General features: G+C 36.5%; 3 protein-coding genes and 3 pseudogenes across 12 annotated transcripts; 2 read left to right on the plus strand and 4 right to left on the minus strand.

Annotated features, from left to right (window-relative positions):
• Positions 1-8,113: 8,113 nt before the first annotated feature.
• AGPAT5 (1-acylglycerol-3-phosphate O-acyltransferase 5) lies at positions 8,114-69,500 on the minus strand. Of its 2 annotated transcripts, XM_020985274.2 has the most exons (8): positions 68,793-69,492; positions 58,918-58,987; positions 51,129-51,244; positions 44,726-44,815; positions 30,802-30,892; positions 17,461-17,622; positions 12,959-13,082; positions 8,114-10,860 (listed from the first exon to the last, which is right to left on the minus strand). In XM_020985274.2, exons 1-8 carry the CDS (start codon positions 69,012-69,014, stop codon positions 10,635-10,637), a joined length of 1,101 nt encoding a protein of 366 aa, XP_020840933.1. In that variant the 5' UTR covers positions 69,015-69,492; the 3' UTR covers positions 8,114-10,634. The 2 variants fall into 2 exon arrangements, with proteins under 2 accessions (XP_020840933.1, XP_020840943.1); XM_020985284.2 differs by lacking the exon at positions 44,726-44,815 and having other exon boundaries at positions 68,793-69,500.
• A 45,026-nt stretch (positions 69,501-114,526) lies between these two features.
• On the minus strand, positions 114,527-448,705 carry MCPH1 (microcephalin 1). Of its 6 annotated transcripts, XM_078149738.1 has the most exons (16): positions 448,578-448,659; positions 442,386-442,445; positions 442,187-442,278; positions 441,521-441,634; positions 439,987-440,105; positions 421,173-421,260; positions 420,026-420,140; positions 417,135-417,275; positions 404,602-404,682; positions 399,914-401,107; positions 375,545-375,657; positions 337,145-337,182; positions 334,463-334,625; positions 288,611-288,688; positions 139,520-139,757; positions 114,527-114,694 (listed from the first exon to the last, which is right to left on the minus strand). In XM_078149738.1, exons 4-16 carry the CDS (start codon positions 441,539-441,541, stop codon positions 114,642-114,644), a joined length of 2,442 nt encoding a protein of 813 aa, XP_078005864.1. In that variant the 5' UTR covers positions 441,542-441,634; positions 442,187-442,278; positions 442,386-442,445; positions 448,578-448,659; the 3' UTR covers positions 114,527-114,641. The 6 variants fall into 6 exon arrangements, 5 of the variants coding, with proteins under 5 accessions (XP_078005864.1, XP_020840867.1, XP_020840888.1 ...); XM_020985208.2 differs by lacking the exons at positions 441,521-441,634; positions 442,386-442,445 and having other exon boundaries at positions 448,578-448,703; XM_020985229.2 differs by lacking the exons at positions 399,914-401,107; positions 441,521-441,634; positions 442,386-442,445 and having other exon boundaries at positions 448,578-448,703.
• ANGPT2 (angiopoietin 2) lies at positions 211,277-285,703 on the plus strand. Of its 4 annotated transcripts, none has more exons than XM_020985242.2 (9): positions 211,277-211,922; positions 256,664-256,819; positions 260,584-260,705; positions 266,626-266,858; positions 267,559-267,686; positions 274,658-274,759; positions 275,286-275,452; positions 282,031-282,161; positions 285,266-285,703. In XM_020985242.2, exons 1-9 carry the CDS (start codon positions 211,635-211,637, stop codon positions 285,424-285,426), a joined length of 1,488 nt encoding a protein of 495 aa, XP_020840901.1. In that variant the 5' UTR covers positions 211,277-211,634; the 3' UTR covers positions 285,427-285,703. The 4 variants fall into 4 exon arrangements, with proteins under 4 accessions (XP_020840901.1, XP_020840912.1, XP_078005866.1 ...); XM_078149740.1 differs by lacking the exon at positions 211,277-211,922 and adding an exon at positions 222,688-222,740; XM_078149741.1 differs by lacking the exon at positions 211,277-211,922 and adding an exon at positions 223,311-223,349.
• On the minus strand, positions 299,976-301,268 carry LOC144455421 (ATP synthase F(0) complex subunit C2, mitochondrial pseudogene; annotated as a pseudogene).
• Positions 448,706-531,581: 82,876 nt separating the features above from the next.
• Positions 531,582-532,112, plus strand: LOC110207178 (large ribosomal subunit protein eL20 pseudogene; annotated as a pseudogene).
• Positions 532,113-536,572: 4,460 nt separating this feature from the next.
• Positions 536,573-537,365, minus strand: LOC110210212 (5-aminolevulinate synthase, non-specific, mitochondrial pseudogene; annotated as a pseudogene).
• Between the last annotated feature and the right edge of the window lie 39,351 nt (positions 537,366-576,716).

Consider the following 576,716-nt stretch of genomic DNA (forward strand, 5'->3'; position numbering starts at 1 on the left):
GATGATAATAAAAATAGGTGGGTTCAGAATTGAAATGACTGAACCTAATGATGAGCAGTCATTAATGGTTGATTATCATGCAGAAAATTTCTAGTTGTGTCCAGGGTTATGTTCTAAGTTTATTATTTTAACCAATAGCTTATCAAATTTGAAGATAATACTAAGCTAAGAGGGTTAGCTAAAACAGTGGGTGACAAAATCTATGAGGCTAGAATAGGCCAAATTGACTAAGATTAATAAATTTAAATTTTTACACTTGGTGGCAAAAATATCAACTTCAGTTTGTAAAAAAAACTCTCATTATGAGATGTAAAATGGATAATTTTGATGACATTAAATTAAAAAGTTTTGCACATAGCCAATGCAACCAAGATTAGAATGGAAGAAGAAAGCTGGGAAACAATTTTTACAGCAGGTATCTCTGATAAAGGCATCATTTCTAAAACATATAGAGAACTGAGTCAAACTTATAAGAATACAAGTCATTCTCCAATTGATAAATGATCAAAGGATATAAACAGGCAATTTTCAGATGAAGAAATTAAAGCTATCTATACTCATATGAAAAAATGCTCTAAATCACAATTGTTTAGAGAAATGCAAATCAAAATAGTTCTGAGGTACCATATCACACCTATCAGATTGCCTAACATGACAAAACAGGAAAATGATAAATGTTGGAGAAGATATGGGAAAATTGGAACACGAATGCACTGTTGGTAGAGTTGTGAACTGATCCCACCATTCTGGAGAGCAATTTGGAACTATACCCAGAGGACTATAAAACTGTGCATACCCTTTGACCTAGCAATACCACTACTAGTCCTGATCCCAAAGAGATCATAAAAAAGGGAAAAGGACCCCCATGTACAAAAATATTTATAGCAGCTCTTTTTGTGCTGGCAAAGAATTGAAAATTGAGGAGATGCCCATCAGTTGGGGAATGGCTGAACAAGTTATGGTATATGAATATAATGGAATACTACTGTGCTATAAGAAATGATGAGCTGGCACATTTCAGAAAAACCTGGAAAGACTTACATGAACTGATGCTGCGTGAAGTTAGCAGAACCAGTAGAATATTGTACACAGTAACAGCCACATTGTGTGATGATCAACTTTGATAGACTTTGCTCTTCTCAGCAATGCAGTGATCTAAGACAATTCCAAAAGATGCATGATAGAAAATGCTATCCACATCCAGAGAAAGAATTATGGAGTCTGAATGCAGATCAAAGCATATTATTTTCTTTTTTTTCTTTCTCATAGTTTTTCCCTTTTGTTGATTCTTCTTTCACAAGACTAATGTGGAAATATATTTAATATAATTGTACATGTATAACCTAAGACATACCCTCTTACAGAGGGGGAAGAGGAGGGAGAGAGAAAAATTTAGAACTCAAAATCTTATAAAAGTGAATGTTGAAAACTAAAAAAAAATTATTTAAAAAGCTCTGGGTTATTTAATAATTTGATATGCAGTCTGACATGCCAGCCAAGGAAATATGGCTGAGAAGTGGGAAGAGGAAAATCTGAGTTTAAGAAGAAACTTCCTTATGATTAGAATGCTCCAGAGGAGAAAAGAGGTAGGTACCTCTCCTATAGCTAGCATGCTTCTCCCTTATCCTAATCCTTTTAAAAGTCTTCAAAGCAAACTAATTGTTAGAAATGTTGTGGAGGGGAATCTTTTTCAGGTACCTGTTATAGTCAATGACCTGAGATCCCTTCCATATTGAAGATTCTGTGACCCAGTTAAACTTTACTTGGCAATTCTTTGATACTTCAATGGAAACAAGATCACATTCATATGAGTAGATGCAAATTGCAATCTATGATTTCCTATATTGTCATTATTCCTTATACTGCCATATACATTCTACTTAAAAGGACTGATCCAATCAGCAGGAGTCTTTTTGGTTCTTTTAATATGTGCAACACATAGATGATCTACAGTCCTTCACTCTTATTATAGGAGTGGTCTACCTCCTTTCTCTGTTACACATGCTATTGATGTTTTCTATCACTATTCTTATGCACTGTATGGTTATTGGTGTATGCTACAGCCTACTTATACCTAATTTGTGCCTTTCCATTACCTCTTTGTTGTTAGCCCATTTTCAGCCACGTCTGACTCTTCATGACCCTATTTAAGGTTTTCTTGGCAAAGATAATGGAGTGGTTTGCCATTTCCTTCTCTAGCTCATTTTACAGAGGAAGAAATGAAGCAAACAGGGTTAAGTGACTTGTGCAGGATTACAGAGCTAGTGCCTGAAGTCAAATCTGAACTCAGGAAGATGTCTTCCTGATTCCAGGCCTGGTACTTTATCCATTATGCTATGGAGCTGCCCTCTACTACCTACCCCCTTGGGTCACCTGAAACACTATGACAACCAAGCAATGGTTTGATAACTTCGTGTTGGTTTTGTTGTAGACAGGCACTAGGTGTCCCTTCCAACTTTGTGATTCTGTAAGATCATGGAGTTTTACAATTTTACCACATTATAACATTGAGAATCAACTTCTGAAAACATGTCTGACAAAGAGATTATATCATCTCTCCATGAGCAAATGTCCAAATGGATATCCAAGAATTCTGATATAATTCTTTCCCCAAAATCCTTATTCCTCTTGCAAAGCAGTGACAGGTGTTTCCTTAGCTCCAGAGTGAACACTCCCTTCTCTCCTCTGACACTAAGACTATCCTGAAACAGGCCCTCACCTTACACTGGACTATTGCAATAGCTTTTGGTTAGTCTCTTTGCCTCAAATTTCTCGCTAGCAGAGATCTGACCATGTAAAAATATTAATAGTAATAAATACTATTAGATAAAATAACCTGCTCCCTTCTTACCTTTCCAGTCTCCTTGCACCATCATAACCATACTCTGCAATCTAGTGTCACTGACCTCTTTGCTGTTCCTCAAACAAGATGCCCCAGGTCCAGATGTTGAGTATTTTTGTTTCCTATACCTGGAATGCTCTCCCTCTTCATCTCCACCTCCCCTGGATTTTTTCAAGTTCCTGCTAATATCCCACCTTCCACAAGAAGGCTTTCCAGATGTCCTTTACTGTTAGTGCCTTCCTTCCGCTGATTATCTCACACTTATCTCATATATATTGTTTGTATAATTGTTTTCATGTGTTCTCCACTATTAGAATGTGAGCTCTGAGAGCAGGGAGTTTTTCATTTTGTTTTGTTTTGTCTGAAATCCCAAGTACTTGGTAAAGTGCTTGGAATATAGCTTAATAAATGTTTTCTGACTTCTTCCAATGAAATTCTATCATGACCAAAGATATGCAATTATTTGGAGTTCCTCATACTTGGATTTATCTGACCCTTTAGTTCAAGTCACAGAACCACAGAATGTCAGTCAAAAGGGATGACAAAGACCATCTTGGTGAGCCCATATCTGAAAAAAATGAACAATACAACTGATAAATGGTCAGTCATCCAGCTTTTGAAGACCTTTAGTGAAGGGAAGCTCCCTATCCTTCCGGTGTAGCTTATTCAACTTTTGAAGAGCTTTAGTTTTGGGGGAAGCTTTCCTTACTTTGGTCTAAATTTGTCTCTTTGCAAATTCTACCCAATGCTTTTAGTCCTGTCCTCTGGAACTAAAAAAGAGCAAGTACTATCCTTCCACTTTATAGCTCTTCACGTACTTGGGGACAGCTAGCATATTCATCACAAAAATTTTCTTCATGTTAAATATCTCCACTCCTGATTTCTCACGGCATGAGCTCAAGACATTTTACAATTCTGATTTCCTTCCCCTGGAGCCAAGAACTGAACACAGTACTCCAGATGTAATTTGAGCAACAGAGAAAATTTAACAAATGCTTGAGTGCTTATTAATGTGAAAGATAACAAACTAGGTGCATACAATGAAGAATGAGACATGTACATCATCATTGTCTTCAGAAACTCAATTTCAAGCATGATCAAATCAATTCTGAAATTCAAATGCTCCCTCAGTACCTCCTGCCCACAACCATTGGATAGAGTGAAGGTAGACATCAGAGAGTTCTTTCCAGATCCTCTATTTAAAGACAGGGCGCAAGGCAGATACCTAAATCACTTTCAATTTGGCTGCAGGACTGACACAATCCATTACCTTAAAGAAACACACACACACACACACACACACACACACTCTCTCTCTCTCTCTCTCTCTCTTATATAATCTGTGACAATGAATAGGGGAAGAGTGGTCCAAGACTCTCAGAAGGGATTACTTCTGATTGGGAGAGCAAGGAAAACACCATGAAAATATTAGGCCCTGGAGGTTGGATAGGATTTCAGTTGATGTAGACTGGAGTCAGGCAATAGTATGAGCACAGGATTTATTTATGTAAGAATTGTCATTCTCACCTCTGTAATACTACATAGCTAACCTAATTTTCTAAGAATCACTTTAGCTCACATACCCCTTTTTTAACCTCTTAAAAGCTCTACTGCAAAATATCCTACTTGACAGATCACTGGTATAATAAACATTCTATCCCTTTTCATTCAGTACTCTTAGCATCTACATAGCTTTTTAAATTTTACCTTGTTTGCTGGTAATTAAAGACCTAGAGAGAATTACCCTGATATCCCTTTCCATCAAGTAGATATTTCTCAGTACTCATGAGAATTCACGTAAATCAGTTTCAATTACCTTTTCATGTAACACTAACTTTATCTCTAATAAGAAAAGGAGGAAAGTACCTACTAAGAGCACTGCTGTTTCCTTTTCAACCAACTGTAGCATCTTACTTGAGACAAATTAACTAGTTTCCAATATATAGTATTTTCTCTTCCTTTTTTATCCATTGGGATAAAGTTCAAGTGATCAAAATTCAAAATCAAATTTTCCACACATTCAAATGAATGCAGAAATTCAAAACAGTATTTCCTTTAGCTTCTATACTCAAGATATTTACAATCTAGTTGAATTGTTAAAGTAATAGCAAATAACAGAAGACTCAATAAGACTGCTTGAGAGGATCAAATCCACCAGAGAAGGCTGGACTCTTGAGCAGGGAAGTAAGGGGACAGAGGGACAGAAACAGCTCACATTAAGTAAGAATAACTTCCATAATTAAAGACATCAAATGTATGTTTTGTTCTTGACAACATTAGAAAACCTACACTACTGAGGGAGAAGGATGATTGTTGGATAAAAAAAAAATTGCTAATGCTCCTGCATTAACATTGCGGGATCATTGTGTTCCCTTTTGAGAATTCTCTATAATATCCATAATATTCTATGTGAATACCTCCTTCAAATTTAGTTAATTTTCTTTGCTTCCTTCCTTTTTTTCCCCATAAATTTCTTACTTGAAATTTAAACTTTCTGAAATTTCTGGGTTTTTTTAATTATCCATTTAATTTTTTCTGCATGCCCATAAGATATCAACAGCTGAAATTTTCAAAATGGGGAATTCTTCTAGTTGTTAATTATAATTTGTTATATGTAATTTGATCCATGTTTGAATTTAATCCCTTATTCTTTTAGTTACCATAAGACATGTTACCATTCACTTCTAAATGAAGGCCACAGTAATTGTTTAAAATATACTGTATTTGTGAGAGACATTAAAAAAAACACTGATGAAGCACTTCATTTCCATAAGTATTACAAAAAGCAAACTTAATTTTATAAAACTATTTACAGGTGTATTGAATGACAAGGGAAAATAATACAAAATGGAATAATTTTGAAATTTGACATATTTATCCATATCTTCTTAGGACTAAAAGAACACACACAAAATATTTTTAAAACAATGAAATTCTGTTCAAAAGTTGTAGAAAATATATGTGCTAAATTACTAAGTCATACCAATTTAAGCTTAATAGATCATAGTATCACGAAATTTATAAAATTATCTAGCTCCTTCATTTTACAAATGAGGAAAGTGAGGCCCAGAGAGGGGAGGTAACTTGCCGTAGAATGATCACATATAGGTAGTAAGAGTCAGGATTTACAGTGAACTCTTCTGATGCTACACCAGGGCTCTTTCTACCACACCAATATTTGAAAACCTCTTATAAAATATGAATCCATCTCAGTAAGCAAAAATTAACTAGGTCTAGTCTGTGCATTTTGCCAAAGATTTAAAAACTGATTATAAAATACAATTTTAAAACTGATCTTCTTACCTTTATTAAGATATAGAGGTAGTAGTAAATCTACATTCAAAATTCTGACAAGAGAATAGAAGTAAAAACTTTAAGCACAAGCACTTTTCATCCTGAATAGGAAAGGCCTAGCCCAGGTGGCATGAAAACAGCCAGAATCACCAAAAACTGCATAACACAGTGCTCTGTGGCTTCTTCATGTATGCACAATGTGGGCATGACTATCAGGCAAGTCTTTCCAGCTGGGCCTGAACACAAATAATCATCATATCAGGATGTAGCATTACCTTCAAATATGAAAGTCTAAATAAACATATTGATACATCTTTTACACATATACAACATGAACATATAAATTAAGACAGTATTAAAAATTTGGCTACTAATATGGAGTAATGAAATGATAATTGTCAACAAATTCATACAAGGGCCCACTATATATCACTTCAATTACTATTTCAATAGTAACACAAATTTCTATAGCGCTTTAAGCTTTACAAAGCGCTTTCCTCACAACAACCCTGTGAGGTAGGTAATATACACATTATTCAGATGAGGAAACTTGTCCATTGTCATATTGCTAATTAGGGCTAGAGCCAGATCCAGTTCTCCTCTCTCCAAGCCTCATTTATTTTTTTTTAAATAGAATAGGGGTAAAGGAGTTTTCTCTTATTGTGTGGCTTCCTAGAACACAATTTCAGATTTATTTCTCTTCAGGACAATAACCAAATCATTTGACTTAAAATTCAAGTCCTACAGGAATTACGTACTTATTGCAAAAATTTTAAACATTTTATCCACTCACACTTAAGTTACTTGAAATACATGGCATTTCAAGGTGACCAATTTGAAAAAATTAAATCAATGACATGGTCCACAGTACTCCAAATTATGCAGCTGAAAAGTGAAAAATTTGGTTAGTAATACAGGTCTTCTACTTATGTACTATCATATATTTGGAAACCTCCTCAGTCAGGATGATCAAATTCCAAGTTTTTCATTCGCATTTTTTATATCATAAGTCTCTATGTGATGCAAATTGCCTTAAATGGCAGGTTGTGATATTGATTTAGCTGAATTCTTGTCTGAAAATATATTTTGCTCATCATAAGTAATTGCCCCAACTAAATACACCCTGAAATGTAATTTATACTAATAGACAAATTTCTATGGAACAGACTGAATTGGCACTTTAAAAACATTTTACATCACTAGGAATAATGTCAAAGACATTTCCCCCACATACTATATTTCATCACATACAAATATTTATTTGATATGACTTTTGATATTTGATTTAAAATTATGCATATGAAATATTACCTAGACCTAAAAATTTTCAATGACTATGTGTTTAATACACATCAAGATGTAAGAGTCTACACTTAGTTAACAAAGCAATAAAATAGCTAATCTGGTTATTTTGGCCATCTTTACCGAATAATTAGCAAAAGGGAAACGAGAAGCCTTTTGCATGGAATTATGCCTTGTTTTTATATTTAGAGCAGCAAAATCATTTACTAGTTAAAATTATATAAACAGCAAAAGAAAGAGTGGCTAATAAAATTATTTGGCATGTTTCTTAAAGAAGAAACCACAGACAAGAAAATGTGAGAATATCATTGATACAAGGATATGATTCGATATAATGAATGGCTGGAATTGGCATTTTTACTCACTGAACTTTTTCCACTTATCAATTAATTTACTATTGCACTAATAACTGTACATGAAGTTGCCAGCAAATTTGCTCCAAAATTTTCTCACCTTTAATCGTAAACAATACCTGTTAACTTAGATGTACAGAAAAAAAAAATCTTGTGCACTTGGGGTATGATCATCTATGAAAAAATACTTATCTCCTCACATCTTAGAAAAAGATTACCATTTTATAAAGTTCTGAAAGCACAGCCAGTCACAACACCTGTTCTCTGCATGTAATTGCTCATGAATTATTTCAAGCTCACAAAATTTTAAGTAGCACAGACATAAGAGACGGAAAGTTTTTATTTTGCTGACTCTCACACAAACCCTTTTGCTGAAAAGCATAAGACGCATGCACAGTGATGTATTTCGTAAAGAATAACTAAGCAATAATTCAGCTGTAAACAATAATGATATAAACAAAAGCTTAAAGGGATATTTTATGAGAATATTCACTAAAAGTAAAACAAAAGTATGAACAGGGGGTCCTTGACTTTAATAAGGAAAAATTCAAGTTAATATCAGTGCATGTTAAGAGCAATTAATTTTCCAAACATCTTGATACATAATGAACTTATAAAATAACAATTATTTTATTAGGCTTTTCCAGTCTGTGAGAAAAGTGTGTCAGTATAATCAAACAGCTAGATATTCAAGATGATTTTCATTCTAGTCACACTGCTACTTTGTATCACCAGCAAAGAACATAATTTAAACAATAACACGCTTTAAAACTTTACCTATAGTACACCAACTGGATATCCAGTTACTATGTGAAAAATAAGTATCATAATTATTTTTATGGAGCTTGATTATTATCCTAATTAACTAGTGGTGGTCGTGGTGGTAGGGTGTGTGTGTGTGTGTGTGTACTTGTGTCTTAAAAATATTTTCAAAGATAGTAAAAAATTTGTTCTAAATTTCATGGTAAAGGAAGTTTAAAATAAGTTTGGCATCATAACGCCACACATAGATCTGCCTATATCAGAGTTAAACCAATTTTATGCTGCTTATGTATGCCATACTTAAGTCTTCAAAGCTGTTACTTAAAATATAGTTTACTCACTCTGTCTTCAGAGAAGCACACTGTATTGTATTAAACATTATTCAATGTAATTGTTTTCATGATTCATCATGATTTAATTAGTGTCTCTTGCCTTAGTCACTGATGATGCAAATCCAGTAACAAAAATCCAGGGTCAACAAATCTAAATCTAGAATTGTGATCCTAAAGGACTACTATAAATGATAAGAAATTTTTAAAAAAAGGTAAAACACTCATTGCAAACCATTATCTTGTTCTACAGTTGAAGTGTTTAATGACTCAGTTGCCAAAATGCAATTTCTTAATTTGATTCAGTGAGCCACAAACCCTATTAAAGCTGAAAACTCAGAGAATCAAGGAGAGCAATATTAATCTTTTGCTTTGTGGCCAAGTCAAGATTTTTCCAACAGAATTGGAAAAAAAACCCAACTTTTTCTAAAGGAAGATCATTCCCTTAGTGCTGCTTGATGGAATAAATATCCCATTGCCTCCAAGAACAAGAATTTCTTGACGTGAGACAACTGCAAAGAGCATTGGCAGTAGCAGTGAGAACCTCCAAACAAAGGATTCAATTTTAAGCAGGACAAATACTGGCTGGCTATGGATTTCTTTTACTAACAGCCTACTGCGTAACCCATACATATCAACACTATAATCTCTAATCCAAATAAAAATTATATGATAGTAAATGGAATTATATGATAGTAAAATAAAAATAATTTTCTTTTTTACTAAATATTAAGTTAAAAATCAGACTAGTAGGCAAAAGGCACATGCTTAAAAGTTTAGCAGAAACATTTGAGTGCTTTATGTTACCTCAAATATACTCTTGACCCATTAAGAGTAAAAGAATAAACATACAATTCAAATTGATTGCTCAGATAATTACGAAGTAACAGAAAACTTAAATGATCTACTATTTATGGCACATATGTTCTAGTTTAGCTTAGCTGAAATCTTTATTAAACTGAACAATTTTTTAAATGCTTTCCTACAATTTGATTGGGTGACAATTTTAGCTTAGATTTAATTTTCATTACACTTTACACATTCTTTTGTGCACAGCACAAAGTGTGGAAATTAGGCTAATTTGATTAAAATTAGATAGTTAAATGTTTTGTATATGTAAGTCATTAAATCAGCTAATAATGAAATAATGAAAAGACTAGGTAAAAAGAGCTTCTTCCCCATGAACATTTCTTTTTTCTTTATACATTTCATGATCTAGGTATTAATTTCTTAGACTTCTGTAAAGAAACACACTGACTAAGAAAAAAAAACATCACATAACTGCAAAATACTAGCTTTGTTAGCTACAATTAGTATAGTCACAGGTTGTGGGGGGGAAAACCCAACCTAAAATAACAAAAAAAAAAGGAAGAATATATACTGCAAATTAATATCCAGGAATATATTCACTGATCAACTTGAGTTACATAAAAAATAACAAGCTATACACTTCCATTAATCTTCTGTAGTTCATCCAAAACCGACATTAAGTTCATGGGGAATGCAAGGTATAACATAACTCAGTATATCTATTCATATTACAGCAAATTCAAGAGTAAACTTGTAAAATTATGTATGCTTAACCAAGACCAACCACAAATAGGCTGAAGTCACAAACTGTAATTTATCCAATGTTCAATCAATAAGGCTTTATTTACACTTCTTATAAATTCAGGAAACACTTTGGTGAAACGTGCAGCTGTCTCTCAAGAGACAGGATAGCTCATTCCACTGATTGAAGACAGCATTTGCTTACACTTTAATACTAACCAACAGGCAGCCAATTACAGTTCCATATATCCAGGTTTTCACATATAATTTCCTTCCAGATTCTGTCATGAGCATACTAGCAGTCAGACCACCTAAGAATAGTAAAGATGGCAAAGTTTTCTTGAGGCTTAGTTTGGAATTAATACATTTCCCTGGAAACTTGCTTCTTCTTTGGGAATCTGGTGAATCATAGAATTCTATCATCAACCTATGGATACATAAAATAGAAGTGGAAAGTTGTTTGGTTTTTTCTGGGTAATTTCTTTCCTAATAGCTTATATTCAGTAATATAAAATGACAATGTAAAAAAACTATCTGTTAACATAATGCCATATGGTTAGGAAGTTTAATGTCATTTTCAAGGAATATAAATTTTTTGAGGTCTACAAAAATATGGATTAATTCAATCTATATTTAATCAACATCATTTCATTTAAAAAAATCTTTGTTAGAAAAGATGAACGTCTGGGAAGGAGAGGGGCAGAGACGGGAAAATCTAGGCAATATAAATAAAAATCTATTTAACAATAGAAAAATGGATAAGGAAGATATGGAAATAACTCAATAATCCAGTATTTAATATACGAAGTACATGAATTATATAGGTAGGAATCTCTATCTGACAAGAACTACTGGGAAAACAGGAAAACAATTTGGCAGAAATTAGGTTTATATAAAGTTCTTACGTCATGAAACAAAATATACTTAAAATGGATACCTAACCTGAATATAAAAAGTCATACATAAGTATCTTTCATAGCAAGAGCTAAGTAAAGAATTCTTAACATAAAAGGGGATCTAGATAATCACAAAAGTTAAAGTAGATTTTCAGGTGAAATTTAAAAAGCTTTTACCCAACAAATGCGGCTGTGGGTCACAACTCCACATGGGGTCGCAATCCACAGTGTAAGAAGTGCTGAAGGGGTTGTGAGTGGAAAAAGTGTAAGAAACCCTGAACTAATATAAGAAAAGAAGCTACTAACTGGGAAATAAATCTTTGCTTTAAATATCTCAAATAAAGGTCTAATAGCCAAAACATGTAGGAAGTCAAATAAGGACCAAAAACCATTTCTTAATAGATACACTTTCAAAATATATGAAAAAAGAAAAGATTTTTTTAAAAGTAATAATTGCTAATTAGAGAGGAAGCAAATTAGAAAGGTAAAGGAGAAAAGGTACTGACTCTAGGATCAGTGGACCTGTGATCAAATCCTGTCTCTACTCAAATGTGTCTCAGTTTTCTCATTTGTAAAATCAGTGTTAGACTAGACAGTTTCTGAGATTCCTTCTAGCTCTAGATCTATGCTCCACTGCAGCAAATCACTAATAAGAAAAATGCAAATCAAAACAACTTTCTGGATTCCCAACCAGCAAAGAGGCAAAAACATGCCAAAAGTAGAAAACTCAATATTGGACATGTTGCTCAAAGACAAGTACATTAATCCACTGTTTGAGTAATAATGAATTGATCCAATAATGATGGAAAGAAATTGGGAATTTTGCTAAATGAGTGACTAAAATGTCCATACCCTTTGACCAAGAGATCTCCAAGGAGGTCAAAGGGAAAAAGAAGTTCCTGAAGTAGAACTTCAGATGATAGCAAAGAACTGTTGCATGCAAGCCGAAACTGTTTCATTTTTGTCCTTGTATCCCTAGGAACCTGTCATGTTCCAGGAATATGGGGTTCCATATTGTTTTAAGTTATCAAGTACAAATTCTGTCTAGTATTTTAAAAAAATCATCACAATCTATCTCCAACCTAACTTTCTAAGCTTATATATAACATTGTCCCTGCCCCCCACCCCCCGGAACTTCTATATTGCAAACTTGTCTACTTGTTATTCATTGTACATAATGTCCCATTTCCTATCATGTCTGAAATGAAGTTCACGCCTCTTAGAATCTCTAGCTTTGAAACGATAAAAGGGATAATTTGGGAAAAGGCTAGGAAGACTTAAAATTAACAAAATCAAGAAATCATGAGTTGAAATCCAGCCTCAGACACTTGATATTTACTAACTGTGTGACCCTAGGCAAGTCACTTACCCTGATTGCCTCATCAAAAAAAAAATTCTTTTCTTTTCCTAAACAAATTCTTTAGTGTATGTATAGAGAATAAAATAACTCCAAATGAAAAAAAATCAATTCAATTTGTAAATTCTTTTAGTCACATAAAAATGAAGACACTTAACTTACTCACAGAATGAAATCTAATAGACATGGTTTGCATAAAAATTGTTGTAAGATGTTAAAGATGAAGATGTTCAGTCACATGCAGGACGGTTTTAAGTATACACATTACTTACTTATCTTTTATTTCAAAGCGGTCATGAAGCCATCTTCTCATAGACAACTGTTCTTCTGGGATATCTTTTTTGTCTATGCGATCAATATGAATGTGAACTTTTGGACATTCTTTGCAAAGAAATTCTAAAAAACAAAGACAAATGATACCCACATCCACTTTAATAAAATGAATGGAAAATTCATACTTTTTGGTTCCATATTGATATACAATAGTGAAAATCTGGTTATTCTACTTTTGCCATAATTTCAGAAGTTATTATAATTAAACTGATGATAGATTATATTTTTCACTTAATAAGAGAAGAAAACGCAAAATTCCTACAATGACAATTAAGATATTGAGTCTGTTTTTCACAATGGTGCAGCAAGAAAGACCTTGTAAAAAGCAAACAATTGAAAAAACTAGGGATCTAGGCTGTAAAGGAAAAGGAAGTCAGAATGCAGCAGGACCAATTCTTCTCTTCAGATGTAATCTTCTCTCTCTGTTTCTTTATAATATCATCCAGACAAAACTGGGATACCCTTAGAAATCTCTTCAGAGTTCAGCTGATTTTTTTCCCCATTCACTGGAATAAAAACTGTTTAGTCTACTACTCTAAAATTTCCAAGGAAGATAAAGTATTATAATCTAATATAACTCACAACTATTATTTTATAACTATAATATCTAACCTAGCACTTCTTACACAGCTGATAACTAGATATGCATATGTCCCAGAGTAGGAGAGAAATTTGGAGTTATAGAACCATCATTTGTCTGTGATGCTAAAGAAAGAGGAAAGAAAAGTTGTGTATTGGAATACCAGAATAGAAGAGGAAGCTGAGAAATGGGAAAATTCTCAAGGAAAGAAATGTGAATTCTGAGGGGTTTTTTTAAATTATTGTAATTTGTTGAGGTAGTTTGCCTCAAAGAGAACACGACTATGGAGTCCCTTGAGGGATGCGTATTTGAAGAGAAGATGAATCTTAGGGATTATAGATAGATTAGTCAGTCAACAAGTGTTTATTAAGTATTTACAAAATACTAAGCACTGTACTAAGCCCTAAAAATAGAAATAAAGGCAAAAATACAGTACAAGAAGCTTACAGTACAAATGGGAGATAAACTCAGCAAGAAGGTACTTGTGGGGAAGGGGAAAAAAAGTGGGAAAGGCTTCTTCTAGAAAGTAGTGTTTGAGGGGCAAGTAGGTGGCGCAGTGGATAGAGCTCCAGCCTTGGAGTCAGAAGGACCTGAGTTCAAATCCGGCTTCAGACACCTGACACTTGCTAGCTGTGTGACCCTGGGCAAGTCACTTAACCCCAATTGCCTCACCAAAAAAAAACGACAAACAAAAACAAAACAGAAAGTAGGGTTTGAGCTCATTCTTGAAGAATCAGGGGGTAAAGATGAGGAGGGCAAGTGTTTCAGACATGGAGAGAGCAGGCAGTAAAAGGGCATGGAGTTAGGAGATAGAGTTGGGGGGAGTAACATGTTTTAGGAAAAACACTTTGGCAGCTGCGTGTGGAGATTAGTGTGGATTAACATTTGAGCCAGAGAAATAAATGGAAATTGAGGGAATGCCCATCAACTGGGGAATGGTTGAACAAGTGGCGGTATATGAATGTAATGGAATACTACTGTGTTATAAGAAATGATGAGCAAGCAGACTTCAGAAAAACCTGGAAAGATTTGCATGGACTGATGATGAGTGAAGTGAGCAGAACCAGGAGATGTACACAGTAACAGCCACATTGTGCAATGACTACAGTTGATAGACTTAGCTCTTTCTCAGCAATGCAAGGATCTAAGATATCTCCAAAAGTCTCATGATAGAAAATGCTCTCCACATCCAGAGAAAGAACTATGGAGTTTGACTGCTGATCTAAGCATACTATTTGCTCTTTTTTTTTTCTTCTGTTTTGTTTTGTTTCCTCTTTCTTGTGGTTCTTCCTATTGATTCTAATTCTTCCTTACAATGACTAATGTGAAAATATGTTTAATAGGTATATATATGTAGAGCCTATATCAGATTGTATGCCATCTTGGGGAGGGAGGAGGTAAAGGAAGGGAAGAAAATTTAAAATTCAAAAGCTTATGGAAGTGATTGTTGAAAACTAAAAATAAATAAATTAATTTTTTTTTAAAAAACTTGAGCCATGGAGACTAACCAGACCAACCAGGACCTCCACGTGGGTGGCAGCTTAGAGCAGAGATAGGGACATTTGTAAGACATGTTGTAAAGGTAAAAATAATAAGACTTGGTAAGAGATTGGATATCTATGGTTTGAGTGTGAGTACAACCAAGGATGACAACAGGGCTGCAAACCTGAGTAAAAGAGAACATGCAATAGTAGTCCTTAATAGTTATGGTAAAATTTGGAAGAGATGAACTGGGGGAAATAGAAGTTCTATTTTGCACATGTTAAATTTGTCATATCTATGGGATTTGCTGTTTAAGATGCCCAGTGACAGCTGACGACATGAAACAAGAGCACAGGAGAGTTGTTAGGGAATGGACAAATAAATCTGACAATCACTTGTGTAGAGATGATAATTGAATCCATGGGAACTGATGAGAAATCACCAAATGAGATAGTGTAGAGAGAAAAGAGGTTGTTTTGTTCCTTGTTTCATTATTCCCTATACTTGGTATCCAACATCCATAACTTTTAATTAGCTAAACTTATTAATATACTGCAATTAACACATAAAGTGGTATCCTAATATATACAAAAATATTATTGATTTGTTTTTATTTGACAAAAAAGGTCAAGATTTTAATTTTCTACTATTATGGTCTGAAAACTGGGTTATTCAGAGTTTTAATCTCAGTTGGTGATCTAAATGCTATCTAGTAAGTACTAATAAGTATCTAAACACTTGTTTCAGGGGCAGCTAGGTGGCACAGTGGATACAGTGCTGGCCCTGAACTCAAGAGGACCTGAGTTCAAATCCAGCCTCAGACCAAACACTTGCCACTTACTAGCTGTGTGACCCTGGGCAAGTCACTTAATCCCATTGCCTAGCCAAAAAAAAAAGCCATCAATTAAAAGATGTTTGTTGGATCATTATTTTTGTTTCTTTCACACCAGATGTACTATTGCTGTTTTTTGGGTTTTCTCCTTGCATCCCCAGAACCTAGGATATAATAACCATGTAACAATGTTTGTTACTGTTTTTATAAATATATTATTTTTATGTTTGGTTTTCATGGATATAGCTTTGTTTACTATATGTCTTAAATCAAAGTTAAGTTGAAAAAGACTATTAATCACTCTTACTAAGATAAACAGAATATGGGGAAAAAATGAATGACTAAAGAAAAAGTGTAAGCAAATTCCAAAGGACTTGGTTATGAACACAAGGTTAGGAATAAATTTTTTTTAATTCCTTAATCTGATTTCCAGGTACCTTCTTAAAAAAAGAATTTGATTTTTAAAATATTTCCCCACCAGCATTTTTATTATTGTATGCCAGTCCAATTTTATCTAAAAGATCAGGGAGAAGGTATAAGGATGGAGTTGCCAAAGGGGATAAGGAAAAAAAGGAGGATCATTAAAAACAATGTTACTAAAACACAAGAGAATTCACAGAGGAGAACGGAATGAAGTTCAGAGGGAGATACAAAAAGGACAGTTTTGAAAGTAGTCATTTGAATATTTTTTAAGCAATAAACTTAGCAGAGATGAGCAATTTCATGTACCGTCATCTTTTTCTATTCTATTTTGTATGTAGAAATGATTTTTTGGGGAGGTAATTCATTAGTACAGATAAAAAATTGCAAGAAAAGAAGACTGGAGAAATACAGACATACATACACACACAGACACATACATACATATATACACACATGTATACAAATACACAAACTTAGAATACTTATAGCACAACTCAATGTGCTATGTCAGTGTTCTCCAAGTGGCCTTACAGACATGTAGTGATGTGTCTTTGATTCTCCCCCTACCTAATTTACACTAGTGACATATTTTCTGATTAGCTATACACTTCAGGTAAAAAGAATGTGAGCTAGTAATTATGAGAGAATTTGAAGAAACAGATGGAAAATAAATGTTTCAGGTCAGAAAAAAATCTCAACTACAAATCTGTGTAGGAAGACTTCAGACTGCACATAAGCAATTTACACGCTAATTTCTCTGCTTTTTTTGTAGGTCTAATAGCTGTTTGATATGCCTTAATGTGGTTCATGGTAAACATCAGTAAAATACAATTCAAGGATTCCAAATTAACAGTAATACCTTAAAATTGTATTACACGCTAAGTTTTTTAAAAATGCTTTTACATTATCACGAGAACATTTAAAGGGCATGCAAATTAGTCTCTGCCCCATAAATGACTAAGTTACTCTAAGGTATGTATTAACACAGAAAATAAAAAGGCTGCTATCAATTTTAGTTCAATTTTTAATTAATTTTTGAATGTATGTGGTAAAACTTATCCATCTATGCAAGCTTCCATTAAAAAAATAAAATAAAATTAGAAAAGTAAGAATATCAGACTCACCAGTCATAGAAGGTGCTTCTTTTCTTTTTCCCATTTGATCCACAGTACCTTCATATGCTACTGTAACATCATAAATCGCATCTAAGTAATTCTTCATACAGTCAAAAGCAACATATGTTGCCTTTATTCTTGGTGTCAAGACATGTTTTAACACTGCAAGGCCTAAGGAAGGAAAAACAAAATTCCACAAAAGTGAAAGGACAAAGAATAAAAAAAAAAGCCTATTCTATATGTTCCCTATTATAAAAAGAGTTGATTTGGTATCTATTATAATTTTAAAATGAAACTAGTAAGATCTTTCTGTAGGTGGTTCTTTTTAATTTCCAGAAATAGCCCATAATATATACTATCTTAAATTTCTACCAACTTTGGACCAATTTCCTCATTTGCAAAATGGTGGTAACACTTACCCTACCAATCCCTCATGGTTTTTTTTCCTTAAAATCCCTACCTTAAATATTTTCTTCTTAGCTTTTATCCATAAACAGAAATTTTTATATGGGGGAGTATAATACAATTTTATATCCTGAGTATAAATTTTTGGGAGTAAATTGCCAGAGCCTACAAAAAGTGTTTAACTTGAGTTCTCCAAAAAGTGATGGGCTTTAAGACCAAAGCTTCAGGGGAAGGGATAAGGGGAGATGAGGTAGGTAGGTAGGAAGAGGAGAGCTAAAGTATCAACACTTGTGATAGCATGTGAAAAGAATATTGGATTCTAATCTTAATTCTACTACTTACCACTTATGTAACCTTCAGCAAGTTCCATAAATATGGGAATTGACTAAACGTGGACCTAGTCAGTAAAGTTTTGCGATATTCTCTAGCACTCAATGCCAATAGGAGTAAAGATAAAGAATGATGGGAGCAATCCAAGGTTGCAGTTTGGAGAGGTTGGAGGTCATGGTTAGGATAAAAAACAGGGTTATAGCACAGGTAAAGATGCAAAGATAACAAATGATCAGAAAATTAATAAAAGAATTTTCTTGTGAGGCAATGAGGTTCCATTACTGAAGTTACTCAATCAGGAGTATAGACACCACTTGTTTGAAGATGTTTTAGAAGAGATTTCTACATTATGAAAGAGGTTGGGCCAGATGACTCCTGGGACCCTGACAAAGCTACGGTTCAGTGACTGGATCATTAAGTATTGGAGCACAATCAAATTGGATTTATATCAGAAATGTAAGTATAGTTCACCATTAGAAAAAGCATTAACACAGTCATAAGGTATAGTGTTAGAAACAGGATCTGTGATTTCATTAGCACAGGGAACTTCCTAGGTGAAAAAATCTCTACCAATGTAAGCCACTATCTTTTTTTGTAACTTAAAGAGCACAAAGATCAAGTGACTTGCCCAGGGCCATGAAGAGAAAGGACCTAAACCTAAGTCTTCCTGACTTTGAGGCCAGTTCTCTATTCATTATGCCCTGCTTCATCTCAACATGATCAACATAATCATTAAAAACAAAAGAAAACAAAAAATCCAGGATCACATTATCAATTGACATAGGAGCTATCAGAATAGTCTAGATGAGTTGAAAAGGACTGTATAAGTACTCATCATCTAAGAATGACATACTGTACTATTCTGTGTGAATCAAGGACCTCATGCTTCTATGATTAAAGCTTTCTGATTTGAAATTCTTCCACAAGTATATACAGGGACAATTATCACATCTTAAGCCTCAAGGGATGATAAAGCTGAAGGGACCCTATGGCTATCTAGTCCAAACCTCTCATTTTAAAAATGGGGAAATATGGGCCCCAAAAATATTGGTATAATTCTCCAACTGGCATCAAAAACACTTTCTTTACTCTTTCACTAAAAATTCTACTCTAAGAATGAAGGACAATTTTTAGGTATTGAGTATTATTGCCTTTATTTTGCAGATGAGGACATAAAGGCTCAAAAAGAATAGGTGACTAGACAAAAGAGATATATACATATGCACACAAATACACATACACACACACACACACACACACACACACACACTCACACACACATGTGTGTGTGTATGAAGGACCTAAACTGAAAATCTCATTTTTCCACTTCAACAAACTATGCTTAACATCTGATTATGTTACTAATAACAATAAAAGCTAATAATAAAACTTTGAAGTTTACTAAACATGCTACATGATTATCTCATTTGAACCTCATAATAATACTTTAAAATAGGCATTATACAAATATTATACCCATTTAACAAATGGGGCAACTGAGGCTCCAAGAAAAAGAAATGATCACCCAGTGGTCACATAGCTAATAATTTTCAGAAGGGAATCAAGCCCAAGTCTTTTTTGACTCATAATTCAACATTCTACCTATCACATTATTCCTCACTAGGAGAAAAGACAAGAAGCATACTTTTCTTTAACTACTACACCCTCGGAAAATTAGTTGCATAGAGATCAGCAATAGGATTGGGGGATTTCCCTATAAAAGTATTTTTACAATGGAGATGGGCTGGCATGCAAAACAAAATATATCTCCTAACCAACATATTTGATTTAAATCCTGGGAAGGATGTGGTTTAATTTATTTTCAGTCAAACCTAAAAGGATCCAAAAGATTATGAACTTATTAACTTAATTAGATAAAATATTTTCCTTCTTGGGCTACTGAATCTTATCCAATTTGGAAATCCAAAGGTTGAAAGCAATATTCATTAATAAAGCTGAAGAAAAATGACTTCTTGCTGAGATCTATAAAAGCAGGAATATTTTGTAAAATCTTGTAATAAAGTTCTGCAAATAAAATTTGTAGCTGAACATTTTGCAGAGGGACTAGAACAGAATCTAGTGGGATGGCACAATAGATGTAAAGGACTCAGTTGATAAATCTAACATACTAGGTTATCTTTTACTATTCTCAGTATAATAGTATTTGCAAACAAGTATTTGTCACCTATGAAGTAATCCTAGGGGTACTAGGGACACATATAAAAAATCAGTTCCTAACCTCATGGACCTTACATTCTATTTATCTTCCTAATTCTGTAAATTAAGCACTATTCTCTACACTGCCTCTTTAGGTACCCTTTATACTTTAACAGCTATAATCTGTTATTGTTCAGTCATTTCAATCATGTTCAACTCATCATGACCCCATCTGGGGTTTTCTTGGCATAGATACTAGAGTGGTTTGCCACTTTTTTTTCCAGCTCATTTTACAGATAAGGAAACTGAAGTAAACAGGGTTAAGTGATTTGCCCAGGGTCACATAGTAAGTAAAGCTGAATTTGAACTCAGGTCTTCCTTACTCCATGTGTGGCACTCTTTCTACTCCACCACCTAGCTTCTAGCAATAATCTATATGATGAGTATTCTCTATTCATTTGTCACAGTCTTCTAAAATGAATTTACCTCTGTGTTATTTTTTTATTTTTATATCCCCAGCAAGTGTTTTGGACACGAAGGGTGCTTAGGAATCATTTGCTCATTTTAAAATGAAACTTATTAACTCGTTTTCAAATAACATTGTTTTGAAGGCCAGAAAGAAGCACAACCAGGACAGATTTAAAGCTACAGGTTGAATTTATTATGTACTTAAAAAGAAAAAGAAACTACTTTATAGAAATCTGCAGTTCTATGTATAATTCTCTTTTTCTGATCTGTCATATAAATGAAAATGCCTATATTACTGAGTATGCTCAGAATAAAAAACAGATTTGGAAAAAGAAGATACCAGAAGGCAGACAAAAACCAAATAATTTCCTTTTACCACCTAAAATAATGCCCTGCTTCTTTGGCTCAGTAATGTTATAAAAGCACAATATTTTAAGTGGCCCAAAGAGCACATTTTCAATTAACAAGCTAAATATATTATTTCATATTCAATAGTTAAAAATAAATAAGCACCTAGTGGAGAAAAGCATTTCCTACCCTTTGTTATATGTAATTCTGTTTTGGGGGACATGACTAGACAAATTTATATATACTATTGAGTTTTTATCCTGTTTCAGATATTGAATTATGCAAATTTCTCACCCTTTACTCATCTATAAAAAGAATATAGTAATAGCACCTACCTCACAAATCTTAAAAGTACCATATATAAATTTTAGGTATTATTATTTACAGTTGCATGACATTAATTCCAACCCTACTACAGAATCTTCACATATAATTTAAGAACTTGAATCTTTAAAAGACTAGAATACAAGCAAATATCCTTAACATAAAAAATAAAATTAATTCCTTTAGTGCTCTAGTTAGTATTTTAATAGCTTTTAAGTGATTCAGGTTCATGATTAAAAAAATCAACACATTACTGTAGCTAATAGTAACATTCCTTTATTCCCTCCAGCTGAAAGTATTCCCTCCCTTCTCCAATTTTACTATGAATGAATGAATGAAAAAGCATTCCTCACCTAGTGATTCAACCTATCAGAGTTGAACCTTTTCATATATGGCAAGGCTGGGCCTCAGACAGAAGATAAGAGTTTGTCAATGAAACCATACTTTAAAACTTTCCAGCTTGATAGAAGCTGCCAGAGTTTGTATTCCACTGGCAAAGCCTTTGAGAACCCAAGGTTGCCTCTATGCCACAATGGGGCATCAGAGTAGGACTTCTGTAGAAGCAGAAAACCTTATATCACAAGGCACTAGAAGCAAGCCAAACTGTAGAGAACATCTACTCTCCTTTAGAGTGGATGTAAGAAATACCACCTAAGGCTTCTTTTTCTCCTATTCATCAGCCAGGATGAAAAATGCTTATTTTCTAGACTAGGAAATGCAGTCCAATAAACAATGTGAAGAGCTGACCTGTGAGAGAGAGCGTGTGTGTGTGTGTGTGTGTGTGTGTGTGTGTGTGTGTGTGTGTGTGTGTCTTTCTGTCTGTCTTATATAAACACTGAAATTATATGAGTTGGCCTCAAAATCGAAAAGGTAGAGAATTGGTCCTAGATTGCTTTTGGAAAACTGCAATGGTCTTCTAATGGTCTCAAACTTCTCCTTGAAATGTGTCCATCTTTTTTAATGTCAATGTCCTTCCAGTGATAATGTATGACTGCCAGTTGTGGAATATCGTAGTCTACTGCTAGTTGTGGAATATCATAGCCTCCAAAGAATTAGAGATGACTGCCACCCAGAGGCCAATGGAGTGGTGCTTGGTGGCTGGGAGTTGGGTAAAACATATTACAAACAATAATTTATCAAGAAGCAGGATAATGGACCCTATCACAGAAATGTGTAAGCATAAAAGAAGATGGACTACAACGTGGTAAAAAGTGATGGATAGCTAATTTGCTCTATTGGCATCTTTGCAATGTCAAGAGAAGGCAAGAAGAATCTCCAACATGTTCAAGGGACCATTTGTGTCACACCATAGACAAGCATGAATGGGTTGCTAAAAAAAATAATGATTCTCTTTTAAAGTTGACACTAAGAATGAAAAGAATCATTGTTTAGATGAAGTTAAATGCAACAGTATGCTAAATCAGAGAATTAAGATAATATTTAATAGAAAATTATAATTTTATATAAAAAAATAATCAAACTACATATATACAACAATGACAAATAAGAAGAAAGAAAAGTTAGCATATATTTTGAAAAACATCATTAAGTGATTCCCAAGGCCCATTTTCTTCACTTATACTTTTCAAATAACTACAATAATGCTACTAGTTAATTTTTTTAATCTATGAAATGCAAATTAGCTTTTATAGCATCTGACTCACCATTAAGTGTGGGTCAGATAGAATATACTAAGATTATGAACAATGTTGGGTACTCCTGGTACAATGAACAAAGAAAATTTCCTCATTTTAAGATGTAAATTTCACAATGAATCAAGATCTAACCTTCTGTTTAATAATTATACAAAATATAAACTACTCAGTAGCATTCAAAAAAAAGAAACTGAAGGAAATGACTCTCTTACAGTACATATGTAATAAAGAATGTATATATACATTCACAGAAAGTAACAATAATCAGGAGGAAAAGATGAACCACTTTATGACTAAGTTTTCTAGTCTAAATATCTCATGTGCTTCTCGTTTCAACTCTATTCAAGAAAAATTAACTTAACAGATGGACTAGAGTTTTCCTTTGTTTTTATTTTCAACTAACAATTTATTGTGATCTCAGAGGAAAAAAAACAAACTAGGAAATGCAGTTTTTTTAGATTACACTGTCCAGAAAGCTTAACTTCCTTTGTGCACAGTGAGGAAAAAAATTCAACTCCATATTCACACTGAAAATAGGTCACCAATAAATAAATTAGAAAAGTTAAGAATTTCAAACAACCTAGTATTTAAAGCTTAACCCTGATAGGCAAATTGTTTATGTAACTTCCTTTGAAGACTTCTTACAGAATTCTTTTTTTTTTCAGAAAAAAGTAGATGATCAAATAAAAATAACCAGGAACATAGAATCAAAAATAAAACTGTGCCCTGACTCTGACAATAAGGGGCTTTGTGACTTTTAACAAGTTCTAATCTACTTGGTTCCACATCTCTCAAAAGAAGACATAGTTCCTAAATGTTTCACGCAGGTGTTATAAAAATTAAAGCAAGGTTTTTAAAATGATCATTATAGGCTACATTAGTCAATAAAATTACTAAAATCATATAAAAAGGTAAACCAGGTCCATCTATCTTTTTACACTTAGTAACAAAAACCTATCTCTCCTCTAAACTTCTCTATTTCTATTAGGGGCACCATTATCCTTTCACTCACCAAGTTCAAAACTTGAGAATCTTCTCTCTCAATGTCTCCTTTCCCTCCCAAATATCCATATCTAATCAGCCAACCAAATATTGTCAATTCTACCTCCATACCATTTCTCCTATTTGTCTACTCACAGAGACTCTACATCCCAGAGTTCAGACAAGAGAGGATAAGTGCAAACTAGAATAGAGGCTAAGTTAACATAAGGGAAGAGATAGAAGAAATGGTATGGAAATGGAATAACCTAAGTGGATTCTGTTTCTCCACCTTCTCTAATCTGTTCTCCATATAGCTATCAATCAATATTCCTATAAAAACATCTAATTTATCTAATCAAAAATTTTTAGTGGCTCCTAATTACCTTTAGAATAAAATACACAATTCTCAGTCTGGTATTTAAAATCCTCCATAATCTATCTCCACCTACTTTCTAGACTTATTTTATAATACTATTTTGAATGCATTCTTCATTCTAGACAACTTTCCTACTAGCTGTGTCCTGAACTTGACATGCCATCAATCAAATGTTAATGTCTTTATACTGACCTCCATGCCCAGAATACATTTCTTCCACACAAATCCAGCTTCATTCAAGGTGCAATTCAAGTGCAATCCTAGAGGAGAGCTTTCCTGAACCCTAGAGGTGTTAGCACTTTCTTCTAGTGCTATTATTTTTTACTTCCATTTCTCTATTTATGGGCACTTATTTTATGTATTTTCATTTTAACATACACTGTTAATTTCTACTTATTTTCACTTATACTAGTAACTACTTTTCAACATTAAAAATTTCCTCCCAACAGCATTTATGAGGCACATATTTTGAAGAGAACAACTTGGGGAGAAAGTAGCCTAATATGTATGTGCCTCTGCTGGTAACAAGTTAGCAAGATCACATTCTTCCCACCTGCTTCACTTTCACCTTCAAATTCTTTCACCTAAGAAAACCTATTGACTTATTCCAACTCTTCCTCTTGCAACCTAAACAATCAAATCGTTTAGTGTTACTAACTATAAAGTCATTTAAGAATGTGCTTACTATATAGGCATATTTATGTGACACAGGAGCGACTTTGTGGGTATTCAGGAATTCTTTTTCCCTCAATTTTAAAGCATTTCATCTTACAAGCAGTTTTTGTAGAAGGAATTTTTTCTGATATCAAGGGAGACGAATCAATGAATATGACAAAGATTTAACCATTATCACTCATTTACTTAAAATATCTTTAAAAGCTCCCCTGTTATTGTTTGGAAAAAATACAAACACCCCCAGACTAGCATTGAAAGCACCACAATCTGACTCCCACCTACTTTTTCAATCATTTATCTTATTACTTCTATTCTTGCACTCTCCAGCCTAGTCAAATAGGCCTGCTAGCTTTCCCTCAAATACTTGACATTCCATCCCTGTCTCTAGACCTCTGCACAGATATCTAGAATATACTCCTCCCTCTTTCTTTCTACCTCATAAAATGTCTGACTTCCTTTAAAACTCAGCTCAGGTGTCACCTTACACATGGGGACTTTTCTGATTCTACCTCCTGCCTCCTCCCATCCATGATTCTTGGTGTCCTTTCCCAACTGAAATACTTGTTTATGCTTTTATAATTACCTTGTTAACTGGTTTTATTCCTTCTAGAATGTAATCTTGAGGGTACAGACTATTTCTTTTTTTTAATCTTTATTTTCTATCTCTTTTTTTAATCTCTCTTTTTTTCATCTCTTTTTATATGCATAGTCTTACCACATAGTGGGAACTTAATAAACGCTTGTTGACTTGAATTGAATGACTTCTTGGCTCTATGTATTTAGCTTAATTCTGCCACTGCTGTCAATTTTTCTTCTTGTCAATTTTTAATTATATGGACCAAAGAGAAAAATAATCCTATGCTGCACTGATTTATTATGTCAATATTTTGAGATCATTTTTCTCAAAAATATATAATTTTTTAAAAATTATTTTTTATTTCAAGACTGAATAGTATTTTAGAGCCAAATATATTTTGCAGAAGAACATGTTTCAGTTTTATAGGAAATGAACAGGAAAAAGCAGTAGTTATATGGAAATTCAACTAACAGTTTACCCTTTAAGAGACAACCAATTCTCTTTGCCCCTAGTGAGTTACACTCTTTTAGAAGTTTCAGAATCAAATATGTTCTCGGTTTGAGAATCATAAAAGATCAAAATTATCAATTAAAATGAATGTTTTATGAAAGTAATTTGTGTATGGAAAAATACCTAAAATCAGCTTTGGAATAAACTTATCTGAGATATTTATTTAAATAAATTTTGAAAGCTTTATTTAAAGTTAATATCAATTTTTTTCCCTAAAGTTCCCTCTAAATATTCTCATGCATGTTTTCTGACTGAAAATGAAGTGGTTGGGCAGTCTAATATAAGTAAAAGTTGCAAAAAAAATCTTTAAAAATAGGTTATTTTTTTCATAGTTCAACTGAAAAGGACATGCTGTACCCAATATGAAGGCTCAAATCTGGCCAAATTTATTTTTGAAAAATAAAATATGAAATAAAGGAGAAATATGAAAAGGCAACAGAAATCTTAACATTTTTCAAAAATATCACCTATGGTTGGTATGAGAAAAAATGAGTGTTAATGCAAAATACTTTGCAAACTTGCAGTGTTATATAAATACCAGTTGTTTTGCTTATTATCTTCGTTGCACAGAAGCAAATGAGTATAGTAACAAAGTATTCAACAAATTTACTATTGGGTAAGGGTCTGACTATGCACATGTTTTGCTTTTCTTTTTCTTTTCCCAATCAGCAAGGTGAAGGAAAGAGGGGATATAGAGATGGGGCAAACCCGCCCACCAAAAAAGAAGAGGGTCATTGAACCATTTTTGAAATATGCAGGGGCAGCTAGGTGGCACAGCGGATAGAGCTCCGACCTTGGAGTCAGGAGGACCTGAGCTCAAATCTGGCCTCAGACACATTAATATTCACTAGCTGTGTGATTCTGGGCAAGTCACTTAACCCCAACTGCCTCATCAAAAAAAAAAAAAAGAATTATGCACACAGAAGAAATCACAGACAAAAACAGCTTTAAAAATTACATGTTGAATTATACACTTAAAAAGGAAAGTAAGTAGTAATTAATAGATTCATTGTTTCTTATTTTAAAAAATTAATAAAATTTTCAGGCAAGTTAAAAAATTAAATGTAGGTGGTGAACTGACAACTGAGAGAAATAGTACATAGAATCCTTTTTGCAGAGCAAAGAATCTATTGACTAATTTGAATACATTCTGCTTCTCACATGCTTAAAATGGGGGGGGGAGATAAGAAGAAACTTATGTATCAAAGCCATGCTTATGACATTAGCATTTGATTTACTGCATGGAATCATATTACAGATAAAACTGGTATAGTGGTGTCTTTCCAGAAATTCTGGTAACCAAATCCTTGTGATATGTCAAGATAAACTACTGTATCAAATCTCCAATTGATATTTATCTGTTATAGAATCCATAGCACATCCAAAATTTAGATCATTTTGGTCAAATAAAGCTAGACTGGACAGTCAATTATCAAGCATTTCTTAAGTGTCTACTATGTGCCAATTTCTGGGGATACAAAGACAAAAATGAAATATCCTGTGCCCTTGAGATGCTCAGAGGTGCTTAGGTATATGCAAAATGATAGGTTTGCATGAAGTACGTCTTATGTCTCTAGGCACACCCCAATGTTTTCCAAAAAATAATCTATTTTTGTATCTGATTTTTAAAATTTAGGCAACAAATGTTAATTTTTAAAATTAAGGTTTTGTTTATTTAATTGTAAGAATAAAAATGTCCTTTAGAATTATTTAACAAAATATTCACCTTAAAAATAAAATTCCATAAACGAATAATCTAATGAAATGTGTTGCATAAAATTGTGCAAATTAGATATCAAATAAATAAAAGATAATTTTAAGAGGGAGGCACTAACAAGTGGGAAAAGAATAATGTATTGAGAACTAAGCTTTCATCAAAATTTTCCCTTACCAGCTTATATTCCCCACGTATCAACAATAAATGATGTGCAGCATTTACTGTTTTCAAGATATTCCTGATAGGAAAAAAAAACAAAACTAGTGATGGGATGAATTATCAGTTTTTGACCAAGGCTTTAGTTAAATTGTTTAATAAGATATGTAAGAAATATGTACAAGTACAAATAAATATGTACAAGTACAATTTTACTTTGTACTATCCTTGAGGTGGAGGGGGAAACATTTCTTTAAAACTAAGTAAATCCGTACAAAATGTCTGCATACCAATGATGATATACCTTCACTATTAAAACAAACCTACTCTTCCATGATATCACTAGTCCCACTGATCTCTCTGTTGTTTCCTTTTCCAGGTAAAATACACTCTATGATACATTAAATTTAAGTGGAATGCTGTCTTTTTCACCAATTATATATATATATATACGTTATTTCCCCACCTAGAATTTAAGTTCCATGAAAGAAGAGTCCTTAATAAGAACATTAATGTTGTTTGCCCTTTATTCTTGAAGAGAACCAATGACATCAGGAAGGGTGATGCCTTGACTTGCAAGTGAATTGGATTTAAATGAGGCAGGGCTGTGCAAAGTCACCAGCTTCACTCTCTCCTCCAAAGCCATCTGGGTCTAGTAGCAAGAAATACATCAGGACAACTGGAGATGGCCAAAGGATAAAAATATTTTATTTTCATCTGTCACCACCTAGCACACAGAGCAAAAGAGATATATACTAAGTACTCAAATACTGACTAATAACAAGACATCTAATTAGAACATAATGTAGCCTGTGGTTTGATTTCTACTTCACAACTGTATGAATTTGAAAAAGTTGCATAATTACTGTTTCTTTAATCCTTATAACTGAGTTGACTGTTAAAATCCAGTTGTAGGTTTAGTGTTGGAAATAAAACAACCTTTGCTAAAGCCAAAATTTTCATTGACAACAGCATTTCTTTCTTGTAAGCTTCAATCTCAAATTCCTGTTTACTAGACTTCCTTAATTGGAGACCTCAAAGGTAGATAGGCGGCACAACAGATTAAAGTGGAATCAGGAAAATCTGAGTTGAAATCAGACCTTAGACATCTCCTAGCTGTGTGATCCTTGGCAAGTCACTTAACTACTTTCTGCTTCAGTTTTCTCATCTGTAAAATGGGGACAACCTGCCTCATGGGGTGCTATGAGGACAGAATATTGTAAAATATTCTAAAGTGCTTTGCAAACCCTAAAGCACTATATAAATGCTAGCTACTATTTTTATTCTTCTTATTACTATTAGAAACTCAGAAAGTCCTAAACAGAATTTATTAACTTTTCCCCTAAATCCACCCTTCCTCCTACTTCTCTGCATTCATCAAAGGCATTCCTAATTTTCAAGTCAACCAGTTTAGAAACCAGTCTTCTTACCTCTTTACTCTCTATCACTTCATCAAGGTGAAATTAATTGTCAAGTCATATCTATTCTGCTCCCATAATATCTCTTGCATCCATTTCCTTCTCTCCTCATACCACAACCACCCTATTTCAGGCCCTCATTACATTTTTACATGGAAAACTAAAATAACTGTTTAATTCACTTCTTCCTCTAGTTATTTCCCTCTCAAATTCATTGTCCAAACAACTGCCAAATCGATATTCTTATAACACAGGCTTAATCATGCCTCTAGGATAAAACATATTATTTCTAGAACAAAATACAAAATCATTTGTTTGGCATATAAAGCCTATCATAACTAGATTATACAAACTATCCTTCTGGTCAAATTTTATCCCTATCACACACCATCTAGTCAAATTTGCCTATTTTCCCTATTTGCAAATTTCCCTATGCACAATATTTCACCTTCTACATGCATCTAGTTGAGGCAACAGATAAAGCACTGGACCTGGATTCAAGAAGTCCTGAGTTGAAATCTATTTGCAGACACTTCTTACTTGTGTGAATGTCGGCAAGTCATTTAATCTCTGCCTCAGGTACCTCATCTATAAAATGTAGTTAATAAAAGCACCTAATTTCAAGGGATGTTATGGGAATAAAATGAGATATATCTAAAGCAAACCTTAAAAGCACTATATAAATGCTAACAGATGATGATGATGATGATGTCATCATTAAGTAGGTTTTCTCCCATGCCTAGAATGCTCTCCCTTCCTCACATCCACTTCTTGTAATTGCTAGCATCCATAAAAGTAATGATCAAGTGATACCTCTACTGTACCAGATGATAACTACTTTTCACTTTATGCACCTGAAATTATTTACGTACATTTTGTTTTTCACAACAGAACATAAGCTCATTCCTTTAAATCAGTAGCTGTTTCCCCTTTTTTCCTAACAATGCCTGGTATACAGTTAGCACTCAAGAAATGTATGTTGAATTGAATATATATAGAAGAGGCAGTATAATCAAGAGTTACTGTAACACGATCTTATTTCACTTCCAATCTCTCGGCTATAGGTTAGAGACATCAAAGAATGCATAAGGGAAAAAAAGGAGTTTATAGAGAAAGGATGTGTATGTGCATGCATGTAAGCATGCATGGTCAAGGAAATTAATTCATGAAGGAATGTAATGTATGAACTATCAGAACAACATGCTAAAAATCAACTCTGAAATTAAACACTGAAATATTAAATTTCAACTTACCTTGTTCAGCAGCATATGTTTGACTAGCTGAAATAACTTTTGTTAGCTCTGGATTATACCTTGTTCCCTCTGGAAAAATCACGAGATACGTCTGTGAAAGAAATATATATGTATATGTACATATATATTATTTTAAACAAAGAAAATATCAACCCATCCAGACTTAACAGAATTTTTTAATGAAAAAAAAAACAAACCAACAACCTTTCCTTCTACATATAATCTGAATTTCAAGTAGAGTAGTAAACATGCACAAATAGACCCAACAAAGACTGAAAAATAATATAAAATACATTACATTTCATGAATTCTTTGTCAGGGCATCAGAGGCTTAACAATATTTCCAATTTCATTATTGACTCAAAATTTAACTATTAAATATTGCCACACACTAATTTATCACTTTTAGACCAAATTTTTTTAAATGGTTAACATTTTTTAAAAAATCAGTGCCAATATTCATCATCACATAATCATACAACTTATATAAAATATTTGAATGCAATATAGAGTGATTATTCACTTTACAAAGAGAGTCAACATAGGACTCCACTAAATAAAAAGCTCTCCTAGAGCACTTAGAATGATTCAATTTACACCTAAGTTTTCAGGAACAAATCTAGTGGATATATGTAGGAGTATTTTCAAGTGGAGAAGCCAGACTTGAGAAATCATTACTAGATGTTAGTGGAATAGCCAATTATCCTAATCTTCAGTCTTTTCCTTTTAGACAGAGAATGAGAAAAATAAGGCTAGAAAGAGGAAGCTCAGATTTCTTTTTACCTTAATCTAATTTGAGACCTGGAAAAGCCACAAAAACTACACTGGCTTAGAGATGTGGCTTACAGACTAAAAATGAGTCAAAAACAAGAGAATCCATGCCAGTTCTTTTCAATTACTAGCATTCACAACACACATAAATCATAGGAACAAAGAAATGGAAGAGAGCTCATATGATAGACATATTTTGTTCCTTTTATCCTCTGGATATTTGAAAAAGGATACTAGACAGTTGCTCACTTGCCAGAGACATTTTTTTCTTATTGGATTCTCTTTAAAATCAAAATCCATTCTTTATTAAAGGTATAGGACTATGTGAGAAATTTAGAGTTTGAAATAGATAAGAATTGGACTATAGTCATAAAATGTATTATCAAAAAGAGGTAAGGATGAAAATAAATTGAAATAGGGCAAGGACCTAGAAAATACCATGGAATTCCTGTTTAAAGGAGATAGAGAGAATTGAAAAGGATATGAACTCCTATTTAGATAGGTCTCATTATCCCTGTCTTCCACAGAACCAAATTTCTATATTTCTTTAGATGACTTAGGCTCTCTACAACTGATTTTTCCATCCAAAAGACTTTGAACCCCAGTTCAACTAGGTGAATCAGGTTACAACCCATATAATACATCTTCCAGATACTACAAGAATCAAGCCACGAAATCTGGTGTAGTAAGTAGTCCAAAACATTTAAATATTACCAAACAGGAAATAAAAGGCAAGATCACTTAGTTGTGAGATAGGTGTGTAAGAAGGCAACCAGTTTGCATGGAATAAAGGAAGAGAGGCCATTGCTGGTTGTACTTCCTCCACCCTCCACTACTGGTAAAACATGTAGGAGATATCAGAGAAAGAAGCATGTATGGGTTCGCAAAAATCACAAAATATCAGAGCACCTAATCAAGCCCACCCAAACAAAAATCCTTTAAACTTTGATGGATAATTAATAACTGAGGAAACACAATCTGAGTCATATAATTTTTAGCAAAACAGGCAAAAAATGGGTCAGACTCCCCAGTAAGTCCAAAGACCCTGAATACAGAACTGAGACAGATGTTTTATGCATTAAAAACAATCAAATAAGACCAATTAGTTAAAAGAAAACAAATAAGCAGGATACAAAATTAGGCAATCATTTCTAACTGGAGGAAAGATTACGGACTTTCCAAGTTAGGACAGGGAGAGAGAACAGGTGTAATTCCCTGAAATCAGAAAAAGAGGAGTAGCACTTCCCTGTGTCTGTATTCAATCAAAGGAATATGGAAACAATAAGTGATTGATCAGAACAGGGCCAGTTTTGAGATAAGACATATGGGTTGCTTGAGATATGTAGCTGTGAGAAAACTCCTTGCATAAATCTTTGGATCTGACTATGTTTCTAGTCAGTATAACCTAGGTTCTTAATTAAGGGTCTCTAAGTGAGGTGGTCCAGCTTCCCAGCCACTCAGGGTTAAATTCAAACAATGCAATAAAGTATTCTCACAACTCCCACAACTGAATAAAGTTTTCTCACAAGATAAAAATTAGACTAGATCCATAATTGAATAGAAAGGGAACTGAAATAGCTCCAGAACTGAATCATAAAATGGAGTCAGTGTGGTTCACTCAATTCCCACACTACCCACATTAGTGGTCATCTAAACCTTTGTTTAAAAGTAAGCTATAACCAGGGGCAGCTAGATGGCACAGTGGATAGAGTACCAGCCCTGGATTCAGAAAGACCTGAGTTCAAACCTGGCCTCAGACACTTGACACTTACTAGCTGTGAGACCCTGGGCAAGTCACTTAACCAAACTGCCTCACCAAAAAGCAAAAAACAAAACAAAAAGCAAAAAACCTGAGGCTATAATCCTAACAACTGGCTTTTCATTATCCCCTACACCCAATCTCCCAATTCCAGTTACCTAGCCCTCCATGGTCAATTATGTCCAGATGGCCCCTGGCCACTCACTTCCTACCCTTAATCCTATTTAGACTTCTTTCTCCCTAGGCCACATGGAAGAGGTCTAGGTCCCAGGTCCCAGGTGTTCTGTCCACCCCAACTTACTGGCCACTCCCATCCAGATCTTCCTGAGACCCCTCCAGTCACTCCAAACTACTTGGCCACTCCTAGATCTCTCTCACAGTCTTTCTGTATATAAGGTCCATCTCGTTTCCATTAAAGTGCTCAGACTCATAAAATCTGGCACACTTGCGTTAGTGATACAAATGCTTAGATTCCTTAAGAGTCTGCCCAATATGACGATGTTCTAATAAACCTTGTCTGTGGCTGAAAAAAAAAAGAATATGTACTAGAATATTGCCAGAATTCAATTCTATTACCTCCAAAGAATTAAAAGTGAAGATCAGCCACTCAAAAGGCAATGAATGAAGATGCATATGGTAGGCATAAACAAATATAACCCAATATAAATAAAAAATTACACAGAACTGTTGTAAAGGAGAACATTTTTTAAAATCCATTACTGAGGGGCAGCAAGGTAGCGCAGTAGATAGAACACCAGCTGTGGGGTCAGGAGGAATTGATTTCAAATCTAGCCCCAGACACATAACACTTACCAGCTGTGTGACTCTGGGCAAGTCACTTAACCCTAATTGCCTCACCAAAAGAAAGAAGTACATTAATAAAAAGATCAGTTACATAACAAGGACAAGGGGGAAAAAATGGACAGTCTACTTTCTCTGAAATCTTTGCAAAGCATGAGAAAGACCTCTAACAATTTGTGCATGACCCCTAGGAGTTCCTTTGAGGTTATGGGAGGATATAGACAATGGCTATAAGTCAGGTAGGTATGGATGGGTTATAATCTTCACCATGGGCAGCTAGGTGGCACAGTGGATAGTATGCTGGACCTGAAATCAGAAAGACCTGAGTTCATATCCAACCTCACTACCTCTGTGACCCTGGGCAAGTCACTTAATGTCTATTTGCCTCAGTCTCCTCAACTGTAAAATGGGGATGATAATAATAGCACCTACCTCCTAGGGTTGTTATGAGGATCAAATGAGATAATTGTAAAGCACTAAGCACAATGTGTGGCAGATAGTTAGTAAGCACTATGTTAGCTATTACTGTTGCTGTTATCTTTTGAGAAAATACAAGCAGCAAAGAAGTTAGAGATGAATCTGCCTTTCATATTTAAAACACTAGCAAGATCATACAAATTTCTTCTTAGGGCACAGAGTTCTAACTTGAAAAATGTTAAATGAATTCTTATATCCAACCATTCAAAAAGTATTCTTTTAAGTAATATAGTTATTACATTTTTTATATTTTTAATTGCCTTTATTTCATAATATCGCTCCCCTACTAATCATCCCTTATAACAGAATAAAATAGAGAAAAAATACCGGCAAAACTAACCAACATCAACCTAGTTTAACAGTGTATGTAATATCTGAGACAGCATTCAGTTTCAATGATTTTGGGGGATTGTTCATTCCGTTTACATTGCTATAGTTATTTTGCATATTGTTTTGTTGGTTCTGATTACTTGATTCTACATTAGTTCTCATGTTTTCCATCACAATCTTGTACCATGATTTATTCAGTCATTAAACAATCCACAGACACCTACTTTGTTTCCAGGTCTTTGCTGCCATAAAAAATTATGCTATAAATATTTATGACTATATTCTATCTTTTAATTCCTTAAGAGATATGCCTAGCAAGAGATGATATCTCTGGGTCAAAGGATATGGATATTTTTCATCACTTTTTTAGCATCCCAACCTGTTTTCCAGGATGGTTGAGAAAATTCATGGAGTATATCACTTTTGGATAAATCTTAAATCTCATATTCCAATACTCCTGGCTCTATCGAGCTCTATTCTCATGATGAAAAAGAGAATTTCCCAGTGCTAAAGTTGGGATATTTGAGATGGTTTACAAGTAGCCCAATAAAGTTTGTAATCTTATTATAAGCAAATTTTATAGTTAATCCAAATGTTTTATGTTCTATTCTGATTATCAAAGTTAATGAGTGCAAATGCAGAATACATTCTAGTATCTGTATGTTTCCTTTATCGCCGAGAAGCAGGGATAATTTTTTAATATAAAACTATGCTCATAGACAAAAAGACAATGGTCAAATGATAAGAACAAATGGTTTTCAAATAAAATATAATCAATAACCACATAAAAACCATAAAAATCACTAGGAGAAAAAGAAAATTTTGCTGCTATATCATCTCACATACATAGGATAGCAAAAATACTAAAAATGGGAAAGTTATTTGTTAGAGAGGCTATAGGGAAACAAGAATGCTAATTTACAGCCAAAGGAGTTATGAATTTGTTCAAACTATTCTAGAGGATAATGCGGAATTTGACAAGAAATAAGTTACTCCATACCATAGGACACAGGTTTAAGTATTGGGCCTATATACCAGGAACATTACTAATGGCAAGAAAAGACATATTAAAAATGTGTACTGCAGCATCTTGTGAAAATCTAAAAACAAAATATATACCCCAATATTACAGATGCTGAACAAATTGTGGTTTATGAATATAATGAGCCCTATGGAATGGTAAATATCAATGATTTACAGAAAAGTGAGAAGATGCAAAATAATGCAGAATGAGAAGATACAAAGTGACTACAACAATGTAAATAAAGTCTATATGGAAGTACTACAAAACTATAATTAATGTTAAAACACCATATCATTAAGGTTCCAGGGTAATGGTAATTTATTTGAGCATCTTCTGGTTACCAGTTTAAGAATGTCTAAAGAAGGGGCAGCTAGGTGGCATAATGGAAAGAGCACTGGCCCTGAAGTCAGGAGGACCCAAGTTCAAATCCAGCCTCAAGCCAAACACTTGACACTTACTAGCTGTGTGACCCTGGGCAGGTCACTTAACCCCAATTGCCTTTAAAAATAAAGTGTGTCTAAAGAAGAAACTGAAGATAACTCATAGATATACTCCAGTGTGCTGAAGTACTCTTTTCAAAGCAAACTTTTATTGGAAAACTTGGTAAATCCATCAAACTGTTTCTATTTATTGGTCTATCTCAAGAGTTGATATATATTTTGCTCTACCCTGATCTTCTTGAAAACACAATACAAAGCAGCAGCTAGGTGGAACAGTGGATAGAGCACCAGCCCTGAAGTCAGGAGGACCAGAGTTCAAATCCAGCCTCAGACCAAATACTTGACAGTAGCTGTGTGACCCTGGGCAAGTCATTTAACCCCAATTGCCTTAAAAAAAATTCTGAGTTTAATGATATGCAATTTGTTCTGATTCACTTGCATGTAGAACCACCATTAGGTTTATATAAAGAATGTTTATAGACCCACCCAAGCTCTCACCTTTCTCACTGTGCCCTAGTAAACACAGCTTTCCTGTTTTCTGTGCCCAAACTCATCTTTAGTCATGCACTATAATATTTTCCCAAAAGGGCAAGGAAATCCATCTTTCAAATACTTCTATATCCTAAATGACTAACAGTAATAATAAACACCCATGTTAAGCCTTGCAGCTTTCCTTGATGTTGTTCCCAAATTACTAGCATTATCAGATAAATCAGCAATTCATTCACTGATGGCGTATTCAAAGAGGTTGCAATCATTATATATAATACTAGAAATACATACATATAATACACCTATATCACACTATATATACACATATGTTACATATATTTCACATATATAAATTACACACACACATTTGGTAACTATTTTCTGATGCCACTGGGTAAAGGACATTCTGATTAAATCAAGTACACTGGCTAGTATAGTACTAGGGAAGCATATTTTGAAAAAACCTCTTTTTCACCCTTTGATGCAGCAATACCACTGCTAGGTTTGTATCCCAAAGAGATCAACAAAAGGGAAAAGGACCTATTTGTACAAAACTATTTATAGCAGCTTTTTGTGGTAGCTAAGAATTGGAAATTGAGGGGATGCCCATCAACTGGTGTTTGTCTGAACAAGCTGTGGTATATGATTGTGATGGAATATTACTGTGCTATAAGAAATGACAAGCAGGATGATTTCAGAAAACCCTGGAAAGATCTGCATGAACTGATGCAAAGTGAAGTGAAAAGAACCAGGAGAACACTGTACATAGTAACAGCAATATTGTACAATGAAGAAGTGTGAATCATTTAGCTATTCTGAGCAATACAATGATTCAAGACAATTCCAAAGAACTCATGATGAAGCATACATGCTATCCACCTCCAGAGAAAGAATTGATATTGTCTGAATACAGACTGAAGCATGCTATTTTTCACTTTTCTCTTTCATTTTTTGTTGTTGTTGTTTGAGTCTGCTTATACAAAATGACTAATATGGAAATCTTTTACAAGACTGCACACATGTAACCTATATTTAATTGCCTAGTCTCAGTGAAGGGGAAGGGAGTAAGGAAAGGAAGGATAAAATTTAGAACTCAAAACTTAAAAAAAAGTTAAAAAATTGTTTTAACATGTAATTAGGAGAAAAAATAAAATATTTTTAAAAATCTCTTCAATAAAACTGAAAATATTAAGACATATTTCTCTAACCTAGAGGTGAAAAAAAATCACATTAAAGGCTTAAGGTGAGATAGGTTGAGGACAAAAGGCCTTTCTTGGGGAAATGGATTAGTCCTTGAGAAATGGATTAAGTGTGATAGCAAAACTTAACTCTGGCCTAGATGTTATCATCATCTCCCAACCACCTAAACAATTGCTGCATAGACCAACCTAAAAGCAGGGTTCTCTTTGGTATTCGAGGTGAAGGTATTGATTGCAGGTAGGAAATCCTTTTCAAACCCTGAAGCAGTAGTCTAGAAGAAAGAACTGGCTACTCTGGAGTGTTAACCCCAAACTGTATTTTAACATATTATCATCCTTTCCTTGTTGAAGTGTTATAAATGTTACCTCAAAAAGTCTTGAGGTATAAGAGACAAATTAGAAAACATGAGGGAATTATACCAGTTTTGACATCTTCTTCAAAAGGTTTAGACAAAAAATAACAGTAACTATAGGGCATGATATTAATGTTCTTTGACAGCATTATCATATATAGAAAAGTATATACGCATTGGTAACATATATTGTAACTGTCAAAGAAACATCTATATACACATGTATATCATACATATATATTAAACATAGTTTATTTTTGTTATTAAGGAATATCAGGAAATCAAGAATATTTTAGAATGATCATTATGAACACCAATCAAAACCTGATTTTCCTGTTTCTATTAGGTGATAACAACCATCCAATCCTTTAGGCCAACTACAAAAATTAATATAATGGCTGGTACTGTTAAAATCTAATCTGGATTCAATGATCAACAAAATCATATCCCTATAATGGAAAGAGCCCTATATTTAGGGTTAAAAAATTTTAAATCATATCTTTGCTACTTTCTAGCTGTGCAACTTTCATCAATTCACTCAAACCTCTCTAGACATCACTTTTTTCATCTTTAATGTAAGGGAAACTGAACTAAATGATTTCAGAAATATTGTGCAGGAAAGGGAATTAGCATTTATTAAGATTCTACTCTGTGTACACTTTACAAATGTTATTTCATCAATCTTCAAAATAATCCTGGGAAGTAGGTACTATTATTATTATCCCCATTTTACAGTTGAGGAAACTAAGACAGAAATTAAGTGACTAGCCCAGGGTGACACAGCTATTCAGTATCAGAGGCTGGATTTGGACTTCCTGACTCCTGCACCAGCTAGCTTCATCTTTAGCTTCAGATCTATGGTTCCAAGAGTTAGAGAGACTGAATCAAGTTCATATTGACATTCTCAACATAAACAAAACTGAAAGATACATTACAGCTAAATGGAAGCACAGCTCAGAGGTCTTCTGGGAAAAGGACATGTAATAGAATTGGTTTAATTAAGCACCTAAAACAATCAATTAGCATTTATGAAACATATACTATGTCAGGCACTGTGCTACATGCCGAAAATACAAAAACAAAAGAATTCATCAATATTCAATTCAATAAATATTTATTAAAAATCTAATATGTACACTGCAGTGTACTAGGAAGGAAAAAGAATAAGTATTATATAGTGCCTTCCATGTGCTATTATCTCATCTAATCCTTATAAGAACCCTGAAAAACAGATGCTGTTATTATCCCCACTTTACAAGTACCCAGAGTCACATAGCTATTAAGTACCTAAGGCCAGATTTGAACTCAGGTCTTCCTGACTCTAGGCCCAGTGTTCTATCCATTGCCATTTCATTGCCTCTACTGAGAATGCTAAAATAAATATAACACATGCCCTGCTTTTGAGGAGTTTAACCCAAGAAAGGAAAAAGAATATACAAAAATAAATAAGAAAAAAGGAAGACTAGGATAAGCACAAAAGACTAGGATCTACCCAAAGTTCTGTGAAAAATTGAATCCAAAGAGTCATTTTCACTTGGGGGAGAAGAAAGAGGGGAGAGGTCAGAAATATCCATCTAGTTTAGCAATTAAGTCCAGAATACTCAGTTTAATTAACTCCTGTTATTTTTTTTAGTATTTCTGACCTATTTCACAAAATAATCTGGGAAGTGGGAATAGCTCCAATATTTTCCTTTGACAAAGGCAAAACAATTACCTGTATACTGACTATGTTGTTCCTCAAAGTCCCTATCTAATCACTGGCCAAGGCTATCCAGTCTACCTCCACAAATCTGCTCATAGTCAACCCCTCTACTCACATAACCATCAAAATCTAGACTCTCTTATTGGTACTTGCCTTTACCACAATAAGTCCTCTAATTGGTCTCCCTGTTTTTCTATTTCCCTTTCATCTATCATCTATCCTCCATACAGCTAAAATAATTTTCCTGAGGCACAGATTTGGGCACATTACTACTCTGATCATAAAACCTTAATGTGTTCCCTGTTGCTTCTAAGATAAAACACAAACTCTTCAGTTTAAAATTTAAGAACTCCAAAATATGGCTCCAACCTACCTTTACAGCCTAATTTTTGATGATTTTCTTCATAATTTTTTCTATTCCAATCAAATTAGATTACTTTCTCTTCCATGACATGCCATTCTCTGCTTAGGCATTATTAGCATAAGTCATGGCTAAAGCCTGGAATTCACTCCTTCATCTTAGTCATTCAAGATCCTTATCTTCTTTAAATGCTTAGTCAGGAAATATCCTTCTCCACAAAGCCCTCCCAAATTCCTCTGGCCCTCACCCACAATTGCTAATGCTCCTTCCCACCTCATATTCTCTTCCAATGCTTTGTCTGGCATTCTCTATCTTATATTTTACCTATATATCTGCATGTTATATCCACTCCACTTCTCAAGAGAATACAAGTTCCTTTTAGGAAACAGACTTCCATTTTCATCTTTGCATCCCCAGCACTGAACAGTTCCTTACATTTAGGTGTTCAGTGTTTGCTGAATTCTTCTTGCTGATAGGCATAAGACTTAAGGAACAAGGTATGATTGCTTAAAGTAATCTAAAATCCAGGCTTTGCTAGTGAACAACAGACTTAGAGACCTCTTATAAAACTAAAATAACTATTATTTATAAAAGAAGCAAAGTAACCTAAAGAGATTAATTCTGTTAATGTTATTAATATTTCTTTTCTGTTTGAAAGTTATCTGTCAAAACTACCAAGTTACCAAAATTTGCAGGAAACCGATAAGAATCTAAGGACTGTGTACAAAAGGACATGAACTAGCACCTAGACAAGGAATAGAAGCTGAAGACATAAAAGAGAGATTACTAATCTAGATTCAAGGGGGGGAAACAAAGTCTTGAGAAGTGCCTAATAGTATTTCTTTTTAAATAAAAGGCCCAGTGAAACCAGATTCTTTGGGGGGAAATAATATTAATCATATATACAAGATTTATGTGTGTATACACAAATAAAACCCTATCTTTTTCCATGACATCAGTAGTGTTTGTTCACCTCTTGTATGTCTGATAACAATATAGACTATGTACTTACAATGAATGCATGAGTATATATACATCTGCACATGATAGTACAAAATAAGCTTTTAAGGGGATAGGTAAAGGGAAAGAATATTTATCAAACACCTATTATGTGGCAGGCAGTGTGCTAAATGCTTTACAAATATTATCTCATTTGATGCTCACAATGACCCTGGGAGGTAGTTGGTAGAATTATCTTTACTTGAAAGTTGAGAAAACTAAGGAAACAAGAGGTTAAGTGATTTGCCTAGGGTTGAATAACAAGTGTCTGAGGCAGAATTTGAACTCAGGTCTTCCTGACTTCAGGTTCAGCACTCTATCCACATATGCCTATAAAGTACTACTTAAAATACTTATTTTAAGGTATTAGACTCTTCCTTTAAAAATAAATCTTTGAAAAATCAGAATTCCCTGTTCTAATTACTACCTTCTTTATTTTTGGTGGGATGGCCTAATTTGAGGCAATACTAACTTGGCACTTAGTGCTGGCATGTCCTCAAGAGGCTCAAGCCTTTGAACTAGTGCATTGCCTTACTAAACTCATATCTACAGTGGTGACAAATAAGTAAGTAGTGCTTAAAATCAAAGAATATACTAAAGTGAAATACCAGGCTGTGTGACACTTCTAAATAAAATTTTTAAAGGTTTATGCTTAAGGAATGACTTAAATATACTATTATATTAAATACATATATAATATATATACTATTTAAATATATTAAATCTTAAATATACTATTTTAAATGAAAACATAAACCAGCTATCACATATTTTCACTAAACCAGGAGCAACAGACAAAAATTACACTATTTTAACATGAAATATAATAAGCATCTTAAAACTGTTTACCCTAGGTACTGATGCTAGTCTAGTTCTAGTATAATCCTGAATCAAAGTACATTGAAGTAATTTGTGTTTCTATCCATAGTGGTGCCAGGAGGCCCAATGTAATGCTAAGTCACCAACCCAGGTCTCAAAGACACTCAAAAGACCCTAGCTTCTAGCAATAAAACAATAGGTTTGCTTTAATGGGACAACCTAAATGATTCTAGATAATAAGGCCTACTGAAGAATAAATCCCAAACACATTTTGGTTTCAGATGTCAAAGTAATCTTACATAGAATCTAAAGGTCATTTCAGATCATGGCAGAACATCTAAATCCCCTTCATCTGGCCTCAAATTACAAGAAAGGGGGCAGTAATGACATTCTGTTATGTCATTCCAAAGCAGGAGTGATTGATATTCTTTCTTCAAAAAACTTTCTTTATTACTAAAAATGTTACTACATTAGTTACCTAAGGTAAAGAGTGTAGAACAAGGAAAAGGTAAGAGTAGATCATTATCTTCCTGAAATGATTTGGTTATGATTAGAAGCAGGTAGACTAACTGATCATTGAACTCTTTCTACACAATCTCAGTTTTGATAAATCTACATATCATCAAACCATAACCATATCATTATTATACTAACTAAATCACCTCTACTTTAAGAAAACAAAGAAATACTCCTTTCTTCTTTAAAGGTGGCATTATAACCATTTTCTTGCAAATTAACTTCAGCTGAGGAACAACCAAATTTGTTTTCAGCGAGATAAAGGTATAACACAGTATGAACAAAACTATAGGGAAAGGAATATGAATAATATTCAGTCACATATGACCTTTTCCTTAGAATAACTCTAGGTTCAAATTGTGTTCTCCTCCCTAAGGTAGAGAAACAAAAAGTAATGGAAATTAGAAAACTTCTTTAATTAAAAAAAACTACATATTACTATTAAAATACTATGGTAGTCACTTAGTGGTTTCCCACATAGAAACCAATTTTGCTAGCTCTGTTAAATTATAAAAAAAAAATTTTTGATTTTGGTTACTAAAGAACAGCCTATGTGGTACAGTGGCTAGAGAACTAGCCTCCAGGTCAGGAGAACTTGGGTTCCAGCTCCACCTCCAACATTTATTGACTATGTGACCTTGGGTAAGTTACTTAGTCTCATAGTATTCTAGGCAATTATCTAATGGTATATTGGGGAACAGATGTTCATCTGCATTGGTAAAGGAAGTTCCCTCACAGAGAGTTCCCAAGCTTCCAACACCAAGTACGTTTATATTTTTAAAGCTTTCATGTTTGTAATTGCAAAAACATTCAGTAATAACAGGGTTTTATGGTAAGAGAAAAAAACAAACCAATATTATAAACTTATTCATGATTCACTAGACTATATTAAGATAATCCTTTTTAAAATGACCTGCAATCAGGGCAGCTAGGTGGTGCAGTGGATAGAGCACTGGCTCTGGAGTCAGGAGTACCTGAGTTCAAATCCAGCCTCAGATACATAACACTTACTAGCTGTGTGATTCTGGGCAAGTCACTCAACCCTAATTGCTTCAGAAAAAAAAGTGACCTGCAATCTATCACTTGAGTTTGAATCAGTTAGTCAGAAAGTTATACTACATTATAACATCAAGAACAAATCAAATTTAAAAGGGATATACATAGAAAGAGGTGTGGGTATAAAAAGAACAACCAAAATATGACAATTACAATCATTGAGCTTTGCTTCTAAAGAGAAGTCATGAGAAAAAAATCATTTGGTAGCAATATACTTTTGAAGGAAAATTACTGAAATTTTTTTGGTAGCAAAGTCATGCCATTACAAAATATTGCAAAAAATGAATTAGTATGTTTTTATGTTTGTAAATTTATGAATCCTGAAACAACTTTCAGACAATTCAATGAATGCAATTAAAAAAAAACCTATCCTCAACACAAAAAGGTTTACTATTGAAAGGCAGAGGGTCACTTAGTTTTTACTAAGTCTATACTATATTTGTGCATTGAATAAAAGAAATAAAATTTAAAATGTTAATTTTAGCCATATTTTTAGTTAATACTAATCACTGAATTGATTGCTTCACATTAATCTTAATAATAATCAAGATGAATAAAACCTTTGTCCACCCATTTTGTGTTTATCATTTTATCTATGTATGACCCTAACAAAAACGCACTGAATAGAAAGATTATAGAGTATGTAGCTAAATTTAATGCTGGTTATCTATTAAATAAGAACTGTCAAGAAATGAAACCTCCTTAATTAAAATCAATATGAACTTTATATTAATTTGAGAAAAAAAGGTTTCTTCAATTAAAACATAGTGGATCATAGGCAAATAACAATTACATTAACAAAGGGAGAACACAGCATAATCTTACTGGAGTGCCTGTATCCATCTGCCTCTGTAGCTTGTTTCTCATTTCCATTTCATTAAATTTGGCACTTCGTTTTACATAGATTCCTCCATGCTTAAACACAGAAAATTAAAAAAGAAATTATTTCATCTTAAAATTCAAATGATCAGTATTCGAAAGATAGTGTTGAAAAAACAAATTTTATATATACCAAAACAATAAACAATTTTCTTATGATACTAGAACTATGGAATTCTTAGTATCCCTTACACATTATTCTTAAATCAACAATTCCATGTATAGTCAAATAGATAATATTTCTATAGCACTACATTAAGTAATGGATATTAAACAGAATGGGCTGATACAAAGAACAATTTAATGCTTAAATAAGATAAAACTTTCAGTTCTAGTCAGTAGCAGTATTTCTTTTTCTATTTATGCTTAGGGATGAAGTATTTTTTATATTAAGGTCCCTTTTAAAGTAACTGGCATTTTCAACCAACTTTGTCCTTTTCAAAATATAATATTAGAAGTAATTCTAATTCACATTTATATAGTGCTTTAAGGTTTACAAAATGCTTTACACAAATTATTTCATCTCAGTCTTACAACCATCCTATGAGATAGGCATTATTTTACAAGTTAGAACACAGCAGAGAAATTAACCATCACACAGCCAGTGAGTATCAGATGTGGGATTTAAAACCAGGACATACTTATTAGCAAAAATTTAACATAAATCTCTAATCTGGGTATGATTATGTATGCCAATAATCCAGATGATGAATGTTAAAAAGCCTCAACTAGAGCTGTGGCTCTATGACTAGAAGATGGCAATCTACCAGATATGTGAATGAAGGAAAATGAGGAGTCAAAGATGACAGTAAAGCTATAAATTTAGATGACCAGAAAGTGGGTGGTGTTCTTTATTAGAAATAGATAAATTTGGGGGAAAAATAGATAAGAAAAAAAAGAAAAGATATTATAATAAGATCTATAATGGATCATATCCCACCCATGCCTGCTTATTCTATACACCTCAATCTATCCTATACAAAAACAAAAAAAGGGGAGGGGTAGTTAAGGTGGACATGGGAACAGGTCAGGGTTCTTACTCAAAAATCACTAACTCAGAACAGAATCTGGCCTCTGAAGGATCTCTGCTAAAGGCAAGAAGTGACCCTTGAGCTTGAGGGGTGGTAGCAATTTTCTCAAAACCATCTGATCTCTGGCTATTCTGAGCATCATACAGGAGTTATAGCTATCCTGAAGACCATGACTTCCAGCTGGGAGCAGCTGGGCAGTGAAGAGGTTGGTAGCTCGCAGAGCTGAGGGAGGAATCGATTTGGGTCCTGTTTAAGGATAAGAATAGGTGCTATTATGTTGGAGACAAGCCCCAAGATTGGCTATTGAATGATTTTTTAAAAATATAAAATAGCAAAAATTAATGGATAGTGTTAAAGATATATATAAAAACCCTACATGGTAATTGTTGCTTTAAACAAGGAAAATTTCAGTTTTTCAAAAGACAACCCTCCCACATACATAAACCTTAAATATCATATAATTCTTTTTTTTCCATATAATTCTTTATCTTTGTTTCATCATCTGTGTGTACAATGCATAAATAAGGGCTTTTGAAGAATTTTTTTAGCAATATGGTAATATTGCTATTTATATGAACCAACATGGTGCAAACTGGAAAGTTGCTTTAGGCAATTCTCTAAGACAGTTCATGGTACAAAAGGTACTGGCCTACATTGCTTGAGGGAGTAATATAGATGAGTTTTTAAAAAAAAAGGACTAGGAAAACAGAGCAAGGAGAGATCATCAAGAATCATTGGACACCCTGAAAACCATGTTTTAAAAATAAAAAAGTTGACAATATGTTACAAGAAATCAGAAATTAAAACTGCCCAGGTCTATTAGAATCAGAGATCAAGGTTAAAGTGTTAGGAATCCACCAATCATCTCCTGAAAGGATTCTCAAAAGGAAGTCTCAGGAATGCTATAGACAAAATCCAGAGCTCCCCCAAAGAAAAGATACTGCAAGCATTCAGAAGGCTCACACAAGATTGGACAGCTTATATTATATTCAAGAGGAGATCTTATAATATTCCAAAAGACAAAGCTAGAATGACTTACCCTGTAAAGTTAAATACAACCTATAGGGAGGAAAATTGACCTTTACAGGAGGAAGGAACTTTCAAGCATTTCTGAAAAGACTATAGCTGAAAAAGAACTTTGAAATACAAACATAAAAACCCAGAAAGACATGGAAAGGTAAATTTATGTAGGAAACTGGAAGGAGTTGTAGGATGATGGAGTGCTAACATGTTAAAAGAGAAAAAAGAAAGTGTCACTTCAGGAGAGTAATGCCTTCAAAGGGCATTCAAGGACTAAAAAAAAAAAGCCCTAAGAGATAAACTTTTTTTTTCTGAGGGATTCAAGAGGAGAGTAAGAATGTAGAACAAGTGGGGAAAACAGTACAGAGAAAAGGAAAAAGAAGTTATAACTTACTATTCCTCGTAAATGGAATGTTTAAGAATATACAAACATGGAGGAAGGAGTGAAGAAAGTGGACATTAGATAAATCTCATTCATCCACAATCAGCAAAGGGCTGTTGAATACATGTATACTATCATATAAAGTTTGATATAGAAGTACAGCAAACTCAACAGGGAAACAAGGGGGAAAGGGAGGGGCAGCAAAGGGTTTTAGAGGGAGGATAATACTAGGGAGGGAATACTCAAGCAAAACATAGTTCTTAATCTTGAAGGAGGATTAAAAATGGGGAGGGGGGAGTACTTGAACCTAATGGTAGACAACTGATTAATGGAAGAGCAAAGTGCACTATATGAATGTGATGGAATATTACTGCATTGTAACAAGCAATCAAAAAATAATTTCAGAAAGTCCTGTGTAGTACAGTATGAAGTGAAACAGAATGAAATGAACAGCATCAGAATAACAATTTATACAAGGACAGCAAAATGAGAAAGAAAAACTTTTAAAAGATTTAAGAGTTCTGATCACTGCAATGAACAACCATGTCTCCAGAGGTCTTATGATGAAACATGTTACCTACCTCCTGACAGAGAGGTAATAGACACAAAATTAAAAGACATATTTTTGGATATGGCTATTATTTGGATTTATTTTGCTTGATATATATGTTTATTTGACATATGGATTTACTCCCACCACTTCTGGTTTTTAATGAGCAGTGGGAGGTCAGCAATAGTTATCTTTTCCCTCAAACCATCCCCTTTTCCTAACTTCCCTATTTCTTTCTTGGGCACCACCATCCTCCCAGTCACTCTCACCTCCCCATAATCTAATTCAATTGCAAATATGGGTCATTTCTATCTTTATTATTACATTGCTTGTATACGTCCCATTCTCTCTTTTGACACTGCTACCACCCTGGTGACAGGCCCTTATCACCTCATGACTGGATTATTGCAATAACCTGTTGGTCTATCTGCCTCAAATTTCTCCCCATTCCAATCCATCCTGCATTCAACTGTCAAATTGAACTTTCTAAAGTATCAAGTCCGACCATGTTGCTTTTCAGTCATTTTTCAGTTGTCTCCAGAACTCTTCATGACCTCATTTAGGGTTTTCTTAGCAAAGATACTGGAGTGCTTTGTAATTTTCTTCTCCAGCCTATTTTACAGATGAGGAAACTAAGCCAAACTGAGTTAAGTGACTTGCCCAGGGTCACACAGCTAGTAAGTGTCAGAAGCTGGATTTGAACTCTGATTTTCCTGACTCCTGGTCTGGCACTCTATCCATTGTACTACCTAGCTCCCTCATGTTACCCCTCTATTCAATCAACTCCAGGTGGCTCCCTATTATAACCAGAATTAAATATAAAATCCTATATTTGGCTTTTAGAGCCCTTCATAACCTGGCCCCCTCCTACCTTTGCAGTCTTCATATACTTTACTCCCCTTAGCATACTCTACCACCCATTGATGCTGGCCTTCTTGCTGCTCCTCAGACAAGACACTCCAGTTCTAAACAGAATTTTTGTCCCCCATATCCATAATATTCTCCTTCCTCAACTCTACCTTCTAGCTTCCCTGCCTTCCTCTAAGTTTCTTCTAATTTCCCACCTAAGAAGCTTTTCCCAGTCTCTCCTTCCCCCTGAAACTATCCCTAATATGTCATGTATGTATGTAAGTATGTATGCATAGATAAATATCTATACATCTTGTTTGTATATAGTTGTATGCATGTTGTCTCTCCCATTAGACTGATAGCACCTCCTTTCATAGCAGGGACTGTTTCTTGCCTTTCTCTATAACTCACTACTTAGCACAATGCCTGTACATAATGTTGAATAAATGCTAGTTAACTAATAAATAATACTTAAACAATACCTACTTCACAGGATTGCTGTGAGGATTAAATGTGAGATTCCTAAAAAGAACTCTGTAGAATACAATTTAAATATAAGTAGTTATTCTTATCATCACTACTAATTATGACATTATCTGCCTCATAGGGTTGTCTTAATATACACACATACATGCACACACACTTTTTAACCACAAAGCACTATATAAATACAAGATATTGTCATTGATAAGTGTAAGGAAAAGAGGAAAACCCCACAGTGATGAAAGTTTGTACAAAAATAACAAAGACTTTACAAATATACCAGCATCTATTAATTAACTCTAGGCATCTTTTAAAAAAATTAACATACCTACAAGCAATAGGCTACTAAAATTATATTAATTTTAAATTTCATTGAAAAACCTATATAGGCTCAACTGTATTATTTGAAGACTGTTTCCCTAAGTGTAATTGCGGCAATGGGCTGGGTGATCATCAGTATCCCTTTAATTTTGACATTCTTTGATTTCACATCATAATCTTTGTACTCACTTATGATATAATGGTATAATAAATGATAAGTATAAAGAATGGGAGTTTTGTACTTAAAAGCTAAAAACAGCGAGTAAGGAGATACGAAATAACTTGTAATAGGAAAGGAGTAAAAACTCTGGTGTAATAGTGGGCGTTATTTGCAAAGCAGATATAAAATAGATTTAGTGAATTATTATTGAGACCTCTTTTTGGCCTTTGACAGTTTTGTCCTAAAATCTTAAGATAACTCGTTAGATAAAACCGGCCAATTTGATTTGTCTTGAAAAATCTCATTACCAATCTCTGTTATTTCCCTTATTTGATTTCTATTTCTAATAAAAAAAAATATTTCAGTCAAATTCCACATAGAAAAAGCAGGTCAAAGAATTTAGCAATTATAAAACTCAGAGCAAAATTCTGTTTACATATCCATTATATTGAGAACATTTCATAAAATGAGTTTTGGTTTTATCAGTAAGTGTGAATGAAAATAATAGGTCTTTATTATCAAACAAAAATAAAAACAACACCTGTTGCTAAATAAGATGTAACAATATGAACCTGTTTAAAGTCCCAAAGTCAGTAACGGTTTTTCTTAAAATATATATAGACATAGTAAAGAGACACACACACTTTTTTTTTGGTGCAGACCTTTGACTATTCGTTCACCGGTATGGGGCACTCTCAAGAGATAAAGTTTCTCTATCAGTACATATTTAGTACCTGCTTTATTACCTAAGAATATTAAAGCAAGGGTTCTTAATCTTTTTTGTCATGAATTCCCTTTTGCCAGTCTGATGAAGTCAACAGCTCACACATCACACATAATTGCTTTTATTTGCCAGAAGATAATATGGGTTTTAATTTTAAGAAATTTGAGGGTGTGTAAACAGAACAACAAAGAGGAAAATATAGATAGCATAGAAAAATGAATGAAAAATATAAAATATAATTCCAAAACACTTGTAACAGATAATTAAATTTATGGATGATACAAACTAATGAGGGTACATATTATCCATGGTAATAATGCAAAATCTTTCTAGTCTGACATCTATACCATAGAATTTTTATCTGATATCTATATCCTTCAACTATTTTTAAAATGTCCCTCTACTACAACATGACCAATACCTTATGGTTATTTTCACATATATGACCACTTTCATACTTGAGAAAATTTTAAATGTCAAATAATTTTAGCAGGAAAAATAAAAACATGGACAGTTACACTTTATAAAATGAGGGAAAGATCATAAGGAATTAATGACTAATTACTAAGGGATATATAATCCTGGAGAGCATTATTTCCTTTACCATTTTATTTCTTAAGGTAATATTACACGAAATATGACACCTTCAAAATCACTTTTACCTTTTATAGACTTTAAAGTTTCAAACTTACTACATTTTAAAATTCTTTCAAATCATCTACATGTACCATTAGAAAGAAGCTTATCATAAAAGTATTTCAGTTTAGAATAAGATGCTGGGTCCGATAATATCATCATAAAATTTAAGAAAATAAATGAAAATAATTACCTGAGAAAAATACCACCCATACAACGGAAGCCACTTTAAGCCATTTTTCAGAACATAGCGTACATGTCCAAGAGCATTCTGCCTGATTGCCAAAATGTCAGCAACAATCCAGTCAACTGCCAAAAGAAACCCAAACTCATTAGTGCAAAACTGCTTCAAAAGTTGCCTAAAAGTTCCATCAACTCCATAATTTAAAACAAAATAATAGCAACAGACATAATCAAATAACAACTTTAGATGCAATAAACATAAAATTAGCCCCTAAAAGAAGCAAAATTCTATTACATTTTTCTTAAATATCATACGAATTAAATGGTCATTTAAAAAAAAACCCAGTCACAAATTAAACTTATGTAAGGGACAAAAAAACATAAAAACATGTCAAAAATAATTTCTCTTCTAAAATGGAAATGGGGAATAACACAAAAAGGTAAAACTTAGTGGGGTTTTTTTCTTTGTATCTAACTTCTGTTGACTGAAAAATTCAAATGGGATCCATAACAGAAAAGACAGCCTAGATCAGGGTTGGGGAACTTCCCTGAGGTCTTCTTCATATAACAAATCCCCTTAATAAAAGGATTTGTTCTATATAATTTGGACTCAGTCAAAAAGCCACACTCAAGGACCTAGAAGGCCACATGTGGCCACAGGTTTCCTATCCCTGGCCTAGATTTACTAAGAATTTGTTGTGCACAGACAAATGGTATGGTGGTATGGAAACACACAGGAAAGACATGGTGCCTCCCCTCAAGAGGCTTATGCTCAGTTGAATGTATAATATTTGTGTGTGTGTGTTTGTGTGTGTGTGTGTGTGTGTGTATTAAACTAACTGAAAATACACTTACAGAGCAAAATATAAACCAAGTATGACACAATTTAGTACAAAAAGACAACTGATTTTTTAAAAATGTTAAACAGAAGCATAGGATCTGGTGAAATCCATAATAGAAAACTTTTAAGTTATTTTTAATAATTTTTAAAGAGAAAAAAGAGAGGGCAGTATTCTAAGAAAAGGGAATGTCAAATATACATAAGTACAAAAATAGAAATATGCAAGTGATATACAGATAATGGAAAGTGAATTAACTTCACTTAAAGAGGACTAGAAAAGGTAATAATAACAGTAAATGGGATAAAAGAAAGGTATATAACTGATATAAGGCCTTAAAGGACAAGGAGAAAAATCTGGATATTAAAACAAGGAATAGATTCTTAAACAGAAGAGAAAAACATGGTTTGTGCTTGAAAAGGCACTTCTATTAGCTGGATACACAACTGAATAAAAAAAATACTGAGAGAAGACTATGAAGTTTTCACAGCCATCTTGGCACAAGATCATAAGGTCCTAGACTATGGAAATAGGAAGCATAAAGTCAATACTACATTAAAAAGTAGGTGCCATAGATAAATAAAAGAGACAAAAGATAGGAAGGAACCAAAAATATTCTAAGGTTGTTGGTTTTGGGCAGAATACTAATACTGAAATCAATCTAGAATTTATAAAAGGATAAAAAATTTATAAAAAGGGTAAAATGGATGGCGAAGTTGGCAATGTTAACATTAATGTGTGAATAGGATATCCATGTGGAAATTTCCCATTACAAATTTAAAATTACAGAGAGGATTGTAGATGTTGATTTAGAAATTTTTTTAAAAAACATGATAGCTACCAACTATAAGAAAGATTAGTATCTTATTGGATGAATGAAGATTTGAAGGTACTATACATATTTAGCCTGAAGAAGAAAAGACTCAGGAGGATATAAAACCTGTCTTCAAGTATTTGAAGGTCTGTCATGAGGAAGAGGAACTAGACTTTAATGGTACAAAAAAGGCAAATTGAGGTTTGATGTCAAGAAAACAATTAGAACTGCCCCAAAAGGTCTACAAGGCAAAGACTTGTATTTACCATTTGCTGGGCATGTTTTAGTAGGGATTCCTTGTCCAGGAGTTGGACCAAATGATCATTAAGGTACCTTCCAACTCTCAAATTATGTAATTCTTCTCTGGGAAAATACACAGACTGTTCTTATAGGGTAAGTAATAATTTCACAACATAGTACTTAGAACATGGGCACACCTGCCTGATATCCAGAGTTTGTCCCTCTCTTTTATCATTCCCCCCTCAACAATCCTGAGAATGAACAGGTATTCCCAGGGCCTAGTTAGAACCTCTTTGATTCATATCCCATCTATATGATGGAAGAAATTTTGTTTTGAGGTTGGTGGTGGTAGTGTATCCCAGATCCCTCAAAGAATGGAAAATAACATGAACAAACACTGAAGTCAGTCAGAAATCTGTCTAGTTCTAGATCTGTTATGGAGTTAAATGATCTCTTAAATGACTGTCAACTCTAAGGATATTATTTGTTTAGTTTTCTTGATAGCCAAGAGTTATCTTCCTCTCTACAAATGTTGCCACCTCCCATCTTGAAGCACCAAAAATTCATCCAACATCAATGAAGAACTAAACACTTCCCTGCCTACAGAAAACATACATGAAATACACGAAACATAATTTAACCTTTTCTTGATGACTTAGGGTCATGATTCTAAAGTAAAACAATTTGATAAAGTAAAAAGAACACTGGGCTAGGAGTTAAAACACCTGCAATCTATCTCATCTGGTTCTGACACTGACTGGCTGTAACCCGGGACAAGTTAGTTATTCCAATTCTCTTAGCTCTTCCTCTAATCTGAAAAATTAAGGCATTGGGTTCAATGATTTCTCAGGTACCCTGCAGCCCTAACACTTGTTATTTTATATTGGGTTGACAAAGTGATGCCCTCAGCAACCACAGAAGTATATAGAGATGTGGGACCCTTAAGATTGCTCTGGACTGCAGGATTTATTTCATGTCTGCTTTTTATACTTTTCTTCCCATGATACCAGAAAAACAGCTGTCACTTTTCAATGACATCAGTATGTCTCTAACAGCATTTCTTCCCCAAGTCACTGCAAGCTAGGAAACCAGGTAACAAAACCTTTACCATACACAAATTCTAATAAGCAAATAGGCTTTGAATAAGGGGGGGAGGGGTTAGGGTGGGTAGAATGAATTCTATCATAAAGTGCAGTTTGTGACACACTTTTGCTCTTTAGAAGCCTTCTTTTTGCTTCCTTTTTGAGTTCTTGGCTATGTTTTGGATAAAGCTTTTGGATAAAGCTGCCAGATGGCTAAGCACCAACAATTATTTCTGTATTAATAATCATTACGAGTATAGTTTATACTTAGGGTATCAATAAATGTTTTGAGTAATATTCCCCAACATTGACTCAAAAAACACACTTCCCTCCTGAATACTTCTGACTTTTTTTCTTATAGTGGCAATATAGGAGAATGATATAATAACTACTCATATTTACATAGTGCTTTAACATTTAGAAAATGTTTCTCCCAAAGCAACCGTTAAGTAGATAATAATTACCATCCCCATCTTGTAAATTAGAAAACAAAAACTCAAGAATGATGGTTAAAGGACTTGCCCAAGATAATACACCTGGGTTAGGTTCAGCACTTAAAAATTCTGTCACAATCTGGCTCCAACTTGTCCAGATTTACTCCATTTTGACCCTGTTTTGCATATCCTATATTCTAGCCAAACTGACATACTTACCTTATACAACACTATGTTCTCCTACCTCTGTACCTTTTCAGACTGTCTTCCATACTTGGAATTTTCTTCCTCCTCACTATACCCACATCATCCTTTTAAGATTCTGGTCAAGTAGCATGTCCCCAGGCCTATCCTGATTTCCCCAGTCACTAGTATTTTTCCCATCCCCAAATTATGGTGGATATGCTCTATTTTGAATTTACTCATCTTTGTACATGCTTTCCCCCATAAAAACCTAAGCTCCTTGAAAACAGTAACTGTTTTCTTTTTGTGTTGAAATCACCATCAACTAGCATTATGCCTGGTAAATTGTAGGTATTCAATAAATACTCAAATTGAATTAATAGCTGTGATGAGATTCAAATCTAGGATCTAATTAACAGGTAGACTGAATAGGGGAGAGTAAGCACAAATGATCAAAGACAATAAAAACCAAAGGGCAGTTGAGAGGTAGGGAAATTTCACAGAAGACAAGGGGAAAAATATCAAAAGTTATATAATTATTGATTACAGTAAAAGTGATAAATGGACAAGAGACTGTGTATACAAGAGAAGTGATTTAGTTGGAAAGATTAATAAGAGGGGAATACACACATAACAGTAAATAAAAGCTGTTTTACATGTCAAACCAGAACATGCACGTGATTAAAATTATAACTTGCAAAAACATTTAGCTATAATTTTTGAGAAGTAAAGATGGAGTAATGTATCCAAGACTAGCAAAGAAACAGATATAATAGTTAAGAGGTTCAATGTGTTACGTTATGGGCACCACATTGTGAGGTAACTTTAGAAATTTGAATGCTCCTTAGAGTTAGGATTTGGACTAGTTCAAAATTGGGAATGCTACAGGCACCTGAAGATTCTTTTCCAGAAATAAAAAGAGAGATGTACCCCCACCTCTACCCCTAGATGCCAGTGAGAATTTTCAAACTCCTTCGGTAACTCATGTTCACTTATATTTCCAGAGTACCACCTATCTTGAGCCTATCAGCATTCATGTAGAAGAGGCAATTCAATTTAACTTAACATTTTATTCAAGCAGTCTACAAGTTTTAATTAAGCATCTACTATGTCCCTTCATAACTGTACATCTGCCAAGCACTGTAATAAGCAGTGGGGACAAAAAGAAAGACAAAATACAGTCCCAGAACTCAATGAGCTTACATTCTATCAGCAGCGATAAGACAACATGCACAATACAAGGCAAGATATGAAGATAGCAAAGGACAAGTTAGATGAAGTGCTCCAGGAAAATTTGAGGAAAAGAAAACTTATAGCTAGGGAACCATGGATGGTTTCATGAGAAGGTGGTAGAATCGAGGAAGAAGTGCACTATAGGAATGGTGGCAAATGCAATATGGAAAAAGCCAGCAGTCCTGTAGTTTCAATTTGGCTGGAATATTGACTGCATGAAGACTGGAATTAGACTGTAGAGATTATCAGCCTGCCAATCTAAGGACTTCATATTTGATCTCAAAGATAATGGGGAGCCAGTAAAGGTTTTAGGGAGATGATTTTAGAAGTTTTAGGGATGAAAGTACAGGGAAAGACTAGAGATAGAAAGAGCAGTTAGGAGGCTATTACAATAGATGATGAATATCTGAACTAGGATAGAGAAAGAGACTAAGGTGTGAAATGAGAAGTGTCATAGAGCTAAAAATGGACAGAATTTGATAAATGACTAGATATGGTTTAGGGAGAGGGGACAAGTCAAAGATAACTCTGAGTTAACTACGAAGATAATGGTATCAGGACCTCCTGTTTTCCCTCAGATATCTACTGAATTTTGGGGAAGCTGGCCAAGCATTCTTTGTTAAGACTGTCTTACCTAAAAACAAGGCACTAAATAATCTATGATTAACTGGCAAAATATCATTATGAGGTGCCTGGAACCTCTAGTGGATCTAGGAAAAAAGAAAGGGCTTTAAATCTTATATGGTTTTAGAGTTTCTACCTGCTTGGAGTCTTTGAAGAACTTAGGGAAATAAACCATTCCATATTTGCTTGAAGGTACAGTAAGTATCTTCTATTTGTATATCTGTACTTGAAATTGAAAAATATCAACCAACAGGGGCAGCTAAGTGGTGCAGTGAAAAAAGCTCTGGCCTTGGAGTCAGGAGGACCTGAGTTCAAATCCAGCCTCAGACACTTAACACTAGCTGTGTGACTCTGGGCAAGTCACTTAACTCCAATTGCCTCATCAAAAAGAAAAAAAGAAAAGAAAAAAAATCAACCATCACCTGAACACTAATTAATTAGTAATAATGTGTTTCTAATAATAATGACTGTGCTAACAGAAGGAAAAGCAAAGTATAGGAAGAAATTTAACAAAATACAGGGCATGTTTTTAAGCAGCTGTCAATCCTGTTAAATAGGTATTTTCAGCTATAGTCATGCTAGTTAAATCATACAGATCCTGCTGGTCACATTAATCAGGGTCAGGGAGAATATGGATATATTAAGCTTAAAATAAACCCCAAATCTTAATTGTAGCCTAGGACTTCAAATTACTCTCCTATCAAAATTGTCAACATAGAGCAAAATGAAGTAACTTCAGTTTCATCTTTTATTTCCCTTGCCTTCATTCTAGTCCAGGTGCCAAAGGTATCTATACTAAGTGCACCAATATAGTGAACATCTTAAAGTATACTAAGTTATAATAGCAAAGACAAAGTACATAAACAAAATGATATTAAACTATAACAAAAATGAAGCAGATTTTAAATACAGCAAAATTCTTATCAGCAGACATTAAAAACTTGCCTATACAGTTCTTAAATAAAAGAAGAACTTCCATAGCAACCTATTCTATCTCTTTCCTCATGGTCTTAGAGAAGAATTCATCTGGAATGGTAAGAATATTACTATCTGAAAGATGACAAATGGATCAAATATCAAAATCCTTTTCCATTTCTAAGTCATTGAACTCAAATACGCATTTAGACAGCTAAAAATATCCTATTTCTGCAAAGGTTATACAGTCTCCTACACAAAACTGTTTATATATGAACTATGAAAATCCCATATATCTAAGACAAACCATCTTTTTCAAATATTTTTGGCAAAATACAAAACTGAAGTATTTAATAGAAAAGATGAAATACAACCATAAAAAAAAACTCTGAACACTGTATAGTTATAATACCATCTCCCTCTCTTCATTAAAGACGTGTGGGGATTCAATGTGGAACAATACATATCCTATTTTATAAAACTCAATTGATGTGTTGGTGACTTTTGCTGTACTGATTTCCTTTTTTTCTTTATTTTTATTTTGTTGTTAGCGGTTCACTCATTAGGAGAGGATTAAAAGGATATAGTCTGAATTGAAAGTGATATAAAAACAAAGCACATTAATAAAATTTAAAGATTTTTTTAAAAAAGATAATTTACAAGATAGAGGTTTTCTTCTGCAAGGCCAACTTCACCACTTTTATGTAAGCAGGCTAGAGACACAGACAGGGTTTAGGCCTGTGATTTTATTGGTACAGGGAGATCCCAATCAAGGAAATTCTCTCCACCAAAGTAGTTCAGCATCTTCACTATAACTTATAATCTTAGACTGTTGTACATATCAGAGGCAGGACTTAAACCCAGGCCTTGCTGGCTCTTTATTTGACTCTCCTTATGTAATACAATGAACTTACAAATTATATCAATATGAAAGTGTAAGATTATTTTTATACATGAATATATAGATACATATTTCTCCCAGAAGCCTAAAGTAAACATGGCATTCTTCCCAACTCATTAGGAGGGGGAAAAATATCGCTCAGGGGGGAATCACCTGGTACTGAGCAAAGCAGACATAATATAGTGAAAAGGTGTTCATCCAAATCCAACATGAAATTTATCAATTATCACACTGTTTCCAAGGCATGTTTACCCAAACAAGTTTTTATAGCTTCCTAAAAAGGCCTTTTGATGACCCAATTTAACTGGTAGTGATTTAATACACCATAAATAAAGGTAGAAGAGGTTTAAAAAAAGTTTTAACATGCCCAACTTTTCAAAAACATGCACAATGCAAAAAAATAAGCTCAGGTACATCCACACTCAAGGTATATATTTTATATAGTTCACTTAAAAGGTTAAGGATGGTAGACCTATTTTTACTAATTATGTACCTAAAAAAAAGACCTAGGTTGCAGACAAACAAAATACAAACCTGTGCACTGATGATTTGATAAATATATTATATTTTCTTTATGTTTTGGCAAATCCCCATATAGTATTATCTAAAAGATAAAACAACAACAAAAAGGAAAACATTACTTTCTGATGGTGTAGTTTTTAAAATTAACATTCAACACTTTAACCTACAAAATAAGATATAACAAAAATAATGAAGTATTAACAAAGGCACATGTATGTACAAGATGTCATGAATAGAAATGTACACAATCGACAACAACCAGTGATTTAAAGTTAGGGGACCCTCAGAGCCCACAAGACCAAGTGGCACTAAGAAATAGGAGGCAAGTCAGAAGTGAAAAGATGAAATAATGATCAAAACAGTCATTTCTACTGTCCTCTTCTCACACAGATGTTATTAAGAATAAGTTAATTTAGGGTGCCAGACTTGGGAGCCAGGAGTAATATTGGCTTAATTCTGCATCTGACACTTAGTCATGGTCTTAGTCAATAGGCCTAGTCACTTAACTTGTTAGGGGCTAACTTGATTTCCTCATCAATAAAATTGAAATAATACCATTAATACTTACCTCATAGGGTTATTTTGAAGATCAGATTTGAATGTATATAGCATTTTGCAAATCTTTTAATTATTACTTAAGTGCCAGTAATTATTATTTCCACCATACTATTTATGCAGAGGGGAAATAGAGATATTAAAACTACATAAAGACATGAAATCTACCCACTCTGCAGTCCAGAAAAAAAGAATATGAGGTTTTTGAGGGCAGAGCAATGAGAAGTTCAATGGAACAATGTTGTTGTTCAGTTGTGTCCAACTCTTCATGACTCCGTTTGAGGTTCTCTTGGCAAAGATACTGGAGTGATTTGCCATTTCCTTCACCAGTTCATTTTACAGATGGGGAAACTGAGGTAAATAGGGTCAATTGACTTTCCCAGGGATACGCAGCTAGGAAGTATCTCCAGTCTTCCTACCTCCAGGCACAGAACTCTATCCACTACACCACCTAACTGCCCCAAATGGAAGCCAATGGAATAGTTACAGCTCCCTAGGATTTCTAATTTTATCATAAAATTAGAGCTGAAAAAGAATTTAGAAATCATCTAGTCCCCCCACCTCCTCATCTGATGAGAAATCTGAGGGACAAAGGGGTTAAGTGACTTGGTCAAAACTGTGCAAGTAATGATAAATCATGAGCTTTGATTTAAACTCTGATCCCTAATCCAGAATATACTGCTTGTTTCTCTACGTACACTTAAAGTTGTGTGACTCCAACAATATCCACTAGATGTAGTCTTCCTACAAATTAAATACTTTCTCTTATATGATAACACAATTCAAAACTGTCCAACAAAATCCTTTGATTAGATCAAGTTGCAAAATTCAACACACAAAACATTGCTAAACAAGTGTGTGGGTAACATCTTGAGAAAATCCTGCATTTCATGGAATAATAAAAAAAAATTAATGATCATAGATTTCAGTTAGTTGATTAAGAAAAGCTCATGAATTATATCAAGTCAATTGCTGCTCTTAATAAAACCCCCTTAATAAGGGCTGCTCTTTCTCTCAAGATTCCCCAACATGCAAATATATCTGGACTTTCTAGAAGTGCTTTGCAGCTATTATGCAACAGACGATGATAGTCAAACCTAACATGTTCACACATGATTGAAAATACTCATGAGTAATTTTATGAGGGAGAGATTTTCTCAAAAGATATTTGTGACTAATTATACTTTTTCTCCCTTGAAATAATTGTTTATTTGTCCATTATTTTCAAAACAATTCTCAACAGAAATAAAGGCATGGGGAAAACATTTTTTGGTATAAGGTGAAAGGTAGAACTATCTAAAAATATCAAGCTAGAGATTACAAATTGCAAACTACTAATCCTCCTAAAAATACTATTCCCATTAAGTGGAATTATTAAATCTCACAAGATAAATGAGATTATGACCAAAAAGAAAGCAACACACAAGTAATAAAGTTTATAAAATCAAAGAAAATAGACAATGTTGGAGTCTTTCATCATTTGGTTAATGTTTCCAAGACTATAAAGCCACGTAGATATAAATTCACTTGTCTATGTATAAATATTAACATAATAAAACACACATTAAAATTTCACTCTACATTTTAAATCAATAATATTCCTATTTTATATTTCATATACTTAATAGAATCACCAAGGTTTTTCAGTGTTGATGGTAATTTTTAAGTCATCTCATGAGGGAAGCTATTGGACATTTTAATACTCAATGGACAACTATTACCTCCTAGTTAGAAGTATTAGTGAATCATTGTGATTGCAATTCTTTTTCACAGTCTAATAAACACCACAGTCACATTTACAGATAATGCAAACAAATTAAACATGTATATAATAACTAAATTTTATTTCAGGAAAACTCTCTGTGGATCCCTCGGGTTCAAGAAGTGATATGAGTACCATCATTCTTTGTGTTGCTTTCAGGCTTTCTTTCAGTAAAGGCCTTTTTAAAAAGTTACTGTTCATTTAGTAAGAGTTAGTTTTTCACTAATTTACATAAAATAAGGTCCTTAAAAAGAAACCTATGAAGAATATTTAGTAATTTTATTAGTACTATGAAGAATAATTGTCAAAATTTTACATTTCCTATCAAGTACAAAAATATAATTCTACATCACTTTTCTTTAGACTTAAACAACAGTGAGTTTATCATTTAGTTTAAAAGTGACTATATTTTATTGGATCTGTTGCGTCCTATTTAAGAAAGTCATTTTGCTAAATAAGATGTAAATAAAAGCTTATAACTTGCTGTTATCAAGTTTCTATTATGCTTCCAAACTAAACAATTCTACCACCTTTGTTTTCAAATCAGTATAATAAAAAATACAATAGGAAAAAAAGGAACATAATTATCAGTCTCTCTATACAATGAATACTATATGTAAATAATAGCCTTTTCATCAATGTAATTTACATGAAAGTATTAAATACAACTCATAAAGTGTATGGTATTTATGAAGGACTCCAGCATACACAAAGAAGGGGTTACAAATGTACTCTAGATATGAAAGCCTTGAAATGTTTCCCTTAAGAATCTGAAAATATGTTTCAGCTTTAAATCACTGTGTCAACTTCCCTAAAGATTTATAGAAACATTAAACATTAGATTTTTCTGTTTTCCTTGCCCCCTTGTTATAGGCCAATATTTAAAGACTATTTTGTATTTAAGGCATAACACATAAATGGTTCAATTTTTTTATGTGAATTTTAGCTTTAAAGTAAAATACAAAATCAATTCTCATATGAGGAGGACAGAAGAAATGTAAAAGAAAATTTTTATAGAGACCCACTGATACACTCACTATATGTTCAAAACCACAGCACAGAAAATCACAATAAATATTTCCTGTACTTTAAGTAAGATACAAGTTATGAAATGAGCATAAAAAAGCTGTACACAGTGGAAAGAGCACTGGATTTGGGGTAAGAGCACCTGGGTTTAATTCTCAGTTCTGTTATTTGCTACCTTGTGGCCTCGGCGAGGTTATTTAAACTCTCTAGGCCTAAGTTCCCTCATCTGTAAAATGAGAAGGGGTAGAGAAGAGAGGAAAAACCATGTAATATAAAGATTCCTTCTGCCTCTAGATTCTATGATCTGAATGAAGCCTTACTATAGTTCTTGAAATACTTTTTTTACTTTAAATAATGATTTATCATGTATATTAAACTTGAAAAAATATGGTGAAATAGGGTCTTAGTTAAATTTAGTTAAACTTAGTTAAAATAAGTCAGATGTGAAACTGCAATGTAACAAGCTATGACTGAAAATTAAAGGAAAGCTAAAACTATAATGTGATTTTTTTTCCTTTTCTCTGTAGCTTATAACAATATAAACTAGTTGAACTGGAAAAAAACTAGAATCCAATGAAATAATCAAAAATATTTGTTAAAAGCAGGTTTAGCTGCCAAGCATAGAAGATCATGAACTTCATGGCCCTACTTCTCTTCATCTTAAATATTCCATGTAAATGGAAAAAAATTCAGTCACTATATAACAAATCATTTTCTTTGTTTGAAAATTAAGAGAAATATGCCACTTCAAAAAGAAATGACCTCTAATTCCTTCAATGGTTTGAATTTTATGGTAATACTTTAGGGGTCATTTCAACTTAATTAGCTTTTATTAAGTACGTGAGACAAGAGGGAACATGGCATAGCAAATATAGAATCTAACTTTGAGTCAAAAAGATTAAGTCCTGCCTCTGATAACTTATTAGTTATGTGAACCTGGAGCAAGTCACTTAACCTTTGGTACCCCTAAGAAGAAAGGGAAAGTAATAAGCATGTATTAAGCACCTACCTTACCATATGCCAGGAACTGTGCTAAGTGATTTACAAACATTCTCTCATCTGATATTCACAACAACTCTGTGAAGTAGTTGATACTATGATTCCCATTTTACAACTGAGGAAACTGAGGCAGTTAGATGTTAAGTGACTTACCCAAAGTTACACAGTTACTACATGTCTAAGGCCAGATTTGAACTTAGAATTTGAAGACTAGTGTGCTCATGTGTATAGTGAAAAAGTTTCCAGTCAAGAGTTCTTCACACCTATGAAACTTACAAGATGATGCATTCAATGATAGGGATACAAAAACAAAATGGAACTAGTCTTTTGCCTTCAAAGACATTTGTCTTTCTTTTTTGTCTTTCTGTTTTTATTTGCTTTTTCATTTCTAGAGGAGTGCAATATTTAAGTACAAAGAACATAAAAGGCAATTTTTCTTAGGGAGAGATCAGGAAAGATCTCCTGTAGGAGATGGCATCCAAGTTGAGCCTTAGAGGAAATTTAAAAATAGGTCAAGAATATTTTACTTGGTGAAAGGGAGAGGAATCACTACTACTCTAAAAATGAATAAAATGGAATTTTTAAAAAAGTAAAATAAAATAGCTGAGGGAAAGAACAAGGAATTCATTTCTAAAGTTTCATAACAGGATCATTTAAAAACTACCCATTGGAAAGAAAAAAATAAGTTATTTAGTAATACATCCCTTTCCCCCTCCTCCCTTTAAAGTATTTGAAGAAAAAAACATTTCATTCAAGTTTAGACCAAGAATAGAAGATAGGAATGAGCAGCTGTTGAAATATTGTCAGAGAGGGGCACTTCTTTCATGGAGATTCCAGACTTAGAAAGTGCCCTCATGGTTACTGCAAATTTCCCTTCCACACTCCCTTTATTTCACAGAGCACAATTAGGAAATGGCTTTTCACCAAAATAATGCAAGTTTATTTGGATTTCAGTGAACCTATTTTCCCATTTTAAAAAATGTATAGTAGTGGCAATCACTTTTATAAATGTGAACTAATGTATCTGCATCCAGAGAAAGAACTAATAGAAGTATGTAAAGAATGTTTTACATATATATGTGTGTGTGTGTGTATATATATATATATATATATATATATATATATATATATATATATATATATATATATATATATATCTGTGTCTAATGGTAGCCATCTCTAGTGGGGGGAAGAAAAAAAAAAGAAAGTTACATGATGTCAATATTAACATTCCTCAACAATTATAAGTTTATTACAGATTTAAAAGGAATAGTAACTTGTACATAATAGACTTGCAGTTTCATGTACAATCATCTTTTCTTTTTCTATTCCACTATGTTATGGAAATCTTTGTTTTATTTTTTAAGTTCAGAATAAAAATATATAAAAAAAGAAAAATAATAAAAAGATAATGAGTAAAATTCACTATTTTAGTATGCAGAATTATGTATCAAGTGATATTCTTTATATTTCTAAATAAGGATCATCCCTGGAATAGTAGCAGGGGGAGCTAAATCCAAGGTCTTTTGATTCCCATATTTCTTTCAACTGCCATAAAGAGCCACCTGTTTCTTAACCTATCCAAAAAAGTTTGTTTTTTTAAATTCTGACTCCATCTCTTATTAGCTCATTGAACTTGGAAAGAGCTGTCAATCTCTTAGGGGCAACAAGGTGGCACAACAATGGATAAAGCACTGGACCCAGAATCAGGAAAACTTTAGCTTGAATCCTGCTTCAAACACTTGCTAGCTGTGTGATCCTGGGCAAGTCACTAAATCACCATCTGCCTTATGCCTTAGTTTCCTCATCTATAAAATGGGGATAATAATAGTATTTACTTTGAAGGGTTAAGATCAGATGAGATGTTTGCAAAATACTTAGCAGAGTGCCAGGCACATACACAGCAGGTTCTATATAAATGTTTATCATTAGCATCATCATCTTTATTTATCTATTTCAGGGCTCCACTTATCATTTCAAATTAAAATTACTGTAATGCCATTACTTCCCTAATTTGTGTTAAATTCTCCCACTATTAAAGTAAAAGCTACTAGATAAAAGGGACTGTCTGCTTTCATAATTTCTATCTCCTTAGCACTATGCTTGGCACATTGTAACAGTTACTTTAGTGCTTTTTCATTCATTTAATCACCAATATACTAGCTATGAGACTTTAGATGTCACTTAACATCCCTACAGTTAAGATGAGACCTACAACGTTCTTAAAGGGCAGCTAGGTGGCGCAGTGGATAGAGCTCCTGCCTTAAAGTCAGGAGGACTTGAGTTCAAATCTGCTTTCAGACACTTTGACACTAATGTGACCCTGGGCAAGTCACTTAACCCTGGTTGCCTCACCAAAAATAAAATAAAATAAAATAAAATGTTCCTGAGGTACTTAAACTCAAAAGGCTTGAATGAAATCCATTTGTATTTCCAAGTAAGGTATTTATATTATTAATAAAACACCATAGCAGTATAAAACAGTATATAAAATACAACAGGCAATTTCACACATTATTCTTTTAGAATGACAGAAACTGCATAATGGTCTTAAGTATGTTACTGGTAGGCATAGATATTATATATCTATAATTGTGTAGATATATATATAAAATATACCTCTACATATAAACTCATAAATTATATCTTAAAACTGGAATTGCAAAGTACTACACAAATATAACTAAGGCATTATAATTGCTATGCTTTTTGTTATCCAATTAGTCATGACTTCATTTGGGTTCTTTTGGCATAGTCTGAAGTCACATTGGAACTCAGATCTTCCTGACTCCCAGCCCAGCACTCTATCTACTGAACCACCCAGCTGCAGTTGACATACTAGTCACTTACCTATGTACCATCAGTAAGACTTGCACTTTTGAGTTGTTTTTCCAAAGGAAGTTTTGTACCTAACAAAATCATATTCCCAACCCTGTACAGCAATCTGGACATTGAAAGGTCCAAATATTAAACTGCACATCAAGTCTCAACATTTCAAACTATTGATAGAAAAGGAAGTTGAAAAGATGAAAGTAAGATTAAATTAATGGGGGAAAGCCTAAATTATAAGTTTTTAATGCAATTATGACTTGCAATTATGCATAGTAACTGGAATGAAGTACTGCCTAGTAGAGGTTCAGAACCTAAATGTCTTTCACATTTTTCATCTGGACCCATGATTTTGTCAGGAGCTCCTCATGAAGAAACTTCCTTTACCAATGCAGATTGGAAACTATTCTAGAATTTATAAAGTTAAGTGACTTGCCCAGGGTCAAAAAAACCAGTGTGTGTGTCAGGACTTGAATCCAGGTCCCCCAGACTCTTCTTTCACAAAGTAGGCACTTTGTTGAATCCAATAACATGACCTTTTACAATACAGACTGTAAATTATCACTTACTCACATTAAATAAAGCTAATTACTATTTAAATTAAGAACACTGTTTCATTAGTATTTTTAAAATGTTTATTTTTAAATCATCAAACTATTTTCCTCATGAATATTGAACTTTGGGGGGGAAAGATTTACTATGCAAATTAAGTACACTGGCAAACTGGATCAACTCAACCCCGATCTAAAATGATCACAAATTCTGAATTAGTTAGAAGCAAATAAATGAAGTTTTATTCTACTATTTCTGGGCATGCTATCAATATAGCTATTTAATAGTTACGTTAAAGAATGTCCAAAATGGAACTTCTCAAAACAGTGAATATAAGAGTAAACATAATTTTTATATTTTTTAAAACTTCATTAAATAGAAATATTTAAGAGATAGAACAAGAATGCATGGGATACTACTCATTTTTTAAATTTCTTTTTTATTGAACAAGAAACAAAACTATTGTGCAGTAAAGTTATTTAATCTTTTTATCTACAATAGCAAAATGGTATTTTAGCCTAGAAAATCCTAAACTTAAGTGGTGTATAGAGAAACTGAAATACATTAATAAGAGCACAACAAAAAGCCATCTAACCACAATCTCCAACAAGAGCTATTTTTAAAGTAATTTAATAGAACAGTCTGAAACAATGCTTCTCCCTTCTGCCCTTGTGAACCTCTTAAACAGCTATTGGTTAGAGGGACGTTAGCTTCCATTAGATTCTATTTCTTTCTAAACCTCTTTCAACTCTCCTCTCCCTCTTCAATCGAGCTTTAGCAAAACTTAAATGAAAATTAGCAACTTCCCTGCAGAGTCATCAGGAGCTGAAGGCCAAGTGTAGAAATATAAATAGCTATTCTGAAAGTAAAAACAAACAAAAAACTTGGTCTAGGAGTCACAAAGTGAAAATTCTAATCTATATTTCACCACTTCCTCTTAGGTATAAACTACCTTGGTCAGCAAAATGAGTTAAAATAAGTTTTCCAACTACATGTTGAAGGCTAAACAATCTCTACAGCATTCAAAAATCAAAGTGTAAATCATTCATACTATAAATCTCAAAAATCTAAGTCTAAATCATTCATACTATAAATCTCAACAAAATAGTATTAAATATAGGCTAGATCTTATTTTTCAAATTATAAAAATCAGAATACCTTTTTTTTTGTATAAAAACACTGCAGCTGAAATTGAAGTTAGGGTTAGAGTTCCTAATACATCTTATTGCTTCCCTCTGGCATACTCCGTGTATACATTTAATAAACATAATGGAGCAAGGATAAGCATTCTGTGATTAGTAAATTTTTTTAAATCACAAAGCTATTAAAGGAAAATTGGCCAAATGAGAGACTAATTCCTTCACCCACAGATTATTAATATTGGAGAAGAATCTGTCTGTTTATAAAGGTTGTGTTTCATTTCCAAAAGGTAACATCTGCTCACCTTTACAGACCATTTTTAGGAAGAAACAACTAGAAATATACTCCTGAATTCTGCGATAAACGTGTCATAACACTGGCAATTCTCAGCTAACTCTATGGCAAAAAGCCAGAAGTAATCAATTTACATGCCTCACTTATATTTACAAAGACTTGAGTACTGCTAATAAGCTCTACTCAGTATTTTGTGGGAGGGGGAAATTAACTTTTTTTAGGTTCCCCATTATTTATACTTAGGGAAACCACAGAAGCACTTCCTTTCTCCTCTCCAGTGGTGGGCACTTTCATCTAGGTAGCAAAACAGTGGGACTACCTTAACATAGCCCAAAGAGTCTCTGAACAGGCTAGAAAGAACTGGGGCATCTGTTGAGAATCTTCCCCAACCTTAAAGCACAACCTGTGTCTGCTAAATTTTGGTTCCAAAACTGGGCCAGCCGTGCCAAAAGCATCAGTGAGGATCAACGAGTGTGAGACTGGAAGGGTCCTTTTTCAACGTCTTCGCAGAGAAACTGGGGCCTACAGATTACAATCGGCCCCCTTGTCTATGCTACGGATCCAGCCTCCGTCCCCACCACGTGTAGGGTCAGTAGACGTCAATTCCTTGCTCCTCTGAGTCCTGGGGCAGCCGGAGGCCCAGGGGAGGTGGAGAATTGAGGTAACTGGGAGCAAAAAGGGGGCCTCTCCGGAACAGGGGGAGGGAGGCCGGAAGGACGAGGGTGCTCACCTGGACGCCGGTGTAGTTTTCGAAGAAGAAAAGCACCATGCTCTGGTAGATGGTGTAGAAGCGATCGTCCACCTCCTGGTAGATGCGTGCCCCCGGCAGGAATAAGGAGAATAGGCGCCAGCCCAGCCAGGCCAGGATGTAAGTGGGGGCCGTGCCCAGCATCACGGCGGCCGGGAGGACATAGCGCATGGAGTACGTGTGGAGCACCAGGGACAGCAGCATCTTCCTGCTCCGGCGTTCGCTCGCCCGCGATGGTGCGGCCCGGCTTCCTCCTCCTGCTGCTGCCCCTTCTCCTTCCCTTCCACCGCGCGGCCAAGGGATCACCGGGCCCAAAGGAAGGGTCCTAGCCCCAGACTGCCCGGCCCCTTCCCCCTGCCTGCTCTGGAGCCGCGGAGCCCGCCGCCGCCTCCTCCTCCACCACCACCACCGCCGCCGGCGCCGCAGCCCCTCAACTGCATGGACTGCCCTGCTGACCGGCGGGCGGACTGCTCCTTGAGCAGGAGCTCGACTCCCCCGGCTCCCTGCTCCCCAACGGACAGGGACACAGAAACTAGGCCAGTGAGGGCACGGCGACCTGGCCCAGGCTGCAAGACACCCGGGCTCCGGTTACCTCAAAAGGACGGTTCATGACCCTCCTCTGACACCATACTGCCAAACCCGGATGGAGGGAGGGGCCCTCCGGGCAACAAGGTGGCCCCTGATTGGCGGAGCCTGGGTCGCCGGTTGGAGGGCAACCGACCGTGCACTGTGCTACTCGCGCTGCAGCCTGCCTCACCAATTGCGCATGTGTGGGGCTGACCTGCCAGCTAAACTGCTTCGCTGGGGGAGTTTTCTACTCCTGCCTTGGGCTGTGGAGTTGAAAATGGAGATGACTAGAGTAGGTCTGGGTGCAGACCCGAGTTAAAATGGAGAAAAAGTCGAGAGGGCAAGAAAAATAGAAGAAAAAGCAGTAGGGAAAGGAGGAGTATCGGAGAAATTATTTGTTCTGGATAACGAGCTTTCTTGTCACTTTCGAGGTGTCCAGGTTCTGTCACAAGACAGAAGAAACCTTGGCTGACAGGAATTCATTGCGGTCATTGCGCTTCTACTGGTTGCAGAGCTTTGTACAGTGCTGGGGGTAGTACAAAGTCTAGAGAAGCTTGTACAGCCGTTCAGTTTAGTAGCAGAATGATACACCTGCCCATTAGAGAGGTGCAAAAATGTGCTTTGTGAGGTCTAAGGAGACAGGGTGTTACAGAGGGATGGGGTCAGTGAACGCATCCTGAAGTGGTTGGCATTTGAATTGGACTTTTAAACTTAGAGGACTTGAACAGGCAAAGGATGACATTCCGGGCCTAGGAAACCGAGAGGTCAAAAGCACAGAGATGAAGTGCAGAGTGTGTTCAAGGAACTTTGACAAACACTTGGATTCTTCTTCAGTATTAGTAATATGTGTGTGAGGAACACTGTATTTGCAATATGTATTTGTTTATAAATTTTCTAGCTTTGCTGGAGCATAGATTATAGAGAAGAATAGTAGGAGAGAAGGCTAGAAAGGTAGTGTGCTACCAGGCAAAAAAGAAAATTGTGGGAGCCACTGAATATTAATGAAGTTGAGGACTAAGGTGACCATCAAAGATTATTCTGAAAGCTATATGAAGAGTGGATTGCAGAGAAGAATGGAAGAAGCAGAAAAACCTATAAGGAGACTTTTGCAGTAATCCAGGCAGGAAGTAATGAAGACCTGAACTAGGATGGTGTCAGTAGGAATGGAGAGCAGGGAACAGATTCTAGGAATGTGGAGGTAAAATGAGCAAGACACGTAGATGTTAAATTTAATTTATTGGATTTAAAACATGAGGGAGAGTGAAAAACAAAGATAACACCTAAGTTTTGAGGATAGGAGAACTGATGAATAGTTGTAACTCCAATAGATACAGTGAAAGAAGAAGATGATTTAAGGGAACAAGATTGGTTTGGCGCATGTCAAGTGTGAGTTGCCAGTGTGACATCTAAGTAATGTCTCATAAGCAGTCAGAGATGTAGGTCCAGAGCCCGAGAGAGAGGTCAAAACTGGAGATGGGCCAGTAGAAGTGATAGCTGAGCTTTTGGAGTAAATGGCATGGCCAGAGAGAGTATAATGGAAAAGAGAGTAGAAGATCCAAGGACTGAACCTTAGGGCACCCTCAACCTTAAGAAAATGAAGAGGCAGAAAAGGAGAAACTGGAGAGGTAAGAGGAAAAACAAGCAAATGTGCTGTATAGGAAGACAAGGGAAGAGAGATTATTCAATAATATGATGCAGTGTTTGACACTGCCAGATATTACAGCAGAGGCAAAGAAGAGGACTGAGAAAAGGCTGCTGGTTTGGGAAGTAACAATGACCTTGAGAGAGTAGTTTCAGTAAAGAGTTTATGATATGGAAGAGGGTCTATATTGCGAGGTGATAAGAGAGTGAGAAGTGAGGAATTGAGTATTTAGTGTAAACTTTTTCAAGTTTAGCAGTGAAAGCAGTGATTTTGCAAAATCTCCCTAATATTATGCTCTGACACAGCCAATATTCTGATGCAGGCCCACATCACCTCTTGGACAATTGCAGTAGCCTGCTAGTGGGCTTGCCTGCCTCAAATCTCTCTGCCCTCCAACCCATTGAGCCACTAAAGTGATTTTCTTACATTGCAGGTTCAATCATATCACCCTCAATAAACTCTCCATTGCCTCTAGGACCAAAAGTTGTTGTTTGTCCTTGTTCTCAAAGAGGACCATGTGAATTGGATTTAAGTGAGGGAGGGAAGTACAAAGTCACCAGCCTCACTTTCTCCTCTGGAGTCATCTGGGTCCAGTGGCAAGATATAGATCAGGATGACTGGAATGGCCCAGATACAGAAGGGAGCAGGAAAAAAATACTAATAATAAATTATTTTAAAAAGCTTTTTGGCATTCAAAGCCCTTCATAACCTAGCCCCCTCCTATCATTCTCTTCTGATACTTTATTCCCCACCAAGTACTCTTTGATCTGGTGAAACTAGCCTCCTTGCTATTCCACAAACAAGACATTCCATCTCTCAGTTCTTAGCATTTTTGCTGGTTGTCCCCTATACCTGGAATTGTCTCCCTTCTCAAATCTGCCTACTAGATTCCCTGGTTTCCTTTAAATTCCAACTCAAATCCTATTTTCTACAGGAAGTCTTTCCCAACTCCTCTTAATTCTAGTGCCTTTTCTCTGTTAATTATTCCTATTTATCCTGTATATAGTTTGTTTGTATTTGTTGTCTCCCCACATTAGACTGTGAGCTCCTTGAGGGCTGGGACTTCTTTTCCTCTTTTTGTATCCCCAGGGCTTAGCACAGTGCCTGGAACATAATACTAGCTTAATAAATGTTGAATCATTGAAGTAAGATGACTTGCCTGGCACCACAAAAACACAGCAAACTTGTATGTGGTGTATGGTAATCCTTAGGTGGTCCTTAACAAAAGTGTAAAATGGTTGAGGTTTGTTTTCAGTAACTTTACTTCTTTTTTGATGTCCCTCCCCAAACACATAATTAACTTCAAATAATGTACAAGTCCTCATTCCCAATGAGATTCCTGGAAGTGAAGGGAAGAGGAATAGATAAAACCTACATGTAGATAAGTTTGAGTCATTTATTCAATAAGCATTAAATGCTGCCATGTGCCAGTCATTCAACAAGCATTAAGTGACTGTGTCAGGCATCAAGATACAAAACAAAACAAAATAAAACAAAAAACAGCCCTTGGCTTTAAGAAGCTTACCTTTCTGTAGGGAAACCAACATTGTCACACACACACACACACACACACACACACACACACAGTAATTTTGGAAGAGAAAGCACCAGCAAATGTGATCAAGACTGACCAGAACCTTGAAGAAAGCTAGGGATGGCACGAGGCAAAGGCGAGGGAGGAATGAATTCTAGGATTCAGCACATGAAGATGGAATGTCATGTACAGGGAACAAAATAAATGGATTTGTCTTAGTGAAAGAAAATGAGGGCAATATAAAGAAATTTCTTTATGGCAATATTGTTTTCTCAGTTGGCATTCTTGACTTTTGTGAAGGCTTTATTACTGTTGACCCCTCTCTTGTCATGAAAATTTTGTCCTCTTTGGTTTTTGTGACATTTTATCTTGGTTTTCTTCTTGCCTATCTGGTTTTTCTCAGTCACCTTTGCTAACTCTGAATTTATAGGTGTATCACTGATATGATATATCACACCGTCTAATTCTACAAGTCACTGTCTTGGACCCTCTTCTTTTCCCCTACTCTCTCTCACTTGGTGACCTCATCAGTTCCCACAAATTTAATCATATTCTCTCTAGATGACTTTCATATCTATAATCCAAACATAGTATCTCTCCAAAGCTCTAGTCCTATATCACAAACTACCTATTGGTGTATGGAACTGAATGTCCTATAGGCATTTCAAACTCAGCCTACTTAAAACAGAACCCATTTTCCTCCGAAAACTCACCCCTCTACCAAACTTTTGTATTTCTTCCAGTCACCCAGGCTTGCAAATTTGGTGTCATCCTCCACTCCTTATATTTCCTTATCACAATATAACTAAACAGTTTTCAAGTCTTGTCATTTCTACCACCACAAAATCCCCTACATCCTTTTCCTCCTCTTCATTCAGATATCTACCACCTTCTTTAGGCCTCATCACTTTTCACCAGGATTTTTGCAATAGCTCTCTAATTTATCTCCCTCAAGTCTTTCCCCTCTCCAATAAATTGTCCACACTGCTACTAAAGTGATATTCCTAAAGCATAGGTCTGATTTATGTCACTTTTAAGAAACTCCAGTGGCTCCCCTTTTCCTCTAGAATCAAATGCAACCTTCCCTGGTTTTTAAAGCACCTGGCAATCTTGCTCTAACTACCTTTCCAGGTTTATTAAATATTATTCCCCTTCGCATTCACTATAGTTTAGCTAAACTGGCCTTCTTGCTGTTCTATCAGCATTCATAGTTTCCTTCAAATCTCAGTTCAAATACTATTTGCTGTATAAGATCTTTCCTGATCTTCACAGCTGCTACTGCCCTCAAATTACCTTCTGTTTATGTTGTGTGTATATATTGTCTCCTCCCAATAGAAAGTGAACTTCAGGACAGACACTTTCATTTCTCTTTGTATCCCTGATGCCTAGCATGTTATTGATTGATTGTGGTTAGTCTTTCCAGTCTTAGCTAGTTTAGTCTTAAGTTGACACAGAGTAATTCATCGATGAATCTGTACCACTCACAGCCTTCAAGAACCCAGGGTTACTTCCATGCCAAGAAGAGGCACCTGAGGAGGTTTTAATGGAAAAATTATTGATGATGGTCTATGTTGATAGCCTTTTCAGTGATAACAAATTACAATCCATCCAGGCTTGTACATATGTGCAACTTTTGTCCATTTCCTCTCATAAATCTTCCATAGACTTCGACCCAAAGGATATATGTGATGAGACACTTAACCAGGACAGAAGAAAAGTGTCTTCTCATTTTGGGGGGTAAAATTTTGACATATTTTGCAACATTCAGTTTTAGTTATTTAGTGTTTATTGTTCTTTACAGTCACATTTTTGTGGTCATTGTGCATTGTTTTAGTCTTTCCATCCTTCTTGAAGAGGACCAATGACATTAGTAGGATGTCTTGACTTGCAAGTGAGCTGGATTAAAGAGAGGCAGAGGTGCAAAGTCACCAGCCTCACTCTCTTTTCCAGGGTCATCAGAGTCTAGCAGCAAGACATAGATCAGGACAACTGGAGATGACCCCAGATGCAGTGGGAGACCTTGGTTATCTTTAATTATTATTTATTTGTTTATTTATTTATTTATTTATTTATTTATTTGGCAAGGCAATTGGGATTGAGTGAGTTGCCCAGAGTCACACAGCTAATAAGTGTTATGTATCTCAGGCTGCATTTGAACTCAGGTCCTCCTGACTCCAGGGCCGGTGCTCTATCCACTGCACAACCTTGGCCTTTTTAAGCTAAGGTCTTTTCTAGGTCTCAGTTTGTCTGAGGCAACACCCATGGATAGATTTGCTATTTGCAAAAGTGGGGAAGAACCAATGCTGATGAGATCAAAGATCCATTAGAATATTATATTTTGCAACTCTAACAATCTATTATCACTTCAAATATTTCAAACTTCACCACATTTGCAGTGTTTCCCCATTCTTTTACCCTCCCATATCACCTTGGCTTGTGTTATCTCCATCTACTCTCCCATTTCTATTACATTGAATTGTAATTTGTCTTGGGGAAACCTACCTCATCTTTTTTTTTTCATTCTTCCTGTCTTCAAAACCTTTCCTTGTTTTTAGCCCTTTGCAATTCTTAATCTTATTGGTAACCCTAACCTTTTGGCTTTTTTTTCCTTGTCTCATAAATTCAGTGCGCTTGTGCTAAAATAATGATTTTCTCCATACCTATATCTATCCAAGTGGGAATTCTTCAACTGAATTTAACATAATACATTTGATAAGGTGTGGTGGCACTCCTGAAATATAGTACAAGGGGAAACTGTGAAGTTTTTAATATAACTCAAATTTATGCACTTTCTGCCTTCAGAGTATCTCTCATGGATATCTCCTATACACTCAAGGCCATCATCTTGGTATAGGCCCTCATCCCTTCTAGACTATTGCCTTCTGGTTAGTCTACCTTCCTCAAGGTGTCACAACTACAATCCACCCCTCAGCTGCCAAAGTGATTTTCCTAACATATAGGTCTGACTATGTTATCACCCTATTCAATAAACTTCCAGTGGCTTCCTGTTACCTCTATGATCAAAAATATAACCCAGGTTTTTGGATTTTTTTGTTGTTGTTTTTTTGCCTTTCTTTGTATCAGTGCTTAGCATAGTGCCTGGCATATAGTAATCACTTAATAAATGTGACTTTTTTGGCATTTGAAGGCCTTCACAACTTGGCCCCTTTCCTTCCTTTCCAGTTTCCTTACACTCCTCTCTGAATACTCTATGATCCAGGCACATCGACTTTTTTTCTGTTCATTGCACATAACACTCACTCTCCCAGTCTTCCATGCCTAGAATGCCCTTCTTCATTTTTCTTCTTATCTTTCCTGGCATCAAGATATAGATCAAATCCTACTTCTGCAGGAGGCCTTTCTTGTCATTCTCTCTCTCTCTCTCTCAGAGATAATAGAGGTTGAGATAGATATAGATATAGATATAGATATAGATATAGATATAGATGTAGATGTAGATGTAGATGTAGATGTAGATGTAGATGTAGATGTAGGTATAGGTATAGGTATAGGTATAGGTATAGATATAGATATAGATATAGATATAGATATAGATATAGATATAGATATAGATATAGATATAGATATAGATATAGATATAGATATAGTATATAGATATGAATATCTATAAAATCTTTTATGTGCATAGTTGTTTACATGTTTTCTGTCATTAGGATGTGGGCTCCTTGAGGTTAGGGGCTGTATCTTTACTTTCTTTTTTTTTTAATAATAACTATTTTATTTATTTTTAGTTTTCAACATTCACTTTTATAAGATTTTAAGTTTTAAATTTTCTCCTTTCTCTCCTCCCCTCTCCTCAAGAGACTGACATAGGCTCTACTTATACATTCATATTAAGCATATTTTCCCATTAGTCATGTTGTAAAGAAGAATTAAAACTGATGGGAGGAACCAAGAGGATGAAGCAATAAAACAATGCAACAAAAGAAAAGGAAAGCAAATAGTATGCTTCCATATGCATTCAGACTCCATAGTTCTTTCTTTGCATGTGGATAGCATTTTCCATTGTGAGTCTTTTGGAGTTGTCTTAGATCTGAGAAGAGCCTTTTGCTGAGAAAAGCCAAGTCTATCAAAGTCAGTCACTGCACAATGTGGCTGTTACTGTGCATAATGTTCTCCTGGTTCTGCTCATTTCACTCAGTATCAATTCATATAAGTCCAAATTTTTCTGAAGTCCTTCTGCTCATCATTTCTTATAGCACAATAGTATTCCATTACATTCATATACCACAACTTGTTCAGCCATTCCCCAATTGATGGGCATCCCCTCAATTTCCAATTCTTTGCTACCACAAAAAGAGCTGTTCTAAATATTTTTGTACATGTGGGTCCTTTTCCTTTTTTTAAGATCTTTTTGGGATACAGACCTAGAAATGATATTGCTGGATCAAAGGGTATGTACAATTTTATAGCCCTTTGGGCATAGTTCCAAATTGCTCTCCAGAATGGTTGGATCAGTTCACAACTCCACCAACAATGCATTAGTGTTCCGATTGTGTGGGATGCAACTCAAATTAAAAAAAACTGAGAGGCGTCTCAAGGTAGAAACAGAAAGTTAAGAATTTATTATTATTATTATTTCAAATCTCGAGATTCGGGTATCCCTCCACCAGTATGCTCTGATGAAAGGAGACAGATTATAGAAACAAAAAACCAGATTAAATAGCCCTAACAGGTAAATTCCCCCCTCCCACCAACTGTCCACTATTTGGCTCACTGTCTCAACCTGAAACTCTTTCACAGAATCTGAAAACAAAACAAAGAACAATATATACATATCCATATTTCTTAGTTTGCTGAAGTAATATCAAAGAAGCAATTAAAAATGTGCAGTCAAGCTAGACGCTGTGCTGTACTAACAAAATCACCATGACCGAAATATAGCAACAAAATACAGGGGGGTTCCAGAAGTTTCAGGCTTGGTAATCTTTAACTACTGATGTAACACTAAGAGAAAAAGGGAATTATAGAAATCTATACTTAACCCTATCTTGCCTCCTGAACTTATCCCCAAATTCAAGATAGTCTTATCCCAAACCTTAATTACACTGAGAAGTCTTCATAGGGACATCCCACTCATGATTTTCCCACATCTCCAACATTTATCATTTTCCTTTTTTGTTGTGTTAGCCCTGATAGGCGTGATGTGGCACCTCAGAATTGTTTTGATTTGCATTTCTGTAATCAATAGTGATTTAGAGCATTTTTTCATATGACTATAGATAGCTTTAATTTCTTCCTCTGAAAACTGCCTGTTCATATCCTTTGACCATTTATCAGTTGGGGAATGACTTGTATTCTTATAAATTTTACTCAGTTTTCTATATATTTTAGAAATGAGGCCTTTTTCAGAAACACTGGTTGTAAAAATTCCCAGTTTTCTGCTTCCCTCCTAATCTTGGTTGCCTTGGCTTTGTTTGTGTAAAAACTTTTCAATTTAATGTAATCAAAATTATCCATTTTGCATTTCCTAATGTTCTCTATCTCTTATTTGGTCATAAATTCTTCCCTTCTCCATAAATCTGCTAAGTAAACTATTCATTGCTCTCCTAGTTTGCTTATAGTATCAGTTTTTTACTTTATCTTGGCATAGAGTGTAAGATGTTGGTCTGTGCCCAGTTTCTGCCATACTATTCTCCCATTTTCCCAGCAGTTTTTGTTAAACAGTGATTTCTTAGCCCAGAAGCTGGAGTCTTTGGATTTATCAAATAGTAGATTACTATAGTCATTAACTACTGTGTCTTGCACACTTGACCTATTCTACTGCTCCACCACTGTATTTCTTAGCCAGTACCAACTAGTTTTGATGATTGCTCTTTACCTTCTTTGTATTCCCAGCTCTTGGCACACTGTTTGGCACATAGTAAGAACTTAATAAATGCTTATTGAATGACTGGCACTTTAACATTTATAAAGTACTTTCCTTATAACAACATTCTGCAGTTATGTTAGATAGATGGATAGGTGGATAGGTAGATAAATAGATAGCACGCGCACATGTATATACACACGCATACATATAATTATTATTATTATTTATGTTTTATAAAAAGAGATTCAGAAAAGCAATATGGTTTGCTTCTAAGTAAAATCTTTGATAAAATTCAAACTCCTCAACCTGACATGTGAAGTTCTCCCTAATCTAGATCCAACCAAGCTTTTCAAATACTTCATATTATTTCCCTTCTCACACTCTTCCATTCAGCCCAACTGGCTTACTTGCTGTTTCCTCTACTCCACATTACATTTTCTGTCTTCATGCTTTCACATGGGCCTTTGCCTAGACTAGAATATTCTTCGTGCACCTCTGTTAGAATACTTAGTTTTTCCTTCAACAGCTAAGGTGCTACCTCTTAATAAAAGCCTTTCCTGATCTCACCAGTTTTTATTACTCTCTTTCCTCATATTACTTTCAATTTACTTACCTGTATATATGCTATATCTCATTAAAAAAAAAGAGTAGAAAACCTTTAGAGCAGATAGTATTTTTGTCTTTCTTGTACCAGTACTTTTTTAAATGTTTAATTGAATGCAAGTAATAAGACTTAGGATTTGAACACAAGTTACTTAGGATGTCATTGTAACACTCAGGCCTACATTACTAACCCCACTTCTTTTCCAATTGTTGAAGAAAAAGTAGTAATACTAATAATATACTCTGTACTTTTAGTAGCATCTGTCAGAAACAATTTAATTTATCATTTTTCTATAAGCCATTTTTAACTTGGAGACAGAATGGAGCTAAAATAATCCATAATGCCCTATGACACTACAACTCATCCAGAAGATTTCAAGGTAACCCTGTGGAGGAATCTAGAACAAGGAAAAAGTTTACAATATGTAAAAATAGAGATTGGGTAAACTTTGCAGAATTGTAGAATAACCACTTGATATCTAATTACCCCCAGAACCACTCTCCTCACTACTAGAGTTAAACAAAGAAACCTCCTCCCTTTCAAAGATATCTTAATCCTTTCTCCATAGAAAAAGGTGGGTCCTGAGACCAATCACTTCTAAGTGGGTTCTGAGGCTATGGTGTAAAGGAGACTAGAGTTAAGCTTGGTTATCACCCTTATTTTTTTTTCTTCCTGTAATTAAACTGTCCAAGGGGCTTTTCCAGTTTTCTGGAAAGGACTTCAGAAGAAAATATTATTTCTTAATATTTTTAGTTTAACTAAAAAAGGTGGTTTTTAGTAAGTCCCCTACATGTTCCTCTACTATTCATGAATAATTCATGATAATACATTGTAGCCTACTTATAACCACTATGCACATTTACCTTGTCTTTTGTCATTTTGATCCATCTGAAATAATGGTGTTAAATATGATTCATGGTCATATAATATCCCTAGAATATTTGTGCTAGAGATGAGATTGTAAGAAATAATTAAATTTCCTTTTTGTGTGTGAACTTAATCATTAAACTCAAACATTTCAACATATAAAGAAAAAGAGAATTATACAAGAAATCATGAACTTGTGTTAAATACAGTATTTTTAAGTATTAAATTTAACAGTAAGCAACTAGGGAATATAGTAGAGTGTTAGTTGGAATCAGGCAAATCTTCATTTCAAGTTCAACCTCAGACACTTTCTAACTCTGTGACCCAGGGCAAGTCATTTAATCTCTACCTCTTATCTGTACAATTAGGATAATAGCCTATCTCACCAGATCAAGAGAGGTATTGTGAAGATCAAATGAGATAACATATGTAAACATTTTGCAAACCTTAAAGCTGTTATTTAATGAGGTAATAAGTCCTCTATCTGTATCCCCTTCTGTACTTTTTTTGTTCTGTGCATTAAAAATAGTTTATATATATGTAATATATATTCATATACACATATATACATACATGTGCATATGTGAATTGCTACCCTATAACTTATCTACCATCCGTGGTAGAATCACTCCTTTTTACAAATATTTTTTTCAACAAAACAAATCAACAGATTGGCCATGTCTGAAAATGTATATTACATTCTGGGGAGGCATGTTTCATCATAAACATTGCTAAAGGGAGAATTCCTATGTAAGCAAGGCATAGAGGGGATCATAAAAGATAAAATGGACAATTTTTATTATGTGAAACAAAAGCTTTTTTGCAAGCAAAATAAATACAATTAGAATTAGAAGGGAAACTGGGAAAAACCTTCACAGCAAATTTCTCTGATAAATGACAAATATTTAAGATATAAAAAGGATTGTAACAAATATATAACAAGAGCCATTCTCCAAAACATAAGTGACCAAAGATATAAATAGATATACAGTTCTTAAATAAAGAAATACAGACTATTAATAATCCTAAGAGTTATTTAAATGCAAACCAAAGAGTTATTTAAATGTACTATATGTAAGGTGGTGGCATGAAAGATTGAAAACCCAGATCTCCCACATACAATTTAGCAGTCATCTAAAAAGAACACTGGATTGAATAATGATCAAGAAATCCTAAGTACAGTAAGCAAATTCATCCAGGACTGCACAAAAAGACAAAACAGAACAGGCACTGAAATAGGGAAGCAAGCATCAGGTCAGGTGAAGAGGACAATTCTCAGCAGCTCCCTCAAGGGGAGGGCCCTGGATCAGAAGAATGCAGACGCATACTGATGTGGAAGAAAGCATAGAGTAGCACCACAGTTTGGGGCAGCTAGATGTCACAGTGAACAGAGGACCAGTCCTAAAGTCAGAATATCTAATTCAACTCCAGCCTCAGACACTTACTAGCTGTGTGACAGTGGGTAAGTCACCTAATCCCTATTTGCCTTAGTTCCTCATCTGTAAAATGGAGACATAGTGGAGAAGGAATGGCAAGCCACTCCAGTATCTTTGCTAAGAAAACCCCAAATGGAGTCATGAAGAGTTGGACACAAATGAACAACAGTACCACACTAAACCTTTTCAGAAACAACATTTCCCCCCACCCAAGTTTACCTTTTATCCTGTATTCATAATATTTTATGTACTGAAATATTTAAATATTATTTCTCCCCTTAGAATGTAAGCTACATGACAGGGACTCCTTTGCAGGAACTCCTTTAGCATTTGATTTTTTTTTTTTGGTGAGGCAATTGGAGTTAAGTGATTTGACCCCAGTCACACAGCTAGTAAGTGTCAAGTGTCTGAGGTTGGATTTGAACTCAGGTCCTCCTGTCTCCAAGGCTGGAGCTCTATCCACTGCACCACTTAGCTGCCCCTTGCCTTCGATTCTTAAGGAATCCAAGCTATGCATAATTTTATGAAAAGAAATCCTCCAAATGACTAATAAGAAAATGCAAATTAAAACTACTCTGAAATTCATACCCATCACCTCATACCTATCAAATAGCAACCTTAGGAGGAGCTGTGGGAAAACAAGCACACTAATGCAGTTAGTGGAACTGTATTGCTATTCTGGAAAGCAATTTGGAAGTATACCTAGAAAGTCACTAAATATATTTCACTCAGCAGTACTACTACTAAGCATATACCAAAGAAATGAAAGAAGGAAAAAGGTCCCATATGTACAGGAAAATATTTATGGCAGCACTTACTGTAGCAAAGAACTGGAAATTAAAGGGATGCCTACCAATGGTTAATGGTAGCACTACTTGTGGTATGTGAATGTAATTGAATATTATCATGCCATTAAAAAAATGACGAAAGAGATGGATTTAGAGGAACCTGGGAAGAGTTGTTTCAACTGATACAGAATGAAGTAAGCAGGACAAGGAAAGTAATTTACATGACAAGGACAATAATAAAGTGAAGGTAAACAACTTTGAAAGATTTCAAAACTGTTTAAAGTAGCAAATAAGAATGACTTCAAAAAAAAGATAAATCATAGAAAGCTTTGTACAAAAATGTGATGTGCTCTCATCTCCTAGTGATTTTTTTTCATTGAGTTACTTAGACTATGATTTGAAGGGGGTCATAAGGCTCCCAATAGCACCTACTCAAAGTTATTTTTTCCATAACCAAGGATGGCATTGCATTAGACTTCGACTCCCACACCTTTTTAACTAAATGTTTTAAATGTTCAAGTATTGCTTTAACTGGCAGCTAGGTGATATAATGGATAAGAGTGCTGGGAGTAGAGTCAGGAAGATTCATCTTCCTGAGTTCAAGTCTTGACTCTAGCTGTATGACCCTGTGCAAGTTATTTAACCCTATCTGCCTCAGTTTCCTCTCCTATAAAATGAGTTGGAGAAGGAAATGGCAAACTACTCCAATGTCTTTACTAAGAAAACCTCAAATGAGGTCACAAAGAGTCAGACATGACAAGAAAATGACTGAAACAGAGATTTACTTGGGACAGAGACATTGATCTTGGCTAACAGGAAAAAGTAAATGCAGAAACAGTATAAATGCCTGTGGCTGGCCTGTATTCCAAAAGAGTTTAGGAACAGGTGAGGAACCTGAGGTCTCAAGGCCAAATGTGGCCCTCTAGGTCCTCCAGTGTGGTCCTTTGATTGAATCCAAACTTCACAGAACAAATCACCTTAATAAAAAGATTTTTCTGTAAAACTTGGACTCAGTCAAAAGGCCACACTAGGTCTAACCTTTAGTCCCTAGGAGCAAAATTTTAGGGAATAGACCTTTCTTTTATGGAGAAAAGTGCAGCAGAGATTTTCTTTCCTGGGTTGCTAAGATGTGTGAGGTCTGTGCCTCCCTCTGTAAGAACTAAAGCTTAGGCTGTAGGGGCTAAGTTAGAAATGATAAGAGATAGCCCACTCTGTTTATTCAGGAGAGTTGTTGTCTCATCTGAGGAATCTAGCTGAAGCTTAGGACACAAAGAGGTGGCAAACAGCTGAGACATAAAACCCAGTCACTGGAGATCCTCAAGTAAAGGTTTTGTGACCAGTTGTCAGAAGTTGTGGATGATATGTTGTTGCAGGCACCTGTGTCCCTGACAGTGTTTATTTTCCAGTGAGTATGAGAGAGATAAAGAGACACACGGGCCAGGTGGGTAACAGGTTCAGAACCAGTTCCATTTATTGATCTGAGGGCTGGGGGTTTTATACCCCATTTATGAGAACAGAACCCAGAGTGGAAAAAGCCAAGTATCAACAATAATTTTTCTCATGGTAACAGTAACTGGGGGGAGGCCCCCCCCCCCAGTCATCTCCTTGCTTCCCGGTAATCTTTCAAGGTTTGTTGAAAATCCTTCATCTTCTCAAGGGAAAGACAGTGCCTGGGAGAGGTTGGAGAGCCTACATTCTGACCTAGGTGGCTCTTAGATAATGGATATGAACAGGAACAACCTGGCCTGACCTAAATCCTCAAAACCATTAGTGCAAGCCCTCAACAATATGTTAGCTAGCATGAGTTAGAGCAGACAGTCTTTGGAATCCTATCAAAACTGTGATTTTGTGCTTGAGAAAACCTAAAATCTCATTTTGTTAGGCACTTTACTTAAGCATTTGTTTTTTAACCTAGGTTCAGAGTACCATCATTCTAGACACCCATGTTAGGTGTCATCCTCAACAACTCCTCACTCTTACCCACCCATAGCCAATCAGTTGGCAAGTTTAGTTCTTTGTACATTTGTATTTCTTGTACCTATACATTTTTTTCCTCTAACACCATCCACTCTGGTGTAGGCCCTTAGTTTCCCTATCTAAGTCTCTCCCCACTCCAACCAAAGCTCCATTCAGATCCTCTTAAAATGGAGATATGATCATAGCACTCCCTCCTTTCCCCATTCAGTCAACTTCAATAGCTCCCTCTTCTAGGATCAAATACAAAATCCTCTGTTAGGATTTTAAAGCCATTCATTCCCTGACCACTTCCTATGTTTCTAGGTTTTTTTTGTTTTTTTTTTATACCTTGCTCTCCCCTCTCACTTACTCTGCAAATCTAGTTACTTTGGCCTTCTTTCTCTACCACAAGTTATTCCATCTCCCCACTCCAAGTATTTTCACTGGCTATCTCAAATTCCTTATCTCTCCCTTCTCATCTTAGCCCTCCTAGTTTCCCTATGAGGAGCCTTTCCCAGGCTTTAACCTTAGTGCCTTCCTTCTGATAGTACGATCAATTTAGTCAGCATCTTGTTTGTATATAGTTGACTGCATGTTGTCACCCTTATTAAACTAACACACATGTGGCCATTTCTCCACCCTACTCAATAGACTATAGTGGCTTCCTATTACCTCCATGATCCCCACCCCCCCAAAAAAAAATTCTGATATTTTTTAATTTCTTTGTATTCCCAGTACTTAGTACAGTGACTGGCATATCATAATCATTCAATATTTAGTGATTTTATTTGTCTGGCATTTGAAGCCCTTCATAACTTGATCTCTTCTTACCTTCCCAGTCTTCTTACACTTTATTCCCCTCTACATACTCTGAGTAAGTGAATTTGAGTTTAATGTATTTCTATACCAAGATCTTTATGTGGTCTCCTTGACAGCAGGGACTACATTTTTAGGGGTGGGGGGTTGAGTTTTTGTTTTTTTGCTTTTAAAACAATGTGCTTTTAAATTTTTAAATTTAGCAAATGTCTAGCACATGGTAGGTTTTTAATAAATACTAACTGATTATTTCCCATGATATTCATGGGAAATAATGTTCCCAAGGAATATTTGGTAAATAATGTTTTATACAGAGATGTAAGTTACAATGTTATTGCAACCTTTTAACTTTTACTATTTCTTTTTCTGAAATTTTGAACTTAACATTCTTGTTCATTTTTGATTTAACATTCTTGTTGGTTTTAATTAATGTGCACCCCTTAAAGCATTTCATTAGCATTTTGCTAGCATTGTAAAAAACTCCAAGTATTGTTTATGGGCCCAGTTTGTCAAATTAAATCAAACACTTCAGTCATACCCTTTATAAATTTCAAAGTAGAAGTCTCCCCTTTAATTATTATTCTAGTTAATCTATGTGGATTTAGTTTTTTGTCTTTCCCATAACTTGCATTTTATATTTTATTGCCAGGTACTATAAAAATGGTTGAATTTGCTATTTTATATGAATTCATTTTTTGAAATTTCCAGCAATAACACTTTCACAGCAACTCTTATGTGAAAGAACTTCATAGAGCAAGTTGTATAACTCATTTCTGAGATGATGTAAGTTCTATACCTCTCAGTATCACAGTTGGCAAGCACCCACTTCTAAAGAATACAAGAGTTGGAGAACACATCATACTATTGTAAGAAGTCATAAACTGCAATGTACCAAAAATCAGTGCTTACATCCCTCTTCCCCCTTCCCCAATCCCCCGAGCCGAAGCAAAATATTGCCTGGAGCTTGTGCTGCCATTGCCCCTTGTTGTCTAGGGAGGAACAACATGAACACTAGTACTGCCTCTGCCCCCTATGCTGGGATGAGCACCACCTCCTTCCATGTGGTATCTGCCTGGTTGATTCATCATAGCTGATGAGGTCAGGAGCTATCACATGGTATGTTTCAGGCAACTCTTGGAGTCCAGCAAATTATGGCAAGGCTTGGGTTCCTCTTGTCAGTGGACATCCTCTCTAATGCAAGTAATTACTACTTTGCCAATCTGCCCCACAAAGAAAGACCTGAAAACTCCTGATATCTCCAACTTTCATGGCTGCCACAAAGACTAGGAATGTCCAGCTTAAGATTGCCAGATATTCTCCAGGAAAAGAGGTACAAAGCAAAAACAAAAAAGACAAACCCAGAGATTCTTTGAAGCCAGTATATATTCTCTATCTGTCATTTGCAAGACATAACCATTTGTATCAAAGAAGAGAGTGTGCCTAGAGCCTGAGATCTTGAAGGGTCCATCATTAGAAGTAGAAGGAGGGAGAGAGAGAGGGAGAGAGAGAAGGAGAGAATGAGAGAGAGAGAGAGAGAGAGAGAGAGAGAGAGAAGAAAACAAAGGAGAGGAGGGAAGAGAAGAGTTATAGTTCATAGTTTAGGATCAAGCATGGAAGCTAATTATTTTTTAATCTTTTTAAACAGATGTCATCAACAAATCAACTAGAGTGAAATTGGCAAGTCATTCAATATCAATTCCAGAAAAGTCTCTGTACTTATGAGGAGAATTAAGTACTGCTTTTTCACATATACATTTTTAAGACTGAGGATGAAATATTCAACTGCATTACTGCATTTACTTCCCCCCAAAGCTATTCAAAATCAAAGAGATCTTACCCTGTTCAGACACAAATCTAACAGTACGGTGTAAAAGACAAAAAAAAAAAATCAAACTTACCAAGATGGAATGGTTGTCAAGTTTATATTATAAATGATTAAACCTTTTTTAGTAGGTTTATACCAGCCCCAGGCAATTAGGTTATGATGATATAACCTGGGTTTCTAGCCAAACCTGGGTCATTTTTCACGAGATTCTTCTATTTGGAAGAGAGAATGCAAACAGAACCCACATGACTACATGAATATAGACAATAGATAGACACCTCTTTACTTTCTAGGGTTTTTTTGCTAGTCTGAAAAGAACTATATATATTTGTAGCCTGGGCTACATACATATTTCCTCCTGTTTGAAGTTTGCCATCCCCAGGAAATGGATAGATGAATTGACAATTTGCGAAATTATGGAATGGGGCAGGCATGCTTGGTTCTTTGGGTATTTGAAAGACTATGATGGCAATGAGAATTAGAACTACAATCACACTTTAATAAGGTTTAGAGGGTGTAGGCATTAAGTGGCACAAAGTACAGAGCCAAACAGCAAAAGGGGGTACAGAGGCAGACAACATGGGGATGGGATGGGGTGGTAAAGGAAGTCAGGCAGCATATGGAAGAGGATGGGGAAGGGATGAGTCACTTATGTAACTGTGGTTTAGAATTGGGAGCATTCGAGCAGCATGGACCCTTAAGATAAAGAGTATGGGGTGGAGTGAGGTTTGGGGGTGAGGGGATCAGGAGTTAGAAATCTCATTTTTATAGTTTTTTTGGGGGGGAGACTATGTAAAACTTATCTGTGCCACCATGGGGTTAATTCATTAACATATCCATGTCATCTCAGAGTTATCAGCACTATTCTGACAGCAAAGCCTAGATAGGCTCCTCTAATTCAGCACATATTACTGGGATGTGATTTTTGGTTAATATATGGTGCAATTTGTAAATTATGCTCCTTTGATCTTTGGGATGGTTTGTACATAACTTCTAGGTTCCCCCTTGCAATCTTACTTCCTGCTATTGCTACTTTATGCTGGCTACTTATAAACTTACTATACTGACCAGAAGAGGGATAGGGATGGTCAGGAGTCAGAACAAGATACAATTTTAACACAGCAGGAGTGCATTACTTTCTTTTTAAAATTTTAAGAACTTTAAACTTATGAAAGATTTTTTTTGTTCCCAGGTACTTATTCCTCTTCTAATTTTACTTTATTAGATTTATTTGTGCAAATTTTTTTCAACTTTGTGATAAAAATTATTCATTTTATCTTTTGCGAGCACTTTTATTTCTTCTTTAGACATGAACTCTTGCCCTAATTATAAATCTGAATGTTATTTCCAGCATGTAGCACATTGCCTGGCACATAGTAGGTAGTTGTTAGTCCTTGGTGCTCAGAGAAGACCAAAATAACATCACAATGCCAGAGTCTATGTACAGTGTGTCTGGCTGTGGCTAATTATACCCATACTAGCTCAGAAAGCTCTACCACAGGATGGACACAAATTGTATGACCATATGGGAGGGAGATGTCTCTAAATTTGGGGATTTCATGTTTCTTTTGAACTGCCATAATTTTGCTTTGCTCATAGAACGCAGCACCTTCTTTGATGGCAGGCTTGTCCTGCTGGACAATCCTGTGCCAGCCTTTCATGTCTTACAATTGATTCTAAAATTCTTAAGAAAGATCTTGAGAATATCCTTGTATTGCTTCTCCTGACTACCCTGTGAGCACCCGCCTTGTGTGAGTCCTCCATAAAATAGTCTTTTAGGCAAGTATACATTTGGCATTTGAACAACATTGGAATGGTGCTCTCTGCCATAGAGTTTGAAAGCTTGGCAGTTCAGCCCAAGAAACGACCTCAGCTCTTTTTTTGTAGCATGGTACTGATACATTGTTGAGGTTTCACAGGCATACAACAATGAGGTCAGCATAACAATTCTGTCGACAGACCTTCAATTTGGTAGGCAGCCTAATGCCAGGAAACTGAATCACTTCCGTTTGAATTGTCTTAGGAAGATTCTGAAGATCACCTAGCAAGATAAGGTACCAGACACAGGTCCTTTCTCGAGCTAAACTGTCTAGTATATAATAATTGCTCAAAAAATATTAATTGAATGAATGTTATTCTCCTACTCAGAAACTTTTAATGACTTCATTGCCTCCAAAATAAAGTACAAACTCTTTAGCCTGAGGACCCTATACAATCTACTTCCTGATTAATTTTCCTCTGTCCTGCTATTTCCCTACACCCCTTTGTTTCAGGCAGACTTTCTACTCGCCACCATTCCACCTCCAACAGATGTCCAGCCTTCCAATCTCTGTGCATTTGTTCATACTACCCCTGACTAACAATTTAAGCTCTCGCATAGAATGTGCTGGCTTATGAGGTAATAAGATTTCTCTCAATGGAAATGTTAATGCCGAGGCTTGATGACCACCTGTCAGGGAAGTGGTAGAAAGAGTCTGAATGGAAAATTGGACTAGATGATCCATCTCTGAGATTGTCTTATAGATTGCTTTTGTTCTGTATAAAATTTTCACTAACCTACACAATTTTAAGTAGTTTTTTTCTCCCTCAACTTAAAAATAGAAATTTGCCCTGGTACCAATCCACTTCAAGAGCTTGGAAAAAGAGGTAGGGTTAGAAACGTGAGGACAGGTTAGTGATTTTTATTGATTTAGCTATAGAGCTGGAAGAGACCTCAGACATTGTTTGTTTTCCTTCTGTTTTCAGTCAACTTTTATGATTGAAACATTTTAACTATGGAGATGAGAGTTCTGAGTCATTGAAATCATTTAAAAGTCTACTATATCTGCTTTTTATGAAATTTTTAGCACATTTTTCACTAGATTTCTCAGAGGATGAGATATGTTTTTGTATTATGGCCAGTTGACTGAGATTCTTTGAAAAACCATCTCAGCTTCCTGTTGCTACCATTTTGAAAGTGGGTCACATATTTTTAAATCAGCTACTGTATAAACTTCTTCAGCTTCTTTCCACTGGACCAGCTACTTTTTCTTGTCCTCTCCCTTCCTGAAAAGTGATTGCCTTGAGGGCCAACTGTATCAGGAAGCCGCCAGGCATACTTGATTTCTTCTTCCCCATCTTCTCTTGCCTCCTTATTTCTGTTAGGCACCCTCCTCCCCATACTGACTTATTTCTAGAGAGGCTATTTCAATACATTGTCCCATGGTTCCATTCACTATTTTCCAAACTGACTGAAATACCCCTTTTTGGTTGTCTCTCCCTTATATGAATTATTTTCCTAATTAGAATGTATGCTCCTTGATGTCTGGGACTGTGTTTGTTTTTTGTATTTGTATCCCCAGTACTTAGCAGAGAAAGAAAAGTGAGATGTGCAAATTTAGAGACATCATTCCAGATGCTTATATGATCTATTTGTGCCTAACCTGTGGTAGTGCCTTCTGTGCTCAAATTGGTCTGATCAGTCATTGTCAGACACACTGTACCTGACAGAGTGATGTCATTTTTATCCTCTTAGACCACGAAGGACAACAACCAACTTAGCAGAGTGCTTGACACCATAATATAAATTTATTCATTCAAGTCAGTTATATATCAAGATGTATCCAGCCAAACAAAAGATTTTAAATTTATTCCTGGAGGTGATAGGGAGTTTACTGAATGGGAAGGGAGAAGGGAAAGATGAGCTGGTCAGACTTGTACTTTAGGAAGATCACTTTGACAGCTGATTGAGGGATTGACTGAAACCCTAGAAGTATTGGTCTCCCAATCCTCCGGGGATTTAAACAATTTAAACAATATTCCTGAAAGAATGCTCAGCTGGGAGTCAGAAGAATTAGATTTTAGTCCTTGCTCTAACACTTGATCTTTTGTTCCTCTTCTACAGAATGAGGGGATAAGAGAAGATAACCTCTAACATCCCTTTGACTTCTTGTTGACTTAGATGAAATCTGGGCTCTATTTTATTGCATTTCACTTCAACCTAAAGTTCATGAAAATTTCAAGACTTACTTCCTCTGTAACCTGGGACAAGTAAGTCTCCTCTCTCAGGCTTCAGTGTATTCCTCCTTAAAATCAAGGAGTTGCACTAAGCAGATCTCTTAAGATTCTTTCCAACTCTAACAGAATAATCTGGCGATTGTTTGGTTTTGTTTTTATTCTAAAGGGGAAGGAGAATTGATTTCTGCTTATTTTACTCAGCAGCTGGTAATCTGATTTTTAAGTCTCTTTAGATAATTAGAGCCCTGCTTAAAGTGAGTTTACCTGACTGGTAGAGGGTTTACCTGGAATGGTAAGGAGAATTTAAAAAATGAATCTTTGTTTCATGTCCAAATATTGAGTTTTCTCAGTGAGCCATTTTAAATTGTCCAGCTGTTGTGATACCTTTCCACCTTGAGTGGAGAATATAATATAATAAGTGCTGTAAGAGCAAAACCTTACTTTTTATGGCAACTCCTGTAATAATGTTTTCACATACCCACTTCTTGCCTTCACATTCCTGCCTCACAGGAAAGTTTTGAAGTGGCCATGTTGAGGTTTAGAGGTTAGGGGTGCTACATGAATTCTACCTACACCTTCTTTCAGCCAAAGACAAGGTTTATTAGAATATCCGACAAACTGACTCTTAAAGCTCTTAAGGAATCTAAGCATTTGTATTGCTAATGCAAGCAAGCCAGGTCTTAAGAATCTGAGCCCCTTAATAGACACAAGATGGACCTTATATACAGAAACACTGTGGAAGGGATCTAGAAGTGGACAAGTAGTTTGGGGTAACTGGAAGAGGGGTCTAAGGAAGATCTAGATGGGAGTGGCCAGTAAATTGGGGTAAACAGGGACCTAAACCACATGACCAAGGGAGAATGGAGTCTAGATAGGATTAAGGGTGGGAAGTAGCCAGGGGCAATTGGGAGGTAACAAAACAGAATTGGGAGATTGGGTTTAGCCACAATGAAAGGCTGTGTGATAGGATTATAGCCTCAGGTGAATGCTAGAGATTTGGCCCTGTGGGAAAATCCAGGGTTTTTCCTTTCTGGGGTCCAGATCCCAACCCCATCAAGAGGACCAGTGTTCCAATCTTATCTCTTATTACTTATTAACTTTTGCGCTTTGGGCAAGTCACACTTTCTGTGCCTCAGTTTCCTCATTTGTAAAGTGAGCAGGCTGGATATAGTATAATGGAAATGATTAATCAATTGATTAATAAACAGTTCTTAAGAGCCTACTATTTGCCAGACACTGTACTAAGCACTGAGGATATAAAAAGAGGCAAAAGATAGTCCCTGCCCTCAAGGAATTTACAATAAATCTAATGGGGGAAACAACCTTCAAACAAATTTATACAAAGTAAGCTATATACAGGAAAAATAAATAATAAAGAGAGGGAAGACACTAGAATTAAGAGGGGTTGGGGAAGGCTTCCAGTAGAAGGTGGGATTTTAGCTGGGACTTAAAAGAAGCAGGTAGGTTATTCAGGAGTCAGGGGGCCTGGGTTCAAAATCAGTTTCTAATGCTTTCTAAGTCATTTTATTATAAGATAAAAGACCTAGAACTGGAAGAAACTTTAGACATCATCTAGTTTACCCTTATTTTAAAAAGAAGGAAACTGAAGCCCAAAGAGATTAAATGAGTTGCCAAAGGTCACACAGGTATTAGTGACAGATGGTGATTTAAACCCAGGTCTTCTGATTCCAGAGTTAGTGTTCTTTTAACAGTACTACTCTGCTTTGACCTCACTGTGCCTCAGTTTCCTCATCTGCAAAAAGAAGAGGTTGAACTACATGGTTTCTGAGATCCCTGTTGGCTTGAGATTTATGATCTGTACATTTTGCTGTTAAGAGAGCACTTCCCCCATCTCAGTTAATTAGATTCTTCATATGCCAAAAATGAAGAAAAATAGGTATTAGCACCTAGTTGTCAAGAATAATTTCTTTAATTAAGGAAGCTACTAAGTAGCTTCATTCTTCTCCAAATCAGCCACCTTGTAGTGTCCTAGGGCCCATTTCATCCAGATAGTATTTACCTTTTCCCACCTCCACCAATAACTGAAAATACCTTTCATGTTGCTTTCCCTAGGCAAAATTTGTGGTGTTTCCCCAAAGTGCAAGAATTATTATGTTCTGGATCTGATCATAATGATCTTATAAAGGAATCATTCTTCTTCATCATGCTGTGATGACAATGTTTGCTGTCTTTAAACAATTAATTTGCAAATCCATGTGTTTTCTCTTTTCCCAAAGAATTTAACAAATTAAATACAAGTTAATTTTTGGGCCTATATCATCTTTCCCTTTCCCCTTTATTTCAGTGCTGTTTAGAAGGGCCCTTGAAATTGCCATTTCCTACATTCTGAACTGAACATTTTCTGTCGATTACCAGCAGAGGTTGCTAGAACTTAGCTATAGCTAGTAAGGATATTAACAAGTCAATGAGATAATTTTGCATGCATGTCTCCAAGTTTGTAGCTGAAAAAGATCTGGCTATGTCGTGGGAAAATCTTTGATGAAGAGAATTTTATGAAGAAATAAGAACTTTAAGGCCTAGCTTGTATATTGTTTTTGTTTGTTTGTTTGCGCTTACAAATATCCCTCAACTTTGAAGCTAGGGCAAAGCATCAGGAGAAGACCAAGTTGTATCTCAGTTTCTGTAGGTTAAAATGAAAGAAAATACAAAAAGAAGTGCTTTTCCTGAACTTCAGAACCACCAATGTTCTATTTAAACATTTTCTCAAGGAAGTAAGAATAGATTCTTGCCAAGACCTGAAGAAAATTCCCAATAATAAGAAAAATTGGAATACTGTATATAAAAAGACTACCAGGGAGGTCAATGTAACACATGAATTTTTAAAAATGAGAAACAAATATGTTTAAATCTATGAATTTTAAGAAACTTTTTTTTTTGCCTTTTGGTAAAGGATGAATTTTTGAAAGCAGGTTCCTTTGAATGTTTTATTAAACTTCATATAGTTCTGAATGTGCTCTAGTATTATTCCCAGAGGTTATCCAAGAAAGGAAGTGGAGAATGTTCTTTTAGAAAGCATGAAGTGGGAAAATGTTTAAAAACTATTTATAACAGCACTTAGCTGTGGAAATCCCAGACATTACCATCTATTTATAGTTATTCTTTGGGTTAAAAGGGTGAAGCCAGAAATCTTGAAAAAGCTACATGCCTTTATGCAGCAGTTGAAACTAATAAGCTGTCTTTTTTGTGGTTAAGATAAGTAGGTACAAGAACAACTTATAAGAGTAATTCTAGAAAGGACAATAAATATATCTTTGCAGAAAAGAAATACAGGATTCAAAAAGTTGTTTGTTTTTTTAATTTAAAAAATAACATCTCTTTTTTGGCTAAGTGGTTCCTTGTTCAGGTTTTGTGTTTTCTCTATCTGCCAGCTTAACTCTGGCTGTTGACTACGGTAGACCTGCACAACGTGGCACTAGGTAGGGGCCAAAATTAAAATAGGCTAAACTTCTTTGGGCCACAGATAGGTTTTTAGCAGCTCACTTTCCAAGTAAAAGTATAATTAATAATTAAACTATTTTGCAAATAAACTATATTTTTTTTAAAAAAGAAAATTTTAATTCATGTCAATTATACTTCTTAAGATTTTTATTTATCATGAAATCACATTAATATTAAAAATTACTTTGCTAAGTGGTACAAGTTTTAATACATTTTTCAGGTTTTCTTACTGTTTACATTTAGTTAATGAGACATATCACACTTCTCATCAGCAATCAGTTTATCATACCCTGGAATCATGTTTGAAATCAATTTCTTCAGAAATCTGAAAGCTGACCTTAGTATCCACCTCACTTTCTGAGTTTACTTTCCTGAAAAACCATTGTTCCCACTGAGATTTTTCAACAATTTAGATGCTTTAATTTATTTTTCATTGGTGTCCAATTTGCTTAAGTCAGGACGTTTTGATTTAAAATGGCGATGAAGATTGTATTCCTTCTGAACAGCTATTACTTCTTGGTGAACAAGGCATAATATTTTGTCTCTTGTGTAAGTAAACAAGTATCTACTTATCCACTCCAGATTAAACACTCTATGATCTGAAATGATCTTCCATTTCTATCACCCATTTTACAAAGTCACCCAATGAACTTTAATGTTAACACCAAAAAATCTCCGCAGCAACTGCTCACATACAAAGAAATACTGAACTGAGTGCCTTATCTTGGAGAGAGCACCAGACACTCATGTAACTTGGAGGGTGGCTACACAATGAGGGAGAGGAGGAAGCCCTATTGCATAGTGGGCTTCAACTGTTGCTGTGCATGGCTGCACTTATTTTGTCCCTGTTCAACAACAGGAATGACCGAAAACACAGCAAAAAAGATACAACTCTCACTCCTCTCAGACTAGAGAAAATGATGGTTCATTGCCATGGGTCATATGACAAACAGGAGAGAGTGTGTGTTGGCATCCACCCGGCAAGTTACATGACAGGTACAGTAGTGACTAGTGGAAGGCAGGTTAAGTGAGGCCTGGACAAAGCATTTGTTACTTCTTTACTTTCTTTTATAGCCTCTACATTTTTCACAGGCTGCCTGAAATCCTTTGGTGGGCCACAAGTGGCATATGGACCATATGTTCTACAGACCTGGTCTAGGGCCTTAACAAATGACAGAAAGAAGAGTGGCCTTATGGAAATTTTCTGGTAAACCGAAGAATCTCTTCCAACACTATTTGATTAGCACAATTAAGAAACTAGGCCTCATGAAATCCTCAAACTAAATCTGTATGCTAGGCTTTAGATATCTTAACCAAATTCCAAAAGGCTCCAAACTTTTATCGTGTCATATTTATGCTTAACTATATAATATTTCTCTTCAGAAGTCCTAAAGTTGTTCTTGTGCTTTATTGTGGTATGGAGGTGACTGGGTTCTAGAAGATTATGTGAAGTAGAGCACAAGCTCTGTCTGCCAAATCCTACCACTCTTCAGTGTGGACCTGGTGACTATCTAATGTCATAGGTCTAGCCTCACTAAGTTTGGAGAATTCTATCTCCAGGTTGACCACAAATGATTATTTTTTTCTAGGCCACAGCAATTCTTGAAGATCATCTGTTAGGTAGTAGAGGGGTTGCTATCCGCATTAGAAAAGGGAACATCTACATTGATAAAATCATATTTATCACAAGATTAGAGAATTTGAGTTGCAAGTGTCCTCACTGGCCATCTTGTCTAAACCAGAGAAGAAGTCTCCCTACTATAACATGCTCAACAAGTGGTTATCCAACCTTTCCTTGAAGATTTCCAAAAAGAGGAAACCCACCACATTGCAAAGTAGCTTATTTCACTTTTGGACAGTTCTAATTATAAGGAAAATTTCCTGGATATCAAACCTAAATTTGCCTCTTTGCAACTTCTTCCTATTGCTCCTGGTTCTGTCTTTTGGATCTAAATGGAACAAGTATAATCCTTCCTTCATTTTTAAATACTTGAAGACAGATCTCTTATCCCTGTGATTCTCCTCTCCTTTAGGCTACCTCCTCATTTTCTTCAACTGATCCTCATATGACATAGATTCAAGGACCTTTACCATCCTGGTTACCCTAGCTGGATATTCTCCAGATTATGAGTATAGTCAATCCTCAACTTTCATGGGGATGACATTCTAGAAAACTGCACAAAAGTGAAAAATGCAAATGTTGATACACTGAACCTATGGGAAGTAGGGGTTAGGTTCCCAAGACCAACAAAAACTGTAATCTTTAGCTAGAAATTGCTGAAAATACACTTTCCTGCATATAGTTCTTTATAACAAAACATTACTTCTGATAATATGCACATTTCTTAATATAGTTACCATGAAATAGTACACAAAATAAAATTGGTAACATGCAAAATATTTTTTCTCACTAGTAATTCTCTAGATTCTGTGATCTTTTATGCTAATATCTCAAAAAAAAACCCATTGATGTCAGAAGATATTAACTTTTTATAACACATGAACTCTAAGTGCCATAAGTACTTTCTTCCTTTTTGCAGATATAATGAATTGTTGAATACTTAACACCAAACTTCTCCACAGCAGGTTGCAGATATTCTGGTACGAAGTTTATCTAAAACCTTTATTTTCTCACTAAGCCATGTCATTGACTTTGTACACTTGGATTTAGAGCCCAAAGGATTTGCACTATGCTTGGGGGCATAATTGCAACACAAAATTTAAATTTTAAAGGCAAACAATGAAAATATGCAATTAATGCATGGGGAGCTCTTTATAGTGGGAGGGTGAACAAGACCAGCGAAGCTCCTAGAATATTAGCTGCTCCACAAACGCACTCATCGTGCCTCTCATTTTTTTCTCTACTGTGTGTAGCCTCAAATGTACATAGTTGCCCACAAAAGTGAAAATGATGTTACTAATACTACCAATTAAGAAGGAGATCCATTAACTGGAGGTTATAGAGAAGATGTCAACCAGGATGATGAAGTGGTCGTGAGTCCATGTCATATAAGAATCAGCTGAAGGAATGGATACATTTTGCATAGAAAAGAATAGCCTCAGGGGAATGTAAGAGCTGTTTTCAAGTATTTGAAGGGCAGTCATGTGTAAGAGAGATTGATTGTGCTGCTTGGCAGAATAAAGGGTAGAAGTTGGAAAGAGGTAGACTTGGGCTTAATTTCAAGAAAAGTTTGTATATAATTAGATCTTTCTAGAAGTGGAATAGGCTACCTCAAGAAGTAGCATGCTTCCCTTACTTAAAGGTTTTCAAGAATGGGCTGAATGTTGGGTATGTTATAGTGAGGATTCCTTTCCTATATAATTTAGACTGATTAGTAGCTGAGGTCACTTCAAACTCAGATTTTGTGTTTCTTTGGCAATAAAATTAAAGAAAGTCTAGTATGTCACAGAGCTTAAAAGTAGTAGTAATTATTGTTTGTCCTTTTTTTTTTAGGCAATTGACTTACCCAGGGTCACACAGGTTGTAAGTGTCAAGTGTTTGGTCTGAGGCCAGACTTGAACTCAGGTCCTCCTAACTTCAGAGCCAGTGCTCTATCCACTGCATCGCCTAGCTACCCCCTTGTCCTTTGTTCTTAAAGAGGACTATGACATTAGGAAGGTGATGCTATGACTTGCAAGTGAATTGGATTTAAGTGAGAGAGGGCTGTGCAAACTTACCAACCTCACTTTCTCTTCCAGAGCCACCTGGGTCCAGTGGCAAGACACAGACCAGGATGACTAGAGATGGCCTCAGATACAGTGGGAGACAATGGCCTTTTTAAGCTAAGGTCTTTCCCATGTCTCAGTTTGAGGCAATACCCATTCAGTGATTATGGCTAGATAAGACATGAAGCAAAGAATGGTCTCTTTTACCTAGTCAAAAAAAAAATCAATCTGGGAGGGGAAGACCCTCTTGGTTAAGTGTACCAATAGATATGCAGAATAAACTAACATATTTGGAAGACAAAGTAAGCAGCACACACACTGGATGAAGCAGGATCCTAACTAGCACCAAAAGTGGGTGGGGGAGCTATTATATCTGAAAATCAAATTAGAGAAAACAGTTTCAAAATCAAAGTAATATCTCACAATTTGGAAAACAGAATAAATCTTAATTACAATATAATTCTTCAAGGTGTATACTGGCTATGCAGAAACCAACAAAATAAAATAAAACAACCTTCTAAGAATCAAGAAAGAAAAAAATATTTTTAAAATAGCAAGTAGAGTATCAAAGGCTTCTCAAAGACAGGAAAGGAAAAATGACAAAGTTGGATAAAATATACAAAATCAAATATCTCACATTGCTTGAAAACAAGGTGTATTTTAAAGACAGACATTTATCAAGCATGAATGAATGAAAGAATGAAATGAATTTATCAACAACATTCCATAATTAAGGAGATTTGCTATAAACAGTAGTTACTAAATGAGACTTATTTTTTTTTTACAAAAACAGTAATATATTCTAATCCAATTACCACTCAGTTGTAAGAATATATATGTACATATATACAATAAGTATTTATATATAAGAATGTATAAATATTTCCAATAGAAATGATGAAATTAGAGTTCAGATTAAAATCTTTATTTTGATGAACACAAAAAAGCAAAAAACACTAAAATACACCCATGTTTATTAATATAAAGGCCTTCCATTAGATTATAAGCTCCTTGAGGCAGAGACTGTCTTTTGCCTCCTTTTATATCCCCAGAGCTTAGTACAGTGCCTGACACATAGAAGCTTCTTAATAAGTATTGATTGGTTGACTTAAAACATGAGAATGTTACATTAATTATGACTAAAGAAAAAGCAACTGCACATACCTGAGACTTTCAGTTTCATATACAATTGTCTTTTTCTGTTGTACTTTGTGTGTAGGAATATTCATTTTGTTTGGTGTTAGGTTCAGAATAATTTTTTAAAAAATAACCATGGGGTCAGCTAGGTAGAGCAGTGGATAGAGCCCTGCCTTGGAGTCAGGAGTTCCTGAGTTCAAATTTGACCTCAAGACACTTGAAAATTACTAGCTGTGTGACCCTGGGCAAGTCACTTAACCCCATTGCCTAGCCAAAAAAAAAAAAGCAAAAAAAAAATAACCACGAGAAACAATGAAAAAAATGCAGTGTAAAAGGAGTGGGGAAGAGCAGGCAATACTGAAAGTAAAAAGGCTATTCATAATTAAAAGTAGGTTAAACCTCAGGGAATCATAAGGTATAATTCATCATCTGTTTAAAGTAATGGGAATATATCTTGTTTTATTAAGTACTATTAAGAATAAGTATTTCCAAATTTTGATGATTTTGTGGTGCTTATATGTATCAAAATGCATATATGATGTATCAAAACCTATTATTCTGTATCCAAAGTCCTATTATTCTGCATGACTTGACAATGTCCTCCCACAAATCCTTTACTAGAGGTCCACTCAATATACGGGGGGCCTCCTTTTAGTTCTCTTACCATTATGTGAATACAGTAGACACATGGATTATCCATGTGTTATCTCTCATTCTCACTACATGACCATTTCACTTTTGGTTCTGATCATACACCTGTCTGATAACATCCTTTTGCCACTTCTCTTAGCACAGTATTTTCATGCAAAACTTTAAAAAATTTTTTTATCAATTTATTTTGATTTATCAACAATCACTTCCATATGCTTTTGAGTTTAAAAAATTTCTCCCCCTTTCTCCCCACCCCTCTCCCCAAGACGGCACACAATCTCATATAAGCTATAATTTACATTCCTATTAAACATATTTTCACATTAGTGAAGTTGTAAGTAAAAATTAAAACCAATAGGAGGAACCATCAGAAAGAGGAACCAAAACTCAACAGAAGAGAAAAAAAATGATAGCAATTCAACTTCCATAGTTCTTTCTTTGGATGTGGATAGCATTTTCCACCATGAGGCCTCTGGAGATGTCTTAGATCCCTGTGTTGCTGAGAAGGGTTAAGTTTATCAATATTAGCCATCGCATAATGTGGCTGTTATTGTGTACAAAGTTCTCTTGGTTCTGCTCACTTCACTCAGCATCAGACCGTACAAGTCTTTCCAGGTTTTTCTGAAGTCAGCCTGTTCATCATTTCTTATAGCACAATAGTATTCCATTACATTCATATACCACAACTTGCTCAGCCATTCCCCAACTGATGGGCATACTCTCAATTCCTAATTCTTTGCCACCACAAAAAGAGCTGTTATGAATATTTTTGTACATGTGGGTCCTTTTCCCATTTGTATGATCTCTTTGGGATATAGCCCTACAAGTGCTGTTATAGCACAGTATTTTCCAAATTGTTTTCAAGTAGCATCAGTGTTCTTTCTCTTTTGATGTCAGTAAAAGTTCCACGAGGATGTAGAGAGCCTTAATTTCCTTCCTCCTTTTATTCCATCAGCCTAAGAAGGGAAGGGAAGGGAATAAACATTTATATAGCACCTACTCCTTAGGGTGTATGAGGTGTTCAGGGAGGACTAACACCTCTGGTATGAAGGCTTGCTGAACCCTTTTCAGGGCAGCTTATCCACTAAAGATGTCTACTTTTCACTCAGCTCTCACCTCTGACTCCAAGAAGCTATAGCATGCACAGCAGCCACGCCCCAGTAAAACCATCCCTGCAGACAGGCTAAACTAGATTGAAGGTAAAAACAGGCCTCAAACCCATCAGTGAGTTAGGGGGATGTCTACCCTAGGCATGTGAAAACTTCTCCCTGTGGAATGGCTGGATGAGATGATGTGGCTGAAGCAGGTGCTGTGGAATGCTTAGAGCTTAGTTAGGTACCACAGACACCAAGGTCATCTACTGCATCCTGGGCCATCACCAGTCATCTTGACTTTTGTCTTGCCACTGGACTTCAACGACTCTGGAAGAGAAAGTGAGGCTGATGACGGTGTACTCTACCTCACTTAAATCTAATTTATACACAATGATATCCTGAGATATCATAGGTACTCTTCAAAACAAAGGATGAACAATGTGTTTACAATGGTCTCTGATGAGTGCTGTGCTGCTACTCTCCAGCGAATGTCTCTGATAGTCTCATGGTCACTAAGCTTCTTTCTGCTACTAATATTCTGGGCTTCCTCTCTGGAGGGCTCTTAGCTAAATAACCTCTCTTTCTTTCTGACAGTATCAGGCTAATAGTTCTTTAGTTCAGAGTTAAACCTATGAGCCACTTTTTCTCTTCTGTATTCCTCCAATTGGTAAACATTCATTTTAAACCTAAAATGTGCCAGCACTCTGCTAAGACCCGGAGATACAAAAGTAAAACAGAAACAGTACCTGCCTTCAAATATTTAATGTTGCCAAAATTTGGGGCCAGAAAGTAAAGATCATAGGAATACACTTGTCTTTTCACTCTCATTCACTTCCCACATCCAAGTAGGTGCCAAATATTACTGTTTCTATCTCCAAACATGTCTTGCACAGGCCACTCTTTACCTCTTTACTTATACTCCTAGCATCTTAGCCACCTCATCACTTTTCACCTGGTCACATGCAAAAACCTCCTGTTTGTTCTCTCTGTCTCGTTCCACCCCCAGCCCTACCTGAATCCATTCTCCATACAGACATGAAAGTAATTTTTCTAAATTATACCTCTGACCATGACACACACATCCACTCTCCCTGCCCAATAAACTCTTGTGGATTCCTATTGCCTCTAAGATCCAATGTACATGTTTCTGGCATTTCAATCTCTTCACAAGGTTGACCCTACCCTATGTTTCCAGTCTCTTTCTACATTACATTCTTCACAGCCCAGCCATATTGGCCTTCTTCATGCTTCTCCTACATAATACTTGATTGATGTCTGCCTTGGTTTTCTCATTCTTTTTTTTTTTTTAATTTTTTTTTCCATATACTTTTGAGTTGAAAATTTTTCTCCCTTTTTCTCCCCCCCACCCTCCCCAAGATGGCGCACAATCTGACATAGGCTTTACATTTACATACCCATTAAACATATTTTCACATTAGTGAAGTTGTAAGTAAAAATTAAAACCAATAGGAGGAACCATCAGAAAGATGAAACAAAACTCAACTGAAGGTAAAAATAAGTGAGAGCAATTCGACTTCCATAGTTCTTTCTTTGGATGTGGACAGCCTTTTCCATCCTGAGGCCTCTGGAGATGTCTTAGATCCTCATAATGCTGAGAAGGGTTCAGTTTAACATTCTTAGTCATTGCATAACATGGCTGCTATTGTGTACAAAGTCCTCTTGGTTCTGCTCACTTCACTCAGCATCAGACCATATAAGTCTTTCCAGGTTTTTCTGAAGTCAGCCTGTTCATCATTTCTTATAGCACAATAGTACTCCATTACATTCATATACCACAACTTGCTCAGCCACTCCCCAATTGATGGGCATTCGCTCAATTTCCAATTCTTTGCCACCACAAAAAGAGCTGCTATGTATATTTTTGTACATGTGGGTCCTTTTCCCATTTTTATGACCTCTTTGGGATATAGCCCTAGAAGTGCCACTGCTGGATCAAAGGGTATGGCATAGTTCCAAATTGTTCTCCAAAATGGTTGGATCATTTCACAACTCCACCAACAATGTATTAGCGTTCCAATTTTCCCACATCCTCTCCAACATTTATCATTTTCCTGTTTTGTCATGTTGGCCAATCTGATAGGTGTGATGTGGTACCTCAGAGTTGTTTTGATTTGCATTTCTCTAATCAATAACGATTTAGAGCATTTTTTCATATGACTATAGATGGCTTTAATTTCTTCATCTGAGAACTGTCTGTTCATATCCTTTGACCATTTATCAATTGGGGAATGGCTTGTGTTCTTATAAATTTATCTTAATTCTCTATATATTTTAGAAATGAGGCCTTTATCAGAAAGACTGGTTGTAAAAATTATTTCCCAATTTTCTACCTTCCTTCTAATCTTAGTTGCATTGGCTTTATGCAATGGTTTTCTCATTCTTAAAATGAAGATAGCACCTATCTCCCAAAGTTGTTGTGAGGATAAAATGAAATAACTTTGTAAAGTGCTTTGCAAACTCTGAAGTGTAACATAATGCTAGCAATTATTATTAGTCAGTCAATAAATATGACTGTAAAGGGCTGTCATGGGAGGGGAAGGGCTCTATAGCAGAGTATGGACTGTTGTTTTCTATTGGCTTTGTCCTATAAAATATAACTAACAATGCTTCTGTTACCTACCTTATAAGGGCATTCTAAGGATTAGGGGAAAAGGAAAGTGCTTTATAATTGTAAACCTACATATAATGTCTTATAGAGCTATATATGTCAGCTCTTGCCCAAACCTAAGAGTTTAGCAAAGACTAAGTACAAAATAACAAGGACAAGTAACAAGAAGGAGAAAGAGTGCTAGAAGCAGAAACATGATTAAGAAAAATTATCTGAGAAAGGTCTTATTAGAAACTGGGGTTCCTGAGAGCTGATGAGCCCACATTGGATTTCCTTCTGGCATTTTCTCTTCTGGATGTCAATCTGGATGTCAGAAATATGTTCTGAGTCATAAAATAAATTCTTCCTCTCATTTGGTACAGGATTTGGCTGGGAACAAACCAGTGGCCTTGATTCCCAGACATTAGAAATTCAGCAACCACTGGATTATTTCCTTCCCTTCTAAAGACAGTGTTGCCTGGGCAACAGAAGAAAAATACTTTCAGAAGAGATATATCTCAGCATCCCAGCTGAGCTTATGGGTTGTCAGTTTCTTACTAAATAGAATGTTCTCCTAAACATGTGAAAAATTGCTCCTACACACACCAGAGGTGCCTCTAAAATCATTATTTTATGTTGAATGTGAGTTTTAAAAGATGCAAAATGCTTCCATGATTTGAAAAAATATATTATTCATCTTCTAGGGAGTTATTCCCAGTAGAAGAGAAAAGGTGACACAAAATCTTATCTTCATTTTCTTCCTGAAGCTTGAAGCAACAAGAATGATGATTTTTTTGGTACAGTCTTCACAGCATTTTTACACTAAGCCCTCATGCTTTGTTAGTATTATATAGTGTTCTTCATGCTGTAGTCACTCAAAAATGGTTATTGGTTCACTAGGAGAGCAGAAAGGATTAATTTCCACAATTATCCTCTCAAGATATTAAATGCAACTCAACTCTATTTCTTCTTTCCATCTTCAATCAGCACTTACTAAGTGCCTATTATGTTCCAAGCATTGTGTTAGGGGATACAAACACAAAAATAAGAGTCTGCAATAAGATTATTTTTTTTTTGAGGAAATAATATGTACACAGATAAGTAAAGACATAATATATACCAAGTAATTTCCAGAGGTTGGCAGAGAGCACTAGTAGCCTTATCAAATCCTACATATGAGTCAAATGCAGGATGGAGAGAGCATGGCTAATGTAGTCTAGGTCTGATGACCTACTCCCTGTAATTCCCAGGCTTTTTTTCTTCCTGGGCAGGGACTGTCGTCCTATCTGCACCTACTTTCAGGATGATATACCCAGAAGTATAGTTCCATGCTTCTATACTAGTCCAATCCTCTCAAAGTTTTAGGATTAACCCTGATATGAGAGGGATAAACTCCTGTCTCTCATCACTGAAGCTCCTGAGTCCACATCAGTGTACTTTCTATTTATACAAAATCGGTCACCATAACTTTCTGACATCATTAGCTCTTTTTTTTATCATTAACTCTTAAACATAAAACATATACTTAATAATAAGGCAATTAATCATTTCTATCAATAGATAGAAATAGAGCCATGAAAACTTTCCCTAGCCAACTTTTTAAACAGCAAGGGATTCTGTTTTATCAAATCAATTCTGAGTAAAGTCATGCCTCTTTTCACAGAAAAGCAGATGCAAAGCCTAATTTTTCCTCTTTTTCTTCCTCTAAAAACAGAAAGGTTAATGAAGGACAACAGAGGCAAACCTCCGGAGGGTTCCCCTTAGTCTATATATGGTGCTAGAGATCAATATTGCCATGCTTCTGCTAATCAGCTCTCACTAAAGCAATAATACCTTTACGATTTAGCACAGCTTCCAGTAAAATAGCCATAGATTCCCATTTTAGCTCTAGTCACCTCCTAATAGCACTTGTATTGTCTTGCATAAGTAATTCATCTCATCGCTTCCTATGACTTCTGTCCCTAACTCCTTCTCTATTTAGCGTTCTTTTTGATTTTTGGTCATCTTATACTTTGCTCTTCTTCTGCTTCTGGTTTCAAATGCCTCAAAAGAGTACCTACTCATAAGCAATGACCATCTGTAACTTATAATGTGAAATTTAAAAATTCTACCTTTCAGACAGGCATAAACTCTACAGTAATTATACAATTTTCTCATATTTATTTTATTTACAATTTATCAGTTATAACCTTCAAGACATTGAAAAGAATCCCATGTAAATAAGCTGAAGGACATGCCCTCTAAGTACATTTATCAGAGGATCAGGTCTGTCTTAGCTTCTCAGAATAATCTGTGTCTCTACACCATTTTGAGATAGTTTTGTTTTTTCCCTATCTGATTTTACCATAGTTCCTTACAAAAAGGCCCCTTTCCCTCTGCCCCTTTCACTAGCTAAAATGTCCACATATAAAAGGGGTAAAACAATTGCTTATGTGAAAAAACCTTGGGGATTCTAATGGATTGCCAACAAAGGTCAAGTAGTTACATGGAAATGAAAGAGGCTAATTTAATTCTTTGGTGCATTAAAAAAAATAATGTCTAAGGTTATGGAGGTAATTTCTCTATTCTTTGACCTGTACAGAACATATCTGGAGTATTGAGCTTAGTTTTGGAGACCTACACTCAAGTAAAGACATTGACAAAACTGGAACATGGCCACAGAAGGGTGATAAAGTCATAAAGGAGCTGGAGAAAATAATTTACAAAGATTTATTGACAAAAGTGGTGATGCTTCATTAGAGGAAAGATTTAAGGGGGACACAATAGCTGCCTTCAAGTATTTGAAAGACTTTCATATGGAAGAGGGACTCTGCCTAGTCTCGGAGAAGAGTATGGAATAATAGGTGTTTCAGAGGAATGTATTTAGACCTGATATGTTACACAAATTTAAAACTGATACATGGAAAACCTACATATAAGTGCTATCCCACTTGATTTTGATTTCAAGATAGCTGTGGGTTCTTGAAGCCTAGTCCAGAAGAATATAAACTTTGGCATATATTATAATGCTGGAAATTTTTGTATTCCCATAAATCTGATACAGTCCTCTGTATATTTTAGAAATGAGGCCTTTATCAGGGAAACTTGCTGTAAAAAATTGTTTCCCAGCTTTCTGCTTTCCTTCTAATCTTGGTTGCATTATTTTATTTTATTTGATTTTTTCAAGGCAATCAGTTAAGTGACTTGCCCAGGGTCACACAGTTAGTAAGTGCCAAGTGTTTGAGGCCAGTTTTGAACTCAGGACTTCCTGAGTCCAAGGTTGGTGCTCTATCCAAGTTGCACTGGTTTCGTTTGTGCAAAAAGTTTTTAATTTAATGTAATTAAAATTATCTGTTTTGCATTTCATAATGCCCTCTACCTCTTGTTTGGTCATAAATTCTTCCCTTTTCCATAGATCTGATAGGTAAACTATTCCTTGTTCTCCTGATCTGCTTATGGTATCATTCTTTATGTCTAAATCATGTACCTATTTTGACCTTATCTTGGTATAGGGTGTGAGATGTTGGTCTATACCTGGTTTATGCCATACTATTTTCTAGTATTCCCAGCAATTTTTTTTTTTGTCAAATAGTGAGTTCTTATCCCAGAAGCTAGAGTCTTTGAGTTTATCAAACAGTAGATTGTTGTTGTTTCCTTCAGTTCAATTTTTGTGCTTCCTTTTCCAACCTGTTGACATTTTTTTTTTTGCTTTTTAGTAAGGCAATTGGGGTTAAGTGACTTGCCTAGGGTCACACAGCTAGTAAGTGTCAGGTGTCTGAGGCCGGATTTGAACTCAGGTGCTCCTGACTCCAAGGCTGGAGCTTTATCCACTGTGCCACCTAGCTGCACCTTGTTGACTTTCTTCATAAGTCTCCTGCATACCTCTCATTTCTTTTCCCAATTTTTTTTCTACCCCTCTTACTTGATTTTTAAAATGCTTTTTTGAGCTCTTCCAAGAGGACTTTTTGGGCTTGAGACTAATTCATATTCCCCTTTGAGGCTTCACATGTAGGCATTTTGACATTGTTGTCCTCTTCTGAGCTAATGTTTTGATCTTCCTTGTCACCATAGTAGCTTTCTATGGTCAGGGCTCTTTTCTGTTTCTCACTAATTTTCAGCCTATTTGTGACTTTAGAAGTTGAACTCTGCTCCTGCAGCACAGGGGGCACTGTTCCAAGCTTCTTTTGCTGGGGGCCAGGGATATGGTTACTGACTTTCTGCTCCAGGGGCCTCAAGTGCTGGCAGATTACCCACTGTACTGGGAGTGGCCTGGCCTAGTTGCACCTGTTGAAATGGGGTTCCAGGGCTTGCAATTTGCTTTCCGCAATGGGGCTGGAGGTCTCATAGCTGGCCTGCTGAGGTGGGACCAAGGGGCTCCAGTTGCTGATCTTTGCTGTGGCTAAGAGCCTCTCACTGACTTGCACAGACACCATACCCGCTGGGTTGTGCTTCTCTTTTACCCAAGTGAGACCATCCTTTCCTGAAGTCCTTCTAAGTTATCTTGAGCTGGAAAATTGTGTCACTCATCTTTTTGTGGGTTCTGTCACCCCAGAATCCATTTAAAGGTTTGATTTAACCTTGTTTCTGAGGGAAACTGGGAAGAGCTCTCTGCCATCTTGGCTCTGACCGTACACATTTGTAAAGCATTTTATTTTCCTTGCTTTTTTTGTGGGTTGGAGAAATAGAGGTGGAAGGGAAAGAATTCTTAACTGAATATAAAGAGAAATTGAATTAAAAAAAAAACAGAACAGGTGGACAAGTTCCACCAACAATGCATTCATGTGTCTGTTTTCCTGCAGTCCCTCTAACATTTATAATCCTGCCCCCTCTTTTCAACTTGGTGGGTGTGAGTCAGAACTTTAATGTTACCTTAACTGGTATTTCTCTATATTAGTGCTTTGGAGTATTTTTTCATGTGTTGATAGCTTGAAATTATTGTTTTGAAATCTGCTTGTTCATAGTTCACATCCTTTGGCCACTGATTTATTAGGGAATGGCTCACAGTCTTATAAAGTTGAATCAATTCCTTATGTATCTTGGATAAGACCTTTGTCAGAGAAACTTGCTGCCAAGATCCTCTCTGCCCCCCCTCATTCTGTTTCCCTTCTAATTTTAACTGCATAAGCTGTTTATATGAAAACTTTTTGATTTTAATAATAATTGTCCATTTTACTTTTGGTGATCCTTGCTATTGCTTGTTTACTCAAGAACTCATATCAATAAATTTGAAAGGTAATTTCTTCCTTACTCCTCTGATTTGCTTATGATATCACACTTTATGTTGAAGCTATGTATCCATTTGGAGTTTACCTTGGTTATCATGTTAAATAGTAGTAATACCAAGTATCCTAGCTTTACCCTGATCTTATTTTTTCTAAGTCTTTCAAAATTGTTTGTCTTTACTATATTGTTGTTATTGTACACATTTTTTTCTCCTGGATCTATTTATTTCACTCTGCATCAGTTCATACAAGTCTTTCCAGGTTTCTCTGAAATCACCTCCATATTTTTTTTTTTTTTTTGCTTTTTCAGTGAGGCATTCAGGGTTAATTAAGTGACTTACCCGGAGTCATACAGCTAGTAAGTGTCAAGTGTCTGAGGCTGGATTTGAACTCAGGTCCTCCTGACTGCAAGGCTGGAGCTCTATCCACTGTGCCACCTAGCTGCCCCTTCCTTCATCATTTCTTAAGCACAATAGTATTCCCTATTTATATTAATATTTTATTTATATCTAAATATAAATATATAAACACACAAATATAAAAATATATAAATATAGATATTCATATAGCTTTATTTATATCCCATAACTTATTCAGCCATTCCCAATCCCCTCAGATTCCTATGTTTTATCCCCTCAAAAAGAACTATAAAAATTTTTTGGTACATCCTTAGAGTTTGCTTTGCTTAGGACTAATCTTAGTCTATCCTTTTAATTCTTCTCTCTACCATCTCTCAATTTCTTTCCTTCTTCACTGTGGGACGACATGAATTTTTTTGCCCAACTCTGTATATGTCTTTATATGCTTTTCTTCTTTCAGCAGTTCAGATGAGAGTGAGGTTTGTTAACTGCTTCTTCACTGTCTCCTTTTTGTTTGTATAGATATCTACTTGTACAATCTGATTATGTGAGATAATTTTCCATAAACTTTCTTTCCCTCCCTCCTGCCCCTGGTGTTTTCCTCTTTCTTTCTCTTTCCTATTAAGATCATTAAGACATCACAGAACCACTCCCGAGTCTTGTCTAATTAGACTCCTATGACCCCTGAAAATGATGGGGATCAGGGGTGACATTTCTCTATATTATCTTCTATATATTATCTCCTCATATTAGGATAGAATTTAAGTAGTTTACCCCCTTTTTAGTTCTTTATCATTGTTGATTTGTTTAGCTTTTTATGTTTCTCTTAATTCTTGTTTGAATTTCAAAATTTCTATATAGCTTTGGTTTTTTTTTTGTCAGAAATGCTTGGAAGTTCTCTAATTAAATGACCACTTTTCCCCTGTGAGATTATATATAGTTTTGCTAAAAAAAAAAAGTTACTCTTAGCTTATAGCAATTCCTTTGCCTTTTGGAATATATTTAAAACTTCCCATTCCTTTATAACAATTGCTGCTAAGTCATATATGATCCTGATTGTGGCTCCTTGGTACTCGAATTCTTTCTTTTTGGCTGGTTGCAGTAGTCCAGTATTCTTTGACTTGGAAGCCAAGAATTTTGGTTATATTATTAATGGGGAGTTTTAATTCTGAGTTTTCTTTAATGCAGTAACCAGTGGATTCTTCCTATGTCTACTTTCTCTGGTTCTAGAAAACTGGGCAGTTTTCTTTTAAGATTTTTTGAAATAAGATGCCTAGGACTTATTTATTATTACTTTTTTGGTCATGGTCTTTAAGTAGTCCAATGATTCTTAATTTTTTTCTCCTTTACCTGTTTTCTAGGTCAATTGTTTTTTTTTCCTATGACAGCTTCCATTTTTTTCCCCAGTCTTTTGACTTTAATACTTTTTGTTGTCTCATGGAGTCCTTGGCATCTACTGTTTATTTACATGCTGTTTTCTTCCATAAAGTATAAGCTCTTTGGGATTAGGGAATTGTCTTTCTTTGTATGCCCCATGTTTAGCCCAGTGCTTGGTACATAGTAAACACTTAAAAACTGTTTGTTGATTTGAAAGCAACTGGACATAATTCACACTAAGATGTGAATGACTTATAGCTCCTATTATGGGTTCATCCTCTTGGGTATATTTTAATTTTAAAGGAATTGATGGGGTAACCTCAATGCTGTGAAGTCCAATTTAAAGGTGACAGGATTGATCTTTTAAAAGGCATAGGGTTCTTGGAGGTTAAGAGTCCAGGACTAGAATTTAAGTTCTCTGAGGGCAGTAATTAGTATTTTTTTTTTGTCTTTTGTATTTCTAGGGCCAAGCACGGTGCTTTGCACATTGACAGCTAAAAATGTTTGTTGAATTGAATTTAACTTGGTGAAGAGTCCTGGGGACATAAATTTATTTATATCATAATCTCCTCTCTTTGTATCTGGGGTACTGTGGATTTTTTTGGGGTGGGGGGTTGTGGTTGGGTATAGGATTTTTTTTTTGGTTCAAAATGTAAACTTATTCCAAGATGTCAATAATGGAGGATTATGGACTATTATGAACAATATCATATCACAAAACAATGAGAAAAGAGGGGGAAGGAGTTTTACAGAAAACTTGGAGACCCAATTGAACCAGGTCATTTTTGGAACATTTAAGGATAAGACTGGGAGGTGGACAACAAAGAAATGAAAAATGGAAAAGATCTGTTGGGATTTCTATACTACATTTGGCTTCTAATTTGGCATACCCTGGTGTGCTACATGATGAAACAGAAATACAATTAAAGAAAACGGAAGAGAGTTACTGAAATAGGCTAATTATTCATGGAAGAAATCTACGGTTAAGGTGATTGAGGGTGTTAAGGCATCAAGATATCTGACAAAAAGATATTAAGTGGGTAGAAAGAAAATCAGAGTAACTGTTGCTACAGGTAGAAATAAAAGACAATCAAGATGATATTAATAACTACTAACCCATATGGCTACTTTCTCATCTATACAAAATCTTTATGAAAAGGGCATCCATTAGAGAAAATATGAGAAACAGGCAAGCTTTCACAAATTATATATTTTGCAATTTAGAGCTTTGAAACTGACTGAGAATCGAAGGTTTTTGAACTTTGTAGACTATTTTAAAATTAATTTATTTTGATTTATCAACAATCACTTCCGTATGCTTTTGAGTTTAAAATTTTTCTCCCCTTCCTCCCCACCCCCCTCCCCAAGATGGCACACAATCTGATATAGGCTACATATATACATTCTTATTAAACATTTTTTCAGATTAGTGATGTTGTAAATAAAAATTAGAACCAATAGGAGGAACCACCAGAAAGAGGAAACAAAACTCAACAGAAGAGAAAAAAAAATAGCAAATAGTATGCTTCGATCTGCATTCAAATTCCATAGTTCTTTCTTTGGATGTGGATAGCATTTTCCATCACAAGGCCTTTGGAGATGTCTTAGATCCTGGTATTGCTGGGAAGATTTATCAATATTACTCATCACACAACATGGCTGTTATTGTGTACAATGTTCTCTTGGTTCTGCTCACTTCACTCAGCATCAGACCATACAAGTCTTTCCAGGTTTTTGTGAAGTCAGCCTGTTCATCATTTCTTATAGCACAGTAATATTCCATTACATTCATATACCACAACTTGCTCAGCCATTCCCCAATTGATGGGCATCCTCTCAATTCTTTGCCACCACAAAAAGAGCTGCTATGAATATTTTTGTACATGTGGGTCTTTTACCTATTTGTATGATCTCTTTGGGATATAGCCCTGGGTATAGAATTTCTAAGCCTTCTAAATGTTATATCAACTGTTTTGCAAACATTATACAATAGAGTTACAGGTTTTGAACCTGTCAGGACTAGGTGTCTGTTGGTATGATGCAGTGGAACTCAAAATTGGGGAATGAGCTATGGTTTTTTGAGATGTGCTGAACCTCAGAAACACCAAGTGCTACTGGAAGGCCAGAATTATGAATTGATTCATTTCAGAGTACAATAGTCCCTAAGGATATGAGCAGACCATTGATCTGTTTCACTTAAAGTATCTTTTGAAATGTTGACACTCAGTTCTTAGCTCAGAGATCACAGGGCTTACTTAGAATGTGGGGCTACCGAGATCAGCATTTCTAGTGGGTCAAAGATAAGGAGTAATGAAAGGGAATTTGTTAGCCTCACCTATACTCTCATATCATGATTAGGCCTGATCATTTTATTTATTTATTCATTCATTCATTAATTTATTTATTTTTGATGAGGCCACTGGGGTTAAGTGACTTGCCCAGAGTCACACATCTAGTGAGTGTTATGTGTCTGAAGCCAGATTTAATTCAGGTCCTCCTGACTCCCGGGCCAATGCTCTTATCCACTGAGCCACCTAGTTGCCCCTCCGACCATTTCTTCAAGGTATGATAAAGTATAAAACAACACTACTCAACTTGCCAACAAAGAAGGCTCAATTTTCAGTGTTCTCCATATATTCCTTCTGGCCTTGGCAGGTTCCTGTGAGATAGATTTATGTCCGTGGGCATGATGCCCTCTGTTGTCTTGATGAAAGGTGGCTTCAGGATTCTGTTCCAGAGACTTGTCAGATATTACTCTTGGGAATTTTCACTCATGTCCATAATTTATAATTCACAAATCATTTTGAAACCAATACTTATATAAAAGAGGCTGAGTCACACAGTGGGAAAAATTCTAGGCTTGGAATCAGGAAGACATGGGTTGAAATCCCAACTTTGACCTTAGCAGGTGTATGACATTGAGCAAGTCACTTGATCTTTTTTTTTTTGTGCAAGGCAATCAGGGTTAAGTGACTTGCCCAGGGTCACACAGCTAGTAAGTGTCAAGTGTGTGAGGCCAGATTTGAACTCAGGTCCTCCTGAGTGGCCAGTGCTCTACCCTCTGCTCCAGCTAGCTGCTTTTAGTCACTTAATCTTTATATGCTTCAGCATTTCCTAGAATTTATAGTCAAAACCTTGGTTCTACAACTTATTAACCATGTGACCTTGGGCAAATCAATTCCCTTCTCTGAGCCTCAGTTTTTCATGTATAAAATGGGAATTGGATTAAATTACCTTTAGGTAAATTAAAAAAAAATACCTTAGAGGTAATTCCACCTCTACATCTATAATCCTAAGTCATGAATGGGTTGTCATTTTCTTCAATGAAGGGAATTCTTGCACTAGGGTTCTACCTCTCCCCTCCCCCATGAAAAGATCTATTTATTAAGCATTTATTAAGCACTTACTATGTGCCAGGTATTGTGCTAAGCTCTGGGGTTATAAAAAGAGGCAAAAAACAGTACCTGCCCTCAAGGAGACATCTTTTGTGTTTTGTGTAGTTATTTTTTAAATAATATTTCATTTTTCCCCCTGTTATATGTAAAGACAATTTTCAATATTCATTTAAAAATTTTTTGAGTTCCAAATTTTCTTTTTCTCTCTTTCCCTTACCTTCCCTCTCACTGAGACAGTAAGCAATTTGATACAGGTTATACATGTTCAACCACGCAAAACATATTGCCACATTAGTCATGTTGCGAAACAAGACACAGATTCAAAAGGAAAAAAAACAGAAAGTGAAAAATAGTATACTTCAATCTGGATGCAGACTCCATCAGTTCTTTCTCTGGAGGTGGATAGCATTTTTCATTATGAATCCTTTGGAATTGTCTCGGGTCACTGTATTGCTGAGAATAGCTAAGTCCTTCACAGTTGATCACTGTACAATATTGCACCAGTTCATATATGTCTTTCTAGGTTTTTCTGAAATAAGTCTGCTCATCATTTCTTATAGCACAATAATATTTCATTACAATTATATACTAAAACTTTTCAGCCATTTCCCAATTGAAGGGCATCACCTTAATTTCCAATTCTTTGCTACTGTATAGTTATTTTTCCATGACTTATTAAAATCTTCAACTTTATTTAGCAGCATGAAAAGTTTTTATGAATACTCATTACATTTAGAACTTGCTATTCAGGACAAAGACATCAGTGCATCAGTAACATACCAGCACACAATTTGGATGTTAACCCAATCTCATATATAAGACTCAGAGAATCACCAAGTTACACTTTGTCATCTGTTTACTTGAGGACAAGAACATGCAATAAAAAGCACAGTGAAGGTGCTCTGTATCATTCATCCATCCAATCCTTTTATTTTATGTTTTTGTTTTACATTTGAATGGCTACAAAAAATTGTAAGTTGTTTCTAATGGCCTTCCAAATGCTGAGTGACTTCTTTCTCCTTATGGCATTAGGTAGTTTTCACAGGGACAGATCTTGTGTTGAGTGATTGAATCTGAAGAAGAAGAAGAAGAAAAGTTAATTATTCAGGATGGTCACACAGTAAAATGACATTGTAAGCATATGTGCACAGGACAATGTCTTCATTTAACGAAGATGTTTCTAATTCTACAAAAAGAAAATCATGCTGTAGTGGCTGCAGAACTGGACAGTATCAGAATTGTGGGTCCTAGTCTTCACTCTGCACCTAAGTAGCTGCATGCACTGAGTACCCAATGTGTAGGAGATGCTCATTATTTGTTGAGTAGCTGATTATAGACTCTGGACCTCATTTTCCTCCTCTGTAAAGCATGGGATTGGATTAGATCTCCAAGGGGACTTCTAACAAGGTTGTTTTAACTTGGTTCCTTTCAGTTCTGGAATTTTTGTACTTCAAGTCACATCTAGCCTTAATGTTTTATGATTCCATGAAAATATTTAATGAGGACATTCTTGGTTTGGTACTAAGATGTCATTGCAGCTCAATAAGTGAACCCAGTTGTAGTTGGCAGGTGCAGCAAACACTTCCTTTGGCTTTCTTTTACAGGGGCATTTTGATTTCCTTTGACTGGGGTTGAAAGCCATTAGTATTAGGATTAGAGGTAGAGAATCTCAAAGTTGGAAGGGAATTTAGAGGTTACTGAGTTTAAAGCATAAATGAACAAGAATATCCTCTAGAATATATCAGACAAGTTGTCTTTTAGTCTTTACTTGAAGACCTACAATGAGTGGGAAGTTATCACCACATGAAGTACCTGATTCTACTTTTGGACAGCATGGTTAGTAAGTTTTTCTTTTTATTAAGCCTAAACTACCTCTTTGAACCTTCACACACTGTTCTCTGTTAGACAAGCAGAACAAGTTTAAGCAACCTTCTACATGATATATTAGAAGACAGCTATCACGTACCCTTTTCTTAGGCTAGTCATCCCCAGGTCTTTCATCTGATCTTTATATTGCAAAATCTCAAGACCCTTCACCATGCTGTTTGTCTTCCTCTGGATGATTTCCAGGTTACTTACTTATTCCTCTGCCTTTTCAAAAATAAGCTACTTAGAACTCACCATAATATTCCAGATATGGTCTGACACTGTTAGAGTTAGGTGGGGCAACTGCCTTCTTTGTTCTTTTTTTAAGTTTATTTATTTATTTTTGCTTTTTGGTGAGGCGGTTGGGGTTAAGTGACTGCCCAGGGTCACACAGCTAGTAAGTGTCAAGTGTCTAAGGCCGGATTTGAACTTAGCTCCTCCTGAATCCAAGGCCAGAGCTCTATCCACTGCACCACCTAGGCACCCCCTTTGTTCTTGACATTATGTCTATTTTAATGCAGCCTAATATTGCATTGCCTTTCTTGTCTGCTCTACCACACTGTTGATACGTACTGAGCTTGCAGTACACTAAAACCACCAGCTCTTTTTCAGAGAAACTATTTTCTACTGACATCTCCATATCTTATACTAATGAAATTGAATTTTTTAACCCAAGTATAAAACTTTGCCTGTATCCTGATTAGATTTCATTTTATAAGATGTAGACTAACTAGGTTTTCAAGATGTTTTTAAATATGACTGCTAATTAACATGTTAGCTCTCCTCAGCTCTGCGTCATTTACAAATTTGATAAATCTACCATCTATGCTTTTATCCAAGTCTGATAAAAAAAAAAAAGGTTAGAGAGCATAAGACCAAGCATAGATCCCTGGGTCTCTACAATGCAGACTTCCTTCTAAACTGACATTGAACTATTGATGACTATTCTTTGGATCCAGTTATTCAACTGGTTCCAAATCCACCTAACTGCACTATCATCTAGCCTACATCTTTATACTTCCCCACTTAAGACTCAGCAAATGCTTTGCAAAAATCTAGATAATCTTTATCTATAGTATCCCCTTGATCTAACAGTCTAGAAATGCTGCCAAAAAAGGAAAATAAGATTACTCTTGCATGACTTATTCTTGATGAAACCATGCTGAATTTGTGTAATCATGGCCTCATTCCCTAGATATTCACTAACCAACCCTTTGAAAACAAGGATAAGACTGGAACCTGTGATTTCATTGGCAAAAGCACCTCCAAGGTGTGGAAACTTCCTCTACCAATGCAGGTTTATATTTTCTCTTAACAGAGTTGTCTAGAGCACTAAGAAATTAAGTGATTTGCCCAGGGTCACAGTATGTGTCAGAGATGGGACTCCAATCCACGTATTGCTAGTTTCAAGGCCAGTGCTCTAACCACTACCCCTTTAATAAGCTATCCAATACTTTTTCCAGGAATTGAAATCAAGTTCATTAGTCTATGGTTTGTAGGTCCAGCAACTTTTCTTTTCTTTCTTTCTTTGAAAATAAGGATGCTTGCCCTTCTCCAGTACTTTGAAAACTCTCCATTGTCCATGACCTTTCAGAAATCATTCAGAAGTCATTTAGCTTTCACATCTGCCAATTCTTTTAATTCCCTAGGTATTGAAATCATAGGCATGGTCAATGTGTCCAGCCAGCTATTCTCTGCTTCCTTGTTGCAAAATCTATGACAGAATGGTCACTTCTTCCAAGATTCCTATCATAATATCATGTTCACCTAGGTCTGTTGACTTTTTACCAAACTCTCTTACTATCTTCCCAGAGGAAACAGAAAGTGTCATTTTTATTCTGAGCATCAGTCATATCTTTTTTTTTAATCTTCCTTTTTCTCCTAATTTAGCTAAAAAACTCATTTGTGTTATTCTTACTTTTCCTCCCTAATCTTAGTTTCTTTTGAGTGACATAAGGCCAGTATTTACCAGGGTTCTTCTCCATCTGTTTTTCTGTAAAAGGTGACAAAGCTGTTCTTGAGGCCTGATTAGCCCCTGCCTCTCTTGACAAATATTCCTGGTCATAAAAAGTTCTACCCATGTGGAATCAGGGCCCCTTTAACCTGGTAGATGTCTGCAAATAATATAAGAGACCAAAGCCTGCCCTGCTGCTTAGATATGTTTCCATATGGAGACAAAAGTGGACACATCTGTAGACACAAAGTGTCACTGTTATCTTGTTGCATATTTTGCTTTGTTAGGGTTAAGTAAACCTCCTTTTGCTAATTGTTCAATGACTGATATCAATTGGCTCATTTGTCCAACATCAAACCTGTAAAAACAGAGTCCAAATATGAGGCCTATCCCCTAACACTGAGCTTTAATTATCTTGATACTATTTTAAGGGGCCACATATTTGCTGTTCTTGTTTCTATATTCTATTCAAAAGTTGGTTTATTAGTTCCTTCTGCAGTTATACATCACTTTAGACAATACCCCCTTTTTTTGTTATAGGAATTACTTCCCTTTGTGTCATAAGAATTTTATTCTAGAGATATTTATATCACTTCTAGGCTTATTTTCCATGAAAGATTTTAGGACGTGGGATTCTACTTGTCCTGTCTCTGAACCTTTTGAAAACTGTGCTCCCCAAATTTAGTATGTATGTCAAACTATACCAGCTTTCCTCTGCTACTCTATCACAAAGACGGAATGATTCCTTCCAAGATTCCCATCATTTCCACCCAGCGGCCAGTTCCTTCACTTTTGTAAAAGTCAGATTCAGAAGAGAATTTCCTTTTTTGGGTTCTTCTGTCTTTTGAAGGATGAGATTATTATTAAATCTAGAAAGTCTGAGCTGTTCTGTTTATGGGAAAGACAGCAGGGTCTCCAGAGATGTTTGGATAACCAAGATCTCCTAATACTACTATATCATACCTCTGTGCCAGGTTTGTGATCTCTTTCTAAGGTGACCTGTAGTGTAATCCAGTAATGATATTAGTTCTATTCCTCACTTTATATTTACCCAAATTCTCTCCATGAGATTTTCCCCACTGCTTCCTGGATTTCCTCATATCAATTAATAAATCAACAAATATTTATTAAGTATTTACTGTGTGTCAGGCATTGTATTCCACACTAGAGATTCAAATACAAAGAATAAAACATTCCCTCCTTTCATGGAACTCACAAGATCATCCATTCCTATTTGCAAGGTGCTTATATTCCAATGGGTAAGACAAATACATATGTGAGTATGTAGAGTATATATAAAAATGTAAAGTCACATGAGTATATCTTCTTAATATATAAATCAATTCTCTCTCCATCCCCCTCCCACACCTCTTGGCCTATCCTGTTTCTTTTGAATAATGAGGGTCGTATTGCAGTCATGGGTTTTATCCCACAATGTTGCACTGATACCTATGAAGTCAAATATGGGGTCAAAATGACTCATTCTGTTCGGATTTCTATTTAACATTATTGCCTATTATGTAAGTGAGGAGTAAGTAATGAAATAGACTGCTGGCACTGACCATAGAGTGTGAAATGTTACTAAAGAAATTAATGACAAATTGCAATTAGGTGTAAAGAAGACCTGAGTTCAAATCTGGCCTTAGATGCTAGTTATAGGACCCAGGGCAAATCACTTAACTACTGTTTGCTTTAGGTTCTTCATCTGTGAATGAGAATAATACTGCCTACCTCTCAGGGTTGTTATGAGGATAAAATGAGAAGATATTTATAGTATTTAGCACAGCGCTTGGTATATAGTAGGCACTTAATAAGTGCTTGTTCCCTTCCTTTTCCTTCTCTCTCCTTCCTGTCCCTTATCTAATTTCCATGAGAGATAGAGCAAGCCAACTCTCTTTGACAGACATGAAAGAATCACCGTGGTGTGTGATGGAATAGGTTCTGCATACGTGCGCACATACACACACACACACACACACACACACATGAAAGGCTTATGAGGTTTAATAAAAGATAATTGCCCTTGATTTTGTTAACAGCATAATACATGCAAGACAAAAGTTAACATATTGGTAGACTGAGGTCTTAAAATTTAAGCTATACTTTTAGTGTTCTACCTCCCAACAACCTGTAGAGATCTGAGAAAAAACCCAGGCTACGAGATGTTGCAGCAAGGGAAAACAAAGGTCACCAACCTGTTTTAGTCTTCGCTAGTGTCCTTTTTAACATTTACACAGAACAGAGGAATATAATGGGGAAAGGAGGGCATATAGCAGTTTTCTTCATCATATTCCATTTGAGGAAGTAGAGTGCTAGGAATATTTGGCTATCCAGGAAGGCATGACAAGGACTAAGAATTAAAATGAGGTTCTAACTGTAAGTTCAATGATTGTTGAACTGAAAGATTCAAAGAACAGGATAGAGTAATTACAGTTCAGAGAAAAGTGAAACAGAAGAATACTAAGAGCAGATTTGATCCTTGGCCTTGCTCATGTAACATCCTAGTGCACCCTGGCTCTGATAGGAAGACAACTTCATAGTCATTGGCTGAGAGGGCTGACAGAGAAGAGACCTCAATCACTGGTCCCTCTTTTTATGAAGCACAAAGCAGTAGGTGATCCTGAAGATATCACCACAGTTGTAGAAGACTGAAAGAGTTGTAGCAAAGGCTATGGTTTCAAGACTTGAGGGAGCAATGTGACTGTATTTGGGGATCACTCTTGCTGTGTGAAAGTCTACTGAGTAAGGGGGCAGTATAGCATAGTTACCTAAGGATCTTTGTACCCCAGTGAACAAATGTAGCTACTCAAGTGAGAAGGCAAGTTCCATTGGACACAATAGAAATGGGAACAGCCATCAGCCTGGAAAGCAACTATTTTACTGAAGAGTCAGGCAATCCTCTAGTCTGAAGGGAACTCCCCCTCTCCAAATCCCTAACTAATAAGCAACCCCAACCAACCCCCCTCACTTACTTTGAGTGAGCTCTCTTGGGGAACTCTTTAGTGTGGGAAGCAGGGAAAATAACTGTTCATACTCAGACCTGCTGGGAAAATCTATCACTACCTCTTTAAAGGATAAAGCAATTGGGAACCTTTCACTTCTTTCTTTCTTCATATTTCATAGCCTCCTAGTTGCCTTTTTTGTCTATACCAGAGACTAGACCCTAAAGGAACTTCCACCCTGGAGCCCTGCTTTCCTGATTGGCGAGACTGCAAATCTTGGAACACTTTCAGATCAGTTCCTCCGCAGTTTTCTCAACAATTACAGGCCACCACCCAGAATGGAAGCTCCTTTAGTTCTTGGTCTCTTAACAAATGCTCATTGATTCATTCACTCATTTATTCTTATGCTCTGATCTCCCATATAATTAAACTTCAACAATCTTAGTACCTTTGCAAAGGTCGAACAGAGTAGCTAACTACAACAATACAATTAAGAGAAAGAAGAGATATTGAAGGATAATGGAAAAAAACCTAAAGAAAAAGTTGGAGATTCTTTCTCTGTGGTAGAGTCATACCTAACACCTGCCCTCTCTGCATGAGAATGGTGCATCACACCATGGTCTTCTAGCAAGCAATCTCATGACACAATATATAAAAGCACTAAAGAAACACAAGTGTGAGAAAAAAGGGTCATTTGACAGCTCAAGGATGGCTGTAAGCCAAAGTATCTGTGTCTAGGGATCCACTATAGCCCCAAATTCCTGACTATAAACACACACTTGATAAATGATTTTTATCCAAGTTTACTTGGCATCTGAAGATAACCATATCCAGAAATTCCACTGTCAGATTATATGAATAATTCTTAAACGCCCAATAAAATACAAATGTAAGGACAGATGTTAGAATAATGTCAATCTTATCTGGCTGAAAAAGAGAGTAGCAGTAAACTGAGTTATATAGGAGCAATACCTATGACAACTTAAAAAAATCATTTTGACAGATCTTGGAACACAATGAGGTAGGAGTTTAGTGCCCATGTTTCTGTGTGGTCTTCTAATTTAGACATACTCCTCAGAGCCCACTGGCACTTAGCCTTTTTATAGTATAGTGCACAAGTCATTTTATTTGTCTGTTTTCCATTTGTAAAATGGGCCTAGAAGTATTTGCATAAAGTGTTCAGGAATAGTATGATGAAAGGTTTTGGAATGTAAGACACTATTGTTATTTTGGTTTCACGCTCACCAAAAGAATCACAATGCTGACAGCATAAAGAATTTAGAGATCATTTAATCCAGGCTTACACTCAGTGTAAGAATCTTGTCTTTGACATGGTCATCCAGCCTGTATGAACACTTCAAGTGACAGTTAATAACCATTTGTTAAACACTTACAATGTACCACGGCGCTACAAAATACCACAAAAGGTGCATTGGGGATACAAAGAAAGGAAAGAACATAGACCCTGTTCTAGACAAGCTTAGATTCTAATGGAGAAAATGTGCAAAAATATTTGTATATACATATAATATATTGTGTAAATGTACGATAATCTTAGCAAACTCACTATTGCACATGAAAAATGTTTCATTATTAAATGGCTGTAACTATTAAAACATTTTCTCTTCTTATAATCACTTGTACTTTCCAACCATTTTCCCTACTTCTACCCTCTCAGGCTAAGCAGGTAAGTCTAATCCTACTTCTGGGTAACATGGCAATGTTGGACTTGGAGTCAGGAAGACTGTTCAAATTGCCTCTGATACTTACTGGCTTTGTGACAATGGACAAGTCACATAATTTCTTAGAGACTATATCCTCATCTGTAAAATGGGATTAATAATACCTGTAGTGCCTATAGTTTTGTTTAAAGCACTGTTAAATCAGTGTAACTTATTATTATCATCCATATACATGGTATCCCCAAAGTCTTAGGGCAGTGTTAACCCATTAAAGCTTAGTGTGGACACACTAAATGTGTCCCTATTACAGTTGAACGCACTGTATTAGCCTTTCAAATGTTTGAAAACTGTTGTCATGTACTTTCTATTTTTTTTTTTTTGGCTAGGCAATGGGGTTAAGTGACTTGCCCAGGGTCACACAGCTAGTAAGTGTGAAGTGTCTGAGGCCAGATTTGAACTCAGGTCCTCCTGAATCCAGGGCTGGTGCTCTATCCACTGTACCACCTAGCTGCCTCTGTCATGTATTCTCTTTCTTTCTTTCTTTTTGTGAGGCAATTGGGGTTAAGTGACTTGCCCAGGGTCACATAGCGACTAAGTGTCAAGTATGGAAGGGCACATTTGAACTCAGGTCTTCCTGACTCCAAGGCTGGAGCTCTATCCACTGCACCACCTAGTTGCCCCTCTCATGTACTTTCTAAATACTATATTCTCTAGGATGGACCTGTCTTTTCCTTAATCCTTCTCTTTTCCCCCACTAGAACTCAGCATGCCTTTTTCCACCTTTATTGTTCTTAGTTTTGCTCACCAATTTCAGTTTATTCTGAGCTTTAGCACTGTCAAAACTATTGTTATAGCTTTGTGCAAAGTTTTTTATATTGTCTACTTCCTGTCCTTGACTTTTGTACATGTCTTTTAAAAATATAAGCTGGTTGGCAAATAATTAACTGTGCAACTACAATTAGTTTCTTTGGTTAACTCCCCTCTTTGTGTCTTTACTATTTTATTCTAGAGATACTCACATTTCTGAAAAATTTTAGTCCATGGGTTCCTATCTATCCTTCCTCTAAAACCTTTGAAATGATTTCTCCTAATATCTCTGGCACATGTTGTACCATGACTGGCTTCCCTCTTTTCCTAACCCAAATCCTAAGATGGAGCTGTTACTTCTTCCCCCAAATTGCTGTCCTTTCTAGCCCATTAACTGGGTTCCTCCTTGTTGAAAATCACATCTAGAACATAAGTTCTGTACGTTGTTTCTTCTCCTTTTTAAAAAATGAAATTTTCATTAAGCAAATCAAGAAGTTATTAGCAGTTCTGTTTTAGGGAGAGAGAAAGAGAAGGGGGTTCCAGGTGATATCTGGATAACTGGAATCCCCCATTATTACTACACATCATACATCTGTGCCAGCTTTGTGATCTATTTCCTGAATTCTTCATCTATTTCCTATTTGTCCAGGTGGTCTGTAGTATATCCCAATGTCTACATTCAGTTTCTGGTTTTATTTATCATCACACAAATGATCTCCATTACATTGTTCTTGCTGATTCCTAGATTTCCTTACATGCGCATATCTTCGAACAAACACTAGTGTTTGTTGTCTCACTGTTTTACTTATGCTATTTTTTAAAAATGAGCCATACTTTTCCAGTGGCAAACTCTCCTATCTGCTTTCAGAAGAAGCATATGCTTATACTACTGCATAGCTGTTTCTCTCTGTTTGGCTCACTCATTCCCTAACTACTACTTTCTTCTGACCCATGTGCTGCCTGGATGCCTCACAGGATTCCTCACTCAAGGCTTCTTCCAAACAATTCCATCAGGCCTCAGATGGCAGCAGGACAAGCATTTTTTCTCCTCATCTTCTTTGGATATACACATAATTTTGCATTTAATATTCTAGGATAAACTATCACAGGCACTGAAATATTCTTAGAGAATACCTTCTTTTACTTTGTGAGAGTGAGAGACAGCATTATGGAGAAAGTAATTTGGGAAATAATGAGCTAGTCCAAATTCTTTCTTTTATTGATGAAGATATGGGTCTTGAAGAGGTAAAATGATTTGTTCTGGGTCACACCCAGGTAGTTAATAGTAGAGCCAGCACTCAAGTACCTGCTTCCTGACGTACTCTGGTGTTCTTTCCACTATACTACCTTGCCTTCTATGTTGGCAGACTGTGGTAAGAGGGGACTGATTACACTGGAAACTCTGAATGTAGAAACCAGTATTATAAACTGAATCTATATACATACTGCCATTAATAGACAGTGCAGCATTTGAAACAGGATGTAATATGGATTCCCAGGAGCCTGTGGCATCATATTATGTTCTTTCAAAACTAGAGACCTTTCAGGAGATTTGTTTAGCAAAGAAAAAGAAGGAGCCTAAAACATTACGTGCTTCCGATACCACAAAGTAAACCAAGGATAAAACTAGAAGGATTAGCTAGGATAAGGCTGAATACATTGAGGAGTAATACTGGTTGAATCAATTACCTTGATGAGTTTGGAATAATTGATTTCCTAAAATAAATGATTTCCCATAAATTCTTAGTCGAAGTTACTAAGTGAAACTTACTAGCTTCTGAGCTACTCATCACATATAACAACAAATGAGTCTACTTTAATAATGATCTTGTCTAGACTTCCTGGTCTTCAGCTTTTGCAGTTTAGCACCAGGAAGGGTAAGCTAGGACGAAATAAAATAATGAACACAAAATGCTTTATGAAAGTACTATATATGTGTTAGGTATTATACAGACTCCCAAGGTATGTGTAGTGGAAAAAGCAATGAAGTCAAAGTTGGAGTAATTGTGTCACTGTGGGTAAGCTGCTTTGCCTCTCCAGAACTTTGTCCTCATTTGTGAAAAGGGAATAACCACTGTTTTATTACCTGTCATGAGGTTATCGTGAGGAGTGTTATGCAAACCTTAAAGTGCTATAGAAATGGGAGATGCTATTATTATTATTTCCAAAGTACTAAACATGAAAGTTAAGAATTTTTAATTTCAGGCAAACAACTCAGTATCTCCCTAACTGGTATTTCCTTATCTTTTCCACCGACTTTTAGAACACCTCATCACTGATGCTGGCCCAAATCAGGAAAAAGGGTTTTTGTTCATAAAATTTTCCTTTCTGCTTCTGGACCTGGTGCTGCCAAAAGCAGGGCACACTTTGTATTGCAATGAACAATGTTCACTGTTTCTAAGCTGCTTGCTGATGGCAGTATAATGACTAAAATGCATTGAGGAAAATCAAGAAGATACTTTTTTTCTACACTAAAAACATTTTCATGAAAAAGCATGAGAAAATCTTTTAAAAGTAAACAAAAATAGCTATAATTATTGAATCTGAGAATCCAAAAATGTGTTGTTCTAACTTACTAGAAATTAGGAAATATCTGCTAGGTTCATTATCAACTCAAGCCTGAACCCTTGTTTTTGATAAAGAATATCTCGATATCTTACTATACTCTGTTGACCTGCTCTGCTCCATATTATGCAGCATTTTGGTTTTAAGGTTTGAAGGTATGCCACCATTTTGGTAAGGTGGGTGGGGGTGGGGCAGGAAGAAAGAATTAATCAATGGGATTGAGTAATTATTAATGTTAATCATAACCAGCAGAAAGGAAACATTCTAAGAAAAGGCTCACAAATGAGAAATTCAAAGCAATTGAAATGAAATTGAGTAAGTGAATGTGTCCACTTATTAAAAATAATGAAGAGACATTGATCTACCCATCAAATCAAATGGTCTTCATTCAAACAAGATCTTAAGCGACATGTACTCCATTTCCTGTTCTCAGGCTTTCTCTTATTACTAATGAGTTTAAGGGAAGCTAGGGAAGAGAGAGAGAATAATTTAATAGCATTGTTTTATGATTTTTAATGTAACTTGGAATTGCGTTTACCACTTTTAAGTTGTTTATCATTTGAACAAAATAATTTTGCTCTAAAATTTTATAAAAAATATAAGGAACACTCATTGGAGGACATTGATCTTTGATATGCAGGCTGTATCCTTACATTTCTGGTTGGAAGTTCACATCCAGTGATAGTCTGGCTGGCTTTGATTCCTTCCTAAAGAAATTTATTACTTCTGATCCTATAGACAAACATATATTAAGCTGATGGTGTCAGCTTAACCACATCTCATGAAAACATGACTTTGAACTTGTTAGAAATGTAAGTTATTTCATAAATTGCCTTATATTTTTTGATGTATGTGTTTTATCTTCCTAATAATGATGATGTCTTCCTTTACACTGACAGCTTTTTAAAGGGTCCCCTACCCCTACCACCAGCATGTAGCACAGTGTTCCAAACAAACACAATATGTGATGAATGTCTCCTCATTATTTTTTAATGAGTGGACACTTGTTCATAACAAAACCCTCTTGGTCCTAAGTCAGGACTTGAATGGTTTAAAAAAAATGTAGTTTATTTATTTAAGGTGCTTTCACCAGACTCCTTCAGGAAAGGACAATGACTCAAGTTTTATCTCACTTCTCCTTAGACTCAACCCCCTTTCCCAAACCATCATTGCTTAGGAAAAAAAAAGGAAAGGGAAGAAAAGGAAGAAAGTTTGAAAAGCATTATATGAATAGACAGGGACAAATCTACAGACATCACTTATCTGCCATGCAACTGCAATGTGCTGGTAACTCAGTACACTCTAGCATTAACTTTCATGTGAGACCCACGTTCAGATACTTGACCTGTGGCAGTAGTATTTGCCAAAGAGAAAAGCTGGAGACTTTTGACAAGATGCTGAGTGAGTTCTTTGTTTCCACCTCAGAAAGGCAAAAAAAAAAGGTGCTAAAATAAAAATATAAAAAATAACCACAAAAATAAGTGAAAGGAAACAACTTCCCACAAGATAATTCCTAAAGAATAAAAAAATAAAGCAGAAGCCAGACTTATAGACTCATTGCTCTCATCTGTCCTGTAGTCCTGTTCTATATATCCATAGTGAAATAAGACTCCCAGAAATAACTGAAAAACTGCAAAGAAAGTCTAAAATGTTTTAGAAAATAAGATGATTAAAAAAGATATAAAGATAGAAATTGTAAAGGGAATTATAGTTACAAAAAAAAAAGAAACCAAAAGGATAAATAAGACAGTAGAAAATTTAGAGCAAATAAAGAATTATTCATAATGATGGTGTCTCTGAAAAGGAACAGATTTGGAATACAAAAACATAGAAGGACAAACTGACAGGACAAAAATAGAGAATCACATAATTTCAGTGGGACGTCAGGAGTCATCTCTTTCAACCCACAGTGAATGGGAACCCCACAATAACATACACAACAACTGGTCATTCAGCTTCTGCTTGAAAACTTCCAGGAAAGCAGATTCCTCTTGGAAACGTCCACCTTGTGAAGCAATCCATTTCACTCTGTAGTAGCTCTAATTGTGAGGAACTTATTCCTGACATCCAGACTAACTTTGACACTTTGCGATTTCACCCAATGCTCCTCACTGTGCTCTCTGGGGCAAAGAACACAATTTAAAATTTTTTCCTCATAATAGTCCTTCAGATACTCTCATGATGTCCCTTTATTCTTCTATTCTCCAAGTTAAACATTGTCAATTCCATCAACTGATTCTAATACACCATAGCCTCAAAGTCCTTCATAATTCTGGCAGGCCTCCTCTGGAAACATTCACTCTCAATAAACATTTATTAAGTGCCTACAATGGGCCAGGCATTATGCTAAGTCCTGGGGATACAAAAAGAGGCAAAAGACAGTCTGCCCTCAAGGAGCTTATTCTCTAGTTTATCAATATTCTTCTTAAACAGTGGTATCCAGAACTGTACTCCAAATGAGGTCACACCAGGAGACAGAATATAAGGAGGGATTATCACCTCCTTATTACTACAGGATACTCATCTAGCAATGAAGCTCAAGATCTTATTAGCACTTTTGGCTTCCACATCTTAGCTATTGACTCATACTGAGTTTGTAATCCATTAAAATCCCTAGTTTTTTTAAGTCAAATGGCTAAAAGTGCTTTCCCCATCTTGTGCTTATGAAGTTGATTTTTTGGTAGGTAAGCAAACAGTTTATACCTACTGAATTTAATCTTATTAGATTAAGCCCTGGTCTGTCAAGATCTTTTTGTTTTTCCAATGAGATATTTCACATTGTCTTCTATTTTTTCATTCTTTTGGTTTTGTTTTATAATTTCTTGATTTCTCATAGAGTTATTAGCTTCCATTTGCTCCATTTTAATTTTTAAGGAATTATTTCCCTCAGTGAGCTTTTGGACCTTCTTTTCCATTTGACCAATTCTGCTTTTTATGGCATTCTCCTCATTGGCTTTTTGGACCTCTTTTGCCATTTGGTCTAGTCTATTTTTTAAGGCATTATTTTCTTCAGCATTTTTTGGGTCTCCTTTAGCAAGCTGTTGACTCATTTTTCATGATTTTCTTGCATCAGTCTCATTTCTCTTCCCAATTTTTCCTGCTCCACGTTCCCTGAGGCCTGGTCTTTGCCTATGTGGCCCACGCTGAACTGTGCTCCTCTCCCAGCCTGGCACAACAGACCTTTCCCATTGACCATCCAGGTTATCTTGGGCTGGAAATTTGTTTCACTCTGTCTTTTTGTGGGTTCTGCTGCTCTAGAATTTGTTTAGAGTAATTTTTTACAAGCATTTGGAGGGGTTTGGGGGAGAGCTCAAGTGAGTGCCTGCTTTTACCCTGCCATCTTGGCTCCGCCCTGTCAAGATCTTTTTGACTCTGTCATCTACTGTGTTAGTTTTCACTCCCAACTTTGTGGCATCTGTATAACTGACAAGCATGGCACCTAAGTCTTTATCCAATGGCTCAACAATCATATGTATCAGTTCTTTCAGAATCCAAAGATGTAGTTTATCTATGCCATGTGACTTGAATTCATTACATGCTCTCTTACTATCTCCTTACTTATTTTGGATATCAACCCCTTAATAAATATTTTGTCTTTTAAATTTCCAGTGCAAAGGTCATTCTTCTTGGAAAAGAAAACATTGCTCTTCAGATGTTCACTGATCATATTCTTAGGAATCAGAATGAGGCTCACTGGTCTATAGTTTGCAGGCTATTCTCTTTTCGTTTTTGAAAATTTAGACACCTGACCTTCTCTGATTGCGTGGTACCTCTCCAAATTTCCATTATTTTTCAAACATTACTGACAGTGTCTCAGCAATCACTCGGCACCAGTGAGAGTGATTCATCTGGGCCACTAGACTTGAATTCATCAAAAGCAGCTAGGTACTCTCTTACTATCTCCTTACATATTCTGATTTTCACTCCCCTCCTTTAGTCATTTTTGCTCTTTCATTTCTTCAGCAAAGGTCATTTTCCTTGGCAGAGAGAACAGATGGAAAATAGGACTTGCATAGCTAATTTCACCTTCTCTTTCTGCTCGGTTATTATCCTTCTGTTCCCTAAGCAAGGTCCTAACCCTTCTGCAGTTTTCCCTTTTCTCCCAAAGTCACTAAAATCCGTCTCTTTGTTGTCCTTGGCTTCCCTTGACAGCTCTAGCTCATTTGTAGCTTGAGCACTCCTTGCACTATTTTTACACTCCCTACACTATTTTTATAGTCTCTTCTATTCATACATCTATCCTCTCTTTCGTGTTCATTTCCATTATCTGTGCATTAAAAAAAGGCTTAAATTGGTTAGTGAGTTTCTTATGTATCTTCATTAATTCAGAAAAAATATGATTTTTGTTTCTCACTAGAATTGTTTTCCTTTGTATTTTCAGAACTTTGTATCTGAACATCCTCCATCTCACCAGAGATTACTTTCTCTGTACAAGGTTCCTACCTATCTTTTCCCTGAACTCCCTGAAACATTCCTTCTTAAAATCTAGAGTTGGATTGACTCTACTACTTGCTTCCATGATAGAAAAGAAATAGAAATGAAAACAACTCTAAAATATCACATTAAACTCATCAAAGTGAAAAAGATCCTAGTGGACAGAAATAATCAGTTTTGTAGAGGCTGTAGGAAGACAGACACATTAAAACCTTCTTGGTATTAAGTTATGAATTGTTTCACTCATACTGGAAAATATTTTGGAATCATTAAAAAAAAGCATCTAAGTTGTTCATACACTCAGAACTAGCTATCCCATTATGAGGCACATATCTCAAGGAAGTTAATGACAGAAAAAAGTTTCTTTTTATGTCAGGATATTAGAAGTAGTACTTCTTATAGCAGCAAAAAACTAAAAAGAAAGTAAGTGCCCATGTATAGGGAGTGGCTGAACAAGCGTAGCATATGAATGTAATGGAATATTATTGCACTATAAGGAATGATGAACATGGAGAATTCTAAGTAATATGATGAGACTTACATGAACTTAATCAGAACAAAGAAAGCAGGATCAGGAGAACAATACACACAACTACTCTACATCCAATGGTGTAATTAGAACCTAGGGTTCTGCAGTGGACCTTTTTTCTATATTCTATATTCTTTCTATATTCTCCCTCACCTCTATATAGATAACACCAAGAACTATAAATTTAGTCCTAATTGCTTTGATGAGCTCTAGTCTCATATTACCAGAAGCTTTTTGGACACCTCCAATTAGAAGGTGTCTATAAGCACCTCAATCTGAACATGTGTAAACATGTACAAAACAACTTGTTATCTCAAACCCCACCTTCCTTGAACTTTTCCCTTTTCTTATCTTCCCTAGTTGTGTTTAGGCCACTACCATCCTATTAGTTACCCATGTTTACAATCTCAAAGGAATCTTTGACTCTTCCCTCTTCCTCATATACAATCAGTTTCCCAATCTTGCTCATTCTAACTCTACAATATAACCTCCATCTATCCACTTCTATCTGTTCACATGACCATCTTAATTCTAGCTGTCTCACATGGACTATCAAAATAGCTTCTTAATTGGTCTTCCTGGCTCCCCTCTCTAATTCATTCTCTCCACATCTGTCAAAGTGGTATTCCTAGAGCACAGATATGACCATGTCATGCTCCTACTCAAGAAGCTCTAGCATAAGATACAAATTCTTCTGTTTGGCATTTAAAATATCATGATCTGGCATCAGTCTACCTTTTTAGTCTTGTTGCCCACTGCTCTTCTCCACACTTCATGTTAAAGCCAAACCATCTCCTTGCTGTTTTCTTCATACAATAGTCGTCTATCTCCTTTCTCTTTTTCTTGTCACCAGCTATCCTATAGCCTAGAAGTCCTCTGCTAATAGAATCCCTAGCTTCCTCCAAAGCTCTGCTTAAACTTCCATCTCCTCTAAGAAGGCTCTCCTTGGTCGCTGATGCCCTTTCAGTTGCTATTGCCTTCCTTTGGAAATTACTTTGCATATATTTTGTATTCAATTGTCTATGTATACCGACAATAGAATGTAAGCTCCTTGAAGGAAAGCACTGGTTTTTTGTTTGTTTGTTTTTGTATCCCTAGTGCTTAGCACGATGCTTGGTATAAAGTGAGTGCTTAATAATTACATGCTTACATTGTACTGAGTAGAATTAAACTAAAAACAATAATGCAAATAGATACAACATTAAAAGTGAACATAATTCAGAGAATGTAATGATCACTGGAAACAACTGAAGAATATGTCTGAATACACTTCCTTCCTTTCTGTAGAGAAATAGTAGACTGTGGGTATGGAACTTTACATATTTGAAGTCTTGGTCACTATATTGGATGGTTTTGTGAAATTTTGAGGGGAAGGGAAGAAAGTGTAAGGGGGAAGGAAGTTACTGGGAAATGATTAAGGTGTAATAGATGCAATAAATCAATATGACTATTTAAAAAAAAACTACAGAAAAACACTATTGCCAAAATATTAATCTAGTGTAAGAGAAAGTAAGGGTAGAAAGGCATATAAGAAATGTTTAAAGACATTTTCTGGGAATTGACAATTTTGCTGGTAAATAATTTGAAACAATGAAAAAAATAAAACCATGCATCCATCTGTGCAGGTGGTTAACTCCTGGGGTTTCCTACCTTGTATCAGTCCCCTTTCTTATACAGGTGCCATGTAATGGCCAGTGTTAAGAATATTCAAATCTCCCTAATTGATTATCTCTCCTCTTGACTGCAGGGGCTATTCCAAACCTTTTCATCTCTCCTCTACTTTCCCATGGCACCCCATTCTCTCCACCCTCTCAGCTGAGGAACTCAACTCATATTTCGTAGGAAAAGATAAAGCAATTTGATGAGAGCCCCCTCTTTTTCCCTCCCCCTCTTCATGTCACATCACTTAGGCTTCCTCCTCCATTAACTCTTCCTTCACCTCTCTCTTGAAGAGGTGGCCCTTCTCTTTGCCAAGGCAAACCCTTGAAACAAGCAACCCTGACTTCATCTAGTCCTGTTTTCTCCAATAGAGTGCTTCCACTATTATGTCTACCCTATCTTTAATCTTCAATCTCCTTCTGTCTATTGGCTCATCTCTGCTGTCTATAAACCTGTCCATGATAGGAAAACAAAAGATGATGATGCTAATAATAATTTTATATGCACACACACATATACATATATAAAGGACCAAAAAAGTCAACATATGTGATCAGAGTAATTAGGTAAAATTGTGTTTGGGGATCATTCATTCAGTTGTTGTTGGGTGCCAAGGTGGTACAGAAACCAAAGGCAAAGCATTAGGAAGCACAGTCTGGGGGGAGGGGTTATAATTTTGTGGAAGATCATTTCACTGTCTCTGCCAGAGTCTTCCAGGTTGACTGTACCTTGAAGCTCTAGAGAAATACTAAGGTGGTCACTTTCAAGAAGAAATATGGAAACATACCCTCCCAGGGGAAAAGTACCCTGCCTCATGTTGGTGCCTGAGACAAAACCACATTTACCCTGTGCTAATTCTGGTTCTGCTTGTTCTAGAAAATTATAACCTTCTGACCAGCAGTTTGAGTTTTCAACCATTTCAGTGCTAAGAGTTTAAAAGAATGCCTTGAAAACCACTAGACAAAGAAGATAACCTTTTATATTTCCTGAAGTCATGGCTTCAAATTGTACAGTTATTTCTTAAATTGTTGCTGAACTACTTATTGGCTGCTAAAGTTTCAATGTGACTGAAGTGGATGATTAAAAAATGAGAGGGCCAGGCTGCCTGGCATGGGGAAAAAAACAATAGACTGCCACTCAGAATCTGGAGGTTAATCCTGGTCTCAGCCTTCTCTTTTGTGACATGATCTCTAAAGTCTGCTCTAGCTCAAAATCTTATGAGTCTGTGAGTTCTAAAGGATTGGCTTTGGCTTGACAGATCTGCATATTTAGGAGTCAGACATCAGTTTGAGCATTAGGTTGAAGTTATCAACCTGGGGAAACAATTTCTGTTTTTGTTTTTTTTTTTAAATTTTTAGGCAATTGGGGTTAAGTGACCTGCCCAGGGTCACACAGCTAGTGTGTCAAGTGTTTGGTCTGAGGCTGGATTTAAACTCAGGTCCTCCTGACTTCAGGGCCGGTGCTCTATTTACTGCGCCACAGAGCTGTCCCTATGATTTTTTTTTAACAATTTCTGATGTATGAAAGGACTTTACGCCATTAGTAATTCCCCTTACCCACTACAACACAGGAAGATAAAAAATTTTTTCAAAAATAAGTTATGTAAGGAAACCATACTGAGGTTAAGAGTTTTTTTTTTGTGGGGTTTTATTTTTTGGCAAATCCTGATTCAATATTACATTATGTTCCCACAAAAGTATATGATGTAAGTGTTTCTTACCCCTTGAATATGGGACAGATTATGAAGAAGGAGCCTGACAGCAGAAATGTCTTACAAGATAGGACAAGCTAACCATCAGTGATAATACAAAAAAAAAAGTGGTGAAAAGGTTAAGAAAAGTGATTGTGTTACATAAAATAACAAACCAGGGAAGTTATCATGGACAAAAGGCTGCAATCTGTCCTATCTCTCTTTATCATTAGAATGTAATATACAGGGAAAAGGGCAAATGCCTGACAGGAGATCCAGGATTCAGTCCTGAATCTGTTCCTCTGGGGCACCTTGGACTAATATTACCTTTCCTTTCTCTGGGCCTCAGTTTTCTTGTTTGTTAAATGAGATGGGTGGACTAGATTATTTCTAAAGTTCCTTCAACTTCTAAAATCCTATGATTCATTCAGTTCTTTAATTAGATAAGCAAATATTAAGCTTACAAGGTAGCTTGGTGTAGGGGAAAGAATCAAATGGCATTTAGAGTCACAGGATCTGGGTTCAAATACTTAATACCTGGGTGATCTCGGACAAATCACTTAACTGCTCCATGCCTCTGTTTTCTCAACTGTAAAAAGGGGGGGGCAGATAAAACAATTCTTAAGGTCTCTTCTAGCTCTAGATTTATGATCCTATCTCATGGAGTTATTGTGGGGAAACAAATATAAAGTATCACTTTATGAAGATACAAAGTATTTTAAAATACAAAGTACTTTTAAAATATACAATGCAATGCCCAATATCAAGTACAATAATAATTATTCCTTTGAATATCTGAAATTCATTTTACTTTCTCTTGCTTATTTTCATGCAACCTTCTCAAGTCCTAATGCTTCCCTGGGTTAACAAAGCTATGCTAGCAAAAACCAAGCTAAGGCAGGTCTTAGGTTTATTGATTAGGAGATGCAAGTGTCCCGAGAGGCCACCTTGTCTAACTTCCTTATTTTATAGATGAAGAAGCTAAAGCTCAGAGAGGTTAAGTGATTTACCTGGTGTTACACAAATGGTGACAGAGACAGCCTAGGTCCTTTGCCTCCAGAGTCAGTATTTTCCCCACTTTCTCACACTGCCTCTCAAGGTCTTACCAGGCTGGAAAAACTTTGAATTATGTACTGGGTGCCTGCTATCTAAGGAATAGCCTAGCTAAAGGAGGCTCATCACCAGGCTTGCTGCAGGATGATGAATTTTTTTTGCCATAGTGATTCTCCAAGACCATCTACCAAGATCTAGAAGGGCTGGGATGTGTGTGGGTGGAAGGAGAACCCACACTGATAAAATTACACGTCTCCAGTGTCAACAAGTGCTTTCTCTTTAAACTGCCCCCATTTTCCCTTTCTATTTCAATGATTCATCAGGAATCTTATCCCAGCTATTTCAGGGAAACACAGACCCTTGGGAATGAATACGGAAAACAATCAAGATTGTACAATCTACCTTCATTATAAAAAAAAACCCCTTAAATACACAGTAATTTTCTATAAAACAAATGGATAAAAAATGAATCATCCTTGAAATATGTGCCCTTAAATTTGCTGTAATATAATTTGAACATCCCCTAAGATCTATTTACAGTGGCAAAGAATCTGGTTCAAAGCCAAAAAGACAAATTTCAAGTAGAAAGAACATGGATTTGGAGTCAGGGAATCTCAATTCTGCTACTTACTACCTGTGTCACCTTAGGCAAGTAATTTTATTCCTCTGGGCATCAGTTTCTTCACTTGAAAAATTAGGGGAGGGGTAGAGGGTGGGGGAAAAGATCGCTTCGGAGGTCCTGGAATAGCCGACCCGGGAGGCAAAGGTTCAGACACTTCTCCAGCAGATGCAGGACAAGTTTCAGACCATGTCAGACCAGATAATTGGCTGAATTGATGATACGAGCAGTCTCATTGATGATCTTGAGAAAAACATTGCTGACCTTATGACCCAAGCAGGGGGTAGAAGAAACAGAAGGGGAAAACATAGTACCTGCTACACGTAATAGTTAAAGGTTCTGTTAATCATTTAGAGTGAATTCTGGAAAATGTTTTTTTTACAAGCCAAGAGGTAAATGAACAGCTTTTCACAACTAACTACTGTGTGCAAACATTTTTTTATTCTAAAGCTTGTATTCCTAGAATATGCAGTTTAGTTAGGTTTCAAGGTGATTTATTTTTTGATTTCTTGTATGTGGTAGCTTCATAATATGACATAAAATATGTAAACAGTAAACTGAAATTCTTGGCTAAAATTTAAAAAATTTTTAGTGCATTTATTGTAGAGTCATTTATTGTTCCTTTTGTAGTAGTTTCAGTTTAACAACAAATTGCTGTGAGTTTTTTTTAAGAAATGTATTAATTTTTTCAACTGTTATTAGACTCTCTTTGTGAAGTAAAACACCTAGAGTCTATGGTTTGTAATTCTCAGCACAAAATTACTGTTGTACTAATAACAAATAAATGGTTTGTTGACCATATTTTTAAAGCAGACAAAAAAAAATTAAGGGGATTAGATTATCTTTTAAAATCCTTTCCAACCCAAAGTCCTAGGATCCTCAACAGAGTATTGGTGGTTAGTGTTTCACTGGGAGCTGGGGCTCTGCCTTTCCAAAACTGAGGGCTCATAGATAGAAGACTGACTTATTATAATGGAGGAATTATGTTCAAAAAATAAAGACTAATAAATATTTATCCCACTATTTTGGAGATAGGCAGTGATATAAATAGGGAGACACTTCATGAAGAAATTACAGCAGCGGGTGTGGTTAGGACAGGACTCCAACACTATCAACTTTATAATGTCTATAAAGAGGCTTTTGGTTCAAGTAATAATATGAACATAAAAAGAGTAATACTATCTCACAGAAGAAATTAGAAATACCTCAATAAACTCAAAGGCTTATGATAGTCACAGATCCCCATACCATACTACAAGGTGGCCATCATACCTTCTACTATTTCCACATGGACAATTTTTAGTTTATGATCTATTTTTGAGAGCTACCTGTTCTTATTTCATTGTAAAAGTATTGATTTTCCTTTTGATTTGTACTTAAGAAAGGTTTCACTTGTTCTTATAGTGACTTTAAACGATCTGGGGTGCAAAATTTGCTCTACAGGAATGTGTCTCTTTTTTTTTTAATAGAAGAGAAACGAAGATAAAATTCACTGGGGTTGATTTTGCATTATATGTGCTGTTAAGAATGCATCTGTTACCTATATCAAGAGAAATATATGTTACTATTTGTATTAAAGTCTTTTTTTTTTCTTTTTGGTGAGGCAATTGGGGTTAAGTGACTTGCCCAGGGTCACACAGCTAGTAAGTGTCACTTGTCTGAGTCCAGATTTGAACTCAGGTCCTCCTGACTCCAAGGCTGGAGCTCTATCCACTGCGCCACCTACCTGCTCTCCAGTATTTATACTGATATAGTATTTTTGTTGCATCAACAATATACACTTTTATTATACTGCTTACTTTTTAAGGTCTTTTCGTAATTATTTTTTTTCTTAGAGTCTCACCACTATTCTATGAAGGACATATAACAAGCATTATATCTCTAGTGCATTGAGAAGGAAACTGAGGCATAAAGAGGTTATATGACTTGCCCAAGGTTATAAAGTTAGTGGCAGAACTTGGCCTACAACCCTGATCTCATGTGTTATTTTCACTATCAGGTTTCCTCTGAAAACACTTATTTATGCACAGGAAGAGTTGACTTACAATTATCTATAAAACTCTTTCACTGTAATATCCCAGAAACAGAAGCATCTGAATTAAAGGTTACAAAAAATAAATGCTCTGAAATTTAAAGAGCTGGGGGAGTCATGACATGGTTGGCTGAACTAGGCTGGTATTTTGTGACTCAGCAGCCATTATTTTACATGGGTGAAGATATCAGAGGCTTGGGAGCCAAATATTTCAGCATACACAACAGCTGGATATCACCAAAAGCACAGATGGTAGACCAAAGGACAAACCAGAAAGAGAATGGGAATTCTATGATAGTGTATTAACAAAAACTCACTCCCCAGGTACACATTATGAAAGACAAGATGTAAATTCAGTGTGGATATAAGAAGTGAGGACATGACCAAGGAGGAGTAGGAACATCAGGGAATAGAAAGTTATTACAGGAACTATATAAAAGGAGCTAAATTGTTCATGGCTCTAAATAAAACTACACAAGAAACAGGAAAGGAGTATTAGGATTGTCCAACCTGGAAATAATAACAGTGCAGATCCAGATTTTGGCCCTCAGTACAGTGAAAAATTTCCAAGCTTTCAAAAGATTAGCTGTTGATGTGGGTTGTTGATATCAATTGTGTGCAAAGTTCCGTTAGCTGAATAATACATTTTCATGGCATAATTCTGCATTGCCAGAAGTCTTTGCCATTTTGTTAGAGTTCTATTAAAAATAAGAAACAAAAAAATGAGCTCTCCCTTACAAACACAGGAGAATTTTCAACATGGTATAGGAGAAAGAGACTTGAATCCACAGTCAGAGAACGAGTTCAAATCTTGTTCTGCCATTTCCTATACAAGTCAATTTCCCAATTCTAGGCATCAATTTCCTCATCTGGAAAATGAGGAGGTTGGAGCAGGATCTCTAAGGTCCTTCTCTATCTAAATCCTATGATTCCAGGCATGCTGTGCTATTTTGGTTAAACACTTCCTAACCTAGTAGATTCAAGCCTACTAAGTAAACTATGGAGCTTCCTTTGTTCAGAAAGGCATCAAAAGGGGCTTTTGGTTCTTGGCTCAGTAGTGTTAGAAAGTGGTGTTGTCGTTTAGTTGTGTCTGACTTTTTGTGACCCTATTTGGGGTTTTCTTGGCAAAGATACTAGAGCAGTTTGTCATTTCTTTCTCCAGCTCATTTCACAGATGAGGAACTGAGGGAAACAGGGTGACTTGCCCAGGGTCACACAATTAGTAAGTGTCTGAGGCCAGATCTTCCTGACTCCAGGCCTGACACTCTATGCACTACACTACTTAGCTGGCCTAGTACTATAAAGTAGCACTTGATAATTAATGTCCAAAATTAGTATTATCAAAATAATTTATTCTACATGGTAGTCTATCATAATCACTCTGCCAAATAACTTTTGTCATGTATCAGAGGAGTAGCTCAAAGTTCTATTTTATCCATGGAGCTTTTTCATGACCTGATCTGCCAGGAGCAATCTATTCCTTTCTCCCTCCCTGGGAATGGCTGTTGTACCTTTCGTGAACTTGTAAATTCTACTTTGCCATCAAGCCAACTAGCCTTCTCTTCCTCCCAAGTAACACCCATCTCCTATCTCTACCCTTTTGCCTTGACTCTCCTACAAGCCTCTCTCCTTAGCTCTCTGCCTCACTGAGTCCCTCTCTTCTTTTAATATGTGGCTCTAGCATGAAGCCTTTCTGAATCCCCACAACTATCTTATATTTAACTACTTTATATATGTTTGTGTTTTTTCATTTTATATTTGTGCTACATATATTTATATTTGCATATGTTTCTCCTGTTAGAATGTAAGCTCCCTACAAATACTATTTCTTTGTTCTTTGTACTTGTATCCCCACTTCTCAGCATGGTGCCTGGCATGCAGTAGGTACTTAATAAATACATTGCTGGATGGATCAATATTTATCTTTGCATCTCCCCTAGAGTGCAGAAGAGTATATTACTGGGTAGCAGGCACTTATGTTTACTGAGACCAGAACTCCATTTCAAACAATGTTTTCAACATAAGAATCACATTTTTTTTTCCTGAAGAGATAATCAGCTTCTTACCTAATATCCATTTTTCTGATAAATATTTGATCTCTGGCTGTTTCTTTCCTCTGTAGGGACCAATGTAGATACTGGCTGTGAAGGGGCTGCTGGACACTTGGCCTCCACAGAGCTGCACAAGTTCCCTCAGCTTGGCACAAGGGGGCTCACAGGCTGCAGTTATGAACATCACTGGCTGACCTGCAAAAAGGTCTCCTTGGTACTGACCTGTTGACAAATGGCGCTCCAGACGGCATATCTGTTGTGATTAAAAGAAAAGAGAAAAGAATTATGATAGTTCTCAACAGATTCATTCTAATTCCAAATCTCTTAGCTGTGAAGCTCATCTTCTTATTTGGGAAAAGAATGATTTGAATGCAAATTTTCACATTCTCAAGTAAGTTTGGAAAAGTCTGGAAAAAATTTGACCATGACATCCAATTGATATTTAGTATTTTCCAAGTGGGCAGCTAGGTGGTAGAGTAGATAGCATCCTGGGCCTGGAGTCAGGAAGACTCATCTTCCTGAATTCCAATCTGGCCTCTGATACTTACTAGCTATGTGACCCTAGGCAAGTCACTTAACCCTGTTTGCTTCAGTTCAATATCTGTAAAATAACCTTGAGAAGGAAATAACAAAACCATTCTAATAGCTTTGCTAAGAAAACACTAAATGGGGTCATAAAGATTTGTACATGACTGAAAAAATGACTGAACAACAACAAGGCAGCCTACAATAAAAAACAAACAAAACAACCCACTGCACACGCACGTTGGCTTACACCATATAAGCTGCTTATTTCCCCAGGTTTGAAAATTAACAACACCAAAATACGCAGGTAATCATTAGAACTGTGAATGTAAATGGGATGAACTCTCTCATAAAACAGAAGCAAATAGCAGAGTGGATAAAAAACCAGAATCCTACAAGAGACACACACAGAGTAAAGGTAAGGGGCTGGAGCAGAATCTATTATGCTTCATCTGAAGTAAAAAAAAAAAAGTAGCAATCCTGATCTTAGACAAAGTAAAAGCAAAAATAAACCTAATTAAAAGAGATAAGGAAGGAAACTAACTACATTTTGCTAAAATAGGCAATGAAGCAATCAAATTAGAAGAGCAAAGAATAGTCTACCTATCTGATCTATAGGGAGGGGAAGAATTCATGACTAAACAAGAGATAGAAACCATTATGAAATACAGAATAAATAATTTTGATCATGTTAAATTGAAAAGATTTTGTACAAAAAAAACCCATTGCAATCAAGATTAATTAATTAATTTTTTGGTGAGGCAATTGGGGTTAAGTGACTTGCTCAGTCACACAGCTAGTGAATATTACGTGTCTGGAGTCAGATTTGAACTCAGGTCCTCCTGACTCCGGGGCTGGTGCTCTATCCACTGTACCACCTAGCTGCCACTAATGAAACCAAGATCAGAAAGAAAGAAGAAAGCTGTGAAACAATCATTATGGCAAGCATCTCTGATAAAGGCCTCATTTCTTAAATGTATAGAAAACTGAGTCAAATTTATGAGAATGCAAGCCATTCTACAATTGATAAATGGTCAAAGGATATGAACAGGCAGTTTTCACATGAAAAAATCAAAGATATCTATAGGCATATGAAGAATGCTCTAAATCACTTCTGATTAGAGAAATGCAAATTAAAAGAATTCTGAAATACCATCTCACACCAATAAGATTGGCTAATATGACAAAAAAGGAAAATGATTAATATTGGAGAGGATATGGGAAAATTGGGACACTAATGCACTGTTGGTGGAGTTGTGAACTGATCCAACCATTCTTGAGAGCAATTTGAAACTATCCAAAGGGCAACCAAACTGTGCATACCTATCCTTTGATCCAGCAATACCACTACTAAGTCTGTATTCTAATGAGATCATAAAAAAGGGGAAAGGACCTACATATTTATAGTAGCTCTTTTCATGGTGGCAAAATATTGGAAATTGAAGGGATGTCCATCAACAAGGGGAATGGCTGAACAAGTGGTGGTATATGAATGTAATGGAATGCTACTGTGCAATAAGAAATGATGAACAGGCAGATTTCAGAAAAATTTGGGAAGACTTATACAAACTGATGCAAAGTGAAATGAGCAGAACCAGGAAAACATTGTACACAGTATCAGCAACATCATGTAATGATCAACTATGAACGACTCAGCTCTTTTCAGCAACACAATGATCCAAGACAAGTACAAAGGACTCATGAAAGAAAATGCCATCCATATCTGGATAAAGAACTGATAGATTCTGAATGTAGATCAAAGTATTTTTTTTACTTACATTATTATTTCTCATAGTTTTTTTCCCCTTTTAATTCATGTCTTCTTCCACAACTATGGCAAATATTGAAATATGCTTTACATGAGAATACTTGTATAAACTATATCTAACTGCCTACCATTTTCAGAAGATGGGAGGGGAGGAAGGAAAGGAGAAAAATTTGGAACTCAAAATCTTGTAAAAATGATTATTAAAAATTTTCTTGATATGTAATTGGAGAAAATAAAATATTATTTAAGAATAAAAAAGATGAATACCAATCTTAGAGTGGGAAAAAACTGTTCCCTATAATACATGAAACCTATCAAAGTAATTTAGATGATTAGATTAAGTTTACGTGAGACAGAATCCTAACTCAGTACAGGTGACTAGTGGACTCATGTGCAGCATCAGTATTAGTTCTTGTTCCTCCTGTAAGACTACAGTTCTAGGGATGCACAGTAACTTGTCCACTAAAAGATATAAATATTTCACAAAGCATTATTTGTCACTCAGTGTGGGGCTTACAGAAGGAATGAGTTTGTGTGTTCACCCATTCTAACTCAATTTTGTGGGTACCAATGATAGTCATCTCCTAGAAACACATTCAGGTACCTTATGACTCATCTTAACCCTGTCATTCCATAACCTTTTCTGAGCATAGTTATTAATATGGCAAGGAATGCATGGGGATAGACCACTAGACTCAGGAAGACCTAGGTTCAAGTCTTACTCTGCACATGCTGTTTGACTCTGGACAAATTATTTAACCTCTGAGTGCATCAGACAACTCTCTAAGACACCCGTGGCAAAGGTACCAAATTGCCTTTGTACAGGAATGTTTTTTACCAGGAGCTTCTTATATCAAAGAAATCACAGATCCTGTGATTAGCATATGCATTTATCTTTGGTATGGAATGACTACCCTATGTAGAGAGGTCCTAAAGTTTGTACTTGCAAAGTCATCACATTTATGACTCAAAAAAGCCTTTCTCCTTCCTTTTGCCACAGTTAGCAACTGGTTTTTACACAATCAGTTAATAATACCCAACTATGTGATCTTTAAAATTAAGCTTCTGTGGAGACAGGCAGTTCTCAGATTTATCTCCTTTGTAAATCTGGGTAAACCCTGAAAGTGAGTGGCAAATCCCTTCTTCCACCTCATTTCTTTACTATGCTGCCTGCATGTCAGAAAAATGCTGATGGTCACTGAAGTTGGTGGGGGAGTCAGGACTTACAGGCAAGGTGGCAGCAGTTAGGAAGAAAGAAAGAAACAGAACAGTGAGAGTTCCAAAACCCAAAGTACCTCAGGCCAAAGTTCCCAGAATATTTGAGAGAAGGATAAATGTTTTTTTTCCACTGGGTTTTCAGTCTTCTCTTTGAATGGGAGTTGTTATACTGGGATCCATGGACCCTCCCAAGGGTTCTGTGGATAGATTTATAGAGGTCTTTGAACTTGGATTGGAAAAATATAATATTTTCATTAGCCTCTAATTGAAATTTAGTATTTTCATAATTTAGTTCGAAACATTATTCGAAGAAGGTATCCATAGACTACTAGACTGCCACAGGGCACTAACAAAAAAAACCTCTCATTTTAGAAAAAGAAGCACGTGGGTGGAAAGTGGAACCCTCATTTTAGAAGGAATGAGTATGTTGGAGTCAAGGCTGTTAAATTTGCAGTATGAGCATTACTCCTTAGAAATCAGCAAATGGTACAAATCAGGACTCGATTTGCTATTTTTCAAAAATTTCTAGGCTTAAGAAAGTAATGGAGAAAGTGTTAATAATGCAGATTAAATTTAAAAGTGTGTCCTGTGTATTTTTTTTAAATTAATGAGCTGGTTGTTAAACATTTGCCAACATACACTAATTCTAGGCACGGGGCTATCCAATGAAAAAGCAATGGTTGGGGAATAGAAGGTTGTGCTCAAAAATGACAAGAAGGCCACTGGACTGTAGAGTACATGGAAGGGAGTTATGTCTAAGAAGGCTGCAAAAGCAGGAAGTGACCAGGTTGTAAAGGGCTTTAAATCACTTGAACTTTAGGAAAATCATTCTGTCAGCGGAGTGGATGATGGACTGGCCAGAGGAGAGCCTTTAGGTAGGGAGACCACCTAGAAGGCTATTGCAATAACCTAGGCCAAAGGTGATAAGGATTTGCATCAGGGTGGCAGCTGTGTAAGAAGACAGAAGGGAATACATATGATAGATATAGTAAACGTAGAAACAAAAAGACTTCACAAAGAGATTAGATATATGGACTGAGTGTGAATGAGTAGTTGAGGATAACACTTAACTTGTGAGACTGGGTGACTGTGGAGGATGATGGTGCCAATAACAGGAAACTGGAAAAAGGGAAAGGTTTTTCAAGAAGGTTAAAATGTTCTATATTGGACTTGAGTTTGAGATGGCTATGGGATATCCAGTATAATGTTGGTGATATAAGAAAAGGAAGTCAGAGATAGATAAATGTGAATCACCTGCATAGGGATAATAATTGAATCTATAGAAGCTGATAAGATCATCAAAGGAGAAAGTATAGAGGTAGAAGAGAATATAGTTACCCTTTCCACATGGCAGAGGTTTGGGGTGTGGCACCCTCATGACCTGGAAAATCCGTGTAAAATTTTTTGACTCTCCCTTCGCACCAGAGAAGAAATCTGAATTATTATAGTATTAAAATATAAACATGTTGATATTATACAATATTACGCATATATTTTATGCATTTCTGAGTTTCTAAACTTTTCCTGCGTTGCCTGTTGGCCTTTGTGTGCCATCTGCAGCTTCTGCCAAACTTCCAAAAAATTTCCATTTAATTTCTTATTCTGACCTGCAATATATTGAAACCACAATGGAGAAAGTCATGAAGTAAAAGGGATAACTGTATAGCTTAGGTCAGAACCTTGGGATTCATGCATGCTTACTGGGAATGACCTAGAGAAAGATCCAGCAAAGGAGATTTAGAAGGAGCAATCAGATAGGTAGGAGGGGAACCAGGGGAAAACAGTGTCATGAAAACCTGAAGAGGAAAGAGTATACAGGAGAAGAGTGTGATAAATAGTGCCAAAAGTTGCAAAGGTCAAGAAGGAAGGGGAAAATGAGAGTGAGGGTTGATTAAGAGATGGATTATTTTTAAGCAATTGAACTCTTAAAAAGCATATGGGAAACAAAGAGAGTGAAAAGCATAAGAATAGAATGGAAGAAAATATATAATTAATAATCAAAATTGAATGTGTTCAGCCCATTGAGTGAGCTGAACAGGATACCAGAATGGATTAGAAAGTAGAATCCAATTACATATTGTTTACAACAAACACATTTGAAAGAGAAAGATACAGAATTTAAGTACACTGCTAGAGCAAAATCTATTATACTTTAGCTGAATAAAAAAAAAAGGTATGGCTAACAATCATTATCTCAGACAAAGCAACAATAAAAAAGGAACAAGTGAAAAGAAAAACTACAGTTTCCTGAAGGGTACGATAAACAATGAACTCAAAACAATAGTAAACATGTATGTACCAAATGGCATAGTATCCAAATTCTTAAAGGAAATGTTAAATGAGTTACAGGGAGGAAGAGACAAAACCATAACAACAGAGAACCTCATTTTGCCTGTCTCAGACCTAAATTAGTCTAACCAAAAAATAATACAATTTGAAATGAAGACTGTGAATAGAATTCTAGAAAATTCTTCAGAGGAGCCAAAGAAAGGAGTGCAAGGCCCAGGTGAGCAGGTGTCCTCCAGGGGCCAGATTCTCCACCCACATCCCTAGAGCTTCAGTGTTGTTTATTCCAGCCTAACATCAGGTAAGCTGCCAGAACCCTACAGCCTCCAACTGCCAGTACCTGAGGCCCCAGCACACAAAGCCAGTGACCAGGCCTCGAGTCCCCAGGACAAGAAGTTTTGGGTGAGTGCCCCCAGCTCTCCAAGAGGAAAGCTCAATTTTTTTTAAAAGTCAGGAAATAAGCAACCACCATGAGCAAAAAGAAACACACAATGACCATGATTCTTATTATAGGGACAGGGAAGATCAAGGCAGAAATTCAGAAGAGGATAACACTGTCAATATACTCACATCCAAAACCTCAAAAGGGAATATGAACTGGTCTCCAGCCCAAAAAGACTTCTTAGTTGATCTCAATAAGGATTTTAAAAGTCAAATAAGAGAGGTAGAAGAAAAATTCAGAAAAGAAATGAGAGTCAATAGCTTGGAAAAGGTAGAAAATTGTTCATTTCCCACCAGCTGCTCTGTTTGCTTTCAACTCCAACATCATCATTCCCTGGCCCCTCCCCTATACCAGGATTAGCTCATTGCCAGGAAATATCATCACAGAGATTGCTTCAGCTTTGATACTCATACCTCATCAGCAACCCAGAGCAATCTACCTCTTTGACTGGAGGGCTGAGCAAAAAACTCCTCCCTAATCCTCCCTCCTTAGAGAGCTCAGAATTCCCAGACATCTCTTCATTTTCCACCAGCTACTCTGCTTGGTTTAGACTCCAACATAACCATACCCTAATGCTGGATACATTCTGCTCCCCATCAGCTTTTTGTGTATTGTCCTTTCCCATTAGATTACAAATTCCTTGAGTTCAGAGTCTGTCTTTCATTTTATTATTTGTATCACCAGAGCTTAGCATAGTGACTGGCACATAATAGGCTCTTACTAAATATTTATTATATTGTAATGTAGAAAAGTTAGATATGATAGAACTCTGGGGATTACTGAATGGGAACAGAAAGGAGTATGCATATACTCATGTGCATAGAACCTTCACAAAAATTGATCATACATGTATTAAGGCATAAAAACTTCACAAAATCCCCAAAGCACAAATGCTAAACATAGCTTTTACATAAAATAATATAAAAGTTATATTAAATAAAGGGCCTTTGAAGCAAATATTAAAAATTAGTTGGAGATTAAATAACTTAATCCTAAAGAACAAACAGATCCAAAGAACAAATCATAGAAACAGTTAAGAATTTAATTAAAGATAATGACAGCAATGAGACAATAGATCAAAATTTTTGAGATGTAACCAAGGTAGTACAAAGGGGAATATTTACATCTCTAAAAATTTTCATAAATAAAAGAAAGAATGGATTGGGAATGCAACTTTAAAAAAACCCTAGAAAACCAACAAATTAAAAGCCCCTAATGAAACATCAAAATAGAAATCTTGAAAATCAAAGATGAGATTAACAAAATTGAAAGAAAAAAATTTGAATTAATAAATAAAACTAGGAATTACTTTTTGAGAAATAATAAAATGGATAAACTATTAGCTAACAATTTAAAAAAGAAAAAAATTGCTAGTGTCAAATTATTAGTGTCAAAAATGAAAAAGGGAATTCATAATTAATGAAGAAATAAAAGAAAGTATTAGTAGCTATGTTGTCTAATTGTAAGGCAATGAAACTGATAATCTAAATCAAATGGATGAATATTTATAAAAATATAAAATGTCCAGATCAACTGATCAGGAAATAGAGGATTTGAATAACCAAATCTTACAAAAAGAAACTGAATAAGCCATAAATAAACTCCTAAAGGAAAAAAAAGAACCCAGGACCATATGAATCTACAAACAAGTTCTACTAACCATTTAAAGAGGTTAATTCTAATATTGTATAAAATGTTTGAAAAATAGGAAGACGAGGGGCAGATAGGTGGCACAGTGGATAAAGCACTGGCCCTGGAGTTAGGAGGACCTGAGTTCAAATTTGATCTCGGATCAGACACTTGACACTTACTAGCTGTGTGACCCCAGGCAAGTCACTTAACCCAAATTGCCTCGCCAAAAAAAAAAAAAAGGAAAAGGAGTCCTTTCAAATTCCTTCTATGATATGGCCCTGATATCTAAACCAGGTAGAATCAAAATACAGAAAGAAAACTATAGAGCAATATCCCTAATATCCCTAGTGAATATTGATGCAAAAATTTAAGTAAAATATTCTCTAGGAGACTATGGTAAAATAACACAAATATCAGAGATAGGGAAGGGAGGGGAGTATGTCCACTGCAGGGGTTATGGTCTAGGGGGAAAAAAAACTGAGGAATGGAAGGATTAGAGATCACAATGAGGATGAAGAACAGGGTTGGAGGTCATGAGGCAGAGAGAAAGATGAAATGATATAAGATTATGATCTGATAAACAATTTTGGAGTTCAAGATTATGGAACACTTGTGGGTGATGGCAAAAATAAGGGTATGTCCATCTTTAAGTACATGAGGTTGAGTGGAGGAGTAGGTCATAGGAACTGAGTAGATTGAAGAACTGGTAAATTAGGGTGTATGAGGGAGTATCACATGTTGATACCTTTAGTATGGAGACAGTAAATGAGGAAAGAAAAACTGTGAACTTAAAAAATAAGGCCCAGAAATGGATCATAATAGGATCATTTGGAGATAAAAGGGACCTTAGAGCCATCCAGTTCGACCCCTTTATTATAAAGTTTAGAAAGGAAAGCTTGTAGATATTAAGGCACTTGTCCAAGTTCATGCAGGTCACAGAAGGCACAGTCAGGATTTGAATCCAGGTTCAAATGCAAATTCACTATTCTTTCCACTTTAATATACAGGGAATGACTTACCCAAGGTAGGCCACTAAATTAATTAATCACTGAAACAGTGGGGATTCTACTAACTCCTGATTCAGTGTCCCTCCCATAATATCATGTTGCTTCTCCTGTTTTAAGAAATCACAAATCCTGCATAGAAACAAGACCTCCTTGAATCTATCTGTGACTTTTTTGAATCAACCTAATGAACTTCTTTTAAAGTAGACCATTTTACTATCTTCACTCATCAACAAATTTTCCTTTTGACAATATGAGTAATATTTTATATTTAACAGCCTGGGGATCTCAAACTGCTTTAAGCATTTGCTAATAATATTCACTACATCTTTGTGAGACAGATGACAAAGGGTTACTTACATTTATTTTCCTCATGAAAAAAACTCTGGTCAAAGAAGGCTGAGAGATTTCCCTTGTGCCAAATAATGAGTCTTCAATGAATCTTTTCTAATCACTTTCCCTAAAACCACTGGACCATGCTTTTTTTTTTTTAATAATATCACAAGATCGGTGTCTTCACTTCCACGTATTTTCAGGCTTCATCAAAATGTAAACTGACAACAAATTTCTCTCTCATTTGATATTAGCACTACATACTTTGATTGATTTATTAATAAATAGTCCAACCAAGTATGTGGTATAAATAACCATAACAGCCAATGATCTTAACAATTACACTTCTTGAAACTTAAGATTTGAATTAAACAGGTAAACAAGCAAAATGCTCCATTGTTTGTTTAGAATCAAAGATTGCAAAGGGATGAAGGGCATCTATCTTTGGTGGTTAAATAGTTTAATCCCCCTTTTGAAATAACCAGCAACATCTGCTAGGATGTGTTTCAAAAGGAAAGGAAAATAATCTTCTTTAGAACTCAATTCAATTTAATTATTTAAAGCTAATAATAAGACTGAGGTCCCTAGGCCTTTCTACTTCTAGGCTTCTTTTGTTAGCCCACATGCCAAGGTTTCTAACTTGAAACTAATGAGCACTGCAATCTCTATTTATGTTAAAAATCCAATGAGACATGCTATTTTAAATGGAAGGCATATAATTGAACTTGATTCTAATACTGCTGGGTCATATATTTCCAGGATTTAGGTTTAAAAGAGATTGCTGTACTCTGAGCATTTGGACATGTTTTTCTTTCATATATTTATTTGTTGAGGTCAAAAGGAAAAATGGTTGCCCTGTATAGCAGGCTTGCTAACACATATCTATTAAATTTACCTCTTAGGAAGGGAGTAATTAAGACAAGATTAATAGCTAGGAGGATCTTAGGAATCAGGCTCATTCCTCAAACTATAATGTAGGTCCTCTAGAATTTTAGAATTGAGAGAGCACTAAAGGTCATTTAGTCCTGGCCGGTGGACATACAATTCTATTTAATGAAAAAATTTCCTTTATAACAGCTTTAATAAGTGGCCACCCAGCCTCTGCTTGACCACTTTCAATATCAGGGAGCTCACTACTTAGTAAGACAGCCCAATCCACTTCAAAACAACTCTAATGATTAGGAACCCAAATCTACTTTCCTATAGTTTTCATCTACCCACCAGAAAAACAAATCTGTGTCTTTTTACTGAGAGGGAGAAATAACTGAAGATGGGGATTATGTTTATTCTCTCAAGTCTTTTCTAACAGCCTAAATATCCTCAATTCTTTAGTTTTTCCTGTTACAGCATAGTTACCAACTCCCCTCACCACCCTCGCTGCCTCCTAGTGGACATACTCTAGCCTAGCTATTAACAACAGTTTTCCCTTCAGACACCATTCTTAATTTTCTTGCTATATATAATGAAGATGATTCAAGATTATAGGAGGGAAAGTAACCTTAACATTTTAATCTTTATGATGCTGCTTCTCCTCTGAATGATGTACTAAAATTCAACAAATATTTGTTAAGTACCTACTATGTGAAAGATACTATAGAGTAAAGAAAACTGGACTTGGAGTTAGGTGATCTGCATTTGAATCCCTGTCAAGTTGCTTCCTATCAGTGTGACTGTGGGCAAATTACTTAATATTTCCAGTTTCTTGAGTTTCCTCTAGAGTAAAATGGTTATAATAATTTGGTCTCTTTCTAATTCAAAAGGTTGTTGAGAAGATTAAAGAGATAATGCCTGAAAAGGGATTTGTAAAACTAAGGCATGTTATAAACAATTCATCATGACTATATCACCTATTTCCAGGTCCCATATTACTGAGGCATGAATTTTATATAACATTAAGACATTTAAATCATTTGTGAAATGAGTATTATATTATAGTTGACATATTTTTAAAGCTCTACCATCATAGTACAATCTATAGGAGCTAGGGCTAACAAAGAAAGTTAAAGGATCACAGATTTAGAACTCGAAGTGACCTCTCAGTCCTCTCATTGTCACAGATAATTTGGCATATTCAATCAAAGTCAACTAACTTTTCTAGAGGCTATCTGTGAATTCTTTTACTTGGTGCACTGATTTCTATATTTAGAAAGTCTGGAACAGTTCTCTTGCACTATGTTTTTTGACTTATTATGTTCTTCTAGGAGGTCAATATCCCTTAAGTTGTCTCTTTGAATCTTGTATTGATCAATGTGTTCTGCTTGTACAGAGATCACATATTCTTTTTACATGACTGCTTTTTGCTCTCTTCTCCCAGACTGTCCTTCACTTCTAATATGTTTTTATTCTAATCAGTTAGTCTCTCTTTTGCTTCTTTGGAAGGACTCATATTGTGGATTTGTGGACTTACTCTCTTCTTCTAGTTTTACTTCTTAGGCTAGGACAGCTAGATAGTGCAGTGGATAGAATGCAGGGCCTAGAGTCAGGAAAACATTTTCCTGAGTTCCAATCTATCCTTAGGCACTTACTAACTAACTGTGTGACCCTGAGCAAGTCACTGAACTCTGTTTGCATCAGTTTCCTCATCTATAAAATGAGCTGGACAAAGAAATAGCAAATCATTCCAGTATCTTTGCCAAGAAAACCCCAAATGGGGTCACAAAGACTTGACACGACTCAAAAATGACTGAACAACAATAGTCACACTTCTTAGGCTTCTCTCAATTAATAATTTAAAATCATATTTGGAATTTTCTTCTCTTTACTCATATTTCCAATCTCAGCTTTTAGATTGGGTCTTTGTGGTTGGTTCTACTTCCTGAGTTACTCTTGGATGGGATGGTCAAACCCTGCTTAATTCTAGATGTGGTAGCTCAGACTAGGCCCTACCCTCTGCAGGAATTCCTGGGTTTTGGTCCTATCTCTGTTGCTATGACTTCTAGTGGCACAACTCATGTTTTGGCCTTGGCTCATTCTGTTTCTTTCTCCTAGCACAGTCCAGAACCCGAATTGCCTCTATCCCTTGCTGTGACCTTGATAAACCCCAATTTGAAGTTGATGTTTCCACTGGCAGCAGGCCTCCTACTATAACCCCAAGTGCTGTTGTGGCCCCTTCTCCTATTGTGGCTCCTGTTATGGCCCAGAAGTGGTCTGACTGTGATCTATGCTGCTTGACCTGTCTCTGCCATCACTTATGCTTGGGCCAGCTAAGTGGTACAGTAGATACAGTGCTAGGCCTCAAGCACCTGAGTTCAAACCTCAGACACTCACCTCAAATGAGGTAATGTGTAAAGAGCTTTGCAAATATTAAAGCTCCAAATAAATGTCACATTATTTATAAATGAATAATTATCATTATTTAATCACTTATTCAAATGAATCCAGATACTACAGGCTGAAATAGAAGAAGGAAAAAAGATAGAACCTACAGAAATTAAGGTTTATTTTTTTTGTGTGTGTGTATATGTCATTTAACTTTCAATTAACCAGACAGTTATCTAATTAACTAAGTTGAAAGAGCAATTTTAGATCATCAGAACACAGATTTTGAGCTTAAAAGGGACCTTATTGGGTATGTGGTTCAACTCCTTCATTTTCTAGATGAAGAAACTGAGGTCAAGGGTGCCCAAGGTTGTATGGGTAACAATCACAGGAGGTAGCATTTGAACTAGATACTCTGACTCCAGAATGAAAGCTCCTTCCTTTGTCCTTTCTATTGTGCCATACTGTCTCCTAATATTACACAAAAGGTTCCCTCTTTGTATTTAAAATAGTTAAAAAATGAAAATGATATACACAAAGTTATACACATATACACAAAATTATAAAATAATTTTCATTGGAATGCAGTAATAATATGGACTTTGAAGGAAAAACAAAAGTGTTGTCTCAAAGTTGGAAAAAAAAATCTAGGCTGTTGACAATTTCTTTAACAGGTTTTTCCCCTAATACTGTCGTATATGTTGGCAGGAAAGTTGCACTTCTCTTAAATCATAAGGACTGATAAGAAAGTCTAATTACAACAATATATTTTCTAAAAGACCAAGTTCCAGGGGGAACACTGCATGAAAAAGTTGGCAAATACATCTACTGTTTGGCTGCGAGTCAATTTCAGATCAGCCCGTTGCAAACATTTCTGAGGGAAGGAGAAAAACTACCAACTTCAAAAAAAATTTTAACTTTTAAAAATAAATATGAAATTACTTTGAAAACACTGTCCACTTTATGGCAGTGAAAAATGGTTTTTAAAAAGATTTTTATGGGTTGACTGGTTTTATTCCCTAAAAACTACTTGTGTTTTGGTTAGACAAAACATGTGTGTGCTTCTGTGTACACATATTCAGAGAACAAACCTTAATTTCGGTAGGTCCTATCTTGTTTCCTTTTTTTTCTGGCCTATAAAATCAGGACTGACTTAAATAAGCAGTTAAATAATGATAATTATTATTCATTTATGAATAATATTTAGAGCTTTAAGGTTTGCAAAGTGCTTTATACATATTATCTCATTTGATCCTCACAACAATCCTTTGAGGTGGGTGCTATTATTATCCTCATCTTACAGATAAGGAAAGGAAGACATAGATCAAGTGACTTGCCTACTAGGGTCATATAGTTAGTGAGGGTCTGATGGCAGATTTGAACTCAGGTCTTCCTGAGTTCCTGCCTCCAAGACTAGCACTTTATTTCCTATATATACACTTTGCTGCCTCACCATAAGATTTCGTCTACTTTAGAACAGATCTTGCTCTTTCCTTTATTGCATGATCTAGAAGCATAAGAAAATAAAAGTGTCTCAGCCTAGCAAGCCTGGCATAATTTCAGAAAATCATACCTCCTATAAGTTGGTATTGGATTCATGGTCACAGTAAGCTCACAGTTATGTGTTAGAGTGCGTGAAGCCTGAGCCCATGGACAAAGCGGTGCCTGAAATTCTATATGGTGGTAATCTTTTGAACTTCACAGTATATATTACCTATAATCACATTCATCTCAATGTATTAACTATAATAATTTTCATCCCTACTGGAATGGCTAACAGAGAATGAACACTTCCAACCACAGTAGCTGCTTTTTTTTTTTTGGCCTTTTGGTAAGGCAATTGGGGTTAAACGACTTGCCCAGGGTCACACAGCTAGTAAGTGTCAAGTGTCTGAGGTAGGATTTGAACTCAGGTCCTCCTGACTCCAGGGCTGGTGCTCTACCCACTGTGCCACCTAGCTGCCCCACAGTAGCTTCTGAAGACCTTCTACTAAAGCACACAAAGATTATGATCCTTATCTGTGAAGACATGACCCTTATAGACAAAACCTCAGAAGAAGTAAGTAATCCCTATAATTACTAGTATAAAACAGTAATTAAATATATTTTCTGTGGGGATATAAATAACTTGTTGCTTCTAATTATTTTTTCTCATTAAGTTTCTGGACAGCCTTCAACTATTCCTATTCATAATCATACCCACTAACACACCAGTGCCTGGGCTGGCACACAGAGCAGGTATTCTATGTTAGTGAGCTGGGTAATTCTTCCTGCCAGCTTTAGGTACAGGAAATAGCTCTGCAGAAACAAAATGGAGAAGCACTTCTAGTCCAATTATAAAAAGCTACAAGATGCCAACCCCAAAGAAAATCTTATTTTATAATAGTGAAAACGTCAATGACTTCTACTTCAGGATATCACAGAATCACAGAATATCTGATTTGGAAAGACCCTTATAACTCATCCAGTTCCACTTTTTTTTATTGTAAGGAATGAGGTCCAGGAGAGGTGGAACCATTTGCCCAAGGTTACCCATCTAATTCTAGGAAGTTAAGTCTAGTTCTTTATCCCCTACTTTAATATACTTTTCACTACACCACACTGAATCCATCGATTACCTTTTAGTGACAAAGGCAAAGATGACTTCCTAATGTCAAAGACCTTGGTAAATCTTATGTCTTCTCTAATGAAAAAAAGCAAAGAAAAAAGTGCAGTGTCTATAGATGTATTATTTCATAAAAGTCCCCTTTATTTTTTAAAACAGGGTGGGAGGAATAAAAAAGTAGCTGGAATAAGGACCCACACAGTTAGCAATTTGCTGCCAAATTGTGCAGCTGTTTTCATAGTATCTCTGGAATCTTTCCCTTCTTTCCATTCTAATAACCGCAATGACTTTACATTACAAAAATGTAAAAAGGTCCTTTCTAGTTCTAAATCCTGTGACCTTAAAGATCATTTAGTCCAAACTCCTAATTTTCCAAGGAAGGAAAGTGAGGCCCAAAGTGGTCAAATGATTTGCCTTATTAGGAGCAAAGCCAGAATTTGAACACAGGTCTTTTCTCTTCAAATCAAGTAGTCTTTTATGAATATACATATATATTTTATTTTTTATTTCATCAGCAAAAACCTGCCTCTTCTCCCTCCCACCGTGTCCTCAATTGAGAACAAAAAGAAAAACTAGTCCCCTGTTACAAACATGTGTAGTCAAGCAAACAAATTCCCACATTGACCATATGCAAAATATACATATGTCCTGTTACATGTTGTGCCCTATATATCTATACACACATATATACATAGATGTATACACAGATACAGTGTATGTGTATACATAGATACATACACATATACATACATACATATATATCTTGGTGGAAGAGGCAAGTGTCTCAGTAATACTTTTCTCATCAATGTAGGGAGATGCCACCAATGTAGCTATGTTATGTCAGGTGACTGGGGTGGGGGGCACCCTGCTCCAGCTGGGTATTCTTATCGCTCTAGAAAATTCCAGGGAGCATCCTGATATGGGACAAAAGGGAGGAAGATTCCTTCCTGCTCCGAGTGAATTCTCATGTACAGAGCCTAAGGAAGGTAGCCTGAACCCAGGGAGAACAACTTCGGCAATACAACTAGAATAAAGACCCCTATGGAGGTATACCTAAGATAGCAATGTGATTGGTATCTAAACAAGACGATTTTTCTTCCTTTGTTGTCATCCTGAGAGTCAGCATGTCATGGATAGAGACCTGGCTTCAGAACTGGTATGACTTGGGTTCAAACCCCTCTGACACATACTAGTTATAAGACCCTAGGCAAGTGACTTAGCTCAGTGCTTTAGGCAAGTCTTCAAAACTACAAGTTGCAAAGAAGGCAACAATCTGCACTGGTAGAGGGAATTTCCTTATTCAGGAATTCAATATTCTAACAAAATCACAGGTCCAATTCCTAATCTGTTCTCATCTTGCCCTCTCTTGCCACTGGGCTTTTCCCTTTGCTAGTCTCCATCCTTGAAATGGATTCTAGTCCTGCTTCTGTAGAAGTTCTTCTGTTCCTTCAAGGTTCAAATTGGACGCTACCTACTTTATGAAATCTTTGCTGCTCCTTTGCAGGTGGAAGTGTTCTCTCCTTTTTGAAGTATTCTCCTGTACTTTGGCTGGGTCTCTTCTTTGTATTTCCCACATTTTTCTTTGTGTCATAATTACTTTTGTGCTTGGACTTTCTTCATATTAAGCTATAAACTCTCTGAGAGTAGAGAAGTTCTGCCTGTAGTATGTAAGCTCCTTGTGAGGAGGGATTGCTCATTCTTTTCATCTTAAGTGCCAATACAGTGCCTGGCACACAGCAGGCACTTAATAATTACTTGTTCATTATCTGTTTTTCTATACCCAATACCTAGTACAATAGCATGTAACAAAGAAGCATTAATAGATGCTTGTTGTTCTACATTGCCTCTGAATCACAGCTCTCTGACCTGTTTGTTGTAAGTATAAATATTCAGTTTTTTTGTTTTTGTTTTTTTTTAATTTTAATTTTTATTTATTTATTTAAAAAATTTTTTTTCTATAAGCTTTTGAGTTGAAAATTTTTTCTCCCTTTTTCTCCCCCTCCTCCAAGACGGCACACAATCTGACATAGGCTTTACATTTACATACCCATTAAACATATTTTCACATTAGTGAAGTTGTAAGTAAAAATTAAAACCAATAGGAGGAATCATCAGAAAGATGAAACAAAACTCAACTGAAGGTAAAAATAAGTGAGAGTGATTCGACTTCCATAGTTCTTTCTTTGGATGTGGACAGCATTTTCCTTCCCAAGGGCTCTGGAGATGTCTTAGATCCTCGTAATGCTGAGAAGGGTTCAGTTTAACATTCTTAGTCATTGCATAATGTGGCTGCTATTGTATACAAAGTCCTCTGGGTTCTGCTCACTTCACTCAGCATCAGACCATATAAGTCTTCCCAGGTTTTTCTGAAGTTCATCATTTCTTATAGCACAATAGTATTCCATTACATTCATATACCACAACTTGCTCAGCCATTCCCCAATTGATGGGCATCCTCTCAATTTCCAATTCTTTGCCACCACAAAAAGAGCTGCTATGTATATTTTTGTACATGTGGGTCCTTTTCCCATTTGTTTGATCTCTTTGGGATATAGCCCTAGAAGTGCTATTGCTGGATCAAAGGGTATGCACATTTTTGTAGCCCTTTGGGTATAGTTCCAAATTGTTCTCCAAAATGGTTGGATCAAACAATATCCAGTTTTAAAGGCTAGTTCTATCCTTCCGTGAAGTTCAGCCTCTTCTCACTCATCATTCTAAGCTAACAGATGGGTGATGTCACCAGAGCCCTCGGCCAATAAAGTTAATTCTCTCTGACCATTCAGGAATAGTTCAACTGAAGCTTTCTCTCAGCTGGCTGCTCCTAAAGGCCACACCTTCAAGGAAGCAACTTTTCCAACCCATGGTTGGGGCTTCATTTTTTCTCTGGCTTTTTTCCCTCTCTTGCTGCTGTCTTTGCTGTGATGTACTTTTTGCTGCTTCTTCTTGATATCCTGTAGGACAGCCTCCTTACTTTTGGTGACTCACCTTTTAGTTAAAATGTCACCACTCCTCAAATTTCCCCTGATAAACTGATAGACCCTTTAAAATAATACCTCAGTTTCTGTATTTAGATGATTTCTGATTTTCTTAGTTTTATTTTCTTTAATAAAAACATTATAAGTAAATAAGATGATATACCAGCATGCTTTGTGTCTCTGAAGTACTAAGAATTGTTTCTTTAAAATCACATTTCTCTAGTTTTTGTAAATAAACTGTATCTCTTTTTATTAAATTGTTCCCTTACAAGTGAGGTATATCTATACCTTGTTGAAAATGAATTCTGATCTAAACTACAGATCATTTTTGCACTAGAACTGTCCAAAATCTCATCTGAAAGCTGTATTTATGTGTATAATGTACATGTATATGTATATATGTACATATATGTACATGTGTATACTATCAGTACATATTAAAATGAAGTTCTACCCCTTCACATCTTACTAAACAGTTTTATAAGTTGTAGCAACAAAAATTCACCTCCCTAGATGGCGATGAGCCTCTCCATAATTATCTAGGCTGGTCCTCAGATATTAGTGACATGTATTGCATTACCAAGCCCATAATGAAGTTTTTCCAGCTTTTGAGAACCCAGGGTCCCCTCTGATCAGGCATTAGAGAGGACATCAATATGGAATAGTCACAATACCTGACATAAGTTTACCAGAAAAATAAGAGGACTATTTCCTTACAGATAAGTTTTATACTGCTATGGCTTGTCTGGAATACTATAGCTTACTACTACTTTTCCCTCTGTGGGGGAGGGAAGAGGTAAAGCTTGCTAAAACACAGACTTATGTAAAGCCATTATGCATTTACAAAGGAGGCAATAAGAATTGTGTTCTCTTTACACAAAGTACTGAGGTAATCCATGTGGCAGCAATACCTCAATCTCACATCTGGTACACAGACTGAGAAGGGAACATGGTGGGAAGAACAGTAGAGTTGGAGTCAAAGAATGTGCCAGCTTTGACTTTTCTTGCATGTGCTTTCCAGCTGTTAGGGGTAATGAATAAGGCTTATTAGTCAGAAGGAAAATTCTACTGCTAACTGCCACCATCCAACAGGAAAGAGTCCTTTGTAATGGACCCTAAATCTTAGCTGTGTGTCAAAATCCTACCAAAGCTTATTCTTAGGTCTCTGGATTTGCAACGATGTGTGTATGAGTTTCTACAACTCTATCCTATAACTCAAAATCTTTACTTTCCCCATATTTTCTTCATTCAGATGGCAGAAAAACAAACCACTGAAAGAAAGAAAAGTAATAATAATAATAATAATAGTTCTCATTTATATGGTATTTTAAAGTTTATAAAATGTTTTAACACATTATCTCAGCTGATTATCACAACTCTTTCAGGTATGTATGATTTGGGAACTTCATTCTACAGATGAAGATAAGGCTCAGAAAATTTAAGTCACTTGCCTAGGGTCATAAAGTATCTCTTTTCTATCTTTCCACCACTAAGATTTTCTCCTTTCAGAACTCGACTGGGTAACTGAAAAGGCCTCATGTTTGTTCTAACTATAAGGAATTTTTTCCTATTTTCCTTTGTTTCCTCTTTTAGAATTTTCACTTTGATTTCCCCTGCCCTGATGGCTACCTCCAAACAAAATCTAACCTGCTATCCTGATCTTTGTACAGTGGCAGGATTGCTTACTTACCTTTTAGCTCATTTCTCAATTATAGAGATATTGGATACTGGTTTGGTTGTGTCTCCCTTCTACTCCCCAAGGGGAATGGAGCACAACAAGTTGCCCTGCAATTACCCTCAGAAAGCTTCAAAATTTAAATCTGTGCAGAACATTCCGGACAGCAAATTAAGCAGAAAATGAGCTTGTGGACTCTCATGGCTTTAATTATCACCTCACTGTGGATGACTATAAATATATATAGATCTCCAGTTCTGATCTGCACTCTTGTCTCTTTTTTCCAACTGCCTACAAGGCATCTTCACTCCAAAGGTCTGCCCATCATTTGCACAAAAAAACATAAAAAAATCCCCAACAACTGGATTATTCTCTCATCCCAGAAAATCAGTTTCCCTTCTAGATGAAATAATTTGTATCAGTGTTATCACTATTCTTCTAGCATTGACTCCTTATGACTTATATCACTTTAGGCAAACTCTCACAGATATGTCTATAAAAAACTGGTCAGAACAATATTTAAATGTGTTAAATTAAGGATTATGGAGCAAAGATATGTAATTATATCTTAGAATTTATTTGTTTTAGTACTTTAAAACATCTCTAAATATAGTTTCTTTAAAATTACTTAAATTTAATTGCTATGATAAATTTATTTAAAAAAATAAGTAGAAAATTCATGGTTACAAATTTTCAGGACCTGAGCTGGAAGCCACTGTATCAGAAAATACTTGCCTTGTCTCTTGGATTGTATCAATGGTCACCTCACCACCACCTGGTGGCAGTATATCTAAAATGAGGAGACATTTTTTGAGAGATGAAAAAAGCCATTTGGAAGTTGAACTGGTGACATTACAATCATTAAGAGATTGCTTTCTCACAAACTCAATTATGTTCATGTATTACCAATAAAAAATTTAGAATTAATAAGGAAACAATGTTTGAGCTCAGGCTCCAAAGGGTCTTTTTAGTAAATTCTGACATATCATGGGAGCAGGTAAGGAGAAATTCTAAAATGGTATGTCCAAATTCACATAGCTGGATCAATAATTCCCCAAGAAAAATGCTGTCACAAACAACTGAAAAGTTTAACTGGGCAATTACAAATCAATACTGTTTCAACACTGTAATCATTTATTACAAATAGAATTGTGATTCTGATGTCATCCTGGGACCTAAAAACCAGTTGACAGGCATCAAGTATGGATATATCACCTTGACATTTGTGAGCAGCCATTGTTTCCAACACCTAAGCCCAAACCCCCTCAATTCTGAGTCTAAATAAAACTTGATGAGAAGAGAGTGTTTAAATGATAGATTCCTGAGATAGTAAAAAGGTATAAAATATCTGTTGGAGTTGTGCTTCTCCAGGGGGACAGTAATAGTTATTTTTATTGAATAGAATAATAATTTCTGAATTCTATAGCCTCTAGTCCTTTTCAGATCACTTGAATCTTATTCATCTTTCCATGGAATGTAACTTTTCCAGGGGTTTGTCTTGGGCAAATACAAGCTAATTTTTGGCTTTCTTACTCTCATACTGCCTTTTGGGACAGACAGATAAGAAGTCTTATTTAAAAACAACAAGAACAAGAACAACAAAAAAATCCTCCTATAACTTGGCAAGAAAAAAACATTGATGAAACATGAAGGTTCATATGCTCCCCATTCAGATCTGTATACAAGTAAATTTTCAAGTGTGACTTGATTAAATTTAAAAATATTCTCCCTCTTTCATTGTAAAGATTATTTCACCACAATATTGATAGTAGAAAACTGTCTAAGTAAACTAAAGGAGCAGTAAAATATGGCCTTATCTCTTTTTCTTCTACCCATTTGCAAGTCAACAAATATTTACTGAGTACCTATTATTCTCAGGGTGCTAAGCTCTAAACTGAGATTGGGAAGAGAGAAATTCAGGATATGGACCTTACTTTTCATGCAGTTCAGAGGTTAGCCAGGGAGAAAAAAATGCACAAACAAGTGAAAAGTTAAAAAATGCATTCCAATAATAGACAATAATGCAAGATATTTGGTGAGGCTGCACATGATCACTTTCAGTGAAAGGGACAGATAAGGATTCCTACAAGCTGTGAAAGGGGGAAAGATGGCTTCATATTTGGGGTGGTAAAGGAGGAAGTATGGTATAGTGGAAAGTGGGGAAGAGCACTGAATTTGTATTCAGAAGATGTAGTCTTGGATCCTTGCTCTCATATTCACTACCCTGCCTCATTTGAAAAAAAAAGGGGGCGGAGGGGGAAATCATACTAGATGAGCTTTCAGGTCTCTTTTAATTCTGAATCTAAGATCGCATGAGCCCATCTCTTTGACTTTAAGCAGGCAGCTCTTAGATTCAGTTTCCTCATCTGTAAAATGAGAGAGTTAGGTTAGATGACCTCTAAGATTCCTTCCAGGTCTATGATCTTATGAATCTGTGATCATATTAAGGGAGATTATATGGAGAAGGTAGGATTTGAACTTGGTCTTAAAGAACAAGTACGAAACAAGGATGAAGAAGGTCATTCCAGGTAAGTAGACAGAGTGAGCTAATTTTTTAGCTGCAGGAAAGCACAAGGCGCACTCAGATTAAGCTTTGAAGACTGTAGGGCAGTTGGAGTTCAGGGGAATTCACTATGAAAGTTCATATGAGAGATCATATATTTGTAAATCTGACAAAAGGGTTTCAATGGAAACTCAAAGAACCATTCTGAATGCAATGCACTGCTTTGGAATACAAAAATGTCTCAGACATTTTACCTCTTCATGCATTACAACTGAGCTCCTTTAGGGAGCACTTCACCTTAGCAATACATAGTGAGATGTAGATGAATAAATGACCTTGACATTTCGGAACAATTCTCATGTTTATCACCTTAGCCACTTTCACATAGTTCAAGCTCTGAGCACACTGGAAAACAAAAACAAAACTTCCACCTGTAGAATAAATAAGCATATGAAAAGAGTACTTAAATGATAGATTTCTGAGATGAAGGAGAAACTAACACCTTTTTCTAGTTGTTCTCCAAATAGGAATGTTGATACTACTTCCCTCCCTTTTATCACCAAAGTGTCTAATTTATCAATATACTTTTTTTCTTTTTAACTGAGGGCCAGATCTCAAAGCAGCATGGAACCTAGAGAGACTTGGAAACTCCCCAAACAGAAGACAGCCCAAGACCACATCTGTATTGATTCAAGTGGATCAGAAGCACACAGTGTTAAAGAGACTAACAAGGGGGAGATAAACAGTTGTCAAAGCAATGAGACCCTGAAGACTCATAAAACTGTGTAAATGATTTAGGGAATTCTGATGGTTCATGGCACTAAAGGAAAGTATATAGTGTTAACTATAGCTGAATTATTTGTGTTATTGGTCTTGGCCTGCTATCACAGTGCTGTTTAAATGTTTTAGATGCAAATGTTGAGACAAAGTCCAAAGGGTGATGGAAAGCTCTTAGCAATCATCTCCAAAAGTAATTACTTGGGGAAGAGGGGCTGGACTAATTCTTTTCAGGGACTTTGACAGAACATAATAAATACAAAGCTGTCAGCAGTTCTGCTGTACCTGGCAGATGGATATTACTTTGATAAAGAAAGTTCCAGTAAAAATAAAGTCTATAATGTTGTTGAAAAGGATGAAAGAGAAAGTCTGGCAAATGTGATGGGTTACAAAGCCACCTTCCTACCTACTTCCCTTAAATGCATTTATTTCATTCTATGATTAAAATCAAACTCCTAAGGACAATCACTCTTAGCTTTGCTATCCTAAAAGCTACATACAAAGTAGACCTGTCCTAGCAAAAGAAAATTATAATTTAAAGAAAGGCAGAATGTATTTCCCCCTATTTTAGCTGCCATTAAGACAACCAGATTTTACCTCAGTGTATGCCAAATTTCTATTTCTCAAAAGTATCATTTGAGTTTTAAAGACTAAAATAAAGGATGAGAACATAATCATCTTGGGAATCTACAAATAACTTTTTAAAAGCTTATAAAGCTGGCTTTCATGTATCAGTTTTCAACAGCTTCATGAGAAATGTCAAAGCTTTTACACAGTAGGTGCTTTTCTTTTGTCAACTGTCAAAAGGTTGACTTTGCAATATTTTTTTCCTATGCTTCAGTGAAAGAAAAAAAAATTGCCTTAGGAAAATCTGGCCATCAGTGGAATCATTTGGATTTTCTTCTTTTCCAATCGGTTCAGGAGACAACACAGTCCTGCCAACTGTCTTTGAAAGAAGAAATGGATTCCTCAACAAAAATATATCCTTTTCAGAATAGAAACATACAATCTTTTTGTGTCAGTTACTACAATTTAGAGCCTACACTTGTGGGCATCAGTTTCTTCTTTCCTCTGCAAAATGAGGACACTGGAGCAAATCTTTCTAAGGCAACTTTCAGATCTAGAATCATGAGCCTGTCAAAGTATAGACACGATGAACTGTGTGTCATGACTTGTTTTCAAAGTTTAAAAATGTTGTTGGATACCAGTGGGGAAAACTTAAATTCTAGGTCTCGAAACTAAATTTTACAAAGGACCCAACTCTAGTCCTTTCTATTTCAGGCCCTGCTACAAAACACCTGCTACCCTAGGGGTAGGGGAATACTTCAGATTGGGGTAGGATTATCTGAAGCAAGAGGTCAAATCCATGGGGATTTGTCATCATTGTCTTTTAATGATATTGGTACCACGACCACTTCTACCCACTTAATGCTCTTTTAAGGAGAACACAGACTCTGGGTGTTCACTTGAGCTGGCGACTCTCAAGAGTTACACTCATATAATGGTGGGAAAACTAGTATACTCCAAGGCTGCTTCTTTGTATCAAGTGGAAATCCTTTCCCAACTCATTCAGATATGCACAGTCATGCTACAGAATGATGGGGCTATTTTCACAAACAATAGCAGCTCTCAGCTGTGAGTTTCTCCTTATAAATCCTGTAAGCAGACCACTAGTATAGTGGAATTGCTTGCTGATATATCAAAAGACTTGCATGCACCCTGTATTGCCCTGTCTCCTATTATATAACAACTAACTCACATTCCCATTTGCTCTTCTGAAGCCCCTGAGGGACATCTGGGTTCTACCATTAGCTAGATAATAGAATTGGTCCTGTCACTTCAACTCTTTGATCCCTATTTCCTCATCACTAAAATGATATGGTTGAACTAGATTGTCTCTGGTCCCTTTTCAGAGTTCTGTGATTGGTACAAAATTAGATGATGAAGTTACTATCAAAAAGCTAGTTGTCTAGCCAACAAGGAGATACAGACCTTCTTTTTGCATCTTTTTATCCTATGGATTTCTCTGGCCAACAAATCATTTCTTACCTACCATTAGGCTGTCATTTCTAACAAGCATCAAGTAATTTTTATTGTTTTCATTTTTCCTAGGCTCTAAGAATTGTTAAGAAGCAATGGATCTCCTGTAGAAAAGACAAAAGGGGTAGTCTGCTGCAGCTGTATGGGTCATATTTAACTCTGTGCCACAGGGTTAGTAGAGGTGGTCACATTTTAGGCACAGCAATTTCCATTTTGAAATTTTCTTTCAAATAAACTTAGTTTAAGAAAAAAATCTGTAAAATGCAGCAATAACTCACACTATGGCCTTTAAGATTTATGTTGGTATTAGTTATATTTTATGGCACAAAATGTCTAATAATAATAATAATAATAATAATAATAATAAAACCTAACATTTACATAGCACTTACTATGTGCCAGGCACTGTGCTAAGCATTTTGCATTTATTATCTTATTTGATCCTCACAACAACCTTGGGAAAGTAGGTGCTATTATTAATCCCATTTTACAGATGAGGAAACTAAGGCAAACAGTGACTTGCCCAGGATCACACAGCTAGGGAGTGTCTAGGGTGGGATTTGAACTCAGATCTTCCTGGCTTCAGTCCTAGCACTCTATCTACTGTACCAACTTGCTCTCTGTGGGAGCTGCTTGAAAGTTTCAGAGATATTATTTGACTCAAAGATAAATGGAAGCTATTTTCTCTTTCTAAGGTATCACTCATGTTTTTTCCTTAAATTTATAAAATTATAGATACTTCTAAAAATGATATAGGAGACATACTTTCTAGTAAAAATTATATGGAAAAAGATTAGATGTAATAGCAATGAGGGAGACTAGTGAGAGAGATATTGATAGACAATTATTAAAATTGGGAAGACCCCAGCTTTTTTCTCCTATTCTATTTTCTTGTCCAATCTCTCAAGAACAGGGCTGATGGAAGATAGGATTAACATTCTCCTCCTTCTGGTATTGCTACTCCCTCCAATCAGCTGAGGTTTGGGAAGGGATTACAGATTCTTTGTCTAAATTGCCCAAGGCTGGGGGTGGTCTGGGTATAGGGATAGTTTCTCCCTCCAAGAGTGTTATGTTATCACTCTCAGCCTCTTACTGGAGTGAACTCATTTCTCTTTGTAAAGTCCACCTCTCATTAATTGTTACCCAATCAGAGTTGATTGCCACCCTCAGGAACACCCCTCTTTCGAAGGGCACATAAGCTATGAGCCCACTACCATGACTGCCTTTGACATTTGAGAGTGCCACTGGCCTTTTAATAAAAATGCTGGCATTATTAATAAAATGATTAAATTACCCAGAAATTATGTCTCTAGAACTTTTTAAACACGACAATAGAGACAACTGACAAACTTGAAAGATTCCATATTCATGCAAATGTTTGTAAATGTTAAAGAAGGGAAAGGGGAAAATGTGTGAAGAACACAGATATGATAGCTATAAAATGAAATTCTATTGTATATAATTTAATTAAGCTCATACCACGATTGAAGATCACGATTTCACAGGTGTTTTCATGTACCATTAACAAATTTTTTAGATTTAAAAGCCTGAGAAGTTATTTTATAACTAGAGGCTAATTTACTTTTCTTAAGAACTCATGGGGCTCTTAGTGGAAAGAGCAGTGGTCTGCCTGTTCCAGTTCTGGCACTAGCTGATTAAATGACCTTGTGGCCATTTCCCCTCTCTGGGCTTTGGTCTCTTCCTATCTAAAATGAAGGTGTTGGCATAGATAGTGTATAAATTTCCTTCTCACTTTAAGATTCTAATTCTTTTTGACCTACTTGGCTCAAAACAGTAAGGATCTTATTTTTCACTATACAAGTAATCCCATTCCCCCACCCTCTGCCCCCAAATTGACATTAGCTTTTACTGTAGTTGAAAAAATAATATTCTCAAGCCATGCCTACACTATAAATATTTGTTGGAGAATGCAGTAATCCTCTGGGGAGTCCAACCATCTTTCAACCATCCAAACAAAAAATTCACATGCCTCTAGTCAATGTGAAGGCTTTCCAGAAGAAAAAAAAAATCTCTAAAAGACAAAAAGAATATGTAAGGCATTCAAAGCCAAAACTGACCAATAAGAGCCTTAGCAAAAACAACAGCAACAACAACAACAACAACAACACAAAAACTCCTATCTATTGTAGAATAACTAAGTTAAGTGTGGAGATGCTTAACCACAGAGGTTTGGCCATCCAGGACATTTTTTTTTTTGTAAGTAGCAACTCCATGAAATTGTCTTTGAAGGCATGGAAAGGTTGGAGGGTGTGTCCACATCAATGAGATCACCCATCCTTGAGGTAATGAGGAAATACAGATTAGATCTAAATTCTCCAAATTCTCCAGGCTATTTCCCATTTCCCTCTAGCAGGACTTCTAACATAATGAAAATTCTCACATTAACAATGAGAGGCAAATTCTGTTGGAGACTGCTCCCTTGATGGACAAAACCCCAATCCAAGTTTCAGATTTCCTAATTTGAATGCTACCAGGAGAAACAACGGACTTTGTAGAATTCTGCTTCTGTTGATCCATTCTGTGAACAAATATGAAATTTAGGTCAGTGAACTAGTAGGTATGTGTGAGGAGGAAAGAGAGAACTCAGGTGGATTTTGTATAAGCAAAACCATTGGTTGAGTTCTGATACCTTAATCCTGTGTTTATCATGGACTTTCCGAGACATTTCATCCAAACTATTTTAAACATTGGCACTCATATTAAGTTTGTTCAAAGAATATTTATTTTTATGTAAATGGAATAAATGGTCTAATTTCTTTATGTACAAGGAATCATAGAGGATCAAGTACTAGATGTCCATTCAGGAAGACTATATTCAGCTTCCACTTCAGACACTTAAGAGCTGTGTGATCCTGCGCAAGTCACTTACCTAAGTGGCTGAAGCAACTCTCAAAGACTTATGTCTTAGGTCATAGATGAGCTGGAATCTGCAGGTGCCAAAGGACTACAGATTTCTGGGTAGACGGGACCTCTGAGCCCATTTAGTTTAATCCCTTCATTTTACAGTTGAGAAAACTGAGGGACAGGGAGCTGAAGTGACTTGCCCAAATTGTAGGATATTCCCAAGCTTGGAGTCTCCCTATATTGTCAAAATTAGATACTTTGCAAAATGTATCCCTTATGTATAATCATTTATAAAATCGTGGCAGGTACCTCATAGGTCATCTATCCCAATCCCCTTGTATTATAAATGAAGAAAATGAGACCCAGAGAAGTGAAATAATCTGTCTGAGGTTCTCTGGCTAGCTAGTATAGTTGGAACTAAATTTCAGGTCTCTTGATTCCTACTCCGGTGCTCCTCCTGCTCTTTCTGCCTCCTAATTAGGGATTTATATGAAGTTTAAATTTAGGGTATCTATAAGAGAGTTAGGCGAGGCTTTCCATGTGATGTGTTTTAGGGGAACTGAGAAATAAGGTCAATGTATCCTAGAAATTCTCCCACCTTTTCATGGATACTGGAAATTTCTTTAACAGAATATAAGCCCTTCATTCCTGGATGACACATTACATTCAGATGCCCCTGAGTGGGGAAACGAGTTGGCTTAAATTTTCACTAAGCCTTCAATGATTACTATCAGTTCATTCTTAGAGTGCAAATTTTGTGGTAGCATATTTTTCAAATCACAGGATCTCATTGCTACAAGAAAGACTGTGCTGGAAAGTAGAACAGGTACTGGATTTGGAGTCAGAAGAACTGAGTTCAAATCCCTATTGTAATATTTTCAAACTAAGAGATACAAATTCTCTCTGAACCTCAGTTTCTTTATATGTTAAGGAAGGGGATGGTCTCTTCTAGCTCCAAACCCTATGATCCTATTATCTACCAACGTGTATAATACTTCTGTTTTACAGATTAGGAAACTGAGCCATAGAGAGGAGAAATTAAACAGCTAATTTGTCCAACATGATACATCTAGTCAGGGTCAAATCCCTGGCTAGAATTCTACTTTTGTGGGGCAAAGGACATTGGGAAAGGAAGAGGAGAGGGAAACTGACCACTCAAGGGGGGTGGGGGGGTAACCAAACTTCATAATTTTGTTAATTGCTGGCCTTATTTAAAAGGCTATATAGTGATAGATCCTAACATTAAGTACCTCCATGCCCTGGGTCCTTCAAAAATCAATACATCAAGCAGCAGGCAACAATGCAGTTGGTTTCCTTTCTCAGTTCCCTTTTAGCTTGGTGCTCATAGGAATCTAAGTTTGAGGGGAGAGAAATTCGGGTGGGGGGGGAAACCTGTGCCTTCTAGGTCCTTGAGTTTGGCCTTCTGACTGAATCAAAGTTTTACAAAATAAATCCTTTTAAGGGGATTTATTCTGTGAAGTTTCGATTCAGTCAAAGGGCTACACTTGAGGGCCTACAGGGCCACATGTAGCCTTGTGGCCACAGTTCCCCACCCTGGCTCAGAGTCTATATGTTACAGGCAGATGCCTAGAAATTGTAGCAATAATTTACTCAACAACACATGTTCTTACATGTAATTGAGAACATTATAAACTATTACTCCATAACTAGATTGTAAAAAAGGTGAAGTTGCAAGGGAGAGAATAGGGAATGCCCTTTTTTTCATTCTGGACCCAAGTGCCAAACCATATCTACTTTTGAGGCATTTCTTAATGAAGTCACACTTGCATGAATTCTGAGAAATGAAAGCAAACATTCTTCAGGGAGTGCTAAGAAGTCAGGCTCAGAAGCAAAGACTCAAAGAGCTAAATATGCACTTATAGCCAAGAGGTGACTAAGTAGGAAAGAGATAACATCTGTCTACAAATACTTAAAGTCAGTAAACAACTAGGAAAGAGACCAAAACAAAGCAAAGCTAACAACAAAGCCTTATCAGGAATTTGTTGTATAATAAGAAAAGGAAGTATCCAATGAAGCAAGGAAATCTTCTCTACACCAAGACTTCTTAAGAGTATTTTGTACTCTTCATATGAAATAATCAACAACTTTAGCTCCTCCCTTTTTGATATGCCCATATGCAAGCAGTCACTAAGCTCTGTAGAGTGCTGCTTTTACCTTGATCTTTAATTTGCTACCTCATACATTGTCCAGGGTGACTATAATAGCTGAATTGGTCTTTTGTCTCCATTGTCTCTTTCATAAAGCCCTTATTTGATCATACTACTTTTTTTAGTTTAACAAACATTTTTAGTGCCTCCACGGCCTGTGCCAGATAGAACTTATATTCTATTGGTTGGATAAAACATATATATAGATAAATAAATACAAGGTAAAAAGAGAAGTGGGCAGAGGATAAGCCTATTTTTGTAGCTGTGGAGCACAGATTGGGGGAGCTAGAGAATGGAATCAGGGAGGCTAACTAGAAGGTCACTGCCATAGTCTGGGCAAGAGATAATGGAAACTAGGATGGTGGACATGAGAGGGACAGATATGAGAGATGATGTGCTATCCTTCTCTCCTGCATAGCTATCATTCTCTTGATTGTACAGGTGATGCATAATTATTATGTTTTATTCTGCACATTTCACTTTTATCTTAACATTTTTGTGCCTACAATGCGCGAGGCCATCCAAAACATAGAACCCCTCTGAGGCATGGGTCTGGGTAGGGACCCTTCTTGCCTAGGTCTCAGGGTGGTATTAGTGTAATGAGAAGTATGCTAGGACTTAGAGGGAACAAACTTCAGATAAGTCCCAGTTTCTGTCCTAATGGATCTTACTGTTGCAGTAAGATATAAACACAGATAAGAATAATACACATTCTATCATGATAAATATATTAGAACCTTGCTAAACAAAATGATATGTGAGTCTGAGAAAGAAAATTGTTTGAATCAAGGAAATAAATGAAGACTTCATGAAACTCTGGCATTGGAGTAAGATTTTAGTCCAAACTGGCAAAAGCACAGAAAGTTTGGAGGGCAGTAATATGAGACAAGGCTGATAAGTTAATCTAACGCTAGAAGTAGAGGGCTTTGAATTGTCAGGCTAAAGAGCTGATTATTCTAGAGGTGGGTATGAAGAATATGTTGAACGGAGAAGAAAGAAAAATGGAAAGTCTTTTTATGGGGCTATAGCAATAGCTTGAGAATGTCAAGGAGGATTCTTACCGGAATGGTGAGAAAAGAAGAGAGGTGCATGGGAGAAAAACTGTGGAGGTGAAATTGAGAGAATTGGTAGCTGGTTAGGTGGAAGTGATGAAGAATGAAAAGACAAAGATAAAATCAAAATTAAAAGGAGACACTGGGTGAAAAGGTAGTGTTATTGACAGAAATAGTGATCTGAAGGAGAAGCAGGGTTAGAAGGAAAAATAATAAGCTTAGCTTTAGATAGGTTGAATGTGAGGTGCTGGTGCCTCAAAATACCATTCTAGCTAAACTGATCTATAGTCTTCCAAACACATTTTATAATTTATTGACTTAGTCATGTTGCTTATAATAGCTTCCCTTCCAGAAATGCCCTCACTTCTGCATCCCAATATCCACTTCAAATCCCTATCTACCTCATCACTCAGATTATCTTCCCAAATTATCTCCTCTTTCACTCCACATTCAGAAGAAGTGGTCCATCCCTTTTGCAAAACTAATTCTTCTACAAATACCCTTGATCCCATACCATCCCGTTTTCCTCAAAGATTAGCTCCACTATTCTCACCATTCTTTTATCTTCAGTCTCTCCCTATCTACTAGTTCCTTCCCTGCAACTAACAAACATTCGTATCTTTCTCCATCCCATCTTCCACCTCCATCCTTCTCTTTGCTCTCACCATCTCTGCTATTTATCATACTCTATGCCTCTTCTCCTTTGTGTTTAAATTTATTTAGAAAGCTGCTATAGCAAAAAGATCAATCTGGCTTAATTGTAGTGTGCAGAAGTAGAGTAGTGAGAATTTGTTGTTCAGTTGTGTCTGATTTTTTGTGACATCATTTGGGGTTTTCTTGGCAAAGACAATGGTATGGTACACTATTCCCTTCTCCAGCTCATTTTACAGATGAGAAACTTGGGCAAACAGGGCTAAGTGATTTACCCAGGGTCACACAGCTAGTAAATATTTGAGACTAGCTTTAAACTCAGGAAGATGAGTATTCCCTGACTGTAGACCCAGCACTTTAGCCACTATACCACCAGCTGCCCAAGTAGTGAGAAACTAATCCAGAAAGACAGGTTGTGGTCAAATTATGAAAGGCTCTAAAGAGTAAATAGTTACTATTTGATGCTAGAAGTAATACAGAGCCTCTGGAGTTTACTGAGTATGGGAGTAACACGATCAGATTTCCATTTCAGGAAAATGACTTTGGCAGTTGAGTAAAAGATGAACTGGAGAGTGGGGAAACTTGAAACAGGGGCTCTAACTAGAAGTCTATTGTGATAGTTCAGGTGAGCGGTGATAAGGGCCTGAACGTGGTGGTGGCTGTATAACTAGAGAAAGGATGGATGTGAGAGATGTTAAGGAAGAAGAAATGACAAGATTTGGTAATGGATAGGATATGTGGGGTAAACAAAAGTGAGGAGTCAACATTGACAGTAAGGCTATAAACCTGGATAACTGGAAGAATGGTGGTATCAGAGAAAGAAATGGGGAAGTTCAGAAAAAAGGGTAGGGAAGAGAGTGTATGTGTGAGTTTTGGATGTGTCCAGTTTGAGATGACTATGAGGCGTTTGGTTTGAAATTGTCTATAGGCAGTTTATGATGTAGGACTAGAATATAAGAGAAGAGACAACTACTAGGGCTAGAAATATAGAGCCAGAATTGTGAGCACTGAGATAATAATTGAATTCATGGTAGCCGATGAGGTCCCTGATAGTATCGATAAAGGAGGTCCCAGGATACCCAAAATTTAGGGGTGTATTGTGGATGGTGATCTAGCAAAGGACGATGAGAAGGAGCTGTCACACAGGTAGGAGGAAACCTAAAAGAACTCTCTCTGTCTCTCTCTCTCTCACACACACACACACACACACACACACACACACACACACACACACACAAACCAAACCAAACCAAATCAAACCAAACCAATCCAACAAAAAATACTAATGTAGAAAGAAGGAAAAGGGGGTGGAACTTGCACATTTCTCATATTGCATTGAATGGGAAGATTACACAAACATGAAGAAAGGGATGGGGGAGGTGGCATCAGATGAACCTCATTTATCTGAAACAGACTCAGGAAGGATGAACACCCACAGTTTGGAATATAAATACATCAAACTGAATAGGGAAACAAGCAGGCATAGGAGGCGGGTGGGGAGGAAGGATAATACCAGAGAGGAATAGTCATAAGCAAAACAAACTTCATCATCCTAAAGGGTCAATTAAAAACAAAACAAAACAAAGAACTGGAATGTAAGGGAGGGTCTTAGATTGATTCTTAGAAAACTGGGGAATGGCTGAATAAATAGTGGTATACACAATGGACCAAAATGCACTATAAGAAATGATGAAAAAGAATGTTTCAGAGAATCCTGGGTAATGTAAACTGGTACAGAGAGAAGTGAGTAGACCCAGAACAATTATTCAAGGCCAAGAACACTGTAAATAACAATATCTATAATAATTGTTAGCATTTATGTAGCACTTTGAGGTTTGCAAAGTGCTTTACAAATATTATCTCATTTTATTCTCCTAATAGCCCTGGAAGGTAGGTGCTATTATTATCATCCTTATTTTGCAGATGAGGAAACTGAAGCAAATAGAGGTTTTTGACTGTTCCAGAGTCCCAAAGCTAATAAATGTTTAAGTCAGGATTTAAAATTAAGTCTTCTGGACTTCAGGTCTAATGCTCTATCTACTGTGTAACTTTAAGGCTTAGGACTCTGCTCAATGCAGCGGCCATTCATATCTCAAGAGGACTTATGATGCAGCCTATCATCCACCACCTGACAGAGAGTGATGGACACAAGGTACAGAGAGACATGTATTTTTGGACATGGTTACTGTGTGGATTTGTTTTGCTTGATTATGCTTATTTCAGTTTTTAAAGGAGTAAGATGGGGGAGGAAAGGTGATAAGCAGTAGTGATACCGCCCACCTCCCCAGAAAAAGGCTATTTGAAATTTTTTTTAAATGCACAGAAGAGAATTTTTTTAAATGCCCACAAGAAGTTCTGAAGGAAGCACAGGCAGGCAGGACAATTTTAAAAGTAACATGTAAAATTTATTACATATTAAAGAAAGCAGTATGAACACAGAAGAAGTAATGAGAACTCTGTTAATTATAGACTGAGTATTACAGAGGATATAGTAGAAGGGATAGGCAGAATTGGAGTATGTCACTGATTGGGTAGGATTGAAGTGGCTAGGGATGACAGGGCAGTGGGGCATGGGGAAGAGATAATTTCCTCTTAAGCAGTCCAGGATTCAGTAACCGTGAGATAAATGCCTTCTGGCTCCAAATACATAGAGACCTGTCCACTCAATATTACTTCAGCAAGTTACTGGTGAACAAGAATTTTATTATTTACTATATGCCAGGCACTGTGCTAAGTAAGCTAAGTGTTAGAATTACAAAGCAAGACAAAAACAGTCCCTGGTATAAAAGAGGAAGTATTCCAATGAGAAAACAAAAGTAGGTATGTACAAGATATATAAGAGTAGATGGAAGGCGCCATAATATTTTGGTGATGAAATAACAAATATTAGAGGCAGTTAGGTGGTAGAGTCGAACAAGCATTGGATTTGAAGTCAGAAGACCTGGATTCAAATCCTACTCAGACACTTACTAGCTGTGTGACCCTGAGCAAGTCACTGAACCTTTCTGTGCTTCAGCTTCATCTGTAAAACAACAATATCACTGACTTCCTAGGGTCATTGTGAGGATAAAATAAGTTATTATTTATAAAGTGCTTTGCAAATCTTAAAGTGCTATAGAAATGCTAGCTATGATGATGATAATGATCTTTTAAGTCTTTTAAACTTTCATCATGAAATTAGAGAATTTTCTCACTTGGGCTCAAGTTCTTTCATGTTGCATTTATGCTTGTAGGTGTAGCTCTTTGTTATTTACTTTTTTCAAAGAAGTTAATACAATCTGGACCACAAACCCAAGGTTAAAAGCTTTTTTCTTCATCAAAAATCAGAGCCACATGCCTCTAGACATTCAAAGTTATTAATCTGAAGGCAGTCTATAAATTGAAAGGGCCTGACATAGTGTAAGACTAGAGGTAAAGTCAGAACAACTCCCTGGGCCCTTTTTTAGGGCCCTTCCATCAACACAAAGGCTAGCTATTTGTTTTTTAGGAGTTACGAGTTGGAAAATAAAGGTTCCTAAAAGCCCTACAGGAAATATACAATGGCAAGTCTAGCTACAGTGGCAAGTTTCTGAGATTCAAAGTTATACCTGTCTCTGGGAGTTAATAATATCCTGTGTTTGTGTTGCATTTTTGCTTCTGCAAAGTATCCACGTTGATGCCTTATTTGTTTCTCACAAGCAATCTCTGAGTTATACGGGGCAGGCAATGTTATTTCCACTGCATACGTAAAGAAAATGAAGCCCCAAAACATTAAGTGGCTTGCCTAAGGTCACATGGCAAGTCAGAGGCTAACCTGAGACTAAACTGGATCTCCTGATTCTGTCCATCGTTTTTTCCTTAGAGCCTCCCTAGGGGATTTCAGTTTGGGTATCTAAGTAATTTTACACTGCAGTGACTTTTTACCAATGTAGCTTGCTGCATTTTTTATTCAATTTTCTATACCACTTTTAAAGCAGGGGTCAGATTTGATCTGTGGGAAAGGCCAGGAACTTCAAACACAAAGGTTTCTATAGCTCTACTAATTCAAGTACATGACATTTCTATAGGTTTTTGTTCTGGCCTTTACTGTAACTCCTATGATTAAAGACTGACCACGAGACATGCTTATTGGAACTAGAAAAATAAAAAAATATATTTTAATATGCATTTTAAAAATATACTCTAGCCAGAGCCATAGAAACGAAAAGGATCTATTACAGATCATTCAGTTCACAACAACATTTTATAGAGGAGGAAAACTAGGTCCATAAGTAAATGTTAGGGACTTGAATTTGATTTAATTAAAAGCACATTATTACTTTAATTTCTACATTAAATTTTTTTTTGACCAGGGATATGTGTATATACACATATATGTAACTATCTCCAACTATACATATAGGCCTACATGTGTATAAGGGAGAAATTTCATCTTATTTATTTATTTAATATTAATGAGTTATATTTTAAAAATATACATTATCTCAAAATGAATCTGTATGTAATTTCCTTCCCTTTAAAAAAATAAAAAATTAAAGATTAAAGTATATCGAGAGGAAAACTACCAGGAGACTATTTCCAACAACAGATGACTCAACTAGCACCTGAGAATTTGTTGTACTTGTGTGTACTGAGGTTCTGAACTTCCTGCTTCAATAAAATACCAAACAAGTTGTGTTTCCTTTACAAATAAGCTATTACATCAAGCCCTGTTCCTATAATTTCAGGTTTTTGTCTCCATTCCAACATTTTCTTTGGCAAATGTAGAAACATTCTAATTAAAGTGGGGAGGAAAACAAGCCTCATTCATCACGATAAGAATAATGCACAAAAGCACATCCTCATTTTTTCGCTCTTTCGCTAAGTTATCCCAGCCCCAGACAGTGTGGATACTGGCGTCACACAGTCCCTGACTAACTTCTAGGTAATGCCTTAAAGAAAGCCTTAGTCACTAGAGAAGAAAATTCCAAAAGTATCAATAATTCCGGTAGTGAGTCTTTAAAAAAATGTCCTTCCGTCCCTTGCAGGAAGGCATTACTTTTGAGTAATCACGTAACAACTTCAAGGTTTCTTTTTGTGATATTAAGATTAGAGAAAAGCCTTCCTATTTGTGAACATGTAAACTTCAGTTGAAAGCAAGAATCCCACTTCTCTTGGCTCTTTCAATTTTCACTTTTATCAGAATGTTTTAAAGCCGTCAGTCACTCCCACTGTAATGGTTTAATAAATGTCCATTGAACTGTACTGAATTTTTATTTGATTGGACAAAAAGCAGTTCAAAAAACTGATCAACTTGTATTCAGGAGGACCTGAGTTCAAATCTGGCCTCAGACACATAGCACTTACTAGCTGTGTGACCCTGGGAAAGTCACTTAACCCCACTGTCTAAAATAACAACAACAACAACAACAACAACAAAAACAACAACAAAACAAAAAAACCTGATCAACTGGCAAAAATCTAGGCCTATCATTATTAGATAATGAACTTCCTGGCTAACATCGAAGTGCTTCCCAGTCTTTTTCCAACTGTCCTTTTCTGAACTTTATGAGCTTTACTTAGTCACAATGGACCAGGAGGTAAGCATCACTTCTGTCCCGTTCATTCCTTGAGTCTACACATTCTAGCAGTAGACAGCAGTCTACCGTGTCTTTTGAGGCCATTAATGGCCCAATTTAGGAATATGTATAAATACATTTGCTTTAGAAGCTTAATAAAGGCTATGGGGAAAAGGGATACTGACTAGCAAAGGGGGAAGGGTCATTAATTACACACTAACAAGACAATTTTTATTCACAGACTAGTGACTGAATGGACTTCCTTCACACTTCTAATTTCACTTGCCACTTAGATGCAGGTTCCCATATCTAATTCAGTCTTGTGAGGCTGAAGGAGCATTGAACTTGGAGTGAAGACACCTGTATTCTAATACTAACACTTACCAGCTTTGTGATCTTGAGCAAGTTATTTTACTTCTATTAGTGTCACTTGACTCATTTGTAATTGTGGATAACACTTGAGCTACTTACTTAACAGGTTGTTATGAGGAAACTGCTTTGTAAACAGAGGCAGCCCGATACAGAGGATAGAACACTGGATGACATACGGAATAAGTGGGTTTGAAACCCTCCTAAAATATTTATTAGTTGTGTGTCACTGAAAAAAGTCACTTAACTTCTCTGGGCCTCAGTTTCCTCATCTATAAAATAAGAAGGTTGGCTTTGATAACCTCTGATGTCCTGTGCTCACTTTAAATCTATGATCCTATGGATCTTAAAGCACCACAGAAATATGAAGTATTATTACCTATCTCTCAAACTCTAGGAGTTGGAGATCTTGTGGGAGTGGCATTTCAAGCCTTCATTCACTCTAGCACAGTCTTTCATGCTCCTCCTCACTCTCTGCTCCTGCTGTACACCTCCGCCACCAAACCATGGTATTATACTATAAATATGCTTATGTTGTTACAGAAAAAAAACAAAATGACTTAGAAGATAGAAATGCGATTATTAGACAACTGGAGGGGTTAATGATGCTTGAGAAGAGAGCCAATTGTCTAAAAACGAACACATAAGGGGCTTTTAGAGTGCCCATGAACTTCAAAGTAGAGGAGTGGATGAAGTTGTAACAAGTAGGGAGTTGTGTCAGGTCCTTTGTCAGATGTATTACTGATCCTTCAAGAAGAGATTAATAGCATCCTTTCTCTTTATAGAAAGGTGACTGAGCATAATGTATATTTTGCTTCTGCTTCACTCTTTTTACTTGTTACAAGGTGTGGTTCACTTGAGATAGAGGTGGGCAAAGTATATTAGGAAGTAATTATAATTTTTTAAAAGCAAGAATCAATAATAATTAAAAAAGAAATGTGTAGCCATCAGACTATGCAGGTGAGCCAAAAGATATCTATTCCTACAAATCCTTGCAGCCTTCAATTTACTGCCCCCCCTCCCCTTTTTATTACCTGGATGTTTATCTGCATTGTTCTGTTCTGTCTCTGAGCCAACCTGATGGCTCAGGGCCCACTTTGTCTCTCTCCCTCACCCTAGTGGGACTAGTCCGATGCCTTCATTTTTTATAGATGAGGAAACACACCTCAAGAAATGAAGTGACTTGTGCAACATCACATAGCCACCATTCTAACTCAGTGCTATGCTGTCTTTGCTAGGATCATGTTTCTGAGGAGGTTTTTTTCCACTAACTCAGAGGTGACAGGCCAGCCAGGCTAACTGGGAAAGAAGGAAAATTATCATCATCATCATAATTTACTGTTGTTCAGTCGTTTCAGTCATGTCTCTGATTCTTCATGACCCCTTTGGGGTTTTCTTGGCAAATAAACTAGAATGGTTTGCCATTTCCTTCTCTAGCTCATTTTATAGATGAGGAAACTGAGGCAAACAGGGTTAAATGACTTGTCCAGGGTTACATAGCTAATAAGTATCTGAGGCTAGATTTGAACTCAGGAAGGTAAGTCTTCCTGACTCTAGGCCCAACATTCTATCTACCATGCCACTTAGTTGCCCCATCATAACAATAAATAACACTTATATAGTATTTTAAGATTTTTTTTGCATATAATATCATATTTGGTGCTCACAAAACCTTATGAGACAGGTGTTATTATTACTCCCACTTTTCAGTTGAGGAAACTGGGGATGAAAAAAGTCAAGTAACTTATCCAGAGTCACACAACTAACTAAGTGTCTGAAGCAACATTCAAACCTAGGTCTGACTGATTAAAAGTCGAACCTTTATCTGCTATGTGATCTAGTTATTCGTGTGTCTCAAGAACAGAAAGGGATAAGTCCTGGCATCACCATTCCACAGGTTACTGTCAGGGAAACTATTTACTAGCATGATACAAAATTGAAAATACTGAGATGGTGAGGGAAGCAAAGGCAAGGCTTTGCTGTTTTCATTCATTCTTTTACTTCACTGCATGAGACCTCCCACCTCCAAGTCAACATCTAGGTCCAGAATATGTAAGACTGAGGAGTTCTCACAGCTCCTTGGGTAACATTCTTCTCAAGATACCAGTTACTCACAGGACTGGAAAAATGCCTTCAGCTCTAAAGGCTAAAGTAAGTGAAGAGTTAAGTCTAAGGCTCTTTGTTTACCAAAAGGAATATGAACTCCTTGGATAGTATTGAGAACACTTTCCAATATGGTTCCAATTTACGTTTCCAGTCTTTTCTCATATACTTCCCTTTTTGTATTTCACATTCTAGCCAAAGTGGACCACTGGTTAATCCTTATTTTCAGTCTTCCCTCTCTATTCTCCATGTCTTTGCTCACGCCACTTACGTGGTCTGAAATAGACTCTCCACTTCTTAATCTTCATCTCCATTCACCAGAATCCTTCTGTTTCAGGACTGAACTAAAGTTCTAGCTCTTCCATAAAGTCTACTATTTTTCACATCTCCTAAGTTCAGGCCACCAAAAGCATCTTAGATTTCTTGATGTAACTTTATTTACATATAGGTATTACTGTTATACTTCAATTCAATTTTATAAACATCTATTAAGTGCCTAGATATGAAAGGAACATTGGCCACATCTTCCTATAGTTTCTCTTATATCCACTCTGTCCCCAATGCCATTTTCCTAAATCAGGATCTAGCTACCTTTCATTTTTACCGTTGCTACATCAGCTGACTGTCCATTTATAAGCCTCTCTCTTCTTTCAATCATGACTGCCATAAAAAAAGGATATGCCACAACAGTAATCTGGCCATATCACTCCTTAAGATTCTACATCACTGGTCATTGTCATTTTATCAGATGCAAATTTCTTACTCTATCAGCTTATGTGGCTTTAATTCATTTTTTCTCATAGCTCTGATGATGGAATTTTGTAGCTGTAAATGCCTGTATGCGTGTATTGACTTTTTTCTGGTCCACCTCAAAGTTGAAAGAAAAGCAGGTACTAAGTTACATGTGACTCAAGGGTTCTGTTCTGGGACATCAGTTGCTCATTTATATATATCAAGCTATAGAACATTTAAGTAAATGGGGAATATAGTCTGCTTCAGCAATTACAAATGAAGAATTAGAAAAGTTTTAGGTTAATAACCAGGGGTATATGAATGTCAAAACTGGCCTATGATTATGGATGCCAGTGCAATTTACTTGATAAACGGAAGGTGAGGATTTGCTCATTAACCATCAGGTAAGAGGACAGAAGAAGATCTTTCATAGAAAGGAGCTACCTGAAGAATCAAGAAAGGTTAGGAGGAGAAGAAGGAGAAGATAGAGGTAAAAGGAACAGATTTTAGGTTAATAACCAGGGGTATATGAATGTCAAAACTGGCCTATGATTATGGATGCCAGTGCAACTTACTTGATAAACGGAAGGTGAGGATTTGCTCATTAACCATCAGGTAAGAGGACAGAAGAAGATCTTTCACAGAAAGGAGCTACCTGAAGAATCAAGAAAGGTTAGGAGGAGAAGAAGGAGAAGATAGAGGTAAAAGGAACAGATTTCAGAACTGGGACAAAGAGTAACTAACTCTCTGCACTAATCTTTCGGAAACAGAATACTTATTAAGACCAGGTTTTGGGTAACTTCATCTCTGGAATCACCATTCTGGGGCCATGGTGCTCTAACTGGTGTCAGTCAAATGGATATCCAATGTAAACTTGCCTCTATACAGCTTCTAAACTGTTCTCTTAGTTTTGCCATATGGTCAAGTAGCTAGTCTCTCTCTTCTTTTATATGATAGTCTTTTGAATATTTAAAGATAGCTATCATTCCTGCCAAGTTTTACCTTCTCTATTAAATATGCCCAGTTCTCCCTAAGAGTCCTCATATGGTAGAGAAGGAAATGAATAGTCCAGGGGTGGGGAACCTCTGGCCTCGAGGCCACTTGTGGTCCTCTAGGTCTTTAAGTGTGGCTATTTGACTGAATCCAAACTTCACAGAACAAATCCCCTTAATAAAAGGATTTGTTCTGTAAAACTTGAACTCAGTCAAAAGGCCACACCCAAGGACCTAGAAGGCCATACAGGGCCTCAAAGCTGCAGGTTCCCCACCCCTTGAATAGACTTTAGCAGGACTTCTTGTCCTCATCCTCCACCCTGAGGCCCCATGACTCCAAAGCTCATAACGCATTTTATGAGAGGCCTCAGCCCTCTCTTTACTCCCCCAAGACTTCTCCCTTTTTCCCTTGGGTGAATACCTTTTCCCCTTTCCTCAATCTTTCTCCCATTCAGCTTCTCCTTATATATTGTCCTCCTCCAACAGAATGTCTAGAGGGCAGAGACTCTTTTATTTCCTTACATTTATATCCCCAGCATTTAGCACAGTGCTTAGCACATAATAATCACAATGAATGCTCTAATTAAAAATCAGTGTCATCAAGAGGGGAACGTAGAACAATATGCTGGATATGAGGATAGTATCTCTGATACAATCCTTTTCTTTTGAAGAAATTTGTTGTTGATTTTTTCAACAAAGCTTTTCAACAAAGTGTTTTTCAACAAAGATCTGTATTTTTTGACAGACATGTAGCAAGTTCCACATAGTTAGCTACTGAAGATGTAAACCTGGGCCACTCAGCATACCTTCAGATACTTAAATGGATCTCTAATTTCAATAATATGTATGTTCCCTTCAACAATATAGTAACAGTCCTTCCGTGCCTGGCCATTCTGTGCAACTCTGTTTCATGCCATAGGGTCATAGACTGAAATCTGGAAAGGACCCCAGAGACTATCTAATCCACCCTCTTCCTCTTATAGATGAGGAAAAGGAGGCCCAGAAAGATTAAGTGATTTGCCCAAGGTTACAAATGCAGAAAGTGGTAGGGCAGAAATTAAAATTTTATTACTCTGATTCTAAATCCTCTCATAAGTCTATCACAAAGTATATATCCAATGTGCTGGAGATGAGGGGTGGGGAAAACTGCCTCACTTTCACTTCATATAACAGCACAGCAGTGGAGCATACAGGCTGTTAATTGGTCATCTCTTGCTCTATCCATGTGAATAGCTCCTTTTATTTTTGGAACCTCAAATTCTTTGATGACTTTTTTTTTTGCTTTAGTTCTTCTTTTCAATCTTTATTGGTTACCTGTTGCAGCTTCCTCACATACACAACACGCCTCATCATTGTTTGTGATATTCATTTCTAATTCTTTGGAGACTATAATGTTCCATAACTTAAAATGATACAATAATACTGGTAGAACATTAGTATTAAAAATGGGCCTAATCATAATATGCTGAAATTAATTTCCTTAAGCCTGGATATATGAAAGCCTAAGGTTCCCAGACTGAGAATAACCAGCAAAGATTTCTGAATGAAAGCCCTAAGGCAGCACTTTGACTGAAAAAGAGGAATAAAATTCATGGTTTATTTGAAAAAGAATCCCAATCATTTAGAAATTAAGAATTAGCAGGAAAGAACTTTTTATTTAAAGAGAGAGAAGACTATCATTAGAGGAAAATTATGTGTATGAACCATAAACAAAGTAGATTTATGACAAATTTTTGTATCTAAGACATGGAGAACTATGTAAAATATAAACAAAAGTCTATGAAGTTTTCTCAACAGCTGTCTTCCTCAAAACTAGAGAGGTAGTGTACTATAATGGAAAGAAAACCGGCTGAAAAGAAGGGGAGAAGGTTTCAAATTTTGGCTTCATCATTAATTAGTTACTGTATGACCTGATAGGCAGGAGAAGCTGTATATGAAGTGTTAGACTGGGAATCAGGAAGACCTGAATTAAAATCTTGCCTCAGACACTTAATAGCTGTGTGTCACTTCCTCTCTCTGTTTCAAATTCCTTATCTGTAAAATGGGGATAGTAATAGCATCCACCTTACAGGGTTGTGAGGATAAAATGAGATGCTTGTAAAGCAACGTGCAAAACTTAAAATGCTGTACAAATGCTGTCTAAAACTATTGCTATTATTAGCTATCATGACCTTGGGCAAGTCAGCTCATAGCTTTTAGCTTAAGTTCCTTTATAAGGGAAATGAAGGGAATGAGTGATCTCTAAGATCTTTTCTAGTTCTGAAATTGGGGATATTAAAGTCTTTTCAGAAACAATAAAATCTATGATTATGATGATTTCCCTTTTGAAATTTAAAAGCAGTAAATAATTAGATATTTGCTGAACACTGTTTCCTCCAGAGTTTCCATCTGAAATGATTATAAATACTTAAAGTATGTGAAGAACCATTAAATCATTAGAAATAGATTTTTGTATTAGAAGGGCTCTTTTGGGAGCCAACACCCTTATTACAAGGAGAAAACTGAGGCCCACAAAGACAAAGTAACTGGATGTAGCTACACATCAAGTAAATGGCAGAATGGGATTTGCCTTTGACTTCTGATCCAGAATCTGCTACCATGTGTAAAACACTGTAGTAGATACTAGGGGTACAATGACAAATACAAACAGTTCTTTTCTCAAAGGGCTTAAAATGCATTAGAGAATGTATTGGATATATACACAGGTAACCAAATCAGCAAATTAAGAAGAGATAGAACTAACAACTAGAGGAATCAGGAAAGACTTTAAGAGAGAAGTGGCACCTAGTCTGAGCCTTAAGGGAAGATAAAGACATTCCCAGGCATGAGATGGAATGTTAAGTTCAGAAAGCAACTAATTGTCCAGTGTAGTTTGAAAAAGGGGTGTGTGAAACATAGTATTATGAAATTAAGGCTAGAAAGGCAAATGGTAGCCATATTGTAGAGGATCTTCAATGCCAAGCAAAGGAATCTGAACTTTATCCTAACTGAAACAGGGAGCTCCTGAAGGTTTTTGAGTAGGGCTGTGATTATTTGTAAGCTGTACAGAAGATAGATTAGATGCAGAAGAGGTTGGAAGTAGTGAAAATTATCAAGAGGCTAATATAATAATCTAGGCTAGAGGTGATACCACCAACTAAATTGATAGCTATGCGAACAGAGAGAGGGCTGATATGGGGGTATAACCAACAACACTTGGCAACTAATTGGATATGGGGGGGAGGATTGAGGAAGAGGGAAAATTACAAAGTTTGATGATTATAAACCTTAGTGACTGGGAAGCTGGTGAAAGGAAGGAGGAAAGAAGGAAGAAAAACATTCAGCCATTACTAACCATCAAACACTGGGCTAAGCATTGAAACACAAATATAAAAGCAAGACTTTCATAAAAGTCCCTTCCCTAAAGAGGAGACAATATATAAGGGAGTGGTGGCCAAGGACATTTTTTAGCTTGGCAAGTCACAGGGATGGCAAGTGGATCCCAAGTGTAGAAAAATGACACTAATCTAGAAGTAAGTATTGATTTGGTTACTGTTCTTAGAACAAAAGATGGAAATGAGGAGGTATATATGGCAGTAGGAAGGGATGGCAAGATGACTAGAGTAGATGGTCGGATGGGATGGAAGCATAGTCTGGGGTGTGAGACCACCTAGATATAGTAGGCCATGTGTATTTGTGCTGGCTGATTCCCCAATCATGACTGTGGCCCACAAGGCAGTGTTTACAAAACCAAGTGAATTAACACACAGAGAATGGTCTCAAGCACTCTGGTGGTTCAGAGGGAACAGTAAGAGGTCAGATAGAAGTAGGTGGCCAAGTTGGAGAGTTGGATGGGACGTGAAACATGATCTGGGGTTTGGGGTCATTTATATACGATTGGTCATGTGTGCTTGACTGTCTCACCAATAAGGAGACCATAGGTTCAGAGTGGTGGTTTCAAAGCTGAATGAATAAAGTCATTTGGGGCATAGTTGCAATAGGTTTGGTGGTTCAGAAGGAACTGTGTCAGGGTAGATGGCAAAGAAAACTGTGAGCTAGTTACTGAACTCTAAGAAATGAAGGGGAGGGAGAATACCATGAAGGCTGAGAATTTAGATTCTTTTTTTTTTTTCCGGTGAGGCAGTCAGGGTTAAGTGACTTGCCCAGGGTCACACAGCTAGGAATTGTCAAGTGTCTGAGGCTGGATTTGAACTCAGGTCCTCTTGACTCCAGGGTGGCAGTGCTCTATCTACTGTGCCACCTAACTGCCCCCAAAGCTGATAATTTATAGAAACAAGGATATATACCAGGGTGGAGTAAATCTCAAAGGAGAAGAAGTCTGAGAGTAATTATGGAAAAGAGAAAGTCTACAAGTAGTAGTGAGGGGAAAGCAGCATGCCCAGTCTGTGTGTGTGTGTGTGCGCTTGTGAGAGAGACAGAGACACAGAGAGATATAGGAAGACATACACAGAGATTGTGTGTGTGTGTGTGTGTGTGTGTGTGTGTGTGTGTGTGTGTTTGTGAGAAGAAAGGGTAACCAATACATGAAGGGGTGGTAAAGGATGACCTGCCCTCCACAGAGAGTCAGGTTTCTATGACTGCAAGAAAAAGAAAAGGGAGTGAAGGAAAGAGATCTAGGATGAAGGAGAATTTGTTAATGACAGAATGGGGGGATAAGTAGAAGGAATGTGAAGGGTGTGGAACTGAACTGGAGAAGGATAACAGTACAGGGAATGGTAATATAAGAAATTAAGGGAGAGAGGGAGCTTTTGAACTTTAGGGATTAGAATAGCGGGAGATTTTCCACTACACTGTTCTGCCTCTATTCTGGAACAAAATAACAGATATTTCCCATCTTTTCTTAGTTTGTTTGTTAAAACTTAAATGCTACATATGACAGTAGCTTCTTGTTTCTAATTTAAATATTATTGATAATTCCAAATCACTCAGTCACAATAATTTGTAGTGACCATTGGTATCTTTGCGATAATTTTATGAAATTCAGGTATCAGAATTCAATAGCCATTATGAGACAGATGGAAGAAAACAATCCTGCATTTTACCACTGCTTACATATGGTGGCATATGGTTTATACTTGTGAAAGATGACAAAGCATACCAGGAGAGAAAATATTCTAGGAGGCACTAACTCACGATATTGTACTTAATCATCATTAAGCGGAAAGCAGATGTTTCTTGTATGCCGATGGGAATTTGCAGGAGGTAGATCATGGCGGCCACTCCCAAATTTATCAATGGTTAGGCAAGGGCTTCCACATGGAGCTCTTGCCATTTATTACATAAGCAGGGTGGTTTCACTGGAAGAACCATTAAAAGCAAATTTTCCGTTTTGCATTTTCCCCATGCAAAATGCCTCTACATAGTCAGAAATTCATTGCTACCAGCCAGAGGTTATTGTGCAACATGTGATAATATTCAGGCACTAGGGGAGTACACACCTATAACAAACAATAGCATGGGTGCAACAATGATGTGACCAAAACCTCAAACTGAGTAAATTATAAAAGAAAGGTTATCAAAGAGGGATTAAAATAAAACAAACAAACAAACAACTCTGTATAAGAGTCTGTGGGTCTATGCTGACTTTCCAATAGTGGAACAGAAGTAAAATGTGTTTTCTATTATCATGTACACATTAGTAATCTTAAAGGTTTATGATTAAGATTAATTGTTAGTATCATCACTATTCTTAGATCTCAAAGGGCTTTCCTCACTTTCTATGTAATGTCTTCTGTGAGTTTTCTTCATAGGTTCCTGCAATGAGTCATTGCTCATAGAGTTACATGAAAGGTTGGCATGTAGACTTGTTGATCAAGATAAATTGCTATTTTAGATCTAGATTCTTGGTTAGGCTCCATGCCAGCCTATCCAAAGAAGGCAAAAGATATTCTTTAAGCTAAATGGTATAAAGAGGAACTTTTTCTAATTGTGACTTCCATCTGGAAAAGCATACTAAAAAAAATTAATTTCATCTTTGTCTCTTATTTTTTCTCTCTTAGATCATGGTTATACTAGCTAATTATTCACTTCACAAATGTGCATGTCAAACCTTTTCTACTCTTCTCACAAACTTTAGAAATGAAATTAATCTAGCCTCATTCATGCATATACAATTTAATTCAGCAAACCTTTAAGTGTATACCATTTGTAAGGCACTGTGTTAGGTACTGAGGGAGATAGAAAGATCATAAATGTCTTCAGAGAGTTTACTATCTATAAAAAAAAGGTAACTTTTGACATACAATATACAGTATAGAGGAAAAAGCACTAGATTTGGAGTGAGATCACTTGTGCTAAATGCTAGCATTGTTACTAGCTGTGTGACTACTTGCAAATCACTTAATCTCTCTGGGCTGTTTCCTCTCTACAAAATATGGGTGCTGGACTAGACAATTTCTAAAGTGCCTTTGGATTCAAATTCTATGAAATAGTACAGTATTTTGCAGGTTGTTTTTTCTGAAGGGGGCATGCAGGGAAGGGGTTTTCTGAATGTGTGACTGCATCATGGTGGGGAATTCCCAGTAGGGGGAATTCCATCCATTGATACAGATCAACAGCTTCTCGGTAACTTATAATTCTAGACAGTTGCCTGTGACACTAAGAGGTTAAGTGACTTGACCATAGTCACACAGTTAGATGTGTGAGAGGTAGCACTTCAGCCTTGATCTTCTAGATTTCAAGACAGGCTCTTTATCCATTTTTCCATGCTGCTTTTCCTACAGACAGTAGCTATTTAATAAGTGTTTGTTGAAATTACTGAAATTGCACTAGTGAAAACATATATATCTGAGGCAGTTGTTTAGTATTAATATTCACTGATGCAATTAGAATTCTATTATAAAGTTTTCTTAGAGTTTTCATAAACTTAGAAATAGACTAGAACTATTCCACCATTTATTAGTTGTTCTATTTCTACCTCTAATAGTTTTGAGAATATTTAATTTCTCTGACTTTTCCTCCAAAATCAAAATTTTGAACAATAATTTTTTTATTTCAATTTTTTGTTTTTTAAAAATTTTAAAAATTTATTTTGATTTATCAACAATTACTTCCATAAGCTTTTGAGTTTTAAATTTTTTCCCCTCCTCCCTCCCCAAGACAGTGAGCAATCTGATATAGGCTATACATATACATTTCTATTAAACATGTTTTCTTTTTCTTTTTTTAATTTTTTATTAATTTATTTTGATTTACCAACAATCACTTCCATAAGCTTTTGAGTTTTAAATTTTTCTCCCCTTCCTTCTCTGCCTCCCTCACTAAGACAGTGTGCAATGTGATATAGGCTATACATATACATTCCTATTAAACATATTTTCACATTATTGATGTTGTAAGGAACAATTAGAACCAACAGGAGGAACCACCAGAAAGAGGAAACAAAACCAAACAGAAGAAAAAAAATAGCAAATAGTATGCTTCAATCTGCATTCAAACTCCATAGTTCTTTCTTTGGATGTGGATAGCATTTTCCATCATGAGACCTTTGGAGATGTCTTAGATCCTTGCATTGCTGAGAAGGGCTAAGTCTGTCAACATTAGTCATTGCACAATGTGGCTGTTACTGTGTACAATGTTCTGGTTCTGTTCACTTCACTCAGCATCAGTCCATACAAGTCTTTCCAGGTTTTTCTGAAGTCTGCATGCTTATCTTTATTTATAGCACAATAGCATTCCATTACATTCATATACACAACATGTTTAGCCATTCCCCAACTGATGGGCATTCCCTCAATTTCCAATTCTTTGCCAGTACAAAAAGAGCTGCTATAAATATTTTTGTACATGTGGGTCATTTTCCCATTTTTATGATCTCTTTGGGATATAGTCCTAGAAGTGCTATTGCTGGGTCAGTGATTATGCGCATTTTTTTTTTTGCCTTTTTTTGGTGAGGCAATTGCGGTTAAGTGACTTGCCCAGAGTCATACAGCTAGTAAGTGTCAAGTGTTTGAGGCTGGATTTGAACTCAGGTCCTCCTGACTCCAAGGCCAAAGCTTTATCCACTGCACCATCTAGCTGCCCCAGGGTATGCACATTTTTAAAGCCCTTTGAGCATAGTTCCAAATTGCTCTCCAAAATGGTTGGATCAGTTCACGCATCCACCAATGATGCATTAGTGTTCCAATTTTCTCACATCTTCTTCACCATTTATCATTTTCCTGTTTTGTCATGTTGACCAACCTGATTGGTACCTCAGAGTTGTTTTGATTTGCTTTTCTCTAATCACTAGTGTTTTAGAGCATTTTTTTTCATGTAGATGGCTTTAATTTCTTCATCTGAGAACTGCCTGTTCATATCCTTTGACCATTTATCAACTGGGGAATGACTTGTATTCTTACAAATTTGACTTATTTCTATATTTTAGAAATGGGACCCTTATCAGAAATACTGATTGTAAAAATTATTTTCCAATTTTCTACTTTACTCCTAATTTTGGTTGTATTAACTTCGTACAAAAACATTTCAATTTAATGTAATCAAAATTGTCCATTTTGCTTTTCATAATGTTATCTTTCTCCTTTTTGGTCGTGAATTCTTCTGTTCTCCATAAATCTGACAGGTAAACTATTCCTTGCTCTCCCAGTCTGCTTATAGTATCAGCCTTTATATCTAAATCATGAACCCATTTTGACTTTATTTTGGCATATGGTGTGAGATTTCGGTCTATGCTTAGTTTCTGCCCTACTGTTTTCCAGTTTTCCCAGCAGTTTTTGTCAAATAGTAAGTTCTTATCCCAGAAGCTGGGGTCTTTGGGTTTATCAAATAGTAGATTACTATAGTCATTGACTACTGCGTCTTGCATACCTAACCTATTCCACTGATCCACCACTTTATTTCTTAGTCAGTACCAAGTACTTTTGATGATTGCTACTTTATAATACAATTTAAGATTTGGAAGGGCTAGGCCACCTTCCCCTGCATTTCTTTTCACTAGTTCCTTGATATTCTGGACCTTTTGTTATTACAAATGAATCTTATTATTTTTTCTAGTTTTATAAAATAATTTCTTGGTAGTTAAATTGGTATGGCACTGAATAAGTAAATTAGCTTAGGTAGAACTGTCATTTTTATCATATTAGCTCAGACCACCCATGAGCAATTGATGTTTTTCCTATTATTTAGATCTGACTTTATTTGTGTGAAAAGTGTTTTGTAATTGTGTTCATATAGTTCCTGGGTTTGTTGCACAGGAATTTGAAAAATCAGTTGAAGTCCTAAATCTTTATACGTAATAATATATTGGTTGCAACAGAAAATTGCAACTATTTTAATAACTTCAGAAACCATTGGAAAACACTGCACTCAGCTTGGCTGACAGAATTTTTATTTGTTATTTTTATGTTTTGCAATCACCAACCCATCTTCCTAAAAACAGGATCTTTGTTGTTTATGATTTCAACATTTCCAGGTGCCCATTCTTCAAATGATATCCACTGCAACACAAAGTGATGTCACAGAGATGAGAACTTCTGGTAGGAAATTAGTAGTCGATGAACCCATTCATTACAAAGATCCTGTTTTCATGTCAATATCCTCAGCAATAAAATATGAGGAAAATTAAAAAAAAATTAATCATCTCATGCTATTTTAGTTTGTACTGACTTTAACAATTCTTCTCTAGTTATCAGTTATTCTTTAAAGGAGCCCTCATTCATTTAGGTGAAGACACTACCATAAATACTGGGTTCTGAACAGTAGAGTTACATTTCTGTAGTATACCTCACTGACACTGGTCAACTGTGCAATAAAGAAAGTATCTGTGTTGATTTTAAGGTCCAGGCTAATCCTTGGAAAGACCTAAACTCTAGTTCTCTTCATTACTTTGCTTCACTTTGCTGGTGGAGACAATCTTCCTACTTGTCTGTTGACAAATTAATTCATTTGGTAAAGATGAAGAGGTTATTTTACCTTGATCATCACCTCCACTCCAGCTCTAAAGCTATGTTCCTTTCTTCTGATATGCTTCTAGTTATTATGCTGATAGTGTGTGCTTGATTCCTAGATCTCCAAATGTCTGTGTCCTAGTTTCCAAAATGTGATACCCAATTCATTATCTAAGAGGAAAGCTCCACTTTGGCCAACTATAACACTGATAGCTACAATTATGCCCTATTTCCTAAGGATTGAGGGTAACTGCACTATAGGGAAGGATTTGGTTAGAAGAGACTAATACAGTCTCTTTTTTCGTGGGAAGTAAAGTCAATTAACAGGAGATTTCTGGTTTAAAATATTGACACATTCACTTGCTCAAGGGCACCAGTACCTAGCCCTTTCATTGGCCCTCACTAGCTAGAATCTTTTCACTCTAGGGAAATGAAAAAGATCTCAGAGGAAAAAAATAAAAGGTTAAATATCCTTGCTCTGATTTCAAATGGAATTCACTGTAAACAAGAAGTTAGAAATTGGCCCAAAGGATTCTAAATTTGCTAGGCTTCATGTAGTCTCTGTCCTTCACATTAACTTTTAAGAGAAGAAACATACAGAACACTCAGGAAAATGGAGTTCTAATCTCTGGAGCACAGACCAACGCAGATGTTCAAGTGTGTCCACACCTAATCAATATAGATCATTAACAAGTAAAACAAATGATTATTTTAAACTTTGGGAAAATGAAGCAGATGTCCTTGGCACTGTGATGGTCAGAAGACTACTAGCTTGCATGACAAGAGAATTCCAGAGCTAAGGGTCTTCACTGAGAAAACCCTGCTCCCACAACTTTGTGGTTTGTTAATAGGAGGGCTGTCAGATATGAATCATCACAAAGGGCCTCAGGAATATAGGAAATGTCTATGTTAGTCAGAATGCAAATAATACTATCAAGGATTTGCATGATCAAAAAGACACTGCAGATTATATTGAGAAGAAAACCAGAAATATGAGGCAACTCTAAGACATGTTACACAATTCCATGTTCCACATAGCCCTAAATAAGCAAGTGACTATAAACTCATTCATAATGTCGATTAGTATACTTAGGAAGCTAAAAAACAGTTCTTTTAGAAAGCTCTATCATAAATAGACTAGTCTGCATTCCAAGTAAAGCATACTATAGCACACTGTGAAAGAATTAAGATTCTATATTCCAAACTAAAACTGATGATAAAGGAAATTATGAATTGAAATAATTTCCTAAATACCATAGAATAATCATGGAATAAGTGATCATTCCAGTCCTAACCATAAGGCAACATATATTAGACTCCAAAGGGAGGTATGATCTTTATGACAGCTGAGTAGAAATGGGACTTTAAACAATACAATATCATACAACGGGCAATTATTATGCATCTATTATGTTCAGAACACTGTTAGAATCTGGAAGAGATACAAAGTTTAGCTAAGAAGCCCTGACAGAACTCCTAGTCTAGTTCGGGGAATAAGATGACAAGTACAGTGATAACTGTAATATTCATTCATTCAACAGTCAGAGGAGGCAACAGAAAGTCACTGATGATTCTTGAGCAGATGCAGGACCGGAAGAAAGCCTAGGAGAGTTCATAAACTCCTAAATCATCTAGTCAGTAATGTCAGTATAAAACCAACAACAATGGCCTAAAGTCTCTTTTGGTCTGGCAGGGAGCTTGAACTAGCTTTCAATTCCCCAGTAGTTTTTCCCCCACTAGCATGAATCAAAACCAGTTCCAAGGAACAGGATTCTCAACCTCTTCCCCCAATTCCTGGTCCTGGTGCTAGATCCAGACAAAAACCCTTTAAAACCTTGCCAGTTCTTACTGGTTTGGGAGGGTGCCCCATTCCTTCCAGGATCTGAGTAGGGTTAACCTAATTCCATTAAGGTGTCTTAGCAGACCTGATCTATTTCCACTATTCTTTCTGACTGCTCTTGACACTATAAATATTTCCCCTCAATGTCTACCTCGAGCATGTGAAGACTTCCTCTGGCAGAATGGGTGAATGAGAACAATTTGTTCCAACAGCCACAAAGGCAGGCAAAGCAGGCACCAGGGAGCACATAGATCTTGGTCAGACTTTGAAAGACACCAAGATCACCATTGCATCGTGGGCTATCGCCAGTTGCCTTGACTTTTGAATTGCCACTGGATTTTGATGAATCTAGAGAGAATGTGGCTAACAACTTTGTACAACTGTGCATCACTGAAATCTAATTCACACACAAGTAAAGACATCACTCTGTGATGTCATTGGTCCTCTTTGAAAATGAAGGACAAACAAAATTTCCCCTCAATAAAGCTGGCTTGCTTTATTGTCCTGTCTGTTCCATGTTTCCTTATATTGAATCTTGGAATTCTGAACCTTCTTACATCTGTATTAAATCATCTATAGGCAATAAAAGATTATTTTGATAGGAGTATGGATAGATAGGAAGGGAGAAAGCCTATGGGTAAACACTTTTCAGTGGGCTATCGCAACAGTCTGGGCATATAGTAATAAGAGTCTATTGGCAGGAGGGAGAGGGCAAAGATGCTCAGAAAAATGTTGAGATAGAACTGAGAGGATTGGGAGATTGCCACAGGGAAACAGCAGAAAGAACAGGGAGGCTACTGGGAGCCATTAATAAAGGCAGAGGCAAATATATTTTGTTTAGCAAAATTATCTTTGTGGCACAGGTGAGGACAATACACCTTCTCTGGCTTCAGAATTGCCATTTTGTCCCAATTATATTCTTATCTAAATATCTGCTTTGGGGATCTTTGGCCTATGCTGGCATTAGGCCAGTATTGTTTATTCAAATATCTTTATTGAAACTTCATTAATATAAATGACTAATTTAATTATAACAAGGTCACCTAACCACTCTGCTTGCTGCCACATCTTTCTACAAAAACCCATCCTCATGCTATTGGGCCAACATGTATAGTGTGGATGCCAGAAACATTGTTTTAATAAATCTATCTTGAGTGCTCATGGCTTAATTCATAATACAGGATAAAATGAGTGCCAGTTTTCAATCATCTGTCTTTATTTTATAAAAAGCAAAAATAAAAATAAAAAAGGATTAACTCTAGCATTCCTCTGTTCTTCACAGACAGTACAAAAGATAACTGAGTCTGTGTGGGAATCTAACCAGTAACAACTGATGAGAAACATGACCTCATATGTCACCACTGCTTTGTGATGACAAGATGAAAAAAAATACAAGTACAAACTTGTTGGATGATACTTAGGAAGGCATTTTACTTGGAAGAATTTGAGGTGGGTGTGTGTGTGGGGGGTTGTGTTAGTATTTCTGTGATTACCTGACCCAGATTAATATATTAAAATTCTGGTTATTTGTTTGCATAAAAATTTGGTTATTGCTTAACTCAGCTTTTTGGTGTTTAGTAAACAAAGAGAGCAGAAAGTCTAATAAGATTTCGGTCGCAGTACAGGGCAGAGAATGAGCTGGCAGCTGTGAGAAGGGACTCAGAGACAGCTGTGATTGCTCTAGGTCACATTTCCAGCTGTGCCCACCAGTCAAATTCTACTACCCTGTAGTGTTCACCCAAACTGTCTCATTTAAACAGGAAATTTGTGGGACATTTGCAGTGCAGCACATATTACGGTGGGAGCACATAGCCCTCCTTCAAGTACACACGAAATTTATCTGACTTTGGGGATATGTTAAGCCCAGAATTTTTTCCTTCAACAATCACTATTATAGAGGCTTTTCTATCATTACTGATAATAAATATATTTGCTGGTGAGAAAGAATTAGGAAACAAAGAAACTGTACAACTAAAAATATTAGAAACACATAGTTTTGTTCTAAATACTCGATACTAAATACTCAAACTGAATCATTTGACAAAAATGCTTATCAAAATATCATTCTTAATTGTGCTGCCAAGAACTTGGAGGAGAAGAGGAAATTAATCTAGCCCTGCTAGTATGACCAAATTTGCAAATTAGACTTAACAGGAAGCATCACTAAACTGTATTTTGGCTTCTAGGATCCATTGGTTTCTCAGCAATATCTGCTTCCATTCTCCCTTACACATAACCTATTGTGCAATGTGTAAATGTTAGTCAATACCCTTTCCAATGAATCTGCAGCATAGCAGAACTTTACTTGTAAGTAAACACCTGCCCAATTCACAGATGGTTAAGTTTTGTCAAAATAAGTTTATCATATTTTGAGATAACAAGCTATGGAAGTAATTTAATTTACCATGGATTCACATGTATAAAAAACCCAGCATAAATGTTTGCAAAATTTTAGACTTTGGATAGGATTAAGGCAAGCTGAAACCAATGATGATAAATTATTTATAACTAAAGATAAACTATTCTTTTAACTATAAAAGTCAAGTAAGAAAATTATAGCTGGAATAAATTGCATGTCAGACATAGGTCTACTGCAGATAAACTAAATGTTTAAGTATATATAGCTTTAAAAAGAATGTATTAAGTAGCTTAAAATAAAAAAATAGAATCTTTACCTTGAGAACTCTTTTGACAAATTTTAAGGGGAAGATTTCTTTGTATTGGGATTCATTTCATCTTAGACTTCATTCATTCAACTGATAATACTGATTGCCTACTATCCATATGGAATTACCTAGTTAAGTTAATTGAGATTGGATGAATACACCAATTGCATTTAAGGCATGACATATGTTCACATGCTTTTTAACTTACTAAGGGAGATGAGACATATATACAGATAAATATAATGCAAAGTGAAGGCAATATCATGTGGGAGATACAAAGAACTATAGGAGTTTAGAGAATGGAAAGTTGGGGAAAGCACGGAAGATTTCACAGAGAGGGTGAGATTTAAACTAAACTTTAGAGAATGGGTAGGATTTCAAAACCAGAAACAGAAGAAGGGACTTTCAAGTAGAAGGAACAGAATGAATTAAAGTAGTAGAATAAAGATGTATATAACATGCTTGGGGAATGGTATAGATTGGCAGAGAGATAGGTTTGGGGAGAAGTAGAAGATAAGAAAGAGAAGTAGGTTGAAGATAGATGAGGGAGGGGCTTGTATACTGTGCTAAAAGGGTCTGGACTTCATTTGCTACTATAGGTTATAAGGAGTCACTAAATGTTTTAAAGTAGGAATATGACATCATAAAAAGGGCATTTTAGAAAGGACACCATATCAGGAGGGAAGAAAACTTCTCAGCTCTCAACTTCTCTTTCCACTGCCATTTGGCATATAGCTTAACTAGCTTCATTTTGGTCCATGGTCATAGTTTATACTCCTATCAAATGAGATAATATTTTCAAGTGCTTAGCACATTGCTGTGGCCAGTTAGGTGATACAGTGGATAGAGTGATGGGCCTGGAGTGAGGAAGATTTATCTTCATGAGGTCAAGTCCAGTCTCTGATATTTATTAGCTATGTGAGCCTGGGCAAGTCACTTAACCATGTTTGCTTCCATTTCCTCAACTATGAAATGAGCTGGAGAAGGAAATGGCAAACCACTCTAGTACCTCTGCCAAGAAAACCCCAAATGGGGTCACGAAGAGTCAGACATGACTGAAAAAAATGACTGACCAACAAATAGCACAGTGCCTGACACATAGTAAGCACTATATAAATGCTTATTACCTCCTCCTTCCCTCCCTATCCTTAACCAATTAAGTCTTAAATATATTTTATTAGTCACAAGTTAAATTAGTAAACATTATTGTAAAAATAGCACAGAGGTACTGATTGTTTGTCAGTAACAATGGATACAGGACATACTTTGTATACAAATATTCTATATAACCTGAAAATCATGCTTGCTGCTAAAGAAGGCAGCAAAGATATCTGTAGATACATATTTTTATAAAGATATCTATCTATACTCACAGGTAAATACATTTTAAAATCAGCTTTCACGAAAATGCTATAGCACAATTTTTTTTTAGTTTTCAGTCTGTAAAAATAGAAAACAGATTTTCTTATAAAAGTTAAAAGTATAGGTAACACATAAAAAAAATCTCTCACCACATTAACTAAGAGAGCTTGGACAGGTTACTTTAGAAAATGCCAACCCATGGGGCCAAATGGGCTGTTGTGACCTTGGTGAAGCCCTACTCCTCTCTGGGTCTCTTTTGGAACTCTAAGGTCTTTTCAGTGAGATTTTGGTTTTCTCTCCCTTTCCCAGCCCATTACCTAAAGCCCACAAGATATGCAGAGTGAGGGATAGTAAGAACATATTTCCATGCCATCTATCAATATAATAACCCCTGATAGCCTGTCTTTGTTGCTTGAATTTTGTCTTAAAAGTACCCATAGCTTCATAATAGAAAGTATATTGAATTGAGAAAAAAATTGAACTGTGTTCCAGTCTCAGTTCTGCCAACTAAGTAGTTGGATAAGTAATTTCCTTTTTCTGAGCCTCGGGTTTCTCATCTGTAAAATGAGTAGTTTGGACTAGATCGTCTCCAACACAAGATCTGAGGACTTGTCAGTTTGATTATTCTCCAACTGAAACAATACATAAACTATTACACACCTTTTACATGTCATCAAGAAAGGTTTAATTTCATGGGTGGAAAAAAAAGCACAAATGATCCCAAATACTGTAGTTGAATTAGGTTTACATTATCTAGATACTAAAGTATTTGTACAAGTGTTTTTCATATAAAGGTTCAAGACAAACAAAAAATGGAAAAATGTAGGGCTTTTTAGACATTTTAGATTTTCCTGCTCTTCGCCAATATAGGATTGCAAGGTTGCTAGTTAAGGACAAAATGAAAGGGCTGCCATCATTTTTCATGAGAGACTGTTTCATGGTCTGAATTATCTCCCTAAAGCCATTTTCCCTGCTATTAGGCCAAGGCCCTTAAATGCTGCAAACAGTGAATACTGAGGGTAAAATTATAACCTAGGAATAAAGGGTGAATGGACATTGAACCAAAAGTGCATAATGCTACCTGCAATCTTGGAAACTAACTTAGTTTGGTGCTGACCTCGGGAATATGGGGGTATTCTTGATCCAGAGTAGTTCTCAGAGGTTGGATCTTACTTGATATCAACCTAGTCCACAGGGTCCATAAAGAGTCACATCACATTTCTATATTTCACCTATGTGACACATGGCTAAAATATACATAATTTGAATATAAGTTCCTCTGATGGTACAATGATATTTGATGCTATTCTTTGAATTTCCTTCAAATTACTGATATTTTTGTGAAAATGGTATGACTCAGCTGAAGAAAGGCATGATGAGAATCACACAGAATTGTCAGGATAATCTACATTGTTGAAGGCAACTTTCAAAGAGATTAGATCCAAGATCCATTTGAGTATATTATATTATTGATATTACATATCATTTCATATCATATAACACACCAGTTCTGCATTGGACATATTAAGTTGAGATGTCTATGAGAAAGTAGTTGGTAATGTGGGAACTAGAGATCAGGAGAAAGATTAAGGGCTAGATACCTAAATGTGTATGAGTTATGTGCATAGAGATGATAAGTAAAGCCACTGATGTTGATGAGATCTTCAGGTGTCCTTGGTGAAGAGCAGGGGAAGATATTTGTGCCATGGACTCCTCAAAACAATGTTCTTAAATGAATAAAATAAAATATATAGGTTTGCAGAGGAAACAAATATATTAAACTATAGTTATCTTCTTAGGTTTGGCTACACAACTGTATATTACCCGTCTTTGAGCTTCTCGTTCATTTTATTGCACTTAAGCTTAAGCTCCTGCATTTTTTTTAAATCATCCTCTTTTCTCCACTTCCCCCACCCTCCCCAATCCTGAAAACTCCCCTGATAGAGTGGCTTTCCATGTTCACTAAGATCAAGTGTCAGGTAGAACCAAAGATCTCAATTGTCATATTCTCTACATTTGCTTTCTCTCCATAAGACAGAAGACAAACACTTCACATGTATTTGACAGTCAAAAGAATATGGTAAAAAATAATTTCTTTTACTCTCCCAGTCATGACTGAGAAGATCAGTACCAAAAGGCTGCCCATGCGTGCACATTAGGAACATAGATACATCTTCTTTCAAGGACCAAACACATACATTGTTTTCTTGACTAGATTTCTCTTTATAGATATTTAGAATATAATCTCTGAAAACTCAGATCTCTGAATCAATTTGAGCTAGTATGATGGCAGAAACTACCCACTGGGAAGGGGGGGGGGACATGCTTTCCAAAACTGGTATGCCTAAGAAAACATTAAGCCAGAACTTGCAGCTGTTCACTATCTGTATTTAATGTTGAACAACATTTTAGTTGGCAGAAGATAAAGTGAGAAAACAATAAGGCTTGAAGCCTAAAACTTTGGGAAACCCCCTTTCTATAATATGCTCATTTGGGAGCTTAAAAATATGCCAATTTGACAGAAACATGGGACTAATTCCCAATTTTCTTTTGTCCTAAGGACTTATGCAGCTATCATTTGGGACAATATTTTAAAAATTAAATGTGTAAACCATTAAAAGAAAAAAACCCTTTGTTGTGTCATTATCCTTCCCCTGCCCACCAAGCTGGAATCAGACAGTAGAGAGCCTTGAATCACTGGAGAGCCTTAGGAGGCCTTAGGAAGATATTAATTCTAACAAGGGAATTATATGGTCAGATCTCTGTAGCAGGAAGATTAATGTTGTAGTGGGTAACTGCAGTGCAGTAAAAAGGGGTTATCCTTAGATTTAGACTGCAAAGAAGCTAAGATTTACTATATTATATAATCATATGACTTAGAAATATTGTTATCACTCCCACCCCTCATCAGAATGTACATTACTTTATAGCAGGAAGAGTTTTTTGTCCCCTCCCTCTCTTTTTTGGTATTTCTCATCCCTCAGAATAGTGTAACAGTAGTTACTAGCACATAGTAATTACTTAATAAATACTTATTGACTGATGGATACAAACACCTCTTTCCCAGTTCAGACAACACATAAAAGTCAGATATGACATTAGTTACCTCCAACAATCAAGATTTCAAGACCTTCTTTGGTCTTCTGTTTTGACACTGATCTTACATATTGGCATTAATCAAAGATTAATAAATAATCAAAGATTACTGTACCAAAAGAGAGTATGTAAATAATATTTTAGTTTATTAACAATTCTCACTTTTAAAAATTGATAGACTTTTGTAAAATGAAGCTGCTCCCTGAGCTTAGATGAAGGCTGGCAATATTCCTGGCTAATGAATATCTGTTTCTGGTTGACTTTTTACTTGGAATTTGCTCTCATTATTTCTACAACTATACCTGAGCCTGTAGTAAACCAGTTAATATTTATGAAACCAGCAGAGGGAGCATGGGAGCATGCAAAGAATTTATGGTTTTTGCTTTCACTGTTTATATGGGGTTTCTATAATTGTGGGTTCTTTCTTAAACAAGGCTACTTTGTCTTGAAAAAAATAATCACTGAAATGTATTCTATGATTTTTGAGAAAAGCATATTATTTATTTCTCTACAGATATTCTACTGGGGAACTTTTTGACTTTAAAAAAAGAAAATATACAGAGCTCTTTCTTTGAGGGAAACAGATGTTAGGAGTGAGATGCCTTATGTTGCCATATATGTCCTTTCTCTATAGCCTCTGATTTTACATAATTTTTAATTTCCTTTTTACTTTCTCTTTCATTTAAAAATGTCTTTGAATTCTGATCCCTAAGTCGAAATAACATGTTGTTAGACATTTTATCATTAACAAAAGCTCATCAAGATTCAGTGAAATACTGAACAAAGTTCTTACCTGAGCTGAGAAAGAATTTCTGGGGGAAAAAAAAACCAAGTTATGCAAATGGGATTATTTATATATTAGTTGTACTACATTTCCAATACCATATTGACAAATATATGGGTAGTATAACACAGGTGAAGAAATTCTGTACCTTTAAATAACAAATCCAAATGTACAGGAAACCATTTTTTACAAAATTCCTTTAAAATTATAGATTATTACTCTTTTTTTTTCTGGTGGAGAAAAGAACAAACCACGTTGTCAGGTCTAAGTTTCCACAGGAAGTTTAAAAAAAATCAAGTTTTCAAGACAGATGAGAATACCAAAAGTATAGTCATCTGTTTTTGCCCTCATGATACAGTGATATTATTTATATTAACCTAAAACCAAGAGTAGGATTACATATCTCAAAATTAATTACCTTCTTGGGATTTCCAAATGCCTCATTTTTAATGATTCTTCCATAATTAAGATGAAAAGTTTCTAAGTAGATTAAATGAAGATTGAGCTAGAGAACATTAAGTCACTTCTCTGAGACAGTGGAATAATTCTTATTCCAGTTGCAACAAAACATGGAATTTATGATAATCCTCTAGTAATTATTCATGACCACTGGGATGTGACTGCTCTGAAAGTTTGTGTAACTAAATTTAGTATTATTTCACATAACAGCATAACAAACTGACACGAAGGAACCCACTTCAAAACCTTTAATAAAATACTATATTAATCAAAGAGGCAAATTTTGATTTGATTTAACTAAGGGTCATAAGTATTCACTGATTTCAGTTCATTGAAAGAAAACACAACATTTCTTTCCCTCAGGGGAAATAAACCAAGAAAACAGGACATGGAATGAGGGGCAAAGAATATCACTATTATGGGCCTAATATGTTCTAGTACATTCAACAATTAGTCAATGTTTTTTGATATTTTGTAGCTTAGATGCCTTGACTTCTTTCAGCATTTGTTCTTGATAAGGAAAAAAAAAGCACTCTACAAAATTCTTTGAGAATGTAAATGACATCTCAGAATCATAAGATGGAATTAAAGATGATTTGTTACTTAAGAAAATTCATACCAGCTTAAAAAAAACACATTTTTCAGAAAATACTGAGCACAATGTGAAACCTTTATGATGGAGTTTTAAAAATTCTTTTTACTTCCCAAATACAAAGAATAAAAATTACAATTAAAAATAAATTAAAAGCCATGATGTTCTCCAAGTAAACAACACTGTTTGCAATATGACTTTTGAAATTAAAGAGTTTTTTAGCTGCTAACCCTTCTATGTGGTTTCATGGCAAGGCAAATCTTTAAATGATTCAAGTATGCTAATGTCTCTAGCAGGTTATTTATTCTTTTTATAACTGCCTTGTTGCTCACTTGTTTTCAGGTTTTATTTCCCAGCGAAAATGTCAAATAAAACTAATAAAATATGGGTTCCTGGCATCTTTTTTACTTAGTTGCCCTAATGGAAAGTAGGATGACCATTTGAAAGATCAGCCTGAATTATGTTCAAGATTTTCCTATATTACTTTAGCATCAACTTCTTCTTCCTTCTCACAGAAGTTATTTCCATACTGTTTCATCAAACAGAAGCTATGTAGCAGTAAGTAGAAAGATGACTGTGTAAGATAATGTTAGTGGTATCTAGGCAGCAGTCCCTTAAAGTAGTGCACTCACACTATATGGAATAAAAACATGACTGGTAGTGTGGGGGAAATTGTTGTTTCCCAGGAAAGGAAATTGCCTGAGGCACATCTGGCAAAGAATTCCCCATCCCAGTCCCCAACGATTTTGGCAGTTAAAAGACTTAGTTTTAACAAAATATACATTTTACTGCCTATTTCAAAGGTGAATTATATAGTGTGAATGCCAGTTTCTAAGAGGGAAAGAATTAATGTATACTTTAAATGCGCTAGGTCAGCTATTTTGTGTCTCTGCTATTTTACACTTAACTATGTATAGCTTAAGCAAGAAACTATGCTCAACCAGGCATCAGTATTTTGATTTATAAACTACAGATTTCAAAAGTTGCCTCAGACCCCTTGAATCCATGATGAAATGAGAGATGACCAAACACAAACAGAAAACAGTTATTAAAGAAAGAAAATGAAAATAACATTGAAAATGAATCAAATTTACCCAAATTAATTTAATTTCCTGAGTTGAAACCTTCTATCCAATAAAGCAATTTCAATCTTAGTCTTCATTGAAAAACTGACTTGAGTATTTCATATATGACTTCCTGTTTACAATTTGTATAGAAATATGACATTTTAAGGCATACATGGTGGTCTTCTATATATTATGCAGCTGCTTTAGCTCAAGATGATTACAGGTCATCTGAAGATTTTGGCAGTAAAATATATTCTATCACTAGGGATGTGTGACTTTGTACTATGGAGGTGATAGTAAGCAGTGATGCTTTGTCTTCTAAAGCAGCATAAGTTTTTCTTGTTCTGTCTTCTAAAGCAGTAAGTTTTTTAATGTTTAAATAGGGGCAATAAGTATTGCTGTAAAGGCACCATTACTAAAATGTAATACAGCACAGAGTTACAACTGGAAGGGAACTTAGAAAGACCATAAAGTCCAACTCTTTTTATTTTTACAGATGAGGAAACTGAGGTACAGAGAGATTAAGTGACTTGTGCAGGATCATACTGCCACTGTCCAAGGAAGGAGCTGAATGAGTTTTCTGTCAAATGCTCTATCCATTATACCAAACTGATTCTAAAAAAATGTGTTTGTACAGAGTCTGACGGACAAGTTTATATGATTCAACCAAATCTACAACACAATTTTAAGCTTGGTATTCCAAGCTTCAGTACTACAAAGTATTAGTAACCAGAGTTACAGGAACGAAACTGTTTTGTTTTGAATTGTTGCAGTTTTTCAATTTTGGTTCACTCTGTATCAAACAATAATAAAAAACTCTGATAGGATTTACAAAGGAATCACGGTGGGGACTGAAGAAAGCTGAAATGCTGATTTTTATCTTGTATCACCACTCTCTTAGCAGTTTGTGAATCTAAATATTCCATTTTAAATGAATAATGATGTTTACTTCACACTGGCTATATTTTGAATTACCTTAAGGCTTTCATTATATGTCTAATATTATATTTATATATTCAAATATATGCTGATTTTGAATGAAACCGTATATTTACAAACTGCTGAAATTAAAACACTATGTCCTAGTTTTATTTCTAGGTCTGGAGACTTAGGAACTGAGAGTTCTTGCTATAGCAGCACACCATACTTTCTAAAAATTAAGGCTAGAATCATCAAACAAACATCTGATAGTAACCATTTCAGGATACCTGAGGGCAAAGATGACATAATTTAAAACTGATTGTACCTAGATCATAGGGAAAACTGTTGCATTAGTACTGCTGCCTCAGAAATGACATTACACAGACAAAAAAAAGACAGCACAAGATGGACACCATAAACTAATCATAAATGCTGTTGATCAGTTTGACTCAGTAATATTTAGTATTTTCCAAATACTTTATAAACAGAAGGGGCTTATTCACAGCCTACTATTATTGTAATACATTATTATGATCTTATTAATTAAGATACAATTATCAGAACATCCTGAAGTAGAGTTCTGTATCACTATGGGGAATCAGATATGGAAGAAAGAACAGATGTCATCATCATTGCTGCTGCAGTTGTTTTAGTTGTGTCTGACTCTGTGATCCCATTTGAGGCTTTCTTGGCAAATATACTGGAGTGGTTTGCCATTTCCTTCTCTAGCTCATTTTATAGATGAGGAAACTGAAGCAAATAGGCTTAAGTGACTGGCTCAGGGTCACCCAGAGGCCAGATTTGAACTCAGTAAGATGAGTCTTCATGACTCCAGGCCTGGCACCCTATTCACTGCAACACCTAGCTGCCAAGGCCATCAGTAGCAACCGATATGTGTACACTGTCCTCTATAGCATCTTCGTGCAGTCAGTTAGCCACTGTTTGAACACCTTCAGTGATGGGAAACTCACTATTAATCAAAACAACTCACTCTAGTTTTAGTAAACTCTACAAGACACCAGAACAAAAGTTATATCAACAGCCTTGTCATTTCAGAATACCCATACATTTGATACCTTTCAGAGTTCAATGCAAATGGTACTTGGCACTCCTGCTATATGAGTGGTGCTTCAGCTTATAGACACTTAAGAGCCTTAGGAAGTTTGTTATGAAAGGTCATAAGGGTTGGCTTATCATCTGGAAGATACCTATGTGCATAGAAAGGCTCTGTAGTACCCTGGGAGTTTTGATTCCCTAAGGTGTAAAGCTTCTAGGATAAGGATAGAGGACAAAGATGAGAAAAAAAAGAGCAGATCAGGCCATACAGGGGGTCAACTAAAGGAACTGGGGATGTTTATCCTGGAAAAAGAACCTTTAAGGGTTATATGGCAATTTGTCTTTATGTACCTGAAAAGCTATCATATGGAAAGAGAGAGATTTGTCCTAGTTACTTTCGAAGGGCAGATCTAGGATGACTGTAGAGCTGTTACACAAATAGATTTAGACATTATATTTTCCTTGATACAAGGGAAAAAAATCTTCTTAACAATTGGAACTGTCCCAAAGTGCAATGGCTGCTTTAGGAGGTTGGGGTTCCTACTCACTAAACATTTCAGGCAGAGGATGGATAGCCACTTGTCAATGATGTTATAGAAAGGATTCCTGTTTAGGAATGGATCAAACTAGATGACCTTTAATATCTCTTTCAACTCTAAGATTCTATCATCTGGGTTCTGTGAAGCTCAGTCAGAAGGACTTATTTCAATTAATACCAATTAATTTTATTCATGATTTAGGCTACTTGGATATATTTTAAACTCTGAGGCTGAGCTGAGTGCATAATTTACTGATTAGACCTTCCTATCATTAGGGAGGACCAAGAGGCCCCTAGATCTGCACCCTAATGTGTGCTCTCAGCCAACATTAGTCCACTGGAAAATGATGACTCTCTACGCCAAAATTTACAATGAGAACTCTAGCAGGAAGAGCAGCAATCAGGAAAAAAATGGGTAGGAGTATATCAAGAGAGTTTTAAGATAAAAATAGAGTGGGAAGGAGAATTGAAAATGTGAAGAAACTATTATTATGAACCCAGTTCTGACCAAAAAGGAAGAATTACTTGCTAAAGTAGAAATGATATGAACTTTGCAGATATTATATTGTTTATATTAAAGAAAGAGAAGAGATACTGACATAGTCTGATAGGGACCACAGATTTTGGAAGAACAAATTTCTAAATTTTTAGACAAAGATAAAAAGGTTCCAATGGCCTAATATCCTACAGTGAAAGTTGATACATGAATAACGGGGAACTCATAAGCATGAAATTTTGAATACACAGGTAGAAGTTGCTGATGAGAAGGAAAAGGAAAAGCCCAAAGAAAAGAACGTTATCTGCATAGGGACTTCATTGCACAGCTAATATTTTTTAAGGCAGGTATAGAAAATTGAAGCAAGGTTGTAACTGAGGATTAATATAAAAGAAAGGTATTTTCCCAATAGAATGATTTCGGAACTATACAACCTAGAATAAGATGAAGTTGGTGATAAATGTAATGAGATCAATATTTTAAAAAGTTCTATAGGAGACAAGAGGACCAAAGAAGGAATAAGACTAATGTTCATCATGGGTGGGAAAATGATAAGAGTAAAAAAGTTAAACTAGTCATGGCTTATTTTGCTTCTATTTTCTATTCCTAGAAGAGTGATTTTTGGACTGGGCAGGAAAGAATAAAAATGGTTAGCAGGAGTATAAATCCAAGATATAGAAGGAGATAGCAAGATAACATATAGTTCAAGTAATAAGCCTGTAAGAATTAGCAGATGTGATTCCTTGGCCACTGTCAGTGGTCTTTGAGAGATCTTTGAAAACAAGAATTGTGCCATGGGACTTGAGAAAACCAAATGGTATTCAAATTTTCAAAAAATGAAAGAAGATAGGATCTGTAAAGAATAGGTCAGTGAGCATGACTTATATTTCTGGAAAACAAAAAAACAAAGAAAAAGAAAAACCCACCAAAACATTGTAGAACACATTATTAAAAGAATAGTTTGTAACAGCAAAGAAAGGGTAGCAGTGGTCACTAAAATCAATACGGTTTCATTAAGAACAAGTCATACTAGTCTAACTTAATTTTAGTGGTGTGCTAAAGCCAGTTCAAACCAGTTTGGGAGAGCCAGTTGTTAAATTTCCAGTGTGAGCATTTGTACTCTGGAAATAAGGGCTTGATTTATTATTTTTCTAATTGACTCGAGTCTTAAGAAAGTAATGGAGAAAATGATAATAAAGCAAGCTAAGCTTAAAAATGTATTATGTGTACATTTCCCCCTAAAGGGCTGGTTGTTAAACATTTACACTGCAACCTTGCCTAATTTCCTTTTTTGATAGTTTTACCGAGCTAGTAGATCAGGCACTTTAGGTATGAGACAGACATGGTATCCTCAGTTTTAGTAAAACATTTAATAAAGTCTTTTATGCTTGACAAAATGGAGAGATATGGGAGCTAGGTAATAATGCATCTGAAATTGTTTGACTAGACTCAAAGAACAGTCATTAATGAGCTGATGACAGCTTGGATGGTGAACTCTAGTGCAAGGCTTTAGGAGAATCTGTTCTTTACCCTGAATTACTCAGTATTTTTACCAATGACTTGGAAGAAATCATAGCAGTCATTCTTGTCAGTTTTGCTGGGACAAAGAGCTACAATATTGACAGAATCTAGGTTTTTAAAAAAAATCTCAACAGCTCAGAATAATGAATTACATTGAAAAAAGATGAAATTGTATGTAGGTTCCACAAATCACTTTAACAATCACAGGCAGAGGGGATAATGGTTAGAAAATGATTGCTGCAAAAATGATCTGGGGTGTCTTCAATGAACTTCCTGTTCAATATAAGTCAACAGTGTGACGTGGAAACTGAAAAAGCTAATGCTATTGTAGACAGCATTAAGAGAAACATATGGTCCAGAATGAGGTAGTATGTAGTTTGACTGAACTCTGCCTTGATCAGATCACATGAGGAGTAACATGTTCAGTTCTGGCAACAACATTTTAAGAAGGATATTGACAAGCTGGAAGAGGACCAGAGAACAACCAAGATGGGAAGAGGAGGAGATTATGCCATATGAGAATCAACAGAGAAGCAACTTGTAACACTAGGTCCAGAGATGAAAAGATTTACAGGAGCCATGATAACAGTCTCAAGTATCTGAAGGGTTGGATGATCCATTTGTTGAGGTCAGAAATAGGTCCTGTCCAACTCCTAGATTCTGTGATTTACATGATGCAGTATGGCATAATGGACCAAGTAATGACAAGCCTGGAGTCAGGAATACTGGCGATCAAATCCCACCTTAAACATTAGTTGTGTGATCCTGGGCAAGGCATTTAAACTCTTTTGGTTTCAGTTCCTTATCTATAAAAAGTAGAGGCTAGACTAGAGAACCTCTAAGAACCACTTGGCTCTAAATCTATGACCCTGTGATACAAAATCCTAGTTCTTATATCATTTCACCTTTGATTTCTGCGGGGGGAGGGGAAGGCAGGCAGAGGCAGTAGGGTTCTAATCTGTGATTCCTTTTGTTTACAGAACTCCTGGTGAGAAAACTCTCAACCAATGCAGATCAGCAACTGCTATGCACTGAAGAATTTTAGAGAGTTGAGTCACTGAGAGGTTAAGCAATTCATCTAGGGTCATATGGTTGAGGATGGGTTCAGGTCTTCTTGATTCATTATCCATTGTACCATTTTTCTTCTCTTCTTGATTATTTCGCACATTTTAGTAACTTTGCTTTTAGTAGAAGGAGCTAAAACAAAGAGCTAAGGTGCTAAAGTTTCCTTCTTATTCTTGTTTTTAGTTCATCCCTTTCTTTTGATGAATAGCTATTTCTTTAATGCCCATCAAGTTGGATTTGCTTCTCCAATAGCTAATTAATAATAGGCACAGAGAGAACTTAGTCAAGTTCTAACAAATGATAATGGGAAGTGGCAAAATTACAGCTGATTAGATGTGGTATGTGAGAGAAAAACACAATTATGCAAATACCAAAACTCAAAGCTGTTTAGCAGAGTTAGGAAAAAAAAAATAGTTGGGCTATGCAGCCTGGACTGATTGGTGGATGTCAGGGGCAGTATATTTTTCATTTCATAACCTCATTTGCCGCTAGCTCTCATCAGCAAGTCACTAGAGATAACTTCAGTTTCTCTGGGATAAGTAACAGTTTCAAGCTCCACAATCAAGTCTATTGAACATCAAAAAAAGGTCGGGACTATGTTTAGCTTATAAATCCTCAGAAGCTTCACTGTATTCATAGGCAAGGTAAGAGAAGAAAATCTAGCTTTGTAACCATTCCTTTTTTTTTTCTTGCCAATTACAAAGGTAGGAGACTGGTATTGTATTCCCCATATATGCTCCCACACATCTACACATAGTCTAATTTAATATATGTAATGTAGTACAACATAATAAGGCAGTGATAGCACGATGGAAAGAAAACTGGATTTGAAGTCAGAAGACCAGCATTTCAAATCTTTCCTTTGTAGCGTAGTACTTGTAGGACCTGAGTAAGCCATTTTGTTTCCCTGGGCCTCAGTTTCCTCATCTGTAAAAATGAGAAGGTTAGACTAGATGGACTCTGATGTCCCTTTCAGTTCTAGATCTATGATTCTCTAATCATATAACAGTATATGTATACATATGTGTGCATGTGTATGTATAAGTCTGTATATGTCTGTGTGTGTATGTATGTATGTATATGTGTATACACACATGCACACATATGTATATACACATACAAACAAGTAATGATTCCAGTGAACAGCCATGGAAACACAGGGGTAGGGAACCTGCAGTCTCAAGGCCACATGTGTCCCTCTAGGTCCTCAGTTGCAGCCTTTTGACTGAATCCAAACTTCACAGAACAAATCTCCTTAAAAGTATTTGCTCTGCAAAACTTGGACTCAGTCAAAAGGTGGCACCCAAGAACCTAGAAGGCCCCACGTGGCCTTGAGGCTGCAGGTTCCCTACCCCTGAGGGCATAATAAGGGGGTAGTGGAATAAAAACTGACTCTTTGAATTGGGGTCACCAATTCAAATTTAGCCCATTTGAGGGTGACAGTAAGTTGTTTCTATCTGAGGACACATGAATTATAGATGAATTGAGAATTAATTGAGTTAGTGTTGCCTTTAGTTGAAATTGCCTTTAGTTGATTTTCCTTTAACTGCACCTACATCACTACTCAGTAGGATTTAAACACCAAATAATTGGAAGAATCAACTTTCTCTTTTCTCTAGATATAACATGCCCAGAAACAAGGGGGAGCGAATTCACAGAATGGAAGAGCTCCCCCCACCCCCATTCCCTGTGTTCCCTGATTAGTCCCTTTAAGAGTTATCTCAGGAATCTAAGCTCCAAATCTGTTAGTCCTTCAGCTTCTAAACACCCCATATCTAATTAAGATTTAAAAAACAAAACCCCCAAATGTTTATCTTTTACAATGGAATAAATATTTTAGTCTTACGGACTCTGGACTGACTCTCAAAGTTTTGGAGATAGAAGGAATCTTTTTCTTTTTTTTTAATCTGTGGTTCTAGCCTAGCACAGTGTCTGGCACAAAGTAGGCACTTAAATTACTGATTTTAGAGGGTTTTTTGTCCAACTTTCTTATTTTTTAGCTAAAGAAAAATGAAGTTCAGGAGAAGGGGAATAATTTGCCCAAGATCATACAACTAGTTAGTGACAGGGGAGCTGATCTGACCTGGCATATCCCAAATAACACAGTGGTGTGGGTTATGTGTGTTTTTAAAATAATTACTGCTATGTTCAAGAGGCAAGTTTAGTCTTTAAACCTTACAAATGATATTTCTAAGCTATATGCATGTTATATAAAAATATATATGTATATATTCACACACATACAGTATACTGAAATTCAATAAGGAGTCTTCAAGTTTACTTTGAATATTTAAAATATAATTTTGTTAAAAAACAAACAAGAAGTCTTTTCAGGGGCAAGCCACTGATCTATCTAAATTGATTTACCAAAATGATCCAATCCTTCAACAGCATTTTTACATTAAAATTCAGTATATTTAGGTAAAACAGTCATGGTTCAGAATTCACATAACTTGGCAATTTGTTTCCCATACGAAAGAGTGGGCCTTTTAGAGTTTACATTAGCAAAACTTCTTCCATATAGTAGTTAACATAAACCAAAGATCCTGATATATTTGTAGCTTTTTACTTAAAAGAGGAAACAGAAGAATTTTCATTGTACTTCAAAATTAAAAACTCAAAACATTTTAGAAGACTAACATTATTACATCAGTTTCAGGCAAAAGGACTGTGGTGCTCAGTTTAGGAAATACTTTGCAAGGGTGGTGCTTATAAAATGCCCAGGGGTCCTGTAATTGATCAATTTCTCCCGGAGGTTTTCTCTCCCATACTGTATTGGCTGGACAGCAGTAGGCTATGATTTTCCTGTTGCCTTGTGAGTGACCCCCCTACAGGAAGATAACGGAGAAGCCAAGAGGGAGGAGCAGTTAAGCTACACATGTCTGGCTGCTCTTATCAACTTATCATATAAGGAAAGGAAAGTGATTGATTCAGATACCGACACTGCAGAATTTGCTCCAAAGAGAAACAGAAGAAACACCAAAGCTTACTTGTAAAGCTAAGCCAGAACACACAATTGGGGTAGGACTGTTCTTCCTGCTGGCATCTCACCGTTTACTGGACGACTGGAAAGAAGGCAGCATTTTGTTTTGTTTTGCTTTTAAATTAAATCTGCTAGTAGAAAAGGTGGGTGGGGGCAGGAACCCATTGACTGTCAAGAGTGTACTTTATACATGACAGCATAGCACAGCATTTCAGAGGACAAATGAATGATCTGGACTCTTAAGTGCACTGAAGTTTGCTAAGTTGGCTGCATTCTCTCTGAACAAAAGTATGTGGCTGATTGTTTTCTTTACTTTGAGCTATGATCTTGTCTTGGCATCAGCCTACAACAACTTTCGGAAAAGCCTGGACACCATAGGGAAGAAGCAGTATCAGGTTCAGCATGGATCATGCAGTTACACCTTCCTATTGCCAGAGATGGACAATTGCCGCTCTACTTCTAGCTCCTATGTGTCTAACGCAGTGCAGAGGGATGCCCCGTTGGATTATGATGACTCTGTGCAGAGACTGCAAGTACTTGAAAACATCATGGAAAATAACACTCAGTGGCTCATGAAGGTAGGAAAATTTCATTTATATGGTTGCATGAAAAACTGAGGTTCTGTTTTCACTTGCTGCTCTAATAAACAAAGCAAGCTTTACCAAAGATAGTTCTTTGAACTACCACTTATTTTCTATATCTCATTGCATAATCTCATCTAGGCTTGCATGAAAAGGATATCACAATGAAAAATGAGCAAATTTACCGTGTGTGTGTGTGTGTGTGTGTGTGTGTGTGTGTGTGTGTGTGTGTGTGTGTGATGGCGTAAGGGGGAGGGAGAGTAAGTTTACTTCTCTGCAAAACAACTAGGCTGTTTTGTTTGTACAAGTAATTTAAACTTAGTAACACCAATTACTAACATAACTGGCTGCAGCCATGTGAGGGAAGTGGTAAGCAGCACAACAGCGCCAGGACAAGGAAAAAACGTGCTAATCATGATAATTACTGATAAATAGCGGATGGTGGCAATGTTACCTTCTGCAGTAAGTGCTTTACCAATTTCCTGAATTTATTTACTGAAACCAATTATAGCTTTTTGTAAAATGAGAGGAAATTAACTTAAATAGACCTTATGTTTTTCAGAAACTTAGGGTTTTAGTTAATGGGTTTGTCATTTGTAAACCGTTTGTTCTGAGTTTTTGCTAAGTGTTCTTTCTAAAGGGATTCAGTATTGCCACTTCTCTTAGAAGCCAGTAACCTGGTTTAAAAATATATCCACATGTGATTGCTGTTAGTTTTAGCAAGGATGAATTTATGCCATGTCAAGATCTGCTGCCTTTTACTCACTATTCTTGTTCTTATTCTCACTCTTTCCATTGTACCACAAACTCTGTAAGAAATGTATAAATTCTGAAAGTTAAGTTGTTCTTCAAGAAGCAACTATTTCCTTATGCAAATTTTATCTCACAAATGAGAAAACCAAAACTTCTAAAGTTCCTTTTTACTGGGAAAAAGAAAAAATGATGCATTTGTTATAGCACTCTTAATAAAATAATAATTATCTATGTCTGGTGGAAATGATTACTGTTAAAATTTGTAGAGACGTATTTATAATTATACAAATGACTGAGGTAACTGTCAGTTCTCTACCAAAGTTTCACCCAGGAAAACATCACAAAGTATTTTCTCCATCTAGAGCAAAAAATCTTTAATTTCCTTTTCAGCTATCTATTAGCAGCATATCACATCTTAATCTCATAACAGATCTCTGCCTGGCTTTTTATCCACTGCTGTGAATCCACTTAAAACAAGGGAAACCACTGAAAAGCACTGATGGTAGAAGCCAATCATTACATGAATAAATCCCCTTACCATTATTCCTCAATTGAACTGGTTCTTGGTTCAAACAGCATTTAACTAATTCAAAACTTCTAAGAAATAATGGCAATAATACCTTATTCAAACTTTAAAAAAACTCCCACAATGATATCTGGAAAAGACCCACATCTACTGTGTATATTCTCTGCTAAAGGTTTATTCTTTCTTATCTTTAAAACCCTTTACCCACCATTTATGTACAAATAGCTCAGCTAAGTTTGGGAGGTATTCAGCAATACAAGCTCACATATTTGAAAGTACTAAATATCTACCTGACACTAACTTCCTATTTCCTTCTTTCCATTGTTATGTTCACACTTAATAATCTGCTCATTTTAACTGTGACATGGTTAAAGGCCAATGCTAACAGAACACCTCAGTGAGGGATGAAAGAAATAGAGTAGTAAACACTCCCATCTATCCAGCTAGTAAGTCATTTCCTAAATAAATAGTCAGGGGATATAAAAGAATGTTTTACCAAATACAAAACAGTTTAATTGTATTTGCTATAATTAAAGCCACCTTCAGGTAAACTTGAAATCTAATAATTCTTTCACAGTCAAATTGCCCCCTTTTCCTGAAAGATTGAAAATGTTTAAATGAAGGAAAAAGTTAAGCAACCCTATTCCAGGAGTTGCTTAACCTCGAACCCATTCTAGGTTCCAGAAATCAGAGTTTATGGGGCAACCAGTCAAAATACATCTTTACTCACAAATATAATTATCAGATATTTGAACAGTAATACAATAGTGCTCCAGAATGCAGCCTTTAGATATCCAGCTAAAATATCACCTAGAGTGACTTAATATTGACTTTTCATCTGCTTAACACCTGCCCCGATCAACCCTATCTCATAAGACCTAGAAAGTGCACCTGAAAAATTCACTGGTATTGTTATTTACACCTGGATGGCAAATAGAAGCAAAGGAACAAATAAAAAACCATGCAATGTGTATGTGGAGCCTTTCCTAGCTGTGTGTTCTTTCTCTGGGTTCTGGCACCTATGATAATAAAAACTACTTTGCTTAAAAATGAAAAAAGTAAATGGAATAGAGTACCAGATAAGCCCCATGACCATGTGGTCCATAAAATACTGAAATTTCTTTTGACAGATTTTCATACCTGGGGTGAGAGAAAAGGGTTCCTTACATTTATATTTCTTATAGAAATCCACTCCTTCCATACACCCTGCCCCAGCCCTCCAAAAATAAAGTTTTAAAAACTATCAGAAAGTCAAACAGACTCTGCATCTGATTAATTTTTCCAAGGCGAAAGAATATCATTTCAAGCACCTAAGTGATTAGCATCTTGTTAAGGAGTTTAGTTCAAGGAAACTTTTTTGCATATTACAAAACAATCCCTAAGCTATCTTCTTAATTTATCAGTCAAAGGAATCATACTTCTGAAAGAGCACTGAGGTATGAACTAAGGTACATACATGGAGTGACATGGGAGAAATGTTCTATATCTGCTTAGTGAAGAGACAATGGGGAAAAAAGTAACTTCACTTACTACACAAAATATCATGTGGAAATTTGTTAAAATTTAAAGAAAAGATAATGATAATCTCTCTTGCTAATTCTGTTACTCTACAGACAGTTCCTCATATCATTTAAAACACTTTACAAAGCCACTTTTCTAAAACTTGAACAAACACTGTGCTAATACTTGTATCTTTTTAAATTGGGGCTGGGAGGGAATGGGAAACAAACACAAAATATAGAAGAGCTAAGCCATTCCTTAAGACTGTAGGATGTTTCTCATGCTACAAAAATTTGCCTGGATGACTACCTTTTCAAACAGATATTAAAAAAACAACAATAACAATGTCTGCAAATTAATTAATCTTAATTTTTCATTGTAGTTACTTAAATATAATTATTTTCCATCCCCCTAGAAGAGACTATGGATTATACAAAATTGTACTGACAAAATAGCTTTCTTTATGAAGTAATGGACACTCAATATACTGTGCATAGCTTTTTTTACACAGCTATTTAATACCAATGGAAATACTCTGACCATAGTAGCCATGCAATTTAAAAAAAAAATCCAACAATTCAGAAGCAAAATGATGGTTTTAAAAGATGAGAGTTGAATTTAGGGAGGTGAGAGATAAATCTTTTCTCCCTGAGTTTTGTAGAAAACTTTGGCCCAGATATGAACTTTATTTTTTAACAAATACAGTTGGAAACCAATGCTTAGCCATATATCCAGAAAAACAAAACTTGGTTTTCTTTCAGATACTCCTAGCCAAGCTATGTTGGTCTGTTTGGTTTAGGTTTCTGCCATTGGCCTTGGTTAATACCTAGTGGTTCATTAAAAAAAAAAAGAAAAAAATACCATAATACAACTCATTGCTATACACATAGAAAGACAATTCTTTCTGAGATTCCACAGGCTGTACTCTGAAGCATGAAATTAATTATACTCAGTATTCAAAAGAAGTGTTGTGCATTCCTATAAACAAATTAAAGTCATTACAAATTTGAGAAGCCTTTAAATTACAGGAATATCAGTTTTTTTTCCCTAGGTAAGAACAATATTATGATTAAAGTTTAGGTTTTTGTGTTTTTTTTAAGTTATCAGAAATCGCATAGGAACAAGTACCATGTCTTCTTAATTTGTGCTTTTCACACAGAACGCTTAACTCTTTGGGCTGCCAGATACCTCATATTTGTGTGTGTTCGGGATCATGGGATTAAACAATATTTCTTTGCCTTGAGCTGCTTCACTCTACCATAAAGAATAACTGCCTGAACCCGAGCTAAGAAACAGGCATGTGTGCATAGTTCGCATATAGGACAAACACTTCACGTCCCATACAATCTTTCTATTGAAATCTGTTGTCCACAATTATGAATAGGTTATCTTGTAACAGTTTGTGTGTTGGCTCACTAGACACAGAAAAAATACTGTTTTCCCAGAGATGATATTATAATGGTAGATTCTTAGGCTAACCCCATACAGCCTAGTTGACTTGTAACATGGATGAAAAGATGCACATTAAAAATGAAAAATAATACTGCTTCAATAATAATAAAGTAAATAGGTAGAAAAAATACTGGCTCTAGTCAGGTGACCTGGATTTAAACACCTTTACTGATGTTTGCTATTTGCATGATCTTGGCCCAGTTACCTCACCTCACTAGGCCTCAGTTTCCTGACCCACGAAATGCAAGCCTGGACTAGATGACCACTGAAGTGCCTTTCTACTCTAGATTTATGACACTTTGAACAAATTCAAATAGGAAATAATGTTTTCCTTTTTCCACCAATACAGAAAGACTTCAAATATATTCTTGCCCATCAGGTACTTTCCAGGATCTGACCTAAATACACAGAGACTCAGCACAAGTAGGCTGACCATTAAATGATAACTTTTTTGGCCATGGTAACTCATAAAACAAAGAAAAATACAAAATGGCTTTTTGCCCTGTGCTACTTCCTTGTACCTCTGCAGTACTAGTGGTAGGGGGTTCTAAGAATCACTCATATTTTTAGATTGTGTATAAACATCAGCTTGGGGCAGTGAGGTAGCACGGTGGATAGAGTGCTGGGCCTGGAGTTAGGAAGATTCATCATCTTCCTGATTTCAAATCTGGCATCAGACATTTACTAGCCATATGACCTGGGCAAGTCATTGAACCCTGTTTGCCTCAGTTTCCTCATCTGTCAAATGGGCTAGAGAAGGAAATGGTAAATCACTACAGTATTTTTGCCAAGAAAACCCCAAATGGTGTCACAAAGAGTAGGACTGAAATGACTGAACGACAACAAACATTAGCTTATATTAAACATTGGTACTTGAAGGAAATCTATTTTTATTAGAGGTGGAATGTGACTTGTGGATGTTTCAAATGGATCTTTTAAACACCTTTTAAATACTTTAGAGACTGAAATCACTGGTTCTTATGCCTAGTTTCATTTATAAAATTATAGCTTTATTTACCCCTTGATATAACAATACTATTAGTGCTCGTCTTAAGCTTGTTTTATTTACGATTAAGTTATTTTTAGGCTCAAAAATGGAGTGTAGGTGGGTAGGGGTTGCTTGATTTTAGTGAGATGACTGGAGAAAAGTTGGAAGAGGGCATGGAAAGAGTAATGAGACTAAAAGACTGTGCGTACATGTGAAAAAAAGATTACTTGAAGCAGAATTAAATAGGGAAGAAAAAGAGAACACAGTATGGGCACAATTCCCCGATAAGGAAGGTAAAATTGGATCAGAGTTCTTCTACCCATCCACCAGGTGGTGCTGACACAAGACAGTTCTGGGCATGGGGGATAGGTGCTAGAGAAGAAAGGAAAGGAGGGGAGGGAAGAACTGTAAGTGAGAGTGGAACATAAGCAAACATTTCTATATATGAAATGTGCATAAGTTCATATCTTTCACACAGCATATATTGTTTAATAACATAATAAGCTATATTTTCTTAACATTTGGGGAAAAAAGCTAGTACTTCGATGATATTTCATGTTCTAATCTCATCATTGCTCCCACCCAACTGAGGTATTGAATAAGTTCATCAATTTTAAGGACCATATACAAATATTTTCCCCATCACTAGAACCAACAAACTAATTCTACTCATGGGCTTTTCTATTTTAAGAGGTAAGCCCTTTGTACTGGGCTGGCTTGAAACTGATGACCCAATCGATGTTGTACAGTTGAATGATTTCAAAGTAAAAGAATTAATCCCTTTGTTCTTCTAGGTCTTGGCCTTAAAGAGTGACCATAGCATTGTGTGCATCACTATTTTTCTCTGTTAGACCTGAGTAAGGACAGCAGGCACCAACAACATGAGACATTTCCAACTCAACAATAGATTACATACATGTAAAACATAATATCTACTATCATCATAATTCTATGAATTCTCCTATCTTTCAAATACAGCAAAATTAAGAGCTGCCAGGTTTCTCAGTATTTTCAGAAAGAGTAACACACTAATCTGGAGTTTGAATAGTTTGCATGAATGAATGTTGCTGAATTGGAGGCTACACATTTAGTAACTTCAGCTATCCAGGACACAGCTGAGAAACAGGAAGGAAGTGAAAAAGAATTCTAAGAGTGATTTTGTACTATGTAAAGGATATTGCTGCATCCATCCATCAAAGCTCATATACTTTACTCATAACCCTAAATCCTTACACTCTCACTTGGATATTGTTTAAAAATCTTTTTCACTAATTGGCTTCAGTTTCTATTTCTGGGCTAATTATACATTATTTGCTTTCACAGAATCTAGATGCCTGGCCCTCTTGATAGATAGTATACAACATCCTATGTCCTATGTCTGTGCATTTTCACAGGCTCTCCACCATGCCTAAAATGCACTCCCTTCTCACCCTTATCCCCCAGAATTTCTAGCTTCTTTCAAAGCTCAGCTCAAAGTAATCTCCTAGAGCAGGTTTTACTTGACTCCCTAGGTTATCAGTGTTCTCCTCATTATTTTTGTTATATTCTGTGGAAGAAGAAAAGGCTACTGTTTATTATGTTAGAATGACTTCCATAGAAATTGGTTTACACACACACACACACACACACACACACACACACACACACACTTTTTTGGTGAGGAAATTGGGGTTAAGTGACTTGCCCAGGGTCACACAGTTACTAAGTGTCAAATGTCTGAGGCTGGATTTGAACTCAGGTCTTTCTGACTTCAAAACCAGAGCTCTAGCTGCCCCACACTAAATACATTTGTGATGTCAGTTTACATATTATGACAGAAATCTCATGGATTTAATATGGATGATAGTCAATGACGATATGCTGCAATGCCTAGGTATAAAAGAAAAATTTAAATACTGTGATACTTATTTACCAATTTTAGTTTGAGTATAAACATTTCATTAAGCTCTGATAGAAAAATGTATACTTATGGTTCACAAATATATATAAACAGAGATAATTTCTACTGCATAATTTTAATAACCCAAACCTGCTTCATTTGATTTGAAAATACATTAGAAATAAGAAGGTAGCCAATTTGCTTCCCTTAAATATCAAGTATTTTCTTCTAAAATGTAGACTTTTTAAAATGACCTACATTTTAAGAAGATTTAACTTAAGCTAAGTTAAAGCAATTAATTGGTATCCATATGAAATAGGCCACATTTCTAGACATTATGCCTAGAGGCTAGCTTCCAGGAATAGGAAGGTGATAATTCCTTGGTACTTTGCTCTTGTCATCTGTAGTATTGTGTTAAGTTTTTGGAGCTACAAATTTAAAATGACATTGATAAACTGGGGAGTCTCCAGCGGAGGGCAACCAGGATGATGGAAGACCTTGAATCTAACTCATGTGAAAATTAGTTGAAGGACATGTGGGTGTTTAGCATGGAGAGGAAAAGACTTGGGGAATTTAAAAGCTGTTTTCAGTATCTGAAGGGTTGTTCTGCGGAGGAAGGATTAGACGACTTCTTTTTGGCTCCAGAGGGTAGAATGAGGAGTAATGGAATTTGCAAAGAGACACCTTTAGTTCTGATGTCAGGAAAAACTGCATAACAATTTGAGATGCCCCAAAATAGAATGAGCTTACTTAAGAGGTGCTGGGTTCCAAGCAGAGGTTTTCCAGCAGAGGCTTCTTGGGTATTTACAGTGAGGATTCCTTTTGTGTATGGGGTGGGCTACATGGCCACTGAAATACCTTTAAACTCTCAAATCCTGTAATTGATCGTATACTTTTTATTGAGAAGAAATATAATTCTATGTTTTTCCTAAGTTATTCTTAAGTTATAGTATAATTGGAGATAATGCAGTACCTTGGAAATAAAAGATGGCTCAATAAATATTTATTTGGTGAGTGAATGAATGAAATACAACCATAAAATCAACTAAGCAAATGATACTCCATAGTAAGAGTATATGACTTTTGAAAAATATTTAATTTTTAAAACAACTTTGTATAAATTATCTCCAAAATAAATACATTATGAACACATAGATTAGATAGGTATTCTTTTTCTCCCACAACCTATTTTATATCTAACATAATATAATTAGCATTTTGTGATTCTTCTATCTTTTAAAAAAAATTAGGAATGTCTTCTTTATGGTAGTGGGGACAGCTGTCCTTCATTCTTAAAGAGGACCAAAATGACTTCACTATGTTGGAATCAACGTATAGTATGTCTAATTATGGCTGATCAGACTAATACGAGCTCAGAATGCTCTGCCGCAAGTTGGGCACAATAGCCCATGTGAACATTTGAGGCGGAGATGTCTCTAAATTTGTACGTCACGTGTTTTTTTTTTTGAGCTACTGCAATTCTGCCTTGCTCATACAACACAAAGCCTTCTTTGATACAGGCACACCATGCTGGGCAGTCTTTTGCCAGAGTCTCCATGTCATGCAAGTCACACTGGTTTTCAGGTAGATGACCATCTTTCAGGTGAAGGATTAACCTATTAAGGAGGACTCTGGCAAGAATCTTGCCAGCAATGACTAAGAGAGAGACTCCCCTGCGATTGTCATAGGAACACCTATTTCCCTTTCCTTTATAGAGATGGGTAATGGAGGCATCCTGAGGATAATCTCCTCTTGCCATATAACCTGGAAAATCTCAATCAGCTTTTGTACGAGCAATGGACTCCCTACCTTGTAAATCTTAGCTAGAATAGAATCAGCACCAGGTGCTTTGCCGTAAGAGAAGAAGCGTTCAGAATCTCTTCTTCTGTTGGAAATTTGGCTGGAGAGAGATTGACTTCAACCTGAGGTAAAAGGTCAGTGGTTTTAGCATTGACTGATGATAGTCTGTTGAGAATACTATGGAAGTGTTTAGCCCATCTCTCCACGATCAGGTCCTTATTACTCATCAGTGTAGCTTTATCAGCACTGAGTTGTTAAGATGCATAGGTCTTTAGCCCACAAATATCCCTCATGGCGTCATGAAAGTGCTATGGATTGTTGCTATCTGCATAAAACTGAAATCCATTTTCCTCCTTACAAAGCCATTTGCATTTAAGCTTTCCTTGTACTTTACTTTTTTTTTTAAAAAAAGTTTTTATTTAATTTTTCTCAATTGCATTTTAATAGTATATTTTAATAGTATATTTTTTCTAGTTTCAAAGTTTTTGAGTTATAATTTTTTTCTCTCTTTCCCCTCCCCCCCAAATAGTAAGCAATTTAATATAGGTTATATATGTATAATCACATAAATCATATTTGCATATTAGTCATGTTGTGAAAGAAAAAATAGAACAAAAGGGACAAAAAAAATAGAGAAAGTGAAAATAGTATGCTTCAATCTTCATTAAGACTCCACGAATTCTTCCTTGGGATGTGGACTACATTTTCCATGATGAGCCTTTTGGAATTGTCTTAGATCATCCTATTACTGAGAAGAGCTAAGTAATTCATAGTTCATCACTGCACAATGTTGCTGTACTGTTGCACTTCATTTTTGATGGAGATAAATGCTGCCTTCTTAGAGGCAGATGAACTATCCTGCTGGTAAACCCTGTGGAGTTGTTTTTCATTTAGCAGCTTTTGAATTTCTCCATCATTTTTGTCAAATCAGTCTTGATGTTTATGAGTGTTCTGACCCAGATGAGTAAGTGCAGTGCTGTATACCAAATCTCTGAAAGTTGCCTACTCCTTTTCTGTTCCACTGTTGTCAACCCTGTATTGGCTCAGCTTTGCCTCCAACTTAGAAACAAATTGTTCCCACTCAGAGAAGTGTTCTAATCTGTTGACCTTAAGTCTTTTGGTAGTCATCTTGCCTTGCAGCCACTGCTTTTATTGAATGCAAGTATTTAGCTTAGAGAGGATAAGTCTATGATCAGTCCAGCATTCTGTGTCATACATTGCCTTTGTCACTTTGTCTGTCTCTTCTCCTTGCAATGACATAGTCTATTAAATGCCATTGTTTGCTTCGAGGGTACATCCACAAAGTTTTATTGTGTTTAGGTAAATAAAAGATAGTATTGGTGATGAGAAGGTCATGAGATGCACAAATCATCAGTAGTAAGTGATCACTGCTGTTGCTGTTTCCAATTGTACTTCTCCCAAAGACTCCCTACCACGTCTGGTAGTCTATGCCTACTCTTGCATTAGAGTCACCCAGAATTATAAGCTTGTCCTCTTTCGACACACGATGACAGTCTCCAGGTCTTCATAAAATTTGTCTTTGACCTCATCAGGGTTTGTCATGGTAGGAACATATGCACCGATGTTGGTGGGTTGGTGCTTTCCTGCAAGTGGCAAATGCATTGTTATGAAGCTGTCGTTCACTCCTTTTGGTAGGCATAAAAGCTTGTTGACTAGATTAGTTTTGATTGCAAAACCTATACCAGCTTCACTGCACTCCCCTTCACTGCAGCCGCTCCAGGAGAACATGTATCCAGTTCCACCTTTGGTAAGCTGGCCTTCATTTGTCAGCCTTGTTTCACTCAAGCTGCTATTTGGATGTGATACCCGCTGAGTTCTCTCACAAGAGCTGTTCGTCTTTCAGGTCTACTGGATTTCATGTTGTCCACAAGTGTGCACACATTCCACGTACTGATGGTGAGTGGAATCATCTTTGAAGAAGTTTTTATACATTTATTTTTTTGTGTTTCAACAACATTGTGGGATCCCTGCCTGCTATGGTAAACAGGCTAGCCTTGGGTAAAGCCAAAAAAATTTAGGTCATCTTTTCTAGGCCCTTGTTTATGCCAGGAGGTAAACAGCATGGTCCTTAAAAAGCAGCCAAATCCACTGTTGCTTTCAGTGAGAAGATGACCCCATGTCCTGGGCCACCTGTGTGCATGGTTGTGACTACAGCTCCTAGTGTATCTGTTTCATCACTTGCCCGTGGTCACAGGATATTGAGATAGGGGAAAATGGTAAAATTGTAAGGGTGATGTCTTTTGATTTATGCACAAATTGGATTTAAGTGAGGCAGAGTTGTGTGAAGTCATTGGCCTCATTCTGTCTTCCAGAGTCATCACAGTCCAGTGGCAAGACAAAGTCAAGATGACTGGTGATGGCTTGGGATGCAGTGGATGACCTTGGCATCTTCGATGTTTAACCAAGCTCTAAGTATTCCACAGTGCTTGCTTCAGCTGCCTTCATGGCATTTGGAACAAATTATTCTCACCTGCCCATTCCATGGGAAGTCTTCACATGCTTAGGGTAGATATGCCCCTAAATCACAGAAAGGTCTGAGATCCCTCAGTTACCCTTAATCTGGTTTAGCCCTAATGCCAAAAGGTTTACTGGGGTGTAGTTGCTGCATGTGCTGCAGCTTCTTGGAGCCACAGGTGAGAGCTGGATGGATCAGTGGGCACCACAGGTGGAGAACAGCCCTGAAAAGTGCTCTGCAGCCATTATGCCAGAGGAATTAGTTTCCCCTGATCACACCCTATACCTCTTGAATGTTGAATGTACTACGAAGGAGAAAAGCACATACAATATATTGAAAACAAAGTGTAAGTTCCCATAGGCATTAAAGATGTACAGAAAGTTGTTTTTTGTTCTTTCTGGCTCCATTCCCACTGGGGTAGGGATGAGTTGCCTTGGGCTGAGGCAAAGCAGAGTGTGGGGAACAATCACTTGGGCTACAGGGAAAGAATGTGGCCAGGGTTTTCTTGTGGAATTTGGGGCCAGAAGCATCTTAGAGTGAGTCAGAATCAGTCAGTATTTAGGAGATGAGAGGTTTAAATAGGAGTTTAAGGGGAGATGTGACATTCACAGTGTCAACAGATTCATGCCTAGGATCCAAAAAGGGTCCTAAATGTGTGCTGTTCAGTTGTTTCAGTCGTGTCCAATTCTTTGTGACCCCATTTTGGGTTTTCTTGGCAAAGATACTGAAGTAGTTAGCCATTTCCTTCTCCAGCTCATTTTTACAAATGAGGAACTCAGAGAAACAGGGTTAAGCGAGACTTGCCCAGGGTCACACAGTTAGTAAGTATCTCAGACCAGATTTGAACTTATGAAGGTGAGTCTTCCTGATTCCAAGTCCAGTGCTCTACCCATTGTGCCACCTAGTTGCCCCTCTAAAGGGATGAGCTTAGACCTATCATCTGAATTTGGCCTCTAGCAGTTGTATTCCAAGATAAATAGTAAGAGTATTAGTTTAACAAAGTTTCTTCCATTCACTGAACTGAGACTTCTTTGGGTTTATATGCATTCTTCTGGTAATCCTTATTAAGCCCTGTGCTCTGGGTCCTGCCTACACTGCTACTGAGGACAATGGCTAAGGGGTGACAGATAGCTGATAAAACAGGTAATGACATTGTGCTATGCATTAATTCCCAAAGCTGAGTCTATGGAGACCAGAAGAATCTCACAGTCCAAATCAATATATTAAGATTGGAATTTATTTTTTCTTGTTAATGGAAATAAGCCAGAAAAGTTTGGTAATTTATCAGAGGTCTCAGTTAAGCCTGTACTGGAGGCAGGCCTGGTACTTCTATCTCCTGACTGATCTCAGCATTCTTTACATTATACCAGAGTAATTTAGTGGAGAAACAAGCTTTGATGACAGCCATTTCAGCAAATGCTAAACCAAAGTGCATTTTCCTCTCTTCCTTAATTTCAGGGTATTCTCCAGGCTAAGACTTGAACTGTGGAGATACCCTCCTTTGAGAATCTTCAAATTGTGGTTTCTTTCTGGTATCATTGGTTTGATTTCTATTATCAGTGATCTGAATTAGACATGAATGGCTTCGTTGCATAATGAAATAGAAAAACTCAAAGTTAATGTTTTTAATCAAACTAAAAACAAAAAAGTTAAAATGTGGAAGATTGATTTGGCAGCCAATGCACAACGGCCAATGGGTAGACTTTGTTCCAAATCTCTAAATAATGACATTTTCTGTCCTTCCTTCATGAAGATGATGCTGAAGTCATTCGTTTCAAGCAATCTGGACTATCTAGACTGTGAAAAAATTGTGTAAAACTGAATTTGTAATTCAGAATTGTAAAGACAAACTATATAAATTTTATATGGGTGTGGCAGAAAGCATCTATGAAAATCCATATAACCCACACAGAGAATGACAGCTCTTTCCTAGAAATTGACTTTAGAGTAAATTCTTCATTCCAAAGGACCACTTAAAAGTCTAAGCAAATGGAATTCAGATTCAGTGAACCCTGTTTCCCAACCCTGGACTGAAAAATCTAGTCTAGCTTGCTTCTCATTGTTTTATTCTCAGAATTCTGCATATTGGTATAATTAAAGATAACTGGACTACAGTAATACATTAATGTTTAAGATGAGAAAAAATGATGTAAGTCACTGATATAATGTAATTGGAAACAGTGAAAAGAAATCTTTTGTGGATCAGAGTTCTAATAACTTTTCAAGGTCAAAATGACTCTTTAATGTTAAACATAAAGAGTGTGCTTTATCTCTACCTGTTTGAAAGCATGTGAAAGTTTGGAGCAGGTTGTTTCACTTTGATTATATATTTACCCATGAAATTTCCTTTCCTCCTCACCGCAGATGAAAACATAAGTTTTCAAACACATCAGCCGACTGTGGGTACAGAAGCCACCAGAGTGATTCCCTACTATCTCTTTAATGTAATTTTCAGTATGGTACAGGTGAAAGTGCACTGGATTTGGAGTCAAAGGACTTGGATTCGAAGATTACTCTGATGCTTTCTATCTGGTGACCTGGGGCAAGTCATCTAAACTCCCTGGGCCTCAGTTTAGTGATCTATAAAATGAAAGGATTGGACTAGATGGTCTCTAAAGTCTCTTCCAATGAATCAATTCATGAGCATTTATTGATGCCTATTATGAGCTAGGCACTGTGCTACACACTGGGCATACAAAGACAAAAGTGGAATAGTCTCTGCCCTTAGGTAGTTTACAATACTACACTAAATCTATGATCTAATGATAGCATGATAATTGCTTCAACTAATTAACTTTATAGCTGTTTCCAATTAACTGAGGACCTACTTCAAACCCCCACAGGTTTGTCTTTATCTTCCTGTAGCTGCACCTGTTACATCTGAAAAGGCTGTTAAACTCACAGCCTTTGTTGATATGCTTATCTAATAATAATAACCAGTTTACACTAATAACTTTTCTCTCAGAACAGGTATGCTCAAAAGCTTACATATTCAATCCTGAAAATTCTCAAAATATTGTGGATCCTTGATACATTATATAGTTGTTATCGTTTTAAGTTCACTGTTTTTTTCATACAGTCAAAAGAATTTTTCCCATTTTTTGTGACAAAATATTTTAAGAGGAAGAAGAGAAATCCATTATCAGTTTATATTATAATGTTTTACAAAATTACAGAAGTAAATTATTTCTTTACATATGTAGTTCAGTGCCATAATTTTCCAAGTTGAACTTTTTGATAAAGATAATTAAGAAAAAGTCATGAGAGGAAAAACTATCACCGTCCAACTAAGCAACTCTCCTCAGTTTTTCTACCAAGTGGGCATTGCCATTGGGGAAGGGAAGTCATATTTTTGTAGACATCTGGTTATCAGACTGTCCCCACACCTAAGCTGTGTCAAAAAGTATGGATATTACTTACAATCAGTATCTGTATATATCTGTTATTCAAGTGGCTGACCAAGTTATACCATGCTAGACTGTTGCAAACACATTACTCAGTTTGGCGAAATTTTGTGTCAAATCAGAAAACAGGAAATTCCTTGTGTAAAATAGAAACTAGTCACCTCATGAACTTGGCCAATTATTCTGTAATTCTTGGTAAAAATGACCATATATGTAAATTGCTGTCCTTTATGTTTCAAAATGGAATGTAATTTAATTTAATTCAACAAATATTTATTAAGTACCTATTTTGTACCAGGTTTCGTGCTAGTCACTGGGGAATAGAAAGAAAAACATGAAACAAACCTCGAATTTATGGAGTTGATTAGTATTTAAGTGGGCAGGCACAGCTGAAAAGATCAATTCAAACCTCATATTCCAATTCCCATTCTTAATCCCAATAAACTCTCTTATTCCTAATCCCTGCAAGCATTACTCATCCCTTCCACTGTGCTCTCTGGAATGTCCATTCCCTAGGTAACAAATTTGCTTTAATCTTAAATCTTTTCCTTTTCTGTTCCTTTTGTTTTCTGGCTCTCAAAGACGTAACTCCCTCCTGGTGACAAAGTCTCCCTAACCACCCTTTTCCAGTACTGGTTGCCCTTTCACTTACTGCCCAGACTCATTGGTTCAGGAGGTGGCACTGAATGTTGGCTTGGAGTTGGGAAGATCTGAGTTAAAAATCTGATCTCAGACACTTAAAAATGCTGTGACAATGGGCAAGTCATTTAACCTGTTTACCTCAGTTTCCTCATCTGTAAAATGGGAATAATAGCATCTACCTCCCAGAGTTCTTATGAGGATCAAATGAGATAATAATTGTAAATTACCCAATGCCTAGCACACAGTAAGCACTATATAAATGTTAGCTGTTATCACCATAGTCATCACTGTTATTATTACTCCTTGCTCCCCATTGCCATTTCCTCCTTTTCCCCTTATCTTTATCACTATGTAACCTTTCCTCCTTTAAGCTTCACTCATAATATCTACCACCCAGTCAACATTCTAATAGCTGTTATCTACTGACCTCCAGGATACTATTTCTTCAATGAGCTTGGTGCTTTAGCTCAGTCTTTCTTCTCTTCAATTCCTGCCCTCACAATAGGGACTGAAACATACATATTGATACTCCCTCAAATACCCTTACCTCTTAGCTCCTCAATTTGTTCATTTCTGGTTATCCAATCTGAGCTACACACAGAGATGATCATATCTTTGATCTTGCCATCACCCACAAATATTCCACTTCCATGTTTATCAAGACTGAAATTACCTTATCTGATCACAATCTGTCATTATTCTATCTCTCCCTCTATGCTGTAACCTGCTCTTCATCTTTACTGCTACCTCCAGTCCCCAGAATCCTTAGTTATTTCCCAGGCCATCACACATTCACTGATTACACTCTCCTCTCTTTCCTAACTTGACCCTTTATTGAGCCAACTGAACTGTATATATTCCTCTTCTCTTGAATCCCTTGCCTTCTAATTCTAACACTGATCTTAACTTACTTGCCAAGTCTCAGCCCTGGATTACCCCCACCATTTACTTCCTTTGCTCCTACTCCTGTGCTGCTCAACAAAGCTGGAGGAAATCATGAAACTATGCTGATTAGAGCCACTATAAATTTATGTTACATAATCTCATCTAGGCCCTTACAAGGCAATCCTTTTATACCTCCCTACTAGACACACTATTTTCCTCAACAGAGCAGATTTTCATGCCTCCTCAAAACTCCCATAGATTCCCTTCTCCCCACCATGTCAGCTAAGAACTTTACTTTATATTTTAATAAAAAATTAAGGATATTTGCTGAGAACTTCTTTTCCCCTTATCCTCAACTCACAGCTCCCAGATGCTGTTAGCTACTATGTCTGACTCTACCCCTAGCTTACATGAGTAGGTGGCCCTTCTCCTTGCCAAAGTAAACCTTTCTAACTACACAAGTGATCCTGTTGCATCCCTTCTTCTCTGGTAGACTGGCCCCTCTATCATCCCCACTCTTACTCGTCTTCAACCTCTCCTTGTCTACTGGCTTCTTCCCTGCTGCCTCCAAACATGCCCATGTTTTTCCCATCCTCAAAACACCCTCACTTGATCCATGTATGCCCACTGACTATCCTTCCACATCTTTCCTCCCTTTCATGGCTAAATTCCTTTAGAAGGTAGACTGCAACAGATGCCTCCATTTCCTTTCCCCTCACTTTCCTCTTAACCCTCTATAGCCTGGCTTCAGATCTTATCTCTTGATTGAAACTGCTCTCTCCAAGGTTATCTATGATTTCTTAATTGCCAAACCTAGTGGCCTTTTCTCAATCTTCATTCTCCTTAAACTCTCTGAAGCTTTTGGTGCTGCTGATCATGATTTTCTCCTTGGTATTCTCTTCTTCTAATGATTTCATGACAATGTTCTCTCCTGGTTCTCCTCCTACCTTTTCTGCTGGCTCCTTCTGCCTTCTTTGCTATCGATGGGTATCTCTACATTGGAGATGCATGTTACTTAAGTGCTTTAGAGGACAATAGATAACATTTAAAAATTGATGCTGTTCTTAATATTAATGTAATAAATGAATACAATATATTAATATTTTATTTTATTTTTCCAAAGTGCTGAGTCTATAGAGAGTCATTCACAATCTTTAGTCTCATTAACCCCAGAAGGTATTACATAAGATAACTGGCCAGTTAATGACATGATCTATAATTACAGAACACATTTTCTTAAGGAGAAACTATTAAATTTCCAACCAACAGGCAGGAAGATTTCAGCTAAATAAAAGGACAAATTTTCTAAATATGAGAGATGAATGTCTAAAATTTTGTTTTGTTTTGTTTTGGTTTTTTTTGCCTAGAGAAAGAAACAAATATCTGCTAAGTGAATACTCTGTGTAGGCGCTATAATAAGTGTAATACAAATATAATGTTATTTGAGCCTCACAACAACCCTGAGAGGTAGGTTCTATAATTGTCCCTATTATACAGTTTAGGAAACTAAGGACAGAGGTCAAGTGACTTGCCAGGGCCAAACACTAGTAAGTTTAGAAGGCTGGATTTGAACTCAGGTCTTCTTGACTCCAGGCCCAGAACTCTATGCACTAGACCACATGGCTGCCTCTCGGGGAAAGCCTCCTCATCTCAGAAGGCAGAAATTAAATGAAAAATTGTCAAGATGTAGAGGGGATTTATTTATTCTTTAAATGGGGATGCAACTGGACTTCTAAATTTTGTTCCAATTCTATGATTACGAAAATTACTCAGTTGTATGCAGCATATTGTGCTAGCCACTGAGGGTTAGGGTGAGAGATTATGCAAGAATGAAGATGATTGCTCTTCCAAGTTTGCTTCCTTCAAAGTTCTCACAGTTTAGAAGAAAATAGATATGTATACAAATAACAATACAAATGAGATCATATAAGCATATATTGGAGATCAAAGTAAACGGAAGTACAAGGGAGAAAGAAAATATCTTTGTGTTTGTTGATGATTAAATTGACAATAAAAAAGAAAAATTTAATACTATCAATCTGGGGGTAGTATGTAGTATACAGAGCAAAGACTGCTAGACTTTAAGTCAGGAGTAAAATTTGAATTCTGGTTCCAAGGCTTGCTAGCTGTATGGATACAAATAAGTCACATTATTTGTTTTCCTCAGTTTTCTAATCTGTAAAATGTAGGTTAATACTTCCATGACCTACTTATAAAGTAACTGTGGATAAAGTAATACATAAACTTTAAGGCATTATATTGTTAGTGTTATTATTGTCATTGGAATGGATTCAAGTAGATAGAGATTAGTGATTGGCAGGTTATCCCAACAGTCCAGGTAAAAAGTAATGGGGACCTAAATTAAGCTGGGATCCATGGGTAACACAAAGAATGGACATCAATACAGATATCAAAGTTACTGGGCCTTTTCGAAAGGGACAGGGTGGAGAGGGAGACTGTGAATCAGCCTAGATCCAAACTCTACCGTGTATCATTTTAAAACCTTCACCCTCTCTTATAATGTGCAAATGGTATAGTTTGAATTAATTGGTGATAGTAAGTATACAAAATTATCTTACAAAATAACAATAGTACCTAAACTCTTAAATTAAGTCTTTCAAAGGACACATATCTCTAAGTACATCACTAAAGTATAGAGAAAATGTTTTCCTTTTAACATTGAAGAGGACAATAAATCAAGTGTATCCCAAGTGCTTTCTGTTCAATATAACACATAACTCAGACACAGATTTGTTCAAGGGCCCTTCACATTACAAAATCCAGATTTTACCTCCAAAAATAATGCATTACTAAACTAATCTGTTAAATGCTCACATTTTGCCTACAGCCAAATTACTTTAAAATATGCCATGTGGAACAATTTCCTTCAGAAACTCACTTGCATTGTACTCTGCTTTGCTGTTTTAAGCACTGCTGCCCTGGAATGATTCTGTCTTACTTTAGACACAAGCACTAAATCAGTCTGAAAGTAGCCAGAAAGAATCAGTGCAGGTCAGTGTTTTTGAGATAACTAACTTTTATTGTAAAATGGGGCAAGGATCTATCCAGAATTACAGAGAGCCATTCTTTTTGCCCCAAGTATTTCTAAAATTGCTTTTTCTGGTACAGGATTAGTTTTGGATTTGGGCATGGAGAATTTCAGTAGCCCAGCCTCCCGTTACCTGATGATAAGTTTAAAGATTGCTTTGATGATAAACTGAGGTATGATCTTGGGACTTAATATATGCCAGTTCATGTCTTTTTAGATAATTAACAAAATATGTTTCATACAGACTAAGGAGGAATGAAAACCCTGAATAGTATGGTTTTTACTAAGAGACAATACTGTTGAGCAAAAAATTGAAAAAATAAACAAAACTCTAATGTTACAATGTTGTCGTATAAAACCATAACCTCAAGTAATACATAAAGTAGGCACAGGGACATTTAGTAATGAAGCTATTATGTGTTCATTGTTGTTGTTGTTCTGTATTTAACTAAGGAAGCTGATTCTTAAGTTTCCTAGAGAGATAACTTATTAGTCAGACTTTTACTTATTTCAAATGTAATGACAGGAATTCCTGAAAGGACTGTTTGCTTTAATGTTATTTCTATAAGGTGGAGAGAGTTGGAATTATTACACTACAAATTAGCTAATTAATGCAATGGGGTGGAAAGGGGGAGAGGGGAGTACATCTTTGTCATAAATGTAATTCCCCAAGAATTAGATCAGAAGGCAGGGTTTTTTCATGAAATGAATGAGATAATATCGAACAGCCAAACCTGACCCATACACATTTTCTCCTTTAATACCAGATTTCTGTGTTACTTGTGATTAACTGATGATACGCTCTATGCCTAAAAACATGTACTGTGGTTGAGGTTCCATGTTAGGCGATAGGAATACAAAGATATATACATGGGACAGGAACTACTCTTAAGGAGCTAACATTGTAATAGGGGGTAAAAAACAAAGACACATAACTATGAGAGAAGGGAAAGTGAGATAAGTGCACAGGAGAGGGCCGTGCAAAGTACTATGAGAAATCTGAGGAGGAGGAGATCACTTTCACTTTCACCTGAGAAATGTAGCTAGAGGGAGGGAAAGCCAGTTTTCATTAAGAAGGTAGTATCTAAGGTGGGTTTTGAAGAAAGAGAAGGACATCATCAGACAGAGAATGGATTAGGAGAGTCCATTTCAGGTATGAGATAAAGTGTGAAAAGGCAGGATGAGAATGACAGAGAATAGTTCAGTTTGGTTTGACCATAGGATCATATAAGTTAGAGGTCATTGTAGCCAATTACCTAATTTTACAGGTGAGGAAATCAAGGCCCAGAAGGTTGAGCTAACTTTGCTCAGGGTCACCCAGCCAGTGTCCAAGCCAGGATTTAAACCCAGGTTTTCCTGACTTCAAGTCTAGCACTCTATCCACTGTGTCTCAAGGGGGTCTAAGACTAGACAGGTAGGTTGAAGCTATATTGTGGAGGGATTTAAATACCAGGAGCAGGAGTTTATAATTTATTCAATAGGAAGTAGGAAACTATAGTAAGTTTTTGAGTGGAGAAGTGAAATGATCATAGTGGTGCATTAGGTAGATTTCTTGAACAGTGGTTTGGAAATCATATGAAGAGGGGATAGAGTGGAGGCAGAAATAGCACTCAAGATGAAGAAGGTAACTTGGGATTTTTTTTTAATCACTGGGGAAATAAAAAAAATTCTATTTAACAAGCGTAGCATATTTCCAAATTTGAGCTTTAAAATTTTAACCAGTTTGGCTCAAAGTACTAAGAAATATTTAAAGGTACAAAAGCTATAAATAGCAATGCTTAATGGATTATTTTACATAATACCATTTATTCAAAAATATCAAAGATAAGTGATTATCTAGGGCACCCTGCCATAAAATAAGGACTTGATTTTTTTTAAAAAAAGGTTTACCTTTTCTTCAAAGACTGAATAATGCTTGTTGCATTGATCAAATGAGATAAAATTTGTGAGGTTTAACACAGTGCCTGACACATAATAGGTACTTAATAAATGCTTGTTCCCTTCTCTTCCCTCTCTGCAAAAGAAGTGACATTCAACATGGAACAGACACTGTGGAACAGTACAGAGGTCTGGGTCTACTGGTCACAAGTATATATCTGTGACCCTGGGCAAATCACCTCATCTCTCACAGTTCTAGGCAACTCTGAGACTGTTTCAGAGAAGGTTCTGACTTGCTTTGGTAATGGGAGTTTCCTCATGGGGGAGTTCCCTACACAACTCCCTATTCTTGTTATGGCTGCTGAGGTCCTTTCCAATTGTATAAATTTTTGATTCTATGATATCTTCTGCTAGCAATGTGGATCAAAATGTCTTTATTAAGGTATTACCCTTGGGAAGTAAGAGACCTCTTGAACAGCTACTTATCTGGCATTATACACCCCACCACATCTGAAACAGAACCATTATCTATGAGGCATGCCTGCGTGTGCGTGTGAGTGTGTGTGTGTATTTATATATATTGGTAAACACAAACATATATGGAGGTAGAGGAGAAACATAAGAGAGGGAAGGAACACAGGACCGGATTTTTGTTGTAATTCATTCCCAGAAAACATGTTAGAGAGAGGGAGAAAGATCCATTATAGCTTCCATAAAATTTGGTTAAGTATCAATCCGCATTTATTATTTTCTATTACCAGATGGAGCTAATGTATTTTTAATGGCAAGATGGTGACTAAGCTGGTTTGGGGAGGCAGCAAGTGAACTAAGCTCTTTTTAGAGATTATTGCAAACTGCTGAATAAGCAATGTGAAGTGGTAGAAATGAATTATAGGTGCTTTTTAGTTAGTAATGGATGAGCAAATGGATGAAATGGGAAGTGGTGATGCAAACAGATTATTGGTATACAATTGTTTTTTATTCAGTTGATTGCTTTAGACACTCATCAACTTCTGCTATTCTCTGGAAATTAATACTCTTCAATAGGCCATTATACTGAAAACTGACACAATGGCCTCTGGGTTCTTGCAGTGGGACTGTCTTTTAGGTAATGAAAGTGCCCTATAACAAAGTGCTTTTGGTATTTTTAAAGCCAACTCCCGTTGGCTGGGGTCCAAGACTAATCTGCTATCTAATGAATTCTATTCTCTGTCAAATAGTGTTCTTAAAAGGTTTCAGTTTTTGCTCCCACGGGTTCCCTAAGGAGTTTTTTCGGACCTGCTTGCTGAAATTTCTTCCTAAGTCATTATCAAACATGGTATGGTCTCCCTAAGGTCAAAACCTGTGGTTAACAATAATACATTTAAAAAGGCACAAGGGATGACTAAAGAAACAGGAGACTGTGTAAACAGTCATTTACTGAAAAGGAATCCATTTACCACCTGCCCAGTGCCCTTTTCAGTCTTTCAAAGCTACTTTTGACAGCTACCTCATGGTGCCAGATAATTGAATTTTCCACATAAATATAGCTTAGCCATTTAAGTACCCCAAATTTTATTTTAACAATTTTAGTAGATTTTTTTCTAAAATATATTCTACATGCCTAGACTTTCTTAGAATATACTAAACATAATTTAATCTTTGTTTGATGTTACAGGGTCATTGTTATACACAATTGTTGTGCTATACCATACCATACTTTAAGTCTGTTCCTCTTTCAAGGAGAGGCTATGAACTCTCACATATTCACGGAACAGTGTCTTGTTCTTCACAGTTTATCCCAGTACCCCTTTCCTTCTCCTACTATCACAGCACAACATTTTAAAGCTGGAAGAGCATTTAGGGATCATCCAGTCTAAGCACCTCATTTTAATCATAAGGAAACTGAGCCCCAGAAATGAAGTAATTTGGCTGGCTACAAGTAGGTAATTTGCTGAAAAACCACAAAATAAGATTAAGAATTTTGTGTTAAATAAGAGTTAGTAAGACTGACTGGAGACATAAAGAGTTCAATATATGGCTTTAGTTCAATGGTACTGTGACAACTATTTGGGGACCTGAAGGCCTTTTTTATTTATTTATTTATTAGGGGCTATATTTTCAGAAGGTTTGGGTTGCCAGGAGTCTGACCTCCAGGGAAATGAGGTTTTATTACATAGTGAACCACTGGCTATTTGTGAACAATTTTAATAGTTTTAGGTCCAGATGGATCCTTAGAGATTATCTATTCCAAAATCTTCATTCTATAGATAAGAAAAATAAGATCCATAGTGCAGAAAGGACTTGTCCAAGGTCACACAAGTATAAGAAGCATATATCTAAGAAGCAACATGGCCTAGAAAAGAAGAAAGAATCTTGGACTTGGAGTAAGAGGACTGAGATCAAATCTTGACTTTGTCTCTCTGGGCCTCAATTTCCTCATCTGTTAAGTAAGAGGTCTATACCAAATGACTGGGGCAGCTAAATGGAGCAGTGGATAGAGACTCATGTTCTTGAGTTAAAATCTGGCCTCAGACACTGATTACTTGTATGACCCTGGGCAAATCACTTAACCCTGTTTCTCTCAGTTCTTCAGCTGTAAAATGATCTGGAGAAGGATGGCCATCCCATTCCTGTATCTTTGTCAAGAAAACCCCCAAATAGAGTCACAAAGAGTCAGAAGCCACTGAAAAATGACTAAACAACGACTAGATGATATTAAAGATATTTTGTAGCTCCATATCAATGATCCTGTTTTATTTATAGTTTTAGATACTTTTACCTTAAAAAATTTTTTAAGAGCACTCTTACTCTTAAAATTTGATAGGAAAAAATTCAAAGATATTGATTTCTCCCTGTTATTTGTATCTAAAACAACTATGAATAAATTCAGAGAATCTTCTGATAATATTTGCAAATCAGAATTTAAATAACATATTATTAGTCAATTTTAATTTTGAGCACAGTTTTGGTATCTCAACCCAAAATAATTGTATAGGGTTTGTTAGTAAAAGGCAAAGCATACCCTTTCACTAACACCAATACTGAATCTTTTAAAAATGACAAAAATCATTAAGAAGTTCTTTAGTGAGACAGGTTAGTCTTTTAAACAGAAGGATGACTTTTTCATTCATTCAATCATTCACCAAGATGTTCCATTTACACAGTAAATTTATCTTAAATCCTATCAGAACATTCAGAGGTCCATGTGTAATTTGGTTATATTTAACTCAATAAATGTTTCTTAAGCACTTACTATGTTCAAAGTACTGTCTACATATATGGGGTTTGGATCAAACCTCTATGTTGTATGGTTGATTGTTATAAAATGACTTTTCATGGTTCTCTTGCTGCCATATTTAGGATGAAGAACCTACACCTTTCAACCTTAAGAGACAGCAGTAGGATGCCTAAGACTGACCTATAATGTACAAGTTAGGGCCTGGCTTATTGGAACTGCTTAGGGGAAGATGGGGGTGAGGGTCAGTCTTGGGTAACAAAGGGTCACGAGCCATTCCAGTATAAAAATGTTAAAATGCAATTCCCAAAAGGTACTAGGGGAAGGAAGTCAGGGGACATTTTTTTAAAAAAGTTTCATTACCACCTAACTTCTGCTTTACTGTAAAGGCTCTAAGCTAAGGCTTGACAGACAATTCTAATCCCAAAGAGCAGCCAAAATTCTAATGTCCTTAGTTCTTCAACTGTACTTAGTAAATTTTCTAAGCCATACATTTTAAAGAGATTAAATATACCACTTTAAGACTGAAAATAATGAAAATTATAGAACTTTTGGCAGTACTAAGATCTTAGCAACAACACCACTGATAAACTTAAGCTAGCTTATAGGATTTAATGCTAAAATTTCCAGGAGTACTTAAACCACTAAAGATGAAATACTGTAGTGATGACAATTTTTTTTTCATATTTGATATCCCTTATTCATCCAACTAGGTCAGTCTTGGAATATATTTTAAAAGTATCTCATTGCAATGTTGGCCAAAGTGATTACACTTACATTAAGAAAAAAATCTCTTGAAATCATTCCAACAGTGAGCAAAATACAAGTCTGCTTGAAGAAAACAAAAAATAAAAAAACAATTTGAATGACATGCTTTTTATAACTTGTGACAGCAAAATGAAGAGGGATAGGAATTTTCCACTAGCAATCTTTGAAATAGGCAGACATGCAAGGAAGTGTCATTAGAGAGAGCAGAAGAGAGTGCAAAGTGCCAGGAACTGAAATGGATTGTGGGAAAGTTAGCCACGTCCCAATGGCTTTTACCACAAGCATGTTGGAGGCATATAGTGAAGATCCACTTTCTCAATTTCCACAATATTCAGGCAAATTCAGGAATTTTGCACATGGTAACAGTTGTGAAATTACTATGGTAAAAAAAATGAGGGTTCAAGTACATTAGCCCCAAATCAGATCTATAAATTACATTTATTTAGTGAAAATACACTTGCAAAAATGGTCTGCTCCCTATCCTTTTCATTATTTTCAAAATTATGTCAGTGGTAGGGTACATACCAGATCCATAAAGCATTGTATATAGTACTTTGATGTTGTTTCTGTTTAATTTTAGGAAAGATGGGATCAGTATTGTAATAAACTTATAAAAGTTGGTACTTAAGAGGAAATACAATGTCATCCTGTGTACTTGCTGGGAATGTGGATCTTTAAAAACTTTTAGAAGTCATGAGAAAAATACTCTACCACATTTCCTAATGAAGCACTCATACAATGTACTAGGCCTTTCTAACTTACCAGTCTAGTGAAAATAGATTTTTATGAACATGACACTTAAAAGGAATAGGCCTCATGAAATAGAAGAAAAAACAGCTTCAGAGAACAACCAACCAAACAAAAATACTCTATAAATAAAAATATAAGGATCTCCCACACAGATACACACAAACTAGCTGAAATCAGGATTCAAATAACTAGATTTTATTATGTTCCTGTTATTCTAAGCATTGTCATATTTAACATCCTCATCTGTAAAACTAGGGTGTTGAACTTGCTCTGTGAAGTTCCTTTACTACAGTTCTGACATACAAGGCATTCATGACTTAAATTTTGCAATGGAAATTGTTTCTCAAAAGTCAGACATTTTTGCATTACTATAAATCAAGATATAACTCTGTAGATAATGCCTATCCAATCTATTTCTGTTAGAGGATTTTTAATATCCACTCCAACGAACAACATTCATTCCAAGTGCTAACAGCAGAGCTCAGTGTCCTCTTTGATTTGGTGCTTCTGAACTACAGCAAATATAATTCATGACTTAGGCATTTATTTATATAATATTTATTTTTAGACTAATGGGAACTTCATAAATCCTTTCTTTGCCTTCCAAGAGCAAATGCCATTTATTCTTGATCCGGAAAGAACAGTGTTTCAGAATGTTAGATTACTAATTTACCTAACTTAATACTTTTAACCCGCTTCAGGCAGCTGGAATGATTCACTCCTCGTTTGTCTACACATAACCACTTCAATAGACTTCTCCAAAGCAATTTCTTTAGGCATGATTTTAGATAACCAAGGATGGAAGTTGGAGACAATAGTCAATATGATCAGCCACATTACATTAACTTAGGGGACAGATTCACATCTCATTTTAACTGTAATCCATTACATTACAGAAAAATTTTAGTTAACAAAGCACATTAACAAACCATATCAATCTCCATGGAGAAAAAATACCAACATTTATCAACCAAAATAGCAATTCTCTTGAGAGAAAAGAACTAGTGAGAAACATTCACCAAGGGAGGGGTATTTAGCATTTGCAGTTAGGTACCACATAGACATAAAACATGACATTTCAACTACTTCTGGAAAAGTTTCTACAATTTAATAATCCTTGTAGCTAACTAATGTAGAATGAAAAGCCTTTTTAGAGCAAACTATACAATGCCATATACTCTTAGTATAGTATATTCTTAGCATAAAATTAGTATACAAGACACAAAGCATATAATTCCTTACATTCTTAGTATAGTATCCATGCTTTTATTAGAGAAGACTTCGCTAATCTAAGGAACATAGAATCGCAGATCTAGAGCTAAAAGAGACTTCAGAGGTTGTTTAATTCAACCTCTTCACTATAGGGAGGCCTGGGTAAGCAACTTATCTGATGATACCTAGGTTGTATCAAATGTGGAATTTTTGAACCAAGTTCTGAAAAACATATTAGGTTTTTAAACAGACTGTCCATCCTCTTAAAATGAAGTATTACACAAGAAATACCTCAATATAAAGGTTCTCCTTCTCTGTTCTCTCTTTGGTAAGCTTTTTGATAACCAGGAATTCAGTTATCATCTCTATGCAGATGCTTCCCAATTTTCTACATGTAGCCATAATTTTTCACTAGTTCCACTTTTACCAACTGCCTGCCAAATATAATGTCTCACAGGCATTTCAATTTAACATGTCCAAAAGAGAAGTCATAATTTTCCCTAAAACCAAGCTCTCTTCTAAACTTCCCCATTTCTATTGTTAATGGCTCCATTATCCTTTCAGTCACCCAGGTTTGCAATTTTGAAATCATTCTTCACTCTTCCTTTTCCCTTATCAAGCATATTTAATCAGTTTTTAATTCTTGTCAAACCTGCCTCCCCAAGATGTCTCACATCTTCCCCCTGCTCTTCATTCACATAGTCTCAACAATAGCTCAGGATCTTATTACCTTTTACTTGGACTACTGAAATAGTCTCCTAATTGGTCTCCTTATTTCCAATCTCTTCCCTTTCTAATCTGTTCTCCACAGAACTGATAAATTGATTTTCCTAAAACAAATATATTCTTTCTCCCATCTCCATGAAGCCAAAACAAATAAACAAACAAACACAAACAAAAACAAACAAACAAAAACTCTTCAGTATCTCTTTACTGCTTTTGGGATAAAATACAAACTTCCCAGGCTGTTATCTGGTTTTTCAGTCTTACTCAACATTACTTTTCTTAACAAGATGAACAGTCTGGCCAAAGTGGACTTTTTGCTGTTCTTCAAACATAATATCCCATCTCCTTCAATTTCCATGTCATGCCATGAGAGTTGAGAAAAGGCCTTCAGATTTGACAATTAAGACTGGTAACTTTGGAGAGAACAGTTTTGGTAGAATGATGAATTAGATTTAGTAGACTATCCTCCTAAGTTCCTTTGAGCAAAAAAATTCATCATCTTACAACCAACCTAGTGATGAACCTCTCTGAACTGAGCTTGGCCTGTACTTTGGGAACAGATATAGGGGCTGTCACTGAACTGTACATGTAGTGTTTCTAGCTTGGTATGACTGACAACTGCTTGTATTGCCTACCCTGGCCTGCGTCATCTCAATAGCATGAGCAGGCAGCAAAGTAGAATTTTAGATTGAGGTCAAAAATCCAACACCACCACTTGGAAAACAACTGAAAACATGACCCACTGAAAGGGACTTCCTACAGGGACATAAACTTGTATAGCAGGAGTTCTTAACCTACAGTACATGAAAAAGTTGCTTTTTTAAAAATTTGATGACTAGATTTCAGTATCATTGCTTTCTTTTGTAATTTTAGTTTTTTTAGGCATTTAAAAATATGATTCTGAGAAGACTCTAACTAGTACAAGAATAGTTATTTTTATTGAACTTGTAGGTTAAAAAAATGACCAATTGCTTCCCCAACTCAAATTAAGCTTTTTCAAAACTCTTTATAATGTGCCCACATAATTAATAGCTTTTCAATTCATGAGCATAAATGTATTCCCCTAAAAATAATCTGCATTTCAAACACATTTTATAAACCAGTGGGAAACTTTTTGTATCTACAATGCACATGAGAATACAGTTCAATAGGACAACTGGAAAGGCACTTATTATCTACCCACTGTGTATAAAACAAAGACAAAAGTGAAAAATAAAAAAATAGTCCTTGTTCTCAAAGAACTAATTCCTTAAAGTCTATACACATTAGGGGATTGAATTTTGTAAACAACCCCGAGAAATATGAAAAGCTTGCAGTTTTGAATCAGAGTTGATCTAATGAAAAAGAAGGTAAACTTCCCCTTAAATACAATAGAGCAAATAGATGAACTTAAACTCACATAAAAGTAATGTCAGACAAAGTACCATTACTCCAGTTTTCTTTAGGAAGGCTGTTAATGATATTCTTTGTCAAAAAGTTCTCCCTAATACTTAGTAAATATTTATCATTAGCAATTTGGATTTACTGGGAGGCTATTAAATATGTTGCAGTAGGTATTCTTTTTGTCTATAGGTAGGAACAGATGGCCAGTGAAGTTCCTCTAATCCTCAAATTTAGCGATTCTATAATAGTGTGAGTATAGGGATACAGCCACAAGAGTTTCCTCTTTATCTGGGCCATTAAACTTGGCACAAGCTCATCTGTACTTTGGGATTGTAGCCTGAAACCCAAAGCCAGGGTCAGAATGGAGAACGAGCAAGAGAGAATGAATAATTTGGTGCAAATTTAATGCCACTGCTGGAAAAACAATTTAAAAAGCATGTCCTCCTGATGGTGGGCAGTATTTAGCTTTATGTACAAAAGGCAAAATATGCAGTTTATCACTTTTTCATTAAAATTAAACCTGAAGGGTGATGTCTTTGAGTATTATATCTATTCCAATTACTATCCATTAGGATTATCTCCACCTTCTTGTCTGTTGACAGAAAGAGGAGATAAAGAAATAGAAAAGCTTGGCTAAAAGTCCATTCTGGTACAGCAGTGCTGAGTAGGGCACGCAAAAGCCTAATTTTGTAGCTTTCTCAAGCATTCCCATCTGCATTCTCAAGGATTTTCTTTCTTTCTTTTTTTTTTTTGAGAAACAACAGAAACTTCCTGCCCTCTGTATCGAGGGCAATAAACCAGTTTGAGAATATCTTCCAGAAAGAAATCATGTAATTTTTCTGAAAGCTTTTATCCCCTAAACCTCCATCCCCCTCAACATTCTATTCAGAAAATAATCTATTTGGTAGGTTTTTCCCCCCAATATCCTTTCTGTAAAACTGTGTCTAATATTCTTGCATATGTTTACAAACACAGTACTTAGGACTTAAAGGAACAGAATATAATTAGTCTTTAGTATCTGGATGATTAATCCTAAAATGACCCTATAGGCACTTGAGAACAAAGTGGATCTACTTAAATTTTATTAATACCCTTCATCCTTTCTTTCCCTTGTCTCAAAAATCATGGTGAAGATGTGAGATCACTAAACACAAGAAAAAAGTTTTTATGTATGTTATTTATGTTTATGTACGTTTTATGTATGTTCAGTTTTTATGTATGTTGTTAACATATTTTTATAAGCATCTAGAGTCAGCCTATATGAGTGTAAAGGAAATTGCTTGGGAGATCTGGCTTCTAATTCTTGATCTAATTAGATGTTCGACCTTGAACAAGTCATTAAACTTCTCTGAGGATCAATCTCTTCATCTGTAATTCAGGGAGTTGTATTATTATACAAATTCTAAGAGTCCTTGGAGATTCAAATTACTGGGCCCAAGGAGGAGATGTATTTACCATACTGGCCCCACATATAAAGTCTCTACTACATTCTCTCCCTTCTCTTTCTTCCTCCCCCCACCATCCCTACCATGTCCCTTCTCCAATTCTGGCTTACATAAAACCAGAGTATGGCTTATAATCACTTTAACTGGAGTTCAGGGTAAAAGATATGGGTCAAATATGGAATTTGAAGTTAGTCCTTACTGGCTTATTTCCCACTTTCCCTAAATCTAAATGTAGGTCTGTGAACTGTTAATTGTGCTAACTGCTGCCTCAAGTCTTATGGCCCTTCTCTGTATACCCTGGACCATGAATGGCAATCCATTCCAGCTTCCTCTCACCACAAATGTCTAACTTTAGTTAAAAAAACAAACAAACATCTTACATGATAATTTTACATAACATTACTTTCAATATATTTGCTGTTCAGTCATGTCAGTTGTGTACAATTCTTCATGACCCCATTTGGGATTTTCTTGGCAAAGACACTGGAGTGGTTTGCCATTTCCTTCTCCAGGTCATTTTAGAGATGTGGAAACTGAGGCAAACAGGGTTAAATGACTTGCCCAGGGTCACACAGCTAAGTAAGTGTCTGAGGTCATATTTGAACTCGGGTCTTCCTGACTCTAGGCCTGGTGTTCTATCCACTGCGCCACCTAATTGCCCACATATAAGCTAAATAACACATCTCAGTATTTGCTTTATATCAGATCACTTTCTTCTTAATATACCGCAGAGGTTCCTAATTTTCCATAGTTATTAATTCTTACTATGGGCCTTGAATCTTATATATCAACTCCCTCCCTTGTGCCAATGAAGGGCACTCACTGTCCATTCCATCTCAGACAACACCTCTGTCACTGAAAGGCAAAATTCCCTGTGTATACTTGTCTCTTCTCATAATATGGTACCTGGAAGCTTAATCTATGTCGTTCATTCACCAAACAATATTTCCTGCCTGTGTAGGCCATTCTAAAAACCTGAAATACTTATTTACTTCCATCTGTAAAGTCATTTCCTTCCTATCCTTTAAAACTCTTTATAAATGTCATATTGTCCATCAAGTCTCCTTGACCCTCCCTACCCTCCATTAATAATAGTCCTCTGGTGCTAGTAAACTCAATATAGGGTTGGATGCCCTCCACAAAGATTACATAAACTCAGATCCCGCAGGCATTCATGAAATTCCAATATTCCCAACCCATCCAGGCTTTCCTCCCAGACATTTTACTGGTTAAAAAATGGGGGAGGGACAATGAGTAGGAAGAATCATGCAGTAATATAGCTCCTACAGTATAACTGTAGCATAATGAACTCTGGCAGTCCCAGTAACAACCATAATTTCCCTCGTTAAAGGGTACTTAACTATCAGTGTCTGTAGTAGTAGGCAAATTCGATTTATTTATTTACCAGCTAACCACTAAACTGGTCCTTGGAAATGAGCATGGTTCCTGAGAATGCCAAATTGCTTTCATAAACATGTAAATATAATAGCATTACACTTTTTATATTTCTTAGACATTTTCAGTATGGCCTCAGAGCACAGAATGAGAAGTAGTATGAAGTTTTAGAAAGGAAGATTTAGGTTAGATGTAACGTTAACTTTCCTAACTATCTGAACTGTCCAAAAGTGGAATGGGATAACTTGAGAGGAGGTGAGGTCTCCCTACTGGAGATTTTCAAATAGAGGCTGAATGATCAATCTTCAACAAAGTAAGAGAGGGTATTTTTAGTTAGATGTGGCTTGGAAGACCTAAAGTTGAATGCAAATGTAATATTTCACAATCAATTAACAAGTATTTATTAAGGACCCAGCTATGTGCCAGGTATTCTAGAAGCTGAGGTTCCAAATATATCGAATGTAATAATAATCCTGACCACAAGAAGCTTACATTCTAGTGAGGGAGACAACAAAAACTCATATACAGTATACAGTATATATACTAAAGCTACATACAGTATAAAGTGAATAAATATAAACTAATAAAATAATAACAGCATTTGTGTAAAAGTGAGGTACAAATAATTATTGCTAACATTTAGGTAGAGTTTACTGTGTGCTAGGTACCATACTAAGCGGTTTATAATTTTTATCTCTTTGGTCCTCTCAACAAAAAACTGTGAGAGATACAGATGAGGAAACTGAGGCAAAAAGAGATTAAGGAACTTACTTAGGGTCACACAACTGTCTGAGGCTGGATTTGACTTTAGGTCTTTCTGACTCGAGGTCCAGAGCTTTATCCACTGTGTCACCTAGATGCCTAGTTAAACACAAGGCAGTTTGTAAGTGAGAGCAGTTATAGCTGAGGCAATCAGGAAAGGCTTAGGTGGTACTTGAGCTTCATTATAAAAGAAAAGAGTAATTCTCTGAAGCAGAGGTGAGGAGGTAGGGTTTTGAAGGCAGTCTGGACAACCCACAAGAAGATACTGAGATGCATGATGGAGTATGTATGGAAAAGAGGATAGTTGGTTTGGATTCCAGAGTGTAGGAGAGGGGTGGTAACTTCCAGTGAGTCTGGAAAGATAGTCTGAGGTTCAATTATGTGGTACTTTTAAGAGAGGAGTTAACACTTGATGGCAGATACTAATAGAAGTCTATTTCTTAAGGCACTGATACTGTTAGACATATGCTTGAGGAAAATCACCTTGGCATGGACTAGGGTGTGGAGAAACTTGATGTAGGGAGACCAATTAGAAGGCTGCTACAATAATCTAGGCAAGAATTAAGATGCTAGTTATATGAGTAGAAAAAAATGGGCTAAATGAGAGAGATGCTGTGGAAGTAAAAATGGCAAGCTTTGGCAACTGATTGGATATGTGGGGTGAGGAGAGAGTGAGGAGTGGAGAGTAACACTAATCATATGAACCTGAAAGACTTGAAGAACAGCCTTCTATAGAAATGGGGAAGTTTAGAAAAGGAGAGGGTTTGGGTGAGGAAAGAAAATGAGTCCACTGAAATGTCTCTGGGACATCTGATATAAGCAATAGGCCATTAATGATTCAGGGCTGGGCTCAGGGGACAAAATGGGCCTGAATGTATTGACAGTTAAACCCATGGCACTGATTCGCTCAGAGAGAAGTTAACAGAGAAACAAAGCAGGGGGTCTGGGACAGAGCCTTGGGGAAAATGCAAACTTAGTAGGCTTTATATGGATTATGAGCCAGCAAAGAATACTGAGGAGTAACAAGTAGACAGGTAGGAAGAGAACCACAAGAAAGTAATTTAAAAAGACCAAAAAGATGAGTCTCCAGGAGGAAAGAGTAATCAGCAGTATCGAATGCAGCAGAGACGTTGAGAAGACTGAGGAGAGTTAAAAAGATTACTGAATTTGCTGAGTAAGAGATAATTGGTGGCTTTGGAGAGAAGATTTTCAGCTGAATGTTAAGGTCAGAAGCCTGATTTCAGTGTTGAAGTGTATTGAAAAGTACTGAAGAATGATGAAGGAGGAGGTGAGTGTAGATGGTTTTTTCTGAGTTTCGCTGAGGAAAGGAGGAGAGATCTAAGGTAATAACTGAAGGTTATCATAGAGTCCAGTGAAGTTAGTTTTTTTTCTTTTTTAAAAGGAAGAGGGAGGGGCAGCTAGGTGGCACAGTGGATAGAGCACCAGTCCTGAAGTCAGTAGGATACTTACTAGCTGTGTGACCCATGGCAAGTCACTTAACCCCAACTGCCTAAAACAATAAATAAATAAAGGAAGAGGGAGCCTTGGGCATGTTTGAAAGCATCTCCAGTAAACAAGGAGAAACTGAAGATACGAGTAAGGGGATCAAAGGCAGAGAGGCAGACCTTGACAAGGAGAAGAATCACCATTTTTTGGAGATGGAGGAAAGGAGGCAGTGGGAGATGATATAAATGTGTGGAGATAAAGAGGAAGGGAGAAAAGGGAGCTTATATCACATGGCTTCCATTTTCTTAGGAAAGTAAGAAGCCAGTCCTTAGCTAAGCAAAAGGGAGAAAGATGTGGAAGCATTAAGGAGGGAAAAGAAAGTTTGGAACAGATTCTGTAGGAAGTTTGAAACAGGAAATTAACTAGGAAGGACTGATAAGACTGCTTCGTTGCAGGAAAGCCTCAACTGACATTGGATAACATAAATTTATGACATACCCTGGCAGCATGTTAATAACTTCTTATAGATCTATTCAGCAGTATCTGTGTAGAGATAGAGGATGTGGATGGTGAAATAACTGAGGACTGAGGTTTGGCAGTACCTCTATAAATATATGAATGTGGTGTCCTGAAAAGATCCTAGAAGCTAGAAAGCAAGCTTTCTAGAAGCAAAAATCTGGAAGAGTTGGGCTTGAGCCTTATCTACATAACATTTACTAGCTGCGTGATATTGGGCAAATCAATTCAGCCTCCTGAGATTCAATTTCATCATCTCCTACTAAGTTACAGAGAGTTTATAAATTTTATTACATGCTGTGACACCCTGGGCAAGTCACTTAACCTATGTTTACCTCTGTTTCCTCAACTGTTAAATGGGGAAAATAACAGCAGGAAAAAACAGTTGTGAGGATCAAATGAGATACTATTTGTAATGTGCACAGTGCCTGGCACATAGTGATGCTATACAATGCTTACTCTCTTCCCTTTCTCCATTAATGAATTATTATGGAACCTGCAAACAATTAAAGATCAACAAAAATTTATTCATGTGTTGTTAATGGGAAAATGTGAAAAATGAGAAGATAAATGTTTTATGAACTATGTCTTTACAAGATTTCTTACATCTTTTACAAGGATGAGTACTAACTTGGGTACTAGGTGGTTTATATAAGACTAATGGATGATTTGTTCAGCAATGGAGCCATTATTAGGACTTGAAGCATCTGGGAAAATCTACTCACCTTGAACTAAAGTTTTTCTGAAGACTTATTTATTTCAATAATATTATAATATTCAATATTTTAACATTTCAACAATATTCAATAATTTAAACAATATTTAAAATCTGAAGATTGTTCCCAGCAATCATTAGATAACCTGTCCATGCTTGATATGTCATTGTTCCCCTATTTTTAACTGTCACTTCAGTGGGGGCTCCCTTAGGGATAAGAGTTCATTATAATATAAGCATCAAAAGAAGACTGAGACAAAACTTACCCTCTGTCCCTGCATAATTCTAAATAGGATAACAGAGACAAAGAATTATTCACAAGAAACACTGTGCACAAATCTACCTAGTTTCTAGTTCATTCCATCTCAATCTCTGTATCTATGATCAAATATTAGTTGAATGTACAACTATTTAGCTAGTAAAATCTCCAGGTCAGAGAAAGTAGCTGGATGAGGAAGAAGAAAGCTCAATTTTGCTACTTTCCATATGGTCGACCTCAAACAAGTTTCAGACTTTCCTTATAATGAGGAACAAAGAACATTAGAAGTCAAAAACATTTATTCAGAATATCCTTGATCCTAAAAATCTTAATTCCAACTTGCAACCTAAAATAGCAAAGTAGGCAGTGCTGTGCTCATGGATGAAAGGATATTGATGTAGAGTAGCTAAATATATTTATTAAGTCAAAACAAATAATGGCAATTACAAGCCTATAGTGGTACATAGCTTCAGCAAATGCAAAAATCAGAATCATGGGTCAGATTCCAACATCGACTATGAGCTACATTCCTTACTTGTTAGATGTCATTAAACTTCTCTGGGCCCCAGTTTCTGGATCTGTAAAATGTAGGGTTTGAACAAGATGGTCCCTAAGGGACCCTTCTTTACAGCTCTAAATTCTATGATTTTAAGAAGAACAATTTCTTCATACAAAGCTGCATCAATTTCACAACTGTCTAAACTTCCTAGTCCTATGAAATCCCTGGTGACTGAGCACATGGAACAGTCAGGTCTTAGGAGCCAAAGGCTACCCTCTATCGAGATGGTTCATTCTGTTAATGCTACTGTGCTGGGAAAAAGTTTCAGGTAAAGTGACAATTATTAAGAATTGTCTAAGAATTCATGTTGTCAAGCAACTTTGAGGTAATTTAAATCGCTAAAACAAGTATCTTCTATTATCCCTGAAAAGAAACTACAAATGTTTTACTGAAGGAAAACTTGCATCCTGTGCCATTATGTTTGAAAATTTAATACGTAAATATATTTTAGTCATAAAAAAAGAATTCAGAAAAGCTGGGGGAGGAAAAATACGCTGCTTTGTCATTCATGTATTTTTTCCACCTTCATAGTTTTAGCAAGATATTCATTGTTATTGTTTCTCTGTACTATTTTTTTCTCTCCCAGTCACCTGCCTGAATGGGCTTGCTGTCATTCTAAGTGGAAGAGTGCCTCAGCTTTCTTATGAAACTTTCAAAGAACATTTTCCTGAAAGGTCTATTATTGATGTTGATGGCCATGGTAGCCCATAAGAGAAAAACTGTGTCCCCAAATGTAAGATACTACCATTATCAAAGAAATATCACCACAAGATTCCCCTTCTTCACTTTACCAGGTCAATTTAGTAGTAAGAGGAACCATGAAAGTGACTGCGGCACAAAGTATTTTTTTTTTTGAAGTGCTCTTAGGCATAAGAATTCTCATTTATTGAGACATGGAGGAAATAAAAAAATTTTGATGGTCACAGAGAAAGTCAGTGGTCAATTAGTATATCTATCTATCCATATATTTTTTCATGTAGTTTATCAGTTTTGTGGTGTTTTTTTTTATAACTGGTTAAAAATTGGAACCTTATTTACTGCCCATTGAAAGACAAATCTTATAACTTTTTCCTTTCATTTGAATCCCTGGGTACCATCATTAAAATTCCTGTGACTTTGGATGATGAATTAGGTACTTTCACTTAGACTATAAATTCTTTGAGGGAAGGGGCTATTTATTATATTTACTTTGTATTTCCCACAGTATGTAGCCCAGGCCTCAACATATAAAGGGTATATATAGCAGGTATATACATACCTGCTAATTGACTCACATATTCTAAATCTCTGTAATCATAATAGAAGTCAAGGGGAGAGCATGGGTCAGTATTTTTTATTGCAGGAACAAATATAATGCATACAATAAGAATGTATAATACATTTAGATGATGTTTTGTGCATAATGATATATATGTAGCAAACAATTTATCTTGAGCAAATGAGCACTGTCTACTAAGTAAATGTTTTTATCAGAGAATTGCTTTAGTTTCTATAAAACCCCCAATTAGAATTTAAGATATCTTTTTCTAATTTTACCTAGTAGAGAAGATGTTCCTAAAGAAAATCTCAGAGTTTGTTAATTTGTCAATCACACAGACAAAACTAATTAATAGAAAAACATCAGAAAGTTAAAATTTGTTTAGATAGAAATGGTCACTCAGCATCATGAGTTGGTAAGAGAGAAATATTAAATGCTCAGAGTTGAAGATAAATTTCACTTAAATAACTGTTCATGTTTTTCTTTCTCTTGCCAATTATAAGATTACTTTTTTTTGTTGCAGTAAAAACTAATGATAATAATCTTGGCCACAAGGAAGATAGATGGAGAAATGCTGTAATGTGATTAATCTGGCACCATTGTTTTGGCAAATCAAGTTATTTTTTTTTCCTGTCAAATTTGATAATTCAGAATGTTTGGAAGAAAAAATGAGGGAGAATTTTATATTTAAATAAAACATTTACTATGCTGTTCAAAAATACTTTACCATGGTATTTTAAAAATCTGTTTGTTTTTATCCATTTCCAGATTTTATTTCCCAATCAGACAAAATGTGTTTTTAGGGTACAGTTACTATAACAAGTCCAAAAATATTAGACAGTGACTTAGTTAAGATGTTAGCTATAGACTGTTTCAAACTATAACTTGGTGACTTTGACTTTAATTACTAGAAAAATTATAGAATATATAGTTTTAGAATGCATATTTAGGACACATATTTAGGAAATAATAGAAAAGGAAATAACTAAGAGAGAGTGTGACTTTATGAAAAATAGGCCATATAAGACTAATTTCCTTCTCTTTTCTGACAAGATTGTAAGATCTGTAGATTGGAGGAATGCCACAGATACAAATTTCTCATCTCAGTAAAATATTTAAAATTTTTTAATGTGCTGTCCTTGTGTTCAAGATGGAGAGAGGAGAGCTTGACAAAATCTAGATAAAAGCCAGTAAAACCTAAAAAATTAATAGGTTGACGTCAGTTTGGAAGTAGATCTCCAATGGAAGGGATGTCACTGGTAGTGTTCAAAACTTTTGAAAAATAAATTATTTTTGTTCAACACTTTTATTAGTTATTTCTAATTAGTAGCTAATTACTTTCTGATCTAGAAGACATTCTACTGAGTCTGGTAATCTGTAGGGTAAGCATTATTGTAGTCAACCCCTAGGCATTTCTGACCTAATATAGGGCAGAATTTGACAGTATGAAGACAGAGAGCGTTGAGGTTTTTGGTTTTTGGTTTTCACATGATAAACTGTGTTTCAACAAGACAACTCCTTTCCACTCTCAATAAAAAAGGTAAAAACAATTTAACATAACAATACAAAAAAACTGAATGTAGATGATTGAACATGGAACCGCACATGTTTTTCAAAGGAAAGTAACACTATGTGTTTTAACTTTTGGTTTTTTGGGGTTTTTTTGCTTTTAGGCAATTGGGGTTAAGTGACTTGCCCCGGGTCACACAGCTAGGAAATGTCAAGTGTTTGGTCTGAGGCCGGATTTGAACTCAGGTCTCCCTGACTTCAGGGCCAGTGCTCTATCCGCTGAGCCACCTAGCTGCCCCTATGTGTTTTAACTTTTAAAAGTTTCAGCATTTTCCATGGGATTTAGTCTGAGTTTTGTTGCAGTTCAATGTTGTCTTCATTTATATAATTGTGGTAAGCTTTATATATATATATATATATATATATATATATTGCTCTTTTGAATCCACTTTTTTTTAAACTTTGCATCACTTCATAAATGCTCCTAAATTTCTCTTTTATGTGTTTTTGTTTATGGGATAATAACTTTCCATTACTTCAAAGCTTAGAGATAGGGAATGTACCTGTGATGTCATTGATAAAAAACTCTGGATAATGAAACTCAATCTACCAATGCAGGCTGGCACTTTCTTTACAACTTAAGAGTTGTAAGGAGTTGTCCAGTGCATAGAGATTAAGTGAGTTGCCTAAGGTCACGTAGCCAGTACATACCAGAGGTGGTATGTGAACATGAGTCTTCTTGAATCAGAAGGTAGCTCTCTACCCATTATACCATGGTGACTCTCGTTATTACTTCATATACTACAATTTACTCTCTATTTACTCAATCATTCTCTAATCAACGGGAACATTGCCGATTCCCAACTTTTTGCCATTATGAATATTTTAATATAGTTGTGTCATGAGTATTTTTGTACAGATATGTTTCTTGGGAGGGAGTGGGGGAAGGAGGCCAAAATCCTGTTTAGTTAATTGCTTTACAGAGTGATTAGTAGGTATACAAGATTTTGATAACTTGTATTATAAAATTCAAATTCCATTCAATTAGCCAGATCTTTAAGTACTTATTATTTGAAAGGCACTATACTAGGTCTCGGGAGAAAAACAGCTCTCCTTCAAGTTTACATTTTACTGAGGTACTTAGCAGTAACTGCCCAGGGAGCTTTTACCTCTGTACCTTAGTACTCTCTATACACAATTATAAGATGTGAAGGTGACATGAATTTCTCAAAGGCTACACTAGAAGACCATAAGCTCTGTCAGTTACTATCAAGTTGGAAAGGCTGAGAGTACAGGCCCATCGATGAACTGCATGTCTATTGTTCAAGGACAAGCTCAGCAAAGTTCACTGCATTTGCAGCAGGGTGATAAATTTTTTAGCCACATCAACTCTGGAAGGAAGAACCAAAGGAAAGAAGGGAGGAAAAAAAGAAAGGAAGGAAACATTTATTAAGTGCCTATTACATGCAAAGCACTAATAAGCAATTTACATTTATTATGTCATTTGATCCTTACAACCCTGTAAGGTTAGGTGCTATTATATCTCCATATTACTGGTAAGGAAACTGAGGCAGAGGCTAAATGACTTACACCGGGTCATACAGCTAGTAAGTATCTGAAGCTGGATTTGAACTCAGGTCTTCCTGACTCCATACTTAGCACTCTACCCACTATTACTATCTAGCTACCTCTATGTTTTCCTTATTTAATTCCACTTTTTTGAATCCCTTGTTACTGAAAATTTCAGACCATTCCATTTGTCAGTACTCTTCTCTACCATATTTTTTTGTATTTACTTGGTATGTACTTTATATTTACTTATCTATGAATATATTATATTTCCTCAGTAGAATTTAAGGTCCTGGAGGGCAGGGATTCTTTCCTTTTTTGTCTTTCTATCCCCTGTGCTTAGCACAGCCACTGAGACATAGGAGACATTTAATAGATACTTATTGAATTAAATAATAAGAGATACAACATGTAAAACAGGTAAAATATAAGCTAATTTGAGGACAAGAGTACCAACAAATAGGAGTATCAAGAAGGTTTCCCTTCAGAGGTGGTACCTGATTTGAATCTTGAGGGAAGCTAAGGATTGTAAGAGGATGTGGTAAAGATATAGTGCAGCTAAGATATAGGAGATAGCCTCTGAAAACTCATAGAGGCCAGAAGTATCATGTTAAACTTAGGAAATAGCAACTAGGCTATTCTAACTGGGATGTAGAGTATAATAAAATAAGTAACATGAATAAATATAGAAAGCTAGAAATCAGATTAGAATATAAACTCATTTTTGAATGTTATGGAGAATGGTAGATTATTGGCATTTCATTTACGTTCCATATTCAATAAAAATCTCATTACTTAAGAATTTGTGGTAATTGTGGTGGTGTTTTTTTCAATGAAAAATCTATTTTCCCTCCACCCACTTTCTCTCTCACTTGGAAAAAAAAGAAAAAAAACTCCTTGCAAGAAACTACTCATATTCAATCAAAATAAATTCTTGATTAGCCATGTGCAATCTCCATTTTCTATTAGTGGCTTCGCTTGGTTTCCATTTCATTGAACATCATGCCTCTCCGAGGATAAGCTGATCAACTGAAATCATATGACCATACAGACTGATTCAGCTTTTGATATTCAATACTTTCTCAACTCCCTCAATTGCCTCTGTCTTCTGACTGGAGGATCGAACAATAAATTTCTCCCAAAGACTTACTTTATAGAGGGCTCAGAACTTTCCAGGTAACATTCCATTTTCTATCAGTGACTCTGTTTGGTTTCTACTATATGGAATATTATTTCCCCCCCCTACACACACATTGGGTCCCTCCTGCTGCTCTCCTTCCCCTTCTCTTTTCAGTTGTCTTTTGTGTATTGCTGTCTTCCATTAAATTGTCAGTTTCTTGAGGGCAGGTACTGTTTCTTTTTCTAATTTGTATCCCCAGCATTTAGCACAGTGTCTGGCATGTAGTAAGCACTTAATAGATGTTTACTGCATTGAAATGAATGTCCAAAAAATAAATGTCTCAATCTTCAACTTGAGCTTATCAGCTCTCTATCAGGAAGAGAGTGACATACTTCATTCATTATTAGTCCTCTAAAATCACAATTGGTCCTTGTGTGGATCGGAGTTCTTATGGCTTTCAAAGAAATGTGATTTTACAAAGGTGTTCAAATGACTATCTTTTTTAATACCAGTATTCTTAATGTGACAAAGACTGTCTATAAAACAAGTAATACCATAATGTCCAAAGAATGAAAGTTGTAGTTCAACCAAAGAGTAAGGAAGTGGTATATTGAGGTATATTGGAGGTGAGTAGTTCATGTCATGTTACTATATATGACTAGAAAATGATGTCACAGGTTATATAGTGAGAGTCGGGGACAACTGATAGGCAATTCACAAGTTCCACTGGTAGCTATGCCATGTTAAGAGAACTAAAGTACACTACTTTCACCCCAACTTTGTATGAAACCTGTTTTGCATAAATTCATGGACTTGACTTTTATAGAGTGAAAAGGCATGAGTAGGCTGTAAATCTGAACAGATGGAAGTAGTATCCTTCCATGTCAGTGAAATCACAGGTACATTTAAATATTAAAGTAGGCCTAGGATTTAGCATAGTATTTGGTACATTGTTAGGTATTTTATAAATATTTGTTGAATTGAATTCATTTAAAAGCAACCAAGTATTGGTATAGGGATACAGGGGAGAGGAACATTTACAATAGGACTGTAGTATCTAATGAAGCTTCAGTAGAGATGTCTCTGACTTAAATATTTTCCCTAGAGAGAAAAGAAATCTCAGTGGGTTGATTCTAGGTTTTTGTTTTGTTTTGTTTCATTCATGAAAATGGAAGAAGCGGAAACAGGCAGAGACCTAACCCAGGACAAGAGCCTGCCTAGTACTGAGGCAATACATGGGGGAAAGAGGCAGGAAGTACTGTGAGAAAAGATTAAGTAAAACATCACCAATACAAGACAGACTGTCCTTTTCGGAATAAACAAGCTTCACTGTGGTGTTGCTACAAGTGAACAAACTGACCCAGAGACAGAGATGAGTTGGTCAAGGTCACAAATAGTTTGTAGCAGAGATGGGACTAGAACCTAGGTCTCTGGATCCAAAGTCTCAGCAACAGGTTTTGTTCTACATCTTAAATTTGCTCTTTGACCTCATTTTCAGTGCCATTGTCAAACTGTCTAATTCTCTTAAGGCCATAACTTACCTTAACCCCAAAGTTGGCTTAAGGGGGAAAAATACATAATTTTTCAAAAACACATTATAGCAATCAGATGTCAAATCTGACATTTCAGTATTGATACTGAACAATTTCAATAGTTCAGTTTAATTTTAAACGACTCATGCCTCAAAAGAGTAGATGAATACATATATAACCTGAATGAATGAATGAAAAAACATTTATTAAACATTTACTATATGCCAAACTGTGTTAGGCATCATGACAGATGCAAATTAAATGATAGACTGTCCTTGTCATCAAGGAGTTTACATTCTAATAGGGAAGGCCAACATATATAGGTGACCAGGGAAGGTCCCAGAGATGGTAAACAGAACCACAGTGCAGTTGATTGACACACCCTTTCCAGAAGCAATGTTAATATTAATTTGGGTAAGTATGCATATAGGAAGCATGGCAGGAAGATGTCCAAGGCATGGTCAGAGGTTTGAGGCTGGTAAGAAAAGAGTTGGTTGTCGACAATCAGTACAGAATGGCCCCAATGAGGGAATCTGAGTAAAAGTAGAAGCTTTAGGACAGGAAGATGACCCCTGGGGTGAATAAAGAATCTGAAGCTAGGTATTTTTATTCTCTTAAAGTCCAAAACATATTTTGGTTATATAACTGTACGAAGAGAACAGATGGTTATTTTAATTTAAGAAGGCACCACGAGGCGACTACAACCAACCAAATATATTTTTGTTGCCACAAAACCTGGAAACACACAGTAAATTTCCAAAGCATTGAATCGTTTTTGTTTTCCAATCTGGAAAATAATGTGATCTTGTGATCAACAAATTGTTCTTTTTGTTTTTAAAAATAAATAGTGAGTTCCCAAGAAGACTTCAAGTACAGGCTGGATGCCCATTTAGGAGGGACATTAGGGAAGAGAGTCATATATGTTGGTCAGGATTGGACTAGAAGACTTCTGAGGTTCCCCCAAACACTCAGTTCTATGATTTAATAACCTGAAATGCTTATACTAAAACAGTGCAACTGAAAATGGACTTCAAAAGGCAAGAATTCACACTGCAGTAAATCAAAAGACCTTTGTAATGACAAAAGAAGCCCATAATATGATGACAGCCTTTCTGGATTGCTGTTCTTTTTCCTAAGGAAGGCTCTGCTATTTCTATGTGATCTTGATCAAGTCTTATCCCTTCTGTGGGCTCAATTTCCTCATTAGAACAACAAGGGGGTTGGATTGTTTAACCTTAGAGGTGCCTTCTAGTTCTAAATCTATGATCCTATGACAAGTGTTTAGGAACCAGGTTTATGATCATGTGAACTCTAAGGCTGAGATGAAAAAAAAATCTGACTGCCTTAATGCTTTTTCTACTATAGCTTGAGAATTATATCCAGGACAATATGAAGAAAGAAATGGTAGAGATGCAACAGAATGCTGTACAGAATCAGACTGCAGTAATGATTGAAATAGGAACAAATCTATTAAATCAAACAGCTGAGCAGACACGCAAACTAACAGATGTTGAAGCCCAAGTAAGTAAGAAAATTCTAATCACAAATGCCTCAGTTACTGTAAAAATATCACTGCATGGATGATGCAGCGTGACTTAACATTAATCTAAACAAACTGAAGCTAATTAAGGCTAGACTAAAATCAGAAAAAAGTTCAAATGGATTCACATGTAAATTATTTAACTAAGATTACATGGCTATTTTATGACATAAATGTGTCTTTACTTTGCATAATTTAAATGACCACTTATTTAAAATAGGCTAACCAAATAATATTCATATTCTTTATTTGCTTAGATAAATACACATATATAAATTGCATTCTAATACACTCCACACCACGTTTTCTGGATTACATGGTTGTGAATTAACAGTGGTAAAGGACAGCTCCAACAGGAGTTTGAGATTTTCTATTTTGCCTTATTTAATCTTCATTGGCCATAAACTTCAAATCTGACCTAAGTCCAGAAGTTGGAAATTCTCTCCATCTTGGCTAATTGCTATGGCTAGTTTATCAACAGGTAGGCTAGAATGAATCTGACTAAAGATTTGCATCTAGGACACAATGCTGAAATAGTTTACAAAATGAACATGACAAATTTTTTTAAAAGTTTTTTTTTTTAAAAGAAGGAAAGTCAACAAGTATCAGATGGTATACTTAAGGATGAAAAGGCAAACATTCATATCTAAGATAGGGAAAAATTTATTAGGCTTAAGTCTCTAAGAAAAAGCCTAGAGATCACTCCTGATGGTTCACTTTGGATAAGCAACAACTAATAGCAAATTGCAGAGTAAGGCTGATCTTCATTGGTAAAGAGAATTTTCCCAACTAGAGTTCTCTTTACTATGAAATTATAGGTATGAATTTTAAAAAATCATTGATAAGGATACCATACCCAGGTTTTAAAAAATCTTAGCTTATTACATACATGAAAAATTTCCTGATGCCCTGGGAAAGACTCCCCATCACCATCCTGCCTTAATTCTATATTTACATATGTGTGCACAGATTACATGTCACCTCCTCCCTCCACACCCACACACAAAATGTAAGCTACTTGAAGGAAGGATGTTTTCAATCTTTGTATTCCCAGCATTTAGCAGCACAAAGGCCAGCACATGGCTAGTGCTTAATAAACACTGATTAAATAATTGATACCATGGCATCTACAGAGAATGTTTTGTTATAGTCAGGAAACTGGTTTAAAGATAGAAAAGGGAGGCATATTTTTTGGGGGAGAAGGGCCAATATAGAAGTCTCAGAAACTTGGGTTGGGTTTGATTTTATTTTGAGAAGTTTTACAAATGCTTTAAGAAAGGAAATGCACAATGAAATCTCCAAGTTCATAGATATTACTAAATTATCTTGAGATTACAGATCATTGGATCACAGACTTAGAGCCTGAAAGAATCCTAAAGGCCATCTACCCCAAACCCCTCATTTTTACAGATAAAGAACTGAGGCCCAGAGAGATTAAATATTTGCTAAAGGTCACAAAGGGGTGTGTTATCCCTAATAGGGATTCATACTTAGGTCTTCTTCCTCCAAACTCAGATCTATCCACTGTTCCATGCTTTTGGTTAAGGAAAGCAGAAAAGCTGGAGTACAGAAATGGTAAAACTATTTCTATGTGGGTAACCTTAAGGTAATACATTTAAAGACAATTCATCCAAATAACATCATCGCATGAACTACTTCTTCACTAGAGATTGGAAGAAAAGAGAGAAGGAACCATGAGGTAAAGGGGAAGAAAAGGGAATAAGCATTTATATAGCACCTATTATGTGCCAAGCACTGTACAAGGTACTTTAGAAATAATATCTCATTTGATACAACAAACCTGTGGGGTGGGTGCTATTATTATTTGCCATTTTACAGATGAGGAAACTGAGGCAAAGATAGGTTAAGAGACTTGCCCAGAGTCACACAGCTAGTTAAGTATCTGAGGCTATATTTGAACTCAGATCTTTCTGACTCCAGGCCCGGCATTTTAGCCACTGCAACACTTAGCTGCCTAGTTAAACACAAAGCAGTATGAAAGGGAAAGCACTAACAGCTGAGGAGGTCAGGAAACGTTGTATATTATGTACCCAAATAATGAGCAAAATGATCCACTATGAAAATTCTTGAACAGTTGACATTTGTCAAGAAATACTAACAAAAACTGTTTAGATATTATTGATGTGAAATTTTTTATGCATTATTCAGATATGGCAAAGTGAATGAATTCCCATCACAATTTCTTGATCTTGTATCAAAACAGGCACATTTTATAGAATTTGAAATTCTAAAGAAAATGATGTGATTTCCCATTTCCCTTTAAAAATCTACAAGGTAAAATGTTTAGGCCCAAATTAGAAGTAGACTAAATCTACATTCCAGGTGTCAACAACAAAAGCAAATCCATTGTGTTGGAATGGCTTTATTCATTCACAATAAGGTTTACATGGTATCAACTTGACTCCTTTTTGCTTTGAAGTATAAGACTATCCCTGAAATGGGACATTGTCTCTCTGTGAGGAGGCTAAAGGTTTAGCTGACAACATAAAGGTATAAACCAAACAATTGCTCTTTCAAGGACGGATTCTTTGGCAACAATTCTGAATTACACTGAAGTGTGAAATCATGTCCTGAATGACCATTAACAGGGAGGATGTGAGTAACCAATTCTTCCTGCCAACAGCAGCCAAATACTGATGAATTAAAAAGTCTGCAGAGATATTTGAATACAATGAGAAAAGCGATATTGTCTAGAGAATATACATCAGAACTTCTCACAAAGCAGAAAAAAAATCTACTTTTTATGGCAATTTTATTGTTTCCTAATTGGTGGGGGTTTTATTATTATTTTTTTAATTAAAAAAAGAAGTTGGCTAAAGAAACATAAATGAGGAAATAGTTTAAATGCAATGCTGACCACATGTTGTATATGACATGCTTTTCAATGAATGAAACTCTCATCCTTTTAAATTAAATTTAATTAAAAAAAAAGAACCACTCACTATTCCATTCAAATGTAAACTTTTCCTACATTCTAAATATATCCATTTACATTGGACATATTTGTTGAAGATATTTTCATTTTTTCTACAGTGAAATAAAAAACATAAATATAACATAAATATAAAAAACATAAAAAACTCAGAAACATTTTGCCATGATAACAATAATAACTAGCATTTATATAACACTTTAATATTTGCAAATTGCTTTATAAATATAATCTAATTTTATCCTTAAAACAATCCAGTGAGGTAGATGATGTTGTTATCCCCATTTTACAGATGAGGAAAATAGAGATTAAATAGGAATAATTATAGCACCTACCTTGCAAGGTTGTACACAGTAGGTACTATATAAATGCTTAGCCCCCTTTATCTTCCCTTCCCCAAAATGACTTGCCCAGGGTAACATAAAAAGTATCTGAGACTGGATTTGAACTTGGTCTTTCTGACTCCAGGTCAAGTGCTTTATCCACTGTACCACCTACCTGCTATAACATCATGAGTAAAACTGAACTAATAAAATGTTTCCTTAAACAATGCAGAGATACCATTATTATTTAATATGCTCCACTGAAAGTAAGACTACATTAAATCATTGAACTGATTCAGTACTGGAACGATAAAAAATAAACAATATTTCACATGGAAAACTGTGGGTAAATATGTACTCTTTCAAGTAACACTTTCTCAGTTATAGGAATAAAACTTAAATATTAATTTTATTTAACATTAATTAATTAATTAATATTTAATAATAAAAATGACTTTTGTTCATCTAGGTATTGAATCAGACAACGCGACTTGAACTTCAGCTTTTGGAACATTCCCTTTCCACAAATAAACTGGAGAAACAGATCTTAGATCAGACCAGTGAAATAACCAAACTTCAAGATAAAAACAGGTAATGAAATGAACTGTGGGTTTTTTAAGCGATATTTTGGAATTCAAAGTTCAATTCAATTGGACTCAAAATTTATTGAGGGCCTACTATGTAAGGGTTTGGACTGGGCACTGGGATACAGTGATAGATCTGACAGAGATCTTCTCAGAAATCCTACAATTTAGTTGGGGGCATGAGTGGGAAGAGTGGAGCTCAAAATAACTATGATACATAATACATATAGGATAGGATAGATAGGATAACTACGATGCAGATAAAATACATGGTAGCTAGTTTAGATAGAATGCTGGGCCTGAAGACCGGAAATCCTGAGTTCAAATGTGGGCTCAGATACTTCCCAGCTGTGTGACCCTAGATGTTAACTTTTTTGCCTCATTTTTCTCATCTTAAAATGGGGATAAGAATAGCACTTACCTGTTGTAAGGATCAAATGAAATACTTATAAAGTACTTAGCACAGTGCCAGCCACACAAAAGTTGCTGTATGTTAGCTGTTATTATATCATTATTATTTTTATACTGAAGAAAAGGTATTAAGTAAAAAGGAGGGTCCAAAAAGGTATGAGTAAGCAGAATAGAAGGGATCACCTTCACCTGGAAAAGCTAGGGAGGGCTTTATTTAGGAAGTGGCACATTAGTTGGGTTTGGATCAACCTAATGAACGCAAATTGTGTGTATTTGTATGTGGGTCCTTTCTAGGCAGGGGAGGGGTTGGTGCAAGTAAAGGCAAAGAGATGGGAGTGGGAAAGAATTGGGGAGAATAATCCAACTCCTCTGAAATGTAGAATATGTGAAAAGACCTGTTATGAGATAAGGATGAATAGGTAGAATGAAGCCAGTTTGTGAAGAGCCTTGAATATCAGAATCAGAAGTTCATACATTCAATAAGCATCTGAACATTTTCATCTGATTAGAGTGGTGGTCTAGTACTTGGACAGCAATGGGGAAGACAAATTGAAAAAGGGATGCAGTGGAAGCAAGAAGTCCAATTAGGAGATTACTAGAACAACTGAAGTAAAAGATGCTGACTTGAACTACGGTTATTCTAACCAGAGAAGAAAAGAAAGGACAACCATGAGAAGTGGTATGGAGGTAGACTCAAAAGAACTTCAAAAGTGATTCACTTCAATTAAAATAAAACAAACTCAGCATTTATTAGGGGAAGGGAAGGAGAGACACACACACACAGAGACAGAGACAGAGAGACAGAGAGTGTGTCTATCATGTGCTGGGCACTGTACTGTGCTTTTTACAGATATTATCACATTTAATCCTCACAACAACCCTGTGAGGTAGGTGCTATAATTATCCTCATTATACAGTTAAGAAAACTGAGCCAAAGAGAGGTAGAGTGACTTGCTCAGAGTCACACAGCTAGGAAATGTTCGAGGTCATATCTGAACTCAGGTCTTTCTGATCCCAGGGCCAGCAGTTTACCCAAGCATCACCAGCTGCCTTAGAGCACAAGTGAGGAATCCAGCATGTACACGAGTGAGCAAATGCAAAGTGGATGCAAAGAAATTTCAAGAGGGAGAAAGTACCAATAACTAGATCAGTGGGTAGAGATCAGATGTGATGTAGGTGGTGGTACCTGAGAAGTACTTTGAAGGAAGCTAGGAACTCTAATTGGCAGAGACGAGGAGGAAGTATATATTCTAGATATTGGACACTACTTGTGCGAAGGCCAGAAGTGAGAGATGGTACACTGCATATCAGGGACAGCTAGGAGGTAAGTTTATATGGGATGCAGAATTGAAAATGTGTAAATGAATCAACAGGCTTTTATTAAATATGTACTTCATACCAAGCATTGTGCTAGGCACCAATGATACAAAATTGAAATTGTCCCTGTGCTCCACTGAGGGGTACAATGACAAGACAATACTGATTGGATTCACAACAGATTTATATTATATAATTTCAGATGTAACCTCATTACTACATTATATTACTTTTATTCTTCCCTGGCTGACCATCACATTCCCCACAACCAACATCCTAAACCTTCTCTTTTCTTCAGAAGCCTCTTGCCAAACCATCTGTTCCTTTCCCTACCCCCAGCAGATGATTTCACCTAATTTTCTGAAAGAGGACATTAGATATGGTTTCTCACTTCCTATCTTCCCCTATTAAAAAAAAAATATGGGGCAGCATGGCACAAGGGAATAGCACTGGCTCTAGGGTCAGAGAAATTTAATTCAAATTCAGCCAATGACCTGCCCACAGGGAGCTATGGGTAAGTCACTTAACGTCCCTGGGCCTCAGTTTCCTCATTTGCAAAATGACTAGAAGATCAGTATTCCTAAAACACAATTCAAGAAGTGCTGAAGGGTTGACGAGTGGAAAAAGTTTAAGAAGCCCTGCACTGGGTGACTTCTGAGGCCTCTTCTGTCTCTAGATCTATAATCCTATGAACCTTAGAATCCCTCTTGATGGCACAGTGGGCCTGAAGTCAGGAAGACCTGAGTTCAAATTTAGCCTCAGATTCTTACCAGCCATGATGTGAACCTGGGCAAGTCACTTGATCTCTGTCTGCCTTAGTTTCCTATAATATAAAAAAGGGGAATAATAACAGTACCTACCTCGAAGGATTGTTGTGAGGATTGAATGAGATAGTATTTGTAAAATGCTTAGTACAGTGCCTGGCACAATAGGTGTTAGGTAAATGCTTATCCCCTTTCCTTCTTCTCTACCTCATGGTACCTTCTCTCTTCTGCCCCAATCTCTGGTGAAGAAGTAGTTCTACTTTCTGCCAAAATCAAGTCCTTTTTATTTGCATGCTTCATTCCCTCCTGTCTATCCTTAAAATGTTCCCTTTTCATCAGCTCCTCCATAACATCAATCTCTCCTTATCTATTGGCTCTTTCCCTGTGCTTTTAAGTATGCAGAGGGTTTTCATGATAAACACAAACCAAAATCCCTCAAAAAATTCCTTCACTTGAAATTGCTGTCCCCTAAAGCTATCATCCTTATCTCTCTCATTCACATCAGAGTCAGACTCCTAGAAAAAGCCTTCTACATTCATTATGTCCATTTCCTCAAATCCAGCTAACTTTTCAACTCCTGGAAATCTGGTTTCCAGCCACAGATTTTCCCAAGGTTATTAACAATCTTATAACTGATAAATCCAGTAGCTATTTCTTAGTCCTCATCCTTCTTAACCTCTCCCCAGCTTTTGAAACTGCTGATCACTATCTCATCTTGAATATTTTATCTTCTCTCAAGTTTCTTAACATTGTTCTCTTTTGGTTTTTCTCTGTTCCGAATCACCCTTCATTTCTTACTCTCCTAACTGCAGGTAGCCCTCAAGTCTCTGTCCCTGACTCTCTGCTCTCTCTCTACCGTCTCTTAGTGATTTCATCAGGTATTAAAGGTTCAATTATTATTTCTCTGCTGTTAACTCCCAAATTTATATAACTGGACTTAATCTCTCTCCTGAACTCTAGCCTACATTACAAACTAAGTGCCTGCTGTACACTCTCACTTTCTCAAACTCTACATTCCAAAATGGAACTCACTGTCTTTTCCTCTGAATATTCTGTCCACTCTGTCATACTTCCCTGTTCCTGTTGTACTATCAACTTTCTACTTCTACTCTTCCACTTTTATAAGCTCAGCATCATCCTTGACTCTCCCTTCACTACTTTATCACCCATATACAATCAGTTGCCAAATCCTGTTGATTCTATGTTCAAAATATTTCTTGCATTTGTTTCCTTCCTTCATTTCCCAATTCTAGTTTGGGCCCTCAGTGCCTCTCCCTTGGACAGCTGCAATAGTTTTTCAATTGACTTCCCTATTTTTAGTCTCTTTTTTCCCTAATCCATCCTCCAAAAAGCTACCCAAAAAATCTTCCTATAGGACAGGTCAGATGTTACTATTTCCCTGCACAAGAAACTTCAATGACTCTTTGTTGACTCTAGGATACAATACAAATGTGAATTCTTATCTTGGCATTTAAACCCTTTCTCAACTTGAGAATAACCTACCTCCCTAGATTTATTTCACAGTACTCCTCTTCATGTATGTGTTTCAATCAAACTGGCCTACTCCGTTTCTTTGCCAAACTCAACATTCCATACCTCACCCCCATGTCTTTGAACAGGCTGTTCCACATGCTTGATAGGAGGCGAGTCAGGAGGATACAGTGTCATAGAAGCCAAGGAAGAAGAATATCAAAGAGGAGAAAGTGATCAACAGTGCTGAAAGCTACAAAAAGGTCAAGAAGGATGAGGACTGAAAGGAAGCAACTAGATTTAGCATTTAAGAGATTATTAGCTTCAGAAGAGTGGTGGGTTTAGCAGCTAGGTTATAAGTAGTTCAAAAGTAAATGAATAGTGAGGAAATAGAGGTAGGTTTAAATAATTTTAATTTTTTCATAATTATGAACATGCATTGATGAACTTATTATCCCTATCAAAGAAATCTGGTGGACAATTAAGGAATTAGGAAAAAATATTGTTTTTTCCTTCCCAAACTGTCTCCAGAAGGTTAATAAGATATAATTTCAACTTGAGGTTGACAAAGATTTATTTGTTATTTATTTGTCAAGGATCCATAAAATAAGTTTTGAATTTGAACATACTATAATTTCTATTTTTGTTATAATAAAAGGTGACTTACAAATTAATCTAAAAGTCACAGTAATAGAGGATTTTCTTTTCCTTCAAAAGCAAAATTTGCAAGGCAAACCTCCTTCATATGAAAAACATATTTTATTTGTAATAAACTTTAAAGTAAAAAAAAAAGTTGGATTCAGGTTCTGACACAATGTCCATTTTTATATTTTTTGATCCTGCATCCTGAATGTTTTATCAATTGCCTTTGTATAAATAGGATTTTATCCTGGGATCAAGATAAATGTTCAGTTTTCAAATGTCACAGTTTAGAATGACAGACTGAGAGCAAAAGGGACCTTTGTTGCTTTTCTTCCCCCTACAGTTACTAGAGAATGCTTAATTGCTGAAAAATGTAGGAATTAAAAAAAAAACATAGAAAGCAGAACTTACAATTAAAGGTCAAAGTATCCAATATTCCTATTACATCCTATTTCTGAAGAATTTCTGTCAACCACACTTACCAAGGCTTTGTTTGTGTTCCGGGGAAACAATTAACATTCTTAAAAGTTCAGTAGACACATGAACAATACTCACTTGGAAACATGCATTCTATTTTAACAGGAAACACTTCCAGTTTAAAATTAAGTTTACTTTTAATTAACAGTCTTTGTTGAAGCAAGCAAATAAACCAAATTATTCTGAAACCAACCAAGCAATGTCTTGATGTCTACCTTAATAATGCCATTTGTGAAAGGCACAGAGATATGCTCTTACGTAATTGTTAGCTTTATTTTGGGAAAATGAGATATCCATCCTTTAAACAATAAAAAGTATAAATCTTCTAAAATTGTAGTGTAGCTTTAGTTATACTTTTAAAATGTAACAATTCTTCAAGCAACAAGGTAAGTCACAAAATTACAAGGTGAAGAATTAAATGTGAGTTTCTGCATGATGGCATTCTGTGGAAAAGAAGCGAGTCAAATTAAGGTAAATAAGACAGGACAAAACTGTATAAGGAGGAGGCTTAAAATCTTACCTAATTTTAAAGACATACAGCTCTCTTTCCTCAGAACTCTAAACTTAGCAATTATTGTATACTGAGGTTAATGATATTTTCATTATCTTCCCTAGCTCACCAATTATATCACAAGCCACTTGAAAGCAGGGATGTATCTTGGCATCTCTCCACAGTGTCTTGCACATGTGAGATATTCAATAAATATCTGTTGATTAATTAGATCTATATTATTAGAATTAAAATTAATCTTTGTGTGTTTACATGTGTACATATGTATGTATGTATGTACAGTACTTTGCTTTGGTGATGGCTAGAAAACACTAACACTGGCTTTCTCTTACAAGTTTCCTAGAAAAAAAAGTCCTTGATATGGAAGACAAGCATACAGTTCAGCTACAGTCAATAAAAGATGAAAAAGATCAGCTTCAAGTGTTAGTATCCAGACAAAATTCCATAATTGAGGAACTGGAAAAACAGTTAGTGACAGCCACGGCAAATAACTCAGTTCTTCAAAAGCAACAACATGATCTGATGGAGACTGTCCATAGCTTGCTAACTATGATAACAGCACCAAACTGTAAGTGTCGTTACTAAAAGCTTTGCCATCTCATTAGTCATTAATCACTGATGCTCTCAATACGTTAAAACAAAACATGGCTTATCTTTCCAATAAAACATCTTTCTCTGTATGCTGAATCATAAAATCTCTTTGGGATTTACTGGACTACAAAGAACACACAAAAGATATGTATACATATATCTTTACATATATATGAATTTATTCGTGATATAAATATATTCTGGAGACTTACTATAGAACACTGCCCTTAGGATAGTCTTACAGACTATACTGCTTTTAGCTAGTGCCCTGTTATAATTATGTAACTAAATCTCCTTGAAGGAAATTCAAGATGGACCCACCTTGTACCTACTTCTCTTTCATATTTAATGGGATTTTGTAATACTTAATATCCCATCAGAGTTAATTATGAGGTATTATTAATACAGCTAACTGATGATGAGTGACAGCTGTCAAAAATCTTTTCTGAGGTTCACATGAAAATGTTCTAAACATGTAACTTCTTGAAAGATTAAAAAGCAGCAATATGTTCTTTCTGTGACTGAATCAATTGCTTTTCATTTCAAGCAGGAATATAAATATAATAAGAAGAGCCTGTCAATATATGACTCAGACTTAAGTATTTAACTGCTGGAAGAAATAATTTACTTTACCATACACCTCTTAACTGCTGTCATTTAATTTTTTTTTTTCACAGCCAAGAGCTCCTTTGTGGCTAAAGAAGAGCAAATAATTTTTAGAGACTGTGCTGAGGCTTTCAGAGCGGGCCTCACCACTAATGGCATCTACACATTAACTTTTCCTAATTCTACTGATGAGGTCAAGGTAAGCTACTTCTCTCCTCATCCCTATTTTAACTTCCCTAGTTTTAAACAGCCATTTTAGAATATGATAACCTAGCATGACCTGCAACTTTCTCTACCTTCAAATCTCATTTGGCTGCCATGTTGTACAAAGCTCATTTCATTAGTTTCAATAATTAATAGCCATTGTGTGCTGGATCTATAATGTCAAATAATGGTGTTTTAAAAGTAAGATTTATTGATTACTTTTATTTCTACATCCAATTCATTTTTGCAAATGATCCTACCACATGCATACTTTTGGCAAAGCACTGAGCTAGATACTATGCTCTTACAAAGATTAAACAATACACAATTTGTGCCCTCATAACTTCACAATCTATCAGAAGGACAGCACCACAGCATACAAATAACCATAATACAAAAGGATATAAATTAAGTGCACAGGGGGTACAAAAGCTGTTCTGGGAGGAAAAGGATCATGACTGGGAGAATCAGGAAAGACTTCATGGAGGATGTGGTTGGCAAAGGGGTATACATGTTATATATCAGGGAACAATGTGAAGTAGATATGTTGAGTCTGATTAGTATCTTATTGCTTGATCTTTCTTGACAACTTTTTAAAGTTAAATTTCTTTACTTGTTCTAGACTTTCAATTCTGCCTTTTTCCTTTATCTCTGAGACTTTAATAGGTCTCTCTTATTTAGAACCTACAGCATCAATCTATCCATCAAAAAGCATTTATTAAATGCTCACTGTGTGCCAGGCACTGTGCTAAACAATGGGAATACAAAGAAGGGTAAATAATAATCCTTGTCCACAAGGAGCTCACATTTTAACAGTAGAGAATTAGAACAGGGATTATAGGCAGAGGGAACTGTAGCATGAGGAAACCCATAGCAATGTGTTCACTTTAGTTCTGTTATCTAATTCTCCCTTGAATCCAAGAACTTCAGAGTTGGAAGGAGCATTTTTTTTCCATTTTCATTTTTGAACTGAATTTTAGGGTGCATGGATCAGAACACATTTTTAAAGTTAATTTATGCCAGTGTGGGCAAATTTAAAAAAAAGATTTACTTGAAAATTATGTTATCTTGGCTTGTACACTATTTTAAAAAGCCATGATCAAGGTTTTTTTTTTCCCAACTAATATTTCAACCTCCAACCCCTTTCTCTTAAGGTTTGCTATTTTAAGTAGTATTTTCATGAGATACCAACTGAAGTGCTGATAAGAGAGTTCAAAGCCTGAAGAAATACTGCTGAGAGTCTCCACAATTTCTATTAGGATCGTTTACACTGTGCAAAGGATATAGCGCACAATTAGTTACCCTTTGCTTTACATAGGACCATATTTGCAAATAGTGAATACACATTATCTAATATTTATGTAACATTTCAGTTTTCATGTAATCATATTTCACTTTATCAGATACATAGTGACCAAATTAAAATAATCCCATGGAATGGGCTTTTGTTCCTTGTTTTCCTTCAAGAACTCAAGGGCAGTCAATAGCAAGCTTTGCAGAAGCATTCTCCCCCAACCCCAGGAGACTCACCAATCACTACTGGGCCACATGTTTGTCTTTCCTGATGACGACTCTCATTAAAGAACAAACATTAGACCAGAGAAGAGAATAAATCAATCACTTTGGAAAATATGCTAACTCTTTCAGAGTCCATCTGAAAAGTTAGAGAGGAAGAAAAGGCCTTCATTATTACAGGAAAAAATTTTGGGGGGCAATAATCTTGTGCTACTCTCAAGTATTACTGTCTTATTAAGTATAATACAATTAGACACTGATAGTACTTGCCACGTAAGAGATGTTTGTAATTAATGTGTGTACAATTCTATGGGTAGTAAATGCGTACATATGTAGCTGCAGTGGGAGCTTGCATAGGTGGGAGGGAGAGATTTTTTAAGTACAAGTTGTTGCGACAGGAACATGGGATAGCGTTAACAGAAAGTTATGTGGGTGGAGGGTAAATTTAAGTCATATATAGTATAGTGGGAAGAACACCAGGCTTAGAGTCAAAAGACTAAAGTTCAAAGCCTAGCTATGATACTTAGTGCATATGTGACTTTGGGCAAGTCATTTAACCTCCATACCCGAGCTGTTGAATAACTATAAATACAAATGTCAGGCTATATATTTCATTCAGTCTCTGAATGACAGATTCTAATGAAGTACAAATATTTGTAAGAGGATAAATTTGTTATAGCAGTAAGAAAAAAGTTCATTTGTTAAAATAAAGGAATTGGACTAGAACATTTTGATTTTAGTTGGCAATATTCATACAGGTTTCTGCACAAAGGGGAATCTTATAGTCATGTACATCTCAGGCATGGCTGCTCATTTTTTTTTTTAAATCAAAGTTTCATTTAAAAAAACAACCAAACAAACATTCAAAATTAGGAGCTGGGCTAGGTCACACAGAGGTCCCTTCTGCTCTGAGGTCTGGGAGGAAACCAGGTTGGGGGTTACAGCTTTGTGCGTGGCTGCTCATTTCGCTGATCATGGGTACAGCAGTTCCTTTCTTTGTCAGAAATACAGTGTCCCCAGTTACTTGGATCATTACGCTAAATTCATGTCTGTTTTTCTCAATTAATTGTTTACAGCTGATGCATAAAATGTAACACAAGCATTAATTGCCAAAAGAAAATCCAAGCTATACTTCTGTTAGCAGGAATACCAGATCCTTGAACCATGCAACAGAATGTTAATCAAATGCATTAAGTGCCCTCAGAGTTTTTGTAATCCAAGAAGCTAATGCCTTTATCGGCACTATTTGAGGCCTCCTGCATTTCTGATCCAGATAGAATCAACTGAAATGTTTCCACTTAATGCATCTGTTCCTTCTGGCTATGCAAACTATTTTATCTGAAAAATTTTTCCTGTGAAACTTATAAAACCTAGTTAACTGTAACCCTCATGATCTACTTTTTGAAAATCCCTCTTTAAAAAAAATCTGACCAGGTCACAATAGGCACAAAATATAATTTCCACAGCTCTATCATTAATGGAGTTAAAAACAATAGATATAGTTCCAGATTGCTTATGTACTGACATTGGAATGCCATTCAATGTGAGCAAAGGAAATCTAAAACCTCCCCAAAAGCCCTAGAACAATAAGCAGGTCTCTTTTCATCTGCCTTTTACAGCTTTTTAGCACTTAACATAGAAATACTGCAATATTATAAAAAAAATTACTTCAGGTGCAAAGTTCTGTCAGTTATAAGGTACTGGAGAACTTAATGCAACGTACCTTGGTGGTCTATCAGAATAAGGATTGTCATAAGTCAAAAAGCAGGCCAACTGAATGAATTTTTATTTAAAGATAGGCAGGGTGATATTTTCCCTCAATATAGATTATCAACTTTGTAGGTTCTGCCATTTCAACAAATTCATCAGTAAGCCTGATAATAGCTTTCAATAGTATTTGAAGATACACAAAGCATTTCACATATATTATCTCATTTGAAACACTCACTAGGTGCAATGGCTAGGTGAGCAGCAGCATAGTGTAAGGAAAAGAACAGTCACCGAGGCTCCAGACCCAGATCTATCACATATTGGTGCATACACTTGAATCTCTTCCTCTTTCTGATGCTTTTTCCTCACTTGCAAAATGAGGATTTGCCTGGATAGTAAATGCTACATAGAGAGAGGATTTCTTAGTTGTTTATTATGTGCTAGGGACATGTGAAGTGCTGGGTGCATAAATACAAGCAAACAACAGTCTCTACCATCAAGGAGCTTACAATCTCATGGAGAAAAACACAGGAGGGGAGCTAGAAAGTAGAGAACAGAAAACGGTGGCATGATGTGGAGATGGCTAAGGCCTGATTCTGGAAAGACAAGGTGAAAACTTGCCAATCAAAGACCAGAGACTCAGGAGTAGAGCCCATAGTTGTGGTGAGTGATTCTTAGGGTCACTTACAACTTCTCTCTTCACAACTTCATTGTCACTGTCAAGGGTAGCACCATCCTCCTGGTCAGCTAGAATAACATCTTGTTATCTTCTTTTGATTCCTCATTCTTGCTAAACCCATGTATGCAATCCTTTGCCAAGTCTTATCATTTCTACCTTAACAGCACTTATCCTATAGGCCCCTTTCTCTCTTTTCATATAGATGCCACTTTGGTTCAGGCCTTCATCTTCTCTCCCCTGGACAGTTACTATATAGCCTCTCATTTGGTCTCACTGCCTCAAGTATCTACTTAGTCTAATCTCTCTTTCACCCAGCTACCAAAGTGATCTTCCTGAAGCATAAGTTTTACCATGTGATCTCCTGCTCAATAAACTCCAAAGCCTCTCTATTACCTTGAGAATCAAATAAAAACTCCTCTGTTTAGCTTTTAAAGTTCTTTATAACCTGGCCCCTTCTGGCCCTTTATTCTGCTCGATATACTTGAAGATCTACATGGTCAAGCATTGATTAAGTATATTCTATATGCCAGGCACTGTACTGTGGACACATAGAAAGGCAAAAGACAATATATGCTGTCAGGAGCCACAGAAATATACCAGATAAACTGAAGACAATCAAGAGGGAAAGCACTAGAATGAAAGGTTTCTTGTAGAAGATGGGATTTCGACCAGGACTTGAAGAAAGCTAGGGAAGCCAAGAGGTGGAGATGAGGAAGGAGAGTATCTAGAAATGGAGAAGAGCCATTGAAAATACCCTGAATTTGAAGACGGAGTGTCTTGGTGGGGAACAGCAAGGAAGCCAGTGTCCCTGGATCAGAGGTGACTGATAGGATGTCAATGAAGTTTTCTGAGTAGGAGTGGTGATGATGGTGACATGATCAGAGCTGAACATTAGGAAGATTAATTTGACAGCTGAGTGGAGAATAGACTGGAGTGGGAAGATACTTGAGACAGGGAGACCAGGCTATAGCAATAGCCCAGGCATGAAGTGCTGAGGGCCAACACCAGGGTGGTGGCAGTACCAGAAGAGAAAAGGGGTAGTATACAAAAGATGTGAAGAGGGTAAAATGGACAGGATTTGGTAACAGACTGGATATGGAGGGTGACCTACTTGTGATTCTTCACAGGAGACTCTCTACCTCCCATCTCTGGGTCTTTTCACTATCTATCCCTCATGCCTGGAATACTCTCCCTTTTCATTTTTGCCTCTTAGTTTGCTTCAAAACTCAATTCAAATCACACTTCCTGGTCCTCACAACTGCTGTTGCCTTCCCAGCTGAGATTACCTCCCATCTATTCTGTTTGCAGCTAGGTGGCACAGTGGATAGAGTGCCAGGCCTGGAGTCAGGAAGACTCATCTTTCTGAGTTCAAATCTGGCATCAGACACCAGTTATGTAACTCTGGTCAAGTCACTTAACCCTGCTTGCCTCAGTTTCCTCATCTGTTAAATGAGCTAGAGAAAGAAATAGCAAACCACTCCAGTATCTTTGCCAAGAAAACCCCAAATGGGGTCACAAAGAGTTGGATTTGACTGAAATGACTGAACATCAACTCTGTTTGCCCTTTGTATATACTTAGTTATTCACAGTTTTTTATTTACGTTGTCTCCCTCCCTTAAAAATGTGAATTCCTTGAGGGCAGAGACTGATTTTTTTACCATTCTTTGTATCTCTAGGGTTTAGTTTAGCACAGTACTTATCATATAGTAGGTGCTTAATAAATGCTTGTTGACTGACTTTAAGACAATCATAAGAAAAACACTGTACTTGCCTCCAAAGAGCTTTATTATCTTGTGGGTTAAGGGATATGTACAAATAACTATAAGGCTCTCTGTTAATTAGAGGTAAATCAGTGATATAACTTTGAACCTGAGTAACTTAGATATGATGAGGAGCTTTTTATGTAACTTCATTCTTTATGCCAAAATGATTTTCATTGAATAAATGATAGAATATGTAAAATTCCAATTTAAAGCCATTAAAAGCATAAACAAAAAAGAATACTTGTAAATGTTTCTGAATCCCAATTTTGATGTGTACTCCTTTGTATGCTGTCAGGAAATTATCTTACATTCTGGAAATCTTTTCTGTTTTATGATAATGCCCTTATTGAGAACCATTTGTTTAATCTAATTTTCAGAACTTCATAATTTCATAATAAAATTTCAACAGAGTGGAAATTGAGCATGCATGCTTATCCCATAAAAGAATTTCTTTTGTGTTAAGAATAAATCTGAAACGCATTGAAATACTTTAAAAGTAGGAGTAAGAGAGTAAGTAAGAGTCTATCATGGAATAAATTAAGACAAGGAGAAAAGAACACTGGGAACTTAGTGCCACACTGGGAACAAAGCAGAATCCTGAATCCAGGGTGTGTGGAGTAGAGGTTATAGAGGGATATACCAGTGGACTTAAGAAACTCCCTTGTCCTACTCATTCTTCTGAACTAGGGACAATGACTTACATTCCACACTGTTGAATTCTGAAGGACTCCAGAGTTCGAGGTTTCAGAGCAGGACAATAAATTCCTGCCACAGAACTTTGGCCTGAAGTGGAAGCAAATCCTTTTCCATACAAGCTATAGAGATCAGTAGAGGTTAGGTATTATACTTTCATGTCCAAAGAGTCTCCACTATAAGACTAGACACTTCTCCAGCTGCTCCAAAGACTGGAACAGAAAGCAGATGGGGCCAGGATATCTGAAGGTCCCAAGGACACTGTAATGTTTTCTACTTTTTTCATACTCATCAAGATCTTGTTCCCCTTGGTCCCTAGAACAGCTTAGCACAAATTTTTACTTCACCAAAGGTACTTAAAATTCCTTCTCTCCCTGCTTCCTACTTTAAAAAAAATTATTAACAGGACAGCTAGGTGGTACAGTGGCTAGAGCAACAACCCTGGAATCAGGAGGACCTGAGTTCAAATGTGGCCTCAGACACTTACTAGCTGTGTGACCCTAGGCAAGTCACTTAACCTCGACTGCCTCAAAAAAATTATTAATGAAAGACAGGTCTTTAAATATGTATTGCTGCATAAAATAAGTCTCCACTTCCTGTTGGCAGGCATATTGTGACATGGAAACAAATGGAGGCGGGTGGACAGTTATTCAGAGGCGAGAAGATGGCAGCACTGATTTTCAGCGAACTTGGAAAGAATATAAAATGGTATGTACAATGCTAGGGTTCAGTTTATCTTAAATTATTTTTCTTACTGAAAACTATTTTTAAAGATCTGCATATCTTAGGGAAGAGAACTTATCCCAAATTACCAAACATTTCTTGCCCTTTTTAAAAAATGGCTGAATTCATCCTACAATTTTCTGATTAAATGTCTCTAAATAAAAGAAGGCTAATATAAAGAAAACATATAGCTAAGTAGAGAATAGCACACAGAATGTTTGTTTTAAAAGGAAGGATCATAATTTTTAAAAAATTTAACTATTTTAACATTTCTTCAGGCAATTTTCCCCCAAGTTTTAATCATTCTAATACTGCTCGTTCTTTTGTAATATTTCTGTTCCTTAAACTTGTCTTTGGTGAAATCTATTTCCTTAGTGTTATCTGAATCTATATGGAGGAAACTATTTCTGTTGAAAGAATCAGTGATTACAAGTTAAACTGATGAACTGTTAATTTTAAACTAGGAAAGGAAAACAAATTAAGTAATTTAAAAATATGACCTAAATTACAGGGATTTGGTGATCCTGCTGGAGAATATTGGCTAGGAAATGAGCTTGTTTCCCAGCTGACTAATCAACAACGTTATGTGCTCAAAATACATCTTAAAGACTGGGAAGGAAATGAGGCCTATTCATTATATGAACATTTCTATCTTTCAAGTGAAGAACTCAACTACAGGTAAGTATATTGTATATAAATAAGGAATTTTATAAGATGACTGTTGAATCAACTTAAAAATTTCCTATAAATGATACTCATTAAATATTAAAGATTAGAGAAAACAAACTAAGAAACTATTAGAAATAGGAAAACATTTTACCTGTTAGACTTTATTTGGTCAGTAATTTACTGTATAAATTAACAGGATAGGATGCACTTACATTCTGTTTTTTTCATTTATTGTAAAGAGTATGTTTATAGGATTTAAAGTTAATAGGGACCTAAAAGAGTAGATAGAATGCTGGGCCGGGAGTCAGGAAGACCTGAGTTGAAATCTAGCCTTGAACACTTACTAGGTGTGTGACCCTCAGCAAGTCACTTAACTGCTGTCTACCTTAGTTTCCTCAATTATAAACTACGCATAATAATAGCACCTGCTTCCCAGGGTAGTTGTAAGGATTAAACGAGATGATATTTGTAAAGTACTTAGCCCAGTGGCTGGCATATAATAGTCCTTAGTAGGTCCTTCTTTTTCTCCTTCCTTCTTTTTTTTCTTTCCTTCCTTCCCCTGCCTAAGTTTTACAGATGGGGAAACTTAGTCTCAGAACGATGAAGTGATTTGCCTAGGGTCCCCTAGGGAGTAAAATGACAGAACTAGGATTTGAACCCAGGTCCTCTGACTCCAAAGCCAATTCTTTTCCCACCTCGATATACTGCTTTACTCTGATCTTAGTTATCAATGTTTAGTTTCTTTTAGTATCATAATGGCAGTAAATCTATAAACCAATATCTTTTTTTTTGCCCCCAAATCCAAATTCTTTTTAGATGAGTCCATTTTCTTCCTCTATTTTATTTAAAAAATACAGAAATTTACTCTCCATAAAAGCCTTCCCTTTATACATCTTCCTTTTAAGATAGTTTTATCATAATGATGGACTGTAAGAAAACTAATGGTGCCTTTATCAAATTATGCAGTTTTAATATCTTCACCTTCAGAAGCTCTAAAACAAAAATAATTTTATGAGATTACCTATGCATTGGCTGAATGACATAATGTCACTTGGAAGGGGGGCATAAAAAGTATATAATGTCACTATTGTGGAAGCTCAGGACAAGCTACCACCAGCTTCATTAATGATGTGTTATTGTTCAGTCGTTTCAGACTCTGTATCCCCATTTGGAGTTTTCTTGGCAAAGACACTATAGTGGCTTGCCATTTCCTTCTCCTGCTAATTTTACAGATGAGGAAACTGAGGTAAACAGGGTTGAGTGACTTGCCTAGGGTCACACAGCTATCTGAGTATCTGAGATCAGATTTGAACTCAGGAAGATGAGTCTTCCTTACTACAGGCCCAGGACTCTATCCACCATGCTACCTAGCTGCCCATTAACAACTTGGGTTATATAATATAAAATATAAAATTCTGATTCCTTTTTCAAATATACTAATAAGAGCTCATATTTCTGTTGTACTTTAAACATTTTCCTTACAACAACCCCAAGATAGGAATATCTTTTTTTACAGACTGGGAAACTGAAACTCAAGAGAGATGAATTGACTTGTCCATGGCCACACATTTAATAAAAGTATTGAGACTAGGGTTTAAATCTAAATCTTCTAACTCCAAGACCTGTGTTATTTTTGTTATAACAAACTGTAGCAACACTGCATTTGATGGGATGCTGTTAGCCAAGCACTAGGGATTGATTCATGGATTTTCAGTTGTACCCACAGAACATTGTACTAATTGCCTTCAACACATTTGCAGTTTCTTAAGTAGAATTCCAGTTCTCTCATCTTTGGTGGATAGTTCTCAAGAATTTTGTATCAATAAACTGTAATGGCCAGTAAACAGGATGGAAGTGAAGAAAAGAAGGAAACAAGCATTTCTTAAGTACTCACTTGCGCTAATCATTGTGCTAAGCTGTGCTAAGGATGGGTGCTCTTGTGAGCTCTTTGAAAACAGGGAATGTTTCATTCTTTGTATCTGCATCCCTACCACATAGCAAAGTACCCTGGCACATTGTCAATGACAAATAAAGAACTGTTGATGGAATCTCAAAAAACCAGGGCAAATATAAATGATGAGATGATCCAGTATATTCCCAGGAGAATTACAAAGCACTTGAAAGTAACAGTTCTCACATTTCTCACAGAATGTAATGAGAAAGTCAGACAAACACATACACATAAGAAATACAAAAAGAACGGCTAGAAATTAAGATATACAGTTGCACAGAGATGTACCTACGTATTAAGACTCAAGAAAAGAAAATGAGAGATATTAGAGAATGTGGAGGGTGGCAGAAGGAGGTATGTTCCTATGCAGAGGACCTGAGAAGGTACTATAATGTAGGATTTTGAGGTGGGGCAGAAGGAAGAATTGCCTGGTAGAATTTAATAAGGAGAGCATTTCAGAAAAAGAGAGTGGGCTATAGGATGGCTCAAGAGCCAATAGGATATAGCCTTCTTAGTGGGAGGAAATGTATTGGTTTTGTCTCTGTATTCAAAATGCAGAACAGCCAATGTAAGTATCATAGTGTGCTGGCCTCAGGAAGAAGGGGGTTCAAATTCTGTGCCTAACACTAGTTTTAGAATCATGGCAAGTTATTTAACCTCTGAGTGTCCCAGAACAACTTTCTTCCAAGTTACTGATATGTATCAGTGGAAGGCATTTCTACATTGAATCTTCCCCATGTTAAAGAAATTACGGGTTTGAATTGGCCCCTAACCCTAAAAAAAGAGAAAATTTCCAGTGCCCAACACATTATAGGTGTTTATTAAACAATCATTAAATTGAAGGACTTGAAACCAGGAGAATGTACCCAGAGGTGGCAAATGTATTGCCTAACATGTTAGGCTCAGTATTAAATTTCAAGATAAGTGGTCCAAAACAGCATTATTTTCAGTAGAGAAATGCAAAACTTCTATAAAAAATATTCCAGTACCTCTATATACTCATCTCTCATTATTTCCTGACTCACATCTTCCACACTTAATGGAAAGACCAAATCTGAACAGGTACACAAACAAGCTTAACTTCCGGAACAAACATTCTAGGCTTAAGGCGGACTTGACAAGTTGGCTTAGATCCAATCTTTCCCTTGTTCTGTGGGCTAACAAAAAACTTCACAATTATTAGTATAGTTCATCTTATAACCAGGGAATTCAAATGTGCAATTCTGTTTCAGAAACAGAGCATTTGAACTAATTGTTACTGAGAAGCTCTTCAAAAAAGTAGCAGTGAAGAGCCTTCTATTATTTCTTTAGAGAGACTGGTGATTGGGGGGAAAAAAGTGCTTTAATTTTACCCTAGCCTTACATTTACTCTAACATGGTTCAAAACTCCACTGCATTTTAAGTTATAAATAGTAAACCATTGTCTCAACTCCAAGTTAAATATGTTTTTCATCTGGAAGCACTTAGAATCTACAGCAGTGCACGTCTTTAAAAAAACACATACAAAAATTAAGGAATTAGAATGTTTGTAGAGGAATCCTTGTACCCCTACTCATTGACATTATTAAAAAATAATTATGCTATACTAAGATAGTTGTAAATAGATACTTCCTTTTGATATGCAATCATCATTTGAATGGGCCATAAAAAGCAATAGCTTTAAACTCTAGTTTAATTTACTTGGCAATTAGAATATTGTATATTTTAAGAATTTGTTATTGTGTTAAGTTATGATGCCAGTGCTAAGATAAACTTTGTTGTGGCTAAAATAGAGCTTGCTTTTGTTTAACTGCAAAATAGCAAAGCAACAAAAGTATCAAATATCAATTTTTATCTTTTCCATTTGTCTCAAATGTCAGAAAAGAAACAGATCACAATAGATAAATCAACCAGCATGGATATTGTCATTACTGATAATGAAAAAAAATTTGTGCATAAATCCCCAAAGTTAGCCAAAATGTATACAAAACCTGAGATTTAATCAATGTTAGCATCAACTATTCTTTGTCACTTTTGAATACAATACACCAAACGGATTTCAATTTAAACCAGTTTCAAGAAACTTCTGAGATTCAGAAGAGACCCACAATTACAGATCTTATTCATTCTGGGAATTAAAATTACATAGCCTTTTAAGAGTTACTAATGAACAACAGATACCTTTATATATTTTTTCTTTTCCTTTTGGGCAGGTTTAATAGATTTAATGAGTACCAAAAATGCTAAAACATACACAATAGAGGAGAGAAAAAAGTATAGTTAATCTCAGTGTTCCCAGTGATTAAACAAAAATTGATTGGGTTTAAAAAAATGAATTTAAAAATCAGAAGAAAAAACAAAATAATCCGTTTTGAAACCTAAAAAAAGTGACATTTCTTGTTTTGTCAAGACTGTGTAGCAGGCACACAGACAGGAAAATTAAAAGACGGTTGGGAAGAAATCAGGAACTCCCCACAAAAATCAATCCTACTTGTCTGAAACAAACAGGATAACACTGAGATTCAGAAATTTGGCTACTGATCTGTTTGTGAAGCTACCAGTAGTACTTCAATGTTAAAAAATGCATTAACCATATTTGCTACATTAGTTACATTGTTTATTGAGCAGCAGTGTGGCATAACAGAAAGAGCAATGAGCTTGGATCCAGGAAGACCTGGATTCAAAACTTTTCTCAGATACTTGTTAGCTGTGTAACTGAGTAAGTCGTCTAACTTCTTGGCAGCCTGTTTTTTCACCTGCAAACCAGAGATTATTAATAGCATCTACCTTCCAGGGTTGTTGTGGGGATCAGATGGGATTATGTATATAATGAACTATCAATGTCATATATTACTGTTAATATTGTTATCTGGTCGTCTCTTTTACTTGACTTTCAGCAAGGTTTTCAGAAATTTGAGTCTGGTCTTATAAAGTGCTAATCACTGTACTCTCTTGGATTTCATCAGTACTTTAAATGAGCATATGTTTTATCTATTCCACCAGTAATATTGAAAATGAATTTCATGGCACCTCTGGATATTCATAAGGTGTCTCTACATTCCTGGAATCAAACTATAACTAAGAAAAGCATTTAAAAATAATTTATCATAATTTTCATCAACATAATATTCTGAAATAGTTTTTATAACACTTTGCTAAGTATAAAGAGTGAGTCATAGAGGCATGGCCCTATCATCTAGCAGTTTATAGCTGGAAAAAAGCTCAAGTGATGTAGTGCAAAGCTTTCTGAATTCCGAGTTAGATGACACTTGGCTTTCAATTCTGCCTATGATGTATACTAGTTATGTGACAAATCACTTTAAACTTCAGTTTCTTTATTCTTATATTGGGGATAAAAATAAATAAAGATTACAGGGGTACTTATCTTTTTTTTGTGCCAGAGGACCTTCTAGCGAAGCCTGTGGACTCCTTTTCAGAATAATGCTTTTAAATGTGTAAAATAAAATAAGTACAAAGGAAACCAATTATATTGAAATAGCTCTCTCTCTTTACACACACACACACACAACACACACATACACACACACACACACACACACACACAACACACACACACACACACAATGTTCATGGACCTCCGGTTGAGAATCCTTGGTACAGAGCATATTTCATAAGGTTATTATGAGGATCAAATGAGACAGTGTATGTAAAGTGCTTAGTATATACATGCTATTAATATAATTAAAATTAAAAGCTTGTTGCAGAAGAGGAATAGACATAAACATATTCATTAAACTTAAATATAAATAGGATTAAGTATCTAAGTCAATGGTAAATTTACTTATGAGGCAATGAATAAGAGAGTAATCAGGGGATCCTGTACTAAGATAAAATCATTTCGTTTTCGAGCTGTAAAAGCTAAGTCTGAGGAGATAACTCATCTATGAACTCCGGGTCCTATCTTGAAATTGTACAAAGGTTTGGGTCCCAAACCATGAAAACAGGCAGAACATCTGTCAGTTTCCTAATCAGATAAATAAGAGGATAGAACTATCTAATTTCCAAGGACTTTCTTGACTCAGTGTCTTGTGATATTGCCTATGGAATATTATTCACTTCAAGGACACATAATTTCATTGGTGTGGGTACTTCCTCATTGCCAAAGATCACTACCCCTTGACAATTTAATATATGATATAGACTATTACACACCTTCCCAAAAAACCTGTAATTTGCTATGTTATTAATATAAATGTTACTTGATACTGAGTTGAGAACAAACTGTTAAGGAGTTCTGATATTCACTACCTACCCTGTTTACCCTAATACTCATTCTTATCCAACCACTTCCATTTCTTTTGGACAGTTGTAAAGGATAACAGTCCTTCTCAAAGGTGGGATCTTTATCATCTTTCTCTCCTCTATTTATCTGAAAGCACTAGGAAATGCATTTAAGGGACATGTGTATTCCTCATTGATTTAAATGCAAGGAAACACCACAAGTTTCGTTTTTACCTTAGACCTTGCTGATAAGTTGGTTCCTGTTTATGCTACTGAAAAATATTTTGAACAGAGTATATATCAACATGGAACAGAACACAACTTCTATTGACCAGAATTTTCATTGTGAAACACTTTTCCACAACTTGAAATCAACAAGTTAGCTTCTGTTTGGTTGTTTTTCTTTCTGCTCCAGGATTCACCTTAAAGGACTTACAGGGACAGCGGGCAAAATAAGCAGCATAAGCCAACCAGGAAATGATTTTAGCACAAAGGATGCAGACAATGACAAATGTATTTGCAAATGTTCACAAATGCTAACAGGAGGTAGGAATGAATTTGTGTTCCTGAGTCTTCCTATTTTTATTGGCAAGGATAAGTATCATAGAGTTAATTTTGAATTTCAAAGTATGACTACTGACAAAGTCCAAACCTCATAATTGTTGCTGTTTCAATGACAGGTAAAATTTGCTTTTCACTATTTTAGTGAATAACTGAATAACAAACTCAAATAGTAAGACATTTATATCTTAAAACATGTGTGTCAAGACCAATAGCTGAGAAACTGGCAAGGAGAAGGGACATCTGGTATCAGGAGGGTCTCTTCTGATCTTGTGCATATTCCTAAGACACAAAGGTTGATGTTTTGTTTTCACAAAAAGAGAAAGAAAAGAAAAAAAGGTAGAGATGAAATCTTCAAAATGTCTACTCAGAAATAAAGCTACGATTTAGTACAGTGAGAAGCAGCATGATGTAGTAGGAAAAGCACTGGAAACTTGGGTTCTAATCACAGCATACATCAAGGTACACTGGGTTTTGAAGGCAGAGGTGGTTACTTAATTTCTCTGTGACCCCAGAGAAATCATTTATTCTCCCTAGACTTCAGTTTCATTATCTATAAGTTGAAGGGGTTGAACTAGATAGCCTTTGATAATACTTCCAGTTATAAATCCATGATCCAATTAAATCCTGCCTCTGAAACTAGCTCTGTAACTATGGCCAAATCACTTATTCTCAATAGGCCACAATTTCTTCATCTATAAAATGGCAATGATAATAGCCATAGCACTTACTTTGTTGGTTTGTTGTATCAAATCAGACAATGTATGTAAGGGGATACAAATACTTGCCATTGTTTGAGTAGAAGGGATTCCTAATTCCAAGAAACTACTGACATTTAAAAATCATATAGAATCAATAACCATAATAGCAGCATATGGCATTTTTATAATGATGTATAATTACAAAACACTCTCACATTCATTATGTCACTTGTTTCTAACAATAGCCCTATGTGGTAGACAGTACATATATTACTATTTCCATTTCACAGAAGAGAAAAATTGAAGCTCAGAAGTCAGGTGACTTGCCCAAAGCCACACAGTTAATAAAAAGCAGAGGTAGAACACCAACCTAGATCTTAAGATTTGAAGAATTCCACTAAATCAGGCTGCATTCTCAATTCTTAAAAAATTAATAAAATGCCTTGCTAACTAGTTCTTTGGTGGGAAAATCAAAAATCATCCATCAAAATGGAAAAAAGATAGCTTTAAACATGTATAATGATTATTAGAATATTATAATTTGACTGACACATGACTAGAATTTCTTTGTAAAGATCACTCAAATAATCAGTAATAATAATTATGACTTTAAAATAATGGTGAAGGGATAAGAAGAGTAGTTTTGTTCTAAAATCAACTGTCTACTTCCCAGTAGAATACATTAAAATGCCAGATTAATTACATGTCTAAAAATAAGAAGCCATAATTTTTAGTTAGTGAACAAGGTCATCCTTATTAATCATAATTACCACAAGAGAAAATGCTGTACTGCTAATAAAAACAAGCTTATCATCATTCTACTTCTCCCACCCCAACTTGGTCCATTCCACAATGATTCTTTTTAGAGCTAAATGGAAGGGGAAAAAAAAGAAAAATATATGTGTGTGTGTGTGTATACATGTATATGTATATATACATGTGTATATATATCATTCATCTGTCATTCCTACATTCTTAGTTCAGTTGTCCATTTCATCATTTGCAGGCCACCCACACATTTTGAAATATTCAAGAGAAAAGTATTGTTGAACCTCCAGAGGGGAAAAATATATTTTTTTCACTTAAATGTTAATTAAAGGTCTGAAAATGGAAAGGAAACAGAGGACATTTGGAAGAAGAATAACCAACCCAAGGGAGAAAGTATAGATCTTTTCAGTCTAAAAGTCAAATTCTAATTTCAGCTCTGAACCAAACATGCCCTACGTTAAAATAATTTAGTAAGTTAACACGGTGGAAGTTTTATAGTTGTCATTCAACTGGTTTCAGAAAATGTATATCTACAAATCTGTATATACAAGGCCTGAGTGTTTTATAGGCTTGTGAACCACATACATTAACTCTTTTATCCTAGATCATTAATTCCTATCAAATCAAGTGAATTGTGTTATAATTTAGGGGCCTGATTGATGTAACAGATGACAGTAGCATTAGTAGTTGTAGCAGTAATAGTAGTAGTAGTAGTAGTAATAAACATACATACCAGTAGAACATAAATTCTGATAAGACTTAGCAAGCTGGATAGGTTTCAACTATGGGGCTAGCAATGGTATTGATGGACAAAGTTCAGCATTATTAAGTTAGAAAGGCTTGTCACCAAACGGTTGACTTCCAGGTGATAAATTATTGATGAATTATTTTTCACACAACTCACAAAGACCATCTACTAATAAGCAAGTGTTCTTGATCCTTTTTGTGTCATGGACCCCTTTGGCAGTCTAGTGAGACCTATGGATCCTTCCTTAGAATAAGATTTTTAAATAGTTGAAAGAAACGTTAAATTTCAGTTAAGAGTGGTAAAAATAAAGATTTTCCATATCCAAGTTCATAGACCCCCTGAAATCTATCTATAGACCCCTTCTGGTGGTCAGTGAACCTCTACAACTGTACTAAGGTATAAAGTAGAGTAATTACAATTTTCATTGATGGAATAAGTACCCGTATCCATAAAATTACAAATCTTTGAAGTTTATCTTAAGATTACTTCTCTAGTTTTTCTTTAGCCACATTTCTGCTTTTTTCCCCCCAAATGTTTCCTCTTAATGGGGGGTCTTAAGTTGAGGAATGTAGTAGAAGGGGGTCTTTATATGCACATGGTGGTTTGTTACAAGTTTAGACAATTAGCAGGTGAAAAAAAGGAAACCAATATGGAAAACTTGTAGTAATATTTAATCAATGAAAAATCAAATTCACTAAGACATGCATTGTAACCTATTTTATAATAATAAAAAAAATCTCATTCCAAAATTGTGAAATGTATGTAAAATCAGAGAAGCATTAGCACTTTCCCCTATAGGAAACTTTTGGCTCTTGAAAGAGATGTTTAACATGAATTACTTCCTAATTTTTTTCTGTTTCCACTTCTGATAGGTTGGTGGTTTGATGCCTGTGGTCCTTCCAACTTAAATGGAATGTACTACCCACAGCGGCAGAATACAAACAAGTTTAATGGCATTAAGTGGTACTACTGGAAAGGATCAGGGTACTCTCTCAAAGCCACAACTATGATGATTCGACCAGCAGATTTCTGAATTTTTTGACATTCTCTGTGAACGGCATCGTGTTAGACTTAATTGGCCAAGCATTTAGACACACAGCTGAATTTTATCTCTTTTTCCACCTCAGAAAACATGCACTTGTGCACCAAAGGATCATGTTCTGTACTGCAACACCGTAATATTCATCACTTTAACCTACACTTTTCAACGACTCAACATAAGACCTACAATATGGAAATAATATGGAATGAAACTGATCTGTTGGAAGGACTGTAGAAAATAAATTTATGTTCAAGAGATTATCTAATAACCTAAGGACTCTTCATAGTCATTGGTGTTATGTGTGAGTTTATCAAGTAAATAACTGGAACTGCAATATTCATAAATAACATAGCATCACTAACTTTAAACGTAACACTTTATCATGGAATTCAATTACTCACAAACCTGCAACCCAGATTATTTCGTTTTATGCTGTTTGTAGATTGTGTAAATATCCATAGTTTCATAATTTTACATCATTCCCAGTATTAAAAAGATAAAACTGTCCTTTGTAAAATCCTCTAAAAGCCATTAAAACATGTATCCAGGCATTTCCTCAGAACAAACAGTAGATGGCTAAATTAATATTTAGGGAAGAAGAAAAGAAAACCTCCATTTTTACTCTTTCACTTAGGTGCTTTGAAGGTTATCTTCGAAAAACAGCATATTTACATATGTTGGCTACTTAATTTTAAACACATTTCAGATTTCATACTTTTTGGCCTTACATTTAAAATCCAGATCTTTGATACTTTCATTGTGGTATATATTTAATTACAATTATATGAAAAATACATTATTTTCCTTACCATCTATGAAACAAAATTATCTCAAATAATTAAATATTACTTGCCAAATAAGACAACTGTTTTAGTTTAAATTTTTAAAAAAATTTATTTAGGATCACTCAGCTCTGTATGGTTGTGAAATTAAACTATATGATTATAACTCAAACTAAGAAGAAATGGCTCTTGAGATGGAAGGAAACTCTACATATTTCATAAATAAGAAATTTTACTATCTTTTTTTTTGGGGGGGGTTATTTCAGGTTTTTTCCCCCATCATCTAATAAGGAGTTTTTCAGAGAAAAAGAGAACAGCATATAATTTGTGGTTAAAAAATGGCTTTCATTTAAAACAACCTTTTTCTCAGTGGCTTCAAATTCAATCAAAACCAGTTTCAGTACTATAATTTCATGATGACTTTAACCCCTAAATTATTACTCTATTGAAGAAAAAAATCATTAGAGGCAATAAGATTTTATTTGCCCACTAACAATGAAAAATATTTATTAAGTTTCAAAGCAATTCCCATATTTTTTGCAAGTACTCAACAGGAGTTTTTTTTGGCTAGGCAATGGTGTTAAGTGACTTGCCCAGGGTCACACAGCTAGTAAGTGCTATGTATCTGAGACCAAATTTGAACTCGGGTCCTCTTAAATCCAGGGCCAGTGCTCTATCCACTGCCCCTTAAACAGTAGTTTTTAAAATACAGTTTTATTTTTAGAATTCCAGATATAAACTCTAGGAATCTCTACGATGGACAGACCAGTTGATTCACAGGCAATTTCTACATAGTTTAGACCTTAAGAAAAGTGATTTTGGAAAACGTACTTGGATCCTTATACTGCTACTAAACCTCAATTTACAGAACTATCACTTGTAGCTGCAAGTTCAGAATCAAATCACGGATTGTTTTTTTTCCCTCCATGCATATACTTAAGAAAGTATAGTGGCCAAGCAGCCAAAGAATCTGAGAACACTTAAAAAGGTTTTCTTAATAAGAATTTAATAATAAGTTTATGATGAAAAGTTCAAAGCACATATTATAAGAAAAGCATTTGATAAGAGAAAAAATATTTAATTAAAACAAATTTTTTTAGGCAATTGGGTTTAAGTGACTGGCCCAGGGTCACACAGCTAGTAAGTATCAAGTGTTTGGTCTGAGGTTGGATTTGAACTCAAGTCCTCCGGACTTCAGGGCCAGTGCTGTATCTACTGCACCACCTAGCTGCCCCTGAAAAAAAATATTTAAAAGACTACAATTAACCTAAAGTGTATTTCTGAACCAAATGCAATGATTCGTATGACTGGCAGTGAGTAAGGAAAGCCATGGGGGAAAAGACAAACTTATTATTCGATTTGAATGGAAAGTTTGCAAGAAAATTCCCACAATACTGTGGATTTTAACTTACAAAACACACCATAAGCTTACTCAGGCTACTACAGAAAGTTTAGTGGTATTTTTCCTTTATGCTTCAATTCCTAAAACAGTAATTTAAACAAAAGACACACTCCTGCTGAGAGACATTCCTATTCTATTAAAAATATTTGTAAAGTCAGAAGGAAATCAAAATAATATTCTTAAAACAAAAACAACAAACAACCATGATAACCACAATAGAGCAGAGTTCAACTCTCTTGTTAACTTATCCCATATAGCATACTCAATCAACTGAGTAACAGGGTGAAAGACTTTTCAAAGCTGAGAAAAAACAAAAGCAATTCATCTTCAGAATAGATATCATTTTGGAGATTAAATTGTTGTACATCCTTGTCAACACTTGTGAAAAATAAATCCGCCCTCTGTGCAACCTTACCCTAACATGGTCTTCATATGACTATTAACAGTATTAATTATTCTCTTTAAAAAGTGGATACAGGAATAGTTTTACTGGGAGTTTTGACTCATGGCTGAGTACTGTTCAATGTAGAAATATATGAAATACTTTTAAAATCCTGCAATCCTCCTCCTATAATTCTATCTTCATTCACAGCTTGTACAATCATTGGAAGAAATGAAAATAATAGCAGGAGATAAGATACTACTGCCATTCCAGGCAGATCCAAATATTTTAAACATCTGATTTGCTTCATTTTAAAGAACTCTATAAATTTTCAAGTGCTACATAAATGTTATTGTTATCATTAAAAATAACTTTTGTAGTATTTTATGGGAAATTTTATTCCTAGGTCAGTTTAAAATGCTACTTAATTTTCTGAATGTCCTTAGGAAGAAGGTAGACAACAAATGGGTTAAGCTCTGTGTATATTTTCCAAGTTAGATATACTGCATCCTTACTGAAGGAATTTTATTATTCTTCATCTCTCATTCTGTCACAATCTGGTGAGAAAATCAAATGGCACTCACAGACATAAAATGGCATTAGACTTACTGAAGCTGCAGGGAAGCTGTCTGAAAGTTCATATGGCTCCTCTGAAATCCAATGGCCAAACTCCAAAGACCACAGAACCTACAAATGGAATAGAAAGCAGTTCACTTCTGGCTTTACTGTCCTTTCAGTAAATAATAAAAAGGAGCAGTTTGAAGATATAGGAAAAAAAAGAAACAATAAAATCTGAACAGCAACAGTTATCCATTCCATATCTCTGAAACAGATGTCTATGTGAACACTGGATCACTTTCAAAATAATAATATTGCATAAATATTATAAATTCTAATAAAAATTTGGTTAAGAGTCTCATGGTGACTAAAAATCTCAGTTAGAACACTGCATTGCCAAATGCTAGAAAGTTATATTTTTAGTGAATATGAATGATATCATATTTTGGAAAAATCCTAATAGAGACTCAATTTTCAGAGCCATTTAGAGCTTGACTAAAAGAAAAATTCAGGTTTATTATTATTACTACTAAATGATTCTTAAAGATAAATTAATCAAAATATCATCAATGTAATAATAAAATAATAAGAATCAAAAATAATGATAGAATAAACATCAACCAGGACAGCGGCTCTTATAAATCAGCACCTCTATCTTAAGGAATGGCGAACATTTTCACATTATGGAAAATTCCTATAACGTATTTTATGACCACTTAATGATTTATAAAGGGAAATATGGTCCTAGAGGCATATAATATCCCATAGGCAAGCTTTAATGACTGTTATTATTTTAGCTTGTAGCATTGTTAATGTTTAAAGTTATGTTTTGTTTTAAATTCAACCAAGATATCTGACTCAAAGCAATAAATTCCAGTCAGTGTCTACACACCCTGAAAATAAATATTTTCTTTTATACGCACTAAATATATTACTCTAATCACAGTTAATCTGGCAGAATTAAATTACACTGGTACGACTTATAGAAGAGCCACAATATGTTTTCTTTGCTCATTCAATGCAACAAAGTGTTTTCCAAGATTTCTACAGATGGGGTAATCTAGATATTTTTGTTGAGTTTTCTTCAATGAATTATTCTTAACTATTCCTTTCTAATACTTACTAAGTTCAGAGCCATTTATGTTATACCTGTCAAATTTTAACATCAACCTTTTATGTTTGTTCACTATGTACTCAAGTTTATAATTAACCAGCTTGAATCAGTAATATGGCTTTAAAAAAAGGAAGCACGGATCATGATACTACAATTTACAAATAAAATATGGCATATGCTATGCAAAATTTACAAAATATTTTATATACATCATCTATATTCATTTAGAGAAGGATACATTCCAACCCTGGTTTTCTGATGTTAGGTATAGTGTTCTTTCAATTATATTATGCTTCAAGTCAGTAATGTATTCCTAGAATTTTGATCATGGTCAAATCTCAGTAATAACAGGATTAATCAATGAACAAATATGTCTTGTGAGTCTGTGCAAGTAGGAGCCTACATAAAGCACAATAAGGAATATAATAAAGCATGTTTCCAGCTCTCAAGAGCTAAAAGTCTAATTAGACAGATAGTACATAATCACACAAAAAGTTAATTAAATAATGAAAGGGTACAATTAATAGGCCACATGGCCCTACCTGCATCCATCTTTCCTTCATATCCAGCCTCCCTCAAACCAAATATATAGGAGTTCCCTTCTCCATTATTCTGAAACCTTTGTTTAAAACTATCTTTGGCATTAGAGGGTTAAAGCAAGGTCTTAAAGCATTTGTTAGCTGATCTTTAAGATATCTGAAGATTATCAGAATGACTTTCTCACCTCCATATCATCACCTTAAGATCACTTCCATCTGCATTATCATATTAGATATGATATGAAGTTATTATCTTCTGATCATCTGCAGAAATCTCAATAATAAGAGAATACATGCTCATTTTCTGCAAAGACAACACTCTAACTCTCCAATGCCACAGAAAGTCTAAAAGGGGAAGGCTTCAGGACAATGGAACTCAGGACTTGTAATTTCCTACTTTGTGTAAAGGGGAAGGGAAGGAGAAGGGAAAAGGTCTAATGAGAGAAATGTCTTATCTTGGCTTTAAGAGAATAGTCAAAGATTCAATTTCAAAATTTTATAAATGTTTTGGGAATTTGTATAAGGAATAAATTAAAGTTGGAGAGGTCAAGGAAGGCTTCATAGAGGTGGTAAGGTTTGTAAACAGAGTTGGTGACTTGTGGAGAAGAATTTATAGGCAGTAGGAAATGGCACGAACAAAGTGTTTGGGTAAGGAAACATAAAATATTTCTGGAGAACAGAGGATAGCTCAAATAGGCTAAATAAGAAGGTTTATATAGGACTATGAGAAGATCATAGGACCACAGACATAGAGTTGGAAAGGACAATAGAGGTCACATTGTTCCATTCCCTCATTTTGCTGATGAGGAAACTAAGGCGCAGAGAAGTTAAACAAACTTGTCCAAAAATCATATAGATATTACATAGCAAAACTGAAGTTTGAACCCAGGTTGCTGGACCCCAAACCCAGAGCTCTTTCCATTATATCACACTTTCTCAATTGATATGGCTGGAAAACAAAATACAATGATTGGCTACCATGAGCAAAGGAGTTTGCTTATATACTTTAAAAAATAAAACAAAAAAACAAAACTGGAAAATGGTAAGATGGGTCCAAATAACAAGTGGGCTTTAAATATCAGGTTTGTCTTTATTTGATAAATAAAGACAAAATAGAACTGAATGAAGAGGCAGCTAGGTGGCACAGCTGAAAGAGCACTGGCCTTGGAGTCAGGAGGACCCCAGTTCAAATCCAGCCTTAGACACTTGACATTTACTAGCTAATTAGGAAAAAGCTCTCAATAGAAATTGAAAAGTTGGTAGGAAGGGCAGGTTTCTGGGGAAAGGTGGGTTTAGTTTGTGACAAATTGAGCTTAAGGTGCTGCTGGAACATTCAGCTGAATATTGTTTCTGTAGGTGTCTGAAAGTATGGGACTAGAGTTCAAGGGAGAGACTCGGGTTAGAAATGTAGATTAGATAGTCATTCAAATAGAGTTGACAACTGAAGTCAAGGTTGTAGATGACTTTGAAAAGAGAAAAAGTAGAAGCAAAGAGAAGACCATAAAGAATAGCTATGACAGGAGACTAGATGAGGAAAAAAAAGTATTAGTAAAGGAGTCTGGTAGAAGAATGGCAATACAAAAACTGAGAGCATAAAGAGTAATAGGAATGTGGGATAGCCAACAACATAAAATATTTTAGAAAAGCCAAGGAGCCAGAGTAGGAGAAAAAAGAGCTAGATGAGGAAGAACAGGTATCTATGTAAACACACACATATCCCTATTTATCCATATATATGTATGTATATATTTTAGATATATTAAATATATATGTATACATATGTGTATATATTATGTAGCTCTATATACATACACTAATACATACACACACAGAGAAAACAAGAGAGAGTTTCAGTAGGCATAAAGACATATGGCAACTAGGTATAATCAGGCTTGTCTACATAATATCCAAATAGTGTGATACTTTGTTCTAGGGTGCAATGGCTTGAGTTCCTAAACAAGTATTTAAACTGCTTAGTTGAAAGATAGAAGAGAAAAGGAAATTCTATAGTACTGTCTTCTTTACATTTGGTTCCTGTTCTGTTAGATTTTATACTTGGTGTCTCAAATACATTTAAGGAACCAATAAAGTACTTACATTAAAAAAAAAGCTCAATGTGATTTACTTTTTTCACATATACTATGACAATGTATGTCTTTTCAGAAGCTTATTTAAGTTGCCCAATAAAAAGAAATTGAAAATTCTCAAATCTTATTTTATTTCAGATATGGGTCAAAATGGAAAAAAAAAAGCAATCTTACAGAGTATACTATTAGAAGAGGGTATGGGTCTCGTGATCAATGTGGCATTTGGGTTCATATGTAGTCTACATTAAAATGTCAACTGAAGCTAAACAACTACTAGACGACAATTTGTGTCTTCTGAGTTTGACCCATTTTAAATGTTACAAAAATAAAATTATAGAGCATTTAAAGTTAAAGTTTGAAAGGCAAAACTGTTGAAGATAATTTATACTAGTGACTTAGTAACTAACAAGTTTCGTAATCTGCTTGACAATCCAAATCATTATGTATGAGAAACCGTACTGTTCTATTGCTTTGGGTATTTCCTTTAGATATTAGCAATCTTTAATTTGAAAAGATTGTTGCAAACGGGGAAAATCAGATTTCTAGAATCTGGAAACACAGAAACAGAAAGGCTGGTGTTGAGTAGCAAATGAATTAATGAACTACACACAAATACACACACACTCAGAGACAAATACACATACCCCACACTTCTTTAACCTTTATATGATGCCAACAAAATGTTATGAAATGAAAATGATAGTTTTACTACTTTTGCCATCATCTCATATAGTTAAAAAAGCTGACGAAGTGAAATAATTGTTTCTTCTTTGTTACATAGTTGCCTTATTATCAAACAAATAGATACACTTCATTTTAAGTAAGGAAGGACTAGTGAACAAAAAGGGAAGACTGTCTCTAGTCTAATTTTTATTTTACATATATTGAAACAACATATCACAAACAATTTGAAGAAATGTTTGATCCTTGACAAGCTCCTTATCTTCCTTGTACCTCAGTTTCCTCATTGCTAAATAAAGTTATTGGACTTGATGGCCTCTAAGGTCACTTCCAGCTCTAAGTTTATGGTCCTTTGATGTTATATGTTATTTAAAAAATTTTTTCTCTAAGCACCTCATACAATGCTCTGTACAGAGCAAGCCATAAAAAAATGAATGAATGAATGACTCAATCAATGAACCAATTAGCATTTAAATGCCTAGTGTATTCTAAGCATTATTCCATGGGCTAGGGACACAAAGACAAACATGAAATATCTCCTGTCTTCAACGAGATTATTATGCCAACGGGGAAGATAGCATATATATAAATGGGGAAGACAGCATATACATAAATATAAGGTAACCTAGCTAGGGCGGGGGAAGGAGGGCACTAACCGCTAAGGAGATCAAGAAAGGCCTCATACTGAATGTGGTGCTTGAGTGAAGTTTTGAAGGAAACAAGAGGATTTGAAAAAGGTAGAAATAAGGAAGGAGAACAACTTGGGGATGGAGGAGGACAGTCACTGCAAAGGTACAGAAACAGGAGATGTATGAGGAAGAGCAAGGCCAGTTTGGCTAGAATGTCGAGTATGTAGCGTAATATGCAATAAGCCTGGAGAGGAAGGATGTGATTTGGTTGTAAAGTCCTTTAAGTTCTAAACAGGAGTTTGTATTTGATCATGGAAGTTAAAGTAAGCCACTGGAATTAACTGAGTACAGTGGTGACATGGTTAGACATGCTTTAAGAAAATCACTTTGGCAGCTATGTGGGTTTGTTTGTTTTTGGTGAGGCAATCGGGGTTAAGCGACTTGCCTAGGGTCACACAGCTAGTAAGTATCATGTATCTGAGACCACATTTGAACTCAGGTCCTCATGGCTCCAGGGCCGGTGCTCTATCTACTGCACCACCTAGCTGTCCCTTGGCAGCTATGTAGATGACAGACCAGAATAAGGTAAAACTTGAGGAAGGGAGATTAATTAGAAGGCTATATAATAGTCTAGATGAGAGTCAATAATGACTTAAATGAGGAAAGAGACCCTCTAAGTGGAGAGCAGAGCACCTATACAAGAAAAGAAGAGATAGAAATGACAAAATCTGGCAAGTGACTGGCTATGTTGGGTGAATTAGAATGAAAAGTCAAGGATGACAATGAAGTTCAGAACCTGGGTGGTAGACAGGAAAGGGGTGCCACATGGAAATAGGTCCAGAAGAAGGGATAGTTTTGGCAGAAAGGATATTGAGTTCTATTTTAAACATGCTGAATTTCAGGTAAAATGTCTATGGAACTGGATCTAAGAACATCAGGATTGGATATATAAATCTATGAGGTATCATCATAAAAATGATAATTAAGCCATCAATTTTCACTTATGGAACCGATGAAATCATCAAATGAGAATATGTAAGGAGAATGAGAAACCTGGGACAGAACCCTGGGCATACTACCAATTAGAGACTGTGATATGGATGACAGGTCAGCAAAGAAAAGTGAGAAGTGATCAAACAAATAAAGTAGCTCTCTCTGTATCTAAAAGACAAGTGGCATCTATCTAATTCTTCGGGGCAGGTAGGTGGTGCAGGAAATAGAGTCCGGGGTCTGGAGTGGAAGATTCATTTTCCTGAGTTCAAATCTGGCCTCAGATACTTAGTAGGCTGTGTGACCCTAGGAAAGTCTTTTAACCCTATTTGCTTCAGTTTCCTCATCTATAAAATGAGCTAGAGAAAGAATGGCAAACGACTATGGTATCTGCCAAGAAAATCCCAAAAGGGGTCAGAAAGACTTTGACACAACTTAAAACAAGTAAACAACAACAACTTGGAATGCTCGGGTCTTGGGGTTTTTTTTTTTTTGGCACCAGGCAATTGGGGTTAGGCGACTTGCCTAGGGTCATACAGCTATTGAGAATCATATGTGTGAGGCTGGATTTGAACTCAGGTCCTCCTGCCTCCAGGGCCAGGGCCCTATCTACTGTGCCACCTAGCTGCCCCCAGGTCTTGTTTAATGACCATCCAAAAGTGTAATGGGAGGCACTGGAAGTGTAAATATCATGTGAGGTGACAGTCAGATAATGTGTTGGTAATGCTGCAGAGAAGATTCCTGTATCTATATCTATATATCTATATCTACTTATGTACAAGTTGAACAAGATGAGTTCTGAGGCCTCTTCCCTACTCTGAGAGTATGTGATATTCAAAATAACTAGGGTCCAACTGCAAAGTAGTTTAAGACTAGCTAAAACCCATACAGAATAAACTTTATGGCTAAGTATGAACAGAAGTGAAGTTTTTTTTAAAAAAAGGGATCAAAATAAAGGGGGATAAATTTTTTAAAAAAGATATTTTCTAATAATGGGTTTTGAAACAGGCTGTCAGAAAAAAATAATTAAAAGTCTAGTGTTGATCCATTGATGAACATCCAGTGTATTATGAAAATGGAATATTTCAAACAACTTAACTCATTTAAAAGACCTTTTAACACACTTTGTTCTGGAGTAGCACAATTTTAATCCCTTAATATATAACCATAAATCTAGCCATGAGAATCTGGTCAATTTCACAGTATTTTCAAAGCTTACTTTATTCCTTATTTTACAAGTAAAATACGTTTAGATTGGGGGGAGATGTTTAATCTTTTTTTTAGAATGATGCAGACAGCTTAGATGAGAAACATAGTTATATTTCAACTGTTTTAGGTTGTGGTGTGGATGTTTATCCCTACTCTAGAAGCTGTTCCAAAAGTCTTGAGCTTTAGTAGCTTAAAACTGCACACCAAAATTTTTTGGGACACCATGTGTATTATAAAACAGGTGAACAATAAAATAAATGCTTTGCAAGATGTATTTTATGTATCAAGTGCAATAACAATGAGAGATAATTCTCATTAGGAATTTATATATAATCAGAAAGTGAAAATTCTGAATAAAGTACCCAATTTCTGCTACTAGAAACCAAATAAGTACACTTTTAGTTCTCAGTAAAAGGAACCAAAGCTTTGAAATCAAAGTATTTGGGTTAGAATTTTGCTGTTACTCACCACTCACGTAACCCTAGGCAAAGTAGTTAATTTCTCTATGCCTGTTTGTTCATCTATAAAATCAGCGACTATATTAAGTTATCTTTAAAGTCACTTTCAATTCTAAATTCTATGATACTATGATCTTACTGACTGAGCTAATCACTTACTAAAAGCCAGGTACTATGTTAACCATTGGAGCTATACAGAAAGGCAAAAAACACTGTCCTTGTTCTCAAGGAACCCATATTCTAAAGGACAAGACAACATGTAAAAAACCATAAGTGGAGAGTGATAACATGTAAGAGGACTAGAAAGGTGGGAAGGGGTCAACTTATAAAGGATTTTATATGCCAAAGAGAGAAATTTATATGTGATTTAAAAGGTAATAATGAGCCACTGGAGATTATTAAGGATGATACTACTCAATTTGCTAATCTTCCCTCAAATTTTAGGTACTTAAACCAAATAAACCCTGAAAAGTTGTTAATATTTCTCTTTAATAAGTGCTTATCTTATGAATGATATTCTGTAGGGGAAGCTAGGTGATGTAGTGGATGGAGTTCTGAGCCTGGAGTCGAGAAGACCTGAGTTCAAATACAGCCTAAGACGCTTACTAGCTGTGTGACACTAGGTAAGTTATTAACCTCCATTTGCCTAGTTTCCTCATATGTAAAATAGAGATAATAATAGCATTTAATCTCCCAGGGTTGTTGTGAAGATCAAAAGAGATAATAATTATAAAGCTCTTAGCACAATGCCTGGCATACATTAAGGGTTACATAAATGTTAGCTAATAATTAGTAATTATTATGATAAGAAGCCACAATTTTATTTTTTCTAGAATGTTTTTAAAATAAAAATAGAACTCGATGCCATGTATCTGATGATGACTACCACGAAAGAAAAGAGAAGAAAGCCAAACTTCGGTAGTTAGGTTATTAGGGAAAAAAACTTTAAATTTACTTGCCTCTGTAACCATGGTGGCCATCACCAGATATGTGGCATAGAGTTCTGTTTTTATTTTAAGAGCATTCTAGAGAAGACCTAAATAAGGCTTCTTATCATAGTAATTGCTAATAATTACTAACATTCTGTTGTTTTCTTTCACCTAGGGAAAAAATATTTAAGTCATTCTAAGAAGGATATTAATTGAACAGATCCTTCTTCATCCATCCCCTTAAAAATTGTAATACTCCTCTCCCTACTCCAGCAAGTAGATACACATGTATTCTATAATCTGAAATACAAAATAACCCATCAAAATCCATGGCAAAAGACTAAGGTCTCTATTTTCACTTCCACTAGTTTGTACTTTCTTTGCTAGGCTACAGACACAGGAATAGAGACTGTACTACCATTCTAAATGTAGCCTGACCAATGCAGAACACAAAAAGACTATTATTTCCCTTGTTCTGGACACTCTGCCTTCTTTTAATACACCCAAAGATCATATAGTGACAAAGTGACAAAGTTCTGTTATTATCTCATATGGAGCTTGCATTCCACCAAAAATGCCTCAATCATTTTTCATCCAAACTGTAGTTTAGTGATGCCTCCCTCATGTTATCTTGTGAAGTTGATTTATCTGAACCTAAGAACAGAACTTGAAATTTATGCCTATAATATATCATCTTATTAGTTTTGGCCTACCATTCCACCCTCATATCTTTCTAGTTACTTATCTAGTAAATTAGCCCTCTCAGCTTAGTTGTTTGCAAATTTAATAACCTTATCACCTGTGTCTTTATTCAACTCACTGACAAAAAAATCATGAACAACAGCAGGCCACACACAGACCCTTGAAGCACATCACTAGGGAGCTTCTTCCAATTTTATATTAAATCCTTTAATGATGACTACTCAGGGAAATTAAAACAGTTCCAGACAGATGTACTATTACCTAGCAAAAACAGACCATCTTACCCACAAGGAGAGTACTAGAGTCTCTGACAACAGCTTTGCAGCAATCTAGATACACAATATAATATTCCCCTTTCTAGTCCTCTAATGACTTGTCTATCACCCTGTCAAAAAAGGAAATGAGGTTACTCTAGCATGACATTTATAATTCTAGATCAGGATTATTTTGTCTAGTTCTCTAAGAGATACGGCTTGTTTTAGAATCAGGGTGATTTTTCTCTCAGTAAAGGCTTTTTGAGAAGTATCTCTCAGTCATTTGAAGATCTCTCTTTGCACCTAAATTCCATTACATAGAGTATACTTTTATTTTACTAATCGCTGTCTACTGCTCAGATTTCTGGTTCTTCTCTTAGATACTAATCATTTTGTTTCCTCTGGAAGAGTATAGTTAATTAGCTTCAAGGTGGCACAGTGGATAAAGAGATGGGCTTGAAGTCATTAAAAAAAGAACTATGGCCTCAGACACTTACTAGACATGTGGCCCTAGGCAACTCTGCCTCAATTTTCTCAATTGTAAAATGTGGATATAATAGTACTACTTCAGAAATTTGTTGTGAGGATCAAATGAGAAAATATTTGTAAAGCAACGGATGGCACATAGTAGGCACTTAAAATACATGTTTCCTTCCTTCTTAGTCAATAAACATTTACTAAGTATCTACTATGTGCCAGGCACTGTGCTAAGATATGAGGATTCAAAGAAAGGTAAAAGACAATCCTTGTCCCCAAGGAGCTCACAATCAAATGAGGGTAAGACAATACATAAAAAGAAGCTGAAAAACAGGGAGTGTGTTTGGGGGTAGGGCTAGGGGCAGGGTTAGGCATGATGAAGCCCAGAGGAGTGCAGCTAACTGGGAAATGGAAAAGGTGGCTGCCCTGTGCATTCCTCTCAAGTGAAGGATCTAAGAGGAGCTCTCCACTGTCAATGCTACACCCTCTCCAATCAGAGGGAAGGAGACTTCCAAAGGGCAGGGGGAACTGAGGTGGTGCGAGTTTAAGGGTTGATGTGATCTTGCAGGATATTGATGTTTCTGAGAGCATGAGGTTCAAAATAGTGCAACTAGGTAAGAAATTAAGACAGCTATCCTGGGAAAACTTCTTAAATGGCTGCTTAAACATTAAAAAACCTTAACAACTAAGCTGTGGTCATTTTATTATTAAAATTATGTGTATATATATGTATATATATATATGTATATATATGTATATATGTATGTGTGTGTGTGTATATTTCAAGCTGCAAAAATCTACCTTATCTCGCTCTCTCACACCAAAACCCTCATTATAAACCTTTATGATTAAAACAAATTTTCACATTGGTCATGTCCAAAATAAGTATATTTTATTCTGTACTCTGAATCCTTTACCTCTCTCTCAGGAGGTGGGTAGTTAATCATTAGTCCTCTGGTATCATGGTTGGTTATCACACTGTTCAGAGTTCTTAATTCTTTCAAGTTTGTTTGTCTTTTATGTTTTTGTCAATTTATAAATTGTTCTTCTGATTCTGTTCATTTCATTCTGCATCACTTCATATAAGTCATTCTAGGTGTCTGAAACCATTCTTTGTATCATTTCTTTCCTCTTTTCCTCCCTCCCTCCTTTCCTTCTTTTTTTCCTTCCTCCTCCTCCTCCTCCTCCTTCTTCTTCTTCTCTGTTTCTTTGTTCATGCCTCTGTGTCTGTCTGGCTGTCTCTCCAGTTTATTCCTATAGTATTTATTTAGCTTTCCCTAGGGCTGCCAGAGGACATAGAAAGAGAGGTACACACAGTAGATGAGACAAAGAAGGCCCAGGAGAAGAAGGAACATTGGCGAGTAGAAACAGCTCCTTCACATGGTGAAGAGGAAGGGGAAGGCCACTATCAGGCAGAAGAGCCAAAAGGCTTTTGACAAAGGGCATAAGCCAGGCATAGCATAGAAGAGTTGCTGCTTCAGAGAGGGGTTCACAGCATAATCAATAATGAGAATTACACATACAGTCCTGAATTCAGCTTCAGAGCCAGCCACTCCCACAGCGGCTGCCCCAAATCCAGTGAACTTGGCTACTATGTCAGTGTCCCATGAATGGCACTAATTTGGAAGCCACATCTAGGAACAAGTAAGGTTAGAGGACCTAAAGCTGCCAGGATGCTAAGGTTCTCGTCTGTTTGAACCTCTGCTCATTTTTTTAAGCACCACTGCAGGCAAAGGTTGTCTCACTAGCTGAAAGCTGCTCTTCACAAGGGCAGTGGTAGAAATAAACCTGGTACAGATGTACATTCTCAGGGGGCAAAGGGCAAAGCAAAAGGGATGCCTGCAGAACAAAGAAGATAGCCCTTTAATCATTTCTTTCAGTAAGCATAAGTATTTCATTGCATCTAAATACCATAAATTGTTCAACCATTCCCCATATTATGGGCACCCTTCAGATTCCTATTCTTTGCCACCTCAAAAAAGAGCTATAGCTATTTTTGGATATACTTAAGAGTTTCTTTTGGTGAGGGCTAATTCCTCCTTCGGGGCAGCTAGGTGGTACAGTGGACACAGCACTAAACCTAGAGTCATGAAGACCTGAATTCAAATCTGTTCTCAGACACTTACTAGCCACACGAACCTGTGCAGTTACTTAACCCTGTTTGCCTGAATTTCTTTACCTGTGAAATGATCTGGAGAAGGAAAATGGCAAACCCACTCCAAGATCTTTACCAAGAAAACCTCAAACGGGGTCACAAAGAGTAGTACATTACTGAAATAACTATACAACAATCCCTCTTTTAATCTACCCATTTCCCCCTTTTGCCCTTACCTTAACCCTATTTCCCTGTTTAATAAAATGTAGTTTTGTACCCAGTTTTCAGAGTTTGTGTGTGTTCTTCATTCCTTTGACCAGTTCACATGAGAGTGAGGTCCATACCCTGGAAAAACATTTTGGCAAGCTGTGGGTAATCGAGGAGCCTCAATCCCATCTGGGAGTTAGGGAGGTGTCTACCCCAAGCACGTGAAGATTTTCCCAACCAGAATGGTAGATGAGAACAATATGCTCCAAAGGCCATGAAGGCAACTGAAGTAGGCACTGTGGAGTGTTCAGAAGTTGGTTAGATGCCAAAGATGCCATGGTCATCCACTACAGCCCAAGCCACTGCCAGCGTTCTTGACTTTTGTCTTGTCACTGGAATCCCAACTCTACCTCATTTAAATCCAATTTATGCATGAGTCAAAATACATCACCCCTACCATTTTACCATTTTTACATACCTCACAGTCCTCTGGTGACAGGTAAGTGACAAAGTGTCAGTTATGGATACACTGGGAGCTATAGTCACAACTCTGCACACAGATAGCCCAGGCTATAGGGCCATCTCACTGGACTGAAGCAACAATAGGATTTGACAGTCCTCTGAGCAACTGAGCAGCCTTTTTTAAGGACCACCCTGCTTACCTACTGGCCCAAGGAAAGGGCTAAAAAAGGTGCCCTAAAAATTATCTCCTTCACCAAACTCTGGCCTGCTTACTGCCATAGGTGGGGATCCCACCCTGCAGTCAAAACATAAAAAAAACTTTTGCAAAGAAGGTTCCATTCACAATTGGTACATGAAATGTGTGCACATTTATGAACAACTTCAGAAGAAATCTAGTAGACCTGAAAGATGAATAGCTCTTGTGAGAGAACTCAGCCAGTATTGCATCCAAATAGCCCTGAGGAAAACAAGGCTGGCAAATGAAGGCCAGCTTACCAAAGTCGGAGCTGGATACATGTTTTTCTGGAAAGGTCACAGTGATGGGGACCACCACGAAGCTGGCTTGGGTTTCAAAATCAAAACTAATTTAGTCAACAAGCTTGTATGCCTCCCAAAAAGAGTGAATAACAGGCTCATTACAAATATGATTGCTAATTGCAGGAAAGCACCATGCCACCATCATCAGTGTGTATACTTCTACCATGACAAACTCTGATGAGGTCAAAGAAAATAATTTTGAAGACCTGGAAATCCTTATCATCAATGTACTGAAAGAGGACAAGCTTATAATTCTGGGTGACTTTAATGCTAGAGGAAGCACAGATTATCAGACATGGAAGGTAGTCCTTGGGAGGAATGGAGTAGGAAATAGCAACAGCAATGGTCCATTTACTACTAAAGACCTACATCTCATTACCTTCTCATCAACAACACTGTCTTTTATTTACCTAAATGTAAGAAAACTTTGTGGTTGCACCTTCACAGCAAACACTGGCATTTAACAGACTATGTCATTGTAAAAAGAAGAGAAAGACAGGATGTGAGAGTGACAAAGGCAATGTGTGGCATGCAATGTTGGACTGATCATAGATATCCTCTCCAAGTTAAACACTGGTATTCAACAAAAGTGGCGGCCTCAAGGCAAGATGACCACCAGAAGACTTAATATCAACAGTTCAGAGCACTTCTCTGAGTGTGAACAACTTGTTGCTAACCTGGAGGAAAAGCTGAGCCAAAACACAGTTGGCAACAGTGAAGCAGAAAAGGAGTGGATAGCTTTCAGAAATATGGTGTATAGCAGCCCATTTACTCCTATGGGCCAGAACACTTTCAGACATTAAGATTGGTTTGATGAAAATCTGCTAAACAAAAAATGAGAACTCCACAGGTTTTCCCAGTAGGATGGTTTGTCTGTCTCTAAGAAGGTAAGAAGGAAGATGAATTCAGTTTTATGCAGACAGTAATTATTCAAAGTGCTATTGTGAGCCCTGAAGGCTATTTATGGGCTAAAGACCTACTGCTCATCTCAGCTACTCAGTGCTCATAAAGCCACACTGATGAGTGATAAGCACATAATCCTGGAGAGATGCGCTGAACACCTCCACGGCATTCTCAACAGACTGCCATCAACCAAAGTTGAAGCCACTGACTTGTTTACTTCAGGTTGAAGTCAATCCCTCTCTAGCTGATCTTCCAAATGAAGAAACTGTTTTGAATGCCATTAGGCTCCTTTTGTGTGACAAAGCACTGGGTGCTGATTCTATTTCAGCTGAAATTTAGAAGACATCAATTGGGGAATGGTTAAACAAACTGCGGTATATGATTATGAAGGAATACTGCTGTGCTGTAAGAAATGATGAGCAGGCTGATTTTAGAAAAACATGGATAGACTTGTATGAAAAAGTGAAGAGTGAAATGAGTATCACCAAAAGAACACTGTATAGAGCAGGGCTTCTTAAACTTTTTCTACTCGTGACCCCTTTTCAAGTTTCTGAGGCCATGTGCATTGCAAAGTATGCATGCTTTGTGTTCAGAACCAAGGCTGTAGTGAAGCTGCCTGATGCAACATGGGCAAGCGCTGCCAGGAACCTTAGGTTCATACATGTTTGATTTGAATTAATTTTTGGTCGTGCATTCAGAAACCTTTTACTGTTGCCAAATTTTTTGCAACCCCATGTGCAGTTTAAGTTTAGGTTTAAGAAGCACTGGATAGAGTAGCAGCAATATTGTTTTAAGAATAACTGTGAATGATTAAGATAATCTGAGTATTCCAATTACAAAGGATCTATGAAGGAAGATGCTATCCATCTCCAGATAAATAACTGATAAACAGAAGTACGCATGATACGGCTTTGCATAAATTACACATCTTTGTCAAACGGTGGCCATCTGCAGTGTGGTATGGGGACAGAGGGAGGGAGACAGTTCAGAACTTAAAATATAACAAAAAAATTAAATTTCAAATATATTTAAGAAGAATATTTCAAAAGTATACTCTCTCCTGCTATAATATTCTCATGATAGCAACACTGACAATTCCCACAATTCACACTTGATTTCCAGAAAGCCCAGTATGTCAGTCTATGCTTCCTATTTCAGAAAGTTCTATTTTGTTTTTCTTCTCCTTTAACAGCAACTAACTGACCTCTTCTGGACCTCTTGGTTTCCTTTTCCTACAATCATACTTTTGTCTACATTCTCCCTTAGAATTTTCACCTCAACTTCTCCATGTTACTTCCTTATCATTTTTAATACTTGTTCTGAAAGTATCATAAAGGTACAATTATGGGTATTGAGAAGAACCATTTCCAAACTAAAATATAAAAACAATAGTCTCTTACCTCAGGATGAAGTCTTAAAATATATTTTAAGCTAGAAACTACATGATGGATAATATGCAGTCAGTTCTACTATAATTCATGTTTCAAAAACATGAATTTGTTCCAATGTGATTGATATGTTAATGAACATTTTGAGCATAACGCAATTTCTAGGCTCCCATCTTTTTGATGGGTCAATGATGAAGTCTGTGAGCACTGTGCCCCTAATCCCGTTTCCACCAAAAGCACTGTGGTTTTTCTTGCATGATTTTGCATGGCAGGAAGTTTGGGGGGAATGTATGTTGTGTAATAGTGAAATTCTTTGTATTCTGGATGTTTGAAGGATATAAATATGAAGAAACTCTCTGAGCCTAGGTTCTCTCATCTATAAAATGGGAATAATAACATCTGTATTACCTATCCTCCCAGGTTGTTGTATTACATGAGATAACGCATGTCAGATGCTTCGTAAATTTTAAATCCTTATATGATTTTTTTCAGTTATTAGTATTTAGCACCTTTCCAACTAGGAGCATAAGTAAAGTTTGCTGAACTGAACTGAATAAGCTGATTAACTTAATGGCTTCTATTTTTATCAGTGGCTGTTTATACTTCAAATCTTTTTATCTTAACACAGTGTCCCTGTTTATGCTTTAGTTCTCAGGGATGATCCATTTTTTTTGAGAAATATCTTTTTAATATGCAAAGATTTCTTACAAGAGATGGTTATTATATAATCAATCATCAGTCTGATGAAATAGGTGTAAACACAAGCATTATCTAATAACCTAATGATTGCTGATGTATATCATCTATGACCTGAATATTCCACCAAGCATTTAGCATAGGATAGATAATCCCTACTGAACAATATTGAACAATGCAAGGAAGAGGAAAGATAGATGGAAGAGGTAGTACCTTTTAACTTCTTTATTTCCACAGATGGTACCATCATTATACCTCAGTATTCCAGTCATCCCTAACTTTTCCATCTGCTTCAACCTACAAATCAGATTTTTGGATGAGTCCCACCATTTTTTCCTCCTTAATATTTCTTCTTTTTCACTCACACTACAGCTACATTTGTCCAGGACCTTATTTCTTATCACCTGTATCAATGGAATAACCTCTTAGTCATACTCCCTCCAGTCTATTCCCCTCTTCTATCTCCTCCACATTGTTACCCATGACATTTTCCTAACACATCAATATGATGATATCACTCCTCTCTCTACTCAATAATTATCAGTGACTAGGTAGCTAGGTGGCATAGTGGATAGAGTACTGGCCCTGGAGTCAGGAGGACCTGAGTTCAAATCCAGCCTTAGACACATGATACTCACTAGTTGTGAGATCTTGGGCAAGTCACTTAAACACAACTGCCTCGTCAAAGAAAAAAAGGAAAAAAACCAAAAAATAATTGTCAGTGACTTTGTTACTCAATCACTGTCAGTGGCTTACCATATAAAGAATTCTGACATTATTTTGACATTCAAGGCCTCTGCAATTTGACTTCAACCTGCCCTTCTAGCATTACCTTCTAGCATTACTCCCCTCCATACAGTTTATATTCACAGAGTGGTGGTAGAGCCCTAGACTTAAAGTCAGAAAGACCTGACTTCAAATTCTGTCTCAAATACAGGTATGTGATCCTGGGCAAGTTATTTTATCTTCTCAGATTCAATGGGGATAATAGCACTTGACTTAGGGATTTGTTGTGAGGTTCAAATAAGATAACATGTAAAGTATTTTGCAAATCTTAAAGCACTATATAAATGTTTGCTAATGTTATTTTGGGGGCAGCTAGGTGAATAGAGTGCTGGGCCAGGAGTCAGGAAGACTCATCTTCCTGAGTTCAAATCTGGCCTCAGATACTTACTAGTTGTGAGACCCTGGGCAAATCATTTAACCTTGTTTGTCTCAGTTTCCTCAACTGTAAATGAGCTGGAGAAGGAAATGACAAACTACTCCAGTATCTCTGCCAAGAAAACCCCAAATAGGGTCACAAAAAAAATCAGACACGACTGAAACGAACAACAATGTTATTTCTATTCCCTATCCCTCATCGTTTTATTAACCTCTCTTGTCTGTGTCTTTGCTCATATGGTTCTACATGTACAGAATGGACTACTGCCAACTGTCTTATTCCCTACCTTTCTTCAAATTTCACCTCAGATGCTACCTCAATTTTGAAATTTTCCCTGATCCTTCCCTTTCCACCCCTACAAAAGTGATCTTTTTCTCTTCAAAGTTCTCCTGATATTTTATCTGGACCTCTCATCTACATATATGTTGGTCTCCTCTTGTATTGTATTTTTTTGTGTACTTGAATCTCTCACCATTAAAATATTAGAGTATGAAATGCTTGCAACCAGAAGTTTTTATTATAACTACCTTCCTCTTCCTAACTTTCCCTTCACCAAGCCTTGCACAGAGGAGCAGCTTTATAAATGTTTGTCAAATTGAAGTACTGGCTCTTTAAAAAAAAAAAAACCTCCCTACTTTCCCCCAGCATTCCTAGAGCAACAAATGAGAGCTGGTGTGATGACAGAAAGCAAGAAGGTTTTCTTGAGATGATTAAAAAATATTTATACCAACATTTTAATACTGATTTGATAATAACAACCCTCAAAAGTGTTGGAATTTAGAATGAACACAGGTCAAGGGCAAGGTCATTAAGGGTGAAAAATAGGGCCTACAGCCAGTCACATTGTATGTTCTGCCAACTATTGCATAATCTTTTTACAAAGGTGAACTCTGGTTACAATGAACAATCCACTCTAGTACAGCCCTGAAGGTGGAAAAGTAGCATCTGAGAAGATGTGGATGTAAAACACTGTCTTATCACCTAGGTGAAAGTAAAAAGGTTTAAGTGCCCATGGAGCATAAAAGCAGGAATTGTCCCTGTTTGGATCCCAACTTCCGATAGGCTGATCCTTTTAAACTTTGAGTAAGATGGCATGCAACTGGCATGCCTCTGCCTGCCATTAAAAGGAGACCAGGCAGTCACATGAAGCGTGCTATAGACTGTCTCACTCCTATCTCCGTACTGAGTTCTTGATTTTTGATCTCAGCTTGCCCTTGGCTCTGTCTTCTCTGAGACCCACTCAAGACTAGCAAATTAATTTCCTGAACTGAAGAAACCCACCTCTGAGATTCCTGGTTTAAATCTACCCTGGTTCTTCAATCTCCATTTCATTCCCACTCTAAGTTAAGGCAGACCAACCTCTTCCTCCTAAAGTGAACAACTGTTAAAAATTGTAAATTGCTGGTTGCCATTGAGTGTATGCATATGTGTGTGAACAAAGAGACTTCCCCTTTCTCTCCAAGCTTGGCTGTGCTAGTGGCTGTTAACCTCTCACGTCCTGCCATCCAACTGGGGAGAGAAGATGTGCCAATTTATCCAATGAAGCATAAGCTCTTAGCCATGATAGGAACCAATGTGGCAATTATGACAACAATCAACTACACCAAGCAGCACCATTCCATATTATTGACAGCTGCTGAAGTATAGAAGTAAAGGGCTATCACAGAACCTATTTTTTCAAAGCTTAAGCCCATTTTTTAGGCTTAAAAGGATGACTACTATGCTAATAAAAATTGTTTTAAAACAATTGACTTTAATTCTAGTGGTATTGGAGTGCATCTTAATCAGTACATTGAGTTCTGACAAAAAACAAGGGAGTGGATATAAAATGGATGTAATATTCATTTTAAAATGAAGCTTAGTAACAAGGGCCCACCTGACAAGTAGGCAGAGCACATATTTTCCAACTAATATGATTTTGTACATCAAATCATTATCTCAGCTGCATACTGAAATTTCACCACAATAATTTGTTCCTTTTTATGGTATTTATTATTTTAAAATCCAAAATCAAATTAAATTAGGAACTCTTAAATTCCTAATACTTCATTGTGAATTATATTCTCATATGTTTTCTTTAATGACAGAAAAGGACTCTTCTTTATGGTAGGAAGTAGGTAAAGAACCTGAGATTACTTTTTGAAATATATTAAAATACTAGAGATAACAGGCCGAGGAAGGAGGTATTGAAAAACAAAGAAAAGAGAAAAGCTATTCTGCTGTCTAAAAGGAAGACACACTTGAAGAATTATTGGCTCTCAAGTTCTACAATATAGAGGAATAGACACAAATACACAGACACACCCCTTAGCAGAGACACAGCTATAAAAGGAATTTAGTTTAAATTATATTTCTTAACTACTAAGAACTTAGGATTGCTAAGTTTTAAGAAGGATAAAGGATACTTTTCTTTTCTTTGGAGATTGTCACGGGCTCACTGAAGTTTAGGAGTCTAGTGATTTTTCTCAGAAAGCTGAAAAAGGATAATCAAACAGGAAAATAAATGTGACCTAGGAGGCTTAGGGATTTCAGATGGATAGGAGAAAAAAAAAAGGCATGGAGTTGGAGGTAGCATTGAGCAACATAGCTTAGTGGATGAGCTCAGGTAATCTTGAGGTTAGATGTAGATACATCTCTTTTGAGAGGAAAGGGAAGGGGAGTAAAAAGTGTGAAAGGCACGGGGAAAGACATATCCTCTGTTCAATACATACTTAACTGATTTCCAGGTTGGCAGGGTCTAGAAGGAAGCTTTCAATCAATAAGCATTTTTTTAAGTGGGCACTGTGATAGGCACTGTGGGTAAAAATGCAAAAGAGAAACCATTTGAAAAGAGAAAATAATTAAAGAATCCCTAATGGAATTCAGGGCCAGAGAGATCATATTATAGTAACCATATTGTTTTATAGATGAGGAAAGTGAGACTTAAAGAGTTAAGTTACTTATCTAATGTTACATAAGTGTATTTAGCATAGCTGGCATTTAAACAGCTACTCTGAATCCAAATCCATACCCTTTTCACAACTTGATGATGCTTTCTGTCTCAAAGACCCTTATCTATGTATCCAGTAGTCACCTGAAAAATGGGGAATTCTCACAGAAAAAGCCTATGAACTCAGTATAGTATGGGGTGACTGACAAAGAGAGGGGGCTCTAATAAACAAACGAAAAGTATAATTGTATTAAAACATGAGAAAATCAAAAGGACAAAATAACAGAGAGAATGGGTTTCTCTATTATTCAAAGACTTGACGATTGTAACATTTCCCTTTAAACATTTTTGTCTAACACCAAGCTTCATTTTTATTTAATAGAAAAAATACATACCAAAGGTGCCACCCTAGTCAAACTAATTTATTTTTATACTGCTGTGTCACTTCCTGCTCTTTATGAACAGAAAATAAACTCTGGTTAGGTTTTTGAATTTGTGAGTAGCTGCCAATTTACTCATGAAGTAGAAACACAAATTATTCCCTGTGTTGAAAACAATACACTGAACATTAGAAGCATAAACTGCTGTAAACACATGGAAATTACCAACATCATTCGTGAAAACAACAATTGAGGCTAAAACTTAATTGTTTAAAAGACACCATAATTTTAACTTTTCAACATGCATAACTGAACCACATGTAAACCACAGGATTGGGAAGCACTGCTGGAGTTCTCCTTTCCAAGTAATTTCCAGAGAATTCAGCAGAAACCCTGAAATATAAATATGCCTAGTATTGTTTCTCTTGGAAGATGACTTTTAATGCTGGCCAAGAAGCATATTTTAAGAATCCCCCCCCACTGCTTGTTGATAAAAAGTGTTGACATGCTGACCCAACGATGATGGTTGTGTTGATGAGCTCCTAAGCCTATCACTGGGGAATACGTGGAAGGAACTGGAAAACATTCATTCCTGAGAAAAGATTCAGGGACAACAAGAGACCCATCTTCAAAGATCTGAAGGGGTATCATTTAGAAGAGGGACTATATTTGTTCCATTTGGTACCACAGGAAAAAACTAGAAGCAACTAATGGAGCTTATAAAAAGGCAAGCTTAGGCTTGATGTCAAACTTCCTAATAATTAGAGCTGATCCAAAGTAGAACAGACTGCCTGCCTCAATAGGTAATGCATTCCTCTTCACTGGGGATATGCAAACAAAGACTGGGTGACACTTGTTGGGTATATTATAACGTGGTTTCCTTTTGGATATGGGTTGGATGAGATAGCTACTAAGGTCCCTTACCACTCTTAAATTCTATGATTTGTTAATCCTTACAATAAAATTCTATCGGTATGTCAGACACCAATATTATCTGAATGAAAACAGTAGAAAATATTACCTTGAAGTTTGTATGCTAATTTACATATTAGATGCAAAATAGATGATTCTTGAAGATCCACATAGGCTTCTATCGTGGCCTTTCTCCATGCTGAGTTGACAACTTGTGTCATTCACACAAAGGGAGTCGATCTGTGATTTCACTGGTGTAGGGAATGCCTTGATGAGGAAATTACCTCTACTAACGAAGGATTACACCTTCTACACAATGTGTAGTCTTAGAAAGCTGTCTAGAACACTAAGAGATTAAATGACTGATCTTAAGTCACATAGCTACTATGTGTCACAGGTAAGACTAGAATCCAAGTCTTCTTGGGTCCTCTATCAATTACTATGCCACATACATACACTGCCTCTACTAAAGATAGCAAACACAAAAATTCCTCCTAATAACTGAAGTAGGTAGAAGATGGGAAGATGGTCCAGTACATGTATCTAGACCCTTTTGTCTTCTTTTGTCCTATCATATTCTCTTCCCTAGGAACTACTGAACCCGTTCCTAAAACAATAGTGGAAATCTAAGTTATGGTATAAAGTTTGTGTTATGAAACTAAGACAGATTGTTCCATAAGTCTATCACCTTTGACTATTGTCCCTCATTATGAAAGGTCCCACGCCCCTATGGCACAAGTGGTGGTGAAAGGGAGCTAATTAGTAAGATCATGGCTACTTTGGTGAGTTGGGAAGGATAGCTCAGCGTGAAACTGTGGTTCTCTAAGGCCTTGGTGTTAGGGTTTGAAAAATAAAAGAGGAAGGTCCAATTAATAATTTTCCAGAGGGATGCTGGAGTAGAAATGTATGGTGGAACATGGGCCAAAAAGGACAGAAGGGAATCTGAGAATTACATATGAGTAGCTGCACATACTACTTATGGTTATTTGATAAAAGTGACTGTAGCATATAATTTTACACCTACCAGACTGGCTAAAATAATTAAAGGGGAAAGTAACAAATGTCAGAGGGAATATGGAAAAACTGGGACACTATTTCATTGTTGGTGGAATTTTGAACTCATCCAACCATTTTGGAGAGCAATCCAGAATTATGTCCAAAGAGTTATTAAACTGTCTATACCCTTTGACCCAGCAATACCACTATGAAGTCTGTTTACAAAGATGATTAAGGAAGAACGAAAAGAACTTATATGTTCTAAAATGTTTATAGCAGCTCTCTTTGTGGTGGCAAAGAACTGGAAATTATAGGGATGCCCATCAATTGGGAATGGCTAAACAAGTTGTGGTATATGATTGTGATAGAATAGTACTGGGCTATAAGAAATGATGAGCTCAATGATCTTAGAAAAACATGGAAACACTTGCACGAAAAAATGAATAGTGAAATGAGCAGAACCAAGAGAATATTGTATAGAGTAACAGTAATATTGTTTTAAAAACGACTTTGAGTGAATAAGTCATTTTGACTATTATAAATACCCAAATTAATAATAAAGGATACATGGGAAAAATACTATTTGTATCCAGAGAAAGAACTGATAAATAGGAATATGTATGAAATAATTTTACATATGTATATGTACACCTATTTGTGTCTAATGGTAGCCATCTCTAGGGGGGAGGGAGAAGGGAAGAAAAAAAGAAAAAATAAATTTACATGATAATTTCAACATATATTTAAAAGGAATAGTAAGCCGTACATAATAGATTTGCAGTTTCATATGCAATCATCTTTTTTATTATCTTATGGAAATGCTTGTTTTATTACATAAATTTAAAATGAAACAAATAAATAAAATAACAGGTGCATGAATCTGTCTTTAAAAGGCCTACTTAACCCCAAGGTAGCTCTCCAGAGAGAGTCATAATCTGTACTATACTGCTATAATTCTGGAAGTGGGAGATTGGGACAAGAGGGTATCTTGGCTCAAGAATACAAGGGCAGAACTAACAAAGTGCTATTAAACATTTAGCAAGACAGTAAAGTATCATAATACACACACACATAATACATGCAATCTCCAGCATATTTGAAATCTACAAATCAGTGAGTCAGCAAGCATTTGTTAAACATTTACTATATCCCAGGCATCATTCTAAGCACTGGAAATACAAAGAAAAGTGAAAATAGTCCCTGCCCTCAAAGAGTTAACATTCTAGTGGGGAAGGAGACATGTAAAAACAAAAAAAAGGTACATAAAATATGCACATAAAAATAGATAAAAAAATAATCTCAGAGGGTAAAGCATTAGCAGCTAATGGGACCAGGAAAGATTCCCTGCAGAAAGTGAGATTTGAAATAAGCCTTCAAAGAAGGCAAGGAAACTAATCAATCAATCGACATTAATTTATTAAGCACCTATTATGTTCTAGGCACTGTCCTCGGTGCTGGGGATAAAAAATATAATAAATGAAATAATTCCTACTCACAAGGAGCACATATCATAAAAAGATAAATAAAAAAGATACCCACATGTATATATATATATATATATATATATATATATATATATATACATACATATATACATACACATATATATATACACATATACATATGTAAAAGCATATACAGAATAAGTATAAAAAGAATAAATACACATAAATACAAAATACTTGAATACTAGGTAGTTTGAGAGTGAAGGCAATAGCAGTTGAGGGGATAGGAAAAGCTTCATGTAGAAGGTGATGCTTGAGATATGTTTTGAAGAAAGAAAAGGATATATAATGTAGAAGTGAGGGGGATGTCAGTTCTAGGCTAGAGGAATGATCAGTGCAGTGGCAGAGATGGAAGATGGGAGTGTCGTGTGAGGATTCAAGAGAAGGCCAGTTTGGAAGGATTGACGACTTCAGTAAGAGGAATAAGATTGGAAAGAAAGCTTGAGGCTAGGTAGTGAAAGGTTTTAAAGCTAAAAAGGGTAGTTTATATTTGAATATAGCAGCAATAAGAAGACTAATAGAGTTCACTGAGCAGAATAATGACATGGTCAGATCAGTATTTAAGGAAAATCATTTTGGCAAAAGCATGGAGGGTAGTTTGAAGTGAGGAGAAACTCAAGATAGGGAGATCAAATAGCAGATCATTTCAATAATATAGGTGAGAGGTGATAAAGGCTTTTCTAAGGAGATGGCTATAAGGTTAGAGAGGGATCAGATGTGAGAGATGTAGAGGTACAGAGGAAAATATCTGGATAGGTGGGTGAGGGAGAGGATAATGCCAAATTTAAATATCTAAGATACTGGAAGAATAGTGGTACCTTCAACAGAAATAGAAGTTTGGAAGAATAGACAAATTCTCTTTCTGACATATTATGTCCAAAAGAAGTGGAAGGCAGGTTGGAGAGCATTTCAGGAATGAAAGATAAAGACAGGGAATGGAGTATTCTATCTTAGGGACAACAGAAAGTAAGCTAGTTACTAAATTGTAGAGCTCAAGGAAAAGAGCAAACTATAAACACTGGAAAGGTAGCAGGGGCCTAGATTTAAATGCCAACAGAAGGCTTTGTATGTGTTCCTAAAGAACCACTGGAGCTGAGAGACTACGAGAAGGGTGACATGAGAAGATCTGCTTCATAGGAAAATCATTTTGGTAGCTAAGTGGAGGGTGGATTAAAGTAGGGAGAGACTTGAAGATGGAAGACCTATGGGAAGACTGCAGTTGTTTGAGTTAGAGATGATGAGGCCCTGAACTTGGGTTTTGGCTGTGTGAGTAGAGAGGAAAGACCTTAATTAATATTAATGTACAGTAATGTTAATGTTAATGTACAGTAATCAATGTAAAAGTTTTCAGTTGGTTACTAAAATGTCTACCCTTTGATCCAGAGATTGTATCACTGGGCACAGACCATCATGAGGTCACTGAGAAACAAAAAAGTCTCCCATATATACCAAAATGTTTACAGCAGCACTTGATGAATACCTATTAACTGGGGAAAGACTAAGTAAATTATAGTATATTAATGGTGCAGAGAAATGTGGATACCCATTTTCTATTCCATTTAGAAGATGTCATGAGTCTTTTAACTCTAGTTTCTCCAGAAATTTGTTTAGTTCTACATTTTACCTTTTGCTTATCTTTCTGTTAGACTTATCAAAAAAACTGTTTCCTTCTTTGTCCCTTTTTATTTTTTGAATGTTTGTTTTTTCTTTTGACTGATAGACAAACTCCTGCTTTGTTGGATTCACTTGATGTACAGTAAATTTTTTTCCATCTCCTTTTTCGTGTATGTCTTTTTGTTTTCCTAAATGGGCTTCTAAGCAACAGATTGTAGAGTCTTATTTTCTTATCCAATCTGTCACTCTTTTTTATTTTATTGGATTGTTGAATCCATTAACATTTAAAGTTATGAGTTAGATTTATATTTTTTCCATCTCTAAATATTTTTTCTTCTGCTATAAACACAGAATTATATTCCTTCAGTTACTTTAATCTTTTTAAAAGACGATCCTGTTTCTATTGGCTCTCTTCCCCTCCCTCCTTATCCTCTTTTCTTATTTGTTACCTCTTTCCCTTTAGGGTTTTGTTTATTAGTTCCTCTATCGTGCTTTTATCTGGTTATATATTTCTTCCCCATTTTCTTTCTCTCAGTCAAGTAGATCATTTCTTCTTCTCCTCCCCTTCAGTTTGTCTGGTTCATTAGTTTTTAAATTCACTTTTGTGTCCCTTTCCAAAAATGGTTTTTCTCACTCTCATCATTATCCATATTCACTTTCTGTTTACTCTAGCCCCTCATTCTCTGAATCATGACCCCATAATCATCTGGTCTCTCTCTTTTCTCTGTATTCTTTAAACAATCAAAGCTTCCAAGGCACAGTGCATAGAATATTGGGCCTGAAGTCAGGAAGACCTGAGTTCAAATCCAGCCTCAGATGCTCACTAGCTGTGTGACCCTAGGCAAGTCAATTAACTCTGCCTCAGTTTCCTCATCTGTAAAATTAACTGGAGAAGGAAATGGCAAACCATTCTAGTATCTTTGCCAAGAAAACCCCAAATAGGTTCACAAGGACTCAGAAATGAATGAAACAACTGAACAACGCGCCGGGCTGTATGCTAAGCACTGAAGATACAAAATGAGGCAAACGACAGTATTTGCCTTCAAAGAGCTCATAATATAATGGTTGAGACAACAAGCAAACAAACATCTACCAATAAGCTGTATGTATTGTAAATAGGAAATAATTAAAAGAAGGAAGACACTAGAAGTAGGAGGGCATGGGAAAGACTTTTCTGTAGAAGATGGGATTTTAGTTGGGACCTGAATTTAGAGAAACCAGGAGGAAAAGAGGAGAAGCAGAGCATTCCAGGTCTGGGTGACAGCTAGAAAGACTGTTTGGGTCCAAGACATGAAGCGTCTTGTTCTAAGATCAGCCAGGAAGGCAATGTCACTGCATTGAAGAGTATGTGGTGAAGAATAAAGTGTAAGAAAACTTGAAAAGTAAGGGGTAGGAAGTCGTTAAGTTATGCAGGTCTTTGAACGCCAAACCAGGCATTTTGTATTTGATTCTGGAGGCAAGAAAAAGTCACTAAGGCTTATTAAGTAGGGAAGTGACAAGGTCAGACCCATACTTTAGGAAAATGGCAAGTGGAGGGAGGATGAACTGGAATGTAGACAGACTTGAGGGAAGCAGACTTACCTGTAGGCTATTGCAGTAGTCCAGGCATGAGGTGATGAGAGTATGCCAGCCAGAGTGGTGGCTGTATCAGAGGAGGGAAGGGAGACCATTTGAGAGATGTTGCAAAGGTGAAAACAACAGGCCTTAGCAACAGTTTGAATATGGGAGGTTAGACAGTGAGGAGTTGAGGATAACACCTAGATTATAAGTCTGGGGGAACAGGAGGATGGTTTTGCTGTCCAGAGCAATGGGGAATAATGGAAGCAAGGGGAGACTTTGGGAGGAAAAGATAATGAGTTTAATTTTGAACATGTTGAGCTTAAGATAGATGGACATTCAGTTCAAGATGCCTGAAAAGCAGTAGTTATGAGACTGAAGGTCAGCAGGGGTGAGGCAGGATAGGTAGATTTGAGAATAATCAACATGGAGATGATAATTAAATCCATGAGAACTGATGAGATTTCCAAGTAAAGTTGTATAGAAATATAGTGCCCATTCCTAGAAAGAATGAAATGAGGCATAATAGAACAAAATTAATAACAAACTTCATTAAAAAACACTCAAGTAGGGCAGCTAGGTCACACAGTGGATACAGCACCGGCCCTGGATTCAGGAGGGACCTGAGTTCAAATCTAGCTGCAGACACATAACACTTACTAGCTGTGTGACCCTGGGCAAGTCACTTAACCCCACTGCCTGGCCAAAAAAAACCCCAAAACGCTCAAGTACCAAATATATGAATTTAAAACTCCTATGTAACTTAAATGGGACCTAGAATCATGGAAAAACATGAAACCAGTAACAGTCAGTAAGTTACACATATGTAAATGCATAGCATGCAAATATAGAAAACAGTGTATTTCTCTGCAGTCTCACCTCACAATCCATAATAGCAGTGTTATTTACACTACTTGTGATACAGATATTAGTCTTCAGAAATGCAAACAATATGCTTAAGTCTGAAAAGCTGGTTAAAAAAAAGAACATTCTTAAAAAATGCTAAAAGGATGCAATTCATATCAACTTTCTGAGCATATTTCTTCTCTTTTACATGTAATTATCATAATATAAGTAAAATATATTTTCTAGAAAGTGTAATTCTAATGCTCTCCTTTAACATATAAAGTAGACTTGTTTTGAGGAAAGTCCAATTTAAAAATAAAGGTACACATTTCATACTGTTTTAAAACAAAGCCATAAATGTACAATGAAACATGGAGTGGAAGGCTTGAATTCATAAATTCTCTTTGTACTTGGTTATTTTTCAGAAAGAAATGATGGAATCCTAATAAAGCTGCCCCCAGCTCCAATATTCTAACTTACTTATGGGACTCACTGAACATCAGGCATGTCCTCATTTGACCACACAATCTGGCTTTAACCATACCACAGACCCATGGACCCAATATTCCAAATGTGCCTCACTAGAACAGATGGTGTGTCCATGTGACGGAATCCGAGCCACTGCTTCTAACTAGCCTCTACTCCCAGAACCAATCCTTATATTTCTCACAGAAACAACAGTGTGTCCGTGCACTCAACCACATCCCCATCTAATCTCAGTCAGGACCAGACAATCAGAAGGCATCACCACTAGGATGCCTAAGCAGATGTGGACCCCAAAACAATAGGAGGGACTTTCCCTAAGTAGGCGCCTGCACAGTAATAGTGTGTCCTTTAGGTGAACTTATGATGTAGAAAGGCTTATTATAATATTATTATCATATATTAATGACCCCCAAAAGGGTTTTTCTGTATGTATTGTGGGTAATCGCATACACACTGAGGCTGGGACCCCTCCCCTATTGCCTAATCCCTTAACAAACACTCCTATATTTTAATATTCATATATTTTGTAATGATGCAATTGCATCTTTTGCCCTATAAAAATCCCCATCTTGCTCTGATAAGCTCTGGTTCCTTCTTGGAACTCAACCCACTTCCTGAGAGGCATTACTCTCAATAAATGCTTTAACTTGGGCTGGACATCGTCTGAGTCTGTGAATTCTTTCAAGACGATCCCAGTAACACACCCTGAAACTCCAACAGTAACATCTAATGTATGAACCTTTATCACTACTCATCTGAACTACTATAATAGCCTTTTAATTGATTGGTTCCTCTACCTCAAACTTTTTCCTACTTCAGTCTATCCTCCACTTGGCTGCAAAAGTGATTTTCCTAAAATATAGGTCTGCCTATGACATTCTCTCTACTCAATATACTCCAGTGGCTTTTGCCTCTAGGATTAATATAAATTCCTCTTATTGACATTTAAAGCCCTTTATAACCTGGACCAGGACCAGACAGATCTATAAGCAAATTTCTACCAAGCACTTAAGGAACAATTAATCCCAATACTACCTAAACTATTTGAAAAAATATGTAAAGAAGGAGTTCTACCAAATTCCTTTATGATACAAGTATGGTTTTGAGACCTAAACCAGGGAAAGCCAAAACAGAAAAAGAAACTATAGGCCAATTTTCCTAATGAACACTGATGAAAAAATTTTAAATAAAATACTAGCAAGGAGATTATGACAATACATCACAAAGATCATACAATGTGACCAGGCTCTATACCAGGAATATAGGTCTAGTTCAATATTAGGAAAACTAAACATAACAGACCATCTCAATAACAAGAAACAACAGAAATCATATGATTACATCAACAGATGCAGAAAAAAACCTTTTGACAAAATACAATATCCATCTCTATTTAAAAACCCGCCAAAACAAACACTAGAAAGCATAGGAATAAATGAAGCCTTTTTAAAATGACAAGTATTATCTATCTAAAACCAAGATCAAGCATTATCAGTAATGAAAATAAGCTAGAAGTCTTCCCTATAAGGTCACGAGTGAAGCAAGGATGACCATCATCACCGCTGTTATTTAATTTTGCATTAGAAATGCTAGCTACAGCAATAAAACAAAGAAAAAAAACTGAAGGAATAAAAATAGGCAATGAGGAAGTAAAACCATCACATTTTGTAGAAGACAGCATGGTACACTTAGAAAACCCTATAGAATCAAATAAAAATACTAGTTGAAACAATTAACAACTTCAGAAAAGTTAACAGGATGTAAATTAAACCCATATAAATCATAAACATTTTTATATATTACCAATAAAATCTAGCAACAAGAGCTAGGAAGAGAAATTCCATTTTAAATAACTGCAGACATAAAATATTAGGAAGTTTACATGCCAAGAAAATTCAAGGACTATGTGAATACAATTACAAAACACTTTTCAAACAAATAAAAGACAGATCTAAACAACTGGAAAAATATTCATTGCTCATGAGTAGGCTGAGCCAATGCAAATAAAAATGACAATTCTACCTAAACTAATTCACTTATGCAGTACCATACCAGTCAAGTTACCAAAGAATTATTTTATAGAGCTAGAAAAAAAGAATAACAAAATTCATCTGGAAGAAAAAAAAGTCAAGAATATCAAGGGAATAAAATTTTAAAATGTGAAGGAAGGTGGCCTACCCATATCAGATTTCAAACTATATTACAAAGTGGTAATTTTTGAAAACTATCTGACACTAACTAAGAAGGAAAGCAGTGGATCAGTGGAATAGATTAGGCATATATATACAAAAGTAAATGATCATAGTAATCTAGTGTTTGATAAACTCAAAGATCCAAGCTTTTGGGTGTAAGAACTCACCATTCGACAAAAATTGCTAGGAAAACTAGAAAAGCAGTCTGGAGGAAACTAGGTATAGACCAATATCTCACACTGTACACGAAGATAAGGTCAAAATGGATAAATGATTTGGATATAAAGGTGACATCACGAGTAAATTAGGGAAGCATAAGAAATGTATCTGTCAGATCTATGGATAAGAGAAGAGTTTACTACCACACATGATATAGAAAGGATCATGGGAAGTAAAACGGATAATTTGTTTATTGTTATTGTTGAGTCATTTCAATTATATCTGACTCTTTGTGATCCCATTTGTGGTTTTCTTGGCAAAAATACTGGAGTGGTTTGCCATTTCCTTCCCTAGCATATTTTACAGATGAGGAACTAAGGCAAACAGGGTTAAGTGACTTGCCCAGAGTCACACAGCTAGTAAGTGTCTGAGGCTAGATTTGAATTCAGGGAGATGAATCTCTCTGATTTCAGGCCCAGTGCTCTATTCACTATGCCATCTAGCTGCCCATAATTTTGATTATATGACATTAAAAAGCTTTTGCACAAACAAAACAAATGTAACCAAAATTAAAAGGAAAACAAGAAGGGAAAATATTTTATAAGTTGCTCTGATATAGGCCTCATTTGTCAAATAAATAAAAATAAGAACCTTTACCTAATTGATAAATGGTAAAACAATATGAACAAGCAGTTTTCAAAAGAAATCAAAGCTATCAATGCAAAATGCTCACATGAAAAAATGCTGATAATCACTGCTGAAAAGAGAAATTCAAATTAAAAAAAACTCTGAGGTACCATTTCACACCTATCAGATTGGTTAACATGATAGAAAAAGAAAATAACAAATGCCGAAGGGGATGGCGGAAAAATTGAGACACTAATGCACCCTTGGTAGAGTTGTGAGAACAATTTGAAACTAGGACCAAAGGGCTATAAAACTGCATACCCTTTGACCTAGCAATACTACTACTAGGTCAGTAGGCCAAAGAGATCAAAGAAAAGTGAAAAGGACCTGTTTGTAGCAAAGAATTGGAAATCAAGGGGATGCCAATCAGTTAGGGAATGGCTGAATAAGTTGTGGCAGATGATTATGCAGACTGAAGTATACTTTTAAAAAAACCTCTTTGTTTCTTTTGAGTTTTTTTTTTGTCTGTGTTTTTCTTTTGCCATGTAGATAAGATGGAAATTTCTATAAGTTCACATGAACAATTGATATCAAATTGCTTGCCTACTCAAGGAAAGGGAAGATAGGGAGAGAACTTGGAACTCAAAATTTTAAAAATGAATATTGAAAATTTTTATATGTAGTTAAGAAATATTTAACAAGATAAAAATACATTTAAAAAAGAAATCTAAAAAAGTAAAAAAGAACTTAAGTTTTTACACAAGCAAAATCAATGCAGCTAAAAAATTAGAAGGCAGGCTGAAAACGGTGGTGGTGGGGTGATTTTTATGGCAAGTTTCTCTGATAAAGGACTCATTTCTTAAATACATGGAGAACTAATCCAAATTTATGTAAATAAGAGCCATTCCTAAATTGATAAGTGGTCAAAGGATATGAAGAGGCAGTTTTCAGAAGAAATCGAAGTTATCAATAGTCACATGAAAAAAGTTCTCTAAATCACTACTGATTAGAGAAATGCAAATTAAAACAGCTCTGAGGTACCTCATATCTATCAGATTGTCTAATGTAACAGAAAAAGAAAATGATAAATGCTAGAGGGGTTATGGAAAAATAGTGACACTACTGCACTGCTGGCAGAGTTGTGAACTCATCCAACCATTCTGGAAAATAATCTGGAACAATGTCCAAAGGGCTATATAAAAATGCACATACCCATTGACCCAGCAATATCACTGCTAGGTCTGTATCCCAAAGAGATCAAAGAAAGGGGGAAAGGACCTATTTGTACAAAAATATTTGTTGTGACAAAGAATTGGAAACTAAATGGGATATCCACCAACTTGGGAATGGCTGAACAGGTTGTATATGACTGTATGGAATATTATTGTGCTATGAGAAATGATAAGCAGGATAGTTTCAGAAAAACCTGAGAAGACTTATATGAACTGTCAATACTGTAAGGATGATCAAATGTGAAAAACTTAGCTGCTCTGATTAATACAATGATTCAGAACAACTTCAAAGGACCCATGATGAAAAATGCTATCCACATCCAGAAAGAGATCTAATGAACTTCAAATGCAAATTAAAGCATACTTTAAAAAAAGTTCTTTATGTTTCTTACTTTTTATCTTATTTTTCAACATGGCTAATACGGAAATATTTTACATGATTTCACATGTATAATTAATATCATTTTGGTTGCCTTCTAGAGGCAGTGGGGGAGAGGCAGGAGGAGGAAAGAAGAACTGGAATTCCAAAAAATTTAAGGCATTGTAAAAATAAATAATTTTTTAAAAAGATAATAAAAATAACTAGTATTTACACTGCACCTTAATGTTTGCAAAGACCTTGTGTAGTGTTGCAATTATTCCCTTACATCCAGTCTGCTTTTAAGGAGAGCACTTGCTCACGGCCACAGAACTATGTAAGTGCTAGCTATATTTATTATTAAGACATAGTTCCAGGTTCTAAATAACCTCACAAAATCAGAAATTCTGAGCATTGCTTTAGACAGCTAGCTAATCAAGTTCCTTCCAAAGTTCACTTTTTTAAAAAATGTAATATTCTTTCAAATTTTGGATTAGACCAGTGAAAAACCCTAAGTTATGTGCTAATTTTCCTTTGGGAAACTTTAGTGGTAAGCTATATGAGCTATATACTTCAAGATAGCTCTCCTGACTGTGACATCCTGGGCAAATCTCCCAGAATTGATAAAATGTCTTGAATATAGTAGGTACTAAATAAATGATTGAATTGGATATGGCAATGCCCTAGGCTTAAGGCCCAAAGGCAGAAGAAACAGTCAACCATGAAAGGAAGAATGGGCCTGGGTTGAAAGGGGAAGATAGAGGTGTTTAAAGTCCATGATGCTTTGGCAGCAAATACTCAAAAATCCCAAATCTTAAACTCATGAATATCTGTATTCATATTTAAAAGATTTATTTTCACAAAGCAGAAACTGAGATTTACTTAGGTCATTCTTATGTTTTGGAAATGAAAGAAAAGAGGAGAAGAAAAAAGAAGAAAGGAAAGAAAAAAAAAGGAAGGGGAAAAGAAAGAAGTAAAAAAAAGGAAAAAGAAAAAGAACAGCTCATACATATCCCTAACATTCTCACTCTGTCTTCTATTAGGGTTCTAGAAAATTTCTTTGGTGGCAGCAGTTACAACAAATGTAACCCAACTGTTAAACAGATCTCTGACACTTAACTTAAGGACTTCCTGTTCCTGCAGCTGTGTTTGATACATTCCTAGACTTGAATTCTATTGTTTGTAACATGTCAAAAGAATTTGTTTCACCTTTACATTCCCTATTTAAATGTAAACATTGTCCTAACCACTCTGCATTCAATGAGGGACTGAAGGGAAATGAATCCAGAGTGGTCTCCTAATCCTCAGATGCTTGAACTGATACCACTGTTGATAACTTGTGGGAGGACACCAGAGGAAGTAAGGTTTAGCATGAACTCTAAAAGCATCAGACAGACAATGGGAGCCTCTTAATCTAGGAAAGTGAACCTATCACTTCAGTGATTAAAATCAGGGAAGCATCAAATGCCAGAACTAGAAAGAATCTTAGAGATCCTCTAGTCTGAGCCTGTTATTTTTAAAATGATGAAACTGATTCCTAGAAAGAGGAAAGGGCGTTAAAAGATAAAGGAAAATTTAGAAGTATAATAGCTGGTAAATATGTTATCTTAAAATTGGATAAGGACTTCTACATCATGACTTAAAACACAGGAATGATGGGTTTGTGATCAGGGATTGAATACACTTAACAGGACCAGTAAAAATATGGCTGCCTGAAGTTTTATGAATCTGATCAAGGTTTTGGAACCAAATAAAATAGTTGTAGTAACTAATCATGGAAAACTGTTCACCCATACCTGCCTAAACATTTACTACAGTGAACAGCAGGTATGGCATAAGAAGACAAATAGTAGAAGAGTATATAAGTAACTGATAGGAAATGATACTTAAGAAGATAGTCAGCAATAAGACTAATTATCTTAGGTGTCTTTATGTACAAAATATGGATATTAAACAAGATGAACTACAACTCCCACCCTATAAGTGGGTACATTCTACATTAAAGATATTATTGAGAATTGATAGGATGAGATTCAGAAAAGGAACATATATCTAACTGGAAAGATAAACTTTATTTCAAAAGGACCAGAAAAAAGAGGGTTAATAGAAGAACATTTTCTATTAGAAAGATATACTCAAAGGGGAAAATATATAAACTGAAAGGAGAAACATAATAGAAAGCATTTGAAAAGATTAATGGGAAGAAGAAACAAGTGCTATTGCCATAGGTATATAATACCGATTCAGAGGAAACAAGGTAGAATTATTACTATGCTATAAGAAATAATGAATATTAAGAATATAGAGAAATATGGGAAGATTTTTGAACTGTGTGAAAAATGAATACACTTGGTAATCTGTGTCTTGGAGACTCAGAGCTCCCAGTCTTCCATCCAAAGTTTTTCAAAAGGATTTTACTGATAATAAACTTATCCTGGTCACACTCTCACCCAGGCCTGAATTGATTTAATCTGCTTAGGTTTTGGTGGAGACAGATTCCAAGACTGGACTGATATTTCCTCTGTCCAGATAGCTGCTGATATCAGCCCCTGTTGGCCAAGATTAAGTGACTTAAGGCAACCACTCAAGACCTCATTTTAATACAGCCTACCTCCCCCTATGTCTACCAATCGTTTAGTTTGATTGGTTGATTGACATCCTTTGGGAATACCTACTCTTTGAAGAGCATATAACCTTGTACCCCCCAAATCCCAAATCAAGCCAGTTCTGAACTGGCCCACAGAGGGAGACCCAATTTTGGACTGAACTCCCATGCAGTGCATGTCAAGCCAGCTTGAGAGAAAATAAAATGGTGACATAAACACCCTAATTTCATTTGTCTCTTTTGGAACAGACTGTTACAAACTGGGTTTCATTGGGTTCTACAACAGATGCAAAGTGACAAAAGCAGAAACAAAAATAATGTTTTAAGAAAGAATTTGAGAAACCTCATCATACATGATATGGAAGCAGTGGTAGGGGACTTTAAATAACTGGACATCGATAGGACCTCTCTTTTTGCCAAATGCAGAATGATAGATTCTTCACTGCATTTCTGATAATTTCGTTCTTTGAAAGGTGAATGAAGCAAGGAGGGGAACTATTCTGAATGTGATTCTGACAAAAGAGAAAAAGACGTTTGCTGAAGAAGAAATGACAAAAACCTTAGAAATTACAACTGCATCTCAGAACTCATGAAGATGAAGGAAAAGGAGACCAAAGAGAGTCTAACACATATCTGAGATTTTGGAAAAAACATATTTCACAAATTTTAGAAAAGTCCTGGAAGTACTTCAAAAAAGGCAGAACTATCCAATTCTCAATGTTGCTTATGTTTTCTATGCCAAGGAAGATGAACTTGAACTGGGAAAGATAGGTCAAAAAATGAATGAATAGCAGGCAGCTGAAACTCAAATAAATAAGGAAGTAGAAGATCAGCTAGGTGCCTTCCCTGAGCATCCAGGTCAGAAGATTAAAGTACTACATCCCAAAGGCATAAAAAAACTGGAAAAAGTGATTGTTGATCCAAGGTCTATTAAGTTTGAACATCTGTGTTGAATAGAAGAGATGCAACAAGGTTGGCAATGGGAAAATGTCTCAGTTTTCAAAAAAGGAAAAGTAAGGAGACATTTAAAAGCCACTTAGGTGGCTTAAACTAGTTTTCAAGTCAGATGATAAAAGTCACTAGGACAGTCTTCAAATGGCTGACAAAATCTTCAAATGCTTGAATTTGATTCTAGAACATATTATTCAAAGGACATTTTGTGAGCAGTTAGCAAAGAAACAGTGAAGGTTTTGTATCAGACTTCTCTGAAAAGAGTCTGGGGTGTGTGTGTGTGTGTGTGTGTGTGTGTGTGTGTGTGTGTGTGTGTGTGTGTGTGTGTGTGTGTGTGTATACACACACATACACACACACGAAAGATATATAAAGACAATCAACAGAAAAATGTAAGACCAAAAGCCATTCCTCACTATATAAATGGTCTTAAGAACAAATAGTTCTCAGAAGAATTACAAACTACTAATAATCAAAAGAAAGAATACTTCAAATCACCAAAATATTAAGAAATACAGATCAAAACAACCCTGAAATTTCACCTCATACCAAACAAATGATCAAAGATGACAAAAGATGGAAATAGTCAATCATGAGAACATAAGCACACCAGTGCATTGTTGCTGAAGCTGTGAACCATTTTTCAAAGCAATTTGGAATTATCCAAATAAAGGGACTAAACTGTCTATACCTTTTGACCCAGTGATTCCATTACAAACATTATACCCCAAGGAAGCCATTGATAAGAAAGTTCCCATATACCCGAAAATACTTATATCAGTAGTTTTTATTATAGCAAAGAATTGGAAACAAAGCAGATGCCCACTGATTAGAGAGAATGACTAAATAAACGGTGGTACACAAATGTAATGAAATATCATTGCGCCGTAAGAAATGATGAATGTTAGTCTCAGACACATAACACTTACTATCTGTGTGACGATGGGCAAGTCATTTCACCCCAATTGCCTCACCACCCCTGCCAAAAAAAAGACAACTTTGAAGAAATGATGAATGTAATAAATTCTGAAACACTGAAAAATCTACACAATGCAGGGTGAAATACACTGAGCAAAGAAAACAACATACACAATGACTACAACAATGTAAACAAAAAGAATAACTGTAAAAAATCAAAAGCAATTCCTACAAAATTATAAAGAAACAAGCATGTCTTGAAAGAAGAGATACGAGAGGACACTTCCAATCCCCAGTGCCCCTTTGGAGAGATGGAAGGCTTGTGAGTGTCTCGTGTTCCACATACTCCAATGTAGTGATCAGTTATGCTGACTTTTTCCTCTTCTTTTTCTTAATCCTTGTTTGTGTTGCTCACCTGACCAGTCATGTCCAATTCTTTGTGATCTTGTGGACCAGCTGCCCATGGGGTTTTCTTGGCAAAGTACTGGCGTACTTTGCCAGGCCCTTCTCCAGTGGATCCTTTTGTCAGACATCAGAGGTTAAGTGACTTGCCTAGGGTCACACAGCTAGGAAAGGCCTGAGGGTGGATTTGAACTCAGGACTTCCTTGACTCCAGGCCCAGTGCTCTATCCACTGAACCACCAGCTGCCTCACTCTAACTCTAGAATATATTCATTGAAGTAACTATCTCTCATTTCACTGCCATCTTACAAGAATGGGATGTTGTAGCTAACTGAATTTGTAGGTTATCAGGGTTAATCATTATTACCCTTGGCAAGAAACATAATCCATTAGACACAGAGCCCCATAATTGAAATTTTATTTTGGTTGTCCATAGATGTATTGGTCTCTTAGTATCATATTCTTATAAAGTGAGCACTTTGTCAACTATCAGCCTTCCAAGAACAACAATCACAGTGTTAATTGTCTGTGAAAGAAGGTTAATATAATAAAACGAGTCTTTACAGAAAAATACTTTAAAGACTGTAAAGTGATATCATATGCATATATATGTACACACCTATATTATGTATATAATATGTGTATAATTATTAATACCATTATTTTTATTATTATTTCTTATCTTTATGTTGCATGGAGCTCAGAGAGAAATAGTCCTGAGGCAAGTCACTAACCTACTATTATCCTTTTGTTTTTAGTGTTCAGTAAATTATTGCACAAGGAGTTAAAATTTATTTCTACCACTGAATGGAAGTATTGGGATGTAGACTCCCCTTCTGTAGACTCACGGAAAGTATCTTCAAGACAGTAGCTCCTGTGGCAGACAAGATGTGCTTCTTATTTTCGCATTTAAAAAAAAACTTCCTGCTAGCTCTCTATATTTTGAAAGATTTTATTTCTACATAGTTTGAGGGTTATGAGTGTTTAGTATGGCAACATTATGAAAAATGTTTTTCTTAAATTTGTGTGGGCTAACCCTGTCTGGGTGATTATTGAGTATAGTTTTATCTGTGATATTACTCTTGTTCCAGTAGATTATTCTTGTTGAGTTCTCAAGGATATTTTGAGATTTGTTATTTTTAAATACCAGGATATATTGACTACTAGTTTATGAAGAGTAGTTATCATTTATACAGCACTTTAAAATTTGTAAAAACATTTTGCATGTTATCTTATTTGTTTCTTACAACAACCGTGTCAAGTAGGAATGGCTCTCTGAGAGAGAGCAGGAAAGGGATACTGGGGGAAAAAAAGAAATTTACATGACAATTTTGTTGTATATTAGAATGGAATAGCAAGTTGTGCATAGTAAATTTACAGTTTCATGTACAATAATCTTTTTATTGTACTATGTTATGGAAATGCTTGTTTTATTCCATAAATTAAAAAAAGGAAAAAAAAGATTACGTTAGCTTTTTTTAGCTATTTAATCACTGATGCCTCTTACTGAGTTTGCATTCACTAAAACCCCCAAATGTTTTTTAGAACTGCTAACCATGTCTCCACTTCGAACTTCTGAAGTTAATATTTTGAATTCAAGTATAAGACTTTATACTTATCCCTACTGAAGACCAATCTGTAGCCTGTCAACATCTTTTTGGATCCTGACTCTGTCATCCCGAGTTAGCTGTTCCTTCCAAATTTGTGTCATCTGCACATCATGATGAGCAAGATAATAATATTAAACAGCACAGTACTAAGCTCAGGTCCCTGGGGTACTACACTGAAGATTTCCCATAATGTTGACACTGAAACATTAACTACATTTTGAGTTTGGCTATCCAACCAGTTCTGCATCTATCTAATTGTATTCTCATCAATCTACCAGTCAATAAACAACTATTACATGTCTGCTATGAGCCAGGCACTGTAATAAGTGCTATGGATACAAAGAAAAAAAATAAAAGCCCCTACCCTCAAGGAGCTCACATCCTGATAAGGGACACAATGCCTACACATGCTAATCAGCTTGCTTTGTGTATGTCCAGATCTCCTGATGTGCAGGCACACTGCTCCTGGAAAGTGTTTCCTTCCCATCTTCTCACCATGTGTGTAGGAGGAGCCTCCTCAGATTAGCTGCAGGACCAGAACAAGCTATTTAGAAACTGCCAGACTGGAACAGTTGTGACACTTTCCTACCAAGTCAAGCAGATGAAGAATATAGTTCATTCACAATGAGGACATCATGAAAGGGACCCATGGGAGGGAAAGACTTCCTTTCCCCTGCTCTCCCTTTTGTCCTGTGACTACAAGATTTCCCTCAGCCTAGTGTTTCTGTTTCTGTTCTCTGCCGTTTGTCGTTCTCAGTTTCAAGTGCTGAAGGCAATCCCTGTTGGACCCAAGAGTTTAAGCCACTGTGACCTAGTCAGGATGTTGCAGACAGCCAGGCATGGAAGCCCTGAGAAGCCTGGGTGCCTAGGACTCAAGTGCAAGGGGAGTTTTGGACTTGGAAGTAGAACACTGCTCTATAGGAACTGAGCTAAGCAATGAACCTAATCTCCTTCCACTCTCAAAGGCTGAGGTAAGGTAGTATAGGCAAAAAAGGATGGATTTAGACCCATGTGTTAGGGAAGATGTCTGTATATTTGTTATATCTTTTGAAATAAATATCGCTTTGTAAAAGCTAATCTTAATCTTAGTGGTTAAATGGAACTGAAGTACAGTGGACCAAACCCTACACTTGAGGGAAAATGGTAAGTGGGGGATTGAAGCCTCTCTACCCCCACCTCCCCAATCTCCTTAAGGGTATGGGATAACTGAGGGAAAGAATGAAATGTAATGTGCCTGATATTTAGACAGTGGGCACCAGGGTAGTGTATGTTACACATAAATTCATCCCTATATGACAGATAAAGAGTAGATGGAAGGTAATGTCAGAGGAGAAGGCAATGACAGCTAGGCAGGCCAGGCCACAGAAGGTGAGATTTGAGTTGAATCTTGAAGGAAGACAAAGAATCAAGAGGTAGAAGTGAGTAAGGAGAGCATTCCAGGCATGGGACAAAGCCAGTACAAAAGAGAGATGGAGCATTGTTTGATGAACAGCATGTAGACCAGTATGGCTGGAATACAAAGTGCATGGAGAGTGAAGGGGAATAAGTAAGCATTTATTTATATAGCACCTTCTATTATGCCAGCAACTGTTATGTGCTTTTTTAATATACTATCTCATTTGACCCTAACAACAGCCCTGCAAGGTAGACATTAATATTATCATCTCCATTTTACAGTTGAGCAAACTCAGGCAAATAGAGATTAAGTGATTGGCCAAAAGTCATACAGTTAATTAAGTCTGTGAGGCTGGAATTGAACTCAGGTTATCCAGACTCAGCATTCTATCCACTGTGTAACCTACTGCCTCTTAAGGCATATGACAGGTGGAGGATGGAGCTATTTACAAAGCATAGACAACCTCCAATTTCCTTAATGGTACCAGAAGGGAATAATATGTAAGAAGGCTAGAAAGGTAGGTAGAAACCAGGTTGTGAGAGCTTTAAATGCCAAATGGAGGAGTTTATCTTTGATTCTAGAAGTAAGAGGAAGCCATTAGAGGAGAAAGGAGGGAAGAACATGGTCAGCACTCTACTTTAGGAAAATCACATTGGCAGTTGTGAGGAGGATGGACTGCAGCAGGAGAGACTTCAAGCAGGGAGACCACCTGGAAGACTAATGTAATAGAACAGGCAAGAGGTGACATGAGCCTGAACTATGGAGATGGCAATTTGAGTAGAAAGAAGGGGACATACAGGGGAGATGTGCAGGTAGAAAAACTATTTGGCAAGTGACTGGAAATGTGGGGTGAGGGAAATAAAGAGTCAAGGATGACACCAAGATTGTAAACTTGCATTAATGGTAAGATGGTGGCTCCCTAGACAGTATTAGGGCAGTTCAAAATAGAAGTGGGTTTGGTAAGAAAGAGAATGAGTTCAGTTTTAAGCATGTTGAATTTGAAACGTCTCCAGGACATCCAGTTTTAAAATGTCCAGAAGGCCGTTAGTTATGTGGGATTACAACTCAGGGGAAAGGCTAGGGTTGGATGTATTGATCTGGAAATTATAAAGTTATCTTCCATATCCCTGTATCTTCTTAAGTACTCCTATGAGAGAGATATTTTATCAAATGCTTTGATAAAATCTAGGTAAAATATACCTGTAATATTCCCCTTAACCACCAGGTTAGTAATGTTATCATAAAGGGAAACTAAGGTTAGTCTTCCACATGAAAGAAGCTTACTGTCTTTCACAAACTAACAGATGATAAATCTCTTACTACAACTATAAACATCAAAATATCTATGAGAATCAGCCAATAAACTGTGCTAAAATTGGGCCATTATCAAAGATAAAATTGTTGTATCCAATCACACTGACCTATAAAAGCTTAAAGAAAATGTTTTTAATCAATAGTGCCATACAGGATTCATAAACTTCAAATTTACAGTACAGAATAAAAAGTTCTCAAAATAAACAGAACTAACAGAAGAAATCAAAACCACATGGGAAGAGGATGAAGTATGTATCCTTGTCATTATCTTATCTGCTACTGGAGTTATCCCAAAGATACTTTCATGAGTATACAGAAGATGAGCCTATGCTGCAACAGTTTATTCAATCACAAAAAAATAATTATTTTATCAACCTGATCAATAGTTTAGCAGACATTAGTCATAAAAAGCTGTAGGATAGTAACATTCTAGAATCATTTGCATATGAGAGAACAAGAAAAAAATAAGAATAAAATCACACAAAATTATCTAACAATATACCAACAAAAAAGCTTGTAATAAATGGCTTACAGAAATGGAGGGGTTTGTGACAGTGATGAAAGATCAGGTCACTATCAGCAACTGAAGAAAACTCATTTTTAAGAACCTTAGACATATTCATCAGGGAAGAGTTTTCAAGGAAACTGTAGAAATTGCAACAGAACACTGTAGGTTGAAAACCTCCCAGCAACTATCAAACACCTAGAAAGACAAGGACAAGCAGTCAGAATAATATACCAGAAGCTAAATGTTCTATTTTTTTTTTAAGGCTTACAGGTACTGCTGTGGTCTTGAAAGCAGGAAGACTCAAATTCAAATCCTGCTTGTTTCTATAAGGGGCTTTCCTGATCTTTTTTAAGGGTACCTCCTTCTCTCTGATGATTATCTCCAGTTTATTCTGTATATAACTTGTCTGTATATTGTCTTGCCTATAAAATCATGAGCTCTTTGAGATAAGGGACTGTATTTTGCCTTTCCTTGTATTCTCAGTGCACATTCCCTGGCACAAAGTAGGTGCCTAATAAATACTTTTTGGCTGACTGCCTCAGACACTAGCTATGTAATCCTGACAATTCATTTCAACTCTCTCAGCCACATAAGTAAAATGGGGAAAATAACAGCTAGCACCTACTTCACACTACTGTTGTAAGGATCAAATAAGATAACATATGCAAAGGGCTTTTTTTGCAAATTTTAAAGTGCTATATAAATGATAACCACTCTTCATAAAGTAGTAGACAATATATCCTTGTATTTAAAAATACAAATCTCAAAATATCCTTGAGAGCTCAACAAGAATAATCTACTGGAACAAGAGTAATATCACAGATAAAACTATACTCAATAATCACCCAGACAGGGTTAGCCCACACAAATTTAAGAAAAACATTTTTCATAATGTTGCCATACTAAACACTCATAACCCTCAAACTATGTAGAAATAAAATCTTTCAAAATATAGAGAGCTAGCAGGAAGTTTTTTTAAATGTGAAAATAAGAAGCACATCTTGTCTGCCACAGGAGCTACTGTCTTGAAGATACTTTCCGTGAGTCTACAGAAGGGGAGTCTACATCCCAATACTTCCATTCAATTGTAGAAATAAATTTTAACTCCTTGTGCAATAATTTACTGAACACTAAAAACAAAAGGATAATAGTAGGTTAGTGACTTGCCTCAGGACTATTTCTCTCTGAGCTCCATGCAACATAAAGATAAGAAATAATAATAAAAATAATGGTATTAATAATTATACACATATTATATACATAATATAGGTGTGTACATATATATGCATATGATATCACTTTACAGTCTTTAAAGTATTTTTCTGTAAAGACTCGTTTTATTATATTAACCTTCTTTCACAGACAATTAACACTGTGATTGTTGTTCTTGGAAGGCTGATAGTTGACAAAGTGCTCACTTTATAAGAATATGATACTAAGAGACCAATACATCTATGGACACCCAAAATAAAATTTCAATTATGGGGCTTTGTGTCTAATGGATTATGTTCCTTGCCTAGGGTAATAATGATTAACCCTGATAACCTACAAATTCAGTTAGCTACAACATCCCATTCTTGTAAGATGGCAGTGAAATGAGAGATAGTTACTTCAATGAATATATTCTAGAGTTAGAGTGAGGCAGCTGGTGGTTCAGTGGATAGAGCACTGGGCCTGGAGTCAAGGAAGTCCTGAGTTCAAATCTACCCTCAGGCCTTTCCCAGCTGTGTGATGCTGGGCAAGTCACTTAACCTCTCTTTGCCCACAGATCAATGATCCACTGGAGACGGACATGACAAACTACGCCAGTATCTTTGCCAAGAAAACCCCACGGGCAGTTGGTCCACAAGGTTAAAAAGAACTGGACGTGACTGGTCAAGTGAGCAACAAAAACAAAGTTAAAATAAATTAATCCATATAAAAATTAATTTAAAACAATTCCATACAGGGTCACAAAATCTTGGAATTGGAGAAGTTCCCTCAAGAGGACATCTATTTCAAACCATAACTGAAGCCTATAACCAATTAACATTTTAACTGATCCTCTAAATTTAACAGGTGCTCAAAAAAGGGGCTATATTCTGACAGTTAATTAGCTTTCTATTCCTAATTGATACTACATACTTGCTACAGTAATAAACCTATACATGGCTCAATAGCTTGATCATGACAAAAGAAAATGTTTCTCCCTAGCATTTTTCAGAACTATACCTGAAATTTGTTTTCAGAGAATTATTCTACTGATGTAAGTCAGACTGGAATGAATATAACTCATTTTTGCAAAATGTCTTTAATTCCTTGGAGGAAAGGTTTTATAAATGCAAAATCTAAGTTGGAAATTTAAAAAGTATATATAAAACAAAATTAGAAAGAATTGCAAGTAGTTTAAATTTTATTGATATTGAAAATAATGAATTAAAAACACATTGAATGTACAAAAATGATAGAAAACATAAACTGCATAGACAGCTATGCATATGATAAAACATATCCAAATAGGATAAAAGGAACAGGTTTCATCTTAAGCAAATCCATCTGTAAAAACAAATCATGGGATTCTTTTTGCTTTTTAAGGATCACTAATAGTTTTGTTGATGGTGACCATGTAAGTCACATTATTTCTAATTCAAACATGGAAGATCAATCATTTGATTGTTAAAACACTCATCCTAAGTCCTAGCCTTCTTTTGGCTACTGGCTAAGCAACAATCATTATGAAAGATAATTTGTCTCCTTTCTCTATTCTTACCACATTCTTAGCTTCTTGGGTTGAACACTGGCCAAAAAAAAAATGACAATTCACTGGGAGTGTAGTTCAAAGGAGGAATGGTATATAAACTGCCTATTTTAAAATGCGCAGATTAACAAATGCCAATACATTACTTACCCATTCATAAGAAACAATCCAGCAGCCACGGGCAATTCCCAACAGTACATTCAGAGTTCGACGTGGCTCCCCTGCAATTACGTGAGTTGTAGATTCACACACGTCACATGAAAAAGAAAAGTCCTTCAATTTGTCCACCACCTGCATGATGATATTCTGTTTCCTGCCAAACAGGGTATTAAAAAACACAACTTAAGTCAAATATCTCCTGTACCAGAACTTACGTTCAAGTAACCTGAATAAAAAGAAAGCTAAAGCTAAATTATATCCTTTTTTTTTTTTTAATTTTGGACCAGACTTTTGATTTCAATGGTACTTAGAACTTTGAATGGGAAAATGCCCTTTACCGATTCAGACTGGTATTTACTCTATAAATTAAATGCCTGGGGCACTGAGTGCTTAAATGATTTGTCCAGGCTTATACAGTTACTGTCTATCAAAGGCAGGACTTGAACCAAATTCTTTCTAACTCAGAAGATAGCTCTCTACCCATTACACCATGTTGCCTCATGTTCAATTCTTTCAAATTGGTAATTTTTCCTTTTTTTTGTTTTAAATCCCTGGAGAGGGTAGAAAGAGTAGGGGGTTATGCAGGAAGTAGAAAGGGAAGCAACAGGTTGACAACTTTCTCTTCTTAGAGATGAGGAAACTGAGGACCAGGAAGATGATTACCTAATTAATTAGTGACACAGAGTTGTTCCTCCTTGGGAAAGGAGCTCGAAAATAAGAATGTAAAGGCTTATGTTATAATTCTAGGTGTGCCATTAACTAACCTGTGTTGTCTTGTATAAACCATTTCCCTTCTTGGGAGCTCTAGTCCCTTCTTTGTAAAATGAGAGGCTAGACTAAATGGCCCCAGGTGGCTCTAATATTCCATGATTCTGTTCTCTTCAGTAAATGAAAGATGGAAAGAGCTGTTGGGTACTTGATAAGGGAAGCACTTTCTGTTATAGGAAGGATGACAAAGGACTTTGAAGACTGGCTATATAACACGGCTTCTCAAACTTTTTTTGTATCATAGACCCCTTTCACTAGCAGGTAAAGACTATGGACCCTATCTTAGAATAATATTTTTATTTTTATTTTTATTTTTTTGGCTAGGCAGTGGGGTTAAGTGACTTGCCCAGGGTCACACAGCTAGTAAGTGTTATGTGTCTGAGGCTGGATTTGAACTCAGGTCCTCCTGAATCCAGGGCCGGTGCTCTATCCACTGTGTCACCTAGCTGCCCCTAGAATAATATTTTTAAATGCATAAAATAAAATATATAGGATTGCCAAGGAAACCAAAAATTGATGAAAATAAAGATGTAAGTTATTTTCCCCCCTCTAATTTTGTGGACTCACTGAAATCTCTCCACAGTCCTCCAAGGGGATCCCAGGTTAAGAATTCCTGTGTTCAGATTTTCTTTATCACTTACTATCTGTATGACCTTGGACACCTCAGTTCCCTCAACTGTACACTGAAGGTTGGACTACATGGCCTCTAAGGTCCCTTCATGCTTTGAATCTGTGATCCTGTTATATGATTCCCAGTATGACAGGAATTATATGTATATGTATATATCTTAACTTTTATCCAAAAGCAATGGAGGGGAGGGAAAAAGTAATAATTATGAGAAGAGGAATGAAGGAAAAAAATGACTTAAAAAGTTTTATTTGTAAGCATGGGATTTCATGAGTAGGTAAGGATCACATTTTTGTTTGTACAAAAATGTGTGATTTAAAGAAAATTATACCTACATTCAAAATCAAACAATGTCAACATTATTTCACTTAGAATATACTGAACTCATTTAGTGATACATATGGAGAATATTATAGGAATTTGCAAAAAAACATTAATCATAAACAGGGTGTTTCAAGTATTGGCCCTTTTATTTCATGCTGTGAAACAAAAACAAACATCTTGCTAAAAAGTGTTTTAAATATACATATCCTTTCCCTCCCACACAACCCAATTTGGATTTTCATACAGATGTCATTACAACTTGATGAATGTCTCAAAACCTGAAAGAGATGGGGGGGGGGAGGGCCGCACGTGAAAAATCATTTAATCCCTTCCTTGCCTTCCATAAAAGCAGAATTTTAAAAACTGCAACCAAGTATAACACAGAATGTGGAACCATATTTGTGTTGGATGTTCTTTCCTGTGTAAGTGTTTAAGAAGGATGATAAGAGGCTGCCAGAAAATTAACTCTTTCACAAATATTCAGGGACAACTGTCTCCAGTGATTCACCACTGAGGAAATGGTGTCCTACCAAAGTAAAGTGGCTGTTTCTTTAAGAGCTTGAAAAATGCATGTGCAGCCCAGGACAGACCCAGAACATGGTAACATTCTTTACAAAGCAATTATACTTTACATGGAAGAGAAAAGAAGCCAAGCCCTTAGCCTGTGTTATTAATTTGTGGGCATAAGGAACAGCAAAGTATTGTATAAGCACTGCCTCTTACTTCCCATATGACCCAAGTAATGGACTCACTTTTAGTCCTGTTGGTTTTCTAACACTGACATTAGTTGGCACAGAGTAACAGGGGCAACCATTTGAATCTTTACACAAACTACATTCCTTGGACTGACTATAAATAAGTTTCATTCAGTTCAGCATGTGAAAGTAAATGCCGTTTATGTTCAGCTAACATTTTGCACAGAATAGGAAGTTATCAAAATAACTAGTACTTACTCGGAGGGCATGCTTGTCATGACTAATGTTCTTGTTGGCTACAGATTTCAAAAGAAAAGGAACAAAAAAAGAAAAGGTCAAAAATACGAAAATCATTTTTTCCCACAGAAACTTAACTCTAGTAGTTTCTATCAAAATTATAGCACTAAAAAAGGATGGAAGAAGGAAGGGTTGGTTCAGTGGCACAATAAAAGGGTTTCATATTACTGGAAGAGGAAACCCTATAAATGGTTACAACCCTTAAGCTACTCAAAATTTAAGGCCTTAATCAATCAATCAGCATTAAAAATAATAATATATATAGTATTTTATTGCTTAAAATATTTTATATATGTTATCTCATTTGAACTCACACAACCCTATGAAGTAGATGCTATTATCTCCATTTTCAGGATGAGGAAACTGAGGCAGTCAGAGGTTAAGTGACTTACCTAGGGTCATATAACTAATAAGTGTCAGTCTGAATCTGAACTCAGACCTTCCTAACTTCAAGTCTAGCACTCTATTCCCTATGCCACTAAATGCATACAATATGCCAGATACTGTGCTAGGTACCTGGGATATAAGAAGAAAAAAAATAGTCCCTGACCTCATGTAGCTTACATTTTACTGTGGGAAACAAGTACATCTAAAAATATATACTCCATACCAAATAAAAGTAAGCACAACGGAGTTTAGGAGATGACTATTTTCTTTCAACTAGCCAGCCACACTATGTATGCCAATATTCCTTTAGATTTCCCTCTCACCAGGGAATGAAAGAGAAAGCTACATTTGCAGGTTTGAGAATCACTTTTTCAGAGATATGTGGGTCTAGTGTTCTTTTATTCTTCTAAAACAGATCTCATACTATTGCATGGATTAAATTTTCATCAGGGCTTTGATTCTTCATGCAACACTGTGGCAGGGAATATCAGCCCATTTTGGTGTTTAGACATTTCCAAGTAAGTGAATAAGAGAAGCCATGGAGAGAAGTAGTGATGGAGATCATCACTGTAGTGACAGATGAAGGATGATATAGAGAATTAAAGGACTTGTTCACAACGGAACAAAAAATTATGGTAGAAGAGGACCCAAAAATCTAGATTCTTCATTTGTTGTTTTATTCCTGTAGCTATCTCATTTTGTAAAGTCTTAAGAATATTCTTGCAAGGAATATACTCTAGTCTAGAAAATTGCCCATGTTAATTTTTCTTTTAGGCTTCTTGTTGAACACTGATTGTCAATGACATTAGGGTTTTTAGTCCTCTCTGTCTGGTCTTCTATCTATTAATATCTTGAAAGGAAATAGAGCTATGAATAGGGCCCCTGTTGTGGTGTTTGGGTGGAGGAAAGGGCAGCTAGTTCTAAGTCAATGAGAAACCTAAGTAGGATAAGTACATCGCATCACAGACAGAAATGGAGAAATTGTTTTCACAGGGAAACTTAAAACCCAAGATGGGAGAAAGAATGGAAAGGAAAAATATACACAAGGCAGGAAAACAACTAGAAAAAAAAAGAATAATACTGCGCTTCCACATTCCTCTGACCTACAGCTGTCTGATAAAAAATCTAGTAGACTAAGGGATAATTTAGGCATTCTGGCTACACAGCCATAACAACACTGGTGCCCCCTGGAGCTGGGTATTTAAGATTACTGAGAAGGGTTACATATAATTAAGGCTCATAGAGCAACAGCCACCCATTTGCAGAGGCCTGCCAGATAGGCTCTCTGCCTAGCCAGAAACATACTGGACATGTACAAAGTCCAAGTTTTGAAAAAGGATTATCTGTAATGCAAATGTCAAGTTACCTCTAGATAGAGCTAAGTAGAAGTAATCAAAGCAATGAATCAGTTGAATGTACTCTTAAGGCACTTAGATTTTGAGAAGTCTGAGAACTTGGGCAAAGAAAAGTCAAATGAAATAATGTATTAAAGTACTTTGTAAACTTTAAAATACCATACAAATGTCAGATTTTATTACGATGATGATGATGATGCCAAATCTGCTTCTATTTGGACAAAGTCTATAATCTGCTTATCTTGCCTGAGTCAATGAAACCAAGAGATCTGAATGGTCCTATCTATAAAAAGTCAGATTCCAAATATGGACACTAACATATATCCAAAAAAGTAAGGGAATAAGAACACTATCAGTAACCACAGGCTGCACATACTTTCTAATGTGATCTCTGAACACATACAACTACTTCATTTCCCACCATCTGTACTATTTGGTATCAACTCCATAAACATTACCCTCCCCTCCCCTTCCCTACCTGTTAGTATATGCTCATAGTGACTAAACTCATCATCACAAAAATTGCTTCAGTTTTGGTATTCACACCTCATTACTACCCTTTATAACATCTGTCTCTCTGATTGGAGGGCTAGAAGACTGCAAAAAACTTCTAAAATCTCCCTTTAAAGAGGGCTAGTAGCTCAACCAACTCTTCATTTCCTACCATCTTGACTGCTTAGTTTTGACTGCACCATCATCATGCTCCCATGCTGGGGACCCCTCCTCTTTCCCATTTCCCTTCTCTCACTTTTTACCTTCCTTTTGTGTGCTGTTTTCTTGTATTAGATTGTAAGCATCTTGAGGGCAGGGTCTATCTTTTTCTTATCTGTACTCCCAGTGTTTAGCATAGTGCTTGGCATATAGCAGTCATTTAATATTTATTTTGCTGTATTGTATAATATACACATATACACATATCTATGACTGCATTAGAAACTTTTATACGTATATATATAATAACAAAAGTAAATGTATTATAGATTGTATATTAAAGGAATCATCCAATTTCAAAATAAACATTTGCAAACATGTTACAAATTTAAATAATTTAACAATATTATATTGTTCTATTAATTAACCTATATGGTTTTTAAGGAGGAAAAATGATCACTACTTATTTCATCACTGACATCTCAAACAGGTTGAAAATTAACAACTGTTAATCCCTCTGAGAACTGATAGATAGTGAGTATTTAATATACTTGTTAAATTATTTGGTAGACTACAGGCATACTTGGTATACAGAGTGGAGTACACTCCAGCCAGGCTGACCACCCTTTTTTCCCCTCCCCATTCTGCTTTTGACTTTCCAGACTTCCACACAAGATCTCAGCTGCCTTCTGACCATGGAATATACCCCTACCCCTCTCTCCCATAGCTGAGTTCCTGCAAGGGCCTCCACTTTGGGGAAGGGCTGAGATCAGCCATCCTCTATTTCCCCCTCCTGTCTCTGCTTCTCATTTACTGGACTTCACCAACATGCCCCTTCCATCATTGCCTCCTCCCCATCTCACTCATCGCCCATCTACTTTTCAGATTCCTTTTGTGTGTTGTTCTCCCCCATTAGGATATAAGGGCAGGGGGCAGCTAGGTGGCACAGTGGCTAGAGCACCAGCCCTGAAGTCAGGAGGACCTGAGTTCAAATCCAGCTTCAGACACATAACACTTACTAGCTGTGTGACCCTTGGCAAGTCACTTAACCCCAATTGCCTCACAAAAAAAAAAGAAAGAAAGGATATAAGGGCAAACACTATCTTTCTTTTTGCTTGTATATGTATCCCCAGCTCTTAGCACAATTCATGGCACATATTAAATACCTAATTAAAGCTTGATGCCTGTTTGCTTGCCATTCTACCTCTGCTGTTACAGAAAAAAGTAGACATCTCTTAAACAATATTGAACTATGGATGAAAAAGGTAAAATATGACCACTGAAACATGTGGATAGAGAGATGGTCTTGAAACCAGGAAGATCTGGGTTCAGGTATTATCTCTGACACTCAATGGGTATGTGAACCTGCACAAGTACTACTCAGTACTTAAGGTAATTCTCAAAGATTATAATTTGCAGAGAAGGTGCCTACCTTTACTGGTAGAAGGAGTTTTCTATGCCAGTGAAATCACAGGTCCAATCCCTATCCCTATCACTGCCGAAAAATCAAGCAACAAATAGACTAAGAATAGTACTGTAATAAAGTAATTCAACTCCAGCTCAGGGATTGCTTGAAATGTTGTTAGACAAACTATTTGGCCTTTCTTTATCTCATATGTCTCACCTAACAAATGAGGAGATAATTACCAAATTACTTTTTTCTTTTTTCAATTAAGAGGCATTTGTTTTTTCTCCCTCTCACCTATTTAAAAGAAAAAGAAAAGAAAACCAAAATTTTGGAATAAATACATATAGTCAAACAAAATAAATTCTTACATTAGTCATATTCAAAAATGCATTTCTTATTTTGAATCTATGACCTCTGTCAGAAGCTGGCTTCATCATCATTATTCTGGAATCATGATTGGTCATTTTGTTGGTCAGAGGTCTTAATATTCCAAAGCAGTTTTTCTTTATGAGTTGTTATTCTACAAATTGTTCTTTTGATCTTGCTCACTTTACTCTGCATCACTTCATACAAGGTTTCTCTGAAGTTATCCTCTTAGTAATTTTAATGGCAGTTATAGTCTATTACAATCTTACATCATAATTTATTAAGTCACTACAGAATCTTTCAGTACTCTTTTTGTTTGTTTATTTGTTTTTTGTTTTTGGCTAGGCAATGGGGTTAAGTGACTTGCCCAGGGTCACACAGCTAGTAAGTGTCTTGTGTCTGAGACTGGATTTGAACTCATGTACTCCTGACTCCAAGGCCAGAGTTCTAATCCACTGTGCCACCTAGCTGCCCCATTTCAGTACTTATTTGCAACCAATCCCCAACCCTGGGAATTTAGGTTGCCCTTCTTCCTATGCTCCTGAAGAGTACTGTGTCACAACAACGTCAAGCTCCTCTTCGCCTCTGAGAGACATACTGTTGGATTCTGGTTTCTAATCCATTCTGCTATCTGCTTCCATTTTATGGGTGAGTTCATCCCATTCATATTCATGATTACTAACTTATTTCCCTCCATTCTATTTTCTTCTGTTTCTCTCTCTCTCCTCTCTCTCTCTCTCTCTCTCTCTCTCTCTCTCTCTCTCTCTCTCTCTCTCATTCTCCTCTTGCTTCTGACCACTGCTTCCCTTCATTTTCCTCCTTCTTATCACCACCCCTTTTTTCTTTTAGTACCTTCCCCTTCTACTTTCTTGTTGAGTAGGATGCATTTCTATATCCAAATGAGTGTGTGTGTGTATGGATATAGGTGTGTGTGTATACATACACATATATATTCTTCCCTCTTTCAATGAGATCAGATGAGAGTGAGGTTCAAGCATTTCTTCCTGCCCCTCATTTTTCTCCACTGTAAAAACTCTTCCATGCATGTTTCTTTTATGTGAGATAATTTTCCCATTCTTCTTCTCCCTTCCCCTTCTCCCAGTGTATGCCTTTTCCTCACCCTTCCATTCTTTTTTGTTTAGATCATCCCAACATAATCAACTCATACCCATGTACTCTATATAAAGTTCTTTAAACTGTCCCAATAATGATAGAGTTCTGAGGAGTTACATTTATTCTCTTGCCATACAGGAATACAAACAGTTTAATCTTATTGAGTCCCATATGATTCCTCTTTCATGTTTACCTTTTTATGCTTCTCTTGAGTCTTATGTTTGAATGTCAAATTTTCTATTTAGCTGGGGGTTTTTTTCCATCAAGAATGCTTGAAAGGCTTTTATTTCATTAAGTGTACAATTTTTCCTGTACTATATTTAGTTTTGCTGGGTAGGTTATTCCTATGCCTTCTGGAATATCATATTTCAAACCCTCCACTTCTTTACTATGTTGTTGTTACTGTTGTTCAGTCATGTCTGACTTTTCATGACCCCATTTGGGGTTTTCTTAGCAAATATACTTCAGTGGTTTGCTGTTTCCTTCTCCAGCTCATTTTATATATGAGGAAACTGAAGCAAGCAAGGTTAAATGACTTGCCCAGGATCACACAGCTAGTAAGTATCTAAAAATGTATTTGATTTCAGCTCGGTGTTCTATCCACTGTGCCATGTAGTTGCCTCCTTTTCTCCTTGACTGGGGAACTCTGAAATTTGGTTTTAATATTCCTGGGAATTTTCATTTTGAGATCTCTTTCGGGGGTTATAAATGGATTTTTTTCAATTTTATTTTGCCTTCTGGTTGTAAGATATCGAGGCAGTTTTCCTTTATAATTTCTTGAAATATGATGTCTAGACTCTTTTTATCATGGCTTTCAGATTGTCAAATAATTCTTAAATTATCTCTCCTTGATCTATTTTTTTAGGTCAGTTGTTCTTCTGATGAGATATTTCACATTTTCTCCCATTTTTTCATTCTTTTGACTTTGTTTTGGTGTTTCTTAATATCTCCTGGAGTCATTGGCTTCCACTTGCCCAATTCTAATTTTTAAGGATTTATTTTCTTTAGTGAGGTTTTGTACCTCTTCTCCTATTTGACTAATTCTGTTCTAAAGGAGTTATTTTCATCAGTTTATTTTTGTATCTCTTTTACCATTTGGCCAATTCAGCTTTCTAAGAAGTTATTTTCTTCAGTATTTTTTTCTGCCTCTTTTACAAGCTATTAGTTCTCTTTTCATAATTTTCTTGTATCACTCTCATTTCTTTTCCAATTTTTTTCTCTACTGTTCTTATTTGATTTTTAAAATCTTTATTTCCTCCTTTTTCCTCCCCTCAGGAATTTTTGTTGGACTTGTGTCCAATCTACATTTTTTCCCCCTTTAAGGCTTTGCTTGTAGATGATTTTTATGTTATTTTCTTCTGAATTTGTCTTGAGCTTCCATGTCACAAAAGTAGCTTCTTATGGTCAGGTTAATTTTTCGCTGTTTACTCATTTTTCTAGTCTATTTCTTGATTTTCAACTTTATGTAACTGTCCCAAGCTTCGAGCTTTTTTGCCCTACTTTTTCCCACAGTTGGTTCTGGAGATCTGTAAGTTTTCAATGCTTCCAAGGTGATCAGGGGAGAGATGTGGTCACTGCTCTCCTGGCCTGAATTCTGATCCTTACCCAGAAAGGGCCCTTACGCTCCTGTGACTGTAAGTGCTCCTCTCTACCCTGTAACTGTGACCTGGAACTGGGTCAATGGATTTGCCAAATGGTGCCTGATGTGTACCCAGTACCTGCACGAGGGACTCCAGTAATCTCTTTCTGACCAGGTGTCTAATTCCCTTAGTATTTCATGAATAAGAGTTTGAAAATCATTAGATTGTGAAGTACTTGTCAGCAGGGATTGTTTTTGCCTCTCTTGTTACTCCTCATATTTAGCACAGTGTCTGGAACATATCAGACACTTAATAAATGCTTATTAACTTAAAAAGAAAAAGTATTAGGAAAATATTACATTCTCATGGTTCTATGAACTCTAGACTTCTTTCAATATAATCACAGGAAACAGTGAACAATGTTTTCCCAAAAGAGATTTCTATTTATTAACTTCTACTTGTGCAAAATTTCATTGTAATGTATTAAAATTCACACAAAAATGACTATTTGAAAGCTTCTAAGTGCCACTTTGTTTTCATATGATGGACTAACCTATAAATAAAACTTACTGCTCTTTAATAGTGCATCAAATTTCATAAAAATTCTAAACTAACGGAAATAAATGAAACATTTAATCTTATCTTTGAAACGCCTAGAAGTGATAGAAGACAATTAAATGGAGGCAAACAAAATTATCATTACTAAAGAAAGACAGAGAGACTGAAGGATAGAAATCAAATATTTATTAAATACTTTTCATATGCCAATTACTGTGCTAAAGGTTTACAAATACAAACAAGCAAGATAACCCCTACTCTAAAGGAACTTACATTCTGGAATGTAATGGAAGAAGACAACATATACACTTCTGAAGCTGATGCTGGTTAGGGAACATGTAGGATTGTTTCATATTAATGGAGGTACAAAAAAAAATGTCTCATCAGAACTCTGATAATCTTAAAGACTGTAGCAAAAGGTAAATATGACACAGGGTACATGGTTGGGTTTTTTTCTCTTTTGATGGCCTCAGGAAAAGACAGAAATGGGAGGGAAAGAGGTCTATACTGGGGAAAAAAGGAGTATAGGGAAGGAAATCACACAATCAAGACGCATAAGATGAAGAGTATTTAAAAATACAGGTAGGGATTAGAGAAAAAGGAATCTTACAAAGCTTTTTTTCATATTAATCAGATAAAAGAAAATCAAATACAATTATGCATACTCACACACATATAACTTAAAAATTAATTGAAATGATAAATTCAGGAAAGTTGTATAATGTAAATAAATTTAAATAAATTATCAATATTCCTGTATATTATCAACAAAACCCAGCAAACAGGGTTAGCATGGAAAATTACAAACAAAAGAACTACAGATGCTATAAAGCATTTTGGAGTACATCTACAAAGATATGCCTAATAACTATATGAATCCAACTACACCACACTCTTTGAAGAAAGACAGACCTAGATAATTGTAGAAATATTAATAGCTCATGGTTAGGTCATGCCAACATAAAATAAAAGTGACAATAATACTGAAGTTAATTTACATATTCGGTATTATACTCGTCAAACTACCAAAGGACTATTTTGTATAGCTAGAAAATAATGAAATTCACATTACTGAACATGAATGAATCAAGAACCTCTAGGGTAAGAGGGAAGAAAGTAGAAAAAACAGAGCTCTATAAGTACCCGATTTCGAACTACTCTACCAAGTCAATAATCATTAAAATGATTTGGTACTGGTTCACAAACAAGTCAATTAGTAGAACAGTTTAGGAACAGCATGCAGAAAAGCAAATGAACACAGAAGCAAAGTGTTTTGATCAAACCCAAAGATCTCAGGCACTGGGCAAAGGACTCACTATTTAACAAAAACTTCCTGGAAAACTAGACAGCATTTTGTTAGATATAAGGTATAGTTCAATATCTCAAACAATATGCCAAGACAAACTTCAAATGGATATGTGACAGACATAAAAGTTGACATAAGTAAATCAGAGGCAAAAAGAAGAAATTAACTTTCTGATCAATGGAAAGAGGAAGAAGAGTTGATAACGAAATAAGTGATAGGATCAAACAAGATAAAAAGGACAATTTTGATTACATAAAAGTTTTTGTACAAACAAAACTAACGCGATAAAAATTAGAAAGGAAATAGGTAACTGGTTAAAAAAACAATTACAGCAAGTTTCTCAGATAAGGGTCTCTTTTCTGAGATGTATGTATAAAGAATTTATTAAAATTTATTATAAATAAGAGCCATTCTTTAATGGATTATTTGTCATAAAATATGAACAGATAGCTCTCAAAGGAATAAATGAAACCTGTAATCAATCATAGGAAAAAATATTCCAAATCACCAAAAATTATAGCTTGAAACTTAAAGCAACTCTAAGATTCCACCTCACACTTATCAGATTAGTAATGATTACAAAAGAGTAAAACGACAGGTGCTGAAAGAGCTTCAAGAAAACAGGCACACTAATGCAAACTGGTAAAGCTGTGAATTGATCCAACCATTCTAGAAAGTAATTTTGAACTATACCCAAAAAGTCATCAAAATTTGCATATCTGTTGACCTACCTATGTCACAATTAGGCCTATCCCCAAAGAGACTAAAGAAAGAGCAAATTTCTAGTAGCTTTTTTTTAAAAATAGTAACTCCAAACTGGAAATTGAGGGGATGTGCATCCACTGGGGGATGACTACATAAATTATGATATGTTAATGTAATGGAATATTATCTTGCCATAACAAATGACAGTTAAGAGGCAATAAGGAAGCCTCTATGAATTGATACAAAGTGCAGCAAGCAGAACTAGGAAAATTATATTAAAGATGCTTTAAAGAAAAAATACTTTGGAAGACATTTGAATTCTAATCAATGCAAGGATAATCTACAAGTCTGATGCCAGAAAAGTAATGGACTAAAATGAATAAAACACATATTTTTGGGTACATCCATTATTGGAATTTGTTCTACCAGCTATACATATTTGTTATGAGGGTTTTACTGTTTTTTAATGGATTGGAGGGGATAGTAGGAGGAAAACATAAATGCTTATAAAAATAAATAACTGTTGCATTTTTACAAGAAATTATAATTGTAGGCATTATTAGCAAACATTTGGAATGTCCACTAATATGAATCAAAAAAGAACTAATTTTTGAAGAACAGGTCAAAGCCACACTAATCTCATTACTAGACTGACAGATCAAGTGAATGCTGCAGATAAGGTTTACCTAGATTTCAGCAGAGCATTTGGAAAATGTTTGTAGTTAAGAAGTTTAGTTCAATTAGGTGGATTCAGAACTGGTCACAGGGGGGCGGAGCCAAGATGGCAGAGTGAAAGCAGTGACTTGCTTGAGCTCTCCCCCAAACCCCTCCAAATTACCCATAAAAAATGGCTCAAAACAAATTCTAAAGCAGCAACACAAAAAGACAGAGTGAAACAAATTTCCAGCCCAAGACAACCTGAATGACTGATCAGAAAGGTATATTGTGTCAGGCTGGTAGAGGAGCACAGTGCAGTGTGGGTGCGCAGGCCACAGTGAACCTGGAGCAGGCCTTAGAGGACTGAATTGTGATCAGCTGTGGAGACTTCCAGACTTCTCAACTCAGGAACGCTAAAACAACTTAGAAGGTCAGTGGGAAAAGTCTGTTTCTGCAGTGCTGAGAGAGGAGCTCAGGGTCTCAGCTCCAATTCCCTGAGAGTGTGGCCCTTGAGGGGAGGGGGGCAGCTGCCTCCAGAGCTTCTGGCCCACAGACTGAGGGGGACCCAGTGGCTGATCAGAGAGGGATTGCAGGGATCTCTTTGCCAGTGCTAAGGCAGGATTTTCTTGCTTTGCCCTGCTTGGATCTGGGTCACAGTTCTGGGTGGCAGCCCTGGGGTGAGGAAGAGCACTGGCACGGTAGAGCTTGTAGTGGCTGGGGAGAGAAAATTCTCCTCACCGTTCCAGGACAGAAAGGAGTGCTTGTGGTCACTAATAGACCACAGCACAGGACAGGAAAGGAGTAAACACCTCGCCACCTTGGAAGAACCGAAAATTTACAGGTCCCTACAAGTATCTCTGAAAATAGCTATACAAACCCCTGAAGCTTGGGACAGTACATTCTCCACACTGGAAGCAGATTCTTACCTTAACAAAGAGTTTAAAACTCTGGGATGATGAGCAAGCAGCACAAAGAGTCAGACTATATTATCTTACTTTTTGGTGAAAAAGAAGATCAAAATATACTACCAGAAGAAGACAACAAAATCAAAGCTCCTACATCCAAAGCCTCCAAGAAAAATATGAATCAGTCCCAGGCCTTGGAAGAGCTCCAAAGGGATTTTGAGAAGCAAGTAAGAGAAGTAGAGGAAAAACTGGGAAGAGAAATAAGAGTGATACAAGAAAATCATGAAAAACAAGTCAACAGCTTGCTAAAGGAGACCCAAAAAAATACTGAAGAAAATAACACCTTAAAAAATAGCCTAACCCAAATGGCAAAAGAGGTCCAAAAAGCCAATGAGGAGAAGAATGCCCTAAAAAGAAAAATTGGCCAAATGGAAAAGGAAGTCCAAAAGATTACTGAAGAAAATACTTCCTTAAAAATTAGAATACAGCAATTGGAAACTAGTGACTTTATGAGAAATCAAGATACTACAAAACAAATCTAAAAGAATGAGAACAGAGAAGATAATGTGATCTCAATGGAAAAACAACTGACCTGGAAAATAGATCCAGGAGAGAGAATTTAAAAATTACTGGACTATCTGAAAGCCATGATCAAATAAAGAGCCTAGACATCATCTTTCAAGAAATTGTCAAGGAAAACTACCCTGATATTTTAGAACCAGAGGGCAAAATAGAAATTGAAAGAATCCACAGATCTCCTCCTGAAAGAGATCCCCAAAGGAAAACTCCTAGGAATATAATAGCCAAATTCCAGAGTTCCCAGGTCAAGGAGAAAATATTACAAGCTGCCAGAAAGAAACAATTCAAGTATTATGGAAACACAATCAGGATAACACAAGATTTAGCAGCTTCTACATTAAAGGACCGCAGGGCATGGAATATAATATTCCGGAGGGCAAAGAAGATAGGAATACAACCAAGAATCACTTACCCAGCAAAACTGAGTATAATCCTTCAGGGGAAAAAATGGTCAGTCAGTGAAATAGGGGACTTTTAAGCATTCTTGATGAAAAGACCAGAGCTGAATAGAAAATTTGACTTTCAAATACAGGACTCAAATTGAACATGAAGAGGTAAACAGGAAAGAGAAATCATAAGAGACTTATTAAGATTGAACTGCTTACATTTCTGCATGGAAAGATGATGATTATAATTCATGAGACCTTTGTCAGTATTAGGGTAGTTGGAAGGAAAAAACTGTATGTATGTATATAGATAGATGAACAGATAGATAGATAGATAGAGGGTACAGGGTGAGTTGAAGATTAAGGGATCATATCTGGAGAATAAAATTAAGGGATGAGAGAGGATTATACTAGGAGAAGAAGTAAGGGAGAGGTAGAATGGGGTAAATTATCTCACACACAAAAAAAAACACAAACCAGAAAGAAAAGGCTCTTCCAGTGGAGGGGCAGCGGGGAAAGGTGAGATGGAATGAGTGAATCTTATTCTCATAGGATTTGGCTTAAGGAGGGAATAACATACACATTTAATTGGGTATGGAAATCTGTCTATGATGAGGGGGATGGTTTCAGAAAAACATGGCAAGACCTATATGAACTGATACAAAGTTAAGTCAGTAATAGGAATGTTGTAATGATGATCAACTGTGAAAGACTTGGTTACTCTGATCAATACAATGATCCAAGACAATTCCAAAGAAGTCATGATGAAAAAATGCTATCCACCTCCACAGAGTCAAAACTGAAGTATAATTTTCTCACTCCTTTCCTGCTTATTTTGCAATATGGCTAATATGGAAACATGTTTCACATATGTAATTGTTCACAACTGTTTCACATCTATAGTTGATATAAGGCTTGCCTTCTCAAAGGGTAGAGGAGGGAGTGGGAGGCAGGAAGGGAATTAGGAACTCAAAATTTAAAAAGAAAAGAATGTTTAAAAGAAACAAATAATAATTTTTTAAAAAGAGAAGTGCATCCCCTTTCCAAGAAACCTTCAACCATATTAAATTCCCAGAACTTTACTGCCAGCCTTTTTCTTCTCAAAAATTTACTTTAATAACAGAGAAGGGCTTCAACATACTTTATCAGTCTGTGCTACTATTAGATACACAATGAACTCCAGCCAATCTTAAATTTCAGGATATTAATTAATAAGTTTTAAACTCTATTTATCTATTCCCATATTCTATCTAGAAGCTATCTCTTCTCTGTCATGTGTTAAGCCCTTTGGTTCAACTATGAAATGAACAATTTGAAAATGTTTTAGTGGAACAGAAGCAACACAATAGAAGGAAAAAATCCCAATAATAAATGGTTAACAATAAATAGGGAGGGGTAGGTTAAAGACAGGTAGGGAAAACTATCGATGAAGAGTTAGCTTTCAAATACAGTGACAGTCTAGTCAGATCACAGGAACTGGTCAAATCAAATCCCTTTCACTGCACCAAGCACAACTGCATTGCAAGAGGGGGTAAAAGACAGTACATAGAAGCCACAAAGGTTCATGTCTTTGGGGAAATGAAAATTAGTTCCTCCTCAACAACATAAAGGGTACTTGGCCAACAAGGATTATGTTGTTCCATTTCAAAGCGAGCAAAGTTAAGCTCTTGCCAGGAAGGATACCTGCAGAACACAAGCAGTCTTTGAAATCCTACAGCCATGAGTACTGCTTTCAGAGTACCCATGGGTTATGCACTCCTTGTTCAGCTTACTGACTAAGAATGACCAATTTAATTGGATGGGAATGGGGAGGAGGAGGAGATAAAAGAAAAGCAAAAAGAGAAAACAAAACAAAAAACCCATATCATAAAAAATAGTTCTTTTTCTACCAAATCATCACATGCCTGTGATGATTTATTTCAATGAGTACCTCCCTAAAATGGGTACCTGAATTTGCCAATATTAAACAACAGAATCCCAATTTTAGAAAACTGAAAAAAATACAGACAAATACCACCCCATTTCCTACTCTGACCCCCTTGGCCAAAATATGTTCATCTTTTTCCAAGAAATAAGATAGTACAATGCATTGGCTTGGTCCTCTTGCACTACTGGCCAAATGTTGAAAAGAACAGAGGTTTAGAAAGAATTGGCCCCACGGGTTTTATAAATGAGGGAGAAAAGTGCTATAAAATAGTATTACATGGACAGAGTCAATAAAAAAGGAAAGCATTTTGTTTCAATATTTGGGATAGTTAAAATGAACTTTTGTTCTCTAATAGTTATGTTTCGTTCTCTAATAGTTATCCTGTTATGTTTAGGCATCTTAAAGACTAGGCTATACATAATTATAGTTCAAACATGAAAAAATAATTACTATATCTCATAGGAGAAAATCTGAAAGTGGAAAATAAAATGGAAGATTCTATATTTCCCCAAGAAGCTGAGCACTTATACAAAGATAATAATGAAGCATTTCTGATAATAGTAATAGCAACCTCTTTCCCAAACTCATATGTCTACTAAAATATGCTATGTAGATATAGTGCTATAACATCAAATTGGTTAAGTATAAAATAATATCATCATATTCCAGGCAAGACCGGCTTTTCCTCATGACTCTGCTACTTCTTTTAATGCCACCATTATTTTCCTAGTCTTAAAACTTAGGAGTCTTCTCTCTTCATCTATAGTCATTCATCAAAACTTATTCAAATTCTATCTGTTCAATCACTCTGGCATCAGTCTCATCCTTTCCAGTCCTACTGCTTCCTCCTACTCTTGCCGAGATTACTGAAATGAAACTTGTATCCTTTCTCTACCTCTCCCATCAATCCTTTCAGCATATCATTGACAGATCAATTTTACTGAAATGCTGGTTTTAGTACAGTACTCCCTGTACTTCCTCATGTATGCACCACGGTTATTCACCCACCTAGGATTCCTTCATTTCCAATTCTACCCATCCTTCAAAGTTCATGTTAACTGCCATCTCTTTAGATAAGATTTCCCTAATTCCCCCCAACTGGAAGCTATCTATGACTCCCAAGAGTTCCCCTAAAATTTTGTTTATAGAAGTTTTAAGGTATTGATAACAGTTAACCTTATGTTACATGACAGGGTCTGTGTCTTGCTCAGTTCTATGCATTCCCTTAAATATCTACTAAATTATCTTTCATATGGTATCCTCCGCATAGCTTGTGCTCTTGTTAAATGAATGTAAAATAATCATTAGCATTGTAATGTTAATCCAGAGAGACAAGGGCACCAAATAAGTTCATTAGATGGGTATGTGTGATTCACTTAAAGAAGCTAGGAATATTTACCTAAAGAAGAGGAGATATGAAAGTAGGATGAGACTTCTTCTAATCAGCCCTAGAGGACACAAGTAATCATAATCATAATAATGATAATTATAATGATGACAATGTAAATAATACTAGTGAAAAATCAGTAAGACTGAACTCAGAGTCAAGTAGACTTGGTTCAAACACTGCTTCTGACATCTACTGGCTAAGTGACCCTAGGCAAGTCACTAAAAATCTTAGTTACCCCAGGTAACTCTCTACATTGGAGTATAGTTGCCAGCTGGCATTGATTGAGAAAGCTTCTTCACTAGAAGTTCCCAATGCTAAAGAAATCACAGACGCTACTGAAATAATATAATTGATGTTAATATAGTACTTTAAGATTTACAAAGTACTTTACATACATTCTCATTGATCCACACAACAATCTTTTCTTATTTCTTTTAAAAATCATCTATTTATTTATTTATTTATTTATTTTTGCCATGTGTTTTTAAAACTTTGGGTTACAAATGTTCTCCCTTCCTCTCTCCCCACCCAGCCTCACTGAAAAGGCAAACAACTAGATACAGGTTATAGATGTGCAGTCATGCAAAACACTTCCACAGCAGTCATGTTGTGAAAAACTAAGTATATTTCCCTTCATCCTATCCTACCCCCCCACCATTTATTCTATTCTCTCTTTTGACCCTGTAACTCCTCAGAAGTGTTTGCTTCTGATTATCCCTTCCCCAATCTGCCTTCCCCTCTATCAACACCCTGCTTTCTTGTCCCCTTCCCCCCTTATTTTTCTGTAGGCTAAGATAGATTTCCATACCCCATTGCGTATGTTATTCCCTGCTTAAGCCAAATCCGATGAGAATAAGATTCACTCACTCCCTCTCACCTTCCCCCATTTCCCCTCCACTATAAAAGCCTTTTCTTGTCTGTTTCATGTGAGATAATTTACCCCATTCTACCTCTCCCTTTCTCCTTCTCCCAGTATAATCCTCTCTTACCCTTTAATTTTATTTTCCAGCTATCACCCCTTCATCTTCAACTCACCCTGTGCCATCTCTCTCTCTCTCTCTCTCTCTCTCTATGTAATTTTTTTCCCTCCCACTACCCCAATACTGACAAAGGACTCATGAGTTACAAATATCATCTTTCCATCCAGAAATATAAACAGTTCAACCTTAATAAATCTCTTATGATTTCTCTTTCCTGCTTACCTCTTCCAAGTTTTACTTGAGTCCTGTATTTGAAAGTCAAATTTTCTATTTAGCTCTGGTCTTTTTATCAAAAATGTTTGAAAGTCCCCTATTTCACTGAATGACCATTTTTTATCCTTAAGGATTATACTCCACGCAACAATCTTGCAAGAAAGTTACTATACGTATTAAAATACTCATTTCACAGATCAGGCAACTTGCTCAGAGTAGTTAAGTGACTTGCAAGGAGGTTATGAGACATGCTCACATAGCATGTATATTTTTGAGGTAAGATTCTAACCCACATCTTTTAAGACTGCAAGTCCAACACTGTCTACTCCATTACACAACTTCTCTACTAAGATCAATAGAAGTAAGTTACAAGGAACCAGATTTGGGCTCAATTTAAAGGAAAACTTCCTAATAATCAGAGCTCACCAAAAGTGGAATAACTGTTTCAGGAGGTAGTAAGTTCTCTATCAAGAGATGTTCAAGTATGAACTCAATGACTACTTGTCATGGCTCCTGTAAATGTGAAGGGTTCATATTTCAGTTAAGAACTCATTAAGAGTTCTGTACATTAAGACTGTAGGATTATAAGGTACTGACATAATAATAGCTCATTTATATGAGGCTTCACATCTCATAGAAAAAGTCAAAAAATGTCATTACCTTCATTTTAGAGATGAGGAAATGAGGTCACTGCGTTTAAAGTGTTTTGGTCAAGGACATTTAAGCTAGGAAGTGAGAGCTGGAACTTGAACACAGATCTGACTATAAGGCTAGTGCTAGTTCCATTAAAATTTGTGGCTAAGTATATATGGTACAGCTGATATATAAATACTATGGCCAATCCAACTAGCCAGGAAAGAACAGTGTCAATCAACCAACAAGCATCTATTAGGTACCTACTGTGTGCCAACCATCTTCACTACGAGTTGGGAATACAAAGACAAAAACAAAATAGCCCCTGCCTTCAAGGAGCTCATATTCTATTTTGGGAAACTATATGTACATGTAACCTAGCTTTAATAAGGCGTCCTACAAAGACTATTGTCATTGTTACTATAGGTTCAAGAGGGCATAAAATCTTGAAGAGAATAGTAGTTTAATTGTCATTTGGAGAGAGTTAACTGACATCTGGAAAGCCTACACAGAACTTCTTTCCTAAGAGATTAAGTGAATTAATTGTCCAAGAGAAAGTCTAGAGAGGCATTCTGAGACAGCTATATTTAGCTATTATTTTATGAATAGATAATATGACTTCACCATGCTCCCATGCCATGCTCACTTCTTTTTCAACTCCTTTTTGTGTACTGTCTTCCCAATTAGACTGTGAGCCCCATGGGGTACAGGGACTGCCTTTTTGCCTTTCTCTGTATCCTCAGTGCTTAGTACAGTGCTTCGCACCTAGTAGGCACTTAAGGATGACTGACTGGCTGATTATAAGAAGAAATTCTGAGATTACCATTACTGTTACTCATGATTACCATTCTGAGACAATGGTGGCAGCATTGGTTAAAGTACTTTATTCCATGTTCCTTACCCCCTGGCTCTGTCTGTGAATTTTACTCAGTGCAATGCATTTTAAATAATTAGACGGACAGACAGAAAGATAGATAGATAGGTAGATAGATGGATGGATAGAGTAAGAATTTATGTATCAGATACTGTGCTAAATGCTGGGGATACAAATACAAGCAAGCAAGACTATCTTTGACCTCAGAGAGCTTACATTCTAATAGCAGAAGATGATATATAAAGAGGACCTAGAAAGAAGAACAAGATGGGGGGTGAGAATTAGGGGTGGGGATAGAGTAGAGATGGCTAAAAAGTGAGGTAGAGGTGTGGAATAAAACCTAGCTAATAAGATAACTTGGTAAAGTCTGAATTTCCTGTGGGTAAGAGGTAAAGATGATGTCCCAAGTAGAGAATATACATTTTTGTTTTATTATATGCTGCTGGAATAAACTGTATGAACATCTTTTAAGCCTATGAGATGACAGAGCTTGAGACAAAGAAAAGAGAGGAAGCTTATGATATAAGTTGTTTTTCTGGTTTATTAATAAACTAGAGTGGAGGTTCAGTTAAATAATCGAGAAAAGATTTTATGTTTCTGTTAATAAGGAAATATCAGAACATAGTGCTTGATTTACTTAAAATCTAGGATAGGGGGAGCTAGGTGGTACAGTGGATAGAGCTCTGGCCTTGGAGTCAAGAGGACCTGAGATCAAATCTGGCCTCAGACACTTGACACTTAACTAGCTGTGTGACCCTAGGCAAGTCACTTAACCCTAATTGCCTCACCAAAAAGCAAAAAAAAAAAATCTAGGATAAACATTTATTTTAAAATTCTTTTTCTTTTTTAAAAATTTATTTATAGTTCTCAACATTTACTTTTATAGGACTTTGAGTTGTAATTTTTCCCCCTCCCTCCTTTCCCTCCTCCCTAAGACAAGCATGCAATCTGATATAGGATATACATGTACAATCATATTAAATATATTTCCACATGAGTCATATTGTGAAAGAAGAATCAGAACAAAAGGGAAAAAAACATGAGAAAGGAAAAAAAAACAGAGAGGGAGAAAATAGCATGTTTCAACCTGCATTCAGATTCCATAGTTCTTTCTCTGGATGTGGATAGCATCATGAGACTTTTGGAGATGTCTTACATCCTTGCATTGCTGAGAAGAGTTAAGTCTATCAAAGTTAGTCATCGCACAATGACGATGTTACCATGTACAACGTTCTCCTAGTTCTGCTCACTTCACTCGGCATCAGTCCATACAAGTCTTTCCAGATTTTTCTGAAGTCTGCTTGCTCATCACTTCTTATAGCACAATAGTATTCCATTACATTCATATATCACGGCTTGTTCAGCCATTCCCCAATTGATGGACATCCCCTCAATTTCCAAATTTTTTGCCACCACAAAAAGAGCTGCTATAAATACTTTTCGTACTTGTGGGATCTTTTCTCTTTTTTTTTTATGATCACTTTGGGATACAGACCTAGGAGTGCTATTGCTGGATCAAAAGGTACGCAGTTTGGTTGCCTTTTGGGCATAGTTCCAAATTGTTCTCCAGAACGGTTGCATCAGTTCACAACTCCACCAACAATGCATTAGTGTTCCATTTTTCCCACCTCGTCTCCAACATTTATCATTTTCCTTTTTTGTCATATTAGCCAATCTTATACGTATGAGGTAGTACCTCGGAGTTGTTTTTTTTTTCTCAGAGTTGTTTTAATTTGCATTTCTCTAATCAATAGTGTTTTGAGCATTTTTCCCACATGACTATAGAAAGCTACAATTTGAAGGAAGCAAGACAGAGATTCTAAGAAGCAGAGGTGAGCAGGCAGTACATTCCAAGGCCTGGGGGATACTTTTGCAAAGGCATACAGATATGTAATGGAATGATGAGTGTGAACAATAGCAAGCAGTTTTAGGTTTGGCTAGACTATGGAATACTTAAGGGGAACTAATGTATATATCTGAAAAAGCAGATAAGTGCTAGGTTGTAAAGGACTTTAAAAGTCAAACAAAGGTGTTTGTATTTTATCCTAGAGCCAATAAAGAATCACGTTTCTTTAGTTGGTGAGTGACATGGTCAGACCTGTGCTTCAGAACATCAACTTCTTAACTATGTGGATGATAATCTGGAAAGGAAAGAAAGCTATTCCAATAAAGATGATGCAGCCCTGCAGCAGACTATCATGTGGGGAGAAAAAAAGGAAGGTATGTAAGAGATGTCACGAATATAAGATTGACATGACTTTGCAAATAACAGGATTTGGATGGTAAGGAGGAGAGAGAAATCAAAGATGGCTCTGAGGTTGCAAACCTAGGTGACTACAAGAAAGGTGGTACCTTCAACAAATTGGAAAGTCAGGATTAGGAAGGAGTTTGGGTGTAAAAAAAAAATTTTTTTTTGGGGTCAGCAAGGTGGCAAAGTAGACAGGTCACTGGCCCTGGAGTCAAGAGAACCTGAGTTCAAATCCAGCCTCAGACACACAGCATTCACTACCTGTGTGACTCTGGGCAAGCCACTTAACCCCAAGGGCCTCCTCCCTCCCCCACCCCCTAAAAAAAGAATTTTTTGGGGGGATATGTTGAGTTTGAGGTCACTCTGAGAAACCATGAATAGCTAGATAAATCTGGGAGTCATCTGCCTAAAAAAGATAACTGGACACTCACCCCCTTCCCCACGTTGCTGAAACTTCTCTTAACGTGTCAGATTCTGTACCAAAGGTATTCGTTCTTATGGCATACCCCCCTAATAAACTGTAGATATTATGAGGCAGGGACCATGTCCCATCTAATCTATCTTCCCTATACAGCACATAGTAGGTACTTAAGATCTTTTAAAAAAATTAATCAAGTTCAGTCTTGTTCTCAAATCTAAAGAGTTTCTGCATCTCTGCTTTATTCACATCTTACTTAGCTCCTAACCCTTGCTTTCTTTCCTACAAGTTTCCTCCTTAGGGTCTTTATTTGCCTGTCTCCTAAATTTCTGTGTGATATACTGGCTCCCCATGGCTTCAATTCTATGCAAATATACAAAAAAGAAAATAAGCAAAAAATAAAGATCATTTGTCTTAAAACAGTAACAGACTTATTAATAGCCACTGCTCTCTAAGACACATAGATATAGTTTTCTAGCAGCTTCATAAACAAATGCATCAGGCTCAATAGTTGGCACTAGGAATACAAAGACAAAAAATGATATCTCAAGGAGCTTAAAAGGAAGCCAACATGTACATACACATATAAGTAAAATCATTCAATCATAGATTTCAGCTGGAAGGAGCCTCAAGAATCTAGTCCCGAGGTGTAGGCCCTGATGCAGAACAAACTAGACTGAAATTTAATTGAGAAATGTTTAACAAAAGAAATAAAAATATAACACAACATAGATAACATTGATATTAATTAATAAATGTGGTTTTCTAAGTCAATATGTGATCTGCAGGGATTTGCTTCTATTTGATTTAGACACCACTAGTCCAACCCCTTCATATTACAAATGAGGTAACTGGGGCCCAGGAGAGGTTTTGGAACTTCCCTAAGGTCACAGGTAGGAAGTGGCACACACAGCCAGGATCTGAACCTCATTTCTCTGACTTCAAATCCAACACTCTTTCCTCTGTACCACTGTGTCTCTCTAAATAAAGAATAAATACAAGATGGTTAGGGAGGGAAGGACGAAGGAAGGGCACTCCCAGTTGGGTGGATGAGGTAGGGCTTCTTATTAAAGGTGATGCTTGAGCTGAGTCTGCAGGATTCTTTGAGGTGAAGGTGTGTAAGTACATTGCAGAAGCTGTGGATGGACAGTGCAAGAGCCCTAAGACAAGAGACAGAGTAAGGAATAGAAAGGAAATTTAGCTAGACTATCTATAGATATACATATCTATATCTATAGATATAGACATCTGTAGATATAGATGTCTATATCTATAGATATAGACTATCTACTATAAAGAAAGGGAAGTAGTGTATAATGAGGCTGGAAAGTGAGACTAGGACCAGATTGCAAAGGGCTTTAAAAGCCAAACAGAGGAGTTTATAATCCTAGAGTCAACAGGGAGCCAATGCAGTTTATTTAGTAAATAGAGACATGGTCACAATTTGCACTTAAGTAAAACTAGCATTGGCAGCCCTGGGGCAGTGGTAAGGGCTTGAGGGGTGGAGGAGATTTGAGGCAGGAAGACCTATCAGGAGGACACTCTCAATAGTTTAAACTAGGGGTGATAATGATCTAAACTAAGGTGATATTTGTGTGAATAAAGAGATCAGATTCAAGAGATTTCGTAGAAGTAAAAATATCAAGATTTGGCAACTGCACATGTGGAGTAAGTGAAAGTAAAGAGTCAAGGATAATATTGAAGTTATAAACTTGGGAGACTAGAAAGATGATGATGTAATCACCATAAATGGAGAAGAGCAGGTGAGTGGTGAGTTTAAGTTGTGGTATGGATATGCTGAGTTTAAAATAACTTGGAGACATCCAGTTTTAAAAGTCCAGTAAAAGACAGTTAGAGATAGGGGATTTAAGGCTCAGAACTGGCGGGTGGACAGCCAGATTTATGAGTCATCCACATAGAGAGGTTAATTAAACCCTTAGTTGGTAAGTCACCAAAAAAGTAGAGAGTGAAAATAGAAGAGAGTCCAGGTTAGGCTAGACAGGTCGAACCCGATAATGAACTCAAGCCATGATGGTGGTTAACAGTTAATAGTCTAATGAGCAAAGTCACTAGAATAAAGTGGAGTCTCTTGACATGTTTGTTTGGGACATGTTTTAAAACCACAAGTTGTTGATCTGAATAAGTATGTCCCTGTTAAACTCAATACCACTAACTATGAAATAGCCACTGCCACTACTGTAGGCCAGACCCTGATCACTTCACACCTAGACTACTGAAAAAGCCACCTATCTCTCCTCCCATCCATCCGCCACAACCAGAGTAACAATTTTCACTCCCTTATTCAAAAGATTTCACTGGCACCCTAATACCTAAAGAAAAAAGTTCCCAAATCCCAAGCTTACCTGGTATTCAAGGCACTCAATAATCTGACTCCAATTTTAACTGTGTCACCTGTATCCAAATGTATCATTCGATATTCCTGCTATCAATCTTGTTGCTCCAACCAGCATCATACCTCTATATCTTTCAGTGTTATTGCCTACATGCCCAACCACTACTTGCCCTTGCCTCTTCCCTCCCTCTTCTTCACTGACATGAACCCTTTTCCACACACAGTTCAAGCCTCACTCCCCTTCTTCATGAAACCTTCCTGCCAATTGATCTCTCCTTCCTTATAACTCTGCAGCACTTACTGCCACTATCATCGATTTTGTCATCATCATAAACTATATTGTCACTTATCTTTCTACATCTATGTCTTCCCAACCAAAATTGAGGGAAAGGATCATATGGTATACCTTTGTATCTCCCACAGTATGATAAAAAAAAAATAGTAGCTATACAATTATTGTCTGCTCATTGATTGATTTTAAAAATCTGTTTAACTGGATATTTTCAAGCCCAAACCAACAGCCCTCTTATTTTCATGTTCCATGCAACAAAATTTTAGTATAACAAAAAAATATGGATGATCCTTTGAACTTAGGACTCTATTGTTATCTGATCTATAGAACTAAAAACAAGAAGGAAAAGAAATTAAACTAAATTATTTAATGAAGAATCCTCAGAACATCTAAAGTTAAATCAGTCAAATACTTTTGTCATGCTTATATTAGAACATGGAAGGAAAGAACAAATATCAACTGACTCTATAAATCAGAGAAGGTATTCCTATCAGAAGCTGCAACATTTCTGGGAATAAGATTTGACCACTAGTGTATCAAATCCATACAATTGCATGGCCTTTTGCAAGAGTAGCTGACTGTACTTAAGTGTGTGGCTCACAGGGAAGCTAGTAAAGATAGATCTCTAGTGCCTCCTTCCCCTACCCTTCTCCAAGGGAGACTTTAATTCCTGCTGGGAGAGGAAGCAGGTGTTTGGAACCAGGAGCTGGCCCCTCTGCTTTCCTCAGAGAGAGGGAGTATCAGGCTAGAATTTTATCTGCCTGCTCGCTTAAATATTGTTAGTCTAGAGAAAATAACTTTAAAGTTCAAGCTAAACTCCTGATCACTGTTCCACGATGGGGAAAGGAGGGCCCCAAGCTCTATATCCAGGGCTTTGATTCCCTTCCCACCAAAAGCCAGTTCCATAATAAGCATACAAGGAAATAGCAACTAAACCTATTTATCCAAGTTAAATGCAAAACAGAAATCAGAGAAAGTATACATATGAGAATATTTACCAGACAATACAGATCGAAGGAGATCTCCTATTGGGAGTGAGGTAGCTCAACTCAATCAACTGAGAGAGCACCAGACTTCACCCAAAGGAAATTCCTGAAAGTCTCTGGTGTAGCAAGCTGAGAATAAGGACATGATTGAAATTTTACATGTCAGCTTCTTTCTAGAGTGTTTCTCCCTTCGTGACCTGAAAAGGGGCTGGCATTGTGGATCTTTTCTCTAGAAACTCAATGTCCAGCTCCCACCTTTCCAGTCCAAGCCCCAAGAGACTGAAGAGACCAGGTCTCTCTCCTCTCCTGCTCTTGCTAACTCTGCCTTGCCTCACCCCTCATGCAAGAAAGGAACACTAATGCCAGTAAGGACAGAATCCCCTACAAATAGGCTTTGGGGTTCAAGTTACATTCAGAAAATTCAAATGGACTAGTATAATTCTAAATGATGTATCATGAAAAACCTCTCAGTGATTTTTCATAAGCTAGCGAATAAGAGTATTCAGGCTCCAAGATGCAGCTGACAATGGTTCTAAACATTTTATAAAATTAATTTAAAGTTGTCTGCAACCAACCTGTTTTAGAAAAAAATACTATTCTAATGATAATCATTCCCTTTAGTTTCCCTAAGTCTTATAATAAATTAAATGCAAAAATCTGACACCAATTTAACATCTCTAAATCTCTATAAAGGTAACATCAGGTATTGAAATAGAATTGAATGGGGAAAGGGAAAATCTCAGTTAATGGATAAAACAGCAAAATGGAAATGTCCTACTCATCATGCATGAGAAATGGACAGAAAAGGTGGCAAAACTGGAAGAGAGAGGTAACTGGCTACCCAAGGCAGAAGAGAATATGTCCTTCGACAAACTGAAAATCCTGAGGACAAATCAGAATCAAACTTAGCATTGAAAAGGAAACCAATTAAATTGATAAAAGTGATAATACAGTACAAAGAAAATTTAACTAATCATAATGTAATAGGGCAATTATTCTTACTAAAGAGAAAATGAATGATGTCCATTTTTTTTTGCACGATGTATTTAAATAAGGGGAATCAGGACAGTTGCTGGAGCACAAAAGTAAAATATTAATAGATCTAAAGAGGAGGATCACAACATGTACAATCCTGAGAAAGATTACCATGTCTTATATACAAAACAAGCCATCTAATCACACACACCTACCTAAAGTTATAAGCAGAGGGACATCTTCCCTCTTTATTTGCTCAAAACAGCTAATCAGCTTCCTTTAAAAGCACCAGAAAAGTGACTGAATAGTTTTACTTCAAACAAAATCCTTTCATAAATATAACAAACTGATAATGAGTACTAGAAAAGACCTGTTCCATACTAGTTTCTCCACAGCAGGAATTTAATCACAGATTAGAAAATTCTTTTTCTTACAAAGGACTTTCAGAAGTGATATATTAACTGAACGTTTAACCATGTCCAAAAGCCACATAAGTACATGCCAATAGAAATCTGTTTGAAATCCCTCATATCTTGTTGTTTTAACAAAGTCCATGATGAATGCCTCGTTGATTCTGAGTTGTAGTTTTAACCCTTTCCCCTCTTGGCTTTTTCTTTTAAAATACATCTTTAAATCTTGAGCTTTAGTATGCAATCACTTAAATTTATAAATATTAGATAAACAGCAGTAAATTTTATGAAAAGTGAAATTAGAATAAGAGCAACAATAAGAGAGATAAGTAATAAATACCTCTCTTTCACCTGATGGAGACTGAGATGGCTCCACCACTGTCTATCCTGAAAATATATAGAAGCTGCAGAGAATAAAACACCATTAAGAAGACCACCCACAATGCAAAAGAAAAGTATCCATTTGACAATCCTTCTCTTGAATGAAGTTTATTCCATTTTTTTAAGGCAATTGGGGTTAAGTGACTTGCCCAGGGTCACAAAGCTGGTAAGTGTCAATTGTTCGGTCCGAGGCCGGATTTGAACTCAGATCCTCCTAACTTCAGGGCTGGCGTTCTATCCACTGTGCCACCTACCTGCCCCCAGTTTATTCCAATTTTAATAGCAACAGAGGTCCTCACTACAGATTAGTAACTGAAGAACAGAATAATGCAATGTCTTGAATAGTCTATATCTATATAGTCTATTACTGCAATGACAAACATGATAATACAAGTCCCCTTTTCTCATTTTTGCAAGAAAACACATTAACTCCTTTTCCTAGAGATATTTAAGTATAAATTGGGCAGCTTGGTAGTATAGTGGATAAAGGGCTGGATTAGGAAGTTAGGAAGATAGAAATTTGAATCCTTCCCCAGGCACTTTCTAGCTATGTGACCCTAGACAAGCCACTAAAATTCTTCTAGCCTCAATTTCCTCATCTATAAAATATAATAATAACACCTGTTTTACAAGGTTGTTGTGAGGATAAAATAATATATGTGAAGTGCTTTGTAAACCTTAAAGCACTAAATAAATTCTAACTATTCTTGTCAAGGCAGCTAGATAGTACATTGGATAAAGCACTGGACTTGGAGCTAGGAAAAATTAAGTTCAAACTCCACTTCACACACTAGCTGTGTAATCCTGGACAAGTCATTTAACCTTAGTCTACATCAGTTTCCTCCTACGCTATAAAAAAGGGGATAATAGTAGCATCTACCTAACTGGACTGCTATGAGGATAAAAAGAGATATTTTAGAGGAATTCACTTCTTACTGAGTTCCTTTTTACAGATAAAAAAGCTGACGTTCATCAAGAAGTGAATTGTTCTAAGTAGCAGAGCTAATCAGTAATATGGTCAATAACTGGACCCAGGTCATATGACTGAAAACCCCATCAATATTTCTATTATGCCAGACTTTTATGCCAATACCTGACTTCCCCACTAGAAAGAAGAGTAAGATCTGTATTTTACAATCAATCAACTGAGAACACTAGATACAGCCACGATTAAAAAAAAAAGCATCCTTTGAGCCAGACTTGGGCTACTTGGTTCATTGACCTCCTAATGACATAGCTTCCTTGGCCATACTTTCCAGAACTGGTTTCACTTTCACTCCTACCACCCTCTTCTCTGGTTGTGGAGGGGAAACTGTAATACTCCACGCTCCCCATTGGCACTTCCATGCTTTCCCTTTATCTTCCTCACTCAATAACCTCTCCTTTAAACTTTACTTACACATATGTAGCACCCAATCAATATTTTAGAAGCTGTTGTTTCCTCATCTCCAGGACACTCCCCTTCTTTTCTTAGTATCTTTGGTGCTTGGATTTTCTCTCCACCTCAACTCTTACCTTCATAATAGAGGGGTCCAACAAACATACTGATACTCCCTCAAACAACTTTACCTCTCAGCTCTTCAACTTGCTCACTTCCCATGCCCTGTTCTTCTACCTACTTCAGCAACAGAGATAATCATATCCTTAATCTTACTATCACCCACAAGAGTTCCACTTCCATGTTCATGAACTCTATAATTCCTTTCTCTTATCAAAAACTATTGTCCTTCCATCTTTCCTTCTATTTTGTAACCCCAAACCCTGTTCTTCTGTCCTTATTGTGACTTCCAATCATTCCATTTCTGTTTTTCCCACCTTATCACCCCTACACTAACTATACTCTCCTCTCTTCTCCATCTTGATAACTTGAACCAACTCAATTCTGCATTATCCTTTCAAGTTCCTTGCCCCCTTATCCTACCTAAGATCTTGCTATGTCAAACCTCATCCTTGGATTCCTTCCACCATATGTTGCCTTTGTCCTATAACACATACTACTAAATGAGGCTGGAGAAAAATCATGAAGTGATGCTGAGTAATCTCAACTGGGCCCTCACTGCAGCATGGCAATCTTTTTATACCTCCCTAAGTAATTCACTAGAGCAGTTTTTCCAAACTTCATTTCTCCTCAAACCTCTTACAGCTCCCCTTCGGCCAACTCTCTCAACTGAGAACCTTCTTTCATTGTTCAATGAAAAAATTGAGGCATTTTTGCTAAGAGCTGCCTCTTCCCCCTCCTTTTCATCTCACATCGCTTAGTCGCTTTCTGCTACTATCTCTTTCTGTGCTTCTTTCTCACATGAAGAGGTCACCCTTCTTCTTGTCAAGGCAAACACCTTTACATGTATAAGTGATCTTACCCCATCTTATCTTCTCCAACAGATTGTCCCCTTTATTATCCCCACTTTCATTTTTCTTCAGCCCTCTTTACTTCACACTTGAACTACTACAATAACCTGTCAGTTGGTCTTCCTGCTTCAAGTGTTTCCCCACTCCAGACCATTACTACTTGGCTGCCAAAGTGATCTTCCTAAAGCACAGGTCTGACCATGTCACCCTATCTACTCATTAAACTCCAACGGCACCCACTTAACTATAAGATCAAATATAAAATCCTCTAATTGGTATTCAAAGCCCTTCACAACTGGTCTCTTACTAGCTTTTCAGTCTTTTTATACCTTACTCCCATTGATGTAACTCTGAACAGGATACACTCTCTCCGAATTCCATCAATGGCTGAACCTTATGCTTGGAATGTTCCACCTCCTGGCCTCTCTGATTTCCTTCAAATCTCAGCTAAAGTCTCCCCTTCTGTAAGACTCTTTTCCCAGTCTTCCTTAATCTTAGTGTCTTCCTTCTGGTATTATCTCCAGTTTACCCTGTATATATCTTGTTTGAACATAATTATTTGCATGTTGTGATTTTGAGAATGCTCATCCTCCATTTAAGAAGGACACACAGAGCAGCCATCTCATAATTTCTCACCAGGCTGTATTCCTGGATTTTAGCATACTCAGGTCTGATCATGTCGCCCACGTTTTTGGTATTTAAAACCCTTCATAACTTGTTCCCCTGCTGCCTTTCCAGTACTTTTACACCTTATTCCCCCTCAACTTTCATAAAATCCTATTGGATTTTCATAAAATCTTATTGGATTGCTGAAGATAATATGGTTAGTCAGTGATGAGAAGTTCATGCCAAAGCCAAGTCTTTTGATTTCCAGTACAGTATTCTTTCCATTATACCACTAAACCCCACAGTTTTACTAGTGAAATACCAAAAGGTATCTGTAAGGCTAATGTCTATTTCCCATTATGTTGTAATGTGAAAATAAGAATAAATCTGCAAGAAGTTCAAGGCCACTTGGTACTTAGAATATTAAGCATATCTCCACTGTCACAGAACCCTTCTAGCACTGACTCTGATTACCTTTCTTCCCCTAGACTTACTCTCTTAAATAATGGAAACTATGAGCTGTCAAGATGAATCTTTTTGAATGTGAAGGGGTCCTGCAAAGTTTGAAGAAACCCTGGTAGGAATACAAACTGTACCTAAAGAGCACACACAATAAAGGAAGATCAAAGGATGAAATGAAAGAAGGGTTCAAAAGAAATGGCAGCCTCTCAGCACACTACTCTCCTAACCTGTTGGAGCTGACTTGTCTGGTACTAAAGTCTATCAAAATAGGTCTATAAAGGAATTAGAGATCAATACAGCAAAAACAACTTTAAAGGGGGGGACGCTTAGGAATTCAATCCCAGTACTCTGAGAAGCAGCATGGTATAACTGATAGAGCAAAGTCAGAAAGATCTCAGTTCAAATCCCACCTCAGACATTTACTAGTTGTGTAACCTTGGGCAAGGTCACTTTACCTCTCAAGGCCTCAGTTTCCTCATCTGGAAAATTATGCAGTTGGAACTGCTGATCCCTTAAAGCCCTTCCAGCCCTAAATCTATGATCTTACCTCTGATTCTGTGATTCCAAATCATCATTTAGAAAGAAGTCTTACTCCTTCCACTATATCATTCTGTTTCTAATCATGTGGTTAACCACTCTGAGCCTTAGTTACCTTATATGCTTATACATGTACACATGTGTATATATATATGTACACACACATGTGTATATACACTTACATACACACACACATACATACATACATACATATTTGTACTACCTCACCCACAGGACTTTGTTGATAAAGACACTATATGTGAAAATCTTTTATATACTATAAATTGTAATATAAATGTAAATTATTATTATCAACTCCAAGCTTGAGTTTCTACAAATACATTATCCATCTCTTTCTCTATTTCTTACGGATTCTGAGATCATGATGATTCCCATGATGAGCAACTGGGATGGGAGCTCAGAACCATGCCACTTTCTTACCTTCATTTAAACCCTCACGTGAACTTCATACAAGTTCTAATCCTGAGTATAAGCAGGCACTCTACACGAAAATACTCAATGAAAAGGTATAGTTATTTTATGACTCCACACTTACATTTCAGATACCAACATTTTTCATGAAACATGAGTGATTGTTTAATGACAAAAGTCCCCCACTCTTTCTAAAGCAGACTTCTGATATTAAACACTATTAAGACAGGTTTAAATTACTTCTGTGATGCCATCATGGGGCAGTTGTTTTTTTAGATGTTCTTATGAGGTATCATCTCTTAGATTGGCATCTATTATAACTAGCATATTCCTATTGTTGCCAAGTTCTATTATATCCTTAGCCAAGGGCAGTTTATAAAAACTATAACAGAGATTTTGTATACCTGCATTGGATAGTAAGGGAATGCCCAATCTTTGTAGGGTCAACTGTCAATTTTTCTTAAGAGGGTCCCTTTTGCAGATAGTATCCTATCATACCAGATTCAATAGGTCTGAGAAATAAAAATTATTTAGGCAGACATTTAATCATCCTTTAGGAAGTATGACAATTCCTCTAAATGCATAACAGGATACATACTGATTTTCCTAGAAAAAAATAAATGGGGGCATGAGTTATTTATTTACTGGAATGCGTTATTACTAATGCATTTCATAAGTAAGCAGATAATATCACCATCAGAACTTCTAATACATTTGATGATAAATCACAAAGTGATACTCTTCCAGCACAGGTAAACTGTCTAGTAATGAAAGCCAAAGTCCTGGCTAATCATAAACTTTAAAGAAAAATCACAGCTAAAAACTCTTGGAGGCATATTCCATCTACAACTCTAACCCAGCAAATTAGTATAGTAAAATGACTTTTTTTAAAAGAAGGGAGAGAGACAACAAAGACAGGGTGAGTCTTTTCTAGGTATCCCACCACAAAAGTGGTATTCTCCCCAACTCCACTGTCTTGGGCTCCTGTTTACCTAGCTGTGCCTTCTCACAACTCCATTTAATCTCCTACTCTACCCAAACATGTATTAGAATCCTGGCCTTCAATAAATAAAAAAATAATAATTTAATCTCCACAATGAAAACTAAATGGAGGGACTAGATAAGATTGTCAGTAAAACTCCTCTTTATGATATTAGAAAGTCAACACCCAACACTGGCCATGTGAAAGTCACTTACCCTCTATTAAATTCAGTTTCCTTGTCCATCAAATGGGGAAAATACTTGTAGCCATTATCTATAAGGTAGGTTGTGAGGGTAAAATGAGATATTCTAACTTTAACTTATCAGTTCTTCATCATTATTATTATTGAGTAATCAAGGACTATTTTTCCATTCTTTGAATTATCCAGGCTATTTTTCCTTCTAACTTAAATTATCCATTAATATTCTGACTACAGAGTGACTGGAAAGGAATATAGAGATATCAAAGTAAATGACAGAGAAGAACTTGGGGAGGAAGCTGATGCTATGGCTAAAGGAAACTCGAGGATGACCTACAAATTTCTTTCTTTCTTTTTTTTTTTTTGCCCCCCTGAAGAAATCTGTCTGAAAGTGAGTGGCTTGTGCGACCCTGGGCAAGTCACTTAACCCCCTTTGCCTCCAAAACAAAACAAAACAAAAAGTGAGTGGCTACCCCTAGCATAACTTTTGATACATTTTAGGAATTCAACTGTCAAATATACACAAAAACCATCATTAACCTCACACCTGGACTTCTCCAGGAGCCTGATGGTGAGTCTGCCTGCATCAGGTCTCTCCCCACTCCAATCAATCCTCCATTCAGCCACTAAGGTGACTTTTCTAAAGTGCAGGTCCAACCATGTCACTGTCCTACTTAATAAACTCCAGTGATTCCATATTATCTCCAGGATCAAATACAAAATGCTCTGGTGTGGAATTCAAAGCTCTTCATATGATAGCCCCTGCTATCTGTCCAGTCTTCTAACATATCACTCCCCAACATGCACTCTTTGATCTAGTGAGATGAGCCTTTTGGACATTCCTTGAACAAGACACTCCATCTCTCAGTTCCAGGCATTTTCTTTTACTGTTTCCCATTCCTGGAATGCTCGCTCTCCTATGCTCCACCAACTGACCTCCCTAATTTCCATTAAGTCCCAACTAGAACCTCTTCTTTTACTGGAACCTTTCCTTGACACCTCTTAATGCTGGTGCCTTCTGTCAATTATTTCCCTGTTGTTTCATATATAACTTGTTTTGTATATATTTGTTTGCATGTCATCTCCCCCGCTAGACTGTAAGCTCCTTGAGAGAAGGGGCTTGTCTTTTGTTTCTTTTTGTATCCCCAGTGCTTAGCATAGTGTCTGACACACTTCTGTTGTTTAGTCATTTTTTAGTCATTTCCAACTCTTTGTGATTCCCTTTGGGGTTTTCTTGGCAAAGATACTAGATTGGTTTCCCTCTATAGCTCTTTTTTTACAGATGAGGAACTGAGGCAAACAGAATTAAGTGACTTGCCAGGGTCACAGAGCCAGTAAGTTTTTGAGGCTGGATTTGAACTCAGGAAGATGAGTCTTTCTGACTCTAGGCCTACCACTATCCACTGTGCCATCTAGCTGCTCAATCTGACACATAGTAGATGCTTAATAAAGGTGTATTGATCAAATGACTGAAAACTCAAAAATAATATGTTGTTCTTTATGTATTTGAAGGAAAAGTCTAAACTTGGCACTTGAGGCTCTCCACAATCTGGCTCCCACTGATCTTTCTAATGTTATGTCATATTATTATACTTTAAGCACTCTCCATTCTGGTCAAACTCATCCCCTTGCTATGCCCCATATATGACTCTGGATCTCTTGTCTTCTGACAGCTGGTCCTTATGTCTGGACTACACTCTTTTCTCTCCTCTGCCTCTTAGAACCTCTAGCTTCCTTTAAGACACAGCTTAGGTGCCACCTTCTATATAGAGCATTTCCAACCCACCCACTCCTCCCTGCCAAAAAAACATTTATGAATTACTCCGTGCATATGTTGTATTCTCCCCAGTAGAAGGTAAGCGCCTTGAAGACAGCTACTATTTATTCTTGTCTTTGTATTCCCAGCATCTAGCACGATGGCTTGCATAATAAATATGCTTAATAAATATTTACTCAGCTGGATAAAGGTGAATGCACAAAGAAAACACAACTAACTCACTGTAAGGAGGGGCATGCAGTTTGAGTTATTTTTCCAGGAGTGCTGGTAAATTTCCACAACTACAGCCAGACTCTCCCCGCTGAGGTACAGTAATACAGAATATCAGGAAACAACAGTGCAATGCTTGGCATCAGGTCGTATACAATCTGCAGCTGGGGAACAGGGCAAAACTAGCAGACCTAGCAATGCTTGCTGTAAAACTTAATGTGAAAATCTTTCACATACTTAATGCCACAAAATAATAATGTCTGGGGAAAAGCATTAAAAATCCCAAATACTTCAGAACCCTTACCATTTCTAATATTAGAATCTTTTATGCTTATAAAAACTTTTGCATACTTCTTAAAATGGAAGATCTTAAAATGAAATAAATTTCCACTGCAGTTGCCTATGATTCAATTCAACAAAGTTTTATTAAGTGCTTACTGTGTCAGAAGCATGAGGGCTGGAGACGCAAAAATAAAAACAAAAACAGTCTCTGCCCTCAAGAAGCTTACATTCTAAGGAGAGTTACAACATATACACACAAAAGTCAAGAGAAATTAACTTGAAAAGAAACTGCAAACAACTCAGAGGATCAAGGTAGGCTTCACTGGGGAGTTGGCCTCCAAGGTGACCCTTGACAGAAGAGAGGACTGGGAGCATAGAGCAGGACATTCCAGATCAAGGAATGTACTCTGTGAAGATACAGAGACAGGAAACGAAATGCTGAATTTAGGGAATGGCTAGCAGCCAGTTTGGCTGGAATTGCATTAAGGAGTGAAATATGAAATAAGGATGGAAAGGTGAGCTGAAGCAATATTATAGAAGGTCTTAAATACCAGAATGAAGATTATATTTTATCCTAGAAGAAAATGTCACTAAATGGTTTGTTTCTGGTTTTTTTCCTCCCACCAGGGGAGTGACACTGTCAGATCTCTACATTAGGAGGATTATGTTGGAAGTTTTGTGAAGGATGGATTGGAGAAGGAAGATACCAGAGACAGGGAGGCCAACAAAGAAGCTATTACAATGTCCTAGGACAGAATGACAGGAGGAACAAATAAAGGTATTAAAAAGTTTTTTTTTAAAAGCAATTATTAAGTACATGTTGTATGCCAAACACGTACTAAGCTCTGGAAGGCAAAAAAAAAAATTGTTGTTGTTTTTCCTCCTTCATTCTCAAAGATGCCCAATGACATCACAAAGGTGATGTCTTGACTTGCAAGTGAACTGGAGCGCAAAATGATTAGTCTCACTTTCTCCTCTAGTCATCGGAGTCCATTGGCAAGACATAAGTCAAGACAACTAGCAATGGCCCAGCAGAAAGCCAGTCCCTGTCCTGCTAGGAGCTTCTATTCTAATAGTGGGAGATAATACATGTAAGGGGATGGTAGCCAGGGGAAAGCATTTTGGTTCAGAAAGCTACATGGTTGGTGAGACAGATTCATATGGCAGTAGATGGACAAGACAGTTTCTAGGAGCAATGGCAGTATTGATTTGATTATGGTTCCAGATGATGAAAATGGGATTGGGGAGGTTGGGGAAAAGGAAGTATACACATGGCAACAGAGCACAGCAAGAAGATGGTGGAAAAGTAAAGTAAATCAGGGCTAGAGTTGACCTGATAAAGTGGGTCATATATGAGGCATTCACCAGGATCTTGGAGGAGCCCCAAGCCGGTAGTTACAGAGCTGAAAGGCTTAAGTCTTCCAGAGTATGGTTTCTGAGGTGGTAGGGTGGCTGGTGAGAAGAAGAAAAAGAAGAAAAAGCATGATATACAGGTATGAACTAGGAGAGTGGCCAAGAAAGTGGACACAGGGATATTGTGGAAGTAGAATCTACAAGATTTATCAACTGGTTTAATTTATGGCAAAGTGAAAATGATCACCACCGAAATGTGTGCAGAAAGAAGATCCAAGACAGAAGTGAGGGGGAGATGGCAATGTTTTGAGAATGGTACATGGATGATAATACAGCAAAGGATATTGAGAAGGAATGGTCAGGTGGGAGGAAAATCATGAAAGAGCAGTTTCATGGAAGCCAATGAAGGAGAAAGCACTGGAGAGTAGGGTATAATTAATAGTGTTAACATCTATAGAGAGAGCAATAATATAAACTGTTAAGAGGTCTAAGAGATAACCTTAGAGAAAGTAGTCTTAGTAGAAAGGTAAGGTCAGAAGCTGGGTTACAAGGGACTGAGGAATGAGAACAGAAAGTGGAGAGAATGAGAGTAGATAACTTTCTAGGCCTTAAGCACTAAAAGAGAAAAAAGAAGAAGCATCACAGCTTGAAAGGATGTTGAGGTAAAGGTCATTTTTTTTTAAAGATAAGGGATATCTGAGCATGTTTGTAGCCAGCAGGGAAGGAGAGGGCAGAAAAAGAAAGACTGAAGGAAGCAAGCTACAAAGTAGGTAAGATAAAGGACCTAAGAAAAGAACTGGGCTTCTGTAGAAGGAAAAGACACTTCTTATTCAGAGACTGAAGCAAAAGAGGAGAATGGGCAATGATGTAGAGCTATTCTGAGGCCTAGAGTACAGAAGATAATAGAGCTCTCAATGGTGGTAGACTGTGATTTTCTCAGTAAAGTGGGAGAAAAGGTCCTATGCTGACAGAAAGGATTATGAGATTAGGAGTGGTAAGGAGGAAATCAGGGATTATAAATAAATTAAGTAAAATTACCTTCAGTTTGGAATTTTAAAAATAAATAAATTAAACTTGAAAGAGTCTTAAAGTTCCTTTAACTTTAAACTTTAAAAGAATCTTAAACCTTTATTTTAATGAATCTGAGGTATACTGTCATTCAAAGTTTCCAGAACAGCAGAAGCAGCATCAAATGAAAGTTTGCCTTTATTTAATAGAGTAATTTCAAAACCTCATTGCTCTGTGACATTGGGTGTCTCTCAGCACTCTCAGTGTTACAGGCAAGTTGCTGACTTTCATTGGTTAAGAAAGTTTTCTCACGTCTAGTTCCTATAGCAATGAAATCACAGAGGCCAACAAATCACTGCACTTCTTGGCCCAAAGCTGAGAGGTTTCTATTTCATTAGACACTCCATATGAAAAACTTTCCTAAGACTCAGTTATTTCAACATTAAGATTTCTATACAAGACATCTTTTAGAAAATATTAACAATATCTGTGTTCCTGACTTCTGTTTCCCACACAGCTGCCAAATAATCTTCAGATCCTTCAAGTCTAGCTGTGTTGCTCTATCGCTTAAGAACTGTCAGTGGTCTCTTGATCTAGGATGAATTAAACTTCTTAATTTCACATTTAAAGCCCTTTATAATCTGGTTCCAGTTCACATTTCCAGGTTTACTACAAATGACTCTTCCTGTACTCTAGTTTCTGCCAAATTGACCTACTCAGTCCTCCCCAACTTTGGCATTCTCTTTCGCTCTTCCATTCCTTTGTATAAACTATTCTTGATGGCTGGAATGAACTCCCTCCTTTCATTAGCCTCTAAGATTCCCTAGCTTCTTTCAAAGTTTGGTTCATGTGCCACTTCCTTTGGGAAGTCTTTCATGATTTCTGTTGTCAGTGTTTCCTCTCTCCTCACCTTGAATTACCATGTTTACATTTATCTGTTTACGTGTAATATTCCCCATCTTCTAGTAGAATGTAAACTCCCTGTCGACAAGGACTGTTTTTTTTTTGTTTTGGGCTTTTGTGAGAATCAAACGAGTTACTATCTATATCTATGTATGTATGTATGCATGTATGTATGGGACTACAAAACTGTGTATACCCTTTGACCCAGCAATACCACTTTTAGGTCTGTATCCCAAAGAGATCATAAAAATGGGAGAAGGACCCAGGTGTATAAAATTAGCTCTTTTTCTGATGGCCAAGAATTGGAAATTGCATTCTGCAAACCTTAAAGCACTATAGAAATGTTATTATCAGCTAGCTATCTGTAAAGGAGGGTTGACAGAATAAAAAATAATGAGAAGTCCTGATGAAAGCCAATGAAACTGAAAGCCATGTTGGCATTACCTTACTTTAATGCAAGAGTTAGTTGAGAGGTTTTTCATGAAACTTCTCATGAACATTCATATACATTTACCAAATTTCTAAATGCTTCCAAAAAGGGTTTGTTATAAACTCAATCTGTTTAAATATTTACTGTGTAAAAAATAAAACATTTCTTTATCTATCTGAAATCAGATACCAGTAAATTATCCTGTATGTTTCATAGACATGAGGCAACAAGTTATTAGCTGCCAATTTTATACTTAGGGAATAAGGTAGAAGCTGTTAAAGAATCAAAGAAAAACAAGCCAAACTAAGGTTAGGATAACAGAAATAGCCAGTTTTAGAATAAGTTGTGCCATAAATAATTAATTTCAAAAAACAAAAATAAAGAAAGTAGGTCTTGGTCATTATTTAAACTTCTTATTACGCACAGCCTGAATTCAAATTTTGATAATTCAAAAGTGAAAGATGGTTTATCTTCTTAAGCCCTACCTAGTGAATGTTTTTTCAGATTAAAGACTACAACAAGTGCTGGTATAACTAAGAGCTAAGGACGTCTTAGAAGCAAGATTTGGGAAAGCTCACATTGCATATGTATAAATGTATACTATTCCAAGGCCTGAATGTGATCATGGCTCTCATTTTTATGAACATTGTAACTTTCTAACATTCACTCAAAATTAGTTTTGGAAAAAACCTTTCAGTTTGATATTCAGTTTATATTTCATAAACTCGGAATAAATTGTTAAGATATACCAACTCTTGAAAGTTTAAAATAATATTTTCATACAAGTACACTGACCTTCTTGACTTTTCTAGTTTTTTTTGATTCCTCTGGAGATTTGGTCTTTTGGTCTTTAGAGCCTTCAGAGATGTCATCTAAAATATCAAGCTTCACTTTTCCATTTTCAATACCTAAAATCCAAGTGAATTGAAATGTAATTAGAAATTAAAATAGACAAATCCAAACTGACACAGCAAGAGAAAAGTTAAAAATAAAATTTCCTCATTTGTTATAGTAAGAAGCCTTAGTTTAGCTTCTGTTGAAAGATATAAACATCATTTTTTTTAGTTCTTTGAACTACTCAGGCTTTGCATTCTATTTCATTTCAAATAATCAAAGTAGGTTATATTATTCACTAGTTTTAAAAAGTGTTTATTACATGGTAGCACAATATTACTAGAATAACAGTAAATTACTATCTAGAGTAAAAAATGTATATTTCTAGATTTTTTTGTTCATTTGAAATAAAATAGCCTTTTGTATTAGGGAATCATTAAAACAGCTCCTGTGGTTAGGTTATCATAGGATACTACATATTAGAATTCTTCCTAAAATTTGGAGAAACTTTTTTTTTGGATAAAGAACACTTTCTACTTGCTATTAAATATCTCAAATTGAGACAAAGTTCTTAGCACTAATCAATTTATAAGAATTTATTAAGCCCCTATCATGTGCTAGGCACTGTGCTAGGAGCCTGAAGAGACAAAAATGAACACAGTGTCTGCTCTCAAGGGCTTACATTCTATAGAAGATGACAATACATACATATAAGTATGTACAAAACACGTATATATAAAAATATGTAACATGAATAATAAAATTAATTAAATTAGGGATTCTAAGAGACAAAGGTAAAAACACAGAATTCCAGAAATGGGCAACAATATGGAAGTGATAAAGTCTTCTCTGCTGTAAAAATTAAGAGTCCTCAAATTAAAAATGTTGTCTTATAAATGTTGGCAAACTTTTAATGCTTTTTTTTCCCCAAAGGAGCAATGTTATAAATGATGATTAAGTTCCCACCCAGCTAGCCCACACATACCAATTTACTCCCCCCAATACACAATTAAGTTCTACCTCTTTCTGCAGCATTATTCTTCTAATAATGCTATGTGGATGCAAATCATGAAATACTACAGTCTCTAAAGAATCAAAATTGTAAGTGAGTTCACTCAGTTGCAATGGAGGGATGGATGGTTCACATAAGCAGGCTGAAAAATATCACCAACAGCCTATGCACAAGAATCTGTGTAAAGATATTAGCAGAAGGAAAGGTGTGGGAAAATTGGAATACTAACGCATTGTTGGTAGAGTTGTGAACTGATCCAACCATTTTGGAGAACAATTTGGAACTATGCCCAAAGGACTACAAAACTGTGTATACCCTTTGACCCAGCAATACCACTTCTAGGTCTGTATCCCAAAGAGATCATAAAAATGGGAGAAGGACCCAGGTGTATAAAATTAGCTCTTTTTCTGATGGCCAAGAATTGGAAATTGAGGGGATGCCCATCATGGCTAAACAAGTTGTGTATATGAATATAACGGAATACTATAGTGCTATAAGAAATGATGTGCAGGAAGACTTGAGAAAAACCTGGAAAGACTTACATGAACTGATGCTGAGTACAGTGAACAGAACCAGGAGAACACTGTACATAGTAACAGCCACGTTGTGTGATGATTAACTTTGACAGACTTAGTTCTTCTCAGCAATGCAAGGATCTAAGACAACTCCAAAGGCTTTATGATGGAAAATGCTATCCACATCCAGAGAAAGAACTATGGAGTCTGAATGCAGATTGAAGAATACTATTTGCTTTTTTTGTTTTGCTTTTTCTTTATCGAGGTTCCTCCCATTCATTCTAATTCTTCTTTACAGCATGACTAATGTGAAAATATGTTTAATAAGAATGTATATGTAGAGCTTATATCAATTGCACGCTGTCTTGGAGAGGGAGGAGGAAAAGGAGGTGGAGAAAATTTAAAATTCAAAAGCTTATGGAAGTGAATGTTGAAACCTAAAAATTAATTAAAAAAAGATGTTAGCAGAGATGTATATATGAAAAAGAGGTAGGATGACCATGTAGTATTCATAGGATCACAGATATTTTTATAGGTAGAAAGGATGTCAGAGATTATCTAACCCAATACTAATTTTACATATGAGGAAACTGAGGCTAAGAGAGATCAAGTGGCTTGTCTGAGGTTACATGGCTAGTAAGTGTCAAAGGCAGGATATGAACCCAAGTCCTCTGACTCCAAATCCAGCACATTTTCTATTGAGAAGAAAGGGATAACTGGTATGACTTGAATGTTCCTTAGCCTCCCAGGAGTATTTTGATTTTTAAATGGGATTTCTGCAAATGCAAATAAACATCTGATAAACTGAACTGAATTGTAGGTATATCCTTTGAGAACACAAGAAATGATTTTTTCATATCACAATAAGGTCTCAGCATGGTATTTTAGTGGCAGAAAAGACAATGTATGAACCAGTCCAACAATCCACAAACCTGAGTAAATGCACGGCAGAACGTAATTATTAGGTGTTTAATTATTCAACCAGGAAGTATTTATTAGGGACAGCTAGGTGGCGCAGTGGATAGAGTACCAGCCCTGGAGTCAGGAGGACCTGAGTTCAAATACGATCTCAGACCAGACACCTGACACTTACTGGCTGTGTGATCCTGGGCAAGTCACTTAGCCCAATTGCCTAGCCAAAAAAAAAAGTATTTATTAAGCACTCACTATGTGCCAGGCACCATATAAGGTGCTGGAGATACAAAGACAAAAACGAAACAGTCTCTGACCTCTGAAAACATACATTCTAACAGGAAAGGAAATATGTTTATAGTTAAGTATACATTAGTTAATCAATAAACATTTATTAAGCAGCTACAATGTACCAGATATGTGCCAGTAAGTCCCGGGGCTACAAAGAAACGAGGCAGATAGTCCGTGCTCAGTAGGAGCTCATCATCTCATGCGGAAGACAACAGACAAACAACTACGGACAAACAAACCACGTGAGGGATAAACTGAAAATAACATCAGAGGAGAGGCACTAGCATTAAGAACCAGTAAAAGTATCTTGCAGAATGTGGGACTTTGGCTAGCATTTTTGAAGGAAGCCAGGAAGTCTAGTAGGCAGAAGTAAGGAGTAAGAGAATTCATAGGGAAAAGCCAATGAAAATCCCTGAATCTAGAGAAAAATATGTTGATGGACTAACTACCTCAGTGGACCAGATATTCAGTTTTTGTCAAAGTCTTTTGTGTATTATTGCTGTGTGATTCTGGGCAAGGCACAGTTCACACACAACTCAAGAGTGATGTCATTTGTCTCTTTGAAAATAAAAGATGAACAACATGCGCATTATTGACTGATACATGTAAAATAGATAAAGGTGAAGACATTGACTGATTATCAACATTTATTAGAGATCATCTATGGAGGCTTCAAGGAAAGACATGGATTCACCACATAAACAAATTACAGAATCAGAAAAGGTGATATTTTTCACAATTAGGGATAGGGAGAGAGTTTGTGATCAAACAAGCAACAGAGAGGATCACAGGAGACAAAATGGATAATTTTAATACAAAGTTGAAAAGTTTGCAAAAACAAAATCAATGCTGTTAAAATCAGAAGAAAAACATTTAACTGGGGAAAAGTCTTTGCAGCAAGTTTCTTTAACAGAGTTCTAATGTCCACTGATTAAAATATATAATAAGTACCATTTCCCATTAGATGAATGGACAAAGGATATGAAAGCAGTTCTCAGGTTAAGAAACCAAAGCTCACAATAACCATATAAACATGTTCTAAATCACTAATAAGAGAAAAGTATGCTCATCAGATTAGTAAAGATAAAAAAGGAAAATGATAATTAGTGAAGGGGATATGGGAAGAGAAGCGTGCTACTACATTGCTGGTGGAGCTGTGAATTGATCCAGCCATTCTGGAAAGCAATTTGGAACCATACCCAAAAAGGCATTAAGTTGTATAGTTCCTTGACCCAGTGATACAACCACTAAGAATACAGCCCAAAAAAGATCAAAGAAAGAGGGAAATAACTTGTATGTACCAAAAATGTTCAAGGCATCACTTGGAAACTATCGGGGTGTCCATCGATTGGGTAATAGCTCAAGAAATTGTGTTATATGACTGTAACGGAATAATTGTACTGTAAGAAATAACCTGTACGAACTGATGCAGAATAAAGCGTGCAGAATTTGAAGAATAATTTATGTAGTGACTACATTATTACATATCACTGCAAAGAAAAGCAACTTTGAAAAACTCAAAAATCCTGATCAACACAATGACCACAGTATTCCAAAGGCCCAAAGATGAAACCTGCTACCCACCACCTACTGAATGAGAGGAGATGGACCAGATGTGTAGAATGAGACATCCATTTTGGATGTGGCCAGTGGGGAGATTTATTCTGATTGATTTGCTAATATGCTACAAAGAAGCTGGGAGGATTTTGTTTTGTTTTGTTTTCAGGAGGAGGCAACTGGGGAACAATGAATGAAAAAAAGAAGCATTTATAAAATGCATAGAAGGGAATACAAGGAAGTTCAGAGAGAGATTCGTGCAAGTAGGACAGCTTTGAAACTAAAATGTTGAGTTTATTATATATTTTTAAAAGCAACATATAAATTTGGTTTAAGATTAAATATTCTGTTTTGCTTAGTATATGAAAGCATTCATATTTGTGTCTGCCACATTTAGAATAACAAAAAAATTAAAACTTGTTAATAAAGATAACAGATAAAAATTACACAGCATAAGAATGCACAGATAGGTTAAGATATGTGCATTGGTGGTAGCTGTACTCACACCAATGAGATCACAGATCCAGGAAAGCATCAAGTGGATCTGTATTACTATGTTAAAATCAAGTTTTGTTAGTTGCCAGATTCGTAAGTATTTCCTAATTTAAAGTGAAAGTCATTTGAAAACTAGTAGGGCAAAGAACTGAAAATAAGTTAAAAATACTTGGATTTCTTGTTAGTTGGAATATTGTTCTAACCTTTGGCAAATCAACGGTGACTACATATGGATAAAATGATTGTGGCAAGTAGGGAATTAAATTTAATACTGTATTTTTCAAATGCTTTCTCAAATAGTTGAGAAAGTTGGTTGTGGTAACAACTGAGAAATACTTTTAAAAATTAGAAATGAAATTTTCAAAATAACATTTTAATTTCAAAATACTTGCCCCAGTAACAGATTGTACTTTCATTATCTTGTGAAAGTTTTTATGTTTTCTTGAATCTGTAATCTACTCTGTAAAATTTTAAAGCTTATGATTTCTGTCCTTTATTTTTTATAGAGTGCTATAATTTGGGCTAAGAGGCTATTAATCTTTTTCTGAGATAGGGAAGAATATTGAGAATTTTACCTAAGTTTTTTGATAGCTAATAATAACTCAGCCCAAGTTATATTTTATTTATCATTTTTTCATTGGTTCATACCTTCTTCATGTAAATTTTAACGACATAATAAATGCAAGGATGAAAAGGAAGAAGGGAGGAAGCTAGTTTATGTGCCAGGCATTGCGCTAAGTGCTTTATAAATATTATTTCATTTAATCCTCATTACAGCCCTGGGGAGTAGGCATTATTATTATCAATTCCATTTTACAGTTGAGGAAAATGACTCAGAGATTAAATGAATCATCCAGGGCCACACAGCTAGTAAGTATCTGAGGTCATATTTGAACTTGGGTCTTCCTGATTACAGGCCACTTTACCCACTGTGCCACTCAGCTGCCCATGTGCCAAGACATATAATTCACACTATAACCTGGGCCAAATCCTAAGGAGAGAAAAAGAACTACCGTAATATTTCATTGGTGGTGTGGGAAAGTTTTCAGCATTTCGGGAAAAGCAAATGAGTACTGTGTAAGCTGCTGGGATGGTGGTGGTAGGTGAGGTAGGATTTTAACCTTCTTTTTGAGTTTAAAACAGCCATCCCTAAATAGACCTGACAGTAAAATAAGAAACTTAATTACTTTAAACATATTTTAACCACCTACCCAGAAATGGCCTTGCACAGCTGGACTGAGGCACTCAATAGGGTAAGTTGTGGGAAGGAAATACGGTAGGAAGGAAATTAAAAAACCTCAAGGAGTTAGGAGAGAGGGTTCAGGAACTGAAGGCTAGGGTTAGCATCTGGTTACTCTAAACCCAAATCTCAAAGGGGTTATGGGCATAAAGATTTGATTTATGGTTCACAACTTGGACCTGAATCTTTCCAAGGCACCAGTCTGGGACCTTTACTGGAGTAATGTTGCAAATAAAACTTAACAACTTTAGATTAACAGAATAAGTTGCCTACCATAATGCCTGCCCTTCTATCTACATTTTTACCTCCCTATTTGGGATAGTTGAATGTAAGAAAATAAAGGAGAGATGTAACAACTCTGCAAAACAAAAGTCCCCAAATACATACTCAAATCACATACCCTTTGTCCTATTACCAATCACATCCTGCCAAATGCCAGTCTTGGAATTCGAGATCTCACTTGCCTTCTTTAATCAAATGTTGCTGAATGAAGCCCAGAGAAAATTATAAAATCTTGCTGACTGGCTTACTACAAATTCAGGTTATATAATCTCAACTGGGCCTTCAGCGAAGCAAGGCAATCCTTTTATATCTCTCTGACTGACTATCCCACTCACCACAGACACTTTTCCAAACATTTTCATTCAAGAATTCCATAGAACACTGCCCCACCTCCCTGTACCATCTTAACTGAGCACCTTGCTTCACCTTTCACCAAAAACACTGATATCATTTGCTAAGGGCTCTCTCTTCTCCCCTCCTCCTTTCACATTACCCTGATATCTTCTCTATCTCCTCTTTCATCCCATTTCATATGAGGTGACCCTTCTCTTTGCCATGGTTAACCCCTCTACTTGTACTCTTGATCCCATCTCCTCCAGCAAACTGCCCCTCTCTTTAATCTTGAACCACTATCTACTGGCTTCTTTCTTGTCACCTACAAACATACCCAGGTCTCCCCACCCTTTAAAAAAACAAAAAAAACAACTTTACTTGATCCTACCATTTCTACCAGCTATTATCTTCAGTCCCTTGCTATCTATGAAGGCTTTGACAACTGTCAATAATCCTCTATCTTTAATATGCCCTCTTCTCTAGAATTTCACAATGCCGTTCTGTCTCGGTTCTCATCATCCTACCTGACTGACCATGCTTCCTCAGTCTTGTCTCCCAAAGCTTTGTGTTTGGCTATTTTTTCTTTATCTTGCTTGGTGAATTAACTGGCTCCCACATCCTCCCACATCTTCTCTAGACAAATGATTCCCGACATATCTAGTCCTAATTTCTCTTCTGAGCTCCAGTATTGCATTACTTACTGTGTACCGGACATCTCAATTTGGATGCCATATAGGCATCTCAAATGCAACATATATGATACAGAACTCATAATCTTTTCATTAAAACCCTCCCCTCTTCACAACCTCCCTATTTCTGTTGAGGGCAACACCATCATTTCATTTTATGCTCAAAAATGTAGTGTTAACCTCAAATTCTCCCTCTCTCTCATTCCACACAGCCAATCTGTTGTCAAGTCTTGTCATTTCTATTTTTATAACATCTCCTGTATGTTCACACATGCACACACACACACACACACACACACACACACACACACACCCTCTGCTCTCCTCTGATAGTGCAGTCACCCTTTATCACCTCTTGCCTGGACCACCACAACAGTCTTCCAGTTGGTCTCCCAGACTCAAATCTCTTCCCACTCCTATCAGTATATCCTCCATTAAACTGCCAAAGTTATTTTCCTAAAGTGTTGGTCTTGACTATTTGAACCCTATCAATAACTTCCAATGGTTCACAATTACTTCTGAGGTAAAACATAAAACACTTTGCTTGGCATTTAAAGCTCTTCACAACCTTCCCACCTTTCCACTTTTTTGCTTTATTCCTTTGCACCTACTCTATGATTCAGCTACACTGGCCTATTTGCTCTTCCATAAACATGGAACCCCATCTCCTGGCTGTGCTTTTTCTTTGGCTGGCTCACTCACCCCCATGTCTGGAATGCTCTCCCTTCTCACCTCTTCTTCCTGGCTTTTTTCAAGACTGCTACATGAATTACTGTGCCATAAGTGGTAATTAGTAAGAGGAATTCAAAGAAACAAAGAGAATAGCTACTACCCCTATAATCCCTCTGAGAGAGAGATAATCCTGCCATCTCCTCATCCTGATCAGTATTGAAAACTGTGAGTAACCACTGCACCTCAACTTGGACAAGATATAGAGACCCAGTCTAAAACAAACAAACAAGCTGATATGGGGCCTGCTTGATATAGGGGACTAAGGTGAAGACTGACTTGATAAATTTCCAATCCTGGCAGCTCTACCCCCAGGAAATATACTAAAACTGAAAGAGTTAACTTACTCCAGTGGACAGGTGAAGCTGGGTTAGGGTAGAGGGAAGGAAGGGAGGGGAGAAGGAAGGAAAAGAGAGAGGAAGGAATGAAGGATTGTTTATTAAAACACCTATTATGTACCTGACACTGTGCTAAGTGCTTTACAAATATTACCAATTTGATCCTCCCTACAATCCTGGAAGGCAGGTGTCATTATCAATTCCATTTTATAGTTGAGAAAACTGAAGTTAAGTGATTTACCTAGGGATATACAACTAGTAAGGGTGAGGCCACATTTGAACTCAGGTTTTCCTGACTCTAGATCCAACACTATCCACGGCACCTGCCTGGGTGCTTCTTGTTCCTTATAGGGCAGATGGCTAGGCTGCTGTGCCAGAGAATCAAAGGTTTAGAGAATAGAAGGAACCTCTTTTGTCATCTAATCTAACAACCTTATTCTTTTAAAATCCCATTTAATTTTTTCAATTAACAAAAACCTATTTTTATTTTTCCCACTCCCCTATTGGGAACAAAATAAAGGAAAACAAAGCCCTTGTAACACATGCAAAACAAAGTCCCAACATTAATGCAGAAGAATGTAAATCTCATTCTTCACTCTGAGTCTAACAAGGAGCAGGCAACATATACACAAATGTATACAAAATATATATTTAATAAATACAAGGTAATTATGCGGGGGTGTAGCACCTGAGATCTCATAGATGTCGATGGTGGCATTAGGCGGAGCTTTGAAGGAAAGGAGATTCTAAGAGACAGAGGTACAGATGAAGACCTGAGGGATTTCCAGTGCAAATGAACAGAGACAGGAGATTGAATGCAAAAGGAGGGCATGGTGGTGAAAAACTGTAGTTCCTACTAGGTTGAGGCTGCTGAATTACTTGAGTTCAGGAGCTCTAAGCTGCAATAGCACTCAAGTCAATCAGGTGCCTGCACTAATTATAGAACAAATATGTTAAGTCCCCAGGAGCACAGCCCCACAAGCTAACTAAAGAGAGAAAAAATGGAGATGAAAGCTTCCATGCCAACCAGTACTGGGATCAGGCCCCTGAGAAGCTGCTGCACCTTAAGCCTGGGTGAGATAGGGAGAACTAGTTCTTTAAAAAAAAAATCAGCCACACTATTTTGGCTGGAAAGTAGAATAACTGAAGGGAAGTGATGGTTAATAAGGCTGCCTAGATGGAGAGACTAATCAGGAAACTTACAATAGTCTATATGAATGCCGATGAGGACCTAATAAGAAGGGATTGGACTTGAGAGAAGTTGTGGAGGTAGACAGAATAGACTAGATTGTGGGGTAAATGAGTGGGGCAGCTGAAGAGGGTTCTCAGGTTGCAGCATTGGGTGACTAAAAGGATGGTGATGTCCTTGCCCTGTAATAGGGAAAGTTCAAGCAAACAGGGAAAGCTCCCTACAATTTGGGAATTTCTAGCAAAAAACTGGAAATGAAGTGGAAGCCTACCATGTTAGGAATGGCTGAAGAAAATGCAGTGCATATGAATGTAATGGAATAATAGTTCAGCATAAGAAATAACAAAGTAATATTTCAAAAAAACCTGCAAGAATTGTTGAATGGGCTGTCAATCGTCAGGTTAGGTCAGTTTTACTTTTTTTCATTCCCAATGGAGCCTCACATCACAAGTACTTTGTTTTTCACGACTCAAATCTGGTTCCTAGGTATTATTTGGCGTTATTGTTAACCATTTGTCTTATGCCCAAGTTATACAACGGTAGAATAGAAACTGTGCATTACCCAAAATAAGCATCTAATAAAATGTTAAGTGAGATAGAATTACTTAAATGTGACAATTACCAAGATGTCCAAGTAAGTTTATTTTTAAAACAGAAAAAACTGAAATATTACAAACCAACTATTTATTCAGTAATAACTTACATGCAACTGTTTATATTATAAAAATAAAAATTCTGATTATTTCTGCAAGGGAATTTTGAGATTCACTTTATGTACTAATCATGTTAATTCCTTTTAACACTTCCCTTTGGTATTTATTAATTTTTTTTGGGGGGGGCGCTAGGCAATGGGGTTAAGTGACTTGCCCAGGGTCACACAGCTAGTGAATGTTATGTGTCTGACTCCACATTTGAACTCAGGTCCTCCTGACTCCAGGGCTGGTGCTCTATCCACTGCACCACCTAGCTGCCCCTAACACTTCCCTTTGGGCCAATGCCCTCTGCGATATTTGTCTGTATCCCTCAAAACTTATCTTTGCTAGTCTAAAATTATTAATTATCTTCTGACATATACATGCTATCAAATTATAAGCTGTAATTCATTTCATTATATATTATACACATCTTTTTGTCTTACCTTCTTTAAGAAACAAATGAGTTTAATCAATCTTTAATATTTAAATAAACAACTTCAACATAAGTCAAGTTATAAAAATACTCAAATCTCAAAGGGGTTATATTTAAAACTTTTATTTGAAAATTTTATATATAAAGACCAACTCATCATATTACAAAACTTTTCCATAGGCTGTTGACACATAGCTTTCACATAGTTAAGATTTTGTTAAGTTTTACCACTTTTATATTTGTTATAATAATTGGCAACCACAAAATTATCCCTCCCCCCAAAATCCATTTACCTCTGCTTCAATAACAATTGCAGGACAAGAAAAATCTATGAAATAACTCTCTCCTCAAAACTTTTAAGCACACATGTACTAGGAATTCATTCACAGCTTGCAAATATAAATCAAATAAAAGCCCGACTAGATGTAACAGCAGCCAAGAAAATGACAAGAGCTTTCCTTCGTGCAGCCCCCTCTATTACTTGGTTCTCATTCTCTACTTACATACATTTGTAGTGTATATACCTATGTCAGGGTATGTATGTATTTATAAGTGTGTGTATGTGTGTGTGTATACCCACATTTCAGTTAGACAAAAAAGTATTTATGAAGTGCTTACTATGTGTCACTTACTAAGTGCTGCGGATGCAAAAAGAGGCAAAAACATCCCCTGTTCTTAAGAAGCTAAGTCCTGATGGGAGAGACAACATGCAAACAACTATATACATACAAAATATATACATACATATACATGTATATATGTATGTGCATATACATACATGTGTGTGTGTTTGTATAAATATGGTAAATTGGAGATAATCTCAGAGGGAAAGTGCTTGCATTAAGAGGACCAAGAAAGACTTCTTAGAGAAGGTGGGATTTTGGTCGAGATCTGAATGAAACCAGGGAAGCCAGTAGGTAGTGGTGAGGAGGGAGAGAATTCTAGGCACAGAGGGAGAGCCAGGGGAGGCCCCACGTCAGGAGATAAGTGTCCTATTCAAAGAACAGCAAAGAGGCCTTTCCTACACGAAGAGGAGTAAAGAATAAGAAGAATGGAAAGGTAGGTAGAGGTTAGGTTATGAAGGTCTTTAAAAGCCAAAAATTTTAGGAGCCATCAGAATTTACTGGGGGAGGGGCAGTTTGGAGCATATGACATTGTCAGAACTGTGCCTTACAAAAGATCATTTTGGTAGCTAAGTGGAGGATGAACTAACTGGGGAGAAAATTGAGGAACAAGACACCAACAAGAAGGCTTTTGCAAAGGTTTGGTGGAGGTGTCCGAGGGAAACGGGCTTATGAAAGATACTGCAAAGGTAAAATTGGCAGGCCTTGGCAATAGGTTGGAGGCAGGGTGGGGTGGGGTGAGAGAGAATGAGGAGTCAAGGATGACACCTAGGCTTAGAGCCTGGGTAACTGAGAGGATGGTGATGCCCTTGAAAGTAACAGGAAAATTTAGGAGGGTATGGGGGGAATGATAACACTTTTCTTCTTCTAATACCCTCTACCATCTAACTTAGACTGACTCTCTAGTTACTTTAATTTCCACTAAAAACTGATTTTTTGGTTCTTTTTCCTTTGCTTATATTTCTAAACTCTATGATCTTATTTCATCCAAATTAACTCAATTCAAAAAAGAAAAATCACAAATAGGCTAAAACCTTTCAGGGAAAACAAAATAAAACTGAATAAAGCAATGTAGTTTTCCCTTACACAAGAAACTGCTGGAAAGTATTTCTTACATACCATACTCAACAAATTTTACATTTTAGCTATAAAATAATAGTGATGATTAGCTCTATACCAAATTTGGCCCTGAAGTACTCATGAGAAAACCAGCAAATCTTGGCACTTAGCGGCCGTTTTGCCAGCTCAGATTTGTTATTTCAACTGATTCCAAATCAAACTGGGATCATCACACTTGTTCATTCTTTAAGTTAAAAATTCCATAGCATACTACAAGTCTCTACATAAATTTGTCATAACTAAATGAGAAAAACTGAGAAGCAATTTGGTATATACTCTTCCCAAAAGTATACTGATACAGTTCTACTGAAAATGTATAATAAATATGTCTCCCAAAGAGGAAACAGCAAAAGCCTATGAGCATTAGGATAATAGGGGTCAAGGACTCTAGAGACTTATGAATACTGTATAGAGAAACACAGAGACTGAATTGGGAAGAAAAGCAGACACTTGAAAAGAATAGTACTAAAAAGAAAAAGACAAAAAAACAATATTGAGATTTCATAGCATTGGCCACAATACAAAGAAGGAACAGCAGATCAATCCATCAAACTATTACAGGAGAAACAGTTAGAAAACCAAGCACTGGTGTGTAGGTATGTTATACCATCTAATCTGCTTATTACATGATTTAGAAACACTCTTCAGACAAACTAAGACTTCAACTTGCAAGGTTAGCCAGAGGAAACAGGGTTCTACATGCCAGTGAGGAAAATGTATTAATTGCAGTAAATAAGTCAAATAACTAATTATACTATCTTAGTATTTACTTTTGATTGTACACTTCTGCTATTATGCTCCCTAACAGGCATTTATTAACATTTAATTCTTAATGAAATTTAAAAGCTAACCAGGACTGAGTAGCTGTTAGCCCAAACCATACAATTATCTTTTTTAAATTCAATAATAATCTCACACAAAGGTCGTAAATTACAGAAGCTCTAAATGTGAAAAAACAGCCTGTTTCAAAGAAATAGTGATAGGTACAATCTGCTATTTATTTAAATGGTCGATCAAAGTAAAAATTCATTTAATAGCAATCATTTTTTTTTACTCACATACTATATTTGTTCACATAATGTTTGACTTCACATAATGATCACAGCCCTCTTCCAGTACAGGAAAGTAGGTAAAGATAATTTCCCTCCCTAAGTAGCACATGATTGCTTTGTTACAGTAAATCACCTGACTGCTATCACAGCTGCACAATCTGTACCACCGGAGATCACTGCTTGAACATTAGTGGCTGACTGACATCACTTTGGTAAACACTGACAACTAACAATGTATCTAGTGTTTTCAAAAATGTCAGCACTTTCTTTTCTTTTCAATCTAAATTTTAAAGGCTGTTGTAATTTTATTAAAAACCTTTTATTTCTCACTTTATTTTTGGATAAACAAAGGTAGAACAAATGAGAGAATCCTGGGATGGTAGAATTCCCAGATCTGAACATTGAGACTAATAAAATCAACATCTCTAGCCAGGGATAAAGAGCTGGGCACTACTGGGCACTCAGGGTGTCTCCTGGAATTATTTTAGGTAGAAGAAACAGGAGATATATCAGTACTTATACAATTTTGATTAATTTGTTTATCTTTCTTAGACAAGGATTCTTGAGAATTGACAATTTAAAGTATCATACTACTGAAAGCTGTGTAATTTCTAATTTTGTGACATCAAATTTTAAAGCAGATTTCTTCTCAACATGAAACTCCAGGAAAGAATTCATCTGTTAGGATGATTATTACTTTCTGGAACTACATGAGCTTAAATTTTGTAGATATTAAGATGTCCAATTTGGGAAACATCACACTGGTTGGCAGCATCTTAAAAAGAAAAGATAATAACACATTTAAACAATTTTTTTAAACTCAAGAGGTATTAATTATGTACATCAACTTCTGACCTTATTGCTGCTAAGCTCTCTTCCCACTCTCAAATTCTGTGATTTTGATTATAGCATTATGCCCAAACCTCTTTAGTGTACTATAAAAAAGAATACTGTTAAAACTATATTTATAGGGCAGTTATAGTTAGTCTTATAACTTACATTTTTAAATATAGAGAGTAAGAGAGAGCAATTATTTAAAATACTATTGTTAAATACACCTCCAGCTTCATAGGGCCTGCCTTACCTGCACTTTACCATCACTTCCATTCTGGGCAGGTACCTTGCTACCCCCCCCCCTTACTTCCTCTCCCTGGACCAATCCCTAGTAGTTTTCAGCCACACAGAGCTTCCTGACACACCAGGACAATTCTACCTAAGGATAATGATAGCATACTGGAACTATTCTTCATGATTAACATACTTCTAACCCATCATACTTAACCCCATTTTAGTGATTCTGAATAATCAGTTGCCACTGTTCAAACCTGACTATCCCCCATGAGCCCCACCTCCCCCTACCTTATTCCTGTTCCCCTCACTTTAAACCACATCCTCCAACATCCCAACATAAAACTACCCAATCCTTCCACTATGCTCTCTAGAATACCTGCTCTACAGCTAAAAACAAACACAAAAACTACATTTCATCTTAAATCTCTTCTTTCTTGTTCCCTCCATCTTCTTGCACTTAGAACTGGTTCCCTCCTGATAACACAGCTTCCCTGGCTACCTTTCCCAGCACTTGGCTGCACTTCCACTTATCTCCTTGACTGGATGGTCACGGTGGAGTTGGATTACCCCTTGCTTCCCACTGCAATTCTAGGCTCTTCCTCTACCAGTAACCACTCCGTAACTTCTTTGAGATTCACTAAATCGATATTTATCATCCAATCAAAATTCTGGTGCCTGTTGTCTATAGACTTCCAGGACTCTCCTTCCTTCCACAGTGAATTCAGTGCCTGGCTGACAGACTTTCTCTCCTGCCTTCATTGCCAGAGAACTTCAATATACATACTTACACAACACCCTAACCTTCCAATTCCTCAACTAACTCACTTATCATGACTTCTACCCCACCCATAGCTACATACAAAGACAGTTATATTCTTGATGCTGCTATCATGCCCAAGACTTCTACATCCATGTTTACGATCTCTGAAATTCCTTTATTTGATCACAGTCTGTTGTCATTCTACCTCTCTCTGCCTTGCAACTCTATACCCTATTCTTTGTCCTCAATAGGACCTTCAATTCCTCCACTCCACAGTCTTTTCCTTCCTTACTCATCCTGACCCTTGATGAATTGGTTCAACTTTACACTATAATTTTCTCTCTAGTCCTCTGTCCCTTTATGAAAAAATCTGATCCTCAGCCTTGAATTTCTCCTATCTGGGGCCTTTATTCCTATTCAGATGCTGCTCAACAAAGATGGAGAAAATCATGAGACTGTGCTAACTGGGTCAACTATAAGTTTATGTTATGAATCTCAATTGGGCGCTCACCATGGCAATCTTTTTATATCTTATTTGATTCACTATCCCACTTACCAAAGTAGCTTTTTTAAACCTTTTAATACCTCCTCTAGCCTCCCAAAGCTCCCTCTCACCCCACCCTATTAGCTGAGAACCTTGCCTCATATTTCACTAAACCGAGAGCTCAATTCTCAGAGAGCTCCTTCCCTTATCTCATATCACTCAGATGCCTTCAGCTCCTCCTCCACCCGTTTGACACAAAAAGGTGGCTCTTTTAGACAAGGCAAAACCTTCTACACATACAAATGATTCCACCATTACATCTCTCCTTCCCTAGCAGACTGCCCCCTTTATCAACCCTACTCTCATTAATCTTTTAATTGCTCCCTCTCTACTAGCTCCCTCTTGTACTTCCTACAAACACATCCATTTCTCCTCCACCCTCAAACCCCCCCCTCACTTAATCTGTCCATCCCCACCATGTATAGTCCTATATCCCTCTTATCTAAATTCCAAGACAAAGCCATCTCCAATAAGTGCTTCCATTTCCTCTCCTCTCATTCCTCTCACACTCTTTATAGTTTGGCTTCTGACCTCTTCATCTAATCAAAAGTTCTCTCCCAAATCACTAATGATCGCTTAATTAACAAACTGAATGACCTTTTCTCAATCTTCATCCTTTTTTTGGGGGGGGGGGTTAGGCAATGGGGTTAAGTAACTTGCCCAGGGTCAACAGCTACTAAGTGTCAAGTGTTTGGTCTGAGGCCAGATTTCAACTCAGGTCCTCCTGAATCCAGGGCTGGTGTGCCACCTAGCTTCCCCCTTCATTCTTTTTTTTGTTTCTTTTTTTTTTTTAACAAGCATTTATTAAAAACTTACTATAGGCCAGACCCTGTGCTAAGCACTTTACAAATATTATCTCATAACATTTACAAATTTATCCCATTATCTCTCCTCATAACAACGTTGGGAGATAGACATATTATTATCCACATCTTCTAGTTAAGGAAACCGAAGCCACAGAAGTTAAATTACTTGGCCTGGGCCATACAACTATTAAGTATCTGAGGCTGGATTTGACCTCAGAGGTCTTTGTGATTCTGGGTTCAGAGCTCTATCCACTATGCCACTTCTCTGAAGCCTTTGACACTATTGATTCTTTTCTTATTAATATTCTCTCTAGGTTTTCATCATACATGTCTGACTGCTTCTTCTCTGTCATCTTTGCTGGATTTTCAATCATGTCATGTCTGACTGTGGAGGTCCCCCAAGGCTTTGTACTGGACCCTCCTTTCTTCTGATGAGATTTACTGATTTCATCAGCCCCCAAGGTTTCAAATATCACTTCTATGTAGATGATTCTCAGATCTACCTTTCCAGACCTAACCTCTCTGCTGATCTCAAATCTCCAACTGCTTACTGGACATCTTGAATTGAATGGCCCACAGACATCTTAAACTCAACAGGTACAAAACTGAACTCACTATCTTTTCCCCCAAAATTCTCCCTTCTTCCTAACTTCCCTAGACTATTGAGGGTACCACCATCCTCCCACTCAATAAGATTCGCAATCTAGGTGCTATCCTTTACTCCTTATTGTCTCTAACCTCCTATATCAAATCAGGTGCAAAGTCCCATGGTTCCTACCTTCATAAAATCTCTTGTCTACAAGACACCCTTGTCAGGATAAGCCACCTGATAGACCTGCCCATATGGACACTAAAACAGAACTGTGTAATATCTATAGCTGTAGGAAACCATCAAAACCTACCCCCTCTAATCAGGTCTAGGATAAAACATGGACCTTATAGGTCTTGATCTGGAACCATCAACAACTAAATACTGTACATTTAGCTAGCTATACGGTTTGCAAAATACTTTACATACCTCACACCTTTTACAACATCCCTGGTGGCACGGGTATTGTTTCCACTTTACAAAAGAGATAACAGGCTGAGACAGATGAAATTATTTGCCCAAGGTTACACAGCTACTAAGGGTCAGAGAACGGAATTCAAACCCAGGTCTTTCTGACTCCAAGTCTCTAAGCATTACCATGCAGCTTACACTCATCCATTTATCAAAATACAGCAAAAGACAACAAAATTGAATATTGGTGAAGTTACGGAAAAACAGTGATACCAGCAGAACAATGTATTAGTTCAATTTCAATCTTTTTGAGAAAACACTGTAAAATTATGCAGTAAGAATTACAGAAACGCTGTGTGACCCTAGGCAAGTCACTTAACCCTGACTGCCTCATCAACAAGCAAGAAACAAAAAAAGAATTACAGAAATGTTCATACCCTTTGCCCCAACAACTCCTTTTCTGGCATAAACCTAAGGAGATTTACTGATTAGGAAAAAAGACCTACTTGTACAAACATAATCCTAGCAGCACCATTTGTAAAATCACAAATACACATACCCCCAGGCTAAAATGTAACCAAAAATTGGGGAATTATCAAACAAATTACGATCTGTGAATGTAATAGATCAAAGAATCATATGATTTGGGCTGGACTTCAAGTCAGAGTTACCCAGTCCAATGTCCACACTTTGTACATGAAGACATCAAGGCCCAACTTGCCTTCAGTTAGAACGAGAATAAGTATCTGAGTCAGGATACAAGCACAGGCTTGCTGATTTCAAACATAATACTTTTTGCACCATACTGATACTGCCTTTCCTGTAATACCACTGCACCATAAAAAAAAGACAACTATAGAGAAACACAGGAGTATTTATGAGAAGTGATACTGAATGAATAATAATAACTATTATTATAAACAGGTAACATTTGTGTATATAGCCTTCTGAAGTTTGGAAAATACTTCAGACATTATCTCATTTGGTTCTCACAACAGCCCTGTAAGATGATGGTTTTTATTATTCCCACTTTACAGATGAGGAAAAAAGAGCCACAATAACATACACACTTGACTATATAAATAATCACAACAGCAGCAACGAAATCCTAATAGCTCACGAAGAAAAGTTCAAAAGGAATTACAGAAACAAATTAGCAGAGGTTGCTATGACCACGTAAAGCTAACAAACACTTCAAGAAGAAATCAAACTGAACTTTAGGGTTACAGACACAATAGTTCACAACACTTTGTTGTTCTTTCTTTTATTTGTTTCTTGCTATATACACTGAATTTGTCAACAGACTTTAAAAATTATTTAAAAGAACTGAAAATTAAGATATTGAATAGGGCTTTGATTTCCCTTAAGAGATAACTCCTACTCCAGAATCAAAGGATCACAGAGTTAGAGCTGAAAGGGACTTGAGCAATTTAGTCTAATTCCCTCCAGGGGAAACTGAGACCCAGAGAGATTAAATGATTTGCCCCAGGGTCACATAACTAGTGTAAATATATACGGTGATATTTTAACCAAAGCCTTTGAGGCCACAAGCCCAGTGTCTTATCTTTTACATGACACTGTGTATCAAACCCTTGCTCCCTTATTCTATCACCTCTTCTTATTCCTCGACAAATCTAACCCTGGATTATTCATACAAACCACTTCCTTCCCTCCTCCATTCCTGCTATTCATTTGCTGTTGAACAGGGGTTGGGAGAAGCCCTTCAAACATGCTAAATTGCTTTCTCTTCCTATGTGATGGTTCTTTCTCTGCTACCTACAAACATGCCCAAGTCTCCCTCAACCTTAAAAAACTCATTAGACCCTGACTCAAGATATCCTCTTATATACCTCACATCTTTCTCTAGCAAATTCCCTCATTTTTTCTCCTCTCATTCACTTGCAACCCTTTGCAATCTGAGTTCAGAATTTATCATTCAACTGAACCTACTTGCTTCAAAGTTACCAATGAATACTTGTCATATTTGATGAGCTTTTCTCAAACTTTCTTGACCTTTCTTGTAACATTTAATTCAGTTGATCACTCTCTCCTCCTAGATATTCTCTCCTTTCTGTGTTTTCATGATGCTGGTCTATCTGGCTTCTCCTCTCTGATCACACCTCTATCAATTTTGCTGGGTCATAATCCCTATCCTGCACCTTCCCTGTAGGTAAATACACTTCATTGCTGTCCTGGGCCTTCTTTTCTCTCTATACCAGGGGTTCTTACCCTTGTGTCCACAGACCTCCAAAGAGTCCATGGATAGATTTCATTGGGTCCATGAACTTGAAAATTTTAGATCTCTATTTTCATTCACTCTAAAATTGAGCATTTTCTTCAATTAAGAATTTTTAAAAATTATTCTAAGAATAACATAGCTTCACTAGATTGCCAAAGGAGTATACAACACAAAAAATATTAAGCCTGTGTCTACCCTGGTGACCTCATTAGCTCCTATTCATTTACTGTCACTTTGCAAATGATAATTATATACAGATAAGTAACAACATTGCTTTAAATGCCTACATCAAAGACTACAGATAGTGTTACTATGGCTTTAAAAATTCAGATAGAATGTTGAGAAGATTGAAGATGCAGTTGAGAAATATCTACCCAGGGAGTCAGAAGGTATGTGTGCTTATTTTTTCTTCTTAGGGATCTATAAAAAGTCAGTTGAGAAAATGACTTAAGGTGAATCATTTCTCCATGAACAGAAATGGAGGTGTTTATCTGTGATTCATGAGGATCTAATATCTATGTAACAAAGAGATGGGGCAGCTAGGTGGTGCAATGGATAGAGCACTGGCCCTGGAGTCAGGAGGATCTGAGTTCAGATCTGGCCTCAGACACACAATCCTCACAAGCTGTGTAAGTCTGGGCAAGTCACTTAATCCCAACTGACCCCACACACACACGCGCGCGCACACACACACACACACACACACACACACACACACACACACACACACGCATGAAGGTATCTTACATTTTATTTTATGAGAAGAGCTTTTAAAAGGAATTTTACAAAAATTCTGTGAGGAGCTAACAGTACAATGCATTCTGGGAAAGACTGTATCCCATATTTATTGATGAGAAAGCAAAAAAGAAAGCACTAATCCTTAAAAAAAAAAAAAGAAGAAGAAGACATTTTAAGATCCTTTAAGCATTATCTAGAGCGAATTGAATGAGACTGAGTTTCTAGAGAACTGGAGTCAACTACTACTATCTAGAGCGAATTGAATGAGACTGAGTTTCTAGAGAACTGGAGTCAACTACTACTATTTGACTAGTGATGACACTGGTAAAAGGAAAAATATGGTAAACAGTTTTACATAAATACACATACACATATATACATTTATTACTGCTCTCATTTGTTAACAGACTAAGATGTTAAAATTTAAACAAGAATTATGGGAAAGAGGTCTTTATTTTTAACTCATCAAATAATTATAATTTAATGAACTAGAGTGGGAGCTTGAGCTAATCAGTTAAGTATTGATAAGAGACTGAAGACATATTAATAGGAAATAAATTATCTAATATACTCCTGTATTGATACAGAGCTCTGGATTAGTAAATTAAATAAATAGCAATGAGTTGAATGGCAGGCAGAGGCTTAGTAACCTACCAGTGAGGGCAGTCAGACCCCAGATACTATACACCTGTTATATGTGGGGATCACATAGGGCTTTCCTTCATCTCATACTTCTCATATACATACGTACACACACAGTTTTTTCCCTAATGCACAGGTCTGACCAAGACACTTTGCTATTCAATCAACTATAGTGGATCCCTATAGATCAAATATGAACTCCTCTGTTAGGCACTTAAAGCTCTTCCCAATCTTGCCCCAACCTACATTTCTAGCCACAGTACACATTACTTCCCTCCATGTGCTCTACATTCCAACCATATCTATATTCTTGCCATTTTTCATACGTAATACTCCATCTCTCCTTTCCATGCCTTTGTAATAGATATCACCTATGCCTAGAATAAATGAATTTATTAATTTATTAAGCACTATGTGCCTTGCAAGCACTGTGCTAAGCAGGGATAAAAAAAAAAAATCAAGGGCAGTCACTGGCCTCAAAAAGCTTACTTTCCTACAGGGGAGACAATATTCATAAAGGAGTTCACTTCTTAGAACCCCCGTTTTTTTTAAGGCTCAGTTCATCATCTTCTACATAGAGCCTTCTGGCCTCCCACTCTTATTTGTTTGTGCCTCCTCTTCCCACTATCTCCCTGAAAAAAAAAATCTTGTACATGCTTTATGTTTTGTATACAAATACATACATATCTATATGTATGTATGCATGTATGTACATATACATGTTGTCTGCTCTCATTAGAATGCTCCTTTTGCCTTTGGATCACCAGCATCTAGTACAATTATAGTTCCTGGAACATAGTAGGCACTTAATACATGTTGATGATTGATATTTGGCACTTAAAGCTTTTTCGAATCTGATCCCAACCTAACTGATTATGTATAACTCTCCTCCATATATTCCATGATCCAACTAAAATACATTCTTCCTGTTTATCATACAAGACACTATCTCTCATCTGTTTCTTTGTACTGCCTATTTTCTACAGCTGGCATACACATTCTCCTTAATTCTACCTTGGAATTTCCTAGTTTCTTTCAAGACTCAGCTCAAATACCATCTTCTACATAAAGACTTTCCTGATCTCCCTACTGACTGGTGCCTTCCCATAACCCCATCCCAATCACCTTTTATTTGTTTTACACATATCAATATATGTACTGATTGTCTCTTCCAAAAGAATATAAGCTCCTGATGTCAAGAACATTTTCACTTTGGGCTTTCTACCTCCAATGCCTTAAGTGGTACCTGGCATATAAAAGGTAATAAATATTTGCTGACTGACTTTATCTGGGCAATAACTTTTCTCCTTCAATTCTTCTTTTCAATACACACGTATATATTATCTCAAGTAAATGGAAAACCTACATTGATTCTATATAGGATACAGCATGGGAGAGTATTCTAATACCAGCTTCAATAGTCCCTCTAAGAGACAACATATACTGTTATCCGTTGGAGAGAGATAAGTAAGGTATTGAACAGACTACAAGAGAACTTCTCTTCTCAGTGACTGAGTTAATTGTCAATGAAACAGTCTGACAAGACATTTCCTAAGAGACCTAAACCTGCCACAATAGTAGAAAGAACACTTAACGTATCAAGACACTTCTATTCTATGCCAAATTTACAAACCACTCAAAATTAAAAGCCCAACTGTGATCACAACAAATATGTCAGCAGCAATTATTGGGACTAACTTAAAATTTCATGACACTATCATCAAGTGGGAATATTTTCATGTTAATATTAAAGATTAGAGGTGAAAATATAATGATAAGATGTTTATTCTATTTGAAAGAATATTTTTAGCTCTGGAGACTATTAGGCAGAAGGGAAAAAAAACCTAGCACTTCTACAGTTGTTTCAATTTTCAATATTTTGAATAATTTGTCTTCCCCAGGTATAGAAAAAAGTAGCTAAGCCCTTTCTTCGAAAAAGAAAAATGGTAGGACAGTTAAGTAATTTTATCAGATTTTAACCTAAATTGCAGGCAGGGGACTGAGGTAAAGATTTCTTGAATTCCGATTTGATTTACACCTATAGGTATCAAAAAAACCAACGAATCTAATTTTTCAATTTCCTCTTTCCAATGCCCATCACAGTTTTAATAGTAGATAACAGGGATTCTAAATAGGTTAACTATCTAATAAAGAACTATAACAAAAATTTGCTTTAAAACAACATATTTAAAACTAAATTCACTCCATGTCAAACCCTAGCAACAGAAACCTCAAACAGGTGCACAAATTGTTGAGCTACGCTAGAATTTCATTATAATGAATACTGCTCAAAGTAAGATCAAAACATTTGGTTCCATTTAAAAATTATTAATAAGATTAACTAGCATCACCTATGTATGCCTAAGATACAAATATGAGGTTACATGGTATCAAGGAAAATATATTGGATTCAGCTTCCAAAGGCATGAGTTCAAATCCTACCTCTATTACTATTTAAATTAACCCCCTGTGAGGCAGAATAGGACTGCCAAATTAATTGGTCACAGATCCTTCTTTTCCCCTTCTGGAATCAAATGTTTATGCTTTGATTGTTCTCATCTAAACATAATTACTCCTTTTTTGCCCATGACTGAAGCCCAACTAAATGTGGTTTTAAGTTTTCCCTTTCAAAAGTGCTAGCTAGGTGTGTGGTATTTTTCCATTGTGGAGAATGGCTACTACATAGACAAATACTGATGAAAGCAGTAACAATACTGAATTATTCTTTGCAGAGGATAGCATAACAAAATTTTTAAAAACCACATCATTAACCCCAAGACAGACTTAGAACTACATTCAAATACAAAGAATTTAACTAATATTCCTAGAAATTCTGAGTAAAAATAACTAAAATTCATTTGAATAAACCCTGATGTATCATTAGTTTGTGTTGCTATTTTATTATTTAGAGGCCAGGACCTGCAAGGTAAGACATTATTGAAAAGTGCAATGAATGTATAAGACGTATGTTATTTGTTATATATCCTTATAACAAAGGTACTTGGGGAAAAAAGAGGTTCACATACTTTGAATACATCTGGAGGGATTTTCCATTTCTTTCATTGATTTCTCCTGAGCAGCACCACTTTTGAAAATGAAGTTATGATCTTGTTTTTCATTTTCACAAGAGTTCAACATTTCAGAGTTTATGTTTTCTCTCTTTTGTATGGTCATAGGAATAATCAGTTCTTTCTTACTGATAAGGACTTCTTTATCATTTCCTTCCAAAGCAATTAAAGCATCACAAGGTTCTCTTCCCAAACAGGCACTCATAAGAACTGATTCTTCAGTAGTATGAAGAGAGTTATTTCCACTTATGACTATGTTTCTTCCTCTTTCCTGAGAATCAGTTTCACTATAACATCCTAAGGTTTCTTTTGCATCAGATACTTCACTATATGGATTGCAATTCAAGTTTACATTTCTTTCATAAGTGGGAAGTTTCTTGAGCCTGTAGTTATTTTCCTCCACTAAATTATCACTTGTTAGAATCAGTTTCATTTTTTCACTAAAGCTGGGATAATCAGTGTTTTCTAATATGCTTTGTTTTTTACTCCTGTAGACACTTCTTTGGTGGTTTAAATGTGAAGGGCTTTCTAATATATGCTGAAGTTCAAAAGTACAATTCCTTGAATTCCCTTCTTTCAGATTAGTAGGTGAAAAATAATCATCATATACTGCTTCTTTGCAGGCTGGAGATATCTTTACAGTACTCGTCATCACCTCTAAAAAGTTTTCAGTCTTACCTAGATGCAATTTCGGACTGGTAAATCTCATTTTTGACTTCTTTTTCCTTGATTTTTGTTTTGAAGGAAAATTTAAATGCATTAAACTTCTCAATTGTTTTTCTGAAGAATTTGTAGGACCTGGACTTCTTACAGAGTGGGTTTTTGCTACAGCTAAAGAAGGGGATAGATAATCCTGGTCATTAAATATTTCCTTAGATATTCCTTCAAATTGTGTTTTTTCAAGAGTGAGCATTTCAGTCATCAAAGTGCTTTGGAAATTCCTTTTTTCTGTAGGAAGGGTACTCTTAGATCTCTGAGGTGTTACTGTACCAAAGAGAGTATTAGATGCAGTTTTTGTTATAGGTGAAGAAAGACAAGCATCAGTTTTAGCTTTATGAATGCAATTCTCTGACTTCATCTTACATTTCCTGCGTTCACAGTTTCTCCAAATATCATCAAAGGATGTATTTAAAACATCAGAAATGGATTCATCTGTAAGATATTGATAAAGCATTCAAACATCAATAAAAAAAACAATGCAATTACTTAAACAAAAATTTTAATCAGTTAGTTTTAAGGCATGGCTGCTGATATTACCAATAAAGCCCGCTTGGAAGACATAAAAATTTTATTTAAAATAACTAGAACGGGGGCAGCGAGGTGGCACAGTGGATAAAGCTCCGGCCATGGAGTCAGGAGGACCTGAGTTCAAATGACACTTACTAGCTGTCTGACCCTGGGCAAGTCACTTAACCCCAACTGTCTCACCCAACCCCAAAACAAAACAAAAAACAAAATAAACAAATAAATAAATAAAATAACTAGGATGTATAAAATACTTTGGAATCTACCTACCAATACATACTCAGGAGCTATGCAAATACAACTATAAAACACTGCTTGCAAAAATAAAGATAAGCCTAATTAGAAAAATATTAATTGCTGATGAATAGACTGTGAGCCACTACGAAAATTATAATACCACCTAAATTAATTAATTTATACAATGCCATACTGATCAAACTACCAAAAAATTACATTGCAGAACCAGACAAAAAAATAACGGAGGAACAAAAGGTCAAGAATCTCAAGGGAAATAATGTAAAAAAAATTTGAGAAGGAAGGGGGCCCAGTAGTACTAGATCTCAAACCATACTAGAAGGAAACGACCATCAAAACAATTTGGTACTGGTTAAAAAATAAAGAGGTTGACCACTGGAAACGATTAGGTACACTCTATAGCAAAGCAAAATTACCTAGTAATTTAGTGTTTAGTAAACTCAAAGAACACAGCTACTAGGGAATGGCCTCACTCTTTAGACAGTGATCTGCATACATTAGATTTAGACCAACACCTCATACCACATACCAAAATAGGTCAATAAGCTGTACATGCCTTTTGACTCAGCTATACCATTATTATTAGCTCTATACCCCAAAGAGAATAAAGAAATGAGAAAAGGGAACTATAGGGAACTATACATACAAATCTATAGCAACTTGCTGAAGCATCAAAATACTGAAAACTAAGAGGGTAACCACCAATGGGGAACAGTGGAATAAATTATGGTAAATGAATGTAATGGAATAATATTGTGGTGTAAGAAATTATGAAAGGGACAGTTTCAGACAAAACTAGTAAGATTTGCATGAACTGATAAGGAATGAAGTGAGTTGAACTAGGAGAACAGTTTGTACTATAACAGCAATGCAAAAATGAACAATTTTGAAAGTCTTAACTAAACACAGTGATCACCTATAAGCACTGCCATTTACTAGGTATGTGACTTTGGCCAAGTCACTTCACTTCTTTAACGGCAATAGTAAATCAGAGGTACTACTCATGTTATCCGCACTTAGAGGATTTTTTGTAAGGAAAACTTTGTAAGCCTGGAAACATGATATTATTCATATACAGTATTATACACTGATGTCAGTCTAATCCTAAAACACATCTTTAGACATGTCACTTACCTATTCAAGAACATAAGTGTTCCCTGTTCCATATCAAAATAAGCTAAATTTTGACTAATGTGGAAATAGTTTAATCTGGTTGTACATGTATACTCTTATCAGATTGTATGCAGTCTTGTGGAGGGGGGGAAATTTAGAATTCAAAATCTTATAAAAGTGAATGTTGAAAACTAAAAATAAATAAATAATTTTAACAAAATAAATTAAATTTCCGTGCCTGGTTTTCAAGACCTTTTAAAATATAAGCCCTAACTTATCTCAACTCCCTCTACTCCAATCAGGCAAGTCTCTCCACACCCTCCCTCAGACATTGAGAGGTACCTGGGTTCAAACACCATCTCTGACACTTATGTTTTAACTATGTGACTATGCACAAGTCACAACCTCTCCGTCAACTTCCTTAATTGCAGAATAGAAAAACAATACTGGTAGCACTTACCTCATGCAGCTGTGATAATCAAATGTCATAACATCAGTAAAGTTAACTGCAAATCTTAGAAAACTACATAAATATCAGGTGCCATCATCCCAAATTCCTTGTCTTTTCTTATATTGTTCTCCTGACTTGGAGTGAAAATTTTCATTTCTGCGTAAGCAAACTACCTATTGCTCAAGGCCTAGTTCAAGTTCTGTCATCTCATTCAGGAAGCCTTCCCTGACTACTTCAGGCCATACCATTATTTCCCTATCTTATATTCTTATTACGCTCAGACTCAGTGCTACCCAATTTCAGATTAACTGTCCTCTGTTTTCTTTGAATTAGTTTTGTTTCCAATTACATTTTTTTTGCAAGTGCTTTGACAGCACAAGCCAGGTTTGATATTCTATTGTCTTGTCTGAAGTTGCGTACAAGGTACTCCTTCATGCTGAACAGGCTAAGATGACGAATACCCCATTTTAAGAAGAGGATCATAGGATCATAGACTGAGACCTGGAAAAGGTCTTAATACAAATGCTTTTCAAATCAATTAAATTTCCTAGAGGAGACAAGCTACATAAAGTCATTCTTTCCTACTAAAGTAATTCTCTATTTTTAATTTGACCTGCTAAACAATTCTTCACTCTTCATAAAACTACTAAGTCTAAGTTATATCCCACATATTAAAGGTGAAAGCATAGCAACTAAAATCGAGTACTCTCTTGGTACTGGGTTCAAGCAGAGATAACAGAATATGCTTACATCTTTATTCTGTACAATCTCTGTTTGATAGGATGTACTTCTTTTGTTCTTAACTTGAAAGAAAAAAAATTTATTTCCTTGTAAGAATTCTGAGCTTGCAGTTTGTCACTGGATTGACTTCAATGTCAAGGAATTCTAAAAATTTTCATTTACTACATAACCTTAGCACTCTGAGAGGCATTGAGTAAATTACACTTACTGAGCACTGCTGTGTGCAGAGCAACAGATCTTGTCCTGTTGAGACTGCTTAAAAGTCTATTACAACTAGTAAAAAACCTGTAAACATGAGATCTAATCATCCAGTGCACTTCCATGCAGGGAAAAAAAATATCAAGAAAAATCTTAATCAGTCATCTTATTTCCATTGCCTTGTCACTAATCTACATGTTTTAGTTAATAAGTTTCTCTATCTCCCAAATTCACTAAAGATCTTTCTTTGTTGGTCCTATGCAAAATATTATTCAAAACAATTTTTCCTTAGGTCTTCTACGGTTCTCAGGATCACACTGTTTAAACTGTACACAAAATAGTTTATACAAGACCATAGAAGAAAAAAATTGATATGGTGCCAGAAAGCAAACTCCTGGGGGGGAACACAACAAGAATGAAAAAGGAAGGTTTTACCTCAAGTGGTTTCTCATGACCTAGTTTCATTAGGATTCTTACATTACAGCCTTTAAAAGGGGAAATAACAATTTTTGACATTTTTATCTTGCTCAATAATTAGCTGAGTTGGTCATACACATAAACAACCGATTCAAAGATGATCTGAACTTAAACTTTTGGGTAACAAGCAATTAAAAGAAAAACTAGTTTTAAAATAATTGTTTACCTGATTGCGAAGTGTTAAGTGATGTATTCAAACATGTTCCAGATGAAGATGGGTCTGAATTAAGAGCAAGCATTTGAGAAACTAAAAAATAAGATAAAGATTTTGTAAGTACAACAAATTCTATTTGAACATATCCGTTACCTACTAACTTTATATTCAACATCAAATTTTCTTACATGAACTAGTTCTATTTTTCTGTAAGTCATATATATAGTCTTACCCACATCAATTTATTCTTTATATTTCAAATTCCAAATTTACCACAAAACAAGTACAAAATACTAACATCCTACCCAAATCTATTCCAGACAACTCAGCACTAAATATTTCTGTGACCATAAAAAATTATTTATACTTCAACAAAGCATAAAATCATAGAAACTTAAGAGTTGGAAGGGACCTTAAAAAGTTATCCTTCCCATCTGCAGGCAGGATCTCAAACAAATAAATTAAACCCATTCAAAACAATATGTTAATTTGATTTGGCTTATTACATCCATGGGCTGGCACTAATAGTGGTTCTCTCTTAAAATACTAAAGTCAGGAACCAAAAAGGACATTACTGCATTAACCAAAATGCAATTATATATGTCTTCAAAGACAGAAGAAAGGTAAAATGAGGGTATATCAAAGATGATTCTACTCACTAAGAGACAATATGAAAAATAATAAGGTACAAGAGAGGAAAATTAAGGATTCTAGTTTCAAATATTCTAATTTGCAATACCTCTTACTAGTCATAGGATGAGAGATTAGAGAAAAGTTCAAAGGATCACCTAGAGAGTGTTGGAAGCAACCCTGGGGTCATTTCATTCAACTCCCTCAATTTACAAATGAAGAAACCAAAGCCCTGAGAGGTTAAGTCAATTCCTCAAAGTCACAGACAGGCAAATAGTAAGGCTGGAATTTGAACCCAGGTCCTCTGTTTTCGTAATCTAGTTCTTTTCATAGAACCACACTAAAAGTAGCCTGTGTTGTAGACAAATAAACAGACGGGAATTTTTGTTAATATCTTGAACCTTGATGGCTACTTGAAGGCTTTCCCTCACCTACGACATATACCATACTAATCAGAGCTTCTTTTTCAGGGGATCTTCCTACAAATAGGAAGGACTTCATATATTAAAAGAAAATTCTAACTTACAAAACTACGTGTGTGATGATGGCACAAAAGGATTCATTGCTGATTTCCAGAAATAGCATTTCCCTTATACATCATCTCTAAATTATTAACTACTTGGGGACATCCTAGAGATAGAAAACATAAGAAGGTACTATCAACTGAAAATAATCAGTATTAAAATATCTATGATCGTTTATTATTCAAAGGGAAAATATAACACCATTTTATAAGCAAGGTGCAAGATCTATTGCACTAAGTGAAGTATACCTGCAGAAGGAAAACAATGATTTCTTAACTGTCAAATCCAACAGACTTTTCTCAATCCTTACTCTTCACGACCTCCCTGCTGCCTTAGACACTGCTGATCTGCTTCTTCTCTTTGATACTTTCTTCTCTAGGTTTTTAGGACACCACTCTTGTTGGTTCGCCTTCTATCTTCACTTCTCAGTCTTCTCTGCTAGATCCTCATCTAGGTCATTCCTCTCTGTAGGTGTCCCACAGGGTTCTGTCCTGGGCCCTCTTCTTTTCTCCCTCCCACTAACTTCCCTATTAATTAAGAGTAACACAATCTTCCCAGTCCTGCAGGGTCAACTCCTCCCTATATTTCATCCCCCATATACAATCTATTGCCAAAATACATCCTCTTCTCTTTGCTACTGCCAAGATCCTGATGCAGGCCCACATCACTTCACACTTGCTCAACTGCAATAGCCTGCTGGTGGGTCTGCCTATTTCAAATCTCTCCCACATCAGTATATCAGCCACTCATTCAGCCGCCAAAGTGTTTTCCTAAAGCACAGGTCCAACCACGTCATTCCAGGATCAAATACAAAATACTATCTTTAACATTCAAAACCTTCATAACCTAACCCCCCACCATCTACTTTTCCATTCTTCTTATAGTTTACTCTCTGCCTCATAGTCTTCAATCCAGCAACATTGGCCTCCTTACTGTACTCCCCCTCCCAAAAAAAGTCATTTCATCCCTAGGCTCCTGGCATTTTCCTGGTTGTCCTCCATGAATTCTCATCCCTACCTATTAGTTTCCCTGGCTTTCTTCAAGTCCCAACTAAAATTCCATCTTCTATAGGAAGCCTTTCCCAATTCTTAATTCTAGTGTCTTCCCTCTTTTAATTCTATTTTTCCTATATATAGTTTCTACGTATTTGTTTATTGTCTCCATTAGACTGTGAGCACCCTAAGGGCAAGGACTGTCTTTTTTATATACCTAGAGCTTTGCACAATAGCTAGCACATTGTAGGCACTTAATATTTATCGATTAATTAATGACTGACTTTTGCACAAGGCATTAAAGTTTGCAAAACATTTTAAACAGTTGTTTCATTTAAGCTTAACAATCCCAAGAATATTACAGATAAAGAAAATGAAATAAGTTAAGTGTCCTGTCAAAATCACAACTAGAGCTCAAAGTGTGACTTTCCATTCAGGTCTTCCTACCTCCAACTTCCAATATTCTGTTCAATGAGCAATAATGGTCCTCAAATGAAAAACAAAAAACAAAACAAAACAAAACAAAGAACCAGTACCATTTCATGAAACATCAACTCACTACAATTTTTTTAAAAAATAAAGTAATCCCTCTTGTACAGCACTCTAATCTGAACAATCTGTTTTCTAGCCTGAGTGACACATTCACTAATTACAGGATCTTCAATCAATCAACTAGTATTTATTAAAGTATCTCCTATGCCAGGTATTATGCTTAGACTGGGGATGCAAAGATTAAAAAAAAAATTAATACTTGCCCTAAAAGAGCTTACATCTGACTTTAGACAACAAGAATGATGACTCTCATTTCTATAGTACTTTAAAAACAAAAAAGTACTGTTCCACAACAACCCTGTGCAAGCATTATTATTTTCATTTGACAGAGGAGGAAGCTCAGCCTTAGAGAAGTTAAGTGAATGACCCATGGTCATGCCTGGATTCAAACACAGGCCTTTGGAAACCACATACAAATCTCTTTCTATGATGCCACACTGTCTCTAGTAAAAGCATTATTAACATTTATATTTCACTATAGGAAACTTAACATCTTTGGAATTCAGTTTCTTCAGCCATAAAACAAGGTTAGATTAAATGAACTCAAAAGTCTCCTTTAATGCTGAATTCTATTATACAGCATAGCAGATGGGGTACTACCTAAAAAGATAACAATACCACCCTGCAGGCTAACTCCATTAAATCAGACTTTGATATGATCTTATGACACAAAAGCAGCATAGCATCTCTCTTCCACCAGGCACAGGTTAGAAGTTAAGAGACAAGTGGCTTCTCCTTCCCATTTTTAGCCAAACACTAAATGCTCCCAGAACCTGCTAGCTGATGCCACTGCTCTGCTAGAGTACCTGTAATAGGTCCACCAGCATGTCATATTAAAGGCTCAGATAGCCATACAAATCTAAAAACACTTTCATTCAGTGTTAGGCATCAATGCTAATGCTGGGAATACAAAAATAAAGATAAAAAAAATCTAAGAGTCCCTGCCCTCAAGAAACTCATATTGGCTGAACAAGTTGTGGTATATGACTGTGATGGAATACTACTGAGCTATAAGAAATAAGCAGAACCAAGAGAACACTGTATACAGGAACAGAAATACTGTTTTAAGAACAACTCTGAGTGACTACGTGATTTTGACTATTATAAATATCCAAATTAACCATAAAGGACATATGAAGATGTTATCTGTATCCAGAGAAAGAAATGATAAACAGAAGTACGTATAGAATGGTTTTACACACACACACACGCCTAAAAATGGCAGTGATGGGAGGGAGGAGGGAGACGAACAAGGAAAAAAAGAAAGTTACACAATAGCTTTATTACATATTTAAAAGGAACAGCAAGTTGTACATAACAGGTTTGTGGTTTTATGAACAATCATCTTTTTTTTCCTATTCTACTATGTCACAGAAATGCTTGTTTTATTTATGAAGTTCAGAATAAAATAAATACATATTTTTAAAAGCTTATATTTTAATGGGAAGACAGCATGCACAAACAACTTTATTAAAAGATACATGAAAAATAGATACCAACTATGATTGGATGAGAAGGTTCTGGTGACTGGAGGGATGGGAAGGGCTTCTTGAAAGAGGTAGTGCTTGAACTCTGTACTGAGCTTTGAATGAAACCAGGGATTCTAAGAGGTAGAGATGGAGGTAGAGGAAGAAGAATATTCTGGGCATGGGGTATAGCCAATACAAAGGCATAGAGATGCAATATAGTGCACCATGGGTCAAGAGCAATAAATAGATTTATATGGCTGTAATATAGCATGCATGAAAAAAGAAAAGAGAGAGGGTCTAGAACAGAGCCTTAGGGGACACTTATAGTCAGTGGGCATGACATGAGATCCAGAAAAGGATACTGAAAAGGAACTGCAGGGGAAATGAGAGGGAGCACTGTCATGAAAATTCAAAGATTAGAAAGTATCCAGGAGGAGGAGAAGGTGGTCACTGTCAAATGTTGTAAAGAAGTCACAAAGAATGATGATTAACAAAAAGCCATTAGAACCCAAGATTTCAGGCTGACAACCCTTAAAATAATTTAATTTCTAACTAAATTAACCCTGGCACTGGTCACAAGGTACATGGCAAAACCCTTCATCATGTCCTCCGAATGCAGTACCTACCCAGCTCCCAATCATTTTTTACTTCCACCTTCTACCTTTTGTCTCTTAGAGCTATGCTATTCAGTCCAGCAACTGGATGAATAGGATTGACTAAAATATATCGGTTAAAACATAAATGAGTTGACTTTAAAGATTTCAAAAAGCAAAATAACCTTTAAATGACATACTGCAAACAACTTATGCAAATCTTGCCTACTACTGTAGTCCATGAAGCACAGGAAATCCAAATCCATGTTTTTTAACAAGGCTTACAGTAAACAGTGCATTTACAACCAAAAGAAATGCCTCATAGTTCCTAACCTCACTTTTGTAAAGATGTTTTTTTTCTCCATTATATTTTTATTGGCCATTACAGATTTTTGGTACCTAAGCCATTTACTACATAAAATTTACATGACATTATGTTAACAAAATATTTTAGATAACCATGCTTTAGACTTAAAATGTCTTCGGGTAAGTTTTTAGCTGTAGCAAAATGTACTAAAAGTACTCTCAGCTCATCACAAAGTTCCAGCAGATACTAGGAGGCCTGGCCACCTGTCTGTGCCCTTGGAGCATCAAGCATTCCTGATGAACATCAGCCTTGCTCTTTTGGCTGAATGTCAAGACATCATAACTGTGCTTACTTTTCCAAACATAGGGAGTATGGCTAACGCCAAACATTGAAAATCGGTAAAACCCTGATATGGTCCCACATGGCGCACAGCAAATATCTATGGAAGAAATACTTTTTTATTTCCATGCCATACTCAGAAGTTAAAACTTGTCTAATTTGCTTGTATCTTCACTTATGGCTTTGTTCTTACTGAGGTACACAAATATTTAAAAAAAAAAATCTCTAAGGTGTTCCACCCAGAAGCCTGTGTCTGCTTTGACTGAGTGGACAGTGACTCAAGGCTTACTGGACTCAATGCTGTCTAGAACATATTTCTCTAAATAATGGCAAAGCAAAATGGCTTTAAAACTTCCTATCATATCACTTTTTGCAGATGATATGATGATATACTTAGAAAAGTAAAAAATTACTTGAAACAATAAACAAACTTAGTAAATATAAATATTTATATGAAATATATAAAATAAACCCACACAAATCACTGGCATTTCTATATATTACTATCAAAGCCCAACAGCAAAAGATAGAAAAAGAAATTCCATTTAAAGTTACTGTAGACATTATAAAATATTTGGGAGTCTACCTGCCAAAACAAACCCAGAAACAATGTGAACACAATTACAAAACACTTTTCATACAAATAAACTCAGATCTAAATAACTGGAAAAATATCAGTTGCTCATAGGTAGGCCAAGCTAATATAATAAAAATGACAATTCTACCTAAATTAATTTACTTATTCAGTGCCACACCAATCAAACCACAAAAAAATTACTTTACAGATCCAGAAAAAAAACCCCAACAAAATTCATCTGGAAGAAAAGAAGGTCCAGAATATCAAGGGAATTAATGAAAAGAAATGTAAAGGAAGGTGGCCTAGCTGCACCAGATCTTAAAATTGTATTATAAAGCAGCAATCATCAAAACTACTTGGTACTGGCTAACAAATAGAGTGGTGGATCAGTGAAATAGGTTAGATATTCAAGACACAAGAGTCAATGACTCTACTATTTGATAAATCCAAAGACTCCAGCTTCTGGGATAAGAAATTACTATTTAACAAAAACACCTAGGAAAAACTGAAAAAATAGTATGGCAGAAACTGGGCATATACCAACTTCTTACAACCTATACCATGATGAAGTCAAAATAGGTACAGGACTTAGATATAAAGACTAATACTATAAGCAAACTAGGAGAGCAAGGAATCATTTACCTTTCAGTTCTACGGAGAAGAATTTCTAAACAAACATGAGATACAGAACATTATGAAATGCAAAATGGGTAATTTTGATTACATTACATTGAAAAGTTTTTGCACAAAAAACTTCTCATCAAATAATAGGTCTTGGTGTTACTGAAATTGTTTAATTGACTGTAATCTGACAATTCTGAAAAAAGCTCCAAAGAAATGTGAAAGGACTTTTTTTTGGAGAGGTCAGCACTTAAGAAAACACTAGAAAATTCCAGCACACAAATGCTGCAGAATTTAAAACTTTAGACATTTTATAGGTTTCCTGACAATTTTAGTTTGTACTTTATTTCATTATGCATAGTTATTACAAGTATCCCTGGTTAAATATTAAAGTTATACACTACAGTCCAGCATTTTTGTCTTTGAAATTTACAGGAGTTTATGCAGAAAATAAACTTTGGTTCTATCAAAAAAAAAGCCATTAGATTTGGCAACTGAGAAATTGTGTTTGCGGGCAGCAATAGGGAAGGAATGGGCAGCAGTAGTAATAATAATAATGATAAATATTGACAATAACAACAACTAGCATTTATAGAATGCTTTAAGGTTTGCAAAGTGCTTTATAAATATTTCATTTATCCTCACAACAACCCTGGGAGATAAGTGCTATTATTAGCCCCACTGCACATATGAGGAAACTGAGGCAAACAGTGATAAGTGACTCACCCAAGATCACACAGCTATTAAATGTCAGAGTTCAGATTTGGACCCAGGATTTCTGGACTCCCAGTCCAGCCCTCTATTTATTGTCCCAGTCACCTGCCTCATTGAAACTCCTAAATAAAGGTAGAAGATTGAAGAACACGGAAAGAGATTGATAAGTACTGCTGGAGAAAATAAGAGGGGATGGAATCAAGGGTAAATGCAAAGGGATTGGATTGAGTAAAGAAAAGAACCAGTTGTTCATCAGTCTGCAATAATGAAGGAGATGGGAGAGAAAGGGTAGCAGGGAGAGTATGAGATGAAGTGATAAGAGAGTTTGAAACAAATGGCCAATCTATTTATTTATTTATTTTTGGCGAAGTATGATACAAGGTCTTCAGCTAGGGAGTGGAATGAGGAGGGGGTAAGTGGGTACTGTGGCAATCTTAGGAGAGACAGTTTGAAACAATCTCTGTGGTGAGCTGGAGAGGGAGACAATTAGAGAAGAAAAAATTGCATCACTATGCGTGGCTGTAGGGAGAGGCCAGCAGAGATTAGGTATCCGAAGTTTGCAGTGGACAAAGTCATCACAGTTTCATGACTTCCAGCTACAATCAACAACACTTGAGCAGCACAGGAGGCAGAATAATTCAGGGTGAAGGTTTGGTAAGCATGAACAGCAACAGGATTAGAAGCAAGGATTTCAGGAGCAGAGGACGGTTAGAGCTGACCCGTGGGTCAAAGACAGGATGGGAAGGGAACACAGCCAGAATGGAGATGATGGCCTCTACAAACTTCATACTGAAGAATATCTTATCACCCATTCTCTTATCAACTTTGCTCAAGATGCAGGCTGAATTATCTTTTAATGATTTCTGTAGGAACCTAAATTAAGCTCATAGCTGGGTGATGGACATTATATTTTTGTTCCCCATCCCTCAACATCCCATCCTATAATCAGGTGCTGGACCTGGAGACTGGAAGGCCTGGTTTTCAATCTTTTCTTAAATATTTAGTAGCTCTGTGACGCTAGGCAAATCACTGAACCTATATGAGCCTCAATTTTCTCACATGGAAAATGAAGGGTTGGACTTGATGTCTTCTTAGGTTCCTTCTTGTTCTCAATCTATGATCTTATGACTTCTCTCTCAACAGTTACAAATAATAATCCTAAAATGTTACTTTGCTTTTAATACAAGTCACCAAGGCCTGCTATTTTAAATATATATATAGTATTTTAACTATATTAATCTGGAAAATCCAGCCCTTTCCCACAGAAATAATGTCTTAAACCAGAAATAGGTAGTAGACCTGTAATTTTATTGATTTAGGAAACTCACTGATGTAGGGACTCCCTCTCCCAATATAGGTCAACACATCCTTTACAACTTGACCACCTAGAACACTGAGAAGTTAAGACGTACCCAGGGTCACATAACCAGTACGAATCAGTAGAGACTTAAGCCCAGATCTTCCTGGTTCTAAGACCAGCTCTCTATCTTATATGCTAAGCTGCTTTCAGGTTAAAATTAATGAGCTTTATGAAACAAAGGCCCCTTGCCAGATACTGCTGTGATATCAGAACTCAGAAACCAGGTTTCAAAATACACGAAACCAATACAGATCAATGTGACTGCAAACAAAGCACTACCAAAAGGAATGTGGTAAGCACTTATTAAGAGCCCACTAAAGGTGGCAGCTAAGTGGCACAGTAGATAGAACTTGGGCTTTGGAGTCAAAGAGGACCCGAGTTCAAATCTGGCCTCAGATACTTGACACTTACTAGCTGTGTGACCCTGGGCAAATCACTCAACCCTGACTGCCTCACCAAAAAAAAAAAAAGAAAAAAAAAGAAAAAGAAAAAAGCCCACTATGTGTCAGGCACTACACTAACTACTTTACAAATATTATCTCATTTGAACCTCATCATAATTCCGGGAGGCAAGTGCTATTATTACTTCCATTTTACAAAGCTGAGGAAACTAAGGCAAATAGAAGTTAAATGACTTGCCTAGGGTCATAAAAGCTATCTGAGGTCACATTTGAACTCCAGGTCTTTCTGACTCCAGACCCAGTGCTGTATCCACTGCACTACCCAACTGCCTCTAGGTAAGTTACTTTTCTTATAAATTATTATTCTTATGATCATTATCAAATGATCTATCTTATTATACAATATTCTCTGCTTGGTCCCATTAGAAGTTTATAGAGATGAAAGGTTTTCTCACATGAAATTAAATAATGAATTTTTAGAGGGAGAGATACAATGGGAAGTATATATAAAAACAAAAGATATCAATAAAAATTTGCTTTTGTTTTTTAAAACATTCAATATGGTTACTTCACCCAAATAAAGAGTTAATCACTAAGATTCAATATCTTAGCTCTAGATGAACAACTCATACAACCCACTTGACAGGTCTGTTGTAAGGAAACAACATATCCAAATATGTTGCTCATATTTAATCATTTCATAATACACACACTTGCATGTCCCATTTATTTTCCTTTATATCAGAACTAAGTCTTTAAAAAAGAGGGTTGTATTGTTAAGAACTATTTTTCAGTATACGGTAGCCATTAAAATTAATTCTGCCTCATGAAAATGAAACATTGTTTCTAGCACTCAAATAATAAGCAGTGATTAATACTATTCAAGTTTTCACCACATGATATTCCAGAGGATGTGTGTAGTAACATAAGATTGACTTTATCCACACAGCCCGCCATGCGCCAGGCATATAGTAGGTACTTAATAAAGGCTTGCTGATTAACTGACTGATCTATGTACATACTGTTACTTCCAACATGTTTTATAATCTGAGTAAGACTTCTAACTAAAGTAGTTATTAAAAGTAAAAATTACTTTTCACCATGTTATTACAGCTAGAAACATTTTTGGATATTTTCTGTCTTAAAAGTTGTAATTGTAGCCATGATGGGTAGTAAATAGAGGGCTACAGAACTCCCAGCCATGATGACTACCTGAAAAATATAAGAGACAGCTCCCACACACCTATTCCAGAACCTAAAAATTATACTAAGACAAGTAATGATCAAGAAATACAGTGAAAAACTAGTGACTTCATCCACCACAGAACTGCACAAAAATTCAGCCAGAAGCCCAAAGACATAGAAAAGGGGGCTGTCACAAAAGGCAGCACACATCCCCAGGAATGTCAGCATTCCAGCCTAACCAGAGGGCAGTCAGAGGCAAATGTAGCTGCCAGGCTTTGGTCTATGTCTGGAGGCAGCAGGAGCAGAGGTCTCCCATGGAAAAGCCCCAAAGTGGTCTGAAACCCAGAGGTGGCCTTGGAAACCATAAACGTGCAGCAGTAACCAGCGTGGGCCCAGTAGTACACATACCAGAATATCGCCGGACACAGCCATGGGTATCCTGAAAACCCAGCACACTGAACCTTAAAAATCCAGGCAGGTCTAACCCTGGGAGGTGGAGGTCAGGGCAGAAATCCAAGGTGGGACTAAGTGAGCCAACCACATCTACCCAAAAGCATAGAAAGAAGTGGAACCTGGCACAAAGCCTCAGTTTAGGAATCAAGGCCAGAGAGATAAGTAAATCAAAGAAAACTCCCACCACCATAAAGATTTAGTGTAGATGCCCAAAAATCCTACCTATGAGAAAGTAATTTGGTGACAACTGCAAGGAGAAACTTCAAAAACAAAACAAAACAAAAAGATTTTCCACAAGGAAGAAATGAAACAAGAATTTCAATAATGAAGGGGAAAAAAGCTCTGGAGGAAAGAAGTGATTGGAAGAATAGGCTAAAAAAGAAAAGTGTAACTTACTTAATAAAATTACCTACAAATTACAAGAGACCAAATCAATGACTCCATGAAACAGTAAAAAATACTAAAACAAAATTAAAGAGTTGAAAAAATAGAGAAAAACATAAGGTATCACCTATGAAAAACAATTGCCCTCGAAAATAGGTCAAGGACAGACAATTTAAGTCAGACTCCTTGAAAACTATGATAAAAAAAGCCTAAATATATTTCAATAAATCATAAAAAACTGCTCAGATCTATTAGAAACCAAGGGCAAATGAAAATAGAAAAATACACTGAGTACCTCCTAAAAAAAAAAAAACCCACAAGAGGAAAATCCCAGGAACATCTTAGCAAAATCCAGAACTTCCATGTCAAAGAAAAAATTCTGTAAGCATCCAAAAAGGAGTTCAAGTACCAATGAACCATAATCAGGATGACATTAAATCTGGAAGCTTCCTTTATAATGAGGAGAGCCTGGACTACAACATTCCAAAACAAAAAAGAGGCTTACAACCAAAAATAATTTACCTATCCTGCAAAGCTGAATATAATCCTACAGGAAAGAAAAAGGATCTTTAATGGAATAGAGAACTTTCAAGCATTTCTAATGAAAAGACCATAGCTGAATATTAGTCTAGACTAACCTAGGAAAATAAATTTATTTAAGCAGATGGAAGGAGCTGTGATGATGAAGTCCTAATAACATAACAGGAAGAGAAGAAACAAGTGCCTTTTCAGAACTCTAACGTTTTCAGAGTATTGATGGAGTTAAAATAAGAAAAACTGAGGACTTCTCTTCTTAGTGTTTTAAGAGGGTAAAGAGAAGGAAAGGTAAAGGGAATATATTAGTATACAAAGGAGAAAGCAGCAAAACTTGTTACTTCTCATAATTGGGGTACATAAGATACAGCTATGGAGGAAGGACAAGGGGAACAGATACCAGATGAGCTTCACTTTTATGTGAAATAGACAGAGGGTTGAACACATACAAACATTGACATACACAGTTTGCTACAGAAACATATCAAACTGAATAGGAAAAAAGCACACAGGATAGGGGAAGTTAAAAGGGAGGATAATAACAGGAAGGGAACAGACATAAGAATTAAGTAGAGGGAAGAAGTTAGTAATAATGATTCCAAAACAAGGGGACCACTGAAACATTTTTTTTAAGTACCCAGAGAAAAAGAAAAGTTAAATTCAGAAGGAAGAACAAACAAGGAAGAAAGTTTTTTAAGTAATGTAGAATTGATTATATACTTTTTTTTGAAAGAAAGACATGAAATGGAATCTCAAGATTTCATATGCAATCTTTTTGTGTGCTTTTATTTATATGGACATGCTCATCTGGGAGCTAGGGAATCATTAAGTTCAGAATTTTTTTTTAAAAAAGAGGGCTGCACCTCTTTCACCCCAAATCCCTCAATGGTATAAAGGTGAAATTACTTACATGTAGGGGAAAGATTTTCCCTTTTATCTTTCATTTCCTGTAATCTCTTTTCCATTGCATTACACTGATCCTTAATTTTAGCCGTGGGACTATATATCAATGAACCATCAGCTTCAAACAACAGAACTGGTATATCATTATCTGGAGAAAAAAACAAATTGATAAAATTTCTGTTTTAGACACCTTCACACTTAAAGAATGTGATGTTATACAAGAATATATAATAACTGACGCATGTAGATATTTCTTAAAAATTAGTTTCTCTCCTCTGTGTACTCCAATTCATCCAGGGCCATTTTTTAGTCTCTTTAATTTACTACATTTGTTATTTCCTGCATAACTTCTCTTCTGTAGACCTTTACCCCCAACCACAACTTCTGACTATTGCTATCTACAGATATCTCCCACTAAATTAATGAGTTCCTTAAATTTCTAATTTTATTGATGTCACTTTCTGTTAAATCAAAAATTAATGCTAAAGATCAATATTTCTTGAACTTCTCCATTTTGAGTGTCTAATATCTCACCTCCTCCACTGTCAGACTCAAAAATCATCATCATCATCATCATCATCATCATCATCATTATTTTTGGCAAGGCAATTGGGGTTAAGTGACTTGCCCAGGGTCACACAGCTAGTGAGTATCATGTGTCTAAGGCTGGATTTGAACTCAGGTCCTCCTTGACTCCAAAGCCCTAGCTGCCCCTCAAAAATTATTTTTAGTGATATAAGAATCTCCATTGAGGACATTAGCCACAACTAAATTCAAAATCATCAGACTGGACATTAAGAGTTAATGCAAAAGCAATCTAATAATTTGCTGGTAATTATTTCCTAGCAATACAGCATTACACAATAATCAAACTTTTCAACGTTTAGCTGCCATTGTCTCCCACACAATGACACATGAACAAATTCTGAAATTAAACACCAGCAAACGAAACAATGGGAAATAGAAAAAGAAGGTAGCTGGTGAGATGGAAGAAGAGGAAAAAGAAAACTGAGGCAGCCAAATACTTTGTTTTGTTTTATTTTGTTTTGTTTAAGGCAATTGGGGCTAAGTGACTTCCCCAGGGTTACACAGCTAGTAAGTGTTAAGTGTTTGGTCTGAGGTCGGATTTGAACTCAGGTCCTCCTGACTTAAGACCCAGTGCTCTACCCACTGCGCCACCTAACTGCTCCCAAAATACTTTTTAAAAATCATTAGATCTGAAATCAGGAAACCTACCATCTAGCCCTAGTTCTTCTTTCAATTAGCTTCAGTCACTTAACAGCTGTAGGCATTAATTCCTTCATCTATCAAATGGAATTTCCACCTCTGAAGTTTTCTGATTATATTAAGGTCTGGGTAACATGGTGAAGTGGAAAGGAAACTGGATTTGGAGTCAGAGGGCATCCTCCCTTCTCTACTACTTTTGACCTATGTGAATTCAGTTTACTTCTCTGGGCCTTAGTTTCTTTAGCTACAAAATGAAGGAATTGGCCTGGATTGCCTCTCTGGTCCCTTCCAGCTCTAAACCTAATAGTCCAAAATTTTATAAGCTCTAAACTTTATAGTCCCTTTTATAGTCTTTAAGCTCCAAACCTTATAGTCCTAAATGTGAATGAATTTTGCAGTTGGTGGAAAAACATCAACATGTATGATGTTTTAGGGATTGTTTCTTCTATAAAAAGCACAATGTATGGGAAAAATCATGTCGAGTTTATGATACAGTATTACATTTATTGGTATTGTTTAGTAACATGTTGAGAACAGCGAAGTATCATTAACACTTTCAGTTATTAAAATTTTGAGTGACTGGTTAAAATTTTATCAGAATGTCCTCCCTATATCATTTTATTTTGTTATAAGTATATCATTACCTATTATTTTCTAAAAATTTTTCCAAAACTTTAGTTTCCAAAACTAAGCATTTTTTGAATCTGGACATCTAACCAGTTCTGAATCCATCTAAATATACTATATTTTCTTCTTCTCTCCATCTTCTCTACAAGAATAAATGAGATGATAACAATGATAGTTAACATTTATACAGTGCTTTAAGTTTTGCAAAGGGCTTCATATATTACATTTGCTCCTTACAGTAACCCTGTAAACGTTATTATTATCTCCATTTTGTGGATGAGGAAACTGAAGCTGAGAGAAGTGAAGTGATTTGTCCAGGATCACACAGCTAGTTGGTGTATGAGGCAGGATATGAACTCATATCTTCCTGACTCCAAGTTCAGGACTCTATCCACCATGCCACTTAGCTGCCTCTATAATATATTCTATCAAATATATTGCTAAATTCTAGGTAAACTAGATCTATAAGTATTCTCTTGATATACTAGTTGAGCAATCATGAAAAATGGAAATAAGGTTAGTCTGGCATGACCAGTTCTTTTTTTTTTTTAATTTTTAGCTTTTAGGCAATTGGGATTAAGTGACTTGCCCAGGGTCACACAGCGAGTAAGTGTTAAGTGTTTGGTCTGAGGTCGGATTTGAACTCAGGTCCTCCTGACTTCAGGGCTGGTGCTCTATCCATTGTGCCACCTGGATGCCCCCAGGCATGACCAGTTTTTAATGAAGCCATTTTGGCTTTTTTGTAATCATTTTCCTTTCTATATATTCTTTAAGCATTTTTTAAATGATCTATTCTAGATTATTCCCAGGAAACGAGGTCAAGTTCTCTGGCTTATAGTGGCAGCCTCTGTTCCTTTTCTTATAGTGTGGTTCCTCTTTAATTCTATGTGAATCTTTCAAACATTACTAAAAATGGCTCCAACAACCATACATACCAGCTCTTTTGGCACCCAACAGTAGAATTCAATTGGGATACACTCTACTGACAGTGGGTCTGCATGAACTTTAAATACAAAAGATAGCACATTATAAAACTTAATTTACCTATGGCTGTTTTTTGAATATTCAGTTCATTAGCCATTTTCTCAATTTTCTTTTGAAGTCTTCTATCATTTTCTGGTGTTCGGGGAATAAAGTCTTTCGGCTGCATGCACTTGCGCTGTAAAAAAACAAGATAATATTAACTATCACTATTATGTAACACCTACTAGTTAATATGGAAAAATAACCCTTTCACATATATTTATATTATCTTTCTAAAGCAAGCATATTATTTGCTGCAGTAATTCTGAATTACAAAATAACTATAGATACTCCTTTATATTAAAAAAACAAAACTACTGATATGGTCCCTGTTGTGTTACATTTGACTCTATGATGGTTATATGTGTATAACTGAATTAAGCAGATAATTTTTTTCAAGATTGACTAAAAGATGTGAGGATTTGCATTAGCTTTTCATAGGAAAAATATCACAAATTATAAAAACCTTAAAAATGAACACATTTGTATATTATCTTTCACCACTACTCCTAAAATCACCTTTTTACAGATGGGAGATGGTAGGATTTTTTCCAACCACATTTTTATATATTGCTGCTGCCTGTTTTCAACTTTCCCATTAGATTCTATCTTTTTGATGAACAGGAATTAAATCTAATCTTGAACCAAACAGCTTTGGCTTAAAGTGAAATAAATATAAGAGAGAAATGGTGACTTTCTTCCAAAAGAGAAGTCTGAAAGTACCACTACCATGCCTTTTACTGGCAAAAAGTTCTTGCTCCCTATTTATTTTAATAGAGTTCAGAGATCAGAATGGAGACTTCTTGAAAAGTCCTTTCCCACCCTGGATCAGGATCTCCAATTTAAAATGCACGTTACCAAAGGAGTGTAACCAAAATACAAAACAAATAAACAAAAAACACCTGAGAGAAGTAAGAGATCTTTGTGGAATATCTGCCATAATACCTGCTCATACTAGTTTTCTCTTAATCATTTTATCTTCAACATTGCAACACCCTCCTGCCCCTGGCTTAAGTCAACATGAGATCAAAAACAGAATATACAGAACAGTTTCAGGTGAATTTAAATCATGCCTAAATATGTTCTCTGTGAATATAAAATATATAACATGTACGTTCACAATTACAAGAAGTATGCACATTCAACTTACATATTGTTATATACTCACTTTTTTTTTAATCAGACTTGGTAATCCTTCATTAGTGTTGATTGCTGGAAATAAAGACTCATCAACACGTACACCAGATAACCTGCATCTGTATAATAAATTTTGTAACTTATTATTACCCTTCAATGAAAATTAATTCCTATTACGTTCACAGTGTTCAACTTGCAACTATAACCATAAAGCAATATAAACAAGGCAGCATGGATAGAGGGCAAGCCTCAAAAATCAGAAAAACTTGGGTTCAGATCTCAACTCTGACACATATTGGCTGTGTGACTCTGGCCAAGTCACTGAAGTTTTAAGTATTCTAGGCCAGTAGTTCTCAAAGTGTTGTCTGGGGGCCCTTGAATGTCCCAGAGACTCAGGGGGTCTGTGAGGTGAAAATTAATTGTATAATAATACTAAGATGTTATTTGCCTTTTTCATTATCATTCTCTACCAACTGAACAGTGGAGTTTTCCAGAGGCCACATGGTCTGTGAATTAAAGATTTAGCTGCAAATGTGAAGACAGAGTTAAAATCTTGACTGCAAAATTGTACTTTTGCCTAACAAACAGAAGATTCTACAGATGGCAGGACTTGATGTTTTGCTTGTATTCACCCAGTATTAGCACCAACTAATAATCAAAGAAGATGTGTTATGTGAATGCTTGGCAACAAACACAAATGGTGCTGAAATATTCAAAGGGTTGAATAATTTCATTTGAATCTCTTGATTTATCCTCGACCAACTGTGTTGACATTTGCACTGACAGTGCAAAAGCAATGGTGAGTAAAAAAGTGCAGATGCACAAATTGAGGTAGTGACCACACTGTAAAAGTCATCATTGTATTCTTCACCAATAGGCACTCAAAGTAAAAAACAAACTGAATACCAGTTTTACTCAATAATATCCTTGATGAAACAATAAAAATTATGAATTGCATTAAGCCTTAATTTAAATCTTTGCATGATGAAAGTCCTTGAGCAATTGTCTGAGTTGTGAGCTGAAGGAGCCACTTTCTTCATGGAATACTATTTTTACTTGAAAGAATGACTAACAACCTAAGATTATTTAGACTTGGGCATCTGGCACATATTTTTCTCAAAAACAAATGAAAGAGACATGTCATATCAAGGAAAATGGATGATGGTATTAGTTGCCAACAATAAAATTCAAACTTTTAAGTGAAAATTAGAATTTTGGAAACCTTGTATCTATCACTGTGAGTTTGACAGCTTCCCAATACTTAAAAGACTTATATGATGAGATAACAGTAATATAGATATTGTATAATGAAATGTGTCAACATCTGGAAGATCTTCATAACCTAATGAATCAATATTTTCCAAATGACCAATGTATGATATTACAAAAATCATGCAAGGATAAAAGATCCACTCAAAGTGTAATACCAATCAAAATACCAAGGCAAAGTATAAGATAGATCAATGGCTTATAATGTACAGAGTACAAAAAATTCACTGATATGGTTACAGACTCCACATTGCAACTAAGCTTTAAAAGAAAACCCACCATTTGTCAAGCTTTAGTGTAGCATCAAAGAAGATCAAACGTTATTTGAAAAGACCAAACACTTCTCCCTTTTTCAACTACACAAGGCTAAATTTTCTTCATATTCTTCAACCAAAATAACATGTTGCAAGAGATGTAATGCAGAAGCAGATAGGAGAATGCAATTATCTTCTATTATTTGCTGTTCAGTCATGTCTCAACTCTCTATGACCCCATTTGGGGTTTTCTTGTCAAAGATACTGGAATAGTGTGCCATTTCCTTTTCCAGTTCATTTTACAGATGAGGAAACCGAAACAAACAGGCTTAAGTGACTTGCCCAGGATCACACAGCTAGTAAGCGTATAAGGTCATATCTGAACTCAGGTCTTCCTGATTCCATGCCTAGCATTCTATCCACTGCACCATCTAGCTTCTCCATTAATGAAATTTCAAAAAATGTAAAACAAAGTCATTCTTCTCACTAAAATTGTTTTTTTTTTTGAAAATAGTTATTTTTCACAAAAATTTATGTTAACATGAATAGGTTTATCATTGTTATTTTTAAATGAATTAACAAACATTTAAATTTTTTAATCAGTTTTAATTGCAAGTGTTATAAATATCAATAGACATAATCCACATAAACAAAGTTTTTTTGATGTCTTCGATAATTTCTAAGAAATCAAAAGGAGTCTGGAGACAAAAAAAGTTTGAGACCTAATGTTCTAAGCAATTCTCTAAGACCAAAAAATGCAAAGAGTGCTGGCTTGAATTGGTAGAGACTGTCCTTATCTAGGAACTCCCTACACCAGTGAAACCACAGGTCTAGTCACTATCACTATCTATGTCATTTAAAGTGTTTTCTTGAAACATAATAATTATAATTTGACAGTCATGTAGTCATCTAAAGTAATATATTACATATATATGTATATGTATACGTATATTTATTTTAAGATTAGGAGTTTGAACTGTAGCAACAGACTCAGGTAATTTGTACCCCAGTGTTATTCATTATTTGACTAAGGGTGATATTCATTATTTAAATAAGGGTATGCAACCAATTAAACAGTGTCAAAAACTAAACTCTCTTTTACTAAACACAAGTTCCCTCTGAACTCTTGTTTCTCTTAATGAGTGGTACTATCATTCTTCAAAAATCAAAATCCTAGAATCACCCTTGATTACTTCCTTTCCCCAAACATGTAGTCACCAAGTTCTATCAATTCTCTTTGCAGTATCTCTCAATCTACCTCTTTTAATTTCCATTGCCACTCTAATCTAGCCTCTTGTCATCTCAAGCTTGAACTACTGTAGGCCTCCTAACTATTCCTCCTGCCTACAGTCTCTCTCCCATCTATCTGCAAAGAAATTATCTTTTCCTTATTGTTGGTGATAAATGGGTTTACTTTTGTATAACTGTTGTTCAGTTATTCCAGTTGTGTCAAACTCTTTGTGACCCCATTTGAGGTATTCTTGGAAAAGATACTGGAATAGTCTGCCATTACCTTCTCCAGTTCATTTTACAGAGGAGGAACTGAGGGAAACAGGATTAAGTGACTTGCCCAGGGTCACACAGCTAGTAAGTGTGTGAGGCAGATTTGAATTCAGGAAGATGAGTCTTCCTGACTTCACGCCCAGCACTTCATCCACTACAACACCCAGCTGCCCCATTGTATATGTAAACTGATATAAATAGTTTTGGATAAATCCTTTCCTCATTGGTTGTTAACGTGGACTAAATGACCCCAACTTCTGTCTAGAATCAGCTTCTGGCCCAGCCATATAATTGGGAGGGGCCAGGAAAGGGAAATCATCTGTGAAACAAAATGGAACTGGGAGTCAGATAGATAGGGTCAAAGAGAAACACATGCTAGGATTCCCTCCCCCTCAAAAAAATGACTATTGGCCACATCGAGAGGCTATAACAAGACATGAAGAGAGCCAATTAATTAGCCTGAGAAACTATGCTGGCCAATTATAGCTGGATTCACAAATATCTTGGGAAAATATTATCAGACCTCTTTAGGGAGACTAACAAAGAGCACTGATTTGGAATCTGGAGAGACTGCTATTTGAATCCCTCCTTTGACACTATCTATATGCCAAGCGTACATCACTTAATTTCTATAGTTCCAGTTTCCTCATGTGAAACAATAGTGATAATGCCTATAGTACCTATTTCATGGGGTTGGACATGGGATCATAGATCTAGAGCTGGAAGAGATCCTCTAGTCCAGTCCTTGAGTGTGGCCTTTTGGCAGAGTCCAAGTTTTACAGAACAAATCCTTGTATTAAGGGGATTTGTTCTGTGAAGCTTGGATTCAAAGGGCTGCACCTGATGACCTAGAGGGCTACATGTGGCCTCGAGGCCACAGGTTCTCTACCCCTGATCCAAAACCCTCATCTTAGAAATGAGAAAACTGAGGCCCAAGGAGATTAAATGACTAGCCTAGAGTCAAAGTAATCAAGGCAGGATCTGGATCCAAGTGCTTAGATTCCAAAGTCAGTGTATTTTCCACTGTACCAAAAATTAAATGAGATATATCAAAAGCACTTTGCAATTCCTAAAATGCTATACAAAAATGCCAGGTTCCTATAACCTGATAGTACTGTGTTCTGTGAGTTTCTCTTATTTTACTTTGTTTCATTTATCACAGTCATCTTTTCTGAAAAAAGTAATTTTCTGACTTGGCTGAACCAGAGGATAGATTGATAGCAGCAGTAGAGACGTGGCAGAGAAACCCAAGAGCTTCAAGGTGCAAGCTTAGCAGAAAGCAAAAGAAAAGAAAACCACACATAGGGTTGGGCTGAAGTATGGCTTGAAAGCTAATTCCCTTCCTATCTGATATCCTTCATTTACACTCTCACACAAACCACTGCCAGACTGATCTTTCTTGAGCAATTCTGCATTCAACAACTGTCTGCTCAAAAATCTCTCCAAATGCCTACAGGATTCAAGGTCCTCCACAACCTGGCCTCTAGTTATCTAGCCTCAATTTTCGATTTCTCCACAAACAACTCTTCCAAACAAATTGAACTACTCTGGTTGCTCAAAAACAACATGAATATGCCTTTGCTCACACCATTTCCCCTACATAAACTTCTCTCTGTCTAAATCTCACCCATCTTTAAACACACATGACAAGTAATAAATATTTGGTGATTATTGATAACTAAAAACTATTGGCGCCACACCATAATAATGCTATAACCAGGATTTACACAAAGGATCCTGTCATTATCAATTTTTCTTCTTCATAGTGAACAGATTTATCATTTTATTTCTTAAAGTTGTCTCATTAAAAACACATTACTGAACATCAACACAACCAATTAAACAGGTTAGCAATTTTTACATTATAATGACTAATTTAAAGGTATAAAGTATAACTTTTCAGTCTCTCTCCATCTAAGTTCACATCCAGATTCTTTCTTCATCCACTTACATCATCATTAACTTTTCCTCTTATACCGTCTTAATGTGTAATCCGCTATTCTGGTTCTGCTATCATTGATTTTCATCATTTTATAAAATTCCTTCCAGATTTCTTCATACTCCTCATATTTTATAGTCAAAATGAGATTATAGTAGTCTAATGCATTATTTAATCACAATTTAACTGTTCCTCCACTTTTGGACATTTAAGTTGCATCCGGTTTTTTGCAGTGGCATGATGTTGCTATGAAAATCACTGACTAAACTGCTCTTTTTGTTCTTCTTGGTAAGAACGAAATTATTACATCAAACTTTATTTCTAACTTTCACTGTGTAACTGCTCTCCAAAAAGATTCTACAAGTTTGAAAATCTACCAGTAATGAATGAATATACCTGTTTCTGCACAACCCCCGCTCCCCCAGTGTTGGGTTGCATTGCTTATAAATTGTATCTCAAGGTACTTAGCCCAAACAAACATTATGTGTTTGTCACAGTAGGATGTGACACCACAGCACAGATGAGGACAGCCGGAGGAGGTATGAGATTACAGAGGAACATGGTCACATCATGGTATATTTCCTTCACAGGAAATGGCTGATAGGGTGTCTAGACAGAGAACTAGCTACTTCCTTTGCAATGTAATTCAATTAAATACTTTCTACTACATCCAAGGCACTGGGTTAAGAATTTTGGGAATACAGAGACGCACAAGACAGTTCCTACTCTTAAGGAGCTTACAGTCCAGTCACGGACTAATCAACAAACATTTATTAAGCACCTGTTATGTACCAGGCCTTGGAGCTACAAATAATGAAACAATTCCCATGCAAAAGAAACTTACATTCTAATGAGGGAGGAAGCTTACATTCTAATGAGGAAGGCAGTTACCTTACAAAGTAATTGATATCATATTGCTTACCTTCTCAAAGAGTAGTGAGGGGGCAGGAGGGAGGGAAAGAATTTGGAAATCAAAAAGTAAATATTAGTGAATGTTAAAAATAAATAAGCAAAATAAAGTATACACAGAATAAATATAAAAAGAATAAATCTTAAGTAGTTAAATGCAAGGTGGTTTAGGAAGGACAGTACTAGTACTTGGGTGGCTCAGGAAACTGTTCAAGTATAAAGTGTTTGAACTACATTTTGAAGGAAAGGAGGGCTTCGATGAGGCAGAAGTAAGAAGGATAAACATTCCCAGCATGGGGAATAGCCAGTGTAAACACAGAACTGAGAGATGGGAAGGCATGTGTGGGGTAACAGAAAGAACAGTTCGGATGGACAGAAGAGTGTGGAAGGGGGAATACTGTCCATTACAGGGGGAGACAAAGGTTGGGGCCAAGTTAATGGTAAAGGAAGAGTCCAGAAGTGGCAGTGGGGAGCAAGGTTTATTCTAACTCTCCTTCCAGAAGAAGTTAGTGACAAGGTGTGAAGGAAGGGACAGGCAGTATTGAGAGCAGCGAGGTGGCACAGTGGATAGAGTGCCAGGCCTGGAGTCAGGAGGGCATGAGTTCAAATTTGGCCTCAGCCACTTACTAGCTTCTAGCTGTGTAACCCTGGGCAAGTCACTTAACCCCAACTGCCTCTGTTCCTCATCAGCAAAATGAGCTGGAGAAGGAAGTGGCAAACCACTCCAGAATTCTTGCCAAGAAAACCCCAAATGAGGTCAGGAAGAGTCAGACACTGAAAAACAAGTGAACAAATACCAAAAAGGATGGCCAGTAATACACAGGTTAGCTAGTGTTGTCATGGATTAGATGTGAGGAGTGTGACAAAGAGGGTTAGAATGAAGGGAAGTTCGTTCACTATAGACTGGGGATTCTAGAGGGCACAGAGGAAGTGGTGGGCAGGATGGGACTGAGGAAGATAAGGATGAAAGAAACAGAAGTGGGGGTAGGGCAGCTCTTATACTACAGATTTAACTGATACAATAGTTGCCTAATATAATAAAGGGCTGTTTTTGCATGTGAAAATAATGTAAGTAACTACAACTATCATGAATGTGCTCAGAGTCGTTCTTCTAGTAGTAGGAATGGATTTACTCTGATTCAATTACATTATCTTGCCTAGTCTTCCTTATGAACAATACATACTTGCTTGCTGGTTGGCTAGGTGTATAGCAAATACAAAAACTAAATGATCCACCCATAAAAGGATTGAACCCACAACTTTGGCTCTATTGTTTTTACATGGCAGCTATAACTACATTGCACAAATCCTGACAATTTTCAGGATATTACTACTTAAATCTTTAAAGGACAATAGAGTATTTTACTTTCTGCTTTCAAGTAAACATTGGAATTTACAATGAAAAAAAATCATAACTGTAAATGTACTGATAGTTTATCACCCAAGACTGTTGAAAACTTTTAAAGTTTTAATATTTTCTGTTAGTCTATTACGAAGTGTAGTAATAAAACAAACTTGCCCATTCCCCAGTCTCATAAAAATGGCTGATGTTATGCCATTTTAAATATGGGGAAAATGAGGCAGAGTGTGTTGAAAAGATTGACCCCCAGTCAGAAAATCAGTAAAAGAACAAATTTTTTAAAAAACGGTTAGACTAATTGATCTTCCCAGCTTTAAATATTAATGTCTGGGATGTTCTGCCTACTCACCTCCTCCACTCAGCTTCCCTCTATATCATCTTCCTGTAAGTCTGTATATATCTTGTTTGCTACTTACACGTTGTCTACCCCCATTAGAATGTGAGCTCTTGGAGAACAAGGGCAGTGTTTTTGCCTTTTTTTGTATCCCCAGCATTTAGCCAAGTGTTTGACACAAAGTGCGTACTTATTAAATACTTGCTGAGTGATTTAAAACCCCTCTAGTCCTACACTGGGCAGCTTGGTGGCACACTGGACAGAGTGTCAGGCTTGGCATCAGAAGACTCATCTTCTCGAGCTCAAATCTGACCTCAGAAATTTACTAGCTGTGTGACCCTGGGCAAATCACTTACTTAACTGTTTGTCTCAGTTTCCTCATCTGTAAAATGAAGAAGAAAAGAAAATAACAAATCACTTGGATCTTTGCCAAGAAAAAACCCCAAATGGGGTCAGGAAGAGTCAGACATGACTGAGAAATGACTGTAAAAGGTTTGATAACTATCATCCTACAAGATGAGGAAATTGAGGCCCAAAGATGTTAAGTGATTTATGCATATTCACATAGATGTCCTAAATCTGAACTGAGGTTCTCCGATTTCAATGCCAGTATTCTATTGCATAATTACACAATCTCAAGACTACATTTTCAGGACTACCCTAGTCTCCATTTTTACAAAAATAACAAACATTTATGAACACATTATTTAAAAAATAATAATGTTATTTGGCGATTTATGTTAAAGACATTTCATTACTTTGCAACTAAAATGCAAGATAGTAAAATCTCGCCATCTAGTGGTCAAGAAGAGCTGTATGTTTGTGACTTATTTCAGGACCAGCAGTTGTATCATTTTTACAGTAAAACATGTTGAACCATGAGAACTTTCCCTACATAAGTCCCTCCTCATTCTACAGGCCATCTCCCTTCTCCCAGCCCAATTTTCTTTCCAAATTGCCCCTTAACCTCTGGTGCCACCCTACTTCATTCCCAGAACTATCTGTACTCCCCATGCAATCCCATTCCGTTCCTCAGGCCAGCTCCCTCCCACTCAATTTTCAATTCTGAAACTATTTCAAGCCCTAACTGAGACTGATATGATAAGCTCCAACCTACTCATCAGATTTCCATTGTTGTTGTCCGAAGACATCAGAAGGGTGAAGTCCTGACATTCCAGTGAATTGGATTTAAGTGAAGCAAAGCTGTGCAAAGTCATCAGCCCCTCTCTCTCCTCCGGAGCCATCACTCCCTATCTATAGACATCCCACCTTAGGCCAATCTCCTCAGGCTTCCTAACATAGCACATTTGTTCTCACCCAGTATCTTTTGCTCACACTTTTCTCTTGCCTTTTAATTCTCCCTCAGTCTGTCTTATATTTCCATAGTGTTTTATGGTTTGTAAAGTACATTGTATACATTATTGACCTTCACAACAACCTTAGTGGGAGGTAATACAACCATTACTTCTACTGTACAAATACAAGTAAAGAAATTAAGACTCACAGGTGCAATGAATTGCCCAAGGCCACAGAGCTAGCACAAAGCAAAGCTGAGCTTCAGGCCAGGTCTTGTGACTTCAAATCTATTGCTTTTTCTAAGGAAAATCTTTCAGATTTTCATAGTAATAAATAAAAAAATGCTTATTGACTGACCGGTCTAACTCTCATCTTGCCTATTTCCTCACTCTTCCTACCCTTAATTTATCTCTACATCACTTTTTTAAAATCCCTAAAATATACTCTTGCAACAATGTATTTAATAAGGTATTATTCAACAATGCTTTTGTCTTAACACTTCTTCTGTAATTCCAAAGCACTTAGACAAGTATGGGAGCAAAGCAGGTTCTCAGTACTTGTTAAATGATTCAGGGATACCCAGGGTATGAAACAGGTGCAATAGCCCACAAACCCTTTGGCACAACACCCACACATATGTTTACCTCTGCCATAGCACTGAATATCTCCCTCAAACCAAAGGACCTTATAAGAGATAACGGAAAGTTCGCTAGTTAAAAGGAACCCTAACCTGTTGACTAAGTTAAAAATAATCCTAAACATTCAGTTCAATCCAACAAGCATTTATTAAATGCTTACCATGTACCAGGAACAATGCTAGGCACTGAAAATTCAAAGAAAAAAAAAAGAAGTCTATGCCCTCAAGAAGTGTATGTTCTTCTGGGGGGAGGGAGTAACACGTCACAGATAATAAGTACATGCATGCACATAAATACTGAGGGCTCTATTTTATTTTGAATTTGCTCAATGGGACAGCACGGAAGGGACAGATTACAAAAGAAAAAAGATAAGTAGCTGAAAAAGAATTATATGCTGTAGTGCCATTAAAGATAACACATTTTGAGAAACATTGCACCAAGACAGTCCCACACAACATATTAATATCATTAATATGGTTATTTTTATAAGTTAAAAATCTGTGTTATATTTTTATATTAAAAGTTGGTTTGTATGTTAATACATTAGTTTCCACTAGCATAAGTATATACTAAATATAGACAAAGCATATGCAAAATAAATTCTGGCGTGAGAACATGAATTACTGGGATTAGGAAATACCGCCATTAGGAGGCAGCATCTCAGCTGTGCTTCTGAAAGAAGGCAGAGATTCTGTGAGGTAAAAATAAGGAAGAAATTCCAGGAATGGGAGTCAGACTGTGCAAGACAGAGCTGTTTAAGAAAGTAATGCTGGTTTGGCTAAAATATAGGGCAGCAAGAGGAGGGTCAGTACTGAAGTTAGGGTGGAGAAGGAGTAAATGTCTGGCTTTTTATGCCCACCACAGGAGTTTGTATTTTTTCACAATTGTCACAAACACCTTTGGCAATTTTAGCTTTCCCTGTTTTTTGTCTCATTTGACACTAATAATCAGAGTTAAAGTTCTCTACTGCTATATCTTTCAACTAGTTTTCAATGATCTCAATAAATGCAAAGGAGACACCTTGTTGAACAAGAGTGTCTTCAGTGCTACTTTGCTTGAACAAGACCTAGCAGTAGGCCCCCCCCACACACACACACTGGGTGGAGGACCCATGTGAAATTAATAAAAGGACATGAATAAGTGACTCACAGAACAAGAAGATGTGGATGGTTATGATTTTCATCTTTGGAGAGGATACCCTTTATCAGTAAGACCAGATATCCATCAAAGCAGTTATATTATTTAATCTTCACTACAAAAGTATACAGTAGGCAAGACCAAGAGACCAGTTTTAAAGGTAGGAAGTTGGTAATTTCCTTCCTCTGCTTACAAATGCAAGAAGTCATGTAGCTGACTCTACAAGCCATGTTTTTCTACAATGGCTGTACGCAACTTGGGCCAAACTGATTTCAAAGTCCACTGCTTCCAGCTCCATCTGAATCTAGTGAAAGATTATCACTACTGCTTGATAAATCATCCATCCTACCCACAGAAGGGGACAGTCAATTCGTCTTGTTTCTCAGCTGTCTGGCATTGCTCCCAGAATCAGAAGAACAAAATAGGACTCTAGTGACATCTAGTGATCTTACACATTTAAAATTCAGCTTTTCAGAATATCACAGCAAAATGGATAAGGATTAAAATTAGTAATTTATTTTCTAAAATGTAGACGCAACTGGAGAAATAGATAGAATGCTGTACTTAAAGTCAGAAAGACCTGTGTTTGAATCTTGCATCAGATATTTACTAGTTGTACAACTCCGAGGAATTCCTACATATTCTCTCAGCTTGCTTCCTCATCTGGAAAATGATACCTATGTACCTCATAGGGTTTGCTGTGAGGCTCAAATAAAATATTTCATGTAAAAAGGCACTTTGTAATCCTTTAAGCACTACATAAATGTCAACTGGCATTATTATTGTTTCATAAGCCAACGGCAAAAAACAAAATGAGTTAACTATTTTTATTTTAAATGCCAGTAAACTTTGTTTCAGTTCACAATGCCATCATAATGTTCATATTTTAAAAGCCTGACAATTTTGCTTTTAATCAAATACTAATTAATAATCTCAATGAGATAAAATTAATCTTTTAAAATTATTTAGGAGTATATTGTCCTTAAAAGAGAGAACTCACTTCTCAGCACCAAGAGGTTAAGGTCATGTTAACTGCTGTCTATTTTTTACCTACTGTAAATCTCTAACAAAGGAGGTCATACACAGAAAACCAACTGGATGATTGCATCTGGGTAATTAACTCCAGCAAAGGAACATCGAGATGTTGGTCAAACTAATACGGCTAGCAAAAAAGTAAAATATTTACTGGTCCCAGATTGTATTATCTCACTTCTGGCAGTGAGCTAGAAACCTTCATGGGAAACAGGAACTTGGAAAGTAAAACAGAAGTCAAAGTCTTTGAATAGGGAAAGGATTTCAGTCTGGTGGAATCTTACAGATAGCTAGCTGCCATGCGGAACCCAAGTTCAAAGATAATGATATATGTCTCAAGCTAGGATAAGGGCTTAGTCTAAGGCAATATATAGAGATATGAACAGAATAAGCTATAACAAACAGCTCATGGTTTTAGGAAAATCAACCAGACAGAAAGTGATGGGAGACGTATGTATGAAAACCTCAGTGTGAGGGCAGAAACAAGACGACTTTGTAGCCCCAGCCCACAGGCACAGTTCAAGAAATAGAATAGGCTGTTAATAAATGCTTACTAATTGAAGGTGAGGAAAGAGGACTTCCAGGACAGAGTAGTATGGATGAAGCCCTAGAAGGAAACTTTGAAGACCAGGTATGGAAAGATCTTTCTTATTCAAGGTATCAAGGTGAGAATCCTTACCTCAAGGGAGCCCACAGCCAGAGAATTTCAGAGAGGGAGAAGGAAAATCATTACAGAATATATCTTAAACTCACCAGAGCAGAGGTGTCAAACACACTTCTACACACAACCCACAACACTCTTGAGTGTGGTCTGAACTATATTAAAATGTAATTGGGAAATACTTACCAAAATAAATAAAAATACAATATAAATAATATTACATTTTAAAAGTAAGTTACAAGACAGCCCTCAGTAACCCTTATATAAGGTTTAGTGGTCCTCTTTCTAAGTTTACACCACTGCACCAGAAGACACCTTAGAGCAGAGGTGTCAAACTCAAAACCCACTGGCTGCTTGCCAAACCAGATTAAAATTCAATTGGGAATATGTAACAAAATAAATCAAAATATAATGCAACATACATAATGTCAATTTGTGGCTTTCTACACCAGTATTCCATTTTTATTTGAGTTTGACAGCATTGCCTTAGAGGATCTGATCAGAGGACTCTACACCTTGAGCTAAGATTACAACAGATACCAGAAGTAGGGAAAAACATATTGGCTTTATAAAACCCAAACTACCTTGGCAAGAAAATCTAGAGCTTAATGGAAGTTTTGTGGAACACCAGGATTAATGACTAAAAATTTTATAATTTTAAACTTCTATGAAAGTAAAATTCCTTAGCTAAGTAGTGCAGTGGTTTGAGCCTCAAGTAAGGAAGACCTGAGTTCAAATCTTGCCTCAGAAACTTACTAGTTGTATGACCCTGGGCAAGTTGTTTAACCCTGTTTGCCTCAGTTTCCTTATCTACAAAATGAGCTGGAACTGGAGAAGGAAATGGCAAACCACTCCAGTATCTTTGCCAAGAAAACCTCAAATGGGATCATGAAGAGTTGAACAAGACTGTAATGACTCAACAATAACAAAATCTTTAAAAAACTAAATAAGTTTTATATGTTGATTGAAGAGTCATCAGGACAGGTAAGAAAGTACCCTACAGCTAAGTGGGTGATGAAACCCACTAGATACAAGGAATGACTCTTCTTTCCCCTAGATCAGAATTTTTAATCTGGAGTTTACGAACTTAAAAAAAATTATTTCAACATTATTTTTTTCCCAATTCTCTGTGTTTTGTTTTATGCATTTAAAAACATTCTGAAAAGGGGTCCATAGGCTTTACTACACTGCAAAAAGGATCTACAACACAAAAAAAGTTAAGAAATCCTGCCCTAGATGTTGCTACAAAAAGCTTGAAATATTTGAACACTCCAGATGTTCTAGGATTGGGGTTGACTGAGAGACAATTTTAAGAAGAGTAAAATTCTCCACCCCTCAAGCTGCTAGACCAGGGTTTCTTAATTTAGAAATCAGATTTCAGGGGGTTTATTAACTTGGATGGGGGAAAGAATCATCTCAATTTCAACATAACTGGTTTCCTTTGTAATCCAATATATTTTATTTTATTCATTTAAAAACATTATTCTAAGAAGGGGTCCTTAGAGGCATCACCAGACTGTTAAAAGGATACACAACACAAAATAGGTTAAGAACTCCTGTTACTAGACCCACTGGTGTTAAGTCAAGAAAAGCAAAATGGAGGCACCCTGGTGGACAAGGATATCAAACTACAAACATGCTCTGCAAAGGCAGGTAAGCTACACTGCTTGCCTCTACTCTTCCCTACCAAAAAATAAGAATAGCTTATCAACATCTGTCAGGAACTGAAGATTGTTGACGTCAGAGAAGACGTCTGTTAGAAGTTAATGAAAATTACAGGGAGAGAAAGGAACGGGAAAAGACTCCATACTAAAGGTATGTAATACTATCTGCTAAAAACTGAAAGAGACAAGGGCTTGAAAGTCAAGCAATGTTATTTTAAAAAAAAGAACATTGTTAGGGACACTGAAAGGTATAATTAATTAACAAGCATCTATTATTATGTGCCAGGCACTGTTCTAGGCTCTGGAGAGTGGAAAGAATAAAACAATTCCTACTCAGAAGGAGCTTACTATAAAATAGCTAGCTCTAGATGTAGCCAGGTGAGCTGCAGAGACAGATAGGTTGTAGAAAGGAGCATTTACTGCCATCGATGTGCAATGCCTAAAGGCCCCTTAGGAAGCCCTACCTAGGGAATGCTTTAACAGTTGGAGGCTAGATAGACCTCTGAAATAAGAGCTGCATAATGGTGCGTACCATGATTTCCTATGGACTCTGTCTGATAGAGCCATATCTGTGTGTCAGAGTCACTAAACAAACCTGCTCCTATTCTGAGTTTGTGTACCTTTATGTTTGCTAGTGGCAGGAATGACCTTTATCTGCACGAGCTTGAGAAGTTCACCCAGAGTATGCCTTACACCTTCAGATCAGGAGGAAGCCTCTAACATAGGGATTATGATGAATTATTATCCCATCCCTCTGCCTTTCTTCTATTTCTCTTTGCATTTGGGGAATAGAACCATAGAATTTCAGAACTAGAAGAGACCATCAGAGATTACCTAGTACAAATTAAAATGAAATATTTCATTAGTATTTCTAACAATGACGTGACAGAGTAAATTAAAAGACATTCCAGTTAGTTGGTATTGCTCTTATTTGAAGTTTTAATGAAAGTTCCACGTCAGGGCTACACGCACACAAACCCCTCAATTTACAGGTGAGAAAACTGAGGCCCAGGGAGATTATGGGAATTGCCCATGGTCACATAGGTGGTAATTATCAGAGGTGGGCTTTGAATCCAGATCCTTTGATTCCAGAATCAGTCCTCTCTGTACTATATTACATTTACAGTATTGTGAGAATGAAAGAATGCCCCATAATTTTTTTTTATTGTGAATTTCTATTATGCCTACTGTGGAGGGTGCAGTGGAAAAAGCAATGAACTTGTAGTCACAGGATTTGGGTTCAAATCCTGCTTCTCTGTGACTCTGGGCAAATCATTTAAGTTCACTGAGCCTCAGTTTCCATTTCTATAAAATGGGGACAGCAAAGGTGCAGCTAAGTGGCACAGTGGATAGAGCTCTGGCCTTGGAGTCAGGAGGACCTGAGTTCAAATCTAACCTTAGACACTTGACACCTACTAGTTTTGTGACCTGGGCAAGTCACTTAACCCTGTCTCTGTCTCTGTCTCTCTCTCACACACTCATACACACACACACACGACAGGAAAAGAAACTAACGTCTCTTTCCATTATAGATCTGTAATTTACTGATCTTCTCCTGAGGTTCTTTTACTGCCAAATATAAGCTGGATCTCAGAAATACTCTCAGACCCTAGTCTAAGTACTAGCCTGAGATCAATGCTCAGAGCATTTGCCAATTCTTAACAGTACCAATTCTGGAACTCTGAACTCCCAAATCCCTTCAGCAACAAACTGATACAAAAAGACAAGGAGATACTTGCAATCTCCTCAAGGACATAGAAGACCCATTTCCTCCAACCTCACCCACACCCAAGTATCAGGCAGAAACAGAATAACAATATAGGACAATGGTAGCAAACACTGCAAGGGCAAAGCTGCGCAGTGGCAAGGCTCCAAACTCTAGGTTCCTAAAATGTTTTCTCCCTACCTGCCTCCAGGGCGTAGGTGTCTAGATACCTTCCAACAGGTTAGAGAGTGGTTAAGTTTTTATAGCCAGCCCAGAAAAATAAGGAGCCTAGGATTTTGTGTTAAGATTCATTGGCTAATTCTACACAGTGTAGGTAGATCTTGTTAAATGTTAACTTCAGGAATGGGATGGACATTAATGGCTATTCCCAAGCTCCATAATTGTTCCTGGACCAATGGGTTGGTGGTTCCTTGACTGAGGAATTTTCTCTGGCTGTCTGCCATCCCTGGAACATCTTCCCTCCTCTGCTCCAACTTTCGACCTCCCTGGCCTCCTTTAAATTCCAACTAAAATGCCACCTTCTACAAGAAGCCTTTCCTAACCCCTTTTAATTCCAGTGCTTTCCTTCTTTTAATTACTTCCTATTCATCTTGTATATAGTTTGCTTTGGTTATATTTGTTTCATGTTGTCTCCACCATTAGACTGTAAGCTCTGACTCTTGCCTCTTTTTGTATCCCCAGCTCTTAGCACAGTGCCTAGCATATAGGAGGAGCTTAATAGATGTTTATTGAATGCATGAATATCGAATAACTATGAAGAATCATGAATTGACTTTACAATTATCAATAACATGACATATTAACACCACCAAAATGATGCTAATTCACCTGTGTCTTTGATTCAGACCACAAACCATTTACATGCCTCTAAGCTCCTTAGGATGTTTAGTATTTACTATGTGCCAGGCAGGGCCAGGTACAACAAACAAACAAAACCCCATCACTTTCATGAACCTTACATTTAAGGAGATGCAGGGAGTATGCAGATGGAATATGGGCAAAATAATTTTGGGAGAGGCACAAGAATGTCAGCGAAGAGAAGAGGTTGCAATTGAGTCAAGCTTCTTAAGAAGAGAGAAAGAGGAAGTGAATTCTAGGCATGGAGACAAGGGGTGAAATGTTATACTTGAGGAAAAGTAAGTAGGCCAACTTGACTAGAACATAGAGTACATGAAGGAAAGTCATATGTAATAAGCCTGGATAGGCAGGTTGGAGTCACACTGTGAAGGGCTTTAAATGCCAGGTAGAGAGGTTTGTATTTTATTCCAGAGAATAAGGAGCCACTAGAGCTTTTTGATCAGAAGAGTAACATAGTTAGACTTGTATAGTAGGAACATCACTTTGGAAACTCTGTGGAAGATGTACTGGCGTGCAGAAAGAATTTCAGCAGGGAAACTGATGGCAAGAATGAACAATAAAAGATAGACAGGCGGAGTGTTGGACTAGTATCCACCAAATATTAAAAAGCCCAGAAGCTACAGGATTTACAGAAAAAAATCCTACAAGATTAGGAACAGAGGTATTGTAACCTGTATCATTAAAGAGAGTCCTCATATAGATAAGAAACAAGTGTTATTAAAAACATTTTATTCTTATTTATAAATTCTCCAGCTGGTGAAACAGTAGATAGAGCACTAGGCCTAGAATCAGGAAGATCTGAGTTTAAATCTGCCTCATATACTTCCTAGCTGTGTGACCCTAAACAGGTCACTTGACCTCTGATTGCCTCAGTTTCCTCAAAAGTAAAATGGGAATAATAATGGTATCTAACCCATCAGGACGTTGTGAGGATCAAATGAGATATTTAAAGAAGTGTTTACTTAGCATAGTGTCTGGCATACATACATATACATAAATATATATATATATATATATGTTTATGGTGTGTATCAAATACACTGGTAAACTAGCATCATTGCTTTGGTTAATATAATGTCATGTTACTGAAAAGTATAGGGTAAACTCATGATCCTTCATAGTCCCAGAACCAGCCCACTGGCCCAGGAACAATTATGGGGCTTTGGAACAGCATTTATGTCCACCCCATTCCTGGAGTTATACTAAAGGAGATCCATCCTGAAATCTATCCTCACTTCATTGAATTGGCCACTCTGAATCTTAATATGAAATTCCAGGCTCCCTAGTGTTTTCTGAATTGGCTATAAAAACTTATTCCTTTTTCTTTCCTTTGCATTCTGTTGTAAATTCTTTTTTTTTTTTTTGGTGAGGCAATTGGGGTTAAGTGACTTGCCCAGGGTCACACAGCTAGTAAGTGTCAAGTGTTTGCTCTGAGGCCATATTTGAACTCAGGTCCTCCTGACTCCACGGCCAGTGCTCTATCCACTGCGCCACCTAGCTGCCTCTTTCCTTCACATTCTAATCAAACACTGGAAGTGTACTAGAGTACAAATAGATGCAGAGGAAGCAATCTGTGGTATTTGTATTCTAATCAAATAAGATAATGTATGTAAACTGCTTTACAATACTTTCAAGGTTCTATAAAAGTGAGCTTTATCAAAGCCATTTCTAAGTAACAAAAGACAGAACAAAAGAATTATGGATATGCTCCATGACCCTCAGGGGAAAATTCAGTAGCAGATAATAAAAGGTACTGGCAGCCCATTATTGCCTTTCTAACACTTACTCTTTGTCCTCTTCTTCATTCAACAATCTGGATTAGATACTGAGTGAGATACACAGATAAAACACAGTCCTTGCACTCTATAAGTTATTTCCTACTAAGGTAAGACTGAATGAGAGGTGAGCACAGGAGGTAAAGCCAGCTTGCTTTTTGTTAGGAAGAGAAATTCAAAGGCTAAAATGTAAACTCTGCCCACAGGACTGGGAAAGTCTTAGAAAATATTATTCTGATCTATTTGGTTTTGGAATGTATGTGATTAAGTAGCATGTTTATACATCTGCTTTAAAATATGATATTAACTTTGTCTAAAACTAAGATAAAACTGTCCGGAAATACTATACTATGTCATCAGAATGAAATGCTTTTGCAAGACAGTAGACAGTTTTATAGCAAAGGTGTTCTATAAAGAGATTTAATATACCTTATACTTTGAAAAGAAAAAAAAATGTATGTTTCCGAAATCAGTTTTAAGCAGTACTTACCTTTCAACCCACAGGACTGAAACAAGCTTTACACCATATTTCTGTGCTTTGTCCCAAGTGCTCTGATACCCTTCCTTAAATATAACATGAGTTACATTTCTGTTAAAAGTTTTCGAAACCTGTAGAATCAAAATTAAAGGGAATGTGCAAATTGTTATTAATTAATAGCTAGAGTCATGAATTTATCAGACCAAATAAAAAAATCCCACTCATTTTTTTAAAAGTCATACAGAACAGTAGAAAGATAGATGAGAAAAAAAATAGATCAGTTTAACATAACTAGCATAGACCAATATATTGCACCATATACCACACTAACTCATATTGGATATATGACCTGAATATAAAAGGTCCATTAAAAAGACAGAAGAGAATGAGATTAGGAATCTTCAAAGTATTACTAAAGGGAGATTTTTTTTTCCATTTAACATTTTAAATTTCCATTGATATCTTTAGTTTTTACCTAAACTTAAATTTCCAAATATAATCTTTATCCCTCCATTCCTCATGAAGTCATAGCTTATAACTAAAAATAACAATAAAACAATTTTTAAAAAGAGAATAAATAGCAGTTAATTAAAACTAAACAATATATCAACCAAGTCTGATAGTATTTAAAATGTTCCAGATTCTTAAGTCCACCACCATAAGTCTGACCACTTGGAGGTTATATTATAGCAGAGGTTCTTTTCCATATGGATTGACTAGAGGGCCACTGTGGTCCCTTCCAACTTTGAATTTTGTGGTCAGTGATCACAGCAAATAATTAGAGGAAGGTGCATTTTCATTTTTCATTTCTTCCTAGGGTATAAGCCTAGTTATTTTAAATACACTACATAAGCTCAGTTTTGTTTGTTCTTCCCATTTGTGTTATCATAATCATTGTACATACTACTTTCATGGTTCTGTCACTCTTAACAATTCACATAAATGTCTTCTCATGTTTCTGTGCAAGTTTTAAGTTCATCATTTCTTATGGCACAGTATCACAAGATGAAAAGGAGTGATGGAAAGAATGGACTATGAACTGTTCCACTAGACCTATTTCTATCAAGGGTCCCACCATCTTTCTGATCACTTGAGTTCATAACCTCAGTGCTATTTGTAACTCCTCCCTCTCACTTACCCCACACGGCCAATCACCTCTTTCGAATACAGCCTTCTCTCCATTCACACAGGCACAAATCTAGTTCCAACCCTTATAACTTCTTGACTAGACTCTAAGAATAAATAGCCTTCTAATTGATCTTGAAGCCTCAGGTGTCTTTCCACTCCAAACCATCCGCCACACAGCAGGCAAAATAATTATTCTAATGTATAAGTCCAAACTAGGGGTGGGGGAACCTGCGACCTCAAAGCCATATATGATCCTCTAGGTCCTCAAGTGCAGCCCTTTGACTGAATCCAAACTTCACAGAACAAACCCCCTTAATAAAAGGATTTGCTCTGTAAAACTTGGACTCAGTTAAAAGGCCACACCCAAAGATCTAGAAGGTCACAGGTTATCTACCCCTGAAAACTATGCCTGTCTTACCTTCTGCACCAGGTCTTTCATGGTCTTCCAGATGATAATGTCTCCTCTCCCATGTTACCTTGTATCTGTTGTGTGTTTTGTACATATGTGCATGTCATTCCCCTCTCCACTCTTCTGAAAATGGAAGGTCCCATGGGGCTGAGAATGTTGCCTTTTTTTGTCTTTGTATTCTTATATTCTTTATCCAAGCACAGTACTTGGTACATTTTAGGCAGTTAATAAATATTTAACAATTGACTGATTAATTGAAATAACAGATTCATTAAAGTACTTGCTACAGTAAAATTCCATAGCAATTAAAGAATCAAGATAATTCCTTTGGAGTTATTATAATAAAATGCCTGGTTTAATAGTAGAATGGCCATGTCCTGGCAACCTAATCTTGGCTCTGCTACTTATATCTGGGTGTTTCTGAGCAAACTGCTTCCCCCTCTCTGGGCTTTAACATTTTATAATGAGGGGGATAGATTCAAATATCTGGAAATTCTGTGTCAGCTCTTAATCTATGATCTTATAATCTATGCAATACCTAGTCACCCTACCACCTGGCCTTTGCTGTGACCTATTGTCACTAGCAATTTCCAAAGCAGAAAAAATCGTACTTTCATTAGAGCTCAAAAAAGATTCAGATGCACACTGAGAATAAAAGTAGTTAATTTTACTTACTTTTGCTCCCATACCCAAGAGTTGATTGACAAATGTTTTTGAATAATTTTCTACTCCACTGGATGACCATACTTCAACATATGCAACAACATCTGAAAAAGAAATACACTAACATGAACTGTACAAGACTCGCACAACACCCTTTCCCCAAGAATTTTAAATTTTGTCAAGGAGTCCTTTTTCTGACAAGGAAGCTTACCTTTGCTTTTTAAATGTGTTCACCAGCTGTGTCACAATGGTAAGCCACTGCCCAGTAAAGCTAAAGTAAGGTCATATTAACTGAACAGAATGTTGATTAGCATAATAGCCAATCCTATTTTCCAAATAATCTTACATACTACTACTCAGCAGCTAGGTGGTACAGTGGATAGAATGTTGGGTCTAGAGTCAGAATCTTCCAGAGTTTAAATTTGGCCTCAGACATTTTCTAGCTGTGTGACCCTGGGCAAGTTACTGAACCCTGTTTGCCTCAGTTTCCTTATCTGTAAAATGAGCTGAAAAAGGAAATGGCAAACCACTCCAGTATCTTTGCCAAGAAATGTGACCCAAATGGCAAACCATTCCAGTATCTTTGCCAAGAAATATGACCCGAATGGGGTCACAAAGAGTTGGACATGACTGGAGAAAAAACAAAACTGAACAACAATATCAGCCAGGATATATTTAATGAAGGAATCCAGTTATTCGAAGTTTGATTATCTAATTTTTGGAATATTTAGCTCCTTTTCTCTTTCCTCAGGTCTTATCTTTTTGGTGCTACACTGCTTGCTAACACCAGAGAACAGAGAGAAAACATGGTGTGCAAGTCATTCTTTTGCTGCTCAACAAGAGTTATAAGAAAAGATTTATTAGTAAGAAACTGGCATTACTTTAAAAAGTTTAATTTTAGTATTCATTGGATTACTTGACCCAAATATGCATAGGCCATGAGCATGTACTGAGAAAGAAAAACAGACTTTTAGAAACCTTTTCTTCTGTGTAATCATCTGCACATCACAATATTTTAAATTTTTACAAGTTGAAATGGAAACAAAACTCAACCCTTATTTTGAATCCACCTCCAGAAAGATATAAGGCTATAATAAAACTATATGATATACATATTGCTTTTTTAAGTTCCACAATGGACTTTACATACATTTTGATTTTGCAATTATTCTTTTAGATAATCATTATTAATCTCATTTTACAGATGAGGACACTAAGACTCAAAGAGATTATTATTTGTCCTTTATTCTCAAAGAGGACCATGACATCAGGAAAGGGATGCTATGACTCACAAGTGAATTGCATTTAAGTGTGGGTGGGCTGTGCAAAGTCACCAGCCTCAGTTTCACCTGGGGAGCTATCTGGGTCCAGTGGCCAGAACCAACTGGAGATGGTCCAGAATGCAGTGGGAAATCTTGGTCTTTTCAAGCTAAGGTCTTTAACAGGTTTCAGTTTGACTAAGGCAGTGCCCATTTAGTGATTAAAGCTTAATAAGAAATGAGGCAAAGAATGGCCTCTTAAAAAAATAGATCTGGGAGGGGAAGATCCTTAGGGTTTCTGGCCAAAACAGAAACAATTGTTACTCACATTCATACTGAGCCAATCAGGGCTCAAACAATGACCAAATATGGCTTGGCCTGGGACCTATTGTTGGCCAATCAATGAGAGCCAGAGTGATCTGGGGTTAAGGCTGGTCTTTAAGAGAAAGAAGAAAAAGGAAAAAAAAGTTTCAGGGATTAAAATTTATATTCCCTTTGGCAAAGCATCCTCAGGTAAGGTTGTTACACAAGCTATTAAGCAGTAAAACAAGTGAATCTTACAGAGGTCTTCAATAAAATTCTGATCAATAACTATTTAGTGAGTCCCTATTATGTGCCAGGCACAGGTTTTCTGACTAAAATTTTATCCACTAAACCACACTAAGCCCTAAAAATAACCATAAACCAAAAGGTAAGCAAGTAGTTTCTCTTAGGCATCCAGAAGATCCTTATACTTCCCCATTTTCCTACTTTGTGGTCCCATCCCAAAAGTGATCTCATAATATACTGGTTTTTGTTATGCCTGACTGAATCAGGGTCCTATTGTCACAGTGACTACTTTAGTAGACAATACCATTACCAAGAAGCCTCATAAGAGTCAGGAGAACCTAGGGTAAGTTAGTCTTCATTGTTGTTCAGTCCTATCTGACTTCACACCATTATTCTCCACGCAGTTTTCTTGGCAAAGAAACTGGAATGGTTTGAAGAAAAACTTCTCCAGTAGATTTAGGCTAAAAGAAGTTAAGTGACTTGCCCGGGGTCACAAAGCTAGAGAGTATCTGAGGCCCTATTTGAACTCAGATCTTCCTGCCTTCAGGTTTGTTTTATCTACTCTGCCACCTAGCTGTCTCTTAAATTGAAATTAATGGATTCTCTTTCGTTTTCATTTTAAAAGCACCACTGAAACCTACAAATATAGAGAAATATTCAAAGGACTCTTTCCTGTCAAGTACTCAAAGCAAATCTACATCACTTAGTTAAGTGGCCAAGCAATGACCGGAATCCAGGTCCCCTGACTCCAATTTCTGTGTACTTTCCACTATGCCATAGTGCTCCATTGCTACAACAGAATGAAAAGAGTATCACACCTGGAAAACAGAAGATCTGGGACAATAACTACTTTCTGAAACTTACTAGAATTCACAAACTGTGAAAAAGTGGGCAATGCATCTCACCTGCCTTAGTTTACTCATCTGTAAAATAGGAATAGTTATGTTTATACAATCACAGAACTGGCCTAATTACCAAGCTGTTGTGAGGAAACCTTTTTTAAATTGTAAAGCAATACAAATGATACACAAAAGGGGAAAGCCCAAGATTTTAAAAGCAGAATCAAGAGACATAAGGTGGGGTGAGGTAAATGTGGTAGAGCATACGAAACAGAACCTTTGAAAAGGTAAGTGTTTGGGGCTAAAAGTGGGAAGGGAGAGTGCTCATCTAATGGAAACAATTATTGTATACTGCTAGTTACTGTGTCACTTTGGGCTTTGGTCTCTCCTTTCCTTCCTCTCCCCTGCCTGGGATTCAGTTGAACTAGATGTTACTACCTTTCAGTATTAAACTTATGATACTCTCCATCCACCTAAGGTGGCTTTGCCTAGGAATGATAGAGAAGGGGAGGGAGGGAAAGGGACCAGAGGTTAGTATCTCAATCAACGATGTGAGGGAAGGCACACAAAGAAAGGCAAAGAACAGTTACTGCCCTCAAGGAGTTTGCATTCTAATGAGGGAGGCAATATATAAAGGAATAAGTACTTACAAGATGCAAAGAGAGTAGACAGAAGGTAATCATGTGCAACTGCAACAGAACTGAGTCTTGAAAGACTCCAGGAATTCTAAGAGGCACAGGTGAGGAAAAAGAGTATCCCTGGCATAGGGAACAGCCAATACCAGGCACAGAGACCAGAAATGGAGTGTTGTGTGTGTGAGGATCAGCAAGTAGGGGGTGGGAGCATAAGAAAGCTCAGAATGGTGGGATGGGGAACAGGTTGTGAAGTGTTTTAAATGCTCAACAGAAAACTCTACTTGTCAGTGGAGGAGCTGGGGGTGGGGCAGCTATGTATGGCAAGGGCTAGATACATGCTTTCGGAAAATAACTTTGACAGAGGACTGAAGGATTTGCTGGGGTGGGGGGAAAGAGGCTTGAGGCACAGGGATCAGAAGACTAGGGTAACAGGTAGGTAATGAGAGGTAATAAGGGCCTGAACTACAGTGGAAGCTATGTAAGTGAAAAGGATTTTTTTTTTTTGGTGAGGCAATTGGGGTTAAGTTGCTTGCCTAAGGTCACAAAGCTAGTAACTATCATGTGTCTGAGGCTGGATTTGAACTCAGGTCCTCCTGACTCCAAAGCCAGAGCCCTATCCACTGTGCCACTTAGCTGCCCCAAGAAAGGCATTGTCTGAAGGTAGCTACAACAAGATTTGACAAACCTTGTTCTATCTTTGGACATGTGGAATGAGTGAGACTGAAGAATTAAGGATGAGTCTAAGATTGTAAACCTGGATGACTACAAGGATAGTGGTACCCTCATGAGAAATACAAAAATTTGAGAAAGGTTTGGGCTTTGTGGAAAAGATGAGTTCTATTTTAGATAAGTTAAGTCTCTGATGCCTATAAGAGAGATCATTCAGTTATAGTCCTCAAGGAGTTTACATTCTAACAGGGAAGACAATATGTAAATGTATGTGTTTATGTGTACACACACACACAAACACTGGAGAGATGTTTTTATTTAAGGTTAGGGCAGATATGCCCATGTTTTAGGTAGCAGAGAAGAAGCCAATTGATACAGACAGTTTGAAAATTTAAGAGAATGTGGCAATGATAGTGGAGACAATCTGGTGGAAGAGGCAGCAGGGGATGGGGTCAAGAGTGCAGGTGCTCTCCTAGGCTAGGAGAAGGACCACTTCCTTCATTTGAGACTGGAGTAAACAAAGATTGTTGGGAAGATGTTGGAGGGATGTGAGAAGAGAAAGGCTTCAGCTCTAGGCACCTCAGATAACTGCCACTGGTAGACTTGGCTCCTCAAAACCTTCAACCAATTAATCCTCTGATTTAGTAATTCCCTCAGAACAGTCCCCTACCATCAGGTCTGACAGCCTCAGTTTTTGAAGCCTCAATTCATCCAACCCTTTTTGTTGCCCAGTTCCTCAGCTCTTGCTTGTCTACTCAGTCCCATCAGCAACTTTATTTCTCCCTCCCAGTCCTAGAATTACAGATTTAGAGCTGGAAGATCCCTTCTTGCTACCTGTATAACCTCAGGTAAGTAACTTAACCTTTCTAGGACTCAGTTTCCTGATCTGTAAAATGAGGGGGTTGGGACAGATTACCTCTAAGGTTCTTCCCAGCTCTTTATATCTATGATCTTTAGATCCTATGACTGAGAAGAGAAGTTTTAGGATTAAGAGGCTGAGAGACTGAGGAGCATCACTATCCTACCCAGGCACTCAAATTTGAAACTTCAGAATCATTTTCAACTCTTTCTTGTCCTCCTACATTCAATTAGCTGCCAAACTGTTTATTCTAGCTCCATAGCTCTTGCTTTAGTGTTATTCTCTCCACAAACACAGCCAACAGCCTGAAAAAAAGGTCTCCTTATCTGGTCTCCCTTCATCCAGTTTCTCCCCTCTCCAATCTATTATCTTCTACACAGCTACCAAATTTATATTCCTAAAGCATATGCCTTATCTTGTCACCTCCCATGCCCCAGCTCCAGAAACGTCAATGGCTCTCTATTGTCTCTAGAAAAAAAAGCAAAAAACAAAAAGCAAACAAACACAAACTCCTCTATAAGGCATTTAAAGCCTTTCACAATCTGCTTCCAACCTATCTTTCTAAAAATGACTTCACATTACTCCCTCTTACTCTACATTTCTAACCAAACTGACCTAATGTACCGGCTGCTCTCCTTACAGGACATCCCAGCTTTGGATCCCTGCCTTTACACACCCTGACCCCTACGCTTAGAAAGTTCCCTTCAAGCTCAGGTGCCAGCTCCTATAGGAGGCCTTTCCTTATTCCCACTTATCAATGCTTCCACGCTGGAAAATTACTTTGTATAAAGTTTTGTATTTACTTGTAAGTATACCTCCCTTCCCCAATAAAAAGAAACTCTCAAGGCACTGTTTTGTTTTCATCTGTCTCCCCAAGTATCTGGCCTATTATTTAAACGTGGTACTCAGGAGGTACTTAACAAATGCTTACTATCAGAGATTAAGTGCTATCAGATCTATTCCTGCCAATTTCCTCTTTCAAAGAAGAGGAACAGAGAACAGAAGAGGTTTAGGGACTTCTCTACAGAAAGTCTGAATTGGAACCCAAGTCCTCTTACTGCAACCCTCCAGCGTTCTTTTCATTGTACCAGGAGTAGCTTTTGGAATGGAAGAGAGGAGCCTGGAAGCGGGGAGAGGGAAGGGGGGGGATGCTGAGAAACTGAAGGGGTTAATTTCAGCCTATACCAGTTTCGACATCGCAGCACTCTGCTAATCCATCCCCTTCACCTCAGGACCACAGATCTGGGGCTGGAAAGGACTTCAGGAGTCATCCAGACCAACCCATTTTACAGATGAAGAAACTGAGGCCCAGAGGGGTTTAGTGTCTTAGACACGGTCACGACCTGCGTCAGAAGGGACAGTCTCTTCTGTCTTCACGCTCCTTTCACGAGACCCTTAACCCTTCCTTCCTAAAGCTCCCCCCAAACCCCCTCCTCTCTCCCTGTCCTCCCCCGACCTCTTTACAACCGCCGCCCGCCCCCCTCCCCCAGCCTAGAGCCCGCGACCTGACCACTGGGAGGCTATCCAGGACGGATGGCGTGGGACAGGACTGGATGAGACGAGGGGAGGGAGGGTCTAGCTCGCGGTCTCTACCTTTCAGGATGGGCTCGCCTCCGGGTCGTGGGGAAGCCGCAGGACCCGAGACGGCCATAACGCAGCCCGGAGCTGCCCACGCTTCCTACTCCCTGGGCCGAGGCCCCTCCAAATAGAGAACACTGCGCGTGCGCCGAGAGAAACTCTTAACGCCCTTCCTGATTTTTAACCGCAAAAAGAAATCCACTTTTCCGCGTTTTCGTGGCGACCCAGGCAGGAGCCCGTGAAGCGTGGAGACAGGTTGGGGGCGGGGCAGGGCCCTTTGTCCGCCGCTTTTAGTCAGTTTAAGGACCGCCCCCCCCCCCCCCCGTCCCCCGAGGCCGGAAGAGCTTCTTCCCCGGTTAATTTCTAAAATTTTTTTAAAGCCTCAAAACGCTTAGTTGTTCTACTCCCAGCTCTCATTTGCATTACACTTTAAAGCTTAGAAAATGCTTTCCACACAACAGCCCATAGAAGTGGATTGTTATGATGATGCCTCTATTATACTTAAGGAACAGCGGAAGTGACATGCCTGCTGTCCCTCTTAAGACACAAAAACAATTTCGGCCACTATCTCCTCCCTGCGCCACCCCTCCCCTCGCATTGCAGGAACCAAAACCCGGAGTGGAGCAACCGTGGCTTCCGGCCCTGAAACCTGTCTAGCTAGACAAGCTGGGCCAGAGCAAGAAGTTTCCGCTTGATTCTAGGCTTCCCTAATTCAAACCTCCCGCGCGATCCAGCTCCACCCCTACTCTCAGGCTCAACATTGGTTGTCTGCATATTAGGCGGATCCACCAAGTCCCTAACAGATGATCCCTAAGCACTTAAGGTTTACCTAAATGACCAAGTGCTCGAACCCATGGTTCTACAACTCTATGGTCTTTTCGTATTGTCAGGTCCCAGCTCGCTTCTAGCCTCATTCATTGCAGGCCGCCACTCCTGTTGCAGGTTGCAACAAAGTTGCGTGTGCAACTCCTTGAGGTCTCTGGCTAAAAGAGGTTGCTTCCCTCTCTGTAGCTAATAGTCTTCTTGTATCTAGCTTCCTGACGGGAAGAATCAAGTGAAAAATAGGGCTCCGCGGATTCTTAGTGCAGCCCCTACAGAAAGGAGAGAATGAGGCACAGGGAAGGAAGGGGATTTACCCAAGGCTGCTCAAAGACGGGGAGGGGCGGGACGAATTCTGATCTAAGCAGCGCTGGATCTGGACTAGGGGACCTGGGTGCAAATTCTGACTCTCCTGCTTACTCTGTGACTTACGGCAAGTCTATGAACCCTTGTGAACTTCAGCTTCTTCAACTGCAAAATTAAGTCACTAGAGGACCCCTGCCCTCCCTTCCAGCGCTAAATTAATGGGCTATGCTTTTACCACCCCAGCCGACCTGGTCTTCATCTCATTGGATCTCATTGGAAGCATGATGGAGTAGAGACAGAGGCCTGTTACAGAGCGAAACAACCATGCATTTAAAATTACACTTACAGTGTTAAACTACACTTTGTGTTACGGTCGGAATTGTCAGAGTTCCTTAACTGAAGTAAACAGGGCACAAACCCGGGAAAAAGCAAAACAAAACAAAACTCTCTCTGCTTTAGCTTCCAGCAACTTGAGATCGCCCTTTCACCTCTTTACCGCCCCAGATGTTTTCACTGATATTCTCTAACAAGGCTACCCCCCCAACCCCTCCCCCATGTAATTCATTTAATTCAAGTACTTATGTAGCACCAATTTATGGAGATAAAGTGGCACTCCCGCGGGCAACAGCCAGTAGCGGTTAGAGGCAGGATTTGGACACCGGGCTTCCTGGCTAACAGGACACCTCTTTATCCAATCTTATATTCTAGATTAGGGTGTTAAAGGTAAGTAAATAATGCTTTCTGAATTGAATTAGAAAAACAATTTAATAGCCAACTTTGGACTGGAATTCCTTTCCCTCTGGGGCGGCTGCAAAAGGAAGAGTAGAAAATTTTCTGCCCCAAGCCAGGAATATTAAAGAAAAGGGCTTGTGTGTATTTAATTCAAGACTAAGATTTCCTGTCTACAGTGATTTCATTATTTGCATAATTATTTTTATTCAGCTTTTCTTTTTATTTGGTCCATTTATAGATATAGCTACAGTGCTAACAAACAAAATGACATTCCTTAATTTGGTTGCTAATTCTCAAGAAGCCGTGGGCAAAAAAGGCTGTACATTTTTGCGCCTGGGGACATTGACTTTATTTAATAAAATTGTTGTTTCAAACTTTCTCATTGAGTTAATTAGGTGAAGCCCTTGTCTTGCTGAATGAGTAATACTAGGCATGCTTTCAATGGGTTGTTTGCAAATCAAGAAGGAAGCAATTGAAGGAATCACTCACCCTTGTTCAAAGATGATGAAGATTAACCAAAGACCTAAACTTTCTTTCCTGATTTCCTTCCCTCCCCCCCCCCCGTTTTAGCACTTTTCATTGCATTTTACTTAAAAGAAAGCTTTGGAAGGAGGTGAGGGAAGTTGGTGGGACTGGAAGAAGAGCACCTCAGATATGAAATTAGCTTTATTTAGCAATCCCAGAAGTTGAACTGTTCTTGAATGTAAACAAATTCTTGTCAGTTAGCATTTATGAAGCATGTGATGTTTTTTAAAATTAATGTTATCTTAGTTTTTCCAATCACATTTAAGATAATTTTTAACATTCATTTAAAAAAAATTTGAGTTCCAAATTTTCTTTCTCCCCATCTCCCTTTCCTGTCCCTAAAACAGTAAGCAATTTGATATTGATTATATATGTGCAATAATGTAAAACCAATTTCCCCAGCAGTCATTTTGTGAAAGAAGAAATAGACCAAAAGAAAAAAAAAGAAAAAAAAGTGAAAATAGTGTGTTTTAATCCACTTTTAGACTCCATCAATTCTTTCTCTGGATGTGGATAGCATTTTCATGAGTCCTTTGAAATTGTCTTAAATCATTGTGTTGCTGAGAAGAGCTAAGTCATTCATAGTTGATCATCTCGAGATGTTGCTGTTACTGTGTATAATATAATGTTCTACTGGTTTTGCTCACTTCACTTTGCATGAGTTCATGTAAGTCTTTCTGGGTTTTCTGAATCCACCTGCTCATCATTTCTGACAGCACAACAGTATTCCATTACATTCATATACCACAACTTGTTCTGCCATTCCCCAATTGATGGGCGTCCTCTGAACTTCTAATTCTTTGCCTTCGAAAAAGAGCAAGTATAACTATTTTTGTACATGTGGGTTCTGTCTTTTTTTAAAATTTCATTTTATTCTGAATTTAAGAAATAAAACAAGCATTTCCATAACATAGTAGAATAGGGGGAAAAAAGATGATTGCATATGGAACTGCAAATCTGTCATGTACAACTTACTATTCCTTTTAAATATATAATAAAGTTATGTAAATTTATTTTCCCCCCTTTTTTCTTCCCTATCTTCCTGTTTTGAGAAACATACATTTTGCTGGAAGCCTATAACTAGTAATCAAACTGACTAAATTTTAGTTTGTAATTTAGTTATGTATTTATAAATATAAAATAAAATGCCCTTTGTTATACAAGGAGGAAATTCTATTAAACGTTTAAAATACAGAATATTGGCAATTGCAAAATTTTCCATCATATAATTTAAAAGTCACCTCTGTGAGTATGGAATTAATTTCATATGAAAAGCAGAATAGGTAAAAAGTTGATGATATTAACTGTAATATTAAAAATGCATACTGTACAAGAAAATTTATAAAACCGTATTTATGCCATCTAGTTTGTAATTTCAATTGTAAAGGCTTTCCTTTTAATTATGCATCGAAAGTACTTGATATAAATGATGAACTACATAAAAAATAACTTCTAGCTTAGCAAACCATCAATCATATGTATTAAAAAGGCTAGTCCTTGACATTTGAAAACCGCAAACAAATAACAATATGATATTGGGATAGATGCACATAGATTTCATACAAATATATAATTTTGAAACTAGAAGAAAAAACCTAAAGATTATCTAGTCATTTTATATTTCCAGAAGTTAAGGCCTAGAAAGGTTGCAAAGACTTATTAAAGCTGAAGAAAAAGTCAATGCCTCAAATTATTCAGCCAATTAGCAGCAGAAATGATACTCGAACCCTGGTCTTTTACTCTTATACTTTTCCTAGTATAATAATTTTATATTCATATAGCGTTTTTTGCTTTATGAAGTGTTTTATATGTACTGTACCCTATTATAAAAATCACTTTGTTTCAAGTCTAGAGGCAATATAATGGCTCCTCGGGTCTACTTAGTTGCCTTTTCTTACACTTTATGGAGATTATGTTAAAGAAAAAGTATAATCATAATTACTCTGAACTCCATTAGGAAAATTCCTAACAATTAGGCAGATATTTGGCTCCCTGCTTTAATTTACACTTCTGTTTATCTTTAACCTCTGGCCTCTTTGTGGTTGAGACAAAATTCAAATTACTGGAAGCTTTTAAGTAAAGAAGAAAATCATATATATAGTATCTGTTAATAGACAGGCACCAGAAGGGGAAATTTTGGAAAAAGCAAATCTTTACTTGGAACTTGGATCAGTCCTTTAGAAAGTGATTATTACTGGTAGTATCAGCCTGAGTTTGATCAGGGGTGCTGCTAGGGCTAATGACCCTTCCTGATATCTCTCTTCTCTAATAGTTCAGTCCTACTTTCTCTTCCTGGTTGCCCAGTGTTGCTAATTCTTTTTGACTCAGCTTTCCGTATGTCCTCACTAATATTTTAATTGCCAAGTCTAATGACATTTTCTCAATCCTTATTCTTCTCTACCTCTCTGAAGCTTTTAACACATTGTTGTTGAGTGGTTTCAGTCATGCCCGACTCTTCGTGACCCCATTTTGAGGTTTTCTTGGCAAAAATATTGGAGTGATTTGCCATTTCCTTCTCCAACTCATTTTATGGATGAAGAACTGAAGTAAACAGAATTAAGTAACTTGCCCAGGATGTCACAGTGAGTAAGCGTCTAAAACCAGATTTGAACTCAGGAAGATGAGTCTTCTTGATACTGACCAGAATTGGTACCTTATGGCACTTTCTTGTTTATCCTGTCTGACCCTTCCTCAGTTTCTTTTGGTGGGTCTTCATCTCTGTCACTCTCTCTAGCCATCACTAATTTCTAGCCCACACAGATAGCAAATAAATATTTTTAAATACGTATCTGAGGAGTTCACTCTCCTCCTCAAGTTTCTTTGCTCAGGCTGTTGCCCATATTTGGAATGCACCTTCTCTTTCACTTAGGTCTCTTGGATTCCTATCTCCATTCAAGGTTGAGCTAAAATTTAACTTCTTACATAAGGCCTTTCCTGATTTCTTGTCCTATCCCCCAATTATTGGATTTTCTTCTAGCTCAAAATTACTCTGTGTATATTTTGCATTTATTTGTCTGTGTGTATGTTGTGTGCTCCCCACATCCACTGTATATCAACTCAACAATCATTGAAAATTCCATTTTGATCAATCACTAAATTAATGTTTGTTAATGGCTGATTCACTGTGATTCTTAGTATTCTGTGTTATCTTTTCCACAATTCTGCTACCACCACTACTGATGTGAATAGTGTTGAGCCTTTCTAAGGGCCATTGCATTTTTGTTTTGCTTTTCATGGGTTGCCATTGTCAAAGATTTAACCACTTAGTAGTCAGCCTGTTGGTGATGAGCCTTTTGATACTTAGCTAGACTAGTCTTTGAATGGCACATAGAACAGGCTATTGAGAATATACCTGAAAGCTTCTCAGGAAGGTAGAAACTGCCATCGACTGTGTACTGTACAGCAGTAAGTCATACGTGGCCAGAAGGAAGCCCCCCAATCCCATATCATCTCTTGGAACCATGCAGGGCAACTCTAATTAGGCTCCATGGCATGGCCCTTCCTACTCTAGACTACAATCCTTTGACCTCTTGTTCCTTGATCTTGCTTTTGAGAGGCCAAGGTCACCTCTGTTATACTGAGGCATTGAAGTAATATGCTTGTGGTAGTCAGAATGAATAGCAACAAATCTACATCATAGGTACAGTAGAAAAAGACAAAACAAGTCAAAAATAAGGATGAATCTGTATCATTAAATATCTACATCTTTGGGGTGGGATGCCATAATAATCAGCAAATAGAATTTAGCAGATATTCACAATTATTCACTGTCTCTTTTTCATTTGATCTTAACTGTTCATTTCTATTATTCTTTTATGTTCTTATTTATATGCATATAATCTTGTCCTAGTCAGTGCACATAGATTTATGTTAAAAAAAAGAATAACAGCAATGCTGCTTATATGTCTACAGAATCCTTCCTCTAAGGATTGCAAGCCATATTATCAAGTTTTTAATTAATAGTACTCTTCTGAGAAAGGCAAGGACCAAAGGCACACCATACGCCTAAGGAAATACATCTAAACCCTTGCTTCTCCTGTAGCACTTCTTCTATTATTTTCTTGATACTATTTCTATTCAATATTTTTAATAAGGGTGAAATGCAATCCGAGGGAGAGATGGAGCAGACTTTAAAATAAGTCTTTTCTATATCTTTATTTGTAGCATCTATACAAAGATAAAAGATTAAAGATGCTTTTCTTTGCTAATACTGACCTATCATAAAAGGGTAGTTCACTAGAAAGACATTTTAAACCCAACTCTGGTCAAAGAAAAAATGGGGAGTGACTTTTGTGAGACACACACTTTCACTCAGCAGGGAGCAGCATTTTCACAGCCATCTGCTTGGAAAGTGGACAATGTCTAGTCAAGAATCATCACTCAGCAATCTACTGGAAGTCAAGGCAAATGAATCAGATAAAATACCCAGCACATTAAGAACAAAAGTTCTAGCACTTTAGAAGCTGAAAACGTATCTACTGAAATCAACTATCCTCAAGAGTACTACATAAAAGTTGAGAACAGGAGAAGATCTAGGTTTCCTATGGGTTTAGGTATTTCAAAGGAGGAACACAGACTACTTAGTTATCTTTTTCACTATTTGCCATTAAAGTAGCACAAGATAGAGGCAGAAACTGAATCAATAAAAATAAAATTGAGAAGATATAAATATTAGCTAGCAAAAAATAGTTAAATTACAAATTAAGGGAATAAGTAAACAAATCTTTTTTGAAGACTAGCTAGCACTTACATAGATCTTTAAGATTTGCAAAGTACTTTGCAAATATCTCATTTTGTCTTCACAATAACCCTGTGAAGTAGATGTTATTATTATCTCCATCTTACAGATGGAGGAAACTGAGGAAGACAGAGGTTCAGTGACTTGCCCAAGGTCAAACAGCTAGTAAATAACTGAGGCTAGATTTAAACTTGGTTCTTACTGATTCCAAGTGAGATGTTCTATTTAATGTGCCACCTAGGTGCCAGAATATAAAACAAAAGACCAATAAAGCTAAGAATTTAATAAATAGCCTCTTTGACACTTACTTTTTAAAGAAATCAAGATTTCTGTGTCAGCTTCTTTAACCTTTCATGTTAAACATACCTACAATCAGCACCAAAGACAAACAATTACAGATACAGTTGCTTTTTAAAAATCCGTAACTAGAACACAGACTATTTATACTATATTAACTGAAGAGAGATGAAATTATATAGGGGAAAATTAGGTCATTTACAAATTGTGCACAGTACTCGAGGCTAAATATATTTTCTTTTTTCTTTCTTTTGGGGAAGCAATTGGGATTAAGTGACTTGCCCAGAGTCACAGAGCTAGTGAGTGTTATGTGTTTGAGGGCTATATTTGAACTGGGGTCCTCTTGATTCCAGGGCTGGTGCTCTATCCACTGTGCCACCTAGCTGCCCCAGCTAAATATATTTTCAAGATAGAATACACACACCTATATACACACATTTATATGTATATACACACATAGTCGTGCGTATATATAAATAATTCACAGGACTGGTATATATATATATATATATATATATATATATATAGTATATATATATATATATGTATACATATATATATATATGTATATATATATATGTATATATATATATATATATATATATATATATGTGTGTGTGTGTGTGTGTGTGTGTGTGTGTGTGTGTGTGTGTGTGTGAATATATGTATATATGTATATAAAATATATGTATATATTCCTAAATCAATTAATCATCTTATAGGAGAGGGGTTGTCCTAGCTGCTACATTTGATTGTAGGCAAATAGTTTAATTCCCCAAAGACCCTTGTACTTCATTCACAATTGACACCCACTGCTGTTTCCAGATATATGAAGGAATATACAGTCCTTGGGGAAAGGAGATGAGAGCTGCTAGACTACACATGAATCTAAGAGAGGTGTGGACATCCATATCCCCTAAAGGGAATATGTGAACTCCTTTGTAAAGGAGCTAGTATTAGATAGAGATTCTTGAAATGCTAACAGAACTGCTAATGGAGAGCAATGAGAGAGATACTGATGAAGTATAAAAGGTTTACAAAATACTTTTCTTACAAAACTGTTAAAGAGTACATATATTATTATCATTATTATTCCTTTATTTTTTACAAATGAGATGGAGGTATTTAGCAGTAAAATGACTTGTCCAAGATTATAACAGCTAGTCAGGTTATCAGAGATGGGCCCTAAACCAGGTGTCCTGACTCAAATCCATCACTCTTTTACTGTACCATGTGGTGATGGATCCTGGACAGATCTTTCAATGCCCTGCCTGTAGCCAAGGTCATCAACAGAACCTTAGCTAGGATCCATAGTCATCTGCTGATTCTGCAGCTTCACATCCTGGAAAACTTCTCTAGGTTGCTGTCCTTGATCTTTTACAATATTCCCAAAATAGCAGAAAATATCTACATCAAATGAGTAAAAACATGGTATTCCTCATATGAACACCCGGTAAAGTAATATTTGACAATGATGTGGTATTATTTTTATATCTAAAAATGAATGTCATTAATTCTTCAGAGAACCATTCCTACTCTCCAAAGGGGTCTCATTTGGTCTTCTTCATGCTAACCCCAAATTCCTAATAACTAACATATATATCTTTATAGAACGATAGAGTGGGGAGAGAGGTAGGCCTTAGTCAAGAGAAAAACTGGTTTGAATCCCAGCTCTAACAATTCTGAGCTGTAACCTTGAATGTCACTTTACCTGCTGAACTTTAATATTTTCATATTTAAAATCAGGTTAATAGCAACCTGATGGAGTTGTTGTGAAGAAAGCATTTTGCAAATCATAAAAGCATTATTGAAATGTACTTTTCTCAATGAATTGGTTCTGTTTCTGGCGTTGCCACTGAAGGGCTATGTTACTTTTAGTCAAGTCACTTAGCCTCTGGCATTTTCATGGATTGTTGTGAGGAAAATGCGTGGAAAACCTTGACCTGCAATTTATATAAATGTGAGCTATGTTGGATTAGATTAATTCTAAACTCCCTTTTAGCTAAAAAAAAAAAATTCTATAATTCTGTGGTAACCACTAGATGTCACTATGGTGAGGAAAACTTGCTAGGTTTAGGTTAAGATGGAGAGAGAAATCAAAAGTAAGGACGATCTCTCTGTCTCTGTCAGTCTGTCTGTCTGTCTGTCTGTCTGTCTGTCTGTCTCTCTCTCTCTCTCTCTCTCTCTCTCCCTCTCTCTCTCTCTCTCTCTCTCTCCTCCCTCTCCTTCCCTCCCTCCCTCCCCTTCCTCCCAGCTGAAAAACTACAGGGACATCAGTTGCCTCTCTTTCCAAGGCCACCTGAGGGGCCTGCACCACCGTGTAACACACCAGGGTAACAGCCCAGGCAGTTTAATAAGTGATCTGGGATTCATGTTGAATCATCTCTCTGTTCTTGAAGAATTTGAAGAGTTAAAACTTTTTAAAAAAAAACATAAATAGCTTTTTAGTTCTCCTAGGTAGTCTTTTAACCACCAAGCCTAAACAGGCTGTTTCTAATTTATATACCCTGTGAAATGTAAAATCTCCTTAGGGCCCCACCCCTTTCACTTTACTTGTTTGCAGACACTGTTAAGGGGAAATTAGGGCCTACAAAATACTATTGACTGAAGTGGGAGTGGGGCTGGGTGAGGGGTATAGAAGGGGCTGGGATGGGGAATTAAGGTACAGGTGGAAGTAGTTTAAAAAGAAAATAGAGAATCTTGGGTTTTAAGCTTCATCGGAAAGGCGGGGGAGAAGAAAGTAAAAAGGTGAGAGAATATTCCATCTATTGCATGGATTTTTGTATCAGGAAATATTGATCAATATTAAGTCTAACCTCCTGGTCTAGTCATTGCTGTCAGATCAACAGTACTACGGCCGTTCTGTCCCAGTCTTCCACCTACCATCTCTGTTGTTGCTAGGGGGAAGAGTGGGCAGTTGTGTCTCATTTTATCTGCTCTCTCAGTTTTAGCTTTTCATGAGGAAACTTGATGTACCAACCCTTCACAGTCCCAAAAAACCTGGGATATTTTCCTGGCCACGGTGTTGAGGAAAAACTCCAATTCCCAGCACTCCAAATAAGGGTTCATACCACCCCCCTTCAGTGACTTTACTGGGCTACTTCTGAGTACCACACTATGGTTCTATACTGTGAATATACTTCAGGAACCATTTTGAGCGATAAAAAGAAATATATCTCTGAGCTCAAGAAATGTAGACTTTGGTTGTATAGACAATACATATATACATACATACATATATATATATGTAGTGAGGGATTTTAAAAAGTAATTGCTCAGTGGTAGAGTAGGTTAGCAGGAAGGAAAGATCAATAAAACATATTAATTAAAATAATAAACTAAAAAGAGACAATACATAAAACAATAAGAGGATGGTATCAGACAGTCTATAATCTAGGCTTATACTAGTACAATTAATAACATCTGGTTGGGTTCTGCTAGAGTGATAGCAAGGGTATGGCACTGATTTGGGGTTCTGAAGTATGGAAGGAAGAAACACAGATAGGCCTGAAGTAAAAACCTAAGTTGATCTACTAGAAGACAAGCCTGCAAATTGTGGAATCTACTCTTAGCCACTTCATCTAGAACCTGATAGCAAGAACTGATCACCCCACTGGGGAATGTTGGATAACAGAGTCTGGCCTAAGCATGAAGTTGCAATCCAGAAACTGAGGCTGGACTAACAGAAGAAAAAACTGAACACAATGAAGAAATATTATGGATTAAGGAAAGGCAAGGAAAATGCAAAAGAGAATAACTTCATAACAAGAATGATTTGGCTACAAGAACTAAAAGAGTAGTTAAGCCAAGCCAAGTCAACAAGCATTTATTAAGGACCTGCTATGTTCTAGGTAGGAATACTCAAATGGATCTGTGATATCATCAGTTCAGGAGATCCCTCCAAGAATAGAGATCAAAACTCATCCACACTTGCCCATCCTGTGTGATTCTTGTTTAGGTCTTTCCCAAATGTTGTCACGGGGGGGTAGACAAAATGTGCTTAGAGGCCTTTTGCTTTTTTTTTTTTTTTTGGCAGTGGAGAGCTCTGTCCTTCATCTGTCATCCCTTGCTCTCACCATGTAATCCATCTATCATGCCTTTTTGTCATATAGTCCTGTTCTTCTAACAGGAAAAAAATTTCATTGGTTTTGTTGCAGCCTCCTAATAAAACCTACCATTCATTTTTCCCTTCCATTCTATGTATGGCAATCTATAATACAGGAACTATTAGAACAAAATCAAAGAACTAGAAAAAAGGGAAAAAATATAAGGCATATGCAAGCAAAAACAACTGACCTGGAAAACAGGTGATCTAAGAATCATCAGACTAATGATTTTTTTCCTCAATGCTCATCCTTCTTGACCTCTCTAAAGCCTCTGACATTGTAATCACTCTCGAGTTTTAAGATACTTTTCTCTCCTGGTTCTCCTCCTATTGGTTTGACCATATCATCCCAATTGACATCCAGGTTGTGCCTACTTAATGTGTATATCCCCAAAGACTCTGTCTTGGGACCTCTTCTCTTTCTCTACTATTTTACTATACTGTATTCTATACTATTAGACCTCAACAGTTCTAATAGGTTTGATTATTGAGATCTATTTGTTCAGCTCTAACCTCTCTTCTGACTTCCAGTCTCAGATCTCTAGCTGCCTCTTGGCCATTTCAAATTGAATCTTTTGTAGGCATTTTAAACTCAACATGTCCAAACTACAGTCATTATTTTTCTGCCCAAGCCCTCACCTCTTCCTCTTTTTTTTTCCTCTGAGGCAATTGGGATTTAGTGACTAGTCCATGGTCACACAGCTAATAAGTGTCTGAGACTGGATTTGGACTCAGCTATTCCTGACTCCTGGGCCAGTGCCCTATCCACTGCACCACCTAGCTGCCCCTCTTTTTTTTGTTTAATTACCGTAGAGTTCACCACCACCCTTCTAGTTACCTAGACTCACAAGGTAGCTGTCATTCTACACTCCTTGTTCTCTCTCATTACCTTATCCCCATATCTCCTTGCCAAATCCTTTCATTTCTACCTTTTCAACGTTAACACTTCTTATGTCCACCCCCTTATCTTTTCTAACAGTCACAGCTCTCACAACTGGACTGCTGCAATAGCCTGCTGACTGGTGTTCCTGCCTCACATCTCTCCCCACTTCAATCCACCCTCCAATCAACTGTCAGAATAATCATTCTAAAGCAAAATTCTGATCATGTCATACCCCTTTCCCCAGCCAATTAAATAAACTCCTCTGGTTCCCTATTATCTCTATAGGATTAAAAAATTTAAAAAAGAAAACCTCTGACTTTTAAAACTCTTTATAACCTGGCCCCTCCCTACTTTTCTAGTCTTCTAAACCTTACTCTCCACTACTTGTACTCTGTGATCCTGCAACATGGTCATCCTCCCAATCCTTGCAAATGACAATCCTTTTCCTGATTCTGGGCATGTTCACTGGCTATCCTCACCTTCCTCAGCTTCTTCCCTTGGCTCCCCTGACTTTTTTCAGGTCTCAGCCTCAGCTAAAGTCTAATTTTCTGCAAGAAGCCTTTCCCAGTCCTTAATCTTAGTACCTTTCCTCTGTTGATTATCTCCAATTTACCCTGTATATGCAACATTTGTACAGCATTATTATTGCATATTGTCTCCCTAGCAAGACTGTGAGCTCTTTTTGAGTAGGGACTGGTTTTTTTTGCCTTTCCTCCATTTTGGTGAGGGGTCCAGGCTGTCCAGACTTCATTGCCTACCTGGCTCTGTTTTTGACTTCTTGGACTTTGCCAGCATGATGCTTCAACTACCATTTCCCCAAGGAATTTTCCTTAGAATCTAGGGCCTTCTTACCTTGGAACATCCCTGTGGCTTTCTCACAGTGAAGCATCTCTCTGCCAGTGTTGGCTCCCTTCTCACATTAATGAATTCTTCCTGGGGGCCTCCATTTTGGAGATGGTCCCAAGATGGTCACACTTCATTCCACTATAGGGCAGCTGGTTCGTCTTCTCTTTTCCCTCTATATTATTTTACTTGGTGATTTCATCAGTTCTGGTGGGTTTAATTGTCATATCTATGCTGATGACTCTCAAATCTTCCTGTCTTGCCCTAACCTCTCTGCTGACTTTCAGTTTCACATCTCTAACTTCCTTTGAGACATCTTGAGCTAGACATCATGTAGATATCTTAAGCTCAGAATGTTTAAAACTGAGCCCATTATCTCCTCGCCTCCACCACTTCCACTTCCCTGCTTCCAAATTATTGTTGAGGGCACCTCCATCCTTAGATTCACAACCTAGGTGTCATCTTTGCCTCCTTTATTTCTCACCTCTGATATCCACTGTGTTGCCAAGGCCCGTCATTTTCAACTTTTCAACATCTCTGGAATACACCCTTTTCTCTCCTCTGATACTGCTATCACCCTAATGCAGGCGTCATGCCTAGACTACTGCGGTGGCCTGCTGATTGGCCTGCCATCTTCCACAACACTCCACTCCATATTCCATTCAGCCACCAAAGGGATTTTCCTTAAGTTTTGGTGACTATGTCACCCTCATACTCAATAAACTCCAAAGATTCCACATCACCTTTAGAATCAAATGCAAAATCCTCTGTTTGATGTTCAAAGTCCTTTATAATCTAGTGTCCTTTCTGTCCCTTTCCAGTCTTCTTACAATTTATACCTCTTCCCTCCACCTGCAATAATAACACTCATCTTCTTGCTGTTCCATAAAGAAGACATTCCATCTCTCAGCTTCTGGCTTCCCTGGCTTTCTTCAAGTCCCAGCTAAAATCAAACCTTCTGTAGCAAGCCTTTCTTAATCACCTTTTAATTCTAGTGCCTTCCTTCTGTTAATTATTTCTTATTTATCTTGTATATGGTTTACTTGTATATATTTGGTTGAATATTGCCTTCCTCATTAGATTATGAGCTCTTCAAAAGCAGGGACTGATAGTTTTTTGCTTTTCTTTGTATCCCCAGTGCTTAGTACAGTGCCTGGAACATAGTAGTTTCTTGATAAATATTTATTGATTGACTGACATTAGAAAGATCTTAAGCACTCTATTTATGTTTCTAGTCCAGAGGCCCTCCTAGCCAGCCCTACCTTTATTGGTTAAGAATAATAGCTAACAGTTATATGGTACTTTATGTTTTGAAAAACACTCTATGTCGTCCCATTTGATCCTCACAACAACCTTATAAGGCATGTGCTAATATTACTCCCATTTTACAGATGAGGAAACAGATATTGAGAGGTCAGATGACTTGCCTAAGAACATATAACTAGTATGTATCTGAGACAGGAATTAAACTCAACTTGACTTGAGGTCCAGTCCTATACCCATTATATGACACCTAGCTACCTCTGTGTTAACCTTTAAGTAATTTACATAATACATTTGCTCTATTGTATTTTTAAACATACTAACTTAGTTTTGGAAAATGCATGAAAGAGCACTTCTAGTGGTACTTGAGCATTTTGAGTTCAAACTCTAGAATCCTAAGCAAACATGTTTTAGGAGGCTCCCTTATCTATAGCTGGGCAGCTAGTTGGCACCAGGCCTGGACTCAAGAAAGCCTGAGTTCAAATACGGCCCCAGACACTTACTAGCTTCATGACCCTGGGTGGGCAAGTCCACCTCACTATGTTTGCCTTAGTTTCCTTTTCTGTAAAATGAGTTGGAAAAGGAAATGGCAAACCACTCTAGTGTCTTTGCCAAGAAAACTCCAGATGGGATCACAGTGAGTCAGACATGACTGAAACAACTGAATAACAATTATTTATAATTAATGAAAACATAAGTAGGTCTTTAAGAAAAGAGGACATGTACCCTTACAATATAAGAGCTATCTGGACTCTGCTTATGTGTGTTATTCTTATATATTACTAGTCCTCATAGTCAGTTGAGGTAGTATTACTTTGTTTATGGAATGAAGACAAGATTTAGGCTATTCTTGTATCATTTCTTAAAGATGGCAGGATGGAAACTTTGATCATTTCTAAAATAAGCAAGATTCTTAATATTTTAGCTTTCTTCAAAGAAAGCAGATGGAGAAAGAATAGGATCTGTTTGAGGACCTTATTGATATAAAGTGTACATTGTGACTGCAATAACTGTACTCCAATTATTTCTGTGTTTAGATGGTGCTCAATCAAATGACTTTTCTTAATGGAAGACAAACTGTGCTGCTAAAAAAAGTACACAAGCTAGCTTGAAGCTTTAAGGACTGCCTTTGTGTGGTCATAGCCAATGTTCTTGAAAAGGTTGTTTCAAATACTAATAAAATAATCTTGAATAGCACTGAAACCACAGGAAAACTTGTAAGTAGGATGGCTATTAAAGCAAAAACTATATCAAAAGCAAAATAAAAACAATAACATAAAATGATATTAAAATATCAAAACTAATATTACCTCTGTATGGATTTCTACTGTATTGATTCTACAATGTAACTGACTTTATGCTGTATTAATTTTATAATTGGTTTTGCATTAACATGGCTTGAGTTAAGCACAGGAATCTAGCTGGGTCTGTAGCTACCTGGCTAAAGTTGAGTTCAAGAATCCTGCCACCTAGCTCAAAGTTAGTTTAGTTTAACAGAAAGATTGTTATCTCTCATGCCAGTATCTCCTAGGATACTTCATGGATATCTGTTTCTTTAGCCCCACAAAATTATTATCCCCAAAAGGTATATTGTCCATCCTTGCAAAATTCTTGTCTCTCTAACAAACCTTTCTTGGCCCCATGGAGTTCACAATCTCATGTCTGCTAACAAGGCCTGCAAGATGCTAATAAGTCCCATAAAACAATTAACATTCCTTAGTTGTCAGAGAGGGGATCATTAACCCGGTGTGTTAGTCTACTTTCTTTAAAATAACTGATTACGTTGTTCCCACCCCTATGATACTGTCACCCTGTAAACAATTGTATTGTCTTTCCCACCTATCCAACTCTCTATTTCCCAAAACTATATTAAGGCTCGTGAACCTTACCTCTGGGTCTATAGTAACTGAGAGATTCCATTGACCCAGTTTATTGATTATTGCTAGCCTGACTAATAAATTTATTATTCTCAGATCATCGTGATAAAAGGAAAATTCTTTGGGCTTTTCCCCTGATTAATGAGGTAAAACCCAGGACAAAGAGAATTAAAAGAAATTTGTTAAAATATATAAAGGTAACAACACATTAATGGGCTTTCTTTTTAAAAATCAAATTAGGTAATAGTTTTTCTATTTTATTGTTTTTTTTTAAATCAGCTCCCAGTTTTATTTATTAATTCAATAGATTTCTAAAATTTCATTTTGTTAATCTCATTGTCGATTTTTAGGATTTCAATTTTGAAGTTTAATTGGGAGGAGTTTAATTTGTTGACTTTCTAATTTTTTAGTTGTATGCTCCATTTTGTTGATTTACTCTTTCTCTATTTTGCTGACGTGCATATTTAGAGATATACATTTTCCCCTAGGTCTGTTTTGTTCATATCCCACAAACTTCGATAAGCTGTCTCCTTGTTGTCATTATATTTAATGAAACTATCAATTGTTTCTATGATTTGTTCTTTTCCCCATCCATTCTTTAAGATTAAGTTATCTAGTTTCCAATTAATGTTTAATCTGTACTTCAAATATCCTTTATTGAATGTAATTTTTATTTCAATGTGGTCAGAAAAAGATTTACTTAATTTTTCTGCTTTTGTTTGTGAGATTGTAATGCCAAATATATGGTCAATTTTTTGGAAGGTGCCATGCACAGTTGAGAATAGTTGTATTCCTTTGTATTTCCATTCAATATTCTCCAGAATTCTATCATATTTAATTCTTCTAAAATTCTCTTGATCTTAACTTCTTTCTTGTTTATTTTATGGTTAGATTTATCTAGATCTGAACTAAATTGAGGTATCCTAGCATTGTAGTTTTGCTGTCTATTTCCTCTTATAACTCATTTAATGTTTCCTTTAAAAATTTAGATGCTCTGCATTTGATTCACATGTGTTTAGTGTTAATATTAATTCATTGTCTATAGTACTTTCTAGTAGTTTCTCTGATTATCTCTTTTAATTAGGTTATTTTTGCTTTTGCTTTGCTGAGATCATGATTGCCATCCCTGCCTTTTTTTTTTAAACTTCAGGGCAGGAGACCAAGACTAAAGGGAAGTTTTCTCTCTCCCTCCTTTTTCCTCTATTACTCTTATTTAATTTAATTTAATTTATTTTTCCAAATCTCTTTCTTTAGCATTTGCTTAAACTCTTCCAGGAATTCTTGTTGAGCTTCTGTCTGATATTCATTTTTCCTTTGAGCTTTGCTTGCAGATATTTTCAAGCTATTGTTTTCTTCTTCATTTGTGTGTTCAGCTTCCCAATTGCTATAGTAGTTCTTTATGGTAGGTTCATTTTTTTTTTGTTTGCTCATCCTTCTAGCCTAATTCTTGCATTTGAACTTTATGTTAGTATTGTACTTTGCTCACTTCTTGGGAGGATATCTGGCTTGAACTTCTGCTGCTTTTACAACTTAGTTTTGGGACCTACAAGTTTTCAATGCTTCCAAAGTGGTATGATCTGGAGAGAGGTCTGTTCACAGTCCTCTTGGTCTGAGCTTTGCAAATTCATGATCCAGGTTTACATCCATTGGCTTGTGTACTTGAGTTTCTGTGGCCTGTTACTAGACTCAGTTATTGATATCCTGCTGGGAGGTTCTTCAGGTTCAGAGTGACTGAATTGCTGGTTTCCCTTTAGTCTTGGTCTCCTGCCCTGGTTTTTCCACTGCAGGTTTATGTACTAGTTTAAAGGTTTGAATTGAATCATTGCTATTCTGTGATAAGAGCCACACAGCTACATTTCTGGATTTTTTTTGGGCTCAGTACTCAGCTAGGGCCCTGTGCTCAGTTTTTTGCTGCTTCTTCCAACTCTTAGATTCTATGATTCTGTGAAACATTACCTTTATTTTCAAAAATAAATTTAAATTAAAAAGTGATCACTTCTCCCCAGGGGGAGCCTCCATAACAATGTTATCCCTGGGTATCTACCAAGAAGGCCCATTTCCCAGGTTCTCTATCTCTCCTGTAGGAACCTCTTTAGCAGAGGGCACCTTTTGTGCTAGTGTATTTACTTTCTCAAGTTACAAAATTCCTAATTATGATTGTGATGGAAAGACTAGGTTTAACACTTCAGTGAAAATCAAATTCATTATGCCTCCAGTATTCCTCTGCTATTTCATTTGGTAACTTTGTCAAAAAGGACATGAGGTTAGATAAGATGACTTGCTCTTGAAGAAACTATACTAGATCCCAAAGAAAATGGTTTCATTTTCTAAGTTTTCTTGAGCCTTCTGTTTGTTAATTGATCATAAAAATTTTTCAGGGATTGAATTTGAAATCTGTCATTTGCAGAATTCATGGTAGCTTTTAGTGATTATGTATTTTTTATGATCAATGGAGCTAAACAGTATGATTATTATTATTATTATTATTTTACTTTATAACCCTAGTACCTAACATAGTTCCTGGTACATAGTCACAGGGTATATGCTTAATAAATGTTACTAATTGATTGAAACAATTACTATCATGTATCATGTGCATGAAAAATCTGAAATGAGAAAGGGGTCCTTGTGCTATACAAGACCAGGAATCCCTAATCTCTCCCAATCTCCTGATTTTTCATGGATTGAAACTGAGGCCCAGAGAGATTTACTAAATACATATAAGGCTAGACAGCTGGTTAGTGCCAAGACTAGAACTCACCTCTCCCCATCTCCTCATCTAATGCTATATCTACTCTAACATGACATTTAAATACATTTTTAAAAAGAGATGGCTCAAGTTAAAAGTTTTTGTAGCCATAAAAAGCAAAGTCAATTACCACACACAGTCAGCTTAGTCTTTAATCACTGATCTCCCCCTTCCAGCTTTAAATACACATGATTCTGTGAATTGAACTTACTAATCACAAACATTCAAGATCTAGTTCTAAGAGGTAGCCATAAATATCTAGGCTTCTTGCTCTTGACAGTGATTCATCACTGAGCAATTAAAGAATAGTTGATGAAAGCATTCAGTTCACTAGAGAAAATATTAAAAACTTTTCTCAGTTCAGGAAATAAGATTAAAACAATAAATGCATTTGCAGGATTCATTCCAACATACTTATTTGTTATTATGAAATAGTTCAATATAGACCTAGAAATAATTACAAGAGGTGCCAGATGACAATGAAATAAACTGTGGCTCAGCTCCCCAAGATTTATGCTTATACAGAGCAAGTCCAATCTTGGGGCAGCTCTTCAAAGTCATCCTATTTTTGGCATGAATTATTCCCACCCAGAGTTGCCTCTGAAAAATATAGGATTATAATTTAAACATAGCTTGTGTCTAGGTAAAAGGGTCCCCAGCTACCGTCCAAGTAACCATGGTACCAATCATGTTACAAAAAAGTCTTTATTCCATCCCATAAAAACAACAACAACAACGACAAAAATACACACACACACATACACACACAGAGAAAACCTAAAGCCCTCATTGTAGCCCACAAAAAATTGATGGAATTTTCCTCCATATTAGATGAATCCTATATTTTCTTAGGTCCCTCAAATCCACTAAATTCACAGCCACATTCTGCATCTAGATTCTTATCAGAATGGAAGTAACCTGGAACTCTATCCTTAAATGTTCCAGTGAGCCCCACTTCACACTAGAGACCATACTAGCATTCAACCTTCTGGTACTGCATTGAGATTTTTACTTCCTTAAGGAAAACAAATTTAGAGTTGTTAGAAAGACAACTTCCCAGACATTTCCGTTAGTCTTTTTTTTTCAGTCTCAGGCAACCAATTCCTCCTTAATTATTGAGACCTACTTAAAAGATGGTTTTTAGTATTCCCAAGGAGGTTGCCAATGGGTAGGTCTACATTTTCCATTGAGAGATGACCTCAAACCTCCAAACAAATCCTCACTATCTCTTAAGATGATCAAATTGCTAAAGATTTCCCTTGATCATCCAGCTAGAATGACAAAACTCATATAATTCACTTGAAAGCTGCACCTTGTACAATTTGGCTCACTTTACCAATTTGGCTCACTTTACCACATCATCATCATCACCTTTCTCTGTCTCTCTCTGTCTCTGTCTCTCTCACTTTCTCTCTCACACACATACACACACAGAGCTAGGTAGAACAGCATATATCGATCAATAAACATTCATTAAGTGCCTTTTATGTGCCAGGCACTTATATGTATGTATTCTGCATCTAGACTATTCCATATGTTCTAATATTTAGAGTTTTGGGGGTGGCAAATTTCCTATATAATATTTTGTATGATAATTAATTTTGTTTGCATTCTTTCTCCTGACATGATTGCCTTGAGAGAAAAAAAGTACAAGGACAGGAAATTGCTACTATGTCATAGTCAGACCTTCTAGAGTATTATGTTCAGTTATGTTGCCACATTTTAGGAAGGACATTTATAAATTGTAGAATGTCCACAAGAGGGCAATATGGATGGTGAAGAGCCTCAAGGTTATGTCATAGGATGAATTATTGAAGGAACTAGGGGTATTTGGTCTTTGAGGTGGGGTGGGGGCATGATATCTGTCTTTAAGTATATGAAGGGCTATTGCCATGAGCGCCTGCATCCGCGGCCATGGTCTGATGCCGGCAGAGTGTGAAGAGAGAAAGAATCATGGGCCAGGTGGAAGATGTAGAGAAAAAACTTCGTTTACTGATCTGAGGGCTTAGGCTTATATAGTACTGGATCAAGCAAGAGTAACATTATTTTCCACGAAAAGCACAAACCTAATTAATTGATTTCCTTACTTCCTTGTAGCTTGTCTGTTACTTTCTTTCCTGCGTCCTGTCCGTTTCCTCCCTTCCTGCATCCTGTTCTCAAGAGATGGAACAGGGGGGTGGTGAGCCAACATCCTGAGTTTCACAGCTGTCGGGCTTAGTACAATCAACAGATAAGACCCGGGCTGGCCTAAGCCCTCCAACTCCCCAAAGCTGACCCTCTATAGGCTATCATGTAAAAAATTGTATTTGTTGTGCTTCATTCCAGTGGTAGCGCTAGAAGCAATGAATGAAGATTGCAAAGAAGCAAATTTAGACTTCAGGTAAAGAAAAAAAAAACTTTCTAGGAATCACAACTATTCAAAAATAAAATATGCTGCCTTGGAAGGTAATGGTTCTTCAAGGAAAGGCCTAGATGGCTACTTTGGGGTATATTGAACTGTTCATTTATCAGTTGGAGTATGTGACCTCTGTGAGGTTCCACCTGACTCTGTGATCCTGTGATTCTATGAAACACACCAGAAGACCCTTTGAGCAGACTACAAAACTGATAGTGTGTCTCTTATGTATGTGTTTTATGGAGATGGTATGTCCAAGCATGGTTTTAGTCCTTACTACTCAATTGGTGGCATTGTTTTTGGCAATCATGTTTCCTTGATAAAACATAAACTTTCTTTATCTTTGGTATCCTTGGCCCAACTGACAAAACACTGATGATAAATCATATTTCACTGCTAGTTCATACACCTGAGCTGTACTTTATTCTTGGTTTTCAGAAGAATGGAAAGTTTGGAAACTGCAGAGATGGGGCAGAGACAGAAAGAAGAGGTTATTGATTATATCAAGTGTTTTTATTTTGTGGAATGACCTACTCTGGGTTTCCCTATGGAAACATTAGAATCTTTTCTAATTCTAAATGTCTACAACAAAAGGAAGAGGCATCATTCCTCATCCCATAATCCTCCTGCTACAAGAATTCAGACTAACTGTAGATAATGACAAAAGACTATAGTGAATTTGTAATAAATTTATGTTTTATTAATTTGACACATAAAAACCTAAAAGTAAACAATTTGAGTGATCCATTCCAGGAAATGTTTTAGCAAAGGAAAAATAATTTGAAAAGGACAGAATTTTTTTCTTATTAGTTATGAATCAAGCATCAACAAACTAAAACCCTCCATACAATCACTCATTCACATCACAAATTCTACTGGAGCTAAAGTGCAGAATTGTAATGCCTGGTTCACACATGGACTTATGGAGCCCTTGCAATAACTGCACAATCACTTAGGGTCATCAGCTCACAGGTGGGGAACCACTACAGTGAGAGAATAGGACAGCAACCTAAACAACTTCTGTATATGTAACCCATGAGGAGATCACATAATAGCAGTTAATTTAAAACAGATCTCAGTAAGAGGTTGTAATTTAATACAGATGCATAAAAAAGTGAATTGATTGCATTAAAAAATGCATGATTCAGAATAACAGGTCATGATATTCCTGTTTATGCTACTCTGACAAGACCACATCTGGAATACTATCTTCAATTCCAGCAGAGTTCTATCTCATTTAGGAAAGAATAGTGATAAACTGAATTGTATCCAGGAGAGGTGATGATTGATCATAATGGTGAGGGGGCCTTGAGACCATGTTATCTGAAGAGCAATTGAAAGAATGAGGAATATTTAGCCTAAAGAAAAAGAAGACAGGGGAAGTGAGATTGGGACATGACAACTGTTTTATATTTTAAGAGTGCTCATACAGAAGAGGGGCTCTAGACTTTACTCTCATTATGGGGAGGGAAGCTTTGCTTTTTCTTCCATGAAAGTTGTGAAAAGCCATGGACCTTTAAAAGACTCTAGACTCATCAGGGCCAGATGGAAAAAAGGCTTGAACAAAAGGGAAATAAATAACTTAGTGGTGCTAATTCAGGCTGCAGACTTTTAGGAAAGGCTAGCCTGCTTATGTATCCCTCAACCCTCACCATATCTACCACACTCAAAATTTCACTTCACACTTTAATGGCATTTTTCACTTTACCTTTTTACTTGCTAAATTTTGCCAGTTATGATTAACTTAAGTTAATAAACCCTCTTCCTTAAAAATTCAAACATGTTTCTGAGGATTAAGGGGTTTTCAGAGAATCACTTGTTAGTATTTATTAGTGTGATTTTTCCTAACACCTAGTGGAGATTCAGGTTCACCAAATTGAGAATGAGTTTTGAGAAGTAGGTAATTTTGGATCCTTTCTAGACATCAATCCCCCTTACACATTATTCCAGAGAAACTGCTCTGTTTGTTATTCCCTATATATGACATCTGGTTTCCAACCTCTATCCCTTTGCATTGTCTATCTCTCATGTCTGGAAGGCTCTAACTCTTCACTTTGAACCCTTGTAATATATGATTCCATTGAAGGGTCAATTCCGTATGTGGTGTGGTGTTAAGAATATTTACCATCATGGTTTCCACGCTTCTAGATGGCCCTTCCTAAAATGTGGCAACTGGAAGTGAACATAATTCTTCAGATGTGATCTGAGCAGCATAGAATATAGTGGGCTTCTTACCTCCATTGCTCTCTACACTATGCCTCTCTTAATATGGCATAAGAGTCATTGTCATATCATACTATTGCTTCATATAGAATTTACAGCCCACAAAAATACTTAGTTCTTTTTTCAGACAGACTACTGTCTCACCATGCCTCTATTATATTTACTATTGACTTTTTTCAACCCAAGTAGAAGTTTTCACTTTAAGGCCTATTCATTTTCATTTTATTAGATTCAGACCAGTATTTTACCCTGTCAAGATCGTTTTAGATTTTTATTTTCATTGAACATATTATATTAGCTATTGCTTTCAGCTTTTAATAATTTGAAAATTTGACAAGAATGTTGTCTACTGTTATCCAATTCTATCAGTCAGTAAGCATTTATTAAGTATATAGTATGTGCCAGCAACTGACTAGTCCAGGCACTGAAGACACAGAGACAGAAATAAAACTCTGCCTTCAAGGAACTTACATTTTCTTGGTGGTAGACAATATTCTGTATGAATAAATATACAAGGAATATGTAGAAAATAGACATAGTTAGTTTTGGGAGGGAAGCCAATAGCAGTTGGGAAGCTAAACAAACAAACAAATAAATAACATTTATATTATGCCTACTACGTGCCAGGCACTAAGTACTTTATAAATATGATCTCATTTGAGTCTCACATCAATCCTGGGAGATTGGTGAGGTTATTATACTCACTTTGCAGTTTAGAAAATTGAGACAAAGAGGGTAATTGACTTACCTAAGGTAACACATCCGGTAAGTATGTGAGGCCAGATTTGAACCAAGATATTCCTAACTCTTGGCCCAGCACTCTATCCATGGTACCACTTAGCAGCCTCAGGAAATCAGGAGAAATTTCATGCACAAAGTAGCGATTAAGCTCTGTCTTGAAGAAAGTAAGCGATTCTATGAGGCAGAAGGGAGAAGGAAGTACATTCCACATATGCACTTTGCGTTGGCTAGGACAAAACCAAAAGAAACTATGTGACTTTGGAAACAAAACAGGACATGGAGTACTGCATGTGAAGTAGAGAAAGAAGGACATTTTTTGCTGGACTGTAGACCCAACATGACTAACAAGATGGTTGTTAAGGATTTTAAAAGCCAAAAAGAAGAGTTTGTATTTTATCCTCATGACAGTAGTGCTAAGGATGCAAGATAGAATGTAAAAATTGAGGAACTGATTAAATATGTGGGGTGAAGTAGAGTAGCGAGTTGAGAGTAATGCCAATTTGTGAACCTGTCACAATGGAGTTATTGATGAATGTTAAATAGGGCAGTGCCAAGCATAGATTCTTGGATCTCTTAAGTAGAAGCCTCCATCCAAGTTTATATTGAACTATTATTGACTAATCTTTAGGTCTGGTTATCAAATTAGTTTCTAATCTACTATCATCTAGTCCACATCTCTCCATTTTTCCTGTATTTTTTCCATTGTCTGAGAAACTTTATAAAAATCATTGCTAAAATCTGAGTAATGTATCTACAACATTCATCTGATTTGCCAGTCTGGTAACTATCAAAAAAGGAAATGTGGTTGGTCTAGAATGGCCTTTTCCTGTCCTGTTTTTTTTTCTGATCATTGTTTCCTTTTCTAGATTTTTACTAGCCATCTCCTTAATAATAGGTTCTAGAATTTCCCCAGTAATTGAAGCTAAGTTTTCATTCTTTCCCCTTTTTGGAAAACCAAAACATTTGTCCTACAGACTTATAGTACCTCTTTGCTCTTTTATTCAATGATCATTGACTAAAGTTTAGCAATCACATTTGCTAGTTCATTCAACACATGATAATGTGAGGATGTGGTTCGTACAAGGCACTACAGACTCTTTTCTATCTGCTTCTTAATTCATTGTCACCTTCCTTAATTTATGGTGGGTTCATAATATTCACATTTACAGATATGATTATTAATTATGTAGTTCCACCTATCATATCCTCTTTCATTTCCCCTCTCTTTTTTCCTGCACTCCTTTTTACAAAGGACAAAGTAGAGAAAATAAATGATTATTTTTATGTTTTATGTTTTTTTGGCTAGGCAATGGGGTTAAGTGACTTGCCCAGGGTCACACAGCTAGTAAGTGTTATGTATCTGAGGCCAGATTTTAATTCAGGTCCTCCTGAATCCAGGACTGGTGCTCTATCCACTGCGCTGCCTGGGTGCCCCCTGAGAAAAGAAAAGATTAGTAATCTTTTCTAGTAATCTGTAGTTGAAATGGTCCTATTGTTTCCTGGTTATATTTACTTAACTTTGCATCAGTTTATAGAACTCTTTTCATGTATGTGAAAAATGCACATATAAAAATTTCATTATGTATTATAATGCTCATCATTCTTACAGCACAGTAATATTCCATTATATCTTTCTACTTCCATTTGTTTAGCCATTCCCCAACAGATGCACATCTATTTTATTTCCAGTTCTTTGCTACCACAGAACATGATTTCTTGTAGCAATTTTATTTGGTTTAGGAGCTATAGATTTTGATTATAAAATTCCTGAGCGTTGTCAATTTGAGGTTTATATCATTATAATGAGTGATTTCTTTCTATTTTCACTTTGTCTGCTGATTCTAATAGATTTTTAGCAGTTTTATGTGATGATTTCTTGAAATGTGATGTCCATGTTTTATGTTTAGTCATGGTTTTCAGGTAGTCCTATGATTCTTAAACGATCTCTCCTCAAATTATCACTCTCTGTAAATGACATAAAGTTATACTTAAAGCACTCTATAGAATCAGCTGGTTGAACCAATTAGCAACTTCAGCAAATTTGCCGAATATAAATAAATATTTTTCATTTTAGTTTATTTTACTCTAAATACATATAAATTATCAGCATTTCTATATGCTACTAACAAAACCTAGTAGGAAGAGGTAGAAGGAGAAATTCTATTTAAAATAAAATAAAATAACCAATTAAAATAACAACATAAAATACTTGGGAGTCTACGTATTGAGACAAGCTAGGGAATATATGAACACAATTACAAAACACTTTTGACACAATTATAGATTTAAACAATTTGAGAAATATTAATTGCTCATGGGAAGGCCAAGCTAATATAATAAAAATGACAATTCTACATAAGTTAATTTACTTATTAAGTGCCATACCAATGAAACAACCAAAGAATTATTTTATACAGCTAGAAAAAATAGTAAAAAAAATCATCTGGAAGAAAAAAAAAAGGTAAAAAACATCAAGGGAATCAATGAATGAAATATTAAGGAAGGCACCCTACCTAGTCATTCCAGATCTCAAACTATGTTAAAAAGTGGTAATCATCAAAACAATCTGGTACTGTCTATGAAATAGACTTGTAGATCAGTGGAATAGATTCAGTATACAATACACAGTCATAAATTGCCATAGTAATCTAGTGTTTGATAAACTCAAACCATCCAAACTTTTGGGGTAAGAACTCAACATTTGACAAAAATTTCTGAGAAAACTGGAAACTCTGGCAAAAATGAGGCATATAATAACATCTCACACCATATCCCAAGATAAGGTCAAAAGGGATGAATTATTTAGACATAAAGGGTAATATGATAAATAAATTAAGAAAGCATGGGAAAATGTACCTGTCAGATATATGGATAAAGGAAGAGTTTCTGACCAAACGAGAGATAGAGAGGATTATGGGAAGTAAAATGGATAATTTTGATTCCAAGATATTAAAAAGCTCTTGCACAAACAAAACTAATGCAGAAAAAATTAGAACAACAGGAAAATGGTAAAAAAATTTATAGCAAGTTTCTCTGATAAAGGTCTCATTTCTCAAATATAGGGAAATTGAGCCAAATTTATGGAAATAAGAGCTATTCCCCAGTTGATAAATGGTCAAAGGATATGAACAGGCAGTTTTCAGAAGAAGAAATTAAAGCTATCAAAAATCACATGAAAAAAATACTCTAAATCACTGCTGATTTGAGAAACGCAAATTAAAGCAACCCTGAGGTACCACTTCATACCTATCAGATTGGCTAACATGACAGAAAAGGAAAATGATAAATGCTGGAGGAGATGTAGAAAAATGTAGTATTGGTGGAGTTGTGAAGTAGTCCAACCATTCTGGAGAACAATTTTGAATTATACCCAAAGGCCTATATAACTGTGCATACTCTTTGACCCAGCAATATCACTATTAGGTCTATATCCCAAAGAGATCAAAGAAAAGGGAAAAGGACCTATTTGTATAAAAATATTTATAGCAGATCTTTCTTTTTGTAGTGGCAAAGAATTGGAAATTGGGGAATATCTGAACAAGTTCTGGTGTATGATTATGATGGAATACTACTGTGCTATGAGAAATGATGGGTAGGCTTTTTGTGGTGGCAAAGGAATTGGAAATTGAGGGAATGCCCATCAGTTGGGAAATGGCTGAACAAGTTGTGGTATATAAATATAGTGGAATACTATTGTGCTATAAGAAATGAGCAGGCAGACTTCAGAAAATGGGTCTTTATTTTGGTATATGGTGTGAGATTTTGGTCTATGCCTAGTTTCTGCCATGCTCTTCCAGTTTTTGCAGCAGTTTTTGTTCAATAGTGAGTTTTTATCCCAGAAACTAGGGTCTTTGGGTTTATTAAATTATAAATTTCTATAGTTGCTGACTACTGTGTCTTGCATACTTAACCTATTCCGCTGATCCACCACTCTTATTTCTTAGCCAGTACCAAGCAGTTTTGATGATTGTGGCTTTATAATACAGGCCTTCCTGATAAAAAGACCAGAGTTCAACAGAAAATTTGATCTTTTTAAATACAAGACTCAAGAGAGACATAAAAAGGTAAATGAGACAGAAAGAAACAGCAACATGTTATTAATAAGGGCAAACTGTTTACATCCCTTGTTTACATTTCCCTTGTAGGGAAGATGACACTTGTAACTCTTGAGAACTATATTGTTGTTACACCATGTTAAAAATATACATAGAGGGTGTGGGTATAAGTTGACTTTGGTGTAATGATAAAACAAAATCTAATCAAGTGGGTTAAATGGATCCAAGTAAGTGGATTAATCTGACCTAACTAAGAAAATGTATTGAGAGAAAAGGAAAGGAGGAGGCAGACAAAGGTAAATTACATGTCAGGAAAAGGCACAAAAACCTATTACAATAGAGGGGAAGAAGGGAGGGAAATGAGCATTGTTTGAACCTTACTGTCATCAGATTTGGCTCAAGAAGGGAATAACATAATCAGTTAGGTATAGAAATCTAACTTGCCCTATAGGCAGTAGGAGGGAAAAGGGGAAAGAAAAGGGAGGGGGGGATAGAAGGGAGGTGGGACTGAGGTAGGCAGTGGTCAGAAGCAAAACACTGGTGAGGAGGGAAAGGGTGAAAGGAGAAAGAAAAGCATAAAGGGCGGGGAATTAGGATGGAGAGAAAGACACAGATAGTAATCATAACTGTAAATGTGAATGGGAAGAACTCTCCCATAAAAAGGAAGCAGATAGCAGAATGGATTAAAAACCATAATTCTACAATATGTGGTTTATAGAAAATGTATTTGAACATATTGCTTTAACTGAAGTAAAACAAGTAAAAAAGTAAAAAAAATCAGGGGTAGCAATCCTGATCTCAGACAAAGCAAAAGCAAAAATAGATCTTATCAAAAGAGGTAAAGAAGGAAACTATATCCTGCTAAAAGGCACCATAGGCAATGAAGTAATATCATTTCTAAACATATATGCACTAAGTGGGATAGCATCCAAATTCTTAGAGGAGAAGTTCAGGGAGTTACAGGAAGAAATAGCAAAACTATACTAGTGGGGGACCTGAACCTTCCCCTCTCTGAACTAGATAAATCTAACCACAAAATAAACAAGGAAGAAGTTAAGGAGATGAATAGAATATTAGAAAAGTTAGGTATGATAGACCTCTGGAGAAGATTGAATGGGGATAGAAAGGAATATATTTTTTTCTCGGCAGTACATGGCATATACACAAAAATCAACAATGTACTAGGGTATAAAAACCTCAGAATCCAGTGTAGAAAGGCAGAAATATTAAATGCATCCTTTTCAGATCATGATGCAATAAAAATTGTATGTAATAAAGGGCCATGGAAAGACAGACTGAAAAATAATTGCAAACTAAATACTGCAATCCTAAAAAATGTTTGGGTCAAGCAACAAATCATAGAAACAATCAATAGCTTTATTCAAGAGAATGACAATAATGAGACAACATACCAAAACTTATGGGATGCAGTGAAAGCAGTTCTTAGGGGAAGTTTTATATTTCTAAATGCTTACATGAATAAAATAGAAAAAGAGATCAATTAATTGGGCATACAACTAAAAAAACTAGAAAAAAGCTACATTAAAAATCCTCAATTAAATACCAAACTAGAAATACTGAAAACCAAAGGAGAAATTAATAAAATTGAAATTAAGGAAACTATTGAACTAATAAATAAAACTAAGAGCTAGTTTTATGAAAAAAACCCAATAAAATAGATAAACCTTTGGTTAATTTAATTAAAAAAAGAAGAAAACCAAATTACCAGTATAAAAAATGAAAAGGGTGACTCCACCACCAAGGAAGAGGAAATTAAAACAATAATTAGGAACTATTTTGCCCAACTGTATGCCAATAAATTTGACAGTCTTAGTGAAATGGATAAATATTTACAAAAATATAAATTGCCCAGATTAACAGAAGAGGAAGTAAAATACTTAAATAACCCCATCTCAGAAAAACAAATTGAACAAGCCATTGATGAACTCCCTAGGAAAAAATCTCCAGGGCCAAATGGATTTACATGTGAATTCTATCAAACATTTAAAGAACAATTAATTCCAATACTATATAGACTATTTGGGAAAAAAAGGCAGCGAATGAGTCTTACCAAATTGTTTTTATGATACAAATATGGTGCTGATACCTAAATCAGGAAGCATCAAAACAGAGAAAGAAAATTATAGACCAATTTCTCTAATGAATATAGATGCAAAAATTTTAAACAAAATATTAGCAAATACATTACAGCAACTTATGACAAGAATAATACACTATGACCAGGTAGGATTTATACCAGGAATGCAAGGCTGGTTCAATATTAGGAAAACTATCAGCATAATTGATCATATCAACAGAACTAACAGAAACCACATGATCATCTCAATAGATGCAGAAAAAGCTTTTGACAAAATACAATACCCCATTCCTATTAAAAACACTAGTAAGCATATAAATGGAGTCTTCCTTAAAATAATAAATAGCATATATCTAAAACCTTCAGCAAGCATTATATGTAATGGGGACAAGCTAGAAGCATTTCCAATAAGATGGGGGGTGAAAGAAGGATGTCCATTATCGCCACTCTTGTTCAATATCATACTGGAAACATTAGCTTTAGCAAGAAGAGAAGAAAAAGAAATTGAAGATATTAGAATAGGCAAAGAAGAAACAAAGCTATCACTCTTTGCAGATGATATGATGATATACTTAGAGAATCCTAGAGAATCTAGTAAAAAACTAGTTGAAATCATAAACAACTGTAGCAAAATTGCAGGCTATAAAATAAACCCATATAAGTCATTAGCATTTCTGTATATTACCAACAAAGCCCAACAGCAAGAGATAGAAAGAGAAATTCTATTTAAAGTTATTGTAGACATTATAAAATACTTAGGAGTCTACCTACTGAAACAAACCCAGGAACTATATGAGCACAATTACAAAACACTTTTCACACAAATAAAGTCAGATCTAAATAATTGGAAAAACATCAGTAGCTCATGGGTAGGCCAAGCTAATATAATAAAAATGACAATTCTACCTAAGCTGATTTACTTATTCAGTGCCATACCAATCAAACTACCAAAAAGTTCTTTTATAGAGTTAGAAAAAATAATAATAAGATTCATTTGGAATAACAAAAGTTCTAGAATATCAAGGAACTAATGAAAAGAAATGCAGGGGAAGGTAGCCTAGCCATTGAAGATGTTATTTTTCTTCAATTTTTTTGGGGGTCTCCTTTAGCAAGCTGTGCTGTTGACTCTTTTTCCATAATTTTCTTCATCACTCTCATTTCTCTTCCCAATTTTTCCTCTACTTCTTTTACTTCTCAAAATCCTTTTTGAGTTCCTTCATGGCCTGAGACCAATTAATATTTTCCTTGGAGGCTTTGGATGTAGGAGCTTTGACTTTGTTGTCTTCTTCTGATTGTATGTTTTGATCATGTTTGTTACCATAGTAGGATTCTATAGTCTGAGTTTTTCCCTACTGTTAACTTATGTTCTCAGCCAATTAATTGACTTTTTAACTCTTTGCTAAGGTAGGACTCTGCTTCCAGTGTGGAGGGTGTACTGTCCCAAGCTTCAGGGGCTTTGTGTAGCAGTTTTCAGAGATACTTCTGGGACTTATAAATTTTCAGTTCTTGTAAGGTAGTTTAATCAAAGGAGAGGTGTTTACTCCTTTCCTGGCTTGTGCTCTGGTCTATGAGTAACCACAAGCACTCTTTTTGGCCCTAGAACTGTGAGGAGGATTCCTTCTTTACCACCGCTGTAAGCTCTGCCACACTGGCACTCCTCCTCACCCCACGAGCACCACCCAGGATTGAGACCCAGATCCAAGCACAGGCAAGCAAGAGAATCATGCCTCAGTGCCAGCAAAAAGATCCCTACAATTCCCCTCTGATCACCCACTGGATCTCCCAACCATCTGTGGGTCAAAAGCTCTGAAGCAGCTGCTGCCACTGTGGTTATCACCCCCAGGCCACGCTAGGGCCAGGGCAGGACCTCATTCTTCTCTCACCCAGGTCTGACAGACCTTTCCCATTGACCTTCTAAGTTGTCTTTAGTGTTTATGGGTTGAGAAGTCTGGAAACTACCACAGCTGCCCATGATTCAGTCCCCTGAGGCCTGCTCCAAGTTTACTGGGGCCCTGTCTTTGTCTGCATGGCCCATGTTGAACTAGACTCCTCTCCTAGCCTGGTGCAACAGATCTTTCCCATCAACAATCTAGGCTGTCTTGGGCTAGAAATTTGTTTTGCTCTGTCTTTCTGTGGGTTCTGCTGCTCTAGAACTTGTTTAGAGTCATTTTTTACAGGTATTTGGAGGGGTTTTGGGGAGAGCTCAAGCAAGTCACTGCTTTCACGCCACCATCTTGGCTCTGCTGACTTATTTTTTAGATCAGTTGTTTTTGACAGATATCTCAAATATTTTTGATAGGTAATTTCAAATATAATTTTTAGTCATTTGAATTTGATCTAATATTCCTTGTTTTCTCATTTCTTCTTTTAGTTCTATTCACTCCATTCTATATTTTGGGGAGTCCATTATTTGTGTAACATTTTAAACCTCCTGTTCTAAGGTATTTGCTCTTCTTTCGGTTTTTAAGAGCTCTGATTTTGTATCTTATCTTTTTATTCAAAATGTTCTTGGAGCCCTTGTGGCCAAGGCATTATTTTCCCTGAGGCTGTACTTGTTTACCTGTGTTTAACCTCTTGAGTATCTCTTAACCCATGGTATTTTTTCATTGAATTCAGATTCTTCTTTTCCAGTCTGCATTACTGGATTGGAACTTTGTGCCAGAGTTAGGTTCTGTTCCCTCTTGTACTTATGGATGTGGTAGGCAGGTCCTATTTGGTATTGCCCCTTTTGCAGTCAGGATGCCACTGCTGTTATAGTTCTGTATAAGGTGGCTGGGACTAAGCCCATGCCCTTCTATGATATCTGGCTTCTGCCTCTAACTTTTGATTTCCTAATCTAGGCCTGTTCCAGGTCTCCTTTCTTTACAAAATACTCAATTTGGAGTTGGCCCTATTATGAGAACCCAAATGAATGTCAGCTGATCTTAGAACTCCCATGACACCCTCTCCACTTCCTCATCCTTCTTTCTAGTGTGAGCTGTGGTGAAGTGTCACTTACATTGAACCTTTGTCCCCATGCATGTAGTCATTATTCATTGCCTGGCCCCTGTATCCCTGCATAGTGACCTACCAGGGGGTTATCTCAGACCCTTGATGTGGTCCTGATAGACACTGACTGAGTGTTGAAGATAATTCTGGTCTCAGACCTCCTAGAGGGTTGCTCAGTATAAGACCTTTTGGCTGTTACACTGGTCTTGGCTACTGCTGCAGTGCTGATATGAAAGCTAGCTTCAGGTTCTATCTTCTGATCTATTTGGGCTGACTTCCACCCCTACTTTGATTCTGACAGGCTAAGCCAGAGATTCTGCTGACTTCATGTCTTATTTACTTCTACTTGTGCTGGCTTTTGCCTGCTCCTCCCTAGTGTGTTCCTGTTCTGAGTACTCACAAGCTTCTGTCTCTCTTCTTGCATAGGACTGGCCTTAATACAGGAACTAAGTTGGGTACCTTTTTTTTGTCTTGACCATTGCTTTATCTGATAACTTTTTAAATCTTTGTTCAAGTGTTTGTTAGGAGAAGTGGACTGTCAAGGAACTTTTACATTTCCATCCAGAACTCCTCAGCAAAATTTTTAACCACTATCAGGTTATTCAGTACTATGTACAAGTAGAAGAGGAACTTCCTGTAGACAATAAGGTCCTCCATTAGCTCCTATTTAACAGAAAATATTATGCTGATTGTTTTCAGTTGCAGAATATGAAATTTCTTCAGTAAGCTTCACGATTAGCTTCACTAAACAAAAATACTTTTTTATGGCATTTTAAAGCTTGCAAAGAAATTTGTGTATGCTATCTCCTTTGAGCCTTGCAAGAACCCTATGATGCAGGTACTGCAGGTATTACCATCCCCTCTTAAAGATGAAGAAACTGAAGCTCAGAAAAATCAAATTACTTGTTGTACTCACACAGCTAATGTTAGAAGTGACTGAGTCCAGTGAATACTCCAAGAGTATACACTGAGATAATCTTTCAAAGGAGAATATGCCAACAATCTAGATGGGAAAAACAAAACGAATCTTATTTCTATCTCTACATTTCTTGCATCAGGCCCCTTCCCTCTACTCACATGACAACCATCCTAGATCAGGCTCTCATCATCTCTGTATTGGACTGTTGCAACAGCTTCTTGGTTAGTCTCCATACGTCAAGTCTCTTGTCATTCTACCCCATTCTCCACTTAGCTGTTAAAGCCATTTTCTTAAAGCACAGGTCTGTCTATGCCATCTCTCTATTTAATAAACTCCAATGGCTCCCTATTATCTTTATGATAAAATAGAAATTCTTCTGTTCGACATTCTTCACAACCTGACTTTTCCTTCTTACACTTTACTGTACTCCTTGTACTTTATGGTCTAGTCATCCTGGGCTTTTCTACATAATGCATCTCCTGTTATTGTGTATTTACATTAGTTGTCATCCATTCCCTCTTCACTTGCCTTTCTTAGACTCCTTAGTTCCCTTCAAAACTTAGCTCAAGCTCCACCTGACATGAAATCATTCTTGATCCTCCTAGTTATTAGTGCCCTTTTCCCCCAAACTGCCTTATTCAAGGTCTTTCATAGGAGGGAGTGGGAAGGGAAGAATAGCAATGTGGATTAGAAGATGTACTCATAATGAAATGCAGGAATCAGAAAGAAAAACAAGCTAGAAGATACAAAGGTGAAATTCAAGTAAAGGGAAAATAGAAACAATATTGTGATCAGAGTATTTTGCAGACCTAGACAGAAGAAGAAAAATACAAGGAGTTCAAGAAACAAATTAAATTTGTCATGAAGAGTACGGTAGTGATAAGGAACTTCAATGATCAAAATATCTGCTAGGGCTCTTTCTTTTGTGCTTTTTGGGTAATTCATTAGCCCTATTACACCAAATCTCAGTGAATTTGCTTCCTATTTCAATGCCATGGCCCTTGTTTCCATGACCAGAAATTCAGGTTAGTAATATTACCACAGGAGTGCATAAAGGGTTTAAGTATATAAAGTCTTTATGCTTTCTATAATCCTACCAAGTTGGACTTATTAACATGGAATAAGAACAAAATTCTCTCTTCTGTCTCCATTCCTGGTGATGCCTAAAATATCATGCCTAAAGTAAACTCCTTCATTAACTCTACTTCTTAGAATCCCTAAGGATTAATCCAAGCTCAACTTTCTGTATGAAGTTATTCCTGATAGCCCCAGGTGTTAGAGATTTTCTTCTAAAATTATATTGTATCATTTCTATGTATAGAGAAAGTTGTAGAGTAGTAGAGAGAGGGCTGACTTTGGAGCCAGGAAGGCACAAATTCAAGTTTCTCCTCTGATATATACTGACTGTATTGCCCAAGGCAAGTCACTTAGCCTCTCAGTGCTTTAGACAACTTTCTAAGACTATAGTCATGCAGAGAAGGTGTTGTATTGGTAGGAATTCCTTCATCATTGGTAAAGGGAGTTTCTTATGCCAATGAAATCACAAGTGCTATCCCTCTCCTATTTTGCATATTTTACACATTTACATGATGATGTGTAGCTCAGCTACATACCAGCTAGATTGTAAGCTCCTTGAAAGTAGGTACTATTATATTATTCTTTTGCATCTGTATCTATAGGGCTTAGCATAGTGCCTGGTAACCAATTTAACTTGTAGTAGGTGCCTAACTAATATTTGTTGATTGATTTCTTGCTTCTATAGTAACCCCAAAACTTTATATTTGGTAGAGGTTTAGTATTTTTTTTCTTGTGCCTCATCCATTTATTTTTTTTAACTTTCTAATATAAATTTATTTATTTTTAGTTTTCAATATTCACTTCCACAAGTTTTTGAGTTCCAAATTTCTCACCCTCCCCCCACCCCAAGATGGCATGCATTCTGAATACCCCTTCCCCTGGTCTGCCTTCTCTTCTATCTCTCCCCCCTCCCTTCTCTTATCCCCTTCCCCTTCTATTTCCTGTAGAGCAGTATAGACTTCTGTACCCCCATTTCCTGTATTTCTTATTTCCCAGTTGCATGTGAAAACATTTTTTTAAAAAACATGTGTTTTTAAAACTTTGAGTTCCAAATTTTCTCCCTTCCTCCCTCCCCACCCACCCTCATTGAAAAGGCAAGCAACTCAATATAGGTTGTACATGTGCAGTTATGCAAAACACTTCCTTAGTAGACATGTTGTGAAAAACTAACTCTATTTCCCTTAATCCTATCCTGCCCTCCCATCTATTTTATTCTTTCTTTTGACCCTGTCCCTCCTCAGAAGTATTTACTTCTGATTACCCCCTTTCCCAATCTGCCCTCCTTTCTATCACCCCCCTGCTCTCTTGTCCCCATCTCCCCCTATTTTCCTGTAGAGTAAGACAGATTTCCATATCCAATTGAATGTGTATGTTATTCCCTCCTTAAGCCAAATCCTATGAGAATAAGATTCCCTCATTCCCTCTCACCTTCCCCTGTTTCCCCTCCACTGTGAGAGACTTTTCTTTTCTGTTTTTTTTGTGAGATAATTTACCCCATTCTACCTCTCCCTTTCTTCTCCGAGTATCATCCTCTCTCATCCCTTAATTTTATTCTCCAGATATGACCCCTTAATCTTCAACTCACCCTGTGCCATCTATCTGTCTCTATCTATCTATCTATCTATCTATCTATCTATCTATCTATCTATCTATCATACATACATACATATAATTTTTTTCCTTCAACTACCCTAATACTGACAAAGTTCTCATGAGTTACAAATATCATCTTTCCATGCAGGAATGTAAACAATTCAATCTTAATAAGTCTCTTATGATTTCTCTTTCCTGTTTACCTCTTCATGTTCCACTGGAGTCCTGTATTTGAAAGTCAAATTTTCTGTTTAGCTTTGGTCTTTTCATCAGGAATGCTTGAAAGTCCTCTATTTCACTGAATTACCATTTTTCCCCTGAAGGATTATACTCAGTTTTGCTGGGTAGGTGATTCTTGGTTGTAATCCTATCTCCTTTGCCCTCCGGAATATTATATTCCATGCCCTGTGGTCCTTTAATGTAGAAGCTGCTAAATCTTGTGTTATCCTGATTGTGTTTCCACAGTACTTGAATTGTTTCCTTCTGGCAGCTTGTAATATTTTCTTCTTGACCTGGGAACTCTGGAATTTGGCTACAATATTCCTAGGAGTTTTCCTTTGGGGATCTCTTTCAGGAGGAGATCTATGGATTCTTTCAATTTCTATTCTTAAATTCTCTCTCCTGGATCTATTTTCCAGGTCAGTTGTTTTTCCAATGAGATATTTCACATTGTTTTCTAATTTTTCATTCTTTTGGATTTCTTTTACAGTGTCTTGATTTCTCATAAAGTCACTATCTTCCAATTGCTCTATTCTAATTTTTAAGGAAGTATTTTCTTCAGTAATCTTTTGGACTTCCTTTTCCATTTGGCCAATTTTTCTTTTTAGGGCATTTTTCTCCTCATTGGCTTTTTGGACCTCTTTTGCCATTTGGGTTAGGCTTTTTTAAGGTGTTATTTTCTTCAGTATTTTTTTGGGTCTCCTTTAGCAAGCTGTTGACTTGTTTTTCATGATTTTCTTGCATCACTCTCATTTCTCTTCCCAGTTTTTCCTCTACTTCCCTTACTTGCTTCTCAAAATCCCTTTTGAGCTCTTCCAAGACCTGGACTGATTCATATTTTTCTTGGAGGCTTTGGATGTAGGAGCTTTGATTTTGTTGTCTTCTTCTGGTTGTATATTTTGATCTTTTTCACCAAAGTAAGATAATATAGTCTGGCTCTTTTTGCGCTGCTTGCTCATGATCCCAGACAATTACTTGAGTTTTAAACTCTTTGTTAAGGTAAGAGTCTGCTTCCAATGTGGAAAGTATACTGTCTCAAGCTTCAGGGGTTTGTGTAGCTATTTTCAGAGATACTTGTAGGGACCTGTAAATTTTCAGTTCTTCCAAGGTGGTTTTATAAGGGGTGAGGTGTTTACTACTTTCATGGCCTGTGACCACAAGTATTCCTTTCTGTCCTGTAACTGTGAGGAGGGGTTTCTCTCCACAGCCACTCCAAGCTCCACCATGCCAGCGCTCCTCCTCACCCCAGCACTGCCGCCCAGAACTGTGACCCAGATCCACACACAGGCAAAGCAAGAGATTCCTGCCTCAGAACTGGCAAAGAGATCCCTGCAGTCCCTCTCTGATCAGCCACTGGATTCCCCCTCAGTCAGAAGCTCAGGAAGCAGCTGCCCCTGCCAGGGCCACAGTCTTGGGGAATGGAGCTGAAACCCCACCTTCCTCTCTGACCACCGACAGAAACAGACTTTTCCCACTGACCTTCTAAGTTGTCTTTGGCAGTTGTGGAATGAGGAGTCTGGAAACCTCCACAGCTGCCTGCGATTCAGTCCTCTGAGGCCTGCTCCAGGTTTGCTGCGGCCTGCGTGCCGGCGCTGCGCTACCAGCCTGCCAAAATACACCTTTCTGATCAATCATCCAGGTTGTCTTCGGCTGGAAATTTGTTTCGCTCTGTCTTTTTGTGGGTTCTGCTGCTTCAGAATTTGTTTAGAGCCATTTTTTATGAGTATTTGGAGGGTTTTGGGGGAGAGCTCAAGCAAGTCACTGCTTTCACTCCCCGTCTTGCGGTAGAGGTTTAGTATTGAGTGAATAAATGGATTAGTAAAGAATAAATCTTAAGGTGAATGTACCAGATGTCTGCCAAATGGGAGGGATTGCTACTTTTTGATCATACTCTCTCTCTCTCTCTCTCTCTCTCTCTCTCTCTCTCTCTCACACACACACACACACACACACACACACACACACACACACACACACACACACACTTTCCAATTACCTACACCTAGAGGTCTCACTATACTGCCTTTTCACCTACACTTTATTTGTATAGGACATTAAAACAAAGTCAGAACTGAGAAAACAGGGGTCCTTAAGACCCAGATTGCTCTTGGGAGGTTGTTGGAAGGGTAGATGATAAAATGATGCTGAATGATTGCAATTTGGCAATCAGACAATAAGTACCCTGAGATAGAGTTTTCAGGGAGAGAAATTGTCTATAGTGAGTAGAAGGTTGGAGTTAAAAGTAGACTTAATGTCTGGAGGTGCCCCTTAACTGGCTAGCTATTTTGTGTCCCAAAGAGCTTGGGTCTGGGGGTCAGCAAACTTTTTTTTGGAGGGGAAAAGTTTATCATAATATCATTATGATTACTAGTTCTTATGCTGATGAAGTGTAGAAATGTTAGCCAAGAAGGATTTCTATTTGTTAGAAAGGTAAACCAGTTTATATTATATGGCCTTTCTACTCGGCAAAAACATTAAAAGAAAAATAACATAAAGTAGATAGCTCTGGTAGAAAAGACTAAAACAAATCTGGAAACTGAGGAATATCAAGATGAAACTAGTTTTCTTGGCAACTGAAATAGTTTCTTGTTTAGTTTTTGAACATCTGGCAGAGCTGGGAATTCATCGTGTTTTAGAAACACTTTCAAAGTTGTTACTTTTTTAGGCATTTGCCAAGTCACCAGATTATTTACATAATAATAATAGCTAACATTTGTATAGCCCTATAAAGTTTGCAAAACTTATTGAATTTGATGCTAGCAAGAGTCCTATAAGGCAGGCACTAATAATAACAGCTGATGTTTATGTAACATTTTAAGGTTGGTAATATACTTTGTATATCCATCTCATTTGGCCTTGCAGCATCCCTGTGAAGTAGGTACTATTGTATTCTTATTCTTATTAAGGAAGCAGAAGCATGTTTCCTTAATAAGCTAATGAGAGGTAAAATTAATGTTTACTAATATGTTAATGTAAAGTTGATAAGTTAATTGACATAGAAAGCTTTTCTGAGGATAAGTGATTTGACTATAGTGATACACAGCTGGAAGTATTAAGATTAGGAGTCAAATCTGGATGTTTACTGGTCCAGTTCAATGCTTTATTCACAAAATGTATTGAACTAAGGATATTGTTATCTCCATTTACAGATAATAAGCCTGAGGCTCAGAGATGTTAAATAACTTGCTTATGGCCATAGGAGTCAAACACAAATTTCTTTGACTCAAAGTTCAGCCTTCTTCCTACTATATGATGCTGATCCTTTCAATAACAACAGATTATATGGAATGCTCTTAGCTAGTAAGAATGTACTTTGGGGAGTTTATGTCAGATCCTTCTTGAAATTAGAAAGAATGATAGGACATCAGAAGTAGTTATAACATACTATAATATACTATCTTTCATCTGTAATTGACATTAACATAGATTTGGATTCAAACTCACACTCAGTTTTCTATAAAGAGATGTCAGGGAGGCATGGTGGATATTCGACTGGACTTGAAGTCAGGAAGACTTGGGTTTACTTCCCATCTCTGGCACTAGCTCTAGGACCATGAACAAGGTATTAAGCAATAGTTTCCTCAATTAGATGATGACAGTAATATTACTAGAAACACCAACATCATCGGGCTGTTATGATGTTCAAATGATACCAGGTATGTAAGATGCTTTGTAAACTTTAGAGATAATGTTACAGATTATTATGAAAGGCTCAACACACCTGACTGAAATGGATGAATGAGATCTAGTTGATTTTTGAAAACATTTGGTGTATGGACCTGTGGTTTCATTCACCAGGGAGTTTTTGTTGAAAATCCCTCTACAGATGAAGATCTGTAACTGTTCTGCAATTTGTAGACTTAGATATGGGCTCTGAATTCTTCAGGGTCCCACAACCAAGTCAGTTTGCATCAGAAACAAGATTTAAATCATTCCTGCCTCTGGGACTAGCCTTCTGTTGTTGTTCAGTCATTTCAGTTCTATCTGACTCCTCAGCACTCCATTTGGGGTTTTCTTGGCAAAGATACTGGAGTGATTTGCCATTTCCTTCTTCAGCTCATTTTACAGATAAGGAAATTGAGGCAAAGAGGGTTAAGTGACTTGCCCAAAGTCACACAGCTAGTAAAGCATCTGATTTAAACTCAGGTCTTCTTGACTCCAGGCCTGGCATTATTCTATCTTCTATGCCACATAGCTGCCCATTCTTCTATCCAATATTAATAATAATAGTTATCATTTATGTAGCATCTTAGGTTTTATAAGTTTTATAAAGATTAGCTCATTTTATCCTAACAATCCCGGGAGGGAGGTGCTATTATTATCTCCACTTTACAGGTGAAGAAATTAAAGCAGACAGAGGTTAAGTGACTTAGCTAGAGTCATACAGCTAGTGAGTATCCGAGGTCATATTTAAACTTATGCCTTCCTGATTCTGGGCCCAGTGTTCTATCCACCATGCCATTACAGCTGGCTCCAATATTCTCTGCTGTTGCTCTTTGACAACACGATATTGTAAAATAATAAAATAAAATGGTCTGGAGGGAAGTGAGAAATTGAACATTTTTGAAAGGATCAAGTTTACTTGATCCTTTTACTTATATTTGCTTTACTCAATAAGTAGAAAGAGTTTTGACTAATATTTGGTTATCTTCTGCACAGTTAGGCTCATGGGTCAAACTCATATTCTATCCAGTTAATTCTCTTCTCTGTAAAACTAGCTGTAGTAAGTAACACTGACCTGTAGTCAAGCACTTGTAGTAGGAACAGCTAGGTGGCACAATGGATAGAGTGCCAGCTCTGGAGTCAGGAAGACTTACCTTCCTGAGATCCAGTTTGGCCTCAGACACTTACTAGCTGTGTGACCCTGGGAAAGTCACGTAGCCCTGTTTACTTCAGTTCCTCATCTATAAAATGGGCTGGAGAAGGAAATACCAAACCACTCCACTATCTTTGCCAATAAAATCCCAAAAGGGGTCAGAAAGAGTTGGACACAATTGAACAACAACAACACCTGTAGTTGAATTGCTCATTGCCCATGAATGGAACCAGGAGCAATACTAAAGTCAAGAAGAAAGAAAGGTAAAGTTGGATTTCAAAACAACTAGATGGTGCTGCTCTGCTTTGAAACATTGAAGCAGAGCAAAGTAGAGAAAGTGGAAGGAAGATTTCCTTCACAAAATTACTATCTCAGCAGCACCTTTTCTAGCAAAATATATGCCAGATAGTTACTTTCCAACTGTTTCTGGGCTATAGCTAGGAGTATTGTTTGGAAAGAGTAACTCAGTTGGAAGCTTTGCAAAAAAAATTGTCCAGTCTTTTGGGTTAGTTGTTTGGGAAATTAGTTGCAGGAGATATTTAGCCCTTATGACCTGTGCTGTTCTCAGTAAAAATAACTTCAGTGATACAAAGACCAGTTTTTATTTTAAGGGCACAAATTCTGATTGGTGAAGATATCACATGTGCTAAACATCACCCCCTCCCCAGTTTATTAACCTCTTCCATTCTGATCTGTATCTGCCTATTTTGCAATTGAATATTTCTTACTCAGGTTTTCTTTTACATCATAGGTCTAATATCAGTATATGAAATGTTGCTTGATATTCCCTGAACTACAATAGTATAGATTTAGGAAATCTCAAAGAAGAAAAGTTTATCACAAGGGAGGTACCCAGTCATTAATAGAGTCTCAGGAGGGGCCACTAGGTCCCCAAAGGTGAAGAAAAACAGGGACAAAATTCAAGATAGCTATTTGTGCTAGGGGAAGGGTCCTATGACTCAGCTCGATTTTTACAATGCCTGCTCCTATCAGCACCCAGAGGGACTGCAGTAGTCTCCTTGGGATGGGATAGATTAAGGACCCATTCTTACTTTCTCAATCTCCTCTTTTCATATTACAATAAAATCACAGAAGGGTTAGAGCCCAAAGGGACCTTGATGTCATCCATTCCAACCTTAGATCTTGAATTATTTTATCATTATCACAATCCCAGTATTGATTTCTAATTACACTTTCCTGGGCTCTTCAATCAATCTTTTTTTTTTTTAATCTTTCCAGAGTTTGGGAAACCCCTATTTGTCATTCTCCCTGTTTTGACTCATTTTACATTCCTACAGCTTTGCATCTCAGTTTCTACATGCTCATTTTAAAGTCCAATGGAATTAATTATAGAAAAAAGTTAAGACATCATACAAATCAAGCACAAGGCCCTCGTTATAGACATTTCTCTTTAAATCAGGCTTGTTAAGTGAAGATTCCCATAAATGCATCTATTAAAAGATTTATAACCACTCTATTTTTCTGCAATAGTTTGGGTATAATCCAGGTGGGAGGTGCGCAGCACCTGGTCTAATTGACTTGTCAGAGTTCTTTTTTTTTTTCTGATAAGAAGGATAGAACTTTACTTTCCCCATTAAATCTGAGGAGTAAATGTTCCATCGGCATGCGTGGGCACAGTACTTCCTCTGCCTGTGTCGTGGATTCTCCTTTTCATCCCTGCATTAGTTATTTTCTGGCCATAGCATATTGGATTGAGCAGTGCAATTAGAAGAGCTGGATTTTAATCCCAGTTTTGCCACTTTACAAGCCAAAGGCCTTTGAGTAAGTCATTTTACCTGTCTGCAACCCATCTGTTTCCCATTTGTAAAATGGGGGTGATAATATTCATTCTGTCTCCCTCGGAGAGTTGGGAAGAAAGTACTTTGTAAACAGCTATATAAATGGATCTGGCACACACCTGGGCTGTTCAGCACCTTGTTTATAAAAGACAGCACCTGGGTCGGTTTATCTGCTGCATTAGCTTTTAAGAAGACTTGGTACAGAATTTCTGAGCAGTCAGCAAAAGTTGGACCATGTGCCACTGGAGAATGTACAGAGGTGCTCTCCAGACAACTCTACCCTGTTCCCTAAGTACTGGATATGATGTGTCTATATGAAATAAGAGGTTGCCCCTGCTCCTCTTTTGCACTTCCCCCCCCTCACCTATGCCAGATCTGTAGGTGTCAGAACGTTTTATACTAAGATTTCTCTAAGTGATTTCTGTGGCACCCTAGTGTTCTGCCTGACATAAATAGGGATTCTGTGAAAATGTTGCTAATAGGACATTTTCTCCTTCTAAGATATTTGAAAAGAAACATAGATTTATAGTTGGAAGGGACCTTAGTCATCAACTAGTTTAATTTCTCTTTTTTTACAAATAAGGGAAGCGGAAAAAAACCCAAGCATTTATTAGGTGCCTACTATGTGCCAGGAATGGTGCTAAACCCTTTACCAATATTATCTCATTTGATCCTTACAACAATTCTGCCAGGTAGATCCTATTATCATCCCCATTTTACAGTTGAAGAAACTGAGGCAAATGAAGGTCAAATGACTTACCCAGGGTCACACAGCTGGTAAGGGTCTAAGGCTGAATATGAACTCAGGTCTTCCTGACTCTAGGCCCAATGCTCTATCCACTATACCACCTAGCTGCCTCTAAGGTGAAGAAACTGAGCCTAAGAGAGGTTAAGTGACTTGGTCAAGATTATACATGTAATAAGTTTTAGAACTTGTATTCAGTCTTTTTTACTTCAGTTGCAGCATTCTTTCCAATACTCTCCATGAGAAAGTCAGATAGTATAGTGGACAGTGCTCTGGACCCGGAGTTAGGAAGACCAGAAGTTTGAATTCTGATCTAGGCAATTATTGGCTGTGTAGTTAAACCAGTCACAACTTCTCTTAATCTCAGCGTCCTTATTTGTAATTGGGGATAAAGCGTCTGCTTCCTAGGGCTATTTTGAGGATCAAATGATATATTATTTGCAAATTATTTTGCAAATCTTAACATACTATATTAATGTCAGCTATTATTATGGTACCATGACCTCCAAGGAATTTAATTATGAAAAATGGATATTATATATAGGATTTTTTTTTAGCATAAAATAGGTTCAGTTTCCTCTATTTTATCCCCAACATTTACCTAACCCATTGCTTTCCCTGGAATATTCTATAACACCACTTTCTCTTTTTTCTCTTTCCTTCTCCAATTCAACATTCATCATAGAGTCAGTGTTGTAAAGTGGAAAGAAATCTGGAATTATGATTGCTAGGCACATGACTTCCCAACTGATATATCCAGCCCTATTCTTTCTTTTGAGCCCTGGTCACCTGTCTGCTAGATATATCCATTTAGATGTCCTATTGGCATTTCAAAATCAACATGCACGAAACAGAACTGAATATATTATATACCTCCTTCCCTCTTCCCCAATTTTTTCCCTTCTAAACATCTTTATTTCTGTTGAGGGTACAACTATCTTTTTAATCATTTAACTTCATAATTTTGGAGTATTCCTTGGCTCTTCATTCTCATTCACCACATCTCAGAATCCATTCAGAGGCAACAGCCTTTTTGCAATGTTGCCTTCTCTCTGTGACCACCACCCTAATTCAGATACTCATCATTTTTTGCCTGGAAATGTTATAACAGTCTCTTAATTGGACTCCCAGCTTTCAATCTCTCTCTTCTTTAATTTGTCACTCACACAGCTGCCACAATAATTCCCCTAAAGCAATGATATGACCACATTACTGCCCTGATTGCACAATAATACTCCCAAAGCAATGGCATGACCAAGTTACTAACCTCCTCAAGAAATTTCAAAGGTTCCTCACTTCTTCAAGGATGAACTACAAACTCACTTGCTGTGCCCTCTGGAGCCTATGCTCTATTGTTTAGAAATTCTAAAAGATCACTGCCATTGGAATCAGAGGATCTGGATTCGAACCAAACTGGCCTCCTTGCTTTCCATTCCCCCTCAGACACATGCTATCTCCCAAAAGCTTCTTCTTCCGTGCCTTCATCTGTTAGAGGCTCAGCTCATATATCATCTCTTTTGGGAAGCCTTTCTTGATCCTCCTAGTTTTAAGTGTTCTCTTCCATCTCAAATCATCATACATTTACTCATATGTGTACATGTTTTCTCTATTATCCCTCCTAATCCCAAGTAGAATGTAAGCTTCTTTTTAAAAAATACATTTTTATTTTATTACTTATTTCCCAATCATAAGTAAAACAATTTTAACATTCATTTTTCAAAATTTTAAGTTCCAAATACTCTCCCTTCTTTTTCCTCTCTTTGATATCAAGCAGCTTGATATCAAACGTACATGAAGTAATGTAAAACATTTCGATATTATCCATGTTAAAAAGATATCACAGTGAAAAAAATCAAGAAAAATAAAGTGTAAAAAATTGTATGCTTCAATCTGCATTCAGGGTTCATCAGTTGTCTCTCTGGAGGTGTATATAATTTTTCATCATTGAGCCTTTGGAATTGTCTTGGATTATTTTCTTGATCAGAGTAGCGAAGTCTTTCACAGTTGATCATTCTTACACCGGATCCTGTAGTCAGAGAACTGTGACCTAGGGCAAGTTACTTCTCTTGTTGGGGCCTTGGATTTTTCATCTGAAAATGAGGGGGTTGGACTAGGGGATCTCTAATGTCCTTCTCAGTTCTAAATCCTGTGACCCTAAGATCTAGAAATTATTTTAAATTATCTGTTATCTATCTTTTATCTATCTATCCATTATTTATCTCCTTCTATCACTGATCGTCTAGCAATCATTTATCTATCATCTTTTTTATATATCATCTTTCTATCAGCTCTTTCTATTCTCTCCCTCTCTTTCTCTGTCTCTTTCTCTCTATCTATCTTTGTTCCATGAAAACAGTATAAACCTCATTTGGCATGCAGTGCTGTTGCCCTTTTATACCTAGCACTTCCAGCTTGTCAATATTCTTTTTGTAACATCATACTTTAATCATTCCTGTAACCTGGGAAGAAGAAACAAACATGGAACACAGCAGGTCCCTGGAGAGCACTGAGCCAGATTCTGTTCTGTAGTAAAGAAAGCAGCCTTTCATAAACCCACCAAAGGAAAGAAGCCATTCTTGGATTTCAGAGACTTGGAAGAGACTCTAACCTTGAGCCCTGCTTTTTTCTTCACCCTTCCTGGTTATGGTACACAAACAATTCCTCTCCACCCCACCGCCATCTCACATAGTCTGTCACACTTCAGAAGCACTTTTATTGGCATCCTCTCACTTGATTTTAAAAACAAATCTGGGAGTTTGGTAATGCATGGATTACCTCTCCTTTGCTTATCTTCTGGCTTCATTCCATACTCTCTTGACTTCTCCTCCATGTCTCAGCATACTTCTTACCCTGTTAGATGCCTCTTACCCCATGGTTTTCTCACCCTGGACCAGGGGTGGGGAAGGGGCTGTACTTAAGGACCTAGAGGGCCACATGTGACTTCGAGGCCACAGATTCCTCACACCTGCAGATTATCTCTCTGCCATTGAGACCCCTTTCTTCAACTGGTAGACTCCTCTTAGATCCTCCATTTTGAGGAAGTGCCTAGGCCAGTCACATTTAGACCTTCATTTTTCTCCTGATTCCACTCCTAACTCTCCAGTCTTTTTCATTATTTCCTGGACTGGGTCTCTTCCCACTCCCTGCAGCTTTTCACAAAGTTCCCCTTTATCTGTTATCTTCCACAGTTACAATGTAAGCTCCTAGAGGGAAAGGACTGTCTTTCTTTTACATATATTTGTATTCACAGGGACTAGTGCGAGGTAAGCCCTTAATAAATATTTCTTGACTTGACTTTTGTTCTTATTGTCCAGCCCTTTTTAGTTATGTTTGACACTTCATGACCCCATTTGGGATTTTCTTGGCAAAAATACTGGAGTGGTTTGCCATTTCCTGCTCCAGCTCATTTTACAGATTAGAACACTGAGGCTAACAAAGTTAAGTGACTTGCACAGGGTCACACAGTGACCAATGGCAAAATTGGGTATTAAATAAGCACTTGCCTGAGGTCACACAGTTGGTCAGTGAAAGAGCTGTGAATCAAATGTGGAGGTGCAAAATCATTTCTCTCTTCTGCTTCTCAGCAAATGCGTATTCTTATCCACTTTAACCCTGCCTCTTCATCACCTTGTCCTCCTTTGCCAACCCGTTTCATTTTTCCCTGTGGAGCCCTTTGTCTATTGTTAACAAATCAGAGGGCTGCCGATGGTGTCAGAGTGCCTGGGTTCAAATCCTGCCGCTGTTATTTACTACCTATGTGACAAAATCATTTAATCATTTTGGGCCCTAGTTTCATAATCTAAAAACATGAAGAGATTGAACTATATGATATCTATGGCCCCTACCAGCTCTAGAGCTATGATACAGTCATCCTAGATCTCTTTATCTTATACTCTTCCCACCTTCCAGTGCTCATGGAACCTGGTTCTCACCAGAGAACACTGCATTTCAGGTCATTCCCGCCCCCCCCCCCCCCCGAGGATGTCGTTCCATTTGGAGCAAGGAGAAGAGACTAAGCCATGATTTGAAGTATAAAACTTAAATTTTGCCATCTGCTACTATTGTGAGTTATTTAGTGGTAGAGAATGAACTTGGAGTTTCTAGAGGGTTAGCCTTCTCAGATGAGGAAGTCCAGATTTTACTTATTGGGGCATCACTATAAGGCTGTAGTTCTCTGAGGTGGAAGGTGGGACCTACTTGAAAGAAGAATTGTACTGACTTTTTATGTGTTACTGTGAGTCCTTTCTGTTGAAAGGACTGTACATTTTTCTGAGTGATGAAATAAAGGCTGTTTGTATCTGATATGCACTGTTACCTTAAGTGCCTCTATAGGAACTGGAAACCCATTAACACATATCAAAAGAAACCTAGACATGAACTATGTTCTGATGTTCCTGGAGGAAATGAATCAAAGAGGTATGGTTTCAGGGGTAGTCCCCAACATTAAACCTGCTCCAGGTAAATATTGAATTTTGGATTCTGGACTATGAGTTACACTCCTTTCTCAGATGTTTGGTACCTACTCACATTCTTCCTCTTTCCCCCTATCCCTGCTCTCATATCTGGGGATTACAATAGGCATGTTGTTCAAATGCCCTGTCAGACTTCTCAATTCTCATAACTCCAATCTTCATTCTATCTATGTAGAGAAATGATATGTGGTACAGAGGAAAGAATACTGTCTCTGGAATCAGAAGATCTGAGTTCAGATCTTGCCACTGAAGTTTGGTACATGTTTGACCTTAGTCAAATCAAGTCACTTAACTTCTCAATTTCCTCATATGTAAAATGAGAGTTGGACCAGATCACTGATGAGACCCTTTCCAACTCTAAATCTATGCTCCTATGACAACACCCCCTGCCACCCTTCAAAGAACTAATTATTTTGATTGTTTTGTGGAAAGGAGACTGGATACACGAATGTTAGAAAGCAGGGAAATAAATAAGGAGATTATCAAGATCATTTGGGCAATAGTTGATGAGGGCTTAGTAAGTGGAGGGAAAAGGATGAATGCAAAAGATATTAAAATAGACTATAAGATTTGCCAGGGTGGGGTTCAGGATAAGGCAGAAATAAGAATATCTTTGAGGTTATAAACCTCAGTAACTAAAAAGATCTTTATGCCTTCAACTAAAATTAGGAAACTTGGATGACAAGATAGTATAAGAATAAAGATGAGAGGTTCTGTTTTACATACATTGAGTTTGATATGCTGAGGGAACATTAAGATGGACATATCCATCAGTCAGTCAGTGGTGAGGTGAGCATAGAATTCAGGAGAGACATCAAGGCTCTATCTATACAGACACGTACATAATGCGTATGTATTGGGTATGGATACTGTGGTACTATAAGAAGCAGCTAGGCCTAGAGTCAAGAGGACCTGAGTCAAATCTGGCTTCAGACACTTACTTGCTATGTGACCCTGAGCAAGTCACTTAACCTCTGTTTGCCTTAATCCACTGGAGAAGGAAATGGCAAACCATTCCAGTATTTTTGCCTACCCCTTCCCCCCCAAAAAAGCACAACCCCCCCAACATCCCATGAATAGCATTGGTATGCTATGGGGTCACAAAGAGTTGTACATCACTGAATGACTGAGCAATAACCTCATTTTGCACCTAATTGGTTGGCATTGTGGAGTTGTTTGGAACCATGCTGGTAACTAGTCTCTGTCTACTGCTCCTCCCAGGGCTCCTAAGGTCCTCACAATGGGCCTTTTTCAGGGGAGCCTTCTACTTTTATTGCCACTGAAAAGAACTTTGCACCCTACATGCGTACTATCTCTGGCTATACCTGTGCTTGCTTTGCTGGAGGGGCCCTATTTCCTATTTTGTTTGGGCTTCTGAGTTTTCTGTATTCTAGAGCAGAAGAAGTAACTTACTGTCATTTTTTGAAAATTATTTGGTCTGTGGAGAACTTAAGGGTTTTGATGAAATAGGCATGTGGGAGCTAGTTGGTCTGTCTCCTGTTCAGGCAATGATCTTGGTGGGAAGTCCTTTCTGTTCTTTTCACACATTATTCTCCTTTACAAACTCCGCCAAACTGCTCTCCTAGCTGTCTCACATAAATAACATTTCATCTCCTGCTGAAGTGTATTTTTCCAAACTGTTCCCCATGCCTGGAATGTATTCTCTCCCCATTTCTGCCTCTTAGAATCCTTATCTTCTTTTTAGGTTCAGCTCAGCCTTTATCTCCTCTTAAAGCTGCCCCTCCTGTCTTGCTTGTTAATGTTCTTTCCCTCCTCAAATGAACATATATTTAATTGCCTATGTACACCACATGAGCTTTTAAAGGGTGGAGATGGTTTCATTTTTGTCTTGATAATTTCACTCTAGTGAATTTACCCAGGGATCTGCCCTTGGCTCTGTGTTACTCTACATTTTTAATCAATGACTTCAACGAGGGCATAGATGGCATGTTTATCAAATTTGTAGGTTACATCAAGTTGGGACAGATAGCTAATACATTAGGTGACAAGATCCGAAATTATCTTGATCAGCTGGAATAATGAGATGAATGTAGTAAGATTAATTTTTAATAATGAAAAATGTGAAGTGTTACTTGGTCAAAAAAAAATCACCTTCACAAATACTAAATGAGGCAAGGTATGGCTAGAGAGCAGTATTAATGTGAAGAACTATGGGTTTTGGTTTACAGCAAGTTCAATATGAATCAAGAGAAAGATAAGGCAGCCAAAAAAAGCTAATGCAAACACATACCACGTTAAGAGGGGCATGGTGTCCCAGGCATAGGACCTAATAGGCCCTTTGTACTCTACTTTGGTCAGACCATATCTAGACTATTGTGTTCAGTTCTGGGTGCCATGTTTTAGAAAGGTCATTGGCAGGCTGGAGAATATCCACAGGAAGGCAGCCAGAATGAGGGAGAGCTGTGAAGTCATACTAGTGATGATATTAGCTATCCTTGATCTGATCTTTGGATGTTTAACAGATGTTTTGTAAACATGATCTCATGTCACGTTTACAACAGTGCTGTGTGGAAGGTACCACAGGTAGTGTTACTTTCCTTTTATAGTGGAGAAAATGGAGGTTCAGAGGCATTAAGGGACTAGACAATGATGACATAGCTAGTAAATGTTGGAAGTGACGTGTAATTCATATCTTTCATGACTACAAGTCTAATACTCTTTTTTTTTTAAAAGTCTAATACTCTTTGACCTGTACTGCACTGCCTCCCTATGACCAAGCAGGACAAAGATTGGGTGTCTCTTCTCTCTGGATTTTCATGACACTTCTTACTCCTGCTTCTCCTACTACTTGTCTGTTTCTTCTCAGTCCTCTAATGGATTTTCATTCATGCCATGCCTATTAATTGTGGGTGTCTCCCAAGGCTCTCCTGTAAGACCTCTTTTGTCTCTATATCTTACTTAGTAATCTCATCAGTTCAATTATTGTCTCTATGCTGATGATTCCCAGATCCATCTTTAGGCTCTCCTGAAGTCTAGTCCTTTTTCACCAACTGCATATTGGATATCTTAAGTGGTAGGCATCTCAAACTCAACATGTCCAAAATAAAACTCATTGTCTTTCTTCCTAAACCTAGCCATCTTCAGAACTTTCCTAGTCCTGTGGTGGGTATCACCATTCGCTTAGTCATCTGTGTTCACAACACTGGTGTCAACTTTAACTCCTCACACTCTATTGTCATTTCCACCTTCACCGCATTTCTCATGTAGTCCCTTTCTCTCCACTCACACAGCCAACCATTCTAGCTGAGGCCCTCATGACTTTTCATCTGGACTACCACAATAGGCTTCTAATTTGCCTCCTTGCCTTAAGGGTCTCCCCATTCCAATCCAGCCTCTAGTCAGCTGCATAAGTGATTTTCCAAAAACTCAGGTCACTTCACACCTGATCTCCCTCCTTCCCTTCCCCTGCCCCCACCATTCGATAAACTCGTCTGATTCACTATTCACTATTACCTCCAGAATCACATCGAGCTTTTAAAGCTCTTCATAATCAGATCCATTACTAAATTTCTAGTCTTTTTACACATTACTCTCTTTTATGCATTCTACAATGTGGGCACACTGTTGGACCTGTTGTTCCTCATACATGTAGCTGCATTTCCCAAATCCATGTCTTTGCATTGGCTGCCCCACATATCTAGAATGTTCTTGACTTTACCCCTCAGATTCTCTCACTTGCTTCAAGATGGTGCTTGAGTGCTACTTTGTGCTGGAGACCTTTCCTAGTCTGTTCAGCTGCTAGTGTCTTTCCCTCTAAAGTTGCCTTCTATGTACTCAATATGTATTTTTAAACTTAGCTATTTACCTATACGTTTTTGCTCCCATTAGAATATAAACTCCTTGAGAGCAAGTATATCCTTTTACGTTGTACTATATCCCAGAACTCAGTGTACTACCTGCATGCAAGAAGAGCTTAATAAATGCTTAATAATAATAATAATAGCTTGCATTTATATGGTGCTTACTACGTGCCAGGCACTGTGGTAGGCACTTTACAAATATTATCTCATCTGATTCTCACAACAACCGTGAGAGGAAGATACTGTTATTACCCCAATGTTATGGTTGAGGAAACTGAAGCAAACAGAGGTTAAGATCACATAGCTAGTAAGTGTCTGAGGCTGGATTTGAATTCAGGTCTTCCTGACTCCAGGCCCAGCATTCTATCCACTGTGCCATCTGGCTGACTACTAGATGCTTGTAGTTTGCCTACTAGAAGTCTATTAAATGCTTATAGATCTAAATGGTTTTAGATTGGTTAAATAATAATAGCTTGCATTTATAGCATTTAAGGTTGCAAAACACTTCACAGATAACTCATTTTATCTTCACAACAATTCTGGGACACAAGTGCTATTATTATACCCATATTATAAGTGAGGAAACTGGGGCAGGCCAAGGTTAAGTGACTTAACCAGGTCAAATAGCCTGTAAGTATATGAGGTCAGATTTGATTTCAGGTATTCCTGACTCCAGGTCCAGTAATCTATCCACTGTGTCACTTAGCTGCCTCTTGAATCTTATAGTATCCTATGCATGGCAATATTACTGACTTCTTTGTTAATGGCAAAGAATTATGGACTGATTGCATATATAAACAATCAGCTTAGTTTAGTTTAGTGTGTGGCACTAATATGAGTGAAGGGAGACCTTTCCCTTCCATTCTCAGGAAAGCTTATTGCTTCTATGTGTATGAATTTAAAAGGGAACTTGGAGACTTTGTCCACATATATACTACAGGAATCCAGTGGCCATCATTAGACTTTTTTTTTCCTTTTGCAAGTTCAAGGATGACACTAATTTTCACTGCACCAAAGGCTGCATTTTTGATGTGCTAGAGTTTGTATCCCTCAATGATTTAACCAAAGGAGCTAACAAAAATGAACCCTTAAAAGGATGTCCTTCTTTAAATACTAAGCATAATATTTTATTTCACTGGGTAGATACAAAGGGACCATTTGCTCCTGAAGTTGTTGTGAAGGCTCCATGTGCAGGAGGCAGCAACTGTGCAGACACTCTCAAAGTTTATTGTTATTTGATTTATGTGTAATTTTTTATTTGACCATCTGTCCACACCATCTCATCTGACTTTATTTTTTTCTTTCTTTTGATTATGGCTCATCAAGGCCTTTCTCGTCTGATAACAAAGAAATGTAACTGGAAAATGCTTTTTAAGCAAGACTATAGCAAGCCTATTACCCAAATATTGTTTTTCCCCAGATACGGATGAGGAAATGTTTCCTCTTCCAGTTTTAACCTTTTACATATTCAAGGTCACTACACAGAGGTAAGAGCTAGTACAAGCACCACATTCTGCCTTTGGATTTTTTGCTAAAAGACTTTCAAAGTCATCTGAACTGTTTCTCACTAATGTAGAATACTATACTCTTTATTCACTGAGGTAATTATAATTTTATTTTATTTTATTTTTCTAAGTCTCTGATCATTTGGTTTTGGAAAAGAACCAGAGTGTAAAAGAAAAAAATGCATAAGATTTGAAGTCAGAAGTTCAAGTCTTTCTTCTTTCACAACATGACTTATGTGGAAATATGTTTAACATGATTGTACATGTATAACCTATATCAGATTGCTTGCTGTCTTGGTGAAGGGGGAGGGAAGGGTGGGAATTTGGAACTCAAAATCTTATAAAAATGTATGTTGAAAACTAAAAAATAAGTAATTGGGAAATGTTTATAAGATAAATAAAATTACAGTACAACAGGAAAAAAAGTTCAAATCTTGGTTGTGCTCTTTACAATTGGTGAACACTTTTTTCTCTATGATCTTGTTTCCTCATTTTTTGAATGACAGCAGGCATTGGACTAGCTGACCACTGAAATCCCTTTCAGCTCTAGCTCTGTGATCCTGAGCTCCAATGAGTACTTCGCGTTTTAGAAGGAATCTAACATGTTTTCAGAGACACATCAGAGCAGGATGGTCCTTGGGTGGATAAAGGAGAAACATGTGCGTATATTTATTGTGTGTGTGTGTGTGTGTGTGTGTGTGTGTGTGTGTGAAGGAAAATCACACTGTATTTTAGCCTCATTCCCCAACAGTTTAAATCAGATTTAAATGAACATCCACAGGAGACTTGAAGAGAAAAAGAAGGGCAGACAGAAGCATGTGTGGGCAATGTGGTCTAGGTTGATGGAAGGAATTTTGGATTTGAGAATAGCTGACATTTATATAGCACTTTGAGGTTACTTTAGAAAGGTTAAGTGACTTCTTTGTTGTTAAATAGCTAATAAGTAGCTGGAGTACATGTGAACTGAGGTCTCTCCTGACTTCATTCCTCTCCAGGCTCCACAGAGCTTTCTTTAATATGCCCCATGCACTGGGTATTTCCCCTCCTTTTATGTGATATGTTCCCCAGCTAGAATGTAAGGTCTTTGAGGACAGAAACTGTCTTTCTTTTTGCTTATATTTCTATCCCCAACAATTATCCCCTTCGGTCTTCTAACACTGGCACCAAGCTAGCGCACACCCTTATCACTTCACACTTAGATTATTGCAATAGCCAGCTGGTGAGTTTGCATGCCTCAGGTCTCCCTACTCCAATCCATTCTCCATTTAGCCATGTCATTCCCCTACTCAATAAGGCTCCCTATTGCCTCCAGGAGCAAATACAAAACGCTTTGTCATTCAAAGCCTTTTATAACCTAGCCACCTCCTACCTTTCCAATCTTCTTACACCTTACTCCCCGACATGTATTCTTTGATCCAGTGACACTGGCCTCCTGGCTGTTCCACAAACAAGACACTCCATCTCTCAGCTCTGGATACCTTTTCTGCTTGTCCTCCATGCTTGAAATGCTTGTTCTCTTCTGCTGTACCTACTGACCTCCCTGGCTTCCTTTTAAATCACAACTAAAATCTTACCTTTTACTGGAAGCTTTCCCCAACTCCTCTTAATTCTAGTGCCTTCACTCTGTTAATTATTTCTGATTTTTCCTATATATAGCTTGTTTTGTATATATTTGCTTGCATATTGTTTCCCTCATTCGATTGTTAGTTCCTTGAAGGCAGGGTCTGTTTTTTTTTTTTGCCTCTTTTTGTATCCTCACCACTTTTCAGAGTGCCTGAAACATAGGCACTTAATAAAGTTGATTGATTGATTGATTGATTGAACACAGTACTGGCACATAGTAAGCACTTGATAAATGCTTGTTGATTTGACTGTAGGTCCAGCAGTCTTTCCCATCGTATTCTGTTGAAGAAGAAAACCATACCTCTATTCTTCTCCCAAATTGTCATTCCTGCAAGTGTCCTATGTAGCTCTCAGAAAAATAGTTGTTTTTTTAAAAATACTACTTCCGAAGTGATGAAAAGACATTAGAGATCAAAAGGGAAGCTGCAGGCAGGACCAATATTGTCTTCTAGATGGAGGAGGCAGATACCCATTTGGTGGGAATTGAGAGGTGCCAGGAAAGGCCTCATCCCCCAAAAGCCTCTGTTAATGACCCTGAGGTAGGGCATAAACTTTCTGCACTATTCAGTCCTTTAAACTGAGGAATTAAAAAAGGCAAATAGTAACTTGGAGGATTAAGAGATGGCAGTTCAATTCTTTCCAACCTCAACCTCTCCCTGAGGAGATTCAGGCAGATAAAGTCTAAGTGACTTGCTCAGGGTCACACAGCTAAGTGTCTGAAGCAGGATTCAAACTCAGGTCTTCCTGACTCTAACATATTATGCACTTTACCACTTAGCTGCCTCTATCCACATGTCCAAAACCAAATTCCTATTCTACCTCCTTCAGCTCAACTTCTCAGACTATCAGACATCTGCCTTCCCCTATCTTCTCCACTGCTACTGGTGGTACTAACATTTTTCTGGTCATCCAAGCTTAAAACTTCATTATTTTTTAACTCCAGTTGCAAATTTCTACTACTTCTACCTCTGCAATAATATACCCTGAATCCATCTCCTCATTTCCTCTACTACTATGACTCACCTAGTTGAGGCCCTCATTTTTTTCTCACCAAGTTATCATAATTGCATCCTAACTAATCCTTTGTTCCTTGGATCTGAATCAGTTAATCAATCAACAACTATTTATTGTATATTCTATATACAAGGCACTATGCCAGGTGCTGGAAATATATGTTTTTTAAAGATGAGATAGTCTTTGTGCTGAAGGAGCTCACATTCCATTGGAGGAGGCAACAGGCACACATATAGGTATATATAAAATATCAAAAAAGTAATTTTTGGGTGTAGGCACTAGTAGCTGGGGGGATCAGGAAATATTTCATGTAGGTGGTGGTAGAAAGGGACTCATCAGCCATCTCATCTACTGACTTGAATAAGAATCTTCTCTCCAGTAACCCTAACAAGTAGTGAGAACAGCCTGATTCTTGGGCTGGCAAGTCCCTTGTCCCTGATGTTTTAAAGGAATGAATGGATGTTAAGTATAGGGTAGAGGAAATTCATGCTTTAGACTGGGGGCTATCCTCAATGGCCTCTGGGGAATCTTACAACTATGAGATCCAAGGATTCATCTCCTTTGCTTTTTTAATCCTATAGCTTGAGTTTTTACTCTGAATTGTTCAAAGATCTTATTTGCTTCTTCCTTCCTTTATATCAGTTTAGAAGTCAGTGGTTCCTCTTTTCAGATCCTGCTTAGGGAGATACTCATGTTTTCTTTTGAGATGATTTCCACTGTGGGCTGGCTATCAAAGCCTGATTCTCTGCTTCATTCATGAATTGTTTGAATCTTTTTTCCCCAGCACATAAAAAAATGTATTTGTCGAAGGCCAGCTGAAATACAAGCCACCTGGCATGGTTTGCAAACTGTAGAGAAAAATAGAATCTGCCTTGTGACTTAAGGGTTCCTAGAAAGCTAGGGTAAATTAGCTAGGATATGAACTAGTAAAGAATATAAAAGCATAGGCAATATTCCATTTACAAATGCCATATTAACTGCTTCTGGACCCCCAAAATCATTAACAAGTTGTGCTGAAAGTTTGGGGATAAATATGAGGGGTGGGGCTATTATTAACTGGCTATCTAGTTCACTTATCTGTTCTAAATACAATTCTTCAAAGCCTCTACTCTTAGGAAGGAGATTGGTATTATCTAATAAAACCTGGAAACTTACTACATTTGAATTAGGTATAACAGTACATTACATAGTAAGGAAGTTTTTAATGATCACCTGAATTTTATTAGGCATGGTTCTCAGAGCAGTAATTGGCAAAGAGACCACATCTGGAAGTGAATGCACAACTTAGCAAGAAGTGGGCCGTAGTGCTGATATCCCTCCACTTTTTAGTACTATTTTTATTGTCACTCTCAGCTTGGTGACATGTCAGCTAGTTCTTCTCTTGTACTTCATCTTTGTGGATAGAGTATTCCCTGATTCTTATTCATTTTTTAATTTTTATTTTCTGCAGAGGCATAGGTGGTAGAATAGCTGCTATCTTTGTGTGCTGTGATTTTCTTTAAGAAGGTTAAAGGTGGTTCATAGCATTATAGATTCTTATCTCAGAGGCTATCTAGTCTAACCCATGCTCAAAAAAAAATGCCTTCTGTGTATACTCAATAAGTGGTCATCCATCCTTTGCTCAGAGACCTTCAGTGAGAGCAAATTTACTACTGCCTGAGCTACGTCACTTTACTCCTTAAATCTAGCCTAATCTACTTCTCTGTAACTTTCATGCATTGGTTTTTTACTCTCTTTGGAGACAAACAGAAAAAAAAATTCAGTCTCTCCTCTGTAAGCCAGCTCTTCAAATTCTGGAAAACAATAGTCATATTTCTTGTAAATCATGGTTTTTGTTTTTGTTTTTTTTTTGGTGAGGCAATTGGGGTTAAGTGACTTGCCCAGGGACACACAGCTAGTAAATGTCAAGTGTGAGGTCATATTTGAAGTCAGGTCTTCCTGACTCTAGGGCTAGTGCTCTGTCTACTGTGGCACCAAGTTACCCCATATCTTTTTTTTTTTTTGGCTAGGCAATGGGGTTAAGTGACTTGCCCAGGGTCACACAGCTAGTAAGTGTCAGGTTTCTAAGGCTGGATTTGACTCCAGGGCTGGTGCTGTATCCTCTGTGCCACCTAGATGCTCCAACCAAATCTTTTTTTCTAAATGCTAAACCAAGGGATGGGAACCTGCAGCCTCAAGGCCACATGTGACCTTCTAGGTCCTTGGGTGCAGCCTTTTGACTGAGTCCAAGTTTTACAGAACAAATCCTTTTGTTAAGGGTATTTGTTCTGTTTAGTTTGGATTCAATCAAAGGGCTGTACTTGAGGACTTAGAGGTCAACATGTGGCCTTGAGGTCACAGGTTCCCCACCCCTGTGCTAAACATTTCTAACTCTTTCAACCTATCTTATATAACATAGATTCAAGGTCCCTGACAATTCTGGTCGTCATTTTCTGGATTATCTATAGGTAACCAATGTCCTTGCTAAAATGTGGTGTTTACAGATGCACATAATACGATGTATGTGGACCATGTCAGAGTATAATGCTACTGTCATTTTCCTAATCTTGGATACTAGACAGATAAGTATTCAACAAGTGCTTCAACTTAGCACACATTTATTAAATGCTTACTGTATGCTGGCACAGTGCTAGGCTATGAGGATACAAAAATAAAAACTAAAGAGTTCCGACATCAAGGAGGCCCAGCCTTTGTAAAAGACATGGAGACAGAAGGTTGAATGTTGAATGTGGGAGACAGCAAGCAGGACTATTTGGCTAAAATGTAAAAAAGTGCCTGAAGATTAAAATGAAACAAGCATGGTAAGATAGGTTAGAGCCAGATTGGGAAAGGCTTTAAAGACTTTGCATTTCACCACTGAGGTAAGAGAGAGCCACTATAGTTTCTTGAGCAGGTGAGTTACATGGTCAAACTTATACTTTAGTAACATCAATTTGGAAGGTATATGAATTGAAGTGGGAGAAAAATGTAGACAGAAAAACTGATTAGGAGGTTATTGAAATATAGCTATCCCTTCCTCACTGTGACTTTCCCTATCACAGTTTTGATATATTGCCAGACAGCATAAGAAATTAAATGTGAAATTTTTGGGAATTTTGCAGAAGCCACAGATGACATGCAAAGGCCAGCAGATGACACAGAAAAAGTTAGAAACTCAGAATGCATAAAATATGTGCATAGTATTATATAATGTCAGCATATGCTATCTTTTAATATGATAATTCAGACTTCTCTCTGGTACAAAGGGAGAGCCAAAAACTTTTACCTGGATTTTCCAGATTGTGGGGGGATTGTGTTCCTACCCCTCCCCCCCAAGATGTGGAAGGGATAAATATAGTACTGGGGAGACATGATGAGAGCCTTAACTAGGGTGGTGGTTATGTGAGTTGGGAGAAAGGTACAGATATGAGATACATTGTGGAGGTAGGGCTACAAAGATTTGGCAACTGATTGGACGTGGGGATAAGGAAGAGTGAAGAGTCAATGATGACTCGAAGATTATAAACCTGAATCAATAGAAAGATGGTGGCTCCTGTGACAGAAATATAGACATTTGGAAGAGTTTTGGGGAAAAGATAATGAAATTTGTGCTGGACATATTGATTTTGAAATTCCCTTAAGGGACATCCAGTCAGATATATATATTAGACAGTTGGTGATGTAGGAATGAAATTTCTGAGAGAGACTAGGAATGGATATATACATCTGGGAGTCATCTGTATAGAAGTTATAGCTGACCCAATGGAAGCTGAAATGACAATAATATAACATTAATTTTTGGCTGCTGTTTCACACTGCTCATTCAAATTGAGTTTGTAGCTTGCTTAAATTAAAATCTTTGTCAGATGACCTAGAATCTCACCATACCTTTCTAATCTTATACTTGTGAAGTTGATGTTTTTAGACTCAAATGAAAAGCTATACACACACATATTCACACATATATCATATACATGTGTTATATATGTATATATACCTATGTATCTATCTGTATCTATCTATATATCCATCTATGTATGTATGTATGTATGTATTTATCTGTCGGTCTATCCATCTATCTATCTATCCATCCATCTATCCATCTATCCATCCATCCATCCATCCATCCATCCATCCATCCATCCATCCATCCATCTATCCATCTATCCATCTATCCATCTATCCATCTATCCATCTATCTATCTATCTATCTATCTATCTATCTATCTATCTATCTATCTATCTATCTATCTATCTATCTATCTATCTATGAAAGAGAGACAGAGAGAGGGGAATCCTGGCCAGGAGTTGGACAGTAAGGTCTTTGTTTTATAGATTTTGTCTCTATTAATTTCATTTTATTAGATTTAGCACAAATGTTTAACCTGTTGAAATATTTCTGGATCTTGACTCTGTTATACCATGTGTTAATTCTCCTAACTTTGTGTCAGTCACCTACAAATTTGAAAGTATGCCATCACTACCTTTATCCAAGTCATTGATAAAACTGTAAAGTACCACATACCCAAGCACAGATTCCTAGGGACCACTCCATGGGAAACCTTCTGCCAAGTCAACATTGAACTGTTCATTCTTTACTTCTTTATTCACCATCAGTGAATTAAAGCAAATTGGATGCTGAAGAGACACATCTTTTTTTAAACTAATATTTATAATAAAAATAATGACCAAGATTTTTTTTTGCCTCTTTAGAAGCAGAATTAAATAAGAATTAGGATAGAGACAGGGTAACTTAAAGCCAAGAAAGTATATGTGGAAAAGAGGGTTATAGATAATGAGGTCTGGGTTGACTGTTTGCAACTGTGGATAGATGACCCATTTTTGCCTAAAAATAGCTAACATATGGGGGAGAAAGAGAAATAACAAAGAAAATGTCCAAACAAAATACTATGAGATACCTAGATAAAGTATGAATCATTTGTCATCTATGTTGTATAGAGGATTCAGCGGTTCAGTTAGTGAAGGTAAATAAAAAGAAAATAGAATTCTAGGGACCTGAAATGTGAGCAAAAAGTGAAATGAGTTTTGGCCTAGGAAATGGTGAATCAATTAATACTAGGGGAAAATAACCCTAAAAAAATATTTAATTTGAGAAAAATACTTGAAAGTAAAAAAATGAATCCTGTTAGTTAGACTTATTTTAGCTTTCCCCCAGTCTAATTGCTACCTCTGAATAATCACTACAATGCAGATTTCAAACCAGGGAGATTCCTAAACCAGATGGATTCTAAATCGCCATTTTCTAAATTTGAATGAGTTCCTCTAGGCTTTTAGTGCCAAAGAAAGTTATTGATATTGCGGTTTGCTCTATGTGATATTCCCACAAACTGTAGCATCTTTTACCAGGAGCTGACACTGAGAGAGATTCAGGATTCTATAATGCCCCATTTGGAATTGTACACAGGATCTGTTACCAATACTGATAGCCCTATCCATTAGCGTCATCACCGCCTACCATATTCTTGTTTTAATCCATTGTAATACATGCAGGTCTTTCTTTAAGTGAATCATAGGGCCATCCCTGATGGATTCAGAGCCTCAGGGGAAAATCACAAATGTTTTCACATTAGCATTTAAAAATAGGTTGAAATAAGAACTGGCCTTTGTTCTGCATTTCTCTAATGAACTTATAGTAATGTTGTATATAGCTAAATACATATTTATGCATATATACATACATGCATATATATGTACACATATACATATATACACAAATATGCATATATGTACATGTGTGTATGTATGTATGCGCACACACACACATATACACACACATATATTTTCTGGTTTGACATCTTACTCCCATACTACACAATAAATTCATTGAGGGCAGTGATCTTCTCTTTTTCATAATGCATCTTCCCTCCAATCCCTAGCACAGTGCTCTGGACACAGTAGGTGCTTAAAATGTTTGCTGAATGAATGAATAGGGAATAGTATCTGCAGAGTGAGGGAGGGGTATTACCAACAGTTTGCTTTGGTTATGGTGAGTGAAATCAGGTTATAGCTTTAAAGGGGTTGGACCACATTATCTTTAAAGTGCCATCTAGTAATAAAGTCACATGTTTCTATCAATCATATCTATATTATTTAGGCCCTTTAAAACTTCACCTATTAGCATCACTTACTTCTTCCCATATGGATTGCTCCCTGAATACCAGTAACTCCATTTGCTGCAAGATTTGGGTGCCTGGATAATCACTTTATTGATCATACCCTGCCAAGGCATAGTTCTGATCTACAGGTTACAAATGGGGAATTAAAACACGGAAAAAAATGATTAGGTGCCTATGAAGACAATACATTAGGGATATAGGGGTAGGAAGAGAGCAGTTCTAATACTTCTAAGGAGGGCAACTGAATTACTTTAGTGTTGGAGCTAAGTTTAATCCATTCACATAAGTAGGGAGAAGTACAGTTTTCACTTCTAGTGTTTATAATTAACACTTCACCAGTGATAGTAGACTGATTATATATACTAATTTTTTAGGTGGGGGAGGAAACAATAGATAATACTTATGTTGTGGCAGGGAAGCTTGACTATAGTGATGTAAGATCCTTTTATAGATAATAATCCCTTTTATATTAGATATAGATCCCTTTTAAAGATAGGGAGATAATAAAATTTTGCACTGGCTAGAATACTGAGCAAAAGCCCAGGGCTTTGTTACTCTCTCTCTCTCTCTCTCACACACACACACACACACACACACACACACACACACACACACACACACCACACACAATAAAGACAGGAATCTAGGCCAAGAGTGAACAGCAACATCTTTGTTTTATACATTTCAGGGATGGATAGAAGTCTTGAGTATACAGGCAAGAAAGGGATATATCCTAGTAGCCCAGCTGAATGGCCAATCTAGCAAAGAGATATACCCCAGGGATGCTGTATGAAAATTCTGTGAAGAAAGAAGGGGCAGCTATTGCCAGGAGATGTCATCCCTTTGCCACGTGTACTCCCAATATGTGTGCCTCATTACGACTGAACTCAAAGTTTGTGATCTCTTTTCCCATGGACCTGTATATATTTGTAGAAGAGTATGTCTTGGTCTTTTGGAGGAATGCTTTGTGTCAATAGTTCTTGATATAACATATTTGTAAATACCTTTGCTTAAAAGCTACTCGAGTCTACTTTCTGATTATTAATGGGAAGCACACTGGTGGAAGCTCAGGAAATAAAATGTTAAAAGTATAGCTCCATGGGATTACCCCTAGGTCCCTGGGAGTAGTAGTCTGATGCCTTCTGGGTGAGGTTAGTGAGATTGATAGTTTGGGAATTTTTCCAGAGAGAGGTTACATTTGACATCGTTTGTAAACCACTCATAGACTTGGGACCAAAGTGGATTTCACTGTCCAGCAATGGTAAATGATGAGACATGTATTTTTTCTCATGGTTTCTTATGGTGAGGTTGAGATGCTGTTTTGCAGTCTGAGCACAGACAGCAACACTTGGTGGTTGACTGTACATCAAAGTTTAGCAACCACTCCATACCTTCTAATCCACGCCTGGGACAACTCCTAACATGTAGTGCGTAGCTAGTAGAGATCTAGTGCTTGACAAAACTTTTGCTACTAGTCCCTGCTAACTAATTATAAAGCTTTATTTTCTTCTGTTCTTTGGAAACCAATAGAGACCACTGACTATGCTTTTTTCCTCCTGAAATCTCACCAATCAATGCAATTGGTGGGAAACATGAACAACACTAGAAATTCTTTCATTTACTACAGCTACACAACCTCTTCAGAAAATGTTTAGTAAGGTCAGCCTCTACTGTGTTGCTCCAAACATACGGCAAAACAAACCCTAGGTTAGGTATGATTATGGGTCACAAATGCATTTTTGAAATAGAATGAATTTTGGAGTCCTGATAATGATATAATTTGGGGATGGCACTTTCTTTTTTTTTTCTTTTTAGGCAATTGGGGTTAAGTGACTTGCCCAGGGTCACACAGCTAGTAAGTGTCAAATGTTTGGTCTGAGGCCAGATTTGAACTCAGGTACTCCTGACTTCAGGGCCAGTGCTCTATCCACTGCGCCACCTAGCTGCCCCTGGGGATGGCACTTTCACAAACACTTATGTTAAGGTTTTGTGAAGCTTTGAAGGCAAGATTCAAACACAGCAGGAAATTCAAAGCCTATATTTGCTGACATTCACCACAGGGGAAAGCAACAATACCAATTAAGTCACAAAAAGTTAAAGCTGAAAGAGACCTCAGAACCCATGAGATCCAAGCCTTTCGTTTTCAGATGAAGAAACAAAATCATGAAGGGTAACAACTTAAATACAACAGTGAAACAGTCTCTGACTCCAAACAGCTTCCGTTCCCCATGTTCATGCATAACTAAGTATGACAGTCAAATGATGATAAGGTAATCTGAAGATAGGAGTCAGAAAGACCTGACTTCAAATCTGGACTCAGATACTTATTAACTGTGTGACAGTGGGCAAGTCACTTAACTTCTCTTTGCCTCAATAGAGGAGAAGGAAATGACAAAACACTCCAGCATCTTTGCCAAGAAAACCTCATGGACAATGTTGGTTTGCTATAGTCCTTGGGGTCATGAAACAGTCAGACACAACTAAGTGACTGAACAACAATCTGAAGACAGGATAGCAGTCTTTGGGTAACCAACTGGTAGAAATGTTTGCAGGGAAAGAAACTGACTAGGTTGAGTAATTGGAGCACAATAGAAGTAAAGAATTCAAAACAAGAAAAGGAAACCACATGAGAAATATCAAAAAACATTTTCTACCAGCAGATTGTATTGTAAGAATAATTGAGAAAGCTTTTGTTTGATTTTTTTGTCCTGAATCTGATGTTTAGTTGAGAGCTTATAGTATAATGTAATTCTGTATAATGAATCATCTTAATTTGCCAGAGATTATCTGCTCTTTATCTTATCTATGGAAATTGTTTTAACCAAACAATATCAAAGATTTTCCTCTTTAAGCTTGTCAGAGTGCTGCAGGCCACATAGCATAGTGGAAATAGCACTGAGTTTGAATTCAAGAGATCTAGGTTTGAATATTGTGTCCCTCTCTGACCTTCAGTTTTTTCATCTGTAAAATAGGCATAATAATAATGCCAGGTCTACCTGCATCACATCGCTGTTGTGAGAAGTGAACTTTGAAAACTCCAAAGCACCATATACGTGTGAGTTAGTTTATTATTATTCTTATTTTCACTTGATGCCTCTCAGCTCCTGATGGGAAAAGGAAGCTGCCACTACTGTACTCTTGGTTTCGTATACTGGGAGGATTAACTGCCTGCCACCAGGGGGTTTGTTCTTTCTTGCAAATATGTCATTCTGATAGTGCCAGCAGAATGCTGACTGTCTACTTTGTTAATATCATAGGACTTTGTTTTTCTTAAATTCAAGGTCTAGTTGTGAGTCAAGCAAAGAGTCCACACCCACCACTTGATTGACAAAAGCTGTTTATTGGCAAGGATTCTAGATTGCAATATCTGCACTTTGCCAGTAGTTACCCCTTGCTCCCAAATTCCTGAATTCACTAAGGCTTGTTCTGAGGCCTGCTTCAGATAATAATAAATAATATTAGCTTACATTTATATGATAGTTTAAGGTTTGAAAAGCACTTTACATATACTATCTCATTTGATCCTCACATTGGAGGTTTAGAGAGCACCATTGACTTGCTAAGGGTTACAAATAGAACTTGTCTGAGATGGGATTCAAACTCAGGTTTTTCTGAATCTTAAATGGAAACTACTGGTCTTGTAAGAAGAGAACCAATAGTTGCCTCAGATGAGAGCTAGCTCTTACCATCAAGTTACACCACATGGCTAGCAGAATCAGTGCTAATAACTCTAAGCAATGTTCTGTTTTGGGGGGCTTATAGTTCTCGGAAGTGTCAGAACTCTTGGTGGAGTACTAATGTCTCTGAAGATTCTTCACTTGCTTTGATCTAGCTCTTAAACTCTTGGACATCTCTGTCCAAGGAGTGGTGATCCTTTGGGTTAGTGGAATGTAACAATGTTTATACTATTTCCAATACCAATAGTCAGCAAAAGTTAATCCTGAATCAATCAGCCTTTCATTTCACAATCCTTTTGCTATGAGTTTTGTTGGAGTTTTGTTTTTCAAGCAAGCATTATAGAATTCTCCAATGGGTTTTCTCAGATGAGGGCATGGTCTTGCCATCATGTTATATACACAAACCAATTTGGCTATAAAGTATTTTGAGGGTAGGTATTAATCATCTACCAGCTGCCTTGGGATGGGTGTTCTTTGCTAGGATGGATGGAGGATGAAAATCCAAAAAAGAAACAATTCCAAGGAAGATGTCACAAAATAGAGCAATATTTTGAAAAACTATATTGTAGAAGTTTGCAATGGCCAGGCCCACCTGAACTTTTGCTGCAGGGCTTCAGGAAGCAGCTGACACGATAACTTCCAGACCACTTTTAACCTCCAAGTGAAGTGGAAGTCAAGCCAGATTCAGGGTCTTGAGCTTAGACTCAGGGTCAGTTCATCTGTCATGATGCCTCACATTGGTATTACTGTTAACTGTGCTGTTTTCACTTCCCCAGGCAGTCTCTTCCTGAATATGAAATGATAACTGTGAAGGCTTCAGAAAGCCTGTTAATATCAGTGTACTTTGTATATATTTTTGCTTATAATTATTTATGTATGTGTAAACTCTTCAAGGATAGGAATTATCTCATTTTAATCTCTATGACCCCAGGACCTAAGAGTGCCTGGTACATAGTAGGTGCTTAATTAATGTTTGTTTGCTGATTTATTATTATATTCTAAGAGATGATCTTAACAGCTTTTTCATTGTGCTTCACACCCTGCTGGTATACACTCTATGCACAGCTGGAGTTTTCAAGTTCTAGACTGGCCCTGGAAATTGCTGGCTTCCTTTCCCTTTTAAACTCATACGCACAACCTTTGAAACTACCCTTATCTTGTCTGTCTTCTAATCTCAGTCTCCAAATTTACTGTAACATATAACCAGAACATTCTCACCACAACCACTAGCCTTCCTTCCATTTTTCTTCTCTGCTGCTATTAGCCAGTGAATGAACAGGCAGTTATTATATACTAGGCACTATGTTAAGCATTGAGAATACAAAAAAAAATTTGTTTCTGCCTTCAAGATCCTTATATTTTAAGGTGGGGGGGAGACAGCACATGAATAGATATATACCAAGTGCATGCAAAGTTGATGGAATGTAACCTGAGAGAGGAAGGCATTAGCAGCTAGAGGGACCATGAAAGGGCCTTCCTTAGAAGGCACAACTTAAGCTGAATTTTAAAGGAAGTCAGGTACCCAAAGTGGCAGTGATGAGAAGGAACCACATATGGGAAATCGTCATGTGCAAAGGGATAGAGAAGAGAGATAAGGTGTTGAGGGTAAGGAACAGCATATAGGACAGTATGGCTAGACTTTAGAGTGTGTGGAGGGGAGTAATGCATAATGTAGCCTCTCACTGGTAAACAGAAGCTGAAGAGTCTTGGGAGGCAGATGGGGTAGCCCAAGAACTTTAGCTCTAGAAAGAGAGGAGACAGTTGGATGGCCAACAGACATCAGTAATGAACCAAGGAACTGATGATAAAGAAGGGACCTACTATCCTGAACTAAATATAATCAGGAGCGATTGGAGCTTTATTTGGGCTTACTGACCTGCTTAAGGAATGACCTACCTGCACAGGATTTGCTGTTTGCCTGGTTGTTACTTACTTGTCACAGTATGGGATATGGTGAACTTCTCCTTTCACCTCTTTCTCTAAACTGTCTCATTGCTGCCTGACCAATTGGTATCATTACCCCTGGAGGTTTCCTACTGTATTTCATTTTATCTTTGTCTCGAACTTCTAAATAAAACTTATAAATGTTTTGATTCCAGAAAAATATAAGATGAATTTTGTGTGTTCTGGGTGAGTATTTGCTTTGAAGGAGAGGGCCATGCAAGGGAAGAAGATCCGGAGAGAAACTGAAAACCATTTGCTTTAACCTTAACTTTGAGAATGTATGAAGCTCTCTTGCTGACTGAACAAAGAAGGACTTTAATAAGAAGACTGGAAAGATAGGAAGGGGCCAGGCTGTGAAGATCTTTAAATGCCAAACAAAGGACTTTATATTTGATCCTGGAGGTAATAGGGAGCCATTGGAGTTTACTTGGGCTGGGCGAGTCTATACTCTAGTCCTGCCACCACCCTGCTCCTGGCTTTTGGTAACTGCGGTTGATACTGTATATAGGCACTTCATACAGGCCTTAAAGAAGCCTGTCCCTAAGTTCCCTCTACCTTACCAATATTTTCCTACAGGAAAAGGAAGTAAGTGTCTGTTTATTTAGGATGTCCCTACTTGTGGACTTTGAGGAAGAAATAACTATATATATGTGTGTGTGTGTGTGTGTGTGTGTGTATACATACATACATATATATATATGTATATATATATACATATATATATATATATATATATATATATGTATATATATATATATTACTCCAAGGATAAAGTAAAACCAAATTCACTGCAAGCATCTATGCAAACCAAAAGCTGAAACCTGAAATTGGAAATCACTAGAAATTCTACTTTTATTAAGTCAAAACAAAGAAAGCTGGGAAAGAGTAAGGAAAAGTAAAACAAAAATAACTAGGAAAACATGGTCTTCTCTCTCCTCAGTTTTGCCCATTTCTCTTCTATCTTCAGCTTCTTTCATCTTGTTTGTATTTTTATCTCCTCACTAGTGCTACTTAACACAGATTTGAGTATATAGAAGAGGCTCAATAAATATTGCTTAAATTGACTGACAAGAACAGTGGGGCCAAGCTAGACATCCCCTTTCCAAACTGGAAGTGCTTTAGATTTGGGGGCTATTATTAATATTATCATTATCATGTTCCTACTCTATATAGGAGACATTCACTATAGAAGATCATTTCATAACTACGTCTGCATTGCTGAGCATGAGTTAATGATAAGGGGAAACTAAAGCAGCACAGACAATTCAGTCCAGAGGCTTATTATATTTGCCCTGCACTGTCTCTATTTGGGATGGGGTGGGGGTAGGGAGGAAGGGGAAGCTACACTTCAAATACATTATCATATATAATAATAATGAAAAATGACTCCTTGGAGCAGCTTTAATTTTTAGAAAGCTTTTATCTATAGTCAGCTAAATTCAGCCTTCCTGTAATTTCTACCCATACCCCATAGTGCTAGTTATTCCCAATGATAGAAGCTATAGGGAGGTGGATTCTACATCAGTACAGGAAAAAAACTTTTTTAAACGTCTAATTCAAATGCTGTTTCTCCGCGAAACTTTTTGATTCTCCTAATTAAAAGTGAGCTCTTCTCCTTCCTTTGTTCCCGGTTATATGGCACTGTATAGAAAGTACTCTACAGATATGACCTGTTATTAGGATAGTTGAAGAAAGGGTGCCAAAATGGAGGTAGGAAGGTGCTATGATAGTTTTTACCTACTTTGAGTTTATTTCTTTGTTATAAGACTGAAAAAAATAATCCTCCAAATTTGAACAGGAACCACAAGTACCCAATTGCTACTGTCCACAGGCACGGATGGCTTCCATTTCTTTACGTTAAGTCCTAGATCACTTGGGTCTTATACAGTAGGGCATTCACTCAGGGACATGTACTGATCCTGCCTCTTTTCATTGTCTTTTCCCCCTAATCCTCTGAGTTTTTGCATAAATTGGATTATTTTCTTCCTGTAAAATTCCTGTAAATCATTTTCCTGTCCTAGGTTCTTATCTTTGCTTGTTTGATTGTCTCCCTCCCTAGTGCTTCCTTCTGAAATCCTTCAAAGTGTCCACAAAAGTGTATGTGTTTATGTGTAGTGAATAATGCATGAATCAATCCATTTCTCCCCACGTGTGATATTGGGCCCTTCATAATGTCTTTCATTAATCTATATGGCAAAAACAGCAGGAGAAGGTCGATACGGGTAAAGATAATTAGCAATTGATTAGCACCTGAGAAACCAAATGAAAAGACACATTTTCCCCCAATGACTTGAGTTGTTGAAGTAATTGATAGAAACAAGAATTCTTGTTGGAGATAAAGCTGTTGTTTCAGCTTATGAAGGAGAAAAATCTCTGCATTAATATTAGCATGAATCCAGGTAAAAATTCAGTGGAGGAAAAGTAGAAGGGCAATTTTCAAGGTCCAGTCTGAAGCAAAAATCCGCGGCTCCCCTGCCCCGTGCATGCTTGGTAAGTCACACAAAAGACTTTCAGTGTCTTAGGGAACCTTAGAGCAGATGCTTATAAAAGTTTGTTCAATAGATGATCCCTCCACCTATCACCTCTCAAATAAAAGTTAGCTTTGTAATGACATATAGACCACATAAGCTTATAGACTGTATGCATGGACAATAGATTTTTTTCTCCTCAGATATATGCCCTTAAGCTTTAAAGTAGTTTTCTTTTCTTTCTTCTGTTTTTCACTCTCTCCTGTCTTTCTAGGGATTCTGGAGTTAAATTTCACTTGATATACTTGTGGTGAATTAGAAGCTGTACCAGCCAGTTTCAGTTTTAGTACCAGCCTTGCTGCTAACTAGCTTTGTAAATGTGAGCATGAGCAAGCCACAGGATAATACATCTAGTCAGTCAATAAATATGTATTACTCATCTACTGTGGGCCAGGTATATGTTAAGAGCTATGTATACCCAGAAAGGGGAAAGCCAGTGCTTGCCCTCAGGGAGCTCACAGTCAAATTGGGGAGAAATCATGCAAACAACTATGTACAAATAAGTTATATACAGGAAAAAATTGGAGATAATTAACAGAGGGAAGGTGTTAGAATTAAGGAGGATGAGGAAAAGCTTCCTGGGGAAAGTGGGATTTTGGCTGGAACTTGAAAGAAGCTAAGGATCCTGGGAGATGGATAGGAGGAAAGAGAGGATTCTAGGCATGGGGGACACAGCCAGTGAAAATATTTCAGAGTGGGGAGATTGGGTGTCTTGTGGGGAGTTGGAAGGAGTCACGTGTAAGGGGTAAGAAGACTGGAAAGGCAGTGGGGGTGGGGAGTGCTAATGCGGTTTTAGGTTATATAGTGCTTTGAATGCCAAAAAAAGGTTTTGTGTTTGATCCTGGAGGATAGGGAGCCACTGGAGTTTACTGAGTAGGGGTGGGTGTGACATGGTCAGAATTTAGGAAGATCTCTTTGTGGAGGCTGGACTGGAGTGAGGAGAGATTTGTGGCAGGGAGGCCAACAGTATTAAATTTACATCCTTCACAAATTGATTCTAGGCTTTTTTATTTATGCAAAACTACACTTTTAGCACCAAACTGTTCACCTATGAAAAGGACATACCTTACATAGATACAAAGTAATGTTCTGGAGATGACATTAACAGCTCACATAATCAGCAAAGAATTCCTGGAGAGGCAGGCATTTGATCAGAGCCTTGAGAGAAATTTTAGCTTCTAAGAACGGGTGGGGAGGAAGTGAATTCTAGGTTTGTGGTATAGCTAATGCAATGGCGTGGAGCCTGAAGATAGTGTTATGTTTGAGGAATAGCCAGCAGCTCTACAAAGCACTCTCCCTACTTGTACCACTCTGGTTTTTTCAGGCATTGCTTCTACCTCTGGCCATGAAGTGGGTCTCCCCTCTGACGCTGTGATTGTCATCATCTCCCTGGGCTCTTGTTATGAGGGCAGGGAGGGAAAGCTCTTTCAGTTGGTCTCTTTTGAAGGCTGTCCATATAGGGAGATATGATGATAAAGCTTTTATTTCCTGCCATTTAAGCATCTTCCTTGCCAGCAGGAGAATAGTCTGTGGCTTTTCAAGACATGTCTGATTAGATTAGATTTCCAGAAAAACAGAGAATGTGGAGGACCCTTTCTTTAAGAGAGCTTCTACTCCTCTGTATCTGTGTGGAACATGTCCACATAGTTACTATCATGTGATTTGCCTTTTTTGATGCATTTTGAAGTAGTGATGTAGGTCCTAACAGGCAGGTAGCATGTTCTCTACAATTTCAATTAAATGGAAGTCATCTAAGCTGGCCAAATAAAAATATTGAATTAGGTGGCTCTGCTTGTACTCTTCTAGTCATTCATGGGAAAACTGCCCAGGAAGACAAACTCTGAGTCTGAGGGGGAGAGACTCATGCTATATAGAGAATTGGGCAGATTTATAGAGATATTTGGATAGGTATTGTGTGATTGTGGTGATTTTCCTTCAATGTCATTTTATGGAATTGTGGCCTGTAACCAGCAGTACTGGTTGTTCTCCTGAAGACAGTTCATGACATGAGGCCTTGGCTTGAGAATGGCATGCTGCTCGCTGAAGGTGACCTGGTAGGGTCGTGTTTCTGTCGCTAAGGCTGCATTGTGGTCTGGTAGCTCTGCATGAGATACTGGCAAATGAACTTTTCCAAAACCTTTTGGGCTATAATCAGCATTCTCCCATCATCTGTCTTGTCAATATCTGCCTTCGAGAAAATCATAATAATTCCTCTAGGTACATACATTTCCCAGAGGATGGGGTTTTGTATTCTTGTGTCAATGATGGTATTCCAAGACTGCCCCTGTAGATTTTTATTTCTACCAGATCTATGGTTAGCTAGAATCATTGAGATCAATAAGAACAAAGACCCTGGCTCTCATAGGGATGAAATGTTTGTATTATATCTAAGTGTCTTCTTAATACCAAACTCACAGGTTTATCAGCAGAAAAAATTAATTCCCTTAATTATTAATGCTGTTTGTTGTCTCATTAAAGTAAGTAAAATAGAGGGTTTTTTAAAATTTCTTTACTGATTGGTCAGTGCCTGTCACTAGTGGAATTAACAATATAGCTTTACCTTGCCAGCCATGCTGTAGTATTCCAACAGACTGGTGACCTCTCTGATATTCAGATCAACAATTCAGATCACCATCCACCTGTGCCTGTTTATCCCATGTAGCTATTGTTTATGTTCTCTCATAAATTTCTCCCAGGGGAACTTCTTCTTGTTCCCTGGCCATTGAGTGGATTCTAATACAGTGCAAAGCCTGTCCATTGGTTATGCCTTGCTTTCAGTACATTTCAGGTCCATCTTTTTTTTTTTTTCCAGTCATACACTTTTCTTCCTTTATACTGTTTCTCCTGAAAAATAGACAGCAGCATGCAAGTCATTTAATATTCTTGTTAAATTTTATCGATTACATGACTGTGATAGGCCTTTCTGTTGTGATCTTTGGAACTACCATTCTAACAAATTGCTTTTCACATTAAAGCAGCACCTCCTTCCCCAAATTACTTTGTATATATATTTTTATTTAACTTTCTAAGAATATGTTGTTCCCCTATTATAATGGAAGCTCCTTCAGGGCAGGGACTATTTTTGTGTTTGTCTTTGTGTCCCCAGCATCCAGCATAGTACCTGAATGTTTTATAAATGCTTGTTGAATTGAATTGTTGTAGTAGAAACAGTGCTGACTTTAGAGTTAGAACTCCTGGGTTCAAATCTTGCCAATGACACTTGCTACTTATGTTGACATTTAGTAAGTCGCTTATCCTCTCTGGATGTCAGTTTCCTTATCTGTAAAATGATGGAATTGAACTAGATAGCCTTTGAAGTTCCTTCCATCTCTACATCTATGATCCTTTGACTCTACCCTCTATGATTTTTTGAAAATCGAGATGGCAATTTCTCATTTCTATTTTTGTAGCTCCTCTTCTCTTCTCAAATATCTTCAAAAAGTTTCCTAGAGTAACACAACAATCATTGCTGAGGTCTTTCAACATCTTGGGATGTAGCTTATCAAGGGCTGTTAACTTGAACACACAAAGAGTAGATTGACAACGTATTATAGGTAATGTATGGCCATGACTCCTCCTATCACTGGTATTTCTGGGTCTTGAATTTCTTTCCTGACTAGTCTTTGCAAAGCCCAATTCTCTATTTCCAGGATTTGCTGTTTCTTGAGTTCATGGCTGACTCTCCTTTTTGCTGCCAAAGATCCCACTCTAAGAAGCTGCTCCTAGAATCAAGTGATTGCTTTTCTGTATCTGTCTGAAATGTGTGTTTTTCTCCCTTAACTGTTCCTTGACTTCTTTCAAATGGACTCTTCAACTATGGGATAGGGTGTCTTCTGTGTAACCCCTCTGATATATGCCATGGCTGATAGAGGAGGGGAGAGGAGGAAGAACATTCCTTTCCTCTTCTTTCAAGAGATGAAGAGCCAAGTTCTTTCTTGACTGCTGGCTTCAACTTTCCAACTCTTGCTGCTCTCAGGACTTCACTATTTTAAGTCCCCAGAAGTTTGGAATATTTTCAGCCCAGTCATTCATTTTCCCTCTTTTCTCAATTAGAAGGAAAGAGAGAGGGGTGATTATACTTAATCATCACATATCATCAACATGTTAACACATCAATATCTCTTCATTTTGACTATATGCTGTGATTACATCAAATGAACTGGGAAGGGGAGATCAAATCTCCCTTCCACCACATTAGCTTTGTGAACTAACTAGCCATCAAATAGTGATTGTAGATCTAGTAAGGTCTACGGAGACTTCACCTTATGAAGAAAAGTCTGAAAATTGCCCACATCTTTGCCTCCTAAGATTTTTGACACTGGGGACACCTGATTTAAAAACAGCAATGCAGGGAAGGTACTGTGGTCATATGGCTTCCTGTTACTATTAGTAATATTCTCAAATTCACTGGCCATTTAGGTAGTATCTAAATGTCCCTTTGATTCTAATGATCATTGTTTAGAATGGAGCTAGTTGAGTCTTTAGGTTTGTACAGCATGAATGAAGAATGGAACAAGGACAGAGAGGCAGTGTTCTGGTGGAAGTATTGATGACAGTATAGATTTAGAGAGCAATGAGGCCATGTGGAAATTCAGATTCTGTGAGTCAATATGAATGGCACTAGGAAAGTTCACCTGGATGTGGATCGCTAGCATTTTGTAGGTGATATGTATATTCCTGTGAGAGTTGTATTTGTTTCTACTGTTTTTGATTTGAGCATAGAGAAAATGGGTTTTGGATCCTAACAAGTTCTGCTGATGCTTTTAAATCTGAAATGGCATGTAGCTTTGGATCTCTGTTTCTCCTACACATTATTTATGCATTTGGGGAAATAGTGAGGAGTAAGCTCTTACAGATGTTATAGCTGATGGCACAATTCTGAACCTACAGTAATCTCTGAACTGGAAAAAAGAGAGTTGCTAGTGAGTGGAAACAGTGGGAGAAGGGAGCAGAGAATAAAAGGGAATTTCTCTTGGAGAATGAAGGCAATGAGTAAGCTTATACAAGGAGAAACTATAAAACAGCTCCCTCTAATCTACCTTTCATGAACTGTTATTATGCTATCACCTTGATGGCAGTGATGCCCTCTCAGCACCAAGGAGGTTTTGCTGATGTCATGCAATTAGATCTAGAAGAGATCTTCAAGGTTATCGAGTTTTTAACCCTATATAAAATGATATCAAAAAGATAATAAATAGCATATATCTAAAACCTTCAGCAAGCATTATATGTAATGGGGACAGACTAGAAGCATTTCCAATAAGATCGGGGGTGAAACAAGGATGTCCATTATCACCACTGTTATTCAATATTGTACTGGAAACTTAGCTTTAGCAATAAGAGAAGAAAAAGAAATTGAAGGCATTAGAATAGGCAAAGAAGAAACAAAGCTATCACTCTTTGCAGATGACATGATGATATACTTAGAGAATCCTAGAGAATCAAGTAAAAAACTACTTGAAATAATAAACAACTTTAGCAAAGTTGCAGGCTATAAAATAAACCCACATAAATCATCAGCATTTCTATATATTACCAACAAAGCCCAACAGCAAGAGAAAGAGAAATCCCATTTAAACTTACTGTAGACATTATAAAATATTTAGGAGTCTACCTCCCGAAACAAACCCAGGAACTCTATGAACACAATTACAAAACACTTTTCACACAAATAAAATCAGATCTAAATAATTGGAAAAACATCAGTTGCTCATGGGTAGGCCGAGCTAATATAATAAAAATGACAATCCTACCTAAGCTAATTTACTTATTCAGTGCCATACCAATCAAACTACCAAAAAATTATTTTATAGAGTTAGAAAAAATAATAACAAGATTCATTTGGAAAAACAAAAGGCCCAGAATATCAAAGGAACTAATGAAAAGAAATGCAGGGGAAGGTGGCCTAGCAATTCCAGATCTTAAATTGTATTATAAAGCAGCAATCATCAAAACTGCTTGGTACTGGCTAAGAAATAGGGAGGTGGATCAGTGGAATAGGTTAAATATGCAAGACACAGTAGTCAATGACTATAGTAATCTATTATTTGATAAACCCAAAGACCCCAGCTTCTGGGATAAGAACCCACTCTTTGAAAAAAACTGCTGGGAAAACTGGAAAAGAGTATGGCAGAAACTAGGCATAGACCCAAATCTCACACCATATACCAAAATAAAGTCAAAATGGGTTCAGGACTTAGATATAAAGGCTGATACCATAAGTAAACTGGGAGAACAAGGAATAGTTTACCTATCAGATCTATGGAGAACAGAAGAATTCATGACCAAACAGGAGATAGAGAACATTATGAAAAGCAAAATGGATAATTTTGATTACATTAAATTGAAAAGTTTTTGCACAAACAAAGCCAATGCAACTAAGATTAGAAGGAAGGTAGAAAATTGGGAAAGAATTTTTACAACCAGTCTCTGATAAAGGCCTCATTTCTAAAATATATAGAGAATTAAGACAAATTTATAAGAACACAAGCCATTCCCCAATTGATAAATGGTCAAAGGATATGAACAGACAGTTCTCAGATGAAGAAATTAAAGCCATCTATAGTCATATGAAAAAATGCTCTAAATCATTATTGATTAGAGAAATGCAAATCAAAACAACTCTGAGGTACCACATCACACCTATCAGATTGGCCAACATGACAAAACAGGAAAATGATAAATGTTGGAGAGATGTGGGAAAATTGGAACTAATACATTGTTGGTGGAGTTGTGAAATGATCCAACCATTTTGGAGAACAATTTGGAACTATGCCCAAAGGGCTACAAAATGTGCATACCCTTTGATCCAGCAATAGCACTTCTAGGGCTATATCCAAAGAGATCAAACAAATGGGAAAAGGACCCACATGTACAAAAATATCATAGCAGCTCTTTTTGTGGTGGCAAAGAATTGGAAATTGAGAGGATGCCCATCAATTGGGGAATGGCTGAGCAAGTTGTGGTATATGAATGTAATGGAATACTATTGTGCTATAAGAAATGATGAACAGGCTGACTTCAGAAAAACCTGGAAGACTTATGGTCTGATGCTGAGTGAAGTGAGCAGAACCAAGAGGACTTTGTATACAATAGCAGCCACGTTATGCAATTAAGAATGTTAAACTGAACCCTTCTCAGCATTACGAGGATCTAAGACATCTCCAGAGGCCTCGGATAAAATGCTGTCCACATCCAAAGAAAAGAACTATGGAAGTCGAATTGCTCTCACTTATTTTTACCTTCAGTTGAGTTTTGTTTCATCTTTCTGATGGTTCCTCCTATTGGTTTTAATTTTTACTTACAACTTCACTAATGTGAAAATATGTTTAATGGGTATGTAAATGTAAAGCCTATGTCAGATTGTATGCCGTCTTGGGGAGGGTGGGGGGGGAGAAAAAGGGAGAAAAAATTTTCAGCTCAAAAGCATATGGGGAAAAAAAATTAAAAAAAAAAAAGGTGAAAGAACTGCAATTCAGAACAACCACTGTCTTACTTAGTTCAGTAAGGGGAGTTACAGACAGAGATTATATACACCCAGGAGGGGCAGCTAGCTAGGTAGATGGAACAGCAGGGATCACAAAGTTATTTATTAAGGTGATAGCACATTCCTAGAAAAACCACAGGATCGGTTTTAGGCTGCTTCTAGCCAACAAAGGCAGGTTACTGACCTTACCCTTTGCCAGGGTCACTTGTAGGGTCAATGGAATAGCTGAATTGCAGGAGGGAGGGGTTGTGGAAATGTCCTTGGTACTATCTCTGTCTGGGAACAGAGACAGTTAGAAACTGCTTATCATAGCAGAGATTCCCAGGAGTTTACTTTGGGGTAGGGGATGATTAGAAATTGCTAGTCATAATAGCATAGGAGTTCCAGCATTTCCTAGGGATTGACAGAGTCCTACGCTGTCATTTTATGAAGGAGGAAATTGAGAACTAGAGAAGTTAAGTGACTTGCTTGGGGTCCAAGGATTTGAACCTAACTCTTCCAGATTCCAAATCCTGTGGCTGTCTCGTATAGTTGATAATACCTTCTGGATAACTCTTGAGGGGAAGAGCTATTCTGAGGGGGGTGAGCAACTTTTGACCTATTATGCTAGATTCGGGTAACAACGGTATCAATGACACCACCATCCAGAACTGACATTTATATACTATAAAAGAAGTTTCTTGAGGTTTCATCAAAAACAGATTGTGACAGTTTGACTAGATTGCATTTTTACAAAAGGTACATCAGGGAGGTGCTATTGATAGAATTTACCTAGTTTAACAAAAAACGCTTTTCTGATGGAGGAAACGTCAAGATATGGGCCAGACAACAAAAAGCTAAGCAGATTCAGAAATGGGTGAATAGATAGACCCAGTCATTAATTGTTTGATGTCAGCTTGGAAGAAGGCTTCTAATGAAGTTCTCTCTCATCCCAACTAGGGATTTGTGCTTAATTCTGTACTGTTTATCATTTTTATCAGTGATTTCTATAAAGCCATAGACTGTATACTCATTATGTTTTCAGATGATGGCTTCTACTGCATTCCAAGCTATTACTTTTCTATTTACTCAGTATACATCTTGTAGGTATCTCTCTAGGTACATGTTTCCTTCCTTATTAGAATATAAGCTTCTCAAGGGTAAGGACTATTTAAAGTTTTTCTTTGTATCCCTAGTGCTTAAGAGACTGTCAGTCATATAGGGAGCCCTTAAGAAAAGTTTTTTGGGGCCAGCTAGGTGGTGTGGTGGATAGAGCACTAGCCTTGGATTCAGGAGGACCTGAGTTCAAATCCAGCCTCAGACACATAACACTTACTAGCTGTGTGACCCTGGGCAAGTCACTTAACCCCATTGCCTAACCAAAAAAAGAAAAAGAAATGTTTTTTGATTGGTCGTTTTAAACTGAGAAGGATAACAAACACAATGAATGATAACCAGTAGCTGAAAAGATCTCGATAGGCTAAAACTTTGGTCTGAGTCTAATAAGGTGAAGTTTATTAGGATAAAAATCTTATATTTTGGTTTAAGGAATCAGCCTTAAAAGTACAACATGGAAGAGATAACACTTTATTTGAAAGCATATCCTTCAAATTAGAGGACTGCAAGCTAAGTGATTTATCAAACATCTTCAGAGATTCTCCTCCCCCCACCCCAGCTAAATATAGGTTGGACTGACTCAAGCTGTCTTGTTAGTTTAGGTCCAATACTGAAAAAGAAATAAAACACTTGTGGGTCATTCAACATTTAACAAAAGGCTTAATTAGCCATAGTACAACAAAGATACTGCAGTATTTAGTCTGATTAGATGCGTGTTCCCCTTTCCCCAAAGCCTATGCGGTCATTTGGGCAGCGTGTACTGACTCAAAGTTCTGGGGAATTGTGAAGTCTGAAGGACCTCAGTTTCATATGACTTGGCCTTTCTATGACCTTAGGTGGCCAAGAAGTCATACCAATATTATCAGAGGTAAATAGTAAGCAAAAAGTCCTAGGAACAATTTTATCACCTTTCAGGAAAAAAACTAATGTAATTCAAATGTATAAATGGGGTTGGGATGACACTGTTAGATAGTGATTTATCATGGTGCTTATTTTATACTATGCTATGGAGGCAGCTAGGTGACTCAATGGATAGGAATGTAGTGCCTGGAATCAGGAAGTTCAAATCCAGCCTCAACCACTTTCTAGCTGTTTGAGTCTGGACAAATCATTTAATCCAGTTTGCCTTACTTTCCTCACCTATCAAATGAGCTGGAAAAGGAAATGGCCAACCACTCCAGTATCTTTGCCAAGAAAACCCCAAATGGGGTCACAAAGAGTCAGACACAACAGAAACAACCGAATTATGTCAATGGGCAATCACAACAATGATAATATATAAAAATCTCATGACAACCCTGCGAAGTATTACTTCACAGTATACTATATTATCACAGTAAGTATATTATCTTCCTCATTTGAGTAAGAAAACCAAATCTCAGAGAATGTAAATGACCTGTACAAGGTCACACAAGTAGTGTCAGAGAAAGAATCTGAACTCAAATCCCTCCTGACTCTAAGACCAGTGTTCTTTTAATTACATCATGCTGCTTTGATATTTCCTTGTGACTTGTTTCATTAAAGTTTTCTTCACCTCTTTGGTGCACTTCCCACAGTCTGAAACAGACAACCTGGACTTTCAGAGAGGGAACCAGGGGAACATCTTCACATTGTCCCTACTGTCCAGGAAGTGGAAAAGAGGCACTATTGTCAAGATAAAAAAGGGAAAGGAATCGGAAGGCTTTGTCTTCCTGTAGCTTCCTCCTTGAGCTCACCAGTTCTATTCTTTGTGTGGCCTGGGAAATTTAGGACTTGATTTTTCTTCTTTATTCTTAGTTGATAACCACCTTGTCTCATTTTGATAGCACAATTCAATATTGGATTTCTCTCTTTTTCCAAAGGAATTAAAAAATACTCTTTTCAGAGAGATTGTGGGTTTCTTCTCAATATTATCATATTTTGACTCATATGTTAAAATGAGATGTTTACAAAAATCGTGGAAAACATAAGGCCATATACACAGGTATTAGGAATTTGGATATGGAAGCCTCATTAAATTAATTTGGCACGAAACCATGATGTGAATTCTAATAATACTTCCTCTAATCCAAATGTCATACTACCTGAGCACTCATTATGATGTCAGTTTCTTTCATGATTGGATTTCTTTGTTTTTGTTGTTCTGGACCCATGATTTCATCATCATGCAGGCAACTCCCAGTGAGGAAATTGTCTCTCACTTTAGCTAATAAAATTACTATGTGTAATTGGAAACAGACTGATCAGTATCAAAACAGATCATACCTTCTCAGCACTATATAGTCTTAGAGAGTTGCTTGGGGGCACTGGGAAGTTATGCCCTGGGTCATGACAGCCAGTGGCCAGTATGTCAGAAGCTGTACTTGAATGCTGCTCTTCTTGATTCTGGCTATCTATTGCCCCAAGTGGCCTCTCTTGTGAATGTAATTTGGAATACAAATTTCAGGTGTGACATACACATAGCTACCAAACATATATTCGATGATTATAATACCAGTGTTCTGGGTAGTCAAAGAATGTAAAATAATATACTAGACCCAGCTATACAATTAGCTTATTCTATCCATTGAATGGTTCCATAACCTCAATGTCATAAAAAACCCAAACTCATTCCCTCTCCTCCCCAAATAAATTGAGTATGGTCCTACTAATATTTACTCCTTAATAACTAAGCCTTCGCTCTCTTGACGTCAGCTGCAGATAATCTTATTTATGTTCACTTACATTTAGAAGCTTAGTGGCAGCACCAGAAATGTCAGATGAATGTGAAATTAGATAACAACTGAACAATAAAGAAAAATCTTTTCCATTGTCAAATCATGTGGATAGTTGAAAAAAAGTTGTAGTTGGAGCTTGTCAATAAAGTGTCCTGAGAATATGGTATCCTCTTTTTTTTTTTTTTAAATGATTTTTATAGCTTCTTGCGGGTTGTTGGGGAGTGAGGCAGCAGCACCATGAAGGGCTCAGGCAGTCTGAGAGAATATAAGGTAGTTGGATGCTGTCTGCCTACTCCCAAGAGTCCAGTGCCTCCTCTTTATCAGATGCGGATCTTTGCTCCTAATCATGTTGTAGCAAAGTCCCGATTCTGGTACTTCATTTCCCAGTTGAAAAAGATGAAGAAGTCTTCTGGAGAAATTGTGTACTGTGGACAGGTCTTTGAAAAGTCCCCTCTTAGGGTGAAAAACTTTGGCATCTGGCTGCACTAAAATTCCAGGAGTGGAGCCCACAACATGTACGGGGAGTACAGAGACCTGACCGCTGCTGGGGCTGTCATTCAGTGCTACTGAGATATGGGAGCCCGTCACCGTGCTTGGACCCACTCCATCCAGATCATGAAAGTGAAAGAAATTCCTGCAAGCAAGTGCCACCGGCTTGCAGTCAAGCAATTTCACTACTCCAAAATCAAGTTCCCTCTGCCCCGCAGAGTTCTGCGTCGCCAGCACAAACCACACTTTACTACCAAGAGGCCCAAAACGTTCTTCTAAGTGCAGAGACAAGGAGGTATCTGTTTTATTTGATCTGTTTAAATAAATTTCTCAATTGGAAACCCCCACAAATGATTTTTATATTTGTCTATATAGCAAACTATGACACTTACAAAGCTAAGACAATAGGGGTATCTTAGAGCTCTATCTCTAGCTCATATAATTGCTTCATGTCCAAAAGAAAGTTTTGATTCCTTTTCTGTTTAGAAGCCAAACTCCCTGGACATACTATATATTGCAATAGATATGAATTAGAAACTAATTTGTAATATTAAATTCAATACAGATTATTTGATTTAAATACATGGCAGACATAAGACAGAAATGGGACCATAATGGAAAAAAGGAAACATTTATTCACTATGTGTTTAGAACTTATTCTACTCGTATTTCCTCTAACCTTGAAAAATCATCTCAGGGATCTGTTAAGAACATACTGTTTCTTTGGTGTAATATAACACTTGTCTGAAGAAGTTATCCATATCTCTCATAAATGGAAAATGTCTAAAAATTGCAGGATTTGAGGTGTTCGTGGCTCTCTTTAAATGAAAAGACAAATTTCTCTATACAAGTAGTCTCCAACAAACCATTTGGTTTTCTTCCAAAAGTTTATGACTTTATGTATTTGGAACATGGAACACTTTTTGCAAAATAACCATGTTAGATATGATAATGAGCCTTTAAGATCAGCCCCTAGAAACCAACTTAGCTCATGACATTTAAACTATAGTACTATTACAGTTTTATTAGCTAATAATTGAAATAGTAATTGTAATTAAAAAAAACCACGCAATGTCATACTAGACTGCTCTTGGCACTACGGTTAGTAAATAGCACCATTTCAGGTTATCTTTTATACTCATGCAAGATCCCTGCTCAAAGGAGAGCTGGTTTCTGTGTACTAACTGATTCTTATTTTCCCTATGACATAAATAAGCATAGTAATAAATTCTTTACTCCTAACAACTTGAGAACTTGAACAAGCCAAAGTTTATTAATATCAACAGAGTATTTAATTGAGAGTTACAAAGTCAAGAAGAATTTAAAGAAAATTCTTCTTTGGAATTCACCCAGGGCTGTGCTGGAGCTATCTCTCACTGGTTTGCTAGAGCCGATATTAAATTTTCGGTGTGGGCATTTCATTCATTCATTGTTGTTTCTCATACTCTTTTTTTTTTTTTGCTTAGGCAATGGAGTTAAGTGACTTGCCCAGGGTCACACAGTAAGTAAGTGTTATATGTCTGAATCTGGATTTGGACTCAGGTCCTCCTGAATCCAGGGTGGGTGCTCTATCCACTGCGCCACCTAGCTGCCCCTCTCATACTCAGAGAAGACCAAATGGCATCGCAATGTTGAGGGTCATACAGAATGTCCAACTATGGCTGATCAGACCACTGTGAGCTTGGGGGGCCCTACCACAGATCAGGTACAAATAGTCTATATGAATATTTGGGATGGAGATGTCTCTAAATTTGCACATCTCATGTTTCTTTTGAACTATTGTAATTCTGCTTCGCTCCCTGAGCACAGCACCTTCTTTGATTCAGGTATGGTCTTGTGTCAATGTCTCCCATATCTCCTAATTGAGTGTGAGCATTTATGTCCCAGAAATCAGTAGTTGCTACAAATCAAGTCTTGTTTTATTTGTTGTGTAACTTTTAAAAAGCATTTATTGTTTTATTTATTGTCTAGCTTTTAAAAAGCATTAACAATGCAGATTAAACTTAAATGTGTGCATACATACTCTACCCCTCCCAAATGTTAAACACTTACTAGTGTACTCCTGAATTCATTCACAGTTAATTACGTCAACTATGTCATTTGGATCCTGTGTTACTATGGTTCTGAACCTCCAGAAAAATAAATAGGTCACATCCACTTTTAATCTAGCAAGCAATGTCTAATAGCATCGAAATTGCTAGTGGAACATTCACTGATATGAAAAGGATACAAAGAAACATGTGCCTCAATCTTACCACGAGTCTTGGGTCCTAGTCTCAATCAAGTTCACATACACAGGCAAATGACTCTATTTAAACTAAAGTCTGATTCAGAGTTGCCAGAGGGTGATTTCCTCTTCAGAATCCTATGCTCCAGTTAGACTGCCATTTCTTGATTTTTGTCCTAGTATCTTTTGCCACCATCATGTGCTGTCCACCATGCTTATAATACCCTTCTTCCTCATTGCCACCTGTCGAAATCCTTTTCTTCCTTTAAGGCCCACCCTTCCTGCAACTCTCCACCATATCTGAAATATCTCCTCAAATTTTCCAAAGGCATTTTGTCTGAATCTCTCCTTTGTCTTTTTACATAGAATCTGGTAGAATATGTATTTGCATACATGGCATATTTCTTCCCATTAATTTGTAAGGTCCTTGAGGGTAATGACTGTGTTTTATTCCATCGCTGTATCCCTAAAACCTAGAATAGTGTCTGGCACATAATTTATGCTTAGTAAATGTTTTCTGAATTGAATTTAATGGTACTTTGTCTTTGTATCATTGTATCTCCATGGACTAATATAGTAGGGACTCAATAAATATTTATTAAATTGAGTTAGGGAGTTTGGAAAGCCATATCATAATAATATTAGTGATATAAAATAGTTAATTTGTCTTCACAAGATTTTTAACTTGTCTCACCATGAGCAATTTTCAGCACTTAGGAGGTCAGGACAATATATTTGTCATAGTCACTGAAACGTAAGAGTAGGAAGGGACCATAGAGGTCATCTTGTCCAACCTTTTTCCCATGGGCAAATCCCTCTTCCAACATTCTGGACAAGTGTTCTCTACATTTTATGATAATTCTTAGAGAAACTGTATCTGTGACTTTTCATTCATAATAATGATGTGACTGTCATTCTGTACTGTCTACTGAGGGTGACAACTAGAGTAAAAGATCACCAATGAGTAGATATCAGAGGATTACTTGTACTTCACTGATATCAGTGCGGTAGAGCAGATTTAAAAGGACAATTGCCCTCTTTATTCATTCAGAAAGGATTAAGAAATTGATCTTCAGAGAGCAGACCCCACGGGTTTTTGAAGGGATTTGTTGAGGAAGGGATTGATTAGTTCTAGGTGAAGATTAAGGGAAGAGGAAAAGGAAAAACATTTATTAAACACCTGCTGTGTGCCAGGTACTATGCTAAGAACTTTAAAAAGTATTATCTTATTTGATAATATTTGTGACTATTATCCTGCAATGCTAATTCCAAATTGTATTTTTAGCATATCATAACCCTTTCCTTGTTTAAGATTCCTATAAATGCTCTCTCAGTTTTTCTTGGGTTATAGAGAGTTGTCCAAGTGTATGGAAGGGGAGGGACTATTTCAGTTTGAACATTTTTCCTTTCTAAAGTAGAAAAAAAATTTGGATTTAGAACAAATAAATTAATAAAAAAAAAATTCTTGTATTCTTGTGCCTAAAATGCAGGATACAGTAAAAATATTTTTTCTTTGACAATGCAATGCCAAGAGAGCTAGAGGAAGGCTCCTAACTTGTTGGGTGGACCCCCCCTGTGGAAAATTTGTGGAAAGTCATAGTCCAGAGTCACATGGTATGGTCAGGCATGGATAGATTACAACTTGCATCAGTGGAAGGAGTTACCACATTGATGAGATCATAGAGCCATTGAAGTACAGCATTATATCTAATGTGGTTCTTAAAAGGGTAGATTTTGATATCTAATACTATATGATAAGATTAGGTTAAGGTTGGTTCAGATGATCGGCATTGAATTACTATCCATGTATTCAATTCCCTTCATATGGGTTTGCTTGATCTTATTTAAACAAAAGAAAGGAAGAAACCAAACCTTCATTGTATTAGTTTGATATTTTCATGACCATATGGCTCCAGGTTCCTCCCAGATGAATTGCTACTGCCTAACCCGCATCATGCTGGCAAATATGATTACAGATTCTCCTGTGTGGTATGAAGTTATGCTTAATGTCTCAAAGAGTTGTCTTCTAGAAATGAAACACCTGCTGATAAATGTGATTTTGAACAGCAATAGGAAAGTTATGTCTGTACAGTAAAAACTTAATCTAATTTCACATTAATTTTATACTTGTGTTATCTCATAGCCATGATTTGATTGGGACAGTGAAACACAGGGAGGTCTATATACATTAGCATCTGTCTCATGAGTTTGATATTATGCCGGTGCTGCTGGCAAAGAGCTCATCCTTCTGTACTCTTTAAGATTCAGGTAGTTTCAAGAGTGCCAGACAGAAACATAGGGGGGAGGAAAGTTGTGAAAATAAAGCTAGTAACATTGGATTGAATGGTGTCTTAAAGAACTTGTTCTGATGATATGACCATCAATACATCCAAGTCTTTGCCAAAGGTTCCAGAAATGATGTCCATTTTGTCCATGGTTTCTTCTCAATCACCTATCCCACAACCTCAAACACCACATAATCCTACAGCATTGACTTTATTTGCAAAGATAATCACTCCATTTCCAAGTCCATAGTACTTCCTGCACCAGTACCATGTTGTTTGACTGTTTCCATGACTGCCCCACACATGCGAGGATGCAGACATACAGCTGCTTTTTATCAGCAAGAGAATCTGTGTAGTCATCTGCCATTGGGAGTATGTGTTCCCTCTGGCTCATAGTCTTAAAGCCTCAATAAGTATGATTATTTTTTTCTCATCAATTTTTTTTCCCCCTCAAAAAAACAATTATACTGGAATGTAGAAACAGATTTTGGCAAGTTGCCCAGAAGGAGGTGAGACATCCTTTCTGTTCTTTGCTTCTGCATGGGATCCTGGAAATTCTTTTGCAAGTGTTTCTAGTCTTCTAAATCAGTATTGAGATTAATTACAATGTGGTTAACAAGATTTTGAGCAGCTTCTTTCCTTATAGACTGCATTTCCTACACATCCTGTTGAAGTTCTTTGTGGAAAACATTGCTGGTTCTTTGGTTCATCTGAGCTGCCAGGAAGGGGTACTTACTGGCAATTCCCTGATTCATGGTAGAGGATGGATGGACAGAGAGAAGTTGGGATTCATCATTGTTTTGGTGAGAGAATCACCAGCATGCTGGGCCGTAGTTTTGGAAATTTTGTTCTCATTGGCTGGAGGTGTTTCTTTTACTTCTTCTGGAAGAGAGGCGGTAAACTTGCCATGGCCTGAGAAGTAGGTTTGGATGCAACATTTTGGGGGCAATTCTGGGCATAGAAGAGCAGAGATTTGCCGGCTCTTTGAAGGAAGGTTTGGAGCATTCTTGACAATAGCATCAAACTGTGGTCTCCATTTAGGAGAGAAGGACAGGATCCTGAGCAGTGTCTGAGGAGTTAATGACAGTGGGTCTGGGACCAATAGCCAGAGGCACTAAGGTCACAACTCTAGTTTCTGGTTTGAGATGCCATTCCCCCTCCTTCTACATATTACCTAGGTGCTCAATGTCCTCATGTTGCCCTCCTTTGTTTGAGTCCCAAATCTAGAATAGAGTCCTGAGACTGGCACCTTTTCAAATTCCTCCTATTTAATATGCACCTGAAGGTCATGCTTCAATTCCTACTCCAGGAATGAAAATTTCATACATTTGGCTTGCTAGTACATATTTGAAATAGGTTAGGCCTTGTCTTGTCCTTTAGGAACCTTGATCATGTGGCTACCTGCTTATTTGTGTAGTCTCAGCCAAAGAGCAATGAAGAAGCACATGGTGGGCATGAGTAGGCTGCAAGTCATTACTGTGCTGAATTGTGCAAGAGAAAGTTGTGTAAAGTATTTCATTAGAGAGAAACGTGATAATAAAAGAACGCAGGCTAGTCATGTGACAAAATCAAGGGATTCCAGTGGACAGCCTCCACTGGTATCCATGCAAAGTCAGGAGATCTAGAGGAAGCCCCCTCCCCTAGTAGGTGAGCAGGAGTCCCTCCAAGAAGAGTAGGCATGGGAGGACCAATCAATCAACCACCACACATCTATTAAATACTTATGTGGGGGTATATGGGGTATTCAAGGAGGACTAGAACCTCTGATGTGAGGGCTGCTTCATCCATCTTTGCTGTCTCCTATTACCCAACTCTCAGCTGTGGCTCCAAGAAGCTGTAGCATGTACAGCCCCCCAATAAAATCATCTTGGCAGAGGAGCTAAACCAGGTTCAAGGTAACTAATAGGCCTCAAATCTGGATGAGAACAATTTGTTCCAATGGCCATGAAGGCAGCTGGAACAGGTACTATGGAGCTCTTAGAGCTTGGTTAGGCATCAAAGATGCCAAAGTCATTTACTGCATCCCAGGCCATCTTGACTTTTGTACTTCGATAACTCTAGAAGAGAGAGTGAGGCTGATGACTTTGTGCAACTCTGCCCACTTAAATCCAATTCATGCACAAATCAAGAGATCACTCTGTGATGTCATCGGTCTTCTTCAAAACAGAAGGATGAAGAATAACTTACTATGTTCCAGGCATTGTGCTAAGCATTAAGGATATATTAAATTTGGTAAACCCTCCCCCCCCCATTCCTGCCCTGAATAAGTTGCCATTCTAGAGGGAGATACAAAAATGAAAATAATTATCTCTACAAGATACATAGAGTATATGGAAAGTAATCTCAAAGGAGAAGACACTGGCATAGAGGGGAATAAAGAAAGTCCTAGATCAAGTGGAATTTGTTTGGATTCTTAAAGGAATCTAGGGAAAGTAAGAGGCAGAGATGAGGAGGAAGAGCATTCCAGGTATAGGGCACAGCTAATGCAAAATCACAGAGACAGGAGATGGAATGTAGTGAGTGAGGAAAAGCAAGTAGGGTTGCAATCTGTATTGGTGAAGAGAATGCCTTCATCAATAAAGTCACAGCCACATCCAAGTACTAATTGTCTGTCCATTAAATTTCCCACTTTCGTCACGTAATAGAAGTAGCTGCATAGAGCAGATGTTTCATTCTTTACATTTGTCTCACGTAGTACTTGGCACATAGTAGGTGTTTAAGAAATATTGTTGATTGATCAACTCACATACCACTTCCTTCTTGAAACCTTTCCTGAACAGACCACACAGCTATATAACTGCAAAATAACACAGACATTGGTCACAATTTTTAATTGGCATAATTATAAATAGTTTGGGCAAGACTTTTATATTTTCTAGGTAGTTCACATTCAGTTTTGTGATAATAGTGGTCATTTGTCATTTCGATTTTGAGTAGCAGAAGAACCACATTCTTCTTGTAGTATAGCTGATCCAGCTGTTTAACATCTGCTGAAATTCAATGTCAATATTTCCTTCAGATTCTTAAATGAGTTTTTCTACTCAGGAAACACATCTAGCTTTGTAGCTTTCTGTGCGTGAGTTAACAAAAAGAATGAGAACCATCTTAGGGGAGGCATGAGACAACAATTCCTGTCACTTGGCCTGCTCATCTTATAGCTGTTGGCTGAGAGAAAAAAAGGCATGAGTGCCAAGCTTAACAGACAAGGGAAATCAGAAGCCAACATGAAACAAAGATTTTGTTTGCAGACTTTACTGGTGGATTTGACTGGAAAATAATTACAGTCCTTCTAGCCCTTAAGGAGCTGTTACAGGAGCCTCAGGCATAACAAACACATTAGAGAGAACAAGATATAATCTACTGTTCTAATAGTGCCTTGTTATAATAAAACCAGAGCAACTCACCTCTTTGGAGTAGTTTGTGGTTTACCAAGGCTTTCTTCACAGCAACCCTGTGAGGTAGAGGCACAGTGATGATTGTGTTCATTTTATGAGTGACAATATCGAGGCTCAGAGGGTCACTGAGAAGTAACTCGCTCAGGGTCACACAGTTAATAAATGATGGAGTTAGGACCTGAGCTCTGATCCTCTGTCTACAGCTGCAGCACTCTTTTCACCACTTCTTCCTTGGCATTGGCTCAATGTCTTGTTCACTCTCATAACTCTCTTCCTGAAGTAAATTAAGAGATATCTTCTTTGGTGTGTTAAGGAAAATGATGCAGACCTCCAGTTTTTCTTACTACTTATCAGTTGTCTGCTGCCTTGAGCGCAAGATGGATGCATTTTGAAAGAGATATAAAATAATCTGCTGGAGCCCAGTTATGTAGGGTAGTACAATATAAAGAGAACAGTGAAAAAACAGATATTCTCTTATTTATAGTTGCTGGAGACTGTGTGACTTTCTTTTACAAAGTAATTTACTATAATGTTACATTCATTATAAAATTTCTCTACTGGAGTCCTCTTTTGATGCTTCATTGTGAAGGGGAGACCCTGGGTTCTCAAAAACTGTGTCCCCAGAACATAACCTCTGACAGATTTTTCCAATATGTTTGCAATTTGAGTATGAGCTGAGGCGAGTTCAAAGAGGCCTGTCATTAGGTTGGCCAATGGGCAATTTATCTTTAATTTTATTTTTGAATATTGCATCTCTTCAAGATCATTTGTTAAATCAGAGAAAGGGTGTAATCTACTAAATTGCAGAGTGGAATAGAAAGAACAGCCATATCACTGAAAGAGGAATCTCTGTAGTATTTTAATTCTGTTCCTATGCCTTGTCATGGCCTCTAGGGGTTTCAGGGTTCTTGAAGGCTGCACTAGTATAGTGTCCCCGGGTCAAGCTAAAAAAAAGATTTGTGCTCACAAATAGGCTTTATATCTATTGTTTGAAGACTGAATTTAGAATGATTTGGCCACAATGTCTCTTGAAGACCATTTGCCAATTGCTAGAGAAATTGCCATTATTATTGGATAAAGGAATTTCTATACCGATGAAATCAGATATCCTAAATAATTTGAGATTTTTTTTTACAAGACCTATAATTTCATTGGAGTAGGAAATTACTGGTGAGAAAACTCCATTTGTCAATGCAGATTGCCACTTTCTGTGAAAATTTTAGTCTTAGAGAGTTGCCAGGGGATCCTGAGAGGTTAAGTGATTTGCTCAGGGTGACACAGCCAATATGTGTCAGACGTAGGTCTCAGATCTTCTTGACTATGAGGCAGGTTCTCTACCCACTATACCTGCCATGCCTTCTCTCTAAATGTACCAGACAAAATTATTCTAAACTGGTGATACAGAGCAGTATAAGGCCAGATGCTTTGTCTATATGTGTTTGTTAGGTTTCAATACATTAAATTAGAAGCAGATACATGACCCAAGTTAAATCTTACTTTTTCCCTAGGAAACTTTCCTTGATTCTTTAGCTGGAATTGATCTCTTATCTCTTCTTAGTACCTTATGTCTTCATTCTCTACTAGACTGTAAGCTTCTTGAGGACAAAAGATGTATCTTATCTAGAAAGGAAGTGTGATATAGTGGAAATAACCCTGGAATTGGTGTCAAGAAGACTTGGGTGTCAGCCTTAACTTCGCCACTGATTAGTTATGAGAAATTGGTTCACTTCTCTGTGCTTCAGTTTTCTCATTTTTCCAAGGACAATGCATTGAAGACTGGGAAATAGAGAAGAAAAAGCACTAGCAGGAGGTTGAACTCCAAGATAAGAGACAGTGAGAGAGTACTTAGTCTCAATTAGTTCAAGTCACCAGGCCCAGATCAACTATACACCCCATGGATCTGAAAAAAGGGGCAGAAATGATTACTGATTAAAAAATCATGCATAACGGAAGTGCCGCAAGGTGGGCAAATATCCCAGTTTTCAAATAAAGAGAAGAGAATAGAGTTTTCAACTTACAGAATGATACATGACTTTAGTTCTTGGCAAAATTCTAGAATTATGTTTTGAAAGGGATGGCTTGTGAACCATTAGGAAAATAGGGATCACTGAGAGCCATTAATGTCCTACTTACTCCATTTTTTTTCTGTGTAGATTTGATAGAGCTAAGGCAACGAAGTAAACATTATATACTTCAACTTCAGTGAAGCATTTCTTGAAATCTTTTATGTTATTCTCGTGCACAAGATTGAGAGACAAGGGCTATACTATAGTAAAATCAGACAGATTTCGACATTGTCAATAGTTTCTATAAGGGAGATAGAGGAGGGGTAGAGGATGGGTAGGGGATACAATGAAGAGTCAATTGGAAAAGAATTAAAGGATTGCTATGCAGTAGTGAAGGCACAGTTGAGAGTAGATAACATGAATTTGAAGTGAGCTCAGCTTGATATTTGACTATCTTCAGTAGCATCCAGAAGCAGAGAGGAAAGAAGGCAGATGGTGGGGGTAACCTAGGTTTGGGGTTTGGAAAGGGCTTAGCAACAATAGAATAAGGATGAAAAGGATTTGAAGGTAGAGAACAGTATAAATACTTATTCCCTCTAGCAACATGATTTCAAAGTGGGGGAAATGAGGCCAGAGGGAGAAAGGAGGAATGGATAGAGTGGCTTTCTGTAGAAATGAGGATGAAGAATGAGATTAGACTCCTTCTATTTGACCCAGAGGGTAGAATTCATAAATATAGGTAGAACATCCAAAGAGTCAGATTTCAGTTTTATATAAAGAAGACATTGAGCTATATCAAAGTAGGGCGGGTTGTGTCAGGAGGTAGTAAATTTCTTGGTTCAGGCCTTTTCTTACATTCTACATTCGGTTTAAATCATGATGCTTCTCAAATGATATCTTCTCCAACCCTGCATACGTTAGTTGATTGAATATGTATTAATGAGTGGGTTGACAGTGTTCTCTTGTGCTGTGGGTTTTCCAAGCCACAAGCAGTGCCTCCCACAAGGGGAAAATCAAGGAAACATTTGCTAGGTAGATGCATGCTATAATGAAGACCTGGCTTACAAGCTCAGACTTAGCTTGATTTTTTCTGAGCTATGCAAAGAAGAAAAACTAAATTGATCACCAACTAACAGTGAGCAGATGCCAATACAGTAACTACTGCTCATAGTTTCTTCTTGCCGATATAGTGGTGCCTGGATTTCTATTTTTCTGGTAGGCATTTGAGCATTCAGTAAGTGAAATTCCAATGAGCTGGAGCTTTTTGCTTCGACAGATGTTTTGGCAAATTGTTTTCCTGCTACTGCTTCACAAGGATTTTCCCAACTCACTAGAACAACTTATTTGCCTATAAGGCTAATGTGCCTCTTCATCTCCCTTTCAACTAACACTGTCTTTTGCTATCAAAAGGTTTTGTATCATACCTTTGAAATGGGAATGGGCAAAGGAAACTAGGTTTTCCTCAATAATCAATTGGTATTTATTAAGCACACTAGGTACTGTGCTAAATGTTGGAAATACAAGTACAAAGAAACAACCGTTACTCTTATGGGACTTAGTAAATGCTGCTTGATTTGACTAATAGAGAGGCAACAAATACATAAAAATATAAACAGCATAAATATGAAACATAAATATAAATACATACAAAACAGTTAAGTGCAAAGGTAGGTTGGGAGGGAGAACAGGAAATGGAGTCAGGAAAGGCTTCATGCAGAGGACAGGGCATAATTAAGGAGAGGGTGCATTACAGCCATGGTAATGAGAAAAATGATTATTAATAACCAATGATTCTGGAGATTCAGAGTTCCCCCCTTTTCTAAAGTCCTAATTTTAAAAGTTCAGCCTCTTGAAGGACTTGTTGATAACGAGATTAGACCTCACCCTGGTGGGTCCATTGACTCCTGCTCAGGCTTGGGTGGGACATATGTCTTTGAATAGATGGTTCAATGGTGAGGGTGGTCTGGGTATAGAGATAGTTTCTCTGTCCAAGGGTTGACATGATGTCACTCTCAGTCCTCCATTTTAATGTAGATATTTAAAATAATATATATCAGAGTTGATTGCCACTCCTCTTCCAAAAGAACATGTAAGCCCTGAGCCTGCCATGATTGTCTTTGGTGTAAAAGAGATGGCCAAATGACTATCCTTTTATCAATAATGTGCTGGACTTATTAATAAAATTATTAAATTATCCAGAAACGATGTTTCTTGAACCTTTTTAAACATCTATAAAGGCAGTCATAGAGCCAGGCCATCTCTTTGTTTACTCTAGGAAGGAGGAAATCTGAAAGCCTCAGCTGTGTGGTAGGTAATGAATTGCTGCTTTGGGGTTTTAAAAAATGGGCTGGCTAGAACCTTTTTTTCAGTCTTCAAATTTGGGCTCCATTGTGAGCTCCATTATCACAATGTCTAGGGCAGCTGGGTGGCACAGTGGATAGAGTACTGGCCTGCAATCAGGAAGACCTGAGTTCAAATCCCGCGTCACACACTTACTAACTGTGTGACCTTGGGCAAGTCACTTTGCCTCAGTTCTTCATCTGTAAAATGAACTGGAGAAGGAAATGACACACCCCTCCAGTATCTTTGCCAAGAAAACTCCCCAAAAGAGGTCATGAAGAGTTAGACATAACTGAAATGACTGAACAACAACAAATCAGTGTCTCAAATGGCTATTCCTCCATAATTCCAACTCTTGACGTTCATAGTTTCCTTTGAGATAGGACAAAGTTGTCATCTTTTACATAAACCCTTTTATGCTCTCTCCCCAAGTTATTAACATATGCTCTTTTTCTCTCTTGATTTTTTAAAAAATCAGACCTGTGATTTCATTGTTGTATGTAAGTAATTCTTTGGGAATCTCTACATAGATTTATCTGTTTCTATGCAATTTAATAGAGAGTTGCCTAAGGGCACCCAGAGGTTAAGTAACTTGCCCAGAATCACATACCCACAAGCAGAACTAGAACTCAGATCTTCCTGACCTGGATAAGGACTTTTTATTCACTAAGGCACTCCATCTTTACTCTTAGAACTTCTTTTATACAAACTTTGTATTCACCTTTGTGCATATTGTGTTCACTATAAAATTTAAGTTCCATGAGGCCAAGGACTGTTTTATATTTTTGTTTACTTGGAGCCTAACCCAGTGTCTTGCTTAATAAACACTGAATGCAATTAAATGGAATGATAAACTCTTCTCCAAGACATTGCACAGATGCTCAAATGCAAAATTACCTTGTATTTTTTTATGCTGACGCATAATGAATGATGAACTGTCAAATTCAAATGCTGAGTTTTTATTTGTTTATAAGACCTCTCTTTATTGTATATTCATAGGGCAACCTGAGTGACATTTTTCTTTAGCAACTTGGCAGTTTTGGGTAACTGGATGAAAACAACAGTGTTCAAGAGAATTTTGATTCTAGAGCTAAAAGATAATGACAATGTCATAGACTAGGCATAAAAGGTTGCAAGGAAGGTTATATTATTAAATCAATGACGCTTTGAGTATGACTCAGATCTATAACCCATATTTTTGTCTTTTACCCTAAGCTAAGTGAATGAGCACCTAAATGTAGCTTCCTTACCATTTCTCTTGCAAATAGGCAGACTATGAAGCCTACTGATGTCTGCTTTGGTAACTGCAGGGAGGGGAAAATGACCATTACAGAATATTTGAAACTTTATTTTAATGCATTTCATATTTGTTTTTATACTTTATGGTGACTTCATGGAAAGTATCATATTCAGTCTGACTGTCTCTGAGTGATTGCTAAATGAGACCGTTTTCAAAAAGCTTCTTGTTTGGAACCAAATGTCCATGTGTTTTTGCAGTTTTGAGTTCATGGACAGATTAAACAAAAACAATTGCTGTTCCAAGGAGGTGAATGGTATTTTGTTTAAGAAAAGAGGAAGCTGGTAGAGAGACTCAAGCTGTGTTATTTAAGTAGTGTTCTTTTATAGTGGAAGCAAATTTAGAGATCACCTAGGAAAGTGGTTCACAAACTTTTTTGTTCAAGGCACCCTATTATTTGTCATAGGCAATCAAGACTTACTGAATGTTTTAATAGGCAATGCTCTGAGATAGTTGAAAGGATTGCACATGCACAATTTCCCTTCAATAAGAATGTGTTTTTATTGAGTTCTTTCTGAGTTCAACATCTCACATGTTTTTATGTCATTGACTACATGGAGTCACTTAGAGAAGACTATATTTGTATGCTAAATGAAATCGATATTACTTAAAATTATCTGTAAATTTTCTTTTATTTTCAATAAAGTAACATGCAAATTTTTGTGTTACATTTAGGAAAAATCTTGGCACATTTCTGTACCCATTGCATGGCATAACTTTGAGACTCACAAATCTAGTCTAATTTCATTTTAAAATTGAGGCTCAGAGAGGAAAAGGTTACAAAGAGAATTCATAGCAGAGCTAGAACTTGAATCTTAGTCTCTGGACTCCTAGTCCAGTGCTCAGAGGCTCATAGATCTAGAACTGGGCTCTAGAAGCTACCACAAAAATAATAACATAATGTAATCTCTAACTCCATGGAGCTTATGATCTTCACAAATAACTTCAGTATGAAGTAGAATATGATATGTGCCATTAGAGTGTGGTGATTAAAAAGGTTCAAGAGACATAATTTTTGGGTTATTTTATCATTTTATTAATAATGCTATCATTTTAATAAAAGGATGGTCATTTGGCTATCTTTCTCTTGGACCAAAGACAATCATGATGGCAGGCTCACAGTTCATATATCCTTTGAAGAGTAGGTGTTCCCCAGGGTGGGAATCAACCCTGACAGGTTAATAATTAATTAGAGAATGAATATTAAAATGAAGGGCTGGACTTCAATTTTGATGAAGTCATTTACTTCTTAAATTAACCCCAGTCTTGAGCAATCTATTCAAAGAATTTATGCCCCATTCAAGCCTGAGCAGAACACAATAGGTAATCCACCTGGGTGGGGTCTGAACATAGAAAGTTAGTCCAGTCTCATTATCAGCAATGTCAAAAGACTTGAACTTTCAAAATTAGGACTGTAGAAAAAGGGGGCCAGAACTCTGGATCTTCCCAAATCATTGTTTATTAATGATCATTTCTTTCAAGAGAGAGATATGATCAAAGTGATATGAGAGTTCGGAGGAGGGAGAGATTACATATGGTTGGTGGAGGGTGTCTATATCATAAAGAAATTAGAACTGATGTCTAATTCCCTCATTCTACAGTGCAATAAGCTGAGGTTTAGAGAGGTTGAGTGGGTATGTGCACAAGGTTAACTAAATGAAATGAATGAGCGCAACAGAATAAGAACAACTATGTACATGTTGATTTTTGTAAATATTTTGAATTTTATAGTTGTATCAGTAGATTTGCTCCATAGTTGTTTGATCATTATTTTATGTATCGGGAATGTTGTGTTTGTGATCTTAACATACATTTGGCCCTTGATAGGTTCTTTGATTGTTTTATAGATGTAATAGCAGAGGAGGCTAAACCAGGTTGAGGGTAACCCAGAGGCTCATGATTCATTTAGGGGGTGGTCTACCTCAAGCATGTGAAGACTTTCCTGGTGAAATGGGTAGATGAGAACAATTTGTTCTGATGGCTATGAAGGTGGCCGGAACAGGTACTGTGGAGTTCTTAGAGCTTGGTCAGACATCAAAGACACCAAGGTCACCCACTGTGTCCTGGGCCATCTCCAGTCATCTTGACTTGGTCAGGCAAGTGAGCAGCACCCCATAGTGGTTATATTTTAAAAAATCAACAAAAATTCCAGAGATAAACCCACACAACACAGCTCATTCCAGGTTTTTAAAGCTCAAGTCAATTTAAAAATAATCAGATTAATGTTAACAAGCTTCCAGCAAGGAAGACTCCAAAGCAGGACTTGAAATTGAGTCTTATTGATTCTGAAGCTGGCCCTCTGTCCACTAAGCCACACTTCCTCTCTCCTTGTGCATGGTATGTACTTAAAAATATTTGTTGAATTGAGTTAACCATGAACTAAGGTAGGGTTTAATTAAGAGTATATTAGGGCAAATGGGGAGTAGTACTTCAATCTTTCCTGATCTTTTCTCTTCAGCAAACTTCCAAGGGACAGTTCTGGAACGGAATGGACCTGCCATACTTACTTCACAAGAGAGGAGGAGGGCTGGATTCTTATTTGGAGTTAAATGCTGATCTTGGACAAAGTTAGGATTCATATATAAGAAATGGAGAGAACACCTCATGGACAGGAGGTTAGTTTGAGTTACCTGACTCAGAGGAGAAGCCAAAATAACTAGCCAAAGTCAAAAGATGACCTAGGGGGAACAAAACAACAACTCAATTGCATAACTAAGTTTCACTTTCTTGTATTCTTTCCCACCTGGGGAGCCCACAGATGTTCCTCTCTTGATTAGTGACCATATTATTCCCAGGAAATTTTTCACTTACTTTGTATTTCCTTTAAATTCAAGTTATCAGAATTTTGCTTTCATATTTAAACCTTACCAATGAGAAATCAGGAGACCTGTGTCCAAATTCTAGCTCTGAAACATATAAGTGATGTAAACTTGGGATGGCACCTTTTCTGACCTTAAATTGCACACCAAAAATGGGGAAGATGCTTATATCATCCAACTCGTAGGATTGTTGAGGAAAAAAGTTTGTAAACTGTTACACAGATATGAAGTATCATTGTTTGTCTCTGTGTATGATACCTCTACCAAACTACAAGTTCAATGAAGGCAGAGAATAAGATTTATCTAAACTGTGTTTCTTCCCCTGGGTCTAGAACAATGTTGTACACATAGTAGGCACATAATGCTTTTTGAATAAATGAATGAATGCGCAAGGACAGTTCAGTAAGAATATTTTTTGGTGCGTTCCTCTTAAGTTCCTTCTAGACAAATGTGAGCTGGCTACTTAATAAGCCTTTTTTTGGTGTTAAAGAAAGAAGATGCAGTTCAGATGAAGAGCCAAAACTATGGAGCTTATTGGCAGGGTGAGAGTGGGGAAAGGAGCTGGGGCTTGGGCTCTAGTACAAGGCTAGCTGGCATAAAGGGAATTTTGTTGTTTGTTGTTCCATTGTGTCTCACTTTTCATGACCCCATTTGGGGTTTTCTTGGCAAAGATAGCACAGTGATTTGCCATTTTCTTCTGCACTAATTTTCCAATAAAGAAACTGAAGCAAACAGGGCTTAAACAACTTGCTTTAATTTACTTACAGCTAGTAAGTGTCTGAGGCTAGATTTGAACTCTGAAGATGAGTCTTCCTGCCACTGTATCCACTCTGCCACCACTGAAAATGAAGGAAGCAGGGCCTTCTTGAGGGTTCACCAAGAAGATAGTCTATGCCTCTTTGAGTACTTTTGGGCCTTTCCTCCCTTAAGGTAGTCTATGTAATGAACATTATTGAGAGGTTTTATTAAACATGACAGTGTACATTTTTAGGCTCAAAAAGTGGCTCTAAAAGTTCAGAGTTTGTCCTCCGAATTTTCATGGGATCAGTGACTCATAATGCTATTTAGGGACCATCCTAGAATCCCCTTTTTAGAAATGTAGTGTAAAGCCACGTTCTGGCTACTTCCATCTCTTAATGACCACCTGACCCTTCCTTTAGGAGAGGGAGGAAGGAAACAAGAATTTATTCAGCACCTACTATGTGCAGGCACTGTGTTAAGCGCTTTATAGATGTTTCATTTAGTAGGAAAGGGTTGATGACCAGTCTAAAGATTAAGTCTGGTTCTCTTACTTCAAGTCTCTTTCCTGTGCATAGACTTAGACTCCACACATTACATATCCATTCTCTTGCAGAAGATGCCTTTGCACACTTCTTCCCCTTATTCATAAGACTGAAGCAGAGAGCTCATATTTTCAGGAATGCAGAGGCCCCAAAAGAAGACCCACAATCCAAACACCCAAGTGTGCAGAAGACATCCCATTTCATATCCTTCTGAAATATGTTGCCGAGTACACTACAGAAAGTAGATGTTAGTAAGTGAAGAAAGTTGTAACCAATTGAAACTCACAGGGGGTTGCTGGTAGGGAAATTAGATTGAAATAATGTAATTACTAAAGCAAATGGATCTGGACAAAGATGCCAACTCCAGCTGTGTAGCTTCTTCCTGAATCTGGTATTTCCATTGACTTCAATGAAAGTAATAACCCAGGAGCTTGTTCTAGCAATGCTGTATTCCATAAATAGATGCAGAGGCATGATGCCTTCATTGGTTAGTATTAGGACTATGGTTATTGATTGTTGGCTTATAACAAAATTAATTCATTGCTGATGCATAGAATTATTAAATCACATCAAATGATTTTATATCTTCTACATGAAATGTTAATCCATTAATCAGATTCGAAAGGTAATATACTATAATTGCTTAGCAGAGTGCCTGGAACATAGCAAGAACTTAATAAATGTTTATTGATTGATTGATTAAGGTAAGGTATTTCATATTAGAAGTCTCTATATACTTTCCCTAGATTTGTAAAACCTAGCTCTCTCAATTATTTCCAGAAACTTCTAGATGCTCTCTTTTCATTTGAATTTTCATGACCAATTATTTGAGACCTTTAAAAGCCTGATGATTATTCTCTCCTTTTTGTTCTCACTTTTGTTGCTGTTGAAATCTGTATTTTTATTGGTGTAGGGAACTCCCAGTGAGGAAACTTCTGTTACAATGCAGAGTATGAGATTTAGTTATTCAGCCAGCACTTTGACCATCATCTCCATTTCCCTCCTGGGTAACCTAAGACACTGGAATAGCTGAGTTTTTGCCTTATGCAGGTGAGAAACAGGATTCTGCCACTCCTCTTTCATATATTATCTTTCCCCATTAGAATATATGGTCCTTGAGGGCAGGGACTTTCTTGCTGGCTAATACTTGTATTCTCGGTGCCTCAGTGTTTATCACAGGTCCTGGCTCATATTAGTGCTTCATTAAAGCGCGCTCTCTCTCTGTTTCTCTTTTTGAGAGGGGGCTTTGCTCATTAATTCCTTTTACTCTGTTTTTTTTTGACTATATATTTTTTCTCCCCCTTTTTTCCTCCTCAGTCAAGTAGATTTCCCTTCCTCTCCTCTCCTTCAACTAGTGCTATTCGTTAGTTTTAATTTTTAATTTATTTTTTGTGCCCCTTTTCAGAAAGAATTTCTCTCATTTTCTTCATTATCCATCCTCTCTGTCTATTCTCTGATTCATGGACCAATACAATTATTGCAGCTGTCAGAGAAGACACTACCCCATGATAGGGCCTTTCTCCACCATATCCTTGATTATGCAACCCACCACTGATATCTCATCTTCCCCTAACTATCTTCTTTTCCCCATTTGCCTCAAAACCTTTTTTCCTGGGCCCATGTCCTCTCAGACCCCCAGTTGCTCCCAGATGTTTCAACTCCCCTTCTCCCAATATAGGATGAGTGATCTTTTCAAGCACTAATTCCTCTGGACAATACCCAACACAATGGACTCATCTTCCAGCAAGAATTTTTCTCTTCACCCATAGGAGTGACTAGTGGAACCCTTTCACAACATAAAAGCAAGGCCTCCCTCCTTTTCTCTCTCATTTCAATCCTTTTCCCTTATTCCTCACCCACTCCTCTGCAGGCTCTTCTCTTCCTGAGGGACCTCAGGGGTCACCTTCCACTAATTGCTAGATTAAGATTTGACCCTAGCACACTACACAATCCCCTCTATCCCTATGTTCTCTTCCTCCCTTTCATTCACCTGCCCATTTTGTAATGTAGCTCCCCCCCCCAAAATGATTCACCTTTAAACAAGGTATTGCTGGGTGCTCCATGCCTACTTTTTCACCATTAATTCCACCTAACATCTGCCTTCACCCCTCTTTCCTTCTGTACATTTAGAATGAAGTTTTTCTGTTTTTTTGGTTTTCTGTTGTCAATCTGTTGTGATTGCTGTCCTTCATTGTTACATTCATTCATGCCTTCTGCCTTTCTGTTATCTGGAAACAAATGATCTCTTCAAATATGGTTTTCTTTCTAAGAATGTTTCAAACACCTCTTTATTATTGAATGTCCATCTTTCTCATCTATGATTAAGCTCAGACTGGCAGGGAGGTGACCCTAGGCTGCATTCTGAGCTTTATTGCTCTTTGGAATACATTATTCCATTCCCTTCTGCATTTTCTGGTGTGTGAAGAATAGTCTTGTAATCTATGAATTTCCTTTCCTTCGATTTTGAAGGTTTTCTCTTTATCACTTGCAGAACTTATTTCTGAATTGAATTGTTAAATTCACTATATTAAATTCACAATTCACTATGTACTTTGTAGTTTGTAGCTTTGGCTTTTTTTTTCTGGAGGCAATCAAGAATTATTTCAATCAGTTTTTCATTTTCTGTGTTAAGAAGTTCTGGCCAGTTCTCATACAATGTGTTTAGTTTTTTTGTTTTGGGTCTTGTGTTCTTCTAGGAGACCTATGCTACTTAGGTTGTCTCTATGCATCCTTTCTTTTAGATTGGTATGTTTCACTTAGGTAGTGAACATATTTTCTTTTAATGTTATCAATTTTTGCTTCTCTTCTTTTAGATCATCTTTGACTATATTTGAGTTCCCAATCCATTATTCTCTCTTGTTTCTTTGGTGAGATTTGCCATCTTAGATTCAAATTTTTCTATTATGCCAAATATTTTTGTTGTGCGTGACATAAATTCTGTTCTCATATGTCTCATTTCTCTTTTAAACCACTCAGGAGAAGTATCTTGTGGTTGTATGTTCTCCTCAAATTCTACAAGGTCCTCTGCATCATCAAGCATTGGATCATTTTTCTTGGTTTTGTAGTATTTATTCATAGATGCCTGAACTTGTTAATTGGATCTAGAGGCCATAATTTTTCTTCTGTTAATTTTTTTCCTGTTGATTTATCTGCTTATGTTCAAGGTCTTTGAGTTTTCTTTTATCCAATATCTTTCTTAATTTCTATCTCTCCCTCCTCTACCCTTATTTCCCCGTATTGCTCATTTTATGACTCCCTCTCTTCTGATGCTAATTTCAGGGGGTTAGATCTTAAGGTGTCTCAGCCATTTTATTAGCTGGGCAATTGATAGTTCACCAGCTTAAGTCCCAAGTGCTTTTTGGGGGACAAAAATGGCTCCAGCTGGATACTGGGCTCTTTCCCTCAGCCTTAGTTGAGTGACAGACAGCTCCCCACCCCACACAAATGGTGTCCTATCCCATTCCTTCTGTTTGTTAGTTCTCTGTGACAGTACCGGCAGTTCAGATAGTTTTCGTCACTGAAATTGATTTCTGCAATTTGGATCTCCAAGGCTCTGGGGGTAGGGTGGAGTTGGGTTATGTGTTTGAGCTCTATTTCAAGCGCAGACCTGTGTCCTTCCAATTTCCTACTTTTTTTCTGCTTTCCTACTGAGATATTTTGCAACACACATTACTGCTGGAGTGATGTCTGTGGTGACATTGGCAAATTTCTGCAGTTTGGAGTCAAGATCCTCATAACACTGGAGATGGGAGGGAAGGGACAGAGGGTAAAATTTGGTTTTGTTGCAAGTAAAATTGTAAGGGTGAAATTCTTGAATCAGTTAGTGCAGCTCGCTGGTGGTATGCAGTGAGGAAGGGTTGATGCTGCATGAGCTCGGGATAGGCATTAGTTAATGTTTTTTCTTTTTCTTCCTTTTGGGTTATAGTGTCCTAGATGATGGAGTCAGCTGAAATTGCTTTATCTCTGATGTATAATTTCTGTCTTGGAGAGATTTGATCCCTCATTGGGATTAGAGAAAATGTACATCACATGATCCAGAAGACAATTGCAACACACCCTCACCCTGAGCCTCCTAAATGAAAACAGAAGTACATCTTTACAATATCCCATCAGACTCTGAAAGGAGTGAACCCATTGCAAGATACAAATGGACTATATCCAGTTTCATTATGTTTTCAGTCTGTGAAGATGTCACTCAGGGTCTGAGTCACTCAAAGTTTCATGCCTCTTACAAGCTGTGAATGCTACCCCTCAAAGTCTGAAAGGAACCAAACTTTGAGAGCTCATTCTTTTTATGCCTGCCCCATGTATACTGTAATTTCATCAAGTGTGTTGAAGGGACTCAATTGATCAGGGGTTCTCTAATTGATCCCCTTACTATACTATATAAGAGTTAGCTATTATCATTACAAGGATGGCAGTCTTTTTTTTTTTTGAGGGGTGGGGTTAAATGCCAAATCTACACTTACTCTGTGTATTATCTTGGGCAAGGCACGTGACTACTCTGAACCTGTTTCCTCTTCTATAAAATGAGAGAATTGGACTAGATGACTTGTGAGGTCCTTTCCAGTTCTGTGTCTGTAATATATATATATATATATCTATATATATATATAGATAGATATATCTATATATCTATATATAGATATATAGATATATCTATATATAGATATATAGATATATCTATCTATATATATATATAGATATATATATATATCTATGTGTGTGTGTGTGTGTGTATGTGTATATATATAAAATTCTATGCAATCCTCAAAATGCTATACAAATACAAACTTTTTACTCTTGTATTTAATGGGGCATGTTCCATCTTAAAATAGGTATTAAAGTGTCCACTATTGAAATTATTGACTCTTTTTATCAATAGATTAATATTCTATGCATTGGAATAATCAATTTTGAAGGTGGTTTAAGAACACATAACTTTGAGAAGGTGAGGAAGGATTTCATGAATTGAGGAAATGTTTAGCAGAATAGAGCAGAAAGTAAGTTTGGAAGAGTAAAATTATGATTTCATATTTTCATTGTGCCTGTAGCATACCAAAGAAATTACTCTTGGTTTCGTGATTATAGATTACAGATGACAGATTGTAAGAACCAGAAGGGATCTTAGAAATGATCCAGTACAACCTCCTCATTACAGAGAGGAAGAAATTCAGATGCAAAGAATGGAAATGCCTTGATTAGAGTCATGGAGCCAGTAAACACATTTAGATCAGCATTTTAGGAGAAAGGGCCATGAACTCTAATAAATCCAATATACATTTTTAAAGCATCTATGACATTCCAGACACTGTGCTAAGTACTGAGGATATAATCAATAAATAGACAGTACCTGCCCTCAAAGATCTTACAATCTAAAGGGATAAATAGCATGCAAAAAGAGGCAGGAAAGGTGGGACACCTGATGAAGAGACGTCTTGTTTCATGGAGTTGAAACCATGCAGGGCAGCAGATGTAAAGTGGAGTGAGCTGAGAGTCCAATTTCTGTCCTTTATAAAGGAAGGCATTAGGAGGAGTTTATTACTCTGTCCTTAAGCTCTTCAAATAGAGGGAACAGGAGGTTGAGGGAGATGGAGTCAATCAGGTCTTGAGTTAGCAGAATGATGGTGATTTTAAAAGTGATTAACTTACCCTGGAAGGGAGGTATCTTGTTCTGTTGAAACCAGGCAGGGCAGCAGATGCAAACTCAAAGAAAAGTTAGGTAGGAAGCTGATTTAAGAGGGAAACAAATTCTATTTTGTACATTGTGAAATTGAAATATTGGGGGATATCCAGGCAGCCAGGTCTCTTTTATTTCTGTATTTATGATCCTATGAATTGACAGAGTAGGAAGGAGGTGGGAGGAATAGAGAGCTTAGGTGAATGGGGTTGCCTTGGCAAAGAAAATGGAGAACTACTTTTTCCTCTGACAAGAGGACAGCAGGGGAGAGATGGTAAAGACATTGCAGGTTTTAGTGGCTTGCAACTAAAAACCAGGGAATATTTTAACTGGCAATTCATTGAGCATTTTTGTAGAAGTTATCATTGTAAAGGATATTCATGTTAAGGGGGTACTTTTGAAGTAACAGTTAAGGAATATTATTCCAATTACAGTACTAGATGGCAGCTGCAGCAAGCATGTTATTGCAAGCTTGAGCAGCTCTAGTGAGTAAACACAGTGCCTTGCCTTATGTCTTGATGCCAATCCCTTTGATGGAAATGATAATTCACATTGCCCTGGATTGTTATAATAATGTAATATAAATTGTAGTATACAGATGCTATCATTTTCAGTGGGTTAAAGCTCTTTTTGGGGAAATTTAAAGAATCTATCCAAAACCCATTTCAAGGACTATATAGGATTGTTGTTCAGGCTACAGATATTTGGATTCATTTTGGCTTTTAGATATTTCATTTAAACACACAGACAAAAGGACAATCATGGACACAACCCAACTCATAAACTGTTCCAAAGGGTTATTTGTAAGTTAACTACTTGTATCTGAGAACATATTTTCCCATAGAGCCAACACTATATGAGAAGGGTAGGTTCTCAAGCCAGCCTACAAAAAAGCCTGATTGTAACTACTACTACTAATGAGATGAATAAGAAATTAAATTTCTATAGCCCTTTAAGGTTTATTCATATTCCTTATAGCAACCATATCAACCGGTGGAGGAGTGATAGTACAAATATCATGATCTTCATCTCACAGATCATATACAGAATCACACATAACTACAGGTTTGGAATTAATTATCTGCTCTCTTCCTGGCACTGTACTAAATACTAGGCATTGAAAGAAAGAAAGATAAAAAACTATTCCTATTCTCAAAGAGCTCATAGTCTAATGAAGGAAACAACATACAAACCACTATGTATAAACAAGGTACACACATATATGTACATACATATATTACAAATACGTATGCAATTTGTATATGTATGAATGCAATAAATTGGAGATAATCAACATAGGGAGAGTACTAGAATTAAAGGGTATCAGGTATGGCTTTCTGTAGAAGTTGGAATTTGAACTGGGACCTGAAGGAAGTTAAGGCAGAGATGACTTAGAGAATGCCTAGGGGACAGCTAATAAAAACGTTTAGAGTTAGGAGACAGATTTGTATAAGGAAGAAAGGAGGCCTGTGTCAGTGAATTACAGAGTGCATGTTGGGGAGTAAGTTATAAGAAAATGAAAAAGGTTAGAGGGGCCAGTATCATAGATTTTGAATGACAATCAGAATATTTTGTATTTGAACCTGGATTGGCATTCAAAGTCTTTGATACTGGCCCCTCCTACCTTTCCAGTTTTCTTATATATTACTCCCCAAAATGCACTCTATGATTCAGTGACACTTCCTGAAGCACAGGTCTAACCATGTTACCTCTCCCCGTACCCCATTCAATAAACTCCAGTGACATCAGTTTGACAGATGAGTGGAGAATGGATTATAGTGAGAAGAGACTTGAGACCTACTAAGTGCCTATTGCAGTAGTCCAGGATTGAGGTAAAGAGGGTCTGTAGCAGGGTGATGGCAGTATCAGAAGAGAGAAGGGGGAATGTATGAGAGATGTCATGAAAGTAGAATTGACAGGATTTGGCAACAGATTGGATATGGAAGTGAGAGAGATTTAGGAGTTGAGAAAAATACCTAGGCTGTGACCCCGGAGCATAATGGTACCCTCCACAGTTATTGGGAAGTTGGGAAGAGGAGAGAGTTTGGTAGGGGGAAGATAATGAGTTAAATTTTGGACATGAGTTCAAGATGTCTATAAGCCATCCATTTTAGATGTTTAGTACACAATTGGCAACGTAAGAATGGAGGTCTGGAAAAAAAGTTAAGGCTGCATAAGCAGATCTGAGAATTATCAGTATAGGAATCAGCTTAGATTTGTGTCATCTCCAAATCTGAAAAACATGTTATCTATGTAGGTAAAGTGCTATGTAAATCTTAAGGGAGCATATAAAGGTTTATTATTGTTATTACTGTTATTATTGCTGTTATCTAAGTCATTGATAGAAATATTAAACAGCAAAAAGCCAAGGATTTACATCTGAGCCACTTTGTTAGACATGCCCTTCCAAATTAGCATCAGTCAATAATCATTCTTTAGGTTCAGACATTCTACCATTTTCAAATTCACCTAACGGTGGGTTAAGCCCATGTCTTGCCATTTTATCCATGAGAATAACATGGAAAACTCTATCAAATGCTTTGTTAAAATCTAGGCAATTTTTATCTATAGCCTTCCTCAACTAGTCTAGTAACCCTTTCAAAAAAGGAAATGAAATTAATTTGACCCCAAAGCTTTGCCCAAGCACACAACTAGGAAATGTCAAAGGTGGAATTGAAATCAGATTTTTTGATACCAAGGGATGGTGAATACTATAGAAGTTAAATAGCATGCATGATAACTTTTTCTTTTTTGCGGGGATGGGGTGAGGAAGAAAAGAACTCATTGAGCTTGCGTTGCCAGGAATATATGGCTTCTCCTTCAATAGTCTCTTATAGCAAGTGGTTCCATATTCCTGGCCATTGATAATGGCTCCTGTGACTTGGAATACTGGACTTCAGCAGGAGAAGGGATGGAGGTTTAGGTAAGGAGTTGAAAAAGGGATTCAATGGTGTGGGGTGGAAATTTTGGCCTTAGGAATGGGCTAGGACTTGATAACATCCTCTCCATTGGCTCTTCTCTTACTCCTCTTTCTTTTTACTCCTATTGCTGAGTCAAGTGCTAGGGCTGGGGAAATCAGTCAAAGGTGAAGAAGAAGTAGAATAGAATTTCCACATGGAGAGTAGATTATATTTATTCTTATCTTCTCTGACCTAATTCCTCTCTCTAGGGATTGGTGCTTGAGGGGAGTGGTAAAAAGCAGAGGGAGGGAGGACTGACCAGAAGCAATAAAGAGTTTCTTATTATTACACTTTTATTTACCATCACAGAAATGAAGTGAGAAATGAGGATTCCAGAGAGAGGCAGGGTCTACAGCAGGAGAAGTTACTTACACCACCAGGCTTTCTGAGTCATATTTATATGAGGATTTGTAAATCAGGGATTGTCTCCCCTTGGAAATGAAGTTTAAGAAGTACAAAATATCAAGGAGCAAAAAGCACTGAATTGGGGCAAAATAGATCTAATTTCTAGTCCCAGCTCTGCTATTAATTAGCCAAGTGTCCTTGGGGAAGTCACTTTACTGTTTTGGACTGTAATTAAATGAAGATTTTGGGTTAGATATTAGATACAAAATTCCAGGATCCCAGAGGGAAAAAAAAAAGGTTTCCACAGGTGGAAGGTGTAATCTGATAATAGGAAATCATTGTATTGGCAAATTGCAATGCAGAAACATGAAATTTGGAATTTGAAAGCAATGAATGCAAAATTCAGTGTGGTTTCAATAAGCTGCAGACTGCCCTATTTATTGTGTTTCTCAAAAGTATGGATACATGCAAATCTACCTTGAGAGTAGGTGAGGATCAGGAATTAACCAGAAGTCATTTGTATGATAGGGTTGCTACTGATAAACTTGCCCAAGGAAAGCTACATGCATGCAAAAGCAGCACAGAGTCATAGGGGAAATGACTTGATGGCAGGAAGAAAAGGCCACCTGCCCTACCATATGGTGACAATCACAAACAGGAGACTCTAAAGTGATGTGTGGAGATTGACTTTCATGACTGACATGTGGAAGAGTTATGGGACTTAGGTCTCTGTATTTTGAGCTGAATATTTCTTATCCTTTCAAGGACACTTTCACATTCAGCAAATAAAATTACAGTTATCTAAGATTCCAGTATCCTCTTGGGTAATAGCCCAATTCTCTGACACTACAGGTTGAAAGAAGATAATGCCATTAACCTTTGAGGGAAGCCCTCAGCTCTGCCACTTACAGTGTGATTGCAGGGATAATAAAATTGGGATAATAATAATAGCTAGCATTAATATGACACTTTAAGGTTTAAAAGGTAATATATATTATATGTTATCATGTATATATAATCTATATCACATGTGCATAATTTTATTTGATTCTCATACTAATCCTTTGAGATAGATACTTCAGTTTTTATTATCTCCTTTTAGCTGAGGAGGACATTGATCTCGGACAATTTAAGTGACTTTCTTTGTATATCTTGATCTTAGCACAGTTCCTAGCGTATAGTAAACTTAAATTCTTGTTGAGTTACTGGTGGTCATAGAGTTAGTCAATGTTGGAGTTATGGTTTGAAAAGTCTGTTCTATTTGATTCCATTTCTCTTTCTTCTTTCTCAGCCCTTTGCAGTCTGGCTTACAACATACTTACTCAAATAAAATTGCTTCCTTTAAAGTTTTCAATGATCTCTTAGCTGCCAAATATGATATTCTCTTCTCAGCTCTATCCTTCGTGGCTTCTCTGCAGCATTTGATAGTATGGACCATTTCCTCTTTAATATTCTTTCTTTTCTGGGTTTTCATGGCACTACTCATTCTTGGTTCTTTTCTTAGTTGACTTCCCTTTCACTATATCGTTTACTTCATCACCATCTCTATTCCTTTTGCTAATTGTGAGTATATTCCACAGTTCTGTCCAAGGCCCTCTTCTGTTCTCTCTGTACATGCTTTTATTTGATGATCTCATCAGTTTCCATAAGTTTAATTATTATTTTATAAAGATGCTTAGCCCTGCATCATCAACTGCTGTTGAACATTTCAAACTGAATGTTCCATAGACGTTTCAAACTTAGCACATCCAAAACAAAACTTATTTATCTTTCCCCCAAACCCATTCTTTTTCTGAGTTTCTCATTTTCTACAAAAGAACATGCTGCTCTTCCAGTCTCCTAGGTTTGTAACCATGTCATTATTCCTGACTTCTGAGTCTTCCCTCACCCTATATATCCAATCAGTTGCTAAATTCTATCATTTCTACTTCTACAACTTTTCTCACGTTTATCCCCTTCCTCCTACTCACACAGCTACCATTTTAGTTCAGGCTGTCATCATCCCTTTTCTTTACTATTGCAATGGCCTCATAATTGCTCTTCTTGCCTCAAGTTTCTCTCTACTTTAATTCATTCTCTACATATCTGCCAAGGTGACTTTTCTTTGACTGTAGGTCTGAAGACATATTCTTGTATGTCTTCCTATTGCTCTTCAAATAAAATGTATATCCTTCTGTATAGCTTTTTGTCCTTTACAATGTCTCTAATCTATGTTTCCAAGCTTTTTCCTGCCCTTTATAATTAAGCTTACTGTTCTCAAAAAATGCCATTTTATCTTCTTCCTCTATATATTTATGCTGGGCTATTCCAATACCTAGTATGTATTTCTTGCCCATCTCTCTTGTTGTTCAATTGTTTTTCAGTTGTGTCCAACTCTTCATGAATCCATGTGGGATTTTCTTGGCAAAAGATACTGGAGTGGTTTGCCATTTCCTTCTCCAGCTCATTTTAGAAATGAGGAAACTGAGGCAAACAGGGTTCAGTGACTTGCTAAGAGTCACATAGCCATTAAGTGTCTGAAGCCAGATTTGAATTCAGGAAGATGAGTCTTCCTGACTCTAGGCCCAGCACTCTATCCATTGTACCACTTAGCTGCTCTTAGAATTCCTCTCTCTTAGAATTCCTCATTTCTGTCAACATTAAACTCCTCCACCTTTTATACAAAGCCTTTCCTGATTCCTCCAGTTGCTAGTGCCCTCCTCCTCAAACTACTGTTTATTTATTCTGGGTATACTTATATATGTACATGTTGTCTCCTCTGAGAGAATATAAGCTCCACAATGGCAAGGACCATTGAATTTTTGCTTTATATTTGTAGCACCTAGCACATTTCCTGGCACATAGTAGGTACTTGATAGATACTGTTGATTAGTATGAAGTTGTGGGTGTGGTGATACAAAAAGGAACATAACCAATCAATAAACATTTGTTAAGTGCCTGCTATGTACCAGGTGCTGGGAATACAAAAAGAGACAAAAGAGAGTCTCTGACCTCAAAGAGCTTTCAGCATAATGATGAGAGGAACGGGAGGAATGGCATGAAAATAAATATATACAAAGCAAGATATATGTAAGATAAGAAATAATTAAGAGGGAAGGCTCTGGGATTTAGAGTGGTTGGGGAAGGCTTTCTGTAGAAAGTAGGATTTTAGTTGGGAATTAAGAGTAGCTAGAGAGGTCATTAGTCAAAGCAAAGGAGGGAGAGCATTCCAGCAATGGGGGACAACCAGAAAAAAATGTCTGGAGCCAAGAAATGAAGTGTCTTCTTGTTCATGGAACAGTCAGGAGGGCAGTGTCACTGGATCAAAGAGTAGGTGTTTGGGTGTAAAGTGTAAGAAGACTGGAAAGATAGGAGGAGACTAGGTTGTGAAGGGCTTGTATTTGCTACTGGAGGCAATAGAAAGCCACTGGACTTTATTAAGTATGGAGGGGGATGTGATCAGACCTGCATTTTAGGAAAACCACTTTAGTGGCTGAAGGGCAGTCAGACTGGAGTGGGGAAAGACTAGAAGCAGGCAGATCCATGAGCAGGCTATTGTGAGATGAGGGTCTGCACTAGAGTGATGGCAGTGGCAGAAGAGAGAAGAGGGCATATTTGAGAGACGTCGAAAAGATGAAATCAACAGGCCTTCGAAGGAGCTTGGATACAGGTTGGGGGAAGAGGTAGGGATGAATCCAGGATGACGTCCTAGTCCTGAGGGACTGGGTGGTTGGTGTTACCCTCTATAGTAATATGGGAGATAGGAAGGGTGGAGCATTTAGGGGTTAAGGTAATGGGTTCTGTTTTGGATGTATTGAGTTTAATATGTCTAGTGGATACCCAGCCTGAGATGCCTGAAAGGCAATTGAAGATGTGAGACTGGAAGTCAGCTGTGAGACTAGGGCAGTGAAGGTAGATTTGAGAATCATCATAAGCACTCAAAGGATCATAGTCATATAACTGTGGGGTTTCCTCACCCTACAGTCTGAAGGGCACGTGACAGTGGCTTGATGTGTACCCCAAATAAGAACCTAACCTCTTTTACCCAAATGGTGTTAGGCAGCTGAATAGCCCTAGGCTATTTGCTAGCCATTCAGGGAAGGGCATAGACGTTGGCCAACCTCTTCTGTTGTTTTTGAATGCATACCACTGGGAAAGAAAAATAATTGGTTGCTAGGATCAAGAAAAAGGCTACGTGGATTTCAGGAATACCTGAAATAAATTCACTTTGAGATTTTATTCTACTGGTTTAATTTGGAATCATGGTCTGGGTGCCTCAAGACCATATTCCAAAGCCTTATTATCATCCTTACTGGAATCATCCTTTGTTGTGCACTTTGTTTTGTGCATCAGCTAGATGCCAAGGTGCCCTGAGTCAGTCCCTCAACATCCAAGTAATTGACATTAACACTCAATGGGAATGCATATTAGGGCTGAAAGTTAGAATTCCCCTAAGTAGAACAGACAAAGTAAAAGGGTGAATTGTGAGGACTGGCACATTGTTAGGACCACGGTAACCAAAGTTATTCAATGTTTGATCTACTTATATACGATGAAATCCCAGTGTATCCAAAAATTGCCTTCAGCTATATTTAGTATTAAGAGTACCAGGTTATCAAACTATCAGCTTAGCAGACTTCATCTAATCTATGCATGTAAGGTTAGCAAACTCTCCTAATCACAGTGTTCTTGTGATTGATAAAGGGGTGTCACACTCTAGACCACCTGATGATTGGCTGACTCAAGGACCCCTCCCACTCAGTCCCTATTAATCTTCCCAGCAAAACAAATATAAAAGCAGATACCCTAGAGATCTGGGCTCTTAATCTAGGTACAGATTCGTATACTTGTGTGACTGTCATCATTATTCCGTGCCCATGGATGTAGGGTGAAGGAGTATCATATTTGCATATCTGTAAGTATTAAACTGCCTGACTTGTGACTCTTTGTGTTTTTATGTTCTTTCTCAGCACCACCACACTACGGATCTCTTCACAATTGATTATTTCATTTATCCCAGGCATCATGTAGGGTGCTTTTTCCATTACAGCTGCACCAGAAGTGACCTTCCTCTGAATGAGAGCCTTCCATCTCGAGCTGCATGTGTCCCCTGAGGGAACACTGCTAGGGGCCAGGTGACTTTATTTGCCCCTACACAAAGCAACTTCGATTTTCTGTTGCACCTACTGTCCTGATGTCCTACCTCCTGTATTGAAGAGAGACCTTGCCTTCAATCTCCTGCTATGTCCATCCTCTGAGGGAAGAGGAGGGAGGAAGTTGGTGGGGAGTAGGACGTCCATCTCCTGCCTGATCTCCAGCCTTCCAATGGAAGACACATGAAACATGACTTCCCATTAACTGTGTGCCATTTAGCTCATCCTGTACTTGTTTCCTGTCTGAACTCTACCCCTTTATGGCTAACCTTGAGACAGACATCTATGATAGGTGCCTCTACTTTCTCTTTTACTCTCTTCTTAACCCCTTACAATTTGGCTTCCAACCTTATTATTTCCCTGGAACCTTTCTCTCCAAATTTACAAAGAATCTCTTAATTGTCAAATCCAATCACTCTTTTTTCAGTCTTCATTCTTATCTTCTCTGCTGTCTTTGGCACTCTTCTCCTTGATACTTTCTTTTCTCTAGGTTTTCAGAACATCATTCTCTCCTGGTTCTCTTCGTACCACTCCTTCTCAGTCTCCTTTCCTGGATCCTCATCCAGGTCACTCCTCCTATCTATAAATATCTTACAGGACTCTGTCCTAGGCCCTCTTCTTTTCTCCCTCTATACTACTTACTTGGTGATCTCGTTATCAGCTTCCATGGATTTAATTATCATCTCTATGCTGATGATTCTCAAATCTACCTAACTTTCCCTAACCTCTGTTGACTTCCAGTCTTATATTACCAACTGCCTTTTAGACATCTTGAACTGGACATCTTAAACAGAAAAGGCCCAAGACTGAATTCATTGTCGTTTCCCTTAAACCATCCCCCTTCCAAACTTCCCTCTTTCTGTGGAGGGCACACTGTCTCCCTAATTCCCTAGGCTCACAACTAGGTGTCATCCTCAAATCCTCAGTATTTTTCACACCTCATAGCTGATGTGTTGTCAAAATCTATTGATTTTCTCTTTGCAATATGTTTTTAAACGCACTCCTTCCTTACCTCGGATACTTCTATCATCCTGGCACAGGATGATAGAGTAAACACAGGTGTTTATTACTCACACTTGGACTATTTTCCTAAACGGTAGGTTCCCAACCCCCAACTCAATAAGTTCCAGTGAATTCTTTTTACCTCTAAGATGAAATACAAAATCCTCTGATTGATATTCAAAACTGTTCATAACCTATCCCCCACCTCACCTTTCCAGACTTCTTATATCTCACTCCCTCACTCTTTAGTGCAGTGACACTAGTCTCCTTGCTGTAATGTAAACAAGAAAATCCATCTCTTGGCTCCAGGTGTTTTCTCTGGCTGTTCCTCATGCCTCAACTGATCTTTCTCCTCATCTTTACCTCCTGGCTTCCTTAAAGTCCGAACTCTAATCCCATCTTCTACATGAAGCCTTTCCTAATTCTCCTTAATTCTAGTCCTTTTCCTCTGTTATTTCCTATTTATCCTATTTTCTATATGCCTTATTTGGGTGTATTTCTTTGCTTGTTGTTGTCCCCATTAGATTGTGAAGTCCTTGAAAGCAGAGACTATCTCTTACCTTTTTTCTTTTTGTATCCCCAGAGCTTAGCACAGAGCCTGGCACATAGTAGGCACTTAAATGCTTTTTGACTAACTGATAGGGAAGATCATAGAATCAGAGATTTAGAGTTGGAAGGGAACTTAGAAGCCATCTAGTTCAAACCCCTCATTTTATGAATGAACAAACTAAGACACAGAGAAGGAAAGTGAGACTAGTTTTAGGCTACATACATACTAAGCAAGAGAGCTGGGAACTGAGCTGAAATGCTATGACTCCAAATGCATCACTTTCTATCATATTATCTTTCTTGAAACAATATAACAACAATAATAACAACTCATATTTATACATTTTTTTAATCTCATTCCATTCTTACAGTTAGGTAGGCATTATTATTATCTCCATAATACAGATGAGGAAACAGCCTAAAAGAATCTTGCTCAGACTCACATAGAATAGTAAGTGTCTGTGACAGATTTGGACCCTACATAAATGTTGGTTATTAGTATTTTTTATAGAAAATCTTTCTTTTATATTATTTGATGGAGTTCAGATATAAACAGTCCTAAGACGAAGCTACTATCATTCTATTATTCTTTTATATATGCACTTCTACCAACTATTTCAGAGGTAGGTGAAATCACTTTTTTTGGAGTTGAATAAACCTATTAGGATGCATACTCATTTTCTGTAGGTTCAGCAAAAGAATCTTGATATAGTTCCAGTAGAAGGCATGATTATGGGAATGCTGTTCCCATATGATTTTATGTTTTATTTTCTGCTATGTTCTCATATTTTGTAATTCTTTTTGGTTCCATTTACCTTGGAAATTATGTGATTTGGCATGGCAACATCTAATAAAATTATTCTTAATTTTTATGGCTCAGTGTTATAGCCAGGAGATTGAAGGCAACAGTTATCTGTGATCATGTTCCATTGTTATTATCATCTCATTCTTCTCATTTTTTTTTCTGGTAAGGCTCAGATAGAGATGGTCCTGTAAGAAGTCACTATTTTGCTGTAATCCTTGCATATTTAATGTTCTGTGGATTATTACATGCGTGGATAAAATAAGTGCTTTCTGTAATTGAATAAAAATGTTACAATATAAGCTCATTTTTTTTAGGCTCCCTGAAAACATTCTTGGTTCAAGTCCAATAACACACAGGACAACATGAATGATAAACAAATTGGCCCGACAGCCATTTTTCTTTGTTGGCATATTGTTGACTGAATTTATAGTATGTCAATCACGGATGCCTTTTGCTTCTAATCTTGAATCTTTGCAATTTTATAGATTTCTTACAAGAGATAAATGCCTTTTTTACCTTATAATATTCCCACATGATTTTAAATTCTTGTGCGAGGCCTCTATAATTTGAAAGTTTTTAATTGATATACCTTGAAGATTATAAATATTTGTTATCTGGAAGAGCTTGTCATTAATTAAATCATTTAATCGCTAAAAAACATTTATTAATCTCCTACTTTGTCAGCTAGCCACTATGCCATGTACTAAAGATAACAAAAAAGTCATCGCCTTTGAGGAGCTTACATTCTAACAGTGGAATCATTCTTCAGTTCCATTTAACAAGTGGCTATCATGTGCTAATGCATTATGGGAAATTCATAATAAGTTGAAAACACTGTCATGCCCTTAAGGACCTTATAGCTTTACATGAAAGAGTAGATACAGAATCATAATAAGCAATAGCAATGGAAGCTATGTATGAGTATCAGATTGAGTCCTATAAGTTATAGGAGGCTAGGAAGGAGTGAAATCACTGCCAGCCTTAGTCAGTTGAGAGAAGTCATCTTGGAGGTTGTGGGACTTGACATAGACCCTCCCTCAAGGATACATAGTATTCAGAGAAGTGAAGGGAAAGAGCATGCTTGGTGGTAGAAACATTCTGAATCACAGGTGTTTACCTTCTTGGCATCAAGACATTAAGAAAACAATACTAAGAAATATCTTCACAAAATTCTTAGCAACTTAAAAAAGAATTTAGGAAGCCTGAATGCTCAGAATAGAACATAAATGCCTTTAAAAATTTCTGTGTTGATAGTCTTACTAGTTTCTCTCTTTTTCAGTGGGGTAAGTGGTCTTATTAGCTTCTGTAGAGAAAAATATATCTCTAGGGTATTACCTTACTATGACCTACTTGTTCTGGTAATTGAAGAAGTCTCAGCATGCACAAAAAAGATTAAAGTTTGGTAGGTAGAATTAGAGGGGAAGAAACTACAGTGCTTTGAAACAATAGTCTGTTCTACCTCCCTTTTTCTCAAAATCTGGAAAGGAAAAAACAACTAATTCATAAACTTGTTCTTTAAGGCATAGAATTGCAGAGGTCTTCCTCCCAGTTGAGCTTGCTGACCTTTGGAGAAGGGCTTATCTTGAGGTACATGCAGGCTTGAATGTAACTATGTATTATGTCATAATTAGTCTTTTCAGGTTTTTAGAATGTACCTAAGTATCTTATATAAGTAATTGGTGAGGACACAGTATTTCTTTTTTTTTCTTTTTTTAGGCAGTTGGGATTAAGTGACTTGCCCAAGGTCACACAGCTAGTAAGTGTCAAATGTTTGGTCTGAGGCTGGATTTGAACTCAGGTCCTCCTGACTTCAGGGCTGGTGCTCTAGCCACTGTGCCACTTAGCTGCCCCAGGGCACCCTATTTCCATTGAGAAAAAAAGATTATTCAAAAGATTGTGGGCAAGACATATGATGTTCAAAAAAATTATAGAATGGATTCCTATGCACTGCTTTAGAAACTTAAAGGACAGCCTCGTAGTTTATAGAATAAAGATTATTTGGTGAACATGAGTTTGATACTTAATGTAGTGTTTTTATTCTTTAGATTTAATGACCTAGAACTTATTCTGTGTGACAAATGATCGAGTTTTGTAAGCCTGGAGCTTTAGCATGCTACAATGGAAAAAGCACTGTCTTGGACACCAGGAGACATGGGCTCTAGTTCTGGCTTTGCCATTAACTTCCTGTTTGACCATGAACCAGTTACTTTTCCTCTAAGGGCCACAGTTTTCTTAATTGTAAAAGTCTATGTACACGATGATTCCTGATATCCCTCCTCACTCTCACCTTGTGAGAGATTCTATGTATTTCCTTGTACATTGATACTAGATAGTATTCCCATTACGTGGAATTTGATGCTTAGGACATCTAAATATGCATGCCACCATGATGACGTCAACACGATCTAGGTTGTGGTTTTGGAACAGGAAAACTGAATTTGTTAATTAGATGAGATAAAGATAGAATAGTTTCCATTTCTATTAGTCCTTATAAGGCTTTTGGTTGAGGACCTTATTTAAATATTTCAAATCAAGTGTAAAAAGTACAGCCATTTTGTGTGCTAGTGGGAAGGTAAAGGTCACTAATTTCACTAGCACCATTTGGCTTTTTGGTCTGAGTTGATTTCTGTGGAAACCAGTTCCATGATGGGTTTGCAGGAAATTCCTTTACTACTGTTTCTCTCAGTGCCTTTGCAGTTTTATTAAGTAGAGTTTCCAGGATGATATGAAGGGATCTAGACTTCTGACTCAAGAGTATGAGAGAAGTTAAAAGGAATATTTGCAACATATCTTAAATAGAGTATGAATTGTAGTGTAAGTGGCAGCAACAACAAAAAAAAGAGTTCAAAAGATGGACTTAATATACTTGTGTTATTCTTTAGCTAGCTTCTGGATGTAGGTGGCTGGAGTTTATATCACAAAAGGGATAAAACTAGCATTAAGGGTTATAAGCTGAAGAATTAGCAATCTTTCCCCAACTGAGAAAAACCATGTCATAGCTGAAGTCTAGCAGACAGCAGCTGAGAGTAGGGATGCCTAGCAGAGAGCAATTCAGCAGATACCCAGTGAGAACAGTACAGTGATCTTTTTATAGGGCATCAGCATTTCCTTGATATTAGAAGTATAAGTTGCTCTTTACACACGTGTTCATGATATGTGTACTTTGTCACACTGGCATTGGTATAACCTGTAGAAAAATATAAGTATATATGGAAAGAATCTCTCTTGTCACTTATTTTGTTATGCTATCTATTAAATATATATTTTTAAATTTTTAATGAATACATCTTCTGGTTGGTCTAACAAAAGAAAATATGTGAGGGACACATCTACTATAATTTTTGAATGGATGATCACACAAATTCCGCTGAAATCAGAATAACTTTTTAAAGGCCCATGTTTGAGAGGCACCTTGGGTGCTTCACAGATTCTAATTATTTAATTCAATAATATTTATTATGCACCTACTTTGAACAATTAGCTATGTTAGGCACAGGAAGATAGGCAAAGATAAATTGTATCCTATATCTATCCTTGAGTTTACAAGCTGGTTAGAATCCCTTCCTACTAAAATTCAAAGGTACTAGACAATACTTAAAAACTACTACGTGTAAAGTATTATGAGAAATGATGAGATTTCTCCGATATGCTCCTTGCTTAAAATAAACACATTAGAATATGGGAAGTACTTTTTCTGTCAACCCAGACTATGGGACAAAAATTATCAATTATTTTAAGTCAGTACCAGCAACATCTAAGGGATGGTGGCTTACGTTTAATATTCCCTTAACATGATAAAAAGGCCAAGACTCATCCTTTTGAAACTCATGATGGTATCTGCTGTGAAGAGATGTTGTTAATTGACATTTTTCATGCTTGGGGGGCTAAAAATAGTTTTCACCATTTGATTACCATTTGTTGATACTACTAGCTAACTTTGACAGAAAGTAGACTGACTGTCGTCTGATAAGACTAATCTTGGTGAAGTGGCCTATTAAACTAGATATTTATCAAAATGTTTTACAGGGTCAGTGGTTCATTATTTTCACTATTCTCTGCGCTACAGGGAACATTAGCTTTTAGGATAGGTCATTTTGAAAGTACCCTCTGTGATAGGAGTAAGACATTATAGATTGCCTCCAGTGACTTCGTTTGTTGCATGCTTTCAGATTAGAAATAAAGCATCCTTCAGCCTCATATTGGATTCATAGAATTCCAAGTAGAGGCAGAGTTATGAATAATATGCATACCTTTCTGCTAGGAGCAGTTTCTTTAAGCAGACTTTTAAGGATGCTTATTGATTGAACTGTTAGTTACAGCAACATAAAATCTGAGAGCGGTCAGTGTTTTCTCTTTCTGTCATTGGGTACCTTGGAGGAACTAGAAGATACAGTATACCGAGAGAAATGTCTAAGTTATCTTGAAGGAACAGGGGGATATGGGGAAAACAATATTGATTTCATCCCATAGCATCACCACACTGTGGGAGGATGTTTCACAGCTCATTAAGCTGGGTAAGCTTTAGGGTGACTGATAGAAAAACAAATGAGTGTTAGTACTAGGAAATTTCGGTGTTTGTATTTCCTTTTAGCTTTGCTATGAAGAAAAAGAGATGGAAAGAGTTTCGTGGTTTTTGATGAAAATAATTTGGTGTAATCATCAATATATTATTTCTTTTCACACCAGAATGATTAGATCAGTGGTTTGGATGCTAGACATCAACTAAGATTCCTTGTTTCGTAGGCTCTGAAATATACATGTTCAATCCTCTCAAATTTTAGTAAAAATAGGATATAATTAGATTGTAGCCTTCTTGAAATTTTTTATCTTTGGACTTCCCATAATAACTATTAATGTCCTTTTATGATGTTTTGTTGTAGAATGGAGGTGACCTTGTTTCTTTAAGGCTCTAAAATATAAGCCCTGGTAGATTATATTAAACTATAAAGCTCACCTAGCGATGGACTGTATCCATTGTCTGAGGACAAATCTTCCTAAGTGTAGAGAGATTCATAAGTAGAAAGTTGGCCACTGGATTAAATTTTTAGCTATAGTTATTTACAAAAGCTACCTAATAAGGTGTGAAAGAGTTGAAATATGTATGGGAAATGGAGTATCTACATTAAGGAAGTATATCTATCTATCTAATCAATCTAATCTATGTCTACCTATCATCTACATATACACATGTACAAGAATCATGTATATGTAATGAATACATGTATGCTCACCTAAACATACATGTAGTGCATAATAGTATATATGTATTTATATTGTCATCAATATCGATATTAATATGAATATAGATATTAAGGACCACTCCTGCTAAGTATAAAGAGGTCACATCACCATAAGACTGGCTACTCAGCATGAATTCTTTGTCTATAGAAACTTATAAAACAAAGTAAAATGCAAAATGGCCCTAAGTCCTCTAAAGTCATCTTCCACTTCAGCAGTATTTATGGGAGAATGATGGGAAAAGGGCAAGAGAATGCCAATAATTACAGTTTTTAGATTGTCTAGAGCCATTAATATTTGTGCTCTAAACTTGAAATATTTGTTCAATGACTCACAAGTGGACATAACTAGTGGAAATTGCATCAGTTTTGCATTCTTTCTATAACTGAAAAAAGGAGACAAAGGATGCTAAGGCTAAATGGAAAGATTGCTCACAGGTTCTCCTTGAAAAACGCTGTAAATTATTTGATGGGAGTTGGTCTTATTGTTCAGCCAAAGGCAACAAGAAATATCATTTAATGGGGCATTTGGCTATCTTATTTTGCAGAGCTCATGACAAATATTAAAAGGAAAACCATGAAAATAATTACACCTTATGTGTCAAATCTGTTTCAGAGGACAAGGAGGTAAAGAAATTCTATGAAGGACTTTACCATACTCTTGAAATTAGACCAACATATATGTTGATAAATGGGTGACTTCAATGTAGAGGTGGACAAAGAATAAGATACTGTATAATATGAAGTAAAATTTGGTTGATGTGCAAGAAATGAGAGACAAAAGATTTACGGACTATAAAGAAGCGTTATTCCCATATGTCAAGAATACGCTCTCTGAGAAAATGATTGAGACACTGAATATGGAAAAAACCACATAACACAAAAAGAAACTGATTAAATTTTAATGGATAAAAATAATCCAATAGTGGTGATAGAGTGATTACTCTATTATTGAATTAGCTGTCTGTATGGTCAAGTCATGACTCGTTAGGGCAAACATCATATGACACTAAAATAAAAAGTAAAAATGAGACAAATATACACCATTAAAGCAATGCCAACACAACGTACTTAAAGCAGTTAATGCAAAAAATAATGGGAAATGGGTGAGAGAATGGACGTTGACTCTGAGTAAAACCATTTTAATAGAAGTTTGATAAAAATCTATTGCCATTATAGAATACCAGAGCAGCCTAGAAACTACCTTAGTAGGTAAACACTTAAACCCCTTGATGAGTGGAGAGATATAGCAGTGAAGCCACAGGTTTATAATATAAACTTGTTTATAAAATTTTATGGAAGATAGTGGAAGATTATTATGTGTGTTGCCTTGTAAAACACTGAGAAGCAAGTGGAGGGTAAAACAAGTTTAAAGAAAGCTTGGTGAGAAAACTAAACAATTATGGCTAAGAACATTTATGAGTGAAATTGGAAGGTTTATAACAAATGGACAAAAATAAAATAATTCCCCCCCCTTTTTTGATGACGCAATAGGATTAAGTGACTTGCCCAGGGTCACACAGCTAGTAAGTGTCAAGTATCTGAAGCCGGATTTGAACTTGGGTCCTCCTGACTCTAAGGCCAGAGCTCTATCCATTGCACCATCTAGCTGAACCAAATAAAAGAGATTTTTAAGTGTTTTTATAAGCAACTCTTTTCATCATGGAGTCATCATGTTTGAATCTTAACAGTAGGTAATCTGAACGAATAAGAAGAAAACACTGAAGAAAGCAAAGTTAGGGGAAACAATTGGGCTATACCTACTGTACACAAAAGGAAGCCTGTGCTAAAATTAAGTTTGGAAGTATTGAAGAAGTCCATGTTGAGGTACTCTTGCGTGTGTTGAAAGATTGATTCTCAAGACAGAAGATACTAAAAGTATGGGGAAATTTTGGACCCTAATATAACCATAAAAAGGCAGTAACTGAGAGAATATCAATGTCTGTCTACTTTCCTATCTATGTAAACCTTGTATCAGACTAATCTACACATATGTTGATGATATCCTTGATGATGTTATGAGAAGGAACCATATAAGTTTTTTGCAGATCATGTACTATAGGAAACCTCATCTTTGTAATCACACAATTGACTGTGAGAGATTTCAAGATCTCACTGTGCTTATTATCTGTTGCATGTTAAAGAAAAAAAAACCAAACCCAAAAATCTTTGATCCACTAGAGCCAGACACCACCTTAAAGGTTCTTCTCTAAGAAAGGGTCTCCCCATACATATTTCAAAATTATTTTAAAAATCCTTGAAAATGTATTAATAGATTGATTTTTCCTTTTACCATACTTTGATGATTAATATAAATCAAGGCACAAAACAAGGAGGTATTTGTTTTCCAAAGTTTCATAGGATCAAAAAATTAAAGCTCAAAGAAATCTCAGAAAACATCTTGTATAAACTTTTCATCTTAAAGATAAGGAAACTGAGGTTCAGAGACGTTAAGGGACATTCCCAAGGTCACATAGGTAGTATGTGACAGGGATAGAATCTGAACTAAGGTCCTTTTACTCTAGTTCTACTACATTGTTGTTCAGTTATTTCAGTTATATCTGATTTTTTTGTGACCCCATTTGGGGTTTTCTTGGCAAAGATACTGGAATGGCTTAACATTTCTTTCTCCAGCTCATTTTATAGATAAGGAAACTGAGGCTAATAGCGTTAATTGACTTATTGAGGGTCACACAGCTAGCAAGTATCTGAAGTTAAGTTTGAATTCAGGAAGATGAGTCTTCCTGACTCCAGGCACTTGGTCCACTGCACCACTTATCTGCCCTTCACTCTGGTATAGGGAATTCTTTTTTTTTATTAACTAATTTATTTTTAATTTTCAATATCCACTTTCACAAGATTTTGAGTTCCAAATTTTCTCCCCATGTCTCCCCTTCCCCCACTCCAAGATGACATGTATTCTGAATAACCTTTCCCCCAATCTGCCCTCCCTCCTATCACCCCCCTTCTCTTATCCATTTCCCCTTTTATTTTCCTGTAGGGCAGGATAGATTTCTATACCCAATTGCCCATATATCATATTTCTCAGTTGCATGTAAAAACAATTTTTAACATTTGTTTTTAAAACTTTGGGTTCCAAATTTTCTCTCATCCTACCTCCCCATCCACCCTCCTTGAGAAGGCAAGCAACTTGATACAAGTTATACATGTGTAGTCATGCAAAACACTTCCATAGTAGGTATATTGTGAAAACCTAAATATATTTCCCTTCATCCTATCCCACCTCCCTCCCCCCCACCCATTTATTCTATTCTCTTTTTTGACCCTGTCCCTCCTCAAAAGGGTTTGCTTCTGATTACCCCCTTCCCCATCTGCCCTCCTTTCTATTATCCCCCCTCTCTTATCCCCTTCCCCTCTATTTTCCTGAAGGGTAATATGGAATTCCATGGTATAGGGAATTCTTAATGAGGGAGCTCCCTCTTCTAATAAAGATCAGCATTTTCTCTGGAACTTAAAGTCTTGAAGAGTTTTCTGGGATCTTGAGAGGTTAAGACATTTGCATAAGATCATGCAGCCAATGGAACAGCTAGGTGGCACAGCCCTGGAATCAGAAGGACCTGAGTTCAAATCCAACCTCAGACACATAACACTTACTAGCTGTATGACCCTGGGGAAGTCACTTAACCCTATTGCCGAGCCAAAAAAAAAAAAAGACCGTGCAGCCAATATTGTCAGAGGCAGGTCTTCCTTACCACAAGCTGGTTCTCCATCTGCTAGTCCCTATTGCCTAAATACTATAGATATTTTGTTGTTTTTGTTGTTAAGTTGTGTCTGACTATTTATGACCCTATATGGGGTTTTCTTGGCACAGATGCTGGAGTGGTTTGCCATTTCCTCTCCAGCTCATTTTATAGATGAAGAACTGAGGCAAACAGAGTTAAGTGACTTTCCCAGGGTCACAAGGCTAGTGTCTGAGGACAGGTTTGAACTCAGGAAGATGAGTCTTCCTGATACCAAGCCCAGTGCTCTATCCACTGTGCCACCTAGCTGCCCATTACTATGAATATTATCTTTATTCAAAAGATGAGGAAACTCAAACTGAGAGAGTTTCCATTTCAGTGATTTGCCTTGTAATAGTAGCTTGTAATTTTGATGGTGTGATTAGAATACAAGTCTTTCTGGCTTCAAACCCAGAACACTATCCTTTGTCCTCCCCTGACTCTGTTACAGGCACATAGGATGGAATCCTCATGTAATGCTAGTCCTGGGGGACAAAGACAGAAATCATGAAATATTTCTTTATATACAACAAAAGGAGAGAAGCAAAAGCCATCATTGCCTACGTGAAGAACGTAGGCTGGCCCACAATTTGACAAAAATAGTTGATTTCAAATCTGTATAGCAAGGTTTTACCCTATAGGAACACACATATAATTTCATTTATTCTCAATCTGCAGAAATTAATTTGGATTCTTAACACCAACTAAATAAATATATGTGTACTCATAACAATTTGAATTTTGAAAAGTAGATATGTGAAGATATTATTCACCTTGCCACAGAACTCTTTCTTCCCATTGGTATTCATCGTTAAGGGGAAAGAGGGCCTGTGACTCATATATTCCTCATAGTTGTTTTATCCTTCTCTTTTTAGGCATAGATATAAAGTCATTAAATGATTACTTCAGCCTCATTACAAGAAGATTGAGGAGTATTGAGGTAACTTGTCTGATTACCAGTTCAGTTAATTGTACAAACTACAGCATATAATTTCATCCCTTCCCTCCCCACCCAATATGACATTGATTCCTTTTGTCTTTTTTTCCTGGAAAAAGACCTCTATTCCCACCCTGTTCTAGGCCAAGTTCTTTATTATAACAAATAAAAAATGAATAGGAAAAAACTCCTGTTTTAGTAACACATCTGACTACACAACATGCTGGCTTAACTACATTGCATTATCTCTTCTCTGGGACCATAATTGATTTCTTCAGTTTTTTTTTTCATTTTGTTTCTTAGTATATCTCTTCCAGTGTAAATAATAAAGAAGACTCAATGGTCTTTTAAAAGCCCAAAATGAACAAAATTACATATATAGAGAGGATGTTAAGGACACTAAAAGGAAACCTAAATAATTATGTGACAACCTTTAACAGTGTTGATTTTATTCTGTTTTGGCTTCAGGATCCTGATGTAGTTCATGAAAAGGTATGGTGGATTTGAAATAGGTTTTATGTAGGAAAGAAAATGAATTTGCCAGATGGTCAATGAAAAATTCTTTTTCATACCTTAAGTTTAATAATTATTCATTAAATGTATCTAATGTGTTCTAATTCATTTGATGCTCTTTACTAATGCTTCCAAGTAGTAGAGTAGTGAAATTTTCCTTGAGTATATATAGAAGGAAAATTATTGAAATTTAAGTTCTAATGTACTCCCTTAAACAAGAAAGTATTTCAAATTCTTGGATGTGTATTGCATAATTATTCTAAATGTTTTCCCTGGAAAAAATCAATCAGTCCATAAGCATTTGGTAAGAGCTTACTTTGTGCTTGCAAGT

The sequence above is a fragment of the Phascolarctos cinereus genome, unplaced genomic scaffold, assembly GCF_003287225.1.
Source record: "Phascolarctos cinereus isolate Bilbo 61053 unplaced genomic scaffold, phaCin_HiC Scaffold_2;HRSCAF=192, whole genome shotgun sequence".
NCBI lineage: Eukaryota > Metazoa > Chordata > Mammalia > Diprotodontia > Phascolarctidae > Phascolarctos > Phascolarctos cinereus.

Bases quoted from the DNA above. Each gene is read 5' to 3' on its own strand.
- AGPAT5 (XM_020985274.2), bottom strand. From the start codon at position 69,014: ATGCTGCTGTCCCTGGTGCTCCACACGTACTCCATGCGCTATGTCCTC. The intron at 58,988-68,792 runs GTGAGCACCCTC...TTTATCTTTTAG, and splicing joins AAAACTACACCGGCGTCCAG to ATAATACTATATGGGGATTT. The intron at 13,083-17,460 runs GTGAGTCTGATA...TTTGTTTTTTAG, and splicing joins AGAAGCACCTTCTATGACTG to AATTTCTTTGCAAAGAATGT.
- ANGPT2 (XM_020985242.2), top strand. From the start codon at position 211,635: ATGTGGCTGATTGTTTTCTTTACTTTGAGCTATGATCTTGTCTTGGCA. The intron at 260,706-266,625 runs GTAATGAAATGA...TTCTCTTACAAG, and splicing joins AAACTTCAAGATAAAAACAG to TTTCCTAGAAAAAAAAGTCC. The intron at 282,162-285,265 runs GTAGGAATGAAT...CACTTCTGATAG, and splicing joins TTCACAAATGCTAACAGGAG to GTTGGTGGTTTGATGCCTGT.
- MCPH1 (XM_020985208.2), bottom strand. From the start codon at position 448,635: ATGGCCGTCTCGGGTCCTGCGGCTTCCCCACGACCCGGAGGCGAGCCC. The intron at 404,683-417,134 runs GTAAGTAATTTC...CTTATTTTTTAG, and splicing joins GGAAAATCTTTCCCCTACAT to TTTCTCAAATGCTTGCTCTT. The intron at 375,658-399,913 runs GTATGTGAACCT...CTTGGATTTTAG, and splicing joins TCCCTCCAGATGTATTCAAA to GTATTGAAAATGGAAAAGTG.